At 40.7% G+C, this 576,716-nt stretch overlaps 6 protein-coding genes and 2 long non-coding RNA genes across 17 annotated transcripts; 4 read left to right on the forward strand and 4 right to left on the reverse strand.

Moving 5' to 3' along the window:
- Positions 1 to 18,007: 18,007 nt before the first annotated feature.
- On the reverse strand, positions 18,008 to 54,139 carry KCNS3 (potassium voltage-gated channel modifier subfamily S member 3). 2 transcript variants are annotated; one of them, XM_004318639.4, is made up of 3 exons: positions 54,011 to 54,139; positions 30,670 to 30,861; positions 18,008 to 21,613 (listed from the first exon to the last, which is right to left on the reverse strand). In XM_004318639.4, exon 3 carries the CDS (start codon positions 21,555 to 21,557, stop codon positions 20,082 to 20,084), a length of 1,476 nt encoding a protein of 491 aa, XP_004318687.2. In that variant the 5' UTR covers positions 21,558 to 21,613; positions 30,670 to 30,861; positions 54,011 to 54,139; the 3' UTR covers positions 18,008 to 20,081. The 2 variants fall into 2 exon arrangements, with proteins under 2 accessions (XP_004318687.2, XP_019798839.1); XM_019943280.3 differs by lacking the exon at positions 54,011 to 54,139 and adding an exon at positions 52,890 to 53,438.
- A 29,489-nt stretch (positions 54,140 to 83,628) lies between these two features.
- On the forward strand, positions 83,629 to 141,010 carry LOC109551198 (uncharacterized). Its single transcript, XR_002177928.3, has 3 exons — positions 83,629 to 83,841; positions 96,641 to 96,688; positions 140,638 to 141,010. It is a non-coding gene; the product is annotated as an uncharacterized lncRNA (long non-coding RNA).
- Positions 83,831 to 86,071, reverse strand: MSGN1 (mesogenin 1). Its single transcript, XM_019943253.3, has one exon. The coding sequence runs from the start codon at positions 85,437 to 85,439 to the stop codon at positions 84,873 to 84,875; it is 567 nt and encodes a 188-aa protein (XP_019798812.1). The 5' UTR covers positions 85,440 to 86,071; the 3' UTR covers positions 83,831 to 84,872.
- Positions 117,133 to 146,073, reverse strand: GEN1 (GEN1 Holliday junction 5' flap endonuclease). Of its 3 annotated transcripts, XM_033837984.2 has the most exons (15): positions 145,775 to 146,073; positions 137,522 to 137,652; positions 136,877 to 137,069; positions 136,007 to 136,193; positions 130,970 to 131,146; positions 129,749 to 129,859; positions 127,379 to 127,452; positions 125,955 to 126,046; positions 124,481 to 124,631; positions 124,141 to 124,177; positions 123,969 to 124,049; positions 122,869 to 122,999; positions 121,313 to 121,374; positions 119,275 to 119,415; positions 117,133 to 118,717 (listed from the first exon to the last, which is right to left on the reverse strand). In XM_033837984.2, exons 3-15 carry the CDS (start codon positions 137,035 to 137,037, stop codon positions 117,399 to 117,401), a joined length of 2,724 nt encoding a protein of 907 aa, XP_033693875.1. In that variant the 5' UTR covers positions 137,038 to 137,069; positions 137,522 to 137,652; positions 145,775 to 146,073; the 3' UTR covers positions 117,133 to 117,398. The 3 variants fall into 3 exon arrangements, with proteins under 3 accessions (XP_033693875.1, XP_019798811.1, XP_033693876.1); XM_019943252.3 differs by lacking the exon at positions 137,522 to 137,652 and having other exon boundaries at positions 145,775 to 146,070; XM_033837985.2 differs by lacking the exons at positions 137,522 to 137,652; positions 145,775 to 146,073 and having other exon boundaries at positions 136,936 to 137,053.
- A 292-nt stretch (positions 146,074 to 146,365) lies between these two features.
- On the forward strand, positions 146,366 to 226,708 carry SMC6 (structural maintenance of chromosomes 6). Of its 6 annotated transcripts, none has more exons than XR_012325805.1 (28): positions 146,366 to 146,513; positions 155,109 to 155,251; positions 158,132 to 158,249; positions 160,276 to 160,381; positions 165,628 to 165,764; positions 166,413 to 166,474; positions 169,570 to 169,650; positions 170,903 to 171,004; positions 174,397 to 174,516; positions 174,619 to 174,717; positions 177,936 to 178,082; positions 178,341 to 178,429; positions 178,825 to 178,989; positions 179,401 to 179,579; positions 180,635 to 180,839; positions 184,367 to 184,481; positions 191,497 to 191,657; positions 195,044 to 195,179; positions 196,405 to 196,485; positions 197,594 to 197,764; positions 202,501 to 202,638; positions 203,625 to 203,770; positions 207,106 to 207,231; positions 210,098 to 210,203; positions 213,553 to 213,705; positions 216,868 to 216,965; positions 219,495 to 219,588; positions 220,329 to 226,708. XR_012325805.1 is itself a non-coding variant. In XM_019943249.3 (27 exons), the coding sequence occupies exons 2-27, from the start codon at positions 155,114 to 155,116 to the stop codon at positions 219,535 to 219,537; spliced, it is 3,222 nt and encodes a 1,073-aa protein (XP_019798808.1). In that variant the 5' UTR covers positions 146,366 to 146,513; positions 155,109 to 155,113; the 3' UTR covers positions 219,538 to 219,707. The 6 variants fall into 6 exon arrangements, 3 of the variants coding, with proteins under 3 accessions (XP_019798808.1, XP_019798805.1, XP_019798809.1); XR_012325806.1 differs by having other exon boundaries at positions 221,992 to 226,708; XR_002177926.3 differs by having other exon boundaries at positions 222,430 to 226,708.
- On the reverse strand, positions 224,159 to 321,735 carry VSNL1 (visinin like 1). The gene is made up of 4 exons (XM_004324944.4): positions 321,491 to 321,735; positions 285,426 to 285,592; positions 229,657 to 229,872; positions 224,159 to 225,145 (listed from the first exon to the last, which is right to left on the reverse strand). Exons 2-4 carry the CDS (start codon positions 285,585 to 285,587, stop codon positions 224,948 to 224,950), a joined length of 576 nt encoding a protein of 191 aa, XP_004324992.1. The 5' UTR covers positions 285,588 to 285,592; positions 321,491 to 321,735; the 3' UTR covers positions 224,159 to 224,947.
- Positions 243,209 to 251,873, forward strand: LOC109551197 (uncharacterized). Its single transcript, XR_004521673.2, has 3 exons — positions 243,209 to 243,377; positions 244,975 to 246,496; positions 248,183 to 251,873. It is a non-coding gene; the product is annotated as an uncharacterized lncRNA (long non-coding RNA).
- A 22,341-nt stretch (positions 321,736 to 344,076) lies between the features above and the next one.
- Positions 344,077 to 374,245, forward strand: RAD51AP2 (RAD51 associated protein 2). 2 transcript variants are annotated; one of them, XM_004322644.4, is made up of 4 exons: positions 348,590 to 351,728; positions 352,078 to 352,161; positions 356,265 to 356,408; positions 370,939 to 374,245. In XM_004322644.4, exons 1-3 carry the CDS (start codon positions 348,590 to 348,592, stop codon positions 356,381 to 356,383), a joined length of 3,342 nt encoding a protein of 1,113 aa, XP_004322692.3. In that variant the 3' UTR covers positions 356,384 to 356,408; positions 370,939 to 374,245. The 2 variants fall into 2 exon arrangements, 1 of the variants encoding a protein (XP_004322692.3); XR_004521771.2 differs by lacking the exons at positions 348,590 to 351,728; positions 356,265 to 356,408; positions 370,939 to 374,245 and adding exons at positions 344,077 to 344,185; positions 353,936 to 354,319.
- The last annotated feature ends 202,471 nt before the right edge of the window (positions 374,246 to 576,716 follow it).

Below are 576,716 nucleotides of genomic sequence, written 5' to 3' on the forward strand. Positions count from 1 at the left end.
GAAGCATTTTCAAATGCATATGCAGATGCATCCGTCTCCAAGTCCAATCTGAACTGGCCACCTAATTCTTTTGTTATCTTTCAGTTTGGAACATGCTGGAATGGCAATTATGAAATTTTTGAAAGATTCATTGGCACCATTAGAATGAAATTCATCTTCAGAACAAAGAATTTGACTTGCTTGCTTGTGCGTACAAATAAAACCTGCCCAAAAGCCTGGAATAACTCCCATTTTCCTCCTTGGCAGAGTTTCCGTCCTCTAGAAATAAAGTAATTCTGAGAGGCAGCATGCTTTGCAACTTTATTCCTCTTCGTTGGAAATAGACCAGGCACTGGGGAGGGAATATATGGGAGAAATGCTACATTGTGAATTTGTAGTGCTTGTCAAAATAATGAACATTTACTCAGCGCCTGCAACGTAGTAGCTGCTTTCTCTCGTGTGTCCTTAAATTCGGACAGTAATTCTGTGAAAAGTATTGCTGTCCCTGCTTTATAGAAAAGAAGACAAATCTGGAGAGGTGAACTCATTTATCCAAGGAAACACAGTGGTGAGACAGTAGTCACACTCTGGTGTGACTCCAAGCCTATGCTCTTTTCGAAACACAGATGGAACCTTCCCTTGAAAAGAAAGGAAAGGGTCCTTGGCATCACCCACGCTGCCTGGTGTGCCAGGGTCCTCAGGCTCTAGTGTCAGAAGGTGGTAAGGCTGGGTGTGCTCTGAGACCTCCTATGTAGGCCAATCTTAACTGCCAAATGAGGCTTCTTTCAAAATGACTTTGATGCTGGGAAAATATTGTGAACCTTGAGTGGGAACAATGGACCGATGCTCCAACGCCTAGATGAGGTGCCTGGGCTGACAGAGGGCACCCCATTATTTTTCCCCATACACATGGTCAGAGCCAGGCCTCGGGTAGGTGGTCGAATCAGCCACGTTGGTCTCCCTCTACTGGGTAGTGTGCTTACTAAAAAGAGCTCTTGGGGTCAGACAGATTCAAACCCCAGTTCCACTATGTGTTAGCCTTGTGACCTTTGGGAAAGCACTTAACCTCTCTGAGCCTTAACAGGGTTACTGGGGTGATTAAATGCTGTATAAGCCTCAGCATGGTACCTGGTTTAGGCAGGTGCTTAAGGTAGGGTGTCCCGTGGACGTGTACCCCACCCTGAAATTAAGGACTCACGACTGGGCTGGGCTTGCCCTGCCTCGGTATTGACCCCGGGAAGCTGGCAGCAGAGTAAACACGGATTTAGGGAAGCTGCATAGTTAAAACATTCCCCATACACCTATTAATTCACCTTATCTCCACAGGATTAAGGGTTTAATATTTTGGTGAAGTATCGCTGAAGTCCAAAGCCCAACTCTGGCAAAATAACTTAGAAGAGCAAATAAAAAGCAGCTAATCTCTATTTTACTATGAAGCATAAATTAGAAATAATAAAAAAATGTTAGGAGACACCCAAGTCATCTTAAGGACACTGATTCATATGTCAACTTTACCATCTTTTAAAAATAAGAGCGCTGCATTTTTTTAAAAAAACTTTTTTTTTAATTTATTCATTTATTTTTGGCTGCGTGGGGTCTTTGTTGCTGCATGCAGGCTTTCTCTAGCTGCGGCGAGCAGGGCTACTCTTCGTTGTGGTGCGCGGGCTTCTCATTGCAGTGGCTTCTCTTGTTGCGGAGCATGTGCTCTAGGCGCACAGGGTTCAGTAGTTATGGCATGAGGGCTCAGTAGTTATGGCTTGTGGGCTTTAGAGCGCAGGCTCAGTAGCTGTGGCGCACGGGCTTAGTTGTTCCGCGGCATGTGGCCTGAACCTGTCTCCCCTGCATTGGCAGGTGGATTCTTAACCACTGCGCCACCAGGGAAGCCCGAGCACTGCATTTCTGAGCAAGTCATTCAGGAGAGAGAACTGATTCCCCATCTTAAGCAATTCATAGCTTTTCTCTTTGTAGGACTGAAAATGCCACATAAAGAGAGGGCTATGAATCATCTTAATAGTTCAAGGTATTTGAATATAGGGTACAAACAACCAGTGACTGGGAAAGGACAGTAAATCTCTCACACAGGTGAGATGAGACTTTAAAATAATGGAACTGTTTCCAAGGACATCCTTCAGAGACTTAATCTGAATAGATAACAGCGGTCCGGGCAGGTATGCTGTTCTCTATTTTTCTCCCACCAGAGTGTGCTGACCCTCAGACTCTCAGCAAGGATATGGTTGATGGCCGTCTGCACCCCTCCACTCTCTTCCTCATGACCTCCTGCCTGCAAGGTCAGCCCGACCCGCTTCTCCAGGATGTAATGGACCTGAGGATGAGGCAGTTGGGCAGCTCTGACCCTTCACCTCTGGTCCAGTCCTGACCTCATGCCCCACATAAAGTGATGAGAAATCTGCTTCCTTGTTGTAGTTTTAACCTTTTATTTTGCTGTAATTTTAGACTTGTAAAAGTACTACAGAAAAGTACCCTTCACCCAGCTTGCCCTAATGTTAACATCTTACATAACCAGAGCAAAATTATAGAATTATAAACCCAGGAAATTAACACTGGCGCAATGTTACTAACTAAACTACAGACCGATATTTAACAGTTGCAGACAAGGCTGCCATGAAGAAACTGGTGCACATGTATTTTCATATTGTTGAGATATGTCTTCAGGGCAGATTCGTAGAAACTGGAATGCTGTGTCAAAAGGTAAGCGCATTTATAGTTCTGTCAAGTCTTACCAAATTCCCCTCCAGATGATTTGTACCAGTCTGCATTCCCCCCAGCAACGTCTAATAGTAACTGTTGCCCCACAGATTTGCCAACCAGTTGATTAACCTTTTTAATCTCTGCAAACCTGATAGGTAAGAAATGGTGTCTTGAGATGTTTTATTTCTCTAATTATGAGTATGTTGGAACATTTCTCATATGTTTCAGGTCCATCTGCTTCGCTTTTGCTGCTATATCAAGGAAAGGTATGGAACTATGCACCCATTCAAGCTGGGTAAAGGTCTCAGATTCTCTGGTCAAAAGTTGGACGTTAGCAGTCATTGCACCTCTGCTGGCTCTGGTCTCAATGCCAGCAGAGGGACGGTGACATCCCCAGCCCTGGGGATGTCCTACTCTGCTAAAAGATACCAGGAGTTGCTCTTTTCTCAAGAAACTGAACCTACAGAAAGAGCATGGGCTTGGGGTCAGTTGAACCTGGTACTACTTTCAAGCTATGAGTTTTGGGGCAAATTACTTCATCTGCCTGAGTCTCAGTTTCCTTATTTTTAAAATGGGGATAGACAGAATCTCTCTATTTCACGTGGCTGTCACAAAGATTAAATGAGTCAAGGGGTACAAAGCTTTTCCCCAAAGTTTAACAAGTAAGAGAACCTTGGTAAATGTTAGTTCTCCTGACTTAACTCTCCCCTCCCAACACGGGCCATGGAAGAGTGCTTCATTAAGAGTAACACCCCTTGTGGCTGCCAAGGGGGAGGGGATATGGGAGAGGGATGGATTGGGAGGTTGGGATTAGCAGATGCAAACTATTATATGTAGAATTGATAAACAACAAGTTCCTACTGTATAGCACAGGGAACTATATTCAATATCCTGTGATAAAACACAATGGAAAAGACTATGAAAAAGAATGTGTATATATGTATAACTGAACCACTTTGCTGTACAGCAGAAATTAATACAAAATTGTAAACCAACTATATTTCAATAAAATTAATTAAAAAAATAAACAGTAACAACCCTTGCCTTCAGATACCTGAGAGAGATGGGTGCCCATTGAAGAGGTTTGAACCCAAACATTGCTTCTTTGACTGTGGAGTAGAAAACCAAGATGGCTCTTGGATACTAGAATTCAGGTGCTGTATCATCAAATCAGGAAGATAACTGAAGTAGGGAACATATTCAGCAAATAAAAACACAGGATGCCCAGTTAAGTTTAAATTCTACGTTGTAGGCATGAATGATATTCATGTAGGATGCTCTCCTAAATTTAGAAACCTCGTAATATTATTTTAAGCACGTTCTTAAAGTATGGTTACTTGGTGAGACTAGTATTGCCAGGTAAAATACAGGATACTCAAATTTGAATTTCAGATAAGCAATGAAATTTTTGGCATAAGTGTGTCCCACGCATTGTACGCAACCTACTTATACTAAAATTATTTGGTTTTGGTCTGAAATTCAAGTGCCACGTGGGACATAATTACACTAAAAGAAGGATTAGTTATCTGAAATTCACATTTAACAGGGCATCCTCTATTTTATCTGGCAACCTTAGTAGGAGACCTTCCATCTCGCTGAAAACCACCTGCCTACTGCCCTTCATGAAAAGTGGGTGTCCATCCACCGTCCACTCTGTGCAGATCACTGGACCAGCTGGTGCCCGAGGATGCCAGACAAGTAAAAGAAATAAGCAATGAAACTTAATAAATAGGATGAAATGGCTGGCAGTTGCATCACTTAGGATACTTTGATTGCAAATGACAAAAACCCAACTTAAGCTGGTGTACACACAAGATGGGCTGTAGCCCCAGGTAGGTGGAAGGGATAGAGCTGACTGAGGTGTGTCAAAAGGAAGAGGATCGAGAATGTCGTCAAGAGCATCTCTGTCTTTCCATCCCTCAGCTTTGTGTTTCTGTTCTGACTTCTCATGCAATTTCCCCTTGTGGTAGCAATGATGGGAACCAACAGTTTCAGCTCACATCATCCTTATAAATAACGATCCTACGAAGGAGAGGAGCTCGCCCCCCTCCCATTTGTACCTGAAAGGCCTGGGGCATTGCCCACTCCTGTGGCTGCCAAGTGGAAGCATTAGCCTCTTCAGAGAGCACGGGAATGGGTTTCCCCAGAAGAAAGACAATCTTTGCCACCAAAGGAATTGGAGAAAGAAATGTGCAAAAACTGTGCCGCTCAATATAAGTTTGTTAATCAGGAAAATCTCTAATACCAAGAGATTCTTGCATTTGCAGGAGGGAGGAATCAAAGCAGAGGTATGACAGGTGACTGACGAGTTGCCTACAATAGTCTAGAGAAACCAGTAGTACTAGTATGAGGCCAGGGAGAATAATGAAGTGATGAAAGTTTACCACCCTTTATCACTCTACCTGATATAGGGATGAAATCCACATGGGAAAAACCTCCATCAATTATTAGGCACTAATAGATCTCAGGGTTCCCCCAAAGATACTAACTGGAACTGAAAATGTATTACTGTCCTACGAAAGGAGGGGATGACGTCAGATTTACACCACCAGGTGAGAAAGCATTCACATCCCTGCCTAAAATCCTCCACAGCATGGCCTCACTCCTGCAAACACGTAGCTTTATAAAGTCAACTTTTCTAAAGTTGCCTTCTCCTAATCTCATATTCGTGACCTAGAGAGATTTTTCTGAATGGAAGAATTCGATCATTCTTAAATGTCGTAAGCTTGAAATTACTTGCTTTAGTGGAAACAACATTTCTGGTGATCAGTCAGCCCTGAAATTAAACAAACAACTTAAAATGATGGTTAGAAATGGGGGCCAGGAAGCTAGTAAAGGGATTGTCTTAGATCTCAGAGGAAATATTAATTGGAATTCATGGTAGGATCCAGATAAGTGAATACTAAAGTGTGACCCACAGATACCTCTTTCAAGAGGGTAAGAAAAATGACTGTGACTCTTCTGATGGGAGCATCGCACAGAGAGAGGAAGCATGGTGCAGCGGGCAGCAGGCAAGGATGCAGCAAAAGGCAAGAACTCTCAGGTTCGTCCCTGGTCTGCATCCTAAATCCTTCCAAATCTTCCAAGGCATCTCTGCCAATTAAAACAGTTTTTCTCTAATGACATTTGATGCATGTGATCTCAAATACCAGGCCAAGAGTAAGGAAATATTCCTCAAGCCAACTGCTTATAAAAATATAACATAGGAAATACTATTTCCTATGATAAAATACTAATGATAAAATGATAAATGATAAAATAAGTAAATACTGATTTAAAAATATTAGTGTGCTTATTAAGTGTAATATAGGAAAAATTGGGTGAAATCGTATTTCCAGTGACCTCAGGAAAGCATTATTCAAGGAAACTTTTTCCCTTTTAAAGCTTGAATTCCTGTATAAAGAACACAATTGTCTTCCTCTTTTTTGTGTTTTTCGAAAGAAACTGTTTTACTTTTCCTGGGTCCTAGAGCAAGATGACAATTTAGGTATGAAATCATAAACTACCTTCTGTCTAAATCTAAGAGTAAAATGGGGGTGGGGAAAAGCACAGCAAAACACAAACTAAGGAAGTATTGACCAAAGACCAACATTTAACTTGACTAAATCCTGGGGAGCCCCATGCAACCCAGTCTCCGCATGGAGTCACATGCAAAGGAAACATAAATCAGATCTTAAGAGCATTTTTTGAAAATGTAGTTCTTTAAAAGGGGGCACCAAGTCAGGGGTTTTTACACATCTCAGCACCCAATTAGCTTCCCAGAAATCCCTTCAGGCATTGATTCCTCTCCCCCGTCTCATGCATGTGGGTCCCACACCACATGCTCCCCTCTCCTGTCCCTTCTTCCTTCACATCCAAGTGACATGTCATCCTGGCAGAACCCATGCTCGTTCCTGGGCCTGCGTGTTTTACCGCAATTAAACAACTTTTAATGTAATTAAAAATAAAATGACATGGTTGGAAAGACCGGAAGAATATGATGGTATAAAGAACATGCATTGGCCGAGCAGAAAGTGGAAGTAGATTGGCAAAGACTGAGGCTTATGTGAAAGTGCAGGGGCACAGCAGCCAAGGCACAGGCCCCAGGGGGGCAGAGGAAGGGTTGCAGCCCTGTGCCGCCTCCCCGCACACCTGCCCAGCCGTGGAGAAGTCTCTGCGCTTCTAGGGGGCTGAGATGGCCGCACACTGGGTCACATGCTGGCCCTGCTGACCCCAGAACCACAGCAGAAAATCAGCACAGCCCCTACCTGTGAACCATGGCCCTGCCTAGAGAGCCACGCAGCACGTGACTGTGACACAGTCACAGACAAGGGCCCACGTGCCGCAGCTCCTCAATTCTCTTGGGATTGAACTCTAACCAGTCATGTGACCAGAGAGCAGTCCTTCCACATGGCCAATTCCCAAAGAAGAAGACTCGAATAAAAATATAAAAGAAAACCACTCTGAACAATAAGCTATGCCAGACCCCATGTCACCTCCACGGTTAACTGAGGGCCGCTTACCCGAGGGCAGGAGTATGCAGGGCCTCGCTCTAAGGCCACTGCAAGTCTGGGCTGTGAGTCAATCTAATAGATGAGACTTTGTCATAATGAGACCCCGCTGTACAGCTGAAAACTGTCAGCGTATTCTTTGTGTTCCTAATATCACTAGCCTATTGCAGAGATGTTGAGTAAGACTGTTGCATATCCCATTTCTAAGTCCTCACTTCCTGCTTTTCATGTCTTCTTACTGCCCTCACTATCACTCAGCCCATCCTCCACAGGGCTGCCAAAGAAATCTTTCTAGAATACACACTTCCCGAGATTATTCCCTCCTTAATGCCACCTCAGAGAGGCCTCACGAGACACAGGATCAACTCTAGGCTCTTCAGCCCAGGTCATTTGTGACCTGGTTCTGCCCCTTGCACCTGCCTCGGTGTCCACAATTCTCGTCTCAACCCAACACACTCCCTTTGCTCCAGGGTCACCTTTGACCCAAGTTTTCTCAGCCTAGAGCACTCTCCCATCTTTACCAAAGCCCATCCAGCCAGCCTAGTTACCACACATCCATCCGTGCATTTAGCGTAATTGCAGCCTCTACTGCCAAGCTGGGTTAGGTTCCTCCAGCTGCCCCCACACTTGCTAACACCTATCTTGCCCAAGCATTTATCCAAAGACTTGAACAGAAAGTGACAAAAATTATCTTCGTCATCAACAAAAGTTCTGATTATTTTGAACAAACAAGAATCAGTTGAGCAAGTTTGATCCTTTCAAATGATTTCAGTTGAGATGGTTAAAGAAGAGGGGAAAAAAAACATTTGTAAAGAACCACATGATTATTCTGAGTCCAAAAACCCAGCAGCTGGAGTCAGTCGGTGAGGCCTCCAGGGAGGCGTCCTTGGCGACCCTGCAACCGCCCTGGTCCTGTCCTCCCATGGCTTGATGTTCTGTTCTTCCTACGGATCAATGAGTCTCCCTCGAGTTTTCTAATGAATCCCCCCTTATGCTTAAGTTATCTAGAGACTTTTTTTGTTGTTTGCAACCAAAAGAGTCTTCATGGACACAGGGAGTTTCTAATTCAAGTCCACTTTGACTACTAAGCCTGAGTATGTGAGAGAACTGGGGAAAAGAAGCAAGGAAGAAAGAAGCTCCTATCCCAGGAACGTTCCAGCTCTTGAGAAGTTACCTAATATCATGCAATATCCTTTTGTGAGCCTCTGTGCCCCCGTCTGTACAATGCTAAACGATTTACAGTCTTTCAATTGTAAATTCTGACAGCTTTGAGTTTTTGAGCTTTGAGCTTTGAGCTTTGAAGTTTTGAGAGCCCAGGATGAGCCAATGTACATATTTGTTTAAAGTCCCTGTACTGACGGTTCCACCAATAGCCTGTGACACTGGTGAAGCTTAGTGCCAACACCAAGATCCTGCCAGAAACACAGCGGAGTGCAGTAGTCCAGACGTGCTCCTTTGTTTATTTGTAAACCAGAATGTCTGGGCTCCCTGGAGGTGTGCCTCTGCCTCTGGACCCATGAAATAAGACACAAATCTAACTGCAAAGACCTCGAAGAATAACATAGAACTTTAGTGAAGGCTTTTGAAGGAACTCAGAAGACTGTTTCTCCCATAAAACACACAGCAGAATTTCTTTAAAATCTTTCTTGAACATATTCCTCTTCCTTCAAATTTGATAATACAGGGCGGCTACTGCACCTCTTTCTGTCCACAGAGCGCCCTCATTACCAAGTGCACCCCCAGTGTCCCCCCTCCTGTGGGATGTCCCCCATCACCCATACACTCCAGTGGCCCCTCCAAATCCTGACTTGTTGTCCTGATGTCCTTGCAAAATGATGCTTCCTAAAACTTTGGCAGATAGATTGCAACTTCATTCAATAAACACCCATGTGACTGGGAGGAAGGTGTCCCTAAGGGAAAATTCAAGCTGCATTTCATACTCCGATGCCAGTTCCATCCCCTATTTCAGTTCTAAAGTTTAATGATAGGGCTTCCTTAGTGGTTAAGAATCCGCCTGCCAATGCAGGGGACGCAGGTTCGAGCCCTGGTCCGGGAAGATCCCACATGCCGCGGAGCAACTAAGCCCGTGCGCCACAACTACTGAGCCTGCGCTCTAGAGCCTGCAAGCCACAAGTACTGAAGCCCGTGCGCCTAGAGCCCATGCTCCTCAACAAGAGAAGCCACCGCAATGAGAAGTCCACGCACCACAAAGAGGAGTAGCCCCCGCTCGCCACAAGTAGAGAAAGCCCGCGCACAGCAACGAAGGCCCAATGCAGCCAAAAATAAATAAAGTAAGTAATTTTTTAAAAAAATAAAGTTTAATGATAAAAAAATTAATTCATTGAAAAACCCTAGTCCAGCTGGCAGTTAAAAGCGGCCTCATTTAACCCAGGCTGCATGTGACGCCCCACTGGGCCACCGGTATCAAAGCCTCAGCACAAGGGGGCGGCTACCTCACGCAGAGGCCACCCAAGGCCCAGGAGTGGGGAGGCCGCCGCCACTCCCCGAGGCACTGGTGCTGTCTGGGGGGCCTTCTGTGTCCGCTGTGGGGTAGGCACTGCTGATCGCTCTGGACAGAGATCTGAGGACACTGCCGACAGGGTGACCTCAGCCTCTTGGCTCGCGTCCGACTGACGGGGCTTCAGCGCCCATGGAGGAATCGCTGGAAACTGGGCTCGTGTGGCAGCAAAGCAGCTTCTTCAGGAGGATTCAAGTTATTCAGAGAGGTGAACTGAGTTATTTCCAACCAAAAGTGACAGACTTTGTGTAAAGTGACCTACAGCTCTCTGTTTGGGGGGGGATACTAACAAGCTACCGTCATCTCACGCCTCTTAACCAGCACCTCCCTCCCATGCTCTCTCCTCTCTTCTCCATCCTCCACACTTGAAGACGAAATTTAAAAAGGATCACATCACCGCTCTGCTTTAACCCTTAAGCAACTTCTCACGTACTTGTAGGACGAAGACCGGAACCCCTCAGGTGACCCCACAGGCCCTGCATGGTCAGCCCTGTCCCCGCCCAGCCTCACTCATGCTCCCCTGTTCCCTGTGGCAGCCTCTCCGGACTTGTTTCTGTTCCTTCAGGGCCCTGGCTTCCTCTCACCAGGGCCTTTGCACATTCTATTCCCTCTGCTGAGAACCTGTCCTCCGCCCTTTAACTGGTTAGTATATATTCTCCCACCAATATCAACTTAAACCTCACTTCCTTTGGGGAAGCTTCTTGCTTTATGTTTCCAAACCAATATTTATCACAAACGCAGTGTTCCTTTTGTTTTTATAGTTCTTTGATTAAAATATAAGTTTTATTTTGATTAAAGTATAAGTTCATGAAAGTGGAGGCTGGGACTTTGTTTTATGCTTACTTTTGTTTTTCCGCTAACTAGCATTAAGACTTGAAGGAAGGAAGGAAGGAAAGGAGGAAGGGAGGAAGGGGGGGAGGGAGGAACTCACGTGGGCAGGTCCAGGGGGCGACCTCCAGGCCTCGGGCTGAGGTCACTGGGTGTATGGTGACGCCATTCCCTGAAACAGACAGACAGAAGGTCATCATCTCAGGAAGATGATGAGTTCAGCTGGGGACTTGGTGGGAGAACCCAGTGGTCATTTCTCTGTCAGTCTGAAGCTCAGGGGAATGAGTAAGTGCTAAAATGTAAAGGTCTGTCTTTGCCTTGTGAGTGGATGGGGTCACACGAGGAAGAACGCACATGAAAAGGAGAGCACTGGGCCAGAGGGAGCTTGCCCAGAACACATCTTTAAGTACTAGGCAGAGTGTGAGCAAGCCGTAAATGAGACAGAGAGAGACCATTCAGAAGATTACAAAAATCCAGAGAGTAGAGGGTCAAAGACGCAAGGACCGTTTCCAGGAGGGAGGGACCGAAGCTGTCCAGTGTGGCTGAGAGGCCCAGCACAGTGTGGACTCAGAGTATGCACTGGAATAACTTTGGCGGGGGCAGTGCCGGGAGCGTGATGGCGGAAGGACCCAGATTGTAGGAATTGTGGAGAAAGGAAGAGAAGGCTGGAACTGTAGGCAGTTCTTTAGAAGCTTGGCTCGGAAGAGGGAAACTAAAGTGACAAAAAGAAAGCGGCAGAAGAGGATAAAGGTTTGGCCATTTTTATAGGCTGATGTAGAGGTCAGAATTTTGGTCAATATCCTAGTGAAAAATGGCAAGACCTTTGCTTTTCTACACCCACAATGGAGAGTAAAGAAAAATGAGTTGGATTTTCTTTGTATTGAGGAAAATTGGCGATATGGCCGCAGGTTACTCAGATTCTTTGAATAATGGTTAATCCCTGTTGTCTTTACCAGCAACACACAGGCACAAGATCTCCCTTCTCCAGGAAGTTTTCTTTAATCACCCGAATCCACCCCCTGACTTGTCTCCCTCTGATCATGTCACTATTGTTCTCAATCCCTCAGTCGTACTCATTGTCCGAGGGTGAAGTTCTGACTCCATAGTTCTGACCTTAACAAAAACAGCCATAACAAGATAAGGAACACACATTTCCAGCATTCACTCGGCCTTTTGAGATAGTCAAAATCTCATCAATCTGGGCTGCCCTGGTGGCGCAGTGGTTGACAGTCCGCCTGCCGATGCAGGGGACACGGGTTCGTGCCTCGGTCCGGGAAGATCCCACATGCCGCGGAGCGGCTGGGCCCATGAGCCATGGCCGCTGAGCCTGTGCGTCCGGAGCCTGTGCTCCGCAACGGGAGAGGCCATAGCAGTGAGAGGCCCACGTGCTGGGGGAAAAAAAAAAAACACAGAAAACCTCATCAATCGAATTTCTAAATAACATGTAGTCATGTGACTTAAATTAGTATTGAGCCAGTATATTGTAGTGGTTGAGAGCATGAATTCTGAGGTCAAACCAGCTGCCTTGTTTCAAATTCTAGCTTCCGAATTACCAGCTGGGTGACTTTGGGCAGGTTTTATAACCCCATTGTTCTTAGTGGTAAAATGAGGGTAACAGCAGTACCTTAATTCATGGAGTCCTTGTAAGGATTAAATGAGTGAATTTATATCAAGCACTTAAACAAATGCCAAGTGTACATGTCACATTATTACTGTACAGCTGCCATTTCAAATGCAGCAACACATTCTAATGGCACCAAAATCACTTTAAAAACACCAGCTTTATTAGATCTGCTGACTGCAGACGATTTCCTGACGTGGACTGAAACATTTAACCATCAGAAATGAAGGATGCCTGTCCCAGGACTGACCTATGCAGCTCCATTGCAGAAGTCTGGTACTCAGGGAAGGATGGAAACCTTTGCCAAAATTTTTGTGGACCATGGTGATGATTATCATCCCTCAAATACCACATTCATGAGGCAGTTATTATGGGCCCGTGTTGCTTTTAGAATCCCTCATTGACCAGGCAATACTGGATCCACAAATGTCAGCAAGTCCGTAACCGCTCAAGGAAGCGCCCACAGTTCAGGAGTCTCCTGACTCAGGAGGCATACGACCATCAGGGGAAGAGGAAAAGGTCGGTACCAGCAATCAGACAGCGGTGGAAGAGGCTGCTCTTGACCTCAGAGCAACAGGGCATATAATATCATTCTAATGAACCAACGCAAGTCTATCAGGCAAAGGGTGAGCTGAAGAGCAAGGACATGCGGTAAGTCTGAATCATCTGCCCACTGTCCTCACTATTCAGATTCGCTAAACACATGTCAAGGCTTCAATTCCTCTTATATAATGAAAGCTTAGCCAAGAGTGCAATATTGGTTAATGGAAAGAAGAGGAAAGTAATGTTTATTGAGCACCTACTATGTGTCTTTAATGTGCATTATCTCAACTCTGTGAAATAGGCTGAATTAGCCCCCTTTGACTAGTTGAGAAAACAGAGGCTTCAGAGAGGTTAAATAACCTGACCACGATCACAGAGAAGTAAGTGATGAAGCCCGTCCCTGAACAAGGTCTGTACTCCCAAGTCTTGTGCTCTCTTCCTGCTCTGCCTCGGACACCTCAGCCCCAGATGCCCATTCCACCACACCATGAGCTTCCTGTAAGCAGGAGCTGTGTCCTTTGCACCAGTATATCAGAATATATATATACATATATATGTATATATATATTAAATATAATATTAGATATAAATATATATATTTATTAGTAGAGCCCTTAATAAACTTTTATTGAAAAAATGAAATTGGACATCTGGCAAAATCATAATAAATAATCTGGGTTCTTGAAGGCAATCAGCCAGAATAAGGGCTCTAGGGTCCTCTTCTATCAACTTGGGAAGCTGCCGCAAATAACGACTCAACTCTGCAATGCCTCTTGGCCACCAGGAGCAGCTGGGGCAGGCTGGTTAGGAGAGGGGACAGTTATACTGGAGGTCCCAGGAATATGCAAGGGAAGGATGGCCCATTTAAAATCCTATTATACATCATGCATTATCTTAGATTTGACCCTGATGTTAGTGGATAACTCTTGCTATGAAGCCCGGAGTGAAGTCTGATCAGGCCTACGTCAGTCAGCTGAGCTCATGGATTCCAACAGCCGGAAATGTCCAGGTTTCTCCCTGTAGGGCTTTCAGCAGGTTGGGCTGATCCCTGGCTGACCGGGGCTTGGGGTTTTCCTGAGAGGCCGGCTGGGGTAGGTTCACATTGAAAATGGTCTGAAATGAGGAGACAAATAGACTGAGGGGATGAGGGCAGACTGAAGTGAGGAACAGAGAAATTGTTTGCCATGATCCAAGGGCAGATGATGAACAAAAGCTGAGAGTCAGGAGCCAGATCACACCCAGAGCCATAGGAAGCTAGAAGGGACCAGTGAAGAGGGTTTGAGTCTATTGCTGTGAACAAGAGCGCCTGGGTCGATGGCCGTGAACTGGCAGCTCACATCCATGGGCTAGGCAGTCAGGTTAGCCTGGCGGCAAAAGGTACAGCAAATGTGGACCACTCTTGCCCCCATCCTAACATAGCCAACCCCCTTGAGAACCTGGAAAGGATTCAAATGTCCTGGCCTTTGCAGGTCCCACCCCCCAGCATGGCAGTGAATTCTATCTGAGATGGCTCTGAAAAGCTTTCTCTTGCTGGGCAATGGGAAGGATGAAGATGAGGATTGTGAGTGTGCTGACCTCCCCCGATCCACCAGGGACTGTGACCTCAAGGGCTGTACACCACGACTCTTCCCTTACATCTGGAATCTGTTGGGATTGACCCAGGGAAGAATGGGCCGAGTGTCTGACCCGGGGCCTTGCACTCAATTCAGTCCACAATCAGAACTGCACGTGCTGGAGTCATCACCATCCGTGGAGAGAATCCCTTGCAGGAATAGCTTTGTTGACAGAATTTATGAATCCATCAATAGCTCTTCAGAAACAATGAGCCTATTTCTTGCCAGCACTCAGGCTTGAATGTATGTGCTGTGCGTGCTGACAAACATCTTTTACCGTTTATAAATACCAGAGCACGTGCTCCCTACTCCAACGGGAATAGATCCGGTTCGCCTGCTGCAGACAAGGCGCAATTTCATCAGATAATTGCTACTGGAAAACGAGCTCATCGTGTGTTTCATACATCTGGCCTTGCAGCACCATGGTACTTCTCAATAGAATGTATACTCATGTTGGTAGCCGGCAGGATTCATTTGGAAAGAAAGCCGTGTTCCAGCTGCACAGAGCTTCAGGAACCATGTTCATTGATTTTTTTTTTTAGTGATGCAGTAAAGTCCATCACTGATACCCATGTAGTTGCTTCTCTATCTTTCTTATAAAAGGGCCTCATGATAGCTTCTTACTGTGCAGTGTTTGTAGAACAGGCATGAAGCATTTTTACATCCTCACAACCATGATCTTGTTGTTCCCTTTTCATACGTTAAGACACTGAGGCTTAGAGAGGTGAAGTGGCTTCTCCAAGCCCATTCAGAAAGACATAGGCAGATCTGGAGGCAAACAAAAGGTATTCCGGCTCCAGGTCCGATGCCGTCTTCCATCTTCAAAGCCGTTGCATCTCGGTGACATTTTCTGTTTTCCAAAAACCCTTACGATCCGCTTAAAAGTTGACCCAACATTAAATGTGATTCTTCTATCTTAGATTTATATTTCTTAATTTTAAATTAGCTTTGGTGTCTTTTCACACCATAATACTTTATAATTTTTCTACTGACACCTGTAAATGTCTTACAGTCAAACTGTGTTTGATTTCATTAATGTACTGCAATCAGACAGAAAATACCAGGTCCTGCCTGGGTACCACTTGAGATAAATCAAAAGAAGTCTTGCACTAAAATAACATGGAAGACCATTTATGGAGTGCATATTATATGCCAGGCACTGCACCAGATCGTTTATATTGACTAGCCAGTTTAATCCTTACACTATCTCTATGAGAAGGTTGGTGTCAACCCCATGCACAGATGAGAAGACCAAGACTCAGAGAGGTTGAAGAGCTTGTCTATGATTACAGACCAAGCTAGGATTAGAACTCAAGTTTGTCTGGCACCAAAACCCATGTTCTTATCCAACGTTCCTTTCTCCCAACTAATAAGATGCATTATATTCACATACCATTAAAATTAAGGTTTCTTAGTAACAGTGTAACTTTGGTGTAGTTGGCTGAATATTGGCCCCCAAAGATATCCAGGATATCCAGCTTCTCATTCCTGGAACCTGGAACTGTTACCTTACAGGGCAAGGGTACTTCACAGCTGTGATTAAATTGAAGATCTTGACATGGGGAGATTACCCTGAGTTATCTGAGTGCATCCTAAATGGAATCACAAGTGTCCTTATAAGAGGGAGGCAGGGAGAAATGCGACACAGAAAAGAAGGCGATGTGACCGCATTGGCAGAGACTGGAGTGATGCACCCACAAGCTAAGGCAGGCAGGCAGCCATCAGAAGCTGGGAGATGCACAGAACGGAACCATGCCGGGAACCTCCAGAAGGAACCAGCCCTGCCAACAGTTTTAGCCCCTCAGACCCAGTTCAGACTTGTGGCCTCCAGAACTGGGGGAATGAACTTCCGTTATTTTAAGCCACCAAGTTTGTGGCAAGTTATCACAACGGCCACAGGAAGCTGTTACTCTTGGGAAAGTTGTTTAAGCGCTACTAAAATATCTACGTTTATTTGGATGTTGGTTAAATTGAGTAACACCTAATAAATATTTTATCTTCTTCTCTTATCTTCCTGGAAAAAAAAAACTGAGTAAAGTTTTCAAAACGGGGATTCTTTATAACAGGAGAAGAGAGCTCAGAACAGAGACTGAACAGCTCGAAGGACACAAACGTTCCTTATTCAAGGACAGTCGTAGTTGGGTCCACCCTCAGGGAGTGTGAAACAAGGACAAATGAATTTTAAACTGCTGTTGACAACATTTAGGTTAAATGTCAGCTGTAAGGTGTGTTCTCTGAGCCTCTAGAGATTTTTAAATCTGGAGAAAACAGTTATGTGTCTCAGGTAATTTGAAGGTCTAAGCAGAAATCATTTCAATTACTTCTTGAGGTTCCCTGCTTTCCTGCGACTCTTTAACTCATGATTTGTAGAAATTCTTACCTGAACCAGGTGTACAGAGATGCCAGGTAACTGGAAAGTCATGGCTCTGCCATACCTTCTAAGACTGGATCGTTGATAGAATTGAGAAATTACTGTTAACTTTTAGTTTTACTGATGGCTTTGCAATTGTGTTTAGAAAAAGTTTATTCTTTTAAAGATACTGAAATACTTATGGATTCAATGATATGACTGACAGTTGCTTCAAAATAACCTGGGGAGGAGAGGAAGTGAGTCGAGGAAGAGATAAAATAAGTTTCTTATGAAATGATAACTGTGGATCCTGAAGAGTAGGCACACGTAGGTCACAGGGTAGGAACAAGGAGTTTGAAAGAATTAAAAGACAAAACTCTGCGAAGTGGCCTGTTCCCACTGGAACGAATGCACCCCGGCGCCTGGGACTGATCAGCTCATGTAGAGGCAGTGCCCATTAGGTCAGGTTGCCTGGCTTCCTCTGCCCTCTGCGCCCACTCCACTGCCAGCATCCCTGGGCAGCAGGTGTTCAGCCACTGACTCAGCCCCCCTCACAAGAAGGACCCCGCCATCTCACCACGTGGGAATGACCAAGAGGTGACCTGCGTGCAGCGCGGGAAAGCTGAGAGGCATAGACACAGAAGGCACTGCAGCTCTATTGCTACAGAGGCCTAATGGTGTGGCATGAGTTTTGACTGAAGAGCATGACAGGGACTGAGGTGAGGCCCTGGGGGAAGGAGTTCCAGCTGGCCAAGCCCAGAGGGGAGCCACCAGCTCCACTCACTCCGCAGGCGCTCAGGCGGTCTGGCGAGCTACCTCCACGAATTAACACGCAGTACCGGTGGAAACACAAGTCCCGTACAGCTGCGACCTTGCAAGAGCTCAGAGTATACAAGCATCCAGGTTTGGAAGCTCTTCTTAAGGACCCACAAGCTGAGAGACATTCCTGGATTCTTGTAGAACCACAAGTTTCCCGCTGCTTCTACCACTCGGGGGCAGGGAAGGGCCCTCAGAGCCTGTTCCAGCTCTAGAAAACTCTGCCCTGTCAACAAATGTGTCTGCTTTGTGAGTCAGGAGAGGGACGGTACATAAGTCAGCATTTCCCCTTTCCACTCACTTCCTGGAAAAATCAACGTCGGACGGAGTTTATTGCTTTTTCTCTCTTCAGATGAACGTGGCCCTGACACATCCTTAAATCCACTCCTGAACCCAGGAGAGCAGGAGGCAGTGCCGTGTTCAAGGCAAAGGCTCTAGAGTCCGGCTCCTGGGGCTCTAAGCCCAACTCTTACTCCCTGTGTGAACTTAAGCCATTTTCCTGTGACCTTGTGTCCTCATTTTTTTCTTTTAATTTATTTATTTAATTTATTTATTTTTGGCTGCGTTGGGTCTTCGTTGCTGTGCGCGGGCTTTCTCTAGTTGCGGCGAGCAGGGGCTACTCTTCGTTGCGGTGCACAGGCTTCTCATTGCGGTGGCCTCTCTCGTTGCGGAGCACAGGCTCTAGGCGCGCGGGCTTCAGTAGTTATGGCATGCGGGCTCAGTAGTTGTGGCTCATGGGCTCTAGAGCGCAGGCTCAGTAGTTGTGGCGCACACGGCAGGCTTAGTTGCTCCACGGCATGTGGGATCTTCCCGGACCAGGGCTCGAACCCGCGTCCCCTGCATTGGCAGGCAGATTCTTAACCACTGCGCTACCAGGGAAGTCCTGTGTCCTCATTTTTAAATGGAGACAGTAATAAAGCCTTGCGGCTAGGGATGTTGTAGGGAATAAATGAGATTATATAGGTAAAGCCCTTACATAGTAGCTTATTATTATTATTGCTGTTGCTGTTATTACCACTACTATTGTTATTACTATTGCTATTACTATTACTATATAAGCAGTCTTCAATTACTTTATGACTATTTGGGAAATCTGAAATAAAACTGGGTTCCAAGTCTACTGCCATGCTTCAAAACTGTATTTATGCCAACATCAAAGGCACTTGGGGAAAAAGAAACATTTTTTTCAATGGGCAGGGGATGATACACATGCACGTAATAAGCCTCCAGATTGAAAAATAACTACAAACCCTGTTCAGTGGTATCCAACTCAGAAGTCAAGAAAACATTAGAAGGAGTGATGAGTCAGAAGGTTACCTTCATCAGATAACCTACAGAGAATGTCCTTCTTTCAACAAAACCCATCTGCAAACATAAAAAGTGGGATCGTAAATCCACGTGGCTCTTCCATTCAGAAGATCTCACGGAAAGAAGCCAGTCTGACAGCATGAGTTAGAGTCGCCATACAACTCCAAAATTAAGATTTTAGCTAAATTCTCTCCACCTGGGATAGAATTCCTGTCACTGCTCTGGATATGAGTACGTGTGTCTTTCGTTATGAGGGGTAGAAACATAAGAGGCGGACATGACTGCCTCTCAGGCTATTTTTAAATGTTGGCTCATTTCACAGCTGCTGGCATAGCTTCGTTCAGTGATTTAAGTCTCGCTCCTCTGGCCATAGTGAATCACATCTGTGTTTGTACAGCATTTCTCCTTTCTTCCATTCACTGAATGTATCTCTGCCTGTGAGCGTGTACGTTTACTCTGCTCTGCGTAATTTTCAGGTGATGAGGTTTGATCTGAGCAGTAGAAATTAGAAAATATATACTGGAAACATATCTGTAAGGGCACATGTTTCATGCACCTATGCCAACTTGAGTATGTCCTAAACATGTACACGCATAATCGGGTTACACTGGACGGTGTGGTTTAATCATGAACGTGATCCTCCCACTCGCCAACCACTACCAAGTCTACTGAACAAAAGAACTAGCCCACCGTTGATGTATATCCAAAATTCAGGAACACACAGAAAGGGCTCTTAATGTGTGCCAAAAAGAGCTTTTCCCTCCCAAGCCAATTGTGAATATACTGAAATGGACTGACTTGACATAAAAACGTACGACCAAGACATTCTCCATACTGAAGTAGGCAGTTTATTAGGCGCCTAATGTCCATGTTTAGAACGTGAACATGGGTGGACATGCATTTGTCTCATTTTGTGGATCTTACATGCTTGTAATCTTCAGTCAGCTGGGCCTTTGATTCTACTTGTCAGTAACTGACAGTTAGCTCAATGTGAGTAAATGATAAACATAGAACGATACGTAAGCCGTAGCAAGAGATCCCACCCAATACCATCTACCTTTTGTTTTTCAAAAATCCTATCACAACTCTCTCTTATAAAGAATAAATTTCAGAGCAAGGCATTGAATGCGCCTCTCTGAAAAAAATAAAGACATTTCTATCATTTCAGAGCAGTGAAATGTCCAACTATGGCTGAAAAGTACACCCTGAGAATTAAATGATTTTAACAAATCCACTGAGGTTTATAAAGCTGTGTTAACCTAACGTCGGTAAAAGGGACACGAGGCACAGGCACGAACGTCCCTGCTCATTTCGCCGTGCAATTCTCCAAGGAGGCCGTGTTATAAACATCCTCGTTCTCGTCAATGCTCGAGGCGTCTGTGGCTTCGGGGTCACTCACCACGATGCCCACAGAAGAGAGACTGGTGAGGAAGGCATGCATCCGCTGCGCATAAGTGTCCCTAATGTTAAAGTAAGGGAGCTCGTGACACTTCTCTGGTGGGTCCTCACTACACTGGTCCACTTCAATGTCCTTTTGCTTCTGGTAGTACTTGGAAAACTTGTTGAAGATAATGGTGATGGGAAGGGCCACCACCAAGATGCCACAGATGATGCACGTGCTGGCGATAAGCTTCCCAGCCAAGGTGACTGGGTGGGTGTCTCCGTAGCCCACGGTCGTCATGCTGATGGTGGCCCACCACCAGCAGACAGGGATGCTGGTGAGGCTGGACGTGTGGTCATCTTTCTCCACAGAGTAGATAAGCACGGAAAAGATGGAAATGCCCACCGATAGGAAGAGAAGCAGCAGCCCAACTTCGTGGTAGCTGTGCCTCAGTGTGGCACCGAGAGACCGGAGTCCTACCGAGTGCCGGGCCAGCTTGAGGATGCGGAAAATCCTCATGAGCCTGAGGATCTGGACCACCTTGCCCATGTTTTCAATGTCCTCACTCTCTTCCTTCTTGGTGTCTACAGCCAACGTGGCATAAAAGGGAATAATGGAGATGAAGTCGATTATGTTCAGGGGGTTTTTCCAGAATTTCTTTTGACAGGGAGCAGCAACCAGCCGGACGGCCAGCTCGACGGTGAACCACGCGATGCACGCGATCTCGACGCCTTCCAGCACGGGGTCGTCCACCTCCCCGTCCTCGTTCTGGAACTCCGACATGCTGTGGATGCACATGGCCACGATGGAGGCCAGCACCACGCTCAGGGAGGAGATGGCGATGAGCTTGGCCGACAGGCAGTAGGCTGGGTTTTCCGTGCGAATCCAGATCTTCTTCCGGAGCTGACCGAATCGCAGCTTGTCAAACTTCTCCAGCTCCTTCTCGAACAGAGACGACTCTTCGAACGAGGAGTCAGTACTCACATCGTTGCTTTTCTGGTCCCAGTCCTTCTCGTGGTTTTCCTCCTTGAGCTCGTGGTAGCGATTACTGCAGCAGGAATCGAGGAAGAGCTCGTTGATGCCCCAGTACTCGATCTCCTGGCAGAACGAGAACACGCACAGCTCCTCCATGACGTGCAGCTTCCCCGTGTAATAAAAGTTCAAAACGTATCTGAACAGGGAGGGGTTCCGATCAAAATAGTACTCTTTATCGGCCACGCTGTAGTCATCACACAGTTCCAGGATGGCCTCTTCCGAGTGGCAGCTGAGCAGCTTCCCGAGTCTGGTGTGAGGAAAGCGCAGGAGGGTGCTCTGGTCGATGGACTGTTTAAAGCCCCCCACGTTCAAGTTGACAAGTTCCTTGTCTTGTCCAGGGCGATGGAAAATCTCACCAAACACCATGGTGGATACAGGCGGCGGAGAGCTGGCTGGGAAGGGAGATGGAGTTCACGCTGGACCTGGAAGGAACATAAGACGGCATTTAGCCCTGTCCCATGCAGCCAGCCGTGCCAAGCTTATTTTTAAACTGCCCTTTCCAGGATGATGGGCTACATTAAAAGCAAAACAGGAAACAGGAAAAAAAAAAAAGAATACGCTATCCCCTTTTTGATTAGAAGAGAATCGACACAAAACAGGTTTTTGGTTTTCGTTTTTTAAAAAAATGGGTTTATATATCCATTTTTTGGAAAAAGACTGCCATATAAATTTTATGAACCCCAATTCCTATTTCTCTATTTTTTAGTCATCCAACATTACCTTCCACTCCCCCAAAAGCAATGCATTTGGGATCACTTACACAATACAAGCATCTCCAGTTTTAACCACGAGGCTTCTTCATTTGGAAATGCTCAATTCAGACGTGACAGGCTACTTGCTGCCCGGCTTGTAGCTCATCTCTCCTGGCCCCTAGGGCTTGGTCGTGCACCCTCAGGAACAGCTCTGTCCTCTGCTCTGCACCTCGTCCACAACCCACACATCCCTGGGGGCTCAGCTCAGCTCTTACAAAAGGTGTAGGTTTCCTCTTACGCTCCAGGGTTTCACTCTGTTTAGAAAAAGCCCTATTCCCCACGTTTCGATGTGGACAATCAAAAGGATATAATTATCTCCCTGTCCCTAAGTATCTTAAAAGATATAGTTACACTTCATGGGATGGGATTTCAGGTACATCCACAAGGGAAGAAACTGACTTAGGGAACCTTTTCAAGTTAACTGCACTATCAGTTTCCTGGCACGAACAGGCTCCTCTGCCACCTCCTCCCTCCCTTCACAGTTTCCCACACGCTCCCAATCTATGACACCCAAGTCTATACCGGCCCAGCACGCACAGGCTATTTTATTCTTGACGCTAACCAAGATGTACCAGAACCATTTCTCAGAGAGAAAAATAATAGATTTTGACCATCATCCAATAGAATGACGCTTCCTCAGAGCCAATGATGCAAATAAAAGAAAGGTAGGAAACTGTCATATACTAAGTTCCAACAGAGTACTAGTAGATGTTTTGTTTTTATTACGTCTTTTAATCCTTCCAGTACTATAAGGTAGGTGTATAGGAAAACAGATACTCAGAGAAGTTGAGTAGAGCCATGATTTAAACCCAAGTTGGATTAACCCCCAAGCCCATGCTATTTCCACTACACACATCCCCCCCATCCCTTCCTATTTTTTTCCTTATTATAATCTAATAACCCAATGTGGGAAGTGTTATAACAGAAATGAGTCAAGCATCTTTGGCTTTATTGAGAGAAGAACAATGACCTCTGTCTGGAGAAGCTTCATGGCAGAGGTTCTATTCAGGTCAAATGTTAAAGGTTTAAGCAGAGCTGAGCAAAGAGGGAAAAGGACATTCCCAACCGAGGGTATCAAAAGGTGGGCACAAGCCAGACTGTAAAAAGACTTGTGTATCAGCCTAAAGAGTCTGGAGTTGATCCTGTAGGTAAGACCACTAAATCATCTTAATCAATAAGTGGGCGTGGCTATATTTGTGGCTGTAACTTGGAAAGACCCCACTGACAGCAGGAGGGAAGACTGCTGGTGGGAATGGCTGGAGTCAAGGAGGTAGGGCTTCAATAGAATAGGTGAGAGGACCCAAACTCATACAGCAGTGGTGTATATAAAGTGACAAATTCAAAAGTTTATGAAGTGGAATTGACAGGACTTGGTGGTTGACTGGAAGGAAAAGATAAGGAAGTGGAAAGTCAAAAGGAGGATGTGTTTTCTACTCTGCATTAGTGGGTGACATCATTAGAGGAAACACAAAGGTCAAGTAGGAATTTCTTGCCCTTATGTTTATGGAAAGCCCAATCTGTCGGCGAGACGAGAGATTCCTCCTCTGAAAAGGACACCCCGGAGGACACACCCTGAAAACACAGCCCTCTGCCATCCACCCTAGGAGGAAGCCTAGTGTCATAAGGAATACATGGCCGTTTGCTCTGGACTCACCAGCACTGAATGTGTTCCCATGAACCCAGAGACCTCAGCCTGGCATGGCAAGAAGCTTCATAGATTCGCTGACCTCTTTAAAAGACTTGATTTTTTTCTGCCTCTGCTTTCTATTTTTAGTTAGAGATCTTCTCTGAAGGGCTTAAATCAGAGCTTACGGCTTGGTCCAAATATTTATGGAACCTCTGAAAGCAGGCTTATGCTCGTGGCAAGTAGGGTAGTAAAATGTTCCAAGGAACTAGTTTTAGCTAAGCTAGTGTTAAGGCTTGAATGGACATTATCTCCTGGTGGATTATTTTTTATCTCCTTGGCTCTCCTGGAAACCCACCACGGTAGAAAGCCACTGTCTGCCTTCATGATACTACCTGCTCAAGTCAGTCTCAATCAGAGACTGTGCCGTCCACTTCCTAACCGTTTCACAGTCACTTCTCCAAAGAACAATGTTATCAACCATAATATCCGTCTTCTTGCTCTGTCCTCCTTGCTTTGTATTGACTCCATGCCAGTAAAAGAGAGCCCGTTCTGAGGTCCACTCATTCCTCAAAGTCTACTCACAGAAGCAACACACATCATAAAACCAGGGATCTCTTGTTGTGGGTCTTTCAGAAGAAAGAAAAAGGAAAGCATCTCTGGATCAGATCAAATGCTTCAGCTCAGAGGGCAAGATGAGATTCTCTGCGTCACGGCGGCCAGAGTACAGTGTTGATTTCTTTGGCTGTGTCTGGCCCATAGCAGCCTATGGAGGGCAGGCAAAAAGAAGGCGCCCACCTTTACAGACTGTAGCAAGGTTCCCTTACATACAGCTAGTCCCTGGCCAATTACAAACAGTCCTTACATCCTTTGCTCCTCACTATTACTTTGGGATTTTGCACATGAGGAAGCAGGATCAGAAGAGATGAATGGGCATCATGCAGCTATTAAGGGTTAGAGCAGAACCCAAGCCAGGGCTCCTTAGGCAACCCCTCTGCTCTACAGCGTGCTGGCTCACACATCCAAAGTGGCATAAGAAAAGCAGATACTGAACATCACTATTCACAAGATTCCTATATTCAGGCCAGCATTTATTTAACAGCCATCATTTACTCCCATTCAGAAAATAGTTGCTGCATCAAAGGTATATCTATATATATTCAATATATATTTATATATAGTACATATTTTATATATGAAGTTATATGTAAATGTACATATAAAGAGATGTATACTATATACACATACACCCACACTTAGTGTGAACCATATATATATATATATATATTTATATTTAACTGTGCACACACTAAATAAAAACATGGGTCAATTCCTCTATAAGTGAGACAAATGTCTCTAATTGTGACTAAAAATATAGAAAAAAATAACCCCAAAATTTTTGATTACATAAAAGTAAAATTTTTGGTATGGAAAAACATGCCATAAGCAATGTTAAAAAAGAGAATACGGAAAAAAAAAAAAGAGAATACGGGAAAAAATATTTGCCACTTACATCACAGACAAGTGATTAATATACCTAGCATGTAAAAAGCTGTAGACAGAGAAGAAAAACGAGAACAACAATATAGAAAAACGGACCAGATATGAACAGACAGTTCACAGAAAAAAATGCAACTGGGTCTTAAAACAGGAAAAAAAAAATGTTCTACCTTGCTCATAGTAAGATAAATGCACATTAAACTTACGGTGCAGTATCATATCCAATACCAAAATGGAAAAAAAATCCAAAAATTGGACTACATACTCTATTATCAAGTATATGGGGAAGCAAACACTTTCACAGACTGGGAATACAAATGAAAGGGAATCTTATGAAGGGGAATTTGGACATATCTAGCAAAACTGCCCACAAAATAGGAGAAAATATTTGCAAATCATATATCTGATAGGGGTCTAGTATCCAGAATAGGATTTTAAAAAAAACCTCTTACAACTCAACAGTAAAAAGACAAATGGGCAAAGGATTTTCTAGACATTTCTCCAAAGATATATAAATGACCAAAAAGTACACGAAAAGATGGGCTTCCCTGGTGGCGCAGTGGTTGAGAGTCCGCCTGCCGATGCAGGGGACGTGGGTTCGTGCCCCGGTCCGCGAAGATCCCGCATGCCGCGGAGCGGCTGGGCCCGGGAGCCGTGGGCCGTGGCTGCTGGGTCTGCATGTCCGGAGCCTGTGCTCCGCAGCGGGTGAGGCCGCAACAGTGAGAGGCCCGCGTACCGCAAAAAAAAAAAGTACATGAAAAGGTGCTCAATATCATTAGTCATTAGGAAAATACAAGTCAAAATCACAATGAAATACCACTTCACACTACTAGGATGGTTATAATCAAAAAGTAATAATAATACAATATTGTATTGTGTTATAATACAATAACTGTTCGTGAGGATGTGGAGAAATTGGAAGCCTCAAGCATTCTGGGTAGCCGTTTTGGAAAACAGTGAAAGAATGATCGAATTAAAATCTCACCATTTTGCAACTCATAATGAAATAACGGATCTGGGCAATGATCATAAATGGCTGCTAAAACCCAGATAAAAAGATGATGGGGAGCTTCCTAACTGGTAGATCAGAGGACCAATACCTGAACCCGCTGATCAAGCCTGGTGTAACAATAAGAGACAACAAGATAGGATGTGCCTCCTGATGGAAATATATACACAATTCTGAACTATACCAGCCCCCAAAACGTCAGACCTGAATTTGATCTAACCTCTAGATCTAACAATTGAAGTAAAATAGAGACTTCAGAGCAACATGTTCAAAGACACTATAGGGATGCAATCAGCAAAAACCAGACTGTGGGAAATTATACAGGACAAATGACATGGATCAAACACATGACATATCAAATAATCCAGCATGTGGCTCTGTATGGATACTGACTTGAGCTAGCCAAATGCTTTTAAAAATACATATGAAGGGCTTCCCTGGTGGCGCAGTGTTTGGGAGTCCGCCTGCCGATGCAGAGGACACGGGTTCGTGCCCCGGTCCGGGAAGATCCCACATGCCACGGAGCGTCTGGGCCCGTGAGCCATGGCCGCGGAGCCTGCGCGTCCGGAGCCCGTGCTCCGCAACGGGAAAGGCCGCGGCAGTGAGAGGCCCGCGTACCGGAAAAAAAAAAAAAAAACATATGAAAATCAGGGACATATGAATGCTAAACTAGACACTTGATGACATAAAATAATAACTGTCAGTTTTTCAATGTGCTAATGGTATTGTAGTTATGCTCTCAAAAAGAATCTTTATCTTTTGGAAATATACACTAAGATCTATGGATAAAATTATACTACATTTAGGATTCATTTCAAAATAATCCATTGATGTGGGGTTGGGGGGGACAGGGTGGAGGCACTGTCATACAAGATGGCCATGAATTAATAATTACGACAATCGTTGCAGCTGAGTGATGGGCACAGAGGAGGTTAATGCATTATTCTATTTTTGTACATGTTAAAATTCTCCATCAACAATGTTTTGAGAAAAATTTACTAAGCACCTTTTTGAGCCATGCGCTGTGGTAAATGCTTTCATATACACTATTGTGCACCTTTTAACTACCAGAATCTCAAGCAGTACCTCAGTGTAAGTATCCCTGAATGACTGAATCATTTCATTTAATTCTCCCACAGTCCTAAGGGGTAGATCCTATACCCCATGTTGCAAACAGGGAAATCTGAGGCTCATAGTTTAGCCAACATTATACAGCTTTTACAGGGCAAACTCTTTCCAGTATGCCTCAAATATGAGTATTTAATTTTTTTTAAGTGGGAGGAAGGAGGGACTGGTTGATCTTCAATTTTACATATTTTATCAGTCATCCTCATTAATGAATGCTAGATTCTTTGGTAGGAGATTTGGTACTAGCATGCCAAGGACACATGTGGTCTCAAATCAGGCACATCTGTGGGTCCCAAAGGCATCTGGCCGCAAGGTAGGAAAATCAAATGCTATTTTCATTCTCTTCCCCAAGAAGAGCTTCGGTTCATTGTATCAATCCTCCTGCCTGCTATCAACCCAAATCACTCATGGTGAGAACACCATATACTGTATGTGGCCACCTTGTTCCTCTTGGTATTTGTAAGACTGAAAAGAAAGAACAGATGTCAAAAATCCAAGATATTCTCTGGCAGCTTAAAAGAAAACCCACATTGATCCACTTCTCTCCAAGTGGCACCCATAAAGCCTTTCCAAAGCCATTAACCTCTTACCGCTCTCTTTGCCTCATGCTTTCAAAATCATTTTAAAAATACTCTCAGAACTGTGCCTTTTCAAGGGTGAGACATATACATGCACACGTGTGCGTGAGTGGCTTTGATAATGCACTTGATTTGCTCAGAAAAGTAACAAAAGCAAAACAAATACAAGCCACTTGTACTTGCTTTATTGGGCAGAACCACTTTTTAAAATCAATTCCATAAAAGTAAACAGAAAACCTTGATTCTTTTTTCCTTCCCACTTGTCCAAAATCTACATTAGTCCTATCATGAAATCCAAAAAAAAAGGGGGGGGCATTTTTCTGCATTAATGCTGCCATCTTTTTGGAACGTTCTTCTGAAAGAGCTGTATTTCATTCTATTAAATTTAAAAGAAAAATAATTTATGTTTTTAAAAAGGGTAGGTCATACTAAATTGTATTTCTGGCCATGCCATATGAGAATATTCCAAGTAAAACTAAACAAATGTAAACAGACTTGAAAATCTAAATTCAATCCACACCCAAGTATTGAGCATCCTCTCACCAGGAACCTTCCCTGGTGATGATTTTCTCCTACAGCAAGCTCCCCGTGCAGTGGGGTGGGTAACGTGTAAGGAAAAGAAAATCAGAAGTCAATGTGGGGCCACAGAGGAGCAGAGAGTATAATGAAATGTCAGTGGCATTGCACGGTCCACCCTGACTGTGAATTTGGAAATGGAAATGCTAGTGGTCCTTGATTCAGGCCTTTGTGAATCAGAGCGTTTTTACAGCAGCTAAAATAGCACAATCCTGAGAAAGAAACAGCTGTTTATGAGACATTTAGGAGGACACGTCCAGAGCCAGAGTACAGGACACACAAAACTTCAAAGAGCTTGCTGGATTTAAGTCTTTGTTTCCAGAGATCAGCATTTCCTGGGCCTCCTGAGCCTTCTACATGGAGACAATCCCCCCAGTAGCCTTCCAAACGGTTCTTCCCAGCCCAGTGAGGAAGCCTGGATATAATGTGTGATTCCCACTGTCCAAATAAACGGCAAGGAAACGCCCTTCTGGTCTATTCCACATCTGACATGTTCCAACAGCATTAAGTGCAGCTGACAACACACCAGTGGCATAGGTCCCAGGTCGCCCTAATTCAGAACATTCATCACCTAAACCCGACTTTTAAATGTTGAATTGAAAGAAATGAACCCACCAGGTCCCCTTATCTGTGCTGAACTATAGAAGCAACGAAAGAATAGAGAAAAACGTCAAGATTTTGAAAACTTGTGCTTGAGTTGCCACTCCCCAGCTACATGACCTTGGGTGGGAGATTCTTGATCGACAAAAGATGATGTACACGCCTTGATGATACAATAACAAATGCAAACGTCTTTTGAAAACACAAAGCATAAGACACATGTAAAACCTTATTCCAAAAATAAGACATTAAGGTAACAGTATCCCTACCTCCCCTTTCCTGCCCCTACTTACTCCCTTCCCTCTCTTGCCCCCTCCACCTGGACCAGTCATATTAGAGTGGTACTTATTCCCTCTGGACTCTATTTAGTGTGGCCAATCCCCTCTGGAAACTCCAGGGAGCCCTGTAATCCACGCAGCTCATCTCCAAGCAGGAAGGCTGCTCGGAGGGCTGATTCCGTGAGACAAAAAGCCAGAAATCTCTCCTATTTGTAAAAAGCAAAGAACCCCAGGTGAAAGATTTTCAACCAGAAACAGGAAAAATGTGGACTTTGCCCCAAGAGGGGAGCCTTAACTCTGCAGTAGCTCCATCTGAGTCACAGCTCCACCTGAGTCATGTTACATGGAGGGACGCACATACAAACGGCTGTCAGAGTGACATTCTGGTGTCCAGAAGAGGGAGTACTGGAGCATTTGAACGCACCTACGCCAAATTAATAGTTCACCCCTGCCCCTACTTGCCGGCTCTGCTCACCTTTTCCCACAGCCCTGCAGGTGCATTTTTATTTGAGCCCCTACCACAAGGGATTATAGTGTTTTTACAGTTCTCTATCCTCCACAAGTCTGACCACGGCTGTCACTAGACTCCAAGCTCTTCTGCAGAGGGGACCATGTCTCGTCATCTCCACAGCCCCTTATGCTAATTGCTGTCCACCGTCTAGCGAAAGACACTTTTATCTGGAAGAATTAGCAAAAACTATCACTGTTTTTGTGAAAGGATCTAGATCAGGCATGGTGAAATGAAATGCTTCCAGTGGCCAAACAAGTAAGTTACACAAGTGAAGTGGTCAGGCTGGGGACTGTGGTGAACCACCCATGCTTGTCTAAGTGGCAAAGGCTACTCAGCACCAGAGTCCTTTGTGGGAACAGAGGGCCAGTCCAGGTGTATCTTACAGTGTTCCCGGAAAACCCAGAAATCCTGCTTTTTACGTGGTATATCTCAACTGTAATTAGAATTGATCCAAAAAGTTTTTAACATTATGTGGCTCAAACAAAAATGTACCCCCGGGCCAGGCACTGCCAATAAGCCCTCAATCTGTGACCTGAGTGATATTCTTACCAACCCCAGGTCTACGCACCGATTTCAAGCCAGACTGACTCAAATGGACACAAATGGAACCTTGTCACAATAACAGTAGTGTCACTCCCTCAAGTCTGAACTACAAACAACAAAAGGGGGTGAGCCACAAAGACGACAGAATCTTCCATAGTTGACCTGCCATGTCCCCCAGGACGACTGCAGCCCCATCCTTCCAGGCTGGCACTCTCCCTTCCTCCCTTAGTCATCTGCCCCAACTGCCCAGTGGATTTTACAGTCGGAAGAGTCTCCCTGATGTCTGACTTTCATTTCTGTCACTGCACTGTAAGGTTTGTTCTCCCCTTCCTCTGATAAGTAATGGTGTCAGAGAAAACGTCAGAGAGGCAGCGCTTACCCTTGTGGTGTTGATGTCACACACTCTGCCCTCATCCTGCCTGGTGGAATGTCCATCGTCATCCAAGAAGCTCCGCCCTTCTTCCTTCACTGGAAAGTGTGGTGCACAGAGGCATTTAGTGGCCAAAAAGAAGAGAAGAATCCTGTTCTCTGGTTGTACTGGCCAAGGCAGTCGCTGGGAAATCACTCTCACCTGCAGAAGAAAGCATGAGTCAAGTTGTAACTCCAAGGGGAAAACACATACAAGAAGTTTTATCTCAAACTCATTGTTCTGGGTGTTTTACTGATTAGACCCATATCTTAGAGCCCTATCTAACTCTCAGGGACCCGTCACTCCCACTGGACACGTGGCTACAGAGACATCAGGAAGGGATTCACAACCACTTTCAGGCCCCAGGACTCTCAGACCTTGACTGGAGGGGACACGTGGGACATCTCCACTGACCCCAAGGCCGAGAAAATATCCAAGGATAAAACGAGGCACTAGAATTAGGACTGCAGTCACCTCCCACGCAGCTTCTTCTAGGAGCATTATTTTAGCTAATTCATAATATTAGCTAATTCATCAAGGATATACTTATAAACCTCTAAATGAGTACCTTTAATCCACATTAGAGACCAAGTTCTGAGTGTGACTGTGCTGACAGAATGAATACTGCCGCTCTAATTTGAAATCAATAGGTTTCGAAGGCTGGCCAAATTCCATTTTGCTTCATTTGGCCATTGTCATATTTCACAGACCAGAAATGACTACAGGTGTTAGATCAAAGTTCTCTAGTTGTGTGTGTGTGTGTGTGTGTGTGTGTGATGTATGGGGGAGAATTAAGTTTGTATCAAAACAAATATAAGGACAAATTTCAATTTTTCGCTCTGAAGAAAGTTAAAGAAAGTAAAAAAAAACCTTCAATTCCCAACAAGGTAAGCCTTGCCTCCCGGTGGCGCATTCTCATAGATTTATACTAGTATCTAAGCATCTATCCATTGATTTTCACGTTTTCCAATCAATGCTAGGTTCAAAGGGGAGGAGGAGAAGATAAAGAAGAAAAGATTGATTCTGAGCTGCAGAAAGAACTGAAGGCAGTGCCTCCAGCTATGTCAGTTATTACAAACTTTCATTATAGTTGAAGCCCTGCCCAGCCTTATCCAGGGCACTGGGATCACAAGACGCAGTGCCTGCCCTCAACCCTACCCCGGGAGCCCACAGACCCCAAACCAAACAACAAACAAGTGGAGGGGGCCTACCGACACCCAGGGGGCTTTGAGAGGGAGCAAAGCAGGAACGGTTTCCAAGCCGGTCCCAACAGTGGCCAGAGCAACCCTCCAGTGAATTTCCAGCACTAATAGAGATGATAATGAGGAAGGATCCGGAGAAAACTGCAGCATTACCCAAACTGAACTTCTGAGATGGGACACGTGGCAAAAGAGGGAGAGAAATCTCAACAGGGATAAATAAGATCAATTCAGGAGCTAACACCCTCCTCCCCCTTCCTCTTCTTTCTCCTCCACAGACTCCCAGCAGCACCTCAGAGGGTTCGCCCCGGACGTTTGTGTTTCACTTGAAATGCAGAAATGTGCCTTTTTTAAAGGATACAGCACATATATATAGGCTTCCTTCCCTTAGCAGACGCCTTTCCAAATGTAGCACATTTTAAAGACAGGTAAGATTAATCTGGCTAGGAGATAATTAATTAACTGCAAGCAGCTTTGATATGACTATATTAATTACTGAAGACAAAAATTAACAAAGTCCTTAGGCTATTCAGCACTTCTAAGAAACCCCAGCACTGCTGGGCACTGGCTCATCACCCAGAAGGACGGGGCTGGCCCAGGGACAGACTGTGAGGTTAGCGAAATATATCTTTTTTACAAAAACTGATGCCCAGTGGGCATGAATGTCTGATGCACGAATAACATCCCAGGCTGTCTTTTTCTCTCTCCTTCCCCCAAAACTCAGAATTCTTGTGCCTTCCCTCATTTCCCATCACCGTGATTTCTGTCCAAAAAACTGGATTTTTGGAAAACATGTAAAATGAGTCAGTACCTCTCTACGTGAATTTATGTCAGTTTACTCCCTGCTTAGGGCATTCACATACTAGGTGTGACCTCGCCACGTAAAATGGTAACTAGCATTTTCCCAGTCCCTACAACACACCAGGAACCTTCCCGAGTGTTTCACACACATCCCCTCCCTCCTCAACCACCGTAAGGGGTAAGTGCTGACATTCCCATTTTATAGGTGGGACACTGAGGCTCAGAGAAGCTGTCTGCCCAAAGTTCCACACCTCATGAGTGCCAGAGACAGGAGTCAAGTTCAGGTAGGTCTGCCTGATTTCAATTACTGTAGAAAATCAAGGTCCTCTTTTAGTTGTTGGGGAAAGTTAAGAAAGGATTGGTAGAGGTGGCAGAACGTGGCCCAAACCAGCAGGTCTGGGGGGAAGAAAAATGTGTACATCCAACACGTTCTCTCCTTCCTGCTTGACAATCCCACCAAATGGTTCTGTTTCTCTGTGCTCCTATCGTCCGTATCAGTGTGCAACTGTCTGTGATTTAGCACTTAAGCAGGTTTCTGACTGTGCTCAATGATTCAGCAGGATCCTGGCCAAACACATCGTGCTCACTCGAGTACTGCTAGCCTCTGCATAATTCCTCTCGTCATAGGACAAAGGGAGACCCTCTGCGGCATCCTTGGACTCCCCTCTAGCCTGGCTGTATTTCTTGGTGGGTTGACTACAGCCTTCAAAAACGAACAAGATGACTGCCTCCAATACTGAGAGGGGAAAGGGTGAAGCTTAAGTGGCATATCGGACTCTTTCATCATCCTGAGGCCTGACATCCAATCTTGGAACAGAACGAGGAAAATCAAACCAACAAGCAGACAGTACACAGGAGTGATAATGATGCCCTCAGTCCCTCTCCCAGAACTCACAATCACAGAGATAAGGTCGCTCTCCCAAAATTAAACTCTAAAATCAGTGCCGGAGAGCTCAAAGCAGACACTCCAAGGGACACTGCAGCCTAGGTCTGTGTCCTCTGTACTTGCAGAGAATCCTGAGAGCACCTGTCGTGGCCCTGCTCACATTCTTCTGAAATGTTGTCACCCCAGTGCCACCCAGTAGACTGAGAAGCCTCCATTTAGGGACAGAGTCCTAATATCAATCTTCAAATGATGTTACCCAATGATGCTTGACACGTTTTTATTGAACCAATTCCTCTCCCCCAAGCCAACAAGACTAAAAAGTAAATTAATTAAAAGAAGCAATATGGATAATGAAAGGCAGTGGGTCAGCAATGGAAACAGAGGAGGAAAAGTGTCAAAGATCAACATGGGTTGCCAAGACCCATTCCAGCACTTCCTAAAGGAGAAGAGTCTTATCCTGAAGACACAGCATCTCCAACACTGATGTGATACATCTTGAGTGGAGGTTTAAGACCTCAGAGTTTCAGGTATCGCTAGATACCCCCAAATCTCCCCTTGTTCTGATTCCAGGCTCCCTGAGGCACCTGCTAGCAATTTCCTTTCCCAGGCTCCTTGCCAACAGACAGCATATAAGCTATGCAGCCAACACAAGCGTCCACTCTGTCCACCAGTTCTATTTATTAGTGGAATTTAATAAGGCAAAAAGAAGGTTATTTACTCACCTTCCTGGGGGTTTCTATTCAAGTCAGCCTCCTAGAGTTTAATCAGCTCTGGGACATCTGAAAGTGAGTTTCTGAAGTTGCAAGTCTGAGAGAGAGCTGACCCCAATCCGTGATAAGGTTACCAGGTAAATGACACCTTGGTGCACCCTCCTGGCAACCAGCTGGCTCCTCTGGAGACATCCTGACCTTGCAAACTTCTACAGCAGGGATCCTTGGCCTCAGCGCTATAGACATTTTGAGGCCAGATAATTATTTTTCCTGGGGGCCGTCCTACGCACTGTTGAGCAGCATCTCTGGCCTCTACTCTACCCACTAGATGACAGCAGTACACCTCCTCCCAACCCCCCATGGTGTGACAACCAAAATGTCTCTAGATATTGCCAAATGTCCCCTCGAGAACAAAATCATCCCCAGTGGTGAACCACTGCTAGGTTCACCACCACTGCTAGAACCACTGCTAGGTTCTCACTCAACGGGCAGAGTGAAAAAACCTCAGACACCTATCTGGGATCTGGAAGTTCAGAAAGGTCAGAATGACAGATAGTACTAATACTTCAGCGGCTGAGAAGGGCTGGGGAAATTTCCCCCAAACACTTATTCTTTTAGAATTCAGTCCTGGCATGTCTGGTATCAGACAAGCAAAACTTTGCAAATGAGGAAAGATAAAAGCAAGGTTAACCTTTTGTTGAAACTCAAAGCATGCTTCACACAACGTGAGTCGGGAGTAAAGGTTAGTGATTTTCTCTGAGAGTCTGTCTCATGTTTGCTAATGTTTTTGGTGCCAGAAAAACACACAGGGCCCGTGCACTAATATAGTTTCAAAGACGTGTAGGGGCACATCTACAGGGATGTGTGGGGCACATCTACAGGGATGTGTGGGGCACATCTACAGGGATGTGTGGGGCACATCGACAGGGATGTGTAGGGCACATCGACAGGGATGTGTAGGGCACATCGACAGGGATGTGTGGGGCACATCGACAGGGATGTGTGGGGCACATCGACAGGGATGTGTGGGGCACATCGACAGGGATGTGTGGGGCACATCTACACGGATGTGTAGGGCACATCTACAGAGATGTGTAGGGCACATCTACAGGGATGTGTGGGGCACATCTACAGGGATGTGTAGGGCACATCTACAGGGATGTGTAGGGGCACATCTACAGGGATGTGTAGGGCACATCTACAGGGATGTGTAGGGCACATCGACAGGGATGTGTGGGGCACATCTACAGGGATGTGTGGGGCACATCTACAGGGATGTGTAGGGCACATCTACAGGGATGTGTGGGGCACATCTACAGGGATGTGTAGGGCACATCTACAGGGATGTGTGGGGCACATCTACAGGGATGTGTAGGGCACATCTACAGAGATGTGTGGGGCACATCTACAGGGATGTGTGGGGCACATCTACAGAGATGTGTAGGGCACATCTACAGGGATGTGTAGGGCACATCTACAGAGATGTGTAGGGCACATCTACAGGGATGTGTAGGGCACATGCTCTACTTCCTGTGGGGCATGGTGCTCCGGCTGGCCACACCCACTCCTAACCAAATCTGTCAATCTTGCGGAAACTCATTGACATTCCAGGAGAAGATACAAATATCTATCAGTTTTGTAGTCTCGCCCCTATTCATCATCCACAGACCAATTTTCAACACAATCAAAGAGTAATGAGATAATACAAATAATAAGAAAAGGTGAAATTTGACCTCACCTCTACCTTGCTGCACTAGTGAGAAGTGTGGTCCAGGGTTTTACTTAAATAAAATTAAAATATCGCCATCAGGCCACCATAATGGAATTTAATGTGCCAGTAAATTATGTATATATTTAAATCCTATAATCCAAAGCAATCAGAATAATACCACACTGTCTAGTTGATTCAGAAAGTAGATTACTAAGAATATCTCCAAACGACTTAGTTTTTCCAAACTATCAAATTTCAAGAAGTCCCTTAAGTTAATATGAAAAATCCTTGAATTAACAAAGATGTTTTTTCCCTTTATTTTGCTCTGTCCCAAGAAGAAAATGATAACTTCCCAGGGTCTAACATATTCAGGAATTAAAAATAAATTGATAGGGGTTCTGGTCTTCGGAGAGCAAACCAGTAAGTGCTTTCTAAAGCAAGGCCTCTAAATGACATTTGAAAGGTTAATCTAAATTCTATTTCTCTTGGCCATCCAGAATGAGTGAATGCAACACGATCCCCAGAAATCCCAAGGGCTGGAAGCACAGGTAACTAAACACCACTGGCCTCTTCTCGGGTTCTATTCCTAGACAACCTCCCCTGGGGAACAGAGGCAGGGAGTAGCTGCTGCTGAGTCACCTCCAAAGACAATGCACAGAAAGAAAGCCCCGTGGAAGGGTGAGCACCTCAGAAGAAAAAGCAGAACCACACAGCCACCGACGTTTGCGTGGTCCTCCGGGACTGCCGCCATTCCACTGGTCCCGGGAAGGAATACCCTGGTTCCCTCCACCTTGCAGGAGTCCCCCTGCTTTGTGGCTGACCAAAAACAGAGGCTCAGCCTGCAGCCAGGAAGCAGGCAAATCAGCTCACCCGGGGGCTTTAGACTCTGTGCTTGAGCTTGTCTGTCCCCCACGTTTTCAATGGCTGATGCATCAGACATCTCCACTAACACAGTGATAAAATAAGCAACTGAAAGCAAACAGTTCTGGGAGGTGCAGGGAAAGAAAACCTATCATGCAATGACAGTAGCAGTAGCAGTCGGTTAAAGGAAACCTTCTGGAGGACACTAGTAATGTGTGTCACAAAATCCCACAGTTTCACATTTTGGAATGTATCCTGAGGAAAGAAATCAGACATGTGTCCAAAGATGTAGATATAAGGATGTTCACTGCATCATTAATTATTCATAAGAGTAAAAAGTCAAAGGCAACCTAAAAGTCCATCAGTAAGGGAATGGTTAAATAGATTAGGAGGTAGCCATGCAATGGAATACTCTGTGGCCATTAAAAACACTCACATGATAATAACAGCTCCGCATACCAAGTCAGGCCCCGCTCTAAGTGTTTGCATGCCTGAACCCACTTAATCTCACAACACTGGTACAAGTAATATTTTTATTGGATTCATTTTACAGACAGAGAAACTGGTAAATAGAGAAGTTAACTAACTCTCCAGGGTCAACAGCTCTTCAGTGATAGTTTCATGGTTTGAACTCAAACAATAATGCTCTAAAGCTCTTCTCTTATCCACTGTGCTCCACTGCCCATAGATTCATGAATAGTCACAATATGCTAAGGAAAAGAAGAAAATAATTATAATACAATAGTGTCATGATTCTGATCTTTATAAACTATGTCTGACTTTATAAAATGAAAAAAAAAGGGGCTTCCCTGGTGGCACAGTGGTTGAGAGTCCGCCTGCCAATGCAGGGGACACGGGTTCGAGCCCTGGTCTGAGAGGATCCCACATGCCGTGGAGCGACTAAGCCCGTGAGCCACAACTACTGAGCCTGCGCGTCTGGAGCCTGTGCTCCACAACAAGAGAGGCCACAACAGTGAGAGGCCCGCGCACCGCGATGAAGAGTGGCCCCCGCTCGCCACAACTAGAGAAAGCCCTTGCACAGAAACAAAGACCCAACACAGCCGTAAATAAATAAATAAATAAATTTAAAATGAAAAAAATCTATAAGAATATGCACCAAAATGTGAAATGTATTCTCTCTGGATGACAGAATTTGGGTGATTTTTTTCCTTCTACTCTGTATCTCCAACATTGTGCAAATTTCTTTACAAGTATTACAAAACACTTAGGAAAAGAGTTGTTTCTACTTGAGAACATAAAAGGTCATAAGCAGCCTTGGTCAGTATTTGGGAAGGGAGGAGAGGGAGTGGGGTAGACGTTGAGTGAACTTCCAGATCTGAGTGAAAGAGAACCGTCTGCCGACGTGCTGTGGAGTCGTTTGTAGGAATCATAAGCTTCTGCTGTTCATTCCCGTCTGCTTTAAGGCAGGCCCTGTCCTGGGAACTATGGAGAACAAAGCAGAACATGGCTCTTGCCCTCAGAGCTTACAGCAGCTTAGAAGAGCTTGGAGGACGGTAAACAGGTAAATCAACAACTGCAACCCAAGGCAGAATATGAACACTAGGGGAGGTACCAAAAAGGTGCTGCAGTTCAGAGGAAGTAAAGGGTCCTCCTCAGATAGGGAAGGAAGGACAACTACATAACCAGGTGTATCAGAGCTGAGCCCCGAGAGTCAGGTCAGATGTGAACAGGTAAAGGAGACAGGTAAGCGTAAGGCTGTTCTCCAAGCAGAGGAAAGAACACGTGCAAAGACATGGAGGCTAAAAAGCTTGTGGTAGGTACGGAGAGCGGAAAATGGGTGCGTTTGGCCAAGATACAGCCCTATGACATGGGCTATTTATTTATTTATTTAACTTTTTTTTTCTTGGCCATGCCATGTGGCTTGTGGGATCTTAGTTCTCCAACCAGGGATCAAACCCAGGCCCCCTGCCGTGGAAGCTCAGAGTCCTAACCACTGGGCTGCCAGGGAATTCCCTGGGCATATTTAAATAGATTCTTTCTTCTTACAATACGAAGAATTCTGCCTGTACCGTCCACACCTTTGTGAGCCAGGAGTTACCCAAGTGAGAGATGTCTCTGTGGAAGGGAAATGTACTGCATGTGACCATACAGAGAATCTGCTGAAACTGAGGGACCACACCCCAGGTCTCCTGAACTCTTCAGCCACAAGGAACCAGTCAGAAAAATTGGAAAAAAAAACCCTCTTGGAGTTATCACTGTTCTAGAACATCTGAAAAATTAGAGGCTGCCACCAGGTAGAGCAGTGCACCAGGAACTGCAGTGATCTGAAATGGCTAGATCATCTTTAATGAGTTAATAAAGAAGAACATATACCTGTATTGCTAAGTCATAAGTTGGTTTCAGTATTTTGATAACTGTATTTGCATACAATTGGATTCTTTTTTATCTTGTGACTTTTTTTTTTGCATTTAAAAATGCTATTCTGAAAAGTGGTCCATAGGCTTCCCAGACTACCAAAGGGGTCTGTGGCACAAAAAGAGTTGACAATGCCTTAGCTGGAGATCCTGTCAAAATGTAAGTCACTTCACTTTGCTCCTGTGTTCAACCCAGCAGTGGCTTCCATGTTACTCAGAGTAAAATCTCCCCTCCCCCGCCTGACATCTGATTTCATCTTCTACTCCTCTCACTCTCTTTCATTCCCATACTGGTCCCTGTAACAGTCCTTAATCATGCCAAGTGAGGCACATTCCTGCCTCAGGGCCTTTGCACTGGCTGATCTCTGTGCCTAGAACGCTCTGTCTCCAGGTGATTGCATGGCTCCTTCCTCACTTCTCTCAGGTCTTTAGTCAAATGATAGCTTCTCAGTGATGCCTTCCTTGGTTACCCTATCTAAAATATCCCTCGATGAAACTCCAAGCCCCCTTCCTTACTTTATTTTTTCCCCTTAGCATTTGTTAATCCCTAAAATACACGTAGAGACATATGCTTTGTTTCTTTATTTTATTTATAGTTTGTTTCCCCACTTGGATATGAGCTCCATGAAAGCAGAAACTTTTGCCTTATGCGTCACTGTATCCCCCAGTGCCTTGAACTTTACATGACACACATGAGGGTCTTAAAAATTACATGTTGAGTTGACTGATAATCAGTTAGTTGGTTTACATTTATCACATAGCTTGGCTACTGGCTGCTTCCATCCCATGTCGAATTTTAAAGTCTTTCTTGCCCACTACACTACTGGCAGAAAAGAAAAATCATAGCAGATGTGAGTTTGAAATTGTGGCCACCACAGAGGAAAAGTAGCTTATTTATCAGCCACTGCAGAAGGGAGATACATTTTTTTCCTTAATAAAAAGAGTTTTACATCAAAGACAAGATAGTTCCAACACACACACACACACACACACACACACACACACACACACACACAATAAGTTAGATCAAGCTATAGCATAACAAATACAAAAAAAGTAAATGGAAAAATTGGCATATGGCATAAAACCAATAAAAGCACACAAACCCAGACTGAAATAGAAGGGATGCTGGTTGATACGATCATCACACAGATTCCACCTGGCAAATGATAAAAAAGGAAATGGACAGCTTACAAAGGCATAAGTAAATGCAGGTTATAAATCACCACATGGCCACGGCTTGACTTAACTTGCTGTTGCTAAAATGTAGAATTACCCCTCTAAAGGCACTGCTGCTTACATATCAGAATAGCAAAACTGCATTGAATGCTGGTAAAATCAGAAGTTCACAGGGCCGTCTTCATAGGCATATAAAGCACCTCATGCCATCCTATACCCTGGGAGCAGGTAGTTTTAATAAGAACAACCTTTTTCTTGTAGGATAATCTGCTAAACAACCAAAGCCAAGACTGGATTCCTTGTAGTTATAAAATGTAAGTCAAGGGTAAAGGAAGAAAGTACTATTTTATATCACATACGTCCTTATATAGATGTGCTGAAGGCATTCACATATCAAAAAATAACACAAAATAAAATCTCCCAACCCCAAATTCCTCTTTGCAACACAGCTGCTTGAAAACATTTTTTACACTCATCCTTCCTTCTTCTGCTACAATACCTACCCTAACGCCGCACTAAGTGTTTTTGCTAAAGGCATCTTCAGGTGACCAAACCCGGCTGTGCGTGACTCACCTGTCCGAGGCATCTGCCACTGCTGACCTCGCGGCCCCTGCCGTTCACTGACGCCGCTTGTCTGGCTACTTATTCTTGGTTTCCTATGAAACTCTGCTTCCTCTTCCCAAATCTTAAATCTGAGGTCACAAAATAAAATACCTGCAGGGGCTCAGCAGGTGCCCAAAATGAGAAAGGAGGTCACCTGGCCATTGTGAGAAGCTGGAGAGCACCAGCCCCGCCAAAAAAGGACCGCTATCCCTTATCTGTGAGCATCAGGTGGCCAGGCTGCCCCACACTGTCAAGAATGCCCACAAATCTTATTTTTATGGAAACTTTCCCAACTTTTTCACTGTTATCAACTTTGTTGTTAATGTTTTAATACTGTAAAGCCAAATCAAACAGATCTGTAGCCTGGATACAATCTGCAGGTCTCAAGTCTGTGTCACCTCCCCACCCCGTGGGTACTTCCTCATCCCACAGTTCTTCTCCCTGAAAATTTCACCCAACTCCAGAGGTCAGGTGTGGATCTCCAGCCCTAAGCTTCCTCCTACATTGTGGACTCATGGAACTGCCTACTGGATGTATCCATTCAACTGTCCTAACGGGATCTTGAAATAAACACGTCCACACTTTCCTTTCATCCTCTGCTCCCAAATATCTCTCAAGTCCCTTTCCTTCCCCTCTCTCTCTCCTGCCTCTGCTTTCATTCAGACGCTTGGTATTTTTCCATGGTTTACTCCATAGACTTCTGACCGTCCTCCCTGCCTTAGGCCTGTCCCTATTCCCTACTCTCAAATTCATTCTTCAATCCAAGCTAAAGTTACCTTCTAAAATGCACAACCTTAATGTGCTTGATGGCTCCCTTGGCCTTCAGGATAAACTCTGGATCCAGACGGCTTGAGTCTCAATCCCAGCTCCACCACTCACTAACCATGTGACTTGGGCAAGTCATTTAAGTTCTCTGAGCCTCACCTTCCTCATTTGTGAAACATGGCTACAAAATATCACATAGCACATCGGGCAGTGACAAGGCCTAAAAATGAGATAATACAAATAAAGCTCTCTGTGCTTGGTATGTAGTTAATGCTCAATTAAATGTTAGCTCTCAGTATTATCATCATTCCTCATCCATTATCCTCACCTGTCACAACCCAACTCAAACTCTAGAACTGTAAAGAATTACTTGAAATTCTCCACAAGTGCCCCTAACTTCTCACTTGTTTGCTCAGAATGCCCTTCAAGACTCATATTCTCTATCATATTCTTCAAAACCAAGCCCTGACCCCTGACCTCTCCCTACCCCAAAACCAGGTCCCCCCATCCCCCATCCGCCAGTATCTGCCTCCATCTGAGTATGTAACTTGCTGAGCTGCAGTAGAACAATTTCCTCGAAGCCTCCACCATGACCCTGTGACCTCTTCAAAGGCAGGGCCTATTTTTTCTTAATTTTTGCATCCTTGATGCCCAGCAAGAAACAATGGATGAATGAATGATCTTCTTTCATCCCCAGATCCACCCAGAGAGGCAGGCATTATTATAATCCATCATTTACGGATGAGGAAAGTGAGGTTCAGAATGGTTAAGTCCACATGGGAGACGGCAAGCCCTGGGCCCAAGCCCAGCTCCCCGAGCAAGGCCCATGTGGGTGAGCTGGTCATACTCTGCTCCTGTTGGCTGTCTGTCCTCACACACCAGGCTCATGTACTTACAGCAAACTTCACTTTTATCCTATATCCCTAGATAAGTGTGGGAAGAATACACGTAACCTTTATCATCTCATGTTCTTTCTATGAAAAGCTACAAAACATCTTCAAAGGTCACTGTATAGAGCACAGGTGTTCGATACAAGGGTCACAATTCTTTTGTGCACTTTTCTCAACAAAGTATGTACAGTCAGTCTTCCTGACTGTAGATCGTATCTAAAGCTAAGGTTCACGTTCATAGGCAAGAGCACAGACTCTGTACTTAGCCTGACCTGATTTGAATTCCAATTCTGCCACTTTCTAGTTCTATGACTTAGGTAAGTTATTAAAATCTCTCATTGATGTTTCTTCATCTGTTGGTAGATACATAGATTAGATAGATAGATAGATAGATAGATAGATGAACAAGTAATATAAGATAAAATGATAATACCTACCTCGAGGTATTATGATGAGAAACAAGTGAGTTATTATGTATATCACATTTCGAGCAGTACCCAATACTTTATTTATATAAGTACTACATAAATATTGCCAGAGCCCTGAGTGTCGTCTGAGTAAGAACTGAAATTCTAAATACACAGCGATTGCCCCATCTCTTTGATGCTATTTTCACACACACACGCACACACACACACCCAGGTAGACACACCTGCAGTCAGGATCACCTGCGGCAACAGTTGGAGGCCCGCAACGTTCACTGGCAGGGCCTTCGTCTCCTGTGTCCCTTTCAGTACTTCCCTCGTTCCCTTTCAGCAAACACTGTCCTGCGTTTGCCCTGTTCCCCTTTCAAAACCAGTAGAAAAGGCCATGAGATTAGTCTTCATGCTCTGGTGTGAAGTAAGGCCTTTGGGCACTTCCCACGTCACCGGAGGCCCTTTGGATACAAACAACAACCAGGGGACTCACTAGCAAATCCAGTGTGCGTCAGTCAGAGGCTATCTGAAGCTCTCAGGACCAAAGAGAAGTCTGAAAAACCACACCTGGCAACAGACGGGAGCCAGGGCACTTCTGAAGGACATGGAAACAGAAATAACTAACTGATAGAAGAAGATGTCTGGTTAGGCAGAGCAAGGAACACGCCAGTGGACTTTTCCGTCCTCCAGTCCCTCCACTGACAGAGCGCCTGATAGGCTGGGCAACGTCACCTGCCCACCCAATGGCTGGACTGGGGCAGAAGGAACCTCGGGGAAATCCTTAACGCTTACCATCCCACCAAGACAACGTTCAAATGGGGAGGAATAATTACCCAAAGGAAATTATGGGGCTGCAGGAAGTGGAAGCAGATGTGTGGCCAAAAAGTCCATTCAACCTTCCCAGAGAGGTCTCTATTCTTGACCTTAAAATATAAAGATAAAGAATGTAGAAGTCTAAGGAACAGGTCAAACTAACTACCTGGGTGATAGAGGCCCCGCTCTAATGCACCCAAATCCCACTAGTAGACGAGTCAGTGACAGCATCTTGCCCCCCCTTCTCACTGACACCCCTTCCACCTCCGCAGGCAGCCAGAGAGACTTTTCTAAACCACAAGTCAGAACGTGTCGTTTAGGTAAAGCTTCAGTGGCTCCCCAGTGTGTTTGGGATAGAGTTCAAACTCCTCCACTGATGTCAAAGCAAGAACATCCCTGCCTGCCTCTCTGACGGCTGCGTCCCCCAATCTACTTCCAACCCCTCTGCCTCAGCCCCATCAGATTCTTTCCCATCCCCGACCTTACAGCTCACTCTCCTTCTCATTGAAGCTGTTCCCTGTTCCCTTCTTTTCCAGTTAGTTCCAGTTCTGTCTTCAAGAAGTCAGCTCCAATGTCACCTCTTCCAGGACACTCCCCTTTGATGTACTACACGTGTGCGCACGTGCACACGCGCCCACGTACACATCTCACGCTACATAGGCACCACCCTCCATGCTTGCAGAACCGAACCATATTTGTAAGCAATATCACGAATACACAGTGGTATCAGCATCTGATATACAGCAGAGAAGTGGGAGAGATGTTTGGTGGAAGCATAACTAAATTAATGCTCTGCATGAGAGTAAAGACAAGGATTTTCCTGCTCAAAAGAGTGGACGAGGCTGTTTGGAAGGGGTCTTCACATCATACAGTCCTTCCTGGAGACTCCAGGACAACAGGATGAGAAGCTATTGTTTCTGCCTAGTCTGCACACCTGACACATTATGGTCTTTCCAAAGGATTGTAGGAAAGTATTTATCGCTGCTAGGAGTCACAGATTTGCCAAATCATAAATCCTCAGCACACTTACAACAAAACTCTGAAGCAGCCAAATGTCTGTTGCTGTAGTAAGTTGCCACAGTGACGATTTATTTCACGGGGCACAAAAAGAAGTTCCCTTAACATTCTAAATATGACAGCTCATATAGCACCTAATAAATATGATGGTTTATAGAACACCTAACCCATTATTTGGAAGGGAGGAGAAATGTTTGCATGCTTCACCAACATCCAGCTCCTGAAAACCATCCTGAGAGGATTTTTTTTAATGCTTTGCCCAGAACTATCCGCTCTGACTAATTCCATACTTTATCAATATGAAAAAATTATAAAATAATGAGATCCCCAGTGATGCAAGTCAGAAAGTTTTCAATTTGACGTCTTAACATAAATTTTCACACCTCTCCTTTCTCCAATCTGCGTCCTATGTGTGCTCACCTCTCTCTGAGTTTCCAAGTTCTCCATACAATGAAGAATGAGGTGGGAAAGAACAGGAAGGAAGAAAAGGAGAGCCCCCAAGCCCTCCAGTGAGCGCAGCAGTAACATGTGACAGTAGGACAGAGCCTCAGGGACAGCTTTCAGTACAGCCTCTGGAGGGGTGCAGACTTTCCTTCTGAGATGTTGAAAGGAAGTCCTCATTCCATAGTAAATGAAAATGCATGCTTGAGAAAAACAAATGATACGATAGTTCTTTTTTTTAATGAGCCACCTAGTTCTTTCATTTGAAATCACAGATAAGCAATAGATGGAATTGCTAAAGTTCAAATTCAGATAATATTAGAGGAAAAGAGACTAAAACATATAACACAACCAAAAATTAACTTGGCTGGAGATTTATTCTATAGCAGTAGTTCTCAAAGTGTGGTCAGGAAACTCTGAGGTTCCTAAGATCCTTTAAAGTATTCATGAGGTCAAAACTATTTTCATAATAAACTAAGATGTTATCTTCCCGTTTCCCTCTCATTCTCTCACAAATGTCCTATGGAGTTTTCCAGAGGATGTATGATGTTTGAAAACATAACAGACTTAATAGAGAAGCAACTCTAAGAATTCCATTGTGTTCTATTAAACCGGACAGTAAATAAATTTGTAAAAGTGTAAAACAATGTCACTCATAATTTTGTTTAAAAAAGCTAGTTACTGGGCTTCCCTGTCGGCGCAGTGGTTGAGAGTCCGCCTGCCGATGCAGGGGACGTGGGTTCGTGCCCCGGTCCGGGAAGATCCCACATGCCGCAAAGCGGCTGCGCCCGTGAGCCATGGCCGTGAGCCTGTGCATCTGGAGCCTGTGCTCCGCAACGGGAGAGGCCACAACAGTGAGAGGCCCGCGTACCGCAAAAAAAAAAAAAAAAGCTAGTTACTTTTCATTAAAATATGCCATTTATGTTAACATGTTATGAGATGATTACTGTTATTTTTAATGAATTAATAATTAAATACTTCGAAATGCATCTATTTTCATTTCTAATATAAATATTGACAGATATAACCCACATTAACAAAAGCTCTTGGGGGGTTCTCGATAATTTTTAAGCATGTAAAGTCCTGAGAGAAAAACACTTGAAAACGTTATTTCATAGCACTGGAATCTCAATTTCTCCTTCTTCCAAATTTTTTATTTTGGTAAAATACCTAAAATTTACCATCTCAACCATTTTGAAGTGTACAGCTCAATGGTATTAAATGCATTCATGATGCTGTGCAACCATTCACCTTGCAAAACTGAAACTCTCTACCCGATAAGGTACTTTTTTGTGGATTTGTCTATTCTGCCCAATCAGCTAAGCAGCCCACACTAATGGGCGCCCTTCCTCCTCGAGGCTTGCGTCTGAGAAGATGGGTGTGTGCGGCAGGACCCTGTCCCCAGGAGAGAGGGCTCCATCCCCTCCCGTCTACACCACACAGTCTTGCACGTCCACTACTCAAAGCCATCTACCGCCCCACTCCTTAGGACTTAATTCTGCATTCGTGGGGCACTCTGAAACCTAACCCTGATGCCTACTAACGCTTAAGTGGGAATTATTTCCGAAGTGCTGACACTAACTTACAAATGAAGGATTGTAAAACAGGGCTTGCTGGCGTGCAACTGTTGATATGGGTGATAGGAGCAACTGGTAAAAAAGCAAAGCCAGGGGAGTTTAGGGCCACATTATATAACTGTACATCCTACTGGGTACTCTCTGCTTCAAAGTGCTGTATAGAAGACACAAGATGAGAAGGCAAAGCGTGCTGCACCTTCCACATTTTAAGTCTGGAGGAGCTGGGAAAAGAGAACTCAGTGCTCATCGCCAAAAAGAGGCACCATTCTGACATTTGATTTCTATTTAGATCCAGAAGCCTGTGGAAACTGCTTAAAGGTGAAGCTCTCAGGCCCCATATGAACTTTCATAAGATTCCTATTTTTGCCTATTTGGAGAGCCTACACTGTAGGATTTGTGATTTAAGGAGATGATAATGTATGGGGATATTGATATCGTTTTGCACCTCAGCATAGATGATAGATAGATAAACATTGTCACATAATGACACTTTTTATTTACACATTTAGCACAGAGGAGACAAGCTTCACCAAGAAGGCTCAAACTTGAAAAAGCCTAGGGGCTAAATCTTGGCCAGGCAACAGCTCATGACCAAGAGGTGGAGGCCGGGCAGAGGTCTTATGTCAGAGGCCTCAGGACGGTACCACGCTTAGAAAACTGGGATCTTAAAAACCTACAAGAAAACACTACCCAGAAGGTATGATTTACTGACCTCAATGACAAAAGTGCTGAAATACTTTTGCCAGGCGTATCCAAATCTGCAAACCACGATCTTTAACCACGGAGATCTCCCATCCCTTTAACCAAATAAACTCTTTACCTTAAGTAAATCACAGGAGATGATTTTAGGTTCACTTTGGCAGGCCACTCAGGGCTCAGGAAAAGCCAAACCAGTTCATAGAAGAATGTAAGTAAAAAAATGTAAACATGTTCAAGCCCAAAATGCTAGTCTGCTGATATCCTTTTATCTCAACACACTAATTATTTGTCAGGATATAAGTCACCATTACTGAAAGAAGTCTTCAAAAGGCCTCTGAACCAATGTTTGGAGTAGTTTTCAATTATATGGTCCTTTTTATGCTCTCCTTACAACTATAAATTGGTCACTGGGAACTCACCCACCGCTTCTTCAAGACTCCATCAGGCTATCTGTGATGTTCCTTATTGATCTTTAGGCCAACATATTCCACTAAACATGGGTTCCCAGATGACGGACCATATGTTGCTCTCTTGAATCTTTTTACAAGATACCAGTGAGTAAAGAGGAAGAGTCTCATGTGACGAGGAAGACCTGGTAAAGGAGGATTCCACTGAAACACAGAAAACTGGCCTCTAGCCATGCCTCAGGCTCCCCATTGGGCCTCGCCCCCATACATCTTGGAAAGGCTTGGCACCTCCTCACCACCACCACGCTGATCACTGATTTCTCTCCATTTAAGCCAATTCGAAAGCAGCTTACCGGTGATCATCAAGGACCAAGTGCTTAGAATCTCGCCACAAATGTTCCCACATACCCACTCCTAGTTCTCCTAATTCAATTTATATAAACAATCCAAATTAACACATATAAATGACATTATGGAAGAAGAATACTCATAGAAAGATTATCTAGTTTTTTAATCATAACATTTCCAGGCTGTGGGGAAAAAAACAGGGAAGGACAAGTGATACGCTTAAACTTACCCAGCGATTGGAGACAGAGTCAGACAAATGTCTAACCTTCTAGAAGTGCTAGTACGTACCACGTAACCCCACACACAGAGATGGGTATGTGTTGGTTTACTGAGGAGCTGGACTCAGCTCCCTAACATCAGCCGCGGTCGCCTTCCACATAGACGGACATAAATGAAAACCCTGCCCTGCACTCACCCTGTCTCTGTTTTGTTTCATAATCAACCTGTACCTGTACCACTTCCTCACCGCCCATTCGTTCTCACTCAGTCCAAGCTGGCTTGAGGTTCCACATCCCCAGCACGCCTCTAACTAGGCTCCCAACTGCCACGCTGGAACCTCTCTAATCTCTTCTTCTTTAATATCGTTTTCACAGCCTTCACAGGTGATCTTCGAGAAACATAAGCTGACACTCCCTTGCCACTATTCCATTATCTCTTTCTCAGAGCCCTCAGGATAAACTCTAAGATCCTGAACTTGGCTCAAAGCACACAGCGTGATCTGGCCCTTGCCCTCCTCTCTAACCTTCTCCCAGTGCCCCGGCCAGTTCTCCTGGAGCTCCTCCAACCATCAATGCTCATTCCTGCCTTAGAATCCTCACACCGTGCAGCCCAGAAATCTTTTTCTCTGCCTTTTCACATGATAAACTCTTCTCCATCCCTCAGAAGGAGAAGTCTCTTCCTCAGAAAGGTCTTCCCAGCTCCCCCATCTAAACTAGCACCCTCCCACCCTTGCTACTCTCCCGGATGAAGTTCTTTAGAACATTTGCCTCTGCTCAAATGTTTGCATTTATTTGTTTAACGTCTGTCTCCTACCCAGCCCCAGCCTTGTACATAATATGGGGTAAGTACTCAAATACTTGTTGAATAAATGCTTGTGCATAATTGTATATGTAAAGAGGATATAGACAAGACCACAGAAGTTAATCATTAAGTCAACATTGGTGAGCATCTGCTGGGCGCTCAGCTGAGCTCAGCTGATCTGCTCAGGACCCCAGCAGGATGCTTCATTCGTTGGGAACTTCGGCAAGCACACTGTAGCCAGCTGCTGTCAACATTAACATCTGTAACGTTACCGCCTAAAAGGGGGTCTTGGGCCTTTATCATCCAACGCTTGTGCAGTTAAAGACAATTTTATAAGGTATCTACTCCAAGCAAACTATGGTGCAACAGGGAACTCTGCTCAATATTATGTAGCAACCTAAATGGGAAAAGAATTTGAAAAAGAATAGATACATGTATATGTATAACTGAATCACTTTGCTGTACACCTGAAACCAACACAACATTGTTAATCAGCTATACTCCAGTATAAAATAAAAAGTTAAATATATATATATCTGTATATATATATATATATTTTAAAGCTGCTTGCTTTCTCTGCCTCTTACACAATTCTGACCAATAGAAAGTAAGCAGAAATATGCTGGAAAAGCTTCTGAAAAAAAAAAAAAAAACCCACCATGATGCAAGGCTCCTCAGCATTCCAGAAACAGCAAGACCCCGTTGCCCACAAAGAAAAACACTACAACCTAATCTAGGAACTACTTATAGCTTAGCAAGAATAGTTTACTTTTATAAGGGGTAGGTGTGTGTGTTGCAAAGTTGCAAAGGGCGATCTAAAGAAATGATAAAGGAAAACAAGGATGGGAGTTCTTCTAAATCAGCTTCTACATTTGACTGCACATTCTAAACGTCATTGATGTGCTCATCGCAATTGGGATTTCTCTCCAAGTTTCACCTACCATGTCACTGAATGCAAAATAAAATAACAACAGTAAAAAGTACTTTCTCCTCCTCCCCTGCTCCAGCTAAGCACCCTGACTAGCCAAGAGCAATAACCAAAAGCCAGCTTCAGGATGAAATTCAAACTCCACCACCTCCAAGCACCCTCCACATCCACTGCCCTCCTTTGTGAGACACAAAGATGGTGGACTTGGCCCACAGTCTTTATGATCTGTCTCCTTTCTTCCCAACTAGCTGGGCAGAATTCCATTGGAAAGAGGATAACTTTGGCAAAAGAAAAAAGAACATTTTTCTTGCATCGTTTTCAAGTTTCTTTCCAAGGGGAGACAGGGGGCCAAAAAGTCGCCTGGTAACAGCAAGCCACCTCTCCCTGTCACCATTCAACAAGCCCAGTCTGAGTCCTATTAAGTGCAGGGCACAGCATCAGGGCTATAGGGACAAACAAAAAGGACAGAATCTCACAGTGGCTCCACAGCCAGATTGCCAGGGATAGAATCCTGGCTTTACAATATCCTCATTATGTGACTTTGCACACGATACTCATTTGTCTCTTTTTTCTCATCTACAATAGGTTAATTCACGGAGGCAGAGGTCAGAGTTATGTAGCCATAAGCCAAGGAATGCCTGGAGCTACCAAAAGCTAGAACAGGCAACGAACAGATTGCCCACAGAACCTCTGGAGGGAGGGTACCCCTGTGGGTAACCTTGATTTGGGACTTCCAGCCTCCAGAACTGTGAGAGAACATTTTTCTGTTGTTTTAAGCCAATAAAATTAAATTAAAATGGGATAATAAAAGAGCCTACCTCCTAGGGTTGTCATCAGGATGAAGTGAATTAATACGTGGAGAGCTTTCAGCATAGTGCCTAGTACGGGGTAACAACAATGTCAGATGTCTACATCCTTGCAGCTAAAGAGACTGAGGCTCAGAGAAGCCAAGTGACTTATGTTGAGTCAAGGAGCCATAAGCAGGTAGAAATCAGGCTAGAGCCCAGGTCCCCAGTCCTAGTAGGTTTTTCACACAAGTGGCACCCAGGCAGATCTACCTTCCTGACACCTGATCAGCAGAGACAATAAACACGCCCACCTGCCCCTCTGCCTCACCCCATCCTGGATAGCTGTCCTCGCCTGCCAGTGAGACCTCAGGCTCAGCCCCACCCTGCGGTCTCCCATCAGGCTCCGAATGCCCTGCAGGGGCTCCATCTACTGCTGGCTCCCCCTGAAACACTGTGACCAAGAAGGGAAACCTCACTTCCCAATGGGGGTGTCCTGAGGATTAAATGAGATAATGCCTGGAAAAGTGCCAAGCAGCATAGCTGGCATATGGTATCCAGACAATAAATATCATCTATAAAAAAAGAAAAAAAAAAAAAAAGAAAGAAGGCTTCCCTGGCCATCCAGTGGTTAAGACTCCACGCTTCCACTGCAGGGGACCTGGGTCCAATCCCTGGTCTGGGGAACTGGGGAACTAAGATCCCTCATGCCTCTCATGGAGAGGCCAGAAAAAAAAAAAGAAGTGGAGGAAAACCCTTGTGATGCCTGCGGTCTCTCGGAGCTGACGCACATCCCAGCCCCAAATGCCAGACACAGGGCAGATGGAGATCTCTGGTAGCACAGAGGGAGGCAGGGTCTGTGAAGGATTACAGCGAAGGGCAAAATCCACTGAAGACAGAGGAGGTGGCTGAAGTGCCCACTTTTCCCCTACTTTAAAAAAATAATAATAATAAGGAAGAAGAAAAACCTTAACTAGTGCTTTGCTGGCAAACTCAAGTGTCAGAGCATTGGCTTTTTAATATTTTAATATTTCTGAACAGAACAAAGGTTGCTTCCAACCTCCCAATTTGCTCTCGCACACTTTAACCAGCAAAACCTTAGCTTTGCTGTATTCATTAATGGCTTTTTGGTTCAGGCTGATTTTCCAGGTAATGATGGCTCAGACACAAGCCTGAATCCACACAGGTCCTGCAAGTCTCCTTAAAATATTCACAACATGCTCTGGCTTCAGGATTCTTGAGTACTTCAGTATCATCTCCTCCCTACCCTAATATTGACAATTCCTAGTTCTGAAATGGCTAATTTAAGATTAGAACAGGAGAAGGAACGAATCTGGTGAGGAAAAACGGAATAGACTGGGAGGCAGAAACTTCACCATGCTCTGGGTATGACCAAGGACTGGCCCAGCCACTGTGGGCTGGCTGTAGATACACTCTGAGTGAATCAGTGCCTTCAAGCAGTTTACAACAGAGGTAGAATGAGGCCTGCCCAGTACCCCAAGTTCAACCACAGAATCAATGCCACCCTCTCTCAGCCTGAGACATGTGGGGAGGGAGGCACTAGGGCATCTGACTTTAGCAAGCGGGCAGGTGCTCAGGAAAATGCTTGCTGCCTGTTTACCTGGGCAGGTATTTGCAAGTAGTCTAGAAAGGGGAGCAACTAGGGGTAACTTACACAGTTCTAAGCCAGCGCTTATGCAAATCACTTAAGCAAATACATGAAAAGGGAGGGGAAGGTTTCCCATCCGGTTTTTCTCACCTGCTCCTCTCTCGGAGGGTGACATGAAAGACAAAAATCAAGAGCCTACTCTCCAGGAGGGCGAGGAGAAACACCCCACCACCGCGCCCCAGCATCAGACTAGGGCCCCAGGGCCATTTCCGCGGGTGGAGGTAGGTCTTGGCTGCCGTCCACCCCAGTCGTGGGCTGCCTCAGTTAGACTACCGGCTCAGTGTCCCCCGCCGAGACGCTGGAGACACCAAGGGCACAAACGACAAGAGGCAGAGCCGGGGAAGCGGCGCGGGTGGCGGTTCGGAGTGATCCCTGCAATGCGAAAGGCGCCCAGCCCGCCTCGCCGCGGCCCCTGCCGGCAGGTCTGCTTCGCTCGCCAGCCCATCCACCTGCAGAAGTCGGGCAGCCACCCAGAGAGGCGCGGGAAAGGAAAGTTCCCGACCCCGAGGCTCCCACTCCCATCGCTACCACTGATCCGAACGCAGTCTGCAGGAGACTCAACACGGGCCCTGCAAGCCACAAGCCGCTCGCACCCGGAACGCGCCGGCAGTCCCTGGGCGCAGCGCGGCACCAGAGCAAGGGCCCTGGCTGCGCTCTTCCCAGCAACTGTCGCGGGGCGCCTCGCACCGCTGCAGGGCAAAGGGGAGGGGAGAATGACAGGGAAGAAGGCGGAGCAGGCGGCCTGGGAAGCACTTACGTTCGTCAGGAAAGCGCCTCCTCTCGAGGAAGAGAAGGAACGGCTTCCCGGCTAAGGAAACGCCCCAGGGATGCCCCTCCGCGAAGTGCCGCCTTTCCCCGGCTCCTCGATTCTCCCGCCTCCATCCGTCCTCCACCCCGCGCTCAAGAGCGGATTCTAGACACCCTCCCTGCGGCTTTCCGAGGCACCCAGACACTGCCTCGGCTGCCGACAGCCCGCGCAACAGGCGGATCCTTAGGACTCCAGCAACGACGGGTCTGGGGACTGGAGGATGGACAGCGCCGGAGACAGGCGCCCAGCAGGATGCGAAGTCCCCCTGCGGGTGTAGATCTGCGGGGTCGTGCACCCGTGACCTAGGCCACGGCGGGGCTGGGCAAAAAAAGGCGGGGAAAGTTGCGGGGTCGCACGGAGAAGTCTCCCGAGCGCAGGGAGAGGAGGGGACACAAGCAGGTACCTCCAGGAGTCCCGGCGTCTCTGGCTGGCTCCGCTCTGCGACGCCGCCCGCCGGCGCTGCAGGGATCAGGCGTCTCCGCGCGGCCCTGCGCCCGCCGCGGCTGCGGCGAGGAGAGCCGGGCGGCCCGCGTCGGTCAGTCTGTCTGTCCCGCCCGGCAGGCGCGCGGCGCCCGGGAGCCGCCGGAGGGGCGGGGCGGGGCCGGCCGCTGGGCCGCCGCCCCATTGGTCCCAGCTCCGCACGCCGCCTCGCCTCGGGCTCCCAGTCGGCGCTCCCCCGGCCGAGGGCGCGGCGCTGTGCCGCGGGCGGTTGCTGGCTGCCGGGATCGGGCCGCGCGACAGGCGAACTGTTGGATGGACTGAGAGGCGGCCCCGCGGGACGCGCGCCCCCGCCCAGACCCAAGTGCAGAGTCACCCGTGGAGCTGCGCGCCCAGGCCGGGGGGATGCCGGAGCGCGCCCCGCGCCTCCCACCTGCGAGCCCTCCGCGGCTGGGAGTACCTTGAACCTGTGGGAGACAGATGACCTCCTCTGCGGCCCCGGCGGCTCCGGCAACCGCCTCTCCTCCCAAGCAAAGCCCTGCGAATTTGCCGGGATTTTCTTAGTAAGTATCGCGGCCCCCAACTTGTTTTAAAACAAAGTGCGAAGGAGGAAACAGACTCAGGTCCTGCCTGTTTACCACCAGCTCGGCTGCCTGAAGACTCAAGCACAGTGCAGAACAAGATTGTTTCACACGCTCCATTCCTCGACTTACCAGATCAGAAGAGGTGGCGGACGTATGCACTGAGCAAGGAGGACGAGTCCGGTCCCCTTCCCGAAGGTCAGAGGAAGATGCCTTCTGCCGAGGTTGAGGAACGAACCAGGACTTCAGCAAGGCCGGCGTGTGGTCCAAAGTCATCGCCCGCCCCTCTGCAGTGAGCGAGAAGGCTCAGTGAACCGCCCGGAGGAGAAATGGGACGCTCGCTCGGGGACCCACCCCCGCGCTCCCCCGCCCGCCCCCAAACTGCAGATTTTTAAGTTGTGCAGACTTGGCAATAATTCCTCAGAGCCAGCTGCGCCAAGCTGTAGGTGCCCACTGTTCCTTGGGTTCCCGCCCCACATCAGGCAGTCTGCCAGCTGCCCCCAACCCAGCACCCTCTGATCGCTGGCCTCAGACCAGCACCTAGCAAGACCACACATAGTTAGGTTCCAGAGCCTGAGTCAGGCCCACGGGGGGAGGGGATGGGGGCCAAGAGATGCATGGAAAAGGTAAAAGACACTTTCTCTGACCTCATCGAAGTACCCGATGGTGTCTTTGGGTTTTTCTCATCATTTTTGTTCGATCAAAGCCCACAGTGGGAGTCAGAGGTAAGGGAGCAATATCTGGTAGGCTTCTAGAAGGTCAAACCTGCACCGTACAGGGAGGTTTGGCTAGAGGAGAGGGTAGCAGCAGGCAGGAATGGCAGAGGAGGAGAGAAAACCTGCCTTCCCTCAGCCTCCAACATTTTCATTTGGCTCATGGAGGGTGAGGTGGGGGGCTCAGGTGAATGGAGAACAGGTGTTTGGGGGCCCTCTGACCCTGATCCCATGGTTCTTTAGCTCCCCCAAGCCTGCACGCTCTTCTGTGGAAGAGGAGCCAAAGCATTTGTCTACACTGCTGTAAGCAAGCAGCTGGAAAGGTAAATTTTCATGTACCATTTCATCACCTTTAGCATCAAATCTAAGATTATTCTAAAAATATGTTTACATTGTGTCAGCACCTGAGAAGAATGCTTCCAGGTCTCTTCCAGCAGTTAGCTGTTAAATCATTTTTAAGTCGCCAAGCTTATCCCAAAAGTCCGGCGTTGTTTACTTGAGAATGAACTATGTTCCGAATCTCTAAGCACTGCAGAAGGCATCTGCAGTGCAGAAGAGTCTGGAGTGAGGTCCTTCTCACAGGGTCTGGATGGCACATGTGAACTGGAGGAAAGGCACACAAGGGGGCTCGGAAAGGGCCCCCACTTGGCATCTGTGAAAGCTGAGCACAGAAAGGTCAGGCCTCCACTCTGGGCATATTTGGGGGATGGGGTAGAAGGGGCACAGATTTGAGAGTCAGACAAACTGGGTTCTCATCCTGCTGTACCCTGTGGGGAGCCCTGCAAGCAAGTCACTTAGCTTTTCAGCCCTGGTTTCTTCATCTACAAGAAAAGTTTCTCCCTCAAAGGGTGATCATGTGAAGCCAATGAAATAAGAAACAGAAAAGCATTGCGTGGACCATAAACAGCGTGTCTGTCCCCTGAAAGTTTACTAAGGTTGAGCCAGGCCAAGTGGTGAATGCACTCCTATACACACACACACACACACACACACACACACACACAGCCACACTCTCACCGCCTGTGTCTAGAGCCCCTTCCTCTGGCCTCAGTCTCCATCACCACGGTGCATGCACGGATCTGTCTGACTGACATGCTCTGATCTCCCTCCTTCCACACATCCACCTCCCACCCCATCAAAATGTCTTTTTGCCGCATGATACAACACCCCGTCTTCTTTTCACTAACCCTGCCCACAGGGAAGCGTCTGGGCAAGCCATGCACTGGGCTGTAAGGGGTTAATCACCAGCTGAGGGCAGTGCTCACCCCCACGGTTTCAGAGAAGATTCCCAGAGTCAGTGGAGGCGTCTCAAGCAGATGTGGGCTTTGTGCAGCCTGTCTTCCAGGGCTCCATATTCTCCTTGCTCTGGACACATCTCATTTTCAGGGTCTCCCTCTCTCACCCACTTACCCACAGGTCCCTGTACTCCCTTCCCTCTCCCCACCCAAAGCAGTCCTTGACCTCTCATTCTCACTCAAGTCCAAATGACAGAAAAGAGCTGGGCGTCACCCCTGGAGGCAAGGGAAGTACTAATTTGCTTTTGAAATGGGGGACAGGTCTCCACGTGGATATGAAGAGGCTCTCATCTCTGGTGGGAAGTTGGAGAGTGAAGGGGTGTCAGTAATGATGGTCAACATTTATTCAGTTGCTGCCTTTTATTCGCTAGTCTTTACCCAGCCAATATGAGTACATTAAACACTTGCAATTCCCCCAGCCCGCCAGGCTTTTCCATGTTTCCCCGCCTTCTGCTTAGAACACCCTCCGCCAAACCCTTCTTTATTCAACAGACTCCCTTTGTATTGGGATGCCATTCAACCGATAATTACTACCCTCTGGAAAGACCCCCTTCCTGCCCTGAGTTCCGTGTCTCCTCTCCCTTTGCAACTGCCATAGCAACTGCCATATTGAATTGAATTGTTTATGTGCGACCAGGCAATGAGCGCTCTGAAGTCGGAACTTCCGGGCCCTTCTGCAGGGTCTGCACGTTTATGCAGTGAATGGCTGAAGGCTCGGTTACCGGGCCGCTCAGCCCCTGCTCCTGTGGGGACCGTCCTCCTTTACTTCCCTGTTACCGTCTATCAGGTAAAAAGAAACATATAAGCTATCACGTTGATCTCTTTGCTTGGATACCAGGCAGCTCAAGACCAAATCTAGAATTCTTTCCTTCCAGATTATGGCTACAATGATCACTCTTCATTCACAAAATCATTTGTATGCTTACTTTAAATGCCCTGTTATATTATTTTTATTTTGAAAGTGCCTTAAATATTTATCAAGTTCAAAGACTTGAATTCTAATCCACCTCTGCCTCTGAACATCTCAGTGATATCTCCTCTCCAGTTCTGTTTGGGTTTGGACTAGATGATCTCCAAAGTCCTTGCCACTTCTAAAATTTTTACAATTCTACAGATAAAAGGACACCATTTACACATTATTAAAGAAAAAAAAAAAAACCCTGTGACAGAATATGGCTTAAGTCTCCAGGCACAAAGGAACACTCTCCTAGGTACTTGGAGGTATCCTCTGAGGACTCCCCAGGTGAGTTCCATGGAACACCTGTGCCGTGGTCAAAGGCTCTGGGCACACACATACTGCATTCCACTTGTCAATACATTTTTGCACAGTAAAGCCTCTGTCTGAGAAGTCAGGTCATAAAAATACTCCAAGGGATGGACTTCCAAATCGCTCATAATCTGGCCCAAACTTATCATTTTAGCCAACGTCAAGCTCTTCACAATTTTCTTTCCGTCTTACGCATTCCTACACTTCCGCCACCCCAACACACACACTCTCCGCTCACATTCCAACCTGACACATCAGCTCCTTCTCTCCCCTGTGCTGTGTGCTCTCTGAGCCTTGGCCCTACCTACACTCTATTGCTATAATGCCCCCTTCTCTCCCTGGCAAATGCCAGCTCAACCTCCAATATCATTATCACCCATTCTGTGACACTTTCCCTTAACCCGCAAATCATGTTTAGTTGCTCCTTCCACTGGGTTCATTATACTTTGTACAGTTATACTCCTGTAGTAGTGTTTCCTGCTTGGAATGAGTCTCTTCTATTAAACTGTGAGCTCCTTGAAGGCTGATATTATGTGGTATTATTCAGCTCAGTACCTTCAAAGCCTGGCCCATTACAGATGTTCTGTGACTGCTTTAAGAATAAAAAGGTGGGGCTTCTCTGGTGGCGCAGTGGTTGAGAGTCCGCCTGCCGATCCAGAGGACGCGGGTTCGTGCCCTGGTCTGGGAAGATCCCACATGCCGCAGAGTGGCTGGGCCTGTGAGCCATGGCCGCTGATCCTGCGTGTCAGGAGCCTGTGCTCTGCAACGGGAGAGGCCCGCGTACCGCAAAAAAAAAAAAAAAAAAAAGAATAAAAAGGTGGGTAATTGGATGGATGGATGGATGGATGGATGACAGGGCTTCACACTTCAGGGAAGGGGCAGGAAAGCAAATTCAGAGGCACCAAAGGTCGGATATGTCAACCTGGTGGGTTTTCCTCTGGGGGAATTCTGCACCTGTTTGAATAATCCTTCATTTGTATGATGGAACTTAGGGTCCAGTCTTTATTTACAGCTAGAAGAGTAGAGAGTTTCTCCATGACAGAGATTGCTAGGAACGACCCCATGATCTTTTCTCTTCTACTTCCTCAGTAATAGTACCTCCAATGGTTACCTAGGTAGTAGGGTGAACTACTCTTCCTGGTTTTCCTGGGATTGTCTCAGTTTTAAAACTGAAAGTCCAGTGTCCTAAGAACCTCCTCTGTCCAGGCGAACCAGGACAGTTGGTCATCCTACAAGATACTTTGCTGCCCAGGATAAAGTCTACATGTCCAAGCTTCCCATGTCACTAGGGGAGAGCATACGACTGAGGTCTTTCCAATGGGATGTCAGTGGAAGTGACCCGTTCAGTTGCTGGAACAGGAGAACTTTTCTATTAAAATTTCTTTTGAAAAAAATATCATAGCTTCTTATCACAATAATTTGGAGGCAGTTCTGCCCTATCAAGATATGGTGGAGAGAAGGAACCAAAAGATCTTTCTGGAGGAGTGAGATGGGGAAGAAGTGCCCTGCTCTGCTGGCAGTAAGTAGCAGGTCACTCTTGCATGCATCCACTCTTCCTCTTTAAATGCAGTTTCAGTGACCTATGCGTGTGGGTCAGCTGGACTGACTGAGTCATCTTTCTTTCCTTTATCTTTCCTTCCCTTGGCTGCAGAAGGCTACTTATGCTCTTCAGTAATAGCATATTATCATCATTAGCACACACTGAATGTTTCTTTTGCCTTTATTCCCCATTCCACACTTGCATTGTCACCCCTCTCCATAGGCTGCCGTTCTAATGAGCTTGTTAATCGTCTTCACTTCCATGTGCCCTTGCAAAATGTGTATGGTTGTTTTGAACACATACATGTTAAATTCATGCAAATAGTCATTTGTCCTTTATCTCAATCTTCCCATGTGTTTCATTCCACATGGCGGGATGGTTTTTACCTCCATCCCTGTTGGTCTGTGTGTATCTCTACTTTATTACTGTGTATGTCATCCACTCTCCAATGACGGGTACCCAGAATAGCCCAAATTCCCCACCACCATAAAAAACACTGGGATGAAGAGCCTCACACGTATCACCTTATGGACCTGGAAAGAATTGAGGGTGGTACTATATTACCAGGATTGCTGGTCGTAGAGTTCAGAGGGGGCTGATACAGAAATACTGAAATATTTCTATACTTGTTGGTAAGGAGCCCTGCCCCCAAGCTTCCTGAGTATCCTTCCCATTGCCCCAGCCCCTTCTCCAGGAGCCCCCAGAAATTTCCACCGTCCACCAACTAAGGGTTGATGCCTGACCCAGTGCGAACTGACAGTCTTTCTAGCAGTTGATGAGTATTTTGAATATCACCCCTGGATATGCATATGCTGAATTTGATGGTCTTAGTCATTATTTCTCCACAGAGCAACCAAAACAAACAGACAAAAACACCCTAACCTGAAGAGTTCAGTCCAGTCTCTCGTCCCGTCCTTAAGGAATTCTCAGAGCTATAGAAACACTGCTGATGTTCCCATCTGCAGCCCCAAGGTCATGTCCTACGCTATGCTATGCAGAGATATGGGAGCCAGCAGGTTGTGACCAGCCTCCTGATTCAGGGCCGACACCACAGGCAGCTGTGCCAGCAGGTGAAGCACCCTGGACTCAGCACCCTGAGTTTTAACTCTAACTGGGTGACTTGGAGCGTTTCACCTCTCTCTCTGACCCTCAGTCTCGTCCTTGGAAAGATGGTCCCCCAGAGGGTGGGAGTTGGGTTCAAATAGGATAATGATGTGACACACAGCAATACCAAGGAGGGAAAAAGCCTTCTGGTATTAAACTCAGCATTCTACTGGCTGTCTCACCTTGATCCTCCCCAGGTCTCAGTTCCTCCCATGTAGAATGGGGATAATTACACTGTACTGTACCTCCCAATTATGAGATTCCATGTGCTGCCTTAACATTGTTGAACTTCACAGGTCCGCAGAATCTTAGCCATGAGTTCCCCTGCTCCGGTCAGATATGCCCCCACCCAATGGGGAAGGCTTCCCTCCTGGCTAGTTCTCCTATATCAGCTGGACCACCTTTACTCCACTGGGTCCTCAGCCTAATGGGTTTCACCTCCCTGCCAGTTCACAAAGCTACTCAAACTAGCCAATAACATCCTCCTGTGGAAAGCAAGAGTCACTTCATCTTCTTGTCACCTCAAAGCCCGCTGGTTTACACCGCTCCTGAATGCAGCCCTGTGTCGCCCTGCTTGGCATGTGGCGCCTTCCTCCCCAGGGCTGTGAGTGTATGTGAGCAATGACCTGCAGTCAGCCTCACCAGTCCAGTGTCAGGGGTTATGTGTTCAGCCATCTCATATTTAGTGGGGGAGGGGGAATCCCTCCTTCACCCATACGGTGAATAGGAGGTAATCAGAACAGACACCTATCTCAAAGAGTTAAAAAATTAAAGTGAATCATAGATGTAAAGCACGTATCATCATGCCTGCTCCGGTAGAAGTTCACGCCAACAGAGAAGAAAACAAAGGGGAATGTAGCCATGGGCAGGAGGTATTCTCACCAGAGGCTGGGACACTGCTAGAAGTCATGTGAGAATGAACCCTATTGCAAGGACCTACCTCATGCTGACTGGTTTCATGTTTTCCTTGCCAAAGGGAAAAATCACATAGAAAAATGATCTCTCTTCTTCTTAGTATAACAAGAAATGTTGTCACTCATAATTGAAATGGCATTGTAAGGCACCCCATCTCCCTTTGGCTCAGTTTTCTCACCTGTAAAATGGGGATTTTGAGCTGAATAATATGCCAGATACCAAGCTACAGAAGGGAGCTGAAGAGAAAGGATCAGAATGATTGATAACAGGGTCCCTCCCTGCAAGAGCTCACAATTCAGAGGGATGATACCGCCTGCCTTATGCACCAGGCAGGGAGTGAAGATAACTTAGCAGGATAATATAATTGAGAAATATGAGCACTAGAGACTGTGATAGGGACTGCCACTGTGTCACTCAATTTTTATCTACAGGGCAGTCACATCCCTAACCAAACACATTATATTTCCCAGCTTCTCTTGCAACTAGAGTGGCCATACCAACTTTTAGACAGTAACATGTAAGCCCAAGTGGTCTTTGAAGATGTTTCCAGAGAGTCTCTTTTAAAAGAGTAGGTATGCCCTTTTTCCTACTTTCCTCCAACTCCTGTCTAGATTGTGGATGAGATGGCTGGAGTTCTAGCAGCCATTTTGATCCAAGAGAACAAGTTACATCCTAGGGATGGTGGAGTGTGAGCTACTGAAATATGGGGCCCTCACCAGTTCACAGAGCTGTTATATCAATGTCAAGGGCTACACTTCTTTTACCTGAGAGAAAAATAAACAATTTATTTGTAGGACTATGTGTGTATATGTGTATTAATGCAACCAATTCTAATCTCAACTGATACAACAAATACTTAATATTAAAAAATATTATATCTAGTTACTATTTTATTTAGTTCCTAAAGATCTTATGAGATTTTTTAAAACATAAGACCCTTCAAGAATTCAAGGATTTATTTTAGCTTCTGGAATGTCAAGTTTCATGGTGGTGCAGCATTGCATCGCAGGTATTTCGCAACCAGGAGACCCAAATCAATGTTTGGGCTTAGGTCATTTTAGGACTGAAAAGTCTAGAAAATTCTACCTTCTGAACTAGTAGGTAGATTTCTAGGACTGTAAGTCTGCTGTACAGAACTTGAGTCCACATGTACCCTCATCCACATGCCTGTACAGTCACGTGCGCACACCTGCATGGGGCACACACATACTCTCAGGAAGTTGCACATATGCATCACACACACTCACAGCCACACACAGGTACATTCTCATATCCACACACGGTGAGAGCTCCGGTGGTTCCCTGAGATTGTGAAAGCCCCAGATTTCTCCTTCATCAGAGCACTAAACTATGATATGAGTTATTTTCAATAACCTTGTATCCTGAACTGGAAGCAGAATGCTGAGTCATAACAAGTAAGCGCAAGAAAGCTCGGTAAGTCAATCCTTGACCATAGAGGTGCGCACATGGCCAAGCAGCAACAGGAGGATGCCCTTCCCTCCCCCAGGTGGGTTCAGGGTCAGAAGGAAAATCCTGATGTGTGTGGCGGGGGGACAATTTGGACTTCATGAGGCCTCACCTTCATGGGGGATACTTCCATGAGAGTGTGAGTTAAGCTCCTACCTGAGCCTCTGTCTTCTCTCCAGGGCTGTTCCCCTAAATGAGTGTATCAATTGACTCAATCCCTGCTTGTATATATATATATATATTTTTTTTTTCTTTTGTGGTACACGGGCCTCTCATTGTTGTGGCCTCTCCCGTTGCGGAGCAACAGGCTCCGGACGTGCAGGCTCAGCGGCCATGGCTCACGGGCCCAGCCGCTCCGCGGCATGTGGGATCTTCCCGGACTGGGGCACGAACCGGCGTCCCCTGCATCGGCAGGCGGACTCTCAACCACTGCGCCACCAGGGAAGCCCCCTGCTTGTATATTTTGATGTCTCCTAGAACTCACCCCCTGGCTCTGAGGCCAGTCCTCTGAGAGCTTGCTCAGCACTGCATATTGTGCTAAGGACTTTGGAAAACACAAAGATGAAGGAACTTATTCCCTGCTCTCAAGAAGTGAGCATTCTATCCGAAAATCAACTGAGAAACAAATATGGAGAGCCGACTGCATAAAAATGTATGGATAATTACAGAAGTTGACATGAATCTAAAATGTCACTTGCTACCTTTAAAACCTTGAGAAATTCTAAGTTTTCTCATCCACAACTTGGGAATAATATCTGGTTCCTTCCAACATGGCTGTTAGCCATACCCCCTTCTTTGGGAGACGGGTCCCTTTGCCATTCCAGATGGCCCAGGCATTTCCCTGGAAGCGATGCCAGGGGTCTGAGGGTGGGCCTGGCAGGACAGGAGAACCTCAACGTGGAATCCTTGTCTAGCCACTCATTAGAATTCAGACTGCTTCTCACAGACCTCAGTTCATCTCTCTCCTGAGCAGGTGCAGAGGCTGACATTCCCATCCATCCATCGCCTCCCTGCAGGCACCTGGGCAGTCTGTTTCCACGTGAGAAACCTGTAATCCTAGTTTACTCTTTTCAAATTGTCCAAACTATCCTCTGAACACCAGTCCCAGTGGATTTAGTTCTCTGTGTTGGTGATCCCAGCCCACTTGGTGTTGGAAGTAAACTTTACCAATCAGAGCTCACTCCCAACTAGAAAACTGCCTGCCACTCGGCGATCTCCGAGATGCTGGAGAATTCACACTTGTCAGAAAGTACCAACTTTGGCCCCTCAGGGCAGGCTGGCACTCAGAGAACCATTTCTAACAGCCCTCCAGCTCCTTCTATATAAAATGAAATATGCAAGCACCACCAAACAGTTACCATTCCTGAGAATTCTCTCAACTAGCTGCTAGAACAGGGCTGGCACTCCGGAGAAGACCAAAATGAAAAAAATCATCATCATAATCTTCTTAAAAAAAAAAAATTAAGGCTGTTCCTTTTCTTCCCCAGCCATGAATTCATCTAGTGATACGTCTAAAATCTAACGCTGAAAACCACTGACCCTCTGCTAAACGGACTAGAGTGAATCCAAACTTGTGTACATTTTTAATCCATTTATATAGTGTCCAGTACTTCACACATATTTTAGTTTTTCAGACTTTTTTGTGTTCAAATACGAGTAGCGATACATGCAAATTTAAGACGTGCATATGATGTCATTGATTTCTTTAATATGCTGCCTTAAATCATTACTCTGAGAATAATTCTTTTAGAAAATTCACCTAATATTGCATAGTGATATTTATAGTAAAAACATGTAATTGGTATATATATATACCAATTAAATGTTTTATACATATATAGATATATATACATATATATGTGTGTATATCTATTTATATATATACACACACATATATCTTCATCCGCTTAGCTGCTATAACAAAATATCATAGACTGGGTGGCTTAAAGAACAGGAATTTATTCCTCACAGTTCTGGAAGCTGGAAAGTTCATAATCTAGGTGTCAGCAGATTTGATTCCTAGCGAATACTCTCTTCCTGGTCTATATACAGCCGTCTTCTTTCTCTGTGCTCACAGCCTTTCCTTGGTATGTGCTATGGTGAGAACGCTCTCTGTCTTCTTTTGAGGATACTAATCCCATCATAAGGGTTCCACTCTAATGAACTAATTCAAACCTAATTATCATCACATTGGAAGTTGGGGCCTCAACATATGAGTTTTGGGAGAACACAAACCTTCAGCCTATAACTGCTCTGCACACACACACACACACACACACACACACACACACACACACATATATAGTGTGTAGATACTTTGCTTCTGCTAAATCTGGTAACCTATCTCCTACCAGTTCATCCCCTGCATGCCCCCGCCCCACCCTGACCCTCAACATATGCACACAAATCTGTACCCTTAGGAAACTGGTAGCATCCACACTGCTGCCCTGGGGCTGTCCAGGCTGGACCACAGATCCAGCGTCTGCTCATGTCCTCCTACTAACTCTGCTATGGTGTTGAAGAGCTCACCTCTCTCGTGAAGGAATCCAACTTTCTCTAAAAAAAAAAAAAAAAACCCATGTTGAATGACATACAGTTATAAAATTCTCTGCATAGCTCAGAAATTTATTTCTCCCAGTTCTGGAAGTTGGAAAGTCTATGATCAAGGTGGTAGCACATTTGGTGTCTGGCGAGAGCCAGCTTCCTGGTTCATGGATGGCCATCTTCCCACTGTGTCTTCACGTGATGGAAGGAAGCCGAGTAGTTTGTGTCAGAATTGAATTGACCCAGTTGATGTCTACAGAGAACTGGAGAATTGCTTGGAGTGGAAAACCCATACATTTGGTGCCGGAACTGTTGTAACAATGAAAAACAGTTCACAGAAAAAGCGGGGGTGGGGACAGTACAAGGGACCAAACTCCCCGCCTTCCTGTGGTTTGTTGTGTCAGGGATGGGCTGTTTCCCCGGAGGCTGAGGTCAGGCATCGGGCAGACACTATGGGATGCAGCTCAACCCGGGCCATCTTGCAGCTACTCCCCCCCAGGGAGGGACTCCATCAGCAAGAGGCCCTGAACTGGGCACTGGTGGCAGGAGAAAAGGAGGAGGGAAGAGTAAGGTTTCCCACGGGCAGGGACTGAGCAGTGGGGAGCCTGCGGGCCCACTAAAAACCCAGCCCCCTGAAGCTATCAGAGCCATCAGTGTCAGCCAGAGCAGCAGTGGTGGTCGGCAGGGAGAAGACTGTATCTGTGCCCACCCAGGTAGAGACCAGCCCTTTATCCTTCATCCAGGGGTGTGCTCACTCCAGCTCATATCTCTTCCCAACTCAACCTCCAGTGACTCCACATCACTAACTTGAAATCAGCCTTGGGGGTGGGGCGGGGGGGTGGGGGGTGGAGGGCACTTACTCCACGGAAATGTGCAAGCTCTTCAGATCAGGGAATCTCTTCCAGGGAGCTGGTTGTTAAACATTTACCAGCACACCACTGCCCACTTCCCACCTCCCTGCCCAACACTCTGCTGGATTAAAGACTAGACCAGGCAGGAGAAACAGAGGAAGAGAAAGAGGAGAGGGAGGCCATGCCCCACTCCCTGCTCCATGCCCTTCGAGCATGGCAGTGACCTAAAATGGGCCGGAAGAACAACTCTGAATCACATATGAGGTTGGCATCATGAACTGGACTGGACTAGTTTGAATCAAAGGAAATAACCAGAGCCTGTGAAATCTGCCCAGGATGTGGTGAAGGGGGCTGGCCATATTCCAGTTGTGGAAAGTGACTGTAAGAGACGGCACTATTCTGTGTTCATGCCCCTGAGTAGAGGGTCCTCAGAAAACCCGTTCCATCAGTCTCCCCACTGCACTTAGTAGGACTGCTGATAATCCTGGGTTAATCGCCTCCCTCTTGCGGCTCCAGTGTTCTCCCCTGTACAGACGTGACTGGAGGAGATGCTCTCTCCTCTCGCAAACATGTGATGTTCCTCCGTGAATTACACACACACGCAATACACATACACACACCCCATACACTGAACACACACACACGCCCTTCAGGACACCAGCTTAGTCATCACTGAGGCTGGCAGTCCACCATCCTCTGGGGATTTCACAACCAAGAGGGAGGACAGGGGGCCCGAAGTGGAGGCAAGATGCCTGACGGAGGGGGCTGGCAGCATCGTCCTTGTGCTGGGAGCCCGGAAGGTTTGGAATAAGGGTCTGTGGAGAGTTATAATGTCCTCTGCATTCTGCTCACCCACTTATGTGGTTTTTAAGAGAAACTGTCTGCAGAGAACATGCAGGGGTATATTTATTGATCAACGTAATCTGAAATGGGACGATCTAGGGCAGGAGCATCCCTAGAAGGGCAGACTGTGCTCCCTGTCACTGCAGCTTACCCCTGAGCTGCCCCCTGCCCCTCTACTCAGTTCTGGGCAGCGGCGGAAAGAGCACTGCCCAGCAGTGGCTAAAGAAGGGAAAACTGAGGCCAGGAGGCTTATTGGTCAGCCTCGACTCAAAAATAAACCTGAAGAGGATTTCTTTTCCAATCATCAGTTCAACCTCATCCCGTCAACTGGCTCTTTTTTGCCCTTAGTGACACCCGGGGAAATGCCACAACCTGTCAGGTAGTTGTGTTTGTTAAAAGTCCAGGATAGTTTGAAATAAAAGATGCAAACAGGCAATATGCCCAGCTTTCACTCCCCAGGTCCTGGCTGAAGGGACCCAAGTCAGAGACACCTAGGAGTGGAAGGCGTGACTGCTCTCTCCCAACAGCCCCCTTTCTTCTCTAGGAGCAAGACCTCCCTATATTAGGGCAGGGAGGAGAGAAAGGGAAAAAAACAAGCATTTTGGGGGGGGGTGCTTTATCACCGCCTCTCCCCAGGACTCTTCTCACTCAGGTGGCTCAGGGTGGATCTGCAGCATCTCTGTTCAGCCAGGTGCCCAATCTCACCTTCATTCAGTCTCCTCCCCGAATCTCTCACCTGCATTCAGTCTCCTCCCCAAATCTCCAGGAGCCTCCAGCTTCTGACCCGTGCTGTGGGACTTTGCCTTGCACTTCGGTTCCTAGAGATATGTAGGGGCCAGAGGAAAAGCCCTACGTATCCCAACAGAGCAGAGGGTGCCCGGTCTCCTGCCTCTGAGCTACACCCTTCAGATCTGAGAATGCCTTTCTCAGTCCCAGCCTCCTTTAGGCACTTCGCCCTCGCTAAATGGGGCCAGCGAATGTTATAAAGGAGGGCTTAGGGCAGGTGTTATTCAGTTTGGGGCCCTTCCAGGAACTGGGACGGTCAGGTCTCACTCTGCCTTCTGCGTTCAAGTTGTTCACTAGCATCTCCGCGGCGCCTCCTAAAAGCCATCGGAGGGGCACAGGCTCCGCCCTGTGGCCGACTCCTAACATTGCACCTGCACAGGATTACAGCCTCCGAAAATTCATCTCTCTCTTAATCCTACACGTGAAAATCCTCAATTTATGATTCTGTTGTATTTACTCCTAGTAGGCTTTCCATGGGCACAGAATGTATGAAGATCTATGTCCTTCTTTTCTCACTTAACTGCCCAATTTAATTCTGCTACTCTTGGGCATTTTTTAATGTAAAAAATTCCTTGTGCAAAGTATTGAAAAACTTGCTAAAATACTGAGAAACGATCACTTGTTTTACACTGGATAGTTTTCTCTCTCTCTCTCTCTCTCTCTCTCTCTCTCACACACACACACACACACACACACACACACACACACACACACACACATTTAGGGAATCTTTATTTTTCCAAGTAGAAGTTGGAGGTGGAAGGAGAGAAGGGAGTTTCTTATAGGCTTTCTTGAGTGTGTGTCCCTAATTTGCCAGGCACTGTTTACATGAGAACATTGTGACACAATAAATCCCTATTTTACAGATTAACAAAAAAAAAAACCCTCAGTTCAGAAGAGTTAAGTAACCTTCCCGAGGTCACACAGCTGATGAGTATCAAGACCAGGAATGAAGCACTTTCATTACCCCAAAGCCCTGAGATACTAGACCTGCCAAATTCGAGCTTCCTCCTGCCCCTGGAAATGGTATCATTGAAGGATCTCAGCTGGGACAGTGTCCAGAGGTTTTTGGATCAATTTTACACATTCATCCAGAATGGCTCTGGCTCTGCCACGGTTCCCCCCAATGAATGCTCACACTGCCCTCAGGGCAGAGTTTCCTCACCCCCTCCCTGTCCTTGGAAGGTACACTCTGCCCACTGTTCCCACAGTGGGAATCGTTTCCAATGACAGAGACTTGACAGAGCCCTGTGTTGTTGAGACCATCTGGACGACGTACATGACTGAACCCTATTAAGGCCTCTATATAAACTTTTAAGATTCCTGGGGCCAGGTGTGGTGACCTACTTGTGTTGCAGCCTCCCAAGACAAGCCTGGTATGTAAGTTCCCTTGCTTATTAAACCTGCTGCCTACCAGTCTGGAATGATCTGCTCCTTCTTTGGTCTCTCCTTGACCTCCATGTGCAGGAGCCCGTTTCAGATCTCACACAACAGCCTTGGGGCTGGGTTACCAGGGGAGATTAACTTCACCCCCATATCCCCAGTCCCTAGCACAATCCCTGGTAAATAGCAGGTCCTCATTAAAAGGGTCGTAACCCATGACAGATTCCTGCCATGGAAAGTTCTTATTCCAATAAGGAGAGAGGTGTTCTCTATGTGTACACACATAGACAGGTTCACTCGCTCCCAGTCTGATTCCATTTAGTCTTGGCCAAATATCTCACAGGTCTTTCTCAGCTACCCATTTAATATGCACATCGAACCAAAAGCTGCAGAAAACATTTTTTTAATTTGGATAAATATATACTCTTTCTCATCCTAGTTTTCCTTTCCTGCTCAGCAAAACCAAGACCTTGCAATAGGGGTGCCAATTTAGCAAATAAACATACAGGATGCCCTGTTAAATTTGTGTTTCAGATAAACATGGATACTTTTTTATCATAAGTATGTCCTAAATATTGCAACTATGATAATTGCAATATTCCCCAGATTATCTGAAATTCTAATTTAACGGGGTATCCTGTATTTTATTTGGCAGCCCTACTTGGGGGCCTCTCCTGGAGTGTTTGTGGAACATTCCAGAACATTCAGTGTTTGTGGAAAGGGAAGCCTTGGGAAGGAGTCTGCAGATGGCAGAGGCCTCCTTGCAGGGCAGCGGTTCTGGACCTGCCTTGTTTCTAGGAAGAGGGGGAAGGGCCGCTATAGTGGATTCTCCTAGTGATTGCAAGCCCCACTGAGGACAGGCCCATGCTGACAGGCCAAGCAGAAAGCAGAGCTTGTCTGCAGAGATAAAAGGCCAAAAGTCTGGGCTGGGCCTCATCTTGTACCTGGCTGCATGTCTTGCCGTGAGGTGAACAACTGTACCTGGCTCTTACTGTAGGTCTGCAGCTGAGAGAGGCCACAGGACCTCAGGGCTCTCGGCTATTTGAAAATACGAGTTGGAAGATTAGTCCCTGTCCTCAATATGGCTCTCTCCCTCTCTCTCTCTCTCTCTCTGCATCTGTCTGTATGTGCGTGTGTGTGTGCATGTGTGTGTGTGTGTCTGTGTCTGTGTCTGTCTGTCTATGCAAATCTGTCTGTCTATCTCTGTCTCTCCTCACCCGCCCAGCCCTCTTACTGACACTGGTAAATTTCTCTCAATGCTTCTCAAAGCAGGATGCAGGGGAAGGCATTCAAGTGCAGACTTAGCAGTGGAGTGTGTGCTGTCTTTGATCACAGATTAATTCTTCTTGGAGCCTCCGTTTTCAGACCTGGGGCTCCTGTTACAGGTAGTTGATGAGGTTTTTCTTGTCCACCTGGGCATGGCATGGCTAAAAGTGATATTCAGAGGCTCAACGCCCCCCTTGTCTTTGCTTCACGTAGCTTCCTGTCCCTGGACTATGTGGGGAGCCTCATGTGAACAGCCGCGGAGTCTGCACGTAGCAGAGGCAGTATCTGGACTTGCGTGTAGTTGGTGAGCCTCGTCATCTGGGGACAGTCTTGGCTACACTTCATTCTCATGGGGAAGGGGGAGTCGTTATCTCACTCGGTTTTAATCATGCCAAAGGATTGCCTATTTTGCAAGTAGAGCTCAGAAAGGCCTCCTGTTTCCCACAAATCCCTGGTACTTCCTGGCTTCCTCGGTGTCAACACAGCCCTGATTTGCCATCTGTAGAGTATTTCCCTAAATCCTAGCCCTCTAGCCATAGCATAATTGGCAGATCTCACATGTGGGTGGATTTATGTATATAAACAGTTGCCTATTACCAATAAGGAACAGCCCACGCTTCAGAAAGGAGCTATGTGTCTTATAGAAACCACAAAATATCATGGAGAGCGCTAAAAACTGCGTTTAACTTCACCTCTGTTGTTCACTAGCTGTGTGACCTTGAAGGGTACTTAACCGTGTGATCCTCAGTTTCCCCAGAAGTTGCAGACGCATGATGTCATGTGTTTTGCAGAGGGAGATGCATGGATGAAATACTTGTCAAGGGTCCAGCAGAGCCCCTGCCACATCATAGTAACTTATTCCTTAACAGCCATAATTGGGCACCTACATTATACCAGACACTTCCTGGAGGCCGAGGGAGATGGGGTCAATGAGACTACAAAAATTTCTATTTTTATTAAAAAAAAAAAAGAGAGAGAGAGACTGAGAGTCCAGGCCTTGGGTCAAGTGCCTGAGTTTGAATTCTGGCTCCATCTCTCCTTAGCTGTGTAATTTAGGCAAGATTTTTCTCATCTATAAAGTGGGGGCTGGTAGACTGACACCTAAAGCTGAATAGGGAGAAGGGGGTAAGAAGGTGTCTGGGGCTCTATTCAGACGAGTTTGGCTCAGGAAGAAAAATAGATGAGGCCCTGGCTGCCCAGTGTGGCTACAGCATCCTGTAGGACCACTGGGAGAGTGTGGGCATCTCTCCTCAACCACTACACTTGTGTACAGGTGTGACCCAAGCCCTCTAAGGCACATTTAGCCTTGGAAGTGGCTATAGGCTTGGAGTTTGGGATCTTCCCCGAGTTACTAATATATTAGCAGCCTCACCCTTGGCTTCCCCAAGCCCTTTCTTGGGGAAAGGACATCAGCTGAGTCAGACACAAGCACCACTCAGGGCTGGAGTTGGACCCCTACCCAAAGAGTCCATGACCTTTGAGGTAAATGTTGAGATTTGATAGTTCCATGTTAATTTTTTTTTATCATCCTATGATGATTCAGTCATTAATGGAAGCTGCTTTCTTCCCAATCAGATTTGCTACATTATCTACATTTGAAAGAATTTATGGGTAACAGTTTATCCAAAGGCTTTCATCGAACCACTAGAAAGAAAGTTACAGAGCTAAATACATAATACTGAGACATCACCTAGGCTCAGATCAGCTCTAGCACCTAAACTAAGTAGTAAATTTTCTTCATATACACATATAGTCAAGACTCTGAATCCTCTTGTATGAATATTTTTGTTTGGTGTCAGAACTGACTGCATAACCTACTAGCTCTCATTTGCCCACATTCCCTTGAGGCCAACTAGACAACAACCGTGAAGACTTTAGAACCTGTGTACAGGGTGGGATTGAGGACAAAATCACCACAAAACAGAAAATGATATTTTAACCCCCCTCCTTCATTACTCTGAAACCACTTTGGAAATCTCTTCCAGATATAATCTGTACTCTCCTAGGAGGTAAGTCCTTCCAGAATCGCTGCTTCACTAAAGTTACTTTTGAAAGACAGTCAAACCCTTGCTTATATGAAAGGTTTGTCTATTAGTTATCCCTTCTCTTCTGAAAAATTAATAGGTAAGATATTTTTATACTTTTATAACGTAAAGCTCCATGCTTGACACAGTAGCTATAGCACTCTATAAATGAGGAAATAAAAACTCTTAAACAAGGAATTCACAACCGAAGAAATCTATGGATGAAAGCTGATTACTGGCATACCATATTGTTCCATCTGTCTCATTTTTTGCCTAATTTCTCTCCTCACTAATTTTGCTTTGGGTGGTCAGTTTGGAGCAGTAAAGAATGCTTTAGTTTCACCTGAGATGACCACAGACTCCTAAGCAGGAATAATTACTAAAATGCAAGAATGTCTTTGACTTAACATGTTATATCCAAGTAGAGTTATGTTCAGGATTAGTAATACTTTTTGAATCTGAGGATGCCTGTCTTTTATCAGTTCTGGGATACTCTCAGCCATTGTATCTTCAAATATTACTTTACCCATTCTCCTTTTTTGGAACATCTATTAGACACGTGTTAAACCTTTATTTTTCCATGTCTCGTTTTGTTCACATTTTTCACCTGCATCTTTGTTACTTTTATTTTTTTTTGACTGCGTCGGGTCTTTGTTGCAGCAGGATCTTCGTTGAGGAGTGTGGTATCTTTCGTTGCGGTGCTCCCCGGCTTCTCTCTAGTTGTGGTGTGCGGGTTTTCTCTCTCTAGTTGAGTCAGGCAGGCTCAGTAGTTGCCCCGCAGCATGTGGGATCTTAGTTCCCCGACCAGGGATTGAACCCGCATCCCCTGCTTTGGAAGGTGGTTTCTTTACCACTGGACCACCAGAGAAATCCCCTTTGTTACATTCTGAATAAATCATTTAGATGTACATTCCACTTATCAAATTCTCTTAAGCTAGGGACTTCCCTGGTGGCACAGTGGTCAAGAATCCCTGCCAATGCAGGACACAGGTTCAGTCCCTGGTCCGGGAAGATCCCACATGCCGCAGAGCAACTAAGCCTGTACACCACAACTACTGAGCCTGTGCTCTAGAGCCCATGCGCCACAACTACTGAGTCCTCATGCCACAACTACTGAAGCCCTATGTATCATGCAGACTCGTGGCTATATTGCTTCCATTAGGCTCCAAACACACCATTAACTTCTACTATGACTAAGAATTCACAGCATAAAATTTACTGAATAATGTTGTAAAAGCTGTTTATCAGTTTTCAGTTTTTAGATTTAACCTATGAATAAAACACAGAACAACTCATTGTAATTAGAAAACAAGATTTATTGTTATAAATCTTGCCAATATAAAAAAAATGGAATAATTAGGAGACGCAGTATTTGAAAAAGAGTAAATGCCGATTTCTTGGTCTTTCATATATATCATTTAAAATCATAAGGCAAACTCCAGAATAAAAAAGTGTAGGGCTTCCCTGGTGGCACAGTGGTTGAGAATCTGCCTGCCAATGCAGGGGACATGGGTTTGAGCCCTGGTCTGGGAAGATCCCACATGCCGCGGAGCAACTGGGCCCGTGAGCCACAACTACTGAGCCTGCGCGTCTGGAGCCTGTGCTCCGCAACGAGAGGCCTCGATAGTGAGAGGCCCGCGCACCGCAATGAAGAGTGGCCGCCGCTCGGCGCAACTAGAGAAAGCCCTCGCACAGAAACGAAGACCCAACACAGCCAATAAATAAATAAATTTTTTTTTAAGTGTAGTAGTTGTCTAGACAAGGAGGAAAGCTAATTGTACTTTGCATTTTCAGTTCCTCCATACTGTCTGAACTTTTTATTTTTTTTATTTTGCTATGAAATGAATTGAAACATATTTTAAGTAATACTATGATTTCAAGACTGAATTACAGGTAACAGCTTCCTTCTGTAGTTTAGTTTGGGTCTCTGCCTCCAGGCTGGATCATTGACTGCCAGCCCAGTCTCTGCCATCATGAGGCCACCTACCCCCTGCTGCCCCATTGGGGACAAGAAATTCACCTCCTGCCAACTCTCCTCTGCTGAGCTTGCTGATTTAACTTTTTGAGAAAAATGTCAGCTAATTCACCAGAGCTCCTGAACTTAAGGGGAAGGAAATTAGCATTCGCTTCATCCATCACTGTGCATGTCACTGTCCCATTTAATCTCTCGCTCCTGGCCATGAAGTAAGCTTTGTTCCCCCATTTTGCAGATAAGACAATTACCTGGAGTTTATGAACCTTGTGACTTTGGAGGCATTGCTAAGGAACTCCAAAGCAGAGCGCTTTTTACTAAACCACCGGGCTTGTCCGTTTCCCGGACCACGAAACAAAGCTGTCCCTCTGCTTTGGCACCAAGTCTGTTCAGAGCCTGGCTGAGAGGAAGGGACGTGGCCTTCGTTCCCCCTCCCACCCCCAGGCTCACGCCTGAGCACCGCTGAGGGTCGCATCTGCGCTGCTTTTCCCTCTCCTCAGTCCAGGACCAGGTCTGCAGGATTGCCTTCTCGCCCGGAAATAACGTTTTCTGAATGGATTCCTTGTTTTCCAGCCAAGGGGCCTCCCTGACAGCGGAACAGTCGGCCGACGCCCCTCGAAGCCGGGCGAGCGCTGAGCCGGGCTGCGGGGACAGGGCTCGCTGTCCCCTCGCCGCCCAATTCAGATACCCGAGGGCAGGTGGGTCTGGAAGCAGCGACTGGGTGCCTGGTGGGTAGGGAAACTGACCTCAGCATTTCAGGAAAAAAGCCTCCGTTCACAGGATGGACGGGGAATTCCAAAAGTGGGGGAAATAGGATCTGCCTCGGGTTCCTGCTTCCGCAAAGACGCGCTGCCCTAGGGCTACAGGTCCTCGGCGTTGTTGGACGTACTCCGGGCTCCGGAATGGAAACTGTTGCTCCTTCCTGGTATTTGAAATACACAAACACCAAACAAACAGGAAACAAGGCCATGGCGTTTCTCCAGCACCTCTTGTTCCTTTTAACTAGAGCCCTTTGTGACGGAGCCCCTGGTCCCTCCGGCCCCCCAGGGGCCCACTTCGGCGCCTCCAGCCTTGTCAACAGCGTGAAAAGCCCGCTCTGGGAGCCCCTCGGAGGCTCGCCCGCTGCGGTGATTAGGGGCGGGGGCAAGGGGACACCGGAGCAGGACGGACTGAAAGGACCTCTTTTGCAAGAACCAGAGAGCCCGAAAAGTGACTGGAGCGTTTTACTTGGATGTGCATGCTTTTTTAAACCGCTGGGTCACCCCCTAAACAAGAAAACTGAAAGATCAAAATAGGGAGGGGTTTGCATTTCCTTAACTCGCTGCAAATGGAGAAATACATCTGTCCCTCCCCCATTCCTGAAGCTTATCATTTAAGAATTAATCACAGATAGTGCTACGCTCAGAAGCCTCCTGAGTAATCATCCCTCCCGTGTGATCATCACTCTTTAGTTTCTACGTTCAGGTTCTTTATCTGAATTAGGGTAGTGCTGCTGGGGGGGTGGGGGCTTGGGGAAGCTTTGGAACCAATTAGCCCTTTACTGCAAAGACTTGCTTCTCCTCTCTGAGCCTCGTTTTCGTCTGTGAAATGGGGACGGTAGCATCGACCTCACAGACCTGCTGGGAGTGTGTTCGGATGTGGAAGCACTCGGCAGGCACTCTGTTTTGATAGTTATGCACTGAAGCGAACATTCAGGAACAACAGAACGCTCACGGGCGGATCAGAATTTGGAAATGTCTTTTGCACTGGCTTGTCCAGAGCTTTCCAAAGCAGGGCCCACCTTTCCCTTCTCGCCACTTCTCCTGGTCCCTCATTCACCCTCCTCTCCAGTTCCACTGGGATGCTCTGCCTTCTGTGTCCGTCCCAGCCCTCCAGCCTCAGCTCTCTCATTCTGTAACCCCTCAACCCCTCCTTCCTGCGCTTCCAATCCCCAGAGAATGCCCCTCCAGACTCACTCTCTGAGCCACAGTCCTCTCAACCAATCATGGAATCGTATTCCTCCACCACTAGAGCGTAAGCTTGCAAAGGCTTGGGGTCCTGTCTCTCTCCCAAAAACCAAACACAGGCTAAGAAACATGCCATCAGCTCATCAACTCTTGTTCGGCGAATAAATTCATCATCTTCACGTAGTCTTACAGAACAAAGGTGTTTGCTGAGTCCAACCCCTTAGTTTAGCATCCGGGCCCTTTGTAACCTGTATCCAAACTCACTCTCTACTCTCTGTCTCCGCCCAGGTGCCCTCATACTGCGTCTCTCACTGATTCCTGCCTTTGGACCTTTGCTTTTGCTGTTCTTTTTCTCTCGAACTGCCCTTGTGCCCTATCAAGTTTCCACTTCTCCATCTAGGTTCAAGTTCAGTGCCAGCTAACCTACGAAGCCAGGTACCCCGTCTAACAGAACCCCTCTTTCCTTCCCTTATTCCCACTGATTTTAGGCACCCTTTAAAAATGTCTATCGCTTTATTTTTTGCCTGTATATGCTTATTCAGGTACAGGCCTGTCTCCCCCAACTCCATTTAAACTTCTTGAGAACGAAGACTACATTTTGTCCTCACAAGGTCATTATGAGGATTAAATGAGATCATGTAGGTTAAGAAAGAGCACAAGGTGACTTGTGTTCAATTTGTGTCATCTTGATCACCCTTCACCCACTTCTTGCTCCAAGGCCTAGTACTCAGCTAGCTTCACATATGCTTGATAACCCATACTGCATGAATGATTAAAAAATGAAAGGGGCCTTAAATGCAAGCAACGCTGCATGGAGGTCTATGCTCACAAGCAGCAAAGGATGAACACTGCCTGACTGGACCTAGCGATGAAAGAAGATTCTGGCTATATCTGCTTCATTTCTCCCCCTTCCCTCCCTAGGAGAGCTCTAGAGCTGGACGGGTGTGATCAGAACAGAGGGAGGGGCCGATGGTGGGGAGAGCGGGAGGGGGGAAGGACAAAAGTGGGGAGGAGATTTTTTCGAAAAAATAAAATATGAGTGAGATACAGGAAAAGCAGAAGTGGAAAGATGATTTTAAGAAATATCACTAAAGACTGGATTTCTTCGTGGATATGTAAAGAAGTACAACAGAAGAAGTAAAACAAGAAAAACTTGAGGATTTAGTAACTGAGCCAGTGGATCACATCGTCAATTGCTCATTACAAGTGCGTGATGTTCTATGCCAGGTGCATTGATCGGGACACGGTTATGTAACCACCTGAGTTAGGCTGTGGGTGAGAGAGGCTTCTCTCATGTTGAGAGTCAGTTTCCCCACAGCTGGAAGGAGGTTCAAGCCCTCAGCCTCCCGGTCCCGCTATCCTGTCCATCTCCCTTCCCTGCCCGCCAAACTCACCCTGTGAGCTTCAACCAAACCAGCCAGCTTCTGATCCCCAAACCCCAGCGCTTTCTCAGACCTCTGTGCTTTTGCGCACGCTGTTTCCTCTGTTCAGGATACCCTTGGCTCCCTAGAGGACAACTTCAAGAGCCTCCTCCTGTGTGACGCCTTCCCTGAGTCCCGCCAGGGGCATCGGGTCCTTTCATCTCTTTACTTGTCCTTCTCCCTCGCTGGGCTGCGTGCACCTCTGCTCTGCATCTGCGCCGCCGCCGAAGGGCTGCCGCTGAAATCTGACTCCCGTCTCCTTCCCTAGCCCTCATATCTGGTCTAGCAGCTCCCACCATTATTGCATGTCTCCCCTCTGTTTCAGTGCCGGGGTATTCAGCCCACTGCCTGACTCTCAGCTGCCCCAGAATATATTAGGCTTTTGATGTGTGTTAGAATCCTGGAACTTAAATTACTTAAATGTCACCTGCTTTCTCTGCTAGGAAGTAATTAGATGTGCAGTAAAAAGAGGGATGGGAATCTCTTGGGGATGCAAATTCTCGAGTTATGAAGGGGAATAAAATTCTGTTCAAGGGTTTAGGCTTTCGTCACCCTTCCTTACATGCAGATACAGATTGTTTTGTGTGCACACTGATGAGATTCAAAAATTCAGAAAAGGTTCCATGGAAAACCCACTTGAAAAAATGTTACCATAGAGCACATTTTGTTGTTCTGTTGTTATGAGGATCCCCTTAGGGGCAGGCTTTAAGGCACAACTAGATTTCCTTTGGAGACAGAAGAGTTTAGCCAGAAAGTACCAGACCAGGAGTTTAAACACTTGGATTCTGGTACCAGAGCTGCCAGTTATTCCTAGTTACGATATTTTGTCATTATGAGCCTTAATAGTCTCATCTGTAAACTGGACATAACAATCCTTGTTCAACTTCATATATAATTAGGTTAAGTAGGAATTAAAGAATCAAATAGGATAATGTATGTGAAATGTTTTGTAATCACTAAACCAATATAAAGACACACCTGGTGTAATAGTAAGGGCTTGGTGTGGAACGTGCTGGGGTTTGATTCCTGGGTCTGCTGCTGATATGTTGCGTGAACTTGGATTAGTTTTCAGTTCTCTGTGCCTCAGTTTTCTCATCTATAAAATGGGGAAAACTTTAGTCCTTATTTCATAGGGTAGTAAAGTAGTTATTTCTTCATTCATAAGGGGTTAAAATAGTTATTTCATGCAAAGTACTTAGAACAGTGCCTTACCCAGAGTAAACACACAATAAGTATTCGTTGTTGTGCCACTATTATTAATATTATGATTGCCATTTTCCATTTTTTCATTTTGCACCCAAAAGAAACTGAAGGAAATGATGTGTAAACTGTAGTCCCTAGGAACAAGTACTTCTGAAATCTGATCTGTGATCCCTTTGGAAGCATACAAAAGCCCCAAGTTTGTTACCAAACTCCCATACTTTTCTCACATTCCAGTCTATGAGAGAGAGAGAAAGAATGACCATGCTCTATATCATGTGGGAGGAGAGTAGAAAAGGTATCACAGTTTAAAATATGCCCTGATCTCTGTACATCCTATAAAGTTGCTTGAACATGCAAATGCAAACCTTCTTCAAATGAGAGCATAGACTAGTGGGAGAGGCTTGAATGCGGAGACTCTGCTGTGTCTTATTTTGTTCCCGGCTGCATTTCCGGCACCTGGAGCTTAGTCTTGTCAAAACAGTGAGTCAAGCAGCCCTGGGTGGAATCCTGAGCCCTGCACCAATTATGTGACCTTGCGCAAGGTGACTTGGCTTCTCTGAGCCTGTGTCTTTATTTGCAAAATGGGCTAATATTAGTGATCTCCTATTGTTGGCTGTTAAGAGTAAAAGAGAAAAAGTATATTGAGTCTTTGCCCCTGAGACTGACACCTCAGATGATGAATCTACAACTACTGGGAAGAGTTGGGAAGAGCCTGTGCGGTGCCTTCTAAACTCTCCTCCCTCCTGCACAGCCCTGACCTCCAGCCCTGCTGGGCTCCCCACTTAACTTAATGAAGAGAAGTAGAAGTCAATAGAGTTTATATGAGAAAGAACTTAATGGGAGACTCTGCTAAGGAAAGGAGAGTCAATAGCCCCAACCCCAAGAGACAAACAACTAAGTGTGCTTTCTCCCCAGGCTTCTCAGAAGATTTTTGCTTTCTTCCTCCTCAGGGCTGGGACTTTCTGGAATCAAAATAATAAGAGCAAGTCCATCCAGCGCTGCTCTAAGAGGCACTGCTTAGTCTTCAGTATTTCATTGCAAGGTAGAGGTTATCTTGGCTTCCCAGCAGGAGGACAAGAGGTGTTTGCCAAGCTCTTGCTGCCTTCAAGCCAGCTTGGACTGCGCCCACAGGGGTCAAGGCCCAGGTCCAGTCTCCTTGCTGCAGCCTGGAGCCTGTACGGGAATCAAACAACGCCTCAGGGGAGTCACATAACATACTAAGCTACTGTAATGAGAGCTCAGAGCGGCAGCTCCAAAACTCACTTGCATATGCATCTTCTTTTGCTGTTGTTTTTTTTTAAGATGTCCTAAAGTAAGGGTAATTCTGTCGACTTGTCAGTTTGCTGAGGCTCTCTCCCACCCCAGCTCTGACCTCTCTCCCAATTAGCTGATGCGGCCTAAACCACAAGAAGAACAAAGAAACCTCAGCCTGGTGTGAATTGTGGAACATTTTATTGAACACAAATGAACAGCAGAAGTCAGGTTTCTCTGTGGATTAAGAAGGACTCTAGGCGCCAGCAAGGAGGTGAAAGGAATTTTGGAGGAAATGTTTGGGGCAGAGGCAGAAGTTCAAAGGGAAATAGTTTAGAGGACAAGATGAAGAGCCCTTTCAGAAATGCTTCAGACAGTAAAAGAAATGAGGGCCCCAGAGATGGCGAGGCAGAGACAAAGCTGAGAAGTCTGGGCGTGAGCATTTGCCGAGAAACTCTCTGTCTGCTCAGCCCAGGGCACACAGAGTCGCCTGGAGGAAACGGCAGCGCGATTCTGCAGGAGGGGCCCGAGCTTTGGAGTTAGAGCTGAACTCACCCGCTGCCAACTAGCCAACCACGTGCCCGCAGCTAATCGCGTGGCTTTACACCATTTAGCTGTCCTAAACCTTCGTTTCCTCATCCTCAAAACGGGACTGATAACGTCCACCCCCAGGGGCGGTTAGGAGGATTACATGAAATTATGAGTGTGAAAACTCTGACCACAACACGGTGGATGCCCACAAACTGTGGTTCCCTAGCCAAGCACCAGAAATAACTTAATCTTGAGCTACGCTTGAGCCAACTGCTTTTGACTGCTTTCTAGAGGAATCAGGGACCCGGTCCAGCTAGCTATCCTCCCCACTCTGGAGATGACTTCACTGGGGATTACTGCGGAGTTGAATGCTGACGTGCAGCTGCCTCTCCTGGTGACGGCCTGCCGGGGCTGCAGGTGGTGACGGTAAGACCAGGGAACTGTCACCTACTCCAGGCTTTCCACATGCCTCCCCTCTGAGGAGGACCTTCGGAGTCCTGAGGGCAAGCCCACCTAGTAGTTGAGTTGGTGGCTTTCCAGAATTTTTTGAAACTAAAGATAGGACCTCCTAACCCATCCACAGTATTTTGTCCCCAGGGCAACCAAAATTATTCAAGCGATGTATAAACCATGCTTAAAGCTTGAGCTTGAAAAAATCAAAAGCTGGGCTTCCCTGGTGGCGCAGTGGTTGAGAGTCCACCTGCCAATGCAGGGGACACGGGTTCGTGCCCCGGTCCAGGAGGATCCCACGTGCCGTGGAGCGGCTGGGCCCGTGAGCCATGGCCGCTGGGCCTGTGTGTCCGGAGCCTGTGCTCCACAACGGGAGAGGCCACAACAGTGAAAGGCCTGCGTACCACAAAAAAAAAAAAAAGAAAAAATCAAAAGCCAAGCACATTTGGGTTCCACTCTCTTTAAAATGGCAAGGAAAATACCAGCTGGTCTAGACGCTGATGAAAGGCTGAACACTCCCTTTCCCATATTATTATCCTCTCTAATTCTCTTCCCCCGACACATGAAACATCACACACACACACACACACACACACACACACACACACACAAAGGAACAAATACACACACATCTGCACACACACACATGCTCACGTGAACACCTGTACATGCACAGGGTGGAATCCCTTGAAGAAAATCTTGATATTATTCAACATTTTCTAGTTTCTCCTCTAAGGCATCAACAAGAACTACATCAGAAGTAGACAAAGATCTGTATACATAGGATGACATTTTAGCAGCTCTTCCCCACTGTCACCCACCACCCCTCATGACAAGTTATACTTATTTTGCAGTTATAAGAAGATTAATCAGAAATAAAGTTAGATTCCTTCTTTGCACTATGGACAAAAATAAATTGCAGGTATATTAAAGATCCATTTATAAATATTAAAATATTTGAAAAATCAAAATATTTGGATAGCCTTGGAACTGGGAGAAGTTAAGCAAAGGGAAGAAACACAGAAGCCATTAAAAAAAAAGAGGAGAGATTTGATCATATACAAATGAAAAGCTTCAAAGAACGAAAGATATCAGAATCAAAATCATAAATATAAGATACCATACACAAAGATGATAACAAAATGAGAAACTGGAAGGAAAATTTTCAATACGTACAGTGTGCAAAGAAATCTCCCAAATTCTTAACAAGATAAATAACCCAATAGAAAACTGGCAAAGGACATACACTGGCGAGTTATAGAAGAACCAAAATGAACAGCAGTCACAAAAAGATTTTAAAAGGTGAGCCATCTCAGATTGTACACAGGGAAATTAAAATTAACACAAGAACAGCAGAACCCTTTTTTAATCCATTGAAAATTTCAGAAGATTGATAATATCCAGGGACAACGTGGACCAGCTGCTTCTGTCCCATAATGTTGGGCAAGTGTAAATAACTACGAACTTTTCTACACCTAACTGTATCTATTTAAATTTAAAGTGTGCAAGCACACAAGTCTGATCCAGGAATCCCATTTCTGGGAAATTTTCAAGCTAATGATAATATCAGTGGATAAAGCTAGCTGTCCGTGATGTTTGTTAACAGCAGTTTTTGGTAATAAAAAACTGAAAAAACCCTAAATTTCATTCAAAAGGTGATTAATTAAACAAATTGTGTTTAGCATAGCATACCTGTGCTATGGAACATTGTTTGAACCTCTACTTTCCCCTATATTTTTCACGTGTGACTTAGGGCAAGTCTGTGCTTCAATTTCCTCATCTATAAAATCAAAGAAATAATGGTACTTACAATACGGATTTATTTGTGTTAAACTGGAAGGACTTTTACTATATATTGCTAAGTAAAAAAAAAGCAATTTTCAGAATTCAAGGTATTCTTAAAAAATGTATATACACCTATATTTATTTGTATACGTTTGTATCAGCAAAGAAAGTGGAGAAGTTATATATTAAATTGTGAACACACCTACTGCCTTTGTAATTTGTTATTAAAAACAAGAAAAAAAACCAGTAGAAAAAATGACAGGAGACAATTCACCAAAAAAAAAAAAAAAAAAAAAAAAAAAAAAAAAAGCAGCTGGTTAATAACAATTGGGAGAAAAATTCAGCCCTAAAAAAGCCTACTAGGGCTTCCCTGGTGGCGCAGTGGTTGAGAGTCCGCCTGCCGATGCAGGTGCATGCCGGGAAGATCCCACATGCTGTGGAGCTGCTGGACCCGTGAGCCATGGCCGCTGAGCCTGCGCGTCCGGAGCCTGTGCTCCGCAACGGGAGAGGCCACAACAGTGCGAGGCCCGCGTACCACACACACACAAAAAAGCCTACTAGTTTCTGAGGAACTCCTTAATTCCAAGCCTCCTTTTCAATGACGTGTGCCATCAGATCAGCCAAGCTGAGGGCGCTACAGTCACCACCCTAAGATGAGGTACTGAGAAGAGGGGGTGTGTTTGTGCGGGCGTGCATGTGAGGTGATTTGGGGGGTGTAGGAGAAGGAGCTATGCCTAAAGAAATAAATCCCTTTGGAGGGTTAGACAGAGACTTGAGTTCTAATCCTGACCCTTTCACTTATCTCTAGACTCAAACTAGAGTTTTGGGCCAATCTCTTCATTCGAGAAATGAGTAAGTGAAGGGATTCAGTGAGGTCATATTCACACCCGGCCTGGCTCAGGGAGAGCCCACCCTCCCAGCTCTATTCAAGCCCCAGCTGTGATGCTGAGTCTTCCCCCTTTTCCTCCTCTGGCTCCAAAAGCCCCGTAAAGCCTCCTTTTCTTTCCCTTGAGAGAGAAGGGGCTGGTGTTTAAACTCTCCAGTCTGTCTTAATGTAGTCTGTCTGCCTGTGAGTTTCTATTTACCAAGTCACTAATTTCTTCTGCATTTAAGTGATTTTGTTCCCTGCAAAAGCAAAGGCCTGATTTTAGTCACACACACGCACACACACACACACGCACACGAACAAAATAAAACAGGAGCGCTGTAGCCCTTTACTTGACACTAATCTTTCTAAGTAAGAATCCAGGTGTCACCCTGGATCCCGTACAAAATACAGGTTTAGTTAGCAACAGAAAGAAAGCTACCCCCCCCCCAAAATGGCAGGAGAAGATTAATTGTAACAATTTTACACGATTAAAAAAATACATTTGAAATCACTGACCCTTTAAAATACCTCGAACAGACAGAAAAGGGTAAAGCCAACTGTCTCTTTGCAAAGGGCAAGTCTCTTGAGAAATGGTGGGAAAACTGGAAGCAAAAGTACCTGCTGACTGTCAGTTAAGTGTTCTGGTGGTCCTGACTAGTCCAGTGGGAATTCCCTTAGAACTTTTCAGACAACAAGGTCACCACGCTCACTGTATAACGATAACCAGGTGCTGTCGTGCCGTGAGGTGGTCCAGGTCTTTAAAGGTCCTCTGCCCCCACCCAGGGGGCTGGGTGGTAAGTCCCTGAGTCCCTGGGCCGAGCTCAGGTGCTCTGGGCCCCGCTGTTGAGAAGGTCTGTGAGTTCTCCGATGTACTTGATGGTGTACTTCAGCGTCTGGATCTTGGTGAGCGGCTGGCCCCTTTGGCTGTAGACGGGTGGCAGGTAATTCCGGAGGGTGTGCAGGGCATCGGCCAAGGTCCTCATCCGGAGCTTCTCCCTCTCGCTGGCCTTCCGTCTCCGCTGAACAGACATCCTGACTTTGGTGCCCTTCGGGGTTTTGGGGCCACCAGCACCCTGCAGATAGGCAGGCTGGAAAGCTAACATATCATAGCCCACCTCCACCAGGCCGCCAGTCCCAAGGCCGCCGCAGTCATCGCCGCCCCCATTGTTGGCACCTCCATGCCCACAGGACAGCCCAGCCACAGCCGGACAAGGAGAAGAATAGGACTCCAGCGATGGGGCCGGAGAGAGGCTCTGGGTGGGAGAGGCCTGGGTCAGCTCAAAGGGCCCTGCCCTGTCTTTCCAGTCCCAGGAGGACAGCAGGCCAGGGCTGTCGGAGGAGTCCAAGCCATCTTCGAGGCTGAGGAAGGTCTCACGCAGGCTGTCCATGCCTGCGACACAACTGCAGAGAGAACGACTCCGTGGCAAGTGAGAAGGAAAGTTCTGCCGCCCGGCCAGGGCAGAGGTCTCTTTTATGATGGTCGGGGAGAAGTGCTGAAGTGGGAACGAGGGCCGGGTAGAGGGAGTTCAAAGGAGAAACCAAGGACCAAGATGGAGAATGAACTCTTCAGGTGTCACTTTCTCCTCATTGATAATTAGCATCTTCCAGCTAAAATGTCTTTAAACAGAAAGGCCTCTGAGAGAAGAAAAAAGGAATTATCTTGTTGTAACTAAACCAATTAAAGCTGCATAACTAGACTTAGCATGTCCTGTGGAACTCATTAATGAGGGAGCGAAGAAAAACAAACCTAGGGCAATCTGCAGCAAGGAAGTGGTGGTGAGGGGCCTGGTGGAGAGGTGCAGAGTGCCCCAGAGGGGCCACGACCGCTTAGAGATTTCGGAGCAGAGGGGGTGCAATGCTGGAGAAGCGGTGTGCTCTAGGGACAAGGTAACCCCTCTGAGCTTGGATTCTTCATTTGTCAAACGCAGACAACGGCTCTTACTGCATGCGGCTCTTGGGAGGAGGGAACACAGGCACACCTTGGACGCCCGTTTCCTCCTTTCCTTCCTCTTTAGCAAATTTCCTTGGGTTTTGCAGAGTGCAGACAAGCCCCCAGCATTCCTACACCGAGAATGACAAAAGCCAACAGCTCCAGTAAACCCAGAGCCACAATGAGCAGGAAATATCCTTCGAGAAGCTTAAAGCCCTAGCTTTAACTGAGCAGTTTGGGATTTCCCCCAGCAAACAGACACGGGGAAACAGAAAGCTCCTTTAGGGCAGGGAAGTTTGGAAAGTACCTGGCATTTAGCCTTCTGAAGGTGTTTTGAATATCCAGCTGCAGAGTCACACCTTGTTTTTTGAAATGTATAGAGGAAGTGTGAAATTAACTAGGGAGCCTGTTTTCCCCACCATAGCTCCAAATGCCGCTGAATGTGTTAAGTTGGATGGTCTTGCTTGTTTGCTTCACTTCCTAATGCTCGGAGACATAGACCCTGTGCTTTGGAAAGGGGGTCTCAGATTCCCCATTTGTCCCACAAAAGCAACTTATTCTCTGTGCCGCTAATTCCAGAAATTAGTAGGAACATCAGACTCACAGTGAGTTACATTTCATATTAATGTGTCCTTTAACACGGTTATTAAAGTCCCTTTGCAGTTACCGAAAAGAAATGTCAATGGTGTAATTAGAACATTTGTGGTATTTTTTAATTAGCTTGGCTCAGGGGGAAAATAGCTCAAGCAGGTAATCTGTGGAAGAATGCTCTTAATTTTGCCATTTACTAAAAGACCCTAAGCCGTATCTTGAAGAATAATAACGTTAATGAAACATAATAAATGTAATAAATGACTTCTCCTTTCCCTTCTCCTCTTTCTCTCCCTTCAACTCTTATTGGAAAGCCTAGAATCTGTTGATTCTATTCAAGGAATTTTATATATTGTTGTAACTAACCTTTATCTAAAAAAAGAACAAAACACACTTTACAGATAAAAACACTGAGGCTCTAAGAGCTTAAAAGAATCAGTAAAGATTTCCCTGGTAGGAAGTGGTAGTGCCACCAGGAAGTGGTTGACCCAAGATCCCTCTTAAGACCCCAAAGCCCACCTTAAAAAAAAAAAAACCTTTGGTTTCGGTAGAGGCAGGTGACGTGACTGTGACTCGGAGAGGAGGGTGCTCTCAGTAGACCTCAGGTGGATGTGGTGGTCCCCATCACCGTGGGCTTTCAGGCCTTGTATTGTAAACCACGTAAGACCATTTCTGCTTCCAGACGCCATCATATTTTTCCCTCTCTAAAGCTTCTTTCTAAAATTGCTGGTTTCTTAAACTTCTATTTTCGGAAATTTCATTTTCTAAATGAGACAATATCTGTCAAATCCTTGGTATACATAGACACTTAATACTTGTAGGTTTTGTTCTCGTTGTTACTGTATGTGCACGGTCAAATTAACCAGTACCAGAACGACTTACTGGGTTCTGACTCCTCTCTCCCCTGACCCTGGTCACCCAGAAACCTGCTCTTACAACAAGGAAAACTGCCTGGTTTCCACGTTTGTCAATGTAGACTCTCACTCTGGTAAGAAACAAACCAGAACCAGACTTGCATTTACCCCGCAATGAAGCATTTCTACCCTCAGAGGAAAATGGAGGCCCAGGACAGCCTAACGCTGTTAGCACGCGAAGGCCTATAGCTGAGCACATGCCAGTTGGTGCTTTTCTATCTGCATTGAGGACCAGGCCACAGAAAGTGGACAAGACTAAACTGGACCCAGTAAAGCCTCGTTGACAGTGTGGTGTAGTGGGAATATGCGCTAGAGTTCACCCTCCTTTAGAGCAAATGACTCATCCCCTCAGGGCCTGAGGATTTTAATTTGTAAAAGGAGGATAATAGCATCTGTTCTACTTTGCAAAGAGCACCTGTAAAATGAGGAGTGTAGACCAGAGGATCGTTAAAACCCCATCCAGCTTTAAAATGCGGTGCAACACATTACTGTGTGAACATGGTACTTGATCGGAAGTAACTCATGATCACACCCATGAAGGGACTTAGAGACTACTGAGTCCATCCTTTTATTTGCATTCTGGAGACGACGATGACTCGCTCAGTGTCACACCGAAAGGCTGTGGCAAAGATGGGAATAGAAAAGCCAAAGTTGCCTGACTCCCAGATCTGTCATGTTTCTTCCCTTGAAGCTAATACAGATTAAGTGATAGATAAGCTTTCATATCAGTCAGAATGCATAGTTCCCACAGTACTGAGTTATGGGAATAAATATTTTAATATGAACTTAAATGTCATTCATTCAAAACAATTTATAAGCTATTGTGACTATGATTGTAACACATTAAAAACAATTCTCCAACCCCAAGGCATTCTCCTGAGAGGACTTTAAAACGTGCTGCATACCAAGTACTGCGCTGGGTGCGGAGGACAGAAAGTTAAATTTAAAACCTTTTTTTCTTTGTGTTGCTGAGAGTATTGAGGGTGGAGATAGAGAAGTAAAAATACTTATAAAACCATGTGTAAGCGCTATGATAAATTGAATCATAGGGCACCACCTGCACAACTGTATGTGGCAGCCCTGGGAGCCCTCTGTCCCCATTGCCATATTAGCACCCGTAGTACTTCAGTGGCTGTCCAAACATTGGTGGATGGCTAAAAGTGATATTAGTGTCAAGAGGAGAGCCATCGGAGGCAGACTAAACCTGGGTCAAATCTTAGAAATAGTTGTGCACAGATGAGGCCACGATAAAGAATCTGGAGGGTTTTCTGTAAGGTATGACGTCTGCAGTCTTGCTTTTTAAGTAACATTCCTGTGGGTTCTTAAAAAGCTGTTCCTTTAAAAGTAGAGCTCTTTTAACAAGGTGAAAGTTTGGAGGAGAGCATTCTAGCCATTGCTTGATGGTTAGACCTAGCATGAATTGTGCAAGAAACTACCAGTCATTCCATGGTCCCAGGGGGTCAATTGGAGCTGGAGAGGAGAGCCTTGTTCACCATGATAAGGCACTTGGAGTTTATCTTGTAGATGACAGGAGCTTCTAGTCATCACGATGAAATTTAAGCAGAGGCCGGATCTGGCCAGCAGAACCGTAGAGCCATCACTCCAGCTGCTTGTGGAGGATGTGTTTGAGTGGAACATGCCTGGAGGCCAAGGCTGCACCAGGTCTTATTCTAGGTGCTTAACAGAGGTTAACTCACATTAATCCTCGAAACGACCCTATGAAGTATATGCCATGATCATCACCAATCCTCTTTGACTAATATTAGAAATTGAGGCACAGTTTGCAGCAACACAGATGGACCTCGAGATTATCACACTAAAGCGAAGTAAGTCACAAAGACAGATACCATATGATATCACTTATATGTGGAATCTAAAATATGACACAAATGAACGTATCTACGAAACAGAAATATTCACAGATATAGAGAACAGACTTGTGGTTGCCAAGGAGGAGGGGAGGAGGGGAGAGAAGGGTTGGGAGTTTGGGATTAGCAGATGCAAACTATTATCTATAGGATGGATAAACAACAAGGTCCTACTGTATAGCCCAAGGAACTATATTCAACATACCGTGATAAACCATAATGGAAAAGAATATGAAAAAGCATACATATATGTATAACTGAATCACTTTGCTGTACAGCAGAAATTAACACAACATTGTAAATCAACTATACTTCAATAACATATTTTTTTCAGAAAAGAAATTGAGGCACAGAGGGGTTAAGTAATTTGCCCAGGACCCCACACCTAATGACTGGTAGCCCTAAGATTCGACCCTAAGCAGGCTGCCTTGGGTCCAGCCTTTTAACCACTGGCCAGAACACCGGAGAAGAATGAGAGACATCAGCATGATGGTCCCTGTAGTGCCCTTGAAGCCAGAACCCAAGCTTGAACTTCAACTCTGTAAATACGAGAAGCCTGATTGATTGGTACCATTCAATCATGTAGACAATACAGGGTGCCTGAGATTGGCACTGTAGGGACTAAAAACACGAAGTAGGTTTAGACTGGCTGTCCTTACTCTTAAATTAGATGTTAACATAAGATAGGCACTCCTCTCTGCCATGTTAGTGAACAGGCATAATTCTTACAGTCTAAAAGGAGTGTCATGTGTGCATGCGTGTGTGTATGTGTGAAGCACTCCCTTTCTTGGCCATACACAGTTATCCCAGGGATGAAACAATAATAATAAATGTATTTAGTGCTAAGTGCTTTGTATGGTTTATTCCATTTAAATCTTACAACAAAAAATCCTTTAAAGAAAACACTGGGGCTTAGAGAAGTTGAAAAAGTGGCCCAAAGTCACAAGATTAACCCGTGGAGGAGACACGGTCAAGATCCAGGCAGTCTGACTCCGAAGCACCGAGCTCCAGGAAGTGACTTTACATCTTAAGGGAAGAGGTAGGTGAGGGAGGGTTTTGGAAGTCCCCTTGGAGCCTGTTGGAAGGTTTGCCACTGTTTTCCAACTTTGGGTTTGCAGTTCCAAAATAAAGGCCTCTGTCACCCCATACCACTCTCTACTTAGACTTAGGCCACAAAATTATCTTTATCAAGCAGGTACGGGTGATATTTAGACATATTTTCCTATAATTGAAATTTTTAGAAAGAATTCTTTTTGTATAGATAAAACACTTTTATGTATATACGTCAATCACAGCAGCAATAACACCTTTTTTCTAAAGCTAGTTTTTTAAATTTTATTTATTTGTTTGTTTGTTTGTTTTGCGGTACGCGGGCCTCTCACTGTTGTGGCCTCTCCCGTTGCGGAGCACAGGCTCCGGACGCGCAGGCTCAGAGGCCATGGCTCACGGGCCCAGCTGCTCCGCGGCACATGGGATCTTCCTGGACCGGGGCACGAACCCATGTCCCCTGCATTGGCAGGAGGACTCTCAACCACTGCACCACCAGGGAAGCCCCTAGTTTTTTTTTTAAGAGATGCTTTTCTTTTGTAAGTCACCAATGTCTTTTTTATTTTTATCTGTTTATTTAAATTTATTTATTTTATTTATTTATTTTTGGCCGTGTTGGATCGTCATTGCTGTGCGCGGGCTTCTCTAGTTGCGGCAGGCAGGGGCTACTCTTAGTTGCGGTGCACGGGCTTCTCATTGCGGCAGCTTCTCTTGTGGAGCATGAGCTCTAGGCACGCGGGATTCAGTAGTTGTGGCTCGCGGGCTTAGTTGCTCCGCAGCATGTGGGATCTTCCCGGACCAGGGCTCGAACTCGTGTCCCCTGCATTGGCAGGCGGATTCTTAATCACTGAGCCACCAAGGAAGTCCAATAACACCTATTTTGAAGACTTACAACACTTACTCTGTGCTAGGTGTTGCCTACACTCTCACGTAATCCTCGATACAATCCAGTGAAGTAGGCATCATCCTCAGTTTACAAGAGAGGATGCAAAGCTCAGATGCTCAGGACCTCGCCCAAGGTTCACAGGACCCAGCGTCCCCTTTGGAGACCCAGCCTTACCCAACACCTGTGCAGCAGACACCCCCGGAGCCACAGCCCAGTCACGCGGCCACTTCCAGCCCTCACTGCCTCTAGGCCTGTGCTTGGCACGCCGACACTCAGTGGGCCCTGGTTTCAAAAGCTGTCTTTGGCCTTTGGGGTCTACACACTCCCCGGACCTTTGTATAATCCACAGTCCCTTATCCTAGCCACAGCCCCACAGAACCCCACTGTCCACGCTAGCTCCTGGCCTTTCCGCTGGCAAGGGACACAGACGGTGCTTGAACACAGTTGGGACTAAGTTAAAAACCTGGACCGTTTGCCCTATCTCACAACCTTAGCGCCCAGCTCACATTTGGATAATAGATACTTCTCATGGGGCAGAGGGTGTGTGTGTGTGTGTGTGTGTGTGTGTGTGTGTGTCTGGGTGTGTGTTTAAAGAAAACACTTAAGTGCCATGTGGTATCTTCCTATGCCCTTGAGCTGGTAAAGAGAAATAAAAGTAGCAGTTTCCTAGTTGGTTACTGACGCAGCCTCCTGGGCTGTGAAGCCGGTGATGGTTCTTCCCAGCATCGCTCTCACGTCACTGCCATCACTCTCTCTACAAACTAGGAAAATAATAAAAGTTTCTGGCTCTCATGATTTGAGTTTGAGGCTCATTGGAAAGCCAAAGGGTAATCTTTTTGTTTTCGTCCTCTTCAAAATAAATTGCAAGGCATTGTGCAGTGTGCCCATAGATGACTGTCACCAGCTGAGTATTTAAACGAGGACAAAGTAGCAGAAAAAAAAAATAGGAATGAAATCCTATGGCTGACTTCGTAGGAGAGATGAGAGACAGAAGATAAATAGGTTAAACTGTAGAAATCCTTTAGGACAGAAAGAGAAAAGCCGTGCAGACTTCTCAAGCAGTTCCTGAGGAGGATTTCCTGACCTGAAACCATGTTTATCTCCATCCCCTTGGCTAAGCGGTGTCACAGGGTAGAGTAGCACCCTTGCTCCCAAAAGTGTCTAAGATTTCTTTGTCCTCAAGCGCTTGCATGACCTGAGCTCAAGGTCCTCACTCACCAACCCACTCCACAGCCAAGTGCTGGGTGAACTTTCTTGGCCGAATGAATGTAGGTGGAGGCCAAGGCAGTGTGGCTTTCTCTTAAAAAAAAGCCTTAAAAAGGCTATTCCCAAATAGCCATGTCCCTGTGGGGTCCCTACAGTTTCTTTCTTCTTTTTTTTTTTTTAATAAATTTATTTATTTATTTATTTTATTTTTGGCTGCGTTGGGTCTTCGTTACTGTGCACAGGCTTTCTCTAGTTGCGGCGAGCGGGGGCTGCTCTTCGATGCGGTGCGCAGGCTTCTCGTTGCGGTGGCTCCTCTTGTTGCGGAGCACGGGCTCTAGGCACGTGGGATTCAGTAGTTGCGGCACGCGGGCTCCGTAGTTGTGGCTTGTGGGCTCTACAGCACAGAGCTCAGTAGTTGTGGTGCAGGGGCTTAGGTGCTCCGTGGCATGTGGGATCTTCCCTGACCAGGGATCGAACCCGTGCCCCCTGCATTGGCAGGCAGATTCTGAACCACTGGGTCACCAGGGAAGCCCCGTCCCTATGGTTTCTAATCAGAATATGAGCCACCTTCTCTTTTGAATATATGACTAAATGTGTTCATTTGGGATAAATACCCAGTCACCATGTCTGCACAAAATGGGCAGTTCGGTGGAGGACAGGAAGGTAGCAGAGAGGGGCATGTGATGTGTGGGGCGGAGGAACATCAGAGCAGGGGAAGAGGGTAATAAATAGAGGAAGTGAAGCTAATTCTCCCTTGAGAGGAGCAGGGCAGAATGTGTCGGGTTTTCCTATTGCAAGGGAATATGAGCCGTTCGTCTTGTTTCAAAATCTCATGTCAATATTTAGTCCACAAATAGCCTGGGGTTTTCCACACAAGGAAGGAGAGGCAGCTTTGAGAGCTTCACCACTGATTGTTCAGCACCAGTCTAGCAAGATTCCAAAAAAAAAAAAAAAAAAAAAATCTCATGTGTTACATTTACACCTACTCCCCCTTTTAAGTTGGATTCTTTATTACCACTGGTATTTGGGGTGGCATTTTAATACCCATGTCAAAAAAGTTGAAAGCAATTTGCACTGAGGCAGTTCTCTAAGGATTTCCCTCTGTTTTTATCAGCCTGAGCAGCAGAAAAGTGCAGTTTCTTCTTTAGTCGTTGCCAATACCAATGACTAAGATGCCAAAACTCCTGGTATTAAATGAATACTCAATGTTTTTAGCAAGCTATCTGTGTAATGAGCCTGCTCATTTTCAGAAACTCTGGCCCCTCCTTTGGACCATTTTCAATTCAGACTTCCATATTTGCAAGTTAATTGACACCTAAAAGGCAGATACAAGGCAAAGAACAAACGTGGGAAAATATTTCCAACAAATATGACTCAAAAGGATATTGCTATGAAGAACTCATACAGACAAGAAAAACACAAGCTTGCCTTTGGGGAGATGAACAAGGGCATAAATAAACAGCTCACAAAAGAAGTACCCAGCGGCTAACAAACGCAGAAGAAAATGTTCACCTCACTTAATCAAAGACATGCAAATGCAGCAACAAGGCGAGGCCATTTTTCACCTCCCAAATGGGCAAAGTTGGCAAGAGGGTGAGGAAACGGTCCCTCCCACACACCGCTTGTGGGAGGGTAAACTGGTTAGATTTTTTTTATATTTTAAAGTCTCCAGAATGCATTTGAGATTTAAAAGTCTCTTTGACACGCGAACTTTATTCTATAGAACTAAATCAAGCTGCAGTCAAATATTTATGGGCAAGAAAGTTCATCATAGTATTATGAGAGTAAAAAATTAGAAACAACCTCAACATCTAATAAGAAAGCAGTGATTACATAAATTATGTCCTCTCCATATGATGGCATACTATATAGTGGATAAAAACCATATTTATGAAGAACATGTAATATAGGAACTATAATTTAATATTAGAATTGTAAAGCAAGATATATGAAATTAATACTTTGATACAATTACTTTTTTTTAATAGAAAAAGACTAGGTGTTTGAGTGGTTACTTCTGGTAATAGGAATTGAGGGTAAGTTTTCTTCGTTCATCTTTCTTCTTGAGGGGTAGTCTAGTGTCATGGTTAGAAAGTGTAGACTCTGCAGCTAGGCTTCCTAGGTCCAAACTTTGACTTGTCTACTTTTGTAACTACATGATCCTAAGCAGGTAACTTAATCTCTCTGCATCTCAGTTTCTCTATTTGTAGTACGGGAATCATAACAGCACCTACTTCACAGGATTGCTGTGAAGATTAATACATGGAAAGAAATTTCAATTTTTTGTAGCTGCTATTATAAAGTAACTATATAGTTGTCAGTATTCTCTAAGTTTCAAAAAATTATTAATTTAAAAATTAGAATTTTCAAAGCAGTGACTAGGCAAGGCTGGCCTGAGTAGGTGCATGTATAGTGTACAGTACAAAGACTTGAGGACCACAGTTGCCCTCAAGTTGAATCAAAGCAACTGGGTAGTCCACTTATTTAAAAAGAAAGAAAGAAAAGACAAAGTCGGAAGGAGGGAGGGAAAGAAGGAAGGAAGGAAGGGCCAGGGCAGCCGGGGGAACAGCAGGGAGGACAGTGGGTGTGGGAAGGTGGATGGTCCAGCTGCTACTCCCGTTAAAAATACAAAAAAGGAGCATCTAAAGTGAAATAATCACAAAGTGAAAATATATCCTCCAACAGCCCCTGAGATCCCCACAGGAGAAAGGAAGGGAGGAAGGGAGGGATGGAGGGAGGGACTCTGTAAAGACACTAGGACATCAACTAGTAGGATGTGCTAAGGTTGCTGAGTCCTTTCTGGGGCTCCACGTTTAGCACGCATGGCACATAGCTCACATGCACACCTCCCACACTTCCATGACAACTAGAAGAACCTGGGGAGAGAGGAAGAATTATTTTGAAAAGGAAGATTCCTAGGCCCCTCTCCTGAAGCTCTGATTTGATGAGTCTAGGCTGGAGCCCAGTAATCTCTTTTTTTAATAAGCAGGGAAGCTGGGAATCGCTCACTTGGACAGAGAGGAGACCTCCAGGGCTCCAAGAGCTACGGAGCCTGGCTCCAGGAAGCCAAGAGCATGTCCAGTGCAGGCCCTTTGTCTAGATTGTTGGAGAGAGATAAACCCTTGGAGTCAGGGAGGAGGACTGAGTGACCTCCCGGGCTTGACATTTTCATGCTATTAAAATCTCTTCTGATAACATCTCTGCCTGTCATTTAAGGCCATCCATGTTCTGGCTCATCCTGACCATCCCAACTTTCCATCCCCCTGGTCCTCAGGCACATTCTCTGCCCCATTCCAGGATGGCCCTACTTTGTCAGTAGACCACATTTTCTTCTCTCACCCTTCGCCTGGGCTGTGTCCCTCACCCAAATCTCTCTCTCTCTCCCTTAACCTCTCAGATTCTACCAGTCCCTCTGCGGGGCCAAGTGTCTTCTCCAGAAACCTCTATGATTTCTCCACTCCTCAGAGACCATGTATACGGACAGCCCAATTCAGAAGTTTATTATACTGACAGCCCATTCAGAAGTCTATTATTATTCAGAAGTGTATTATATTGTTTAATAATTTTTCACTTGTTAAAATCAGAAACAAGGACCTTAATAATACCTAATACAAGAATATTGCCTTATAACATGTAAAAGATTTTCATATCTATTATATCTTTGGAACTTCACAGACAACATCGCGAGGTGGGTAATATTATCATCACCATCAGAAAACTGAGGAAACTAAGGTTTAGAGAGGTTTTTTGAGCTTGCCTTCAGTCAAACGACCAATAAGTGGCAGAAGTAAGAAACTGTGCCACTGGTAAAAGGAATAGGTGATCCCCCATATGAAAACTTGAGATGTGGGGTGTTCACGAATGGCTCTCTTTGTTGTCTAGAGCTGGGGAGGGCTAAGACATCAGGCATTAAAGAACAGCTGCATTTCGGGGCTGAGCCGGTGTCATCCACAGGCTCAAATGGTGGGTTCATTATTGCAGCTGTTGCTGCTTTAGGGAGCCAGACAGCTGTTACCAGGAGGTGAATTCAAAGAGAACAGAGGAAATGGAATCCTGTGAAAATAACTGTGCCTGTATGTACGTGCTGGTGTTCTCCCTTCTCGCAGCTCAAAACGTCCTAAAGATTTAATCTAATTACTCCTTGTAGGAAGACCAGCCTTGGCAGGCACAAGTGAGAAAGCCAGGCAGAGAGAAGGTAAGTGTCTTAAACTAGCCTTTCCTGGACATTCTTAGGAACGGAAAGCCGAGGCTTTGAGGACTGCACAACTTTTCAATCATCAGCATTTGTGATCAGCTCTGCAGAAGGGTGATCTTGGCAGAGCCGGGGAGCCCTGGGAGTGTCTGTGCTAAGGAACAGACAGTGGGGTTGGAGATGAATTTCCCACTCCCCCTCTCCCGCCCCTCCCATCCCTTCCCCACGTTGCAAGCTGTTGTCATCTTATGGATCTTAGCAACATTTTCCGATGTTTTGGAGACTGTGCCTGCTGATAAGCCCTTGGTCTATTTTCTCTTTTGATATTCTTACTGTCCAGCTTACTTCTCACTAAAGTTTCTTATTCCCTTCTCACCTGTCTCTTTCCTTCAGTTTGGACTTTCCCTTCTCACGCTCCTTAGAAGACAGGCTGCTCGTCCCATTGTTATACATGGGCTGGTGTAGCTTTCCTGCCTGGGGTGAGTGGTGCAATCCCATTGCCTCTCCAGAGGCAAAGTGTTTTTTCTGGTCTACTCTGACTACAAGTCAACCCCGTGGTGGTGGCCTCTACTGTGTTAATAGTGGGTGCTACATGGGCTAACACAAGGCTATCCTCCTGTGGTACAGTCCACTGGACTAGACTGTAAACTGAACACTAAGAGGACAGGCTTCCTTTCTTCTAATTACCCTCAGATGCCCATCACTTACTGCAGTAATCATATGTATTCAGTGCCCACTTGCTTGAAAATATCCATTTCTCTACTCTTTTAAACTCATTTTTCTACATTAAACTGTCCTGTTTCATGTTGGGTTGAATTTTCAAATCATTATGAAATTTTATGGGGCACTTTCCATACATTTTGACTAGAACTTTATCTCCTGGTTTAATCAGTACACAACCCTAGGGGGTAGGGACTGTTAGTACCCGTATTTCACAGTGAAAAACCTGTGGCTAAAAGAGGAAAAGTAACCTGCTGGAAGTCACATGCTCGTGGGCCAAGATCTTAACCATTTGTTACAGTGCTTTGCATAAAACACCGAAAAGCCCTTCTAGGAAGTGTACAAATGAACAGTTCTAATACGATAGATGTTCCAAATAAATGGGTGGGCTGGCATTTGGAGAACGGGGTGTTCCTCTCCAAAGGCCGGGCTCTTGCTACCATATCCCAAGCCTCACCTAGGAACGATACGGTCCAACCAAGGGTTTGTTCTTCCTTAGATGCCTGGTTGAAACTTACTACACTGCTAGTGACAAGCAGCTTGGAGGGAGTGGGCGGGTGTACCGAACTCCAGTCCCTGTACCTCTATACATGGATTATTTGAACTCAGAGGATCTAGGGAAAGGGGCTTGAACTCTGATTTCCTCAGGACATATCTGTTTCCTAGGAAGCTATGATCATGTATCTGTAGGCACTGGCTTGGAGGCAATTCCTTTTGGACAGAAGTGGTAGCCCGTTCTCTTAACTGACCCAACTATGAGTGAACTATGAGGTAAGCCAGTGAAATTTCTTGGGAAGCCTGTGGCCAAGGTATAAACGGGCTCAATGTGTTTTCAGAAGTCATCTTTGCTGAGAACACGTTCTTGCTGCAGCTCTTTTTTAGAGACTTAACTGACCACATACACCTCAATCCAATCCTCTGGCAGGTGGTGTTCTTCAGGCAGCTCAAGGGAACCTGCAGAAGGAGACTGAACATATGGTTCAGAGCCACCATCGCCCGATTCTGCTAGGTTGGATCCCGCAGTGCAGGATGGAGAAGTTACCCTGGTATCTACCCCTTGGGATCCACTGCCTTTTTCTGCTCCCTTTGATGAATGCCCTGTTCCCCCAGGTTTCTCCCAATACTCAGTCCTCTTAAATGAAACCTGCTCTGGATAGCTTTCCCCTTACCGGATGTACCCGTTAACCACTCTCATCTACAGAGATACTATGCCTTAAAACAAACAAACAAACAAACACAAAGCCAAAGGATCTGGTCCAGGAGGAATTTGTATTTGAATGGACTCAGACTCTTTCTAAGCTCCTATACTGGGTCCGGGGAAAGACTGCTTCTGAAGACCCAGAGGCAAAGTCACAGACTTGCCCTCAAAGAACCAGGACTGTGCTACCCAGTATGGCCTCCACTTGCCACATGTGGCCACATGTAGCACTTGAAATGTAAGCAAAGCTGAAATGAGATCTAAGTGTCATATACACACCAGATTTCAAATACTCAGTGTGATTTAAAAAAATCTCGTTGATGATTTTTATATTACTACTTGTTGAAATGACATTTTGGGTATATTGAGTTAAATCAAACATGCTATTAAAATTAATTTTACCTATTTATTTCCATTAAGCAAAATATGGCTACTAGAAAATTAAAGATTATGTATGTGACTGGCATTATATTTTCATTGCACAGCACTGGTGGACAAATGTCATATGAGGAGTGGGTCATGCTATAAAGTGTCATTAAAGACACTGGAAATGTGCCATGGAGGGGAGAGAGGGGGAGATAATAAACTTCAGCTGGATGTTCCAGGAAGGCCTCCTGAAAAAAGTGACATCAGAACTGGGTTTTAAAATGAGATTATAGGGGAAAGGCCTGGAGGCATCCACACCAGATCTAGGATGGGAATTTTTTTTGTGTGTGGTACACGGGCCTCTCACTGTTGTGGCCTTTCCCGTTGCGGAGCACAGGCTCCGGACGCGCAGGCTCAGCGGCCATGGCTCACGGGCCCAGCGGCTCCACGGCATGTGGGATCTTCCCGGCATGCACCTGCATCGGCTGGCGGACTCTCATCCACTGCGCCACCAGGGAAGCCCTAGGATGGGAATTTTTGATCTCAGCTGGCTGGAGGACTGAAGCAGATTTTGTGGTGCTAGAGTCCTCCTAAAGTTGCCAAATCTGGTTGCCCATCCAAAATACCTGGTGGTTTTAAAAGAGCGCAGGTTCCTGGGATCACCGCAAACCTTCTGAGCCAGAGTTCAAGGGTGTGAGGCCCAGACATCCATATTTCACAAAGCTCCATGGGTCCTCCCCCCGCAGCTTGAGGATTCCAGTCTGGGAAGCTGCATTTGGAAATGCCAGGTGCAAATGATCAACTTTGGGCCTCTGGGAGGCCAGCTGTGGTGGGCCTCCCATAATCCATGGCTAGAGGCAGCCTTGGCATCTTCTGTTCTCGTTATATGTCATTCGGGGAGAAGCCCCTGAAAAACAGAGCTCGAAAAAACAGCTCATGTCCCGGGTGGGTCTGCTGGTTTCCCCTCGTGGGAGCCAAGGTGGAGGTCTCTGTAGGCTTGTTCTCCTCCCTGTTACCACGTGAGGAACTTGTTGAGTGGCTCCTGCCTGCGCAGTGACCAGCCTCTGCCAGAGCTGTGATTTCAGAAAAAAAAAAAAAACAAAAACTCTGCAGGCTAATATTTGATCACTCTGGGAAATGTGTCATAAACTTTCAAAAGCTCTTTATAGCTGCAGCAGATTAAAAGAAGGAGATAGAATGAGAGTAAAGGAGAGACAGACAGACAGAAAGAGAGGGAGAGAGAGAGAGAAATTCATTATCCTTATCGTGCTACGGTGAATGGATCTGTGCCCCAAACAACATTATTTTCCTTCTTTTCTTTCTTCAGCCTCTATACCTTTCTCTGACCTACAGCAGTGTTTCTCTAAGTGTGATCCAAAGACCACCTGATTCGGAATCTATGGTGGTGGGGTCCAACAGCTTGTTTGTATAACAGACTCTTCAGACAAGTCCTAAGAAGGCTGAATTTGAGAACTATAGGTCTGGAGGTTTGCAATCCCCAGGGTACTCACCTGGCACCTCTTCCAGTCCATGCCATCCCAAGGTGTTTCCCTTGTCAATGCTGTCAGCCTTGTTTGTCCTGCCCTCTCTCATTTCCACCCAAGTGCAGCCTTGGGGACTACCCTTGAGCTATGCACAGTGTCACTTAGTGTCACTCTTATTGGGCCAACAGAGCAATGGTCTCCTTCATGGGGTTATCACCAAGCCAGCATTGCTCTCACAAACTCACTCCCAGATCAGTTAATTCATTCAACTTGCAACCCACATTTCCCAAGTACTGTATCTATTATGCACCAGAAACCCCACTACACTCTGGAGACACACAAGGAACCAGACGAGGTCCCCGGACCAGGATGCTCTCTCTCTAGGACAGAGGTTAGCAGTGTGATAGACGTCAGAGATGGGCTTCAGGGTGTCAAATATAGCACGCAATAATAATCATGTATGTTCCCATGTAAAGTTTACTGGTAGGTAAAAGTTTTCAAAAAGTTTTATAGGTTTGGCATAACTGAAAAAGGGCTAAGAGCTACTGGATGGATTGATAACAATGTTGAGTGCTTTCTGAAAAGAGAAAATATCATCACTGGCAAGCTAGCAAAATGATGCCAAATCAGGGCCATCAGTAACACGGTCATTGGCAGGTCATCTCTTTCCTCCAGAATGGGTGATACCAAGATGCAGAAAAGTTTCCTTACGTACTGAGGTCAAAAGTGTCCCCGGTCGCACAACTAAATGCCACCGATGACAGTCTATCTTCCTGATAGTTACGTGTGGGTGTATCTCATTTCTGAGGAGAGTGGAGATTAGCCTGGATGGATGGCCAAGAAAAATGTTTTGGGAGACATGGGTTGTGAGTTGTACCTTAAGAGCAGCTGGGGCTGAGCCAGGGCTTGCTGGGTAAGATTTGAAGCCGCTGGACCAGCGTCATCTCCTACCCATGTTGTTCTGAACATTGGGACCCACAGCTGCAGAGTCAGTGCGAGTATTCAGAAAAGAGCTCTCTTAGGAGCAGCCCAATCCGCACCAGAACCCACCCCGTGCTCAGGAATGGAGAGCTCTGCTTCTGTAGCCATTCTTCCTGGAGAGGAGCTGTCCCAGGAGCCTCTGCCATGGCATCTATCTGGAGAGAGCAGAGAGGATGCCTCAGACCCCCCGTCTGACTCGCAGCTCAGCACAACACGATCCAGAGGCGTTTACAGGAACTGCAGTGGGGGAAGGGAAGACGCGTCCCCTCTCAGGATCCGAGACAGGATGGGGAGAGAAGGTGGGGGAGCTGCGGCTTGAGCTTTGAACCTGATCTCTCAACCTCGACAGGAAGACTTGGCACTAGCGACAACTTTCTTATGGCTCCCAATTTGGCACTTCTAAGGCCTCCTCTTTGAGGGTGGGGGAAGGATTTTCCAAGGAGGAAGGGAACTTGCAGAACCTTCTGATTTGTAGCAGACAGTCTCAGCAAGTCTGGGGAGAGGCTGCAAGTAGGGAAGTGGTCCTTGTTTCCAGGGGAGGCCTTACTGGTCAAAAGACCACCCAGGTGGTGGTTGGTGAACACCAGGTAACCTCAGTCTAGACTTGACTTCCCGAGAAATCCACGAAATGATGGCATTCATCTCTGTCCTGTTGCTGTTTGCTCTGAATTCAGCACAGGAGCAGCCAGGATACTGTCTGGGCTCCTCAGCACATCCCACCGCCTGCCGAGGAAAGGAAGGCTCTGTACAGTCCTACCATCGCCTGGGTTCAGATCCCACTTCCACTAGTTACTCGTTGTGGAACCTTCAGTCAGTTATTTCTCTGAGCCAGGGCTCCCCCGTAACATGAGGATCATAATTAATTGTGCCTCACTGGGTTGTAGTGGAGATTAAATAAGACAAAGCCCCCAGCACGTGGAGGCGTCCATGTCATTTGTCTCTTTTATCTTTCCCTTTTAACATAGCAAATACATAGCAGGTATTCTCATAAATCTGACGCCAGCTACCTCGCATGAGTTATTCTCGGAACCTCTGTTTCCTAGATGTTTTCCAGGATCCTTTCCAGCTGCAAAAAAGTAAGGGTCTGAGATTCTGAGCTTGTCTCCAACAGGCTTTCTTTGGGGCCGAAGGCAGCTCTGTTCAGCAAATCCTATGGGCCTGCAGAGGACGGTTCCAAAGCGAGCCGTGCAGCTGTCGGGCTGCAGAGGCCTGCGTGAAAGACGAGTAGAAGAAGGAAAGGAAAAATCTCAGAGCCCAAGAAGAGCTGCAAAGGAAGACAGCTGCAAGTTTGTCCCGAGTAAATCAAATTGTGACATTTATTGGGCTGTTTCCAGAATAACATCAGCAAGAAAACTGGAGCGCAGAATAACCTTTTCCAAGAAGGAGCTCAGCTAAGTAGCCTACCGTAACTGGGCTGTGTGACTGGAGTCGGGCCGGCTTCATGAAAATGTCATAGGTTTGGAGATGCACAGACCTGAGTTTTAACTCTGTCGCCATTACTTCTTATCCGTGATTTGGGGCAGGTTAGTTAAACTCTCTGAGCCTCGTTTTCCTTTTCCCTTAACAACAACAAAAACGGTAAATAACAAAACTTGCAGGGAGGTTGTGGGGATTAGAAATTAAGAAAAGTACTCAATATATAGCTGGTATTCAATAAATAGGAGGTTTATTTATAATCTGAGTATGAGCTTAGCACCCAGGGCACATGTCCTAGAAACCTCTGGGCCTGGAGTCGTCATTTCTCAAGTTTGTACCTGGGACAGTGTAGAGAACTGGGGGTGGGGAAGGCAGGCAAGCCTGGGGGTGGGTGGGTAGAGGGGAGAAAGGGGATCGAAAGGCCTATAAATATCTGTCAAACTTTAAAATGCAAATCCCTTGTCTGTGGCCCTGTTGGGACCAAATCTTCTGTTATCACCTTTCTGGGAAGAGCTTGAGAGAAAAAAATGTTACGTATGGTTTTTCCCTTCATGAAGTGTTTTGGTTTGGTTTGGTGTGATTTTGTAGCGGAGCCTGGATTTCATTCAACTCTGACCTGAGTAGACAGTTAAGACACTAACTGCATATGGTTTTCCTTGTGGATAGACCATGAGTTCCTCAAGGGAACTGTCTAACCCTTACTATAGCCCCTGCAATTTGCTTGGTACTTGGCATAGAGTATCTGCTTGTTGAATGAATAAGTGGATGGATGGATGGATGGATGTTAATTCTGGGCATCGTAAGTTGTCTTCACCAGCTGCTGACCCAGTCCTCAGGGATCTCCATATCTACACTTCACTGGGAGCCATGGTTGGAGGTGGAGGGGCGTCCCCTCTGAGGGGGAATCCTCATGAGGGGCAGCTGTGGCACTCTGAGAAACGCTTGGATGGCGTCTGCCAGTGGCCAGGGCTCTGTGCAGCCCCTACCTGGGCACACATCATACTGCAGAGCAGCTTTTCCCTCCATTTGCCCCCAAAATGTGGCTTCCTCATATGAGTCCCTGTTGGTGATTTATTTCTGGAGAAAGAATGGAATTCCAGGTAAATCTTACAGAGGAGAATTTCAGGGGTAAGAGAGCCAATAATTATGTGACACCGTGTGCCAGGTCCTGGTCCCCCGCCACCATCCTAAGTCAGGAACATGGTACCTCACTCCCTTTTCTCCTTTCCTCTTCCCTTGCTGGCCTTGTTTTTCTCATGAAATAGTACTTGTACGTAATGGGTGACTGGGTTTTTTTAACATAAAAGAATCTAACAAATGTGTCCAGCCTGGAATGCCCTAAAACACATCATTTACGGGCTCTTCCTGGACAAACTCACCTGACTTCACCTTATCCAAGAACCTGACAGCCTTCCTTCCCCAGCTCTAAACCGCATCTGCCGTTCAAGCCTCCTATCAAGTCACTCACCACTAGGGAGCCTCTGAGGACCACCTAGGTCCCTGCTGACCACTCACTTCTGCATTCTGGCGCCACTCCTTTCACCCCGCACTTATCTGTAGAACCTGTTGTTTCAAGAACAGAGAGTCTGGTATCACAACTAAGTTATAAACATCTTGAAGAGAAGGACCGGGTATTATTCCTGTGTGCTCTGCACCATGCCTCGCCAGGACTGAATCCACCTCGAGTTCAGATTGCAGCATTTGCATTTTCAGGTAAATATAAGCAGCACATCACTTATTTCATATGTAACCTTCCAGCTAAAAATGGCGGGGGGGGGTGGTGTCGATTGGATGAGGACAGTTAGGGGAAAAGTATAAGAAGATGACTCTTGAAATAAAATGATGATATGATAAAAAAAATTGCAGCATGTTGGTGGTCAAAGCTTGAGCTTTGGCTTCAGGAAGATTTGGGTTCAAATGTTAACTTTATCCACTCATTCATTCAACAAGGATGTATTAAATGCCCACTACGTGTTAGACGCTGCTGCAAGCTCGGGGGATATAACAAAGAACAAGACAAAGTTTCTTCTCTTGTGTTGCTGCTCTAATGACATGAGACAAACAAAATCTAATTATTTGTGAAGAAAATAGTGGGGTTGGAGTGGGGAGGTGAGGCCGCTACTCAGCTGGCGTGGTCACACAAGTTCTAGCTGAATGGCGTGGAGGTGCTTACCGTCCAGAGATCTGCCAGAAGTCCAGGCAGAGGGAGCAGCAGCTTCAGGAGCTGGAATGTGGAATGAGTTCCATGGGTTTAAGAAGCTGGGATGAAGTGAGAGAGTGGCATGGACATGTATACACTACCAAATGTGAAATAGATAGCTAGTGGGAAGCGGCCACATAACACAGGGAGATCAGCTCCGTGCTTTGTGACCACCTAGAGGGGTGGGATAGGGAGGGTGGGAGGGAGACGCAAGAGGGAGGGGATATGGGGATATATGTATACATACAGCTGATTCACTTTGTTATACAGCAGCAACTAACACACCATCGTAAAGCAATTATACTCCAATAAAGATGTTAAAATTAAAAAAAGAAAGAAAGAAAGAAAGAAAACAAAAGAAAGCCAGTGCGCTGGAGCCAGGTGAGCTAGGGGAAGGAGGCAGGAGACAAGGCTAGGGGGCCAAGCAGGGGTCAGCCACAGAGGACTTTCCAGGCTCTGTAGAGGACTGTGGAATTTAGACTGAGAGGGATGGGAAGATTTGCAGGAGGGCTGTTAGAAAGTGATTTGCATTTTATTTATCTGGCTGATGTGTGCACTACGAAGGAAGGGAGTGAGTGCTTTGAAGCAAAGATCAATCAGAAGGCGCTTTTAGGAGTTCCTGCAACAGATGATGGTACCTGCCCTTTGGAGGCAGCAATACAACTGGGAGGAGATGTTTGGACTAACGGTGTGACCACAGGCGAGTTGCTTTACTCCCTTCGATTGCTTTCAAGATTCATGAAAAATGTGCTTAACTGATTTGATTATCATGGGGCCTCTGGCCCATTTTAGGCACCGTGCAAAGATGATTCAAGTCAGAGATGAATGCTAAAAAGGAGACACTCTTAATTAATGCTCTACTGAGAACTTGCAGACAACCTCGTCTAGAGGATATCTGGCCCTAGTGGTTAGAGCTTTGAAGGAAGGGGACAAAAATTCTGGGATATTTGGTGTCCTGCCTGTCCCTCACATGCTATTCTTTCCTCACATACAAAAATCCCCAACCTCCCCAAGTGTTAACTGTGATAATTATTTTTTAATTCTGAAAATTAAAGTAACTTTTGTGATCATGTCTTGAATGTTCACAATACTGCTTTTTTGGGATTCTGAACTACTCTGACCTAGTGGCCAGTTGCCTATAAATAAGATTAGTAGAAGTCATTGCACCTCTCTGATGGACAGTTTCTTTAAAAGTGACACAGACTTAGATAAATGTGGAGTATACAGAAGCCTTAATTTTTGCCAAAGAAACTTTGGAGTTACACTAGCTCTGGATTCAAATCCTCGTCCTGCTGTTTAATAGATTCTGACCTCGGATAAACTCCTTAGCTTCTCTTAGCCTCATATATAAACAAGGGATAAAAGTGCCTGCCTTTCAGAGTTTTTGAGGGGCATATAGGAGGAATTTGAAGAATCAGTAAAGTGGGTGGGCATAATAGTAAACAAGCAATATACGTCATTTCTCTTTTTCCAAGATTCACTAATACTTTGCATCACTGTGTGAACCTCCTCACACTCTTTACTGCCCAATATGTTTTGCCTCTCTTTTCTTCATATGTAAACTAGAGACAATGGCCTTCTCAAAACAAATTATACAGGTTATAGTGGAACACATTTTAATGCCATCATTTGTGGACCATTAATGGATTTAGCATTTCAAAATCAGTAATGCTAAATTTATACATTAAGATATGTCTCTCAAAAGCCATCTGTCCTCAGTGTATAAATGAGGGCAAAGAGAGGCAGAAACATCATTCCCACTTACAAGAGGAGAAGCAAGGTGAAGCCTGGGAAGGTTTGCCCAAGGCAGCTAGTCTCCTTCAGAACTAGGACAATTACTCAGACCACTGCCTCTCGGGTTAAAGAGAGTGTCCTTTGGTCTGTTTCACAGGATGTCAACCTGGTTGTACTGAGTCCTTTGACACCTCCCGTAGAACTATCCCAGCTGTGAAGTCGTGGGGCCTTCACAGGGCCTGGATGAGAGACGTCTGTCTTTGGACACAACCCTGTAAAATAAGCCTCCTGGCATCTGGCATCCACAGAATCAGCATTCTCAGTTTAATAAAAATGTAAATGATTTAAGCCTTAATAATTACTTTGGAGCAGTTACTGTAGCCAGTATTGGTTTAAAACAAAACAAGACAAAAAGGCAAAGGATTTGTAGTCTATCTTCACATGGATGGTGAATAAATCACTCATTCTCGTTTGTGGAGTCAAAGGACAGCCCTTTTAGACGTCATTCACAGCTGAAAGGCAGGCATCTATTGAGTGGTAAATGAAGAGATTCAAGTTATGATGATGCAAACACTATAGAATTCATTCATTAGGTCTTTGATCAGAGAATTCTAAACACACAGGCACCTTTTGCCATTTGGGAGGTCAAGATCTTCCTTTTCAGGTCTTGGCACAGAATAATGCTGAGGGAGCCCAGACACTTAATCCCCACTACAGAAGTTCTGCTCTAGTGCTTACAAAAAGAATTCTTCCAAATATTAGCAAAATATTCAGTCATTCTGCCCACAGAAGGGTCAGCCTACCTTGCTGATGACCCTGCCCTCCATTGCCAAACAGACAATTTATTGAATTTATCTGGTCTGGGGCTAAATAAGCTATTTATTCTGGCAATCACCTGCCAAGGTTCCACATTTTGGAGTGTTTGGGCTGACTCTGCAGCATCTCAGGTTAAAGGCAATGTGGCAAGTCCTTGCAAGAGGCTAATGCGAGCTGTTAGCTGAGCCTGATAAAAGCTTTTCCTGGCTAAGAAGGTGATAAACGTCGCCACGTTAATCTGCAGATGAAAGGAGGCTGACTTCAGTAATATTATTTAAGCTGTTTTACCCTAAGTGCTACAAGCACAACAGGAACAGTCAGCAGGTGATTTAGCCCCCCACCTTCAGAAAGCAAGGCATCTCACCATGGCCTCTTAAAATGACTAAACGGGGCCAGTGATCAAGGAACCACCCAAATGGATTTGCTCTTTCTCCACAGTCAGTGGAAGAACTAAGACCCTGGATTCATTACCAGGCAATCAGCACGCATTCACTGAACGCTTTCTATGCCAGCCCCTCTGCTAAATGCTACAGATTCAGAAATACAAGATGCTCACAGCCCGGTGCCCGAGACAAAAATGCAAATCAATCAACACAAAACTCCTTATAGCTAATATCTTAGATATGTAGAGGAACTAGTAGAGATCCATAAGAAGCTATATAAACCCTTCTTAGGGAAGACCATGTTTACACTGAGTCTTGATCAGTAAATAAGAATTAGTGAAGTAAAGAATCAAACTCTGCAACGTTCTGGGGGCACAAAATATTGCAATACAGTCCTTACAGAGTTGTTGAGAGGATAAAAAATCTTGTAAGGAACCTTACTTTGCACATTCATAGTAGGTACTCAAGAAATGTTAGCTTTCCCCTTGCCCAGCGATGTATTTATTTATTTTTATATATTTTATTTATTTATGTTTTGGCTGCATTGGGTCTTTGTTGCTCCACGTGGGCTTTGTCTGCTCTGCATGGGCTCTCTCTAGTTGCAGCGAGCAGGGGCTACTCTTGTTGCGGAGCACGGGCTCTAGGTGCGTGGGCTTCAGTAGTTGTGGCACACGGGCTCAGTAGTTGTGGCTTGTGGGCTCTAGAGTGCAGGCTCAGTAATTGTGGCACACGGGCTTAGCTGCTCCACGGCATGTGGGATCTTCCCGGACCAGGCATCGATTCTGTGTCCCCTGCATTGGCAGGCGGATTCTTAACCACTGTGCCACCAGGGAAGTCCCTTGCCCAGTGATTTAAAATTCCTTGTCCTTGTTTTCCTTCCCTTCTATGCAGGTTGGGTGCACCTTTGGTACTTAATGTGTGTGAATTGATGAACCCACACATAAACTTTTTTTTTTCTTTTTGAATAATACTGTTAGTTTCTGCTTTATAACAAAGTGAATCAGCTATACATATAGATATATCCCCATATCTCCTCCCTTTTGTGTCTGCCTCCCACCCTCCCTATCCCACCCCTCTAGGTGGTCATAAAGCACCGAGTTGATCTCCCTGTGCTATGCGGCTGCTTCCCATTAGCTATCTATTTTACATTTGGTAGTGTATATATGTCCATGCCACTCTCTCACTTTGTCCCAGCTTACCCTTCCCCCTCCCTGTGTCCTCAAGTCCATTCTCTACGTCTGTGTCTTTGTTCCTATCCTGCCCCTAGGTTCTTCATAACCATTTATTATTTTTTTAGATTCCATAAGTATGTGTTAGCATATGGTATTTATTTTTCTCTTTCAGACTTACTTCACTCTGTATGACAGACTCTAGGTCCAACCACCTCACTACAAATAACTCAATTTCGTTTCTTTTTATGGCTGAGTAATATTCCATTGTATATATGTGCCACATCTTCTTTATCCATTCATCTGTCGATGGACACTTAGGTTGCGTCCATGTCCTGGCTGTTGTAAATAGAGCTGCAATGAACATTGTGGTACGACTCTTTTTGAATTATGGTTTTCTCACGGTATATGCCCAGTAGTGGGATTGCTGGGTCGCATGGTAGTTCTATTTTTAGTTTTTTAAGGAATCTCCATACTGTTCTCCATAATGACTGTATCAATTTACATTCCCACCAACAGTGCAAGAGGGTTCCCTTTTCTCCCCACCCTCTCCAGCGTTTATTGTTTGTAGATTTTTTGATGATGGCCATTCTGACTGGTGTGAGGTGATACCTCATTGTAGTTTTGATTTGCATTTCTCTAATGATTGGTGATGTTGAGCATCCTTTCATGTGTTTGTTGGCAATCTGTATATCTTCTTTGGAGAAATGTCTATTTAGGTCTTCTGCCCATTTTTGGATTGGGTTGTTTGTTTTTTTGATATTGAGCTGCATGAGCTGCTTGTAAATTTTGGAGATTAATCCTTTGTCAGTTGCTTCGTTTGCAAATATTTTCTCCCATTCTGAGGGTTGTCTTTTTGTCTTGTTTATGGTTTCCTTTGCTGTGCAAAAGCTTTTAAGTTTCATTAGGTCCCATTTGTTTAGTTTTGTTTTTATTTCCATTTCTCTAGGAGGTGGGTCAAAAAGGACACACATAAACTTTTATATGTGGTTTATACACTCAGAATCCTTTAGCATCCTGGTCAGTTTCTTTGCTATATTTCTTTTTTCTCTTTGCCCTAAAATAGCCTAGCTTGCTTTCCGCTCCAGATTCCTCATTACTTTCCCCAGTTCCTGGTGATTCCTTTGCCTGCATAGCAATTTGTTCTCTAGAGACTGGAGTTCCAAATAACTCCACAATTGAAAGATTTTTTTCACCATTCCCTAAACATGCCAACTCTCATTCTTTAATCTGTGTCAAGGTTACTTCAAGTTATTCCCTCATCCACTGAAATATCTTCTGCTGGTAGTGCTGCTCCAGTTCTGCCAATCATACTGCTGCCTATACTTCAAAGCCCAAATTCTTTTCGTTTGCTAAAAGAATCTTCCCTCCTCTGGAAGATTCCTGTAATACTGATTGCCTACTGCGTTCATTTAACAATTCTGTGCTAGCCAATAGAGTTTTTTCTTGGATGCAAATACACCACACTGCCCTACCTTGCTCTAGCTTGTCAATTCCTTGAAAGTAAAAATCGGGCTTTACTCCACTTTGTCTTTCCTGGCAGCCCTTGGCATTTGATGTGTGTAATACTTATTCATTAGACTCTGAATAAATGTTTCTGGGTTGAATGAATGTACACTACCCAAATGACTTCACTTGGAACTAGGAACCAGTTACAGCAAGGCTTGGAACTACATCCCGGGTTAGGGGTGTTGAACACCTCAGAGCCTCTGTCATCTCTATTACCGTACTCATCCCTGGTGATGTCAGAAATTGGTAAAATGGGCAGATCTATAGAGTAGGAGAGAAGCTTTGGCCAAAGATCTATATCTGGAGTCATAAGCACATAAGCAGTTGAAGTCATGAGTATAGAAAATATCTAGAGAGAATAGAGTCAGAGAGAGAACTGAAGGAACACAAGTATTTAACGAGCATGGATATTTAAGCCTATGAGGAGTTTAAAACGATAGCCAAGGACATGGGAGATAAACCAAGAGGCAGTGTTGACATGCAAAACAAGAGAACAGAAATTTTCAAGAAAGAGGGAAGTTCAATAGTCCCAAATTCTGCAGAAAGTTAAATTTAAGACTGTAAATTGTTTATTAGCTTTAGTAACACGAAGGTCAGTTGGTGATCTTGACAAAAAAATACAGGCAATGAACAAAAATACAGTACTTGATTTCAAGACTTACTATAAAGCTACAGTAATCAAAACAGTGTGGTACAGGGAGATCAGCTCAGTGCTTTGTGACTGCCTGGAGGGGTGGGATAGGGAGAGTGGGAGGGAGGGAGACGCAAGAGGGAAGAGATATGGGAACATATGTATATGTATAACTGATTCACTTTGTTACAAAGCAGAAACTAACACACCATTGTAAAGCAATTATACTCCAATTAAGATGTAAAAAAACAACAAAACAACAAAAAAAAAAACAGTGTGATATTGGAGTGATGAAAGGCATACAGATCCATGGAAAGAATACATCAGCAATAAACCCACTCTTACATGGTCCATTGATGTTCAACAAAGGAGCCAAGGTAATTCAATGAGGGAAATGATGTCTTTTCAACAAATCATGGTGGCACAACTGGATATCTGTATGGGAAAAAAATTTTCCTCAATCCTTACCTCACATTGTACACAAGAATTAACTTGAAATGAACCACAGACCCAAACATAAAAGGTAAACACCATTCAACTTGTAGGAGAAAACAGAAGTAATATCTGGGACACTAGGTTAGATAAAGATATCTTAAATAGGCCACTGGAAACAAAAATTAATAAAGTAGACATTAAAATTTTAAATATTTTGCTCTTTGAAAGACACAGTTAAAATGACAGACTCAGGGATACAATTTTTGCAAAACACATCTTGTATCTAGAAAAAAATAAGGAACACTTATAATTGAATAACAAGAAGACAAACTACCCAATTTAAAAATTGGCAAAAAGAATTGAAATTTCACAAAAGAAGATATATGAATGACCAATATGCACATGACAATTAATCCACCAGTTATCAGGAAAAGACAAATAAAGCCACAATGAGATGCCACTATACACTAATTAGAATGACTGAAGTGAAAATGATTGACAATATTAAGTTTTGGTGATAATGTAGCATAATTGAAACCCCTATGGTGGGAACACAATGCTTCTTTGGAAGAGTTTGGTAGTATCTTAAAAAATTAAACATATGCTGATCATATGAACCTGCAATCTCACTCTCAGATATTTATCCAAAAGAAATGAAAATGTGTGTCCACCTAAAGACCTATATCTGAATATTCATGGCTACATTATCCATAATAGCCCAAATGTGAAAACAACCCATTTTTCCATCAAGTGATGAAAGAATAAAAAAATATGGTATATTAATATTATGTCATACTATTCTACAATGAAATGGAACAAGATATTAATATAGACAACATAGATAAGTCTTAAAAACATGCTAAGTAGAAAGTCAAACACAGAGACTATATACTGTATGGTCCCATGTATATAAATTCTAGAAAAGGCAAACCATGGTGAGAAAAGAGTACCAGTTGTCTGGGATCAAGGCTTGGGAGAGAGGATTAATTGCCAAGGAGCATAAGGAAACTTAAGGGTGATGGAACTTTTCCATATCTTGATTGTGGTGGAAGTTACACAACTGTATACAATTACCAAAATTCATCAAACTTTACATTTAAAATGAGTGGATTTTATTGTATGTAAATTAAACTTCAAAAAAGAAAAAAAGTCAGTGAAAAAGGAATCGAGTCTTTAGGTTTATTTCTGAGAACATAAATTGACTGGGTGTGGGATCAGGTGAGCAGTTCAAAACAAAATTATTACTCCAAAGTAAAATTTCATACTCATCCCCTTCAATGTAGAGTATTGGGTCTTTATACAACTCTAACCTCAGAACTTAGAGCTGTACACACACCTACGAAGTAATTAATGTCCAATTTATGTCAAAAGCATGATACCTCGAAAATTAAAAACTTACATTACATGGGCACTTAAAATTGAGATTACTAAAAATATGTGGTACTAGTTCAAAACTGGTCAAATTCTAAAATGTGATTTTACCACAGAAGTAACACTCTTGGTAGCCATACTGTCAGCTTTTTCTAACGTCAGGTCTTCAAAGTAAATTTATTATTTTCATGTGTAAATTCATGTCATTTACAATTATGCTTAACTATTTAAGGGCATATGGGAAAATTTTAAAAGAGGAAGCTTACAGCAAAGTCAAATATGAGTCTTAAAAGCATTCATATGATTTAGTTCACATATCTGAATTTCAATAGTTTAGTTAGCCCTAGAGATTTAAAAATGTTTCAATTGTACATTTATCAACAGTTAAAATCAAACACGACATTCACATCTACTGTATAGCTCTAAGCATTTGCGCAGATACACACGTAGGGATATTGATGTCATTAAAGAGTGAGACATCATATTTATTGACATGGGAAATTTCTAAGATACATTAATATGTTGGTACAGAACACCTCTGGAAGGATCTACAAGACATTAGAAACTGTGTTTTCCTCTAGATGCAAGAATTGGAGTCTGAGCATTAAAGATAGATTGACTTTTTCACTCTCTGTATTTTTGTACTGTTTCACCTTTTTAATTAACCACACAGAAGTATTACCTTAAAAGTAAATACAGTTGACCCTTGAACAACACAGGTTTGAACTGCGCAGGTCCACTCTTAGGCGAAATGCTTTTCAATAAATAAATACTACAGTACTACATGATCTGTGGATGGTTGAGTCTGGGATGTGTAACTGCAATTATGGAGGACCGACTGTAAAGCTCTGTAAGGATTTTTGACTGTGCAGGGTGGGGAGTAAGGGTTGGTGCCCCTAATCCTCCACGTTGTTCAAAGGTATACACTTATATCAATACAAAAAATCACTAGGTTTTAGAAAACATATCAGTTCAGCTAGAATAGGTGGGTTTCTTGAGAGCAGTGGACTGACTGCCTTTATTTAGTACTCTCCTTGCCCAGTAAGATTTTATATACATTAAGTGCTCTGCAGACATGACACTTTTCTAAAACAATGTTACACTTGATTCAAAGTATTTTATATATTTTTAGTAGAATTTTCAAAAAAATACCCAAAATCATAACTTCAGAAAAGCACAAAACTTCAAATGTATTCCAAATTTGATCCTAATTTTACAACATGGCATAATGAAATAAATACTAGATAAACACAATTCCATCTCCAGTCTTGGGAAAAGAAATCTCTTCACTTTTCTGCACTTATTTTCAAATCTAGACAATAATGATGGCAGTGCATATATGCCAGTGAAGTTAGACTCTATACATTTTAGATATTAAAGAGTTTGGACAGGTAAAACTCTCCACAATTTCTTTTTGTTTTTAAAACAGCTTTATTGTGATATAATTCACATACCACAGAATTTATCTATTTAAATTGGAGAATTCGATGATTTTAGTATATTCAAACTTTCACAATCGATTCTAGAACATCTTCATCATCACCCACTCCCCCCAAAACCCATCTTGCAAGCAGTTATTTCCCTTCTCCTTCCTCAACCTCCCCTCCCTGCCAGCCTTTGGCAACCATGAGTCTACTTTGTGTTTCTATATATTACAGATTTGTCTATTTGGAACACTTGATACAAACTGAATCATGTAATACATGGTCTTTTGTGACTGGTCTCTTTCACATAGCATGTTTTCTAACTTCACATTGTAATATGTATCAGCACTTCCATTCTTATTATTGCCAATATTTCGTTGTACTGAAATGCCACAGTTTGTATATCCATTCATCAGTTGATGGGCATTTGTGTTGTTTCCACTTTTAGGCGATTGTGAATAACGCCACTATGGACATTTGTTTACAAGTTTTCGTGTGGGTGTGTCTTCATTTCTCTTGGGTATACACCTGGGCGTGGACTTGCTGGATCATGTGGTAACTATGTTTAACCATGTGAGGAGCCAACAGTCTTTTTCCATAGTGGCTGACCCATGTTACATTCCTACCAACAGGTTATGAGGGTTCCAATTTCTTCACATCCTCACCAAACACTTTAAGTTTTTTTGATTCTAGCCATTTTATTTGTTGTGAAGTGGCATCTCTTTGTGGTTCTGATTTGCATTTTTCTGATGACTAATTATGTTGAGAATGTTTTCATCCACTTGTTGGCCATTTGTATGTCTTCTTTGAAGAAATATCTATTCAGATATTTTACCCACTTTTGTCTTTTTATTATTGAGTTGTAAGTGTTCTTTACATGAGTCTCTCTAGATATAAGCCCCTTTATTACATTTATGATTTGCAAATAGTTTCTCCCATTTTGTGGGTTGTCTCTTCATTTTCTTGATGATGTCCCCTGAAACACAAATGTTTCTGGTTTTGATGAAGTTCAATTTATTTTTTCTTGTTGCCTGAGCTTTTGGTGTCATATCTAAGAAACCCTTGCCTAAGTCAAAGTCACAAAGATTTATGTCAATGTTTTCTTCTAAGAGTTTTATAGTTTTAGATCTGACATTTAGGTCTTTGACCCATTTTTGTGTGTTTTTTTATATTGTATGAGGTCGAGATCAAACTTCATTCTTTTGCATGTGGATATTCAGTTGTACCAGTAGAATTTGCTCAAAGACTATTGTTTCCCGATTGAATTGTCCTGGCACCCTGGTTGAAAATCAACTGAACATAAATGTGAGGACATATTTCTGGACCTTCAGTTCTATCCCACTGATCTATATGTCTACCTTTATGCCATTCAACACATTCTTCATTACTGTAGCTTTGTGGTAAGTTTTGAAATCAGAATCAGGAAGGGCAAGTCCTGTCCTGCCATTTTTTTTTTTTTTTTAAGGATCGTTTTGCCTATTCTGTATCCCTTAATTTTCCGTATATATTTTAGAATCAGCTTATTGGTTTCTGCAAAGAAATCAGCCAGAATTAATGGGGATTGCATTGAATATGCAAATTAGTTTGGGGAGTATTGTCATCTTAATATTAAGTCTTCTGATCCACGAACATGGGATGTCTTTTCATTTATTTCGGTTTTCTTTCATTTCTTTCGACGTTATGTTATAGTTTTCAGAGTAAAAATTTTGTACTTCTATTGTTAAATTTATTCCAAAGTATTTTATTCTTTTTGTTGTAAAAAGAATTCCTTAATTTCATTTAGTATTATTCATTAGAAGGGTATAGAAATACAACTGATGTTTATATATTGATCCTGTACCCTGCAATCTTGCTGAACTCATTTATCAGTTCTAATAGTTTTTAGTGAATTCCTCAGAATTTCATAAACACAAGATCTTGTCATCTGCAAGTAGCAACGGTTTTACTTTTATCTTTCCAATCGGGTTCCCTCTAGACTTTTTGAATGCTAAATAAATAAATGAATAGCTTAATATTTGGAGGTGCTGTAGTTGATATTGTATAGATGCACTGTTAAAACAGAAGGGGAAGAAAAAAGTGCTATCGAAGAAAAATTTTAACAGAAAAAGCAATGAATTGAGAGGCAAGAAATCTGGTTCCCATACCACTATTAATTACGTGTATGACCCTGAGCAAGTTCCTAATCCTCTTCTGGTTATACATTCTATTTTCCAAATCTTTTTCCACTTGGCATCCTGTGGACTTCTGGGGATATGTAAGAAGTAGATTTCCTCGGTTTATTCAGCTACCACAACCATGATTTTCACTATATATATTGATCATCAACCTCCTTTTCCATTTTTTTTGTCCATCACAAAACAGAATAAGATTACTGAAACTGGAAGAGCAGCTGAAAGTATCTTCACATTGAAAGCAAATATAACTCTCAGAAAGGCACAACAGAAGATGTTGTGAGAATGCAGGCAATTATAAAGAGTTATCCCTTGGGAACAAGCTGGACTATCAAAAAATGCTTTAGGGGCTTGTGGAAGAAATGAGTAAAAATGAGCAAATGAATGGAGCATTTCCTCTAGTAGTGTACTAACATTTTAAGGATATAACTTAAGAATAATCAATAAAGATATTTTTTTAATGAAAAAAGTATGTTATAAAAATATACATTATCTGAAGTTTTCACTGCAGAGAATCGTCTTTTAAAACCAACGTTTTAGGTAACATTTTTTATTACAGTTTTGATTAAAATGTCAAGTGTCTCACAACGTATAGAATCACGTTAAATTTTTCTACTATACATTAACTAGATACCTTCCTTCTGCTTCTGCTAATGCCAACAGTACTAGAATACTAAGTTATACTTGAATATTTTAAATTTAATTTCAGGTGTTTTGGAACCTTAGTTTTAATCTCTGACTTAAAGGAAGAGGACTATCCAAACAGGTACCAGAGACGTCTTTTTCCTTATGACACTGTAGAAAACTCAGAGACCATTTTGCTGCATCTTGGAAATGGGTTTCTTCATTTCCAGCTGTTTTATAAGGCAGGACACACTGTTCAGTTTCTTTAATATGTGCTTTAGGGTTACTCAGTTTGTTGGCATCATTTTTTTTGAACTGGGCTGGGCTATGTTTCTGAGAACTCTGCTTCATTTTTTGAGTTGTGGACTTAGCTTTCCCAGACTCTGGGATAATTTCTTCACCAGAGGAATGTTTGTCAAGGCAAACACTCTTCTTCATTACAGTTTTCCGAGTGGTTTGCCCATCAACTTTTCTACTATAATCTAAAGCAGTATTTGGTGGTCCAATTCTAACATTGGAGGTCTTTACTATTGGGTTATTGACAGAATAAGGTATAGAAGTATTTGCTTTATAGTTTTCTGGAAACAGCTGGTTTCCTTTTAGGACTTTACAGTTTCTAGATTCATTTTGCAAATGAATTCCTAGAAAATCTTTGGAAAGATGTGATAGACACTCAGAACTACTATTAGCAATACTGTGTTCTTGTACAGTAAGTAGGGACAATGTTTTCAGATCATCATCTGGTTGTACATTATTCTGAGGATATGATGATTTTATATGTATTCGTTCCTTTAAAGGTAAATCCTGAAGATGTAAATCAGTAATGCCAGAAAGTAGGTGCTCTTCAGGATCAGTCTTTTGAAGATCCCAATCGAACTGTTTATTAATGTTTGTAGTGCACCATTCTGATTCACATGACAATTGTTCTGTAATATTTTTAAAGCTATCAGGGATAGCTGTTTCAAGTTCCGATTTTACACCATGAGCAAAAGTGTTCCCTGGGATAGCTGAAGAATTACTAAAAGAAGTACCTTCCCAGTCAATGGTGCTCAAGTGCAGATCAGCAATTGCAGATATATTAAGGGATGAGGTACTGGGTTGACTAGATTCTGCAATCAGAGGCTTACTGACAGCTTTAATTTGTTGCACAGCCAAAGGTCTTGGAGAAGATATTAACTGTTCTTGTGTATTCAAACAGGGAGCATCTTCAGGTAAAAGCAAGGTATTCAATGGCACAGTAGATTCCTGCGGTAATGTAGAATCAGGGGAAATTTCCAAATTTAACTTGGAATTCTGCTTAGAAAAGATTTCACATGTGGGTTTTAAAGTCACGTGTGATTGCAAAGTCATCATATCATCAGATTCTGGCAAACTGTTTCCTTTAGACTTAGTTTTCATGCCTGAAAGAAAAAGAAATATATAATACAATTAAAATCTATTTTATTCTCCTAATATGGGTAAACAAATTAAAAAGCTCAGATCAGAAATCTTCTGTATGATCAATTTTTGCCTTTTGTCTCAGAGCATTCCTGAAAATTGTGTTATACATAATTATAACAAAATAATTATTAATAAAATATTATAAAATATTGTATTTTGGAAACAATGTTATAATTGAGTGGCATGTTATAAAATAATGTAAGTTCCTCACTGAGTTCTGGGAAATAAAGAAAATGTATTTATAATCCAAAATATGTTATATATACTAGTTGCTCAATAAGTGGTTATTATAATTACTAACAGTCAGTTAAGTTAGCAGACTCAGAGCAGAATGGTCTATTCTTGGCTTTTAGATTTTAGAGCAAACTGTGTCGAGACAAAGAAGAAAAAGTACAATCCTTACTCTTGATTTTACAGAACTTTCAGCAAAATCTGGACAAGATAGATTCAAATAAGACAGGTTGCTCTTTTGTAATATTTGTGTGCAGCCTAAATAGTTATCAAATGTGATACTTACTTTTTTGTTTCTTGCCTTTAATTTCTGACTTTTGTTTTTGATAAACAGCAACAATCTCAGGATAAGCTGCTTCAAACAATGATTCTTCTTCTATTGTTTGTAAAACCAATTCTCCAGGTTTATCTTCTATAGAGTAATGTTCTAAAGGATTAAAAATACAATAAAACAGCTTTAATTACAGATTTGAAATATTACATTTTTCCAGGTAACTTCAGTTTACCAAGTCAACTAGGTCATTCACAAATGGATAATTGATGCAAATCTTGCTTTATAACACCGCTATTCTAATAATCTGTTGATACTAATACAGAAGTGATTTTATTCCACCTGGGAAGAGCTGAAAAGAGGTTCCTTTTAAATTAGAACTTTAAATTTCTCTTGCTTCAGAGATGGTAGGAGCAGCTTAGAGACTAGGAAACTTTATTTAGATAAGGATAGTTTGTTTTAATTTCATATAATAAGTGTAAAATTTCAGATAAAGAATGGAAACAATTTCCTAAAACTTTAACATTGGCTTTCTTTAGTGGTAGCTTCTGAAAAGGACAGAATTGAAATGGTCATCAAAACTATCACTATTTTCCAGATTGTTGTTTAAAAGGTTATCAATCTCTCGAGGACACACCCGGGCTTACTGGACTCACAAGCACCTGATAAGTGAAAATGAGAATGCTTATATGTAAACTTACAATAAGATATGTAAATAGTAGACTAGATTCTTGTATTTATCTTATATGAGGGGAAAACTCCATAAGAAGCCAAACTATAATGAAACTATTCCTTGATGAGTTTAAAGTAGAAACAATGGAAACAAGTGAACTTAGAATTAGTTCTTAGTTAAAGTAGCGTGGGGTACATTTTTTCCCTTAAGGGATGACTCCTACAAGGATAAGTGAAAGTGGGCACCCAATCCTCAGTTCTTAACAAAGGAGATGCACTGCCAAACTGGGTTAATGCCATTGTCTTTCCTGAAAATCTACTACAGTTGGTGGATCTGTTCCTAAACAGTTTTCAAAATTCTTTAGCTATTTTCCTATTATTGCTTAGAACGACTTATCTAATTCTTTATCACTTAATTCTTCAAAGTTACTTACAACTTTCATTTCATTTCAAATCTGTTCTCTCACTCATTCACATGTAATTATACAATCTAATTTCAAAGCCAAATATAAATGAATTTGGTATTATTTTCCCCTTTAAATGATCTGTGCTTTCCTTGCCTTCAGTTTTGGAGCTAATTCAGAGTTCACTGTATTTCTGCCTGTAGAAGAGAAGAGTAATTTGACCATTATAAATTCCCATGAAGGGCTTCCCTGGTGGCGCAGTGGTTAAGAATCCGCCTGCCAATGCAGGGGACACGGGTTCAATCTCTGGTCTGGGAAGATCCCACATGCTGTGGAGCAACTAAGCCCGTGCACCACAACTACTGAGCCTGCACTCTAGAGCCCGCAAGCCTCAACTACTGAAGCCCGCACGCCTAGAGCCGGTGCTCCGCAACAAGAGAAGCCACCGCAATGAGAAGCCTGCGCACCACAACGAAGAGTAGCCCCCGCTCGACGCAAATAGAGAAAACCTGCACGCAGCAACAAAGACCCAACTCAGCCAAAAAAAAAAAAAAAAAAATTCCCATGAAAACTAAACAGAGTAAAGAAAGGAGAGGAAGAGCACCCCCAGGTGCTTTTCAGCAGCCCTGGTTTCTTTAGACCCAGCTATACAATGAAATCCAACGACTAGACCATTTGTAGCAGTATTTTCTTGAGAAATATAAATCAAAACTATTTCCATATTGTTTTCGTAAACATTAATTACAAAAGAAATATCAGTTTAAGACACTGGAATAAAATTACTTAAGTTTTAAATATTTACTATTAGTCAACGGCTGTTTACATAGCACAGGTAAACTATGAAATTAATCCTTGGTGTATGTGATATATTTTCATCTTTATTTTTTATATACATACATATGTTTTACCTATGTATTTGATATTTGCTAAACATACATGACCAAATGTTATAAATTCTGCTTAAAGTGTATACATACCAGGCTTTTCCCATTCTACTTCAAAGCAATGAACTCCATTTCTGATTCGGTTTTTAACAATTCTGAAAAAAAAAAAACTCACTAATGAGGTTTAATTGCATGAGTTATTTGGAAATTTTCAATTTGTAGGTTGAATAATTCAATTCCCATTAATTTTTATTGTTTTACTAATATTCTAAAAATGTTTTAAGAATTATTGTATGGCTATTCCTTTGACTTGTTATTTAAAAGAGAGAGTTTATAATTGTTAGATCTCATCAGTAGAGTTTTCCTCTTATTATTCAGTGTTCCTCTTTTCCATAATAATGATTTTTGTTTTAAAGTCTTTTTTGCTTCTGTTAATTTTGCTACATCACTTTGGTAAATATTTGCCTGGTTAAATCTTTTAAATCTCTTTATTTTCAAACTTAACATAGTCTTATTGTGCACATGACCTATAAAGCAGACTACTGTTGAATTTTGTTTACTCATCTGATATAATGTCTTTTAATAATGAGTTTAATCTACTTACATTTATTATGATTACTGATACAGTTGGATTCATTCATACATCTTATTTTGTGTTTTTGGTTATTAAGATTTTCTATGCTATTTCCACCTTTCACCTTCCTGTATTCTTCCGGTTTGATAGTTTTACTTTCTTATTTTATGTATTGGTTTTAAAGACAGAGATTGTATTTCTAATGTTTTAGTGGTTACCCTTAACTGTTTACATGCATACTTTGGGAGTTTTAGTTTGTTATCATCATCATATACTGACCATCAAGCATTATTAAGATATTTATATACAAATTTTTTCCATTCCATTTATTAAATTAGCTAAACATGTTTTATCAGTTTGTATGCTGGCCACTGTTAGTTGTTATCCACATCTTCCCCCTGAGTTCATTTTCCTTCTTGCTGAAGTCATCCTTTAACAGTGCTTTTGATGAGGGTCTGTGAATGGAAAACTCTTAGTCTTCACATGTCTGAAAATGCCTTGCCAACCAGTGAATAATTTTAATGATGTCTGGGTTGCCAATTATTTTTAGTCAAAGCTTTGAAATATTACTCCATCATCTTCTGGAATCTACTATTGTCGTGAAAGATGTATGCTAGCAGACTGTCACTCCTTTGTAGCTTATCTTTTTTCTTTAATACTTTCCCCCAAACTTTTTATTTTGAAAAGTTTCAAGAAGAGTACAATGAATAATCATATACCCTTCACTGAGAGCCACCAATTCTCAGTTTCAGTCCCTCCATTCACTTTACATTTCTGTCCCCTTTCTGGTCCACGGAAATAATTATCTAGTTAATCTATACCTTTTTATATTTATTCCTTTTAATAGTCTATTATTACTACATGTTTGAGGCAGAGAAGTGTGTCAGAGCATGAACTTACTATGTTATCTTGACTGTAAGCCCTGAATAAGCTTTTAATATTCCAGTAGACCTTTCCTCCATTTTTATAAAACAAAGAGATATATATCCCACTATTGAAAATACTAAGAAGAATATTTTAGATAAGATATTCCAGTGAAAACACAGGGACTTATTCATACAATTCTTTATATTACCGAAGTGGCTGTAGTTGATTAGAGTTCCTTGTACCGAGCTTTCTTTCTATCATGTCATAGTGGGTCAACAGTACCAACAATTTCTCACATGCATAGTGATTGGGCCACTCCATTTTTTCAAGAGCAAATCTCTGTAAATATAATAAAAATAAAACAAGATCTTGTTATCTCTTGGAGACAAACAGCACTCTCAGGGTGATATTATCTTTTCCTTAAGAGATAACATTAGTTAAAGTTGTATCAATGAGAATATTCCCAGAAAGAACAGTGAGCCTCCTAAGGAGGCAATATGGCACAATGATGTAAGCGTGAGGGTTCTGGGTTTGAAGGCCAGAATATTTCCTAGATTCGGGTAAATTACTTAACCTCTTTTAGCCTCAGGTTTTCCCTCTGTAAAATATAATCCAGCACACACATTATAAAGTTAGGGAAGATTACACGTAATGTGGTAAATATAACAGCAAATTTTAAATGTTCAATGAATGTTGGTTGCCATTATCACTACTGTTGTTGGTAGAGCCAAGCAACAAGTAGTTACAATTAATTGAGCCACTCTGTTTCTTTAGCTACTATAGTAGGGGTTAATATAAATAATCTCATTTAATCTGCATAGTGACTTCACAGGATAAGTAATATTATTTCTATTTTGAGGAAAACACATATCCAGGGTCACATGGTAAGCGACGGACTGTCCAAATTTAAATTTAGGTCACTGATTACAAATCCCAATGCACTTGTAAACTATACTGTCTTCCATAACAATATACTGTCTTCCATAATAATATACAATAACAATATATAGCTTTACATTCTCTGGTTATTAGCATCTCTCCCCCAACATATCCCTGAATACAATACATCTGTACATGGTCTTTAAGGTGTCTTGTAAAGAACAGCATAATTGTGATTTGTCTTATGGGCTGCAAAGTATAGTTACTGTGTGGCAAAGGAATGAAGATTAGATATAAATGCTGAAAAACACATGTGCACTCAAGAGCCATCTATTTCAAACTCCTCTCAGATCAGTCAAAGTGATTACCCCTTCTTATCTTCCTAGTATCCAACTTCACACTGTAAAATAAGAGTTTATTTTCAGATACCTGAAACAATAATAAATCAGGTCTTTGGTACCTGATTGCCATCACCAATTTATCCTTGTTCAAAAGGAATTCTTGAATAACCTAGCAAGAGAACAGAGAATAGCAACTGACATGTCAAACTTTTAAAAAAAAGCTTCTGAGATAAACACACGGTTGAATTATTACTCATTACCTCATGGAATGGGAATCCCTGACAACTGCAAGCTTTCCTGAAAATAAGTTATATACATGTTATTAATACAATCAGGCAATTTTAGATAGACTCTAAAATCATCCATTTAATCTCTTCTCATTTAATGGAAAGTGTCCTTGTATAGTATCCTAGTCATCAAGCTTCTCGATGAAACATTATTAAATTACTATCTTCTAAGATAGCCTAATTTTTGAATAGAATCTAGAAAAGGATTTTGTGAAACGTTATTAACCTACATGGGGGAAAGTTATGCGGAAATAATTCAACCACAGGTGTATAAATAGGCCACATCAGGAAACAATGAGCACAAAAAACTTACTTCTTAATACTGTTTTCCACTGCATTTAGTTGTCTCTCATGTTCTGTTCGGTGCCACTCACAAGGACAACAGTATTCATAATCATGTGGCTCGCAATATCGATCAGTTTTACATAATTTGCATCCATTACGTTCATGATCCTTAGGTGAACCTTCATGGAGACACAAAAAGTATGACTTTCACTGCTTTTTAGAGTTACCTTCTATGTACATTTTTTTTTTTTTTTGCCCTTATCCAAATTTTCAAAAACAAATACTGCCTAGCACAATGCCTAGCATATAGAAGGGTTTCAATACATTTAGGCCCAATAGAGTAATGAACACAATAATAATTCTTACGATAAAGTAGATCTTTAGCTATTACTATCACATGACACTATTTTTTTTCTGTAAATTACCCTTCTGTCTGAAAGTGTTAATTTGTAATATGAAATTATACATTTATAATCATCTCAAATGGAAAACTGTGGTGTATGCGGTAGCTACATACAAGAGAAAAGGACACTATTAGTAAAACATTATTTAGTTAATAGAATAATTCATGAAATGGTTTCTTTAATAAGAATATGAAAAGAATAGAGCAGTTAATTACCTCTGCTAGTGGCTAGCTCTCAGTTACTGTATAGCTATTTTTAAACTATGCTTGGAACATAAATTCTGATTGTGGCCTGGGTGTGGGGTCCTAGTGCCCAGTAAAAGGAAAGCATGACTACCTTCAACACTTTTGAGAACACAAAGAACCTACATAACTGATATGACCTAAATCGTCATTTATAAGGTACCAAAAAAACTACAGAATGGCCTTTTATCTATAAAAACATTGATTTCTTCCATGGTTTCATCTATCATTTTAAAAGGCTAATGAAAACATATTAAGACAAATAGATAAAGCAGAATTTCTTTTAAAAGATGAGCTAACATGATCTCTTAATCTCTCCTGAGAGCAAAAGGCCTTTTTAACCCAATACATGTCAGGGACATCATATTTTTATCAAGACTAATGAACAGGGTCCAAGCTACTTAACAGTGAACATGTATTAGAAATTAGTTTTAAGTCACTATCTTCACACACAATAAAAATGCACTATAGGACAGTTAAGAATTCTTTAAATATATGAATATAAATCACTGATACATAAGCAAATGATTTCATTTCCATTTTTCCCTAAGATTTATCAGTACAATTTTTTCCCTTAAAATGGATTTCTATATTGAAAACATAATTTTAGGGTCAAAGTAATCTGATAATATAGTTCGAAACTGCACATATCCTATATTTATCATTTACATCACGTTATTTCATTCAATAAATATTTATCAAGTGCCTACTGTGTGTATGTGACACAACTCCTGACACTGAGGGTTCCCAATCTGATAAGGAAGGTAGGTATGTAAAAAGTACTATAAGAACAGAGATGAAAACGTAGGTATCAGACAATAATATTCTAGAGATATCATTCCCTATGTCTGCTTACCTGGATGGGAACATACAGAGCAATGAGCCAGTTTGCTAACAACTGCTGGTTGTGAATTAGAGTAACAAAATTTTTCATTCCATTGATTAAACCTTTAAAAGAAAATGGTATTAAAAAAATAAATAAATAATAAGGTCACCAAAATGCCATGTTCTCAAATATCAGGCTATTCTGTTCCTTTCCACCTGCCTACTTATTTTTCCTTTGGCGGTAAAGTTGCTGTCCCAGTCTGGGGACATAAAAACATAAAAAATTAAAAATAACTAGGGGGAAGTTTAGTCTACATTAATAAAAATTGGAATGACAGATAATTATAACAAAATGTAATCTCATTATTTTCAAGCGTGAAGGCAAACATTTTATAAAATGTTGCCAAAAGTACATATTTGCTGAAACTGTCTCAATAAGAATGATTTGTAGTTAGCCAGGTGCCACATTTGCTTGCTTTTCCTTATTTTATTCTTCACAATTTCCAAATGATTCCTTAACTCACCCCCAAGCCAAAGTATACCTTTGCTTTTTTGCTTTGGAAAACAGTAATCACTGATGTTAATAAGGAGTTTATTGAAGTCTTAGATCTATCAGTAGCTTTACAGCTGAAAGAGAAGCACTAAAAGAAAGAGCATGACTATTTGAAATCCTTCTCATGGTCACCCCTTCTTCATTTCTACCACTTAATGTTTCCTTTCATGTACTCACTATCTCATAACTACTGGAGGCAAGGACTATTTTAAGTCTCCCAGAGTCCTAGTTCCTTTCCTTTTTATTCATTCTATACTTTATCATCATAAATATTAATTTTTATAAAACTCTGCCCTCATCAAGTAAATCTAACTGACATGCTTTCAAAACTAAATAGCACAGTTTGTAAACTTTAATATACTCTGTATCCTGTCTTGAATCCTCAGATTGTACAGTTAATTCATTAGAGTTAACGTATTACTAAATTTGTGGCTATAGAACAAAGGGCAGTCAAGAAAAATTTTTGATCAAGTGTTATTAAATATTTGCAACATGTCAGGCATTTCATTTATAGAAAAATACAGTATCAAAATATTTATATAAAAAGTAATTTAAAATATAAAATTAATTTAATGTTAGTTTATCTTTATTTGTTGATGAAATAGTCTAAAATAGCCTGTGGCAAATGCCCATGGTTATAAATAAACGCATTTGATATCTTACTACTTGTGTTTGTAATGAGCTAATAATATTGAAAAAAACAAAATATGGCTTAGGACATATACTTTTCCGCTTTCTTTGGAAAACTTCTGAATAAATAAAATAACTGATTTTAAATAAAAATACAGATCATCTCAAAAATACAAAACCTTTTTTTGGAAAGCACAATACTTTTTGTATTCACTATTAAGTTCAACAAGAATAAAAGACTAATGTCACAGGAAAAAGTAATTTTTAGTTACCTCTGAAGTAAACTTTGTCCTTTCAAAATCTTTATAAGTTTTAATGCTTGCTCTTTTCCAACTCCAGGGACTCCCTTTCAGAAAGTGGGAAAAGAAGTTCAAACGTTAATCACTAGGGAATAGATAAATGAAGGGTGAGATGTCCATTCAATGTAAGATTGTGTAGCTCAAAGAATGAGGTAACTGTGTGCAAGACACATTGTTACGTGTAAAATGAAAATTGCAGAATAGCATACAGTATGATTTAGGTTTGTAAGTTAAATAACAATTATATTGTTAACTTATGCAAACAAAAAAACCACTGACTGTTTATTTTAGGAGAGGGAGGAACAGAATTTTAGAGGGCTTTCATTTTCTATGTTAATTATTTTGATAGTATTTTAATTTGACCTAACTTTCTGTTATATTCGTAATCAGGAAAAGGCATGTTCATTTGATTATACGAACATATAATATTTAAAGATCCAAACAACCAAAGAGAACAAAGGAGAATTCCAAGTTAACTCTTGAAATTAATAACTTAAGAAAATTAAAATAAGCATAAGTTTCCTACACAAAAAATATATAAATAAATGTATATTCACATGACAACTTCTGGTTTACACTGAGTCTCCCAGTTCCTATAACAGTTTATTAATATGTCTTTGTAAGCAAGGCTGTTCTTTAGCCGATATGCATCAGGAGAGACATACCAGTGTTAAAATACTTCTAAACTTGTTAGTAAATAGCCAATGCCCATGTACCCTGAGCGCCTGCCAGCAAAGGGGTCTCTCCCTTAAAATGAATTCCCTTTCCAACCCACCTACACTCAGGATTCAGCTAAAAGGGTAACACATAGCACAACAGAGGGTATCCAGAAGCATTTTCCATCTCTACAGCCTATGTCTTTAGTAAAACAGTTGCTGGATATTTTGTATGTCACCCTTCATGTATTAGCATTTAGTTATATATTAAATTTTTTTAAGCAGATCATGATAGTAGAGTCTTAAAGATCAATAAGTACAATGATATAAATAGATAGCAGTTTTGGTTGCAAAGAAACAAAAAATCAAAATAGGTTAAGGCTAGTGTATAATACCACTGCAGCTAAAATTGGTTTCTGTGAGTTCAAGTTTGCAAAGTTTTTCTTATATTCAACACTGAGCTGTTTTTAGACTTTAATTATGATACAATTACATATGGGAAACAAATCTATTTCAGAATGAGAACTATAATAATTATTTTCTATGTTGTTTAACAGTTCTTTTCCTCCTGTTTTCTTTTTTTACTAGTTAAAAAAAATTGTTGATTTCTCTATTTGGTCACTGGTGACACAGATTAGAAATTACAGTTAATAATTTTAGTATCCTACTATTTTTTCCTCTCCCAAGCTCTAGTGGAAAAAAATTATATGTCATCCTTCTTTAGACTTCTCTTGGGGATAGAGTCTATAGTATAATGAGGGGTTTAGTAAGGATACAAAGATGATCAGCAGGGACATAATAACAGGACTATATAAAAATAGTAGGAGCTACAATACAAGTCATTTTATATATTTAAACATCATATTTATGAATGTGGTTATCATGGTAATTCTTAATTCATCCCTCACCTATTATACCTGTTACAGAGAACTATATTGTGTATCTTTTTTTTTGTTCTTGTTTTTTTTGTTTTTTTTTTGCGGTACGCGGGCCTCTCACTGCTGTGGCCTCTCCTGTTGCGGAGCGCGCAGGCTCAGTGGCCATGGCTCACGGGCCCAGCCGCTCCGCGGCATGTGGGATCTTCCCGGACCGGGGCACGAACCCGTGTCCCCTTCATCGGCAGGCGGACTCTCAACCACTGCGCCACCAGGGAAGCCCTATATTGTGTATCTTAAGATATAAAATAAAAGGTTTTCATGAGCAAAACTCAGTGCAATGCTAAGAGGCACGGAAGGATGAATGGCTTAACCCAATAATCATGTTGCGTAGCAACAGTAACAATAACACTGAGCATGTGCACAAATAGCTAAAATGGAGATGCAAAACTCAGACGACAGTGATAGAAACTAATACTGGCACAAGACAAGGAAAGAGTAATTCCTACATTTCTCTAAAAGGATAGTCAAACGTGAATGTGAATCTCTTAGAGGAATGGTTTACTGAGATTTAAGCTGTGGTACTAGTTATGATTCTATTCTCATTTATAACATTCAGTATCATGATGAGCAAGCTGTTTAATGCCACTTGAAATGCTGATTATTTTAGTTACTGAATAGTTTATTACACCTATATTCTAAATTAGGTTCTTAATTATATAAAATGATATTGTATTCATATTTATGCAGCATGTAAGGTATCAAAAAAACCCCATTATGAATAGTAAATAAACATGGCAATTTCAGCATACCTTTGGAAGATAATCACAGCCAAGTAGTATTGCTAGCCCAACCAGAGCATTTCTATCCAAACCTAGTTTACTCTTGATGTATGACATTGTATAACAGTCAACATGTGGGTCCTAGAAGAAAGAACAGATTCAGTTTCATCTTCAAAAATCTAAACAAAAACAACATTATAAAAAATAATTTGTCAAAGCGGTCTCTAAATGTTTATTCCTAAAAGTTTAAAATCATCCTGATCACCAGAATCTTCATAAAATCTAACACTTCAATATCTGGAAATAAAGTCATAGTTTCAAAAATGGCTTTAAAAAATTAACTATAGTAGTCATTTTTTCCTCTTTATTGTTTTCTGGTGTCTACAAAAGTAGATTTTCATCTTGTACAATTAAGCACTGTAAAATGTATATTATAGAAATTGTATATTATTGTAATTACATCATCAGAAGTTAACTATCATTAACAGCATCAGGCATATCCTTCTAAGAAACATGTTCTTTGACACATACATACAAATATTTATTACTCTATTTTTAAGTAAAAATAGGATTATATAAAAATACTATTTTGCAATATTTCTTGCCCACTAATATAACTGGATATCTTTAATATCAATAATACATACCTTTTTAATGATTGCTTACATTAGACGGACTCTAAGGCAGTGTTTCTCAATGGGAATACTGGGAGCATTTTCAGAAAGATAACAGAATTTTTTTGGCAAGAGGTTTAGTCTCCCTGGCTCTAATCCACCAAAGGTCCACAGTCTCCCTTGCCCAACCTTGAATAATTACAAGCAAAATGTCCCATGTATTACCTCCCTCCATGAGAACTGTGGCTGTATTTAGCCATTCTCTATCAATGGGCATTTGGGTGTTTGCCAAATTTTTGTAATTAGTGACAATGCTGCAGTTAACATCCTTGTATATCTCTCCTTGCATATTTGGAGGTGTTTTTGAGGCTTACTAAAAGTGCAAATTCTGGGTCAAGGCAATACATAGTGTATGCAATTTTATAATATATAGTTGAAACTGATTTAGAATTAAACCTTGTGAAACAAGTCAAGCCCTTAGGAGAGAAATCCATATTTCAAAGAGAATGAACTATGTGGCACTGATATTTTTAGTAACAGTAAACATTTTACTTAGCGATTGCTAAGTGCCAAGAATTAATCCCTTTAAAAAAAGTAGTGTGTAAAACAAATGCTGAAAAAGAGAAAGAAAAAATACCTTGGTATTCATGGTGAAATTTCTATAAACAGTTTGGGCCCCATAAAGGAAAGCATCGCCGTCGTTGGTGAGGCAGCCATCTACGTAACCACTGGCATTGAGGTAAGCACACATGGCTTCAGCCTCTCCAGCAGCCTGGACCCAGGGAATTCCTAAGCATTCCAGCATGTCAAGACACTGAAAAGACAAAGTAGGTGCAACAAATATAAGAACATTTTTATTGCTGCTTTTTTCAGTGTTTGACCTACTTCTATATCACAAATATTAACAGTAGCTATTTAGGTGTTTTAAAACTTATTACATTTAAGAAACAACTGGAAACTTGAGCACTGAATACTTAATGGCAAAGTATTAGTATTAAACTTTTAGATGCAATAATAAAAATTATATTGTGGTTATGTTTTTATTTTTTAAGAGCCCCTATCATTTAGAGAAAGGTACTGAAATACTAAAACAATATTATGTCTGGGATTTGCTTCAGAATAATGGAGGACCTCCTAGAGAAATGGAAATAAAAACAAAATTAAACAAATGGGACCTAATGAAACTTAAAAGCTTTTGCACAGCAAAGGAAACCAAAAACAAGACGAAAAGACAACCCTCAGAATGGGAGAAAATATTTGCAAACGAAGCAGCTGACAAAGGATTCATCTCCAAAATTTGCAAGCAGCTCATGAAAAAAACAAATAATCCAATCCAAAAATGGGCAGAAGACCTAAATAGACATTTCTCCAAAGAAGATATACAGATTGCCAACAAACACATGAAAGGATGCTTAACATCACTAATCATTAGAGAAATGCAAATCAAAACTATAATGAGGGGCTTCCCTGGTGGCGCAGTGGTTGAGAGTCCGCCTGCCGACGCAGGGGACACGGGTTCGTGCCCGGTCTGGGAAGATCCCACATGCCGCGGAGCGGCTGGGCCCGTGAGCCATGGCCGCTGAGCCTCCGCGTCCGGAGCCTGTGCTCCGCAACGGGAGAGGCCACAGCAGTGAGAGGCCCGCGTACCGCAAAAAAAAAAAAACAAAAAAAACAAAAAAAAACTATAATGAGGTATCACCTCACACCAGTCAGAATGGCCATCATCAAAAAATCTACAAGCAATAAATGTTGGAGAGGGTGTGGTGAAAAGGGAACCCTCTTGCACTGTTGGTGGGAATGTAAATTGACACAGCCAATATGGAGAACAGTATGGAGGTTCCTTAAAGAATAGAACTACCATACAATCCAGCAATCCCACTACTGGGCATATACCCTGAGAAAACCATAATTCAAAAAGAGTCATGTACCACAATGTTCATTGTAGCTCTATTTACAATAGCCAGGACATGGAAGCAACCTAAGTGTCCAATGACAGATGAATGGATAAAGAAGATGTGGCACATATATACAATGGAATATTACTCATCCATAAAAAGAAACAAAATTGAGTTATTTGTAGTAAAGTGGATGGACCTAGAGACTGTCATACAGAGTGAAGTAAGTCAGAAAGAGAAAAACAAACACTGCATGCTAACATATATATATGGAATCTAAAAAAAAGAAATGGTTCTGAAGAACCTAGGGGCAGGACAGGAATAAAGACGCAGACGTAGAGGATGGACTTGAGGACCCGGGGAGTGGGAAGGGCAAGCTGGGACCAAGTGAGACAGTGGCATGGACATATATACACTACCAAATGTAAAATAGATAGCTAGTGGGAAGCAGCCGCATAGCACAGGGAGATCAGCTCAGTGGTTTGTGACCACCTATAGGGGTGGGATAGGGAGGGTGGGAGGGAGATGCAAGAGGGAGGAGATATGGGGATATATGTATATGTAGAGCTGATTCACTTTGTTATAAAGCAGAAAATAACACACCATTGTAAAGCAATTATACTCCAATACAGATGTTAAAAAAAAAAAATGTGGGAGTAGAGGAGTGGGTGGGAGTATAGATGAAACAAAATTGGTCAAGAGTTGATAATTGTTAAAGATTGGTGATGGGCTACTTTTGTATTCGTTTAAAATTTTCTGTATGGAAAAGCTAAAAATTTTAATGTCAATTAAAAAGTAATCCATATTCGATTAAAAAATTAATTTAAAAAGTACTTTTAAAAGTAATGAATATGCAATTTTCATTGTTTTGTTCAATGCTATTATCTCAAGAGTCTGGAAATATCTTGACATAATAATAATTAATCACATTAACATTTACATCTGTAAAACTACAGCAATCCTTCTCACATGATGGTCCTCCCAATATGAGCTCTTCCAAAGAAGACGCTATTACACAATTTTGGCTTGAGGCCTTAAAGTTCACTTCTTATCACCTCCCCTATACGATGAAACTCTCACATTACGGGGAGCCACACAGGGGCCCGTTGTTGGAGTGCTCCTAGTAAGTCAAATGTCTGTACAGGATGTTTATATCAATTTGCGGTTTTCTTGGCGTTATGAATTTAACCCAGCTGAGTAGCTTATAGTTTAGCTTTACAGCCTAGTGCATTCTTTCTTGTCATATGTGATACTCTCATTCTATCACTGAGGAATACTGGATATGGTGAGGAAAAGAGGCTATTTACCTAGTTTCTAGAGACAGAAAAAAGATCATCTCTTTTGCTTTAACTGACTAATTGTTTGCATGTTATATGATGTAATAAAAACCTCTGCCAGATGTTGCCCAAGGCGGACAAGGTTCAGAAGGACAAAGTACTATGTCAAAAAAAAAAGGTGCTTTTCAGAACTCTGGCTGGGTGACTTTAGAGAGACAGTTTTGTTATAGGTGCTGCTTTACTGCAACACCATAGTTGTTTCTAATTTACCCATACATAAAAAGTATCCTTTCATAAAAAACAACAAGAGTTTAAAAGTCATTTCAGATTCTGTTCCGACTCTTTTCAAAAACCAGCACAGAATTTGTGATGAGGTTGGTTGCAATTTTCTCTACCCTAAGTCTCTATCACATGGGCTGGAGGTTGTGTTGGAGGACTAATGTGTGCTTTTCAGGCTTGTAACTAAAAATGGCAGTAGATTAGGAGAACGTAAGGCTTAGTAACTGAGTGTACAGAAATATGATAATGATTAATGGGCAGGCAACACTGAACCAATACAAAATGCCTAAGAACACCACAATTAGAGAAATAAAGAAATAGGCATAGAGCCATTTTCTCAAAAGAACATAAAACATCTTTTTGCGTTATACTGGGTATTTAATGCCTTAAGTATGTAAACCATAGATCTTTCCAGGAACTGATTACACAAGAAATAATTAGAATTCAGTACAGATATTTTCTTCAATTACTGATAGTCATTAAGGTAGAATAGTCACTAACTGAAAATTATTATTTTTAATCACATAAAAATAGAAAATAGAATTTCTGGAGAAAAATGCTTTTTAATTTATGCAATACCTTTTAAAAGAAATTAAAAATTTAAACAACAATTAAAAAGAAAAACAGGGATAGGAACTCAAAGCAAATAAGATAAAAGGTTTACTTCCTTAGTATATAAAGAATATGAACAAAAGAAAAAGTAAAACCTCAAAAGGTAAGTGGGGAAAGGATATGGTGGTCATTACCCAGAGAGAGACTAAAACTAAGTTAAATGTTTAACCTCACCATTAAAAGAACAATACATATTAAATATGTATTATATGTATTTATACATATTATATAAACAAAGAAATGTCTTCGATTTTCCATACTAAATAGTACAAAGATAAACCTCCTAATATCCAATAATCTTGTGGGTGCAATGAAATTGCCTATTTCATACCTGTACTGGTAGAAAGTAATTGGCAAGAGTTATAAAATTACTCCAAAACTTTGGTCTATCAATCCCACTTTGGGTAATTTTATCTTAAAATCACAAGAAAAAGCTATGCTTACAAAAAAATGTTCATCATAATTTCCTGTATAATAGAGAAGAACTAAAAAGCAAACAGTATACAATACAATATACAATCATGGGGAATGATTTCATACCTTCATACATGTTGTACCATCATTAAAGTAATGATTTTGAATAGAATATGGCAACAGGGAAACATGGGTATGTTAAGTGAAAACTCCAGATAAAAATTATTTGTGCGTGATTACTGCAATTTTTAAAAACATATACCCTTAAAAAAGAGACAGGGGACTTCCCTGGTGGCGCAGTGGTTAAGAATCCTCCTGCCAATGCAGGGGACACGGGTTTGAGCCCTGGTCGGGAAAGATCTCACATGGCACAGAGCAACTAAGCCCGTGCACCACAACTAATGAGCCTGTGCTCTAGAGCCCGCGAGCCACAACTACTGAAGCCCGTGTGCCTAGAACTCGTGGTCCACAACAAGAGAAGCCACTGCAATGAGAAGCCCACACACTGCAAGGAAGAGTAGTCCCAGCTCGCAGCAACTAGAGAAAGCCCCCGCGCAGCAACGAATACCCAACGCAGCTAAAAATAAAAAAATAAAGAGACAAGATAATAATAGCTTCCTATTGTTTTACTTTATCGTATTATAGATTTCTCTTCTTTTTAAATTTTTATAAAAATATATATTTTATAACGTATAAATATACTAAAATATAACTGAGTACTTTTTAAAATTACAAAGCCCTAAAGGAAGCCAAATACGTATTCTGTCTATGAACTCTCATTAATCCTGAATGAGTAAAGTATGAATTAATGAGACCTCTATCCTGGGAATTCTTTAAGTGCTGAAGATGTCATAAAATGTTACATATTAAGTCCTGACTATGTACCGGTTGTTTTAGATATATTTTCTCTAATTTTTACCATATCCCTGTAAAGTATTACTATCCTATTTTACACAGTACAAAACGAGGCAGACAGGTTAAAAATCTTGCCCACTGTCTCAGAGTTTCTAATGGCTAGTCAGAATCTGAACGCAGGTAAGTTTCACTCCAAAACTTAAACTCTCTTCTCTATTCACACTGTCCTTCTAGTCACAGTAAAGTTAATAAGTATTAAGGATACTGAACGAAAAACTTTATCAGAGTAAAGTATACTCTATAATTCAAATCAGAATTATTAGATCATATCTGAATGCTCACCTCCTTTAAGACTGAGTTAAAATGTGATCTCCCTGTTTTCTGAGACTGTGTTTTTGTCGAAGATCCATACCGAATCTGATTCCTCTTACTTATGACATCAGCTTTCAGCTTTGGGGGTTCCCCTTCCATAACGAACACCAGTTTTACATCCATTAGCGTTAAATATGAGATACGAAAAAATAGGTTCCTGAAATATAGAAGTTAATAATACATTAATCATCATATATTGATAGCAGAAGCCAACATAGCAGTATGACATAATGGCAAGAACATTAATATAAAATGTTATATGCAATAACATTTTATTTGTTAAGATTTTATTTTAAGTAGACTGGACTGAGAGACCACTGTGTGTCTTTTAGCAAAGAAGATTTATGATTATTCTAATTGCTATGTGGAAGCTGGTTTGGAGGAGGAGGCCAAGAGAGGAGGGAGGGAAACTAGCGAAGATTTCATCTCAGCAGGGCAGATAAGAGATATTGGCATCCACTGAGGCAGTGCTTCTGGACATCGAGAGAAGTCTGTGAACGCAGGGTATATTCTGGAAGTAGAACTGGCAAGACTTCTGATGGACTGGATGTGTGGAGGACAAAACAGGGGGAGAATGGCTCCCAAATTTCTGGCTTTTAGTCATCGAAGCATCCTTGCGGATATGTTAAATAGGCAGCCAAGTATTACGAGTCTGAAGCTCAAAGGGTACGATGTACAAATTGTGTTATCAATATGGAGATGGCAGATCGAGACACGTTGATACATTTTAAAATCTCAAAATGTAAAACAGCAACAACAAAAGAAATGAAGTGGAAACAAAACCAAGACACCCACTGCTTACGCAATCATCTATTTATATTCTGAGCACGTTTACTCTACCTGAGGTGGGGCTTCATGACCGTCCCAATCATTTTTTTGACTGTCTGTGCTTCACATACCCAGAGACTCAGATCAACCGCAATGGTTTTCCCACCAAGACTGTGCAAGTGGACGTGTTGTTTAACAGGCTCCAGAATCTGCCACAAGTCATTCACTCCCATCCTGGTGATTATCTGCTGTTATTCGAGGCACCCTTTTCAAAAGATTGTTAAAAGACAGAAGCTCAGAACAGAAATTCAAACAGTGTATTTTGAGCTACTGTGGGGTGATTCATAAATAAGAGTATTCTTATTTCTTCCACTGGTCAGCTCTTCGGAATGAATCAAGAACACCTGAAACATTAAAAATGGTGGTAATACACTTAGTGGCTTCAAAAACACTGACACAACTAACAGATGAAAAGTTATTAACAGATTATAGCATGCTGAATTTGTCCTTAAAATCCACTCATGTCACCAAATATGTTTCTCTATAGTACTGAAAAATAGTTATTTTTAAACCTAATGTAACCAATGTCAAGGGCTGCCTTGTCCCTCCTCATTCTTTCCTCTTTTCCACGCAGTCTTTAGCAGTGGCTGAGAATAAAATTTTTCACATGGTCACATTAGTATTGCATGAAATTTGGAAAATAAAAGGAAAAATTACCTCCATCTTAAAAGGTGGTAATTGGCTTCTCCCACCTAATAAGAGCTAACAAATGCAGAGACGGGTAGAAAATCCACAGATGTGGCAATGCATATTTGTCTTCTTGAGAATTCACTCCTTGATTTACATACCTAAAGAGAGAATAGGACTAGTCCTCCATCATAATCAGGAAAAACAAAAAGACAAAAGCAAGGAAGAATGCAAACACACAAACAAACAAAAAAACACAAAAGATTAAGGAAGGAAAACTGATGGAAAAGTAGGGGGGGGAGATAGAAAAGGAAGAGTTGAAGGAATACATTATTATTATTTTTTTTTAAAGAGCATTGGCTTTTTAAATTGCAAGGTCATGCATGTTCACTGAGGGAAAATAAAAAATCTTTTAAAAGAAAAATATTTTAAAATCACCTATAGTTCCACTATCCAAAGAAAACTGATGTTAAACTCTTTTCTATGTACATGACATTTTAAAAACAAAATTTGCTTAAACCCTGCTATTGTAACCTGCTTTGGTATTTTCTACACGCCAGTTTTTCCTTATTAAACATCTATAGCTGTTTTTCTTTTCCTTTGTTATTATTTGATAAAAAATATTATGTAGCATTTGCATTGAAGATTCAGTCTATGTAAATGTCTGACTATGTATCATCCGAATAATGACCTTAATTCACTCTACAAACACAAGGTAGGATACAAGACATATTAAGACAAAAAGCTATCACCACAATGTAAAGCCATTCTAAATAAAATGTAACTGTATTGTCTGTTCCTTTAACAGGGTCCATAGTAAAAGCAAATGTTTTCAAATTGTACATGGCTACAAAGAAAATAAATGCTGGAAATGTGGCTATCTGTCATTTTCTCGGAGCTTTTCTGAATCTTAATTTTAAACGTGGTCAGTGTAACTCTAAGTAGTACTTTGTGCACTCATATTTATGAAAAGCTGCACAAATATTTGCCGATATGTCACTTTAGAAGGAAAATTATAGATTTAAATACAGGGAAGAAAGCATTAGGTAGTAATGGTGGTTCCAGTGCTACTATAGTCTATTGCACATCAAGAAGGCCCACAGATTGAACGTGGATGGCACCGTGACATGGATTCAGAGTCAAGATTTTACCTCTTTGTTAGTGAAAAGTTGTAGTAAATTTTGGAAAAAGAGCTGGGGGCACATGTATTCTCTAAGGCATTATTATGAAGGGAAACAAACCTTTTAAAGTGTTAACCACTAGGACTTCTCTGGTGGCACAGTGGTTAAGAATCCGCCTGCCAATGCAGGGGACACGGGTTCGAGCCCTGGTCCGGGAAGATCCCACATGCCGCGGAGCAACTAAGCCCGTGCGCCGCAACTACTGAGGCTGCACTGTAGAGCCCGTGCTCCGCAACGAGAGAAGCCACCGCAGTGGGAAGCCCGCGCACGGCAATGAAGAGTAGCCCCTGCTTGCTGCAACTAGAGAAAGCCTGCGTGCAGCAGCGAAGACCAGCGCCGCCAAAAATAAGTAAATAAATAAATTTAAAAGAAAAGAAAAAAATAAAGTATTAACCACCACAACATATAAAATTCAGAAATAGAAAGTTTGAGGGGGAAGTTCTTAATGATAATTGTGTTTCCTTTTATTTGTGACTCACTCTGGATACTGGAATGTGTTGCTACTGAAGGAAATTAAGCAACTTCTCTCTGGAGGAACGTTATCATAACTGATCTTGGTTCATTTAAATTTGACCCTGACGCTAGCTGTCAAATTTTTAAATGCAGGTATCTTCCTGATTTAGCAATAGCTCTCCTAGGAATTTACTTTAAGATATGCTCTTAAGTGCTTACAGATTTATATTCGTTGTAACATTGTTTATAATAGACACTGGGAAGAACCAAATGAGCACAACAGACATATCTTTAAGCAAATTATGGTATATTCAAACAATGGAATAGATGATGCAGCAAGTAAAAATGGATGCATCTATCTGAACTGATGAAATAATCTCCAAGTTCTGAAATGAAAACAGGTACAAAATAGGTTATTTATTAGGGATGACTTAAGTTGAGAGATGTGGAAAATTACTCTTTGTGTTGTTTATTTTTTAAAATAACTATATGCTTGTATTACTTTTCAAATGAAAAAAAAAAAAAGCTAACGAATGTGGCCCTATCTATAAAGGGTTGGGCAAATAAACTAGAAATCTTTAGATGGTTTATGTCTTGCCTAAATATTAAGTAATGAAATATGGACACAGTTCATGGGTCAATTAAAAAGCAATGTTCTACATATTCATGAGTACCTGAATATCAAATATGACTTCAGTATGTTATTTTAAGGATAAGAGATTCATTTTTTCTGGTTTCCTCCAGAATGCCTAGGAATGAGTTCTGTGGTCTTAGGCAAGGCGCATCTTTTCTCTGGCCCTTCCATGTCTAAAGTTCAATCCTTCCTACCATGTCTCTAATGCTTCATTACATAAGCTGACTACACATATATAAGTGAATAGTAAGAATAAAGACTGTTGCATGGTGCAGTGTTACCATGGCACACACAAACACATATTTATGTATAGGACTGTGATGTACATTGTATTCCTTCTGAGGGTGATGGAAAAAAAAAATTGGAGAAACACTAATGAGGTAGACTCAATCTTAAAAATTGTAGTCCTCTGGGCTTCCCTGGTGGCACAGTGGTTGAGAGTCCGCCTGCCGAAGTAGGGGACACGGGTTCGTGCCCCGGGCCGGGAAGTTCCCACATGCCGCAGAGTGGCTGGGCCTGTGAATCATGGCCGCTGAGCCTGTGCGTCCGGAGCCTGTGCTCCGCAACGGGAGAGGCCACAACAGTGAGAGGCCCGCATACCGCAAAACAAACAAACAAAAAACTGTAGTCCTCTATTTCAAGCACATTTGGAACATTTTTAAGGATCTTAACGGAATATATTATTCACTGGGGCAGCCATGCCTGGAAAAATAAAAATAAACCCAAAACTGATTCTATTAATATTTTAAGATTCCCACAGATTGGATCCCTTAAGCAAGACAAAGAGGGCTTTTAACTAAGTCCATAAGTAATGTCTTTAATATAATATGATCATTATATTTAAAACTTATTCATGTTATTTTAATTTCTTTTGTCAGAAATAAACCTGGTTTAAAGAATGAGCATCCCAGGACTTCCCTGGTGGCGCAGTGGTAACGAATCCGCCTGCCAATGCAGGGGACACAGGTTCGAGGTCCGGGAAGATCCCACATGCCGCGGAGCAACTAAGCCCGTGTGCCACAACCACTGGCCCTGCGTTCTAAAGCCCGCAAGCCACAACTACTGAGCCCATGTGCCACAACTACTGAAGCCCACGCACCTAGAGCCCATGCTCCACCACAAGAGAAGCCACCGTAATGAGAAGCCCACGCACCACAACGAAGAGTAGCCCCCTGCTCACTGCAACTAGAGAAAGCCCGCGTGCAGCAACAAAGAGCCAATGCAGACATAAATAAATAAATAAATAAACAAATAAATAAAAAAGAATGAGCATCTGTGGTTATGTTACAGAACAACTAGCACTGGCAGCTGAAAAGATATGTACCTAGGACATCTATTTTGGCTATTCCTTTATTATAATATGAGCAAAGACTACAAAGCTGTAACAACGGCTGCTTAAACACAACTAGTATGAAAAATGCAGGCAAAAAGAAAAAAAGGTCTGTAACAAAATTATCATTTAGGTCCCAGAAAGTAAAAATTACTCTGAGCTAAGGTTTTCTCTTCTCCACTTTCCTTAGTTATGTGACATTTTCTAGGAAAAAAAAGTCTCTTTCATTGACAGTCTTCCTGGTCACCATATTTTTTTCTTCCAGTTTTAATGAGATACAACTGACATACAGCACTGCTTAAGGTTCAGTTGTACAACATAATGATTTAACTTAAGTACATCATGAAATGATTACAGTAAGTTTACCACATCCATCATCCCATACAGATACAAAATTTAAAAATGTTTTCCTTGTGTTGCGAACTCAGGATTTGCTCTCCTAACAACTTTCACATATAACATACAGCAATGTTAATGATATTAATCATGCTGTACACGACACCCTTAGTACTTATTTATTTTATAACTGGAAGTTTGTACCTCTGACCACCTTCATCCAATTCCTTTTTAAACTACTTTGGTACCTTGACCTAGAGTCCCAATATATCTACTGAAATGCATTTGAAAAAGGTTAAAAATCTCTCGTGTCGGGGCTTCCCTGGTGGTGCAGTGGTTGAGAGTCCGCCTGCCGATGCAGGGGAGACGGGTTCGTGCCCCGGTCCGGGAGGATCCCACATGCCGCGGAGCAGCTGGGCCCGTGAGCCATGGCCGCTGAGCCTGCGCGCCCGGAGCCTGTGCTCCACAATGGGAGAGGCCACAACAGTGAGAGGCCCGTGTACCGCAAAAAAAAAAAAAAAAAAAAAAAAAAATCTCTCGTGTCCCCCAAGCATATTCCTATAAAGTAGTAATGCTCTGCTATGTTTCTTTCATAACCATGAAAGAATTGCTGCTATTGTGAAACGTGCTTTTCTCCACTGTTTTCTCTGAATGATAGGACCCAAGGGACAATTTTTAGGAGCTATGAGTCTTTTTTTTTTTTTTCTTTCTCTTGGTAACTTACCGTTAATGAATTTCCATTAGACCTTCTTGAATAACTGCAAGACTTTATATAGTCTTAACTAAAAAATAATAGATTAGAACTATGCCAAGCAACACTATTTAAAGGATTGGTGGCAGGCATAAGAACTAGAAAGTTAACAGAAAGACTCACAGGAAGATCATTTTTAGAGTCAGAGAGGTGAGTCTCCTTTGAATACTCTATAATGAAGAAACTTCTCTTCACTTTCCCTCTTTAATATTTATCCCTCATCATCTGACAACTTCTCCAAATTCTTGATAAGAACATCTAATCTCCTACTTTACATAGATGCATAATATGCATGTAATTCTTGATTCCACCATCTCTCCTCAAAACTGTTCTATCCCTAGTCATTGCCAAATATCCAGTTGCTCAGGCCAGAAACCTAGCAGTCATTCTTGATTGTTCTCTTTACTTCACTCTCTAACAGCAACTTGATCAACAAGTCCCCTGTCTCCAAAACACATCCTAAATCCCCGTTTCTAAAGATACTCTTCTAGTGCCTGAAGTCTGCTAACTGGCCTCTCTGCTTCTACTTTTTGCCACCCACGCAATCATCCTCCCCATAGAAGCCACAATGATATTATTTAAAAATCTAAAACATATTTAAAAATCTTCACCTCTCTGGTAATGGACAGTGAATTTCCTTAAGGGTGACATAACTTCTGTTTGTTACCAGTTAATTTACTTCATTTATGGTGCTATCTTATAGTCAGTTGTAAAATGCAAAAAATATTAATGTAAAATTACAAAGCATTCTAAATGTAATGCATTCTTTTAAAATACTATTTTAGGATTATCTTCAATAGATCTACAACCTAAGGTCTTTGTGCTCCTTTTGAAAATCACTTGTAAAAGCAGAATATTAAACAAATACCTCAATAGTTCTGAAAGGGTAAAATTATGTGAAATATCTTATGAAAAATTACACCATGTGTGTGTTTGGTTTTTTTGGCTGTGCTGTGTGGCTTCTGGGATCTCAGTTTTCCACTAAAGGACTGAACCTGGGCCACGGCAGTGAAAGCCCAGAATCCTAACTACGAGGCCACCAGGGAACTCCCCATAACATGTTTTAAGGATGCACTTAATCTAAAATGTCTATTTCCACGATCTATTATTTCCCATTCCTTGTCACTTTCTTTGCACCAGCCCTTCCTTTGAAGTGATATTAAGTAGCAATGGTAAAACTGTAAAAGCATTTAAAGTTCCCAAAGGGGACAGAATGCAACAACTTTTAAGATATTCAAGTACAACTACACTCAAAGATAGAACAGATGGTTCTTGCATGAGGTCATGATCAACCTGAAAAGGCTGCTTGAAAATAGCTCAGCATTAAGTAAAATTTAAAAATACTACACATAGCAAGCTCACCCCAAACTGTGTATAATTTTATCTTCCATTTTTATTTTAATAGGTGAAATTTGAAATTTTTTATGATGTAAGATTTGGTGAGTCTCTTCTATCTTTCATAACGTAATGATTTCACTGACATCAATCTGCTCAGGCAATCAATGTATATTACATATATTTTAAAAAGTCTCCTAATATAGTTCTTAAGAACTAATGTGATGCAAGAATACTTATGTGAATCAACGAAGTCAGAACAACCCGCAGCAAATAACTTTATAGCCTACTAGTGGCTTCAATTTATATGCTTTAGTGAAAGGGCATTGGACTTGGGATAGAAAACCTAAAATTTTGATCTTGGATATACACTGACTAGCTGTACAACCTTGGGAGGACATTTAAGCCATCTACAAAATGAGAGGTATTAAACCAAATGAATTACAAGATTCTGATATCTTTCGAATCTCATCAACAATTCTGATAGCTTGGTATTAAAAACAAATCACTCTATTTCAGATATTATTTCTTGGTAGAAAGAACATGAATTTCTAGTTTAAAAAAAGAGCTTAAGAATCCCCTTCAGGTTAAAACAAAACCAAATCCTTTGATGTAACCATATGGTACCCATAAATCAATTTATGCTCCTAAAACTTCCTTAAAAGCTAATAAGCTCTATTGGTTAATTATAAAACTGAATGAGGTGAGAAAAGCACAGAACCTTGCTAATTCCACTAATGAATCAAATTTAAAGAACATAAAAGAGGTAAATGGTTTGATATGCAAAAATATACATTTTATTAAACTAACAGCTTTCCAGTTTTATTTCAGTTTTAAGCAGAAACATTAGAAACAAATTTTTTTAACAATAAAGCAGGAACTACTTTAAATTTCCCAATTCCCATGCAGATGACTCTATTTCATATAAAGTTAGGTAAACTGTATAAAGTTTATTTCAATTCAGGATTGTATTGTATAGGACTTACCACATAATTTCAGTAATTAATGCTGTGTTTATTATTTCTTCAGTTTTATTTTCATATGAATTTAGCTTAAACTTTGAAGAATAATATAACACAGGCTTAAATTACTTGTTATTAATAAATATTTATTAAATGCCTACTATTTACCAGAATTCTTCTTGGTGCTGGAGATACAATACTGAAAGATCAAGCCCTGCATTTAAGGACCGTGGTTAGGTGAGATTAGAGATAAAAAGGGAATTATAACAATGTGACAAGTACAGGCACAGAAGTAAGGCTAGAGAACTACAGGAGTAAACAGAGCTAAAGAAGGTATCCTACCTAGTGTAGGGCATCAAGGAAGACTTCTTAAAGGAAGTGACATATAAGCAGAGACCTCCCAGCTGTGCTTCCCATCTTTTACCCACAAGGACCACTTGGGCCAGATGTCGTAGTGTTTTCACCTCTTTCGACTATGTCATATGTGTATCATGGCAAAGGCCAGGAAAGGAACATATACTTGATCATCTTTAGAAGTAAAAGGGTAGGAATTTCCTTACTGGAGACCAGAAGTTTGACATCAATTTCTTCAGGGGTGTTCTGGGTTAGCAGTAAATACCCCTTTTTTCCATCTAGAAAGGAAGATTTTGGGGTATAGAAAGTATATTACGTGAAGGGCTGCCACGTGAAGAGCTGTGTAAAGACAGAGGCGGTAGCTTAATGTCGGGTTGAGAAAGCGCTGAAAGCTAAGCCAAGGACCTTAAACTTCTTTAGTTCCGATGTTTATTGAGAGCGTTTGCAAGGTAGGCACGCGCCAGCGGAAAGAAAGATTGTAAATAAACAACCACAATGCCTTAAGATAACTGCTATAATGGAAGTATTTCCAAAACACAAAGTTAACACCAAAAGAGAGGAACACCCAAGTGTGCCCAAGGGGATCAGGGAAGGCTCGTCCAGGATGGCCTTGAACCAGGCGTGGGAGTGTACCCCACGGTGCCCGGGAGAAGGACATTCGGGACCCAGCGGCCTCGGCACGGCCGCCAGAGCGCGGAGCCGCGGCGGACAGCTCCCACGCGCCGGGGCGAACCGCAGGGACTGGGAGACTCCGGGCTCGGAAAGCAGGGCTGAATCCGGCCGGGAGCTTCGGACTGCTGTCCTCCTGGACCCAAAGGGAGTCTTTTGGGAGGAGGGGGCGGGTGCGACAGGGACACGAACACAGAGCTCGCCCCCAACCCAGACTGCAAAGGAGCCAGTGGACGGACCCGGGCGGTGCCGTCTCTCCACCGTTCTGCGGGACTTACCGGGACAACCCTTCCTCCTTGGTTTTGAAAGACGCCCTTCCGTGATTTACCAGTTTGGCCTGAATCTTAACTACTGCTGTCTACAAGTTTCTAAATTTTCTCTTCTCAAAAAATAAGAAAAAGAAAAGGAAAGACTTTCTCTTTCCTTCCCCAAGCAAAGTCGACCGTTTGGCGCCTAGCACCCTGCCCCGGAAAGCTCCTGGGGAGCACTTCGAATTCGGTGCCTTCTCGTCCATGGCCCCGCCTCTTCCGGGAAGTGACTGTCCCCTTTCCGCGACCGCGGCCGTACGCTCGGCTTCTCGGGCTCCCAGCCGGTCGCTGTACGCATGGGTGGAACTGTAGTCCTGGGGCTCCGAGCTTTCTTCACTTTCACTTAGGCAAATCACCCGCCCCGCTCCCCGCGTCCCGCTATCGCCGAGCCCTAAGCTTCTACAAGCTTTCTCCGTCCGCCCAGGGGCACTTCCGGCCCCTCTTAGACTCCAGTGGCGCGAAAAACCCCGAACTGCGCACGCGCGGGCGGAGTCCCGGCGGGAGGGGGGGCGAGGCGCAGGCGCGGAGTGTCCCGCGGTGGGCGCCGGGGCGGCCGGGCTGCTGCCTTCTCCCGCTGTGGGCGCGCAGAACCCCGCGGGCCGACGGCGGCCGGCCGACGCCGAGACGCCCCTCGGGTGGCTTTAGCGTCCTGTTGCGCCACGGCCGCCCCGCCGATCAGGTTCCTTCGGGAGACTTCGACTTGTTCGAGGTAGGGTGAGGGCGCGCGCCGTCGCTCTCCCTTGCTGCGGGTCCATGCCCCTCCACCGCACTCGTAGCTGGCGCCCCCAGCCCACCTGGTGGCGGCCGGGTCAGCGAAGCTGCTACAGTGTCTAGGGGGCCCGGGCGGCCCGGCCCACGGCCGGCGGGGATCTTCTCGCCCTCTCCGCAGGCGGCACAGGTCCCCTCAGCCGCGGGAAACTTGCCCGTGTGTCCGCTGGGCTCCGCCCTCGAGCGGCTCTGGCGGCGAGGCTTGCCAATGCCGGCTCGGGCTGCGGGACCCGGCGCGCGGCCCAAAACGGCCCTTTAGGCTTTGACGAGGGGCTTGGGGGGTATAAGGGTCGGGGGGTGAGGTTGGGTTCGGGAATCGGGCTTTTATCACCCGTTTGATGGTACCTCGCAAGTAGCAACTTAAGAATGTTTAAGAGATGTATGTAAGTATTACTTAAATTGGATTTGCTGCTAAAATGTCAGTTTCATGAGAACGCAAACTCTTCTGTACCTGGAAGAATTAAATTATGATGTTTGGAGGTTTTATGATGTTATTTCTTTTCCCTGATTTTCTCGTGGAGATGAGCTGGAGAAGAATCACTATTGGGAATTGCGGAACACAGGACTCAAGGGTAGAGAAAGGGCTTGAGAGGATCCTGGGATAATTCCTAGAAAGAGCAACTATTTGCTGTTTAAACCCTGAAGACAGAACTTATGTGAGTGCTTACTGCTCTGTATATTTCACGAGGAGACGATTACAAGCGAGTGTTTTGAAGACAAGCTACTCTGGAATGTATATTCAAAAGAAAAAGAGTCCAAATTCGCTGACGGCTTTTAGACGGCTGCTATGTAGTCTTTTAAAATGTTCACTGGCACATGCACTTGCTTGCAGAGAGTTCCATGGGTGCATGAGTGGAGAGGGACCATATTGGAACTACTTAGATTTACTTTATCTCGTTCTTTTACTGTGTGAAATATGCAGAGTAATAATTTCCTATGAGAATGTGTATTTACAGTTGTGTTGGTTTTTTTTTTCCTTGAATGGCTGTAAGTACAAAGAAGTTTGGAGATTACTAGAATATTGCTTAAAAAACATGTTTTTGTGCAAGACAGAACCAGTGTTAATGTGACCCCCGACAAGTCGGTACCACCTCTGCAAATATCAGTTCCTTTTCTGTAATTGGAGAAAATAACATGGTCCCTAACTCACAGGATTCTTAAATATGTGAGGGTGGGGGGATAGAGAGAGAGAGTTAGAGTTTTATCTCTGTACCTGTCTATAATTAGTATGAAGTATTTAGAATTGAGCCTGGCAAAAGTCAGCACAAATGGCATATTAAAGTGGTTACAGTGAAAAACCAGTTTCATTCTCAAAAGTTTATTTTACAGAGTATATTTTACTGAGTGCCTGGATGTAGAATTTTGTGTAAAACCTGCCTAAATCTTGACTATCATATTTAGACCTAAGTTAGGAAAATTAATCAAAGCCGTACTTGGCTTACTTTCAGGAATTAGTAAATAACTCAAAAATTTACCACAATAGTATGCATTATATTTAAGGCATAATTAAATGTCACAGTTATATATATATATATATATATATATATATATATATATATATACACACACACACACACACACACACACACACACACACAAGTCCAGATGACTGAGGGTCAAGTGTAGATACTTACATTAATGTTAGTGTTTTGGATTCACTAGTTAATGAGATACATCTTTCTCACTAAACATAGTTTCCCTGGTGACCAAATTCAGAACACTTCCTGTGGCTTTCTTAGCTCCACTCCCAAATCTGCCTCTACTGCAGAGTATATTTTATTGCCTATGCCCTCTCTATCTCAGGAGCACTTAAAACTCAGTGTTTTCAAACAACATAAATGTATTATTTATCCTCCTTCCTTTCCAAACCTGCTCAGTCTACTGATAATGGCATTTAGTATTAAGAGTAAAGGTTGTTTCCGAAAATTAAACACAAGGTAAAATTCTATAAAGCAAGCCCAAGTTTTAATTGGCTTGAATAAGTAATATTAGAGGGACATATCACATTAGAATCCTTTATGTAGTTTTATACATTAACGAAGGATGGACAAGAAGATGAACTGCTTAATATCCAATTTCACTGCCTATAAATAGTCAAACTTGGTTAAACTCAGTTCATACCATGAGGAACCTGGACGTTAAAGAGGTTTGACTTTGGGTTTTGACAACCTGGGTTTGGATCTAGGCTCTGCTAAGTTATAGCTACATAAGTCTGAGTATCTTTTAATTGAGCCTCAATATCCCCTTTTGTAAAATAAGGACAATACTTAGAAGGATGTTGAGGATTAAAGGAAAGGTTTGTACCTCTTAATCCCCTTCGGGTATTTCATCCCCAACCCCTCCCTCTGGCAACTATACGTTTGTTCTCTGTATCTGTGAGTCTGTTTTCATTTTGTTTTGTTTCTTCTGTTTTTTAGATTCCACATATAAGTGAGATCATATGGGTATTTGTCTTCCTCTGTCTGACTTATTTCATTTAGCGTAATACCCTTTAGATTCACCCATGTTGTTGCAAATGGCAAGATTTCATTTTTAATGGTTGTGTAATATTCCATTGTGTGTGTATGTGTGTATCACACCTTTATCCATTTATCTGTTGATGGACACTTAGATTCCTTCCATATCTTGCCTATTGTAAATATTGCTGCAGTGAACATTGATGTGCATGCCACTGCTTTTGTTCAGCACCCCTTATCCTTTAGAGACTGGTCTCTTTTGCCCCTATTCTTACTCTCTCTGTTTCGTTTGTCTTCTATATTGAGGTCACAGGGATTTTTTTAAAACATAAATCTGAGTGTTCACATTTTATTATCTGAAGTGCTGTGCTTCGTACTTCCTAGTTTTGCTTATCTGGAATTGTTTGATGGATGGCCTAATGACTTTTTTCACTTATTTATATTATTTATTATCTATTGCATCTCACATTACTTCATGATATATTCCAAGTAGTGTGCTTAATTAATTCAGTACATTAAAAATGAGGTGATATAATGCAGAATGAATTTGTCTGTGGTGGTGGGAGAAGTGGAATTGGGAATGAGGTAAGTAGTCCGTGGCAGATTCAGAAACAGCAACAGTTTGCCTTTTCTTAACCATTGTTTTCTATTAATAATTCCAGTTCTGTTATGACTGTTCTCACTGCTGTTAACCCCTACTTTGATATGAATGGGAAGTGTGAATCACTACATACTCACAATAAATTTGAAAATTTAGAAATTTATAGTCCTTTGTTAAAATGCTTTTGGTCTCTATCAAATTTCCTATGTACATGCTTGCTGTAATTAACCCTTGGTGATTGATTTTTCTTCTTGAACTTTTTTTTTATTGAGAATCTGCATATTTGTTACTGTTCCTGCTCTGATGGAGTTTGCTTTCTGCGAGGGGGAAATGATATGTCCCTTAATTTTAATTTTTTTATTGTAAATAAACAAATATTAAAGACCATGAAGAGCTTTATGGATATATTGAAAATCCCAGAGGAGTTTTTTTTTCTATTTTTATATATTGCAGGATATTAAAAGTGTTTTTCTTTGCATCTGTTTATATGTCTCTTTAGCCTATTAGAAACAATTTTACTATTGTAACCTAAAATTAACTCTCAAGACATTCATGTGTGTTTTTAAAAATCCATTATCATTAAATTACAAAGTGATTCCTATTTTAAAAGGTAGGATCCTTCAGTGTCTGTTAGATGCAAGTTACCATGGCAACCTAACAGCAAACTGCAAATCCCAGGCTAAGCACAGCAAATAAAAAACATCATTGTCACGTAGCACACTGTCTTCCGTCTTGTGTAGAATCTCACATTCGTTGTGAGGAGCTAATCACATTTACCTTCATGCCCCTTGCTCCCCCCAATTTTACCTGAAAAACTACCATTTTCTAATGGTAAAATACTAAAATCAGTCAGCTGATGTGTCTGCTAACTGCAAGGTCATGTATTAAGCATTAATAAAAACAGTGTCTAAAAGAGCATTTAATGTTGGGAAAACCAAAAAGTAATGTGTCTTCTTTGCTCTTCTATAATAAATAAATTACTGTAATTGAGAAAGGAATAGAGGTGTGGGTGGGAAAGAAGGGAGTGTTGGGAAAATAATAGCCTGGTGGTATTCTAGGGAACTTAAATTAGCAACAAGCTGAAACTAATATACATTAATTCTTGCTATTAAATAATTTGAGAATTGTTTGATTTTCAAGTTCTGACTTGTGTAAGAGATTCAAAATAAACATTACTTGTAAAAAAGATGGTGAATATTATGTAATTGTGACTGTAACACTAGTACTGTCTCAAAAGGCATTTGTTAAGTGTCCTTCTTTGGATGTTAACTAATATACCTTTTAAGTGGTATTTGATTTATCATGATAAATTAGGTTCCTTATTGCCTTCAGGATAGGATAAAGTCCCAAGTTTTTTAATGTTGTTTACAACAGTTCTTCTCAGACTTCAATGTGCCTGTGGGTCACCCGAGACCTTGTTAAAATGAAGCTTCAGATTCAGTTGGTTTAAATTGAGGCCTGAGATTCTGGGTATCTAATATGTTCCTCGGAGATGCAGATGGCTGCTTGATGGTCCTTGGACCACATTTTGAATATCAAGTCTACCAGTCATTCTATGGCTGGCTTCTTCTCTGCTGCCCTAACTTTATTACTGGTAGCTATGCCTTGTCCTTTATGGCACTGTGTCATGGACATGCTTATAGTATCCCCTACAGTAGCAGTTTGCCAAGTGTGGTCCAGGGATCCATGAGACTCTTTCAAAGGGTCTACAAGATCAAAATTGTTTTCATAATTATTGTAAGATGTTATTTCCCTTTGTCATGTTCATTCACTTGTGACTGTACAATGGAGTTTTCCAGAGGTTACAGACATGTGATGATGCCATCGCTCTGGCGACTGATAGAATGTGTACTTGTGTGTTGCTTGTTTTAAAAGTTTTTCAGTTTTAATTTATAATATGGTAAATATTGGTAGATTTAAACAAAAGCTCTTTGAGGTCCTTGGTACTTTTTAAGACACCACAACCTTTGAGAACCGCTGCCCTATGGTTTTTTTAGGCCATGGACACAAAGACTCACATCTAAAACTTTACCAGAGCTCTTTCCATAGCTTACGGTGGCTGTTCAGTTAGGGTGGGAGTTTCAGCCCCCCACATGGACACTGCAGTGGGGTGGCCTCCTCACCTTTCTGGGCAGTGGTAAAAGGCCTCCTCTGACACCATCCAAGGGGGAATGGGAGTAAGTAGCATCCTGTTACCTCCTGTTGGGGGTGGACATCTAAGTTCTCCACCTGATGCCATCATCATGGCTCCCTACTTGGCCTACACAGCCTTCTCTGAAACTAGCTTCACCAGGGTGGAAGTCCAGGCTACCCACTTGGCCTTTGCTGGTGTTGGGGGGGAAGAGGAAGGGCCAACAGTTCTTTTAGTGATATTTGACTGGAGTAGAGTGATTATTGTCTAAAAGTTTCCTGTCTTGTTAGGCTCCCCTTTTCCTGCTCCTTTGTCTAGAGTGAGCAAGCTTTCATTAGGCTTTTTTTTGTTTTTGCGGTACGCGGGCCTCTCACCGCTGTGGACTCTCCCATTGCGGAGCACAGGCTCTGGATGCGCAGGCTCAGGGGCCATGGCTCACGGGCCCAGCCGCTCTGCGGCATGTGGGATCTTCCCGGACCGGGACACGAACCCGTGTCCTCTGCATCGGCAGGCGGACTCTCAACCACTGCACCACCAGGGAAGCCCTCATTAGGCATTTTTGTTTTTCCCCTGCACCCGTTGGTGTTTCCCCTGTTGCTGGCTTCTCCAAGTCTGGGATAGTTGACGCAAACAAAAACTCAGGGAACTACCACGATGTCATTCCTTGGGTCACGTGGTTCCTAGCCAATCTGCCTCCTTCAGAGTCGTCTTATGTTTGTTTTATAGTATATATTTTTCAAGGATTTTAGTTTTACTAAGCAGGGAGAATAGGGAAAATTACATCTATTCCATCTTCCTGAAAGTGGATGTCTGATTGCTTTTATTAACTTGCACTTTGAGATAAAGAATTAGAGACTAAACTCCAGCCCCACTGCATATCTCTTATATTTGGTTGTATAAAAATATATGAATAAACATTAAAATATTTTCATTAAAGAAAAACTAGGTTTGAAAAACGCAAATAACTACTTTTGGGAGAAAAAAGTTTAAATTTAATTAAATAGAATTGATGTGAAAGGAGTCATGACCACAGTTGAGGATTTTACAAAACAAGGTAATTTTGTGTAGTAAATTTGAAGCTTTAAATTATCAGTGTTCTGGAAAATAAAATTATAGCAAACTTGTTCTAGGACGATATAATGAACCTGTAATAACCAGTGTACAAAAAAGAAATTGAAATGATTTCATAAAATTAAAATAGTCTCCAATATCTAATAGCTTTAAGCTTAGTTCTTTCTCACTTTCAGAAAACATTTCAATGTCATGCCAGAGTGGTGATTTCAGAGCATTAAAAAGATGGGGGAGGGTGGGCTTCCCTGGTGGCGCAGTGGTTGAGAGTCTGCCTGCCGATGCAGGGGACACTGGTTCATGCCCCTGTCTGGGAGGATCCCGCATGCCGTGGAGCGGCTGGGCCCGTGAGCTGTGGCCGCTGAGCCTGCGCGTCCGGAGCTTGTGCTCCGCAATGGGAGAGGCCACAGCAGTGAGAGGCCCACATACCGCAAAAAGAAAAAAAAAAAAAAAAAAAAAGGGATGGGGAGGGCTTCCCTGGTGGCGCAGTGATTAAGAGTTAAGAATCCGCTTGCCAATGCAGAGGACACGGATTTGAGCCCTGGTCCGGGAAGTTTCCACATGCCGTGGAGCAACTAAGCCCATGCGCCACAACTACTAAGCCTGTGCTCTAGAGCCCACAAGCCATAACTACTGAGCCCGCATGCCACAACTACTGAAGCCTGCATGCCTAGAGCACATGCTCCGCACAAGAGAAGCCACCACAATGAGAAGCCCACGCACCGCAATGGAGAGTAGCCCCTGTTCACCCGCGCGCAGCAATGAAGACCCAAAGCAGCCAAAAATAAATAAATAAAATAAATATATTAAAAAAAAAAACGATAGGGAAACTACCCAGTTCACTTAATGAAGCATGCATTGTCACAATAAAACCTGTCAAAGATAGTTCCCCAAAGCAGTTCCAACACAGTATGTATAGACATTTGATGTTTCTGCAAAATTGGTTCTGTCAGTGTAACTTAAGAAAGCAGTGGGTAAAAATTAAACACTGTACGAATGTCTGTCTCGCCTGCCCTCCTTCTCTCACATCTCTGCTCTAGGCTCCCTGTTCTCTGTCTACTACATGCCGTCTTTGTAACACCGCTCCACTAGCCCCCCAGCCTCCCCACACACACACACTTAAGCTTGGCTGTCTTGCCCTGCAGGTACATCAGCAAGTGGAGCTTTCCTCTCTTCTACTGAGAACTGACTTGAATCTTTCAATCCAAATGCATGAGAGAGAAAATCTCATTTAACCCACCGCTGCCATGTACCTGGTACAAACAGGGCTGCTATAGTATAGCACTAGGGGCACCTAAATGGGTTGAGAGTAGAGCTATTTTTCATATTCTTACATCTTAGAAATTTTTTATTACCTATGCTGTGGATTTTTCTTTCCAGTTATTCAGCAAACAGTTATTGGGTACCTATCATTTTAGATCTCTAAGTGAATTTTTAAGAGAAAAATGAAAGCAACATTTGGAGTAGTCAACCATTTAATTTCAATCAAAGACCATCAGCTTTGACTTGAGATGCAGCATTTATATGTTTAGAAAGTCTTGATGATGTTCATTTTCTAGGTATAAATTTTATAGTATATCAGTAAAAAACAAAAACAAAAAAACAGACAATCAGCATGGGCTGATTCTTTGGAGAAGAGTTAAGGGACACTATTGATGCTAGGCAGCACTGCTCCAAATATGCTTCTTTGGGAAAATAATTAAAATTAGTTTTATGTGGTTCACCATTTATAAGTTATAAAAATTGGATGATTGCTCTGGAATCATTTCAGAGGCATTATGCCATCTCTATCAATAGATCCGCAGTTTCACAAATAAGATCTTTTACCTTTTGTGAGCTTAGGAGTTAAAACACTTAGGCCCATATGAGTAAAAACCTGGGTCATAAATCATTCTGAAGTAAAATCAACTAGTGTAGCAAATGCAGATTTTTTTTTTTTTTTTAACAAAAATTTATTATCTTATACTTCTGTAGGTTAGAAGTCTGACATGTCTGCCTGAGCGAAAATCAAGGGAGCAGTAGGACTGCATTCCTTTCTGGAGGTTCTTGACTTATCTGTGTCCTTGCCTTTCCAGCCTCTAGTGACCACCTTCATCTTTTGGCTCACGGCCCCCTCCCTCCATGCAGATGATAGTTCTAACTTTTTAAAGTAAATATGAATGGATATAGTACTAAAACTTAAGCTTTGTCTGTCTGATTTTGTTTAGTTTTTTAAGGTATATGGAACAATCTTATGGATGCTATACATGATTTTCTTCATTGTCCCTAATATTTGTTTAGACCTGATGGCCAAAAGAAAGGAAGGAAATTTCTTCTCTCCTGGAAATGCCAAAAGACCAAGACAAGAAGAGCTGGATGATTTTGATAAAGATGGTGACGAAGATCAATGTACAGTTTCTTTCACTAATGGTACCTCTGCTTTGGTGAGTGCAAAATTACAATATTATGTCTTTTGATTTGCATGTTTCTCATGTCTGGTTTATATGTCATATTCTTAATTCAGTATCAGGAGCTGGGTCTCTGCAGAGGAAAAGTAATATGAATTTTAAAAAGCTGAGATAAAATCATCTCACTAATTTTGAAGTTTATGTTAATGATTAGAAAAAATTAGTAGAGAAAACAACGAAACAAGGAGCTGGTTCTTTGGAAAGATCAATAAAATTGACAAACCTCTACTAAGATTGACAAAGGGGAGAAAAGAGAGAAGACACAAATTACTAATATCAGGAATGAAACAGAGGATATGACCACAGACTCTGCAAACATCAGAAGGATAATAAGGGAATACTGTTAACAACTCTACACACATAGATTCACAGCTTAGAAAGAGTGGACCAGTTCCTCGAAAAGCACAAACTACCACAATTCATTCAATATGAAATAGATCATAATCACTCTGTAACTATAAAGGAAATTTAATTCATTATTTAAAAACTCCCCAAAAAGATATCTTCAGTTCCAGTTGGTTTGATTGGAGAATTGTACCAAATGTTCAGGTTCAGGTTCAGGTTCGGGTTAGCATTCAGGAACAATTCTTAGACTTAACATCAAATGTACAAACCATTAAATGAAAAATTGATAAATTGGACCTCATCAAAATTAAAAACTTTTCTTCTGCAAAAGACCCTGTTATAAGGATGGAAAGTCAAGCCAGGAGAATATTTGGAAATCACATATCTAACAAAGTTCTAATATCTTGTTTGTATAAAGAACTCTCAAAATTCAGCAGTAAAAAGCAAATAATCCAATTTGAGAATGGGCAGAAGACATAAAGAGACATTTCACTGAAGAAGAGGATATACAGGTGCAAATAAGCACATGGCATGATGTTCAGCATAATTTTTCATCAGGGAGATTCAAATTAAGACTACAATGAGATATCACTGCATACCCATCAGAATGGCTAAAATTTTTTGAAAAGTGACAACACCGGGCTTCCCTGGTGGCGCAGTGGTTGGGAGTCTGCCTGCCGATGCAGGGGACGCGGGTTCGTGCCCCGGTCCGGGAAGATCCCACATGCCACAGAGCGGCTGGGCCCGTGAGCCATGGCCGCTGAGCCTGCGCGTCCGGAGCCTGTGCTCCGCAACGGGAGAGGCCACAACAGTGAGAGGCCCGCATACTGCAAAAAAAAAAAAAAAAAAAAAAGAAAAGTGACAACACCATATGCTGGTGAGGATGCAGAGACACTGGATCGTTCAGTGGTGGGAATGTAAAATGATACAGTCACTCTGGGAAATAGTTTGGCAGTTTCTCTAAGAAATTTCACATGCAACTATATCATATAAGCCAGCATCTGTCACAGAGAAAAGAAGATTTATCTTCACACAAAAATCTATACATGAATGTCCATAGCAGCTTTATTCGTAATAGTCCAAAACTGACAATCCAGATGTCACACAGTGAGTGAGTAGTTAGGCGTGCTGAGGTACATCTGTACCCTGAGATACTACTTAGCAAAAGAAAGCAGTGAAGTACTGATACAGGCAAAAATGGATAGTTATGCTGAGCAAAAAAAAAAAGCCAATCTCAAAAGCTTACATTCTGTGTGATCCCACTAATATAACATCTTGAAATGGCAGTGTTTCAGAAATGGAGAACAGATAATTGGGCCAGGTGTTAAGGAGGGGGTGGATTGGGTGGGATGTGGATGGGGCTCTAAAAGGACAACGTGAAGGATACTTGTGATGGAAATCTTCTGTATCGTCACTGTATCAATACGAATATGCTAGTTGTGGTATTGTACTGTAGTTTTCGAGGTGTCACCTTGGGCAGGAACTGGGTAAAGGATTCACAGGATCTCTCTGTATTATTTCTTACAACTGCATCTGAGTCTTCAGTTAGATCAAAATAAAACGTATTTTTAAAAAGTCTTCAACCACGATTTTCAGTATTCTACTCATACAAGGATGTAAATGTTTTCTGCTTTTTAATAAGCTGGTGTCTAGTAGAAGAGAGCCAGGGATTTTTAAAATAAATGACTAAAAAGGCTGGAGACGTTAAGTGTTCTTTAAAAACGTTTGGAAGGTTTGGTAAAATATGTTTGATTTATTTTCGTATTTTTAACTACGAAGTCTGACCACTCTGTGCCGAACTTTTGCTTGAAACATTGATAAACCTTCTCTAATTTAATTATGACATATATTCACAATATGAGAATTATAATTACATATCCTCCCCTCAGTGGGGGACATTTAGCAGTGTCTGAATATATTTTTGGTTGTCACAACTAGGGTGGGGGGAGAGTGCTACTGGCATCTGGTGGGTAGCAGCTAGGGATGCTGTTCAACATCTCACAATGCACAAGACAGCCTCTCTCCAACAAAAATGATCTGACTCAAATGTTGGTATTGTCCGTATTAAGAAACCTTGATACACTTATTAGATCCTATAAGGACTTTAGAATGAGTGGTTAATCATATAAGGTCTCCATTTAATAGCATTTACTCATTGACTAAAGTTAACATTTAAAATTATACTTTCTGGCCTTCCCTGGTGGCGTAGTGGTTGAGAGTCTGCCTGCCGTTGCAGGGGACACGGGTTCGTGCCCCAGTCCGGGAAGATCCCACATGCCGTGGAGCGGCTGGGCCCCTGAGCCATGGCCGCTGAGCCTGCACGTCCAGAGCCTGTGCTCTGCAATGGGAGAGGCCACAACAGTGAGAGGCCCGCATACCGCAAAAAAATAACCACTATACTTTCTCTAACATTTTTCATTGGTAGCACTGCTAATCTTTCTCTTCTAGCAAATGATTGGTTGATTGTAGTGAGTGAATTCGATTGTTTTCTCTCGTTTTTTTAATTAATAGACAGCAGCAGAAGTTGGAATCATTGAGAGTATTCAGCTCAGAAACTTCATGTGTCATTCGATGCTTGGACCCTTTAAATTTGGTTCTAATGTCAACTTTGTTGTTGGCAATAATGGAAGTAAGTGCTTTTGCCCTCCTTCTTATTTGACTTTGAACAGTACCTTGAGATCAGAATGCACTAACTTTTTAAAATAGGTGACTACTAGCGCTGATAAATCTAAGGTGTAGACCTCTGATTTGTGGTCATGAACTTTTTCAGTATTGCCTGCCAGTCTGCACTTTAAGAAATGAGTTAACTTTAGGCTCATTATGCAACAGGGATAAACATTTCCTGCTTATTCTTCTGAATCTATGTACCTTGGAATTCATACCACAGAACAGTAGGCAAGCTATCCTCATTGCAACTGAGGCAGGCCTGTGTCTTATATCTATTAAATGTTGTAAGAGCGTGAATAAAGTGCCTTGGGAATCCAAACTTGAAAGAAACTAATTCTTACGGTTGTGGCCAATGAAAGCTTTAAGAAGAGGTGGTATTTGTGGTGGTACTTGAATAAAAATGAAAAATTCTTTAGATCTTATTGGGGAAGAAGAAGCTGAGATGTTCCAGGCAAAGATTGCTCATCACCAAAGGTTGGGAGGGGTAGAAGCAGATGTATATGGAGAGAGGTGAACAACCTCATAGGGTTTTATCATATCATACATGGTAGGGAGGGGCAGAAGCATACACTGGAGAATCAGTTGTAGGTAATGTTGAGGATATTGACTGCCATGATAAATATTTGGGGATTTCGTTCACAAGTCAGTGGGGAAGCAGTTAAAGTTTTAGAGTATAGAGGTGACACGGTGAAGATTTGTGAAACAAACTGGCCACATTGTAGAGAGTAGATTAGAAGGGGGAAGACATAGGAGTTAGACCAGTTAGGTAGCTTTTGTAGTGGACCCCCGCCAGATGTGAGGTGTTGGCTGCTTGACTGAGCCAGTACAGAGGGAGAGGAGCTTGCCAGGGTCCACAGCTGGTGGCCGTGCTAGAACATGAAACTAGTACAGGTAGCTGCACAGTCTGTTTAGTTGTTGTTCTTTGTTTTCCCTACTCTATTCGGTCAAGAGGAAAGTATTTTCAGAAGGAGGGGATAGACAAAGGAACCAGAGCTACAGGGAGGTCAAACAGGACAAGAAGTAAAGGCAGACTGGTGGGTTGGTTCTGCGGTTAGATCTTCACTCCTGAAACAGCGAAGTTATTAATATAACTTCGCAAGTGGTGGAGGCAGTGAATTTGGAAATGAAGAAAAAGGAGAGAGGTAGGATAGGGACTTGAAAGGCATTCCAGGAACTGAATTGGGCTAACCAGTGTGTACTTTGGTTGATTTGGAGTATATTGTGGAAGATGATGAGCTGATAAGAGTTGATTAATTTGGTTGATTGTGGAGTTGAGAAAATGGTTACCATGATTGTTAAAGATTTTGGAATTTTAGCTTGTGATATTTTATGTCTGTTAGGGTAAAAAGAAGTATACTCTTCAAAGAGCTAGCAAGTGAGTAATATTCAAATTAGGAATAATAATTGTCAAAATATTATGTAAAAACATTGTCTATATGACTGATAATTTTTTCATATTTAAGCTCATTCATTCAGTAAATATGTGAGTGCCTATTATGGGCTAATATTGGAGATAAAGCAAATGAATAAAAACAACAGTCCTGTCCCTCTGGAGCTTGCATTCAAGGTTAAAAATAGTTTCTGGCTTCTGAGAATTTATGGAAAAAGTAAATTTTAATTAAATTAGGATGTAAGAAAAATTAGATGAGTTAAATGTATATGGGTAATTAGAAAGATAAATTCATTTAATAGGCTGATGGGCCAAGATGACACAATGAGAGTTTTAGGTTGGAAAGGTATCAACCATTTTTTCCATTGCCTTATTAGTGGCAAAGATTTGATTCCTGAAATGTACTGATTTTTTTCTAATAGCAACAACTAAATATTTCATGATATGTACAACTTTTTGTTTGTTTTTGGCACTGGAAGAAAATTATAATTGAAGTATAATGCTTTATTTCAGAAATTTTTTTACATCAAATTGTAGGAGTCAGACTTCTCTTTTCTCCCTCTAATGAATGTGATTTCTTCAACACCTGTTTCTTTAGGTGGGAAGAGTGCAGTACTCACAGCTCTTATAGTTGGTCTTGGTGGAAAAGCAGTTGCTACTAACCGAGGATCTTCTTTGAAAGGTTTTGTGAAAGACGGACAGAAGTAAGTGTTTGTTTTCTATGTGTGTTTTTCAGTTCTCTAATAAGAAGCAGCTTCTTTAGAATCCCAATTCAGTAGACATGGTAGGAAATGAATTGGCTTCCCGGAACTGAAGCACCGATATCATATCTTTTCATTCCTTTCTCTTGCCCCCTGTTGCCAGCATCGCCCACTGTTGCCTGTTCACCTCTCCCGACAGAATGCTTGTGTCAGTTAGTGCCATGTGCCTGCCCACTGACACTCATTTCTGTTACCTTTCTGGAAAAACGAGCAGTGATAAATCTGCATACTTCTGTTTACAGGAATATTTATAAATATTGGACTTTGCTGGCTCTTGACCCAAACCCAGCTTCAGCAAGTCCACGTCGCTATGATGTGGGCTAAGGCAGAGTTAGTGACCAGCCAAGGTGTCCCTAAACAGAATTGCTGCCTCCAGCTCTAAGAATTTCAAAAAAGTATTCCATCTGTCTCTTTATATCCTTTGCTTAGGGGGTTCACCAGTGAGCTTGACTTGAGGACCACAGTCTCGAGTCTCTTTGGGGTCCATCTTGACCCTTGGTGAATGGTCATATGGCAACCCTCAGTGGCTTTACATTTGTATTTCTTTCTGTTATAGTTTGCCATCACGTAACTATATATTAATTGCTCAGTTTGCATCATCATAGACTCGTGACCTTTTGCCCATTAGGAAACTCTCTTCAGGCTGATCTCCTTGTTCTTTTTAATTCTGCCTCAGAAACCTCTGAGGGATCCTCGTGTCTCCTAACAACTGCACGTCCCAGGCTCCGTCATACCAGCTCCCAGAGTCAGGCCGCTCCCGCTGCCCATTCATTCCTCTTTCACACGCCCACTGCCCAGAACTTCTGGAACTTTGATAATTAACAGTGATACCTTTTTTTTTTTTTTCCTTCATGTAACAGACTTTCCTCCTGCTCAGTGTTGTATCCACTTAACTTCCCCCATTTTCCATTTTATTTCTAAAAAATAGAACGCGGACGGGATGTGAGTCAGGATTGCAGGTTTTTTATGTATCTCTCAGAAACCTTGGGAATCTTAACCCTAAGCCAGCGTTCCAAGTTGACTCAGGAGGAGGGAAGAAAAGATACAGAAAAAATCATTTTCTGTGCTGTATGGCCTTGAAAAAGAACCGTTTAGTAACAATTCTCCAGCTTATTTTCTGTCTCTCCTTATCTTACTTGGGCGCCAGTCCAGCAAGGTCTTCTCTTCCACAGTCTCCAAACAAAATTATGGCTGAAGTCAAAAATTAGCTATTTTAACACTTTTAAGGCACTGGTCTCAACTCTGCTTCAGTTCATTATACTGAACTCTACATTTCTTAGTTGTCCAAATAGTTACCTAGTCTGCCTAGCTAGATAACACATTGATCTTTCAAATAGAAGCCTCAGGAAGAAATTTTTTTTTTCTGCACCATTAAGGGTTTTATGTCTCAATTAAAGATTTTAAATGTTTTTTCCATATGGGAAGTAGCTGGATGAAAGCAGAAACTTCTTTCTGAGATGTGTCCTTGGAATACCATTAAAAAAAGAAAGAAAAATAAAGGCTAGCTTACACAAATCACCAACTTTGAAGGACACAGCTGCCTGTAGATAGGAACATTAAAATATTTTAAACAGAGTTAATAACAGTTAAAAGCTTTAACCTGAGCTCAGCCTCCTTTTTACTGACCTTGTCTAAAAAAATAGCTAAAATGAGCTTTTCCAAACCCATTACTATTCCTCTTGTCCTCCCCTTCCTCATTTAAAACATTTGGTATCTGTAAAATTTCTCTTCTTTTATAGTCTCTGATTCTGTCATCACTTTTTTACAGAATCAGCTCATCGAGCTTTTCGCTTCTATTCTGCATCTAAAATCTATGAGGCTCTCCCGTTCTTCCTGAGGAACGTCTTTCCGTCTGGCAGAGGTTTGAGGTGGTCCTCAGGACTCTGTCCCTCCCGCACATCTGAAACATTACACTCTCCATCTGTGACGCCTGGGCTCCGGGCTACCTTTGTAGAGGGTTTCAACTCCTCCATTAGAGACGCTTGCCAATATGGTTAGGAGAAACCAGACGACTGTGCCTGGAGGCTCTTTACTTGGCGCTCCAGCCTCTGATCATCCACTGAGGCTTTGCAATGAGTGGTACAGGGACAGTGATGGAATTCTCCAGTGACCAATGTCTCAGACCCCTAGCTGTTCAGGTTCTTCAACAGGTTCATTTACCGTTCCCTCCTCGGCCTTCCTAATCCTATCGTGGCGGCACTGGGCTCTTTGCCGCAGGCCTGTTTCTGACATCAGCTGTGGCACTGGGAGTGGGTTATGGGGGGACAAAAGCTCCTGCTGTACGTTCCTGACTTATTAGTCAAGGTTACAGAACTTACTGCAGATGAGCTGGCCACGCAGAGAAGGAACAGATGCCTCCTATTTGTACATGACTTTTTCCCTGTTCCTTGTTCCTCGTGCCCATCAGTGCCTGATGCTACCAGTCATCTCTGTGCAGATAGGTTCTCCCGGAGCTAAGAAAGAAGCCACACCCTTACGGTGGCGCCTCTTGTGTGTGTGGTCGTTCTGCAGGAACTCTCGGTGACAGTCTCTCTTCTCGCTAAAGGGTCTCTTTATTTACAGACACTGGGCTCTATGGCTGTTGACCCCAATTCAGCAGCAGTCACATTAGTAGGTGGGGAGACAGCAGTTAGTCTCAGCTCAGTTAGCCCTGTCTCCTTGTACAGGTTTTTTGAGCAGCTGTTGGGAGGGTTTTTTTCGTAAGCTTTAATTGTTTTGAATAACTTGCCTTTCTTATATTTACTAGATTCATATGACAGTAGGATACCAGTGCCTCCAAAGCTCTCACAATACTAGAGATAGCTTCCAAATGCAAGGAGTGGCTGGGAAGGAAATAACAAAGTAGATGTTTGCTAATCAAGGGAGATGTCACTTTCATTTTAAAATGTTTTCATGAGGTGCATTCATTTAATACTAGGTAATCATACTAGTTAGTGCAATAAATATTGTTTGCTCCACGTTGTAGGCCAGCTGCCCTTCCCCTATCATATACTTTAGTTAATAGTTTTCAACCTTGGCTGTTCATTAGAATCAACCCAGAAAGCTTTCAAAAATCTCATTGATTACAACTTTTCAGGAGCATGTCTGTCTTAATTAGGTATTTCTGTTTAAAAACACCCCCCCACCCCCGCAAACCATTCAGGGTAGCTTTAGAAGAGGAGATTTATCATAAAGATGCAGGGATATATATATATCTTGGAAACTTCAGTGAGGCAGTGTAATTGGATCTCATGAGTGACCAGAACTGAGAGACTCAGAACCAAAGATCTTCGGTCTCTAGGTCTTTCTTTTCTGTGTCTCTGGCTTTCTTTGTGTCTTTGTCTCCAGGCCTCTGTCTCCCTTCCTTCCTTAGCCGGGGCTCTGCTGCAGCACCACCTCCCTGCCGCTCCTCAGTGGCTGCACTTCTGTGCTGTGCCCTCCTCCCTCCCTCTCCCGTGACAGGCATGCAGGTGTGTGAATGTGTTTCCCTCTCACTGCCTCTGGAGCGTGTGTGCTCTTTCTTATTCTTCAGGTCTTTGGTGCTCTGTGTCTTCGTGGGCAGGCGTTTATGTCTTACTGTCTTGGTGTGTGGGGCTGCGCATGGAAGGAAGTACTCTCGAGTTCTCTGTGTCTCTGATTCACAGCCAGTATCTGTGATTATGTGTCTCTGCCAGTCTGTCCAGGTGGTTTCCCAAGAGCTTATCTGCTCTGTGTTTCTGCTTCTCTCTGTCATCTCTGCAGGCTTTATACTTGTTCATCAGAATATAATGCCCCAAATTGGTTTCTCTAGTCCCAGAGGCCTCAGAACTTTGTATCTCCAAGGAATCACCACCTTTCCACTTGATGTGTCTTGATTCGAGTTTGTTTTAAAAACTTGTGGTTTTGAAATAATTTTAGATTTACATAAGTATCGCAAAGATAGTACAGTTTCCTTACAGCCTTTACCCAGTTTCCCTGAATGTTGACATCTTAAACAACTGAGGCACTTTTATCAGAGCTACGCGGTTAACACCGGTACAATATTATTCACTAAAGTACAGACCTTACTTGGATTTTACTAGTTTTTCTTAATTTGAATTTTTAAAGAAGGGAATGTGGCGCAGTTAGCGTTCACTTTCTATATTTAGCCCAATCTGTGGAGGGAGGGATGGGGGCTGATAACGGCTGCTAAGCCATCTTTCTATGAGGGCACTTGCACAGAAGTACGGGGGCGCAAGAGCTGAGCACGCTTCAGGGTGTCTACCAAGTGTAAGTTTACAGTGAAATTCATCTTGAGTATTTTTACCTACATTTCCTGCAAATAGGAACAATTCGGTGGTATGATTACTCCAAATTGATGAAAACAAGTTTATTCTGTTAAATATATCATTTAATTACCAATTAAAGCAATTTTGCATTAAAGGACTTTAGCATTTTTGGCAGATATTTATATTAACCAGAGGAAGTATTATCTGCTTTTATGTTTAAGGAAATTATAAGTATGTATTTATTAATGCCCTTCATTAATTTTTAAAAAATTTTTCTACAAAGTCTTATTTGAACAGAAGTTAAAGTAGAAAAATAAAGATGAATTCTTCCCCCCTCATAATATGTTAAAATATACATGGCTGTAAATGCTTCAGACGTCTTTAAAACTTTAAAAATCTTTATTTTGTAATACCAATAAAACTTTTAAGAAGCTTTGAGATTTAGTTTACATCTCTTGATATCAAATACTTAAGCATTTTTTTTTATTGCCAAGTAATAGAAGAATTCAAGTTGTTTCCCTTGATTCTGATTTTCTTAGAAAATATATAACTTCACTTTAATTCTTACTGCATCTTTCTTAGAGGCCTGCTGTCAGGATGATGCTTTATTATATAATTTAGCATAGTCAGGCAGTGTAATATTGATTATACATAGCGGTTGGGAAAATGTGTAACTTATCCACATGATGTGAAACAACCAAAACTTAAATGGATTTTGTGCAAATGTATTTCTGTTATGGATAAAATAGTCAATTATTTTTTATAAAGTTTCTCTTCTTCTCAACTTTGCTCCTTGGTATCTTTAACATTATTCTGTAGTAGCCTGTCAGCCATCAACTGCTGGTATAAAGCTGCTTTTCAAATGAATTAGCCAGATTTCTTGGAGGTTTTTAAAATTATGGTAACCTAGTGTTATAATTGCCCTGTACCTTCATGTGACTTAGCTTAACCTTATTGCTTTAGCTCAGCAGATATCTCAATAACATTAAGGAACAGAGGGGATGATGCCTATAGAGCCAATGTGTACGGTCACTCTATAATTGTGCAACAGCACATCAGCATGGATGGAAGTCGATCTTACAAACTGAAAAGTGAAACAGGTTTGCTATGAATTTCTCTTTATTTCATATAAAGTATTAGTAAACATCCAGTTAAAAAGAGTTAAGTGATTGTGCTGGTGTCATTAAGAGGACACGTCTCATCTCTTGAAACTGCTTTCTTGCAAGAGGACTGGTTGGTTGCATGTATGTGTACACACACGTGTATATCCGTACATAGTTGTTTTACCACAGGGCATTCTGCAGCAAAAGCATGATTAGCAGAATTTGGGTCTGTTTGAAGCAGGCTGTGATAAGTCATTTTGATCTCACTTGTAGACTTCTTTTCACCCCCATAGTTTCTGTCACATGTGGAAGGAGAAAGTTAGCCAAAAGTAGAAAAAGGCATAACGGAAGAGGAGGTGGGTGTGGAGAGTTACTAAAGAGACAGATGAGAAGGAAAAGGAAATGTTTAGCTATAGGAAGAAGAGAAGTACCTGCCACTGCATTTGTGTGCTTCTGCCTCCTGCGTACTTGTGTCATAACAAGTGTGTCACCCCAGTTCATTCAGATGTGTGTATGTGCAGTGGTACCTTTCTTGCTGACATCAGGAAAACTAGTTAACATTTATGTTTATAAATAATTGCTCATTTTTAAAAACGTATTATTGCCCTAGAAACAGTCTGGTCATTTTGTGTTTCTCATAACTAGGCGCCTTGGTTTCCACTAGGAAAGAAGAACTGATTGGAATTCTTGATCATTTTAACATACAGGTAATTGCTAAATTTGTGTTTCAGATTAATAAATACAACTGGTTACTTTTTTATGCGGTTTCATTTGTGGTGTGGAAAGAATTTAAATGGCCTCATATAAGTAAATTGACCACAGGACAAATATATTTAACTATGGTTAGTGAAGTTCCTTAAGGCTTCCTAATTCAACAGGAACTTTCAATATATAATATGACATCTTTAATTTGACAGAACACACAAGAATATCTTGTCTATACTAGTATGTGCCAAAAGTTATGTTAATCAAATTTATGTTAGAAAGTTTCTTTGCTTTCTGCTGTCCAAGTCAGAATAGCATCATAGTTTCCTAAACTCAGTTGCTAAATTTTTGTAGAAAGGAAGTTTATTCTAGCCATATAAAGAAAGCATTTCTTTATGTATTTTGGAGTTATTTCATCATACCTATAGGAGACAAGACTTGATTCCATTCTGCTAAGATACTTTGACTGAATAATTGGAAATGGGGCTCATATAGTCCTATAACATTAGCACTGGAGTTGTCTTTGGAGGTCATCTAATCTGGACCCTTTATTTTGTAGGTGAGAAACTGGGAGCCAGCAAAAGTAAACTTGCACTTACAGTTGTCTAGGTGTGGGTACTGGTTGAGCCTGCCTTGGGATCCAGACATCCCTGTTCCATTCTAATGCTCTACCCATTGTATCACCCTGCCTTATTCCAGGATTAAGAACACCAAGAGTAGTCACCAAGGAAAAAGAATAATTATGATTATGGGTCTCTTTCCCAGTTTGGTTTAGAACAGGTTGTCCAGAAAAACTTTCTGTAATGGTACAAATATTCTGTATTATGGTGTCCAATGGGGTGGCCACTAGCCACTTGAGCACCTGAAATGTGTGACTGAGAAATCAAATGTTTTATTGTATTTTACGTAAGTGTCAAATGCTGCATGTGGCTAGTAGCTTGCATGCTGGGCAGCACAGGTTCAGAAAAATAATTAGTAAAATCTGGAGAAAAGCAGATACAGCAAATAAATTTGAGACTAGAACACAGGTCAATTTGTTAAGCAAAATCAGGAAAACCAAAAGTTACAGTGTATGGATTCACAGGTGTTGGGAAAGTCTCGAAGGGCATCCAGTGTAGTATCACACTGCATGCTTACCCTGTACGCAGTCTCCACCAGATGTTCCTTCAGCGGGTACTTGAGTGGGTAGTAGTGGGGAAATGACATCTGCCTGAGGCTGCTGATTCCGTCTGTAGGTGGCTGTGTTTATTAGAAAGTTGTTGTTAATGGGAAAAGTTGAATAAAGTCAGTTTCTCTAAGCTCCCACTTCCTTGGGGAATATAAAATATGTTTCTTTTCTTTTGAAATATTTGAAGATTGTTATCATAACTCCATTAGTCCTCTTCTTGTACAATTCAGTTAACTAAAGGTTCAAGTTCATTGATCAAAATATGAAAGGTCTAGAGCTACACTTACTGAGTAACCACTAACCACGTATGATGGGTATTGAGCCCTCAGAATGTGGGTAGTCCAGATGGAGGTGTGCTCTAGTATGAAGTGCACACTGGAGGTTGAAGACTTAATGCAAAGGAGTAACTCAGTTTTCATACTAATTACATGTTAAAGTGATAATATTTTAGATATATTAGATTAAAAATATAATACTAAAATTAATTTCACCTGTCTCTTTCTATCTTTTTAATGTAGCTACTAGAAAACTTAATTATATGTGTGGTTTGCATTACATTTCCATTGGACAGTGCTGGCCTAGAATTACCAGGAGGAAGGAGAGTGTTTAATGTCTTTAAGTACCTGATTATATTTGTCCCCTGTGCCTCTTCTTACTTTTTCTCTGAAGTTTACTTGTGTGTGCTTGCCTTTTGCTTACTCCAGGGTCTTGATGGGTAAAGATGCCAGATTTTTAAATAATCTCTGGAGTAGTATAGAAACGAGGAGCCCCATTTCAGAGGCTGTAGAAAAAAGAATATGAACTTTGGTGAAGCTGTTAATCCACAGCTGGTGATAAAATGTCTGTCATTAAAGCTAGTGCATTAGGTCTTAGTTTTAAGAAGTCAGATACTGTGTGCAATTAAGATACCACACAGACCTTGTTAAAAAAAATACGTGGCAATCAGCTTCTGGTCTGAGAAACAGGTGATATGTAGAGGTGTCTTTATAACTGCATAAATGTTTTTTATCATCTTAGAAGGTAAGACCCCAAATCCTGCTTAACAGAAAGGTTTTCACCAGTGGTATACTAAATAAAGTACAATCAGTATTGTACAGATGGTAAATGAAGGAGTTAAGCACTTTTTCCTTTATAGTGGTCCTTCCTGTTCTATACCTTATAAACAAGATTATTTTCTAACATATAAATTACTTTGTTATTAACACCAAAGATATAAATGAGAAATGAACTTGAATCTTTTTGAAACAAGTTGAATTAAAAAAAATTTTTTTTTCAACTCCACTTTGAACTGTTATTATATTGTTATTTTAACTGTACTTTAATTTGTTAGCCAGAGGTAGTTTAATTCAAGTAATGGCTTATTTAAAATGACTTCTCCTTCAAAAGATAGAAATGATCCCAGTGTTTCCCTTTGTTTTACGGTATCCTCATGAAGAAATGACAGGATATAGGAACTCTGAAGAACTGCTGTACAAAAAATAAACAATACTCGTCATTATAGTTCTGATTAGAAGTGACTGAGTTGGACTTCTTGTGTTTAGTTGGAGGAAATAACTAACTTGCCTGCGGCTACATAGGAGGTTCAGACAGAGCCAACTAAGAACCCAAGTCAGCTGACTCTCATGCTAGAGCTCTTCCAGCTCTGTGGTCTGATGATTAACCAGTAGCATAGGAGTGGTACTCTACAAAACCAGTGAAAGGAATGAAAACGTGCTAAAAAAAACACTTCTTTAGAAAGTTCTTGTGCTTGTGCCCTCATGTAATGGCAGAATATTTAATTTTGGCTGTAGTACTGATATTTATTTTAATATAATGAAATTTTGAAATATTTTCTCTCAGGTCACTTGTAATGGATATTTTAGTTCATTTCTCTTAAGGAATTAAAATGAAATATTTAAAGATAATCATTTCTTTGTTTGTTTGTTTCAGGTAGATAATCCAGTTTCTGTCTTAACGCAAGAGATGAGCAAGCAGTTCTTGCAGTCTAAAAATGAGGGAGACAAATACAAAGTAAGATGCACCAAAGTAAACATAAACCTAACCAAAAACAATACATTTATAGATTAGGCATCTATACTGAACATTAATCTTGGTCACATAGTAAATATCGAGGATTTTTTTTAAGTCACTATTTAGAGTAATATTGTAGGACTAATTTAGGAACTTGTTAAGTAAGATGGAAGTATAATTTTCTTGGTAAAACCTTGCTTTAACTTCTTTGCTTTTAATTCTGAAAGAGAATGAATTCCAAAATTTATCTTTATGGAAATACAAGGGAATGATTGCCCAAACATACATAATCACTTTTAAACGTTAGATTATTTTAATCTTTTTAAAAAATTAATTTATATATTTATTTTTGGCTGCGTTGGGTCTTTGTTGCTGCACGCGGGCTTTCTCTAGTTGCAGCTAGTGAGGGGTTACTCTTTTAGTTGTGGCGAGTGAGGGGCTACTCTTTGTTGTGGTGCGTGGGCTTCTCATTGCGGTGGCTTCTCTTGTTGCAGAGCACGGGCTCTAGGTGCGTGAGCTTCAGTATTTCTGGCACGCGGGCTCAGTAGTTGTGGCTCGCGGGCTCTAGAGCACAGGCTCAGTACTTGTGGCGTGCGGGCGTAGTTGCTCCGCGGCATGTGGGATCTTCCCGGACCAGGGCTCGAACCCGTGTTCCCTGCATTGGCAGGCGTATTCTTAACCACTGCGCCACCAGGGAAGCCCCTATTTAAAACTTTTAAAAAAGCCAACAAAATATATGACTACTACTACAGCTTACAGTGTGACTTTTGAATGGGTTTTGGTATTCCCTATGCTAAAAAATTATGATGCATTAAGATCAAGGATACTGGGACATCCCTGGTGGCACAGTGGTTAAGAATCCACCTGCCAATGCAGGGGATATGGGTTCGAGCCCTGGTCCAGGAGGATCCCACGTGGCGCGGAGCAACTAAGCCCGCGCACCACAACTACTGAGCCCGCATGCCAGAACCACTGAAGTCCGTGTGCCTAGAGCCCGTGCTCTGCAACAAGAGAAGCCATCATAATGAGAAACCTGCACACTGCAATGAAGAGTAGCTCCTGCTCTCCACAATTAGAGAAAGTCCGCGTGCAGCAACGGAGACCCAATGTATTTATTTACTTGCTTAAGTATGTTTTTAATGTCTTTTTACATAATTGGTCTAAAAGTTTTTAGAGAACAAATTCTTCTTTTTTTCATAGTCCCGTGGAAGTTTACCAACTCCTAATTGTGTTTTTCTTGTTGTTGATATAGTTCTTTATGAAAGCAACCCAACTGGAACAAATGAAGGAGGATTATTCATACATCATGGAAACCAAAGAAAGAACAAAGGAGCAGATAAATCAAGGAGAAGAGGTTTGTAAACACTTAATGCAGTTATTTTAGAGATCAGTCAAATTCCTATAGTACTTATCAGGTAAATGGTATTGTAAAATTACATACCTACATATCTATATATGTATATCTATATAAAACTAGTAACATTTTTATAGTACTCTGTCAACCATAACAAGTGTGATTTTGTACATTCAGGGTATTTATTAGCCTTTACTTTTTTGTTTTATAATAATGGGTATGTCCATGTCTTAATTCTTCTATGAGGCTATAAAGTAGAGGACAGGGTAGTATCTAACATACTTATCCCTTAGTTCCACAATAAGATATCACTGATTCCCACTCGGAAGTAGTTTAAAAACTATATTTCTTTTGATGGGAAAATAAGCACAAGCCTCAAGTTGGTATTAAACATAATATGCATTTATCATTATATACAATAGATAACTCTTTCATTACACTGGTAGAATGTTAGCATTCTTTAAGCACTGATAGCTTGGTAGCAGCTGTCCCATCAGTGTTCACCAGCTTGGCAGCCATGCGAATGTGCTTGAATTTGAAATCACTCGAGCCAATGTGACTTTCTTACTTAGGTTTGTTTTTACATCTGCTGTAGTTTGTTCTTGTACTTTCTTCTTCTGATTCTTGAAGAGCAAACCTTTGTTTGATAATCAGAGATCTCAGAGTTATAAGGCTTTATGTTTCAGCTGTTCATCCAGTACATTAAGTCCCACCAATTTTTGTATGATTCTGTATCTTTTTCTTTTGTCCCTTAATCAGTTTTATACAGTCAGTTGCTTTCAGCAACTTTTTAGCATGTTCTTTTGAGATTGTATTAATGATCGACCCAAGTCAACTTTATTAGATGTTACACTGACCTTTTTACTTCAAGTTTTTGAGGCATACATATTTAAAACTGGGTTTATAGTTACATGGTTCATTAAGTGAAAACTGAAAAAGCAAAGATGAGTATATTTATTTTTATTCCCCACATTATTTCTTCAAACCTGGGGTATGTGATAGTGTGCAAGGATGTACTATAAACCACAGAATTGATAATGGAGTATCAGTGTTATTGGAATGTCAGTGTTATTATTGGGGAAAGGAAATATTGTATATTCAAGCAAATGTACATAGTATATATTAACATCTATTATTTTAAAAACAATAAATCAGGACTTTGAAGAAATTTGTTTGCTTCAGACAGCTTGGTGTTTAAATACCCACTTTCTTCATGGTATACTTTGTCCTAAGCGATTGAAGATACTTTGTTTGTGAAGTTTAAGAAGCACATCCCTATATCATGTATCAGAGTTGCTTATGCATAATATGCACTTAATATGAAATTTCTTCCTAATTAATTAAATGCACTACATTCTCAAAATAAGCTCTGGATTTGAATAGTTTAATCTTTAAGAAGTAGAATGTGACCTAACACAACATTGTAAATCAACAATACTTAAATAAAAATTTAAAAAACAAACAAAAAAACCCCAAGCCAACAAAAAAGGATACAGTGGGAGATACAAATGAAAAAGTCAAAAAACAGAAATAGAATGTGAAGATTAGAAACTGGAAGTCATTCAGCCATCAAATATTAAGTTCCTACCATGTGCCTGCTAGCATTGGGCTTTGGTCATGACCATATAATGGCAAATACATACCAGGATTCTTGGGGTCGTACACCTAACTATTCAGCAGAAAGCAGATGGTAGATAATTGACTATGGTGAGCACTACTAAAGGAGTTCAAGATTAGTTTGTGCAAAAGCACTTAATAGGATACTGGCAACAGGGGTTAGGGACAAGGCAGGGGCAGTGGGAGAGGTATAGCCGTTAAGTAAGTAATGTCTAAGGTAAGAACTGAAGGGTGAATAATACCAGGCAAAGGATGGTGAGAGTGAGGAAGTGTGTTCCACATGGATGGAGTCTTGGGCAAGAGAGCATGTGGTGGTTTTAAACAGCTGAAAGAATTCTACATTGTCTAAAGTAGAGAACACAAGCATGAGAGTTAAGAGGCCAGATTGTGGAAGACTTTGTAGAACTTAAGGACAGTACAACACATGGAAGTGGATGGCTTGATTAAATGTATATTTTTAGTAGATCACTCTGCTGCAGAAGAGAGTGAACTGCTGTAAGGAAGGAAACAGATCAGTAAGGAAGGTATTACCGTTGTTCAAACAGATGATGATGATGTAAGTTAGGGTAGTGGCAGTGGTAGTGTAGAGAAGAGCTTTGAAATGGTTTGGGCCAGTGCTCTGTGGACATGTAGGGTGGTGGTGAAAACAGAAGCCAGATTTGTGGGGCTGAAAACCAGAGAGAGAATTGAAGAGCTAGAGATAATTTTCGTGAAACTTGGGTGGAAAGGGAAGACGGCTTTTAGAGGAAGAGGTGGTATCCAGGGGTGGATATTGGTGGTTTTGTTTGTAAATTGGAAAGATAAGTAAGTAAAGTTTTAAATGTGATCATGGAAAGGAGTCAGTGAGGAGGATTAAGTGGAAAAAAGATGAAAAAGATGGGATGAAAAATCAACTAATTTAGACCTCTTGAGAAGGCAGAAGGGGGGTGAGTAGGATGTAAGTAAGAGATAGGCACTGGACTTAAGTATAATGAAGCCACCTCTTCCGTTTTAGCAGGAGGAAAAGACTGCTTTAGGTTTATATATAAGGTTGTTGAACACTGGAGACGGTTTCTTTCTGATAGCTTCTGAATTCTGTGAAATAGGCATCAGGGAGAATGAGTAAGGGATTAGGGTGGCAGTTATATGAGGTTTGAAGAGAGTGATGATGGATTGAAATAATCCTGAAGAATGGGAAAGTGACTTGGATAGGGAAACACACTAAGATCCATAGTGAAGACCCTAGTTGAACATGGAAACCATGAATGAAGAGGAGAGGCTGTCAACCCAGGTGTGCAGCTTTGGAAGCTGTTCATACGTCACTAGAGTTGGTTTTTGCTTTATTGATTAATTATTAAGAGAAAACTTGGATAAGAAAAAAATGTAACATTTGATTTTTACAAATAAATTCCTTTTGAGCCTTCCATTATCATTGGAATGGATCCTGGGTATACTTCACCCAGGAGAACAGTCCAGTCTGTCTATCAGGTAGGGAACTGATAGAAACTTGAGTTTTGTCTATACTTGTGTGGTCTTGAAACTTTTATTCCTTTGCTCTTCTTCATTTGAAGAGTATCTGGTCATTTTTATAGTGCAGAAATTAACAAAGTGATTGTACTTAATAAAAGTATACCAAAGAACCAAAAATATTTTCTATTTTTGTTTTAATTAAAGAAGTCATTTCCTAGCACATCTTTTTCAGTATTTGTTTAGGCAGTATTCAAAAGAAATACATTTGCGGAAAGTCTTGTTTCTTCAATGTTGTTAAGAAATGTATTCTTTTTTCTTTTTTTAAGCGACTTACTGAACTAAAGCGCCAGTGTTTGGAGAAAGAAGAACGTTTTCAGAGTATTGCTGGCTTAAGTACAATGAAGACCAATCTGGAATACTTGAAACATGAAATGGCTTGGGCAGTGGTAATTTTCACTTAATTACCTATTCACACATATTTGTAATATACAGAATATACTTGGTTGTGGTTAGTCTTATATGTGACTTGCTATATAATTTCTTTTTAGGTCAATGAAATTGAAAAACAACTGAATGCTATCAGAGACAACATCAAAATTGGAGAAGATCGTGCTGCTAGACTTGAGAGGAAAACGGAAGAACAGCAGGTAATTATATTTTTTTTATACAGAGGTAGAAGTTGGTTGAGGGGTAAGTAAAGGGAGCAATTTTCTGTTGAGGGTTTCCACATGGACCTTTGTAGCACAGAGCAGCCCTGCTCTTTGTATTTACCTTGCCATTCTCTTGTTAACAGCTTTATTGAGATATGATTCATATACCATACAATCCACCCATTTAAAATTTACAGTTCATTGTTTCTTTTGTATATTCACAGGGTTGTACAGCCACCACTGTGGAGTTTCTCTGCCGTCGTGCTGGAAGTAGATCTCCTAGCCTTTTCTTTCTTTATAGGAGCCCCAGTGTACTCAGTGTGACTGACTTACATCTTAGTATTTTGTTCTCCTTAGCTTACGAGCTTCTGACTCCCAGGCTTAGTTGTAGTACAGGGTGTAATCTTTCCCACCTTACTTCTTCCTGTCTACCCCTAAGATAAGCAGGCCAGTCTTTTTCCTTTTAAGGGTTATAACATTAATCCGTGAAAGGTAATAGATGAATGTGTAAAAGTAACAGAAATGGTGAAGACAGTACATTTACTTAGTGATCTCTGGGCTGAATTTCTTACATTCCCTCTTCAGGTAGTAAATGGAAATTCAACCCCACCCACCTCTCTCACCTTAGATTTTCATTTCTGAGAGAATATTCTGAAATTTTCATTCAATTCTTCTCAGCTTCATTTCTTAGCTTGTCATAGGGGAAGACCTTGTTGCTTTCCTCTTTAGATATTCCCCAGTCTAAAAGTGAAATCCAGTCTTAGTAATAAACACTCATTTTCTTTTTCAAGTGGGGAAAGGAAAATCTTGAGGTTGGATGATACTTAGTTCTGTGGCTGTTTGCTCTACTTAAGTATTTGGCCATGGTATGTAGTAAATGGTAAATTTCTGGAGGGTTTGGACTATCTTATATTTATATCCTTCCCACCATGTCTTACATAAAACCTTTCACATAGTATATGCTTGTTTATTGATTATAGAATAACTATTGAAGGGAAGGTTTCTGAAGAAACAGTGTCTAAAGCAGACTTCAAACTTGTATTAACCTAATTTAAACTGAAGATAGATGAATTATATTTAGTTTGTAAAGCACCTAGACCAACTTCAATTTTTATAAAAAACATAGAGATTATACTACTGATGTCTTAATAACAGAACTACACTACCATTCTATATAATGTTTCCTAAATAGACTACATATTGACAATTCCCTAATCTGTATCTCCTAATCAAACTTTTATCCTGAGCACTTCGTTCAAATATTTGTCTTCCCATCTTTACCTACATGTTCCAGACACTTCAAACTTAGCATTTCTACTGGAATAGCTGTGACAGGGACTTTATAGCCCACAAAGCCTGAAGTATACACTATCTGGCTCTTTCTAGAAAAAATTTGCTGATCTCTGAACTAAGTAGTTCTCATATTTTTCCCTTCTAATCTATTCCTGTTTTCAGTGTGACATTTTGGTCCCTAATTATTTTTGTCCCAGAACATTACATTAACTTCTTACTGACATCATTTCCTTTAATTTTTCCCTTTACCTTGCCTTCCATGTGCTTCCAAAGTGGTTGTACGTATAGATTTACATATAGTTCCATTATAGATTTACATATAGTTTGGTATCTTGTTTCCCTGTTGTCTAGAGGTTTAAGTTGTAAGCTGATCGTGGAATTCAAAGCCCTTCTACCCCTTCATCTCATCTCCCACCACTACCCTCTCAGTTCAAGCTCCAGAAATAATTTTAATTCCTAAAATGGTTTTAATGCCTTTCCACATGCTTTTCCAACTCCCTGTAACACTTTTCCCCAGCTTTTTTCCTGGTACATTTTGAGTAATCTTCCAAGTTTCAGCTCAAATGCTTCTTTGAAGGCATCCCTAACTTTTTCTGACAGACCTATAAATTCTTCCTCGTGCTTTCACAATTACAAATATACATACCCTACTTAAGCATTATTGCATCCAAACTGCATGATCTATTTGTATGTTTGTTTCTCTGCTAAACTGTGTCTGTCTCCCTTTAATTGTGTTACTTGAAGACGGTTGTTACTATATCTTTGTATCCCCAGAAGATAGCACATTTATTGGAAAGCTAAATGTGGAATTAAAATATATTTTAGCATTTCAAATTATTAGAGAAATGCAAATCAAAACTACAATGAGGTATCACCTCACACCAGTCAGAATGGCCATCATCAAAAAGTCTACAAATAATAGATGCTGGAGAAGGTGTGGAGAAAAGGGAACCCTCCTGCACTGTTGGTGGGAATGTAAATTGGTGCAGCCACTATGGAGAACAGTATGGAGGTTCCTTAAAAAACTAAAAATAGAGTTACCATACGACCCAGCAATCCCACTCCTAGGCATATATCAAAAAAAGATGAAAACTTTAATTAAAAAAGATACATGCACCTCAGTGTTCATAGCAGCACTATGTATAATAGCCAAGACATGGAAGCAGCCTAAGTGTCCATCATCAGATGAATGGATAAAGAAGATGTGGTACACACACACACACACACACACACACACACACACACACACACACAGTGGAATATTACTCTGCCATAAAAAATAATGAGATAACTGCCATTTGCAGCAACATCGGTGGACCTAGAGATTATTGTACTAAGTGAAGTAAGTCAGACAGAGAAAGACAAATATTACATGATATCACTTATATGTGGAATCTCAAAAATGATACAAATGAACTTATTAACAAAACAGAAACAGCCTCACAGACATAGAAGCCAAATTTATGGTTACCAAAGGGGCAAGGGGTGAAGGGTAAATTAGGAGTATGGGTTTAATATATACATACCACTATATATAAAATAAACAACAAGGGCTTACTGTATAGTACAGGGAACCTATATTCAATATCTTGTAATAACCTATAATGGAAAAGAATCTGAAAAAGAATAATAGATAGATACATAGATATGTACCTATCTATATATATCTATGTATATGTATAACTGAATCACTTTGCTATACACCTGAAACTAACATAATATTGTAAATCAATAATATTTCAATTAAAAAATACATATTTAACACTTTATATAATTATGTTTGTTTACCTAATTAATGTCTCGAGTTTAGTTAGAGCAAAATTAAGTTTATTTGAAATGTGAACCATATATAATTATTTTTTTATTTTTTCTGTTTATTGGAGAAAAATAAAATATCCTCCAACGATGTTATTTTCTTAAAGGTCAGACTTAATGAAGCAGAAAAAAAGTACAAGGATATTCAAGATAAACTAGAAAAGATTAGTCAAGAGACAAATGCACGAGCACCAGAATGTATGGCATTGAAAGCAGATCTTACTTCTAAGAAAAGGGCCTATAATGAAGCTGAGGTGAGAGAACTTTTCCAGTATTAAAAATTGCATATCAACTGTAAATACTGTTCATTTATTTTTAAAAGTAGAGGTTTTTGTAATTGTGTTGCTTTCAGACTTTAAAAAATATAATGATTTCATATGACCATATATGTATGTTGTTTTAAATATATATTTCTGCATATATTCACCCTCTGATTTGACGATTTGGCAAAAGTGGTCTTGAATGGGGTATTTGTTTTTCATTTTACTAAAGTATGTCTGATTTTTTTTTAGGTTTTATACAACCATTCCCTAAACGAGTATAGAGCATTAAAGAAAGATGATGAGCAACTTTGTAAAAGAATTGAAGAACTGAGAAAAAGGTAAGATAGTTACTTTGCAATTTTCATAGTTATCTCATTTTGTAATAAAGTAATCCAGGTGAAATGGAATATTTTATTTTCTGTATTATTGCTAAAGGAATTTTATCACATTGCTTTATGGTTTTTTTTGTTTTTTGTTGTACGCGGGCCTCTCACTGTTGTGGCCTCTCCCGTTGCGGAGCACAGGCTCCAGACGCGCAGGCTCAGCGGCCACGGCTCACGGGCCCAGCCACTCCATGGCATGTGGCATCTTCCCGGACCGGGGCACGAACCCGTGTCCCCTGCATCGGCAGGCAGACTCTCAACCACTGCGCCACCAGGGAAGCCCTGCTTTATGTTTTTTAAATGTTAGGTTTTTCATTGAACATTTTCCACTTTGTATTATTTACCATTAGTGCTGATCAGTCTTTGGAACCTGAACGGTTGGAAAGGCAAAAAAAAATATCTTCGTTAAAAGAAAGAGTAAAGGTCTTACAGGATCAAGAAAGTTCAGTCAATCAAGAGATCGAACAATTTCAGCAAGCCGTAGAAAAGGACAAAGAAGAACATACCAGAATTAAGTAAGTGTCCACATTCTTATACTTTTTTTCAGTTATTTGAAAATCATCTAGTTTTCCTCTTTATATGAAAAGAGAATACATGTTTTTTTTGTTGTTGTTCTTCTTCTTCCTCATAATAAGGGATCTTTTAAAATCACTTTCCTAATAAGACTTCTTAAACTTGTAGAATTGGACAGTTTCTGGGATTTCTAGTCCTCGTCACGACTGCATTTTTTTTTTTTCCATGCTAAGTTTTGAGGTCTTCTGACTAATTTTTCCTGGTAACACACTTGTTTTCAAATGAAGAGATCCGCTTTTAGTTTTTAGGGCAGCTGTGTCATTCACTGGTATGCAGGTGTTAGGGGAAAAGACTGAGTATTTCTGTTTAACCGTATCACATATCTGTTTTGTTTTTCCACTTGTATTTTGTAGGAGAGAAGAGTTAGATGTGAAGAATACACTGAACTATAATCAGAGGCAACTGAAAGAATTGAAAGACAGTAAAACTGATCGACTGAAAAGATTTGGCCCTCATGTTCCAGCTCTTCTGGAAGCCATAGATGATGCTTACAGACGGAGGCATTTTACCCGTAAACCTGTAGGCCCTTTAGGTATTTGTCACCAATTAGTCAGTATATAATAAAAATTAGAAGTACATCTTTATTTTCTGGAAGGAGTCTGTTGAATATAATTTTAAAACACTGTTATCGAAGAACCATGTAGTTATATGTAGACTTTGTACATATTTTAAGAAATGATAAAATCACTTTAAACTTTCCTTTTGTATATTTTAAGCATAAAAAAGCCAAAAGAAAGAGAACTTAGGAAAAGGAAAAGTAATTATAGAGTTGAATAATTTGCTTTTTATTTTTTTTGAATGAATAAATGAATGAACTAATTTGCATGTAATTGATTAGTAGGAAAATTCAGTGATATCAAGATATAGTTAAAAGGCCAATCACCTGAGTTTTGTGTAAAACTTGATAAAATGACTTGTCTCTTTAAGTTTCTATTTAGGTTTGGACAACATTACTTCTACGTCGTCTTTCAACTATAAGCCTGAGGTTATCTAGTTATCCTCATATATACATGAGAAAAAAAATCAGTTGAGTTCTGAGGAGTTATCTCTAATTCTGTACATCATTAGGTGAAAATGATGCTATAAATATACTTTTTTAGTAAAGTACTGTATAAGTACAGTATTATGTACTGTATTAAGTATTGTAGTAATGTCTCTTCATTTAAATGACATGTACCTCTATACCAGGATCCATTTCAATAGATGAGGTATTTTTTTCCCTCTCTAAATCTAAAATTTCAATATTAATCAGTTTTACAGAAAATAGTGAAGAGTCTATAACCCTTTTGGCTTGATTTTCAAAACACCATTCAGAGGCTGGAATAGTATTATATATATATATACACATACGAGAAATACTGTTGATTTACATCAGAGCGAGATAACTTTTCACAGGATTTGGTGGGTTTTCTCCCCAGTGTATCCAGTGGGATGGGGTATTTCCCATTTGGTTAAAATGAGATCTATAATATCATTTAAATTGCTTCATATGAAAATATTTTAAAGTCATTTATGAACTATTATAAAGATGGTTACATTAACATTTCAAGTATTTATGGGCTTTTAATAATTTTCCCTCACTTTTAGGAGCTTGCATTCATCTTCGGGACACTGAGCTTGCTTTGGCCATTGAATCTTGCTTGAAAGGACTTCTGCAAGCCTATTGTTGCGATAATCATGCTGATGAAAGAGTGCTTCAGGCACTGATGGAAAGGTTTTACTCACCAGGGACCTCACGGCCACAGATAATAGTTTCTGAGTTTCAGAATAAGGTGTATGATGTAAGACACAGGTAAGGCATCAGTAATTAAATACTGTTTCTGGTTTTGCTTAGTTACGTGCAAGCTCAGAAAGAGTTAAAACATTTTTAATGTTAACCATATCTACACTCCTGATTTGTAAAATTCCATCAAGCCACGTCTTTAATTTGAATCTTAGGCATTGGAGATACATAGATAAATGAGAGATACTCCCTGCCTTTAAGGTCCTCACGTGAGATCTGTTTGGGGAGACATACTGGGAAGTAGACGTTGTGTGGCTTAGAAATTGTACTGAAGAAGGAAATGGTGCAGACCTGGCCATGTTAAGAGGGAGGGCGTAGGGAAGAACTTTGGTACTCATTGCTCACAGTTCAACTCTGGGTGGTTTACAGATTCCATAAAGAGCTGTGATTGTTTTCTTTAATGACCCTAACAAACCTCAAGGGCACCATACCCAAATCGCCTTCTTTGTTAGCTGCTGGCTAGCTAATCACTTTACTTTTAAAGATACACGTGTATGTGTGTGTGTGTTCCTACATATATATATAGTCCTCTCTATATCCCTATATATATATTCCTATGTATATATATTCCTATATATATATATATTCCTATATATATATTCCTATTAACAGATTGTTTTAAAATTTCTTTTCTCTCCCACTCCACTTTTTCTTATAAATCCAATTTTTGCTTTTTTCAATTGCCTTATATTTGGAAACATTGAAAATGCCCTTCATTTTAAGCGTGTTTTTTCTATATTTAATTTGATTGTGGTGTTTTTCCTTTGACTTGGCTTTATAAATCACGTTTTTATTAAAGCTTTCTTCTAAGCTTAATTAGGATCATCAAATCATTTTGTCCTATAATTCCTCTTACCAGTGAGGCTCACCGTGCTCGCCTAGAATTTGATGTGCGGTTTTTCCTTTGTCCCTCTCGTCCTCTTTAGGCTTTCTACATTATGTTGTCTAGTGAGCCTATTCCATACTTGTCCTTTCCTTGTCTCATTACTGACACATTATTGCTACTATTCCTTCCTACTTTTAGTTTTCCTCGACCGATGTTACAGCATCTCTCAGCAGGCAAAACTAATTGTGATATAAACTAAATATGAAGTGCATCCCAGGGAAGTAGAGCAAGAGGAAGGGGTGGTTGTGACTGGGTGCTTTAGAGCAAGCTGGTGGGAGCAGCCTGCCTAGCAGTGGCATGTGCCTGCTCGAAAATACTTGCTCCTTCCTAGCACAGAAACCTGTGCTTTCAGCGGACTGGCCAGAGCCTATGCTTCACCACAATCCCCTTCCACGTCCCCTCCCTCTTAGACTCGGGCTCCCTATCCTCTCTCCCCTCACTCCCTGCGTTGTTTCATTGGCACTGCTTGATGTTTCTAGAGCGCCCACCCCCTATTCTTTCCTATCTTTGTTTTTACTTCCACTTGAACTCTGTCCTAAGGTTACTATCCTATTTCTCTGCCTCTTTTTAACAGGAAAAACTTCTCAGAAGAGTTGTCTGTGTCACTAACTTCTCTCTTCCCCTTCTTTCTTGAACCTACTCCAGTCAAGTTTTTATAGCTTCATCACACACCAGAGCAGCTCTTGTCCAGGCGCCAGTGAGCCTTGCTTGGCTTGGTCCTGTCGTCCTTCCTTCCCACTCGCTGACTTGACCTACCAGCAGTATTTGATTCAGCTGATCGTTTAATTCTTCCTGAAACACTTTTTTTACTTGGTCCCTAGGATGTCACTCTTCTTGTTTTCCCACATCTCTAGGTATTCTTTTGTAATGTCTTCTGCTTATTTCTCCTCACTTGGGAATCTCCAGTATCAGTGTTCCAGACCTCTTCTCCATGTGCACCTACTCCCAGCACTTACTTCCTGGGTGAACTCATCCAGTTTCATGGCTTAAAATATAGTCCATACACTGATGATCACCACATTATGTTTCTAGCTGGGCTCTTTCCTCTGAACTCCAGAATATAATACATTCAATTTATATTTTCCACTTTGATGTCCAAAAGACATTTGAAACTTAACATATCTAAAAGCCAAACTCCTGAGATCCACCCTAAAAACTGCTCTTCCTATAGTCACCCCCATCTCCATTTTTCAGTTGCTCAAGCCAAGACCTCAGTCATCCTTGACTTCTTTCTGCCATCCCACATCCTGCTGGCTGTACTTTATAAATGTATCCAGGATCTAAACACTTCTGCAGTGCTACCCTGGTTCACACCATTATCATATCTCAAGTGAGTTTTGCTTCTGGTTCCCTTCCATCCACACTTTCAATATCACAGCCAGAGTAAAGTCAGACCATGTCATTCCTCTGCTCAAATTGTCCTGTACTTTCTCATCCTCTTTAGGCCTAACTGCGACCTCTCGGACCCACATGACCCGTCCTCTTGCCATCTCTCCTGTCCTTGTGTCCAGTAGCACTCCCAGCACTGCTCGTCCACCACAGCACACTGGCCTCCCGGCTTCTCCAACAGCCCTCTTAGGGCCTTTGCAAATGCTGCTCCCTGGGCACGAAATGCTCTTCTTCATTATGCTAATGTAACTCCCATTTCCTCAGGTGTCTGCCTGTTGACACCTTAGCAAGGCTTTTCCTGACACTTTCTGTGTGAAAAAGCACAGTATGCCACTTTTTCTTCATTTTTCTGTCTTCCTTCAGTAGAGTGTAAGCTCCATGGGGAGAAGGATGTAGTCTGTTTTGTTTAGTGCTATCTCCTTATCCTCTGAACAGCATCTTGCACATAGTAGGTGCTCAGTAAATACATGTTGAATTACTGAATGAATAAGTGGAAAACATATATACAAAGATATTTCTTTGTTTTGGAATTCTAGAACTAAGAAAGCAGTAAGAATGCCATTGCCTTTTCCCAATGTGTTTTAATTAAATGACTTTTATGTTTGTGTGATAGAGTATAAGATTTAAGAAAATTGTAATGATTAAGTATAACAGGCAATAGAACATAATGATTGAGAATCTGCTGGGTTCTAGAGCTGAGCTGCCTGGTTTAAATCCTAGCCTGACCTCTTACCTTTATGACATTGGGGAACTTATTAAACTCGCTGCAGCTCATTTGGGAAAAAAAAAAAAAAAGAGCGAATGATATTATCTATCTCATATAGTTGTTTTGAGGATTAAATGAGCTAATACAGGTTTCCACAGGGATATCCCTCTGTGGGTGTAAAAATCTGTGGATGCTCAAGCCCCATACTTGGTCCTCTGTAGCCACAGTCCGCATCTGCTGATTCTGACAACCATGGATATTGCAGTGCATACTGTATTCGTTGAAAAAGAATCCACATATAAGTGGACCTATGCAGTTCAAACTCGTGTTGTTCACGGGTCAACTGTATTTATAATATGCTTAGAACAGTGCCTAGCACATAGTAATATATAAATGTTTGCTAATAAAATAAAATAAACCTATTACAGATGTTTTCAAACGTTATCACATATTTTCCATGTCTTGTTACTATCCATCATCTCGTCACCCATTTAAAAAATATACATGTATAATTACCATTTGGTAAGTTAATCCTTATATATTTTTGTCTCCTAGAGCTGCTTATCATCCAGAGTTCCCAACAGTTCTGACAGCTTTAGAAATAGATAATGCAGTTGTCACAAATAGCCTAATTGACATGAGAAGCATAGAGACAGTGCTGCTGATCAAAGTAAGACCAGATGCTTGCTGTATTTTATATTATTCTAAATTTCCTAAACTGAGGTTGGTTATGTAAATTCCTATTCTGCTTAAGTACTTGATATTTTATGAATTCTTTTCTTAAAAAAACTTTGAGTTCTGTAAAATAAATCATTGTTTATTCTTCATCAGTGTACATATTTCTATTGATATGTACTTGTTAGATTAGATCACCAATATTTGTGTTTCATCTATTGGCATAAATTTGCTGAGAAGGGACAAGGGAATTCAAAACAAATCTGTAATTAATACAAACAGAGTCTCTTTTTCTCATTAATGGAACCTGAGAGGCAATGACATCAATCATCCAAATGTGTATATGTGAATTGCAAGTTCATATTGTAATTATTTGTGGGCTTGGCCCTCTCATATTTTAGACAGATACTTGAAAGAAAATAATGAAGTCCTCTTGTAAAGGTCTGTTCCAAGGAAGGTTGATTAGGCCTCAGTTAAGCCTAATCCTCTTTTTACTTCCTCTAGGAAGTAAAATACTAAATATTTCCAGGCTTTTCCTACATAATTCAGTGTACTAATCTTTTATTGGAATTTGCTGTTCACTCACATCTTTTCTAGGGTGTAAAAGACATTTAGAAAAAATAAGATTTCATTTTTCTATGAAAAATAAGATTTCTAAGGTAAATATTTTCATGTGAAAAAGTACTTAAAATCTTTAACTTTAGTGGATAGCAATATTAGAATTTAAAAATAAAATCTTATCAGGGAGATTCGTTCAAGATGGCGGAGTAGAAGGACGTGTGCTCACTCCCTCTTGCGAGAGCCCCAGAATCACAACTAACTGCTGAACAGTCATCGACAGGAAGACACTGGAACTGACCAGTATCTGGTATCTTACAAAAAAGATACCCCACATCCAAAGACAAAGGAGAAGCTGCAATGAGACGGTAGGAGGGGTGCAATCACAATAAAATCAAATCCCATAACGGCTGCGTGGGTGACTCACAAACTGGAGAACACTTATACCATAGAACTCCACCCACTGGAGTGAAGGTTCTGAGCCCCACGTCAGGCTTCCCAACCTGGGGTTCTGGCAATGGGAGGAGGAATTCCTAGAGAATCAGACTTTGAAGGCTAGCAGGATTTGATTGCAGGACTTCGACAGGACTGGGAGAAACAGAGACTCCATTCTTAGAGGGCACACACAAAGTAGTGTGTACATCAGGACCCAGGGGAAGGAGCAGTGACCCCCATAGGAGACTGAACCAGACCTCCCTGCTAGTGTGGGAGGGTCTCCTGCAGAGGTGGGGGTTGGCTGTGGCTCGCCGTGGGGACAAGGACACTGGCAGCAGAAGTTCTGGGAAGTACTCCTTGGCATGAGCCCTCCCAGAGTCAGCCAATACCCCACCAAAGAGCTGGGAAGACTCCAGTGCTGGGTCGCCACAGGGCAAACAACCAACAGAGAGGGAACCCAGCCCCACCCATCAGCAGAAAACAGGATTAAAGTTTTAGTGAGCTCTGCCCACCAGAGCAACACCCAGTTCTACCCACCACCAGTCCCTCCCATCAGGAAACCTGCACAAGCCTCTTAGATAGCCTCATCCACCAAAGGTCAGACAGCAGAAGCAAGAAGAACTACAGTTCTGCAGCCTGTGGAAGGAAAACCACATTCACAGAAAGATAGACAAAATGAAAAGGCAGAGGACTTTGTACCAGATGAAGGAAAAAGATAAAACCCCAGAAAAATAACTAAATGAAGTGGGGATAGGCAACCTTCCAGAAAAAGAATTCAGAATAATGATAGTGAAGATGATCCAGGACCTTGGAAAAGAATGGAGGCAAAGATTGAGAAGATGCAAGAAATGTTTAACAAAGACCTAGAAGAATTAAAGAACAAACAAACAGTGATGAACAGTACAATAACTGAAATAAAAAATACACTACAAGGAATCAATAGCAGAATAACTGAGGCAGAAGAACGGATAAGTGACCTGGAAGACAGAATGGTGGAATTCACTGCTGTGGAACAGAATAAAGAAAAAAGAACAAAAAGAAATGAAGACAGCCTAAGAGACCCCTGGGACACCATTAAATGTAGCAACATTCGCATTACAGTGGTCCCAGGGGAGAAGAGAGAGAGAGAGAGAAAGGACCAGAGAAAATATTTGAAGTGATTATAGTGAAAAACTTCCCTAACATGGGAAAGGAAATAGTCACCCAAGTCCAGGAAACACAGAGAGTCCCAGACAGGGTAAACCCAAGGAGAAACACGCCAAGACACATAGTAATCAAACGTACAAAAATTAAATAAAAATAAAAATTATTGACAGCAACAAGGGAAAATGATAAATATCATACTAGAGAACACCCATAAGGTTAACAGCTGATTTCTCAGCAGAAGCTCTACAAGCCACAAGGGAGTAGCATGATATATTTAAAGTGATGAAAGGGAAAACGTACAATCAATATTACTCTACCCAGCAAGTATCTCATTCAGAGTTGATGGAGAAATCAAAAGCTTTACACACAAGCAAAAGCTAAGAGAATTCAGCACCATAAACCAGCTCTACAACAAATGCTAAAGGAACTTCTCTAAGTGAGAAACACAAGAGAAGAAAAGGACCTACAAAAACAAACCCATAAAAATTAAGAAAATGGTAATAGGAGCATACATATCGATAATTACCTTAAACGTGAATGGATTAAATGCTCCAACCAAAAGACACAGGCTCACTGAATGGATACAAAAACAAGACCCATATATATACTGTCTACAACAGACCCATTTCAGACCTAGGGACGCATACAAGGGACAAGGGAGGACACTACATAATGATAAAGGGATCAATCCAAAAAGAAGATGTAACAATTATAAATATATATACACCCAACATAGGAGCACCTCAATACATAAGGCAACTGCTAACAGCTATAAAAGAGGAAGTCGAAAATAACACAATAATAGTGAGGGACTTTAACACCTCACTTACAACAATGGACAGATCATCCAAACAGAAAATTAATAAGGAAACACAAGCTTTAAATGACATAATAGACCAGATAGATTTAATTGATATTTATAGGACATTCCATCCAAAAACAGCAGATTACACTTTCTTCTCAAGTGCGCATGGAACATTCTCCAGGATAGATCACATCTTGTGTCACAAATCAAGACTTAGTAAATTTAAGAAGATTGAAATCATATCAAGCATCTTTTCTGACCACAATGCTATTAGATTAGAAATCAATTACAGGGGAAAAAATGTAAAAAACACAAATACTTGGAGGTTATTTTATACGTTACTAAATAACCAAGAGAGCACTGAAGAAATCAAAGAGGAAATTAAAAAATACCTAGAGACAAAGGACAATGAACACAAGACAATCCAAAACCTATGGAATGCAGCAAAAGCAGTTCTAAGAGGGAAGTTTATAGCACTACAAGCCTACCTGAAGAAACAAGAAAAATCTCAAATAAACAATCTAACCTTACACCTAAAGGAACTAGAGAAAGAAGAACAAACAAAACCCAAAGTTAGTAGAAGGAAAGAAATCATAAAGATCAGAGCAGAAATAAATGAAATAGAAACAAAACAATAGCAAAGATCAATAAAACTAAAAGATGGTTCTTGGGGCTTCCCTGGTGGCGCAGTGGTTGAGAGTCCGCCTGCTGATGCAGGGGACACGGGTTCGTGCCCCAGTCCGGGAGGATCCCACATGCCACGGAGCGGCTGGGCCCGTGAGCCATGGCCGCTGGGCCTGCGTGTCCGGAGCCTGTGCTCCGCATTGGGAGAGGCCCGCGTACTGAAAAAAAAAAAAAAAAAAAAAAGATGGTTCTTTGAGAAGATACACAAAATTGATAAACCATTAGCCAGACTCATCAAGAAAAAGAGGGAGACGACTCCAATCAATAAAATTAGAAATGAAAAAGGAGAAGTTACAACAGACACCACAGAAATACAAAGCATCCTAAGAGACTACTACAAGCAACTCTATGCCAATAAAATGGACAACCTGGAAGAAATGGACAAATTCTTAGAAAGGTATAACCTTCCAAGACTGAACCAGGAAGAAATAGAAAATATGAACAGACTAATCACAAGTAATGAACTTGAAACTGTGATTAAAAATCTTCCAACAAACAAAAGTCCAGGACCAGATGACTTCACAGGTGAATTCTATCAAACATTTAGGGAATAGCTAACACCCATCCTTCTCAAACTCTTCCAAAAAATTGCAGAGGAAGGAACACTCCCAAACCCATTCTATAAGGCCACCATCACCCTGATACCAAAACCAGACAAAGATACTACAAAAAAAGAAAATTAAAGACCAATATCACTGATGAATATAGATGCAAAAATCCTCAACAAAATACTAGCAAACAGAATCCAGCAACACGTTAAAAGGATCATACACCATGATCAAGTGGGATTTATCCCAGGGGTGCAAGGCTTCTTCGATATACTCAAATTAGTCAATGTGATACAACATATTAATAAATTGAAGAATAAAAACCATTTGATCATCTCAATAGGTTCAGAAAAAGCTTTTTACAAAATTCAACACCCATTTATGATAAAAACTCTCCAGGAAGTGGGCATAGAGGGAACCCACCTCAACATAATAAAGGCCATATAAGACAGACCCACAGCAGACATCATTCTCAGTGGTGAAAAACTGAAAGCATTTCCTCTAAGATCAGGAACAAGACAAGGATGTCCATCTCACCACTATATTCAACATAGTTTTGGAAGTCCTAGCCACAGCAATCAGAGAAGAAAAAGAAATAAAAGTAATACACAGTGGAAAATAAAAAGTAAAACTGTCACTGTTTGCAGATGACATGATACTATACATGGAGAATCCTAAAAATGCCACCAGAAAACTACTAGAGCTAATCAATGGATTTGGTAAAGTTGCAGGATACAAAATTAATGCACAGAAATCTTGTATTCCTATACACTAACAACGAAAGATCAGAACAGAAATTAAGGGAACAATCCCATTCACCACTGCAACAAAAAGAATCAAATACCTAGGAATAAACCTACCTAGGGAGGTAAAAGACCTGTACTCAGTAAACTATAAGACACTGATGAAAGAAATCAAAGATGACACAAGCAGATGGAGAGATATACCATGTTCTTGGATTGGAAGAATCAAGATTGTGAAAATGACTGTACTATCCAAAGCAATCTACAGATTCAGTGCAATCCCTATCAATTTAACAGTGGCATTTTTTTACAGAACTAGAACAAAAAATCTTAAAATTTGTATGGAGACATAAAAGACCCCGAATAGCCAAAGCAATCTCAAGGAGAAGAAATGGAGCTGGAAGAATCAGACTCCCTTACTTCAGACTATACTACAAAGCTACAGTCATCAAGACAATATGGTACTGGTACAAAAACAGAAATATAGATCAATGGAACAGGATAGAAAGCCCAGAGATAAACTCATGCATCTATGGTCAACTAATCTATGACAAAGGAGGCAAGGATATACAATGGAGAAAAGACAGTCTCTTCAATAAGTGGTGCTGGGAAAACTGGACAGCTACATGTAAAAGAATGAAATTAGAACACTCCCTAACACCATACACAAAAATAAACTCAAAATGATTTAGAGACCTAAATGTAAGACCGGACACTCTAAAACTCTTAGAGGAAAACATAGGACGAACACTCTGCGACATAAATCACAGCAAGATTTTTTTTTATCCACCTCTTAGGGTAATGGAAATAAAAATAAACAAATGGGACCTAATGAAACTTAAAAGCTTTTGCACAGCAAAGGAAACTACAAACAAGACGAAAAGACAACCCTCAGAATGGGAGAAAATATTTGCAAATGAATCAACGGGCAAAGGATTAATCTCCAAAATACATAAACAGCTCATGCAGCTCAATATTAAGAAAAAAAACAATCAAAAAATGAGCAGAAGACCTAAATAGACATTTCTCCAAAGAAGATATACAGATGGCCAAGACGCACATGAAAAGCTGCTCAACATCACTAAATATTAGAGAAATGCAAAGCAAAACTACAATGAGGTATCACCTCACACCAGTTAGAATAGGCACCATCAGAAGATCTACAAACAACAAATGCTAGAGAGGGTGTGGAGAAAAGGGAACCCTCTTGCACGCTTGGTGGGAATGTAAATTGATACAGCCACTATGGAGAACAGTATGGAGGTTCCTTGAAAAACTAAAAATAGAATGACTGTATTACCCAGCAATCCCACTACTGGGCATATACCCAGAGAAAACCATAATTCAAAAAGACACATGCCCTCCATTGTTCATTGCAGCACTGTTTACACCAGCCAGGTCATGGAAGCAACCTAAATGTGCATTGACAGACGAATGGATAAAGAAGATTTGGTACATATACACAATGGAATATTACTCAGCCATGAAAAGGAACGAAATTGGGTCATTTGTAGAGACTTGGATTGATCTAGAGACTGTCATACAGAGTGAAGTAAGTCAGAAAGAGAAAAACAAATTTCGTATATTAACGCATATATGTGGAACCTAGAAAAATGGTACAGATGAACCGGTTTGCAGGGCAGAAATAAGAGACACAGATGTAGAGAACAATGGTAGGGACACCAAGTGGGGAGAGTGGCGGGGCGGGGGGTGGTGGTGTTGTGTGATGAATTGAGAGATTGGGATTGACATATATACACTGGTATGTATAAAATGTATGATTAGTAAGAACCTGCTGTATAAAAAATAAATAAAATTCAAAAAAAATATCAGTTTGTCATAAAACATCATTTCTTATGTTTTTAAGACTCAATAGTTTAATTCTTTGAATCTTGAAAGTTGTTTTTTAAATTATTTTATTTTTCTCATGGAATTATTTCATTTGAATGTTTAAATAAAAATACTTGAATAGGTATTTTTGGTAATACCTATTACCAAAATTTTTGGTAATTTAGGTAATATTTTGAAATTACATACAACAGAAATGCTTTGGCATATTTTTAAAATGTATTTTCCCCTCTGTTTTTTTAGAATAATTCTGTAGCTCGTGCAGTAATGCAGTCCCAAAAGCCACCCAAGAATTGTAGAGAAGCTTTTACTGCTGATGGTGATCAAGTTTTTGCAGGGCGTTATTATTCATCTGAATATACAAGACCTAAGTTTCTCAGCAGAGATGTGGATTCTGAAATAAGGTTAGTGTCCAGTTTAGCTTTACTGTATTATTCCCACTAGTTCTTTGGGGTTCATTTCTTTTCATATTACTCTATTAGTAGTTATGTCAGTGAAGAATTGTGAGTAATCTGTTTGGTCTTAAAAGATCATTTAGCTGGATGTAGAATTCTAGATTGATGGTTATTTTCCATCATGACTTTGATGACAGTATTCTGGGCTTGATGAGCTGGTCTGAACATTGATTATTACCTGTCTGCAAGGAGGTAAGGAGCTTAACTCAGAATGTAAATCAGCTACATCACTATACCATTGTTTAGTTTTGCTGATTTTTCTCAGCGAGAGTACAAGTGTGCTGGGTATACATTCTGGCTCAAGGTCCTTGCTGTGTCTCTGCCTGGTACTTTGAGTCACACTGTTCTAGAAGAAAAATCAGTCGGCACCGTTAGATCAAATGCTTAGGGAGATAGAGTTGCTAGAGGAGATGCAGTGAAAAGCCAAACAAAAAGCTAAAGGTACTTAATAAGATTCAAACGTGTGCAAAAAGAATTTTTGGTATGAAAAAAGCATGATTTTCCCAACTGAACTATCAGTTGATGAATTGATAAGGTGGAGCTGAATTAGTGACCTAGAAGACCTCAAGCAGAAGAACATAGAACTTAGGTAAAAGCACTATCTAAGAAAACTGAGTAAAGGTGAAAGTATTCTAAATGGCTTTTATAGATAGGGGGAAATGAGGTTTTTTTAAAATAGATATCTGATTTTCAAATTATATTAGTTATTTTTGTATGACTATGAGAGCAGCATAAAGCAAAATAACCATAGTGGATATTGGGAAGTTTAGTAAAATTTCTTTTTTAGCAACAGAAAACTGTTGAATGATCTGCAACTTGTTATTACAGCACTCAACACACATTTTAAATTGACACTGAATCTTTGTGATAGGATAGATGAAAATTCATCAATGTCTGAACGTACCTGTATAAAAGTGACCTGTAAAGTGATAAATTTTTGTCCGCTGTGCCATGACATTTAAATCAGGCCCCTCTAATTCTTAACTGGGTAAGACTAAATTATATAGTACTCAAGCAAACATGAATGTAAATGTATAAACAATATCATGGTAATGTTACTGTGTGTAATTCATGCTTTTTCTTTCAACAAAAAATGCCTTGTGCATTTGTGTTCCACATCTTTAAAAAAAGTATGACATTCTTGGAAAAGGTAGTAAGTGTATCAGCAGCAAATCAGGATCCCTGATTCTAGCATTTTAGTAGTAATGGTTTAAGACTTACTTATGAAGTTAATAATTGGCTTCATTTTTAGCTAAAATATTTGCATCAATGTGTAGTGGACAGAGCTTTTGTTTTAAAAGCCAGGTGAACATTGGTTTTTTAAAAATTGTTTCTCACCTTGATAAACTTTATTGATTGAAAATGTACTAAGTTATCATGATACATGATATTTGTGTCATCTGTTTTGACCTGAACCAGTATGATAGTTGTCTGATATTTGGAAATTTAAAATAATTCACTGGTGTTTTTTAAATACAGAAAATATAAATTGGAAAACAAAAGTAGCTTATAATTCCATCTCTCCACAGTCCCTGTTGACATTTTAAAAATGATTAAAAGTAATATAGGCATATGGTGAGAAAATTCAAACAGTACAGAAATGAATGCAATGAAAAGTGAAGTCCTTTGCCCCCCACTTAGGTATAATGTTTTCAAGGTTCATCCATTTGTGCTGTGTATAAGTACACATATGGTTTCTGTGTCTTGCTTTTTGTCTTAATATTATATCTTGGAGATTGTTCCATATCAGGACACTTAGAGCTGCCCCTTGGTATGGCTGTTCCATAATCTACCTGACCAGTTCCTGTTGATGGACATACGTGTTATCTGCAGTTTTCTCCTACTATAGCAGTGCTGCAGTGAGAACGCACATGTGTATCATGGCATACTTCTGAAAGTATGTGCATAGATTAAATTCTAAATGGTGAAAATGCTGAGTCAAAGAATGTGTGAATTTAAAAATTTTAAAATTCATTGTTTTATTAACATACAATTTATGACCTGATTTTAAATATTTAATAACATTAAACAATTACTAATATTTTTAACACTTAATAATACTAAATGAGCCTTAATATTTATTAAAATAAATATTTAAATTTTATTTTATTATTATATAAGTTGATCATTTAATAGCAATTGTCAAATGACTACAGAGCAATTGATTCCCTAACCCCCTCCCACACTATGAATATATGAAGTAGGCTTTTCTGTACCCTCATCAACTCAGCACTGGCAGGTTCCTGTTGATGAAAGATGGCTCTGAAACAGTTTTTGCCTCTGGCTCCATTTTTACCAGAAATACCACACTTATTCTCCTCTTTTTCTTTTTCTCATTTGTTTATCATTCATTCAGCTAACATCATTGATTTTTGTTTTTAATTTTGAGAATTCCACAAGGTAGCACGGTTCTAATAGTTCATCAAATTTAAGATGCTCTGTTATTTTATATACCAGTAAAAAAGAAAAGTATTGATAGTTGAACCATGGACTGGAAGATGATTTCAGAATTCAGAGATGTTAAAATGTGGAAAAGTGTGCATCTTAGTGAAATCTGGCGTACTCTCTTTATCAGAGAAGAGTTGTTCTTAATTGCACAGGTGGTTCTCTTCCACCAGGCACAGAGTTTTAGAAGACAGAGTCAGTGAAACAGGAAAAGATCACTTCTGAAAGACAGTTGCCTCTGCTGGCATAGAGACCCCTTATGGCTTTGGCATCTGCCGACCTTTCCCTCCACCTCTTTTCATTGTCCTCCTCTCCTTCCCTTTCACTCCCCACACATTCATAGCATTTATTCACCACAGGAAATGTTGAGCTGACCTTCAGTCTTATTTGTTTTTCACCTCTTTGTGCCTTCGTGTATTTCTTTCCATCTTCTCTAGGTGGTCCATCTGGTGAAAACTTCAGAGAACACAAGTCAGTTGTCACTTCTCCCAGACTTACTCTTAGGTTCCCGTCGTATTGTGGACATATAGTGCAGTGTCCTATTTACATTTCAATGTTATGGTTTATTTCCTGATGTTTTGCCTTTTTGTTTGATTCCTTTATGCCTTAATTTTTTTTCTACCTCTGCCTATCACTGTGCACAATGCCTACCACAGATAAATCATAAATACTTACTAATGAAGTAAGTAAAATTTAATTCCAGTTTAGATGTTTTTTGAAATCTCTGTATTTTCATGTTTTGAATTACGTGGTAGGAATAGAGAACTGGTTAACTGCATAGGTTTTGCAAAAAAGCTATTAAAAATAGGGTTTTCTTTGTAAAGATCTAAATATTTGTAATATTCAGAAGTAAATTTAAAGTATTTTTTTACCCTCTCTTCTCTATTAAGTGACTTGGAGAATGAGGTTGAAAATAAGAAAGCCCAGATATCAAATCTTCAGCAACATTTGTCTGCCCTTGAAAAGGATATTAAACACAATGAAGAACTTCTTAGAAGGTGCCAACTGCATTATAAAGAGTTAAAGGTAAAAAAACATCATTTGTTTTCTCAACTTAATCATTTCCAAGTTATTTTTAAGGTCTTAACATTCATTTAGTTAGATGAATAGTTCTCAACTATTTTGGCCTCAAGCCCCTTTACAATCTTAAAAGAGCTTTTGCTTGTTTGGGTTTTATCTATCAGTATTCATGTTATTAAAAATTAAAGCAAAATTTAAGAATGTTTATTAATTCATTTAAAAATAATAAGTACATTATGTGTTAGCATAAATAACATTTTTATGAAAAATAACTATTTTCCAAAACCAAAAAGATTTAGTAAAAAGATTGACGTTTTTTATATTTTTTAAAATCTCTAACATCTGGTTTAATAAAATTCACCTGAACTGTCATATCAGCTTCTGTAATCAGTCTGTTGCAATATTACACATCATAGTTATAAACCTCCTGTACACCTGTAAGAAATCCATAGTAAAATTGGTCTTAAAAAAAAAAGTAATGCCAGGCTTCCCTGGTGGCACAGGGGTTAAGAATCCTCCTGCCAATGCAGGGGACACGGGTTTGAGCCCTGGTCCGGGAAGATCCCATGTGCCAGAGAGCAGCTAAGCCTGTGCGCCACAACTACTGAGCCTGTGCTCTAGAGCCCGCGAACCCCAGCTACTGACCCCACGTGCCACAACTACTGAAGCCCGCGCACCTAGAGCCCGTGCTCTGCAACAGGAGAAGCCACCACAATGAGAAGCCTGAGCGCAGCAACAAAGACCCAACACAGCCAAAAATAAATAAAATAAAATAAATTTTAAAAAAAAAGGCTTTTAAATAAATAATGCCTTAGTGTTTTTATGAAAATAGTGTTGACTTCATGGACCCTCTGAAAGAGTCTCAGAGACACCCAGGAGATAGTGGGATTGGACTTTAAGAACCACTGGAGTAATCTTTCCATAACTTGAGACTGGATGTTTCAGGAAAGTACTTTCTCTGTGGACTCAACACTGTCATCATTTTAAATGCTAAGGTGGAGTACTTATATCTGCTTTGCATGAGAGTGGATTAGCAATAATGGTGATCAAGGCAGACTTTATACATACTTTTCTTTGGTTCATTTAATACTAATATGTCTCTTTCATTAACTATGGAATCCTTCTGTAACATAAAGCAGAGTAGAACTTTGTTGATTAATACATCCTTGCCCAGGGTTTTTATTTTTCATTTATTTCTATTTACTAAAATCTAAATACTGTTTTTCAAAAGATGAAAATAAGAAGAAGTACTTCTGAAATTCGGGAACTTGAGAATATAGAAGAACACCAGTCTGTAGATATTGCAACCTTGGTAAGATTCTTTTCCTCAATTTAAATGTAATGTTAAAGGAGAAATCTGTCATTTAAGTTAAGAGTATCTACTCTCAGCTTTATAAAAAAATCCTTTTTTGAGGCTACTTTTTATGATTGCTATATCCATTTACAAATAAGGTAGAAACTACCTGGTGTATGGCCTTCAAGTTCCTTAATATTTTGTATATGTAACTTGCATGCATTGTAATTGGTTTTGTCTTCTTCTGTTGATACAAGAAATAATACTTTATCAGAGTTTATTATGTAAATAGTGCCCTTTCAAACCAAACTACCTAGCAGTTTTTTCAGAATTAATCAGTATCAATATTAGTGATATCTTTTAGTCAGTTGAAGTTGGCCTCTTGGCATTATTTTCTTTTTTCCAAGTTAATGGTTTTAATTCACCGCATATTTATTACTCTATTTTAATTTCTCTTAGACATCTTTTTATGACATTCAGCTCAGCTCTCTGGGTTACCATAAGTAGTGAATTAGATAGATTGCAGAGTCTTGTTAAAATGAATCAGTTTTTACCAATTGTCTCCTCTCTACCAGGCATCATGTTAAATGCTGAGGGACACAACAGTGAACAAAACAGTTCAAGTCCCTGCACCAATGGAGCTTTACTCTAATAAGAATTTGTCTTCATTTTTTATTAGTAATCTGGTTTTCCACTCAGTGTTTTTCTGCTTTCATTACTTTTATTGATAGACTAAATTTCTTAAAGGTATGGGCTGTGTCTTGTTTATTTTTGTTTACTCAGCATCTAACACATTGTCTGGCATAAGATATATATTTATATACATTATATTTTGAAAGAAAAAGTGAGTAGATAGAATAAAAGTTACCCCTTTTGATTATGACCTCAAGCACAATGTAGTTTGTCTTCTAAATGTAATCCTTTTCTATTTTTGAACCTATTTCTTCTACCTCCTAATTTACCATTAAGAGTATAAAAATATCATAATTTGTTCTTTGTATTTGTCTTTAATCTGATTTACTTGTAGCCTATAGTTTCTCCTCTTCTAGAATTGTTTGTACTGTTTTTCTATTTGATTACTTAAAAGTGTTTTAACTAATTCTGTATGCTCTGTAAATGTTGCCAGGAAGATGAAGCTCAAGAAAATAAAATCAAAATGAAAATGGTTGAGAAAAACATGGAACAACAAAAAGAGAATATGGAACATTTTAAAAGTCTGAAAATAGAAGCGGAAAACAAGTATGATGCAATTAAACAGAAAATTAATCAGCTATCAGAGCTAGCAGATCCACTTAAGGTATGTATTATTGTTACTCTACTATATATATTTTTTATGTTTCAGTTTTATATACACTATATACCGGCTAGATATTTCCTCAACAGAATTTATGGCTAACTGTAAATGTAACTGTATAACACCGGGCTGTAAACCAGCTTTTCGTCATTAGATCAAGTAGAATTAAACACTCTGCTCATGCCTTTAAGGAGAATAAATTGCCAAATTTCTGACCCCCCAGAAGGTTACAGCTTTTGTTACCTTTTTATTTTGTGAGATTTTTTTCTTCTTTTAGAACTAGAGGCAGGACATCTTATCTGTCCATACTGTTTCTGTGCTTATCTGTTCTCTTGTCCCACTTTTCCGCAATAGTTGAAGAATTAGTTGATATAAAAGCCAGCTTGAAATAAAATGCTACCCAATTCCCATTTATTAACATATCTGCATTATATTCCAGCTAGAATTCAATCGGCCTTTTTTTTTTTTTTAAAGCACATACTTTTGGAACCAAATTAGGGAAATAAAGTTATTTACCAATTAAATTCTGTAAATTTCACCACGTTTAATAGCTTTGTTGTCAAGTAGCTTATTATCATTCTCATTTTTATGAATAACTCAATTATTCTCGAAACCTCAAATTTTATTTATAAGACATTGAGAAGAATTAATAGTATGTTTTAAGAGGAGAAAGGTTTATTGACGATATAACCCCCTTTTTTTGCAGGAAAATTACCCCTTTGAATCAAAATGTATTTAGACATTTTAAAAATTTTAAAGAATTTGCATGCATATGAACTTTACTGTAATTGTCTCCATTGTCAATTTTAGAAAACATAATTTATTAAAGGAAGTCAGAGGAGGACCCGAGCAGAAACAACTTTCCTCTGTTTGCGGTGGCCTCTCTACAGCTGCTTTCCATAGAGCTGTGATTCCTGCCTGCTATTGTAATGCAAGGTGGTTTACTTTTTTCTATTTGAGATAAGAATAAAAAGTGGGAAAATAGACTGATAAATTACTGATTAAAAAGAATATAAAATTTTAATAATAAAGTTTGAGGAAGGAAAAAAGTATTAAGGATACTATTGAAAAAGACAAATAGTAGTTACTACAGGAAATTAGAATTAAAAACACAATAAGTCCAAGATAAAAAAGAAGACAAAATTAGTTTTTAAAAGAAAATTGAATAAGAAGAAATAAAATAAGTATGAAAATTGTCAGGAATAGGAGAGAGAGAATTCAAAACTCAGAAATTAGAGCAGTGAAGTTAAAACAAAGATGAGATAAAAGAAAATTTTAAATGGGTGAAGGATTGAGCAGGGAAACTTAAAATCAAAATGATAAAGTATGCTAAAACAATATAGGAAAAGAAATAATTAGCACCTGAATTGTCCCAGATAGCTTAAAATTAAAAACAAAAAATGAAGGATAAGCTGTGTTCTGTTCTTTTAGGGACGTGTAGGCTAATGCAACTCCTGGAATTGGGAGTGTGTAGATAAGTTCAAGAGTGGAAAATATGGGCAGAAGGCAGTAAGAATTCTTGGTCTTAAGTTCTTTGCCTTGGTTGCAAATAAGTGAAAGCTAGACGAGTCCTTCAGTAAACCTGCATGCGGTCAGCCAGTAGCCAAGAGGGTTTTCCTTTGCACTATCACATCCCAATAGCCATCCCAATAGCTAACAACAGGACCAAGAATATTTGGCTAACAAAAGAATTTAATTCCTCAGAAACTGTCTTTGTGATATATTAGCAGCTTCTAAATGTAATCTGTTTGCTATCAGGATGTTTGTTCATTTTGTGTCAGAGGAGTGGTGAGGAGTGGAATACTCTGTTCAAATATGTAGTCATTGAAATCTTCGCATAAGATTTCAGTATTTTTCTCCCTTTGAACAGTTTATTTTGATTTACACTGCAAACTTAATGCTTTAGTCACAAATTAAATTTTTTGTACAGGGAGCATGACCTACATCAAAAATGATGGTCTGCATTTTGGAGTAGGAGGGCCTCTCAGTTTCTGATAGAGACATAAGTGTTTATTTGGATTGAGGCTGACCATGCTTTTGAAAATTCCAAGATCTAATGATCTATAGCTTTTTAAAACCTCATAATTGATGTAGAGTTATATGAAGCAAGTGGCTATAATACATACTGTAGCAATTTATCCAGTGTTGTCGGGTAACTAAAATTGGTTATTTAGGCATCAAAGAGAATAAAATTTTTCAGTGATTCTGTCCCTTCTAGCATCTCAGCCTATCTTTTTAAAGGCTGAACTTTTTAGGGCTACATCAGGATTAATTTTAGATCTAATCCAACCTAGTCCTCACCCCAAAACCAGGATGAGTGTCACTAACTGGTTTTTAATATCTCTAAGTCTCTGTTTCACCATCAACAACATGAAAGTAAAAGAAATACTCTCTTGGTTCCTTTTTAGTTTTAAATTTGATGGTACCTATGATACAAATTTATTAAATATATAAGGACAAGTCAAAAGCCATGATAAACGTGGAGAAAAGAACATTAAATTCTTTTCATCCTATTTTATAAGTCAAGTCTTTCCCTTTCTAAAGTTGCTAGGAGAAAAGATTAAGCAGCACAAATCTGCCCTGATATAATTGACCCCTTTGGCTCTAGAAAGCTGATTTGGTTCCCTAAAGCAAACGTGGACATATTTATTTTGAAAGTTTCTACCAAAAATGATTAGAAAAATTAGTGTTTAACCATTCTGTTTCATGAGGTATTGCAATTTCTAACTGTAGTATCTCCTACTATATACATTGCACCCATTTTCTTTTATTCTCCTCAAAGTAAAGGAACAGAGTATCTCCGTACTCCATATAACAATGTTTTTATTTTTAATAGAACTCTGCTATAAAAGCTGTATATTATTAAGTGTCTACCTTGAGTGATAGTTATTTTTAGCAGTACGAGCAAGATGCAGTAAATTGTATTCTTATGTCAGCAAATAGCCTAAATCTATTCTTTTATATGAGGTAAATACTTGCAATTTTTAGATACTTCACATGTTCTTTTTCTTTTTGGGATATCTCCAAATATTCTGTCTTCCTTGATGCTGTTGTTTTGGTTTGCGTTCGTTTCTTTTTCCTTATAACCGTGATTCTTGAGGGTGAACATGATCATCACAGCATGTATGTCCAGTACTAGGCTCAAAAAACAGACCGACTAAAATTTAATTTGGTGGTTATTAAATCAAGAGCCATTTTAAAAATTGAGATTCAGGGATTCTCAACCTACGAAAACAGAATCTCCAAAGGTGGAGTTTGGAAATCTGTATATTTTTTAAAACATCCAAATTGATGATAAAGAAGTCAATCTGTATATCAGTATTTGAGAAAGCTGCCGCAATTGGTTGCTATGTGTATATATATATATATCATCTTCTTTTCACCAGGCTATGCCTCCTTTAAAGACATTTGTTTACTGCATGTACTCAAATAGAAGGCAGATGCCCATAACAAGGGAAAAATCCAGTAACAAAGGAAAATGTATTTTAGTCGCCATTCATATATGAAATTATTAGGCAAAATAATCAAAATGTGTACTTGACATTAGGTCTACTAATTTAATTATACATGAACACAAAATCACAGGTACAAAGTGATATATTTAACATTTAGAAATACTGCTTTGTTTCCATTTACATTTCATGAATTAATTTTTTTAACCTTTCTCATGTGTCTTCAGCGTTGGCATCTTTACGGTGATTAGAGCTGTATTTTGAGTAATTAGAAGAGTTGAGTGATGGATTTTTCCAGAGCTCTTGATCTTCTCTTTCATCTGTATTATTTTAAATATAGCACTTTTAATAAATCATCTTTTGGGCTTCCCTGGTGGCGCAGTGGTTGAGAGTCCACCTGCCGATGCAGGGGACACGGCTTCGTGCCCCGGTCCGGGAAGATCCCCCATACCGTGGAGCGGCTGGGCCCGTGAGCCATGGCCGCTGAGCCTGCGCGTCTGGAGCCTGTGCTCTGCAACGGGAGAGGCCACAGCAGTGAGAGGCCCGCGTACTGCAAAAAAAAAAAGCAGTTGATATTTCGTCTTAAAAGTAATGGTTAGCTGTTATTTGTTCTTGTTTGTATTTCTTCTCTTTATTTCTTTCTTTTGGGATTAGCCAAGTAATTTTTAGTGTTCCTTTTTAAAATTTCCTCTACTAGTTTGTTTAGCTACAATTTTTGTTTTTTTTGTTTCTTTTCCCAGTGGTTGCTGTGCGTTCCAATATGCATCTTTACCTTATAGTTTACTACTCTTTCCCTTTAAAGTGAACTTGGGATAGCTTCTTTACAATTATATTTTGTTCTCAAAATTATGAGGTTACACCTCCAGAAATGATGACCAAATAAGTCAGTGTTAAATTTCTTCACATCTTTTCCTCCTCCACCCCAATTCACCTTTTTTTAAAACCAGGTTTCCTCTGTCAGGTACCTCTGTAATATACAACACTTGCATTGTTTTAAGTCTTTTCAGGCTACCATAGCTTCCCAGGAAACTGCTTGTTTACCAAAATAAAGTTGAGCGCACCATAAGGTATGGAGACTTCATACAAGAACTTTAATTTGATAATGTGACTTCTCAATTTGGGAAACTCTTCACTTCTCTTCAGAAACATATGGATATGAACTTAATAACACTTGCCTCTTAAAGCAGCATAATCCTGTCCACTTTATTGAGTTGTCAATTAGTTTATACCTATGCTGATAATTTTTTAAAGCAATCTTTATAGATTATTTTGGTTTTATTTAAACAGGATGAATTAAACCTTGCTGATTCCGAAGTGGATAACCAAAAACGAGGAAAACGGCATTATGAAGACAAGCAAAAAGAACACTTGGATACTTTAAATAAAAAGAAACGAGAATTAGATATGAAAGAAAAAGAACTAGAGGTTATCCATCATTTTTTTTAATATTTTGTTTACACCCTTAGTCATGATTATTAAAGTGTGTTTTCCTAATGTCATGTTTTCCAAACATAGACATGTTGTCCGATGACTATCTGTTTTGTATGAAGTAACAGCTGTTTCAGTGAATCAACAGAGGAAAAGACTGAGGGACTCTCAGTGTGGGGACTTCTTAGATCAACATGAAGAGGACTTTAGGCAGCACTGCCACGGCCCCATGTAGTGTCACTGAGTGATTTGGAAAATGGCATGCCCTCCACTGAAATAGTTCCTTAAATGCCCAGGTTGGCAAGTGCATACAGCTTTATGTCAGAAAAATGCTCCCCTGCCTCTGAGTAACTTGGGTGTGAGCTGGGTTGCAGTTCAGCTCCCACTTACTAGATAACGTTTGTTGACAACTGAAAGCAGCAGCCCTGTTTTTAGAGGAGAGTAAGTTGAGGGCAACCGTGGTTTAACCTAAAAGAGATGAATTCCAGCTTTGCTTTTACATGTCTTAGGAAAATGATTTAAACTCTGTAATTCATTTCCCTACTTGTTTAAAACTTACTGTACTACAAAGGTCATGAATATAAATACTATGTTTGATATGTTACAAACACGAGGGTCTTTGTGTTTTCAGTACTACTTGATGTTCAGAATCCATCCTAAAACACACAGAATGCTATGTCTGACCTCAGCACCCTGGATGCCAAACCTTTCATAACTGCTACTTGAAATTTGTTTCACTAGGAAGTTATGGAGCTCTTACAAATTATTAAAGTGTGTACACCAATGTAATTTTCTCTTGAAGATTATGACAACTCTGGACCGTATTCTCAATATAAAGCTTAGAACAATAATGATATTAAATGTAATTAAGATACATTTCTTAAACATAAATTCAGAATTCTATTTTGCATACTTTGGCACAAGTAGTACAGTGAATTGTTATATCAAAGAAGAGTTTTAAAGTTAAACATCTGTTATCTTAGGAGAAAATGTCACAAGCAAGACAAATCTGCCCAGAGCGGATAGAAGTAAAAAAATCTGCATCAATTCTAGACAAAGAAATTAATCGATTAAGACAAAAGATACAGGCAGAACATGCTAGTCATGGAGATCGAGAGGAAATAATGAGGTAAGTGATTGCTCGCTTTTCTACTTTATGATATTATCCATAGATATATAATAGTGAGACAAAAAATAACATTTATATATAAATCTTAAGTTTGGGTAAAGTGTTGCTATGGCATATAGTTATAGCTAAACTAGCCTTTCGTACATGTATTATTAATAATAAACATTTTTCCTTCGGAATTATTACAGAACTCATTACAGAATGACATTTTAACATCGTTGCCATTTTTATACCTGTAAGATTCATATAGACATGAGGATATTCAGCTTCAGAAGTAATCAAAGAAATGCAAAGCAAAACAATTAGAAGCCATTTTCATATATATCAAGATGAAAAGAACACATATTTCATGTCAGTGAGATTTCAGTGAAATGGATATTTTTATATTACTTGTGAAAATGGAAGCTCTAGTTTAGTTAGAGCATGGGTTCTGAAGCAAGAGTAACTCAGTTTGAATTGCAATTCTGTTACCTACTAAACTGACTTTGGAAAGTTATCTAATTGCTCTGAACCTCAAATTTCTCATCTATAAAATGGGTATAATTATAGTACTTACCTTATAGAGTTGTTATGAAGATTAAATGAGATGACCCATAATAAACAACGTATAGGATACATAATATGTTAGATGTTATTGTTATTAGCCTTTCTGAAAAGTTTTAAGGTAGTTTATGTTAAACGCCTTTAAAAATTTCAATTTGGCCAAGTAATTTTGTTGTTATAATCCAAAATGAAAAAAACAATTTGTACTTGGATGTTTATTGCAGCATTAGTATTTTTTTTAGTTGAGATATGGTTGATTTACAATATTATATTTCAGGTGTACAACATGGTGATTCAGCATTTTTATAGATTGTAGTCCCTTTATAGTTATTATAAAATATTGGCTATATTCCCTGTGCTGTACAATATATTCCTGTAACTTATTTATTTTATACATAGTAGTTTGTATAACACTAAAAAATTAGAAATCTTGTATAACTGGATGATAATGATTGAATTACAGTAGAAAATTATAACTATTAAACTTTATGAAGAATTTTTCATATTAAAAAAGGCAGGGAACAGGAGTGATCTCAATTCTGATTTCACAAACTTTGGGGAAAAAGGGGAAGAAACAAAAATAGTAACAGAAGTTTTTCTTTAAAATAGGTAATACCTTACATGTTTTAAAAATATAGTGTGAAAGGGCAGACAATGAATTTTTTCACTTTTATTTTATTAAATTATTAAATATGCTTTCAATGTTTCTGTATGCAAAGGCAAGATGATATGAGAATGTGTTTTCATCCTTGCAGATACAAAAAGTAGTACACTAAGCTGTTTTAGGGTGCTTTCTTTGATTTAATGCTATATTTTGTAGATCTTTCCATATCAGTACATAGGCATTTTCTCATTGTGTTTTTATGTTTCACAGTATTTAGTCATCTCCTACTGATGGATAGTTGAGTTTTAACTTGATTTTTTACTATTATAAATGGTGGTACACAACAAATAATTTTATACATGCATTATTTTGTATAAATTCGGGGTTTTTGTTTTTGTTTTTTTAATAGGATAAACCCCATTCTGGCAGAGTCCCCTTTCTAGGGATTGTACTTTTTTTTCACTCCTATCAGCAATGAGTGCTTGTTTCCCCACAGCCTAAACAATGTGTGATTATCGTAGATTCTTTTTGCTGATAGATATATTTCCTAAATATATATATACACACCTCAGTGTAATTTTAATTTGCATTTCACTTCTATTAAATGTGGTTAACATCTTTTCATGTCTTAAGGACCGTTTATTTATATTTCTTTTTCTGTGAATATTTTTGACGTGAGGAATGTATTTTATCTTTTTCCAAACGGCTGTTTAGCCATTTGAAAAGTTATTGGTCCTCTAATTTTTTCCTTAAGAATGGCCATAGGAGTAATATTTTTTGTATTTTTGCAAGTTCAAAACTTTGTCTCTAGCTTTTGAGTTTGAAAGATAAGAGTTTAGCCTAGTATAAAATCCTCGTTCTCCTGAGTATCTGTGTTTATGATGCTCATCTGTTAAGTTCTATAACTTATCCAGAATGTCAAATTCTGTGATCCTTTCCTTGGTATACACAGTGCTTTTTTTTTTAAATATATAGATTTAAGTCTTACTTCTTAAAAGTTTTCTGGTATTTTACTTTTAAGTATTTTCTGTTGTCTAGTGTTCTTTTTAGAGGTCTTCAGTTATACATATGTTGCATGTACTTTTTCTTCTCTAGTTATTTTGTCTAACCATTTTATGTGGGGTTTTTTCCTGTTTTGTTTGTTTTTCTCATTTCTTATCTGTCTGTTGATGTTTTCTGTGTTGTCTGTTTGTTCCTATGCGTCATCTCATTTTGTCTCATGTCTTTGTTTTTTTTGCTTTTTGTCTACACTCCCTTGCCCCACCTTGGGTTCTGCAAGTTCATGCTTCTCCTCCTCTTGTCTGTTTGTAACCTGTTGTTGTTTACCTGTCTGTTAGCTTTGAATTCCTTGATTTATCTTTTCCTTCAGTTCTTTCATTTCTGCTTTGAGGTGTTCCTTCCTGGTAGCACTTGTGTCTTGTTTTGTTTTCTTTTGTTTTAATTTATCGTGTTCAATTACGGTTTTAATCTGCTTTGTGACAACGTTGTAATAAGTTTTCTTTGTCTGTAGAGAGAGTTTTGCTGCTCTTTCCCAGCACTTTTTTCCCCCCGTAAATATCTTTGTATGTGTGCTTTGTTTGTGCTTTTTTTGTTATTCGTTTTTTAATTGGTTGGATTTTCTGGGACTGGACATTTGAAGGAGGATGGGACGGATCACTGAGAGCCTTGGCCAGGGTTCGCCCTTCATCCTTTGTCAGGATCTTTCTCTCCCTCTCTACGGCAATGAGCTGTTGCCTCCACAGTAGCACTCTGAGAAGCCGTGTCTTCCCGGCCTCTTTGACCTTGTCTTGTTCAGGCTGGGGCTAGGGGGATCCTAATGCCCAAGCTGTGTTCTTCTGTTCCTGCACTGGCATGTGTCACTAAGGGGAACATTTCTTGCCTTCTGGTGCGATCCCTTCCTTGCTAGAAGATCTGTATTTGCTGGTATTCTCTTACGATCTGCCACTCTGGGCCCCACTTGGGCACTTTCTTCACTGACTTCCTCTGCCTTCTCTGGGGCTTGCACTGTGTTTCTGCCCCGCCCTGCTAACAGCTCTCCCCAGTCGGGGCAGCACGCTCGCATTCTGGCAGTGTATTTGTCTGGAGGTTTATGAAACCTGCTACTGCTGGGCCCTCTCAGCGCTCCCTGCACTCCCTGTTCTTCCTATTAAATATATTTGAGATTTTACTTTATGTTTCGTTGAAATAGGCAATATCAAGAAGCAAGAGAAACCTATCTTGATCTGGATAACAAAGTAAGGACTTTAAAAAGGTTTATTAAATTACTGGAAGAAATAATGACCAATAGATATAAAACGTATCAACAATTTAGAAGGTAAGTGTATTAAAAAATATTACCATATATTTTACATGTTTGTTTTTTCTTCGTTTTCACATTCTCGCTTATAAATAATAAAATTAAATTAAAAGCACTTGCATGATTTATTCAGAAAAGAAATGGTGGTAGTGCTTGGGATCCTGGATTTGAAGGGACTTTTATAGTGAGCTTTTTAAACTTAAACTGCATTAGATATGCTTTACTGGATAACTCATAGATGGCTGTTCAGTCTATGCTCAAATGGGTCATTTGGAAGCTCATTGGTTCTGTTAACAGACTGTTTCACTGTTGGACATTGCATGTTCTCAAGGCATACGCGTTTTGATGGGACATGTTAAGGCAGTTTCTCAGTTGATTACCATGATCTACTAGAATGGTGTAGCTCCAGGGATGCAGAGTCTATGTTTTGTTTGCTGCTGTATCCCCAGTACCTACCGCTGTGCCTGAAATATAGTAGAAACTTGATATATATTGGTTGAATGAATGAATACAGGATCAGCAAAACTGGATGTCATTAATATACCCAGAAATGTGCAGATTGACAGAGATAAGTTAACCTCAGCTAAAATCACAAGCAACAGAAATAAAGGACAGTTTACAGGGTAGGGTTGCCCTTTGATATACTTGGATCCAAGGCAGCCCTAGTCTTTCCACCTAACCTCTGTTTTCCCCATGACATTCCCTCAGTAACATGCGTTTTAACTACTTATACCAAAAACTATAATCTTAAGACTATAGAGTTTTTTTTTTAATTTAGCTCTAGTACGTATGGGGAAATTCAAATAAAGCCGTAATGAGAAACGGGCTTTGCATGTTTGACCATATTCCTTAACTAAAATATAGCTTAGTTCTTGAAATGTGTATTTCAGTTTTATATGCATGTTATTAGGACTTAAAGAGTTTTTAATTTTATCCTTTTGAGGCTGCCTTGCAGTTTTGTTAGGTGGGACCAGAGCAGGCTTTGGTGAAGGACTGATTTTTTTCCTACCTGTGCAGCTGGGTTCTTCTGGGTCCTCTGTTGATATGTTGCGAGGTTATTCCACTCATGCCTTTGGGCATATGAACTATTGCTGGCTCTGGGTGACCTCGGGGGTTGTTTCTGGTTCTGTTGGGTGTTCCTCTCACCAGCCTCGGGCAGTATCCTCACACGGACACTGAGGAGGACGGTGCTCAGCCCGAGGCTCTCCCTCCCGCCTCTGTGGTCCTCTGGAGCTCTCTCTGTGCTGCTTCGTGAACCGGAGGTGCCTTGACCGCCCCAGACCCTTAAACAGGAAGACTTCTGGACTCTGCTTGGGTTTCCACTCCCCTTTTACTCTCAACATAAAAGTAACTTGGGGCGTTCACAGGGCTCAATTTGTTTGTTTCCCATCTTTCAGAGATTCTTTTGACTGGAACTGTCTGCGATGTCTGATGTCCAGAGTCCAAAAACTCTTGTTTCATAGACTTTGTCCAGTTTTCTAGTTGTTTCACGCAGAAGAGTAAATCTAATGCCTATTACTGTGTCTTTTCCAGAAGCAGTAGGGTTCGTTTTCATATTGTTATTCAGAAAATTTTAGAATATTTTCTGTAAAGGTATTGGTCTTATTTAGTTTTCTATCTTGATATGTTTCTTCACCACTGACATGTTTTATATTGTTTATCCAATCTTGGGAGGACAATAAAAATGGTCAAATTTTTTAAATTGTTTATCTCTTTACACTGGAGAACCTTGCCATTTTATGAGGACAGTCTCTTTTAGTCATCCCATGAGTGGAAGCAATTGAAGAATACGTATCAGTATTGAAAGAAAGAAAAGTTAACAGAAAATTCTGAAAACCAGCAAGCAATAGTTGTGGCAGCAAAAGAGAACTCAGACTATCAGTATTTTCGAATGTGGAGATTTAATACAGTTTAGGAAGGGAATTGGGAGGGAAAAGAATAAAACGATAGTTATTCTGAAGAAAGGAGCCTTAGACTCATTAAGGAGCAAAGATGTCAAGAAAAATAGCCAGTCACCTGTCACCTAGATCTTATTTTCTGAATACCATTCCGCAACAAAAGGAACCAAGGCTCCTTTGAGAAATGGCTGATGATACCGGAGCAGAGCAGGGAAGGTATAGATGAGCCTCTTGCTATGCCAGAAAGTAAGGAAGTGCCCCCCCAAAATGTGGAGTCATGATAAAAGGACATAGGCAGCTTGAAGGGGCTCCACTGGCAAAAGCTGGGACAAGTTGAAGACCAGAATAAATAAGAACCCAGTGAATAAAATAAGAATCTGTGACTGCGTCCTTATAAACAGAAAGGTGGTAAGTAAATAAATGAGGAAGAAGGGAAAGCTCTTCCTTACAGCAGAATGCCATATGACAAATAAGTGAAGTTCACGTTGTGCTAGACAGTGCGTAAGGTATTACAGGTACAACATGATTAAGAGATTGCCTTTGCCCTTTTTGCTACTGTAAAGTTAGGAGGAGACAGGCAAATGAATAGGCAGTTTCCCATTATCTTAACACTACTAGAGTTTAATCCTCTCAAGGACAAGATTCATGTCTTCTGTATTAGGGTGATATATAAATTAGTTGAATGATTGATACATTCATATGGACTGACTGTAATATAATGGGTTTCATTATATGTGGGATGACATCTTTATTCATTTTATAGATGTTTGTTTATTATAAAAGGAAATGAAGTAAAAATGTGGAGACATGAACGAAATATAAAGACACAGGCAAAAATCATCTAAAATTTTACCTATTAAATGGGCACCAGTGTTAACATCTTGGCATACTTTCATCTGGCCTTACATGCTGGTGTGAAGATCATGCTGAATATACGGTTCTGTATCTCTGTAATCTTTTTAATATGCCCAATTTCTTTTTTCAAGGTGTTTGACTTTACGATGCAAATTGTACTTTGACAACTTACTATCTCAGCGGGCCTATTGTGGAAAAATGAATTTTGACCACAAGAATGAAACTCTTACTATATCTGTAAGTATCTTAACTCTTTGCGTGTTAGTCATTAAGAGAATTAGCTGCTTCATTTCTTTTGATGATATTTTGATCTGTTGTCATTGGAAAACAAAATAACTTACTTTGAAGTTAAAGACAGTCTTTGCCAAAGTGTTGAAAATTAAATTGATGTTACTGACTAAAGCCATTACTTTAGCTTTTTATTTTTTCCCCCAGACAGCCACATTATTTTCTTATGGTGATAATTAGGAATTTTATTTTCAGTGATAAATATTTACCTTCTCTTTAAACTCCACTGGTTCCTTTTTAAAATTCATGTAGCATTTTAAATTACGTGGGACATTATAGAAAGTGTATTCTCTGGCCCCACTATAGGAAGCCAGAAGAGAATTACTCAAAGAATGTTCGACCCCATGTAATTGTCTTTGTGCTACTTATTTTGGAAGGTATCCCTAGATCTAGCCTCTTTTGTATAAAGGAAGCCACCACTTTCAAATTATGGAGTCTGTGTGTCTGGATTCTATCACAGTCACATGCATTAAAGGAGGAGTGTGGGATATAGCATTAAAAATAGTGTAGTCAGGGGCTTCCCTGGCGGCGCAGTGGTTGAGAGTCCACCTGCTAATGCAGGGGACACGGGTTCGTGCCCCGGTCTGGGAGGATCCCACATGCCGCGGAGCAGCTGGGCCCGTGAGCCATGGCCGCTGAGCCTGCGTATCTTGAGCCTGTGCTCCGCAACGGGAGAGGCCACAACAGTGAGGGGCCTGCGTACCGCAAGAAAAAAAAGTGAGTCAGGAGGTCAAAAGCAGCTACTCACTCTAAATAATTGGGTCAAACTTTTCAAATATTTGCATACTATTCTTAGTTGCCATAAATTTTATACTTCCATTTTAATACTTAGAATAAGTAATAATTTGCCATACAGATATGCAACTAAGAACCCATCTAAAAAATTTTAAGAAAATAATAATTGAGAAAAAGAATGACAATACATTTAAAAATGGTTAAAAGTCATTAATTCGCCAAGTGGTGAATAAGCACATGAAAAAGTGCTCAGTATCGCTAGTCATCAGAGAAATACAAGTTTATACCATAATAAGTTACTATCCCACTCCTATTATTGTGACTAAAATGAACAAGATTGATAATACCTTGTGTGGGTGAGGTTGTGGACTTAGAACGCTTATACCTTGCTAGTGGGAGTATAATTTGGTAGAACTAATTTAGAAACCTGTCTTGCAGGGTCTATTAAAGCAATTCCACTTTTCAGAACTCTTCAAAAACCAGTAAAATTTATCTACAGTAATTAAAGTCAAAATAGTGGTTACCTTTTAGGGGTTGGTAGTTGACAGGAGAGGACACAGGGAATCTGCTGAGATGCTAGAAATGTCCTGTCTTGATCTGAGTAGTGGTTACCCAGGTGTGTGTGTATATGTGTACGTATATGTCAGAATTATTTGAGCTAAACACTTAAGCTTTGTGTTCTTTACTGTATATAAGTTATACTCTAGTAAAAATTATACTCTAATAAAAGAAAATATTAGGTGTTTGGATAATTTATCCCCAGAGCCATAGCTGTTCAAGACAACTGAAACTAGATTTTCTGACATTATCATCCCTGTTATTCAACAGAATATTATTGCTTTAAGAATCTTCAAGTTTTCTAGTCTTCATTTTACAAATAAGAAAACTGAGGCAGAAGTCCCATGATAGGTTTACTAATAGGCCAGGGATAAAATTTAGATCTCTGTAATTTATCTGGGGCTTAATTCATTAGAATGATACAAGATGCAGTTTAGGAGCAAAAGACTGCATCCTGTTTCTTAGTTCTTACTGTTCTGGTGTGTGTGTGTGTGTGTGTGTGTGTGTGTGTGTGTGTGTGTTTGGTTTTGCTTGGCTTTTTACTGCTTATGTTAATGTTGCTTTTGTGTTTGGATTTTCATAGAGAATTCAGACTTCAGATGATAAATATAAAATTTCAGTGTATGTTTAAATTCCGAATTTTTTATAACCCTTAGAAGATTAAAATACAAGTGAATGCTCACTTGAGAACCAAATAATTTTTCAAATAGTGTTTTGGAAAATACGTGAAGCTGTATATCTGTTAAAACACATATGATAAAACTGGTTGGTGCTCTGTTTTTTCAACTTGAGTGCATATATGTATATCTGGAATTCTCTTAAAATGAAATCGAGTTCCTTCAAACGTTACATATAATGTCTTCTTAGGAAATTATATGAAAATGTTATCTCACTAATTACTTTTATATTGTTCCCATGAACACTTACTAAGAGAAACTTTTAAAAGAGAGTTATGTATTTCAATTGATTGCTGCTGTTACTCTTTGGCCAGTGTGAGCCTCTTTAAGTTGGTCCTGTGTCCTTTTGACATTCAGTAATTACTTTGAAAGCAGTTTAACCACTAGATGTCACTAGAATTCAAGTAACAAAGGATTAACCTGGCACTTAAAATGTTTGACAAAAAGAAATAAAACAATCCCATTTACAATAGCATCAAAAACAATAAAATACATAGGAAATTTAACCAAGGAAGTGAAAGATCTATACACTGAAAACTATTAAGACATTGATGAAAGAAATTGAAGAAAACACAAATAAATGGAAAGATAACCCTTGTACATGAATCAGAAGAATTAATATTGTTAAAATGTCCATACTATCCAAAGCTATCTATAGATTCAGTGCAATCGCTATCGAGATTCCAAAGGCATTGTTCACAAAAAGAAAAAACAATCCTAAAATTTGTATGGAACCACAAAAGACCCCTAATAGCTAAAGCAATCTTGAGAAAAAAGAACAAGCTGGAGGCATCGCATTTCCTGATTTGAAGCTATGTTGCAAAGCTATAGAAATCAAAACAGTATGCTATTGGCATAAAAATAGACACATAGACCAATGGAACAGAATAGAGAGCCCAGAAATAAACCCAGGCATATCTGGCCAACTAATATTTGACAAAGGAGCCAAGAATATACAATGGGGAAAGGACAGTCTCTGATAAATCGTGTTGGGAAAACTGGATATCTACATGCAAAAAATGAAACTGGACTAACGTTGGTACTTTTATTATTAAGCCTTTGGACTTTCAGTATGTTAGATCTGGTTATGACGAGAAACTGTTTTCAGTTTGATTCTCTCACAATAAAACAGAAACCACCGTTACACAGCTCACTGTTTTACTCTAAAATATTTTGAATAGAATAGTTGTCGTTTCTAAGTCACTAAATGATTTTTTTTAATCTTCTTTTTTACTATAAACTCATCCTTTCTAATGGTAGCCAATCTTTTTTGTAAAGAAATTAATCTGTTTTTTTCCTATACTTTGTTTTTTGTCAACTCATTCAAGGTTCAGCCTGGAGAGGGAAACAAAGCCGCTTTCAATGACATGAGGGCCTTATCTGGCGGTGAACGTTCTTTTTCCACAGTTTGCTTCATTCTTTCTCTGTGGTCCATTGCTGAATCTCCTTTCAGATGCCTGGATGAGTTTGATGTCTACATGGTAGTGTTGACTTTTAAATTCTCTAATTTTTTGGTTGTTTGAAATGTATATTTTGACAGGAAGCAATTCATTCTTTAGTTTTACCCATAACAGAAAAGATCCTGCTCTGATAGTTTTGTCTGTGATAAGTGATAAGAGAAGAACCAAAGAATTCCAGTTCTCTCCCTTGCTAACATACCACACTGGCAGGGACCCTGTCCTGGATTTGCAGCCTTTTCCCCAGTTTGCTTCCATCTTCCATTTTTACACATAATTATAAGCAGTTCCCCACATTTGCTTTCCCTGACTCTCGCCACTGTTCTCTCCCTTCCTGCACAGCCACACTTTTCAAAACAGCAGTGTGTGTAACAGGAGGGAGCGAGGACACTGGACTTCGAAGTTAAAAAACCGAAGATTGAGACCTACCTCTGTCACCAGTTCCCCAGCTGACTTTGGGCAAGATATCTATCCTCTTTGGGCCTCAGTTTCTTCATCTGTAGAATAGATTATTAACCTTTCCTACCTTGTAGGGTGAGGTCCTGTCTGTAATGTGCTCACTATCGTGCGGGCGCACAATAGGGCCTCCCAAAGCAGCTGTGAAGCATTCTCCTTACTGCTTCATGCCTCCTTCTTTACTAAATCTACCGTAATCTGGGTTTAGACGACAATATACTCCAGCAAAGCTTGTTTAGCAAAATATAAGAACTTTAATTCGGTGAAGTATGTGGCACCACAGACTGACCTTCCATCTCTTAAACTGTGTCTTCTTACCTCCTCTTCGTTCTCCGTGCGCCAGTCTGCCTCCCCTAATTCGGGTGCCCTTAAATGTTTGAGGTCTTCTTTGTTTTTCATAGTGGTGTTAATTTTCCTGGATATCATGTTCTACCTACCCCCAGCCCACACACACACAGACACACACAGTCCCACAGGCTGCTGTCTACGTTTGGATCCCTCCCAAAGCTAAGCATCTCATTCTGACATCTCTCTTGTTCTCTGGACCCGTGTGCTCGACTACCTGTGAGACCTCATCTAGTGAACAACCCACATCTCAAACTCAGCGTGTCTGAGTCTGAATTTTTCTCCTCCAAGCCTTCCTTTTCCTGAATTCTTTTCCTTGATTAGTTGCAAATTGCCATTTCCAACCCAACACCTAACTGCAAAACCAGTGATTTATTTGTGATTCTTCTTTCCTCGTTACGCATGAAGTCTGACCCCTGTCTCTTCTCTTTTCAAGTATCTCCCTGGTCCCCGCCCTCTGCTCCTTCCTGTTACCTCTCCTGTCCTCGCCTCTCGCGTGTTGTCATCACTTCCTGTCCACACTCTCAGACTTTAATCCTGCCCCTTCGCAGTTCCTCCTTCACTGTCTTGCCAGGTTTATAGTTCTAAAATAAATCTAATTGTAGTCACTCACTTGCTTGAAAATCTTTGGTTTAATTCCAAAGGGTGACTTTGAAACCCTTCATGATACGGTAGCCGCTGACTTTTTCAGCTGGACTGAGCTGTTTGTGATTTTCCAGACTCTGCGCCTCTGCCTGTTGTGCTCTTCTTCGTTGTATGTCGCACTCCGACTCATCTTTCAGGACTCGGTTCAGATGTCCCCTTTACGTAGCCTCCATGACCACCACCCTGCCAGGCAGGATTAGGGACTTCTCAGAGCTCCCTCAGCACCACCTGACATCCACTCGTGCAGTTTTATCATTTTTATATTTTATAGTGTCTAATATTATATATCATACACATTTTATTATTATATATATTATATTTATATATTTTGCATTCTATTGCAATCCCCTATTTTCATGTCTGGATCACCCACCAAATTTTCAATTTTGAAGTTGTCAACTCTGTCTTAATCATATTTCTAACTCCTAATGCCTAGCCCATAATTAGGATTTAGAAAATGCTTATTTACGAATCAGAATTCATATTTGTAAGTGCTATATAATCCTTCAGTGTTTTTTTTTTTCTATGCTGTAACTGCTGAAGATTAGTTAGAAATTCCTCTGAGATTTGGCTTCAAAGCTGATTCACAAATCGTAGAAGATGATTGCTCTTTCCATATAATATTTTTGTCCAAAATGCTATTATGTAGACTTATCACCCATCTTATAAGTCAATTTAATTCTGAACAATTTCTTTCTCTTTCAGAAACTTACAGGTTCTTAGTCAGAATGACATTTTGCCTCATTGAAATTATTCAGAAAAATGTACCCAAGTTCCGAGAACCAGTCCAGTGGAAATGAATAAATATTTCTTGGTACACTGGGCAGCTTTGCTATTAAATGATGGGCTTCCCCAAGGCATTGTTTTGAAAGGACAGTTTTCACTTTGGGCAAGCTCCGGTCACTCCTGTTAACGTTAAGTTAGATGACTTTAGGGATATGCCTGATGGAAGAATTTATAGAGTAAGAGCCACTGAACAGTGTAGCTGGGGTGCAGGGCCCCTGTCTGTCTCCAGAGCCCAGGTTCTAAACCGCCACGCCATACGGTACGGCCACACGCGGTTTCATTTGTCTGTGTTTTCAAATTTCAGGAGTTTTCAAGGGAGGAGTGAGGTACTTGGATTTTTGTTTTTTCTGTTATTTAACTCAGAAAATGGAAGCACACAGTTTAATTCCTGTAGTCAAAACCTGTTATAACCAAGCATTTTTTCCCTATACATGGATGTGCTGTTTAACTTATTTTAAAGATTCAGTTGAGAAATTAGTCTGTAAATTCAAATTGACTCACATTGTACAAATTGTAGAAGGTGATGGGACAGAGTTTTTAGAACACCTTAATCATTGAGGGAAAACTTGAGAGACTTAGTAAGTTTGAATCTGGTCACCTTTGATCCTGTTCTCCTGAGTAATTGAATATTACTGTAGAAATTAGATTCACTCTGCAACATCTAGTTGTATCTTTTGACTATTTTCTGATTATTTTAATTGTTAAGTATATTTGAGGCAAAGGGCTATACTCTGACTATAGGAATTCCTGGAAGATACATGTTATTCAGTTATTTTCCCCTAATAATTTTAGATACTATCTTTCACAGTATGTATGAATTGCTTGGCATCATAGATAAGATAATGGATGAGCCTTGGATAAAAATCCAGGGGTTCATAACAACCAGTAGAATGTTCCTTTCACAGGAACATGATTGACACAGCAGCAACTCTGACTTCTGCCTCTGTTCTCCAGGATATGGTTAACCGGAGAATTGCGATGGATATGATACTCAAGATGGCAGATTCCCAGCGCTTCAGACAGTTCATCCTGCTTACCCCTCAAAGCATGAGGTAACTTTTTAAAACTCTTCTATGAATTATATATATATATATATATCAAGTATATAAAAAGGGGTGAGAAATCTTTTATACTCTCAATTTTAAAATGCAAATGACCAGTCAAAAGAAAAATTAACCCCTAATCTAGTTCCAGAGATCGAATGTAGTTTTCCCGTGTTAGGTATTTAAAATTTTGTCTGTGTTATCTCCCATTAACAGAGGCAATTTAACTGAATATGATTATTGACTTGTTAATATTTCTATTTTGAATCTGCTCTTCTGTGGTTATCATGACCCAACTAATATAAAGTAATTTTAGTAATTCTGCTTCGACTGGAGAAGCGATTCATGATTTCCCTAGTCTTGATTCTTTTCCTGTTAACTGAAAAGTAGCAGTCTTCCTAAATGGAGAACGCTGCTCTGCTGTCAGTCAGCATTTATTAGGTACCTCCATAGCGTCAGGCTCTGTGTCACTTAAAAGTTGATATTCTTTCTCTAAAGTGGTCACTCGATCGTATGGGTACTCAAGTTTATGACTGGAAATATTCAGGTGACTCCTTCCTGACTAGACAAGAAGAATAAGAGTTAGAGATAGTTGATACATAAATCTCCTTCATTTCCTTTTTCTTCCAAACTGAAAACCCATGGCATTTAGCAGGAAGTTAATTTTTAAAAGTGAAAATTTATTTCCCTATTGCAAGTTATATTTCTCCTAGAATTCCAGATATCAGACATACCCCCCCATTAGCATCCATTTAGACTTATATTTTCATGAGGTAGTATTAGAATTTTTTTTTTTATGAAAAAATTTTCTTGGAAGTTGGAATCATTAATTTTGCCTCCTCTAGTTCACTTCCACCAAGTAAACTGATTAGAATTCTTCGAATGTCTGACCCTGAAAGAGGACAAACTACGTTGCCTTTCCGACCTGTGTCTCAAGGAGAAGAAGAAGACCGGGGTTGATTTACTGTGGCTGACTGTGCCACACCCTCATGTTGAAAGACGTGTAAGGGGAGACGCCCGGGACTATGGGAAATAAAATGAAACTGAAGACATTCTGCGGCGGAGACTCACTTATGTATCTGACACGATAAGCCTAGAAGACCGGCCACAGCCCGCAATTTAAAATTATAATTACTTTGCTTTGAGAAAATCAACTTCATAGTACTGGTTTTAAATCTTTTTAAGTTTGTTTGTTTTTCATTTTAACCATCTACTTTTATAGATTCTTTTTCAGAAGTTTAAAATTTTGTACATATGTACATGTACATATCTGTTTAGTTTGGGTTCATTTCTATAGTATTTTGTAAGAATTAAAATAAAGATCTGATCACCCGGTTATATTTAGTTTTGCTTTTCCAGAATATTACATTATTCTCATTGCAGGGGGTGGGGCAGCGCCCAGGCGGGCTGTGAACAGGGACCAGTTTACAATAGATTCATTGTCTGTTTTGTGCTTATTAATGAGGGGGGACCTACACAGGACCGTAGGAACTTTGGTCACAATCCCTGCACAGGTCATTTTTAACCCTAGAGATACAATTGCAGACTGGGACGGTAGTTTTAATTATTGTGTTTCATCACATTTAAGATGCTCTCTGTTAAGGCACGTTCTCGGAGCTTTACTAAAGCACTGCCAGTCCTGACACGGTGCCTTTCTCTGAGTCCCTTAACCATCATCCACCCTACTAAGTGTCCAGCCTGTGTCGGAACTGGGTTATGACCCACTGGTGCGTCCTGACCTGCAGCGTGATTGCTTGCTTGCTGTAAAGTCCCGCAGTTTGCAGTCCAAAGCGTCTCAAGCTCTGGCTGAGCCGAGAGAGGACACAGGCCAGAGGGACTGTGCAGACCAGGCTGAGGAGAGGGCTGGGGAAATCGGGGCAGAGGACAGCTCCCTAATAAGACACACCCTGATTTTAGAGTTGTTAAAAAGTGTGCTCCTTAGAATGATAAAATACAGCCTGTTGTAAGCAATGGTATTTATGAACTTTTTTTAAAAGAAAACATGAGTAGAACTCCTGCTTGCATTCTCTACGTTTGATACTAGGATTAGTGCTGACCTTTTTAGAAAGACGTGGATACCAACAAGAAGAATTCCCTATATTGCTAGCAATAAATATTTGTGAAATTGAAAGGAAGTATTTTAAGAAAAAGACGGTATCTTAAAAGCAGCGACACTTCTGTAGTTACTGAGAAAAACTGGATTTTGTTTTTGGTGAGGGGAGAGAGTCTAATTTAATCTTAAATTGAGATCCATTGGTAAATGAGAAGTCCAGAAACTGTGCTTTTCTAATCTGAGAATTTACAGAGAGAGAAGATGTGTGCCGCATGTTTAAACATCCTCCACGAACAATACAGAGTCTGATTTTTTTAAAGGTACATTTATAATTCATTTGTATCAAAACTATTTTAACATACATGTGCTTTTTAAAATAAAAAAAAATGAAGTAGAATATACCAAATGCATACATTTTATTCGCTAAACAATTTCAGTGTCTGAAATTTTGTGGTAGTTTTTTAATGTTGTGCTTCTTAATACAGAATGGGAAGTGGAATCCTCAGGTATCCAGGCATCTCTTGTTGAGTTGAAGATTATTCATTGCTTTGGCTTCACAAAGTTTGGGTTTCAACTATCGTAAGTGAAAATATTTTCAATTAATATTCTAATTAATGGTAATATTAATTAGAATAAAAAGAAATTGCTTTTTTGAAATATGTGTAACTTCTAAAAATAAAACTTTAAATTTACCTGTAGTTAAAGTCATCCTTTTGTGAATTGGGGAAGATATTATAATTGACAGAATCAAGCCTCTTCATGAATAGTGACTTGAATACTTCATAGAGATGACTCTTCCACCCCTGGTTTTATCAGCAGGGCAGGAATGACTGAACTGAGTCGTGAAATCCTGGGGAAGAAATGCTTCCTTGGACCTTTAAATCCTACCTTTTCATAACTTTGGGTTAGACATGATTAAAATCGTTCTTAAAAATGACAAATGTGCGGCTTCCCTGGTGGTGCAGTGGTTGCGAGTCCACCTGCCGATGCAGGGGACACGGGTCCGTGCCCCGGTGCGAGAAGATCCCACATGCCGCGGAGCGGCTGGGCCCCTGAGCCGTGGCCGCTGAGCCTGCGCGTCCGGAGCCTGTGCTCCGCAACGGGAGAGGCCACAGCAGTGAGAGGCCCGCATACCACACACACACACACAAAAAGTCACCAGGGAATGGGAGGAAGGGAGAAGGGAAAATTTGGAAAATACTTCAGAAGAATGCAATGCCTGAATCTGTAGTGTCGATGATCAGTATGAGTAACAATATTACTTAAATGTTGTTTTATTAAAACTAATCACATTTGTCTTTTTTTTTTCATTTTCAAAGAATCTCTCTGGCTGCTGTGTGAATAGGTTAGGATTAGAGTTGGGCAAACATGGAAAGCGCGAGCAATCTGGAGGCTTTTGCAGTGATCCAGGTCAGAGGTCATGGAGACTTGGACCAGAGTGGTCGAGATAGAAGTGTTCAGATTCGAAGTCCAGAGGCAGTGAGACTTGCTGATGAGAATACAGTTGACCCTTGAACAACACAGAGGTATGGGGCAGTCAGAAATTCGAGTTTAATTTATAGTTGGCCCTCCATACACGCGGTTCCTCCTGTCCCCCTTGCGCATCTGTGGATGGGGTAGCACTGTAATACTTACTATGGAAAAAAATCCGCCTATAAGTGCACCCGCACAGTTTGAATCTGTACTGTTCAAGGGTCAGCTGTACTGGGGAGCTGTGAGAGGAATCAAGGATCATTGGCCTGGGGTCTGGGGCCTGAAAAACCGCACGAGTGGTGGTGTCATTCCCAGAGCTAGGGAAGATGCGGGGCGGCTGCGGAGGAGAGCGATGGACGGCTGGTGGGGAGACGTACAGCAGCTCTGATCTGAGCAGGCAGCGTTTGAGACAACCATTTAGTTAATCGGATATTTGATGGGTAACTTTACGTTGGTAAATGTAAGAACCTGAGAAACAGTAACATAAGGTAAGAGTCTAGAGATCTATATTTCGCCTGCAAAATGCTGGGAAGAACCCAAATTGCATGCCCAAAATATTTGGGAAACTGAATCGCTTACACAAAAGGACCTAAGGGAACAGTGTGTCATTTTATTTAGAAGCTCTAGTTGACTGTCATTTTCTCACTAAACCCCTACACACCTGGTGCGGTAAGGCTCTCTGAAGACGTCTATTTAAGCGTGTGTTTTACTTCCTGACATGGTTTCCAACGGTGTGGAGGAAATCAGCCTCTGGCCTCTTTAAGAAAGTGGTTCATGTTATTCATCTAGAGACCGTGATCCTGAATGAGGGAACTACAGGGAAAAGGAAGCTTTAAAGCAATATGATTCCCCTTTAAAAACAGTTTAGGGTTATTTAAGAAATAAAAAAGGGGAAATATGGAAACTTATGTCTTCTAAACGCAGAAAGAGTTCAGGATAGAATAAAAGTAAGACATTCAGGGGCATTTTCCTTTCAGAACAGCAGCAGGAGTTAAAGAGACCAAAATAGTAGCTGAGTATAAGCTGGAACTGATAGAACCCAGGCCCACTTGAATGATGAGAGGATGCCCACAGCTGGTCCTTTCTGAAGGGCCCACAGGCTGGGAGGGACACTGTGGTTCTTGAGGATGCCCGTTGCTGAGGGTGTGTGTGGGTGTGGTTTAAACGGAACTCAGTTACAGAAGTTGTGTTAAACACACCCTTCAGTTCATGGCTCACCTTCATCTCTGGTTGCCTCAGAGCACGTGAATGCACTTCGTATGTGGAAGAGATGTGAATTGTGGCTACAGGGCAGACTGTGGCTAATTGTTTTCCAGAGAGGGTGGAAACATCTCTCCCGTTCTTCTAGAAACTTGTTGTAACCTATCAAGACATAGAGTTTAATTTCCTTCTTGACTATGAATAGGTTTGTGACTGTGTTGTAACCAACAGAATGATGGAGAAGTGTTACTTCATGACTATTGAGGCTATAGGGCAGGAAAGAATATGAAACTTCCAGTTTCTTAGCAGGAATACTTGTGCTGGAGACCTGAACCATCAGGCAAGTAGTATGACTGCTCTGAGGCCTCCATGCTGTGAGGAAGAACAAACTAGCCCATGTGGAAAAGCCCTGAGGCCCTCTCAACTCTCAGCTGCTCCAGGCACCTGTTGCAGCTCAAGCTTCCATGTGACTGCAACTGCACGAGACACCCCCAGCTAGAATCATCCAGGTGAAGCTTCTCAAATTCCTGACCCACAGAAGCCATGAGGAATGATAAAATGATTGCTTCTACTTTAAGCCATCACATTTTGGGGATAAGATGTTACGATGCACACCCTGGAAACAATTCTAGTGTGATATTTGCTTTTATTTTATGTGCCTTTTGTGTACTTCTGTGAGAATGTCTTTTTCATTTATATATATTATATGGTGCAATAGATTTTATTGTTTCTTTTTTCCCCTTTCAGCCTTGTAAAAACATGTGCTCGTTGCTGTGTGTACATCAGTTTCCAGCTGAAGCCTAGTATGCCTCAGGGTGCACGCACCACGTCTTACCTAGTCCTCTAGTCATGAGCCACTAGGTTGCCTCCAGCCCCCACTCCAGAAACAGAGCTGTCACGGACATCCTGGGACAAGTCCCCATACATCCTCCTGTGAGAGCTTCTTGGGGCAACAAACCCAGGAGTGGACATGCTGGGTCAGAGGACATATGTACACTTATTCTAACCAATACTACTGGACTGCTGTCAGGACCCTGCCCCAGTCGACACTAGCGGAGCAGAGAGAACTAAAACAAGATGTTTGCTGGCCCAATGTCTACATTTTATTTACTTATTTACCGGTGAGTCTGCTGAAGGGTTTGTTTTCCATAAGTGCCCCAAGTACCCATGTGGCTCATTTCCTTCACTTGGGTCTTCCATTAGTGTCACCTAACCAGCCTACAGGAAGTGGCCACTGCTGCATCCCATCACTCTCCCTCCTTCTTTATTTGCTATGCTTTTCTTCATAGTTCTTACAGTTAGACATGTGTGTGTGTGTGTGTGTGTTTATCATTTATTGTCTGTCTCCTCCCATACGAATAGTGTTGGGTGCACAGAGGGTGATCAGTGAAAATTTGCTATGAATTCATCGCCTGTAGCTTGACTTAACCAAATGCCTTTCCAAGGAGTCTCCCCAGCTCCTCAACCCACCCCGCCCTCAGCCAGAGGAGAGCATATTGGGAGGCACAGAACGTCTCTCCCTGCCTCTACTTTGGACTCACCAAGCACAGGGGTTAACGGCACCAGGACATCCTATTAGCACTTGGGACTGTTCTCTCTGGGGACGGAAGTTTGTTTCTGTCGGGGTTTCGGGTACTGTCGTTGCCCTGAATGTTTGTGGGGAGGTTTGCTGGCTCCCAGTTTCTTGCTGAATGGATGAATGGAATCATCAGGCCCTGGTCTGTGGTCTCATCTAATGCTCCTAAGACAGACAGAGGAGGAGTATTTAGAAAAAAAGGCGCTCCATAAAAAGGGAATAATTTAGCACTGTACTGTCTGATACAATAACTACTGGCTACACGTGGCAAATTAAATTTAAATTAATTAAGATAAAATGAAAAATGCAGTCCCTCAGTCACACTAGCTGAACTGGAAGTGCTCAAAGTTCACATGTAGCCAGTGTAGGTACAAATGTTTCCATCATCCTAGAAAGTTCTACTGGACAGCACTGTAGAAAGAAACGGTCTCATTCAGGCTTGTTCTGAAAACGCAGGCCCGCCTTTAGACTTCTTGATGGAATCTCTCTGCCTTCCTTCCTCCAGCTTAAAAGGGTCAGGATTTTGTTCCACCGTTAAAACACGAGTACACTTTTGATTTGGAAAGACAGCCTTTCGGAGGACGCTTCTCAGTCAGCTAAACGTGTCCTCCACATAGTTGTGTAAAACAGCGCGTGGTAAGCACCACAGTCACACTGAGAAAACATTTACTGTCATATAGTGAGCATTTTTTGAGAATGAGTAAGTTTTATGTTTTATTTAAACTTTACACGCCGTATTAACTGTCCCTCTTTTGAGGGCCAGGATGAAGCATTGGGAAGTTGTCACTAAGTCTTTGAATTCCCAAGTTGTGTGTTCAAAGGTAAATTTAGTAAGTTGTTGCTATTGACCCTTGACAATTATGAACATCTGTTTCAAATTTAAAATTCTGAGATAAGAACTGAGGGAAAAAGTCAAATGTTATAAATTTATTTGGGACATCTATTGCCACCTCTTTGGAAGCCTTTGAAAATTCAAGCAAAATCAATACACATACATCTTTTTTTTTACTTTCAATAAATAATATCTTTGAGTATATGTATATATAGATAGATTTAATTAATGAGTCATTTAGCAGTGTTTTTAAGTTTTATACTGCATTAATTCCAACACAGCTCTTTCCAGATTGATAGGATGCAAATGAGGTAAGAATTAAGGCAAACCTAAACGGCATGCAAATTTCGTACATTTATATTCACTGATAATACAAGCTCTTGTGTGTGGACCACACAGAGGAGTCAAGGGCCCCTCTGTGTGCCTGTCCAGTGCTATTTTACAGGAGAATGGTGACACAGCTTATAATTCAGTTACATTACCGTGAGGGTTTCAGTGCTACTAACATTATGTAATCAAGGAGACACGAGCATTAGCAAAACATGAACAAGAAATCATACAACTCTTTGCAGCACATTTCTGCCCAGGCTTTGGAGGAGAAAGGTTTTTTTTTTAATGAAATGATATCACACATATCACATTGTGGCAGGTTGTTTGTTTTATAATATATGCTTTTAAAATTCATTAGCAAATGACATTCTCATGCACACAAGTGTTTCAAACACAAGAAGCAAGTCCATTTATAGGTAGTCCAAGCAATATTTGTGTGTGTGTGTGTGTGTGTGTGTGTGTGTGTTAATAGCTGCAGACTGAATGGAACATTGAGACTTTTGTGCAGTCCATAGTGTTATCTCTGCTCATTTCTGAATGTCGCACTGCAGAAGTAATACGATGGAAGGGTCGCTCTTTGCAGCTTCTTTGAATTCATCCAGTGTAATCTGGTCGTCTTTGTTCTTATCCATCTTGCTGAAAATCTTGTCTACTCGCTGCTCAGGCGTGAGCCCATCCTCATTCATTTTCATCATGATCACGGTGCCCACCATTTTGTAGATAGCCTTGGGAAAACAGGAAACAGACCATAAAGTTCTCCTATGATAGGGTAAAGAATCTAAATCTACTTCAAAGGACTCCTTCAATGGTTTTAAGCAAGATAGTGGTGTAATCAAACCTGTGTGAGTCTCATGACCAATTGGCTAGAGAAGAATTTCATGTGATTCCCAGGTTTCTGACTGGAGGAAGTGATTATGAAGGGTAGTGGTGAGATCAAGAATAATGGATTAGGAACAGGTTCAGGAAGGAAAATGATGAGCTCAGTTTTTGTGTGTTTTTTTTGCGGTACGCGGGCCTCTCACTGTTGTGGCCTCTCCCGTTGCGGAGCACGGGCTCCAGACGCGCAGGCTCAGCGGCCATGGCTCACGGGCCCAGCCGCTCCGCGGCATGTGGGATCTTCCCGGACCGGGGCACGAACCCGTGTCCCCTGCATCAGCAGGCGGACTCTCAACCACTGCGCCACCAGGGAAGCCCCGAGCTCAGTTTTAAACATTCTGAGTTTGAGGTCAGATGAGAGGCAACAAGCTCTACTCCTTGGAGATTTAGGAAAAGGTGAAGTGTGGTCCCAATTTACAATCTTTTAAGAAAGCAAGCAAGGTGGACCAGTAAAATTTAGCCCTGAAAGAAGTTAGTTTAGGGGGATCTGTGAATCAGGGACTCTGTTCATAAGTCAAAGAACAGAGTAGGAAGATTCCATTTTCCAGTTCAATTAATTGTGCACAATTAATTCTCAAAATGGGAATTAAATGTAGAAATGAGTTTCTTTCCTAGGAAAGTGCCTTAAAAAAATAAATGCTCATCTCCACAAAGACTTGCAGGGGAATATTCACAGCAGCTTTTTAAATAATGGCCCAAAAGTGAAAACAGCACAAATGCTCATCAACTGCTAAACAGATAAACAAAATATGACATATCTGTAAAACTGAATACTATTTTAGCAACAAAAAGGAATGAAATACTGATACATGCTATAGCATAGATAAACCTCAAAAAAAGAAAAAAAAGCCAGATATAAAAGGCCAAACATATATTGTACGATTCCATTTATATGAAATGTCCGGAAAGACAAATCCATAGAGACAAAGTAGTTTCCGGAGTCTGGGGGCACCAACAGGCATGAGGGACCTTATTGAGAGAATTAAAATGTTCTAAAATTGGATTACAGTGATGGCTGCATACTTCGGTAAGTTTACTAAAAATCACTGAATTGTAAAGCTAAAATGGGTGAAGTTATGGCCTGTTAATTATGACTCAATAAAGTTTTAAAGAATGCCAGTTAGAAAGAGTAAACCATAACAAGAGCTTCATTGAACAAGTAAGATGTCTATTGAGATAAAATATATTTTGTTTGCTCATTTTTGTAATTAGAGTGTGTTGATTTATGGTAGAAAAATATCTAGGACATTTGACTTTAAAAGAAGCAGACTATTAGGACTTCCCTGGTGGTCCAATGATTAAGACTCTGTGCTCCCAATGCAGGGGGCACAGGTTTGATCCCTGGTTGGGGAACTAAGATCCCGCGTGCAGCATGGTGCCACCCAAAAAAAAAAAAAAAAAAAAAGAAAGAATCAGACTATTGAAATTTCATTTGAGGGACAATTGGTAGAGGGGGTCCTGATTAACCTAGAAGCCTGAGTGGTATGTGAGGGAAAAGCAGACATGCCTGGACTTTAAAAAAGAGACAGATGGGTCATCCGCACGCAAGCTGCTACTCTCACTCTGTCCTCTGAAGGGTGAAATGAAAAGGGCTTAAAGGAGCAATGGGTAGGAAGGCTGTTAGCACGACAAATGCACCATTGATGAAGACACGGCAAAAAGAAATGTAAACCCACAAAGTCCACCCTGGACCACATCTAACAGCTCTGAACATGGCCAGTTCTCATTTATCGTCTCCAAGATGCAGCCCTGCATTGGGATCATGAACATGACAACCAGGAAATGACATGCCAGATGCAGACTCACACTTCACACCAACCTAGGCCAAGGGCATGTCAGGGTCAGAACTAAATATGAACGTGTTCCCTGACAAATGTAAGGAATCCCTGTAGGCGCATGTGCTTCATGGGGTGCTCCGGCATGCAACGAAATATGTAGCACTGTCTTCTCTGAAAAAAGGATGTGTTATCACAGGTGCTTTCCCAGGAAGAAATAACTGTCTCAGGTACTCTCTTATTCAGCCAAAACTTGTGGACCCATTAGGCCTGTGCCCAACACTCCAGGGCAGATGCACTGTCCTTCATTGGGGTTACGTGGCCGTTGTTGGTCTCTCCTCGCACTGACCCTCCCCCATCACAGCCCCTGCCTCACTCTGCTGTCATCGTCTGTGTGGACACAGGCCCTTGGGTCAGTGAGCTCCTCCAGGGTGGGCACTTGTGTCTCTTCACGTCTGTCTCCCCTCCACCTTGCAGGAGGTTGGCACCTGCAGAAAAGCTGACTACAGGCTACAGGAGCCTAGAGGGTGGTGGGCAACTCTGGGGTGAAGTGGGCCAAGAAGACTTCTTGGACGTGGCAAGATAACCTAGACCTTGAAGTGTGAGAGGATTTGGATGGGCCCAGAGCCCTGAAGGACATTCCAGGGGAAAAGCATGGTAGAAGCAAAAGTGGCCAGCTGTGCGTGTGCAAGAGTGAGGGGCCCTGGATGGACGGTGAGGCCAGAGAAGACATGCAGGCAAACAGACGTTGGCCGGACCAGCTGTCAGAGATCTGTGTGCCTGTGCCTGACACAGAGGACCTGCTCTGTAAGCCTTTTGATCAAATGAATGAGCAGCTCCTGAAGCGCAGAGATGCTGTAAAGACTGTATCAGTTATTGATACCTTGGTTCTGGAAAGGTAGCTCAGCAAAGGAACCTAGAGGCCAGAAAGGGTGCCAGGTGCGGGTGCAAAGGGCCAGAAGTTGGTGAAAATACCGGAGGTGGAGAAGGGGAGCCACATGCAGAGGGAACATGAAGGTGACACGGCTGATTAGAAGGAAAGAAGCTGAGAGTTGAGGCGGATGATATTTCCAAGGGAGACAGAGCCTCGAGAGCTAACTGCCGGTTACTGAGCATTTCCTCCATGAGGGGAAGTGTGCCATGTGCTGAATCGTGACCACAGACTTGGGGCGTGGGTTTTATTACCTTTATTTTTTCACGAGGACACTGAGGCTCTGGTGCCCTCGAAGCCCTGTAGTCGGGAAAGCAGCAACGCCAGGCCTGACCCTTGCTGCTGCTGGGTTTTCCAGTTGACTTGGGAAGGTAAGTGGGTACCAAAGGGAGAAAAGGGACTAAAGATGCCAAGGGAGGGTGGGTAAGTGGAAGGCAGGGCTCCAGAGGCCACAGGAGGAGCGAACTGTGCTGGGGAGCCACCCCAGGGGAGGAGAGTGAGTGTAGCATGGTGGTCATCTGGGGATTTGGTCACTTGGGTTTTGGCTACTGTTTCTTCCCATCAGCCCCCAGTTTTCATGTGGGGATCCACCCTCCCCGATCTCAGCTCTGTGGTCTGGACGGGGCCTCACGCCAGCTCCAGGATGGGACACTTGGCTTTGGCCTGTGGCAAGTGGTGCATTTCCCCCCTTGGGTCACACTGGTCGGTGCAGAGGTGGACACACACGCTGAGACAGTCGGTCAGTGAAAAGGCACTGATTCATTCATCAGTAATTGAGTGCCCACCAGGCTCCAGGACTGTTCTAGGTTCTAGGGATACAGCAGCGAGTGAGGAGAGTCCTCTCTTGACAGTGCTTGCGTTCTACCATGTGAGGTTATTGGGGGCAGTGATAAATGCTGTGACAAAAAATCATGATGGTAAGAGGTTAGATAGCCCTGGGGTGGGGCACGGGCACTCTTCGGGGAGGGGAACGCAGGGAGGAAGCCCTGCCGGGAGGTGAGATGAGGGCAGAGCCCTGAGTGGAGTGAGGGGCCCGGGGAAGGGCCCTGGGCAGAGAGAGAGGACATCAAGGCCCTCACGTGAGGCTGTGTTCTGGGAAAACCAGGAAAGCCCAGGCACCTCGAGCACGGTGTGTAGGGAGGAGTGTGGAAGATTAAGGTCAGGGCAGTGGGCAGGGGGTCCTGGGACGTCTGCACAGGCAACTGAGAAAGATGCCTGTTCCCATGGAATGATGGGAACCTGGGGGCCGCGGGCAGGATCTTGTGCCGTTGGAGGAATGGGCAGTGGAGGGAGCTGGTCTGAGTCAGAGGGCGGCGTCCAGAAGGGCAGAGCTAACACAAGGGCTGGAGAAACTGAGTCCTGATACCATCCTTCGCACCCACTAGGCTTACGTTTATGGGAGATGTCACGCTGTGAGCATGGCTGAAACGGCGATTGACAGCCAGGGCCCAGCAGCTTGGACCTGTGACATTTCCCAGCGCCTCGACGGAGCAAGGGAACAGGGACGGAGAAGTCAAGGCCTGGCAGGGCTCCTGGACGGGGGTGGAAGGGAGCTGCCGTAGGGCTGTGCCCCAGGGAGCCTCTTCCCAGGGGTCTGCCTGCCGTGCCCACAGCAGCCCCGGTCCTGACCACACCCCAGGGGCCGCTGCCTCACCTCAATGATCTCCAGCATCTCCACGCGGGTGATCTTGCCGTCGCCATCCAGGTCGTACATGTTGAAGGCCCAGTTCAGCTTCTGCTCAAAGCTGCCCCTGGAGGTGATGGACAGGGCGCAGATGAACTCTCGGAAATCGATGGTGCCGTCTCCGTTCTTGTCGAAGGTTCGGAAGGCGTGCTGGGCGAACTTGGAGGCGTCTCCATACGGGAAGAACTACAGAGCAAAACACCCAAGGTCAGGTGTCGGGAGGGGACGAATCACAGGCTCCCGACTCAAAGACCACCGCTCGCTGGCTTTCTGCTCACAGCCCAGGCTCTCCCAGCCGCCCGGACAGGGTTTGGCCCAGCGCTCAAGGCCAAGGGCTGGCCCAGGGAGGCCATCTGCCCCGGATGTCCTCACTCCCAGGCCCCTCGCTCTGTCCTGTGGGTGAGGCTGGGGACACTTCTGGGTTGGCGGGGCTTGGATTGGGGCCGCTAGGATTCCACATCTGCGGCTTCGGAGCCGACTTCTCTCCCGCAGGGGGTGGTGCTACCTGGATTTCCACGTGCCTCCGGGTGTGACAATCCAGGTCCACCGTGCGCGGGGCCCGAGCGACATGACCCCGACCTCCGGCCAGCAGCTCCCCCGTCCCCAGCCCTCAACAGTCTCCCTGGGTGAGGGTCCGGGGTTTGCCTCCTTCTTACAGGCACTTTTTTTTTTTGGCAGATCATTTAAGAGCCACTAAAAATAGAACATGACTGGGCTTATTTCTGAGAGGCATAAAGAGGTGACTTCTCAGAGCCGATGGGGAACTGTAGGAGACCGAGGATGGGCACAGGAAGGGGAGTGGGGGGACAGACCCCACAGGTGGTGAGAACACAGAGCCCGAGGCCGTGGCCCCGGCCCCAGACGCGCGTCTGGGCCGGTGACACACAGCAGGGATCCCGGTCTGATACCTGACCTTCTGCCCCAGCAAAGCTAAAGGACATTTTCCAGGTGGAGCACAGGAAACCAGAGAATAACCCTCACCCTATCCCCCAAACCAAACCAAAGCACACCACGTGGTGTTTTAAAGCAGAGAAGGTGTGTATTGTTTCTGGACGAATAAATCCCGCAAATACAAAATCCAAAGCAGATTCCTGAGTATGCCACTGGTGCTCCTGTTCCTGCGTAGGTGTTACCACTTGCTAAGCGGGCCTGGCTGGCCACACACAGACGGCCAGCATCGTGCCCCCTCTGGGCTGTGTCCTCGTTCTCGCTGTACATCCTGACCTGGGGCTTGCTGAGCTCGGCTGCCCACTCCTCCTACATTGAGAAGCACACCGGACAACAGAAAATTTCCCTCCAGAAGCAAAATAAACATTTCATGTCAGGAGCCAATACAGGCGGGCCAAGGACAAGGCAAGTGTTCCGGGGAGGAGCTGACGTCGGCTTGTATTTCAGTAGCTCCCACTTCCAGATGCCAGGATCTGTTCTGCCTGCTGTTGCTGCGGGAGAAACCACTCCAGAACTTAGTGGCTTGAAACTGCACGAATCATTTTATTAATCTCAGAAAGTAAAAATCTGACAGGCTCTTCTAATCAAAGAGCTTATTCTGTGACTACGAGCTTCACGTACTCTGAACTGTCCTTTCCTCGTAACTCTTAGGACACCAAATGTGTGTGGGTTTTTTAGGTTTGTTTTATTTTTCTCCCCTCACAACAACCAATTTTCCAACTGGCCGGACACCAGCTGGGTGTCCTACAGTTCAATTCAATTCTGACCCTGCTGGAGTTACAGACCCCAGAGGGTAAGGGTTCAGTCCCACAAGACTGCGCCCACCTTCAACAGCACTCACAAGTCCCAGGTTGCCACCTGTTCCTCTGAGAGGCCTGCTACGAAGTTGGAGGATTCCCACAGCCCCTCCTCAGATTGGATAATTGGCTAGAACGACTCCTTATTTACTACTAAATTCAGGAAGGCACTTTATTTACTACTACCAGTTTGTTATAAGGTTACAACCCAACGGAGGAGATGCATAGAGCAAGGTGTGGGCATGAGGGTGTGTGGAGCTTCCGTGCCCTCTCTGGTTGTACCGCCCTCCCAGCCCTTGGATGCGTTCACCAGCCTGGAAGCTCCCCCAGCCCCGTAGTTTGAGGGTTTTTATTGCAGTTTCATTATGTAGGCATAATTGATTCAATCATTGGCCATTGGTCATTGAACTCAATCTCCTCCCCGGAGGTCGGGGCTGGAGCTCAAAGTTCCAATTCTCTGATCTGCTGTCGTCTTTCTGGGACCAAACCCCCTCCCAACCCTGCCCCAGTCCTGAAGCTAGGGGTCCTCCAGCCACCAGTTATCTCATTAACATACAAAAGACACTGTTATCACTCCAGAGATTCCAAGAGTCTTAGAAGCTTTTGTGTCAGGAACAGGGGCGGGGGTGGGGGGGCTGGGGGGGGTGGGTAAGACCAAATATGTATTTCTTATTCTCTCTCAGTATCATATGTGCCCTGCGCGTGAGTGGTCTTCACCTCTCTCTAGGGGTGTGCTGTTTGCTGCTGTGTCACCTGCTTCACGTTCAGTGGTCTTGGGCAGAGCCGGTACCTGTGAAATAGCCCAAGAACAGAGCAGAGTGAGCCCCCTGGTGGATTCCCAAGTCTCCTTAGGGATGTTTATCCATCAGCCTTTCTACACGCAATGACATGAGGCCACTGGGTATAATTTTTCTCCATCCATGTAGGTGTCTGGCGATGTAATCCTTTACCCATCTCCTACCTCACAGCAGACTTTTAAGTTAAGGGCTGACAGTTTTACCTAAAAATAACTGGGCACCTTAGGTCAGTATATTAAAAATTAATTTAGATCAGGAAGGCCTTGAGAAAAAAATCGATTGTAAATTTTGAGCTATAAAAGTTACATTGTGCCTTGCCGAAGGTCTATTTACTGACTTTTATAGCCAACATGTTTACTTTGGAAGAACTGAGTGTGTGATCAAGAGCCCTCAGATACCTGGAGGGGTTATTTCCTTTAGAAAATTCATCCTATCATGTTCCGAGTACTTTAAGTTTTTCTAATCAGGGGAATGATCCTTCTTTTGATGAAATAATTCAACTCTGGATGGATCATCACAGAAAAATGAAGCCTTACTCCCTTCAATCTCTGTAGGAAGAAATCAGGGTCTTGAACTCATATTCACTTCTCTTGGAGGAAAATAGTGCCTGAGAAGTACAAGAATTTTGGGGGTATTGTTGCTTGCGGGGTGTTTTGTTTTATTTTTAAAATTCAATGTATTTTGCTTCAGCTCCTGCATTAAATATTGGTGTGGAAATAATTTTTGGTGGTCTTAATAATCTAAACCTTTTAATATAATAGAAAAAAAGAATGGTGAGGTTGAAAATTTTTAATATATGTAATTATATATATTTCACTTACATCTTTGTAGTTCAGGCTGCTATAAAAAACTATCATAGACTGGGTAGCTAATAAACAACAGACATTTATTTCTTATAGTTCTGGAGGCTAGAAGTCCAAGATCAGGGTGCCAGCATGGTCGGGTACTGGTGAGGGCCCTCTTCTTCCTTGCAGACTGTTGGCTTCTTGCTGTGTCCTCACATGGTGGAAGGGGCAAGGGCACTCTGTGGGGTTTCTTTTATAAGGGCACTAATCTCATTCATGAGGGCTCCACCCTCATGATTCTAAGCACCTCCCAAAGGCCCTACCTCCTAATACCATCATTTTGGGTATTAAGTTTCAACATATGGATTTTGGGGACACACAAACATTCAGCTCATAGCAACTTATTTGAAAGAAAATTAATTTAGTTATGAAAATTTTCAGAAACTATATTAGATAATCTAACATAGCTAGTCTTCAAAAAATTTCCAGCCTCTCTTTTATGCCTATGTATACACACACACAGAGTTTCTCTACTTTTGGTCAAAAATGTTATATCAAGTGTATCCTATATTTCCATTAAAAGGAAAAGAAATCTTCATCTGGGAAGCAGCTGCAAATGGTCAATTAATGCCCGCTGATGTGAATCCAGGCCCCAAGCCAGGAACCCTTCTGACCCCAGAAACTGTGTGGTATGGTTCCTGGAGAAATCCTTTGGGGTTTGGCACCTGTGGGGCAGCCTGTCCTCCTGAGGGTGTCCAAGAGAAGGCTCCTCTTTGAAGGGCAGGGTTTGGGAGTGGAGCAGCGTCTGCTCCAGGTTCTGGCCAGCAGAGCCCTAGGCTTAATTCTGGGGGTGTCAGGGAGCTGGCCAGTCCCCCAGGCTCCCTGGCTGGGGGTGATGGGTGGCTGGGCCAGTGCCCTGGAGGCAGTCTTCCCAGGACTCCCTACAGCCTGCTTTCTCAGGTCCTGTCCTTGCCCCTGTGCAGCCCACAGCTCTTTTGCTCTGACACTTGGGGGGCTCAGAGCCTAATAGCAGAAGGTGGGGTCAGAAAGTAGACCCTCTGTCCCGGGTGAATTTTGGCCCTGCTCGTGAGACCCTGACCCCGAGGCCACACAGTGATGTGTCCCCGTCCTACCACAGACACAATCCTGTGCTCTGGTTACGCTCTGAGGGAACGGGTTCTAGAGGCTGCTGGCCTCGGGTGGGACCAGGACCCAGCTACAAGGTGTAGCATGATGTCCGTAGGAAAATGTCACCCTGGTGCTGAAAACCAACTCACAAGTGAATTTTAGGGGCCTGTCCTGTTTCTTTTTTTTTCTTTGCCAAATTCTGCCTAAGTATAGGCATTTTCTTTCTTTTCTTTTTTTTAAATATTTATTTATATATTTGGCTGTGTCAGGTCTTAGTTGTGGCACGCGGGATCTCCACTGCGGCATGAGGGATCTTTCATTGCAGCATGTGGGCTCTCTAGTTGTGACTTAGTTGCGCCAGCTTAGTTGCCCCGCGGCATGTGGGATCTTAGTTCCCCGACCAGGGATCGAACCGGCGTCCCCTGCCCTGGAAGGCGGATTCTTAACCACTGGACCACCAGGGGAGTCCCCCTGCCCTGTTTCTAACTGGGGCAGGATCGCCTGTTTGTGGAAGGCAGATGGAATTACCCGCGGATCATAAGTGCCCTGTGCTTTCCTGTCTCTGTCTTTGCCCACATGGTGCCCTTTGCCTGTCGGACCCTCGCCTACTGCTCAGTTCTATCTCCTCCCCATCATCTGAAGTGAAGCCCGGATGCCACCTCCTGCGGGGCCCTTCTCTGCAAACGCAGCCTGATGTCAACACCTCTCTCCTTGCATCCGAGTTATCTTTGTACATGCGGCTTTCCTCTGCTGGACCATACATTCCTTGCTTCGCTCAACTCCGTGTTCTCTGCACAATCTTTGTTAACCAAATGAAAGAGCCTTTGCTTGCAGAAAACCGGCAAAGCCTGCAGTGGAAGGTTCCTCCGAAGATGAGAACCTTGGAAACGAGGACAAAGGAGTTGAGAAAAGGCCAACCCCGTGAGGTCTCCTGGTTCTGTTGTGCTCAAGCCCACATTCGGGCCAAGACTAGTAGAGAACAAGGAACCCACAGCCCTGCTGCCCCATCTCGAGAGAGGAAGTGGAACGAGGCTTTCTAGTTGGGATCTAGGGACAGGGCTTCTCAGCAGATTTGCAGGGGAGGTCTGGCGTGGCAGAGGGCTGGTATGTATGCCGGCCTCCTCCTGCTGGCTGACAAGCAGGACAAGGGTGCCCTTGTCCCATGGCATTCCCTGGACTGACTTCTAGAAGTTTCTGAGATAATTCTTCTGGGCTGCACATGTTTCTTTCCTGTTGACTCCCCCTCCCCAGGATGCCTGGAAATGAGGGCTGCCAGGTGTACCTGCCATCAGTCGTGGGGAGCTGGGGCAAAGCAGGGCTGCACCCCTGCCTCCTCTTCCTGGAGGGGGGGGAGGGAGAGGTTTCCAGGACCCTCCACTCAGACTCTCAGCAGAACCCAGTCAGGCACAGCCTGACGGTGGGGGTCGTCTGCCTGCAGAGCTGGGTCACGGGCAAGCTCCCTGCGCCCACTCTGGCCCCGCTGAGGAAAGTGGCCTCAGAGTTCATCTCTCATTCAGTGAGTCCCCTGCAGCAAGGGCCCAGCGGCTCGAGACTTCCTCTACTTCTCTCCACATCCCCTCTTCCCGCCCACTTTCCAGTGGGAGGATCCACAGAGGTAAGCCCTGCTGTCCCTTCTGCCTCGGCCAGAGCCTGCACGCCCCCCGTTGATTCTGACCACAGTCTCCCAACTCCTCCCGCCTCCGGTCTCCTCCAGGTCCGATACCCAGGCCACACTGACCTTCCTGCAGTGTGGCTCTGACTGTGTCATTTCTCTTCACGTGAACCCTCAGTGGAATCAAGTGCAAGCTCCTCTGTTTGCGACTCAAGGGCTTCCATACCTGACCCGATGGTACGTGCCTTCAACATTGCACGTCCCGCTTCCCTCTGCTTTTGAGCTCAGCCCTTGGAGGCTCTTTCGGCAGACGCTGAATTCAAACTTCTCACCTGCTGTATGTGTGGCGCTTCGTGATTGCCCCAACCTGCAGGCATGTCTCTCTTGTTTTGTTCCTCTGCTTTACGCCCCTGAGCCTCAGCTATCTTCCCAGGTGTCACCAAACCTGCTCTTTGCTGTCATACTTCATAGCCTTCCCTCTCTCACCCATCTCACTTTGGCCCATCAAGAAATCCCACCGTTGCTTTACATCCAGCTCAAATGCTCCAATTCCATGCAACCTTCATGGCTGGACGGAATCTCTCCCTCTGCTTGGTTTGTGTATCACTTATTTCTAGATGACTGTTTCCAAACCCTCTGCCTTAGACCATAGTAAGTTCTGGTCCTGCCTGTGTCCCTCCTGGCCTGTGAGTTCTGTGTGAACAGAGGCAGTTGGCTCATCTCTGCTGCCCCACAGCTCTTTGCCTGGAGCCTCTCAGGGAGAAGCTCCAGAAATTCCCGATGAGTACGGGGTCTGTGGTCTTGTGTTTGTCATTGTGTCTTTGTATTTGTTGTTGTGTCACTTCTTTTAGCAGCTCACTTTCATCTGTGAAATGGGAATGCTGTGTTAACTAAACCCATTCATGCTCCTGTGAGGGAACAGAAGGGTTTTCACTACAGCTGAACGGTAATGAAACATAGTTTAAAAGTCCTCATTACAGTGTCAATTTTCCCATCCCCAGAATTCTCTATCCCCCTTCACTGCTTTATTTTTCTCCAAAAAGCTGACTACCATACAACATATTTTAATTACTTATTCACTGTCTTTCTTTCTCCATGAGAAATGTGAACTCCATGGGAAGAGAGCCCTGGCTGCTATGCTATTTTGTTCCCTGCCTAACCACACATAGAAGGTACTCGATAATTACTTAGTGAATGAAGGAGTGAACTAATTTCTTTATGAGGCTGTCCCATAATAGGGAAGAACAAATCTGACTCCATATTGGATCTGTTTCTTTTACTTTAACTTTTGTATTCTGTTGCTTTTGCTAAAAGTTAAGAATGTTGCATATAGCCTGAAATATACAGAACACGCCTTCTCAAGGCTCTGACCTTTAAGGGTGTAACACTTTCCCATTCATATAAAGATACAAAGTTGCAGAACAGAGAATAACATTGGTCTTCTTGGAAGTTTTCAGGAACATCACGACCTGACCTGACCTACCTGGACAGCTGCCAAAACAAAGGATTCTGACACCAAGCAGTTTGGGACAACCAACCACACCCCTCCCCTTTTAGTATAAAAGAAGGCTGAGTTCTAACTTGGGGAAGATGGTTCTTTGGGACGCCAGTCCGCCATGTTCTCCATCTGCTGGCTTTCCAAATTAAGTCACTATTCCTTGCCTTAACAACTCATCTCTAGATTTGCTGGCCTGTTGTGTGGCGAGCAGTATGAGCTTGGACTCGGCAACAGTCCTTCCTAAGGAAGTACTGCATAGTCTTGAGATCAGTTACACCTTCAGCATCTCCTAAAATCCTCAAGGCAACCCAAGGGGATGGTTTGGTTGCCTTTTCTTTTACTTAGTAACAGAGAAGCAGGTTTTTAGGACAGACGTTTAACACCATCTGTCATACCTATTTATTTAAGGGATTATTTATTTAGTATCTATTATTGAACTGTGAATCCCCGGAACACAAACCTATTTGCTCACCCTTGTATTCACAACACATAGCACAGGTCCTGCAAACAGCAGGTGCTGCCTACTACCTTGTCGGTGTCAGCTGGAAGGTAACCAGGCGACCAAACACTGCTGCTAAAAACTGTTACCGCCAAGTGGACATTTGTTATAACCTAGCCAGCTCTGTTCAATAGAACTTCTTGCGATGATGGCAATATTCTATAAGCCACACTGTCCAAAATGACAGCCACTGGCCATACGTGTCAACCACTGTGTCAGGTGCCGGGAATAAAATAGAAAAAAAGACAGAGCATTGAGGACAGTGGGGAAGTAACCCCTGAAATGTTACTAGAGTACCTGAAGAGCTGAATATTTTAATGTCATTTAACTTACGTATCACTTTCTTTTTTAAAAAACTAATTTATTTATTTATTTATTTTTGGCCGCACTGCACAGCATGCAGAATCTTAGTTCCCCAACCAGGGATCGAACCTGCAATCCCTGCAGTGGAAGCACAGAGTCTTAACCACTGGACCACAAGGAAGTCCCTACATATTATTCATACTTTCAGTAACCAATCGTGGCAAGGGGGCTTCTGTATTGACTAGTATGATCTATGCTATGTCATTAGCTTCCACAATATTCCTGCCAAGCAGTTATCCGCAGCTCCATTTCATGGTCAAGGAAACGTGGACTCAGAAAGGTCCAGCAAACTCTTAAGTTCTCCTCCCACTGTGTCAATCTGTTGCCATTTTGCAGAGGAGTAGTAAGAACTGTTCATGCTCTATGGAGTTGGCTCAGTGTATCCACATCTGTGGATTCAACCCATTGCAGATTGAAATTTGAAATTTGATCCGTGGATGTGGAACCCGTAGCTATGGAGGGCTGGCTGTACTAGGCCAGTTTATATAAGGGATTTGAGCATCTGAGATTTTGGTATTGGTGGAGGTCCTGGAACCAATACCCATGGACGCTGAAGGACCACTGAATACAAAACAGAAGGTAGAAAGTGAAAAATGTTCGTCGGCCTCGTCATTTGTTGGAATACTTTCATGATTTTCACGCAGCACTGGAATGAACTCACTTCTAATACTTCTAACGTGTGCTATTTCATTTAATCCTTATAACAAAACTTGCCATCGTAAGTTCCTTGTTGTGGACAAGGAAACAAGCTTGAAAGGTCAAGGCTTTTGCTCATGGTGACTGGCTGGCTATGGGAGAGGCAGGATTTGAACGCAGATCTGTCTGGTCATTTCTGCTACATCTTTCTGTTTCTATTAATCACGTATTAGCTGAGGAAATAAACCTAAGTTCACGTCTGATGAAACAAACAAATTTGCTGCATTATGTAATTCTCAGCTTCCATCGCCTCTAATGCTTGAAATCCTTGGCTGTGTGTATTTGTGGCCACCTCCTGGCGGGATGATGTACTACATGGAAATTACTAAAATGCCACTGAGGGATCTTTTTCATGATTCATTCATTCTTTTTTTTTTTTTTTTTTTGGTAGGAGTTTATTAATTAATTAATTTATTATTTTTTGCTGTGTTGGGTCTTCATTTCTGTGTGAGGGCTTTCTCTAGTTGTGGCAAGCGGGGGCCACTCTTCATCGCTGTGCGCGGGCCTCTCACTATCGTGGCCTCTCTTGTTGCGGAGCACAGGCTCCAGACGCGCAGGCTCAGTAGTTGTGGCTCACGGGCCTAGTTGCTCCGTGGCATGTGGGATCCTCCCAGACCAGGGCTCGAACCGGTGTCCCCTGCATTAGCAGGCAGACTCTCAACCACTGCGCCACCAGGGAAGCCCCATTCATTCTTTTAACTCAACGAACTTTTATTGAGCAGTTACTATGTGTCAAGCACTGTGTTAGGTGCTGAATAAAATAGAAAAAAATGCAAAGAATGTTAAGGATGGGGGGAAATAGACACTAACCAATCAACTACGTAAGTATAAAATTACACTACGATACAAGTGTATAGAGCCACAGACAGGAGTAATGAAGATGATCTTATGAGTTTGAAGCTTAACAAAAATTTAGTGTGTGTGGTCCCCTTCCCCCACCTAATATTCAGGCGACTGATCATTCATTGCTCTTCATCATAGTTTAGGAAAGGTCTCAGAGTCTGAAACTTTCTGGGACTACACAAGCCTACACTGTATCCCCCTGTATTCCACATCCTTACTCGGAACTGACAAATGTGCAGGAGAGGAAAACCCCAGGAAATGCTCGTGTACTTGTGTCTCTCCCCAGGGAGGCAATAGGAGAATTTCCACAAATTAACCTGCCTGTTCCAAAGCCACAGCAGAGGTTTTCCTTACAGATAGTGAACCAAAGCCCCATGTTTCCATCTTTGCAATAATCTATCCAGTTTGAATATTAAAAGGTTTGTTTCCTTAAGAGATGGTGAATGACCCCAGACACCTCACGCTGAATATGCGTCTGTACCCCCAGGCCCTCCACCCGCAGTGCAGCACAGGTGGCTGCATTAAGAAATGGCCTCAAAACACTGTGCTTCCATCCCCCACTCCATCCCTCTGCACCATCTTGCTGCGTATAGTTCATCCTTCTAGAAGTTGTACTAAGTTCCGAGAAAACATTGTAACATTTCCCATGAATCCTTCCACTCTCCCAGTGTCACTGATGCCTACCTCAATTTGATGGAGAATGCAGGTCCCCTAGAAGTTCTCTGCCCAACCTTCAGGTTGGGGGAGTTTTCACAAGCATGGCCTTGCCCCACTGTGACGGCTGACGTGGCGGTGTCAGGAGGGAGTAGCTGCAAGACCGCCAAGGAGGACGGTCTCTCTCCAGCTCCCAGCTGATGCTGGGCAGCCCTCGGACCTCAGAATAGGTTTCTGCCCATTAGTCTGCCTGAAATAGGGCTCATGATGGGATCAAAGGACAGAAGACCTCTCTGCTGCTCACTGTCGTGGAGAGGTCTGCCGTCCAATCCTTGACAAGACACAGCCCCTTTTCCAATGTCCTCACTCAGGTCAATTCTGTTTTCCTTTGTTCTCAAATGTCAGAAGGCTATATTGTCTGGCTTAGGAACCCACCAACAGACTCCCCTCCCCAAGGGTGGAGTGGTCATAGGGAAGAACAAATCTGGCTCCACACTGGGTCTGTTTCTTTTACTTTAACCTTTCTATTCTATTGTTTTTGTTTCAAGTTAATCATTAAAGGGATGTTGCCTATGGCTTAAAGTAACAGAATGGCCCACCTCCAGGACCCCTGCCTCCCTTTGCCTGAGCATTAAGCTAAAATACCTTTGTTTAAGCTCACAGGAAACATCCTGACCAGGCCCACCTGTGATTGGATGCAGGAAAGAAGACATTAATGCATCCCCTCTGGAGTCTGGTCTGGCTGCAACTAGGAAATATTTGCAACAACTTACCACCTTTTTTACTTTACTTCCTCACCTTCCCTTCTTTGTTCTAGAAAGGAAACTAAGCATCCACACGGAACAAAGTGGTTCTTTGGGACACTAGTCCAGCACCTTCTCGGTCTGCTGGCTTTCCGAATAAAGTCACTATTCCTTGTCCAACAACTCGTCTCTCGATGAGTTGGCCTGTGGCGCAGTGAGCAGTATGAGCTTGGACTCGGTGACAGAGTCTTCTCTATTGCACCCCTGAAATATCGCTACTCTGCTTCCAAGGTCACCTCCCCTCACCTCTGCTGGAATTAGCTAGAGGCCTCCTCTGGGTAGCCTGGCTCAGTCCCGCCTTTCCAGGCCCTGCTACTAGAATAGTTGTTATCGTTTCATGAGAGCCTATCAGGGAGCGAGGCCCTAGGCAGGTCCTTTTCATGCGCTGCCTCAGCGGGTCCTTCAACACGTTTAGGACTTGAGGGCCATCGTTCTGCGTTACGTAACTGGCATAAGGTCATACCACTAAGTGGGGTGGGTGGGCTAGGACCAAACCCAGCTCGGTCTGCAGACACTGCCTCTCCTGCACCTGCCAAGTCTGCCTGGCCTTCAGCACCGAGATGGAGCTGCAATCCGCCTCCTGCACCAGGATCTGGAAAGGCTCTGCCCGTCGCACCCATCCCTCTGCTTCTTTCTCCCCATGTGTTCTTGCTGCTCTGCACTGTGATCACGGGAGCCTCAGTCTTTGTCATCAAGGCTGGGCCAGCTCACGACAGGCCCACAGGGAGCAGGCACCCACTATTAGGGACAAAGGAGGCAAACACCTGCCCCTCCTAGGGAGCATCCCCTCATCTCCAGGCAGCAGGAAAGGCTGGGCCAGGGGGGTGGGGCCCCTAGCTCTGGGGCAGGTGCCGCTGTGGAGGGAGAAGTACCAACCAAGCCCGAGTCTGAGGACTGCAGTCAGCCTCCTGGACCTTGGCTGTGGCTCAGTTCGGTGCCGATACTCTGTCTCCCCCCCAGGGCTGCAGGAGTGTGGTGTCCTTGAGACAAAGCAGGACCCACCTCGGGCTCACGAGAGGCAGAAGTGAGAGGTGAACCAAGTTCTGTCTCGTTCTGTGATATTAAATAAGTCAGTTAACCCATCTGAGCCTCAGTTTCCTCATCCACAAACCATGCCAATACTACTTGATACCTATCACATAGAATTGCCGTGAGATGCAGTGGGGACGGCACACGTGGAAGCCCTCTGAGGCTGCAAGGAGCTGGGCCCCCGGGGGTCGGAGCCTGCTTCCTCCCCTCCGTTTTCCCCTCGAGGCTGCCGAGGTGCATCCCATCCCCTGATGCTGGCAGGTGGCACCTGGGTGAGCCGGCGGTTAGCGGTGGGGTCTCAGCACACACGCCCAGGGCTACCGGTCAAGCGGGTGTCCTTGACGATTAACTTGGTATCTGATTTTGGCTTTAGGTTCATCATGCCCACGAGGCCTCACAAGTCCAGAGGGAACTTTTCACACCCAAGTTGGCTCATGTCCACTTCCCATAACTGCCAATAGCATCTAATTGTTCTCAGGACAAGAAACAAAATTATCCCCAAGTCTCCGTGTCCAGTTTCGGGTCCACTCCTCTGCCCTCCGGGCTTCTTTCACCACCTGGGACCTTGCTGGACTCTCTACCGCAGCTGTGGGACCTTTGCCATGTTCTTCTCTTTGTCTGGAAAGCTCCTTTTCTGCCCCAGCCCAGCTAATGCCTGTTCCTTCTTTAGACCCTGCTTCAATCTTCACGTTCAGAACGCCTTCTCTGAGCTGAGGTCGGAACCCCCCATTACACACGTGCAGGTCACCAAGTCTCGCCCTTGGTAACGTTTATCATCATTGTGAAGAAATGTTCCTGGCATGGCTTGTGGATTATAAACTAAATAGAGGCAGGGAATGGCCTGGTGCTGCCCAGCGCTGTGATCCCTGGTGCCTAGTACAGGGCCAGGCACACAGGAGGTGTGGGATGAACACGTGCCTCAGCACAGCAGGTCTTTTTCAAGCCTGAGGAGACAGCAGCAAACCTACCCAAAGACCAGTAAAAGGCTTGACATGTGTTCTGGAGGTTGTCTTAAGTCAGCCATGCTGAAGAAGGCTCTCCATTTGGCCTTAAAGCTTGTCATTCCCATCACTGCTTCAGCCGGTGATTCATGAGGGCGTGAATCATCCCCAGAGCAGTACATGCACTCGGTCACATGGACGGGAAAAGGAGAGAGAGATTCCCCCTTAATTAGAAACGACGAACCCAAAAACTGTTTTCTGCCAAAGTATTCATTCAACAGATACTCCCAGAAGCCAGGTTAGTGCCAGGCTCTATGCTGAGCTCTGTTGGGGGGGGAGGGGAGAGGAGGGTGAGGAGGGGCAACGAGTAAAATACAAGATCCGGTCCCTGCCCTCAAGCAGATGTAAAATCAAAGGTAGATGCAGGGCTTCCCTGGTGGCGCAGTGGTTGAGAGTCCGCCTGCTGATGCAGGGGACACGGGTTCGTGCCCTGGTCCGGGAAGATCCCACATGCCGCGGAGCGGCTGGGCCCGTGAGCCATGGCCGCTGAGCCTGCGCGTCCGGAGCCTGTGCTCCGCGACGGGAGAGGCCACAACAGTGAGAGGCCCGCGTGCCAAAAAAAAAAAAAGGTAGATGCAGCCCAAAATATGAACTGCCTTCCACATGTGGGCTCTCTGGAAGGAGGTTAAAGACACAGCCACCTTACCCCACCCCCGTGGGGTCACCCAGATCCTGAGGTCACTTCTCAGAGCTGCCCTTTCTCTGGTCCTCTGGGTGACAATATCCATTTTCTACAGTCACGGGTCCCTCGGGACTGCAGTCTTTATTGTGAGACAACCACTATTAGCTCATGGTTCTTGTATAACTGCATCTACTTGAGAAGAAAATTAGTCCTGAACTACATTTCTAGAGAAGGGGTTTTGCCCCATGGGTCAGGGGAAGCAATTTCCATTTATGTCCTCGACAGGTCACTCTACATGCATATTGTCCCAAGAAGGTCATAAACTCCCAGAGAAGTTCTGTTCTCTTTCTATGGAAAACAAGACACAGGCAGTAGAAATCCAGACTCCTCACTCATTTTCAGGTCTCCCTCCCTTTAGAATTCTCACCATGAGAAAAGTCAAAACTGCCTCTTCTTTAAGGGAAATCCTATGCTTTGCTCTTCATTGTATCCTCACTGGTTTATTAGTCAGTAATCACCTACTACGTGCACCCACGGTGTGCCCAGTGCTGGGCTAGATGCTGAGAGGGATGCAGAAAAGCATAAACTGTGATCGGGGATTTCAGTCTGGTTAGGGAGGCAGACCCAGAGGCACCCCCAAAGTTAATTAGCAGTAGAGGCAGCCAAGGGAGTGCACAGCCAGCCAGGGATGGGGGCACTCGTCTGCCTTGCTGGATGTGTAGGATGAATCCTGGTGTATTTATAACTTCTTTTGATTACCTTCAAGCCCATACAGAACCCAATTTAACCAGAGGGCAAATGTGCTCAAAACCAGTAATTGACATGAGGCAAAGAATTTTTGTAACAGGAAGAATTCTGAGGAGTTCGGGCCCTCCCTCGGCCCCCAGGGCAACAGTGTATCCCGTCTCCCCAGCCAGCCCCTGAGCAGAGGAATGGAAAGAGCAGAACAGACCATCGCAGTAGATTCCTGCAGAGAACTCCCAGATGCCTATTTCCAGATGTTGCTGGGCTGCTGATTCCAGGAGGAGGTCCTATTTACTACAACCTGGAGTCTAGAACCTGCTGGGGGAAGGATGAGGGTTTATTTGAGGAGGGCCAAGAGAGGCACCAAGAGTCAGGACTCAGGGGGACACGGAGCAGGAACATAAAACCCACACAAAAGAGCGGCCAATCCCGGGCATCAGACCCCCACCATTTCTCATCCTCTCTGCAGGGCCTCGGACACGGAGGAGAGCCAGCCTTGGACACAGTTCCCCGGGGCGGAGCCTACCTCTGCAGTCTCTCTTCCCAAACTCAGACTCCTTGATTTCCTCTCCCTGAGGAGTAACCCCAGCAAATGCCATCTGATTCTTGACTCAGTTGCCTAGAAGGATCAATTTAGAGATTGGACCTCAGGACACAGGGGAAGTCTCTGGAGAATTTGCCAGAAGGCGCCACAGATAGAATCCTCCTAGCCCGATGAGGACAAAGGGCAGGAGCCTCAGAAGGGTAGGCAACTTGGGCTCCGGTGCCAGACCTGCAGCCGCTCTGCTTTCTAACCATGTCCTGCAGGCCGTGACCCCGGAGCAGACAAGGGTCAGAGTCCAAGTTCCACTGTGCCACTTATTGGCTGTCTGATGTTGGGAAAGGGTCTGAGCAACCCGGGCCTGTTTCCTCTTGTGTAGGATGAGGGAATTAGCTCTCTATCGGCCCGAGAGGGCCTATCAACTCCTGTAATTCTAAATCTGCACAAAAGATGCTGATTTAATTAACAACACTTTTACAGCACCTCCTACGTGCCAGGCATGTTTAAGCACACTGCCAACGTTTCCCCATGTAATCCTCTCACAACCCTCTGACGTAGGTACCACTGCTAGCCCATTACAGAGATGAGTAAACAGAGGCACAGAGATACGATATTACTTTGCCCAAGATCACATACTTAGTGGCAGAATTTGAACTCATTTTGCTCTAGCGGTTACACTCTTAGCCACCAAGCTACATGCCTCTGATCCAACTTAACACAGGAACACAGACACCGAAAAAGGCAAAACCCCGATTCTGTCTCTAACCCTCACCATGTACCAACAGGAGACCATCTGCATCCGTTCTAGTCAGACAGACGCAGCAGAGAAGGTGGGCAGGTGAGGTCAGCAGACCTTCTGCAGCTCCCAACGGGCCAAGTCGCTCAGAGATCGCTCAGGGACTGTGGGCTTCGGCCAGAGCCATGAGGAGCCAACACAGTGGTCCCTTCTGCGCTCAGAGTATCAGCTGCCAGCTTAGCGCTGTGCCAGGCGCTGCAGCGGGCATGGTGCTGACCTGACACGTGCCCTGCTGTCACTTCTGTGGCCAGAGCTTGGCTGCTGTGCAAGCGCATCTTCTGGCGGTCTTGTTAAAATGCATTCTCGGAATTCCCTGGCAGTCCAGTGGTTAGGGCTCCGAGCCTCCACTGCAGGGGCACAGGTTTGATCCCTGGTCGGGGAGCTAAGATCCCACAAGCCGTGGGGCACGGCCAAAAAAAAAAAAAAAAAAGCAGATCCTGACTCAGCAGGTTTGGGAGGGGACCGCGGGGTCTGCACAACTAACACGCACGCTCACGGTGCAGAAGCTGTTTGTCCACAGACCTCACTTCAAGAAGCAAGGATGTAACTCCGGGCATCTGGGATTTGAAGGAGGAGGCCCAGGCAGGCCTGGAGAGGTGAGAGGAGGCACGCTGCAGCGAGTGGGGCCTGGGAGGCTTCTCAAGGTAGCAGGAGGTAAGGAGGTGCGTGTGCATTTGCGGGGTGCTGGGGGCAGCCTGCGGGAGGTGGTGTGGGAAACAGAAAGCAAGGGCCGGTGTGGGGAGATGCGCAGTGAGGCAGCTGAGTCAGCCTGGGTGATCCTGCCGAGGGGGGAGTGAGGGCAGGAGGCTGGAGGGAGAGCAGAGAGCAGCCTTCAGACAGGTTCCCTGTGCTCCCCTCCACCAGGCTCGTGAATAAAGACACAGAGTCTCCGGAGGAGAGACCTCCAGGCCTTCCCTGGACGGGAGGGGAGAGGAGGGGAAGGGAGGAGAGCGGGGGGGCGTCCACGCAGGGCACGAGGCGCTGAAAAAGACGCACCACCTAGCAGCCCTAGGTGTGGGTATAGGAAGCGGGGCCGGGGTCGGAGCAGAGGGTCTACAGATGACCCTGGACCACCAGGATCATTTCTGCTCCCAGTGCCTCAGTTTCTCTGCCTGTAAATCGGGAGACTGAACCCAATGGCTTAAGGCTCCTCCTTCCGGGTCTGACTTTGTGTGATTCTAGCATAAAGAAGAGCAGGTGCTTCATGACTGCTAAAGCGCGCTCCAAATGTAGGGCCACTTACGAGTACCTCTGAGAGGAGCCCTGTCCGACAGAAAGATATTGTGAGCCACAAATGCAAGCCACATAGGTCATGTGAAATGACTATATTAAAAAATAATATCTTATTAAAAAAGGTTAAAAAGGTGACATTTATTCTAATAACATTTAAGCTAACCCACTATATTCAAACCACATCAAATTATATCATTTTAATATGTAATCAATATTAAAGTTATTAATGAAGTATTTGGCATTGCTTTGGACTGAGTCTTTGAAATCGGTGTGCATGTCGTATACTTGGAGCACATCTCAATTCTCACCGGCCATATTCTGAGTGCTGGTGGCTCATGGCTACCGTACAGAACGCTGTAGCTCTGGACAGTGGGTATGCTGCAAAAGAATGTGTTTTAATTACCTAAGTTCTAGAAGTATAATGAACTTTGGGAATATGTATATGTCATAGCATAAGTGTCCACTTGGTCAGGGAAGCAGGGGTTTGTGTGTTAACCAGCAAAGCCGTGAGCCTCTGGGAAAAGGCTGTGACCTCTCAGGCCCAGTCACTGGGTTTTCTTCCCGCCCTCGGACACCCCAGGCTTCTTGGCCAGCTGGCCTGGGCCTCCTGCTGATGTGTGGAGCTTTATTCCAGATCCAGCCGTCTAATGCCTTCATACCTTGGTCACATCTCTCCTTTCTCCAAAATGCTGACTCGTACTTCCCCATCCCACGTACATGCACAAGGAGCGCTATGGTGTAAAGCCACTGGCTTTGCACAGTGTTTCTGAACTGTCGCTCTAGGGAGGAGCTCTCTTCAGCACATCCTGACCCCCCGGGAGAGATTAGTAATTTTTTTTTCCTTCTCTGAGAAGCAGTAGGGGAGACAGCTTGGCTTAGAGGAATGAGTGGAGCTCTGAAACCGTAGTGACCACGTCAAACCCTGGCTCTACCTGCGAAGTGGCTGTATGGCCTTGAGGAGGGTGCTTCATTTCAGGTGTGAAAACACCAATCCCAGCGGTGGTTAACGCACTAGCTTACATAAAGCATTTTGTTCAGTGCCAGGTACATGGAAGACACTAGAGAAAAGATAAAAAGGTAGCTTACAAGTCTTCCTTCTGCCCTTAGGCTGGTGGATGTCTGTGTGTTGGAGTCGACATGACGGGTTGTGCCATCTCTGACCAGAAGTACCTTTATCATCCCAGAGAAGTGTAATCGACCACACGCTGATTCACACTCGTGAGCTAGACATTAAGTCTTCTTACCTGTTTTACCTTAATTCTCACAACGGTCCGCCCATAGGTGAGGAAGCTGAGGCACAGAGAGGTTAAGTAACTTTCTCAAGGTCACACAGGAAATGGCAGAGTGGAGGTGTGAACCTAGGAAATCTACCTGCAGAGCCCTGGGGCTGATCCCTTTTGCCCCGCTGCTATACCAGAGGCAGGACTCCTAGGGGAGAGATTTTGACCTTAAGCTCCAAAGACAAGAGCCACAAACCAGCGTGGAATCGTTTAGGGTGGCCAGAATGATGACCCGAACCCAGATCATCCTGCCAAGGCAAATCCCATAAAGGCAGATATTCATGAATTTTTACATTTCGCCTGCCACTTGTTATCAGCCATCCCCGCAGCTTCCGCGCTGCCCATGGCTTTCTGTCAGCATTCTATTTTCTGGGGCATCATTCCCGGCAGGTCCCTGAGATTCCTGGCCCAGCACCAGCGCCCTGACTGTACTGTCTCGGGGGCGTCCTTTTGGCGGCCGCACACCCCTGCCCTCAGCTCAAGTCCCTCCCCAGGACCCTTCTCCTCCCACTGGGGTACCTGTGGTTGCAGCAGCCAGAGAGGCATTTAATTCCCAGCTCTGCCCAACGGCCTGTTGCTAAGCTGCTGGTGCACGCTGAGATGTGTGGAAGGAAACCCTCATGGTGACAAAAACAAACCCTCATGTTCCCAGAGCCACGTGTGTGTGTGCGTGTGCGTGTGTGTTTAAAGGAGCTGGGGATGGGGGTGGTGAGCTTCCCACCCACTCAGGCCCAGCTGCCCACCAGCACGCTGCCTTTGGGACTCATTCCCTGCAGCAGGACCCCAGCACAACACGGGAGCAGCAGGGAAGCACGGGTTGAGGGAGGTGGGAAGGTAGGGGGTGGGAGCTAAGTGATGGGAGAGCAGGGAGGTGACAAGTTTTCTCTTCTTTGGTAGTTGTGCTCCCCCCCCCAAAAATACACAAAAATACCTGTCTTCCCTCCTCTCCCAGCTCCTACTGAGAACCTCATTCTTGCTATAGGCTGATCCCGATTTCCACACAGACGTGAAATGAGGGTGTAGGGACAGGAGAAGGGGGGCCACAGTAAGTGTGTGCCTTGGACTCAGTTCTCCCACTTCTGCACCGCATGGCATCTTCCCAGGCAAGACCACTCACTGCCATTTTATTTGTTGCTCCTGCCATGTACACTGTGTTGAGAAGACCCTTAAATACAACGGCTGCGGGAGGGAGAGACAGAAGCCTGGACTGCCTTCTCTTCTGTTCCACTGCAACACAAAGCTGGCCTCTGGTCTTGGCAGGACCTTTTACATAATTTGTGGGACCCAGAGAACAGTGAAAATGCTGGCCCCTTGCTCAACAACGATTAAGCATTAAACCGAGCGCGGGCCCTTCTGAGCGTGGAGTCCTGAGCCGCTGTGCTGGCCGCACACCCATGAAGCCGGCCCTGAGTCTTGCCTCCGCCCTGCTGTTGGAACGAGCTAATCCATAAGCAAATCTAACCCTTTCAGGTCTCCACTGAAAGCTTTTTTGATGTCCTCGCCACCACAGGCTCCCACAGCCCCAGGAACAAAGTCACCCCGCTTAGCTCAGTCACACAGACCCTTGTGGACCTGCGTTCTGCAAATCTCTCCAGCCTCATTTACCAGCCCACCCCTTGGGCACTCCATGCCTGTATGATCCACTGGAAATTCCTCCCAAAGCGTTCTTTCGAATTCGTCTCTCACTGCCAGGAGTATCCCTTTTCTCTCTCACTCCTTGCTGCTTCCCATTAGGCCTTTGTCACTCAGCTCAAGGGTCACCTCCTCTGAGCTGTCTTCCCAGACTGCTCTTTCCTTTCAAGCCCAGAGCGCACACTCTCCCCACCTAAGCTTACCCTGAGGGATGACAGAGCCCGGCCTGTATCAGTGTGTACCGGACACTCATCATTGTCACGATCTGTTATATACACCTGCTCCAACTCTGCTGTGAGGTCCTCCAGAGAAGGGCTGTGCCTGGCTCATTTATGTGTCCCTAGTGCCTGCAATACAGTGGATATTCAATCAATAGCTCTTGATCTACTTAATGGGTGAAGCCCTCCCCCACATCTGTCATATACAGTTCTGTTGTAACTTTATATGAAGTTAACCAAGAGGAACTTCTTACAAGCTCGATTCCACATTTCTTTTATAATTCTCCATAGATTGCTGTGCTCGATGTATAACTGAAGGAGATTCATTGTTGATGTTTTTAGAAAAGCACTTTTATTTTCATTCAATGAAAATAGCAATTTGTTTTCTGACTATAAAGAAAAAACACATTTATAAAGAAAAATTTAAAACTTAGTAATTAAGGAATAATTATCCAAAACTCTGCCACTCAGAGAGAGCCGTTATTCACAGTTCATTCACTGATTCAACAAGTATTTATTGAACACTGACTATGTTTCATGCTTTGGAGATAGAGCAGTGAATCAGACCCACAAAAAGCCTCTTCTTCATTCTAGCCATTGTTTATGTATATGTCTATGTACAGTTCTGCACACACACGCACATACACACATAAGCATGTATATTTGCAATTTCAAACTAGGTTTATTTACTAAGTGATATGCCATAAAAATCTTTTCATGACAGTGGCTTTAAATGTATGACCCTCTTTTTCATGGTCAATATGTTTTGTAATTTTCTTCAATCAAATCTTAACTCTTGGACAATTGTTTAAAACGTCACTGTCATCAAAACCTCAGTGAATTTTTTTTTATTCATAAAATTGATCAGGTTACCTCCTAAAATAGACGGCTGGTGTTAAGAGTACACAAATTTTAATTTTGATGCATATTGCCAAATGACACTCCGATAGTTAACCAAAGTGTTAATTTGTCCTGCATCTCTGTCAGCACCGGATATGAGCTTTCTCCTTCATCTCTCCTCTTTTAGTAGAAGAAAAATGATATCACATTATTATCTAAGCATTTGTGCATTTCTCTGATTCCTGGTAAGTTTAAATATCTTTTGTATTTCCTTTGAGAAAATCGTAAGTAAGCGTGGTTATAATTTTCTTTTTTTTTCTATACAGAAGTTTTCATTTTTAGGTAGTCAAATCCATCAGTACTTTTCTAAATGGTTTCTGGTTTGGGGGTCATACTTTTTTTTTTTTTGGCTGCGCTGCATGTGGGATGTTCCCTGACCAGGGATTGAACCCGTGCCCCCTGCAGTGGAAGCACAGAGGCTTAACCACTGGACCGCCAGGGAAGTCCCTTGGGGGTCATCCTTTGAAAGGCCTTCCCCACACTAAGGTTTAAACTATTCCTTCACATTTTTTTCTAATTCTCTCTTTCTCTCTCTCAGTTACCCTTGAACAGTCACATTTGTGAATGTAATGAGTAGACAACTGTCATATGATTTAATGAACAGTCCATTTTTCCCTGTTTGAAATGCCACATTTTCCCCATATCCTGGGGCATATGTTTGCAATTATTATTCTGTTTCTTTGGCTGTCAGGCAATCTATTCCTCTGTCAACAGCATACTGCCTGAATTATTTGCAAGCTTATAATAAATTTTAATATGTGGCAACCATTCCCTTTACTCTTCTATTTGGGATTATTTTGAAAATACATTCTTCCAGCGGAACTTCAAAATAATTAGGTCAAGTTTCAAAACAACAAAAGAAAGCGAAACCCAATGAGATTTTGATTGGGATTTGCTTTGAGCTGCTACATTCATTTAGGGAGAGCTGGCATCTCTGCAATACTGCCATCTTCCTATCCAAGAACTAAGAGCGTCCATTTGTGCTTATTTACGCCTGCCCAACGGATCAGGCTCCTGGAGTGTGAACAGACAGCTCCCTTTCTCACAGAGCTCCAGGCCTTGAAGCTTGGAGTGGAGGCACTGAGCTCTCGGAACAACCCAAGAGAGACTCTGGGTTGGAATTCCCAGGGGTAGCTGTAATCCACTACCAGGTAAGTCAATACTGCTGGACTTGGAAGGGCATACATAGGGAAGGAATTTAGAGAATTCTAAATAAATTAAAGAATAAATATGTCTTTCTCTGGAGAACTGTCCCAGCCTAGATCTCAGCAGGGGTGACCCAGGCGGCCTTTTCTGAGACAAGAGGAGAAGGGTTGCTAATTTGAGCCCACCTCCTAGGGCAGGTGCTTTATGTAAGCGTCTCATTGCATCTTCTCATTGACCCTGGAGGGGGGTGATGTCGCCCCATATAACAGGGACAGAGCCAAGGGTTTGGTGACCTGCCCAGGGCCTGGTTGCTGAAGCTCTGGGATTGGATCCTAGATCTGTCTGGCTCTGAGCCTGTCACTAAATCGCCCTGATCATCATGGGACCTAAGAACAGTCTGAAAACCCAGCCTGGGGGAGGGTGGAGACTGAGGGGAGGGGGCAGCTCCGGAGCCTCAGGCTGGATGCCTGGGAGAGGGGCCAGGCGGGCAGATACCCAAGAGAAATGCAGGGACAGGGGAAGGACCGGCACTCTGAAGCCTCGCCTGGCTCTCAGCTCCGCGTGGAAGGCAGCCATTCCCCTTGTCCAGAGGGAGCCAGGAGTTTTGAAGTTCAGACAAGATGGAGCTGAGGCTCCGTGTCTGTGGAGGAGGGCAGCATGAGGACCCAGAGAGAAGGGTCGAGTCCTCTAGGCCTGGGGCGGGCGGCAGAGAGCTGACTCCTGAGCCCTGGCACCCCCAAGTCACTGATGGGGCTACAGACCGGGCAGCAGGCCGAGCTTCGCATCCAGCTCAGGGTCCAGGGCCTTCCCTGACCTTCTAAACTCAAGGACTTTGGATATTATGGTAACCTCCCTCGCACCCCAGAGGTGGGTAGCCTGTTCCAGGGCTGTGGGATTGTGAATTTCTCTTTTAACGCTGTGAACAAAAAAGGAACAAAGAGTGCCACTCATCATCCAGTTCTACAAAGGGTTAAGTCACAACCCAGGAACAGTGTGCCCTGAGGGGAGTTCAGGATGGAAAAAATAGGACGGAGCTCTCTGTGCTTTGGAAAAAGGGCCCATAGATAGTTTGATGTATCTCTCTGAAAGAATTTCAATGACCCCAGATTCTTGCATCTTCCCATACATAGAAAAGCACTGAAATCATTAACTTGAGACATATGTTTTTGTGGTTAGCAGGCATCTTTTATCAAGATGTACACTTGACTACATGGATTTCCTAACCAAAACAATTCATATATATATATATATACTGGCTCCTTCCCTACCTCTTTGGAGCAGTTTCTCAGAGCTACTGAGAGGCTGTCTCCTGGATTACAGTCCTTGGCAAGACGCTGAAGAAGAAAACATAACTCACAACTCTTACGTTGTGTGTTTTTCTTTCAGTCGATAACACCGTTTAAAAGATGTTCCAGAAAACTGAAACCCATATCCGAACACAGATTACTGCAGCCGTCACAAATCTCTTCTCTCCCTTGAACAAAACTACTTTCCCAGACCTCCTGCCTTTAATCACCACCCAAGGGCACTGTTTTCTATAACACACATTTCACAGCCTCTCGGATCTCTTTAACATCTTTCCTGCCCCTTCTTGCCCAGAGGAAAACAGTGTTGACTCCCAAGCATGGCATTCCAAGGCCTTCAAAATGGGGTACTGATCTCTCATCACACGCTCTCTCCTCTCTATGCTGTACCCTAGACATACTGAATTATTTGTCTTATTCATATTCTTCATATGCCTCCAATGCTAGGTTAATTGAACAGAGGTTAGATATCCAATATGTGTCAGACACCGTACTAGACTCAGTCGAATATAGAGACAGAGAGAAGATGCAGGGCTGCTCTCAGCTCACACTCTTGTGCCTTTGCTGACTCAGGTTATAATCTCTATCCTGGATGTGCGCTTTCTTAACCTTTTATTTATACTTCTCTTAGGGTTCCTAGCTTAGTGTATCTTAGTTTACAGGTAGGTATCTGTTTTGGGGAAAAGGTCATTTCTTGTCTCTCTTTGTATCCCTCAAAGCACAGAGCAGGGCCCGAGATAGGCGCCTCATCGAGAGAATGAATAACTGAATGAGCCCTGGAAGCAATTACAGCCCTGTCTGCGTGTAAATATGTCTGAGTGTTTGAGGCATGTTCCCCTAATCTCCTCAAGTAACACCAGTGTGTTCACAGCAGTGGCGTAGTAGAAGGGGGCCAAGTCTGGAGTCACGTGGACCTGGGTTTGAACTCTGGTCACGAAGCTGTTTGGAGGCAGTGTTGTTAAAATGAGGGTGGAGTTGCTGGGATAGGCTAGAAACAGTAGGCCTTGGGCAAAAGAACCCTTTATTGATTTATTGCTGCTTGGAGCTTACCCCCATCCTGAGTCTCTGTGGCAGGGATGTTGGACCCAGCAGGCCCTGGCAAGGGTCAGACTCAGTTGGAAGTGGGGCTGGCTTAAGAGTGCCGTAGTTCTTCATCATGTGAATACATTGATGAATCTTCCCGGGGCTTCTCCCGAGAATCCAATGAAGCTTCTAGCCAGTGACAGATTTTTCTTGGTGTCCTGGAACTGTGGCCAATGCCCCGAACTGGGAATCAAAGGTGCTAAGCACTCCTCATTCTAACTTCAGAGAGCTGCTGGCTGTTGGGGTCAGCCATATGCTGATAGGGGTGTATGAGAGAAGGGGCTAATCCAAGAACCAGTCCTGCATCCAACCACGGTCTCCCAGGTCAGCTGAGAGTCTGAGCCCTTTCCTCCCATGCTTCCCCTCCTCTCCATCAAAGTGGCTGACTCTATAGAAAAGAACGAAATAATGCCATTTGCAGCAACATGGATGGACCTAGATATCATCATACTAAGTAAGTCAGACAGAGGAAGACAAATACCACGTGATATCACTTATATGTGGAATCTAAAATATGACACAAATGAATCTATCTATGAAACCGAAACAGAATCATGGACATAGAGAACAGACTGGTGGTTGTCAAGGGAGAGGGGATTGGGGGAGGGATGGAGTGGGAGGCTGGGGGCAGCAGATGTAAGTTTTATATCTAGGATGGATAAACAACAAGGTCCTGCTATATGGCACAGAGAACTATATTCAATATCCTGTGATAAGCCATAATGGAAAAGAATATTTTAAAACAGAATGTATATATAACTGAATCACTTTTCTGTAAAGCAGAAATTAACACAACATGGTAAATCAACTACACTTCAATAAAAAAATTGATAAAAAAAAAAAGCAGTTTCTGTTTCAAGAAAAAAAATACACAAATTAATTGAATTAAAATAAAGTGGGTGGTTCCAAGGGAATTAATACAAAAGAACAGTGGTTTCCGTGTAAAGCAAAGACTGACATCTTGTGCCCTGGGTGAGTGCCGTGTAGGCGGTTCCTTAGTGGCCCCTGTGCACTGCAGACACGTGATGTGGTAGAGACTGCCTAGGCTGCATGCTCCCCACTCCGGTCCCCCTTTTCCAGTTCTTAGTTCCTAGGGGGGTTGGACAATGGATCCGGCACGTGCCCACTAGCGTGAGAGCTGGCCTGCGGTGGCTGAGGGGGAGTACGACCTGAGTCCCCACAGGAAAGCAGCATGAAATCCACGACTCCCAAGGGGCAACCAATGCTTAGGGGCACCGCACGCATAGTCATAAGCTCCGTTCTTGTTGGGGAAGCCGACTGGAGTCATGGGCATCCTTCAAGGAGCCTGGGTCCATCAATGGGCTAGCTCAGATCAGCCCAGGAGAGGACTGTAACCTGCCAGGTGCAGTAAGGAGGGGACTACCTTTTCTCTGTGTTCTCCCGCCCTAATGTACTGACGACGCGGAGGAGCTAGTTAGTCGTAAAGGCAGGAGGAGTGCTTTGCCGAGAGCTGATCATTGAAAATTCCCGCCCCCCTCACTAGAAGCTGCAGCCACAGACAGGTCAGCCTACGCTGCGGAGAAGCGTAGGAGAAGGAAGGAGATCCAGACTTGAGATGGAGATGGAATTTTTTTTAAATGAATAGGACTGAGTCCCAAATACCTGAAATGAGTCTGTTCTAATAACGGAAAGTGACTGCAAACTTAGGGAATCTTGCCAAGACGCTGTCAGAGCAACTACGAGAGGACAGAGTAGCATGGTTGCTACGTGGGATTATAAGGGGAAAAAACGGCTTCACGTTTGTAAGTCAAGGAGTTCAAGACTCCTCAGGAAATCTGGTTACCAGTACTGAGTCTCATTACAGCTGCCACTGTTACGGTAACCAGGGTAGTTTCAGCTGAGCGTCCGGATGCCGATCACCATAGCAGCATTTCACACAGGTGCTTTCATTGAAAATATCTTAATTATACATCTGAGTGTTATTTGTTGCCCTGGTTTCCTACTGGTGCTGTAACGAATACCTCAAACGTGTAGTCCTAAAACGATGCAAATATGTTATCTTACACTTCTGGAGGTCAGGAGTGTGACATGGGTCTCCCTGGGCTAATATCCAGGTGTTGACAGAGCTGCATTCCCTTCTGGAAGCTCTAGGGGATAATCCATTCTCTTGACGTTTTTTTTTTTCTTCTAGAGGTTGCCCACCTTCCTTGGCTTGGGGCCCCTTCCTCCATCTTCAAAGCCAGCAATGGGCGGTGGAATCCCTATATCACGTCTGTGATCTCCTCTTCGGCTTCCCTCTTCTACTTCTGAGGACCCCTTGTGATACCATTGGGCCCACCTGGATGATCCAGGATTCTCCCCGTAGTTTAAGGTCAGCTGATTAGCAACCTCAGTTCCACCTACTACTTTAATTCTCCTGTGCCACATAATGTAGCGTACTCACAGGCTCTAGGGATCAGGGTGCGGACATCTTTGGGGGGCATTATTTTGCCTACCACATTTGTCATTTTCCACAGGAGGCAAAAGGCACAGGGGAGGCAGAGAGATTCATCCAAGTTTACCCAGTTAGCAAGCTACAGACCAGTTGATAACCACACACTGGAGGTATCCGTCCACAAACAGCCTTGGCTTCCCCAAAGCACTGGGTGTGCCACGTATCAGCTAAATCAACCGTGGCCTTAGCCCAGAAACAAGTCTGGGAGACTTGAGCGCTTCCTTTCTTAAGAGTTGCCTTGCAGAAATCGGTATTTTTGATCAGCTCCTTTAGTCCTTATGGTAACTCAGCACAAGGTGTTTCTACGAATTCCAGTTGGTTCTTGGCCTTTAATTTGGCCTGTGGTGTTTTGGAATCTACACTACTTTTAATCTGTATATAGTCAAACTACGACTCTAACAGATATTTTCCACTACTTTTACTTTTAGAAATCACCCCCTCATCCAGGCAATTAACAGCCACTTCTATTTCCTTAGTTTCCTTAGTACTTAAAACAGTATGGTACTGGTGCCCACCACAGAAAAATGGCACAATTAAGTCAGAAACAACCCCTCGCCTACATAAGAAAGTAGCATGTGATCAGACGCCATCAAAGACTAAAGACCGCTGGGTCATTTGTTGGTTTTGGTATTTTGTGGGGAGAGAGCAGAAAAGAAATTCAGATCCCCTCCCTCCATCAGACACTAAATAAATTCCAGATAAATTAAAGAGCTGATTGTTTAAATTAAATAAGTTGGTTCTTGGCCTTTAATTTGGCCTGTGGTGTTTTTGGAGCTACACTATCTTTAATTTGTATATAGTCAAACTGTGAATCTAACAGATATTTTCTAACAGATATTTTCCATTACTTTTACTTTTAGAAATCACCCCTTCATCCAGGCAATTAACATCCACTTCTATTTCCTTATTATTTAATTTAAACAATTTACTTAACTCCATTTACTTAACTCTTTTTTATGTCCCTCCTCATACAAGTCCCACACTTTTTTTCTAAAGGTTGCCACTAGGTATTTTATTTTATTGCTATTATAAGTGTTATCTTTTTCTATCAATAATAGGTTTTCTGATTAATTATTGATGGTATATAGGAAAGTTATAAATATAATGACTACATTTATAACGTAGATCTAGTCTAAGTTAGTTTAAAATTAATCATTATTAATATAAATTTTTCTGTTGATTCTCATGGATTTTGGGGGGGCATGGTCCCTCAATAATGATAAATATATCTCTTAATTTATGATACTAGTGCTGATTTCCTGTCTTACTGGATGGAGGAGGATTTCCATAACAAAAATAAAACAGTAGTCAAAGATCATGAGTGTCTCTTCCTCAGTCTTGACTTTAATAACTGTTTATTATTAAAGATGATGATACCAATATAGGTTTAAGACAGTGAACCTTCCTCAAATTGAAGAATTTCCTTCAGTTATTAGTTATTTTTTCTTTTAGATGATGTTTTTAAATGAATCTATCCAAATAATTATATGGTTTTTTTTTTAAAAAAATGGTATAATTATAAAGTATTTATAGTTTTTTCTAAGGCCAAACTACCCTTAAACTCCTGGGGGAAGAAAGAACTGAGTGGTGAATGATTGTTTTAATATGCATTAAATATTGCTGACTAGGATTCATGGAAGTTTTTTTATCTATGTTTAGAGGTGAGATTGGTGCTGGATTAAGAGATGAGCTGGAAGAGGTTGATGGTTTGTGATGCCTCTGGGTTTGACTTCTGTCATGGGTGGGGGAAAGGGGGAGGCAAGAAAGGGTCCCAGAAGAAGCGAGGAGACTGCGTGAAGACTTCACCTGTTCCGATTACCCTCTTGCACTGTGACTCCTCCCAGGCATCCCAGCTGTCCAGAAGAATCCAACCTAGGAATCAGCAGCCTCCCCAGAAACTGCTGACTTTTATAGGGCTACCTGGGAAGTGAGATTCCCTATTAATTGAGATGCTGGATATTGTTTTAAGAAAGCTATCCTTCATCAAGTTCATTCCTGTATATGAAAATGGCCAGACTGCTCATGACTCACCATTATGTAACGCAGTCTATTATATATTCATATTCACTTGCCTTATTCTACTCATTGGCATCTGATTACACAAATACTCTCTTACGCTTTTCTTATGCTTAGATGTGAGAGGATTATAATTCCATTTCTTAGGGACCACGTAAAATTCAAATGAGCCTTCCCCAGTGAGTTTAAATTGAGAGATTTCACTCTTCTTTTTTCCTGAATTTATCGGAAGTTACTCTCTGTGCTTTTTCATAACACAAGCAAGGAAACGTTGTATGACCTTTGCTATTTCTTACTATACACTCTCTTTGATTTCTGAGGCTTGGAATCTATTTGTAATGGCACTAGATAAAAGACAATGGTGGGCGAGAAAATCTTTGCCTCAAAAGATAATATCATGACTAGCATATTACTCACCTACCCGCCCACTTTTCCAGGAGAGCAGAGATGACTGCACTCTTTTGGTGGCCCCTTGGTTTTAATTACAGGATTGATCTGTGGGTGAGGGATCCCAGGCCACAACCAGAGACAGTCCTCCATCCTGAAAACCTTCCCTGCAGGGTGATCCCCTGGCAGCTCAGCTGACTTTCCCCCAGGGAGGAGACAGGCCCCACCCACCTCCCACCTGGGTCACCTGGCCAGTGGCTGCCGGCCTTGTAGCCTCCAGTCTGGTCCTCTCATTTTGCCAACCCATTGTCCACACTGCTGCCAGAACCAACTACTCAGAAAGGGGCCTGTTCACCTCTCCAGGGTTTATCCCATTCATACAGTGGTGCCCTCCCTGACTGATCAACACTTTCTGCTCTGGTAAACTATACTTTTGTACTTCCCAGTGTGCCTCCCAATGTCTGGCTGGTGGTTTGTCGCCTCCACGCTTCTCCCATTACATGGAAAGCTTCCATTCTGATGCCTTCCTACCCGCTGGAATTTTCCTACAGAACTTCCAGTACTCAGCTCACATAGGAAGCTTGAACTCGAGCTAGGTGGGGTGCCCTTCCGCCACGTCTTCTTAACACCCCAAACAGGACTCCAACATGGCGCCAAACCACGTGCTAGAATAGCCCAGTAACATCCCTGGGTTCTTCAAGAGTCTAAGCTACATCTGATTTTAATTTTTTGTTAAGACTGACATTAACTCGTCTTTGAATCCCTGGTGTCTAGTAGAGTTCCCCGTCATAGCAGGTGCCCAATAAATCTTTACTCAGTGAATGAATGAGTCACCCTCATTTTTCAGGTGGGAAAGTGCAGCTGATGAAATAAAAGGAGCACCAGATGGGAGTCAGGACAAGACGTTCTAATATTGTTCGTGACTGGGCTACTCTACTTCCTACCTTTTCTAAAAAGGCAGATATGAGAAAATCCACCTGACTGGGCATGTTGAGGTCTGAGGCTCAGATTCTCCTCCAGTGTACACTTAAGAGTAGAGAATACCTGTGGCCTCAGCAGACTCAGGGGCTGCTGAGTTTGAACTTTCACATTTTATTTATTTATGTGAAATATGCATTATACTTCCTAAAATGTCTCCTTCTAAAAATCGAAACATGAAACTCAGACGTCTATTGACAGATGAATGGATAAAGAAAACGTGGTATATACGAACAATGGGATATTATTCAGTCTTACAAAAAGAAAGAAATCCTATCATATGCAGCAACATGGATGGACCTGGAAGACATTATGCTAAGTGAAAGAAGTCAGTAGTAAAAGAACATGTACTGAATGATCCCACTGATACGAGGTATCTAAAATAGTCAAACTCATAGAAGCAGAAGGTAGAATGGTGGTTGCCAGGGTTGGGGGAGGGGGCAACGGGGAGCTGTTCAATAAGTATGAAGTAACAGTTATACAGGGACTTCCCTGGTGGTCCAGTGGTTAAGACTCCACGCTTCCAATGCAGGGGCCACAGGTTCAATCCCTGGTCAGGGAACTAAGATCCCACAGGCCGCACAGTGCGACCAAAAAGAAAAAAAAATTACAGGTATACAAGACGACTAAGTTCCAGACATGTGCTTACGTGTATCACTGAGTTTCTTACATCCCACTTCCCCATTTGTAAATTAGGAAAATTACACCATCCTTGTGGAGCTTTACTGAGGATTAAATGAGCTAATATGCATAAACGTTTCACGGCATGCTTATCACAGATTAGGTACTCTATATGTGGGAAAGATCACTCTTATTGAAACCCACGTTCACAGAGCCTGGATGTAGCAGGCAGAATAATACCTCCCCCAAAGATGTCTATACTCCAATTCTTGAAATCTGTGAATATGTTACACAAACATGGAAAAAGGGACTTTGCAGACATGATTAAGAATTTTGCAATGGGAAGACTATTTCTGGATTATTGGATGGACCTAATATAATCACAAGGGTCCTTAAAAGAGTCAGAGAAGGAGATGTGAGAACATAAGCAAAAGCAGACAGAGATTTGAAGATGCTTCACTTCTGGATTTGAAGAGGGAGGAAGGACCATGAGTCAAGGAATATAGACAGCCCCTAGCTGGGAGAAAAACCAAAGAAGAGGATTCTCTCCCAGAGCCTCCAGGAGAAACACAGCCTCGCAGACACTCTGATTTTAGACTAGTGAACCCATGTCAGACTTCTGACCTCCAGAACTGTAAGATTATAAATCTGCATTGTTTTAAGCCACTCAGTGTGTAGTAATTTGCTGTCACAACAGTAGGACACCGATACACCAGGTGACGACAATCTTGAACAGCGACCGCAACGATGACCACCAAACTCTGATCGCTAGGTACCGTGACAATAGCTGGTCCCCCTCACACTTCTCTCATCCCCCAGTCCCCACATCTCTTCCCCAGGTTGCTGAATGCTGTCTGGTGCTGGGAAGCTACATCCATACTTGAAATGTGCCACTGAGAACCAAGCTTTTCCTTCCCAGAGCAAAGGTAGAGGAAAGAGGTGCAGGTGTGTGTGTGCACGTGTGTGTGTGTGTGTGTGTGTAGACAAAGGCATTTTCAAAACTGAAAAAAATATTACATGATGGGGCGATAATTCAGCCCTGCTCGACTCCAGAATGCCCAACCCCGGCAAGCCGAGGATGAACGGCAGTTGCCATGGAAACATCATCCTTTGGCTTCTGCTCACTGTCCCCTTAGCACAGCTCTGGTGCTGTGCAATCCAGTCATCTCCCGGTGCTTGGCAGTTCCTCATCATGACAGGGTCCGGCTTACCACGAGGCTGGAGCACTTCTGTTATTTCCCCCGTTTCTAAATTAACTGCATGGATTCTAGAAGCCAGGAAATTGGTTTGAGAGCAGGGATAGGAGGCTGCAAGGTACAATGGGCAGAGCACAGGATTCAAGATCTCCTCATTAAGTCCTTTCCCTCTGAGCCCCCGTTTCCTCTTTGGTATGATGAACAGGGGGGTTGCCCAGGAGGGTGCCTGAGAGCTCCTCTAACTGTGAGATCAAATTCACCAGGAGGCAATAAACTTAGAGACTGGGGTGGAGCTAAAGAACAGTCAGGTTGACGGCTATTTCTTAGTGTTCCTGAAAAGTACCCTTTTCTACTCGGAGGGGGGGCCCCAGGGGACAGCTGGGTGTCAAAAGATGCTGCTCTCTGTGTTATTCCAAGTCTCCACTCTTCTCAGAGGAGTGTCCCATTCCACAGTGAATGAGGCAGAAGAATGGGCAATGAATCCACCCTCCTGCCACCAGCCATTGGAAGACCCCCTGCTGTTGAGTTCCGAGGACCTCACTCCCTGTGCAATTTATGGAGCTATTTATTCCTTGGGGACTGTGTCATAGCTCTGAAGCCCTGCTCCTGGCCAGAATGGACTCTGGGGCCCTGATAATACAAAGCAGGAGAGACTCCTCCAACCAACCTGACGGACCAGTTAACTTTTCTAAGGATGCTCAACTAGCTCCTGACTTCTGGGAGCTGTAGTCAGGCAAGGAAGTTGAGACATACACACAAGTAACGGTCATCCAATCCAGGGTCTACATGGAGCTCACCTTGGCCAAGGGTGCATTTAGAAAGCAAATTCACTTCGCTCCGTCAGCTCATGCCACCTAGCACTGCACTACTCATCAGCATGGGGTGTTTGGAGATGTTCCCTCTGTGCTTCCCCATCTTTGTGGGACAATGCTGCAGAGAGGGTCCGGGGAGCTAGCAGTGTTGATGGGGCAAGGCTACACTACGTCATTTCATAACACTTCATAATAAATAAATTGGAGTTTATCAATTAACCATGAGAGCCCGACAGGAGCCACAGGGCTGGCTGCAGGGCCACCCGGAGTCAAGAATCAGTGTGTAGCTGCTGGATTTCATTCTGTGATGATGTTCACAGTATGTGAGCGCCTTGTTCCCTTCACCAGGACCTCCCAAGGGAGCGTGTCATAGGCCAAGAGAACACCTTGAGAGCAGGGCTGGAGGTGCAACATTGAAGCTTGTTTGATGACTCTAAGCTGCCTGTGTTGGCTGGTGCACGGACCAATGCTGTGAGAAAGGAAGGTTATTGGGCCCTTCAGCAGATAGTCTAAGTCACCTCCTACTCTCCCTTCCCAGGGTTTTTGTTAACTTGGCTTTTGTTCAAAGCATCAGTGTTCCCAGCCTGAGGCACTGGATGACGCCTGGACTAACACTAATCATGACAACCCTGTTCCTTGCTTTATCATCATGATCGGCAGCGTCATCCCGTCATCGTGACCATCATCGCCATGTGACAGCGTTTAGGCCAAAGAGACAGAAGGTAAGTCTGTTAAAGATGGGTGGGTAGGAGGCATTTCTTGGAAACCTGTCGATTTCCTGATAAAAAAGGACTGAAGCAGCTGGTACCCTTTCCCTGTCTCTGGCAGATCTGAATAATGATGTGATGCCTGGAACGGCAGCACTCAGCTTGCATCCATGAGGGCAAGGCCAAGAAAATCCCAGAGAGATATATATATATTTTTTTATGTGAGAAAAATAAACTCTTGTCTATTTAAGCCTCTGTTTCTTTTTGGTTACTCATAGCCAAGTAACTGAGACATGGGTCCAGTGCAAGGAAATGGACTCGGTACTTTTTCCAGTGCGCAAAGGGACCCCTTAGAAGGGCTTATGTTGCTGTTTTGAAGATTAGTTTAAAATGAAAAGAAATACACGTGTGTTGTGAAAACTTTCAGGCCATAAAAAAGCATATGAAGTAAGGAGTGAAGGGCCCACTCTCACCAGCCCCACTTCTTTTTTTTTTTTTTTTGGCGGTACGCGGACCTCTCACTGTTGTGGCCTCTCCCATTGCGGAGCACAGGCTCCGGACGCGCAGGCTCAGCGGCCATGGCTCACGGGCCCAGCCGCTCCGCGGCATGTGGGATCTTCCTGGACCAGGGTACGAACCCGTGTCCCTCGCATCGGCAGGCGGACTCTCAACCACTGCGCCACCAGGGAAGCCCTCAGCCCCACTTCTTGAAGGTAAACACCATGAAGAAGGAAGGGTGTGAGGAGAGATATGTGTACATTTTGCAAAAATAGGATCCTGCTACACATCTCTCTCTGTATAGTGTTTTGCAACTGGCTCTTTTCACTTAATGATACAGCATGGATAGAGGAGGCTTTTGAGGAAAGGTAGGATATCATGGGATATCTTTAAGGAAGATGAAGTTGGTATGTATTCAGTAATCTATAAAGAGGGCATAAACAAAATTACACAAAATCTCTCCTCCCTCTGAAAAGAAAATGGAGAAACTGAGCTGTATTGGTAACTTCCTAAACGCAAGTGCTATGCTAGGCATTTTTACTTAATCCCAACTCCTCTGTGAGGTTATTCTTGTTTTACAGATGAAGAAACAGGCTCACTCAGAATTGGAACCCAGTCCTATCTGACCCTAAAGTGCCTGGCTCCTCTATTTCACCGATAAGCATTTTTGCATTTTTCCATGAGATGGTCCTTCATAACTGCCCACATGTTTCATGCTTCCAGATGCAAATATATGAATGACCTTGATGGGGAGGCGTCATGCAAAGTGAGCACCCGGAGAGCCTCTTCCTGGTGGGTTCTGCTAGGAAGCAAAATGCTCTGGACCTGATCCTGAGGGTCAATGCCCCCTTGGGTGCTGGCCAGAGCTGAGCAAGTGAGGCAGGGCCAAAGTGGCATGGGTTTGGAGGAAAAGAAGGACAGGATGAGAAAGCCAAAGGAAATGCCATGTGGAGCCCATCAGCCTGGCTTCCCTGATGACCGTTAAGCAAAGCTTTTGGGAAAATGACAACTGGCAAACTCATAGTGAGGGGTAATTATGCTGTCAGAGGAACTCTCTGGTGCCCAGCGCTGGCAAAATCTGCCAACAGGATTCATGGTGAATATGTAACTTGCTGAACATTGTTAAGCCAGTGCTTCCCCCAACTAGGAAGACTGACAGCAGGAAGTGCCGCTTCAGCGCCCCCTTCTCTGCTGCCACAAAAGCAAAGGTAGTGAGAGAGGCCACCAAGTCTTCTCGTGGCCTCAGCTATACCCCGGGGGGCTTTGCCCACATGAAAGGAATGCCTGGTGCAACACCCTCCCCAGCACAACCCTGGGGAAATTCTACCCTGGTTCAGCTCTAATGCAACCTCTTCCATGAAATCTCTTCTGACAGCCTCTCCTCATCATGTTTCCTAGCTCCCACTGTACTTTCCAAACCTTTGTGACTTCCCTGTTGAAGGGAACTGAGTGTGTTTTGCCTTATAGAGTTAACAGTTTCTCCCTTACCCCGGGGACTGGGAGCTCTTTTGGGGCAGGATCTTGTTGGATTGACTTTTGTCTTGATCACCCCACAAAGAGCCATTTAAATGACATGTGCTACTTAAGTTTGGGTGGAATGAATGAATGAATAACTGGTGGGGGAAAGATGTATCCTTTGCTTCTGGGCAACAGGATGGAAAGTGAAGTGAGCCAATGAGCTGTGGACCAGAAGCTCTGTCCTGCTCAGGGGAAAACCGAGCATCCTCCTGCATAGGGCCCCGCCTTCTGCATGTGGGGGGCAGAGCGGGGGGCACCTAGGCATTGCCATGAGCGAGAAGGGAGTTCAACCCAAAGGAAACACTGGGTGACTGTCCCAAGAAGGAGAGTCCTTAGAGGTTATTTAGTCCTGACACCTTTCACGATGAGGGAACAAACCCAGAGACGAGGTCTGTCTGGTCTCCAGTCTCAGGGGGGTCAGTGGCCGGGCTGGAACAAGAACCCTGGTCTGCTAAAGTTCAGCCCAGTTTTCACTCGGCTGCCCGGGCTGCTTCTGTTTACCATCCCGTGGCCATCATCTGAATCTGGCCATAATGATCTGAGGAATGTAGACAAACGTCCAATTCATCAAACGCTTTCCAGGAATTTCACTCTATGCTTCAACCAATTTGGTTTTTACAATTCCTGTTTTCTGCCTCAGTTAATATCTTCTGTGCACTCACTGAATAACCTCCTGTTGAAGACTGGAGAGGTCGCTCCTGCAGCAGGTACTGTCACATGGTCATGTTCTTTCTTGTTCCACTTAGGCTGCCCTTCCTGGCCATTAGTAGACTGTGATGGATCACAGGGCAAGGATGCTGCCGTGCACAGGCTGAGCTCCCGAAAGCGAGAGAAGGGAGGGGAAGATGGAAACAGTGAAGGTAGTGGATTTGGGGGCGAGGACAAAGAAGGGGATTGGCCTGGGGAGGAAAGGGAAGGAAGGGGAGGTGGGGCGCTGAGGGGCGGCGGGGAAGAGACCGTAGGCCCCCGATGCAGCACTGAGTGTCTCAGTCCCCTCTGTGTCCTCAGCACTGAGGACTGAGCCTGGGCCTGGCTTCGAGAAGGGCTTTGGGAACTCTTTGCTGAGTGGATGAATGAACTGTAGCATGGGAAAACCCACCTTCTGGGAAATGAAACAACTGCTGTCACCCAGAGTCATCTGTCCCCAATCGGTGTTGTATTAAAACCCAGTGGGGGGCTTCCCTGGGGGCGCAGCAGTTGAGAGTCCGCCTGCCGATGCAGGGGACACGGGTTCGTGCCCCGGTCTGGGAAGATCCCACGTGCCGCGGAGCGGCTCGGCCCGTGAGCCACAGCCGCTGAGCCTGTGCGTCCGGAGCCTGTGCTCCCCAACGGGAGAGGCCACAGCAGTGAGAGGCCCGCGTACCGCAAAAAAAAAAAAACAAAAACAAACAAAAAACCCAGTGGGATGCATTTCAGAGTCATCTTGGAGCTTTTTCACAGTAGAGATGTTGATCTCACCTCCCTTATACTGAATCAGAAGAGGGAGGGGTTGGCTCCCGCAGGCACACAGTAATCAAGAATGCACACCCCTGAGGCTAGGAGCTGCGCATTTCGTTTCTTTGGCTTCCCTGGCCTCTTGCAGATGCCCTTGCAATGGCTGTAGGGTCGTCACTCTGGCATATTTGGGGTGATCCATTTGGTAAGGTTTGGTGGGACTGAATGTCTACTTGGATTTTCCCAACCACAGGAACTACTACTCTGTGTCCCACCTTCACACTCACCTGTCCCTCGGGGTCCTCTGATGAAGGACTGATGGGATATCTGTGGAGGGAGAAGGGGGCCTTTATACTGGGGACACTTTGAGAAGGGAGATCCTTGCTGATCAGTCCCCCACACAAGCCACAGGGATCACACGGGTGTCAGGCATCCTCTGTGGCCTCCCACCCTCTGCTTCCCTCCTCAGAGTTGAGAGTTTCAGCCCCAGCAAAGAACCGCGCTGCAACAAGATTTTTTTTTGCTGAAGGGAGCCAAGGTCAATGAAGGCAAAGACTTTCAAAACACCCGTCCCTTTTCTCGCCCCTAACAAACACACGCACACACACACACACACCCACACACACACACACACGCACACACACCCCTCTGTTGTGAAGCACAAGGCTTGGCAATTCCCATCCCTGATGATCAACAACATCTTGCCTTGTGACGCTCACCTGTGTGATGTGCTGTGCATTCCAGCACGTAAAAAAGGTTCCTTCTACAGGGCCTGAAATCTCACCATTATTACTTTGAGTTTCCTGCTAAACTATTGATATAAATCTCTTAGCATGATGTATACACTAATCTGATATGTTGGTATAAATAAATTGATTAGAAGCATTTGGGGATGAGGTTAGGATGAGGGGATGGCAAGAATGGATAGATAAGTGTGGGGAGAGAGAAAAAGACACAGAGAAATGGAAGGGGAGATGCTGGGCTCAAAACTGGCTCATTTCACAGTTGGAGCCACCCCTGTCCTCGTCAGAATAATCCTCCAAACGTCATCCTAACCTGAAAAAGTCTACTTTTTGGTCCAGTTCACGTCCCACTTCCTGGATAAAGCCAACCCCAGAGCAGCCGTACATGAACGTTCCACTGCATATTTGTTACAGGCACGGTCACCCTTCATTCTATCTCCACACAAGCTTGGTCCCTCGGCATAATGATTGAACACGACCGAGCATCGCTACCTCCAACACTGAGATTGAAGAAACTGAGGCTGAGAGAGTTTATGTAATTTGTCCAATGTCACACAGTGAAAGCCAGAGCTGGGGGTTCCAAAGTTAAAGGCTGTATACAGCTTAGCCAGTTCATTGTTTGTGTGACCGTAGACACGTTACTACTCTCTGTTTGTGCCCAGTTGCCTCATCTGTAAAATGGAGCCAGTAAAGGTACCTAGTACAAAAGGCTGTTGTAGGAATTAAGTGGATTAATATACAGAACATACATAAAATGATGCCTGGCATATAGTAAGTGCTATGTAAGTGTTTGCTATTATTATTGTACTCGTCCTTGCTATTGTTACTATTCATTATTGCTTCCAAGGCGGTTCTATCGCCTCGGTTTCTCTCATAGCATCTACTGGACGCATAGTAGGAACTCGGTAAATATTAGCTCCCTCCCCCCTTCCCTTTTCTCTTCTGAAAACTGCCATCAGGACCAGAAAAGAGACACAACTGCTTGTTTTATGAAACAAAGACTTTCATGTTCCTCGGGAGAAAAAGCCAACGCGGGCACTACTGGATCAAAGCAAGCATAGCTCAGGCTTTGGGCTGTGGCCCTTGCCTGGCTAGAGTTCAGAGGAAGATTCCTTGGACACCCACAGTGGAGACGGAGAGCCAAGGCCCTGTCACCCGGATGCTTCCACTGCCCTATCAATGACACGTTGCAACCCAACGTCATGTTCTTGGGTCCTTGACAGGGCTGTTCTGATAACAGGCTGACTAATGGGCAGGAAGGGGAACATTTTGCCAGCGTGCTTGTTTCCGTTAGATTATGTATGTATTTTTAGTGTGGCTGAGAAGTATCTAGGATCCTGCCTTGCATGTTGGCTTTGTGGCCTGGGACTAGGGAGAAATAAATCTCAGACAAAAAAAAAAAAAGAGAGACTGCAGACGCTCGCCGCTGTTGGGAGCTCCTTCCTTTCATTGCCAACCGGCTCAGTATGTTAAGATGTGGCTCCAGTAGTTTTCTTCTGGGAAGCCACCCCCGAACCCCAAGATCCTCTTCCAAGCACTACCCATTTTTCACTGCTTCTAGCCTATTTACCTCATTGTCTAATCAATACCAGTTTACTTGACAGTCTCTCCCATTGACTGAGCTCACTGAGGATAGGAGCCATGGCTATTGGTTCATTTCAGTATCCCCAGCTCTTAATTTGGTACTTTTTTTTTTTTTTTTTTTTGGCTGTGCTGTGCAGCATGCGGGATATTAGTTCCCCGACCAGTGATAGAACCCGCGCCCCCTGCATTGGAAGGGAGGAGTCTTAACTGCTGGACTGCCAGGGAAGTTCCTAATTTGGTACTTTTGTAGGGCATTTTAATGAATAAATGGATGGATGGATGGATGAATAGATGGATGGATGGATGATGGATAACTAGATGGATGGGTGGATGGACCGATGGATGAATGGATAGATGGGAGGAATACAAAGACCAGTCATTCTGCATCAGTAAATCTTACAATGAATGTGATTACAGGTCCTATGTCTCAATATCTCTCACCCACTGTTAGGTGTTTGTCCTTCACACGATGCTGCATTTGCCTAATGCCACCAGAGGCCTGCTGTTCACGTGATATTCAAGTCAAGCCGGCAAATAAACTGACACAAGGAGAGAAACACAAGCACTAATCATGGCCCACTAGTCCAGCGCAACGTCCTGCAGAGGCGCCCCAGTGGGGATAAAGATTTGCGGAGCAGGCACAGGAAAAGGGTAGAGGTGACAGGGGCTTCTTGCGTTAGCAAATTATGGACAACAGTTTCTCATGTTTAAAAAATGAACCCCACTGCCTGCAGCATACAGAGTGACTAATCGTTGGTACCTTTATGGCCACATTTAACACTCTATTTGGATGACATTTCCATCAAGTCCCGGTGCATCAGACAGAGCAAAGCCCTGGGGAGGTAGTGAGGTCCAGCCCAGGCAGCAGAATAGGGTAATGGCATCACACACTTTTGGTAAAACCAAAGCACACACAGAGTGAGTCCACTTCTGCTTGTCATGGCCTCAAATCTCAACCACAGAGAAGCTCAAATAGCTTCACATCTTGCACCTGACCTTAGAAGAGAGGCTGATGACAGAAAGGAGCCTCCAAACTGTACCCTCTGGACAGAGACTGCCAGCTTTTCCCAATATCTGGTCTTCTCTCCTTCCAGGATGATTGACTTTTTAGCTGGGCATACGGCCATCCAAAATTAAGGCTACTTTCCCAGTGTCCCTTGCGGCTAAGCGTTGCCGTGAGACTAAGCTCTGGATATGGCTGAGGTGATATATGCGACTTCTGGGTCTTGCCCTTGACGGGAAGGGTATACTCCCCCATCTCTTCTCTTCTCCTTCCACTAGCTGCAATGCGACGCTGTGGGGAGCCACCTGGGGTCCTGTGAATCAGAGCAACACCCTAGGAAGGTGCACCAGGAGAGGAGAGGACTGAGTCCCTGATGGCTTGCAGAGCAGAGCTGCCAGGCCAGCTTGGACTTCCCACGAGAGAAAAATAATCCTCAGTCGTGTTGAAACCAGGTGAGTCTCTGTCATACTCAGTTGAACTTTTATCTTAACAAAGGCACCCATATAAACAAATATATTTACACCAAATACCAGGGCATCTTCTTCAATATCTTTCAAATCTTAAAAGGAAATGGTAAAAAAAAAAAAGATCTTCTTTGCTTTTATATATTATATGAATTCTCTATCAACTGGAATCCTCAGTTACCCAGAGCATTCTTCATCAGTCAGGACTCTAAGATTTTTTCCATTTAGGTGGCTGATCCAGGTGTCTAACGCTATCCCCTGCCAAACGTCCCCACCAGGTCCTATGTCCTCATCCTGAACTCTTTTCATCCCTTGACTCCAGGACATCCCTTAACTCTTCCCTGTTGGTCTTGTCTTATGTAACCTCTCCCAAAGCCAGGCAGAGCCTCATCCAGCCAGTTACCCTGGCAACCCAGCTGTGTCATCTTGAAAGATGTCTCCAAGCACCAGCTTCTGAGTCTGCAAGAGATTTTACTGGGGCCAAGCTGTGAAGCCACAGTGTATTAGCTTTAACACAGTGTCATCATCTAACGTGCCCTTGGTAGACATGTCACAGTAAAAGAACATGGATAAAAATAAGTCCTACCTTGACTATGCAGTGAGGTTTACTTAGAAAGCAGACACAGCCATCTATTTTCAGAGACCATCTACGTCTTTTATGGTATCCCTCGCACCTCTTCTAAAAGAAAATCCTTCCAGTTCTCACAGTTTTGTTTTGTTGTTTTGTTTTTGACAATCTCACTACAAACTCAAACGTAAGCAGCCTACTTTTCAAGTCATCACGTAGCTTTTTTCATATTAGACATCTTGAGTTTTACATTTTAGCCTTTCATTTCATCTTTGGAAAAAATAGTATTTAAGGAAGTTCATGACGACTCTCTTGCTGGAAAGTGCCTCACATATTCATAAGATTAGCCACTTGACTCTGAGAATGGGGATGGTATGTTATCCTGTTACACGATGTTGCATCCTGTTTAGTTAAACATACTATATCAAAATGGTTCATTATGAATCTCAGTGGGTTTATTATTCTGGATAACACGCTAGGAAATGTTTCATTCCTTTCATTTATTCTTTAAAATGAATTTCAGTGAATCTATAAGACAGAGTCTTTTATTCATTTATTAACTTGTTCTATTAGCCAATTAGTTTTTGTTACTGGCTGCTGGGGATACAGAGATGAGTAAGGCACAGTCCCTGACCCTGAGGGTAGTTGGGCAGGAAAACTGCTATGATGCCATGTGACATGTGGTACAGGGACATTCACATCTAGCAGAGATCTAGTGACAGCTCCATTTGGCTTCTAGAATCTTGGCATTGGAAGAGAACTTAAGAGGTCATATGGTTCTCTCCATCATTTTTCAAAGGTAGAAACTGAGGATGTGCTTAGCTCGTCTACCTCTTACCTTCTATCTCTGGTCCCTTCAGCTTCTCTGCTCAGCCATATTGAACTCCTTTCTTCTGTCCACGGAACATGGAGTTTGTTCCCATATCTGTCTTTTAAAATTCATTTTATCCATTTATTTTATTTCATTTTATTTATTCATTCATTTTTATCCACACCATATTTTATTCATTTCTATATCTTCAGAACAAAGTAGGCAGTGGGGCTAAAAATGTTTCATGTGGTCTCACAAATGTTCTGAGAAGGAGGTAAGGCAGGGATTACTTGCCTTGTCAATAAATTGGGACTTCCCCCAAGTGGTCCAGAGGTTAAGACTAAGCACTCCCACTGCTGGGGGCGTGGCTTTGATCCCTGGTCCGGGAACTAAGATCCCACGTACCTCATGCATGTCCAAAACAAATTAAAAAATGAAATAAAATAAAACAGTATAATATAAAAATAAATAAATTGAGACCCTATGACTCAGAGAGGTTTGTAACTGGCCCAGAATCACACAACTTATTAGCAGCAGAGTCCTGACCAGGACCAGGGGCTCCTGGCTCTCGGCTCCATTCTCCTTTGTATTAAGTACGATGCTTTCTTCTGCAAGGAACAGAAGACCAACCAAAGATGGCCCAAACCACAGAGGGTTAATTATCCCATACAACGCATGGTCCAGATACTGTTTTAGGATTTAGTCAGCAGCTCAGGGATACCACCGAGGGCTCAGGTTCTTTCTATCTTTCCATTCTGCCACCTTCAGCTTGGAATCAGTATCTTCCTTCGCCTCCGACAGTTAGCTATAGCAATTCCAGGGATCCCATGCAGACACTATACAAACACCAGCATGCTGGTCTTTCTACAAGTGAAGAAATCCTTTTCCAGAACCCTCCCCAGCTTTCAGCAGAGCTTTTCTCAGATCCCTTTGACCAGGATTGGGTGACATGTCCACATCCCAGGTACAAGATGGACCTGGACTTTTGGCCTCTGCAGTGGGAAGTAGGCCACGGCCAGAGAGGAAAGGGTAAGAAGAGGACCATGGCCACTGGGTATATAACCAACAACATCTGGCACCTCATTTCATCCAGCCACCCTTCTGTGTCTTCTCTGGTCAGTGCCAGGCAGTAGGCGGCACAGTCCCATAATCTGTAGTCATTAAGTCAGCTTGAGAAGGAAGCTGTAATTCCTCGTGGCGGGTGGGCTTCTCCACCCTCGTATACATAGTCAGCCCTCCCTGGTTTTCCACCGACCCAACTCCGACACTGCTGAAAAGGAGCTCTCGCACCGGAAATGCAGGCACCATCAGACCCTCTGCCATGCTGGGCTTCACAAGTACCCCGGCCTTTTCCCTTGTCTGACGAGGAAACTCAGACTCGGAGACTGAAGACCTTGCCTCCGTCCGACAGACCCCTGGACTCCTTGCTCCTTCCACCTGTCTTCACTCTGCCTAGAAGTCATCTGGAACCACACCAGTTGTTTATTTGAATGTTTTCAATTAAAGACCATAGGAAGGTAAACTATACAAACTACCCTTCTTAGTAGGGATCAGGTCTCCTCCTGAGATTTCCATCAGGGATCCATCTACCTAGTAAAGAGTACTGGCAATGGAGCCCAACCGCTTGGGTGTGAACGTCATGTGACCCTGGGAGAGTTATTACCCATTTTGTGCCTCATTTGTAAGATGGGGGGAATGATAATGTCTACTTCATACACCCTTGTGAGGATCAAACGAGTTAATAGACACAAAATGCTGTGTTTGGAATAGTACCTGACACTCGATAAGCATTCAGTTAATGTTGGCTATTGTCATCTATCCATTGTTCATCTATGCATCTAGTCACACTTTGATTTTTTTTTCTAGAAAGGACATAAGTGCCTGGTTTCTACTGTATTTTTTGTTGTAATGACGACGTGCCCCTTCTCTACTCACCTCCAGGGTGCGACAGTCCCCCGGAGCAGGCAGTAAATGTGTGGGTTGCACAGGGACAACAGAAACCGTCCCTGACACCTACGTCAATATCTAGTGTTAATTCGCTTTGTCTCAAATGGGATCCTCCTCCAGTTCAGCCCTCAGAGGGGGCTGTACACGCACCCCAAACACCCCACCAGGGTGCCCGGTCCAGGGGACCACGTGTTCTTCTCCCAGAGCTCTGCTCTGGAGTCAGTGTAGCACCTTCGAGGCTGTTACTGCCCGCAGCAGAGAAGCACAGGGAGGGAGAGAATTTCCCGTCTGCTGGCTTCCCTCCCCAACCGCTGGGAGAATTCCCGCTGGCACCCGCGCCCGGGGACAATCTCTTCTCTTCCTCCTTCGCCCCTCTTTCTCCACAGGGGCAGGATGCCTTGCCAGCCAGCAGGGCGTGCTGGGGAAGACTGGTTCACACGATGGAAGCCGAGACAGCTCTCCCCCCAGGGGAGGGACAGTGTCCTGGGGCGAATGGTGACTTGAGGCTGCAGAGAGGCGAAGAGACCCAGAAGGATCCCTCTGGCACGCAGAGGCCAGCTTCCTCACCCCTGCACTCTTCTCATCAGTCCCCGGGGCCCCAGTAATAATGAAAGTGACCTTGAGTATTAATTGAGCACCTTCAGTGGAAGCACTTGTAAGGTAGATATGAAGGATTATCTAACAGCGGCAGCAGCTGAAGATAAGGGAAGTGGAGGACCTTGTCCAAGAGCTCGCAGCTCTTAGGGGCAGACCCTGGGTTCAAACTGCAGAGTCAGCTCCAGGGCCGTTCCTTCCACAAAAGCAGCTGCCTTTTCAGCTCTTACTTAATACGTGTTCTAAGCTGCTCTCTGTGTCTCTGATAGAGGGATCCAAGCCCCAAATGATAATGTACTAACTTCAGCTCACATCTCTATGCCCTTTAGTAAAAAATACATACACGGGCCTTCCCTGGTGGCACAGTGGTTAAGAATCCGCTGCCAATGCAGGGGAAACGGGTTCAGTCCCTGGCCCGGGAAGATCCCACATGCCACAGAGCAACCAAGCCCGTGCGCCACAAGTACTGAGGCTGCGCTCTAGAGCCCGCGAGCCACAACTACTGAAGCCTGCGCGCCTGGAACCCGTGCTCCGCAACAAGAGAAGCCACGATGGTGAGAAGCCCACGCACCGCAAGGAAGAGTAGCTCCCGCTCGCCGCAACTAGAGAAAGCCCGCGCGCAGCAACCAAGACCCAATGCAGCCAAAAAGACAAAACAAACAAATAAATAAATAAACTCATTTTAAAAAATACACAAAAACACAGGACCACATCCATCTTGCACTTTTCCCTGAACACGCTCTGAACTGCCCTGATAAAACAACCCATTTGTTTTTCATTTCAAGTCAGAACACACTGAGTTTGCTTCTTTACTTCAGAGAGAAGGAATTTCATCTACAGAAGATGTGGCCGTGGGGTGTGATGGCACAGATGCTGCCTGTAACAGCCAGACCCATCTGGTCTTCCTGGATCACCCAGTGTCTCTGTTTTCACCCCAAAAGTTTTGACTAATCCACTTCTTTCTCAGCGAGTGGAGGGCTCAGAGCAGGCAGCTCTGGCTGGAAACTGGGCCAGGACAACAGGACAGGACTAGTCTTGTGGGCTGGGGTCAGCCTCTGCTGTTAAAGTGGGGAGGCAGAGAGGCTGCCCCGGCAGAAGGACTATGGGAAGGAAAATTCCAAGTCCCCCTGAGCATTCCAGGAGGTGCCAACCATTCCAAGATCAGGGCCTTGCGCACCTACTGCTCACCACCAGCTCTGTGGAGGCAAAACGTTTTTACCCTCTTTGTCTAAGTCTCTCCTGGGGCCTGAGCCCCCAGTTCCTGTGCTGCCCCTGTTCTCCCTGCCCAGGAAGCCTCGCCAGCCCCTCCGCGGCCTTTTCTCTTCCTTCCCCTCCCCTGAACTCTCAAAGCTCTGATTGACCCATAACCTCACTTAGCTCTTGGGTTGTCACTGCAATTATCTGCTTGGAAGGCTGCATCTTCCCACAAGGCCTTGCACTTCCATTAGTGTCCTACCTGCTGCTCCCCTCAGGCGTTAGTGCAGCACAGACAAGGTACAGTTGCTAAATACTTGATGAATAACTCAGTCAACTTTGATGTAAGTCATTCGTCCAAGGGCACATTGCGAGCTCCTGCAGCTTCACCCACTGAGTCACGGGGACCATTTATAAGGGAAATGAAAAATAATTCTTCCCTCCTAGTACTGTCATTATGCTGTTTTAAGAGGAAGACAATACCAGGTCACCAGAATTTCCATGGTCATCGACCAAATCCCAGCAGGAAGCCATCTCTCTGCCTTGTCTACAACATTCTGGACTTCAGAGCTTTTCTGGCAGTCTGGGCCCTCTGTGACCGGGGCCCACTCACCTCTCCAACCTCACTTTTCCCCTGATACCTCTTTGGTGATCCGACATTTTAGCCAACACAGTGGCTTGCTATTTCCCACACCTTCCCCTGCCTCCCTGCCCTGTACCCTTGCTTAGGTTGTCCCTCCTCTTAGGACTGTCATCCTTGCAGGGGCAAATCCGACCTATATTTCAAGGCATCGTGAAATCTTCAGTGAAGATATTTATAGAGAAGCTCCTTACGTTAGAATATTTACACGAGTCTTGGGACAGATAGCACTTTCTCTACGATCTTTTAGCTATCTACAGGGATTGTTCTACTAGGCTGCAAGCTCTTTAAAGGAGTGAGGGAGTCTGACTCCAACTCTGCATCCTCCATCACTCTTGGCTACAGACTTGTTATAGATACTGCTCGGTAGGGTTTGTTGAAGGTGGGTGGCTGCTAGGAGCTACTATGGACGATTATCTACAAAAGGATTCCCCTAAAATAGCTAAGGAGGTCCTTGGGCATTTCGTAGATGGATTTAGGCCTATTTTGTGGCTGACCACATCTCCCCCCCAATCTCTCCACCGTGACGAGAGGAGTACATTGCATCTGCGAGGGGAGAAGCTGTCTTAAAGCCCAGCGCAGGACACAATTCACAGCAACATCATCACTGTCACAAGGAGGGGATGCTAAGCTCCATAAGAGCCTCGGAGAGAAACAGATGAGGGTCCAAGAACCATTCCAAGTGGAGACACTGGAGTGCATAATCAATAAGACAGAGAGCTATCTTCCGGCAGGTGCTAAATAGGCCACAGGAAGGGAGGAAATGATTTCCACCAAGGTGGGTCAATGATACCGGATCCAAGCCCTATCACCCTTTCAAAGGGTCAGAAAAATCCAATAATGTAAAACAGCTTTACATGAAGAGATCCAGATATGATTTTTTTTATCTTCAAGTCCAGCCCTGTATTTCCAATTAGAAATGTATTGTCCTTTAATCATTAGCTGAAGAGAATAGCTAACTGGAGAGCAGGTCCTTCTGGCTTTAAAACCTCATAATCAGGCTGGAGTTGAGACACATCCTTTTGGATGTTAATTGGAGCCATTAGGAAACAGGTTCTCAGACAGCCTTCCCCGCTCCAGGGCATCTGTTTCCTCTTTTGTAAAATGGGGGCAGGGTGGACTGAGAGACTTCTAAAGTGCTCTTTCTAACCTTATCCTGAGGACACAGAAGCTGAGGTATCCTCTAAGAGCATTCCTTTGGATGGCATGGCTGCAATGGCCACTGATATCTCTCTAACTGACACCTGCCCTATCATGGGAAAGCAAAATCCCAAGGTGTGGAAGCCATTCAAAATAATTTCACACCCGTTGAGACAGGAGAAGGTTATCACTTCCACCCCTCTGGGATAAATGCCCTAACGCAAGACATGCGGTAGTAGCTAGCTATTCCCTGAGACAATCTCGCTGTAATAAAATGTCTTTGGAGCCTCACGTGGGACACTGTTTCCCCAGAACTGTAACTTTATTGTCATCTCTTCCTTGAGATTTCAGACCCCAGCTCTTGTTTTCCACATTAATTCAATTTGAAGTGCAGCCTAGATCATGTTGGCAAACATTCCAAATGGAAATGAATTCCCAGGTTCTCACTAAAAATTGCAATGTCTTCACCAGCCCAATCTGGATAACATTTTGTGTCTTATGTAATGTCTATTTCCCAAAGGAATTAAAATGCTTCTGTATATAGCTCTGCCCAACAAATTTTTAATAAGGTGTACTCCTAATTACCTCCTATGAACAAGCAGAATCTGAATCCCTGAAAACCGATCACCCAAAAATCTTTTCTTGAGCCAAGAGTATTATTTTCAAAATTGATTTGAATCAGATGTTGAGAAGCGATAATACTCACCTCTGTCACATTTTCTTTGGATAAAATATTTGATAGGGGAGCCAGCGCTTGATGCCACAGACAAGAGACTGGGCTGTTTGGCATCTGGAAGACTTTCCATGCCCAAGTGCCTAAGATCAAGCATGATGAAGTAGGGCTCAGAATATTCTCTCCATCTGACAGATGAGGAATCTGAGGGTCAGAGTGGTTTGTTGATTTATTTAACAACCTTCAAGCATAAGACTTTCCCAAGTTCACACGACCAGTGTATGGTAGAGCCAGGTACACATCCAGCCTTCTGATTAAAACACATCCCATTTAAGTGTATTCTGGCAAAACACTCATAGCAGTGTGGGCTCTGGGGAATGAAGAAGGGCTCTACCTAGAGAGGAGGTGAGAAAAGCTTACAGAATTGTGTTGCAAAACTATGATGTCCTTGTTAACAGAGGTGAGGGGGAGTGGGGAACCAAAGTCTTAGGAACTCAGAGGAGAAAGAGATTCTTCTGGCTTTGAGAGTCGGAAGATCAAAGGCGGCTCTTCCAGGGAGAAGCTTTTGAGCTGGTCCTAGAAGGATGGCTGAAATGGAGCAACAAGAGAGCTTTTGATGCATCTGCTCCACAGCAAAGTAGATCAGAGAAGCTCCCAGATGCCTGTTCCTGCATGTGACCCAGAGGCCACAGGAAGCACAGCAGGAGGGAAGAATGCTGCTCGCAAGGTGGGCCAGGTGTTCAACTGCTGGCCCCTCTGCAGCCCTGGTCAAGTCTGCTGACTTCCCAACCCATACAGCTTGGAGTAAGGAAATGCTACCTCCAAAGTCTGGTTCCTTGGCCATGGTGAGAATCAAGTGAGCTGTCAGATTAAAGCACTTTCAGAATGATCACAAAGGAAGGGAGGAAAGGGAGGGAGAGAGAAGAGAAGGAGAAATGAGACAGGAGACCTGTGGCAGGAGCCCTGGGGGTATGAGCTTTATCTTCAACAGGTGGTTTTCCAGATTATCTCAGCAGGTCTGCCAAGAGGTTTTGGTTTGTTTGTTTTGTTTTGTTTTGTTTCATTGTACTTTTGTTTCAACCTAACATGCTCAATCTGGTGGGCCTCCTGCCAACACTATGCAGAGGAGCTCTCAAACACAATAGCTGGGGCTTCCCTGGTGGCGCAGTGGTTGAGAGTCCTCCTGCCAATGCAGGGGATGCGGGTTCGTGCCCCGGTCCGGGAGGATCCCACGTGCCGGATCCCACGTGCCGCGGAGCGGCTGGGCCCGTGAGCCATGGCCGCTGAGCCTGCGCATCCGGAGCCTGCGCGTCCGGAGCCTGCGCGTCCGGGGAGCCTGCTGGGCCCGTGAGCCATGGCCGCTGAGCCTGCGCGTCCGGAGCCTGCGCGTCCGGAGCCTGCGCGTCCGGGGAGCCTGCTGGGCCCGTGAGCCATGGCCGCTGAGCCTGCGCATCCGGAGCCTGCGCGTCCAGAGCCTGCGCTCCGCAACGGGAGAGGCCTCAGGACTCCGCCCGGTTTGTCACTTGGTTTCTTTGGCTTTGATGTCACAGAGACTAAACGAAGCAGGAATGGTATCAGCCTTCCAAGGAAGAGGACCTGGGATAGGGACACCTCCTCCCTCGTGCAGCTGCTTGCTCTTCCGCAGGGCTGGTTTTCTTTTAAGATTAAATTTAAAAATTCCCTGAAAATACAGCTCAAATTGCAAACTCTCAATCTTAATTTGTGATCTCAACTTGGCAATCCTTATAATTATTGGAAACAGGAAATTCTCATGGGGGAAAAAATCAGGTACTTGGTTCTTGGTGACAAAATGCAAAATCTCTCTCCCCAACCTCTCAGCAGCGGTACTGTGGTTGGGATGATGAAACGTCTGCAGTAACGTGGACATTCTCTGTGTGCCAGGAGTGTTAGAACATTCCTGACAGAAGGCATGCTTATACCAGATACAGAGGGCTCTGGGTTTGCCCATGAGAAGTTTGTAACAGAGAAGGAACGAGTACTGTTTTTAGTTTGTCAAGGCTGCCATAACAAAGTACCACAGACTGTGTGGTTTAAACAATAAAAGGTCTGAAGGGTAGAAGTCCAAGATCAAGGTGTTGGTAAGACTGGTTTCTTCCGAGGCTTCTCTTTGATTTGTAGCGACCATCATTTCCCTGTGTCTTCACATGGCCTTTCTTCTGTACATGTCTGTGTCCAAATTGCCTCTTCTTATAGGACACCTGTCATACTGGATTGGGGCCCACACTAATGACCTCATTTTAACTTAATTACCTCTTTAAAGGCCCTCTCTCCAAATACAGTCAGATTCTGACATACTGGAGATGAAAATTTCAACACATGAATTTGGGGGTGGGTGGGCACCTTTCACAGGTACCAAGTTTGTCAAAGGTAAAAGCTATCTACTCAGGGACGTTTTTGGTTGTTTTTTGCGCTACGCGGGCCTCTCACTGCTGTGGCCTCTCCCGTTGCGGAGCACAGGCTCCGGACGCGCAGGCTCAGTGGCCACGGCTCACGGGCCCAGCCGCTCCGCGGCACGTGGCATCCTCCCGGACCAGGGCACGAACCCGCGTCCCCTGCATCGGCAGGCGGACTCTCAACCACTGCACCACCAGGGAAGCCCCTCAGAGACGTTTTATCTTCTAAAAGACCAGGAGAAAAGTCTTCCTTTCATCACTGCATTAATTAACTTCTTACTTTAATATCCCATTTTGAAATAACCTCTATTTTCCACTCGTGCCCCACCAACAAGCATTTATGTCATTCTGCCTTGTGTTGTGGTTAACTGTGTCTCTCCAATTAGCCTGTGAGATCCTGGAGAGCAGGCAGGATCACTGTCTATATAGTCACTTCTATATGCCTCCACCACAGGGCTTCCTGAGAAGGATACACACAGCCAGCATTCAATACAATTCACTCACCAACACTGATGCTTGCTCTGTGGCAGGCCCTGTCTTAGCCACTGGGTCGTATGTTGATTTAAGTGAGGTGACAGTTCTCTACATGACTAAAGAATGAAACCTGTGAAACCGTGCCCCATAGGGTTAACAGAAATCCTTGACTTACGGAACAGCAGATAAGAGAACAGCTTGTTAAAAACCCCTCTGCTTGTAACCTGCCTTTACTGATTAAGCTTGCTTATTTCTTTTTCCTTCTTTAATTGCATACCCTCCAAGCTTCACGTAGCTAGGTAATATATCACAAGATGTCTTAACCACCCTTATAGATAATGCCTCTGACATATGGGTCACTAGAGTAACAGGCACTTAAGCTGTTTTCCAGAAACCTGGAGTCAACTCCTGTCTAGTCAAGCTGACAAAAGCTGGATGGGACCACTGAGCCTAAAACTGGGCCTGCACGGTTGTCTGATGAATGACCTTTTGATGTCAGAGGGCCAAAAACTCTACCCTCAGACCATGCTAAGAGCCTCCATTCCGGAACACGCATCCCATGAAGAAGCACGTAACCCAATATTCCTGCTCAGAACGCCGATTACCTCACACTTTCCCCACCTCCAATCACCCTTCCCCACGCCTAAGACCACCCTGCTTCTTTATCCCATAAATATCTCAAGCCTTTTGCCATCAGGGAGGTGGATCTGAGACTTCTTCTCCTGTCTCCTTGCTTGGCTGCCTTGTGAACAAACTCTCTGCTACAAACCTCAGCATCTCAGCGTACGGCTTGCTGCGTGTTGGGCAAAGGAGCCTGGTTCGGTAACACCTGTAACAAACTAGGAAGGTCCATGCCCAGACCTGTGTTCTTCAAATCCCACTCCAGCAGCTGTATGGTGGAGGGGCTTGGAGGGAGGTTGATATGGGGCTGCCAGGGGAATCCAGTCGAGAGGCAGGGCCATGTGCTGCAGCGCACGTCAGCATACCCGTCTTTAATGTCTGTCCTGAACTTCACTCATTTTGCGGCACTGAGCAAATTACCTCATTTTTCTGAACCTTAGTTTTAGACAGTTTTACATGTAGACTTAATGGAATTCCTTTATATTTTGGATACAAAGGCTTCTGAAGTTGAGGGTTTGTGGCCCCTGGCCTTGCAGGGGGGGCCTCTCCCGTTATCCTGTCGCCCCATACCCTCATCAGAACTGACTCCACGCGGTGAGGTGACTCTCCCAGAGCCTAAAATGGATCAGGTCAGTGACAGTAGATGTGTCAGGCTGACCACACAGGCGGGAGGGCAGAGGCCACCGGTGGCTTTGCTCACTCAGCTGGATTCCAGGATGTCTCAATGTCCACACTGAGATAGAAGGAACTACTGAAAAGTGCCTATTCACCAAGACAAAGACTGTGTCTTGCTGAACATTAGTACTTTTAAGCTGCATTAAAGGAAGATTTTTCTTCCTTCTCCTGGGCCTTATTACATAATACACATCTTTCTCTGTTATTCTCCCTTCTAACCTAACAGACCTGTCTTTCTTTCTTTCTTTTTCTTTTTTTCCTGTGGATGTGGCATATTTCCTCTGCGATTCTCTTTTGTATTTTGTCCTTGGACAACTCTGGAAAGAGAGGAGGACTTTGCCTACTTTCTAACTATTTGATACAAGAGCACAGGCTGAGTTTAAATATGGCTGTTAAGAGGCTGCTAAGAATCTAACCTTCATCCACAAAGTTATATATCCCCTTCCTGGAAAAAAAAAATCCACTCTGGGGGGAGGGGGGAGTAGGGGTTGATACTGGTACATATACCTCAGTTGTACCATAAAACACTGAGGGATGTTTGATGCTTACACACACCCCTCCCTTAGCTTGAGGTGGATTTTATTTTCAGTGCTGAGTACTTCCAGCATGTAAATAAAATACTTCCTTTCCTGCATTTGAACTATGTCTTCAAAGGCAAAACCACTCTCACTTTGAACAAATAGTGAGAAGCATGGCACATAGAGCTCTCTTAAACACAGAGTGACAGCTTGCATGGCTTTTACTGATAGGAAAGTGGCTTTGACAAATCTCATTTGTCTGTACGTCCCTTGGGGCTGAGGGAAGACAGTTCTGAGGCAGAGGCTAACTTCTGGGTGTTAAAATGGTAGAAGATGTGACTTTGAAAACTATGGTGAGTTGTATAAAAATCTAGGAAAATGCATACCATCCCACTTCTCAGCAAAAGCAATTTCTGTCAATTGAATGGTAAATGCATTTCTCACTGCTTCCATGTAAAATATCTAAAAACGAATTACTCAGATATTCTTAGAAGTGTCACAGTAATCGTATAACATGCACACGTACCACTTTTTGTGTACGTTTCTACACACATTTAAAAAGATAGTTGTAGATACCTTGAGCCCTCAGGTGGTCAGCACTGGATTAATGACAATCACGGATTCTTGACATTCATTAGCGGTTCATGCAGGATTAGCAAGCTTTTGTTAATGCAATAACCACCTGCAAACCGAGCACCCAAAGCCATAGCTAAGACTTTGACACAATCCGTCCATCTACCTAACCATGTGGCTAAACTTCCGTCTCATCCCTTGCCTCTTATGCACTGGATGTAACCATCGTAACTGCAGGCTGGGTAATGCAGTTTGAATCCTGTGTTCATCACTCTCTTGCTTTCTTTTTCGTGTGATGTTATGGCTTTTATTTGTAGTTCTATAAAACATATTTTTATCTTATCTGTGTTTAATTTAAAGTATTTTGAGACTTACTTTTTGCACTTAATGTTTCAGTTTTGCTGCAGTTCAACGGTTTTGACTGCCACGTGAGTACACCACAGTTTATTTTCCACTCTCCCTTTGATGGGTGTTTGGGTTGTTTCCCAGTTTTGGTATCGTGAGCAGTGCGGCTATGAGCATTCTTATACATGTTCCTTCTTGAACATATGCAAGGATGGAATTGCTGGAGCAAAGGCTATATGAGATGTTCAACTTCAAGAGAGAACGACACTGTTTAATATTTTATATAATCATCCCATGCACACATTACGCCTGTGGATGGTTCATATTGCTCAAATTGATACTTGCTGCACTTGAATGATAAGAGCACTATTATCTATTTGGTATTTTAGTCAGCAAAAGTTAAAAGAGAAACAATTACAAACAGAGTAATTAAAAGAGAAACACTTTTTCCACAAGCCTCACATTATCGAAGTATAAACAAACTGGAATGTCTTAGATCACGCCAAATCTAGAACAACTACAAATGATAAACTCAGACAAACCGAAGCAATACCACTGCAGTACAAATTATACCTTACACGGAACAGTTTTATCTAATGTCCAGGGGAATGTTAACTTCTAAACAGTACAAAATCCTGGGGAAAGTCCATATTTTAGACCTTGATAGAATGATAGAAGACCATCCTGGTAGACCTTGACGTATACCAGAACTCCCTACTTCCTTCTCAATGCAAAGCTGTGGAGATCTGTATATTTTTCTTACCTGCAAATAAGGGGACTTTCTGGGTGCAAAAGCCCTCCCACATACTTTCTCGCTAACTGAGAGAGGTACCTTTAACAAGCCAAACAATGGTGCAATTAGCCGCCTGTCAATAATCATCAGCAAATGCTATTATCTGAGATTTTTACTGTGCTTTACCAGATGCTATCATCCTCTGAACTGTTTGGTGTTTTGACTGAACAATTACTCTTGTTCAGAAATTGCTTGACTTATGTCTGGAACAAAACACATCCCTTTGCATTTTTAAAAATGACCACTTTTCTTTTTGGGTGGAAAACCACCAGAGTTGGGTGGAAAACCACCAGAGTTGGCCACTTCGAGTTATAATTCCATGTGAAGCTACGTGTGATGAAGACAATGTTTTCTGGCCTGAAGATTAAAAATACGTTGAAAAACAACTTACCTTCACGTAGAGCTGCTGAAATTCCTCGAGATTCAGCCTCCCGCTTGGACAGTCCTTGAGAAATCCTTTGTACCACTGCTTGAGTTCATGCTCATTAAACTCTGTGCTCTTCACCAGGTCCTCCATCACTTCGGGGGCCAGTTTGCTATTCTGTTTCCCCATTCTGCCTGATGAAAAGCAAATTAATGCAATTAGCACTGTGGCTGTGATCATTTCAAGCTTGATTAAGAACCAAGCTAGAGTTCTGAGCAGTCCCTTGTGGTTAGAAGTCCCTCCAGTGTGTCTGATCAAAGTCTCCCCAAGTCTGTTTCCTTCTATTTGATATTCTAGAAAAGAGATGACTAGGAAAGACTTCTCAAAAGGCTGTAGAGTTCATCCTCCTCCATCATGTGTCATCTTTTAACAGCACTGACTCCCACATGGAAAGCCAACATCCCTTTTTACGCTATTCATGTAAAGTACATGGAAATGTTTGTATTCTCATTTTACAAATCATGATTCATTAGCACTTACTGCACAGGTGCCTAATTCTACATGTAGTTTGCAGGGATATTAAGTGGGATTATTGACAAGAACGGTAAGAAGGACTTATAGCCAAATGATCGAAAGGTGGCTTTGGAAATCTGATCAGCAATGGTAGGGAATGCGTTGTTCTAGTTCCAAAGTTTCTGCTGTTTTTTTCTTTTTCAAATGCCAACAGATCATTTTTACTAGTCTCATTAATTCTCTATCTCTCTTCTCATCTTCAGAAACTTCCTACAACATTGCCTTCAGTGTTGACAACTTCTGGATGGTTTTTTTTAAAAGATTGGTTAGTGAATTTCAGTTGACATAATTCCATTCTATTCTTATTACTGCCAGTAAGTCAAAATAATAGTGCATGAAATAAAATATAAAATACATTGATTATATGCCAGGTTGTGTGGCCAACATCACAGTCCCACAGTAGGTGGACAGAGCATAGGTTTAGAGTTATCCCTGATTTGGCCATTGACCTTATGTGTTGCTTACAGCAATATTAATTAACTGCTTTAGCATCAATTTCTTTCTCGATAAAGCACACATAAAAAAAAAAAACTCTTTCAGATTTACTGTGATGGCTAATTAAGAAATACGTAGGTAAACAAAGACCAAAAAAAGTCCAAAATTAAAAGTTTTATTACTGCAGGAAAATTAAAAATGATTTTTAAAAATTTCCCTTTAATGTTGTTTTTGTGACAAAAAAGAATTAAAACAGAACAAATTAACCACAGAGTAATTAAAAAAGTCAAGTTAGTGATTTTACTAACAGAACAAGGAAAGTATCGCAAGATCTGTAAAGTCCTGTTAGAGGAGACAGAGTTAGGTTCTGGAGAATTTACCCAAGTGGACCTAGTCCTTCAGTGTGCTTGAGACAAATTCTCTCCTAGGCTCTCAGCAGGTCTATACTTGCAATAGCCCAGAAGGGGTAATCTAACCACATACCCTGTTATTATTTTTTTACCTTCTTCTAAAACAGATTCCACACCCATTCTCAGTAACCTGCCCTAACACTGAACAATTCTTTCCAAATAAGGAAACCAAACCACTATTGCTGCTTTCAGGGGGAGCTGCTTCGTCGGAAGCACACAGCGTGGTGAAAAGATGCTGTTTAGATGGTCATTTGCTTCCAAACTCTTCTGCTTGATAAAAGGGCCTGAGGATCTGCAACTATGCCCTTTCTCATGGAGTTTCTCTACATATTTTTGCTCTTAATTTCAAGTCTCTGATTAAAAACCATCTCTTAATTATAAGTTACTGTGGGATTCCACAGCTGGATATGGAAATCAAGTGGGTACTCAGGTGTCAGGTTTAATTAATCTGGGTAAGAAAATGGTAATTCTTGTTTATCTTGATAATCAAAAGATGTATTACCAACCTTTCAGTACTTCTCTTTGTTCTTTTCAGTGGAGAATTACAAATTTTCATTATTGAACTAGACTCTCACCTAATAATAATAGCTACTGAATCCTGAGTGGCTGCGGGGGAGGCACTAGGATGGACACTTCACAACCTTGACCTCTAACCCTGTGACAACTCAGCAAAATAATTAGGGCACCTCTCTTGTACAAAATCATACAACTAACGAGTGGCAGAGCTAGAATTTGAACGTGGATTTGCAAGACTCTAGTGCACAGTCACCGACAAGACAGGTGGTTGGAAGGCATTGCAGGAGAAGGAACAGGAACCACGAAAGCAGGAAGGTTTGAGAGGCTGAATTAGCGTTTCCTGGCACTGCAAGAGGGATGAGAGAGGGATCACTTTGCCAAGCTCTTGTTTGGAAAAGCCTGTTAGATTTACCAAAACCACAAGCTCAGAAGTGAGTTTGTATGAATGATGGGAAAAGGGGTTAAGGGTTATTAAAAACCACCTCCCCCAAGGGCCTTTAGAAGGTCAACGTGTCAGCTTCTCTCTTAAGCAAGGGAGCTTGGATTCTCTACACATCATTGCGATGCCTTAAACTGTTCAGTTGACCCGGGAGAGGATGGTCTCTTACACAAGGGGAACATTGTCAGCACCATGAATCACAGTTTGGGGGACTCAAATGCATAACTTCATGCATCTTGGTTACAGGTCATGGTCAGCACCATCACTCAGGTATGCCTGGAAATGAATCATGTACAAAATCAAGTTCTGACCTGGCTCAGAGTGGCACTGCCACCGCCCTCATCAGGTTTTGCCTGGATTAATAATCCTCCCTGGGCTCTCTACTCCAACCTGCCACCTGCATGGCTGCTTGAATGAATTTCTGAAATGCAAACCTCAGCATGTGATCTTCTCCCAAAAACGCTCAACAGCTCACCGTTGTCTACAGGATGTAGCCCCGGCTTGCTAGCATGCCACAGTCTTGCCGACTCATAGCCTCATTTTCTGCCAACCTGTCTTTTCACTTCATATGCCAGTAATAATCAACTGTTACAGGTCCCAGGGCTTGCATGCTTCCACACATTCATGCTTTGCATGTGCTGTTTCTTTTCCTGGAATGTCACCCCCCTTTATCTGCTCAGCACACTTCTTCTCCTTCTTTAAGTAGTCTCAGCTCACGTGCCAGCTCCTCTGTGAAATCTCTGCAGACTTTCCAAGGCTGACTTAGGCATCCTTTGTCCTCGGCCTCTCCCTTCCCTTATAAAAGCTTCCATGATCTTTACTGATTTCTCTACTGGATTGTTAGTTGCTTGAGAGGACTGCTTTTATTTATCTTTGCACCCTGGTACCTCATACTAGATGCTCAACAAATATTTTTTGAGGAAATGAATGAATGGGACGTGAGCCACTACGAAGGACCTTGTCACTGGTCTTCATTAGACCCATTATGGGATTTGGTATGTTTCTTTCTGGGAAAATCAGCCTCATAATAATCTATACATGAGGAGAGTCAATGCAATCGTAAGTATAAAGTGCAGACAGCAGATGGGAGGAATGTTTCATGTAACTGTATAGAAAATAGCCTGACCTTCTAGAGATTGTTTCCTTGTCTGTCTTCATCATTAAATTCTAAATAGCTTGAAGTCAGGCCCTGTGCCTTTGTTTCAGCATCCTCAGTACTTGGCATAAAGGTGATTCTTAGTTATGTCTGATAAATGAATTGATGTCCTCCCCGTACTGGGGCTGCAGTGACATGGGCCAAGTAGTTTCTTTCATTATGAGACTGGGATGAAAGAAAGGGTAAAATGACAGTAAAGCTTAACATGTTCCCCAAAAGATTTCATGACATAATGGGAAGGATTTATGCCCACTCTATTTCTAGTTAAATCTGTGATCTTGGGCAAGATCCTTTCCTTTCCTGTTGCTCAGTTTCCCCAACTGAAAAATGAGTTGGACAAGATGATCTTTAAGGTCCTTGTGCCCCCGCCACTCATTGATTGGCAGCATAAGTTTTCTAAGTATGAAAACATGAGTCACAGATGTCAACCTGGCTTGTCTCAAAAGAGTCGGTGCATGCTGGCTCTGCATTCTTTAACTGAAAACCGGTGGTACTTGAGCATGTGTTACCTAAGGGAGGGGAAAGATACCAGAATGTATTATTGTTATGCTAGGGTTCCAGGCTGTGAGATAAAGGCCAGCCCAGCCCCAAATCAAATAATTTCTCATGCTTTGAGTTGTCATAGAGACTCAGCGCTAGGCACAAAATGGGACTGGTAGAAGGGTTCTGATGGGCAAGAGAAGACCATATTTTTATACACTGCAGTTCACAGAAGGCTTTTGTGTAACAATATTTACCCGTATAACAATGCTGTAAGAAAGAGATCATTATCATCTCTTTTATTGACGAGGAGTTTGAAGCTCAGAAAGAATACATAATTTACCCTAGCTCAGCTAGCTAGTAAAAAGCTTAGTACAGAGAGAACAAGATGTCTCAAACCTCCTTGGTTTCCTGATAAAGGCTCTTATCTCTTGCCTGGATTCTTCAACCACCACTTAACTTGTCTTCCTGCCTTGGGTTTGGCCACTTCTCATCCATTTCCTACCCTGTCTTGATAACAGGATTCTAGAGCAGAAGAGGCAAAACATGTAAGAATGCTCTGAGAACTGGGAAACTTCCTGGAAGGGAGAAAAGACCCACCAGGAGGTCCGAGAAGCTCTTTCCTCCACAGACCCTTTTGGCCTTAAAGAGGATTCAAATAAAATATGTGTGTGTGTGTGTGTGTGTGTGTGTGTGTGTGTGTTGCCCTGAGCCTGTCCTTTGCCTACTCTGATACCTAAGCCCAGCTTCTCAGGACACACCAAGGCTTGCTGCCTGCGATGAGGCACACAGAACAGCACACCTGGCTTCTCCTAGGTAATTGGACCATCAGCCTGGCTGAATCTGGGTGAGATTCATGGAAAGACTTGGGGGCTGGGTTGGGGTGGCACCACCACACATGCAGACACACAGCAGGATGAGCACAGTGATGGGGAAACAGTCCCGGAAATAGGGCTCAGAGCAGAGGTTGAAAGAGCTTTAGGGGCTCAGGTGGGAGGCCTATGGAACACACAACAGTGCCAGGTATGGAAGGAGTCTTGAATGGAGTTGATCTGGTTCTAGTGTCAAGTTACCTGGGCCAGCCTTGAATATATCAGGTCTTCTCTCTGGGCTCTGGGATTCTCACCTGAACATGAGAATAACTGGAAGAGCCTGGCTTTGCTTGTGCTTAGACTTCTGCCTGGATCCCCCTTTCTTTTCCTTACCACTGGCCCAAATCTTACTCCCTCTGCAAGGCTCAGTTCCAATGCTGTCTTCTCTGTGACACGTTTCTACAAATTCTCACTAATCTCCTCTCCTCCTGTCCTTAAAGGCATGGATTTGTACCAATGATGGCTGACGGTCTGGTTAACTGAGGCAGATAGAAACTCTCTGGGCAACTCAGTTCAGTGGACATTTATAGGCATCGTCTATGAGAAAGGCCCTGTGCTGGGCACGGTGGGGTGTAAAGAGAAGACATGGTTCCAGCCTTGAAGGGCTCAGAACTGGATGCAGGAGACATTCACCTCTTGGGATATGGGGCCTGGAGAGATGAATGTTCACAGCCAAGAGCTGGGGAGCACAAGGGACAGAGAGACAAATTCCCACCCGCATCAGGCAACTTCAACTGTGGCTGGTCCCCAGGTGAAAACCCTTAAGCAGTTGTGTCCCAAACTTGCCTAAGTGCAAGAATCATCCTTGGTTATCGTGTTAAAAATACAGCTTCATTGGGGCTTCCCTGGTGGCGCAGTGGTTGAGAGTCCGCTTGCCGATGCAGGGGACACGGGTTCGCGCCCCGGTCCGGGAAGATCCCACATGCCGTGGAGCGGCTGGGCCCGTGAGCCATGGCCGCTGAGCCTGCGCGTCCGGAGCCTGTGCTCCGCAACAGGAGAGGCCACAACAGTGAGAGGCCCGCGTACGCAAAAAAAAAAAAAAAAAAGAACAGCTTCATGAGACCCTCCCTTAGGGGGAAGTCGGTACTTTTAACAAGCAGCTCAGGTGAATATGATTCTCAGTCAACTTGGGAGTCACCGATGAAAAACATGAATAAAGATCAAGGTAGATGGTCTAACGAGAAAACACCCAAAGCAGCACAAACATAACCCAAGTTGTCTCCGATTCCTCACTCCTTCCATCTGGCATCCTCGACACGGTTTCAAGATCCTGTACTGGGGTCTAGCATTAAGATTTTAAAAATCACACAACTAGGGAAGACCAAAGCTTGTAAAGATCTGACTCTGGGTTCTTCTGTTTTAAGCCCCTTGGTTTCAGTTGGGGAGTCTGAGGTCTTCCAATATCACACAGGCAACTGATGGTACAGCCAGGAAGAGAACCCCAGTCTCCTGACCTAACTGGGCGGTCCCACCCTCCCACCCTCACAGTGTGCTGTCCCCACGCCAAACACACATAGCCCGTAAGCCAGGAGGCATGTTTACCTCTGTGCCGGGATGCTAAAACGATCCCCATCACCAACCCTCTTGGATCCCTTAAACACACGACATTAGGTTGCTAGTTTCCAGAGACTGTTAAAACAACCCTGAAAATTAAGCCTCAAAGTCTCCCAGCACATTGCGTGGGGTTTTCTTTTCTAATAAAGGCAAATATCTGGCCCTCTGGTTCCTTCTGCTCTTCTCTTCTTCATCCCCCTAAAGCCGAGGGCTCACAAGTCCCCAGCAGCTCTTCCCAGGGGGCAGGGAGAGTGTCGATCACAGGCTGGCCTTTCATGCCACCTCTGGGGACTAGAACAGCTTCAGAAAAGGGGAGACGGGCTTTCTCGTGGCATTCTCTGATGACTTTCCCTCCAACTGGGAACCTCCTGGGATGACAGTGGAGATCCTACCCTACAAGCATAAAACAGGCAGGGGGCACCGACTACATCCTTGGGGATTCAAGATAAGTCCCAGGGCTAGGAGCAGCCTGGAGCATCAGTGGTGCAGGCTCTCTCCTTGCCCCCAGAGTAAGGACTTGGATATCCCAAGGGGCAAGTGACATGTTCAAGTGTCTACCAGTAGTGGCAGAGTCACTCAAGTCTTCTGACTCTTAGGCTGGTGGTCTTTCCCCTCTGAGAACCATCTGCTCTTACCATGTTCCTAAATGCTTACTTATCTGTACAGTAATTCTAAAAAAGACTTTAACTCACGTTGGTGGGCCTTAAGGACAAAGAACTTTGACATTCTCAGATAAAGGTGACTTGATAGAAATAAAATGCTCTATCTGAAGGAAGTATGATACTAAAAATTAATTTGTTCACTTATTTAACAAACTTTTACTCAATATTATCATCTATTACAAAGATAAATGTGGTTCCCAAATCTCTATGGTAGGCCTTTCCTGAATAGTAGAGAATATATCCGTCTACCTGCTAGACATTTCTACCTTTATATCCTACAGCCGTATCAAACTCAGCATATCCTCCTGTGCTCCTCTCTGGGTAAATGGCCCCACCACCTGCCCAGGGTCCCTTATAAGCCTGGGGGTTATATCGAATCAATTATCCAGTTAAGTAGTTTGTAGATTCTACTTCCTAACTCTCTCTCAAATTTCATCTACCTCTCTCTGTGGCCACCACTTTAGTGCAGGACATGATCATCTCTCACTTCGATGACTGCAATAGCCTCCTAACTCGCTTGCTTTCCCCTCTATGGTGTTGCCCTCCATCTTCCACACTACAGCCAAAATGACCTTTTTAAAACACAAAATCCAATCACATCACTGCTCTGCCTAACCCCTCAGTGGCCTCCCATTATCCTTACTCTGAATCCAATCCTCACCGGGACCTACTCTGTCCCCACCCCACCTTTTGTCCACCCTCCCCATGCTCCCACCCTATGCTTCAACTTCCTGTATCATCGCAAACCTCTCTGGTTGTTTACTAGCTGTTCCTTTTGCTGTGAGGGCAGTTCCCATCAGGTCCACTTTGATCTTCCAGTAAACTCCAATCCACACTCCAGATACGGACGGGGATCATCTCCTGTGACTTTCTTGTCTGGCTTCCTCTTTCTCACCTTGACTCTTGTACACACTGCTGTCACCATGCCACCTGCCATGGCATGGTCACCATAAGGCATGTCTGCTGTCTCACCAGACCTGGGTTTCCTCAAGGGGAACGTGATTGTCACGTTCACCTTGGCATCCAGTTCAGAGCCTACCATTGAACAGGTGCACAGGAAACGCTGTTGAATCAATTATGATGTGATCTCAGTCAACAACGAGCTAGAGCTTATCAGCTGAGTGATAAGCAAGAACCTATGAAACAGAGATCAAAGCTGACTGTGCTAAATGCCATTAGGGAGAGACCAGCAAAGTGTTGAAAGAGAGACAGAGACAGAGAGAGAAAGAGGATGTGGGGAGGGGGGAGCTCCAGGAATCAGTAACAAAACTACCTTAGGAACTGAAAAATGAAAAATTGGATGAAGGATTTTTCACAAAGTGGTCCTTCAAAATTATCACAAGGAAATAATCACAAACCTGCAGAGACATATATATATAAGAATGTTTACTTCAGCATTGTTTAAAACAATTAAAAGCAAAACCTTTTCAAAAAATAACCTAACTGTCCATCAAAGGAAACTGGTTAGATAGATTTTGGTAGAACTATACGACAGAGAAGATGAAGCCATTAGAAGTGGTAATGTAGATCTACATCGACTGGTATGAACTAGTATTGGGTCAATGTCATTTATTTAAATTAAAACACACAAACATAAAATAACTGTATATTCTCAAGGATAAACACCTGAGAACATATACTAAATACAGTAGAATGGAGGAGAATGGAAGTGAGTGCAGAAGATAAAAAACATAATAAAACATAAGAGGGGCTTTATATAAACAATGATGATTGTGTGCCACGAACGGAAGAATATGATTAACGTAAGTGTACCCTTGAGGTCCAAAAAAAGAAAGAAGAAAGGAGAGAAGAAATTGCAATAAACTGTTAAGTAAAAAAGCAAGTCACAAAACAGTACACGTAGTATCGCCCTGCTTTTCCTTTATATGCACACAAGCTCAAGTTAGTGTGCACAGAAATTTGGGAAAGTACATAATGTACATCAAAGTATTAATAGTGGTTGTAACTGCTGGCAGTATAATGGTAATATTTCACTCCCCCCCGTATCATTTTGGAATTTTTATAATGTGCACATACAACATTGTAATCAGAAAAAAATGTACATAAATAATTTCAACAAACAAACAAACAAAATGTCTTTGGTCCACAAACAGTCTCAGGAATCCTGGAAAGAGAACTTTTGTGGTGCTTTCAATTAAAGCCACTTTTTTTCAAATAGTTAATTCACAGCAGTATTTCAGGGTTCACCTGTAGGCCAAAGACCTTTAGTTCTCAAGCCCACCCTGGTTAGCTCTGGATGAAAGGATGAATACGGGGGAGAAGCTCAGGAGACACTCGGGTCTGCTGCCTCCTCCCCCATCTTGGCACATGGAGAAGCAGTGATGGGGAGACACAGTGTTGGGAGGGGAGCCCTGTGTGTCAGAGCCTCTGACCCTCAGCATCTACCCTGTTGGGAAACCCCTCTGAGGCTCAATTCTACCATCTGTGAGATTGATGATAACAATCCCAATCTCAGATGCGTTACCACAAGGTGTAAGACAGGAAAGAGCTTTGTCAATGTCAACACACTATCCAGTGTTCATTATAATGACTGAAACTGAAACTCAAAAGATGGAAAATTCAAAGATAGAGAAAGATGATAATGCCATAGATCATAACTTCTGGGTGCCTAAGGTCAGATCTCGGCTTGTCCAATGAGGTCCAGAGAGGGATCTATTTGAAGGTCAAAGGAAAGACCTCAGAAGGTGAAGGGGCGCAGAATTAGCCACTTCAGAACATGTCTCTTTCGCATAAGGATTATTTTAGGCTGATTATTTTTAATAAACAGCAAACATAGGAGAATCTCTGAAAACTGAGAAGTTACCCTTCTGAAGGAGACATCTGCATTTATGAGGGAACTCTCCATTTGTAAGGTGTCTCCCTCTCTGTACAGAATTTAGGAGGATGACTACATCTCCAGGAACTCTTATCAGTGGAGAAGGTAACTGACTTAAATCTGCATAACCACCATACCCTTGCTTACTGTGCTTTGCCTGATAGGGTCTCACTGGCTTTCCTTCCCATCAACATCTTCTTTTATCTTCAGCTGAAGTTAGTATTTAAGGGGATAGCTTGGACCATTTCAGAGAGTTACTCATTTTTTTTGGATATTTCACTTATATAAGAAGTTATACATGTTATTAAACTTATGTTTTTCTCCAGTTAATCTGTCGTAACCAAGAACCTAGAGGGTAGAAGGAAAATTACTTTTCCTCCCTTACAAAGGCTTTGGAAACAATGGTATCTCTGGATGTGTCTGGGATCAAGCTTCCCTGCCATTTTCCCAGGAAATAGGAAACGGTGATTTGCCTGAAGGTAAAGACCACCGTCCTGGGTTCTCAGCCTGGAACTTTGGGCCATGAAACCCACTGACATCCTCGGGAAAAGTTTCCCAGGGCCCTGCCAAACGACCTGTGTGGATTTTCTGTGCTTTGACAGGTTAATGTGACCATGCCTTTTCCTAAAACACAAGAGCCGGTGTACAGTCCCAACTCTGCCCATGTTTTCCTGTGTGACCTTGGCAACAGTTGGCTTCTTCTTCGAGCTTCCATTTTTCTCATCTCCAAAAGTTCTATGAAAGTTTCTGCCTCACCTAATTCACCGGGTCACTGTAAGGAACAAACCATAGAAGCAGCTTGTAACTTGTGGAAGTGTTTCTAGTTCTTCATCTAGAGCGCTCTCCAGGACACCTCAGGAAAGAAAACAAGACCCAGACGTGTGGAAAGAAGTGGGCTTTGTTAAGCAGGAATGAAGAGAGAGAGTGACGTGCAAATCCCAGGCTCGACGGAGCAAAGACACCTGCTGATGAGCAGCGCTGAAGTTTCACAAAGAAGCTAGAGAAGCAGAGGCGACCGCACACTCCTTCTTGGGGCTTTGGGAGGTAGCTGGAAAGAGCATATTTACCAAAACTTGCCAGAGGAGAGCTGGCCCTCAACATTGAGGTTCCTGGCTTTGATGTATTTCCGGCTCTGAATCATGCTCAACCCGTCCTTGCTGGGCCTTTGTGAAGTACCCAGTAAGGCTGGAACAAAGCACTTTACTGTGGTGCATGAAAAATATCTTGGCTAAAAGGAACAATGCCAAGGCTGAGAGGGCTAAAATTAGACCTTCCGGTTCTGTTTGACTTTGCCGTTGTGTGCACAGGCTGCTAACGTGGCATCCTCCACACGCCTCCCTCCCGGCCGTGGGCCTTCTGAGAGCACAGGTAACATGTGCTGAAGGAAAGGAAGTGCTGCTTCCTGTGGCACCCCGTGGGGATGACAAATGCTTCTGGGCCTATGTCACTGCCACTTGGAGCAGTAGGTTGAGTAATACTTAGTTTGAAGGAATCTGTTTCCACGTCAGCTAATTTGTAGATTAAGATAAAACCATATCTATCCTTCCCATTAATCTAATGCCCTTCCATGTTGAAACCAAAAGGAAATCTCAAGATGATCATATAGTTGAACCTTACATTTACCTTTACCTAAGAATTTACAGCTTCACTTACATAACTGTTGCAGAACTCAGAGAACTAGTTCTAAGTACTTTACATCATGATGAGCAGTAGTGTCATCTACAGAAAAGAGCACGGACCTTGGAGTCAGATGAGGTGAGATCCCCAGCTCTGGCACTTCTATTAGCTGGTGCCTTTAGGAAAGTTACTGAACCTTCCTTATCCCATTCATTCAACTTTAAATTGTGTATGTTAATAACTATCTCAAAATGTTAAATGAAATAATAAATTTACATAATCAATATTTTAGCAGTAATGATCATGGCTTATATTAGTAAGTACTTACCATGTGTTCATGGATTATGCTCTTCATGTTTACAATAATTTAATGAAGTAGCCACCATGTATGTCTTCATTTTACAGTCAAGGAAAATAAGGCTCAGAGAATTTAACAAACTTGCCCAAGGTCACACAGTAAGAAAACAGTGGGATTTGAATCCTGGAAGGCGCTTATCCACTGTTAGCTATTCTGCCTTATTAAAGGAGATGAGAAACAAGAAAGTGCTTTCCAGGGCAGAAACTGTTATTTCAATGTAAGGGTTCATTACTCTCCTTTCTGGCCTGGGTGCTGCCCTGATCTATGCATTTCTTTACCCAAGTGAGGCAACTTAAGGGTAGTGAGAGTCCTGGTCGGTTATCTCCTGGCCCCCAGGGTGTTGGGGCAGGGGTTGGTTGCTAAATACAAGGGCAGCAATTGAAGAAGCTGGGAATGTCTAGGCTACAGCAGCAAAGACTCAAGAGAGGAAATTTGAGCTCTCTTCAAATAAGTGAAGGATTACTGGCACAAAAACAGACTTATAGATCAGCATAACAGAACGGAGAGTCTAGAAATAGATCTGGCTACACATAATTACTTAATGTATGATCAAGGAAGATTTTTAGAACAAGGAGGAAAGGAAATGCAATTTTGTAAGGGATGCCATCATCACCACTTGATAGCAGTTAAGTGAAAAATGTAAGTCAGAACCACACCATGTACATCTTTTAAAACATCACTAACATTTGGAATAAACAGTTTAATATAAAATTAAGTCAAAGCAAACTATTAGAAACTGAAAATATGCTAGACAAAATGTTAATAGCTATTATATACATATAGCTTTACATATAAAGCAAATACCAGTGATTAAGGAAACCATTTGAATCAGAAAAGAGGAATGATCAGAATGTGAAAAGATTATTCATGCCAGAGTAAACACAAATAGTTAACAAAACCAGAGAAACATATTTAACCTATTTATGATGGTTAAATTAAACTTTCTAAACATAAAAGCAGTGGCAGAAACTATCAAGTATATGATTGATATATATAACTATATAAATTCAAAGTTTAGAGAGTCTAAAAACACCAGAAAAAAGGCAAATATCAAAATGTGAAAAATATGTCACATAAATGTCATTTATGGATTAAAGGTGCTTAAAAATAAATGGGAAGAGAATATGACAGAAGGCTGGGCAATGAACATGAACAGAACAAAAGACACAGTATCAATGGCCAATTTCAATCGTTCAAATAACCTAACATGGTAAAACTGTATGTTGGTACAACCCACTAGAAAGTACTAGAAATCAAGAAGCATTAAATATCAACACTTTTGATTCCAGAGGAAGCTATCTTAAAGAAATAATCCAAGAGAAAAAAGTTGCATATAGGGATATAATTATTGCAGCTTTATTTAATAATGGTAAAAACTCTAGAACTATAACCATGTCCCACTTGGGAAATGTATAGTAAATTATGGCATGTTTACTCAATGGAATATAAAGTTGTGAATACAATGTTGAAACATGGCAAATTACTTATGATATGTTAAGTGGAAAAAGCAGACATACAATATTAAATACACATTATAATTACAACTATTTACTGAAAAAATGAAGTCAGTTGTTTTCCCGTCTTCCTCCTTACACATCAATAAAAAGTGCAGACAAAAGGACAGGCAATGGTGAGGAAAAAATAGAAAAATAGAGACTATTCCACAAAATCAAACATATTACTAGTCTGAGTTTCAGAAAGAGTGAGAAGAGAAAATATTGAGGGGAATTATCTAAGAAATTATCAAAAACAATTTGTTTATTATTACTATTTTTTGACTTACAAAATGTTAGATTGATTTACAAAACAGACTATGTGCAGAAACCTTGTTATTTATCAGGATATGGAGATGAATAAGAAGCTTCTTAACTCCTGTAGAAACCAATGACCCAGTGGAAGATATAAATAATATATAAAAAATTTAATTACAATTTATAATATGGAGTGATAACACATTTCTATAATGTACAAGATTCTATGGTAGCACATTAATGTTAATGGTGAGAGATCTATAAGTTACCATTTTAACTTACATTAAAATATGAGAACTTGAAAAGATCTTTGTAAAATCTAATTAATCCTCCCACTTATAAAGTTGAGAAGGCTGAGATCCAGAGAGTGTAAATAAATATATCCTAGTTTAGATGAATGCTTTTCTTTTCCAGATGAGAAACTGAGGCCTAGAGAAGACACAAGCTTTTTCTAAGCGTGTAGAGAATATCTATGGAAGATGTAGTTCCAGAGCCTCATCTCCTGATTGCAAATCTAATGTTCTCTTCGAATGAAACTTACACCTAGATTCCATCAACAAAAGCATGAAGTAGCTGACAGAAGAAATGAGCTACTTATCTTCTAGAGAAGCATAAGGCAATGGAGAATAGAGGGGGCAGGACCTCATCTCTGTCTCAATAATTCAGGGAAGAGCCGTGAGTTTGCAAGTCCAAGTCAGAAACTTAGATGTCTGTATATGCTTCATCATTCCTTCCACCCTACCTAGTTCCAGTTAATCTGAAATTCTGGCAAAAGTATATTCAACAAAATTGTGTTAGGAAAATATTGTCTAAAGGGCAAAAATAAAACTAGATCCCAACCTCACACCAATCACAAAATTATATTTCAGATGGATTAAAACCAAAACTAAACAAAATGCACAAATCATGGTAAAAGGTTGATAAATATGACTATATCAAAATTAATAACTGTTTTTAAGACAAAAGTAACCGTGGATAAAGTTAAATAAGTGACAGGCAAGGAGAAGATATCTGCAATGTATATAACAAAGGATTTGTATTCAGATTATATAAAGAATTCCAAATAATGGATGAGGAAAAGATAATCCTACTGAAACATAGGTAAAGCATATGAATAGATAATTTACAGAGAAGAAAACATAAATGGCCAATAAAAAAATAAGAAAATAGAAAATTACAAAGGACCATTTTTTTTATAATCAGTTTGGTAAAAATATTTTTTGAAAATATGCTGATATCAAGTGTCTTCAAAGATGTAGAAAAAATATGAATTCTTTCTAATATATTGCTCATGGGACTATTTATTGGTACATATTCTTTGGAGAATAGTTTGGCAATATTTAATATAGCAGAAGATGCGTATAGAACATAATCCAGCAATTCCATTTCGACATATATATCCTAGAGAAACTCACACAAACACACAAGGGGACATGTGAAAAAGATGTACACTACAAGTTTACAATAGCAAATTAAAAAAAAAAGTCACAAAAACCTAAATGTTCATCGAATAGGGAATGAGTAATTTAATTTGAAGTATAGTCACATGATGAAACACTATATGGTAGTCAAAACGAATGAATGATATATGAATAAAAACAGTGCTTTAAAAATATTTTTGAGAGAAGTGAGTTGGAGAATGACACATACAATATGACGTCATCTACTTAAATATCACAAAGCCAAAATGATACTATAGAGATATACATATTTAGTGAAAAGAATAAATGTATTCATGAAGAAAATGCATACCAAGTTCAACAGAATGATTTTTCTGAGGAAGAAGGGAGGTGAGTGGGACTGAGAAGAAAAATGATGATAATATCAAAATGAGATGGCATTAATATTTTTGAATGCTAGGTAGTAGGTCAATGGATAATTATACTATTCTCTAAATTTTTTCTGTACGTTTGAAATTTTTCACAATAAAAAATTAATATATTTTCCTTTAAAGCAGCTGGTAATTTAGATTTCTCTCTAATCCCAACTGACTTTTTCCTAGGTATACTTCGTTGCTGAAGATTAACTAATCAAATGGCTTGGGCGCCATTATGATTTTGGATAATGATGTTTTCTTCCAGCTCTTATACAGAGTAATCATGTTCATTTCAAAGAAAACATGTGGCAGAAAACTGAGGAGAAAATCGTGCCAGACTCTAAGAAGTTTACTGAATAATTTAAAGCATGTCCATTTTAAGTTTAGGAAAAAAATACATTTCTCTTATTCTCCGTTGGTAATTCTCAAGTGGTTTCATTTTTGTGATACACAAATTGGTATCATAAAGCAAAATGGAAATCAAGTTAATTTCCGTAGTCTTATAACTGCTTTGTTGGTGCTACAATTGCATCTGCAGTTAGCACTTTCAAGGTAGTTTTGTGCATTGCAATTACTTGTCTACTTGCCTGTCTCTGCTAGACCCTTGGAACACTTTGAAGATGGGAACCCTGTCTTGCTCATCAACACCTTTACCACATGGACATGCAGTAAGTGTTTTTAAAATGATTTTATAAAATTTCAATTTTCATCTGTGAATGGGGATATTAGATACAACAGTTTAACAAAACATTTGCAAGGAATCTTGATAGATTCTGATCTTTTGAGGCTCTGAATCAATGAAGTTGGAATGATAGTAACTCTTTGAGTCATCTGGTTTCCTGCCATTGTACTAAGCACATAAAATGAGTATGGAGTTGCTTGTAGTTACTGTGGTTGTTTTTCCAGAACTGTAAGCACGAGTATTGGGATAATTTTGTAAAGGTCACTCTGAACAGCCTCATGGAACGGTGTAATAAAGTCCACTTAATGATAAATATGCATTTCACTGCCAAAATAGAACACAATCCTTGGCCAACTATCTAGGCATAGTTTCTTTCAGCTTACAGGCTCTAGAAACATATTTTGGGCCAGAAGAACTCAAGGAAGGTACAGAGGAGAGGTTGCCAAGCCACATAGAAAAACTTCCTTGTATTCCTTTTTTGAAATCTCTTTTCTAATTCACTTTTTTTTCTGTTTTATTTTACTGTACTTGATATATTTCCTAAACCTAACTGAAATTCCTTCTGAAGCATGGCAGAAGCCTAGATAAAAGAAAACAGAGAGGAGTATGACTTTAGAAAAACACATGATATAGTTAAAAGAATTGGTTTTAAAAAGGAATACTTAGAAGTAAAAGGGTAAATTGTATCTACACCACAACTATGTAAGAAAGTAGGCATACAGGAAAAAGATCAGAACGAAATATGTCAAATTATCACAATAATTACCTTTGAACATTAGGATGATGATTTAAATTTCTTTCTACTTTAATGTTTTCAGATTGTCAAAGACTATCTTTATAATGAAACTATACCTTATTTTTTATTTTTTTGCAGTACACGGGCCTCTCACTGCTGTGACCCCTCCAGTTGCGGAGCACAGGCTCCAGACGCGCAGGCCCAGCGGCCACGGCTCACGGGCCCAGCCGCCCCGCGGCACGCGGGATCCTCCCGAACCAGGGCACGAAGCCGTGTCCCCTGCATCGGCAGGCGGACTCCCAACCACTGCGCCACCAGGGAAGCCCATATACCTTACTTTTAAAGGACTTACACATTTAGACAGTACACAGGCAATTCTCAAATGTTTAGCAATTACATATTTGCTTAGCATCTTAAAAACTGTCTTGACTGACCTAAACTTAACCAAGTTGACTGATTAATCAGTGTTCTCCCTAGAATTAAGTACTGACTGATGCCAGGGACAGCTAAACACTCCTGGTTAGAATGAGTTTGCAAACAGCTCAAGAGCTGGAGTCATAAAGGCCCGGATCTGCTGGATGACAAAGCACAGTGTTCACTCCCTCAACGCCCCACTGTCTTTTATTAAATGGAGAAATTTTATGAACTCACTGGTTTTGCTCTGAAGATAATGTGTGGTGTTACAGACGTATGTGAAGTGCCTGAATTACTTTTGTCACAACATAGTTCCCTTCCCTCTTCATCTCACCTTCCTGGTTATTCCTTGCCAGATATACTGGACACATCGGTATTAATATGTCCCATCTCTTCTTTTAGCTGAGATGGTCTTATCTGTATTTCATATTCAGGGAAGTATTGTTAAGGTTTTCTTAGGCAGAGATGACCTAAAAATCCAATCAGGGCTTCCCTGGTGGCGCAATGGTTAAGAATCCACCTGCCAATGCAGGGGACACAGGTTCGAGCCCTGGTCCAGGAAGATCGCACATGCCACAGAGCAACTAAGCCTGTGAGCCACAACTACTGAGCCTGTGCGCCTAGAGCCCATGCTCCACAACAAGAGAAGCCACCGCAATGAGAAGCCCGCGCACCACTAACCGCTCACTACAACTAGAGAAAGCCCGCGCGCAGCAACGAAGATCCAACGCAGCCAAAAATAAATAAATTTATAGAAAAAAAAAACCCAATCAAAGTTGGCATAGCACAGGCCAGCCGATGAGGGTGGATGGTGGGAAGAGCTCTGCAAATAGAGATAAAAGTAATCAGACTTGCTCTTTCAGGGATTTGAAAAGGAAGACAGATGGTATAGCATCCTTCATCAATAGTGACTGCAAAGCTAAACTGCAGAGAGAGAAGCTGAGATGCTATGTATAGAGAGAGGAACATCTTGGATTCCACAAGACCAAGAAAAGGAGGCAGCAGCAAATCCTCAGAGGTCTGCTGGTTCCCGATGGCTCCTTAGGTCTAGTTCTGATGTGTATTCTTAAAATAAGAATTCTTTGTATAATAATGTTCAGAGGCAGATAAACTGCTTTAATGCAATGTATGCCCTGACTGGGGAGAAACTCCAGGTTCTAAACTCTAGGTTCTTTTATGCCAGAGCAGAAACAATACCTGCTTATGTAATCTCATGGCCCTGTCTAAATGCCATCATGAGGGAGCAAACATTTATTCTTTGATTTCTAAAGAATGTGCAGTTCTTGAAGAGATCATGTTAATGGTACCTTTGCTTCTTATTTGAAACAAAAACATTTATGATCATCTGAAAGATAAAATTTGGTCTGTGGATTTCTGGGTAAAGTGTGGAAGTAGGAAAATCTACTGAATTATTGCAAAGGGTCTGTGAATACATATGAAAACTAAGGCTTGGAAATGGAAGAGTGTGTCTTTCACATACCATTGCATTATTTTTCAAATATATGTCAACACTACTGCTATTACTAATATACAAATTTTAAGCATTACTGAATTTATAGTAGCTATTTGTCACTCTGTGTTCTTTCAATCAACTAATAATGAAATCACAATTACTAACCTTGGAAGCTTGAAAAAGTGTTGGCACTATAAAGACGTCCTAGAGGTATAAAATAGCGCTGGAAAAATTGGGAACACCTAACACAACCTGTAGGCCTGAGGAAACCTCGATAGGTTTGAGTTTATCCTCAACAGAATAGAATATTAATTCTGAAGGCTGGGAGTATTGAAGACCCTGCTGGCTGGGTTAGAGCATTTGGTGTGAGTCACATTTTTTATTCTGATGAGTATACCTATTTAGAACAACATAAAAGGAGTGTCAGTTTCTCTAGTAACTGCTGGGCTGTCTTGTTAAGAGTCACAAAAAAATAGATACTTGACATTGGTTATCAAAAAAATAGATATATCTGAAGAATTATACCACCATCAATCCGCCCACGAACACAGTATCTTCTTCCCTCTTTTCACAAATACAGTCACGCTCCTGTATTATCTACCTCCTAAATATCACCCAGATTTGTACAAGTCTCTGAATCTGTGCTGTACCACTTCAGCCCAAGCCAATATCACTTCTCATGTGGACAATTATAACTGTCTCCAAACTGGTTTGTTTCCATCTACTTCCTGCCTAATTCATTCTCCAGAAGGATCTTTTGAAAATGCAAGTCTGATCAAGTCACTTCCTTTTTAAAACCTTCCATAGCTTCTTAATCCTCTTAGAACACAGTTTAAAAAACCCTTAACACTCCTTATAAGATTCATCGCAATATGAAACCCGGCTGCTTGCTACCTAACTCTTCAGCCTCATCGAATGCCACTCTGCCAAGTTCCTTTTTAAGCTCCAGTTTCTCACCAGGTTCAATGTCAAATCCAGCTCTTTGCACCTGCTATTACCTGTGTTGGGGGCACTCTTTCTGTACCTCCTTCACCTGGCTGACTCCCGTTCTTACTTTGGATCTCAGCATAAGTCTCACTTTGTCTCTGTCCTGAATCCCTTAGATGAGGTTAGCCTCTTTGTTATACATGCCCAACAGAGCATAATCTTCCTCCTTTTTTCTCGCTGATCTTTTTTTTTTTTTTTTTTGCGGTACGCGGGCCTCTCACTGTTGTGGCCTCTCCCGTTGCGGAGCACAGGCTCCGAAAGAGCAGGCTGAGCGGCCATGCTCACGGGCCCAGCCGTTCCGCGGCATGTGCGATCTTCCCGGACCGGGGCACGAACCCGTGTCCCCTGCATTGGCAGGCGTACTCTCAACCACTGCGCCACCAGGGAAGCCCTGATCAATTCTTAATCATCTGTTTATTGTGTTTTCCCTACCATAAGCTCCATGAAAGTGTCTTTTTTTTCTGCTTCTAAATTTTTCCATTACAGGGCTTCACACATAAGCCCTCAATTAAAACCTGTTAAACTGGATTTATCAATTAATGTCTACTGAACTGGATTAACTGTCGTACTCTCACAGAAGAAACTTTCAAGTCCCAAAGAGGCAACTTAAGAAATCTATTGAAAACGGATTTGTTTCAGATAGTTATCATCCATAAGGCACTTTGCCTTATAATTTTTAATCCTAAATATTTTATCATCTTTCTTGCTATTGTGCATAGAATATTTTTCCAATTTTCATTTCTGAAAGCTTTTTTGATAGACTAAAAGAAAAGGCTATTTGTTTTTGTAACTTATCTTGCATCCAGCCTCCTTTTAAAATCTTGATTAATATTTGTTTATACTTGAAACTTTGGATTTTCTCTAAATATGCTCAGCAAAAAGAAAAAGATAGCTTAATCTCTTTCTCAGTGTTTGTTCTGCTTATTTCATTTTGTAATTATATTTCTTTTGCACAAGTGAAGAACAATAGAAGTCTTTAATTTTTCTCAGAGAAGGCAAGGTATAAATGTACAGATACATCTGTATCTATTCCTGAGAAAAGTGGCTCATTGTGAGATTTTTGCCCTATAACACTTACACTACTTTAAAATTCTAGTAAGAAAACATGAGATTTACCTGTTACATTTGGTAAAAGTAGGTAGAGATGGAACGAACTTAGAGATATCCTAGTTTAACCCTACTCATTCTACATATGAAACTAAAGCCCAGCAAGGGAAAGTGATCTGACCAAGACAAACAGCTAGAAGCAAAGCCCAGGCATGAATACCAAGATTTTATGACCTCTGGGACAATGTTTTCTATAAAAGATGTTGTTAATTAGAATTTTAGATGTGAATTTAAAACACTGTTTTTTGTGTGCTGATTTTTTCATATTACATTTAAAGAAATAAGTTGATAATCTAAATTAAAATATTTACTATAACTTAAAAGTTTTATTATTACTAGCACAGCAGAAGCTTCAGGTTTCCTTCAAAATCCATTTCCTTCTTCCTTAATAATAAAAACCCTAACTTATAGCAGGTGTTTTGCTAAATGTGGCTAAATTGTGGCCAGTGGCATGTATGTCAATTTTCAGGAGGTCTGACTTAGGGGAGGATCCTTAAAAGGGAAGGATGCACCCTTCATCTCCCCTTCCTCCTTCTTCCTGGTAGAAAGCACATGTGATGGCTGCAGCCAAGTTGGACCATGAGATGGAAGTGACATGTTAAGGATCATGGAGGTAAAGGGAAGAAGGAGACTGAGTCCCTGAGAACTTCGTGAAGCTCCCCTATCAACCCTGGACTGCCTACCTCTGGATTTCTTTTATATGAGTAAGAAATAAACTCTCCTATTAAGTCATTGTTATTTGGGGTTTTCTATCATTTTAAGCTGAATCTAATTCTAACTGGTTTGTTAGTAAATTACAAGGTTGTAAGCTCTTGCTCAAAAAAAAAAAAAAAAAAGAAAGCATAATAGATGTTTAATAGAATTCTGGTTACATTCTCGAGAGCTTTAAATTTAAAATAATGATAATGATAACAATAGCTGTGAATTGACTACTGCGGGCAGACTATGGAGAGCAGTTATGAAATGGGCTCTAGGGCTTCCCTGGTGGCGCAGTGGTTGAGAGTCCGCCTGCCGATGTCAGGGGACACGGGTTCGTGCCCCGGTCCGGGAAGATCCCACATGCCGCGGAGCGGCTGGGCCCGTGAGCCATGGCCGCTGAGCCTGCGCGTCCGGAGCCTGTGCTCCGCAACGGAAGAGGCCACAACAGTGAGAGGCCCGCGTACCACCAAAAAAAAAAAAAAAAAGTTAAAATGTGTAACAGTAAGAGAATAGTGAAGTAAACCTTGTCTATGCATATGGTGGAGTGTAATGTCTTAAAATTACATTTGTGAAGAGTTTTAATTGCAAGCGTGGTGTTAAGGAAAAAACATAGAATACAAATTTTAAAGAAATGAGTAGTCTCAATTAGAAAACAATATAAAGGAGGACAATATAACCTATAAATAATAGATTGTAGGTGATTTTTATTCTTTTCTCTGATTTTTCTTTTGTTTTCTGATTTTATTTTTTCTATGTTTTGCTTTCTAATTTTTCTACAGTGAGTAAATATTATTCTTTTTATTCAGAAAAAGTATTTAAAAAGAGCAAATTCCCGGCTTTCAAGGAAGCTCACTTAAGAGCTGTCCTATAAGAGTAGGGGCTTGAAGTACCACGTTTGTTCAATGAATTACCTGGAATGCCAACAGCAGCCCTCTTTAGTTCTAGTTTTTGGAGTTTTGTCAACTGAGTTTTTAAAATTAGATTTAAAAAGTTTTTTGAAAGAAAAAAGCAATCTCTCCTTCACTTAATTAAAAAAGAAAAATTCTACACTCATATCTAATCCTGGACAACCACAAAACTGGAATATTCTCACTGTTATAATGAGGCAGACTCAATCACCATGTTAACAATCAGTGGTGTCCAAGTTAGATTCAAATTCAGAGAAATAACGTGATTCTTGATTATCTACTATAGGAACCAATAACAAATAAAAATTTGGAGAAGCTAGCTGGAATGCTGTATGAATTTTTAGCCTTCCTTCTATTGTATTACCTCCCAGTGAGTTTCATTTCACAGGTGTATAGCCTTACAGACCTATTACAAAAATCTGAGTACTCTTTACCAGCAATCTCTGGTTGGCATTTTAGGAAATGGTTCCCACATAACATAGAAGAAACTGCTCACTTTACATATTCTAAATAAGCAGGCATAAGCACTATAAGAACATAACGTTACTGTCATTGGGCTATGAGTCTTCATAAATACAATGTTCTGAGTTCAAACATCCATGTTCTAGAATAAAGTACCCATTAACTTCACAAATGGTTTAGATGTACCCAATTCAGGAGGTGGCCTGTCAGTTGTACTTAGTTCTATACTTCTTGATTATGAATTCATTTAATTTCTCAATTTAAATTAAAAGCTCTTTGAGAATAGCAAATACTACTTTATTATTAAAAATTGATGGTCAATTAAATGATAGGTTTCTGCTAGGCATTTTTTTTTTTTTTTTTTTTTGCGGTACACAGGCCTCTCACTGCTGTGGCCTCTCCTGTTGCGGAGCACAGGCTCTGGACACGCAGGCTCAGCGGCCATGGCTCACGGGCCCAGCCGCTCCGCGGCATGCGGGATCTTCCCGGACCGGGGCACGAACCCGCGTCCCCTGCATCGGCAGGCGGACTCCCAACCACTGCACCACCAGGGAAGCCCCTGCTAGGCATTTAATATGTATTACCTCTGGTTTTCACAACAATTTGGTGAGACAGGTTATAATTTACATTCAATATAGATCTTACAATCATTTTCCTGAACTTGAGATCGTTTTAAAGTCACAAATTTCCTTCCTTTTGATGTGGGAAACCATATAGAACATGTCAGTGGGAGGATTCAGAGCTATTAATCACTAGCCACTCTGGCACAACTGTGGTCAAATTTCAATCCGGAAACAAAATGGGAGTCATCTCAAAGGATCAGTAGCCAAAGTACTCCAAGAAGTTTCCTCAAGCTTTTTGGCCTAGTATACCATTCATTTTCCTTTAAATTCTTTTAAGAAAGGAAACTAAAATTCACTAAAATCCTTGTATATGCCAGAGACTGTTCTAAGTGCTTTCATAGACGTTATGTTATTAATCCTTGAAATTAATCTCAGGAATATAATTCTTGTTTTCCAAAAGTAAGATAACTTGTTCAGAGCAACTAGCCTCATCTTTGAAGTCATGTCTCTTTTATCCATACCATACTTCCCTCTAGTGAGAAACATGTCTTATATAAATGTCTTATACAAAACAGGATGTTGTCTACTAGCCAACTGGTATGTGTAGACCTTATCTGGATCCTGATTCAGAAAAACTATAACAATACTTATGAGCTTGAACATTGACTAGATATTTGATGATATTAAATAATTTGGGGGGTACATAACAGTATTGTGGACATGTTTTAAAGAGTCCTTATAGATACATATATAAAAATTTATAGATGCAATGATATAGTGTCTTAATTTGTTCAAACTAAACCACTGGAGGGGGAAGGATGGGTACAGAAGTGAAGCAAAGTGACTTTAATAATGGTTAAAGCTGGGTAATGGGTACATGGGCATTATTACATCATTCTCTTCAAATGTGTATGCTTTCCATAATCAAAAAGTTTTTAAAAAGAGGGGAAAAAAGGCCTGTGTAGAAAGGTAGAGAGAGTCCTGGGTTTAAATAACACCTTTATCGCATGGTAGCTGTGTCACCTTGAACAAATTACTTTCTGAGACACAGTTTCTCAGTCATAAAATGAAGCTTACCTTGCAGACACTTACCTTGCAGAGCTGTAAAGTGGATTCAATGAAGTGATGTGTGTAAATATCCAACACAGTGCCCTATACACGCTAAATTCTTTACACCAATGGCCCCCAATCTTTTTGGCACCAGGGACCGGTTTTGTGGAAGACAATTTTTCTACAGACCAGGGGTGGGGATGGTTTTGGGATGATTCAAGTGCATTACATTTATCTTGCACTTTATTTCTATTATTATTACATTGTAATATATAATGAAATAATTATACAACTCATCATAATGCTGACAGGAGGCGGAGCTCAGGCAGTAATGCGAGTCATGGGGAGCGGCTATAAATACAGATGGAGCTTCGCCTGCTCACCCGCTGCTCACCTCCTGCCGTGCGGCCCAGTTTCTAACAGGTCACAGACCGGCACCTGTCTGTGGCCGGGGGTTGGAGACCCCTGCTTTACACCATTACTATTTAATGTTATTACAAAGTATAAATTATCTCTGTTTTCATTTCCTTGCTCTCCTGACTTAGCCTAGAGATAACTTCTAATATTCAGATGAATCTGATCTTGGTTAAGAGCCAGAGATGAATGATATAAGCCCTCTGTGTACATGGTCATCTACAGAGCACCTCTTTGGAAGGATATCTCTTTTCCAGTTTCTCCTGTACCGCTGGTGACCTGGATCCAGACCACCTTCCTCTGCCGCTCCACTTCACACCAGTTGCTTCTTTCTAATACCTACACCAGCAATTCTGGCCTACACCTCTTGTTTTATGAATGAATCATATGCTATTTTGTATTCTTCCTTTTATAACCAGTTTACTGAATGGGTTAGCTATATAGCTTTATTTTCTCATCACTGCCTCAAATATGCTCTACTGTGTCTCCCTTTTCCCTTCCAGGATGATATTTTGGGCTGATCTATATCTTTTCAGGTAACAGAAAAGTGGTTGTTTCTAAGGTATTAAAAATTTCAGTCTAATTTAAATGTAAATTTCCACTATATATCTAACCCGATCTCTCCTTTCTCAGTTCAATTTTGAACTAAGCAGTGGAGAAGAGATTGTAATCTGTTCTTTATCCTGCTTGCTTCCCTCCTCCATCGTTTGCTCTGCTTCTCTAGGGAGGCGGGCAAGAAAAGGAGGTTAGATAGGAAATGGGCAAAGTTTTACTTGACTGGTACTGGTGTAACCTGGTCATTGACACCCTTTGTGAGTCAGATGCCCAGATGCTGCTTCTCATAATCCTGGGTGTTTGTGAATTCTTTAGTAGCTCCTGATTAGAAACTTCCAAACTTTACAACTGATTGATGGGGCAATGTACGCTTGACTTGCTACCACTCCTATTCAACTGCCCTCCAGTGGCACACCTCTCTAAAAGGGACCTAAAAATTTATCAGACATATCTCCTTTCAAGGAACTTCCAGTTTCATAGGACAGCTGGCACATATACAGGTAACTATGAGTCCAGATGCGATAAGAAGCCTGAGAGATAACTCTTGGCTAGGATGACTAGAGAAGGATCCCTAGGAAAGAATCAGATTTTGATCATCAGGGCTGTGGAAGCTCATGAGAAATGATTTCCATTGTCCCTGAGGAGAAGCCACTGTCCCTGCTGGAACGCACTAAGAGGCACAGAGCTTGTCTAAAATGGATTCCCTTTGGACACATGCACGTGTGGGTCTCTTTTGTTTCTTCCATCAGTTTTCCCTGCCCTTACATTGTTCAGATCTACATATACCTGCTGAATCCAGGAATGGAAGGCCCAGTTATTCTGATAGACCTCTTTATCCCATTAGGATAAAAATCTTACTTCCAAAGCTTCCCTGCTGGAACAAACACATGGGCATGCCATGGTTGCCATGGTTCCACTAGACTCTCTCTGAAAACTGAGACATGCTTACTCCACTGAAAAATGCTATGGGCTCAACTACAACGTGAGAAATCCTGAGAAAAATATAAAAGATATAGATGTAGCTCAAATCTTAAATAATTTAGGTTTTCCCTCCAGAATTATTTTATTTCGAAATCACGTTTTCAGTTTAACTGTGTAAAAACCTGGTTACAGTTATCATGTATTTGTTATTCTATCCTAGGAGCTGAGGTGGGGGAGGATAGGGGACAGGGGACTTATTTTGGCAGACATACCTCAATGCAATAATTTGCACAAGATCAGTACTTTGATTCTTAAATTATCTTTTAAAATAAAAGATAAACTAAAATTCTAAAGTTGAATAATAATTATAAATTTCTTACCATTACATGGTACTATACAATCTACATAGTAAGTTCAAAGTCATATCAATCTCACAATAATTCCTAACTAGAGAGGGTAGGCAATCTCATATCTATTTTCACATGACAAAACTAAAACTCAGAAAAGTAAAGTAACTTTTCCAGGACTTCACACTTAACGATACCTAAAACATGGCTGTGATGCCTGAAGCACACAATTAATGACTCCTAGTCTTAATGTACTTTCCATTACATAGTTCAGTTTTTGTCCTTTTCTGACTGGGTTCTTTAGAACTACAATAAGATGGTAACAAGCATATTTCAACATAAGTTCTCTGTGCAAACAGGTTTGGAAACATAAGGTTAAGCGAAGTAAGCAGATACTGGGTCTTTACAACAGGACCACTCAGATTTATTATTAATATGAAAATATGCACTGAAAATATTTAAGAGTGGGGTGTAGGAAGCACTATTTACCTCGAAAAACGTTTCCACAAAACTCTTTGAGGGGAAATAACTACCAGTGTCTTGGAAATATTTCTTTAAAGAAACAAAGTCTAGGGCTTCCCTGGTAGCGCAGTGGTGGAGAGTCCGCCTGACGATGCAGGGGACACGGGTTCGTGCCCTGGTCCGGGAAGATCCCACATGCCGCGGAGCGGCTGGGCCCGTGAGCCATGGCCGCTGAGCCTGCGCGTCCGGAGCCTGTGCTCCACAACGGGAGAGGCCACAGCAGTGAGAGGCCCGCGTACCACAAAATAAATAAATAAATAAATAAATAAATAAATAAAAAGAAACAAAGTCTAAAATGTCCTTACCACCAAATTTAAACCACCTTCCCTTTCAACTCTGCCACTTCACCTAGAATGAGAAAACTTTCAAAAGGGCTTCCTTTTAATGCCATTTCAAAAGTGTTGCTTTGTTATAAGGCTATTTGCTCTTAAATATTTTGCTTAAAATGTAAAACAATCTATGACAGTATATTGAGCTTATTGTGTGCCTATCATGTATATGTGTATGTATGTAGGTAGGTAGGTATGTAACTGTATGTAGCTGCACCTCTCCCTCACCCTCGCTTTGAGAGCCGTTCTCTGCTCTTGGCCAACGTGCATTAGTGCACACTTCTACAAATGCTCAACAAACAAAGGCTCTGAGAGGCCAACCCTGCCTCGAACATGCTCTGCAACAGTATTGTGTGCTCCACTAAGGATTCCCTTTCTGCCGTTTATTTGATGTTATCTGATGGACATTTGATGGACCAAAAATATGTAAGTTGGATAATGCCAGACCTGACACCAAGAAGTGAAGTAAGGATGTCATTAGAATGTTTCAAACGCACTCAGGGCACCTCAGAAAAAGGTAAAGGAAGGAGAAGATAAAGGTTGGAAGATAATTAAAGGTTAGCAGGTATCCTCCAACATAATTTATGAAGAGCATTATAAATCACTGGATGGGGATGGATTGTTTATTAACTGAACATTAGTCAACAGAAGCTTTGGGAACTTCAGTAGGAGGCATGTCTTAAATGAATGGAGAACTTTTCCAAACAGATGCAGGAACATGGGTCTATGCTAAGGCATTGATTCATTCAGTATACCTTCTCTAGGACCACACTCACCATGCTACCTGGGATATGTGTGTATTAGCTATTATTTAACCACCAGAAAATTAGGACAAATATACCTAGAAAGAGCAGAACACCTAAGTGTCCTGCTAGGAGAAATGGTGAAATGCAGGAGGGAAGGTAGAGGTCCGAAGGGGGAGGAAGAATTATTTACTATGCACTAAGCTCTTTTAGGTGGTATGGATATCTATATCTATATCTATATATCTATATCTATATATCTATATCTTGAGGACACCATATATATATGTGTGTATATATATATATATATATATATATATGAAGATTCCTATAAGGTAAATATATGATCCCATTTCACAAGTAAGAAAAAAAGCCTCCCAAATTAATTAGAATCAAAAGTCCTACCCAATTCTGTGAATCATCCAATACTCCTACTACACAAAATAGCCTCAGAATTTAGGTGCAACTTTTGCAGACTTCAAAAGGAGAAAAGGATGCTCCTTTTTAACTCCAGATAAGAAATATACTTGAAATTCCTTAGTAAGTAGGGCAGGAAATAGGGGGAGAAGGGAGGAAAAAGCTGAGGAGAAGTGAAAAGCCTCTTAGAAGACCTAAAGACAGTAAGGCCATTTTGGATTTGTGTGTGTGTGTGTGTATGTGTATAGGGGTTGGAAACACGTTTTCAGTTCAGTGGGGAAAAGGGATTAGGAGGTATATTTCCCTTATCATAAAAGCCCTAGGAGAAAAAAATGAAGGAGTAGATTGTATGATCATATGAGTCCTCCCACAGATACATTTGAAAGATAAGTCATGAAATTAGTTGGAGTAATAAGGGAGGTGAGCAGAGAGTATCAGACAGAAATCTCTTTTTTGGAAGATATTAAAGGATAGAAGTATCATCGTATAATATTTAAACCAAAGGCAAAACTCTTGAAATATTTTCACTGAGTTTCAGTGACCCACTGGAGGCTTGGGTGGGAGGCAAGGGCCACATTATTTAGCTACATGGGAAAATAATTAATAGATGACCTTAAAATGTATTCAATAAGGAAACAAGCTTAAAAATGTCCTCTTATTTCCATATTCTGTTGTGTCTAATTATATGCTGGTATTATATGGTAGGGAGATGGTGGTAAAGAACAGGTATAATGGAAATGGGATGCATTTAAAGAAAGAATGAGAGAAATGGGAAGTTTGAGGTCTCAGTGTAGGTACTTCTAGAAATTTTTTCCTCTATGCATCTATACCACATTTTTATTTCACTTGACGTACTGAACTGTACTTATCTTCCTCATTAGGAATAACTTCCTTGAAGGCTGACATTGTATTTTATTTAATCCTGATTCCACAGTGACTACACAGTGCTTGGCACACTTACTTAATAGATATTTGTTTTACAAGGTAGGTTAAGCACTGTTAACTGTTCACTGGTCATAGCTCAATACCTTATTCAGAGGTTCCATTATGAGTGGAATTACTACAGCTCAGAGACTAAAGTGGTTTAGGAACCATTGATTTCTGATGAAAGGAATGATAGTGATGACAATGACTATCATTAATTGCACACTTTCAATAATGAGGCATTGTGTTATATCCTTTAATACATAGTCTTCTGTTCTCTGTTCAAGAATCCTGTGAATTACTATTTTAAATGGAAACTGAGGCTAAGAGGCTAAACAACGTATTCAAGGTCATAGAACTAATAAACTGTGGAACTAGGGATTTTTATCTAAATGTGTCTAGCTTGAAAACTCTTGTTTTACATTTCCTCCTATAGTTTCTTTTGAGTCAACTGAAACCTTCGCGAGGGTTGAGGAATTTTTCCATTTACTAACTAAAAATGGGGGAAGACTGGATGGTTTTCACCTCACTCTGAGGAATAAATACCTTTATAAACATTTAAAAGAAAAACTAACAATTTTGTTTAGAATTTAAACTTATTTCACAATTTCTTTTTTATTTTTCATAAAATTTCCCATATGAGTAAGCAAACACCAAGCACCTTATGTATATATTTAAGAAACACTTGAACTCCTGGAATAAACAAAATTGATAGTCTTTCATCAACTCATAACGTCAAAAGCCAAAGAATTCCAGAAGTTGCTAATTGAAAATCAGACTTGTACAGCACTATTTCATACATTAAAGATAAAATATTATATTAGTAAACATGTCAACTTTATTGATAATGCTTAATGGGCCCCCAATGGGAAATTTCACTCAATTTAAGACTGGGTTTCAAGAAATCAGAAATAAACATGCTAATCACAAATTAATAAAGCCAAGGCAAAATGTAAAACACCAGATTCCTGCAGCACCAGAATCTACTATTCTAAGAAGCCTTCAAATGCAATAAACATGCTAAAGTATGATACAACAGAAATATTAGTATCTAGTTGTTCACATTGGAAAAAATTTACCGAGGCTACAAAGCACATTTAACATGTTAATAATTTGCAAAAAATCTATTTACATTCAGCTCTTCAAAAGTTTCAGAGCCCAAGAGATAATAAACAAGATCCAAAGAAAGGAGAAAAAAATACACTTAAAGTGACAGATTTCTTTTTCAGAAAAATCCCTATTCGAGCAAGAATAAAGAAAAACAGTATTCATTCTATAGATCTATAATAATTGCAAGTAAATTTAACTGATTTGTTAACACTTTGCCTTTTATGAGCAATACTTCAAAAAAATGAAATCTTTTCAATCAAGAGAGTCCTTCTTTCTATAAAAACTTCAGCAATTATTGCATTAGATATATTGAGCTTGAAGGCTACTTGGTGAATGAGAGTACTCCAAGTCTTAATTGTAATATAGAACAAAAGGAAATAGGTTGTTCACCTGAAAATAATACAAGAAATGGTTAGAAATGCAGTGCATTGTCTTAAAAAAAAAACCCAGAAAAACAATTGATGGCTACACAGCAGGTCATCTGTGTTAGAACTGCAGTAAAGGAAGGCAGTGGAGAAATCCAGAGAAAACAAAAGAATCATGGACAAATTATCTGACTTGCATGCTTTAAGTTAGCTGATAAGGGTATAGAACATCTCTTTAATGTATTCACAGACACCTTATTATTAAAGTGTCAAACCTCTTTGAGGATTCTTCAGTAATTTGCTATTCCATTTCTGTTTCATTCATTAAGCAGTTTCTAAAGCACCCCCAAGATCCCATTTGTGGAGTTCTCAATGAATGAAGCTGGAAGCAACTCAAACTATTTTGATTCACTTAAAAGAGCATAAGCCGTCTTTAGAAACAAACTGTAAATGAGAAATCTCAAACTGTAAATGAGAAATGTTATGGTCCCTTCACAATGTGAACACGTTAAAATAATTCCATAGCTTGAGACCCATGATCTAAATAATTGGTACACATATCTACCATAGTCTAGATTTACATATTGATATCAATTCTTATAAATAGGTAAAAATAATATACATTTTTACTTATTAAGAAATAAAAGGGAGTATACTCTGTAAGTGGATTAAAAAGCATGCTTAAAGGTATTAATATAGTGCTTTTATGTCTTCACTGAAAGTAAAGTATAGAATAACTTTTAGTCTAGATTTTCCTTTTAGTAACATAAAGATATTTAAAGCAATTCTAATTCTGTGCATGATTTTAGTATAAATGATTTAATTTCTTGACATAATTAACAAGTTACATGTAACTGATTCTTCTGAGAACAAATATTTAATTGAGAAATATTACAGAGTATCTATAAAAGACATTGTATAGACATTGTGGAAATATGAAAAAGATCATTAAAATCTCTGCCCTTGTGAAATGTGCTTTCACTTTGCAGATATGTCTTTAAGATAAAAATGTTCCTTATTCTACTATATTTTTTACGTGCTGAAGGGATGGATTAGGTAACTTACATGGATCCCATCCAGTTCATATACTCTATAAATTATGTGAATTAACCAATGGATAGTAGAAATATCACTCATTTATTAATTAATCTCTGCACCATTTGATACTTTAGGAAATTAATATATTTATATCTACTAAATGCAACTGAGGTGGACATTGTCACTTTCAACCTTAGATTAACTGAATGGGATCCCCTCGATAAGAAGAACCTTCCTAACTTCCTAAAGAATCACTAATCGTAGGAGCATAAAAATTACTCCATACAAAGAAAAAGACGTTTAGAACAACATTAAATATATTTCGCTCTTGCGAATTAGGAAACCACACATGTCATATCGCTATTATACTGTCATTCTATGAAATTCCACAGGGAGCTCCTCAGCAATGTTTGGAATCCATACCTATACACAACCCAAATAGAAAACCTATAGCTTGCCCAGGACAACATTTCTAACCATGCTATCCTATTACAGAATGACCAGCAAATCAAAGCCGGACGCTTAGCAGCTACAAGTCTCTGATATCTGCAGAAGCTATGTGGTGTTCACAATAGCTTGGACATGCCTGTTTTCCGAACAGGATAGCAAGACGAGGTGACATCTGACCCAAGAGCATTTGTTAGGGACAGACTCTACGGGACAGAGCTTCAGTAAAGGTTTACCGTGAGGGAAGTGGTTAAATTGAACTGCTGATTGGGGAGTGTGTTGAGAAACTCACCACCTTGCTTCCTTAGCTTCCTCAACAATTTCCAAGTGTATTTAGCTCTCAAACGAGGAAGAGACGCAGACTTTGTCTTTCTCAAGCCTCCACTAATGTTTCAGCTTTTTCAGGTAAAAATTCCTGGCATTTCCCCAAAGGGGACATTTGTGCTGGTTTCAGTCTCTTTCTGAGTGCCTGCGAGAAGCGACAGGAATGCCTGGAGTATCTTTAAAACGCCTAGAGCTTTATTGCACAGGCACTCAGGAAATGTTTATGAAAGGGAGAAAATGAGGGAGAAATAGAGAAAGAAAATGAACAGAAAGGAGAAAAAAAGAAGGAAAGAGAAGAGCCAATTAGGCAGGTATTATTGCCTGCTTTGCAGTCCCTGTCCAGCAAGACGGCACTTTAAAAGCTCTAAAGGTTTTAAAAAGCTGCACTGCTCTCCTCTACAGCGCCTGCTTCAGGTAGCATGATTCAGGCGTCTTCCTTCAGTCTTCCCGCCCAGCCCCCAGCCCCTTTCTCTGCAGGTGGCTTCATCTGGAGCATTTCCATGAAGGCTGGAGACAGGCGGCTCTGATTTGGGTTCTGCCTTCTAGGAGCCAAAGGAGAGCTGGCAGAGCCTGCGGTGTGTTTACACTGCAGCTTCCTCACTCCACTAGGTCCCAGTGCCTGTAGCTGCAGCAGTGCTGGAGGAGGTGAGACAGGTAGAAAAGAGGGAAGGCACCTACAGTTTCTCAGAAGGCTGGATTCCTTAAAGGATCCTGGGGAATAGAGCAGAGAGGGGATACAAATGGGTCTGGACAGTTTTCAAACAGGAGCTGAAGATTCCAACTGGTTTGCCAGTTCTCTCCAAAAACTTGAAGGATTCTAAAGAAATGGACTGAGAAGCTAGGAAGGCCAGACTAAACATCTAATGAGGTGGGTATATCAGAAGTGAGGGACAATAGAAAAAAGAGACAGAGACCTTACCAAAAAAAAAAAAAAAAAAAAGCAAGGCAGAGAAGAGAGATGCAATGGTATGAAAAGGGACCCTGGGACTCTCTCAACCGATGTGCTGGGAAGCAGGCAATTATTTATGTCCTTGAGGATGCTGTAAGTACAGAGAGAAGGGAACACTTCCACTCAACAATACGTTTTAATTCTTTATTCCATAGACTAGAAGTTAATTGACTTTCCCCTAGCTCCATGGCCCTGAGCCTCAATTTTCTCATCTGTAAAACAACAGGTTTGGACTAGATGCTTTCGAAGGTCTCTGCCCAATGTTCTCCTCTATAACTGTCAGCCTATGAAGCAAGGTATCTGAGAGCAAACATCTATGAGCTTTCACACCAGGTTTCCCCTACTTTCTCCACCACCCATTTATCAATGCAGCGCTACACCTGCACTATTCAGGGAGCTGATTCCAATTTTCAGGGTTGACGAGGAGTATGGCTCAATTATGACAAATGATTGGTCCTTCTGCCCTGGAGTAAAGAAGGGAGGGACAGAGAAGGCAGTATGATTTACACTTTGGGTTTCCAAGGAGAGGATATTCTCGAATTTTCTATTTCAAATTTCATCCACTTCAATAAATTATAAATTCCTTCAAAGGGTTCCAGATAGCCAGACTGACTGAAGAGCCAAAAGTCCTATAATGATCTATCCTATTTGGGGCAAAATTTATTTCATTTCATCCCAGATATTGGATCTACTTTTTCCATGGAAATCCAGCACACACTGGTCATGCTCTTCTCTTGTCTGCCTGCCTCATGCCCTTCTGCCAGCCTGCTTCAGTGCAGCATTTTCTGGGGTTATTAACACCCAAGTTTAATGAGAGTATACTCATGAGTGAGGTGTTCAATGAAGCAGGACGCCCCTCCCCCTCCGCCAGCAACAACACACATATGTAGGCAGTTTAAATGGCAGTGAGGATAAAATGTGTCTTCCCAAGAGTTTCATTTTTAATTTGTCTCAACGTGAAACCCCTTTAAATTGAAAAAATTAATATGTAGAAACACAACTCCCTTGCTCCTCCCGTCTTCAAGTGGGCTATGACACACAGATAGTATACACTTGTTTTTACTACACCCACTAGCATTTCCATTTCATTTCAGTCTCCAAAACATGGCCAGGAGGGCAACTCTAGAAAAATGGATTCCCACTCTGACATCTCACAGGGCACTGATCCGTGCAGTGCTGAGCGCCTCCAGGGAGCATCACCATTTCCTGCCCCCTCCCCCAATTCACCAGAGCCCCTGATTTCCACGGGGGTTTGACCTTGCAAAGACCCTTCTTCCGTTTCTGGTCAAGGAAGAACCCATTTTAACTCAAAACACAGAACGACCTTTTCTCCTTTAAAGAAACACTACCAAAGGTAAAACATCTGGGTTTACATTTTTCAACCCTGCATTCCGGAATGTGAATACAGGATGCAAAGGCAGGTAACTAGTTTGGATCTGACGATCCCCATTCAGAGGCTCTGAGTCTCAGACTCTGTTCAGAATAGACCGGGCTGACAGGGCGGTTGAACATCTTTCCTTTTTTTGCCCATTCACCATCGTGATGAAAAATCAAAACCGAAAAATTATTTACTCATTTCTAAATACTAACAGAGAAATGTGCTTCTAGCGCCTAGCTCTGTGGTTCTAAACACTAACATCCCACTTGGAAACCAACCCTGGTTTCCACACCAGCTCGTCCACTCAGTTTTACTTAGCAAACACGTTCGCTGCTCTTCCACGGTGAGAAAAATGGTGCACCAGCCCCACGGATGACAGTTTGGTACTTAACTGCAACCGCTCAAGAGTTTTATCAGCACCCGGAAAACTTCACAGTCGGTCAATTAGCTACTTAAATCTGTGTAAGGAAATCTGCCTACTTAGCGACAAACTTAAAAAGCACCTCTGTTTCACCTATCTTAAATCTAGCCTAAGACAATCCCCCAAACACGCTGCATATAAACATTCCCCCTTCCCCCGCCCCCGTTATTCCAAAAGGTCCCTCATGGACTAACAGTACGTTCATATCACCAGCATTAACCAAAGCAACTGTCACCGTGCATTTAGATGTGTCTATGCAAAGCAAAGTAAGTGACAATAGCCAAAGCATCTCCCAGACAACTGGCTGCACTACACATGCAGAAATGCCACAAAGATCGTATTTTCTACTTACTGTTATAGCGCTGCCCACGGTCACTTAGCGAAAATGATAAAACTCAACAGTTCTTTGTAAATAAATATATGTACATATATTTAATTCGGATAAACGGTTAAGCCGTCTCCGTGTATGGTTCTCTCACGCTCTTTTTTTCTGTGGAGCTCTAGACTGCTTAAATTCCTCTTGAATCGCGCCTTGCAAGCCCAGCAGTCGCTGCAGCACGCTCCGGTAAGGCTCTGCTGCAGATTGGGAATCCCATAGAAAACCTACGGTCCCTGGAGCCGGATGCGCAGGCGCTGGAGCCGCCGCCTCTCCAGGCACCCCCTCCCCTTTCCCCTCCTTTCTCCTCCCCCCTCCCTCCTCCCCCCTCCTCCGGGCTCCGCAGCCCGGCTTGGAGAGATCTGGCGCCGCGACCAAAAGCAGTCAGGCATTGGCGCATGCTCAGTTGGAGGGGCTCGGAGCTTCCGAGAGTGGATTCCATGTCTCCAGATTTTAGCAGAAACGCAAAAGGAAAGTAGCTAAGAAAAGGGAGCCTGGCCACTCGAGCAACCTTCACCTGGGCTGGCAGAGCGGGCTAGGCTCACCACGCCCCGCGGTTACCCCGTCTGGTGGTGAAGGCTGAGGCCAGAGCTGGGACACGTGGAGCCTGCTTTTCCCTCCACCCTCATGCCTAGAGGGCCCCCGGCCCACTCTTTGAGGGGCTGCAAGGGGAAGGAGAAAACTGCAGAAATTCCTTTCTCTGAAGGAAGAGTTCCCAGCAAGCTGTGAGCGCGTCTTCCCGGCTCACTGTCGAGGAAACTGGTGGGCACTTTGTGCGGGCCATTTCTTCCGAGGGTCTTATACTGGGAGTACAGGGAGCCAGGCCTTCTAGTACCCCACTACTCAGGAGGGTCCTGGTCCAGAACGGCGTTGGAGAAATGTGTGTTGAAGGGAGGTGGCTCTGAAGCTTCTTGTCCTGGGTGACCTTGGGCAAATCATGCTAATCATCAACCAACGGTTAATAATAAGCACCTTGTTTATGCACTAAATATATTTTATTGAATGTGCTTTGGGTGGGGCTGGGGAGGGGATAGTGAAGGGGAGGGAATGAAACTTCCGCGGAATCCTGGGTTGAGGGATTGGACTAAGCCATTTTATAAAGCCCCTTTCTGTGTCCTTGAAGGACACACATTTGCCAGCCCTCCCGGGATCCTGACTGTCCTAGCCAAAGCCTGGAAGACTTGTCAAGGAGTAGTGCCCAGTAAATGTTTGGTGGCTTGCCTACCAGGAAAGCAAGAATTCTTACATGTTCCCAACCTGATCAGTTTCCTTAAGTGTGTTGTTTGTACATTCGCTTATTTCAACAATTATTCAGTGACCTCCTGCCTACTGACCTTAGGCACTTTTCAATGCCTTGGGGATAAAGGCGGCGAACAAAATCCCTGTTGAGGTTTACATTCAGGTGGGAATTTTCAAGAGAGGGAAATTCTGGAAGGTCGACTTTCTCTTTAAGCAGAGAGTTTTACGATTTGCAGAGTGCCTTCAAATTCCTTATCACGTCCAGGAAAACTGCCGTTTTGGGTTCTGAGGACACCATGAGTATTTCCCTCGGCCAAAGGGCTCGAGGCAGACAAACCTCCATTGCTAGGAGGGAGTCTACCCCTGACTGCTAGTAGGGGGCGTCCAGCTTGGAAGAACCTGAGGCTACTTAAGCAAAGATCAAGAGGAACTCCGCCGGACAACTCTCAGGCTTTGGAAGGCTAGTGTTCGGTGAGGGCCTCTGCGGTGACGCCTAAGCCGCTGCCTCGAGCTCAAGGCCAACCTGGACCGCCCACAGGTCAGGAACGCGCGCCCCTGGGCCAGACGCCTCGGGCAGGTGGCGCAGAGCGGGAGAGCGCTCCCGGGACTCCCCGGACAAGGCTCTCCGAGGTGCCCTCCCGGCAGGGCTCTTCCGCGCGGTGCCGGTGAACGCGGAAACCCGGAGCGTGGATTAGCGCGGAGCAGGGCGCGCGGCCCCGGCGTGCTGCGGCAGCCGAGCAGGTTGTGAATCTGGCGGGCGCCAGCGCTGCGCTCCCCGGCCGCGATAAGCACTGCGTAGCGGGGCTCGCCCGTCCCGATTCTTTCTGTTTCTCGGATGGGGTGGGGGCAAAAGTCAGTTCTCGATAAGTCGCTTTGTTCGCTCACGGACACAACCTCCAGAGCTTTCAAAGTGATTTCCAGTCTTTTGTCGATTTGCCCTACTCTAGCATTTTACGCTGTGCTCTCTGGTTTCTCTCCAGAGAACAGTCTCCGCGCTGCAAACCGCATCAACCGTAGGGGGTCATGATGCCATTTCTTTGCTTCGAGGAGATGTACTTATTTATCGCGCCCTGGAGGTCTCTTTCGTGGCAATGTTAGGTCGTTGATGACTTACTGACAACTTGTGTGTCGGGAAAAATGAACACTGATACTTTAGACCGTGTTGTGCTGTAGGGGAGATGTGATTGAGAAGCGTGCGCGTTTGTGAAGCAGCTTTGTCTAATTGGGCAAGAAGATTTTGCTTGTTAGTTGTATTTGCACTGAAGCGCTGTTTGGCGATACTTAATTTTTAAGCTCCAGTTATTGTGCACCTTTATCTTTTTAAGCTCATTTGTTGTTTAAAAATTGTAGGTGTGTGTGATGCCTCTTATATATGCAACACGAAGTCACAGTAGGGAAGCCCATCCTAAAAACATCGAAGGGATAATTATTTAAATTACAGAAAGCAGGTCCCCTCTATAGGATGGTAGAATGATCTTTAAAAGAGGACTGTGGTAGGGACACTAAAAAATGAGGGAGCCCTGTGTTTCTTCCCTTTTTCAGTCATTTTCAGTTGTGATTACAGAAGAGCAGAGATGCGCTGCCCTGGGGTAGAGGGACTGGGACACCGCACCGTGTTTAGTAAAGAAGCTGTCAGCTGCAGCAGTTGTCGCATAACTTGAAGCTATGTCCCCAGCACTGCGGACCGCCCGCGGTGTCAGCTTTCACATCCTGGAGATTTGGGGGAGAGAGAGAGGGGGTACGTCGGGGACAGGAGGAGGGAAGGGGAAGGTGCTTTAGGGAGAGGGTTGTTTGTTTTTTCTGGAGTACTTGGTAGAAGCCTCACTCGCCCGGAAACAACTGAGAAGCCATTTTCCTTTCCTCAATTACAAATTATATTCTTTCCTGAAGTAGCCTTACTTCCACCTCACTCCTTCCTAGATTCAAACAAACAAAATAAAACCAAGGACGATTTTTCAGGTGTACACAACTATATTTAATATTTCCATCCACTTAATTTGTGGCATAGACAAATTGAAAACTGAGAATGGCAGTAAAAGTGCAAATTGCCAGTGATATAACAGGTCTAAGGCTGTGGCCCTGTGACCTCATGGTAATATTATTTATCAGACATGCTCTGTATAAAATATACGAGCCAAGAAGGGTGGAACTTAAGGCATGAGGGCATTTAGGAAATTGGAAGAAAAAGTAAGTGTTTGGAAGACAACATTAGAAAATGAAAAGACGCAGGAATTGGAAAAATGGATTTATACTCATTTAAATTCATAAAGAATAATGATAGTAATTTTCTTGTATGGGTAAAGTGCCTTTATTTCAAAAAGCTAAGGGTATTAATCATTACAGAGGAGAGGCATTATGTAAGATAATTATGTTTATCCTGATTTTTAATCCTATTTTTAAAAATATATGGATAGACCAATAAAATAAAATAATTTTATTTTAAAGATAAACAGGAAGTTCAAGCAGGAAGTTATCACCTAGAATAAAACTGTACAGCAGTTTTTCTGACACATAAAGTGTTTCATTGTATATGTCTGTACTCTTTCTAAATTTTTTTTTTTTCTAAAATACGTGGAAAAATGCAAGACCATGAGGAGTGATTCCCATGCAATTAGAGGGAGCGTTCCATGCCTCTCTACACAGAAGAGGGATTAAAAGCCCTAGTTTTAATAGACTCAGTTGATCATTTCACCCAGCCCACTCCTGATTTATCTCTGTAATCCATGATTGAATCTAAATTCAGTTGAAAGATCATTCTTTGCTGTGTCACCAATTTCTCTTAAAATTTGAACAATCCACAATAAAAATTAAAGTCCCTGCTGAATGAATTATAGTCAAAGTTTTGAGTTTCCAGAAGTTTCTTGGAATCTCAAAAATAGTCATAGCAAGCACAGGTGATCTACAGCACTTGCTATAACTATTTAAAAATAGAAAATGCTTTATTCCATTCATTCCATGTCTTCTACATTTGGGCCTAACCTATAGATTTATAGCAGTGGTCTTAAGTTGGGAATATTCACCACTATTGTTAGTGATGACACAAAACAAATTATGATAGCAGAATTGGACTATATATGGCCCCTGTTCCTTTTCTTTGATGACTTTTCAGGTAGTCCTTTTTGCTAGGCTGTACTCTTTTTTAGTTGTGTGACTAGCCACTGCCAATATAATCATGGATTCATATTCTGGAACTTCTGTACTTTGGAGACCATCTGATCCTGAAGGGTCTTCAAAAGCCCTTCCTGCCTAAAGCAGATCTTCATGACTTGTTTCTCCCTTCAATCTCTATTTTCCTTATTATACTTCTTTTGAATTTTTACTCAAACTCAACAGAGAATCTTAGCATATAATTTAAGGGAAAAATAAATATAATGAATTCTGAGACAACCAACAAAAACCCACAGCCTTTACCAAAGTATTTTCACAGTGGAGTTTACATTTTTACCTACTGCCTGCAGGAGGAAAGAAACAGTTGGCTCTCTCAGTTTTTAGTGTTCTTATCATATTCCTCCTTTAAAGTTCATGTTACCATCCTAAGGAGGTTCAAGAAGAGAAAGAGTGACCATTGATGACCTTTGATTTTTTTCAGAACATAGGTTTAGCACCTGTACCATAGTCTCTAGGAGAGTGGATTGTACTGATTTTTTAAAAAGAAAGAAAATGCTCGGTAACCAGTAGTGGTGTTCAGTAGTGCCTGCAGGCTGAATTTCTTTTGATCTCATTCATTATTCATTTATCAGACACCTATTGAGCACCTACTTTGTGTCAGGCAGTGTACTGAGCATTTTATATGCAATATTGTATTTAATAACAACTCTATGAAGTGTGAGATAGGTACTATTATAATCTATTTTACAGATGAGGAGGAAACTGACACAACATATGTATTAGTAACATCTCCAGATGCCTTCTTCAGTTGGCCTTAATTCCTTTTTCTTTAGCCCATTCCAAATAATACTGTGATTCTCCCTCTGTAAATTACTACTTTTTTATCCACCTAATATAACTATGCAAGATAAGTGTTGTGTATACCATGATCATCTTATTTCTCTTCAATAATCTCCCATTTCCTCCTGAGAAAACTTCAAACCCTAAGTCACGTATTCAGAATCTTCCACTATGTGGCAGACTGCTACTTGGCTGCCTTAACCACAGAGCATCTATTTATTTTTTGGGTGGGGGGAAGCAGGAAGGAAACAGGCTCAGATCAAAGTCTACCTTTCCCAGCATTCCTGCCTTTTCATCTACTGCCTGAAGGAGAACAGAAACAGAAGCCTCCCTCATTTTTTTTCTGTCCTTACTATATATCTCCTTTAAGTCCATTTTAGCATCCTAAAGAGGGAGTGTTCAAGAAGAGGAAAAATGACCACTGATGATCTTAAATCCAGACATTACTGTCCAGTTCCTTATTTACAACTGCCTACAGAACATCTTCATGTGAATTTCTTACAGATACTTCAGGTTCAAAGTGTACAAAATACTTATCTCCCCTTCCCCCACCCCCCACCCCCCGACCTCCACTGATCTCCCTGTGCACCCTAGCGCTTTGAAGGTGCCCCCTATCAACCCAGTCCTCTAAATCAAACCTTGGGTATCACCTTCAGTTCCTCCATCGCTCTCATTCCCCATCAAATCATTACTTAAGTCCTATAAATCCCACTTTTTGAATGTCTCTCAAACTCATCCCTCACTGCCACTCTATTCAGCCTTTCGTCATCGCACTCCTGAGACTTGTTCTTTTTCATTCTCATAACTATTAAAAAAAAATAAAATCACATCACTCCCTTGAATAAAACCATTAAGTGGTTTCTCGCTTTATACAGTAAAAATAAAAATGCACAGCATACAAGACCCTGTATTTTCTAGCTCTTGCAGCCTCATCTCCTGCTACCCTTCCAGCCTCATCTCCTGCTACCCTTCCAGCCTCATCTCCTGCTACCCTTCCAGCCTCATCTCCTGCTATATCTTTTCACTCTTCTTTGCTCCGTCATGCTGTGGAGTTGTACTTCTCAGTACTTTTGCATTTGCTTCTTCTCTCTTCTTGGGAAACTCTCTTTCCTTTGCCTGGAAGATTTCTATTAATCCATCAAGTTCAGCTAAAATATTATCTCCTGACAGAAGAATCTTTTGTTTCCTAGCGCATAGCAGACAGTTTACAGGGTTGTTGTGAAGATGAACTGAGATAGCATATATGAGGATACAAACTATGAAGCTCTATTTAAACATAAGATACTGTGTAATAGCAATTTGTCTATTAATTATTAATACAGGTAGTGGTTGAGGCCATGAGACTAGATATGATTGACAAGGGGCAAGTATAGAGAGAAGGCATGAGAATGGTAAAACTAGGAATCACCTAAGTTTGGGAAAAGGAATTTGGGAGAGGTTATTGTGCACTTGTTATTCTCATTATATATTTGTTTGCAAACTCCTGGAAAGTAATAGCTGTTTTGCTCATTTTAGTATTTTTTTAAGCAGCACTTAGGATATTGCCTTTAAAAAAGTGTTTGTGGAACTAACATAATGATTGTTAAGGGTTCTTATGTGTATCTAACCCAGCTAAAAGGGAATATGATTCATAGTTAATAAAATATGTTTCAAATATATGCATGTTGGTTAAATTGCTTTAGAAAATATTAATAATTAAATTAATGATTATGAATTTATATGTAAATACATATTTGTGTCTGTCTGTCTATTTATCCATCCACCCATCCATCTAATTATTTGTTTTCACATTTGGGATCTGTAGTAGATACTTTTGGAGGAATATGCCTAGGCCACAAATAAACAGCTCCCTGGTCTCTCCTCTAGTCTGAAGAAATAGGTCCTTGGCTACTATCTGTTGCTTGTTTGGACATTAGAACCTAGGAACGCCAACTGGGTTTTTAATTTGAACCTGACATGGAGAGAGTTGTGTCCGTTTCCCCATGAGCCAGAAAATTTAATGTGTAAACTTTTCTCATCATGTTTAGCTTTGACCGTTTTCTCTGTGTACTGTGGAGGGTTGAATCTTTGATTTCCATAGCATTGATTTGGTTTTCTGTAGTGTTAATTCTGCTCTTTTATGTCCAGTACAGATTTTAATTCTGTTAATACATTTCATATGTTTTCTTTTTCAAGAAAGAAAACATTAGCATTAGCATTTAGCATTAGCATTAGCATTTCCGCCTTCATCTCAGTTTGCTATCTCCCTGCTTTAGTTCCAGAGGCCATTTCTTTTATCTTTTCTGAAGATGCAAAATAACTGTCTTCTGAAATTTTCTTCCCTTTCTTATTTTTTAGAAATAAAATTTTCCCATGAGTTTTTAGGGCAACGTCCTCTTTCCTGGCTTTGCATTTTCAATGCATAGGTACAATATTGTTTTGTTGTTTATCTCTCCTTGGTGAGCACCGTTTGATCTAAAATTTTCCAACAGAGTTGAGTTTATATTTACATTAGTTTCTCTCACTATTCAGTGGGTACTGGTAACTTCTCTCAGACCCATCTTTAAAGGACAAGTAGATATGCCTAGCCATTAGTTCAGTCTACTTTCTTGTAGAAAGGCAAAATATAATTCCAATTTATTTTTCGTTAAAATTTTATGACTAGTACATCATATCTAATGTGATGAATTCTGAATCCACAGGAAACATACATGTCATAATTTTGAAATTATTTAGATTTGGTTAATTATTGAGAGGCTAGTAATTATTACACATTGAAAATCCTTTTTAATGTTCCATAAAATGTTGAAATATTTTTTTTTAAATCTGTAAGCCAAAGAAAGGTAAGTTAACTCAGGATAGAAAAACAATCTTTCATAACTGTCTCCTATCATCATTTAGGTAAGATGTACTGGGTTGAATAGTATCCCCTCAAAATTCATGTCCATCCCAAACCTCAGATTGTGATGTTATTTAGAAATAGGTTCTTTACAGGTTAAGATGAGGTCATAATGGATTAGAGTGGGCCCTAAATCCAAAATAACTGGTGTCCTTATAAGAAGAGGAAAGACACAGAGACAGAGAGAGACACACAGAGAGAAAATGTCAGGTGACTGTGGGGGCAGAGATTGGAGTTACACACAAGCCAAAGAATGGCAGGGGTTTCCAGCAACCACCAGAAGCTAGAAGAGAGGCATGAAGCAGATTCTTCCTCAGAGCCCACAGAAGGAACCAACCCTAGTGACAACTTGATTTTAGACTTCTGGCCTCCAGAATGGTGAAAGAATAACATTTTGTTGTTTAAGTCACCCGTTCTGTGGTATCTTGTTATAGCAGCCCTAGGAAATTAATAGAGAGGATAACTGCATTTGAATATAGTATTCAGCAGATAGGTCTACAGTAAAGAATATTCTGGCACTGAGATAATAGAAAGATAAAATTTTCTTTTCTACAAATAGACATCTCCCATCCCCCTCTTTTTTTTTTTTTTTTTCTGTGAAAAATCACTGGATTTTGAATTAAGAGAGAGTGATTCAAGAACCAATTTTGCTACTTAGGAAAATCACTGAAGTTCCCTTCATAACTTGATTTCCTCATTTATAAAAATAGAGCTCTGTAGTTCAAAACTTCAAGATACTGGGCATCCACAAAATTCCAGACAGTAAGTTAATAGTGCTGATTTACATCTAAGATAGTGTTGAGCCAGTTTCTTCCAACTGAAAACCAAATTAAATTCATGGTTTTGAGTTCACTTAAAATAATTTCCTTAGAGACCTTTCATACATTGTTGATGAAAATCAGATTAGGGACAGAGATCACAGTACCACTGCTAGACCTAGAACAAGTTGGTTTAAGATTTCTCAGGCTAGTTTATAGATGTTCTAAGAAAACTGAGTATTAATAACACTGTAATGTTAAACAATATTTTGAAATTAGACTTATATAAATAACACTTTGCCAATATAATGTTTTTGAATAGACTTTACTTTTTAGAGCAATGTTAAGTTCACAATACATATAATGTTTTTAGAAACATTCATTGACGATAGACCTTATTGGTTCTGATTGTGTAGATTGTAATATAGTATTAGAAGTGCAAGCATGCTGATTTTGGATTGGATAAAAAATAAGACTAAATAACAGACTAATTGTATTGCTTCTTCATATAATGTAGACCCTTAACATTCCTGAGGGATGTGTCCTAAGACCTTCCTGACTCCCTGTTATATGAATATCACTCTAGGATAAAATTGCTTTGTTGGTAAAGTAAGCCATATTGCCTATTTATAGAATATTAAGTGACACAGGAAATTAAATAAGCACAACAAAGCTAGGTTGAGGTGCAGGCCCTGGGTGGTCATTTGACCAGATTTATTAATTTAGTTATCAATTACAACCACCAGCTTCATAGTCATATAAGGTTTATATTTGAACTTTAGCAAATGACATATTACTGTCATTATAACCTTCAGAGTCATTCACAAACAGATACAGCCCGAAGATTAAATCTATAAAGGCCACATTTTATTAAAATCCTGCTACCTGGAAACATTAAAATGTTCATACATCATTGTATTCCTTGAAAAATAAGTGATTGACATTTGAGATCATGGCCATTTTGAAAGCAATTTGAATCCAATGGATGAAGATTGGTTTTGAAACAGCTAAAATTTACTCTTTGGCTTTTATGAATTCAACAGGCATTTTTAAAGATAAGGTTTTCTAAATACTTCTAAATAGATTGAAGCTCTTTCTCTTTAGGAGCTAATAAATCTATTAATCTATGAGAATGGACCTTTAATGATATTACTTATGCTTGGACTCTTTCTATCCTAAAAGCTGTGTGAACGATTTTCCACTTAGGCCAGGAGGAAAGAATACAGTAACCCAACTCTATTTATGTCTTTAGAAACTACCAGTGTTCATCTGAGTAGTCTGCATCTCTCCAGCAGCTGTTAAAATAACTTGTAGGATCACCTTAAACCTAATTAAGGAAGCCTTATTCAGGAAGATTAAGGCAGTTAGGACACAATGTCCCTGCTGCTGTCAGGTGAGTATGCTTTCTACTCATTTCTCTGAATATTTCTTTCCTGCTTCTCCCATAGGAAGGATCACACTGTTTCTTGGTGATGCATTTTATTCAAAAATAGTATAAATGAATAGAAAGATGAATCTCTTCAGATTGATGACAAAATATTTTTCCATCAGAAAATTGTCCTCTTTGGTAGTTACGGTGATACTCTTCTGTGGGGTGAACTGGAGCTGGGGCAAGTAACAGGCTGTGGTAGTAGTTTCTGACCAGATCCTAGATCTGGAATTAGAGTAGAATACAGTCATCCCTTGGTATCTATGGAGGACTGGTTCCAGGACCCCCTTGGATATTAAAATTCATGGATGCTCAAGTCCCTGATATGAAATGGCTTAGTATTTGCATATACCCTATGCATATTCTCCCATATAATTTAAATCAGCTCTAGACTACTTTAAATTCTGAATACAATGTAAATACTATGTAAATAGTTGTAAATACAGTGTAAGTGCTATGTACATAGTTGCCTGTTCGGCTTTTTGGAACTTTCTGGAATTCCCCCCCCCTCAATATTTTTGATCCTCAGTTGGTTGAAGCTGTAGATGTGGAACCCATAGATACTAAGGGCCCACTGTAGAATCTTTTAAATGAGCCTGAGCAGGGCAAGATCTTCTCAAACAAAGATCTCCTGACTCACCAATTTGTACCACCGAATGAGGAATTTTAGAATGGTTTGGCAGATTTCCACCAAAGAGTCAGATTACAGGGCATTGCTGAATTTGGATAGCTGTAACATTTCCTACTTATTCTTCAAGTTCTTGTTCAAATACCGTGAAGACGTCCCTGATTATCTATTCCAGAGTGATAGTTCTTCTTTTCAGTTTTCATTAGGCTTAAGATGCATGGAATAATCAATGAAATACCACAAGACACATAGTTTTCCATTTAGATTTTAATATCCAACTATATTTTAAGGCTACTTAGTGCAGAAGCTGTGTCTTGTATTTCTACTTTGATTCATTCAAAATGCCAAATTCCTGATTCATAATAAAGCTTGGCAGTTATTTGGTGGATTAATTTCCTCTGTCTCTTTAGTGTTCCTTCTCAGTGGGTTATTTTTCTGTGCTTTTACTATCTAGAAGAATTAAAATTCAGTTGAGCATTCTGATAATTGGAAAGATTATTTTTATAACTTAATAATGATTCCGTTTCATAATTGGTATAGTAAGTGTGATACATAATTTTCTGTTTACAGAACCCCAAATAATGAAAAACAGTTGTTTTTATACTGATTTTAAGAGAAAACTTAACATCTTCCAGCAGGTGATTATATTTCTTATTATTCAATATAGGTTTGTACCATATGTAGTGGAATATATTATAAAGGAATTTAAACAAGAAGTGACTTAGGGCTTGAATTAGTTTCCGTGAATGCCATGTGATTAGATATATGAAAGAAAGAGGACATTATATTTGACAAAAGGGAGTTTCTAGATTTATTTGACTGGGCAATAGTGTTTACAATTGACATTGGACACTGGAACCAAACCTTCTTTTAGCAACCAGTATAATCATTTGCAAGCCAAGAAAATGTTTATATTCTTCCTTACGTATTGATAGATGTCTCTTCCTCCTCCTCACCCCTCCCCCTCCTCCCCCTCCTCCTCCTCCCTACATCCTCCCCCTCCTCCTCCTCCCTACATCCTCCCCGTCCTCCCCCTCCCCTCGTCCTCCCCCTCCCCTCCCCCTCCCCTCCCCCTCCCCTCCCCATCCCCTCCTCCCCTCTTCCCCCTTCCCCTCCTCCCCCTCCTCCCCTCCCCTCCCCTCCCCCTTCCCCTCCTCCCCCTTCTCCCCTCCCCTCCCCCTTCTCCCCTCCCCTCCCCCTTCCCCTCCTCCCCCTCCTCCCCTCCCCTCCCCTCCCCCTTCCCCTCCTCCCCCTTCTCCCCTCCCCTCCCCTCCCCCTCCTCCCCTCCCCTCCCCCTCCTCCCCCTCCCCCCCTCCTCCTCCTTTTCCTCCTTCTTCTTCTTCCTCCTGCCAAATGAAAGTTGTACTAGACTATTTTTTTCTCTGACTGTTCCTTGGACCTGATCATAGCTTTTCAAGGCCTTTGTAAAAGTTTAAATGGTTTTCCCTTTTATACTTTCTGAAGGAAATATCATATATTTTAATATTTTGCAAGTGATTGTCTGTATGTAGGTTACAGTTGTTGATCTAAACCAAATAGACAGCCAGTTATTTTTCCAGCAAAGATGGGTTTATTCAGGATCTACAGAGAATTACAATTGAGAATTGCAGTTGAGCCATGGTGAGCCATGGTGCAAGTGCTTGCACAAGCCAGGGGGAGGAGAACTCTTTTATAGAAGGGAAAAGTTGGGAGGGCTACAGTAAACAGAGTCCATGGCTTTTCATTGGCTGAGTTGTTGCCAGGAAAGAAGAGGAGGAGTTTTTCTTCTTCCTGTTGGGCTCTGCTGTTGTCATATGGTGTGAGAATTCCCCCTTCAGGTCTCCTGAGTCTATTTAATTTAGGTTTCTGTTTATTAATTTTTCATATTTTTCCCTTTTAATCAAGATTTTTCTCTAAAAGCATTACTGATCAAGAGTCAGGTTTTCCAGTTTCAGTGGCTTTTTGTCCCTCAACGCCTGGAAGGGCCTTTCCTGAGTGTTCTGTGTCTTGTCAGAGGGAAAGTACACAGCTGGGAAACATATTGAAGTCACATCTGAGTAACAAGGAGGGGTAGGAGGGACAACCGCTCAGGCACTTTTTATCGAAAGTCCATATGTTATCAAGAACATAGGCATTGGAGAGCATCTGAAGTGTTATATTATCATCAAAGGTTTGGTGACAAAATTCTAAAAGGCATGGTTCAGATATCTTGGGAAATCTGTCTCATCAGATGTTATCTAGTTTATTTCTGGAAAATCTTTACTTTCAGATGATGTGCAGATCCAGGTAGATTTCAGCACTTTCTTTAGGTGTGTCATATAAATCCAAGAATCTATTCCTTGGAGTTTGGTAGCACAAGGGATGATTAGCAGTACCTGATGGGAGCCTTTTCAGCAAGGTTGAAGAAAGTTCTTCTGGAGGTGTCTTTTCTAGTAGATGAAATTTCCAGTGGGTCAAAAGAAGCAGCAGCCACGTGCATTGGGCATACTGTGACTATCTTAAAGGGTGAGTGTTTATGAGTTCCAACAGTGGTGGATCTGAGATTTAGAAGGATGAGTGGAAATGCTTCTGGCCGGGGTATTAGGAGGGCCTCTACAAATTTTGCCAATGGTGTCTTAATAATGCTGTCAATTTATTCAACTAAGAGGATTTAGGGTGTTAAGTGCAATAAAATACTGTAAAACTGGCCAAACAGTGAAGACTTATCAAAGCACCTGACCAGGAAACTGGATTCCTCGATTATTATGAAGTTCAAGAGGAATTCCCCAAGCAGGGATAATTTTTTCCAGAACTTTATCCACAGAAGAGGCAGTAGCCTGTCTTCAAGGGAAGGCTTCAGTCCAGCATGAAAACATACGCACTGTGATTAAAATACGTTTATATCCATGGAATGGAGGAAGTTGTATGAAATCCATTTGCTAGCCCTCTAATGGTCTATTAGGCAGTTTAAAATTTTCAGAAAGTTCTCTAGAATTAGAACCAGAACAGCAGCCCACTAACTTATTGTACAATCAGGCTTGGGCAATTGCTAGTGATGACAAATTAAAATTATAATGGAGTAATCATAGTTCAGGCATACAAAAATGGATTTGGACAGCCATTGAGCGCCTGGTCTCAGGCACCATTAAGAACTTGAACTTTCTGTGAACTATACCTAACCCAAGGTTTTTTTGTTTTGTTTTGTTTTGCTTTTTAACATCTTTATTGGGGTATAATTGCTTTACAGTGTTGTGTTAGTTTCTGCTTTATAACAAAGTGAATCAGTTATACATATACATATGTTCCCATATCTCTTCCCTCTTGCGTCTCCCTCCCTCCCACCCTCCCTATCCACCCCTCCAGGCGGTCACAAAGCACCGAGCTGATCTCCCTGTGCTAGGCGGCTGCTTCCCACTAGCTATCTACCTTACGTTTGGTAGTGTATATATGTCCATGCCTCTCTCTCGCTTTGTCATAGCTCACCCTTCCCCCTCCCCATATCCTCAAGTCTGTTCTCTAGTAGGTCTGTGGCTTTATTCCTGTCTTACCCCTAGGTTCTTCATGACATTTTTTTTTCTTAAATTCCATATATATGTGTTAGCATACGGTATTTGTCTTTCTCTTTCTGACTTACTTCACTCTGTATGACAGACTCTAGGTCTATCTACCTCATTACAAATAACTCAATTTCGTTTCTTTTTATGGCTGAGTAATATTCCATTGTTTTTAAAACATCTGCTAGCTGCAACATTGTGTTTCAAGGTTGTTCTCCCTTCTAACTATGCAACCATTTCAGAGCCCAACCAATCCTTACTTAACAAGTACCCTTCTTGCCAGCTCCAATTACAATTCTTGATAAACAATTCATATAACTAACTGTAACCTTGTGGTTCTTGCCTTTATAATCCTCCCCCATTTTGACAGTTCAAGTGCTTCTTCAGTCTGTGTCTCCCGGGCTGCTGTCCTAACAAACCCCAAATAAGCCCCTTTTTATTTTAATCAGGTCTCTGTTTCTCAAATTTTGGTTAATACTAGATGACTTTGTTGGGCAATTCCTAGGGCTTTTCCAATGCCTGTTGATTGGAACAAAACATTGGCTCCCACACAAAATATCTGATGAACCTGTTTATGACTATTACAATCAAATTCAGATTTTTTAAAAGAAAGTTCTGGTTTTCCGTCAGATGTTGATTCCACTCAGTAGCTTTTAACTCTGTTTATTAGTGGACTGAACCAGGCCCTTCCCCTTCCAGTAAAAAGGACCAGGGTGGGATGGGAAACCTGTCCACTCCAGATTTAATCTGTCAAACCTGCTCTAACACTCTAGATGAGTCACCTAAAAGGAAGATTGCCAGAATTTTTAATCTTCAACTCCAGCAAATGAAGGCCCCTAAATGAAACCAAAACCCTCCTAGTTTCTGCTCTTTGCTGCTGTTGAGCTCCATTTCTTTTTCCAACCAGAAGTCTAGTGCAATAACATTTAGCAATTTCTTCAATGCAATATACTTAAACCAAACTCCTAGCCTTCACTCTTGTGATATATCGTCAAACAAGTTACAGCCTCTCCCCTTTCTCTCTTCTTCTAATGGTGTCTCTTTTCCTAATCATCTAAACGTGAAACTTTGGACTCATTGCTGACTCTTTACCTCCACAAGAGCACAACAGTAATTAAATTCTAATCATATTTTTAAAAAAATATTATTCCCACTTTTTTCCTTCTCATTCCTATGGTTGATGCTCAAATACAGATCCTTAATATTTCTAGGTTTCTAATTTTTCTAATTTCTGCTAGGGACAGCATTCTCTCCCACTCGTCTCTAATTCATCCTAAATGCAGCCATTAGGTGAATTTTTCTGAAAGCCTATTTTAAATACCTCTTTCTCCTGAAGCAAACTCACAAATATAGTCTTTCCTATAGCATGAAGTTCACACTTTCTTTTAAGCCTGGCATTCAAGGCTCTGAACACCCTGACCTCAAGTCTCTTTCCTATCTTCTTTTTCCCCCTTACAAAACCACTCTCTCTCAAAAACACCTGTTTGCTCACTATTGCTCAATTATATCTTACACTTTTATTTATGCCTTTGTTCATGCTCTCGTTCTCATCTGGAATATATTTTACTATCCTGTTTATATCCAAATCATAAATATTCTCTATGATGCCTTATACCCATTCTAATCCTTAATAATTCAATTCTTTTAAACCACAGTATATATTATTTATATAATCTATTTATAATTCCATATAAAAAATTTTAAACCTTTACATTGTTATTAAATTTTTTTATTATTAATGCCTTGTCTCTGTGTCATAACTTCTTTGTATGACACCTGGCACAATATTGGATATATAATAGATACTCAGTATTTAATGTCTGTTCCATTGAGTAAAAACTGGTTCCCAGAGTAAATACCTTTGAGTCCTTAGGAATGAGGTCTTATTTGGCTGTATTTAGGAAAACCATTAAAAAAACTCTAAATGATAACAATTGATGAAGAGAAAATCAGGTATAGTCACAAAAGTGCTAAGCTAATTATTCTTAACTAAGGATTAATAAATAAACATATGTTATAGACACTTTAAAAAGCAGACTTAATAGTGTATTTGAAAAACAGAGTGATAGCTATATATCAGTGAAGATATATGGAAATATCCAGTGGTATATATTTTAGTCTCTTTTCCTTTTATATTAAATCTAGAGAGAAAATGAAAAAGAATTATTTCCCACGGAGCTCTCTGTGAAACAAAGGGGAAAAAATGAGCAATTTGACAAATCAATGAAAATCTAGAAGTTGGGAAATCCTCTTAAATGATTTTTTAAAGGATTATCTAAGGATTCTTATTCTAGAATGGTTAAAGAAGTGAATGGGTTACTGTTAATATCTATAATGCTTATATAGAATTTGTCATGTGTGAGGCACTGTTCTATGTGTTTTACATATAGAATATAAAATCCTACACATATAGAATCATAAAATCCTACAACCACCACAAGGGGCAAGTACTATTACTAATATTCTCATCTTACAGTTGAAGAAATTGAGGCACAGAGGGTTAAGGAGTTTACCCCAAGGTCAAACATACCCCAAGGTCAAACAGATAGTAAGTTATGGTACCAGGATTCAAGTCTAGGCAGTTTACTTCCAGAACCAACACTTTTTTCTTTCTTTCTTTCTTTTTTTATCTAGGCAGTTTACTTCCAGAATCAACACTTTTTTCTTTCTTTCTTGTTTTTTCTTTTTGCGTTACGCGGGCCTCTCGCTGTTGTGGCCTCTCCCGTTGCGGAGCACAGGCTCCGGATGCGCAGGCTCAGCGGCCATGGCTCACGGGTCCAGCCGCTCAACGGCATGTGGGATCTTCCCGGACCGGGGCACGAACCCGTGTCCCCTGCATCGGCAGGCAGACTCTCAACCACTGCGCCACCAGGGAAGCCCCTGTCTTTTTTTAAAAAAATAGAAATAAGACATACATACAGAAAAATATCATTCATAAATGTACAACACAATGAATTATCACAAAATGAACAAACTTCCCAGGTAAAGAAGCAGAGGACTGAAGCATGAGGAGGACTTCTGGGGTAGAGAGTCTATAATCCTATGTTCTTAACTACTCTCTATATCGCCTCTCAATAGATTTCTGGACATTACTCTCCACCGTAAAGTTCTTACTATGATTTCAGTTGAAGTTGATTTAAATTTATAGTGACCTTCTTAAAAAGCAATAGAAAATAACAAAAACAACAAAAACACAAAAAAGCCTGAAATTTGATGTTATTTTCTTGCCAGAGTTTGAATACTTTTTAAAAAATTAATAAAGCCAAAAATCATTTTGTAATTCTACTGAATCTCTGGCAAAGTAAAGGCACAGTTCTGAGCAGCACAGGTAATGCAGTTTTGACTATGTGCAAACCCTAATGCTCTTTTTGTAGGTCTGTACTAAAGGACGGGGCTGCAGGAAGGGTTAATGGTGAATGACGTCACAGTTCTGTTTCTAGTCTTCTATTTGTCAGCCCCCAGTACCAAACTATCCTGCAGACCCTTGAGCTATTCCTTTTGGAGTTTAAACTGACAAGAGTCTCTTTCTATTTTGAATTTCCTGACAAAGTTTGACCTTGTATCAATACTTCATGGCTACGTAATTATGGTTTGAGACAATTAGTTTATAGATCAAATCCAATGGAAGAGGTCTTTTCTTCAATGGCATGCAGAAGTTAAAATATTATCTTTTTTGAAAAAATTATTATTACCAGAGAGGAGTTTGGAGAGTAAAATGTGGAGAAGATGGTACAGCTATTACATTGCTATGCAAGTAGAAGGCGATTCAACAGGGAGACACATATATTTAAGTATTCATGACTACAAGAAGAGGATGGCATTCAGTACAGTGTTGAGCACATATTCTGTACTAAATATTGTTTGAATTGAAATAAGGTTTTTTTGTGTTTGTTTTCACCCAGCAGAGATTTTATAAGCTAAAACCAAAGAAAACCTCTGTGCCTTTTTGTACATTATTATTGAACATTAAATTGTTACAAAACATGGATGGTCATAGATCATATTAAACTAAATTTCTATTTACAATCCTTTGATTCATTATATTATTTTTGTATTGGAGAACACACATACTTATTTTTTCCTAATTAGAGCTTGGAAATATATGGTCACACTGCTTCTGCTTCAGCTTCTCCTTCTCACCTTTTAGTTTTTCACATATAAAAAAAGGATCATCCCAATCATGATTACTGTGGTTCTGTCTTTGCTTAGCTAACTATTATGTACCAAGCCCAGCCCCTGCCCTGTTTCTCTATTTTCTGAAAAGATGGCATTGTTACTGTAACCAGTAGCCCATATCCTGTATCTATGTTTTTCCAGGTTATTGTCCAAGATCTGAACTACGTAACTTTTAAGAGAGTCACCTCTAGAGTCCCTCTGAGTGGTCTCCAGAAATCATGGGCTTAGCTTTTGGAAGCTGATATATAACTGTAGTAAGTGGGTGATTAGCACGACTGGCCTCAGGCAAAGTTGTAAAACAAGTGACATTTTGCAACTTTCCTTTCCATTCATAATTAAGTACCATGTAAAACAAATACAGTCAGTCCCCTACATGTGAACCTTCAAGTTGCGAGCTTTCAAAGATGCGAATGTGCGTTCGCATGCCTAATCACGGAAGTTAGCTCACGTGTCTGGCGTACATCGTCACGTGCGTGCATCCTCTACAAGTTGTTGTGCTTTTGTGTACTTTCCTGTATAGTACTGCACAGAGTACAGTAAGACAGTATCTTTATATCAAGCCCAGGATGTCCGGAAGTAAGCATAAAAGCAGCAGTGATATAGCTGGTACTGCTAAGAAGCACCAGCTGTCGTACAGTAGTGTACTACTGTACTTTTCAAGGTACTGTACTGTAAAGATTAAAAATGTTTTCTTTATTTTTTGTGTTTGTTTTTTATGTAGGATTTGTGTGAAAAGTATTATAAACCTATTACAGTACGGTACTCTGTAGCTGACTGTGTTAGTTGGGTACCTAGGCTAACTTTGTTGAACTTACGAACAAATTGGACTTACGAAAGCACTGTCGAAACAGAACTTGTTTGTAGGTAGGGGACTTACTGTATTATGTGTATAATGCATATGCATCAGATAACATTACAAAACTAAACATGTATTCTTGCCCTACTTTGTTTCTCATAGGGTATAGTTATCTATGAGAAACTTGTAAAAATGAGGAAGGTTGCTCTTTAATAGAATTGTGTGACAACATACTGCCATGGGCGACTAACTGCCTCTCCCCATGTCCTCAGCTTACATTTCCTCCCCACTTTCTGTGATTCTTGGCTCTCTTTTTCAAGACTCCTTCAAAAAACTGCTCAAGGGAGTCATGGCCTTGGTCACATTTTTATATAATTAATTCTCTTATAAGATCCACTAATGTATAGAACATGCTGAACCCAGTTATGAAGAGCGTGCTCAACTGATTCATTACAAATGGAGAAATTCTGGGGCATGTATTACATTCATAATAGGTACGTTACTGTATTATAGACTGTATTTAGATTTGGTTTTTAAAAATATCACTCAGTTTCTTCTAGATCCTAGTTGTTTTATATCCTGACTGGGTAGCTCTTCCTGTAGCCAGACCCCTTGGGTTAATGACTTTCCTAATTAGTTCATCTTTACTTCTATATCTCAGTCCAATGCTAGAGCTATTTCTATACTTCCTGAATGTCTGAGAAAGCAGAGCTCTGTTTTTTTGGACCTTAGGTCATTTCTTGTTTTCTAGTTGAAACAGAATCTAGGCCCTCTAAATTCTGTTTTTCTAGGCCCAGTTCAATTCTTCCCTTTGTAAAGCCTCTTGCCTTTCTATCTAGAACTCATTTCCTCCTTCACTGAATTCCTTATAGTACCTATTTCTTAATACTGCTTATTTGATATATCACTCACTTGGTATCTATTCAACACAATAATTAGAAAAATATTATTATCCATTGTATGGTAGGTCCCATGCCATACACTGGAAACACAAAGTTCAACAAGGTAACTGTTCTAAGTGTCAAGGAGCTAATAATTTAGTGGAGTAGATTGTATATACACAACCAACCATTATGTAATTTTATAAGTATTACAATAGAAGTCTGAAATGGTGGGGATATGGATAAAAATTGAGTAGTATGGAGAAGAAAGGGAATTTTATAAAAAATTACAGCTCATAGGAATGGAATGAATGAATGTATCCTTCAAGAATAAGCTTTTGGGCACCATTTCTTCCTGAGTACCTTCCCTAAGCTTCCAGACTAGGTTTGGTCCTCTTTCTTCAGTGCTTGGATATTCCTCTACTGTAGTACTTATCCTATTATATTGTAATAAACTCTATATGTCTGTTTCTCCTACTATACTGTAAATTTCTTGAAAAAAGACTGTCAATTTTGAATATCTAATAGCCAACACAGTGCCTGGTACATAACAGATAATAAATGTCTTAAAAACTGAACAACGGAAAGAAAACCTGAGTATCTGGGGAACTGTAAGCAATTTGGTGAGGTAGAGTGTGAGAGGCCTGGGAGAAGGGAAAGAAGTTGCTGGAGATCAGGCTAGAAAATAGACTAGCACAAAGCTGTGAATGACCTGATTAACTAGGCTACATAATGGGCCATGTAGTGTTAGTTTTATATGCATATTTATCTTTTAATATGCATATTTCTGGCCAGAATGCATTTTTTATTTTTTTTTATTTTTTTTTTCAGAATGCATTTTTTAGAGACAAAGATTACATTTTCTATGTCATAGCATTTACTTCAGTACGAGGCATACTTTCTTGCAGATAATAGATATTCATTCAGCAAGTCAAAGGATAATTAAATCATCAGATAAGAGCATTTACTTAAGGTACTTTGAAAAATGTTATTATTTAGCTGTCAATGATTATTGATTGACAGTAAGCAGTGACTACACTCTGCCGTAAATAATGATAGAAGAAGGATTCTTTTGATCCATTATTTTCCTCTGAACTGAACCTGTTGCCATTCTGAAATCATAGAGCCATAAGCAAACTTAAAATATTGAAAAGTACAGTTACTTTTTTGTATTTGGCAAATTTGGGGGCTCTTCACTCATGAAAAAGGATCAAATGAGGTGAAAACAAATTAACATAGTTTTTTTGTTTGTTTGTTTTGTTTTGTTGTAATAAAGTTTTCACACTGTGTCTTGGCACCAATATAGAGTCTGTCAAATTTCCTCTCTTTGACCTTAGCCAGACAAGAAAGAAAAAACTGCCTGGCTTGCTAAGGCTACAATTCTGTAGTGAGAATTGATTTATACAGTAATGTTTCTAAAGTACTGTGAAATAGAGTTTGATTCAATACTATGCTTGTAACTGTTTAACAACTGGCTTTCTAGAAAGAAAAAAAAAACTCCCTAATTTGTAGTGTTTGCTGATTTTAGCAATTTAAATAGAAATACTTCCATCATGGCCTACTCCAAGCTACCCACAGAAAATGACTGACATTTGGGGTTGGGAAGAGATACTAGTGTTCAATTCATTAAACTGTAGGAGCCAGTCTAACCTTGCCAGTGTGATGTTAATAATAACTATCATAACTTAAGAAATGTTTAATGAATATTTACACAGCCAACTCTCTTCTAAATGCCTTACGTGGTGTATTTCATTTAGATCACACAACAGCCTATGAGGTAGGTTCTACTTTATAATTCCCATTTATAGGAATCTGTGTCTCAGAAGGGTTAAGTAATTTGCTCACATTACACAGCTAGGAAGAGGTGGACCATAGCTTCAGACATAGACAATTTGACTCCAGAACCTACTCACCTAAATATTATTCTATTTTGCTTTCAGGATAAAAAATTATGTTTAGCATAGTTTTTATGTTAAATGTATTTTGTATTTAATGTAAATGTATGGAATTCCTTCAAAATTTGAAGTAAATTGTAGTTCTATGAATTTGCCATGTCCAGCTAAATATTTATTATGCAACCAACCAAAAGAAAGTGACTAATCTCAGCAGAAAAACTATACAAAAGGAGAAAGCAATCTAAGTAATTACAAGTTTGTATGATAAAAATGATAGACATTTTGCTATCTCAAAATTTTGAAAAGATTCTTGTGAAAGTTTAATTGAAAAGAATTCACAATTAATTTTTAAAAGGGGTGTTATTTACAGTTGCATGAATTCCAAAATAATACAGGCTCTTGCTTTTATTTCAGCAGCAAAGAATCTTTTAATTGATGCTGAAATTTATTAGACCATCGGATGAGTGTTGGAAATAGTTGAACATTTCCAGCCGCCCCCGCCGCCCTGGTTTTCCAACAGTGAGGACTCAGGTAAATGATTATTTTTGAATAGCTAAATGTGCAAAAAATATAATAGTACATTAATGAAATAATATTTAGAACTAAAGAAAGGGGAGCAGATGAAACTGTGGATGTCTAAACATACAACATGGCTGTAAACTGGAAGGACTTAAGATTTAAGTAAGGCCTGACATTACACTTTAGGCAAATGAACCAGCATAGGCCCAAGACCTGGAATTGTGAAAGGGCTTTATATATTTGACGAATGGTGAGAAGCTTAGAGCTGCAGGAAAGCTAGTTGTGTTGTGGAAGTATACAGAAGCTGAAAAAACAGTTTGGAGATGAAGAACTTTGCATGTCGAATTAAAGAGCCTGTATTTTATTCTGTATGTATCAAAGAGTCAAAAGAAGTTCTTAAGTCAGGAAACATGTAACAAAGTGATTAATATTTTAAGAAGAAAAGTCTCATGGTAGTGGTGGGTAGAAGTGGAGGGGAGACTAGTAAAAAGATCATTCTTTTTACTCTTCTCAGCAGGAGATGATGAGGGCCTGAACTAAAGCTGAAACATTATGGATAAAGAATAGAAGATTAATTCCTGGGTTATATTTGATATAGAATTAACAATATTTGATGAATGTCTACATAGAGGTTGGGTGATGGGGAAAGACTATAAAAGAGAGAAAAAATTAAGGATAACACTAAGAGTCTCTAGTTTAGGAGAGTGGGTAGATAATGATGTCATTAATGAAAATTGACAATAAGGAGGTGATTTAAAGCTTAAAGTATTTGCTTATACATTGTCTCATTTAAGACCATTTTATTAAGTTACAGTTGTTGCTCTGCTGAAAGGTTAATTGCATATGTGGATATACAGAGCACCATGGTTTTCTGAAATATTTTTCCAACTAGAACTTCTTAGTGACTTGATAAAAAATGCTTTTGGTGTTATTTATAGCCATATTTATTTTAAATATTTTTAGTAAGTGATATTTTCCTCTTTAACCCCTGTATTTTGTTTAAATATTTTTTAATAAACTTTTTATTTTTATTTTTATTTATTTTTGGCTGTGCTGGGTCTTTGTTGCCACGCGTGGGCTTTCTCTACTTCCTGCAAGCCAGGGCTACTCTTCGTTGCCGTGTGCGGGCTTCTCTTTGCAGTGGCTTCTCTTGTTGCGGGGCATGGGCTCTAGAGCGCAGGCTCAAGAGTTGTGGTGCACGGGCTTAGTTGCTTCGTAGCATGTGAGATCTTCCCGGACAGGGCTCGAACCCGTGTCCCCTGCATTGGCAGGCAGATTCTTAACCACTGTGCCACCAGGGAAGCGCTGGTTTAAATATTTGTGTTAGTTGTTCTTATTAAGTGTTTAAAATATATTTGATTATCTTGTCAGTCTGAAATAAAGTTTTAGGTTGAGTGTATTTATTCATCATTTACATGCTTTATTAAAAGACATAAAAGAGAAAATCTGTCCTGTTGAATATCTGCTCTTACCATGAAATTTAAATGACATTAATACTGGTAATATTTAAAGTCAATCTTTGGCTCTATGTTGGTATGATCTCAAGCAAGTCTCCATTTTAACATATAAAATCAAAACAAGAAGCTTAGAACACACTTAAGACACCACAAAATCCATTTGGATTGGTAAAGGTATAGTAACAGTACTATAATTACATTTTTTCTCATTAACTGAAGTTAACTGACGCACTGGGGATGTAAAAATGAATAGATCTTTGCCCTATTAACACAGAGTCTGGTAGAGGGGATGTAAACAGCTCAATACAATGTTGTAAGTGTTATAGTATGGTTGAAAATTCAGTTCTACAGGAACACAGATGAGGATACAAATAATCTTGCCTGCGGTTTGGATAGGGCAGGGATGAGGTAGAGCTTTCACAGTGGAGGTAGCTTTTGGGTAGAACCCTTTTAGGCTGAATAGGAATTTGTCAGGTGGAGAAAGAGGAGGGTATTGAGAACATGCATGAAAAGACAAGAAAATAACAAACAGTCTCATGTAGGCAGCACAGGGCAAATTGTAAAAAAAGATGAAGCCAAAAAAGTTAAGGTAGGATCTAGTTGTGAGGATCTGCCATGCTGTGCTAAGGATACTGGACTTCAGGCATCCTGTGGTACTGAGTGAATTTCTGACTTAACTCTAACAGGAGCTTTTGTCATATTTTAAGTATGAGGTTTATCTCATGCTTTCATTCCTTCAGAGCTGAACTGTAATAGGACACCAAGCTGAAAGAAATGACAGGTGCTGGCCTTAAAGCTCAGTTTACTGTTTTTTAAGGAGGTAGGAGTTTTCTAAGGAAGGGCAGGTAAAGTGCTACAGAAAAATGTGACATTTGAAATGGGCCTTGAAGAGTAGGGAAGATTTGAACGTCTCATTTATATTTTGATTAAGATGAGTTGAAGATACAATGTTTTGCATTTCTCATAACTATTTGCAAGGTAGCATTTTAAAAATAAAGGAAAAACACACGTAGTAGTTTCAATAGGCATTGATTAAAGTGACAGTGGTCATTAATGTAACGTTGAAATAAGTAAGTGCAAGAAAAGCCTTCTTTTCCTGTCTTCATTGCTGTGTTTCTTCAGAAAAAAACAAAACAAAAACAAAACCATACATTTCTGTACACTTAAGAACATCTTAGACATAGTTCTCAGACAATTGTTGAATTAAACTGAAAACTTCTGGGTTTATTTGAATTCTAGTCCTTAAACAACGCATAATTTTAAAATAATGGTGTGATAGAGATTTAAAAAATAGTGTGTTCTGGGGAAAACTAGCAAGATGAGAAATAAACACCAAGTTAAAGATCAAAAATCACAAAGATCAAAAATCACAAAGCTATAGCATTTCCTATACAGATAGAAAGCTTATTTCTAATGTTATGTTAATGTACCAGTTATATCCACCTTGGCTATGCAAGTCAGTCTGGAGGCTGATTAAAGCGTAGAACAGAGTGCATTTGAATGGAATGTAGAACTGAGGAAAATCTGGGATAAAAAACAGTGGAACTAAAGATATATAGAAGCAGCACTTTGAGAACTCCCTGAGGTGTAATCTGAGCCACTGCCACATTCTTATTTACAGCATTGATGAAGTGCTTATACTTTAAGGCTTTCAACAAATTTAAGTAAACATTTCTCTGGAAGAATTCACAGCCAAAGTAATGCCTAGAATTGGATTCACAGCATATCTAAGTATCTACAAGACAGGAGGCTGATGAACAGTTTATTACCTAAAGTATTATGCCAGTCATATTTTGCCATTTATATGCCTATGGGTTACGAAATTAGGATTCCTGTTGCACATTATTGCAGTCCTTATAATTTTTTTTTTTTTAACCAGGGAACATACAACTTATCAACTTTGAAACAATCATCAAGGGGACTGATGTTTTTGATTACTGAGCAGTAATTGCAAGTTTCTTAATAAACATTTTGAAAACCATTTTCTTCTTTAGAAGTACAACATTCACAAAAATCAGAATTGACTGAAGATAATAAATTGTTCTCAAAGCAGAGGAAAAAGAAAAACAACATTTACAAAATTTATTATGTGTGACTCAGAACACACATATGTATGATTATTCATGCTTCTAATGAACAGAATAGCTGAAACATATAATTTTTATCTTTAAGTAGTGGCATTCACAATATTGGGAAAGAAAACTCCACAGCGCATATGAAAACTTTTTTTTTCTACAGTCTTAAAATGAAGATTAATAATTTATCTGGATAATAGTTTCTACACACGTTTTTTCCTCAAATATTCAGATCGTTAAGTACCAGTGCCGTCCTTTCCTAAAACACACTTCATGAGCGAAGTGGAAACCTGATTTTCAATGCCACTGGGGTTATTAAGAGCATTTTGGAAAGTTTATCCGCACACAGAGAGATTTGGTTTGGTGTTTACAGAACTGCATGGTTTTACTGGACAAGACGCTCGGGAGAAACTGTGGAGAAGTCGCTTCTGAGGAAAACAGAGTTTTAGAATTAAAAAAATAAAGCTGTTTCCGTTCACAGATTTAAAAAAAAGAGATTCTGACTTTTCTCATTAATTCTACCAGAGGGAAGAAAAAGTTTCAATCGGCTACAACCCTGGCAATAGCAAAGGGCGCTAAAAATAGACAAAGTAGCAGTCCCAGGCGCTAGGTGCTTTGAGGGAGAGACTACCTGGGACTCGGGGGAGTGCGGTGGATGGGGGCGTGGCCTACGCCTGGGCCACGGGGGCGGGGTGGGGCGTGGTCGAGGTGGGCTAGCCGTGAGACTAGGGCCGAGGCCAGGCCTAAAGGGGTGTGTCAGGGGCGTGACCGAGGCGGGCTCGGGGGGTGGGGCTCGGGGGGCGCGGTGGGGCGGAGCCACTTTGCGCCTGCTGAGAGACTCGAGTCTGGCCGGAGCCTCTGACAGATTCCCTCAGTTCGCTGTCATGTCGTTCACGCAGCGCGCGCCGCAGGTTGTGGAGCTCGGGGAGTCTGCTTCCCCTTTACCGCCTCCTGACGACCCTGATTCCCCACCACCCCGTAGTAAGCGGCCCCGTCTTGAGGAGCCCGGTGGTGTTTCTGAGGCGGGCTGGAGGCTGCCTTTGGTGCCTCGCTTGTCTGAGGTGGAAAAAGCCTGGGAGTCGTCGGCCAGACCCTTCAAGGCGCTCCTGGTTTCAGCTAAGGAGATTTTTGATAACTCCACAGACTCGCGTGTGGAGAAATCTGTCGGTGAGAAGCAGATGTGTAATCTGGTATGCCAAAATAGCGGATTTGAGATGAAGAGTTGTTTGCGGTCTCTCCCCTCACAAAGTTTTGATTCTGGTTTGAAGGCTTCTAGAACGTCTTGTGAACCAGGGCTGTATGACAGAGAGTCCTTCGGTGTGCATTGCAGTGATAGATCTGGAACAGAGGCTGGTCAGCTGCCCAACGCCTCTATACATGATGGACAGGCAATTAAAAACGATGATGGAAAACGATATTTACTCCAGGGGAGAGACAATAGCCAGAAAGACAATAATTGCACAAAACAGACAGAAAATTCATTTTTAGATGTTACCTTTTACAAGGAAACCAAATCAACGTTTCATGATATTAAGAACAGATGTAAAGCTGACAGCGTTACGCCATCAAATAAAAAAGAAAATAGCATTTCAGCATCTACACTAAAAATATCAAAATCTCAAATCCAGCCCAGCATGGAAATTGCCGAACCCAGCTATTTCAGAGATAGCAGCACGATAAGTATCCCTGAGTTTCCAACTGATTTAAATAGCAAAATGTCTTCTGTCTATTTAAAGGAAATAATGAAGAAAAATGACAAAAATGAGGCATATGTGAGGGATTTCACAAACATTCACTGGTCCCAAAATAGACCTGATGTTAAGAAGCAAAAGTTACAGGATGATAAAAAAGTTGTGGATGCAGAAAATATTTTTTCTGAATGTTATGGAAGTAACCACCAGTCACTCAGCAACCAAAGTGTTTGTGCGAGAAAAAAAGACTTGATCAGTTTACACTACTATAATCACTGTAGTATCAAGTCTGATGCAATAGACTCTGCAAAGAATTTCACTATAAAACTAGAAAATGCAAATTGGGAAGAGGCAGAAACATGCCTGGACAGCTACATATCTACCAGATCAGAAAAATCGAAAAACTGGGACTGTAACATTAGACATATTTTGAGAAAAAATAGGAAAAATTGTTGGATTATGGATAGTTACAAAACTAAATGTGAAAATATGAAAACTGGAGAAATATTGAATTTGCAACAATTATTAGAAACAGATCTTTTAAGCAAAGAAAATTATCACAATACAGAAGTCATGAAAACACATGAAGAAAAATCAAAGCCTCTCATGATAGAAACACTGGGTAGTCAGAAAGCTTCAATAAAAATGTTTTGGTTCAAAGGTAAAGGAGAAAACGATAATATGCTACAGTTGAGATGTTATACTACACAAAAAGACTTTCATTTAAGCAGTATTTTTGAAAATTTCATTACAGGAATTTTTTATTTCCTTAAAAGTATTTCAGGAAATCAAAAAGATAACAATATCTTAACCTGGTATGGAATTTTGAAGTGTAAAAATCAAATTGATGTTCAAAATCTAATAACTAGGAATATGAATGTCAATAGAAATAATGATATTTTAAGCATATATTTACAAACCGGTGTTTTAGACCTTCTAAATATTATATTGAAAACCAACATAACATCTTTGCTCAATAACTCTGACTCTTTAACAATAATTGAAAATTATTCTAAATTAGAAGAGAGATGCATTTTCAAATGGGTAATATATTTGAATTATCCAAAAAACATTACAGTGAAAAAACTTATCAGTTCCTCCAGTATGACAATTAAAAACATACACTTTCCAATTTTTGAAACATATGAAAAAATTCCCCTTTTAATGGACTTTGATGACATCGATGAAATTTTTTTGACAAAAATTAGTTACAAGAATAAGAGTTGTCCTGAACGACTCATGAGTGTGGGAAACTGGGTGCACTGTAGTCCTAAAACTGTTAAAACACATGTTAAGTCTTGTCCTCAATTTATACAGATCCAGAAATATATTAATAAAAAAACTTATGAAATAAATATGCAGAACCAAGATTTATATTCTGAAGGAAAACAAAAGCATAATAAGATCAACAGATTTAATTTTAAATGCATATTTGAAGATTTCTTCAATATTAGGCAACAGGCTATACAGGCAAGCCACGACAAAAAACACAATGAACAAACCAATCTGACAACTATAACTCCGGTGCTAAATTTTGGGGACTTGATAAGTGAAATTGAAGAAAAAAAATGTGACTTAATTTTGAAGGAGGAAGTAAAAGTCACAGCACAAAGTTTAACAAACAGTTGCCAAGTTCATGAAGATATTAAGATAGAAAAGGAAGAGAAAAAGAGTTTTTATTCAACAGAAGGCATATTTTTTGTGCAACCAGTTTCATTAATGAATAAGAAAGTAGGTGTGGAAGAAACTAAATATGTTAATCGAAATAATGTAGCTGACAGAAATGAATCTGAGAATATTTTTCAAGAAAGTGAGTTAGCTAATTCAAAGCATTTTCATCCAAAGAATGACTCTTCAGAATGTTTTAATCTTCAGTTTGACACTCATTTGAGTGTTGGGAACAATGAATGTTTTCAGGACTTATCTAAGTGTTTATCAAGAGACGCTCTGACAACAGTAAACGATTTTGAGATGAAGAGTAAATTTGATTTAGTACTTGAAGAACTTCATATGTTTCATGAAATTAGTATGGAAAATGAAATTCTAAGCACTGTGGAAACCAACAATGGGCAAGAAAATTACTTTGTAGAAAATAATGATGTTGTGGAGGTAAAAACGGAGATTAAAAAAGGTTTGAAAATGGGTACAGAAAACAAAATATGTTCATCTTCTTTGCTCTGTGATACGATAGCAGGGCCTAATACGCATGAAAAACACCAAAGTTTATTTAAATGGAAAAAAGTACCCAAAAATGGAGAACAGGAAGTTCCTAATGAATATTGCTGTCTAAGAACATCAGAGGAAGAATTACTCTACTCTACTTCTAAGGAAGGTATGAAATTAGTTTTAAAATATACTTTCTGAGTAAAAAGAAAATGCTGCTTTTTTTTTTTTTCTGTGTAGGCCAAATATATAATTTTGGCAAAAAAGAAGATAAGGTATAAGACAATGTTTATTGATGCATTATTATTTTTTTATAAAGGTTGTTCAAACATTAAATAACATACTGAAGTTGATGGGAACAAGTGATGAAATTTTTAAAAGGAGCTTTGTCCTGTTTTACTTATCTAAATATTAGGAGCCAATGGGAGGAAATATTCCTGAAAAAGTAATTTTTTTATAGTATTAACATTTTATATAAAAGTTACTTTTTGCTATAACACATTGATCTTTATTTTTAGATTGTGAAAAACCTTCACCTGAAAGACCAGCTTTTTTCTCTGATGAATTTAAGGAAGAAAAATTTAATTATTTACTGAAGGGAGGTAAGATTTTTAGTTATTTTCTATAATACTTTCTAAGATGATTATTGAATTTTTGTACTTTTAGCATGAGGAAAATATACTTAGGGTTTTAACAAATAAATACAATGATTTAATACTTTTGTAAACATTAATAATTTACTGATGCAAATTCCTATAGTTAAAAATTAGCTAAAATTAAAATATCATTTAGAATGTAATTAGAAAATGCACTCTAAAACTGTTTAAATATTTGCAGTGATGCATTGCAATAACTATATGATAAAATAGGTGTTTTATATATATATATATACATATACATATATATATATACCTAATATACACATCGAATGTATGTAACATTAATTAGCAAAAATGAAAAAGGCATTTATCTAAGTTGGATTTACGTTGATGTTACTCCCAATTATACATTTATTATCATTGTTTTCTATTCTTGAAAGATTATGAGGCTCTTTATATGTACATTTTATGTAGTGATTTTGAAAGAAATTAGCATCATTTACATATATTAACATGATTTAGGACTATGGCGTTTAAACTTGTGCTTACTATAGAAAATCAAACTGAAGAAAAGTTAAACAGCTAACCTTATCCTTTGCCTAAGAGGTGTTTAATATCAGAATGAGACACACTAAGTCTAACACCTGTTCTAACTTGTAGTACCAATGGGGGTGAGGTAAGAGTTGGATTAAAATTAGGGAATTATTTTCTGAATAACTATGTTTCCATTTGTCAGAAATTGCTGGTATTACACAATAAGACTAGATCTAGAAATAATAATCAGGTAGGTGAAGTATATTTACCAAAATATCTTCAGTCATGCATCATTTCTCAAAGCATTTCTCCTGGCTTCTCATCAGTAGAATTGCTGTCCCTGGTACTTTTATTCAGACACTTCAGAATTGCATAATTTCCTCTTTTCTTAGCTTACAATAAAATACTCTTAAAAATTAATCCAAGTCCTTGGAAGATCAAAAGCCCATGGGAAATTTCTTCTCCCACGAATAAAGGAAATAATTAAAGGAACAATACTCTCTAAGACTAAAAGCGGGATGGTGGAATTGGCCTGAAAAGGATAGGGGTTGTTTCTTCTAGGACAGGAAGAAAGGAAGAAATTGGGTTTAGGAACATATTCTCTGTCATCATGATGTTAATTGTGATAATAAAAAGGATATTTGAGGCAGATTAAACTATGTGCCTAAATTGGGAAAGAAATGTTACACTTGTTGGAAATATCTGAACCCATGATACTCTATTGTGGCTTCACAAGGAAAAGTTCCTCCTTGTTATAAAATATGAAAAATAATGTGTGAGGTCAGCCACAGTTATTTAATACTATGTTAGGATCGTTGTTTTGAATCCACTTTCAAAGTGTATAAAAATGGAATGATCTTCCTGAGGCTTGTTAAAATCCATAGTGTAAGGGAAAAGTTGGGAGATACTGTGAAGTGGGGATAATACTGGACTAACTGCCTAGGGAGAGCGGGTGCCTGCTTATGTAGGGTGATTTTAAAGGTATTGGAAAACTTCTGATTGTACAGAAATGTTATTGATACCTACCCACTTGTCATCATGATGCCTCCAATTAAAGTTTTTACTACTAATATCTCCAGGGTATCCTGTCTCCCCTTGTCTCTCTCTTCTCTCTTTGTGGTATGGAGAAGGCAAGTACTTTGAGCATGTTAAATGCCAGCTAGCCAGTGTGCCAGGTGCTTTATATATCATTTAGCACCAATACTTCTCTAATTTTATTTTATTTTATTTTTTATTTTTTTAGCGTTACGTGGGCCTCTCACTGTTGCGGCCTCTCCCGTTGCGGAGCACAGGCTCCAGACGCGCAGGCTCAGCGGCCACGGCTCACGGGCCCAGCCGCTCCGCGGCATGTGGGATCCTCCCGGACCGGGGCACGAACCCGTGTCCCCTGCATCGGCAGGCGGACTCTCAACCACTGCGCCACCAGGGAAGCCCTACTTCTCTAATTTTAATGTGGATATATGTCAGCCAAAGAATGTCACTAGTCACCCGACTCTACAAGGATTGAGTCATTAGCCATTGCACTTGCTGACCTGTAGCACACCCTGAAAGGAGTTCAGGGCAGAAATCAGGGATGAGGCATTCTGTGCTCTGGAAAAACTGGCAGAACAGGCCTTCAGATAGATATTTTCAGGGGAAAATTGTATGAATCCAATTTCTTGCATCTTCCCATACTTAGAAAAGCACTGAAATAATTAACTAAGATATCTGTTCCTCCTGACTAGCAGTAACCTTCTACCAAGATGTGTGTCTGATTGCAGGTACCCCTTCTCCAAAATCACATATATGCTGACCTCCTCCCTTACCTCTTCAGAGCTATCTGAGAGGCTGTATCTTGGGTTATGGTCCACAGTAAGTCGCCAAATAAAACTGAAACTCACAGCTCTCAAGTGAGTTTTTATTTCATCTGATATATGAATCACCTGGGTGTTTTATTAAATGATTCTGATTTTGTTGTGTGGTAGGCTCTAAGATTCTGCATTTCTATCAAGGTCCTAGCAAATGGAGATGCTGCTAGACTTTGAGTTGAGCTGGAACTTTGAGTTACAAGGATTTAGAAAACAACTGACTTGGCATTATTTCTAAAAGACCACTAACAACCTTCATGACTTTTTTCTTTAACATTGATTTCTAAAATGAGCAATTTCTGGTATTATGCTTGGATGTTTAGAATTGTTACACAATACAAAGCACTAAGTTAATCTAGTATATAGCAATAATAAAAGGGATCATTATTTAGTTTTTAAAAAAGGTAGGAAATCCAAGGTGACAAAGAAGCATATTCTTATAGCCACAATTTAATGACTGTTTAAGGTCATGTGCTTTGCAAAAGACCTGCTGTTGATACAAATTGGTTCAGTGATTTCCCATTTCCCATCCGTTGCAAAATTACCAGAAGTATCTATTGTATTAGAATGTGAAAGAGGAAAGCTATACTTTGAAAAAGTAATCAAGTAGACTAATCATAGCTTTTTTCTGAAACAATAATTTCATAATAAAGATGTACACTTAGCATAAATTGCTGAAATTACCTAATTTATAACCAAATCTAGTGTATCACTCATGATCCAACAATTTTATTTTAGACCATCCTTTCTCATTTAAAAAAATGAAAAAATCTAGCAATACATTTTTCCTCTTATTTTTATAATTAATTTTATAATTTTAATGTTGAATAAAATATCATAAACTGATTTATAGCTATTTTTGTGTTTTCTCTCTATTTACATATAGCTAAATTTTGTATTGTATTTCATTATTGTTTACATAGATACACACAGATTCTATTTGATTCAGCTTAGTAGAAATCATGCTGTTTACCTTTTATCATATTTAACGTTAGGTTGATTACACTGTTTTTAGCATAATGTGCTGTTATGTTAAGGTCACACTAATTCATTAAAGCTTGATACATTTTTAGCTTTACATATGTACCCTACTGTTTATTTTTTAAAAAGTACTCAAAGTAAGAGGTATTTTGTTAATGAGAGGTACTCATTATCAAGAGTAATTGATTCTGCTTGTTTGGTTAACTGATTTAGTAACATATATACCTCCATGTAATGTTTTGAACTTTTTAGAAAATGTTAGTGTGATGTTAAATAAAAACTTCAAAATTAGAGCCCTCCATTGATACATGACAGATGAAATACATTTGTGCTCTATTATTGATAATAATCTCTATTAGAAGCCAAATGTAATTATTAACAGTATAGTCTAGTAACTTCTAATAGAAAAACAACATGGTCTTTACAACCACTACATCAAGTTAACTTTAAAACCTATATAGTTTTTGTTGTTGTTGTTAGGTCAGATTTCCTGACTGGAACGCTGATTTTATTTAGCTGCTATTTTATTGTATGTTTGGCAAGTTACTTAAATTTTTTGTGCTGAGTTTTCCACTTTTAAAAAATGGAGATTGGAGTAAGTTAAGTAATGCATTCAAAGCACTTAGCTCAGTGACTCAGTAAATGTTGCTAGTATCATGATTAGAAGTTAGTAAAAATTTTTAAGCATAGAAACTATGACTGATTTTTACTCCCTTATGTACTTTTATTGTCTTATACTTTTAGGTGGTAACTTTTCATATGGAATTTCAAGACTACTACCTCTTAAGACATGCAGTCGACCAATCAGAATTGGTTTGTCAAGAAAAGCTAAGCTTAAACAACTTCATCCCTATCTGCAATAAATATGTGACAAGAACTTAGAAGAAGGTATTGGACTTTAATACTTCAAAACATTTCACATCTATAAATCTTCTGTTTCTTTCTTTGGATAAATGCTTCCTTCCAGCTTAGGAGTTTTGGGCTTTCTTTATTATAAAATATGGAGAGGGTTTTGTGTGTATGTATCCAATGTGTGTATCTACCTTTAAATGTTATAAAATATTTCTTTAGTGTTTCATATTGCATTAACAATATTCACATTAAAAAAACAATGTTCGGGGCTTCCCTGGTGGCGCAGTGGTTGAGAGTCCGCCTGCCGATGCAGGGGACATGGGTTCGGGCCCCGGTCCGGGAAGATCCCACATGCCGCAGAGCGGCTGGGCCCGTGAGCTGTGGCCGCTGAGCCTGCACATCCGGAGCCTGTGCTCCGCAACGGGAAAGGCCACAACAGTGAGAGGCCCGCGTACGGCAAAAAATAAAAAATAATAAAAAAACAATGTTCACATTAAAGGCTTTTCATAATCTTATAAAATATGTCAACTTATGTTGACATAAGTTTATGTATATAAAGCTTTTGTGGAGAACATTGCTAGTGTTTATTGATTTCTCAAGAGGATCTATGACTCACAAAAAGGTAACGAACCACTGTTCAAATCCACTCTCCCTATTTTTAAAGTGAAAAAAAACCAGAAGTGCAAAGAGGATGGGTACGTTTTTCAAGATCACTTAGTCAGGATTGGGATAGAGGCACTCTGTTCTGTAGCAATTTTTTCACCTTTCTTTGTATTCACTTTCTAGTTTTAGTTTCTCCCTCCAGAGTCTATCTTTGGCCCCAGAGCAGAATTATGATCATGTAGTTAATACCTACTATTAACTTGTTTATTCATAAAACAAAAATATTTTGATACTCCTGCTACTGTATTAGGCTCAGTAATAGAATACGTAAGAAGACATGTATAAGACTGGCCTTGTGGAGCTTAGTTTCTGTACATAGAGGAAATAAATGATATACATAATTTAAAGGTAACCATTAGTAGAGTAATACTTTTCAAAACGCTTGGCAGAGAAATAACAATAAAGTGGACTACTTAGCAAAAAGTAAGGAAAGAGGGAAGCATCAAGAAAACATAAAAATCAAAAAGCATACGATGACAGAAGGAAGACTGACGTATCACTTCACAAAATAAATATGACTGGATTAAATTATTGTATTACAAGCCAAGGTTCTCAGACACATTAAAAACCATTTCAAACTCAGCTTTATACATTAATTTTGATCCCTCCCCAGGTACTTTCTAACTTCAATATCCTGCTCTAATTTCTGGTTTTCCCCCCAAGAACTCATCACCTTCTCACACACTATATAATTTATATCTTGCTGGAATACAAGCTTCTTGAAGACAGGTTTCTTTCCCCTCCCCCCACTAATATATCCCAAGTGCCTAGAATAGTACCTGCCCCTTGTAAGTACCCATAAAATATTATTTGAGTATACGAATGAATAAAGTTCTATACCTGCTCATAATAGCTATGTCTTTTTGAATTCTTTTTTTTTTAATATTAATGTACTTTTTTAATGAATTTCTAATTCTTATTTATTTATTTATTTATTTTTGGCTGTGTTGGGTCTTTGTTTCTGTGCGAGGACTTTCTCCAGTTGTGGCAAGCGGGGGCCACTCTTCATTGCGGTGCGCGGGCCTCTCACTATCGTGGCCTCTCTTGTTGCGGAGCACAGGCTCCAGACGCGCAGGCTCAGTAGTTGTGGCTCACGGGCCTAGTTGCTCCGTGGCATGTGCGATCTTCCCAGACCAGGGCTCGAACCCGTGTCCCCTGCATTAGCAGGCAGATTCTCAACCACTGCGCCACCAGGGAAGCCCTTTTTGAATTCTTAATAGCTTTATGATCTTGGGAAAGTCTTTATATCTAAAAAGGGGATAATAATATCTCATGGGATCATTGTGATGATTAAATGAGCTAATACATGTGATATATTTATAACAGCTCTGATAGAACTCCTCAGTAATGAATAACAATATACTGATACATAGGAAATACTCAATAATTAATAACTATTTAGAATGTTTGACTTTTTCTTTAAGTTTTTTCCTATATCCTGAATTAGGTTATCTTTAGGAGTATGCCTATTCCTTTGAGTCTGATGAAGATATTCCTTTAACTTTTTTTCTACATGGGTCCTCATCTTCCTTTTCCTTCTTTTTATTATTATTATAAGTCCCATGTTGGATTTTTCTTTTATCTTTATACAAGGCAGATCTCATCACAATCAAGGTTTGTCTTCACAAACCAAGGTTTGTCCTTTTCCCTATTCCTTGTTGCTGTGTGTGAATACTGAATTTTGTTCTCATATAAGTTTCTCTAGGGCAAGTTTTTGTGCCTCCAGTCTTATTCCTAATTTTAGGGTTTTATATATGCTTTCATTCTTTCTCTAATAAATAGTATACAAATTTACAATCACTATTGGTTCTTTCACACTCTGAACTACGTGGTAAGTTTAAATTCCTAGCACATACTGCTGCAGTGGTTTTCCATGCCACTACCCCACTACTACTTTGATTTGTAGAGCTTTTCTCATTAAAATTTTGATGAGGATTACACCTCCTCAAATGGAAAATTTGCTCGTGCTAGTGTCATTACTCAAGTACACCTTCCCCCAGTACCACCTACCCAAACACACATATGCACACAGAAACAGGCCCCACCTTCCCTCTTATCCCTAGTTCTGTGAATTTTTGTCTCTGGAATTAGAAAGTTGGAGGATAGGAGGGAAGTAGCATTTTGGCTCTTTTGCTTTTGTCTTCATAGCCAGGTTTGAAGAGTCTGCATTGAGGGCTATGGTAGAAGACATTTAAAATTGAAATCCACCCTCTCTCCACATTGTTCTTTTTATGTTTGTTCTTAAAATGTAAAAGTTGAATGCTTTCAGATCAGAAGAAAAATATTCAAAGGATGAAAGCCACTTCAAAAAATACTTGCTTTTATTCAACCTTAGAATAAATCTCTGTGTTACTTCAGTTTAAAGTAACAAGCTTTTGGATGTATTAACAGTGAGCATGAGAAGAGAAGCAGAGCCTTCCATTAAATCAACTTGAAAAAGTTATGTTGATAGTCAGTGCCTTAAGTATGCAAACTTCCAAGTTAATGTCATCCATTTAACATTATTTAGTTAATCAAAATAGAAAACAAAATATGTAGTAAAGTTGATCTTTAGTTCCATCTAAATGGCCACATGAAAGGATATTTGTAGAGTCAGCCATCAGTTTGGGAAAATTTTCTAATAACAGAGACATTATACGTATTTACATAGACATACAGTAGTTTGTGACAGAATTTATACTACTAAAAATTATCCTTTGCGCTACAGGGACTAGGATATAAAGATACCAGAAGGGTTCTAAATTATATTTTTTCCATATAGTTGTAAAATATATCACTGAAGCTATCCTTCACATATTCCCATTTCATGTTTTTGTTGCTGTTGTTTTTGTTTTTAAGCACGGGCACATGCTATAACAGCAAACTGAGAAGAAATAGTCATTAAACTATTTTACCTATCTGGGGTACGGGCAAAAGAATAAACTCATAATCTAAAAGTCTCTACAATTATGTTTCTGTAATTTAATAAATTTTATAATTTTGAGCACACGTAATTCAAAAAAGAAAAAAAAAGAAGAAGCCTTGGGCTTCCCTGGTGGCGCAGTTGTTAAGGATCCGCCTGCCAATGCAGGGGACACGGGTTCAAACCCTGGTCTGGGAAGATCCCACATGCTGCAGAGCAACTGAGCCCATGCGCCACAACTACTGAGCCTGCGCTCTAGAGCCCACGAGCCACAACTACTGAAGCCTGTGCGCCTAGAGCCTGTGCTCCACAACAGGAGAAGCCACCGCAATGAGGAGCCTGCACACCTCAACGAAAAGTAGCCCCCGCTCTCTGCAAGTACAGAAAGCAATGAAGACCCAATGCAGCCAAAAATAATAAATAAGTAAATAAAATCAAAAAAAAAAAAAAAAAAGAAGAAGCCTTGAGGACCTCTTCCCTTAACTTCACTCATAACTATTTACTCAACATCTCTACTGTGAGGTCTAATAGGCATCTCAAACCTAACGTGTCCTGAACTGAGCTCCTGATATTTCCCCGCAAACCCCTCCTCCCACAGGCTTTCTCATTTCAGTGAGTGGTAACTTCATTCTTTCAGTTACTCAGGTTAGAGATCTTGGAGTCATTTTTGACAGTTTTTTCTCACTACGCACAGCTGGCCCACCGCCAAATCCTGTTGGCTTTATCTTTTCTTGCCAGGATGATTGCAGTAGAGTCCCAGTTGGTCTCCTTGCTTTTAGTACTTGCTCCCCTTCAATCTATTCTGAACACATTAGCCAGAATGATTCTTTAAGATATGTCATAGCACATCACAACTCTGCTCAAAACTTTCCAAAGGTTTTCTGACTGACTGAGAAAACGCCGAAATTCTTACTTTCATGTACAAGGGTATGTGATGATTTGACGCTCTCAATTCCCTAAACTCCTCTCTACTATTTTCCCCTTCTTCATTCTACTGAAACCACACTGACCTTGTTTGTTGGATACAAAAGGAATGTCCCTCCCTGCCTCAGGGCTTCTTCACTTGCTTTTTTTTCCTGGAATGCTTGTTCCTAAAATACCTGTATAGCTTGCCTGCACTCCCTTCCTTAGAACTTTATTCAAATGTCACTTTCTCAGTGTGGCTTTTTCTTTCTGTTAACATTCATATGCCCCTTCCATGCTTTTATTTTTTCCTCCTTAATACTTTGCCATTAACAGACTATGTATTTTACTTATTTATCTTGTTTGTTGTCAGCCTTTTTCACTAAATTTTAAACTCTGGGAGGGCAAAAGTTTTTCTTATTTGTCACTGTGTTTCCAGTGCCTAGGAACTGGCTTGACACAATAAGTATTCAATAAGTGTTAGCTGAATGCAAGAATCAACAAAGTGAACAAGAATAGTTTTGTCTTAAATGTATCACTTTGATTAAACTTTTCTTCTTGAGGCACATGGTTCTGCGAGTTCTGGCATTTAAAGTTCTCTTCCCTCTTCTTTGCTATACTTTGTTGCATTTTCTTCTTGAGCCAAAGATGTCAAAACAAAGCTTGAATCTAGATCGCTTACTGTGTATCTTTCTTCAGAAATTCGGCTGCTTAGCTTGTCAGAATGTTAAATGTCTTCCTCTTTTTTTTATGAAGAGAAAAATAAGGTAGAACAAAGTAAAAGCATATATAATTTCTAAATAATTTTGAAAACAATTATAAAAATACTTCTCAAAATTCAATGTCCTATCTCTTATCCCATTTAAATTTTTTATAAAATCAGTTTAATACATTTAAATTGTCTAAGTACGTATTCCCTTCGCATTAGTAAAAAAAAAAGCTATTAGAACAAGTTTTTATTTATTTTTGCCTTTTTACTTTTATGTTTTCCTTCAAATAGTCTTTTAAATTTTATTTGTTTTTGAAATGTTAATATCTAGACATGGTACAAAATGTAAAGGGTAAAGAAAAAAAAGAAACAGTGAATATAACTCCTTCTCTTACTTTTTGACACTCAGCGATCTGATTTTTCTTGATGGAGGAAACAACTGTTAACAGTTCCTTGCCCCTACATATTTCTATGAAACAATAACTTTTTATTATTAATAAGCACATAAAGTATTTTTAGTTGTTATCTGTTCTGTAACTATACTTTTTTTTTTACAGAATACTTAATAAATTCAATAATGTATGTATTTCAACATGTTAAAAATTTGAGATTAAGAGGAGAAAAAACTTAATGCTAAAGAAACTGAAATATGAAAAGTCAAATGGGTTTACTGTATCTGACATTTTGACTAAAATAACCATTTTTAAAGCAACTATAGTAATTCTGATTTAACTTTTAAAAATAGTCTTAATACCAATTTAACATAATATTTATATTTCAATAAACATAATTTTATTGACATACTTAATTACATAATCCGTATGTCTCCTTCTTCTTAAGAAATCTTTGTGATTGATTCTGCTGCCTGGCTAATTGCCGTTGCCTTTTCTTTCCCTTATGTCATTGCTCTACATTCAGTAGCTCCAATTCCTACTCAGTTATTTTGTAATCTTCCATGTATATATATATACATATCCCTTCTCTTCTCAGAGTCTTTATTTCTCTTTGTCCTTCCCTGCCTCCTTCACTAGAAAAAACACTCTTAAGAGTCACTGAGGACTTTGGCCATTTTTCAGAGTGCCTTTTCTCTTATTTCTTTGCATTGCTAGCTGCCTAGCACCTATGATACCTTTGCTTTGTGATAATACACTACCTCTTATTTTCCTGACCATACTATTTTTTTTTAACTCTCTGATTTTTAGATATAAGCAAACTCCAAAGTTTAGCCCATAGACTTTTGCTTTTTACTTCTGTATTGTGTTCCTTAGAAGTTTCCTCAATTTGATGGGATCATTTACCATACCAAATTTATGGTTTAGGTGCCAAATTATATCTTTCTCAAATTCTAATTTCAATTGTATAACAATAATAAAGAAACCTAATATCCATTAGATGTATGCGATGAGTCAGGAGCTATTCTAAATCTTTACATATATTAAATCATTTAATCCTTAAATAACCTCACAGATTTCTATCTCTGTTTTACATTGTGAGTTTAAATAACTGGTCTAAGTTCAAAAAGTATTAACTGAAAAATTAGAATTTAAACCCAGGCAGCCTGCTTCAGGGCCAAGGTGCCTAACTGCTGTCAGATACTGCTCTAATTTCCACATTGCTACAGGTCAATAACTTCAACTCATATCCGAAATCCTATCAGTCATCATTCACTCTTCTACCTGACATTTATTTCGTGCTATCAAATCCTGCTGCTTTCTTTTCCTAAGGAGTTCTCTGACCTATTCATCCTTTTCCATTCTTTTTATAATGTGACTTGACCTAATGTAACTTTCTGGGTGATCACCCCACAGCTTCCCTATAACTAAACTAGTCTGTTAATGCTTCACTTTCTCCAGCTAATATTTTCCCATTTTACTAATGCTCTTTCCACTCTTAAAGTGCTTTCCTCTCTTACCTATTTAAATCTTATCCAGCCTCACATTACAATCTCTATAATGCTTTCTCCAACTATTTGAATGTGTTATAATTACTATGAACCATAAATAACATTAGCGCTTTCTTTAAAAATTCACTCATAAAACATTTATTACACCTGTCATACTATTTATCTCTTCACCTATCTAAGCTTGTGCATAGGCATCATATTAGGAACTTCTTTTTAGTCTCTAGAGCACTTTATCAGTGTCTTGTATTCAAAAACGTTTATTGATTACATGCTGAATATTAATATAGCATTTATTTCATGATTTTTTATGCTTGGCTTTGTATTTTTATTGATAAATCTACTAAGTTTGTAGCCTTTTTAGTTTGCAGAAGAGAATATAGCTAAATCCAGTGGGGCTTTTTGACATTTTTGTCTTTGGCTGTTTCTTGCTTACTCTGTCTCCCTCAGAATTTAGGCCAGCTTCAAAGCAGAACCCAACTTTTTCCTCACAAGGCTTGTATAAATGCCTTTTAAAACAAACAACACCTACTTAAATTAATTTACACACTTTTTAAAAAAATTAATTAATTTATTTATTTTTGGCTGCGTTGGGTCTTCGTTGCTGCGTCCGGGCTTTCTCTAGTAGCGGCGAGTGGGGGCTACTCTGTTGCGGTGTGCAGGCTTCTCGTTGCGGTGGCTTCTCTTGTTGTGGAGCACGGGCTCTAGGCACGTGGGCTTCAGTAGTTGTGGCACGCGGCTCAGTAGTGGTGGCGCACGGCTTAGTTGCTCCGCAGAATGTGGGATCTTCCCGGACCAGGACTCGAACCCATATCCCCTGCATTGGCAGGCGGATTCTTAACCACTGCGTCACTAGGGAAGCCCCTTATTGTTTATTCTTGATAACGCTGATTTTCAGCAAAACTTTATGAAATTTTTATGTACTTTCACCTATAGGCAAAAATCAATGTTTTATAAAATTATATTTTGTGTCTTTTAAAGTTTGTTTCACAAAACAATACCACACAAATCTACCACTATTCTAAATGCTACACTTGGAATGATTACCCTCAGCATTACTGTTATTGTCATTATCAGCCATCAAGTACCTTTATGAGTAGGACAACTTGCTATAGGACATATGGACTTCGTGTGAATAACCAAAATTTAGAGGCAGCTTATTGTAATGGGGCAGAACAAAGGGTTCTTTCATAGCCTGCTGGGTGGATCAGAGTCTTCCAGCTGCTACTTCATTTTCTAATCAATTTAGTAGCATTTTGCTCAAACATTTTGTATACTTTCACAAAATTTCTCTACACATCTAAATCTCCTCCTATTTTGGGAGTGACAAACTTATGGATAGAAAATTTTAATTTGCATGTTGCAGAGTGGTATAGAAATTAGCTCAATGTATAATTCTGTGTACATACTGATTTATTTCTCTAAAACAGACTTAAATCACATATATTTTTTTAACTTTTATTTAATAATTAAAACTTTTTTGACAGGAAAGAAATTTCTTTAAGTGAACATATTTTGATTAGAATGCCACAAAGTTGGACTTGCATCTAGGAATATTTTCGAAGGTGCTGTATACATAGAAAGTGTAATAGCACCTACGATTCACAAATATACAATGTTATAAAGTTGTATGCAGCTGAACATGTGTTTATCTGAAGAGATATAACCCTCTCATGCTAGATTAAAACTCTTGTTAAGAAATGAGAGTATAGTTTTATAACCATTAACATTTTTATAATACTAACTTAAAAAAATTAATAGACTTATTTCTTAAAATAGTTTTAGATTTACAGAAAAATTAAATAGAAAGTACAGAGTTTTTGTATACTACTACCCACTCCCCCTCCCCAGTTTCCCTGTAACATTTTGTGTTGCTGTGGTATATATGCTATAATTGTTGAACCAAAATTGATACATTAGTATTAACTAAAATTTACAATTTACATTAGAGTTCATACTTTGTGTTGTACAGTTCTGTGAGTTTTGTCAAATGCATAAAATCATGTATTCACTGTTATAATACCATACAGAATAGTTTCACTGCCCTAAAAATCCTCTCTGCTCCACTTATTCACCCCTCTTCACTCCCCCATGCCCACAACTTCTGACAGCCACTCATATTTTTACTGTATTTATAGGTTTGCCTTTTCGATAATATCATGTAGTTGGAGTCATGTTTTACATATTTGCACCCTGGATTCTTTCACTTAGCAGTATTTATTTAAGGTTCCTATAATCTTAACTTTTCTAGCCAGGGATCTTATATGAGAAGACTTAGGTTTCAAATATCTTAGGCCTTCACCTTCTATCAATACAGTTTCTTTTAGGGAAAAAGGGACTAATTATAGTTCATTTTAAATTGTGGCTGTGTCTACCTATCAACTTCTGAAAGTGTTTCTCTCATAGATTTTCTTTTTGGGGATTCTTTAAAGGAATTACACTGTCAACATTAACAAAAGCTTTTCTTTTTGAACAGAGACATTTCAAAGCACTTTAAGCCATGGCAAAATTGCTCCAAAGGAAGTTTTATCTTCTATTTTGTTAGCAAGAGCTGCACTTAGGAGCCAAAATGCACCAGAGACTAAATGGTCAACATTAAGATGGAGCTGTAAAAGTCTATGCTAGGCCTGGAAAGTTTCTACTAAGTGGAAATCAAAACCACTAACCAATATAAGGGAATATTTTAATGTGTTACTTTTGTGATGTATAATGAATGCCCTATGATGTGCTGCATGGACAACCAAATACTATTAGTAATTCCAATTCTGTGACTATATGAATGTTAATAACCATCAAGTATTAACAGAAGTATGTATTAACAAGTATGTATTTAGACCCAATAAATGTCCATCAGTTTGCCAACTACTGTGTGGAATATTCACGTATATATCATGGTTCCAGATTAAGAGAGTATACAAATTTAGCTAATAAAATCTAAGAGGCAGGTATAGCCATTATTTTGTAATAACTTTAAATGGAGTATAACCTATAAAAATATTGAATCCCTATGTTGTACACCTAAAACTAATATAATATTGTAAATCAATTATACTTCAATAAAAAAAATACACCCACCACCACCCCCAAAAAATCTTAGAGGCAAAATCCATTGAACAACTAATATAATAGGAGATTTGAGATTTCATTCTGACTCTCTCTGCCTGACCTTGAATATGTCATGTAGCCTCATTTGGCTTTCAAATGTTTCTTCATTTGGTATATTGTAATCACTAAAATAACTTCTGATATTCTGTTGTTCTGCAGATGAAACACCCTGTGGGTTACTAATTGGAAATAAAAGGAGAAATACCAAGAGGGAAAGATATTGAATGTAGATAACAAAGAATGTGAAATATTTTTAGGTACTTTAGCAACTTTTAATTGCTATTAAAGGATGATGGAAAAGAAAAAGAATAAAGATTTAGGGTAGTGATCATCATTATCTCTCATGTATCTCAAGTAGGAAGTATATGATCTGTTTCCTAACTCATTCATTTATTCATGCTCTCAGCAAACATTTACTGAGGGCATATGATGAGTTTGGAACTGAATAAATGACCTCATTTCTATAAATCCTCTCATTTGTAAAACTCAGATCGTATTACTCATCATTCTTTCTATACATGAGCCATCCTTTTAAGGGAACCTACCCATGGAATGGTTTAGGCCTACCTGACTTGTAAGGAACTCCCTCTTAAATTAATTCCTATTCTATATCATAAGAATGATTGCTTGGATTTTCTGAGGTCTTTTATAAAGACAATACTATGGAAGTGATCTGTTTTCCACACCTGAAAAAAGAAGTTTCAGTAGCTCTAAAGTCTGTAATTATGGGGACTAGTGGAGTGAAGTAAGGGTTATGTGATCGATTTTCATGGGACTAACATTAGAGATAATATACATGAAATGTCTAGCACAGCTCCTGGTACATAGCAAGCATGTAATTACTAATAGTTATTATTATTAATATTTTAGAAAGGAGTTTTTATCATCACTTATAGGTTATAAATAAAAAAGTTACTAATAGGGTATCCTGCCTTAAAGGATTCCACATATGAAGCATAGGCTGAGGAATATTTACCCTTATGCTTTGAAGTCTGCATTTGTTTTGAATATTTACTTTCCAGGACACTTTCTTTATTAAGGCACAATTCAACCATTATACATATTTGGCCAATTCAGTTTAACATGTGTAATGTTCTGTGCCAGGTTCCATGGAAGTCCTTTTACTATAAAACAAATTTAAAAAGGATATAGCAGTTTTTTTATTGCAGTAAAATATGCATAATACAAATTTACCATTTTAATCATTTTTAGGTATACATTTCAGTGACATTAAGTACATTCATGGTGTTATATATAGCACTTTTGAACTTCTCTTTATTTAAAAATATTTTGCTTAGTTTTCCTTTCTTATCGCATGAGTGACATCATAATTTCATAACAACAGAAGGGAAAAAACTCTCATATTTGCAACTCTTTCCAGTTTTTGACTCAAACTGATTTTATGGTAGAATTTTTAGCTATGGCTAACACATTCCTATGTGTCTTTGAAAACTGCTTGGGAATTTGTTAGAAATTGGATGTAAAGTTCCTTTACTTAACAGCTTTTTCTTACAAAGACAGTATATCAAGGTGATAAGTTTTAAATTGAGATAGAATTTTGAAAGTAATTGAGATTATACTTGAAATTAAATTTGCAAAATAGTAACTAGTTTATCATTATCATCCTTATGTGTATTTGTATAGTTTTTGAAAAGTTTATAGTGCATTCTATATTTTGTGTCATTAAATCTTCTTACCAATCCATTTTCATCCCCATTCCAGATAATGAAACTAATGTTTAGTTTAAGAGACTTTTTCAAGTAAGCAGATTATAAGACTTTAGATCCTAACACAGTACCTGTCACATAGTAAATGCTGTTGAACTGAAATGAAGGCTAATGCTCCTTCCATTAACTTTATAACTGCTGTCTGCTTTAATGTTGCTTTTCTTCTTTTCTTCCTTTTATTCTCCTTTCTTTTGAGTGCTACAGTATGCAAGACATCAGGATAACTCCTGGATATACAATGAATATCAAATTTGGTTGCTCTCATGAGGTTGACAACCTGGTTGGGGAGATACAGGAGTTATACATTTAAAAGTTAAATAAAAATAAAGTCAATTCTCTTTTTTTTCTTAAATCTCACAGACTAAGTAGAAAGGAAGAAATCCAAAAAAGTAGAGTTAAGTATCTAATCATAGTGCATAGCATCTTTTTGTTTTTTTTTAAAGCTGTGGTTTTATTTTTTTTTTTTTTTTTGAAGATGTTGGGGGTAGGAGTTTATTAATTAATTAATTATTTTTTGCTGTGTTGGGTCTTAGTTTCTGTGCGAGGGCTTTCTCTAGTTGTGGCAAGCGGGGGCGACTCTTCATGGCGGTGCGCGGGCCTCTCACTATCGTGGCCTCTCTTGTTGCGGAGCGCAGGCTCCAGACACGCAGGCTCAGTAGTTGTGGCTCACGGGCCTAGTTGCTCCGCGGCATGTGGGATCCTCCCAGACCAGGGCTCGAACCCATGTCCCCTGAATTAGCAGGCAGATTCTCAACCACTGCGCCACCAGGGAAGCCCAGTGCATAGTATCTTAATCTTTAAACGTTAAAACATTTCTGCATATTTACAATTCTATTTATGAATCTATATTTTGAGTATTCATAATTTAGGGCATTAGCTAAAATTAAAAAAATTTAATGAAAATGTTAAATTTAATTTCCTCAATTAAAAAATATTTTTATATTAAACATTAAAGGCATGGCATGACATTAAGTGATGGTAAGGTTTATGGGCTCTTGATGAACTCTGAATATCTTGTCTCCATTACTCATTAGTTAAATGTTAGCACCTTGCCAGTGCTGGGTTTTAAAAAGAAGATTGCAAATAAATGAGACATTAATAAATCTATCAATACATGAATATTTAACTCAGACATATAAGATTATGTAATAGTTTAAATGTTGCACAAAACAATCCATTTATGTTCATGTCCACATTTCTTGTCACTTTAAACATATATGTATATATTTTAACCATAGTTTTATTTATGCTGAAGCCTAGCTTGACAAACAGGTGGAAAAGTTTCTAAATTTATTACATTGAACATATAATTTAAAAAATTAAAACATGACCTTATTAAAATTTTTTTCAAGTCATCACTGGACAAAATAGAAGTAATGTCGTATTTGACAATGTTCTTATATGTGAGAAAGGATTTTATTTAACATTAGTTAGTCCCTAAAAATGAGTTTATGATGAATTGATTATTACCTCATCCCATTCCTAATTGCAGATTTATAAGAGGTAAAATTTATTTAGTGATAGGAGTTCAAAAAACATTTTAAAAGGATTGTTGAATAGATAGATTCAATATTCTTTAAGTTTTAAAATTTTTCACATTCCTTGACCTTCAGCCATGAAAGTCTTTTCAGTTTTGGAAATTCTGACAGAATATGCCTGCCTTAACTTTCTATTCTGAAGCAAAATGGAGAAATAAAAGTATTTCTCCTGATAACTATGTGCTAATTCTCAGTTTCACTGATGTATAACAGTCTATGTTGAAAGTTCTTCTTTCTGATCTAATACTTAGTTCTTTAAATATTTCCCTCTGACTTGAGTACTATGGGAAACGTGGACCTCTTTCTCTGACATATGGAGACATAATCAGCAGATTGGGTTTTGGTTTTTCGGTAGAAAAGGAGTCGGGCAAGAGATGAAAATAAATGCAACGTTATGACTTTTGGTTACATCATACCCTGCATTTCCAAAAAGGGTGTGAAACAAATAAACTGAAAGCAGAAGCAGCATATTGTAGCAGAAAGAAGCATGGGGTTTTGAAGACAGATAGATCTGGCTGCAACTCATTATAATTTCTTAGATTCTCTGTTTCTTCATCTCCAAATTGTTGATAGTAAGGCCTAACTTTCACGGTTTTTATCAGAATTATAAAGTTTGTAAGCTGTCCAACAGAGTGCCTGGTACATGGTAGGCATTTAATAAATGATGACAATTAATATTTAACTAAGCACTGTCATGAACAGTTGCTCAAATACTTATTATTATTCATTAATATAAGAATAGAATTAACTTACTAATTCATCCAAAATATTTATTGGGTACTTGCTATGTATAAGGCACTGTTATAGGCACTCAGAATATGTCAGTGAACAAAATAGACAGAATTTTCTGCTCTCATAGATCCTAAATGCTAATCAAGGCAGACATAAACAATAGACGTTACAATTAAGTGAATTATATAATATGTAAAAAGATGTTAAATAAAAGCAGAATGGGGTGAGGGAGAGGGGCAATGTATGTGGAGGAGGAGGTTTTAATATTAAGTAGGGTGGTCTGGGTAGGGGTCATTGAAAAATTAAGACTGAAACAAAGACTTGAATGAAATGAGAGAGTAAGATCTGACTTGTGATTAAAAGGATCACTCTGATTGTTGGAAATAGATGGTGGAGAGGAAAGAACAAGATAAAGATCTGCACACACTGAGGAAAAAGGCCATGTGAGGACACGCAGAAAAGGTGGCCATCTGCGACCCACGGAGAGACCTCTCACCAGACACTGACCCTGCTGGCACCCTTATCTGGAACTTCCATTCTCCAGAACTGTGAGAAATAAATTCCTGCTGTTTGAGCCCACTCTGTGGTTTTTTATTATGGCAGCCTGAGCTGAATAACGTAGTTGGTATCAGGAGTTGGTTTTAGACATACTGAATCTGAGATGTTTATTAGATATCTAAGTGGAAATGTTAAGGGTAGGATAGGCTAGTCCGGAGTTTTGAAGCAACACCTGTTTTAGAGATTTAAATCTGGTAGTCAACCGTTTATTGAAGGTATTTAAAACTGTGGAAATGGATGTGATAACCAAGAGAATGAGTGTAGATAGAGGAGAGGACTAAAGATTTAACATTGGGACACTCTGATATTAAAAGATCAATAAAAAGAAGAGAAAATATCAAAGGAGAGGAGAGAAATGCGTGAGCTAATAGAAAAAACAAGGGAGTGTGATATATGGAAAGCCAAGTGAAGAAAGTGTATCACTCATTTCTTAATGAAGAAAATGGACATGTGGACACAGTGGGGGAAGGGGGGATGGGACGAACTGGGAGATTAGGATCGACCTATATACACTACCATGTGTACAATTGATAGCTAGTGGGAACCTGCTGTATAGCACAGGGAGCTCAGCTCAGTGCTCTGTGATGACCTAGATGGGTGGGAGGGAGGTCAAAGACAGAGGGGATATATGTGTACATATAGCTGATTCACTTTGTTGTACAGCAGAAACTAACACACCATTGTAAAGCAACTACAGTCCAATAAAAAAAATGTACTGCAAAAAAAAAAAAAAAGATTGACAGTTGAGCTTAGCAATGGCTTAGCAATGTGGAGATCACTGATGATGTTGAGTGGAATGGTTTCAGTGCAGCAATGCGGCAAAGCTTGATTGGCATGAGTTTAAGAAAGAGTGGGAGAGAAATAGGCCACAGTGAATACCAGCGGCTTTTAAAGGAGTTTTGCTGGAAAGGGGAGCAGAGAAATGGGGGTAGTAGCTATAGGGGAAGAGTGAAAAGAGGATTATTTTAAACATGGGAGAAATGATAGTTTCTTTGTATGCTGATGGAGAATAAAGAGCATAAAATTGATGTAGGAGAGAAAGGGAAGAATTGCTAGAAACTTGTCTACGAGTAGGCAAAAAGAGATGGTTATCTAGTGAACTTGTGGGAGATTGGCTTTAGATAGGAGCTTACAAGTTTATTATTTCTGCTAACAGGTGAGAAGGCAGGTATGTGTAGATGTGATGGTGAAAGTCTCTGGATGTTCTCTTTTGATTATTTCAAATCCTTCATAATATAGGAAACTGATTATATGCTGAGATTGATGTTTATAAAGGAGGTGTTCGTAGGATTTCCAAAGAGAGAAGAACATCTGAAATAGTTGTCTAGGAGAGTAGGAGAATCAGTAGACCAAGATCTATGGGTTTTTTGTCTGGCAATATTAGGGTCCCATTTGAGGTTCATGGTTGAATTTTAAAGTAAGAGCAGTCATGTGTGGAATTGCATTTTCCTCCAGTCATGCTCAGCTTCATGTGTTCAGACTTAGAGTTGGTAGAGGATTGGATATAACCAGTGGCATAAATTTCACCAAGCAAATTCCCATCAGTGAGAGAAGGGCAAGGAATATAACAAGGATTAATTATCAGGATTAACTATGTAATCTAAACCGGGTGAGGAGAAGAGTAAGGACATCAAAAGGAATGAGGGACCGTGAAGGAGTGGTAGGATTAATGACTTGGAAGTCCCAGTGGAATCAAAGGATTATTGGGTTTGGAAGACTATAGGAAATGAGCTTGCAAGATAGGAGATTGTGGCAGAGAATAAGATGTATGAAACTGAGATTGTGGAGAGATTGCTGTGTCTAGGATCTGGCAATGGGAACAAGTGACTGAGGTAGTACGAGAAGATTATTATTGTAGGAAAAAAATCAAGTAACTAACAGGTTGGAGTGCCAGGAGAATTTATTTAAATGTACACTGAAATTACCACAAATATGAAAGGAGTAGTATTAGAGAGTGATGGTGAGCCAGGCTAAAATTGTTCAGAAGTGAGGGGTATGACCTAGGGACTTCAGATGACAGCAATAATGTTGGTTTAGAGGGTGAATTTGATAACCTGGTTTCAAAGCTATGGATTTTTAGGAAGGAGGTAGGGCAAATTCTTGAAAGCTGCAATGAAAACATGAAGGACATTTACCCTACTTCAGAATCAGTGGTAGAAGTGCCATGGGAGAAACACCAGCCTCCTTTTGAGAAGGCTGCAGGGGAAGCAACGTTTTTAGGGGAGAGCCAAGTTTCCCTCAGTCCAGTAAGGTAGAGAAGGTTCAGCAAGAGGCTGACACGTTTGAGAAGAGATTCATGGAGCAGAAATAAAAAGACTGATGCTGGCTGGAAATTGATTGGAGTTATTGGAGACTGTGAGATAACTGAGCATGCAGAGGAGGAAGAGTGGATGGGGGAGAAACTGAGGCCAGTTTACCTGTGCTTAGCACTCTCAACAGCTTCATGGAATGTATCCCAGACTGTGCCTTCCACCTCATGTCTGCTCCTATTCTGTCTTGTATTTTAAGCCACACAGTGAATTTATAAATAAATTAACTATCACTTTCTCACTAAAAATGACACGCTTAGAATAATGGGCATTCTCAGAAAGACCTGCAATTCTTCCCAGTTTTCCTTGAGTGAAATTTGTGTCAGTACCCTACCTATTCTTTCCGTTAGCTTTAGGTGAAGAGCATCCATACCTTCCCCTTCCCCAGCAGGAGAGAGACCCTCCATGCTCAAGAGTTTCTTGTTCTGTCTAATATTTATCCCATATTCACATCCCCTTCTTTCAGATCACCCCATTATGATCAAGAATAAGGGGTCAGGGCCCTGGACTCTTTATGAAAGGCTAGAAGGGAGAATCCCCACAGCAGTGTTGCAGGTTGTTACTGAGTCTCCAAGCTTGGCAAGAGGTTAATGACATTCCTGTTTTGTTGCTTTCTATATTTATTGCTTTATGGGTAGACCATGTGGCCTATACTATATCTACATTTTGTAGTGTATTGAGATTTTCTTCGTGGCCTAGTACATGATTAATTTTTATAAATATGCCATAGACATTTAAAAATAATGTATATATTTTAGATGTTAGGAACACAGTTCAATGTCGAAAAAGTCTAGCCTTGTCATTATAGAATTACAATTCTTTTTTTGTGTGTGTACTTCTTTCAGCTTCTGAGAGGTGTATGTTAAAAGTTTTCATGATTTAATTTTTGTTGAATCTCCTTGGATCTAACTTTTTTCCATTATATAATTTGTTATTGTGTTGTTTGGTGAATAAAATTTAAATTCTTTTGAGGTATTTTATATTTTCTCAATATAAAATTTCCCTTTTTGTCACATTGATTTTTGCCCTACCTCTGCTTAGATATTAACAATGCCATTCTTGATTTAAATTTGGTATCATTTGACAGGAATATCTTGATATTTCCATTCTTTTCAATCTCTTTGTGTCATTCCTTTAAAATATTTAAAAATATTTTAAATATTAAAAATAATATATTTTTTGATTAAAAATAAAATAAAACTGAATTTTCCATTTTGCTTTTTTTTAAAACCTCATGTGACAGTCTTCTTAGAATGTGGGAATGTGATGCATTTCTACTTACTGTAATTACTTATATGTTTTCTCTTTCCTGCCATCTTCTTTTGTCTCTTTCTTTTATTATGCTTTCTTATTTGCCCATATTTAACTCACTTTGTGGCTTGTCCTGGTTTGATAATTTTTCCCATGTTTTTCTCCTTCTAGTGCTTTAAAAATCTGAGAGCCACTATTTTCGTGCTACTTTTAAAATTTCAACATATATGTATTTAAACATATGTTTTCCTATTAACATAGATAACTGAACAATACATATAAAACTTTCTCCCTTTTATCCATTTAAATAAGATGAGATTTTTAGGATACCTTTTCTTTGCTCTTGAGCACTTCCTTCCCCCTACACAATGATCTTGAATCATCTGCAGTTTTTCAGTTTTTTAAATGCCTATTATGTTTTTATAACTCCTTTCTTAACAATTATATATGTAATATATATAAAATACATGATTACATAATAATATACATGTATATCTTAACTGTATTTTACTTCATAAGCATATTATCAACAATTATTTGGATAGAAATATACATTTTGCTTGTTTCTCTGCTTGCTCATGCATTTTTCTTTCTGTGAATTTTTATTCTTCTTTTCCTTTTGTTTGTTTGTTTTGCAGAATTATGATTTCCAGAATTTTTTTTCAGAAAGGATAATAGGTGGCATAGTGCATTACTGCTGTTTTAGCTGCCTACTATGTCTCCTACCTTCTTATGGCAATAACATGCTTTTCTTTAGAAATTTGCTCCTCTAGCAGTAGCCATTTGATGTGACCCTTGTGGCGCTGTAAGTCACTATACTCTATGTCTGTGACCACCGACATGGGTATCTGATCGATGTGTAGCCCATCATAGTACAAGATCACCTGGAGCACAGGGAGTTTTTAAAAGCGGTGGCTCAAGTCTGATCAGTCTTTCCAGGGGATTTATATATACTGATGCAGTTTTGATTTGTTTTTACTAGTGGGATGATATAAAATCAGACTAGTTCCAACCATGTTTTCTTCTTTTCCCACAATTTGGAGGAGGAATATATTCAGTAGGAGAGAGAATGATGCCACAGACTGAAAAACAAACAAACAGATCGAGGAGAAAAAGAGAGAGAGAGGAAGAGTTGATGATAATAGTTGAGACTCTGGGCACAGTCAGACCTGCATGACCCCCTTTCTTCCCAGTTGTTTGAGCCAATAGAGTCCCTCTTCTTTTTTTAAGACTTATTTATTATTTATTTTTGGCTGCATTGGGTCTTAGTTGTGGCATGCGAGATCATTCGTTGCGGCACGTGGGTTTTCTCTTCAGTTGTGGTGCGCAGGCTCCAGGACGCATGGGCTCTGTAGTTTGTGGTACTCAGGGTCTCTAGCTGAGGTGCCTGAGCTCAGTAGTTGTGGCGTGCAGGCTTAGTTGGCCCCCGGCATGTGGGATCTTAGTTCCCTGACCAGGGATCGAACCCACGTCCCCTGCATTGTAAGGCTGATTCTTTACCACTGGACTACCAGGGAAGTCCCTTTAAAAAAAAAATATATATATATATATATATATTTATTTATTTACACTGCAGTGGGTCTTAGTTGCAAATAGAGTCCCTCTTCTGTTTAAACTTATTTGAATTAGATTTATTTCATTTACACCTGAAATAATCTTAACCAATGCAGGTAGAAAACTTTCTGAGTTCTTGCATGTTGAAAAGCGTCTTTATTTTGTCCTCATACTTGAATGATAGTTCATCTGGGCAAAGAATTTTACCCCCTGTAGACATTTCTCCATTCCTCTCCAGTTTTATTCTTGTCCAAAGACTTATTGCTATCTTAAAGATTATTGTGTTTAGTTACTTATTATGTTTGTTGTTTCTAATGTTTAGAGAGGACAAACCAAATAAACATCACCCTTTACAGATTTTTGCTTTAACAAAACATTTCTACCTGGCTATACATGAAATAGGTTTACTTATTTATTTTTCACCAGCTAAGGTGATTTAAAGTAGATATTTTCAAGCCTATATTCAGGTTTTAGTTCTGAATGCTTTATAAATATGTCACATATTTCTTGGATTTGGGGACTTCAGAATTAGATCCAGTGTTTGGGAATCTGACTGATCCTGGATATCATGGGAAGATTATTTTATAATTCTTAAATCCTATATTTAACTTATGAATATCAGTTGTGCTTGCTTTAAGAAACAATTGATATTTTGTTGATTCAGCTTTTATTATTATTCAATAAAAGCTTATTCAGCTTTTTATCTTCTGTGATTTCTTGGTCTTGTTCTATTATTCTCACACAGAGTCTGTCCTCTTCTATGTGTTTATCCACAACAAAAAGTGACACTTGATGGTTTCTGCTCTTCCAATATCAGCTAAGCACTTTATAAGCCTGAGAAGCTATAAAACACTGATATAGAAAGTTTTGATCTATCTCCTAATACTTTGGTGAAAATTTAAGAAAAGAAAGTAAAGTGAGTCTTCTTTTGGTTTTATGTTGGTTTAGGGAATATTATAATGTAATAAGGAAAAATGATATTTTAAATGAAGGTAGGTCTTATTCCATTCAGCTTTTGGTAGCTTATAATTGAATTCATTTGTAAAAGATTACTGATCCAAAATATTTCATGCAATTGATGAACTACAGTATTAGACTTTGGGCTTTGGGAAGGCTATAGTGAAGGCAGGGACCAGGGCTTCTGGACCTTAACTGCTTTTTTCTAATTACTGAGAAAAAGAACTTCTTTTACTAGTCAGAGTAGGTCAATGTTACTCGAATAGTCACTAGCTCTTAATACTCATGGGCTTTCTTTTAGCAGCAGGCTTCATGGTAGTCATAGCCTAGACCCCTGATATTGGCACTTGAGTACACAAAAGAATTATCTAAACTTGTTGAAAATGTATAATTCTGAATCTTAACTTCAGAGATACTTACTCATTAGGTTTGGAGAAGATACCAGGAATTTGTGTGTGTGTGTGTGTATTTATGTGTGTTTTTGACAAATATCTTTTTTTCTTTTTCTTAAATTGAAGTATAGTTGATTTACAATGTTGTGCCCATCTCTGCTGTGCAGCACAGTGACTCAGTTATACACATAGAGACATTCTTTTTTAATATTTTTTTCCATTATGGTTTAACACAGGATATTGAATATATAGTTCCCTGTGCTATACATTAGGACCTTGTTGTTTATTCATTCTAAATGTAACAGTTTACATCTACCAACTCCAAACTCCCAGTACATCCCTCTCCCTCTCCCCCTCCCCCTGGCAACCACAAGTCTGTTCTCTATGTCTATGAGTCAGTTTATGCTTTGTAGATAGGTTAATTTGTGCCATATTTTAGATTCCACATATAAATGATATCATATGGTATTTGTCTTTCTGACTTGCTTCACTTAGTATGATAATCTCTAGTTGCATCCATGTTGCTGCAAATGGTGTTATTTAGTTCTTTTTTATGGCTGAGTAGTATTCCACTGTATGTGTGTGTGTGTGTGTGTGTGTGTGTGTGTGTGTATATATATATATATATATATACACCACATCATCTTTATCCATTCATTTGTTGATGGACATTTAGGTTGTTTCCATGTTTTGGCTATTGTGAACAGTGCTGCTATGAACATAAGGCTGCATGTATCTTTTTGAATTATAGTTTTGTCTGAATATATTTCCAGGAGTGGGATTGCTGGATCATATGGTAATTCTATGTTTAGTCTTCTGAGGAACCTCCATACTGTTTTCCATAGTGACTTTACCAACTTACATTCCCACCAACAGTGTAGGAGCGTTCCCTTTTCTCCACACCCTCTCCGGCATTTGTTATTTGTTGACTTTTTCATGATGGCCATTCTGACTGGTGTGAGGTGGTACCTCACTGTAGTTTTGATTTGCATTTCTCTAATGATTAGTGATGTTGAGCATCTTTTCATGTGCCTACTGGCCACCTGTATGTCTGCTTTGGAGAAATGTCTATAAGTTCTTCTGACCATTTTTTGATTGGGTTTTTTGTTGTTGTTGTTGTTGTTGAGTTTGTGTATTTTGGAGATTATCTAGCCCTTGTGGGTCACAACATTTTCAAATATTTTCTCCCATTCTGTAGATTGTCTTTTCATTTTATTTTTTTTATGGTTTTCTTTGCAGTGCAAATCTTGTAAGTTTGATTAGGTCCCATTTGTTTATTTTTGTTTTTATTTCTACTGCCTTGGGAGACTGACCTAAGAAAACATTGGTACAATTTACGTCAGAGAGTGTTTTGCCTATGCTCTCTTCTAGGAGTTTTATGGTGTCACTTGACAAATATCTTAAGTATCAATAGTTCTGATACTGGTTTTAAAAAGGCCAGTTTGAAACCTGGCTAGATGTTAGCACTAGGTGGATTTTCCCATGCACCAAAAACCTGCCTGCCTGTAATAATAAGCTTCAAATACCAGCTGGTGTTCAAGGACAGTTCTGACTCCAATGGCTTCCATATTGTACTGCTAACTTCAATCTTATCTCTGACACCTCTAGACTTGGTGTCCATATGTGCTTTTTCCAGAATTTGGATTTTGGCCTCTTCTCTACTGGCTGTGGCTTGACTTATCCAGTAATATAAGTGTCTTCTGTTCCCTCAAGTACTTTGTACTTCACAGAACCAGTGACCTACCCTGGCCACTGGGCTGGGCTTAGTTTCCCTTAGAGAATGGTGAGTCAGACAGCAATAATGTCATTATAAATTCTGGTGAGATTATGGACGATTATTATCTACATTTTCACACTTGTACTTTCCTAATGAACATGAATTACTTCTATGAAAATTCTAACACAACAAAAAAATGAGAAAAATGTTCACATCCTGAAATATCACAGGTAGTTCTAGCCAGAGGAGGACCATATGAGAAGAACTGTAACAGTTTTGGTACAACTGGTTAGGTCATTTTTCCAGTGTACCTTCTCTCTTCTGAGCATTTCCTATCTTTCAGTTCCATATAAGATTTCTTAGGGCACATAATGGACTCATTATAGCAGTTTGTTTCTCCTTGCTTAATTTCTTTTGACTTTTAAAGTGCGTCTTTCTCTCCCTTATCAGCTCTCCTCTTGAATCCTAGGACCATGACATTGACCTTTATAGCTTATGCTACAGTTTTGTGGTGTCAGTTTGATCATGTCACTTCCCACCTCCACCCTCTCATCTAATCCTCAGTTTAAACTGCTTCAGTGGTGTCCTATTTTTTGTAGAGACTGAAGTCTGTAACATGGTCTTCAACGTGTATTCTCATCTTTATTTGCTTCTCCGGCCTTCGTTTTGCACTCCCACCATTTTCTTCCCTCTCAGCAGAGATTGCACAGGCTCGCTCTTTTGCTTGGAACTTGGCGCCCCTCTCCTCCCTTCTTCGCTTATTTAATTCCTACCCATCTCTTCAGTTCTCACTCACATCTTGGACAAATGTTCCCTGACTTCTGAACAAGGAAAACCTTCCTATTTTAATTCTCATGTTAGCCTGTATGCCTCCTTCCTGAAACTATAATTTTATATTTATTTGTGTGATTATTTTAGTGGTGTCCACCAGTCCACCTAGAAGTTTAAGATCCGTAAGAACCGTGATTATCTGCTTTTCTCAATATAGAATCCCAGCTTCTAGCACCATGCCTGGTACACAGCAGGTACTCTTTTGTATTTGTTGAGGGAATGATTACACTTTCTGAATTAAATTGAATTAAAGAATATACATACCAATTATGATAAACACATTAGCATGGCTAGAGTAGCATTCAGAAAAGAGGTCGCCTTCCTGCCTCTGCCCCATAGGTCCAAGGCTTGCTTGTTATGATTAGATAGACTGTACAGACCACTAGACCAGGTATTTAACTATAACTAAAGAAGCTTTTAAACTCAGACCTTATAAAGGTGACCAGTTGATTAGTTTAGAATGTCAACCTGGAATTAACACTATTTACAGTTTACATGTATATAGTTAAGTATGAATATTTGTCCACCAATTCTAGAATATGAAAATTATCACATTAATTAGTTTTTTTTGAATCAGACTAAACCGTCCTCACTGCTGCCCACTTTGGCTGGCAGGAAGTCTGATTTCAGTCAAGCTTACACTGCTAACTCTTCCAGAGACCCACGCCCTTGTTCTCAAGGCTGCCGTGTGTCTTGTTGCGATCTCCGCATTCCTAGTGTCTCTTCTAAGCAGGCAAGGCTGTCTTGCATTTGGGAAAATCAGATATTCCCATTTTTCTCCTTGGTCTGGCTTCCTCTTTTCAGTGCCACCAGAAGCCTCTCTCTCCCTTTACTCTAGACCCACTTAACACACTCCCTAAAAGGGACTATTGAAACACAAAACTGTTTGCTTTCTGCTGGAAGTGAGGAGGTAAGGATCCCTTAGGATCTTAGAAACATAATATCGACTTCTCTTTCCTTGCCTAGGAAGGAGAAAGAAGATATTAGTACCACTTACTTACTTTAGTAATAACTCATTTTGTACATATGTGCATATATAAAGACTAATAAAGGTTCTGATATCAACTCCTTTTTTTTTTTTGATTACCAAGGTGATAAGAACCAATTACTATGGGTTCCTAGGAAGTAATTCTTGTCTAGTCTGAACACCCCACTCATTTCCTGTATTGTCAGGAGTGTGCTGGGATGTCTGTGTCTTACATCAGTATTCTTACTACTAACTCTGTGTCCCTACCATTGCATTTACTCAAACATAATCTTAAGAACAGATTTGTTTTTAACCATCTGATTTCTATAATGCTTTGATTCCCTTAAAACAGATGGCTGGGTTAATCTGTGACAGTTAAAGGGACACTTCTGTGCTTCAAATGAAGTGTGGAGTCAGTCCTTTCTTCATTCAAATTGCAATTATGTTGCTCATTGCAATTTTGACTTTCTGCTAGTGGTTCTTAAATGGGGGTGATTTTTGCCTGTCAGGGGACATCCAGCAGAGGGTTTGATTCTTATGACGCTAGGGGTGCTACTGGCATCTAGTGGGTGAAACATCCTACAGTGCTCAGGACAGCCTCCCCGCATTCCCATTAAAAAAAATCTGACCCAGTAGGTCTGTGTCTTTATTCCCGCCTTGCCCCTAGGTTCTTCATGACAGTTTTTTAATTTTATTTTTTTATTATTTTTTAGATTCCATATACATGTGTTAGCATACAGTATTTGTTTTTTTCTTTCTGACTTACTTCACTCTGTATGACGAGAATAAAGACACAGACCTACTAGAGAATGGACTTGAGGATACGGGGAGGGGGAAGGGTAAGCTGTGACAAAGCGAGAGAGTGGCATGGATATATATACACTACCAAACGTAAGGTAGATAGCTAGTGGGAAGCAGCCGCACAGCACAGGGAGATCAGCTCTGTGCTTTGTGACCACCTAGAGGGGTGGGATAGGGAGGATGGGAGGGAGACGCAAGAGGAAGGAGATATGGGGACATATGTATATGTATAACTGATTCGCTCTGTTATGAAGCAGAAACTAACACACCATTGTAAAGCAATTATACTCCAGTAAAGATGTTTACAAAAAAAAAAGAAAATCTGACCCAGAGTGTCAAAAGTATTGAATGTTGAGGAAACTTGTCTTATGAAAATTACTTAATCTTTCTAGACTTAGTTTCCTCATCTATGAAATAGAGATAACAATATCTACTTACAGGTCTGTTGTGCAGCAAAAATTAGATAATACTGTAAACAGTGAAACTACACAGATGGTAGTTATTAATATTAAATAATATAAGAGCTGAAGGTTTCTGGGAGCACGCTGACCACTGTTTCAAATGCACTTGGCTTTCCTTACGCTGGTTACTGCTCAGGTGACCACTTCTGTGCAGGATTTGAGCTGCTACCCTTCAGTGTAACCTGAGAGCACTTTGTTTCAGGCTTCTCTTCATACCTCTCACTTCCTGAGCAGGGCTTCTTTGACAGCTCTGAGTGGACAGGTGGGACCCTGTTCCACACTCATGCAAGTGCAAACCTGAAATTGTGGGGTCTTTAGCACCCTTAGGGCCACCCTTGACTGATGAGGTACTGAGTTGATGAATAAATGCTTCCTTCCCCTTTTTGTCCCCTTGGTGGACTGCTCTGAGACTGCTCATTTCATGAAGCTCCCAGATGGTTCTGAGCACCGGTCACCCAAGACAGTGGCCAACTTGACACCATACAGATCCTTCTATTGGCTTTTCCTCCTTCTCTGTTTCACTCCTCTTGCTCTCTGAGATCTCAGGAAACCCTATTGGTGACACTGCTCATCCAAGAGATAGGGAAATGGAGGCCCAGAAGGGTGAGGTAACTTGTCAAAGGTCGTACAGTTAGTGCTAAAGTCAACATTAGAAACAATACCCCCTTGTACTTTTATAGCGTTCTTGCCACCGCACCATAATTTCTCTCCACATTATAGTTTGGCTCAGCTTATCAATGCTATTTATGTGCTGACTGTTTTGGTTATTATTAGGGACTGTTAAAATATGACAGGGAGGCATATGCTAATAAAACGAGTGGGTTTCTAGAATGCCAGCAAAAACTGTTTGTGCCATGGTTTAAAAATTATTTAAAGATTTTTAGGTGTTCAACCATCTGGAATGTCTACAAAAATATAAAAATATATCACAAGTTTACATGATACTTAAATATACATATAATTGTACTTCTATAAGGTTTGAATAACAAGAGGTATTGTTAAAAACATTCACCAAATATCTATGTTATTTGATATTTCACAAAAGCTGTGGGTCATTTTAAGACATGAAAAAGACAGCGACTCTGGCAAAAATGAAATCACACTGAAGAGTGCTCAAAATTGTTGATCAAATGTGTTGTAAAAAAAGGATTTAGAGGTAGTTCTTAAAGCATCTATACTAAATCTGACAAGTTAAGAGAAGGCAAAAATATATTGTTACTTTATGTGGTATTTACCTTGGCCTGTCTGCAGCATTACATTTTCCAGGAGTTGGAAAGAGCATGGTGTTCTTCTGCATAGACGGATCTTCTGTCACAATCTAATTCACAGTTGCTCTTCACGAACTGTAAACTCATGCCAAGTGAGAGTTGATGCATTAATCCATGTTAATATTTGGGAAAATGCATGTGAACACAGTGAGTGAGTCATCCTAGAGTCTGGATTACTGTGCCGAAGAATGAAAATATCAGCAGAGTTTCTCCATTTGTGAGCTCAGAAAAGCATCAAGCCTCAGCTTAACTACCTCAGCAAGCACTGGATTTATACCAGTCATGCTGCATCACGGCTTATTTTCTGTCAGAGTGGTGGTTCTGTTCTAAAGGGAGAAGAGAAATAGAGATGGTTTTGGAGACAGACGACAGGATAACCAATTCTGAGGCATAGGTACTGGACTGCCATATGTTAGAAAGCATTCATGTTTTCCACCCAAATAGCCCAAGCAGGAGCAATTAATTGTATGTTTTTGTTGGTTTTGTTTTGTTTTTCACAGACTTGGAAAGTTAAGAGATGCTAGCTTGAAAACTTGCCTCAGAATGGAGATTTTCTTGCTGGTGCTGGCCCATCCATGATCTCCAGGCTATTTACCTTGTTCTAAAGGCCCACTTAATATGTGACAAGAGCTTGTGTGTCATCCTAAGTAACCTGGACTCTGTCTTAAGGAAGCTGGCTAGACAATGGCAGTTTTTAAGCAGGGGAATGACTTCAGATATTTATATTACCAGTGATCAAGAGTTGGGGGAAACTGGTGCTGGAAAGACAATTTTGATGCTCTTGTTGTAATATAACTAAGAGATGATGAAAGATTTCACTTAGAAAGTGTAGGTGGGGCAGTGAGCACACTCATTCAATTTGGGAGTAGGAAGAAATTACTTATTTCACTTGTTGATTGTATACTTTTACAATACATATTTTGTGTATTCTTTCCATCACTGTTGGCTTTTCCTCAGATAGCTATTGTACTTTTAACATTTATTGGCATTCATTCATTCATTCACTTAGCTATTTATGGACATCAAACATAGGCTAGATTCTATACACAGCAAGAGGAAAGAGAAAATAAAAGTTACATGAAAACTGACCTGAGTATAGTGACAGATCCAGAGCTTGAGTCCTGCTTAAAGGCAGTTGTAATCTACTGGAGGGGGCCTAAACTGTCTTTTAAAAATGGTTATATTTATTGCTTCATAGAGAAAAATAAGCACTAAAGACCCAAGAGACGTGAATTCTATCTTTGCCACTAAATTTCTGAATCACCTTAGATAAATCACTTCTCTAGTTGTCAGTCTACTGATTTGTAAAATAAAGAGCTTGCAACTTTAAAATGCTAGGAGCTGCTCAACATCATTAATTATTAGAGAAATAAATGTAAATCCAAACCACAAAGATACCACTTCACACCCAGCAGAATGGCTATAATAAATAAGATAAGCAATAACAAATGTTAGTGAAGATGTGGAAAATGTGAATCCTCATACATTACTGATGCAGTCACTTGGAAAATAGTTTGGCAGCTTTTAGAGAAGTTAAACATAAAACTACCACGTGATCCAGCAATCCTACTCTAGGTTTTACCCGAGAGAAACAAAAACGTATGTCCATACAAAGACTTGTGAGTGAATGTTTACAGCAGCATTATGCTTATAGCCCAAAACTGGAAACAGTCTTAATGTCCATCAGGTGAGTGGGTAGACAAAATGTGGTAGATCATATGATGGAATACTATTCAGCGATAAAAAGGAATGAACTACTGACATGTGCTACTTCATGAATGAACCTCAAATACATTATTCAAAGTATCCATACAATATCCAGACATATTGTATGATTCCATTTATATAACATGTCCGGAGAGGCAAATTTACAGAGACAGAAGGTAGATTGGTGGTTACATGGGCCTGTGGTTAGGATGTGTCTAAGTGGGCATGAGGGAGCTTATTGGTGAATGAAATGTTCTAAAACTGACTTATGATCATGGTTGCACCATTCAGCAAAGTTATTAAGAATCATTGAATTGTAAACTCAAAATGGATGAATTCTATAATTTGTGAAATAATCTCAGTAAAGCTGTGTGAAATATGCTAAAAACCATGGAAATGGCCTCTGATTCCAGTATCCTTTGAGAGACATGCAGACAAGAGACGTACTATGGTCAGAGTCAGCACATTTTCTGAATGTGATTTCTATATTCTTGCAAAGAACCATTACTGGAATTTTTACCATACTCTTCCTTCAGTGCTTCTCATAATGTGATTTGATTTGTTTTGCCTCAGACTTTAATATTTCACATCCATCAAGCATTTGCCCAGGGGGAACCATATCTTCTTTTGTTTTCTCAGAAGGATAAAGGTGGTCTGGGGTATAAGAGTTGGCCTAGAGTACATTATGGGGATGACTCTACCTTGAGCAAGAGCTTCACACTATTTAACAAAAGCTGACTGATTAATAGCTAAGGAAATGCAAACATAAAGAGCTAGCACCTTCAGAGCCACCCAGGAATTTGTGCAAATTGTCTTTAGATGTTATTCTCTATAAACTGATTAAGAAGTTTCATAGATATGTTTTCATTTTTGTTCTGCTTCCCAGCCACGTTTTCTTTTAAATTTTTTAAAAAAATTAATTTCTTTTCATTCACTAACTGAATTACGTGTTAACCCTTCTTTTTAAGTATCCTTATTCTTTTCCATTTTATCTATTCTCTTTTGATATTTTTTTCCTTTTTGGAACTTTCGATTCCTTCTTTTTGAGAGTAGTATTTGTGAAAATCCTTGCAAAATATAAACTCTACTAGGGAAAAATATTATGAAGAGAAATAGAATCTCAGGAAATCAATCTGCTTTTTTTTCTCAAGTGTTTCTTGATGTAAGACTCAAGTAAAATCAAAACACTGCAAAGATTTTAGCAAATCACTTCTTGAATGCATTTCCTATGAAGGTATATGCTCACTTAGGTGAAACAATTAAACCTTTTTACAGTGTGAAAGCCCATTTAGCAATTCCTCATATCCTAGAACTCTAGGACTGTTAAAGAGGTAATTATCTTGGACTCACCAAAAATATTTTGCATTAGTTTGTCTAGGCAAGTCTAGTGTCATAATTAAAAGAATAACAAACTGGACTTTAAGGGAAACAAACCTACGCTAGAAACAGAAGAGGCTTATTAAGGCGTACCTGAGCAAAGTCTGACTTTTACTTTATAGCACAAGAAAAGTAGAGCCTTGATGATAATAGCAAACACTTACTAAGTGTGTACTATGTGCCAGAACATCAGGGAACAACTCATTTAATTTTCTGAATATTATAGATGAGGAAACTGAGACAAAGATATGTAAAGCAATTTGCCCAAGCTCACAGGCTAGAAAGGGGCAAAGCTGGGTTTTGAACCCAGGTAGCCTGGCTCCAGTCTACGTGCTTAACTGTAACACTATACTACCCTGCTAAGTAGATGAGATTCTGCACATGGTGCACAAGTGTTCAATAGATACTTAAAGAATAAAAAAACACCATACCAAATAATATGGAAGTATACTATTGCTACTGGAGGTATACTACTGGAAGTATACTATTACAAACTGGGAATAGAGAGACAGAGAGCAATGCCTTCAAGAATCTGATGGAAAATAATTTATCACTTAGAATCCTATAACAAGCCAAACTTTTAATCAAATAAAAACAATTTTGATATCAAATACTCAGAAAATTTACCTCCCATGCATTTTTATTAGAAAGCTACTGGAGTGTAGATGCTAAATTTTAAAAAGCAGTATTATGGGATAGAGGAAATCATGAATCTATCATGGAATTTTCCAGAAGTGATCAGGATGAAGGGAAAAGGAAAACCCAACAGAACAGCTCTGTCACAGGCCTGGAGAGCAACCAGTCCAGAGCAGAGTAGGAGTGCTCTAGAGAGAGATTATCCGGAAAAAAGGAATTGATATGTTTTGAAATCCTTGAACATTTGAAAATTATACAGTAAGTATATGGCATATCTAGTGGGACATTTGGGTATAATAAAGGAAAATAATCAGAAAATTAAGCAAGAGAATAACTGGCAATTATTATAATAAATCCATGTGGAAATGGAGCCATATACAAATGGCTTATATGATTTTTTGTATCTGTGCGAATCATTATACCATAAAAAGACAGATAAAAGTGATTGGAAAAACAAATACAATGCTATAGCAGTTGGAAGGAAGAAGAGAGCACTTCCAGCTATGGTGGTTGAGAAGGTCTCCTGAAGGGGTGGCCTTTGAGCTGTGATGAGCTTTGTAAAATGAATAGGATTCCTATAAGGTGAGATGTGAGACAGGCTTTTGGGTAGGGAGAAAGGAGTAAATAAAACCTCAGATTGGGAAAACCTGTAGTGTGTTTAGAAAGTGGTGGTAGTCCAAATATGGTTACTTGCAATTGCCTTTGATGGAGGGTGGAAGCAAAAGCTGGAAAAATAGATTAGGAGCATGAGGAACATAGTGACAACTTGTGATAAGTACTATATGTTCCTGACTCACAATAGCCATCTTGTAAATACTTTGTGAATAAATACATTCCCTATTAGGTGTTATACAGTTGACTTAGTGCCTAGATTGATCTGAATTTTCTCCTTGAGCAAGGAATGTTGTCATATATTTCAGCCCACCACTGATGCATAAGCAAGCACCTGCAGAAAAGAGAAAGGACGAAATTTAAAATCCATCAGCAGCTCTTTATGCAAAGGACAATTAAAACCGGGAAGGCTTCAAAATGGTACATGTTAACTCCTTTCATAAATTTTTTCATAAAATTTGAAATGTTTATATGTAACATCACAAGTCAGGAAGTGAGATAACGTGGACATGGAGAAGAAAATCAGTGAATATTGAAATTAGAAACATCTGTTTAAATAGAAGAGAGAAAGGTTTTGGTTAAAAGTTGGATGGAATAAATTGGCAGTGAAGAATTAAGAGTGAAATGGGAATTAGTGAGTGACTGGTTGGACAAGAAAGTGCATATCAACTGTATGGAAAAAGAAAATAGTTTTGAGTTGGATTTTGGATTTTGGATCTTGGTCATCCAAGATTTGGGCAAGACACTTAACCTTACTGAACTTCAGTTATACTCAGGTCATAAGGCAGTTGGTTATAATGAGACACTGGATATAAAATATCTATCACTGTGTGCCTGTTATGTTGTAGTTCTCAATAAGTGATAGTAACCTTTCACCATTCCTCCACTTTCCCTGTCCCCCAAACAGAATAATTGCTTAGCTTCCACACTAAAGTTCAGTTAGTAAAATGCAGAAAATTTCTATTCACAAAGTCAGACAGAATTTACTTGCTAGATATCTACCCTGGTGCTGGATGTCTTTTCATATTTGATCTGACTAGACACCAAATTCCATCTGGAGTTTATAAAACATCTCTCACTTATAATTTTCAAACAGATTTTTCTGCATGTGTCTGCTGGATGGTTTGAAAGCTCTAAAGAGGAATAAAATGGTGTGAAAGAATTCCAGGGTAGTATGTAGATTTCCCCATTATAACAAATAGTTTTTTTTTTAAACATCTTTATTGCAGTATAATTGCTTTACAATGTTGTGTTAGTTTTTGCTGTATAACAAAGTAAATCAGCTATATGTGTACATGTATCCCCATATCCCCTCCCTCTTACGCCTCCCTCCCACCCTACCTATCCCACCCCTCTAGGTGGTCACAAATCACGGAGCTGATCTCCCTGTGCTATGCAGCTGTTTCCCACTAGCTATCTATTTTACATTTGGTAGTGTATACATGTCCATGCCACTCTCTCACTTCGTCCCAGCTTACCCTTCCCCCTCCCTGTGTCCTCAAGTCCATTCTCTACGCCTGCATCTTTATTCCTGTCCTGCCCCTAGGTTCTTCAGAACCAATTTTTTTTTTTAGATTCCATATATATGTGTTAGCACATGATATTTGTTTTTCTCTTTCTGACTTTCTTCACTCTGTATGACAGACTCTAACTCCATCCACTTCACTACAAATAACTCAATTCCATTTCTTTTTATGGCTGAGTAATATTCCATTGTATATATGGGCCACGTCCCCTTTATCCATTCCTCTGTCAATGGACACTTAGGTTGCTTCCATGACCTGGCTATTGTAAATAGAGCTGCAGTGAACATTGTGGTACATGACTTATTATGGTTTTTTGAATTACGGTTTTCCCAGGACATATGCCCAGCAGTGGATTGCTGGGCCATATGATAGTTCTATTTTTAGTTTCTTAAGGAACCTCCATACTGTTCTCTATAGTGGCTGTATCAATTTACATTCCCACCAACACTGCATAGAGTTCCCTCTATGCCTACGTTCCCTTTTCTCCACACCCTCTCCAGCATTTACTGTTTGTAGATTTTTTGATGATGGCCATTCTGACTAGTGTGAGGTGATACCTCATTGTAGTTTTGATTTGCATTTCTCTAATGATTAGTGATGTTGAGAATTCTTTCATGTGTTTCTTGGCAATCTGTATATCTTCTTTGGAGAAATGTCTGTTTAGGTCTTCTGCCCATTTTTAGATTGAGTTGTTTGTTTATTTGATATTGAGCTGCATGAGCTGCTTGTAAATTTTGGAGATTAATCCTTTGTCAGTTGCTTCACTTGCAAATATTTTCTCCCATTCTGAGGGTTGTCTTTTCATCTTGTTTATGTGTTCCTTTTCTGTGCAAAAGCTTTTAAGTTTCATTAGGTACCATTTGTTTATTTTTGTTTTTATATCCATTTCTCTAGGAGGTGTGTCAAAAAGGATCTTGCTGTGATTTATGTCATAGAGTGTTCTGCCCATGTTTTCCTCTAAGAGTTTTATAGTGTCTGGTCTTACACTTAGGTCTTTAAGCCATTTTGAGTTTATTTTTGTGTATGGTGTTAAGGAGTGTTCTAATTTCTTTCTTTTACATGTAGCTGTCCAGTTTTCCCAGCACCACTTATTGAAGAGGCTGTCTTTTCTCCATTGTATATTCTTGCCTCTTTATCAAAAATAAGGTGACCATATGTGCGTGGGTTTATCTCTGGGCTTTCTATCCTGTTCCATTGATGTATATTTCTGTTTTTGTGCCAGTACCATACTGTCTTGATTACTGTAGCTTTGTAGTATAGTCTGAAGTCCAGGAGCCTGATTCCTCCATCTCCGTTTTTCTTTCTCAAGATTGCTTTGGCTATTTGGGGTCTTTTATGTTTCCATACAAATTGTGAAATTTTTTTGTTCTAGTTCTGTTAAAAATGCCATTGGTAACTTGATAGGGATTGCACTGAATCTGTAGATTGCTTTGTGTAGTATAGTCATTTTCACAGTGTTGATTCTTCCAATCCAAGAACATGGTATGTCTCTCCATCTGCTTCTATCATCTTTAATTTCTTTCATCAGTGTCTTTTTTTTTTCTTTTTGCGGTACGTGGGCCTCTCACTGCCGTGGCCTCCCCTGCCATGGAGCACAGGCTCTGGACACGCAGGACCAGCAGCCATGGCTCACGGGCCCAGCCGCTCCGCAACATGCTGGACCCTCCCGGACTGGGGCATGAACCCGCGTCCCCTGCATCGGCAGGCAGAGTCTCAGCCACTGCGCCACCAGGGAAGCCCCATCAGTGTCTTATAGTTTTCTGCATACAGGTCTTTTGTCTCCTTAGGTAGGTTCATTCCTAGGTATTTTACTCCTTTTGTTGCAATGGTAAATGGGAGTGTTTCTTTAATTTCACTTTCAGATTTTTCACCATTAGTGTATAGGAATGCAAGAGATTTCTGTGCAAGAGTTTTGTATCCTGCTACTTTACCAAATTCATTAATTAGTTCTAGTAGTTTTCTGGTAGCATCTTTAGGATTCTTTATGTATAGTATCATGTCATCTGCAGACAGTGACAGCTTTACTTCTATTCCAATTTGGATTCCTTTTATGTCTTTTTCTTCTTTGATTGCTGTGGCTAAAACTTCCAAAACTATGTTGAATAATAGTGGTGAGAGTGGACAACCTTGTCTTGTTCCTGATCTTAGAGGAAATGGTTTCAGTTTTTCACCATTGAGAATGATGTTGGCTGTGGGTTTGTCATATATGGCCTTTAGTATGTTGAGGTAAATTCCCTCTTTGCCTACTTTCTGGAGGGTTTTATCATAAATAGGTGTTGAATTTTGTTGAAAGGTTTTTCTGCATCTATCGAGATGGTCATATGGTTTTTCTCCTCAGTTTGTTAATATGGTTTATCACATTGATTGATTTGTGTTTGAAGAATACTTGCATTCCTGGGATAAACCCCACTTGATCATGGTGTATGAGCCTTTTAATGTGTTGTTGGATTCTGTTTGCTAGTATTTTGCTGAGGATTTTTGCATCTATGTTCATCAGTGATATTGGCCTGTAGTTTTCTTCTTTTGTGACATCTTTGTCCGGTTTTGGTATCAGGGTCATGGTAGCCTCATAGAATGAGTTTGGGAGTGTTCCTCCCTCTGCTATATTTTGGAAGAGTTTGAGAAGGAAAGGTGTTAGCTCTTCTCTAAATGTTTGATAGAATTCTCCTGTGCAGCTATCTGGTCCTGAGCTTTGGTTTGCTGGAAGATTTTTAATCACAGCCTCAATTTCAGTGCTTGTGATTGGTCTGTTTATATTTTCTATTTCTTCGTGGCTCAGTCTCAGAAGCTTGTGCTTTTCTAAGAATTTGTCCATTTCTTCCAGGTTGTCCAATTTATTGGCACATAGTTGTTTGTAGTAATCTCTCATGATCCTTTGTATTTCTGCAGTGTCAGTTGTTACTTCTCCTTTTTGATTTCCAATTCTATTGATTTGAGTCCTCTCCCTTTTATTTTTTCTTGATGAGTCTGACTAATTTTTTATCAATTTTGTTTATCTTCTCAAAGAACCAGCTTTTAGTTTTATTGATCTTTGCTGTTGTTTCCTTCATTTCTTTTTCATTTATTTCTGATCTGATCTTTATAATTTCTTTCCTTCTAACTTTGGGGGTTTTTGTTCTTCTTTCTCTAACTCTCATTGCTTTAGGTGTAAGGTTAGGATGTTTATTTCAGATGTTTCTTGTTTCTTGAGGTAGGATTGTATTGCTCTAAACTTCCTTCTTATAACTGCTTTTGCTGCATCCCATAGGTTTTGGGTCATCGTGTTTTTATTGTCATTTGTTTCTAGTTATTTTTTGATTTCCTCTTTGATTTCTTCAGTGATCTCTTGGTTATTTAGTAGTGTATTGTTTAGCCTCCATGTGTTTGTACCTTTACAGTTTTTTTCCCCTATAATTGATATCTAGTCTCATAGCGTTGTGGTTGTAAAAGGTACTTGATACAATTTCAATTTTCTTAAATTTACCGAGGCTTGATTTGTGACCCAAGATATGATGTATCCTGGGGAATATTCCATGAGCACTTGAGAAGAAAGTGTATTCTGTTGTTTTTGGATGGAATTTCCTATAAATATCAATTAAGTCCATCTGGTCTAATGTGTCATTTAAAGCTTGAGTTTCCTTATTTATTTTCATTTTGGATGATCTGTCCATTGGTGAAAGTGTGGTGTTAAAATCCCCTACTATTATTGTGTTATTGTCCATTTCCCCTTTTACTGCTGTTATTGCCTTATGTATTGAGGTGGTCCTATGTTGGGTGCATAAATATTTACAATTGTTACACCTTCTTTTTGGATTGATCCCTTGATCTTTATGTAGTGTCCTTCTTTGTCTCTTGTAATAGTCTTTGTTTTAAAGTCTATTCTGTCTGATATGAGAACTGCTACTCCAACTTTCTTTTGATTTCCGTTTGCATGGAATATCTTTTTCCATCCCGTCACTTTCAATTTGTATGTGCCCCTAGGTCTGAAGTGGGTCTCTTGTAGACAGCATATATATGGGTCTTGTTTTTGTATCCATTCAGCCAATCTATGTCTTTTGGTTGGAGCATTTAACCCATTTACATTTAAGGTAGTTATTGATATGTATGTTCCTAATACCATTTTCTTAATTGTTTTGGGTTTGTTATTGTAGGTCTTTTCCTTTTTTTGTGTTTCCTACCTAGAGAAGTTCCTTTAGCATTTGTTGTAAAGCTGGTTTGGTGATGCTGAATTCTCTTAACTTTTGCTTGTCTGTAAAGTTTTTAATTTCTCCGTCAAATCTGAATGAGATCCTTGCTGGTCAGAGTAATCCTGGTTGTAGGTTTTCCCCTTTCAGCACTTTAAATATGTCCTGCCACTCCCTTCTGGCTTGCAGAGTTTCTGCTGAAAGTTCAGCTGTTGATCTTATGGGGATTCCCTTGTATGTTATTTGTTACTTTTCCCTTGCTGCTTTTAATATGTTTTCTTTGTATTTAATTTTTGGTAGTTTGATTCATATGTGTCTTGGTGTGATTCTCCTTGGATTTATCCTGTATGGGACTCTCTGTGATTCCTGGACTTGATTGACTATTTCCTTTCCCATGTTAGGGAAGTTTTCAAGTATGATCTCTTCAAATATTTTCTCAGACCCTTACTTTTCTCTTCTTCTTCTGGGACCCCTATAATTAGAATGTTGGTGTGTTAAATGTTGTCCCAGAGGTCTCTGAGACTGTCCTCAATTCTTTTCATTCTTTTTTCTTTATTCTGCTCTGTGGCAGTTATTTCTACTATGTTATCTTCCAGGTCACTTATCCGTTTTTGCCTCAGTTATTCTGCTATTGATTCCTTCTAGAGAATTTTAAATTTCATTTATTGTGTTTTTCATCATTGTTTGCTCTTTAGTTCTTCTAGGTCCTTGTTAAATGTTTCTTGTATTTTCTCCATTCTATTTACAAGATTTTGGATCATCTTTCCTAGGCATGCAGGCTTCAGTAGTTGTGGCTTGTGGGCTCTAGAACACAGGCTCAGTAGTTTTGGTGCACGGGCTTAGTTGCTCTGTGGCATGTGGGATCTTCCTGGACCAGGGCTCGAACCCAGGTCCCCTGCATTAGCAGGCAGATTCTTAACCACTGCACCACCAGGGAAGTCTGGGAAGACAGACTCTTGAATAGTGATGTTAACAATGTATCTTAACATTTGCTTTACATTATATTTAACTGGGAGATTTTAAAAACCACTGAGAACCATACCTCTTCCCTGCCCGCTACCTATTAAACCAGAATCTTTGGGGACAGGGTCTGGGCTTGCATGTTTTAGGACTTCCCAGGTGATTTAAATGAGCATTGAAGATTGAGAACCCTTGCATTAAAACAACAGGAAGACATAGCAATGACTTTAATTATTATTAACTACCATGTGAGAACTATAATAGTTTCCCATCATTACCATGACAAATTACAACAGGGTGGCTTGAAACAGAAAAAATTCACTTACAGTTCTGGAGACCAGACTTCTGAAATGAAGGCGTAAGGAGGGCTACACTCCCTCTGGAGGCTCTAGGGTAAAATCCTTCTTGGCTTCTTCTAGCTTCTGGTGGCCTAAGGAATTCCTTGGTGTCCTTGACTTGTGGCCACATCACTCCAATCTCTGCCTCCATCTTCACACCGTTTATCAGTGTCCTATTTCTCTTATAAGGACACTTGCCATTGTATTTAGGGGCCACCTAGATAATCCAGAATGATCTCTTCATCTCAAGATTCTTGGCAAAAATCTGTAAAGACCTTTTTTCCAAATAAAGTAACATTCACAGATTACAGGAATTAGGGCATGGACATGTCTCTTGGGGGGCCACCATTCAACCCCCTGCAAGAACCTACTGTGTATTAAGCACCAAAGTAGCTTTCGTGTGTTTATTCTTATTTAATTCTAATAATAGATCCATGAGGTAACAATATCCAAATTTTACAGATGTCAAAATACAGATTACTTTGTCCTTTTGATAGAAGGCAACTACTTTGATATTGCTCTTGGGTCCAATTTTTGGCTTTAAAAATTATATCTGTGATTAAAAATTCAATAGTGTTATTCATGGAAGTATAGTATAACATGCTGAGCAAAGACCAGCCTAAAAAATGATTTTTTCTGTCATAGTCATACAACCATTCAAAGTGGGAAGTCTTGATGCATTTGTAGGGGTCATTGGCAAGGTTGGAGACGGTTATGCAACCATTACTTGTTGACATATTCTAGGTATTCCTCTTTTGATTAAGCATATGAAGTATGTTTCTTTTCGACTCATTACTATTTTTACTTCTGAAAAAGCAAGTTAAAAGATCACCACTTAGTGTTTCCCTTATAGCTTGAGAGAATGATTGTGTCTGTAGTTTCTCAGTGCCTAATCCCTTCAATATTTAAGACAGGTTGAAGAACAACTGTTTTCATGGCTTAATTAGTCTCATTATGATTTCTTACCAGCACCAAAAATGATTTCACATTATATGCCCCCAAATGTGTGGAAACTTGTTGATGTGGTATATTCTCATTTTACTTTCTAAATTTTAATTTCTAATGATGCTAGTTGATATTTCAGAAGGAACATGAATTTTCGAATCAGATACATCTTATGTATGGTTTAATTCCAGTCCAGGCACTTTCTCAAGAGGGGAAAATAATACCTACATTGTAGGAATGCCATGAGAAGCAAGTGGGACAATATGCTTTCAAGAAACTCCACTGGTTATTATTTTTAAAAAAGTAATTCCTAAGCTTTCAGAATAATGGTGAAGATCTATGAAACTTTAACCCAAGCAACTATCCATAGGTAAAACACCTAGAAAAAATGATATTTTATTATGCTCACAAATTCAATTCCTTAGAAAGTCTTTCTCTCTTAGAAAATTGTGTGTATTTATCTGTACACAATAGATGATGAGGGTTTATTATTTCGGAGAAAAATCAGAGTGGGTGGAAACTAATTAAGAAAGAGTCAGGTCTTTAACATCATAAACACCCGCACATACCCAATAGCATACAAAAGAATGAAAATTAAAGCTCAGTACCTAGTTAAAACTCATACTATCTAATTATGCTCTAACAGAGCATAATTAAAACATGCATACACTTAGTAGGCTACTTACTTAAAGTGAAATGTATTTCAAATAGGAAGTAAATAAAGACTTGTTGGGCTGTTTTACAAAAGAGACTGCACCAAGTCTAAAACTTTTTAGTAATTAAAGTGCATTCAATTGGACTTTAAGAGTACATATCAAAAGATATATAAGATACGTCCTTTTTTAATTTAAAAAGACCATGTGAAGCTAGAACTTCCCTCTGGATCTGTTTATGAGATGTTTTGAATGGATGGACACTTTGGCTCTGTGTTCTACGGTGAATCCTCCACTGATTTAATGACAATGCCACCCAGTGACGAGAGGCCTCTTTCTCTCTGAAGTTGGGTCTTGTATATGCCTTCAGTGACAATTTACCTAGGTGCCCCATAATATCCTAGGAGAGGACTGGTCTTAATAAGAATGTGAAATACATATTAAGTTCTTATTTTGTCATCTTCCTTTTTTATGCCCTTTCTTCGAGTACACTTTTCTTTTCCTCAGGTACTTCCTGCTCTACTGCCATCCTAACCCTTCTATTCACTATGAGAAATGGTTTACTAAGCCAGAGCATTTTAATTGATTTCCTCTGAATGCTTCAGGGATCCCTTCAAGGGACAAGGGGGTTGCTGATAAGGATGGACTTTAGTTCATCAGCCTCTGCTCCAGTCAGAACAGCTCAGCTGTTGTCTGCTTTACTTCCTGTGCCTCCTTGTAAGATTTGTTTGAAAAAGGTTATAGCTGTTAAAGAGAAAGTTTGTAAGGTATATTAATAAGACTCTGACTTCCACTGTAAAAATTTTTTGACACAGAAAAGCTGAAAGAATAATACAGTCAACCTCCACATGCCCTCCTTTGAGATTCGAAAGTTAACCTTTTAGCCTCTTTGCAGAATCATTTCAGAGAAAGTCACCCACCCAAACAGTTAAGCCTATGTCTTATAAAGATAAGGACATTCTCTCACACAGGCAAAATACTATTATTGCACCTAGAAAATTCACAACAGTTCTCATGTATTATCCAAAGCTAGATATTTAAAACCTTTCCAGCTCTTCACAAATGGCTATTATAACTGACTATTTTGAACGTGGAATCTATCAAATTTCATGTTAAATTTTGGGTTATGCCCCTTTAGTGTAATACCACCCCCCTCTCAATTTTATTTTTTGTGACATTGAATTATTGAAGAGACCAGATCAATTGCCTAGTAGAATGTCTACATTTTGGGTTTGTCTCTCTGCTTCCTATGATGTCATTTGTTTCTCTACCCCCTGTGTTTCCTATAACAGTAGATTGTGTCTAAAGGCTTAATTAGATTCCATTGATCATTTTTGGCAAAGAGTTCTTCCCAAGTATACTGTAGCACATCAAGAGCTATAAAATGTCACTATTTGCGATGCTAGGTCTGATTATGTGGTTGAGGTGGTAACCACAAGATCTTTCTATTATGAAAGTAAATTTTCCATTTTGCTGTCCTGTTCCCCATCAACCTTCCATCTAAATGGTTTTAGTATCCATTGATGATCCTTGACTGAACTATTTCTTTTAATTACCTTTTAAGACTATCATTCCTTGTACATTTATTATGCATCATTCTTCTGTAAAAAAGAGGTTTCATTCATCAACTGGCAGTGAACTGTAGTTCATTTTTAAAAAGCAGGGTAAATGCTTATTTTTTTCCCTCCAATCACCAATTTTCAGAGTAAGGAGTTAGGATAATAGTTACCTCCAATGCAAGCAAGTGAGTTTCTTTCTATCCCCCCTCCCTCCCTGCCTGCCTTCTTTCCTGTTCTCTCTTATTTTCTTTTTGAGTATCATTTGTTCTTATGGATTTTTATTTATTCAACGTATTACAATCAATTACAGTTACAAATTTTGATGCTCAAGTTATCCTATATGTGGGCAATGGGAGCACATTTACACTGGCTCTTATGTCCATTTGCTACATTCCTTTTAGTCTTCGGCTACTTCTTTGCTTTCTGACACTAGGTTGTCCATGTTCTACTTGCACTTTCCCTGGCCCAGACTTGGAATCAGTCATTTCTCCACGGAGAAGTGATCCCCTCCCAGTTTTTAGCAACTATATGTTGATGGTGTTATACAGTTGTATTCTTATGTGTCTGGAGCAGGATGGTCTTCATGGGCGTGGGCAGTGAAGTACATCAGGCCCCCTGTCTTAAAATTCTTAATAATTCTCTTTGAATTTATGTTTTGTAAGAAGTCTGATGGGACAACTGAATATACCCTGAGGTTTGGAGCCTTGGTTCCTGCTGAGTCTCACTTTCTGCTGCCTCTCTTAAATGAGATCTTAACTGCCCACTCCAGGGACCCTGTTGTCCTGGCCACAGAGCCTCTCTCTCAGTGCCCTTTTCTGAGACCCGTGGTGTCCTCTGCTCACAGCAGGAGCCTTGGTGTGGACACGTGGGGGGTCAGGGCCTGGTGTGCTTGCCTGCAGCCTCTTGGGACAGGGCATGGTGAGTGTTCCTCCTGCCCTGGCTGGGAGCAGACCATAATGCATTTGTTAGGCTGCCAGCTGGAAGCGTCATGTTTGTGGGGATAAGCCTCTCATTCACCCCTAATCCAGCCACCAAGCATGTTCTGGTGGAAAGGGTGAAATATCCTTAGGGATTTCTTGTCTGTCTGGGTTAGGGTAGCAGTCTCTTGAGAAGGGGAACAGCCTGACTTCCTCATACCCTGTCCCAACATGGTGCATAATGTGTCAGTTCAGGGGCTTTAAGCCATCGAACCTGGCAGTCAGTGGTCAGGCTCAAGAAAGAACATGCCTGCTTCATGTTGCAGGGGGACCCCCTAGGGCCCTCTGCTCTCACCCCGTGACTATACCTTTGACCAGGAGCTCTCTTTCAACAGGCTCTGTGCTTAGGATATACAATCTTTCTCCTTCCAGCCTTTCAGAGTCTGGCTTGTGTTTTTCCTTTTTGGCCAGTTTGACACCCTCTGGGAATGAGCCATGAGATATAAATTGTGTGACTCTGGTGATTCCACATCTGAGTTAAATGTTCTGATATTTGTACTTCAAACTGGCATTGAACAATAAAAAGATGAACAGTAAACTTTGTGTCAATAATTAAAACTTTAAGAGTTCTTATGGTATCTTTTGAGGAACAGAATGTTTTTCAGTAACTAGACTGGGCAACAGCAGTGGATGAAAATTTCATTATTATTTGCTGGTCATTTAAGAAATTTGTACAGATGAATACAGATTGCTTTTTATTATTTAATCTACAGAGACAATTCTAATGTCATTTTAATGGACGATGGTTATCTAATCTGTTAATATGAATTTTCCTAACTTAGATTATATAATAAATTGCACAGGCAGGTAAGGCTGAATTTATTTTAATTAAAATAAAGGTTTATGCAAGATAAATAATTTCTTTATCTAGTATCAATCCCATTCTTGATAAATAAATCTGGTCCACTCACACAGTTATCTATAGGAGCAGTGAAAGCCTTGTGTGGGTATTAATTTTCCCCCAAATTGATACAGACCATGGCTGGTCTTACCCTTTCTGAACCATGGTTTCCTATTCTCAACTTACTTGTTTTTTTGAAGCCTATTTAATTCTGTATTTTGTATTCCAAACTTTAAGATCTCTTGGCTTTGATGATTCATCTGACAAACTTTTTGGCTCAGCCTTGGCACTTTCTCTCAGGCCCTATTCAGTTATACATTTATTTTTTTATCTGCAAGCATTCATTCTAAGGTGAGGCATAGGTCCATTCCCCACTCCAACCTTGCCTGATTGAATGAACTCTCCTCTCCTGACTCACTCACATCTGCACATAGCATGGAAGCCAAAACATTATATGCAGTATTTTTGTAGCAACTTAAATGGAAAAAAATAAATTTGTTAATTATGAAAAATTAAAAAAATACTTGGACAAGTCTTGGAAGATAGTCAGAAACAATATTTTTTTCCTTCCTGTCCCTGACAGTTCTGATATGGTTTATATCAATAAAATTTTGTTTTTTAAAAAAATGTTAGGCCCAAACTCTATTCACTGAATCAGAGTGACCATTTTCCTGTTAGGATTAATTGTACCACATAATGTAAATAATGTTTTTACCTCAGTCCACTCCTTGACAGATTAGCAATAATATAAATATGCATCTTTCAGTAGAACTGTCCAAATATGATAGACTATAAGAAAAGACCATATTTTTTAAATGGGGAGAAAAGTAGCTTCAGCAATTCAATGGTGGTGAAAATGAACAAGTCATATTTCCATCTTGAAAGTGTTAATAATGGCATCATTTCTTTTGGCCCCTTAATATTGGAAGTGTGGTATGTAGACAAGCAGGATAGGCACCACCTAGGAGATTGTTAGAAATGCAAGTTTCACCCCCCAGTCCTACTGAGTCAGAATCTGCATTTTTACAGGTTGCCCAGGTATTCCTGTGCACACCAAAGTCAGCAAAGCACTCATCTGGGCAGTCTGGTGGATTAATTTCTTTTCCAGAGTTATAGACTGACTAGCGACTGGGAGCGATTATGTGGTAATACAAACTCCAAATGATGTGGAAGGCTTGCAGGGGCAGATTTTCTTAGATAGAATCACATGCTTTTTAAATAAACCATTTGTATCCATAGAATGTTAGTAATAGAGTTTGAGAACCATAAGTACTTGAGCTTAAATTCCTGTAAAATCCAGACCTTACTCAGAGACTAGAGAGAGAGAGAGTTCATTGCATGAAATATTTGCGGCCAGTAGAAGAGGTGGGATGTGCCTGAAAAATTTCCATTGCTGAATGGTGTTTTTAATTTTTTTTTCTTTTTTTTTTTTTTTTGCTGTGTTGGGTCTTTGTTGCTGCATGTGGGCTTTTTCTATTTGCGGCGAGCGGGGACTACTCTTCGTTGAGGTGTGTGGGCTTCTCATTGCAGTGGCTTCTCTTGTTGTGGAGCATGGGCTCTAGGCGCACGGGCTCAGTAGTTGTGGCGCACGGGCTTAGTTGCTCTGCGTCATGTGGGATCTTCCCAGACCAGGGCTCGAACCCATCCCCTGAATTGGCAGGCGGATTCTTAACCACTGCATCACCAGGGAAGCTCATGAATGGTGTTTTGATGATGAGAGTGAAGATGTTTTTGCCAGTAAATCAACTAACATATATTACAGCTTATTACACATTACATATATGGATGGTTCTAGAAGGAAGGACACTTCTGAAGGATTTTTATGGTGAAATTGTGGATGAGGGGAGAAGAACATTAAATATAAAAATAATGATGTTTTAATTTCAAAAGATATTCAGATAACATCTAGTTTAAACCTCTCATTTTAAAGGTACATCATATAACCACCCAGACAGGTTGTATGATGTACCAAGTAGAAGAGCTAGAACTAGACTCCTAGACTGCTCTCCCAAGCCTCTGTTTCTAGTTTACTTCTTATGTCAATATAAGACAGTATTTAAGAAAAGTCAGTTGAATGATGCTGATTGTCAAGTAGTGTTACAGTGGTTCATAGGATGCAACAATCATTATAGGTTGGAGAAGTTATGAAGGGCCTTACTGGAAGCCAGGGGCTTGAGCTGGATCAATTGCACCCCTCCCTCTTCCCATGTACTCCTGCTAGCACTTATTCTGGGCAACTTCCGTAATCTTTGGCTTCTGACATATAGTTTACATATTTATTAAATTTATGCTTTAATGTCTGTCTCCCCCTAACCTCACAAGAATATAAACTCCACAAGAGCAGGAATTTTTGTCTGTCATTTTACTGATGTATCCCCAGTGCCTAAAACTGTGCCCAATACATAGCGAAGGTTTAATGAACATTTATTGAATGAATAAACCAATGAATGAGCAAGTGAGGAAAATAGTTTCCTAGATTTAAAAATTTATTTATGTTGGAAAGTAATGAGAGACAAGAGAGGATGAAGAGATAGAAGCTGGAATTAGGAGAGCCTTAAATGCTAATGGAAAGAATTTGAAGCTTGTCCTATAAGCAGTGGGTGTCATGAAGACAAAATTTTGTCATTGGCTCCATGAACACACATGGGTTCACATTTATCAAATTATTATCTGCTTATTTTATTATAATAAATACTTTCCTCTGAGGTTCCAGGTGATACGGATATTTGTTTTAATCATAAGATGTATTGGAAATACTATTTTGCTATACTGGATTGTTGGAATAGTAGAAAAATCTCTGGGAAAGAAGTTTTGTTTTGATTTTGTAGATGTATATGCACCCATTTATAAATGGGCATTATGCATTTTGATTTAACAAATACTTAAAGCCAAAGCACTGAGTCCTGTTGTTATCTAGAATATATTCTGCTATCAGCAAATGTTGTTTTCATGTCCCAGTAGGCCTCAGTCAATTCTAATTTGGCAATTAGAAATTGCCAAAATGTTTCAATAAGACTTTACCGCATACCAATTCATATTTTTAATTTTTTTTCTCAGTAAAGATCGTTTTCTATTGTATTTGGATGCAGAAGACCATTAGTTTTACTGAGTGATAAAAGCAGTCAACAAGCAAATGCAAATACACGGGAACATTTGGAGAATTATAATTATTTGTCTTTAAACCTACAATCTCTTTTTTCCCCCATCTGGGAAACTGTTAATATCCCTCTTTTATTTTTTTAATATTCCTCTTTTAATTTAACCATATCTAGAAATAGTAAGTTACAAAAGATTTTTGCTGATCTTACATAGAACCCAGATGCCAGAGTTGTACACATTTTGAAATAACCAATTCTGAGATTTCCTGAGACTTCTAAAGCAATTATAACTAGCATGAAGAAGGAAGAAAGACCCATTTAAAAGATCAGTGGACGATTCATACTTCAAGTTCAAGATGGCAGACTGAGCATACATGCTTTCTTCCTCTAAGGTCCTGTTTTGTACAGTCTCACGAAAAGCAAAACCAACACAATATGAATGGTGTCTCCTTGACTTAGCCAAGATGTTGGTCTTATTCAGGTCCCTCTGAAGATCCCAGGTCCCTCCTAAAATCCTCTGGTCCTATTGAAATTGTGTGTATGTGCACGTGGGTGTGTGTGTTCTATAACAGTGTTGAAAAGCAAGAAAGTAGTCCATATCCATTTGGAAATCTGTATTTCATATTTCAGATATTTTGCATAATTTTTGATTTATGGAAGGCAGGTAAGGTCAGATTGACAAAGGAAATTATAACCTGAAAAGACATAGACATGGATAGAAGTAACCAGCTGCAAAGGTGAAAACTGTTTTTACCAGAGGAATCCTGAAGAAACACTCAACTCAGGATCAAGTATAAATCAAAAAGGTGCTTGGGATAATACCAGGGTAATTGATTGAATGATTAATTACAGAGGAGAGCCATCTTTATACAAAGCAGCCAGTGGCTAGGGTTTCCTCCAGGTAAAAATCCTGAGAACTTCTCTTGGAATAATGGGCAGGACAGAGGACTCCTAATATGTTAGGGCTGAAGAATAAAACAGTGAAGTCTAATAATAGATCCAGTCCTACATAATTGTGTTTGCTTATTTTTTTAATTTTTTTACCCGGGCCTCTCACTGTTGTGGCCTCTCCCGTTGCGGAGCACAGGCTCCGGACGTGCAGGCTCAGCGCCCATGGCTCAAGGGCCCAGCCGCTCCGCGGCGTGTGGGATCTTCCCGGACCGGGGCACGAACCCGTGTCCCCCGCATCGGCAGGCGGACTCTCAACCACTGCGCCACCAGGGAAGCCCTGTGTTTGTTTATTTTATACAGTATGACATCAGAATCATCTTTAAATTTTAGTTTTCAACCCCATAACTTTAGGAATAAAGTTTAGTCTACTAGTTTCGTTTCTCAACATTGATTATATGTAGGAAATTGTCCAAGATTATCCTTGCTATGTATTTTCCAAAGATCCAGTTGTGCTTGAAATAAGTAACTTGAAAAATACATTTGGGCAACTTCTTTTGGATACCCTGGAGTAGTAAACATATTAATACAGGTAGCCAAATAATAATGTTAAGAAGACAGTCTTAGTTTTAATCCCATTAAGCTGTATGTCTTGAGGTGGTTTTCTTTTTTACACTGCATTACATGAGGCAAATAAGCATATTTTATATCAACAGACTTCATGATCTACCAGTAAGATATAACAGACACAAATTTTTATTCATCAGGCAACATATAATTGAAATATAAAACATTGTTAAATGTACTATGCAAAGGAGACCCAGACAGGTCTAATATACATATGGTTATAAAGCATCTGAATAAGAAGTATTAAACTTGTTTAAATAAGTATATATAGATGATATACATTCTTTTAAACACCTATGGAACAGGTACAGAAGTTGAACGTATGTTAAGTCTCAGAAAAACCTCAATATATTTCAAAAATTAGAAATTGTTTAGGTCAAATTGTTTGACCACAATGTAGTAAAACTAAAAAGGGCAACCAAAGAAGAATTAGAAAGTTAAATTGATAAAAGAAAACAACAACGACAATTCTTCCTACTCCCAGTTAAAAGAAGAAACCCAATTGAATTGACCAACGTTTTAGGAATAAGTTGCAGTAGAGAACAAACTACAGGAAATGCAGCCAAAGGTGGTACTAAAAGGAAAACTTTACTATATTAAAATGATAAAGGATGAAATTAACAATATTGATTAATATAAGCCCAAACCTAATAAAGAGTCCTCATACACAAAAACAAAACTATTACTGTGAAAAGACCCATCCACCTTTCTCCACATAATAAAAAAAAATTTATAAACTTCTGGCAATTCTAGAAATGAAGAGAGGGAGCCTCCCCACTCCCTTTTTCCCCTCTCCATTCAAATATACACACCAGGGAAGAAACCACTTGACCTGATTTCTATCAGCATAGGTTAGTTTTGCTTATTCTAGAATTTTATATAAATGGAATAATATAGCACATACTTTCTTGTGTCTAGGTTTTCACTCAGCATAATGCTTTGGGATTCATCTGTTGTGTATATCAATCATTTGTTCTTTTCTATTGCTGGGTGGTGTTTCCCTGTATAAATATACCAAAGTTTTTTTACTCATGAATTAGATGATGGCTCTGATTAATAAAGCTACTATGAACATTTTTGTACATGGCCTTTGGTTGGTATATATTTCATTTTTCTTGAATGAATACCTGGAAGGGGGATTGCAGAATCATAGAGTAGATTTATGTGTAACTTTTTAAGAAACTGCAAAACAGTTTCGCAAAGAAGTTGTACTATTTTACGTTCCTACCAGCAACGTTTGTGATTTCCAGTTGCTTCACATCCTCTCCAATATTTGTTTTCGCTTTAGCCATTCTTAGGGTGTAATGGCAGCTCACTGTAGTTTTAATTTGCATTTTCTGATGACTAATGATTTTTAAGCCCTTTTTCATGTGCTTGTTTGTCCTTTGTAAACCTTTTTGTGAAGTGCCTAAAAAGGTTTTGCATTTGTAACGATGGCAGATTTGGAAGAGAGAGCAGAATGTAAATTAATTTTTAAAAGCTCACTTTAATTAAAGAGCTCTCATTAATACTAACCTTACTGTCTGTCAGGCGGTTAGGTACTTTGTCCACATTCCTTCTTTTAAATTCCCTAAGAAGTAAATATTATCATCTTCATGACTAAGTAACCTGATTATAGTTACATATCTAGAGACTTTAAAACAAAAACATATTAAGACAAGCTTAACTTAATAAAACTGTGTCCTACTTAAGCAAATCAAATACAAGAAATATTTACTAGTACTATGTTTATGTTAATCTAAAAAATTTAAACTAAAATATTTTTATATTCTGATTTTATTCATCTAGATTGGTCTTAGTTGTAATATTTTCTGTAATTAATACAAATCACAGGATTGTGTTGTATATAATAAATTTTTGTTTTATTTTGCTGATACAGAAATGATATTCCTGATTGAAGAGCCTATTTAAAACTTTATTACCAATGAAGTTTTAAATATTTTCATATTACCAATAATGTGAATAAATAACAATTCTCTTATAAAATTATATACAACTTGTAAAAAACATAAAAATGATGCATAGAAAATAAAATGTTATAATTTAGGAAACATGTACTTTAAATTAAATGTATCAAAAGTCAGGGGCAACATTAAATACCAAGTGAAAAAGAATAAACAAAAAAGAAAAAAATCGCTCTGAGTTCTTTAGAAACCTTTTAAAACCACATTCCCCACCCTCTCCACAAAAAAAATTCTTCCATGACTAAGTCTATCGTCACACTTTGTAAAACTCACCAAACCCTCAATGTTAGATAGCCTCTTCTAGTTGAATGCTTTCACCCTGTGAAGGTGATGGGATGGAGGATTTGTTTGGGAAACAATTAATGAACCAATATTGATGTGATTATCGCCCCAAGTCCATAGTTTACATTAAGATTTACTCTTAGGATTGTATATTCTGTGTTCAACAGGTGTATAATGCTATGTATCCACCATTGTTGAAACATACAGAAGAGTTTCACTGCCCTAAAAATCCCCTGTGCTCCACCTGTTTATCCTTCCCTCCTCCCAAAGTCCTGGCAACCACTGATCTTCTTACTCTTTCCATAGTTTTTCGATATATACTTTTTGCATAGTAGTTCGATGATCAATTGCTGTATTACAAACCATTCCAAAATTTAGTGACTTTTAACAACGGTTTGTTATTCTCTCTAACTTTCCTATAGGCTGACTCAGTTCAGCTGAGCCATTCTTGCTTGGATTCTCCCAGGGCCGCAGTCAGGTAGTAACTGGCAATGCAGCCATCTAGAGATTCAGCTAGGCTAGTAGTCCAAGACATCTCCTTCACTCATACGTCTAGAGCATCAGCTGGGATGTTGGGAACCGCTTGGGCCTGGCCGAGCATCTCACTCTAAATGTGGCCGCTCCGCATGGGTAACTCAGGCTTCCTCACAATATGGCAGGGCCGTTGGAGTTCTTACATGGCAGCTGGCTTTTCTCTGAGGGAGCATACTGTGACGGAGGATGAAGAAACTGCCATTTCTCTTAAAGGCTAGATCCAAAACTGACACAATATTATATCAGTTGTATTCTACTAGCTAAAATAGTCACAGTCTCAGCCCAGATTTAAGGGAGTAGATAAATAGATCCCACCTCTTGGTAGGGGAATGACAAAGAATTTGAGTCTTTAACCCACTACAGATGAATAGAAAGATGGATGACATAGCATTTGAGTTAAGTCTGGAATGAGAGATTGATAATTATGACAGACAAAAGTAAAATTAGAAAAGGACATTTTAGACAGAGAAAATGGTAAAATTGTATACAGGGGGAGAAAATTCAAGAATATTCTGGTTTTCTGGAGTGTAGTAAGTAGAAAGTGACTTGCTGAAACATAAAATTAGAAATATAGGTTAAAGCCAGACAACAGAGGTTTTGATGGAGGAGTTTCTGCTTGAATCAGCAGGCTGTAACTGTAAAAGAACGTACAGTTTAACCATCCAACTTTGTTAAATCTTGATGAGAGGAGAGCTTACTACTTGTGCCACAATGCATAGTTTTATAAGTAATTTTTCTATTAACCTATTCATCACAGCAAGGGATAACTTGGACAAGGTGGTAGAAAACATTATCACCTTGAAGTCTCTTCTCACCCTTGCCTCATTACCCCCAAACAAAAATTAATGTTTTCCTTCTCTATGTTCCTGTAGTATTTTCTTCAATGATAGCACTATTTCCAGTCACAGAACATTTTATCATGATTATTTCTGTCTGTGTCTGTTGTTTCAGCTCCTAGACACACTCCACAAGGGCCTTTCCTAATTTGTGTCATACTATTGAAAGAATGCTTTGGCTCAATAAGGTCAAATTAACATCTGAAAACACAGTTGCTTTTCTTATCAGTTGGTTGGACAATTGATTTTCTCATTCCTCTCCTTGATTACTTGAAATATGGGTTTGGTTTAACTAATCATATATTTTCCTTCCTCATTGTAGTTAACAGAAAGAATAAATAAAATAACAGTTAATCACTTTATTTTTTTTTAAGTTTTCTTCTAGTTGAGGACTGAAGTGCTTTTCCTATTCCACCTCATTATATACCTGTATTTTCTTCTTCTAAATGTCATTTTATGAAAGCATCAACAATGCTACATGGATAACAAAATCCACTTTATGGCAATATGCTCATAGAAATGTTAATCTTAGTAAAATTGAGATATTCTGTAAGGGGAAGAGAACTAATAATAATTCTGAGTAAAATTGGAGAAAAGCAAAGTAAAATGATAGCTATTATGAGTGATCCAGAAAAAGACTCATTATGAGTAATATAGCAAAGGATTTCTCTTCCATTTAACTATGTCTATTTCTGTAACATTTCAGAAACAGTTCAGAATTTCTTCCCCTAGCACTAGAATTGAGGCATTAATAACTAGATAAAATCTCATATGGAATTAATTGTATTCCTTCAGAAGCAGCTGCTGGGTCACACACCCAGAAATTAGTACTTAGCAGCTTAATGTCTTACTCTTTTCCTGCTTTATGTGTGATTCTGACATTCTTACTTAACCTCATTGCTCTCTAATTTGCTCATCTGTAAATCAGGAGATTCCCATGAGGGACTGGCATGCTATATTTGAACATGGTTTTGCAAATACGTGCTGGAAATTCAAGTTAAAAGGCAAAGAGAAGTTCAAGGTTTTTTGGTCAAATTCCAGGCTACAAGAAAGATGCTAAGTATGTCCTCCCTAAATATATTTTTAGCTAAAAAGGATTATCTTCCCTCTGCATTTTAAAAATTATATGGTCTCAGGATTTTTATGTTTGTTACTGTGATTCAGAATGCCCCTGGATATACTAGATTTAATTGATGAGACAAAGAGTCTTGAACCCTTTGAATGAAGAATTCGGCATTTTCATGGTGTTATTGGGACATTTATGTATAAATGGAGAAGAAAGGGAATTCCAAAAGTGCTCTCCTGGAGCACTGTTAAAATAGAAACCTCACAACTATTTATAAGGCCAATTTGAATATTATGACCAGGGCAAATAATCATTGAAATACTCACAGTCAGAATCACAAACTTGGAAGGCTAACAGGTTATATTTCTCAGGGCAGAACAATAAGCTTTAAAGTCCAGGTGTCCCAAAAGACTCCTTTGTACAAATAACACTTCTAAGGACAGTTTCAATAACCTAACCTAGAATAGATTGCACTTTTTCACACATATTTGATAGATGTATAAGATCGATACATCTATCAAAGTATGAGATGTATCAATCTTATACTTGTAGATGTTCTCCATTGACCATTTTATCAGAACTAGGTGTATGAGGCAGAATAATACTTTTTCTGCACCAGTAGGGAGTAGGGAGAGAGAAACATTTTCTCTTTCTTGTATTTTTGAGATTTCTTTCACCAGCATTTAGGAGCACATGCAATTTCAAATCTTAGCACTGTAATATCATTACTTAGCGTCAAAGGGGAAAGAAAGAGGTGGCCTAAGAAAATTACAACTTAAAATGTGGAAAAAGAAAAGGCACAGAGAATCTTTACAAAGGGAACCCTGAGACATCTAATGTTTTACATTTACAATTTTTCTTTGTTGACTGTAATCAACATTCCATCTTAAATGTGGATCTGTGTAGTCTCCCTTAAACATCTTAATGCAGTACAATACATAGTGTCCCAGTGGGAAAGTTGTAATACATTCTTTTAAGGCTATACATTGCTTAACATTTGATAAGCATTATTAATGCTTATCATGTAAATCAACACTATCCTGTTTATTTTATTTTGTATTTCTTAAATCCCTGCAAAGCTATCAGCTGATATAAATAGGTTCTTATCCCCAAAGTTGTGTGACTTGCCAAATTCCTTTTGTATGGGGCTTGGTAAATCATGGATACATTTTAAATGGATGGGAATACAGTTTGAGGGTTTATTTCAAGGAGTGAACATATACCCCTTTGATGCCTAAGGTGAAACTCCAAGTCACTCTCACAGTGGAGACCACGTTTAGAGAAGCAGTCCTGACATTAATCCTTTGTTTTAAAAGGTTGGTTGGGTTCTTCATCTCTCCTATTGAGCAGATAACTCCATAGAATGGATATGCTATACTCTGAAATCATTTTGGCTCAGGCATTTCACATGGAGGGTGGAACTTTCCCTTGTGGATCCTTGCTAGCTAAAGCATTCCAAAGTCTTTAAAAATTCAAGTATTATAGAGAAACAAAGTTGTGATCTTCTCTGCAAGGGTCACATTTTTCGTGCAATTTTGGATATAGTTACTAATATTGCTTTTCTAAAACCAGTTTATCATTCCTATGATCAAAAAATTCAGAGACAGTAGTCACTAAATATAGGTCAGGTACTCCCCTCTTTCTCTGGGGCTAAGTGGGAAACTACTAACCGATTAGAATCTAATTAGGAACAAATAAAAATAAATAAAATTATATAAAACAACCACAACAACACACAAAGTAAATTAGAGTGTGTTTGAAGATAATAAGTATTATGAGAAAAAAATAAAACATAGAGATTGGAAGTTGGAGGGGGTGCCAGTAGGCCTCGCTGACTTTTAAACAAAGACTTGAAAGAGGGAGCACATTAACCGGGGGATAACTGGGGGAATAAGATTCCTGGCTAAGGAAATAGTTCAAAGCCCCTACGGTGTGTTCAAGGAAAAGCGAGGAGGCCAACATGGCTGGAGCAGAGTAAATGAGGGAAAGAGAAGTAGAATAAACCAGAAAGGTAAGAGGGAGCAGAATGGGTAAGATCTTTTAGGCCATTGTAAAAACATTGGCTTTTATTTTGTTTGATATTGGGCTTAATAGATTACAGTGGACAAGGGTTGCTGTAATCCTGGTAGGAGATGATAGTGGCTTGGTTCACTGTAGCAGTGTAAGTGGTGAGTCATCAGTCGATTCTGGTTTTCTTTTTGTGACTAACTTATTAAAAAAAAAAGAATTTGCATAAGAAATGAGAAGGGAAAAGTCAAGGTAACTCCAAGGTTTTTGGCTTGAGTCATTTGAAGGTTTTATGCAATAATTTTTGTAGGGATGACTGTGGATGAGACAGATTTTGGGGAAAGATTCAAGAGTTCGTTTTGGACATGCTAAGTTTGAGATATATGTGAGATTTTTCAAGTGGATATACCGAGTAGATAGTTTTATATATGAGTCTGAAGTTTAAGAGAGCACTTTGAGCTGGTGATATAAATTTGGGAGTTATTGGCCAGCTGTATGCCTCTTCAGTTGGGGCCTCTTCAGTTGTTCCCTGAGTCTTTTTGACAAGAGGCTATATTAGCCTTTAAAGCTTCATTGCTTTCTGATAGGACAAGGTGTTCCAAGATCAACATTTATACTTTATTTTCCAGATCTGGCTCAGCCAATTCTCCAAGAAACCACTGTACCTTTTAGTGAGAAATAACATTTATAGACCGTAATCTTTTTGCTAATTGTAAACATTTATTTTACATTCTATATCTCTTAGCATATACGTTTAAAGTCTTTCTGAACTGCGTTCTGTTTTTTGTAAATGATGACTCTCATCATAATTCTTTGTCTCCTTGTGCGTTTTATAGCTTTTCATTGGTAGTTCATATTTGGAAATTTATTTATGGGACTTCTTTGTTGCTGGAACTGACTCCATGTTTATCTGAAAGAGATTTCTTTGGGGATGCTGCACATTTGGGTCTACTATAAAATAAAATAGTTTGCCTTTATATTTTTCTCCAAGCAAATAGTGTGAATTTAAGACATCAACTCACATAAGGAGCCAGGTAGTGGTTATGAATACTCAGGGAAAATGATTTTATTTCTTTCTTCTCAGAACCAAGACAGAAAAGGAATTTTGCTATCTATTTCTGAGTTTGCTATATATTTTTTTTCAATTCCCCTTTTTCCTGAGACTTGGGTCTGACTTTATGGAAACTTTGCGATCAAATTTCCTACTCTGTTTCATATCTTTGGATCCATGTTATTCCTTTTCTTTTCTAGACTGGATGGATTTCCTTTAATATTTTACATATTACCTCATTCCTTTATCTAGTACTTTTAGGAATTTTTCAGTCATGATTTTTAGGAGTTCTCATTCATAATATTACCAGATACTGAAATTTTCCAAAACTTCTAAAATATTTTATGCTTTCTCTTCTCTCCAGGAGACTTATTTTTTCTGAGTTAAAATGTAGATTACTGAACTCAGACCCAAGGATTCTGATTTAGTAGTCTTGGGCTGGGGCCAGGGATCTGCATTTTTTTTTTTTTTTCAGTAAGGACTTTAGAAGATTCTGATACAGTTGTTCTGAGAATCACACTTTGTGAGACACTGCACTAAGAATTTTGTATTTTTTTAATCATATAGGCAATATGGAACTAGGAAATGTTATCAGTCAGGGATACAAACTCATCAGTTTTAAGACTACTCTGGTAATACTACAGAGAGAATGGACTAAAGTGGTTGAAACAGATGGTTAGAAGACTAGTAAGGAAGCTGTTGAAATAGTCCTAATGAAAGATGAGAGAGAGAGAGAGAGAGAGTGTGTGCCCCCTGGATATTTCTGAGGTGAAACCAACCTGATCCAGTGATGGAGTGGATATTGGATATGATGGAGAAGAAAGGAGTCAGTGATGACTCGGACAGTTAGTCTTTTTGTATTTTAAAAGGTATTTGATTTCAGGGAGATTAATTCTGTTCAGGGCTCAACTTTTCTATATTTAGAATTTTACATTTTCTTGGGAAATAGTACTTAAATGTGCATTTTAAATCACCCCATGACATTTTATAAAAGAATATAAAACACACACACATATAATAGGAAGATACTTTATGCCCTATCACCCTGTGTATATGCTAAGCTTGGTATTTAGAAGGTAAATGTTATGCAACATCATCATAAGTGTTTTTCCTCCTTTTGGCATTTGAGAGAACCACAACAGACCTTTTTTCTTAAAGGTAGAATTAGAAAAAATAACACAAAAACAAATGTCATAGGGGATCAAAAGCTTCTCAGAAGTTCTGTGACTGTGGTTCATAAGGTAAAATCAGGATGATTCTCTGACAGTTTCCAAAATAGCTTAATGAAAGTTCCAAATACACTTGAGCAATAAGCAGCAAAACACAGGACAGTGGTTGCTACACTTTTTGATCTAGACTTTATTTGGAGGGATGTTCAAGAGCCATCGTACTTACCTAGACTATCATCTGGTCACCTTGGTGTAGGTAAGTCTTCCTATGCAATAATAAATTATGAGGGGTATAAACAATACAAGCTAGCCATCGCATTACACCCACAGTCTTCCTGGCTCTGAAAGCATACTGCAAGCCTAACTTTAGAAGTCGTAATTAGAATCTCTTCTGGAATCTACACTGCACACAAACTTGATGCATTGTTTTCCTCTTCACCTTCTATTCCTTGGAATGTATGCTTTCCATGAAGCTTTCTATAGCCACTCTACACTTCATTAGCTCACGAGCCCTAGGAGAGATAAGTCCTTTATGAGGGAGTTTTAAATGCCACCATGTTATGGAATGTGTAACTCTGATTTTCACAGGAATTCATATTAAGTGAGGTTCAGGAACTTTCATAGAGAAGTAGGAAACACAAATTTTTCAGCAGACCCTTTAAAGGAAAAAGAGAATTTTAGCTGCTCAACAAGTAAATGTCAGCCTTAAATTTTCAACATAGGTTCCTTTTTGAAAAGTCAGCAATAAAAATACTTTTAAAGTTTTCCTTAAGTGGTTAGTAAGTCTATTTATAGACTTTTCATTCTGTGAAAGACCTGTAATTCTCTCTTATATGCTTTCTTTCACTTTGCTAACTCAGAAGACTCCCTTAATATTGAAGATCTAATGAGATTCTTCAATGATGACAATGTCATAAAAGACTAAGTTGCTATAAGAAGAGAACCTCACTTGGCAAAGATTTGATACTGGCTGTAGATTTCTAACAAAGGGAAGTCCAAGGCTGCATGGTGTTGGGTGGTGGTTTGGAGAGAGGCTTGGGTGTTACTAGTTGTGGGGTCATATAACCTCGCTATGTCTCAGTTTGCTCATCCTTAAAATGGAGAGTAAAATACCTCATGAGTTCTCTTGAAAATGAAAGGAGATGGTATAGGTAAAGTTCTTAGTGAATAGTGATTTTCAATAATATATAACTGCTATACATCAAGTACTTTTCATAGTGCAATTGTAAAGCTTGTCAGAAAAAAAGTTTATTCTATCTTTACGGGGTAATCCTGTTCAAAGTCAATTTTGCATGGTTTTTAAAATCAAGATATCAGTCACTCCATTGTCATTTGCTGTTAATTGTCTTCCTCTACAGGACCAGCGGTTTTAGAATCAGTAGTCCCTTTCCAGAGTGTCTCATAGTTATTGGTTTCCAATAGATGCTTTGAATCATGGAATCTCAGAGCAGTGAGGGAGTTAGGGATCATAGTTCCATTTACTCCTTTTTTTTTGGAGTGTGTGTGATTTTTCACATGAGAATCCTGAAACACACATTAAGAGAAGAAAGCAACATAGATTCAGGAGTCATACTTGAATTTGATTCCCAAGGATGTCATTAAGTAGCTATGTATCACTGGGTAAGCCACTTTATTTCTCTGAAAAATAGGCAAATAGTTGTAAAGGTTAAATCAGATACCATATATAAGAAACCCAGCAGAGTGTCTGATGTTTTAGGATTTAATGTTAGTCTTAAGAAACACCCGAAGTCACATACTATTAATGTTAGAAGACTTTTGTCATAACCCAGATATCCCAATTCCAAGTCTAGCCTTGTTTCCAAAGCCTTAAAGGAGAAACGCTGTGGGCAAGGAGGTTAGCTCTGTAACAAAGACATGTATAAAGTTATTAGATCACAAAACAGTGAATGCCTGCTTCTGCCATAAATAAATGTAAAAGGCAAATAACAGACAAGGAGAGGATATTTTCAATCCATATAATCAATAAAATATTAGTATCCCTTCAAATAAAAGTCTCTGATAATCCAATAAGAAAAGGACAACTTGTTAGATAAATAGATCAAGACTATGATTAGAACATTTCCAAAGAAGGAAGCTTGGTAAAGTGAGATTTTCCAAAAGGGCTTTTGGGGGTCAAAGTACAGCTCCTTTTTATTCATTCTATTTGTTTTAGCCTCAAACACCTCTGTTGTCTCATTGCCGGTCAACAGAAGGATCTTGCACAGTGCCTGGCAAGCAGTAGCTCTTCAATAAATATTTGTTGAATAAGTGAATGAACGTTTTCCTAACCTTTACTGCCTGGTACCACTCTAGTGGGAATTCTGCTTCTGATACATCCTTGCTGCCCAGAGAGAGGTGGTTCTGCCACTGCCACCAGGTGCAGTTCCCTGGCAATGCGCTGGTGCTGGCCCCTGAACACTCCCCTGCCCATCCTACCCCTTCTGTGCTCATTCCCAACTCCCTTCCCCCCTTTCCCATGCTTTTTACAAAATGAGAGACTACCCCTTCCTTCTGTATTATTTATCGACGGCTTGGCTGGGGTGGGTGGAGTGGGTAGAATTCCCAGAGCAGGATTGCCTTGTTCCCAAATTCCTCAGCAAATACTGTGACAGTTCTTTCACTGAACATCTATAACTCCACTGCTCTCCAGGGAGCACGCTTCCAGTGTGTCTCCAAAAGGACTAGGCTGGGTAACAGCTATCATGCTCTTTCTTGCATACCTCTTCCTTCTGGTCCTTATGCATGGTTTATGAGTCGAGTTTACTGCGACACATTCATTCTTTCCTTCTGGTGAATTTTCTTTCCGTGGCTTTATAGTCTCCTCTGCACATTTGTTCTGGCAACACTGGCCTCTGTCTGTTGGACACACCTTGTATGTGTCCATACTACTCAGGGTTCAAGATTTTCCCCTGAAGTTTCCTCGTCTCCTTTGCAAAGGAGCATAGCCAAATGGGAACGTAGGTAAAACTACAGCCTCGCTCCATTCACTGAATATTTCTGAGTCTCAGCTGTAGATGAGGTAAAATAACTACTGGCAGAGATGTGAGGATTAGTGCGATAACATAACACCAGACATATGGTAGGTAGGCTTCTCAGTAAATGGAAACCATATCATCAGGGATTGTGAGCAGATTTTCTAGAGCTAAATAGGGGACTCAGTGTTAGGAAAAAATAGGATTATGGCAGACTATCAAGGCAAGAACCCAGGCAAAGAGAAAGAAAATACTGAGTTACAGAGAAAGAGTGGAATAGTATTGACAAAGCAAAAGTAAAGCTGCTAGCGTTTGATTGCAAGACCAGTATAGGAGCTCTTAGACTAATTCAATGCTGAGTCTACTAAATACTGAGCTAGGGATTTTTACCACCTTGTGCCAGTGACAGTCTGTGTCCCACCTGCCAACCAGGATGCTGTCATGTTTACCCAATTGATGGTAGCGGAAACAGCCCCAAATTCTCATCATACCGCTTGTTTTCTTAGACCACCTCTGGTACCACTTTTGTTAGTCTGGGATATTTGAGAAGCAAATTCCAAAAGATTAGATATGCAAGTGATTCATTAGGGGAAATGTCCATGAGGAAAAATGGGAAGTGGGGTCAGGCTGGGAGAGCCTAATGAGACCATAATGAGACCATAATGATGTTCTGACCCTTGTAAAGGAAGAGCTAAATGAAAATAATCTTAGGTTGTATGCAGTTTTTAAGAAGTTTGAAAAGGTTAGTGCTGACTTCTTGAGCCAGATAGCAAAATCTTTCTTCAGAAGAGTCCTACATCATCCAGAAATATACCTACCTCCCTTGGTATCCTTACCACACTTGGTCACCACGGCCTGCACACATGCAGTAATGGATTTTTGAGTATGGAAGCTGGGCCTTCAGGCCGTTGTGCTCCTCAGTCAGTGGTCTGAGAGGTGCCCTTCTATAGCCTCCACAGCAGGTATCAAACTTGCTCACATCCTTGTCTTGTTTGGAGCAGGGTAAATTTATTTACTAACATTTGTCTTCATTAAATGTACATGTTAAAATGTGTTAGAAAGACTGTTAACACAAAAAAGGGGAAATAAAGCTGGTAGAAATAACACAAAATACAATAGTATTTTATTTTTAAATACATATGTATCCAAATACATCAGTAATTCAAATCAATGAAAATGATCTAATTTCTCTATATGAAAGGCAAAACTTGTCAGATTGGAAAACTAACACAAAATGAGGCTATATGTTTTTACAAGTATCATACCTAAAACATAAAGATACAGAAAAATAAACAATAAAGGAATGGAAAAGATATAAAAGATGAAAACAAACCCAAAATTTACTGGGTTAGCTATATTAACACCAGAAGACTTTGAGGCAAAAAACATCACTAGCAGTAAATGGTTTAACTCCTCAGGAAGGTATAATTCTAAACTTGTTTCCTTTAAGAAGGCATAAACAAAACTTGATAGAATTCAAGGGAGAAATTGATTTATCTATTGTGATACAGGGAGGTTATAATATGTCTCTCAGTGTATGAACTCAGACAAAAATGTATCAGTAAGGAGACACAAAATTTGAACATTACAAATAATAATCTTGTTCTAATGAACATATATGGAAGATTGCACCTAATAATTGGAAACTTCTTCAAGTACATCTGAGGTATTTAGGAAAACTGACCATGTACTAGGCCATAAAGCATGATTCAGTAAATTTCAAACAAATCATACTATATTAGAAACCAGTAACTAAAAACATATTAGGAAAAATGCATCCAGAAAAGAAAAGAATAGACTTTGAAGTGACTCATACATTAAAGAATTAAACATTATGAGCTAAGCATTCAAATTCAAAAGTTGGGAAAACAGAATAAATGCAAAGAAAGTAGATTAAAGACACTGGTGATACTGAGGTAAAATCAATAGAAATTGAAAGTGAAGATACAGTAGAGAGAATCAATAAAGACAAAGGTCATTTTTTGGACAAAAATAAAATTGACAAATAAAATTGGCAAGATTGATCAATAAAAAGAGAGAGAAGGAATTGCTACAAATAAATACCACTAGGAGTAAAAAGTGGACATAACTGTATATGCTATAGAAATTAAACAGATAATATAAGGATATTATGAGCAATTTTATGCCAATATATTTAAGCTTAGGTGGAATTAAAACAATCCTAGAAAAATTTAAATTACCTAGGAAGAAATTGAAAACCTGAATATTCCTATAATAGTATGAAAACACCAGGCCAAAATGGTTATGTCAAAGTGTTCTACCAATCACTGAAAGAAGACATAGTTCCAAATTTCACAACTCCCCAAAATATAAAACACAAAATAAAAGCAAAAAAGAAATAGTTTGAACTCATTTTGTGAAGCAACAAGGATCTGATGATAGACATGAGATCAAGAAGCAATGAAAACAACTAGTAACACTCGCATGAGAGACACATGTAGGACATGGGTACGACCAAACAACGAGCAAGGAGGGTGTATTCCTACTTTTCTTATTGTTGTTGTTAAGGAGAATATCATTGCATTTGTTTTTATTTTTAATATAAACATGGGCTTATAAAGAATAAATGATTCCCCAGTGTCTAATTCTAAGTCCTCCAAAATTGATTGTAAGAGCAATGCAATTCTCCTCAAGGTCAGCAATTTGTCTTTCACTCAACATTCTGATTCTTAGGTCTCTTTGTGAATGTCTGTTTTTTTTAATAAATTTATTTATTTATTTTTGGCTGCGTTGGGTCTTCGTTGCTGCGCGTGGGCTTTCTCTAGTTGCGGTGAGCGGGGGCTATTCTTCGTTGCAGTGCGCGGGCTTCTCATCGCGGTGGCTTCTCTTGTTGCGGAGCATGGGCTGTACGCATGCGGGCTTCGGTAGCTGTGGCTCACGGGCTCTAGAGCGCAGGCTCAGTAGTTGTGGTGCGCGGGCTTAGTGGGTCCACGGCATGTGGGATCTTCCCGGACCAGGGCTTAAACCCATGTCCCCTGCATTGGCAGGCAGATTCTTAACCACTGTGCCACCAGGAAAGTCCTCTGTTTTTGTTTTTGATGTCCTATGAATAAATTAATAAAATAATTAATTTATAATATTTCCAATAGTTAATGAATTAAATTTGAACCTAATTCCTCTGATGAAAATGTAGCTTCATCGTCTTTGTAAATAATTAGCTTTTCCCAAAGTTCTCCTCCATTCACTTAGATTCTTCTCCTCTTTCAAAGCTCAACTTATGAACTAAATCTTCCAGAGTGGTCTCTCCAAGTACTCTGGCCCATGTGGATCTTGTCTTCCTTAAACTCACCGTTGCTCTTATTGTTTCTACCAAAGAGATAAGAATAATAATTTGCAATCCAATTTACCAGATGATCAAATTACTCATTTTTGCTAGAGTCTTTTCCCCACAGAGTTCCACTTGGCTGAATATCTCTATTTCACAGGATTCATATTGGAAAATGCAAAGATGTCTCAGAAGTCAAAGGTGCTTTTCTTTAAATACAATTCTTAGTTTTGCACGCTTAAACTCTGAACGTGTCTGCCTCCCAAAGTGAAATGGCTGTGAGAAGCCAGTTTAAGGTGCCTGGCAGCTTTTGATGAATTGAATTGGTCATTTAGCAAACTATCCTTGGAAAATTGATGTTTTGGCAAATTCACTTAGAGCCCCCATTTTTTTTATGTTCCACAGGCAGCCATCAGGAGACATAAAAATGAATAAAAATTGGTCTCTGTCTTGTGAGAAAAGACTTTTTCAAATCTGTCTCCCCAGCACTTAGCATACTATTTAGAATATTGTTTGTAGGGGCTTCCCTGGTGGCACAGTGGTTGAGAGTCCGCCTGCCGATGCAGGGGACATGGGTTCATGCCCTGGTCCGGGAAGATCCCACATGCCGCGGAGCGGCTGGGCCCGTGAGCCATGGCCGCTGAGCCTGCGCGTCTGGAGCCTGTGCTCTGCAACGGAAGAGGCCACAACAGTGAGAGGCCCGCGTACCGCCAAAAACAAAAAAAGGCAAAGGTAGAATATTGTTTGCAGGAAATAAATGTTTGTTGAATAAATGAATGAATGAATGAAAAACAGTGTCTGGTGCAGTATGCGGGCCATGAGTAAGGGGATATTTACAACAATAGATGTATGTTTAAGGCAACTGCAGATACACAAAGGCTGATGGTGGGAGCATGATTAGAAGCAAGAGTTGGAGAAACTTACCAGAGAAGATGGTTTAAAGAAGATCTTAAAGGATGCTTATATGTATTTGCAACAACATATAAGAAGTAAATAAAGGAGAGAGGTCATTCCAAACAGAAAAACCCATTTGAACATGGGATGGGGTCCAGGAGGTGTGCTCACAAGTATATTATCTTCTATTGCTGCCTAGCAGACAACCACAAATGTGGCAGCTTAATGCAACAGGCCTTTATCGCCTCACAGTTTCCATGGATCAGCAGTGTGGGCATGGCTAACCCTGAGTCCTCTGCTCAGTATCTCACAAAGCTGTAATCAAGGTATCAGTTGGGCTACATTTCTTTCTGGAGCTCAGGATCCTCTTCCAAGTTCACATAGTTGTTAGCAAAATTTATCTCCTTATGATCATAGGATCAAGGCCCTCAAAACTTAGAGGCCCTGCCATGTGGCCTTCTCCAATCACATCATAGCAACTTGCTTCTTCTAGGCCAACAAGAAAGCCTTTCTGGTGCATGCTAACAAGACAGAGTCATATATATTTCATAACCTAATCATGGGAGTGATGAATCTCACCACTTTGTAATACAGTGTAACCTAGTCAATCACCTCTGCTACATTATATTGAGTAGAAGCAAGTCACAGGTCAAGTGAAGGGGATCACACAATAGCTTGAACATCAGGGGGCAGAAATCCTTTAAGGCCCCTTTTGGGTTTGTCCACCACAGTGAAGGGGTGCGTGGTAGGGGAAAAACGGAAAATGAAATATCCAAGGATGGCAGAAATCAAATCTTGAAAATACTTGGATGCCATGTATGAAATCTAAAAGAAATAGAAAATATACCAAGGTATAAACTTAAGTTTATGCTTATATCTTTGGGAGAAATCTTTCTTAAGAAAATTAACAGCATAAATAAGTTTGTACAGAGAATATGTTAATGTGTCTTGGATTACTAAGAGTATGTGAAAATATAGAACTGTTTATTTTAGAGAGAAAAAAGTAATATATCATTTTAACTTTCTGCTCAGGTAGTTTAAATTGGTTCACTTCTAAAGTTTTGTTAAAAACATGTACAACTTTGCACAACCTTTCCTGTCTTTGAGTTATACAACATCAGTTTATTTGGGGAAACTTTTTTTAGCTGATCTGCTGGAGCATTAGAGAATCACAAAGATCTGACCTGCATGTTGACTTTTTTCTTTCATTTCTCTCTTGAAAAAAAAAATAGCTGCAAGGCAAGTGTGTCTGCCACCCACTTGTTCTGGAGATACCTGTGCTTTGGGCTTCAAACAGTCAGGTTGAAAGGAATTGCAGTTATATTGGGCTCCTATGTGTACCATAGAAAAATGCAAGACAAGAGTGAGTGTATCTTTTTTTTTTGTAATTTGATGAATCTCTTCTTCCCTGATGAGAGACTTTCAATGACCCTCCAATGATTAGTCTAAATATACTTCCCCCATTTTTTTAAATGATGGGAAAAGTCATACATATATACAAAAGGATAGAGAATAGTTTAATGAACGTCTATGTACCCAGCACCCATCTTCCACAATTACGACGTATTGTCAACCTCGTTCATCTACGCTCATATCTCTTCTTTCTCATAGCCACTCTTTAGATTTTGTTAAAGCAAATCCCAGACTAATTAAATTTCATCTGTAATACACTCTAGCATGTATCTCTAAAAAATGAGTACTTAAAAATAACCACAATGCCATTAAAGTACCAAAAAATTAGCAGTAATTCTTTATCATCAAATACTCAGTTTTAAAATTTTCTTAGTCTCATTTTCTTTTCATGGTGGGATTATTTGAATCAGAATCCTAATAAGAGCCACACTTCCTGCTTCATCAATAAATCTCAGTTCCTTTTAGTCTATAAGTACTCTCCCCCCTCTTTTAAAATTTCCTTATAAATTTGTTGTTGTTTTGTTGTTGAGGAAACGGAGTGATCTGAACTGTCTAGATTTTGCCAATTGCTTCACTATTAAATTTAACTTAACATGCTTCTCTGCCCTCTCTATTCGATTGAACCAAATGTAATTGTATTTTTGTAGCTCAAAATGGTCAAGTATTGGCCATTTTATGTTTCAACTTAATAATTAAAGTTGGAGGTGTAATCAGATTTAGCTTCAAATTTTTGGCACAAATACCTCATAGTTGTGAGAACTTCATGTTTCATTACCTCAGGTGGAATATAATAGTTGATTTCTTTCTTCTTCTGATGTTAAGATCAGTGGGCTCAGGGCTCAAGTTGACCCAGTCATAAAGTTCCCGATCATCTTTTCACCTAATGGCTTCAGAGCCATTGATGATCATTGCTTCCATCATTTCATTACAGGTTGCAAAGTGGTGTTGTTCTTTAATAGTTAACTGTAATACTTTAAAGAGAAACTTTCCATCATCAACTATTTAGTTACCCTGAGGTAGAGTTCATACATGAAAGGCAGGACAAATGCTGGGTTCTCTGAATTTAGCTAACATTTTTCAGAATTATGTGTCGAATCTTCTAATATCCTCCAGTGGTAACTAATAAGCTGGTTTTTAATTTTTAGAATTATTTAAAACATATATGAAGATTTAAAATCTCATGAAGACATTAATTGATTATACTGCTCAAATTATCCTATCTTTAGATAGTTGAGAGTTCCTTGAAGGTAGCTTTTGAGTTCTCTTGATACAACTCCAGCAGACTTTGATAACTTCCTTGATTTTTCAAAACATTTATTGCTCCAGATTTAGCATCAGCAAGATTGCTTAATTCTGTTACCTAGTGATTGTACCATTTGGCATTCACATCAGCAGTGTATGAAACTATATCTCCAAATCCTTACCAAGAAGAATATACTGTTAAACTTTTGAACTTTTGACAGTCTGAAAGGGGAAAATGGTATCTTTGTAGTTTTGCTCTGCAGCTCTCTTATTTTGAATGATCTTGAGCATATTTCCATGTTAAAGGGTCATTTGCATTTCTTTTTCTGTTAAATCTATATTCATGTCTCTTGCTCATTTTTCAATAGGGTTATTGGAGTTTTTCTTCTGTATATTAGATGATTACCTATTTATTGTCTTTCTATTTTAGGAATACGAATCCTTACCTGTCATGTATGTTGCAAATATTTATGTTTGTCATTTCCACTTTGCTTATGAGTTATTTTTGCCATAATTTTTAAAAAGTTTATCAAATTTATTAATCTCTTTTTGTTGCTTCTTATTTAAATTTGTCTTCTTCCAGACTATAGAGAATTTACCAATGCCTTTTTCCTAATATTTGTTTGCTTTCAATTTTTACATTTAGATGCGTTATCCACGGGTAATTGTCCTGGTCTGTAGCGTGAGGAACAATCCAGTTTAATCTATTTTTTAGTAATATGAATAGCCAGTTACCACAACATGGCATATTAAACATTTTTCTTTCCTCCACTGATTTGCTTATTAAATATACTAAAATACTAAATATCCACTGGTCCTATTTCTAGATATTTAATTCTGTTTTATTGTCTTTCAATCCATGTAGCAATAGCACATTGTTTTACTCTTAATAGACTTTATGTTTTACCGTATGTTAGGGCTAGCCACCTCTTAGCCTGCCCCATTGCTCTTCCTTTTCAGAGATATTCTAGCTATTATTGCATATTATTATTTTTATTAATAAACTTTGTAATCAACTTGTCCAGCTTTAGAAAAAATGGTATTTTTTTTACTGGGATCACATTGCATTTATAACTTAGTAAGAATTAGAATCTCTTTTGCATTGTCTTCCTAATCAAGAACATGATATGTCTTTTCATTTGTACAAGTCTACTTTTATGTCCTTCAAGAGTTCTATAGTTCTGTTCAGTAGATTTTGAACATTTATTAATAAGTGTTTGCTTAGGTTATTTATTTATTTATATCATAAATGGGAGGTTTTCCTTCCCTTATTTCTTCTCACTGAGGTTTTTTTGTGTATGTGCAATGAGCCTGAATCATAACCTGACATTTCTATTTTCTATTTTATTTATTATACTTGTAATCTTCATCCCCAACAAAATGGTGTACACTTGACCCCAGGGAACCTTATATTTTCCCAATACCTCAGCTTTGCTTAAGTAACCCTCTTACCTTGGTTTTCTGTTTTCCTGCTCTTTCATCTTTAATTCCATAAACCACTTCTATGCCCCTTCTATGTTCTCTCTTTCTCATATATTTCCTATGGCATTTGAATCTCTTTTTAGTCACATGCTATACAGCATAGGCTGGTTTTCAGTTACTTTTTAAGGGTGTGCTTGTCTATTATTTAAGCAAGCTTATGAAATATAGAATGACAGGAACTGTGTTTCACACTTTTATTTTCTTCTCAGTACCCACTGCTTTGTACATAATATATGCTTAATAAAATTTGTCCATTGATCTTTATTACATATTTTAAATTGTATCTGGTGGCCATCAATTTCCTTGAAAGAGCTTGGTACATTCTTATCCTGGTGATCTAATATGCATAATAGCTCCTAGGAAATAAGCTCGAGTAGAACGAATTTTTCCTTTCTCTTTCCTCCTTTCTTTCTTTCTTTCTTTCCTTCTTTCTTTCTTTCTTTCTTTCTTTCTTTCTTTCTTTCTTTCTTTCTTTCTTTCTTTCATTCCCTCCCTCCCTCCCTTCCTCCCTCCCTCCCTTCCTTCCTTCTTCCTTTTTTCCTTTCTTCATTCTTCTTTCTGTCTTTCTCTCTTTTTTTAAATGTATAATTTTTATTTACTATTTTTTTCATTTTCCAGTTTCACTTTATTGTATTCAATTTTGATGCTCAACTGATAATCCTTCTCTACCAAAAAATATATAGCACCAAAATTATCATATCTCTCTATGTACATATCTAGATATAGCTATATATCTATATAGATGTTTAGATATTCTAAATTTTAGGAATTCTTTCTGATTTAATTAATTTTGGTGTAACTAGTTCTTTCTTTTTTTTTTTTTTTTTTTGTGGTATGCGGGCCTCTCACTGTTGTGGCCTCTTCCGTTGCGGAGCACAGGCTCAGCGGCCATGGCTCACGGGCCCAGCCACTCTGCGGCATGTGGGATCTTCCCGGACCGGGGCACGAACCCGTGTCCCCTGCATCGGCAGGTGGACTCTCAACCACTGCGCCACCAGGGAAGCCCTGTAACTAGTTCTTTTTTATTTTTTAATATATTTTAAAAGTTTAATTAAATATTTTTATTGAGTTATAGTTGGTTTATAATACTATATAAATTTCAGGTGTACAATGTAGTAATTCACAATTTTTAAAGGTTATACTCCATTTACAGTTATTATAAAATATTGGTTCTATCCCCCATATTGTATGATGTATACTTGTAGCTTATTTTATACCTAATAGTTTATACCTCTTAATCCCCTACTCCTTATCCCGACCCTCCCTTCCCCTTCCTTCTTCCCCCTGGTAACCACTAGTTTGTTCTCTATAATTGTTCTCTATCTTTTTTGTTATATTCACTAGTTTTATTTTTTACATTCCACATATAAGTGATGTCATACAGTATTTGTTGTTCTCTGTGTGACTTATTTCACTAAGCATAATACCCTCCAGGTCTACCCATGTTTCAAATGGCAAAATTTCCTTTTTTTATGACTGAGTATTCCATTGTATACATATGCCACATCTTCTTTATCCATTCATCTATCGATAAACACTTAGGTTGCTTCCATATCTTGGCTATTGTAAGTAATACTGCTATAAACATTGGAGTGCATGAGTCTTTTCGAATTAGTGCTTTCATTTTCTTCAGATATATACCCAGGAGTGGAATTGCTGGGTCATATGGTAGTTCTATTTTTAGTTTTTTGAGGAACCTCTATAGTGTTTTCCACAGTGGCTGCACTAATTTACAGTCCCACCAACAGTGTACAAGGGTTCCCTTTTCTCTACATGCTGGCCAACATTTGTTATTTGTGTTCTTTTTGATGATAGCCATTATGGTAGGTGAGGTGATATCACTTTGTGTTTTTGATTTGCATTTCTCTGATGTTTAGTGATGTTGAGCATCTTTACGTGTGCCTGTTGTCCATCTGTATGTCTTCTTTGGGAAATATCTATTTAGGTCTTCTTCTGCCCATTTCTTAATCAGGTTGTTTGTTTTTTTAATATTGAATTTTATGAGCTGTTTACATATTTTGAATATTAACCCCTTATTGGTCATATCATTTGCAAATATTTTTTCCCATTTAGTAGGTTGTCTTTTTGTTTTGTTTGTGGTTTCCTTTTGCTGTGCAAAAGCTTTTAACTTTAATAAAGTCTCATTGGTTTATTTTTGCTTTTGCTTCCTTTGTGTTAGGAGACAGATCTAAAAAAATATTGCTGCAATTTATGTCAAAGAGTGTTCTGCCTATGTGGTGCCCACCCACAGTGAGTGAAGAGAGGTCCTGTGGCTAGTGCTGGCCCACTGGTGGGTAGAGCTGGGTCCTAGGGTCTGGATGCAGGGTTCAGGGGTCCCAGAGCTGGTGTCAGACCACTGTTTCCTGATACACATGACTGAGGGTGTCCTGAAGCTTGTATTGACCTGCTGGTGGATGGGCTAGGGCCCAGCAAGTCCTAGAGTGGGTACTGGCCTGAAGGTGGGTGGGATGTGTCTGCAGGCTGGGGGCATGAGGTTATCCTGGGATTGTTGTCCACCTGCTGGTGGGTGAGGCTGGTCCCAAGGCTTTAGCAGGCTTGCTGGTGATTCTGGGGCTGGTGCCTGCCCACTGGTGGGTGGAACTGGGTCCCCAGTTCTCTGAATGCAGGGCCCTGGGGGGGTCCCAGGTCTAGTGCTTGCACACTGTAATGTGGGGCTGGGTCTTGGGCCCTCTGGTGGGCAGGGCTGTGTCCAGGGCGGCTGTGGGCTCAGGGGTTCTTAAGGCAGTCCGTCTGCTGGTGGGTAGGGCTATGTCATCACCCAGTTAGTTGCTTGGCCTGAGGTGTTCTAGTGCTGGTGCCTACAGGTTGTTTGGTGGGTATGGGGTTGTGTCCTGAGGCTAATAAGCTAGAGAGAGGATTCCAGAATGGTCCTTGCCAGCATCAGTGTCTACGTAGAGGAACAAGCTCCCCAAAATGGCTGCCTCCGATGTCTGTGTCTCCAGGGTGAGCTCTAGTTGCCTCCTGCTTCTCTGGGAGAGTCTCCAAGATCAACAAGTAGGTCTGGCTCAGGCTCCTTTCAAATTACTGCTTCTGACCTGGGTCATGGAACATGTGAGATTTTGTGTGTACCCTTTAGGTGTGGAGTCTCTATTTCCCACAGTCCCCTGGGTCTCCTGAAAGTAAGTCCTGCTGACCTTCAAAGCCAAATGTTTTGGGGCCTCATCTCAATGCTGGACTCCTGGGATGCGAAGCCCAATGTGGGGCTCAGACCCCTTACTCCTTAGGGAAAACCTCTGTAATTGTAATTTTTCTTCCATTTGTGGGTTGCCACCTGGGGGTATGGGACTTTACCATGACTCTGCCCTTCCTACCTGTCTCATTGTGGTTCCTTCTTTATATCTTTAATTGTAGAAGATCTGTTTTGACAGGTTCTGGTGTTTTTCATCAATGGTTTTCTGTAAATAGTTGTAATTTTGGTGCGCCTGTGAGAGGAGGTGAGCTCAACGTCTTCCTCCTCCGTTTTGGTCAATGTCCTGACCCAACTTGATTCTTTAAAAAAAATATATATATTCCTTAATTTTCTTGGAACAGAATTTTCATTCTACTTCCAGGAGATAGCCCATTGGAAGATTAACAAAACTGTCCCATAGAAAGCCAGGTCTGAGGCAGGGCTTGAAGTCAGGTCTTCTAAGAGTTCAGAGGTTTTTCTACTGTATTCTTTGGCCTCCTTCTGCTAACAGGGCTGAGTCAGAATTTGTCCTAAATAGCCCTCAAGAGCCTCTTCTCCATCTTGGAGAACACGTTGATGGGGTTTGAGAAAGAAGGAGAGATTGGGGAGTCATTGTGGTTTCGGTGGGCCTATAACACAGGTCTTGAACTCAGTTTAAACACACAAAGTGAGTCTCTCTCCCTGTTTATTGTTGATCTTGAAACAAGAGTGACAAAACTTCCTGCTTATAAATAAACCACAAAACCCCAAACTAGTAACAATTCTCCAAGCCTTTTTCAGGATCCTTGAATAATAGTAGTCCTACCTGACTAATTGATCTGTTTCAAAGCCACAAACAGATATTGAGAGCCCAAAGAAAAGAGAAGTATTTGTTGGAGGAGGTAATTGAGAGGATGTGACCTCTCCTTGACCCAGGAGCTGGCCCTGGGCAATTGCATGTTTCTTATCCCCTCCCCTGTCCTTGGAATGTATGTTTCTCATTCACAGTTCCCAGAGCCATTTCAAGGATGCTGCCTTAAGAGAGCACTGTGTTGGTTAGATCATCTGCACTGTATATGTGACTGAACCTGGGTAAGGCCTCTATATAAACTTAAGATTCTGGTGCATGGACACAGGGATCTACTATCTTGTGGTGCCTGAGACAAGCTTCACATGTAAGTTTCCTTGCTTGTTAAACCTGCCACCTACCAGTCTGGAGAGGTCTGCCTCTTTCTTCAGTCTCTCTTTGTCTTCTGGGCATGGGGGTCAGTTTGTGAACCCGCGCTACTGCAGTTCTTCCCATCTGTGCTATGAGCTTCTACACACATTGCTTTCATGTCTCTTCCTTTATGGGGAGGCCTCCTGGCTCCTCACATAGATGCAGTGGCTTAAACCCAGAGGAACTTGATTTCTATTTTTCCTTTTGTTACTGTTTACTGGGCATGCAACTGAAGCTTTCTGGCTTCTTAAATCTTTCCATCCTGCTGGGAGGGACTGGGAGGGAACTCTTACAGAGCCTTTTGTAATCTGGAGATGAAATGTGCTATGTAAAACCACTAGCAAGTAGTCATTAATTATAACCAGGATGTAAGTCAGCTGTCAGTATTGCAAGAAGGAGCAAGTCCACAGGGTGAAATGACGATCCTTTCACGAGCTTTAAAATGTACAGAACTTGCTGACACCAATACTGCAGCTAGCCAAAGAGTGGAAAATCAAGGTAATGATGGCAGTGCGACAGGAGGATGTCTGCAGGGCTTGGTATCAGAGAACAAACTCTTCATTCAGGAAAGACTAATCTGAAAGGCTGAATAATTTGAGGCTGTTGTGATGGTGGAACTGCAGAATCCTTCGTTTCTGGCCTCCTGAAAACCTGAACGATATTCACGTGTACTGACATGTGACAGGAGAAAACAGTTACTGCAGAGTCTCTGGGGGAGCTTCTTATATCTTGACTGTGCTGATTCACATACACATTCTATCCTTTTTCTTTAAAGAGTTTTGTGCCTGGAGCATCATAAATGCTCAGTAAATATTACCATTTATTATTTTATATGGAAGTGGAAAGATGCTGTTCACAGTGGTCACCACAGGCTTAAGGATGAAGCACATAGCATTACTTCCACAAATAGGGGCTAAATGCAAAACAGTGTGCATATCTGTCTCCACCTGAGCTGATGAAAAATACTTCTAACTCTGTTTTTCTCCCCGGAAAAGCACTTGGAGGCTTTTGGAGCTCACCCAATTTTATCCCTGGAAATAGACTTGATTCTAGTGTAGACTTTGTTTTCTGACCATTGCTTCCAGACGAAAAGTCATTACACAGCCTCAGCAGAACATTCATTCCCTGAATCTTTTTATAGAATCCACTGGGGCAAAGGTTTTCGCTGTCAAACCAGGTGATTAGAATGAGCACAGTAGAGGTTGGAAACTTCTCCAGACTGTGGCTGTACACGCGCATCAGATTTTCACAGTATGTATTATTCTTTGACTTCCCCTGACTTCCTCTCCCACCAGCTGTCTTGCTTGTTATTTAGGCAGCAGAGCTTCAGCAGCTCAGATTTCCTCCTTCCTGGAAGGCTTAAAGCCTCCTTAGCATAGCTCCATCTTTTTGTTACGTAGGATTGACCACCAGCTACAAAAGAACGCTTTATTTTTTTAAATTTTTTTTTTTTTTTTGTGGTACGTGGGCCTCTCACTGTTGTGGCCTCTCCCGTTGCGGAGCGCAGGCTCCGGACGCGCGGGCCCAGCCGCCATGGCTCACGGGCCCAGCCGCTGCGCGGCATGTGGGATCTTCCCGGACCACGGACCGGGGCACGACTCTCAACCACTGCGCCACCAGGGAAGCCCCAAAAGAACGCTTTAGATCTCCCTCGAGAAATAAGTACGGGAGAGTGCATGCTGTCTTCGTTCTTCCCATCACGCTGAGCCTCTTCCTTATTCCCAGTTTAAGCTGAACTATTTTAGGGCATCTCTGGGGGCATCTTTGCCAGCAGAGTGACCACAGAGGACACTAACAACAGTTGTTGTTTGGTTGGTGTCTGGTACTGGGGCAGGCATTCAATGTACACTCTCTCATTTAAAACATAAACTAACCCTGAAGCTCAGAGAGATTAAGTAATTTTCTTGGTATTACACAGTCAGGATGTTACCAGGATTCACACCTAGGATTGTACGTTCTGTACTTTTCTTAATTATGCTGTATGCTATTGTTACTGACCAGGGTTCTTGGCCTCCTTAATCAGTAGAAATTGATCAGAGGTCAGACAAGAAATTCAGGCAAGGCTTTTTTGGGGCCCCTGCTGCAGCAGCGGGGGAGGTAGAACAAACAGCAGGTTCCCTTGTTTGTTTGCTCCCCGAGGCCGGCGGGGTGGGGGGCAAGCTGGTTCCTTATATGGGGTGAGGGTAGGGGTGTGTCCAGTGGTCAGGGAGGAGGGGTAGCTTAGGTGGTTTGCCCACCCCTTAGGTGGTGGTGTGTGCAGGGAGCATGCGCAGTATGCTGCTTTTGCTCCAGGCTCTTCAAAAGCAGCAGTTGGGTTTTTTGGTCTTTTGTCCAGAATTTAACCAACTGCAATACTTGCAGTTATTTTTAGTCCCATATAATTTCTTTGTATTTTGTGGCTCCAGGAAAGGTGTGTCCAGGTGCAAGCGTTGCAGCACTGCAGCAAAGGGTCTCAGGTCCCAGCCTGTCTCACTGTTAGTAATGTCAATAATAACACCACTAGGAATCCTCAGACTGTGAAGTTGGTCACATTTTCCCCTTTATGTTAGGCAGTGTACATAATTAAAGTATCCCAAGATTTTAAAACAAACCAACGAGCAAGTGGTTAGAACGCAGATTATTAAGATGCCGTGGATACCGCTTTTGCCATGTAACAATTTTATTTTAACCATATTACTTAGCTACAGATGCTAGCAGGTTCAAATATTTCTGCTTGCTGGGGGTATAATTTCTGGAGGGAGTTCTTTGCAATGGAATTGAACTTGATGCCATTAAAGAGCAATTATCATTAGCTCCTGCTTCTGCAGCATCATATTTAATAGGGTGTCACAGGAATTGTCATAATGATACGAAATGGGGTTTTGGTTTTAGTTTAATTTCAGAAAGAAAGTGTGTGATTTTAAAAATACACCAAAGAGTGTTTAATAACAATGTTCTCATATCCAGTGAGCAGACAATGCTGATTTTACAGAGTCAATGCAGCTGCAAAGAAAACACAGTTGCAGGACAGGAAGCTCACGTTGGAGAGGAGAGCTATAGCGTTATGTAGTTGAGAGTACCCTGTACTTTCCACAGAATGCTGAACAGTAAGTTTAATGCTTTCTTATCTAAGCAACAGATTGGCACTTAAAACACAAACCTAGAAAATGAACAGGAATCTAGTTTTTCTGTGTAATTCAGGTGAGAACAGGGTAGTTCCCCCCTGATTTTGGAGTCAATATCACACTCTGTGATGATCCAATGTTCTGCTGAAATGTCCAAAGATTCATGGGTGAGGAGGGCTCATGTTCGCACTGTTGTGAGTTCAGTAGTAAGTTGAGAACTATTTCTCAGAAGAAGATTGCTTACTTGTTGTAGAGCATATAGCTAGTCTCCAAAACTGAAGGGACTCTGGTCTGAAAGATGCACTGAGTTACAAGGGCATGTATCAGAGCTATCTGCTCTGAAGTCAGGACCAGTCTGGGTATCTTCTGTTGCCCTAGGCCCCAACTAGAGTGGTCAGCTTTTCAAATTACTTGGTAAAATGATCCAAGTAGAACACCTACGTGTGATGTAACTTGCCTTTTTACCCAACAGTGTCCACCAAACACTACACTTTTTTCTTGAACAACTTGCTATGTTGTTCCATCAATATGTCTTCCTTCCTTCCTTTAATCAAAAAAATTGTTATTGAAGTATAGTCAGTGTACAATATTATACAAGTTACAGGTGTACAACATAGTGATTCACAACTTTTAAAGGTTATACTCCATTTATAGTTATTATAAAATGTTGACTGTATCCCCCCATTGTATGATGTATCTTTGTAGCTTATTTTATACCTAATAGTTTGTAATTCTTAATCCCCTACTCCCTATCTTGCCCCTCCATTCCCCTTCCGTCTCCCCACTGATAACCACTAGTTTGTTCTCTGTATCTGTGAGTCTGCTTCTTTTTTGTTATATTCACTATTTTGTTGTATTTTTTAGATTCCACGTATAAGTGATATCATACAGCATTTGTCTTTCTTGTCTGACTTATTTCACTAAGCATAATACCCTCCAGGTCTATCCATGTTGCTGCAAATGGCAAAATTTCATTCTTTTTTATGGCTGAGTAGTATTCCATTGTATATATGTGCCACATCTTCTTTATCCATTCATCTATCGATGGACACTTAGTTTGCTTCCATATCTTGAGTATTGTAAGTAATGCTGCTATGAACATTGGGGTGCATGGGTCTTTTAGAATTAGTGCTTTTGTTTTCTTTGGATATATACCCAGGAGTAGAATTGCTGGGTCATATGGTAGTTCTATTTTTAGTTTTTTGAGGAACCTCCATAGTGTTTTCCACAGTGGCTGCACTAATTTACATTCCCACCAACAGTGTACAAGTGTTCCCTTTTCTTCACATCCTTGCCAGCATTTATTTGTGTTCTTTTTGATGGTAGCCATTCTGACAGGTGAGAGGTGATATCTTGTGGCTTTGATTTGCATTTCTCTGTTGATTAGTGATGTTGAGCATCTTTTCATGTGCCTATTGGCCACCTGCACTTCCTCTTTGGAAAAATGGGCAGAAGAACTGAATAGACATTTTTTCCAAAGAGCAATATAATGTCTTTAATGGGCTGAATTGGTATGATATCCTACAGGACTGTGAAAGGTTCTGGGAAGCTAAGTTGTGGCACAGAACTGGGGAGTTGACAACTCGGAGTTGTTACTCCGAGGACATTAAAGCCATTACAGATATAAAGACAGAGTAAGAGGGAGTACATTTTGTTGGAAAAACACTTACGAAGGTCCTGAGAATCTGAGGAGGTTGTTCTGAAATGTCATTTTCCCTGGGCAGCCTTTTATTTCTTTCCTTATCGATTCACCTGCATTGCATTTTGTGATAACAGCTCTGGAGTGAGACTGCCTGAGTTGGAATTGAGATTCTGCCACTCGTCTCGGGCAAATTTCTTAGCCTCCCTGTGACTCTCATCTAAGAAAACTCTTCCCAGTTCTCTCATCTAAGAATTAGATGAGGATTAAATATATTAATGTTATTCAAACACTCAAAAGAGATCCAGGCTTTATTATCATTCCATCTACAGTTATTGAAGAAGCAGTGACTGGCAAGGTCAAAATCTTACAACCCGAATGCAAATGTAGATTTTAAATAGTCCACCTTAAAAATGTACGTTCTACAGAGTCCTGGCCCATCTTTGCCCTCTTCAGTGAGTGGCTCAAGTGAGAGACTACTTATTGGTTTAAAGTTGGGGTGGGTTTGTGTGACAAGCTTCTGTGTTAGCATGCAGAGAGCCCTTTGCATTATAAGCACTGGCCTGACAAATTGCTGTACTCTTCTTAAGTGATTCAGCCAACCCGTTCCCCGAGTGCTGACAAATCATCAGTGCCCAGTCACCTCCCAACAGTGCTGCCATTATCTCCCATTTCAGGAAGGCGGAGAGCTTATAGGGAGCAGGGTACAATTATTTTCAGGAATGAGATGGCTGTATTTGAATCTGAGAGCCCAAATTCATGGATAATATATGTCTCTCTCCTATCTCTGTCGCTCTCTTGCATATAGAGCAAAGTGTTATGGTTGCGAATTGAAACATTACTTATCAATGTGAAATTTGTGAGAATTTCAGTAAATACATGAATAGTTCAAGTGTCATTTATTGATGAAAACACAGAGCTGAATTGACAAACTATTTTGCACAGTTTTTGGTTTGATGGTGGGAAATTAACAGCAAAATTATGCAGTGTTCTTAGTGTAAATATATTTTTAGTCTTAGGGGTATTTTTTGGTTTACATCATGCTGGTAAAGTTATAAATCTTATAACTTGTCATCACAAGATGCAGAATATGTCTAAAATGTTGCATTTGGAGGGTGATAGACTTTTCTTTGTATCAATGCAAATGATTTCATTATGGTAGAGGTAGGATTTGTCCTATTTTTATGAACCTATTACATATTTGTTTAAGTTTAAGGATTTGGATTTTTTTGTTTAGAGTCATATTTTTTATTAAATTCTCTTGATGTTATTTTGTAGAGTATTTCTTCCTTTAATATTATGGTGAAATCCTTTTGCTTTCAGATCGATAACTGCTATTTATACTCCTAATGGAATATTAGACCCTGGAGGCTTCTAGAGTTTCTCTTACTGCAGCTATCTACTATTAAAAGACTGAATTGTTGGTCTCACAGGATAGAACATTCAGCCTTGTTGTGTGCTATAGTTTAATATCCATCTCATAAAAACTGCTGAAAATCAATCTTCAGTTTGCAAATACCTTGAATTTGAGGCATTGGTTTGTGAGAAATCTGTATCATTTTGGCAGTTCTCTTTTATACAATAATGGTAAATCAATATCAGTTGTTGTGTTATTTTCTATTTCTTTAAAAATATTGGCTTATAAAATTGGTTGTCAGGTGTAGTGGGGTTTACTCCTGAATTTGCCTTTAGCTCACTTTAGTAACTTAACCTCTGTGTGCCTTGGTGTCTTCATCTACAAAATGAAGAAAAGGAAAGGTCAGACTGGAACATCTTAAAAGTTCCTTTTCTCTTTCACACTCTGATCTTATATTTTGGACTACATTTGGTAGACCCAGGCTGTTATGATGATGATGGGTTGATTGAGGTTAGGAAAGAGGATGAATTAGAGGAAATGCCTCAGGTCAGATGGAAGCTGGGGAATTCAACTGTTTATACAAAAAGGTCCTAGTGGAGACTACTCAGTGGTTCTACACACGGGCCGAATGGCTTGGCAAAATTAGGTGAAGTACAGTAATATGTCAGTAACAGAACTGGGGCGGTGGGGAAGTGGTAGCAAATTCCCAGAAGGGGCAAGGCAGAGAAAAATCACAGTCGTTAGGTCATACTCAGGGTGGGGTGATACAGAAGTATGGCTCTGGGTAAGTGGACACAGAAGAAGGAAGAGTCAGTCCCAGGGAGATGAGTTGGAACAGCATGAGACAGGAGATAGGAAACACTGCAACTGGGAATCTCTAGGGTTGTCTCAAGCTCATCCAGGTCATACTGACATGGGGTCTGCTGGCAGAAAAATAATAATTCTAAGCTCTACCAACTTTAGGTGTCATTGTGTCTGAAAGCAGGCATGTCTTCTTAGGGATTATGAATGAAAAGAGAGGGAGAGAGTAATCAGAGCTACCATGCCTTAGCTGGCTGTCCTTCTGCAAGACCTTATTAGTGCTTTAAAATTTTTTTCTTGTTTCTACATGCAGAGAGAGTCAGAGAAATGATGGAGGAGGAGGATAAGTACTTATGGAAGGAGATTTTTTAAAACTGAAAGGACCCGTTTTAGCTGCAATGGGAAAGATGTTTCCTTGGTTACGGATCTTTATATGTGGTCGAATTATGGTGAAAACACTTTAAGAAAAATTACTTGATTGCTGGGAGGTATCACAGTTTTTCAACAAATATTTCACTGAATAGAAATGGATTGAGCACCTGCTACGTGCAAAGCTTGGAACTGAGTGCTCTGGGGGGATGTGAAAAATTACACTCCATTGTTGTTGCCTCTGAGGAGTTCACACTAGCAGTGAAGAGACAAAGCATATAAAGCAGTGATTACACGATAAAGTGAGACTTAAATATCCGCATAGAATGCTGTGGTATCCAGAGGAATTCCCTCCCTTCCTCTCTGAGTTGTGGACCAGTTGAGAAACATACCAAAGATAATGCATGTAGGGCAATAGAGTACATTTATTTCTAGTAGATAAAGGCTAGACTGAGGTGCACATAGCTCCGAGTAGGTGACCTGACACTGAAGTCCAGAATTAGAGAGATTTACACTCTTAGCCATGCAGTGCCTCTTTCCCCAGGGAACAGAGAGGAGCCAGTCTTTGTAGAAGAGCTTATTTCCAAGAAGAAAAGAGAGGAACTGTGTCTATAATTATGAGTTTATTCTTTGCTACTTTCCCCTGATGAGAAGTGAATAAGTGGTAGAGAGATATCAATAATTAAGCTCCTTTTCTGGAGGGAAAGATTTACCCTGAGTGGGGAGAAGCATTTCCCTTAACAAAGGATAACAGTATAAGAAATAAAGAAAGTTCATGCAAAGTGTCAAAGAAGGGTCCAGACTTTAGGTGTTAGAGATAGAAAGGATTCTTGGGCCAGTGTACTGTGACGGTTTATGGAAGGGAAAGGCTTTGCACTGGCTTTTCAGTGATGATAACTTTTTATTTTGAATGGAGAAGAGCCTGCTGGTGGAAGTGGTGGGGATGACGTGGGCAAAGTATTGAGAACACAAGAAAGAACGTGAACACCAAAGTGGTATAATGGCAGTGGGAACTGAAAGAAAGTGTAGGGGTAGGAAATGTTAATAAGGAGATGCTATTGAAAGGAGAAAATGCAGGGGAGGAGAAAAGAAGGAGCATGTGTTTAAGGGCAGGGATCTGTGTTCTCATTCTCCTTTGGTGACCTTAGTGTGTCAGTTAACCTCTCTAGGTCTGTCTGAGTTTCCTCATCTGCAAAATGGGGAAGTTTCGATACCTAGACTTCTCCGGACTTTGGTTAATTATCTTGGCCTTCCCTGCTGGGAGGAGCTATTAAGATTGTCAAGTAGAATCAGAAAAGTAAAGACCAGAACAGATATGTGGCATTACCTCTACATCCCTGAGAGATACAGAGTTAGAGAAGGTTTTCAGTAGTCAGCAGAGGTCTCTGAGAATGAGACTGTATTGTTTCACTGGGAGCTGGTGACATCTATAGTGGGGAATTGCCTCCAAAGCATATTATGTAGGTGGATTGCAGAGGGCAAGGAAAGAGTTCAATGCCCAGGTCCAGGTAAGGAGCACCCAGTGTAGAGCCTGGCCACTACCGGAAAAGTTGTGGCTGAGAGCCAGGAGGGAGACCAGTGGAAATCAGCCTTGCTTTATTTCCTCCCCTCTCCCCAGGCCAGCCCACTCTAATACAGATTTGCCTTGGAGAGAATTTTCTCTTGCATCCTTATGTTATGCACCAAGAACATCTTTTGGATCTCTTGGTCTTTCCAAATCATAAATGCACTAAAGTTTCACATATTTAACGTAGGGACTGAGTGTCAATATCCTCACTGTATTCTTCTGAACAATTACCCCGTTTTTTTTTACAGCTGCAAAACTTAACTAATTTATTTTTTTCAATATATGTGCAAGAATAGATTCTAAGACCAAATAAAGAAGGCCCTTGATTTTTTATCAGGCTAAAATGTTATTTATGCATGTAGTTACAAAAACTATGGTGTGATTTTTTTTGTCTGCTATGTTTTTCTCCTAATTCTTTGTCCTGTTTTTTCCAAAATATAGGCTCAAGAGTGGCCCATATTAATGGAATTACAATGTCAATTACTTATTGGATTCTCTTTTTAATTTAAAAATATTTATGTTTTATTGAAGTGTAGTTGATGTATAATGTTATATAAGTTACAGGTGCACAATATAGTGATTCACAATTTTTAAAGATTATGCTTCATTTATAGTTATTAGAGAATATTGGCTATATTCCCTTTGTGGTACAATATATCCTTGTAGCTTATTTTATACCTAATAGTTTGTACCTCTTAATCCTGCCCCCCCCTTTCCTTCTCCCCACTGGTGACCACTAGCTTATTCTCTATATTTGTGAGCCTGCTCCTTTTTCTGTCATATTCACTACTTGCTGTAGTTTTTAGATTTCACATATAAGTGATATCATACGGTATTTGTCTTTCTCGTCTGACTAGTTTCACTTAGCATAATGCCCTCCAAGTCCATCCATGTTGTTGCAAATGGCAATATTTCATTGCTTTTTATGGCCGAGTAGTATTCCATTGTATGTATATACCACATCTTCTTTATCTGTTCTTCTGTTGGTGAACACTTAGGTTGCTTCCATATCTTGGCTATTGTAAATAATGCTGCTGTGAACATTGGAGTGCAGGTATTTGAATTAGGGTTTTTGTTTTTTTCTGATATATACCCAGGAGTGGGATTGCTCGGTCATATGGTAGTTCTATTTTTAGTGTTTTGAGGAACTTCCATACTGTTTTCCACAGTGGCTGCACAAATTTACATTCCCACCAGCAGCGTATGAGGTGAATCATTAGCCTTTTACTGCTTTTGGTGCACATTGGTGAGATTTAGAACACATTTTAAGGAAGTTGCCTTTTATCTAAGATTGAAAAATGCATATATATTCCAAATGGGTCTCATCCTACAGAAGGGAAGAATGGGGCTAGGTGAGGGGAAACCAATCCACAAAATAGTTACCTTTAAACATCATAAAATTAATACTGTGTGCATAGTCCATGGTACTTTTAATATGAATTGATGTCTAATTTAGTTCAATTGCAAACAAATACCAATGCCTTATTAATATACAGCATTGAGTGCTCTGATAGAGCAGCTCTCAGAGAGTTTGTAGTCCACTCTTTTATTTGTTCATTGTCGAATATTTAGTTAATCCCATTAAGTACTAAAGTCTGTGTTAGGTGTTGAGGATACAATGGTGAGCAAAACAGTTGGAATTTTTGCCTTTCTGGAGTAGGTTTTGGATAGAGTAGAGGTTGGGGGAGACAAATATAAGCAAATCTTACAAAAACATAGTTACAAACCATGAGACTTGCTATAAGGAAAAGTACAGGTGCTTCAGTCATTTCTAATCAAGCCAACAATGGATTCCCAAGGCCTGGGAATGTAGATACCTGTGCATTCTGGGTTCCAGCCTCCACTGTGTCAGAGCACAACTCAATCCTTGATCCCTCTTCTAGAACATCCTGCCTTACCTCTCCCTCTACTGCCTGGTGAACTCCTGTCATTCTTGCAGTTGCAGCTAAAATGTCAGTGTCCTGTTAGACAGTATGTCAAGGCCATATTGAGTCCCCTGCTTCATTTCCAACTATTCCTTTAATAACTGTGTTACCTTAGTTTAGGCTGTGGCCTGGCTCTGCGCTGACCTATTACTCTGCTCCCCTTCACACAGGCATCTTTGTAGGCCATACCCAGTTCATCTAAAAGCTGTATCAGGTTATTTAAGTATAAATTATAAATGAGGGATGCGATCGCCTCTAGCCACTTATGTCTGGAATTCGATGTCTCAGAGTTGTGCTCCTTAGCACTCAGGTTCTGAGTGCGTTTTCTGTTGCTGTGAGTTTGCACCAAAGACTGGGGGCGTGGGGTCCTGGCCTCTTATGCCCGTGAGCTTCTTGCACACCCCACATTGTCATTTTAAGTCTGGCTTACAACGAACTCTTCTTCTGCTCCCTGTACTGAAACTGGGTTTATAATTACAGTATGTGCCCAATAAATAGCTGCTGAACTAGAAGGGCAAAAAAAAAAAGAAAAGAAAAAAAAATTAAATGACCAAGAAATGACTTCAGGAGAAAAAGAAATCACATTGCAAGAAAATCTGATAAATGGCCAGGAGCTGTGTTATCCTTAGGAGCAGGGCCTCCAGTGCCCCATCACGGGGAAATGGGACAACAATCCCAGCACCCAAAGCATCGGGAGGGAGTTCTCAGACAGAGACGGACTGTAGCTTGCAGACCAGGCCTGGAGTCTTTTTCTCATGGGCTAGAGACTAATGTCCCATGCTAAGCGATCAGTCTTGACATGTCAACCTTCTTAGGGTGGGGTGGGTTAGGAAAGTATGGGTCACTCAGAGCCTTACCTGACAAATGTGGACAGTCTTCTGTGAAAACCAGTTTCATACTGGGGGAGGAGGAGGGCACTAAGGTATCCTAAAACAGAAAATGACTGGGGATGTGGAGTGGAGAAAGGGGAGGGATGGGTTTTTAGAGGTAGTTTATAAACTGGCCTCCTGCAGCTAAGCTCCAGCTCTGCTTTCCTGGGATTTCTTTTTCTTGGAATTTTAGATATAGCTTAGCTCCATGGATAGGTGGTTTCAGTTCTCCCTGTGAGGGAGTAGCAAAAAGAACAAGGTTCTACCAGACAACTGGCTTGGAAACTTGTAGAACTCACTTGGAAACTTCTCAGCAAGCATTACCCCTTTGTCTTTTGCTAAGCCTCTCTCTCTCTCTCTCTCTCTCTCCCTCTCTTACTCTGCTTCCCTCATTCTCTCCACTCCCCTTTTGCCTCTGTGTCTGTGTCTCTGTCTCTGTCTCTGATTACCATTGTCAGTGCTGCATCATTAAGAGCCTAAGCTGTGAGCATCACGACTCTGACACAGTATTCTCAGCTCTAGCTCTTTCCTTGGGCTCTCAGCACTTCCTTCCACACCACTGAGAGCTGAGCCACCCTTTCCTAGAGAGCGAGTAGGCTGAGTGCTGCATTGCAGTGGAACCATTTAAAGAACATGAGAGTACTGTGAGTTTATGTCATTCTCTAGCCACTCATACGGATGTGCCATACAGGGGCTATTTGGATTTCAGGGAACTCTGTGCACGGATACAGTGGAACTAGGGGCTCTCTCTTTGCTGCATGCAGAACCAACTATAGCTGTCTGGAGTTTGAAGACTATACAAGGTAGCAACAGACAGGGTGCTCTATTGTTCAAAGCCCACAGATAGGAAGAAGCAGCAGCTCAGAGGTGGAGCCATGACCCTTTGTGTTTGGTTGTGTATTTAGCCAAGTAGAGGGCATACCCTGGGCTGTCCAAGGAGGTGGGAGATGCTGGGGTAAGGCTAGAAGTAGGATCACTTCAACATCTGGCCAAGATTGAACTCAGAACCTAATGAACCCAGAGTCTATTAGCTATTAGTCAGTGTTTATTGGGAACCTACCAAAAATGAGATGCTACTCTGGTCAATGCTGGGAAGAGGCAGAGAAATTAAAATTGGTCCCTGTGGATGTCTGTTTGACGAGGAAGGTAGAGTACGTTTTAATTAAAGCTGTGAGTGTAAAGTATCCAGCATGGGGCACATGAATCTGAAAAGATTTAGGAAGGGTGAGGTGGAGAAGGCTTCCTGGAGGAGGTGGGCCTTGAATCAAACGTTAGAGGATGAGAAGACTCAGGTGTCAAGGAAGCTGGAGCCCTGCCAGGCTTCCCCCGGAGCCAGAGCACAGGAGGCTTCTTCCTTGCAGAGTTGGCCCTGCAGGAAGAGCTTCATTACTCAGCGCCTTTAATGCAGGAATTTTATGAAAATAAGGCAGTATTAACCCAAAGGATGGCCATAGGGATTTTGGTACAACTTAATCCAATTTTTCAATGCAATTACATTTAGTGTAAAGAACGTTTATTGAGCACAACCTCTGTGTAGAGTTGTGGAGAGTACAGGGGTGACTATGACTCAGCCCCTGTCCTCCAGAAGCACAGTCTTAGCAGGGAAACTTATGCCAGGGGCTGGAACCAAAGCATGGGGCCGTTTACTGAAAAGACAAGGGTGTGGAGGCAGCAGATCTCAGCTCCTGGTCCTGCCCTCTCTCTTGGTTGTCTGGTTTTAGTAGATCATTTAACCTTATGGACCTTGAGTTTCTTTGTGTGTAAAGTGGGATTAATGATGTCCTTTCCTCTCTTGATATGGGAGTTGGAGAATCCAAGGGGATAATAGGCCTGAAAGCATTTTGTCAACTGCAAACTGATGCACGGATGTGCATCATTACTATGCATGTGATTAGTGATATTGTTAGCAGTGCAGACCTAGCATTGCAGTACGCATGGCTCATAATTAAAATGTGGCCATCTCTAATACCTAACTTCAAAGAATGTATCTCTTAGGGAGCATTTTAATAGCTTAATTTGAATTACCTATGGGTCTAAGCAGAACAAAACTGAATTTCTTTAAAGAGATTCTGCTATCTCTTCTCAGTCATTAAAATGGTTTTTGTACATAATTAGTCTGAATTTATGTTGTGTTGTATTTTGTACATGCAAGGTAAAATAAACAATTTTTTGTGTAAAACCATCTGACAGGTACTAGAGATGAGAGAAAGGGAGGAAAGGAGGGGATGGTTTAAAAAAAGACCAAGAAAACCCCATGGATCCATGAAGAAAATTATAAATCTATAAGCAATAGCAGAGAGACCTACTCTGTTTCAAGCACTTGTTATTTCATTCCTCACGTTTCCTGGAACTCTTTGTTTTGGTCTGAGATAACAAATGATAGGGATTAAGGTTTTTGTCAACTCAAAAATTCATGATTCTAAACTTAAAGGGAAAGAGAACTTCAAACCCTAATAGAGAAAATTGTAATTTCTAGTGTGGAGCCCAGGCTGTTAGCGTCAGAGACTTTCATTTCAGTCCAAGTTCATCCGGTTTCTTGGGTAAGTTTCCATTAGTCATCGGCATTCTGAGCAGTCCTCCATTCAGGGTGGATATAATTATGACTTACTGAGCATGTCCCAGGAGAGCAATGAGTTAATGTCTTTGAGACAGCCTGAGCTGCTCAGATGAAAGGTGGCCCACATAAACACATGGTTAGATGAGCCTCTTAGGAAGCTGCTGGGTTTCAAATGTTATTTGAAAAAAGCAGGATAGCAGACAGGGTGCCAGCACTAAATAGGCTGTGAACGAGAAAAAGTAAATCTGGAGAAGGAAGAGAAAAGGGTAAGGAGGCAACAGTATTGAAAACAACATCATGAATTATCTTGGTGTTTCATAAACAAAATAATGTGAATATGTTGCAGTCAAATCAACATGCGATACTGTTGGCATTCTTTGCTAAGAATGTTTAAATGGGCAGAAGACCTAAATAGGCATTTCTCCAAAGAAGATATACAGATTGCCAAGAAACACATGAAAGGATGCTCAACATCACTAATCATTAGAGAAATGCAAATCAAAACTACAATGAGGTACCACCTCACACCGGTCAGAATGGCCATCATCAAAAAAATCTAGAAACAATAAATGCTGGAGAGGGTGTGGAGAAAAGGGAACCCTCTTGCACTGTTGGTGGGAATGTAAATTGATACAGCCACTATGGAGAACAGTATGGAGGTTCCTTAAAAAACTAAAAATAGAACTACCATACGACACAGCAATCCCACTAGTGGGCATATACCCTGAGAAAACCGTAATTCAAAAAGAGTCATGTACCACAATGCTCATTGCAGCTCTATTTACAGTAGCCAGGACATGGAAGCAACCTAAGTGTCCATCGACAGATGAATGGATAAAGAAGATGTGGCATATATATATATATATATATATATATATATATATATAAAATGGAATATTACTCAGCCATAAAAAGAAACAAAATTGAGTTATTTGTAGTGAGGTGGATGGACCTAGAGGCTGTCATACAGAGTGAAGTCAGAAAGAGGAAAACAAATACTGTATGCTAACACATATATATGGAATCTAAAAAAAAAAGTGGTTATAAAGAACCTAGGGGCAGGACAGGAATAAAGATGCAGATGTAGAGAATGGACTTGACACGGGGAGGGGGAAGGGTAAGCTGGGACAAAGTGAGAGAGTGGCATGGACTTATATATACACTACCAGATGTAAAATAGATAGCTAGTGGGAAGCAGCCGCATAGCACAGGGAGATCAGCTCAGTGCTTTGTGACCACCTAGAGGGGTGGGAGGGAGAAACAAGAGGGAGGAGATATGGGGATATATGTATATATGTATAGCTGATTCACTTTGTTATAAAGCAGAAACTAACACAACATTGTAAAGTAATTATACTCCAATAAAGATGTTAAAAAAAGGATCTTTAAAATTTTAAATGATAGAAATTTATAGAGCACTAGTATTTCCATTGCTGAATAAATTTTGCTTCCAGACATCACTTTTGTATGAGTCTAGCCATTATATTCTGTAGAAACTATGTTTCTACTTTAACAGATTCATAGTCTACAGACCAAAGCAAAGTGGCTCAAGCAAAGGTAGGTGGGGTTAAGAGATGTTTGTGGTTTCTTCTTGTCATGGTGGGTTATGAGTTTGTTTTTCTCTCACTAATTCAGAACCAGGTTTCAAAGATCCAGAAGAGAGAATATGGCTCCCCTCAACACCACCCTTGTATAAGAAATAATTTTAACAATCAAAAGCTGATAAGTGGTAAAATGCCTAACTTATGTAAGCCCAACCCTCTGGCCATGAAATAAAACTAAACATAATAACATAAGTTCACCAAAACTTCCAGTCCCCCAATAATGATAAACTATACTGAAACAAAGCCAACTCTCCCAAATAACACTTGGCCAGAGAACAAATCGAAACTGAAATCACATACTGCTCAGAAATTAGCAATAAGGAAGATGCGACATATACAAACATAGAATAATGCCAGGGTTATACACAGAGAAAATAAGTTGTGTTTATTACATTTTTTAGTAAAGAAAAAAAACAACTAGAAAGTAGTCATCAACTTCCTACTGACCAAAGATTGCAAAAGACTCCTCATAAGAAAATTACAAGTGATAAACACTTAAATGCCAGAATTGAGAAGCTGTTAAGTGGTAAAGCCACATTTTAGATCTTTATCCCTAGATACCATGTTTCTGCCAACACATCCTTCCCTTTCTCTTTAGGAATGGTTGGATGTTCATCTAAACACTTTGATCCAACTGGACTAAGTACAGAAAAACATCTGTTTTCCATCGTTGTATAGAGTGGCATTGTCCAGGCTGGCCTTCTGATGTTGCTGAAAGGAGGCACTTATGGAATCCTAGAAGCTGTGATTGTCTTAGTGGTGGAATGATCATTTATTATCATATGTCTGCCTTATAAACACTTCTAGGACTCCTGAGAGAGAGTGGCCACCTTGGACTCGAGTCAGAGGAGTCTTTTCTCTTTTATTAATTTTCTTCATGAACCTTGTTCATCTAGGAAATCGCTATTCAGAACATTGCTCCAGGCTAGTATGGTGTGTGCCTGTCGGGAAGAGAGTCCCTACTATTAGGCAGGCCCTATTCTCTAGGGAGCAGCAGGGCAAAGAGATGAAATGAAAGTGTTCTCTGCCCTAAGGGACTCACAGTCCAGAAGGGAGGAATATATGAACTCCGAAGACTGTACTGCAGGGGGTAAAGACATGAGCGCTGAATAGATGTTCATCAGGGTTTTGAGAGGAGAAAGTAATCAAGCCTGACTGGGGAATAAGGAGAGACTTATTGGCCTCTTAAGTGGATCTTTACAGATGAGAAAGACTGGGTTAAGCAGATAAGTAAGTCAATAACCTGTGCAAAGGCTCTAGGTGTGAACGTAGAGACCATGCTATGGGAAAGGCAAGCACATTTGTGTTTCTATCTGTTAAGGGTCAGGGTCATAAACAGAGAGGGGTTCAGATTCAGAGTTCACTTTCCAGCACTAACTTTCAGCCTCTTCTAAGTGAGGCCCCTGGGAAGTGGATTCTCTATTTGCTATAATCAGCTTACACATCTATGTCAACAGCACCCTGGATAGTCATTTGGGACCTTTCTTGGTCCCTGTTTTCCATTAGGGAGGCTTTTGGTTATACTGCTGAAAAATTATATACCACTTCTTTTTTTGTGTGTGTGTGTTTTTTTTTTTTTTTTTTTTTTTTTTTTTTTTGCGGTACGTGGGCCTCTCACTGTTGTGGCCTCTCCCACTGCGGAGCAGAGACTCCAGACGCGCAGGCCCAGCAGCCATGGCTCACGGGACCAGCCGCTCCGCGGCATGTGGGATCTTCCCGGACCGGGGCACGAACCCGTGTCCCCTGCATCAGCAGGCGGACTCTCAACCACTGCGCCACCAGGGAAGCCCTACATACCACTTCTGATCGCCCCTTGTAACTGTTCCCTGGGGCCAGGTAGATGAACTTTCTATAGGTTATCAAAATAAAATGTAATCCCCTGGCATAGAACCTGGAGTTTCAAGATAACACAATGATAAGATATGTGTGGAGAAGGCTGGGGTAGTGGTGGGTGAGAAGGTTCTCTTCCCATCAGGGATCTGTAGACATTCTTCTGCTGAAACTCACACAGGGCACTTAGTCCAGCTTGGACCATCTGGATGCCTACCAGGCTCTGCATAAGCCAGTGGTTACTGACAAATGATTCAAGTGCATTGCTGTGAAATAGGCATTATGATTTCCTGAAGTATTAAGACCTTGTTTCATCAGCATGTTTGAAGGCCGCACCTTGTGTGTTGGACAGCTTATTTGAGCCTTTGTTGGTGGACAGCCATTATGTCACTCTGGCTCATCTGTAGTAGAATTGCCTTAAAGGGAGTTCCCCACTGGTTGGGCTGAATATTCAGACAATTTATGTGAAGTACAGGAGTTCGGTTATGATGGAAACATCAGCTTATCCAGGCTACCTGGTTTAGGAAAGATATCCTGGACTCCTACCATGGAGAACCTTGAATAGTACAGTAGGCAAAGGAATTTGGATGTTTCTTATATCATCGGCCCTGGAGAACTTGCAAGCAGATTGACTGGGGTCAATCTGGGGTCAGACCCTGTGTAAGGTGCTTGAGGAGTTCTTGAGAGAAATGAGGTGCTGCTTTGCTCTCAAATAAAAATTTAATTCCTTATTAAAGCAATTCCAGGCATAAGGCGGAGGTAGGATTGGGGAAGGGGGTGTGTTTTGTAGAGTGTGGGAGGCCCTACATAGCTCTATGAGTCCACATCAATGGGGCAGTGAAAACAACACAGAATCCAAAGAATGATGCCATAGACATTCAGAATGGAAGAGATCACACTGGTTGTTTTGTAGAAAAAATAGCCAGTAAGGAGGCTACATCCAGCAAATGCCACTTGAGCCCCTTTAGCCGTTTCTACAAGTGGGCGGGGATTTTGACTAGTGGAAATGGGTAGGGAAGCCACAGCAGGTAGAGGAAGAGAAATGAGGCAGAAAGATGGAGAGACTGTTGAGGAATGTTGAACAGCCAAGTCTGGCCAAAGCACAGGGTCAAAGTAAGCATACGGCTGGAGATAAGGCTAAAATTGTGGTTTTAGCCACGTTGCACTGTGCTTTGGCTCTGAGGAGCTGGAAATTAATTTGGTAGTTAATGAGAGTCATTAAAGGCTTTTGTGCAGAGAAATGATAGGATTAAAATTCCACACTGAGGATAATCCTGAAAGACCGTGTAAGATATATTGATCGAGTAGAGAAAGAAGGAAGAAAGAGATGAGCTAACAGCTTATCGCACCTGCTCATTTCACGTCAGAGGTAATGGATGAGGCAATAGGAGTGCAGTTGCAAAGGAGGTGGTGGGTATAGGGGCCATTACCAAAAAAGGAACGTTTGGGAGTTTCCAATTGACTGTATGAGATAAGGTGGGGAATAAAAAATAATTCCAAGTAATTCAAACCTGGGTAATTAGGGGTTGAAAGGCAGAGTGTCATTTATGTGCTGTTGCTTTCTGCCTGGAGACTTCCTTTTCCATCCTCCTCTGCTCATTAATTGAAAAGGTTTTTCTTTCTTCAGCATTTTCATATATTTTGTTCATTATTCTATTTCAGCATTCATAACACTTTTTATCCTTTGCATTATATTTTATTTAGTGGCAGTTTTAATTTTAAATCTCCATCATGGCATCCCCAGATTTCTAAGAAAGTACCTTACACGTAGTAGGTCTGCTATCAGCATTTGCTTTTGCCAGAAGAAGATTATTTTAAGATGGTGGAAAAGTTGAGAGAGTTTAGTCCAATACTATGTTTATTTGAGTATCAGTTATTGTGTTATATGTAGATTCAGAGATGAATATAACATAGTAGCCACTTCCTCAAGGAGCAGTGGAAGCCGCAGACATATGAGTTAAGTAATTGCAGTACGTTGGGAAGGTATTGTAAAAGAGACCAGTAAGAGGTACCATAGGAACACAGAGAGGCAAAGCATAATTCCTCCTGGAGAGAAGGGAGCCAATTCAGGGGAGGCTTCTTGGAGGAGTCAGTAACATTGGATGTGGACTAGCATTAAGAGAAGCTTTACAGTGGGGAAGGGATAAAGAATGTAAGTGATATTTTTGTTGTTCTTTGGGAGAAGGATCCAGAGTAAAGGAAGAATCTGAAAGTGAGAGAGGGAGGGAGGTAAGGTCACAAGGTATCATGATATTCTGGAATTGACTGCCACAAATGTTCTTTCCCTGAATACATTTCTAAGTACCTTTCTACATTCAATCAGATGTTTGAATTACCTTCATTCTTACTCTTCTACCCAAAATGATGGATTTAATAGTGGATTTGTGGGAACTCACATATGAGTGAAAGATGTATTGGTCCCTGAATTTTTAGAGACCAACAACTTTTGGGTCAACTTATGATTTTCTTGAGTCAGGAGAAGGTACAGACTGGAGAAGCTTAGAAGGAGAACTATGTGGTTCATCATCTCAGTCTTTAGAATAATGAGGTAATTATTAACTTTAGAAATAATCAAGACATCATTATATAGATACACGAGTCAAAAGGAACACTAATTTCTACTTCAAGATGGTGCCCCTAAGAAGCAAATAGGAATGATTCAGCAAAATGAAACTGAGAAATATTGGACTGGCCAAAAAGTTCGTTCAGTTTTATGTAACAATAAAAGATGTTTTTCATTTTCACCAAGAAATTTATTGAACAATGTACTCATTAACAAAACAAACTTTTTGGCCAAACCAATATAACAGATGTGCTTTAATTCATCTAAAATCTTTGGCTAAAGAGGTAGATATTTTGAAAAACCTTTTACCTCTCATGGATTAAAGTGACGATTATGTGTTGAGAAGGAAAGAATTCTTGTCTATTTCTGGGAAAGAAGAGAGAGGGATGTGCTGGATCACAAAATGTTGGTTGATTTGTAATCATTTGCTGAAAAGATTCAATCCCAGAAATGATTTTTCCATTTGTAATTTGGCACCTAGAACCTACCCAACACAGAAAATGGCCTGATTCTTGGCTTTAAAGCATATTTAATTATAATCAATTAAACTTTTCTTTATCTTAAAAGCAGTAATAAAATAGATTATTTTAAAAAATTTATTCCCATTGAGTTGGCAGAGAGATGAAATTGTTATTAATTTAAGAAACCTTTCATTGAATTTTATAAAATTGGTAATTTAAAATTTTAACTTATCAACAGAATAATACATTTAAAAAATTCTTTAACAACTCTATTTTCATGTATCCAAATATAGTAGTTCTTTTAATTGAAAAGATTTAAACTTCCTTTATTGGATCTTATATCTCAGCATCTCTATGAAGCCTTTCCTGCCTCACTCATTTTATTAATACTGTCTCCCTTTTGGATATATTTTCCCCTTCTTTTATTGTTAAATATAACATTTGTAAAGAAAGTTCATTAAACACGTACGTACAATTTAACAAATAATTACAAAGCCAATACTGGGATAACTGCCACCCAAGTCAAGAAACAGTGCGTTGCCAGCACCCGGAAGACCTCCATGTGACCCTCCCCAATCATAACTCCACATTCCACCCTTGAGGTAACCAGTATTCTGACTCATGAGATAAGCATTTACTTGCTTTGCATTATACTTTTATTGTCTATGTTTGCATCTGTAAATGATATAGTAGTTTCATTTTTTTTTCTATTTTGGGACATTATACTAATGAAATCATACTGAATACGTTCTTTGTGTTGCATTTTTTTGCCACATATTATTTTTCTGAGTGTCATTCACATTATTGTGGGAAGCTACAACTTATTTTATTGCTGTGTGGTAATCCATTGTACCATTTTACCACAACTTAAGCATTCTTTTACTGATAGTGATTGGGTTGTTTCCAGTTTGGTGTATTATGAAAAATGCTGCTATGAATATTCTCGTTCATGTGCGTGATTATCTCTAAAGCAGTGGTTCTCAAAGTGTGACCTTTGCATCAGCAGCAGCATCACCTGGGAATTCATAAATGCATATTCTCTGGTCACATACCAGACCTTACTTAGTTGGAAACTCTGGGGGTGGGGCCTGGCAATCTGGGATTTAACTAGTCCTCTGACATACATTAAAGATTGAGAACCATCTTGAGTATCTACCCAGAACTGGAAATGGGTGATGCATATCTTCGACTTTACTCAATAAAATCCAACTGTTCTATCAAGTGGTTTACCAATTTACACCATGAACAGCATCATAGTTTGCTAAGGTTATGATTTGATTGCGTGAAAACATGGGACCTTGTTATAAAATGCAAGTTTTTGAATTTCAAACATGCTTATAAAAATTCAGATGCATTATCATTTAATCACGGGTACTAATGCATTCTTATTTTTTTTTTTGACTGTGAATAAACAGATATTAGATAGTTATTGTTCTTTACCCTGGACAAGGATTAATTTCTTTAATCATTTTTACCCACCATTTTATTTTAAATTAATTAATTAACTTGTGAATTGGTGATGCATGCAAAGTGTGCACATTTCAAAGGTTGAAAAATAAATGTATACAATGAAAGTAAGTCTCTCTAGTTCTATCTTTCAGTAGGTATTTCCCCTCCTCAGTCAACTACTGTGATCAGCTTCCCAGTGAGGATTCAAAAATAGTTTCTCTTTGTGCTTATCCTATGTATCATTTAAGATTAGGGAGTCACTCTCTTTCCTCTCGTGGCTCCGTGACTTGTCTTCATCATGGTGTTTATAACACTGAATGGTTAATTGTTTACATCTCTGTCTCCCACTCTAAACTGGGATTTCTTTGTGTACGGAGACTGAGTTTTATTACAGCCAGATCCTTAGTATGCACCGTGCCTGTCGGAAAAGGCACGTAATAAAATGTGACACCTGAATGAATTAAATCACTATTTTTTTCCTTTTAACTCTGTTGTTTTCTCAAGTTTGAATGTCTGGCTTTTCTGGCTAATTTTTCTTTCTCAGCATGTCTCCATGTGGGTGAGGTTTGTAGAATGGCATCTTGTGTTGAATGTGGCTCTACACGGGTAGATAAATAGCTAATGAACGTTGTTGGCCTTTAGACCTTGGAGGCAGGAAGATGGGCATCTTCTCCATTTCTGCCCTCCTCTGAGAGGCTGCAAAGAGCCTCTCATTGAAAAGGCTTTCCTGCATTGAAAAGGCTTATAAATACTCTAGTTTACAGAATCCATTCATTATCATTGATTACAGAGCAACAGGGCACCCATTTGATTCAGCGAAATGATTACTTTGGGTTTCGTACTCTTAGAAAAACCTATGTTTGCTGAATAGGAGTTTTAACCTTTTTACCTAAATGAGGTTTGTTTTCTAGCAAACCTACTGAGTTGCATGTTTCTGAGCATTCTGGGATTCTGTCTGCTTCTCTTGTTCTCATTGTAACTGGAACTCCACCCTCTGAATTGAACAAGGCAGCGTTTTAAGGCCCTGACTGAGTTTGGGAAAAGAATGTTCTGTTACCTCTGGCTACACTTGAATGTTGAGAAATCGTCTTTTAAAGTCTATGTCTGTCAAACTAACAGCTCAGAATTATAACTAGCAGATTTGTTTGGTCTTTGTATCTCCAGCGTGAAGAAACCTTATTTTTTTTCTCTTGTTCTTTTAATTTTTATTATTGTGAACTTGAGGATAGTTATCTTGAGCTGCAAGGTCTGAGGAAAAGTTACTTGAAGCTTGTGTTGCATTGACACAGACAGTAAACAGGTTGTGTCTTTCAGTTTTTGCCGTGTGTGTGAAAGAGAGGATTTTGCCTGGCATTATCCTATTTTGTGTGTGCTACCTCATAAACAACGTGAATGAAAACCTTCTCCTTGAAAAGGAGTGGTCCCTGGCATGGATAGATACTGATAAGTACTGTTCTTAAAGTCAAGTCTTGTTGAACTTGATATTATGACCTTTTCTCAATTCAATTCTTAAATTTATTAAGAGAGTTACTTGCATGGTACAAAGGACCGTGGTTACCAAGAGACAGGAAAAACGAATCCCGTTTTGGACTCTTATGGAAATGAGCTGTCATTAAATAGAATGAGATAGAGCTACATGCGCTGTTCTGGAAAGCTCTCCAAAGTATTTTGCTACTGATACAAGTATGATGCAAAATATTGTTATTAGCTAATCCAATTTACGTATTAAAAAAGGGTATTATATACATTGATGTTAGTTGCCTGCTCTTCCACAAGGAATAGGCTAGGATGCCTACCTCTGGATAGTAGGGCAAAGTTTGCGAGAGATGGATGAAGACTTACTTTTTTCATTTTATACTTTTTCTTAGTGTTTGATTATTTTTTTCACGAGCTAGTATCGCTTTTATAAAAAAATAAAAGAAACATTAAATAAATGTACAAAAACCTCAGCTGTGGCACTTGATGGTTTGAACTTCCGTTTCTTTACCTGAAACAATCAGTGATACTTGCTTCAGTAATTACTGCCTGGGATTTCCCTATTTCTTGTGTGCTGCATCATAAACAACACGAATGAAAACCTTTCCTTTGAAAAGGAATGGCCTGCGGCATGGTCGGATACTGATAAAATATTGTTTTCCAAGTTAAGGCCTGTTATCATTGATATTATGACCTTTTTTCACTTCAGTTTTATGAAGCTACTAAAGAGGAGAGTTACTTCTTGCTCATGAAGCTGTTCGAGGATCAAATGGAGAAGTTATTTTAGTAAATATTTTTAGAAAAGATTCTTTGCTTTAATTTTGTGAAGAATCCAAAGAGGACTGCTCCCTTAGAGAATACAGTCTGTTAAGAAAGCAAAAACATTCAAACACACGGACTTTAAAAAGAACTCTTCTCATTTCATCTCTTCCCCTAGTGCTGAGCATATACGAATACTATTTCGTGTCCTTAAATTCTAAGTACCTATTTCCTTTATGTATTCCGTTGAGTTAATAAAGGCCGCCTGCTTACCTGTGCTGCTTTATCCAAGAAGGAAATGACCAGAGAAACATGAAAGCTCTTAACATTAAGACAGTCCTACAAAGGGAGGGAAATAGTCATTTTTAAGGAAGAAGTGAGACATTATCAATAGGCAGTTGTTAGATTCTGAACCCCTTGAAGGCTGTCTGATTAATTAATCTTTATAACCCCAGTACCTAGTACAATATCTGGAAGAAAGTAGATGCTTATTAAATGTCTGATGAATAAATCAGGGAATGTTTTTCCGAATGTTCTTATCATCTTAAGTTTTAGGGAAACAAAATAAAAATGATAGCTAAGCATTTCTTGTCCTGCAAATAGTTTGAGATAAAAGGGGGTGGAAGAGAGTTATGAACTTGATGTTTTTGTCTCCCCCCAGTTCATATGTTGAGGCTCTAATCTCCAATATTACGGTATTTGGAGATGGGGCCTTTGGAGGTAAGCAGAGATAGATAAAATCATGAGGATGAGATCCTCATGATGGAATTAGTGTCCTTATAGGAAGAGACACCAGAGAGCTCATTTTCTCTCCTTACTAAGTGAAGACAGCAAGAAGGCGGCTATCTGCAAGTCAGGAAGAAAGCTCGCACCAAGAACTGAATTGACCAGCACATTGATCTTGTACTTTCCAGTCTCCAGAATCTTAAGAAATAAATTTTTGTTGTTTAAACCACCCAGTCTATGGTATATTGTTATGGCAGCCCAAGCTGACTAATACAGATGAATAGGGAGTATATTAGTTTAATATCTAAGTGACAGCAAAGTACTTTGCATGGATTATTTAATTTAATTCTAATATCTAATGTGGACTATATTATTAATTTTACTTATTCTACTTTACCTAAAAGGAAACTGAGGCAAGGAGAGAGATTGAGTGATTGGCCAGTAAGTGGTAGAGCCAGGATTTCAATCATAGTCTGTCTGATTTAAAAATCCAGTCCTTTCAGTATCCCACACTGCTGGAGATAGTTGATTGTTTCTCCCTAAGGTCTGGATGCTTCTACTTTGATTGTATTTTTGATCTTCATGTTTAGGTTAGATCCCCATGACATTAAAAACCACAGTGTTCATAGGACTGTTATCACTGGATTTGCATTTTTTAACCAGAGACATTGCCTGTGGAATCCTGGACTGGTTTTAAATCCACATCAAATTTGTTTTGCGGGTAAAGTGAGATGAGGGGATCTAACTTTATTTTTCTAACTGGTTAGCTGAGTCCCACAGTACTTATTGACTAAATCTTCCTTTTTCCTCTAATTTGAAATATCGTCTTTACCATAGGATTTATTCACATATATATTTGAGAAATGATATTTTGCTCCTCTGATCTGTCATATATTTGAATGTTAATGCCTCTTTTAAAATTTATGACTATATGATAAATTTTAATACTTAATTCATATAAATCGATTGCTTTGATTTTAGAAAAGTCTTCTTTATTCTTATGCAGATAATCGACTCCTTTAAAATATTCTCATCTTATCTAGGAAAATAGCATTTATTCTATATTTCTTTTATTAACCTCCAGGAAGTCTGTGGTTTCCTTTATACAGGTTGTTATACATCTCTTATTGAGTTAATCTATTTTTTAGTTTCTGTTTTTGTTATATTTTCTCTTTAATTATTGTTAATAGATAGGAAAATACTGATTTCTGAACATTTATTTCATAACTAACCTTGTTATTAACCTCATTAAAATTTTATAGTCTTTTAGTTGATTCTCTTTGGTTTTTCAAATAGACAATCAAGACATCATCAATAATAGTGATCATATCTCATTATTTTTAATACTTGGGCCTTGTTCATTAAAAATAGAATTGTCACTTTATCTTGTTATTGGGAAAGTGAATTTTCATAATTATATATAATATTGTTTATTGATATGAGATAGGGATTACTTAAGAACTTTTTTTTAATTGCAAAAGTAATTCATAATGATAACACTTAGCAATAAAATGTTTATGGTGAAAGTCCCTCATAATCTCCATACCTAGAGATACCTCCTGGTGATAATTTGGTGTCTAATCTTGCAGACTTTGTGTACAGTTTGATAATCTTTCAGTGCATTTTTCCAGTTGCACAACCATCACTATAATTCAGTGTTAGGACATTTCCATTACCCTTAAAAGTTCCCTTCTGCCTGCTTACAGTCAATGCCCATGGCCACCCCAACCCCAGGCAACACTAGTCTGCTTTCTGTCTCTACACTTTTGCCTTTTTCTTGTCTTTTAAAATGATTGCATAGAGTTCTATTAAGTGGCTACACCAACATTTATTTAGTTAATCTTCTATTGTAAATAATGTTACAATGACCATCATGGCGCAAATACCTTTGCACCCTTTTTGAGTATTTTATAGGTTAGGCATGCACATTTCATATTGTAATTCATATGGAGACTGTCTTACAAAAACCATGCAATTTGAATTCACACTATCAGTTCATGAGAGTTTTCAAATATCCTCAACACCACTGAGAATTAATCCTTGTTTTGAACTTTGTCATTCTAGAAGGTGAAATAGGATAAAGTCATAGTTCAGTGTGCAGTCTCAGGGCGCAGATGGCCTACACCTCAGTCTTTTACTACTACTTACTAAGTGTGTGACTTTGGTGATAAAACATTGTATAGTTTTATTTTATAAAATACATCACATTATTATTGTTGCTTCAGAGATCATCTGTTCTATCTGTTGAGATTTTAAATGAAAACTTCCATAATCTTTTCCCGTATTGTTTTGTTATATTGATATTGATGTAGATGTAGAAATACATTTAGATGTAAGATATATAGATACACTATGTATTATTGTATCCTAATTTTATATCACCTTATTAAACTCTAATAGGTGGTAAAGCTCTCTAATGCTTCGTTCACTCATTTGAGTTTCTATTACCCCCTTTATATGATTAAGCTCCCAAGGGCAGAGATATGCTTTATCTTAAATGTCCTGAGCGCACTACATTTCCTGAATACAACAAGCATACAATATATGCTTGATGACTTATTGACTGACTGAATACACAAATAAAATAAAAAGTCTTTTGCGCCTCTTCAGATGAGACAGTGCAGATGACTGCTTATTCTGTTTGACATTCACAGCGAAAGTTCATAGGAATACAAAGAAGCAATATCTCTGGCATTCTTTTTGCCTACTATTGAAGGAGAAAAACTTAAAATGTCTTCAACTTCATTTTGGCAGATTTTTTGAAAGACTGTTTCTATTTACTTTCAGGAAGAGTGGATTATTGGCAGTAGTTTGCAATTTCCCTTCTCCCTGTGTGTGTCAAATGGCATAACTTCCTCACCATTATCTGGTTTGAAAGTTGAGGACACTGCTGTTGCTGGAGAATTGACTTTGCTGCTGAGCCTCTGATCAACATTTTTAGCTAAGACTTGGATGAGGCTGTGTAAGAGAGAGAGGCGCTCATCAGCCTTGCAGATGGCACAGCCTTCATATTGGAATCAAAGAGGAAAACAAGAGGTCAGGATGCTGGGTTGAAACCAGCAAGTTTGCCCTTTAAAAGGTAAAGGGTAAAGTACTGCTTTTAGGTTTAAGTAATCAACTGAACAAGCCAGAGAGACACAGCTTGGTAGCACTTCTGTCAGAAAGACTTTATTTTTAATTGACCACAAGATCAGTTGAGCCCTAAGTAGCCCAAGACTGTTAATACATGAACCTAAACTTAGTTTTACTAATTGGTGCATGGTGGGAGTGATACTCTTTTCTGCTGGCGTGAGATCAAACCTGAAATATTAGGTTTAATTCCTGATAAAAAATATTAGGAAGAGCGTTAAGCAATTGTATCTGCAGAGAAAAATCCCATGATTTTGAAGGAACTTGGTACTATGTTTTCTTATTTTACAAGCTGTAGTTAAATAACTGAGTATATCCCAGAAAGGGAATTCTGAGAAGTTCAATGTAACTGTGATCAAACTGACAGAATACTATATGATACCGGGACGGTTTTCACTCAGTTCTGTTTGTCTCCAGAAGACAAGATAAGGATAACAGAAATAAAGTTACAGGAAGCAACCCTTGGCTACTAGTAGAATACCAGTAGAGACAATAAACTATAAAATTTTATATAGTTTTATGTAGGTAGTGTCATCATGGCCATTTTACACAGAAAGACTCCAAGGCTCAGAGGAGAAAAGCTTATGGCCAGTAGGGTTTTAGAGTCCAGGTCTTCTAACTCCAATTTCCATGCTCTTGTCACGTCATTTTTCAGACATGGAACTAGATGTCCCCTGCGGTAAAGTCTTTCTAGTCATGGGACATGGCTAAGCAGAGTGTGAACTGAAAGTCTTTTTGTCAGGGATGTTAAAGAAGCTGTTTTTTAATTGCGTGGGTTACAGGACCAGATATTTTGGTAACAAAACACTTGAAGGCAGTGTTTTTTAAACCAATGTTATGTGGATCCTGTTCTGCATGACCTTAGAGAAGTGCTTCATGAAAATAGGATACTTTCATCAAATAAGCTTAGGAAATGCTGAGTTAAACCAAGCTTCATAGTTTTTGGTTTTTCTTTTTTTTTTTTTTTACTGTAGGAATTCTAAAGCCTTTAATATCCTTATGGACATTGTGATCTCATAAACTTTTCTGACAAAGAGAATCCTCTTTTCTTGTAGTACCATCACATTTCTTGGAACTACTCTGTTGTGGAACACAGCTTGTAAAACACCGCTCCAATGTTTCTTTCATCTCTAAGAGACTATGATAACAGAGAAAAGAATCCAGATTGGTTTAATAATAGCCACTGTTCTGAAAAATTGCTAAAAGTGTGAACCAAACCAACTTTGCAAACACAGACTATGTTAGGTCATGATCAACTTACTCCCCTTGCATTGTTCTCATGGTCAAGGCAATGGACGGTTAGCGCGTCTCATTGCACTTTATAAGGTGCCTGGCTCTGGTTCTCCATTTTCTTTTTTGAAGCTGAATGATCAGAAAATATCTTAGCAGGGTTCAGACAGGTAAAATTATAGAAGCAACTTGCCCAAAGTGGGAAAGAGGCTACAGATTTAATAAAGGAATCAAATCTATCAATGTTTACCGTTTATGTTTACATAAACATTAAAAAGGTTTACTTTTCTCCTTCTACTGTGCTCGCTCTGTCATACTCCAAGCCTCAGCTCCTTCCTACTCTTCATCCTTTGGCAAATGTTCCCAATCTGTAGCCCCTCTTCTTCTGAGGGGCTTGTGAGGAGGGACCATAGACTCCTCTGCCTCGTGTCTTAGCTCACTCACCTACCCTCCTCCTTACACCCACAGGAGGCTGGAGCTGGGCAGGCCAGGGGGGCCTCTATTAGAACTTGAGGGATTGAGTGGCGACCATCAAGTTCCACCAGCCCCCTTTCCCAACTTTCCTTGTGTAACAGATTCAGAGCAGGAGGCCAAATTTTCATGACATTCTTTCTCTAGGGATCTCCTCCCAAATTTGTTAGCATTCTTTAGCTCAGTTGGCTGGGAGTCTTGCTGAAAATAGGTATTCCTATTGCAGTTAGATTGGATTTAAATTAAATTGTTCCATATCAATAACACTTATTCTTCTAGTAGGAAGGAGTGGTAGTGACAGCAATAGGACATTCTCTGTTAAGTGGGTAAGACAGTGCATGTTGGCCTCTTCCCCAGGAGGGGGCCTCTCACCATGCCTGCCAGCAGAGCACTGGGCTGTGGGCTTCTCAGCAACCCTCCTCCCTTGTTTCCACTTGTTAAAGAGAAAACTTGAGTAACAAATAACTCTTTGCTAATGATAGAGATGTTGCTTTAGAGCCTGTCTTCTATTTGTAGAGACTGTTCTAATAATTACCATGTATTAGTGTCTGCTGTGTGCCTGAAACAGTTCTTATCTTATTTAATCATCACAATAAAAATAATATCTAACATTTGTTGACTATGTGCAAGACATTGTTCTAAGTTTCATATAAAAATTTTTTCACATCTACTTTTTAACATTGGGACCAGGTAGTTGACATTTCTCCTCTTTTACAAGTTAGGAAATCAAATTCAAAAGAATTAAACAAGTTGACTTACCTAGTAAGTGACAGAACTAGAACTCTCATTCAGTTTGTCACAATTCCAAGTCTAGAATTCATTCCATTGCGTGAGATCTATAGTTGTAGGGAATAGAGGTTTTCTCAGGCCATACAGAGAAAAGGTGGGTGTGGAGTGGAATGCTGGTGGAGTGGTTCTGGGACTGGGAATCTGTTCAGGGCTCAAGGCAGCTCTGGGACCCATAAGTTCTCTTTTCTGTGGGGTCTAAGCTTCTTTGCATGGGAGTGCGTCATGCTCAATTTGTTCCTGTCTGGCCAATCCTCTCTGGAGTTGCTAATTCACAGGCAGTAAGTTGCTGCTCTGATAGGTCAGTATCTATCATCTCTACTGGCTGTGCCTTCATGATAGGCTCTCTCATGGTTTGCTGGCCAGCCATGGGAGCCCAGCCTCTGGGTCAGGAGCCAGTGCTGCTTCAGTGAGTCACCAGCTCTGTACAAGACCTGGGCTACCACTACTTCTCTGAGCCAAGGACTGTGGCTTGGGCAGTTCTAGCCAGAGAGGACATTGGCCATAATAGATCCTGCTTGGCTCAGGGCAGTTGAACTGTCTTATGTGAGTCACCAAGGAGGAGGGGCATCAGTATAGTTTAAGCCATGCTCAGAGCAAAAATAAGTTACAGTGGATACACTGGCATCCTCAACAGAAAACAGGCTTATGTCAAGTATCGGAGAGAAACATGAATAATGTAGTCTTTCTCAGATCAATCTTGAATTTATTACATTTATGTCTGGGCTAAATTCCTATGAAGTCGGCTGTGAATCATAGAAGACAGATTCTTTAGGAGCTGTCTGGCATCATTAGTTCTAAGACTAAACCACAAGTCAGTTATTCATCAAAATCAAATAAATCCCAATCAACTCTTGTACAAATGAATGCAGGTAAACCTATACAGAAGGCCAAGTGGTGAAATTGAAATACAAATGGTAGTTGGTCCCACGTGGGACTTCTGAACAGATGGCAGAGCTTGCTGGTATGGGGCCTCCCTGGGGCCCAGTGGGTAGCAGCAGCCCAGGTCAGAAGGTTTGGAGGGAGCCTGAGACTTGGAGCCTGAATTTCTAGCCCACTTTGACTCATGGGTTTCCTTGATCTCTTGCTTCTGGAAGCTTCTAGGCAGTAGTTGTGAACTTTTTTTTTTTTTTAAGTGTTGGGGGTAGGAGTTTAGTAATTTATTTATTTATTTTTGCTGTGCTGGGTCTTCGTTTCTGTGCGAGGGCTTTCTCTAGTTGTGGCAAGCGGGGACCACTCTTCATCGCAGTGCATGGGCCTCTCACTGTCGTGGCCTCTCTTGTTGCGGAGCGCAGGCTCAGTAGTTGTGGCTCACGGGCCTAGTTGCTCCACGGCATATGGGATCCTTCCAGACCAGGGCTTGAACCCGTGTCCCCTGCATTAGCAGGCAGATTCTCAACCACTGCGCCACCAGGGAAGCCCAGTAGTTGTGAACTTTTACCAGGGCAGTTAATGGCCTTGCAGACTTGCAGTTGGTCTAGGAGAAAGGCACCATTTGTGAAGTGTGTGCTGAGGGGCCCAAAACAAAATTTCAGCCTTGACACCATGGCTCTTTTCTCTTGGATTTAGTAAAAGAAAAAAATGAATTCTTAATGTTGCTTCCTTCCCCACCCCCATGGCCCAGTAAGTCCCCTATGCTCCTCATTCCCCGGCTTCTCTAATACCTACTCAGGCTTTCTCCACCAAAAGAAATATCCTCTTGAAATCATAGAATTAACTACTTATTAATTCCAAATGGTTATACTAAATAACATAAAGGAAATACAAAAATCAGAGAAAGGATTAAGAATTAAAATAATCTGGGTAAAATTTAATGTTTTTGTTTTGTTTTGACTTTTACTAAATTACAACCTTTGATTCTTTCACGGGCACACACACATTTTTGGGCTGCTTCGGTCCTTGAGAGCAACTTTCTCATCAACAGCTCCTAACTGAAAGAAAGAGACTTTAAACTGCCTTCTATGCCCTTCTAAATAACACTAAAGTAGTCTTTTGTTGTTGTTGCTTTCAACTGCCCCATCATCATTTCTTTTTAACATGTGCAACTTGCATTCAGCTTGGATAGGGAGATATTTCAGATGCCCATGTATGCCATCTGCATCCCCTATGATGGTCTTTCTCCAATCGGGTGATTTGAATTCCCCGATTCTTCTTTTGCCTCATTTGGCCAGAAGCAAGTGGTTCTCAATCCTGGTTGCGCATTAGAATCTCCTGGGGGCGTCTAAAGAATACCGATATCCAGTCCCTTCCTGAAAGGTTTGGATTTAGTAGTATGAGGTGGGGTTAAAGTATCAGTATTCTTAAAATGCATCCCAGGGAGTTTGCACGTGGGCTGAATGGACTTTGGGGTCTCTTTCAGCGCTATGCGTCTGTAGGTCTCAAGATCCTGAGCTCATAGCCCACCCATGATAGATGGAAGATGCAGCAACTTTTTCTTTTTTTTTCTTTTTTTTTTGTTTGCATTCAGAGAGCTCCTGATAGTTTATCAGCCTTGCTTCCTGCTGAAGATTTGTTTTTAACTTTTAGGATGGACAGATCCTTTCTCATAAGAACCTTATAAATGCATTTAACTGTGGAGATGCAGAATGGTTTCTGAAAAGTGTCACAACTCTGAAGAAGTAGACAATGTTTTTCTGGATATCTTCCATATTACCAGGGGATTTCCATTCCTAGGCTTGCTCATTTATATCCTATTTTAACAAGTGGACAACTCTCGCAAAGCATGTGAGATGGATTTATATGAGTTAAAGAAACAACAATGTGATCCATCATGCTGTTCCTTGCTGCCAACTTTCTCTCCTCAACAACACAGTGATAGATCTGCTGGAGGGGATAACATTAGAAGTTTGGCCCCCAATTTTCCTCTGCTTAAACAGAAGCTTTACACATCTGATGGGAGAATTAACTCTACAGGATGAGGGAGAGGGACATGTATTTGAGACTCGGTGAAATATCGGAAGATGCTTTCCTCCTATGCATTTAAGCTCTACTTAGAAAATATCGAATAACAACTTTATTTTGATATTGTGTTATTAAAACAGTGACAGTTAAGGAGAGAACATTATTCTAATTAAGTAATTGAATAAAATGGCGAACAGATGCACTCTGGCTGCTATGGACAGCCATCCTCATTTACAATGGGGAGCACAACAGAAGCCATCTGGACCTCTTTTTGTATTTCTTCATCCAAATTGGTTTTTGTTTTTGAGATGTCACTCCAAGAATTTCCATACCATTAAGGTTACTATTCCAACAGGACAAGGATAGAATATAGAATAGTGTTCACAGTATGATCAATGAAGTCCTCTTCCTAGACATTTCTTTCTGTTACTAGGTCATTACCTGACCAACACGCTACCTTGATATCAAGATATCTTTTTATATGTATCATTCAATAAGATTCATTGTCAAAATCTAAACTTCCCATATGCCTGATTGCCCAAAAGAAGAAATGGAACAGATATGTATGTGATGAACTAGCCAGCATGAATTCTCTCACTGTTGAAAACTACTCTGATGCTGAGCATGGTACCATCTGCTACAGTAACAGGATAGACCTCCTTTTTGAAGGAGCAAGTGTAGTATGTACTCATTCGACTTTAAACTCTTAGGGACTGTGGGAGCGAGAAGGCATCTAGTGCCTTATCACTGGTCTGATGGATTGTGGCTTTGTTTGTTTGTTTTTCCAAGTATGAAATAAATCAGATGGAATTTAAAAATCTTTTGCCCCAAGGCACACCACATCCATCAGATACTTCCTTCTCTGGCCAGGTTTTTTCTTTGTGTGTGTGTGTGTGTGTGTGTGAAAACATATTTCTCTTTCCCCTAGAATTTCTTTTGTACAATATATTGTGCAATGAGAAGCCGTTTGAATACTATAGTTATTCAAAGAAGAGCTACAGCCTGTTCTAATTTTGTGGTGTGACAGGAAACCTGACATCAAGAACAAAACATCTCATATTAGACCAACCAGAGCTACACTGAATTGTGTTAGGTCTCAGAATTTGGACTCAAGGTTATACACATCAATGTTTACTCCGGATATATATCTGAGTGACGAAACCCAAGTGGACTGTGTGCACGTGTGTAGGCGTGTGCACGTGCGCGCGCGTGTGTGTGTGTATGGGGGATGGTGGCTGGAAGGATATTCCACATATTGTTTCTCTAAACCTCCAAGAAAGTAGAATAATCTAAAATACTCAGACTAAGATACCTTAGAAAACAAATTTTACTCCAGAAACTAGAAGACAATTTCAGAAGCCCCTTGTTAGATGCATTTAATAAAATGTAAGATGGCCTGTTCTCAATCTAAGGAATAGGCAATCATAAGGTGAGACCAAATTGAAGGGAAGGTAGAGATAAAAAAGGACTGGTTGAAATAAAAGAATTTGAGAAAGTAAAAATACAGTATTGAAATAAAAATCTGCAATGGAAGGAAAAAAGAGAAGTGAAAGGTATAAAAAAAGAAATCAAAGATAAATTTGAAATACTTTCTTCAAATGCAGAGAAAAGGACAAAATAAAAACATGAACAAAAAGACAATAGATATGTGGATCACAAAACAAATATCCAATCCTTGAAAAATAGTCATTCTGAAGAAAAAAATAAACCGAGCAATAGATTGTAGACAATAATGAACAATATATTAATTCCTTCCATGGCCACTGAGTAATGTATCCCAGGGCCCATTATCTGCTGCCAGTCCTACTTAAAGTCCCCCCTTGATTAGATTCTTCATGATGCCTCCCCGAGTTTCCATTACACTTCATAGTAGTCACGTTGCCTGTGCCCTGTCACAGCCCAGCTCACTCCAGCAGCCTGGTCTGGATCCTGGTTTGATCCCACTATCCCATGGGACCCCAGCTTAGCAGATGAGGACCCTGCATGTAACTTCCTTTAGACCCGTTATCCATGAGAAGGGTGTTAGGACCAAGTAGGAAAGCCCTTAAGCAGGCTTGCTAAGGGGAGTCACATAATGAGCTTCCCATGTAATGACTGCTCTGGTGCAGCACTGTGCCTAGGGTCTAATTGGGATGTGCTGCCCAGCTCTAGGAGTACTCTGGGGGCAAGGCAGAACTGCCAGTGAATATTTACATGGTTCATACATTTGTTTAACCCCAACTAATTTCTTCATGCATAAGGTGATCAATATAAGTGAGAGGCCAAAACAAAGGACCAAATGTTATATAAAGTTTGACTTATGCAATATTACATTGCTTTCAGCTCTTTAATTAAATGGCTTTAAAATCCAAAAGAAAATCGTTAGCAACTTGGGGATTGTAAGACATACTATTTATGGTTTAGCTATGCCTAACCTTAAAGCAGGTGATTCTGCTGCATTTTCTTCCCAGAAAGCTAGACAGGAGTTCAGGGATATCATTGAGTTAAATAACAAAGTTTGGAGGGGGCTTCCCTGGTGGCACAGTGGTTGAGAGTCTGCCTGCCGATGCAGGGGATACGGGTTCGTACCCCAGTCCGGGAAGATCCCACATGCCGCGGAGCGGCTGGGCCCGTGAGCCATGGCCGCTGAGCCTGCGTGTCCGGAGCCTGTGCTCCATGACGGAAAAGGCCACAATGGTGAGAAGCCCGCGTACCGCCAAAAAAAAAAAAAAAAAAAAAAAAAAGTTTGGAGGAATCATGTGAAATGCTGCCAGATAAATCATTGTTTACCCTTTGCAGAGTTCATCAGTGATGTAACTGTGGAAAGCGTTAGCCCAGAGTAAGTTGATGGAAATGTTTTTTAAACTTAGAGAGTTAGGGGTATATTAATACAATATATATTTTGGACAGTAGTTATGTACAGTTATAAGCTCAATGACATTTGGATCTCAATAAAATAAAGCACAGAATAATGTTACGCCAGTGCAGTTCCTGATGTTGTAGAAGGAATATGTGCTTTGAAATCAGAAAGCTGTGTTTAAAGCTCAGGTATGCCCCTTACCTGCTGTATGACCTTGGGCAAGTTGCTTAACTGGGCTTTGCCAGAGGTTCTTCAATTATAAAATGAGCATATCTCACAGGTTTTGGGGAGGATTCACTGTAAACATGTACTTATATGCTAAATGTGTTCCTGGACTTGGTGGATACTCAAGAAATGCCAGCCTCTTTCTTCTTTGTAGAGGGTAGAGGTTAAGATAGTGGCTCCTTATGGAAATCCCATCCCCTGAGGCCAGCAGTACTAAAGGATCATTCCACGGTGAGCCATGGCATTTAAACAAGAAGGTAGTGGAAATCAAGGCTGCGTCCTTTGACATCAGAATATACAAGCAGCAAAAATGGCCTTGAAAAATTCTGAGACCAGCTCCCATCTCTGAAGGATTCTGCCCTCCTCCAGGATGATTTCCCTAACCCGCCAGCCCTGGACTCTTTTCTTCCCTCAGAAACTGTAGCTCTTGGGTCACTTTATGCAGCTCTTGGAAATCTCTTACACTGCTTTTAAAGTATATGTGTGTGACTCAGCCATTCAGCTCACCTGGAAGCTCCTCAGGGTCTGGGACACGCTGTATTCTCTTTCTAGCACCTCGTGGGAGAGGAGCTGAGGAAGAAAGGAGAGAGCAAGAGCCAGCTTCCAGGCTGCCTGAGACACTCAGGAGAGTCTGCTCCCCTTTGGACTATTGCCCGGGACTAGCACCTGTTGTCCTAGTGTGCGTTATGCATCTTAGATGAATGGCTACATACAGAACCTCCGTATTCCCCTCCCCCCAACGAAGTTTTTAGTTTGTTTTTGTTTTTTAACATCAAATGATTTTCCCATTCTATGGGAACAGTTCCCATTCCACGAAAAGCTGACTTTTTATTTGTACATATTTTCGCATACCAACTGCTCTACCAAAACCTACAAGTCAGTATTACTGCACTGCCTTGCTTTATGCTTCATCTGCTCCTTATTGGGTGAGGGGCTTGAACAATTCTTTTCTTTTTTAACAAATGAGTGAAATAATGTAAGAGACATTGTAATAGAAAGTGGAAAAACAGGATGATGCTTGGTACATCGTTAGCACAAAACACCTTCTTGGAGAAAGTGTTCACCAGCTGGCTTGGGACTGAGAGGTGTGTGTGGAGGGTTGATATGCAAGGACATTCAGGAAAAGAGCGTCGTGAAATGTGAATGCCAAGGTGTATGTAAGGCACTGCATGCACGTCCTTATGGCTAGAGTGGAGTGTGCATGAGGACAGAGAGATGCAGCGTGAAAGGTGAGGCTGCAGAAGCAGAGAGTGGCCAAGTCACAGATGGTACTGAACGTCATGCCAGAGAGTTTGGTCCATATCGTGAAAGTGCTAGGAAGCCACAGAACAATTTATGGCACTGATATGGCCACTCTTGGCCCTGCAGTGGTCTCTAAAGCATGTGAAAGGATTAGGCTTTAGACTTAATTATCTCGAATGTTCCCACATTTTCATATCTCATGAATTTGAGTTCATCTCTACAGATTTACAGAAAGCTTTCCTATAAGTTATAATGTTAAATTTGCTTGCATTTTAAAAGTGAAACCATGAGCTACTAAGGACATTTTATGAGAGGGGGCAGTTGGGCTCTACCCCAGCATCACGAACAGTATGCGTACATTCTATTTAGCGGTCTGTGCTTCATTGGAAGAGTTAGAGAAACTCTGCTATAGGCCACAGGGAGCCATTCAGGACTCTTGAGCAGGGTATTGCAGTATAGGAGACATTTTTAGCTATGGAGAAGAACCTATCTTCTCAGGAATAAAAGTATTATGGGAGAACAATTCTAGACAATGGTTAATTTCACGCTATGATAGATGGTACAGAAATAAATGCTATCAGAACTCCAGAGAGGGAGAAGTCTCTGTGGCCTGGAAGGATTGAAGAGACTTGCCTGCAGGAGCTAGCATATGAACTTGAAAGGACAGAAGGATTTGGAAAGGCAAAGAGGAGGGAGAAGAGAACGAACGGAGAATATGCAAAGAACATGGTGCCATATGCATGCAAATGTGTGTTTTGTGTATGTGTGTGTGTGTCTGTGTGTGTGTGTGTGTGTGAGTTCAGTAAGGAGATTGGAATCAACTTGATTTCAAAAGCTGACTTTTTCGTTACATTAAAATGTATTTAAAGGGTGGATGAAAATAAAGAGAAAAGGGAGTTGGAGATATGGTTTCAGAGAAGAGAAAAAGAAGGAAAGGAAGACAGAGACAGAGGGCTAGACAGAGGGAGAAGTACTGACAGAGATAGAGGGAAGAAGGAGAAAAAAGAGAAGGGGAGAACCAAAGTTGGAGGAAATAGCATTTTTCCTCTTCAGTTCTTCATGTCTGGGTTTAGCCAGTGAGAGCTCTTCTCTGAAAAGGGACAAGAAATGAAGTTTTATATTGAGAGGTAGGAGCATTTGGCATAAACGACAATGTCCAGCAAAGGCGCACAAAATGGAAGATTTTCAGCCAGATCTAGGAACTAGTTCAGCAGAGCGTGAAGTGTGCTTTGAGAGAAAGATAAAAATGAAGTATTAAACCTCCCATCAATATTCAAGGTATTTTCCTTTGGGCTTTATTTTCAAAGCACACAGAGAATTCAGCTTTCTCAATTTATCATCCTAGTCAGGCTTTGTGTGTGCATTATATTTTGACAAAGTACTAGAAACTCCAGTGACAGGTTTAATAGAAAGAAAGAGGCAGTCATACCTTTCTGCAGGTTGATCACAGAGGATCCAGAAATGATAGACAGAGAGGCCCAAGGTGGAGTGTCTCCCTACAAGGAGGACATCTTCAGTCCCTTCAGGCTGGCTGACTTCTCCCAGTCCTCCAGTCCTGCAAAGATGAGTGTAGTCAGTAGCTCTTCTAGAACACGCTTCCAGACCCCTCAGGTGGGGCAAAGGGCAGCTTCTCCTGAGACATTTTGCGCAGCCCTCCTAACACTAGTGAATTTGCGTGAATGCTTTCTCTACCGGATTACGAGTTCTTTGAGTCAGGGGTAGTTCTTCCTCAACTTTGGAGCCCTAGCACAGGAGGTACTCAATAAATATATGTGGAAAGGAATTTCCTCAGCAGGAGTTCAGGGAGTTAAAACTGGATTTTTACATGGGGCTTGGATTTTCTATGCCTTTCTTAAGTGGTTCCCTGGAAGTGATCCTGTCTCTACCCACAGGCTGCTAGCTCTGTTACTACCTTTACTTTCAGAATCAACCTTGAGGGAGCGCTCAGAATAATACCTGGCTGCTAGCTCTTGAGGTCTACTTCTCAACCCTGTGAGAAGCAGCATACTCATCCCAGCTCTGTGACCTGGCAGCCCAGTCTTCTCTCTGCAGCTCAGTTTCCTGATTTATAAAGTGAGCAGCATGATACCACTCTAAAACGAGTTTATTATGGGGCCTGCGTGAGGGAATTCACGCAACCATACCTGAAAATACCAAGTGCTTCATACACGTTTCCTCCTATCGTGCTCCTTCAAATGACTCCCACTGCTTGAGAGTCTAGATCTCATTTCCTCTTATTGGAGTTGACAGTTTCTCAGTTAGGAAAAATATGGATACCATTGCCCTTGTCAGGCAGTGAAACTTTCATCTGTTTCTTCTTATGTCAACAATCAAAACCTGTTCTGTGTGTTCCTTTCATTTGAAGTTAACTCCTGCATTGGATTCTCATCCAATGAGTTCTCATTGTTTATTGCTGCAAGTGTTCTCATCATTTATTGCTGCATAATAAACTCCCTGAAACTTAGCGGCTTCACGAAAACATCTTCTTTGGCTCATGACTCTACGGGTTGGAAATTCAGGAAAGCTTTCATCTGGCAGTCTGTCTCTGATATATGGGACCGTAGCTGGGGTGCCTGGGGCTGGAGGGTCCACTTCCAGGATGACTTCTTCATTCCTCTGTCACTTCAGTGTTCTGTAGCATCTACTCTTTCCAGCTGGCATCTTCAGCTTGCCTCCAGGTGGCTTGAGTTTTTGGAAGCCTGGTAGTCCAGGGTAGTCAAAATGCTTACATGAAGGCTGACTTCATCTAGCGTGAGCATTTCAAGAGTGATTGTTCCCAGAGACCAGGGCAGAAACTTCAAGTGATTGTTCCCAGAGACCAGGGCAGAAGCTTCAAGGCTTTGTATGAACTAGCTTCAGAAGTCACAGAGTATCACTGTTGGTACATTCTATTGGTTAGACAAGGCCACCTAAAATTCACTGGGAGAGGGGCTACAAAGGAAGTGAACACATGGAGGTGTGACTCATGGGGGGTCATCTTGAAGACCTGTTATGTATCGTAGCAATTGATTGAGCATGATCTTCTTTTTTTTAATCGTCCGGCCTATTGAAATTTACCAGGTTCAGTTCTCAGCACTCACATACCCTGGTAAATACTATGCAAAGGGAGCGTGTGGGGTTCTTTGGCACAACAGTTGTGGAGAAGGTGGTGTTCCCAGTATGTGTTGGAAGACTCATCTCAGCTGTAAGTGGGGTGAATGTTCGTGAGCACACGCCCTGTGAGCATATTATGCACAGTGAGCTCACATGAAACCAGGAAATCCACAATGGAAAAGAACGATGGAATAAACGAGGTGTGTGGTATTTTTTCCAGGACCTCTTAAGAGACTGGCCACAAATTGGGGCTTGAAATGGTCATTAACTTTACATGAATCGAGGGAAACCCAGAGGACAGGGAGTGGGGTTGATAGCATAGAGTGGGAGGAGAACAGGAAGAATTATATACTAAAGTGGTCGTGAGAAATGGCCATACATTGCAACTGACTAGAGGCAGAGACAAGTAATTCTACACTTGATGGCAGCACTTCCAATTAGTCTGTTCTGACTATTGGTGCTAAGAAATATTTGTCAGCTCTTAACTTATAAATGGAGACAAATCTTACGTGTCCGTGGTGTCAGGTTATCATCTGATCTATACTAACTGAATTTCTAACAGACCAGTATGAGCCTCGACTCTCCACAGAGATTTTCCTGCCGGTGCCATCTCTCCTTGATACACATCCTTACGTTGTCTTGACCACAAAGCTTGGTACCCTGCATCGTTTTCTATAATTAACTTAGGTTAACTCACCAGATTACGTCTTGAGGCCTTTGATCAAGTATTTCTCTTTACCACGCTTCCTGCACTCCCTACCTCTGCTCAGTGTATGCATGCGTGTGCGCACGTGCGCGTGCACACACACACACACACACACACACACACACACACACTCACTTAAAAATACTCTTTTTCCCAGCACAGGCCTAAATCCATAGGAAGCATTTAATAAATACTGATTGAAAGAATTGAGTTCCTATATATTCAAATCTTTACTGCAGAAGGAATCATAGCCATTATTATTTCATTTACAGTGACAATCCAACTTTCCCTAGGTGCTGTCTCCAGGGATATCTTGCCCTGTTTGCTAACAGCTCTGTTGATGGTTGTAGCTTCTCTTAGATTAACATTTCCCAGAGTGGTTTCTTCAGAATATAACTTTGAGATGTCATACACGCTGTGTGCACCATTGGGAGATCTACAATTCATATTAGCATTTTAATTGCTGTGAGAAGACCCAGAGTAAAGGAAGCCATTTGTTAACTGAATATTTTCCAAATTTATTTGACCATAGAGCACCCTTTAAAGGTAGCAGCACCTATTGTTTTCCAAGGCCATGTTGTTTCCTGGAATATATTTTGGCAAACAACGTCCTACATATCCTAGCTTTTATTCGTTGCCTTCCTTTCTTCCCTTGTACTAGCTGCTTCCCCTTGCCTCAGACCCAGGGCTTAAATTCTTGCTTCTCTGCTCAGAGAAACTTTGAGAGCCCATGGAAGGATGACTAGCATTGTTTAGCATTGTTTGGGACTGGAAGTGACACTGAAAATGTCATTCCCAATCTTTCATTTTAGAATTGAGGAAATAGGTGCACGTGAATAAAAGTCCCCTGAACCGTTAATGTCAGAACTGAGACTAACATCCAGGTCTCCGAATTCCAAGGCAAGACTATTTCTTCCTTCTACTTTCCCTCTATTCATATGGAAGAACTTTCATAGAGAGTCAGCATTTGGGGCCAACTGACTTCATTGAAAATGGGCAAGCCCAAAAGCCAGTAGGAAGGATTATGATTTCCACAGGATATAATTAGTGGTTTTAAGGAGTTCAATGAATGCCCTGGAAACGGAGCAGATTGGCAATTGGAGCCCCTATTTTTGGCAGAGAATGAATGCTGCCTCTAAAATTCAGAAGAATATAGTCTATTGGCTGCCCTGCTTCTCACCTTGAAATAAAATCTTCTGGCTCCCGTGGGCTGGGCAAAGCAGGGAGGGAACAACTTGATTTTCAAATAAAGACCTTCTTTGAAAACCTTCCCAGGAGACTTGATTTGTGGGAGCATAACCCAGTGGTAAATGACAGTGTGCGGAGTAGCTAAACATGGCCGTGTTTGATCATGGCCCCAAAGGCCTGGATCAAATTCCCAATGCATATAGAAACCTCAGAGGGGTGAGCTGTGGAAAACAGCCTCTACTTCATAAGGTCAAACTACCTACTTTGTTGGGATGGCCCAGTGTAGGTGGGTTTATTCTAATAGATCTGTTTGCTGGAAGCTCTGTGGTAAAGATGAGGCTAGAGGTGAAAAGTGAGCAATTGGAGGTAATTAACAGCCATCTGGTAATTATTGGGTACAACTCAGGTCTTTCCAAAGCATGGAAATCTAGTCAGAACATCAAGCCCAGGAAGAATCCTATAGAAAAAAAAATATGGAGAATATTTAAAGTTGGCAAGAAAGACAGTGGAAGGAAGGACTTTGGTTTGCTCTTCCAGCCTCCTGTTAAGTAGTTATTTGCATGAGGCCTTGGAAGCTCGAGGTCATCTAGTGACTGCTGATAGACAGTTCTGTTCTAATTGTCTATATATCACAAGTTATTTCTGTCTTGTGAAGATGAGGACAACAAACAAATTGTGTTCAAGGGTCCAGTGTCCCACTGCCCACTTTAGCGTGGGAGCAGAGGATGGGTCTGAATCCACAAACTTTCCGTGTTTGCACATGTCCTCTAGGCCATTTGAGGCCAGTCACTGGCCTCTGGGATGGGCTCGTCCAGAGTTTCACCCTTTGGGAAAGGAGCTTTCTGCCTTCTAACACATGGAAGTCTCTGGAGGATTATCTTTTGTCTGCAGTACAGGTTCCCTGACTCTGGGCATGTCCTTGGGGTTCAAATGGTCTGGCCCTCACCCTCCTGTGCTCTGGTCCATAGACCTCCCCCTGCAAACGCACACGCATCTTCAATGGGGGGAGGAGCCGCCCAGGTCTCTCAGCCTTCGATCTCACCCCTCCCTCCCCCTTAGGCTCTCAAGGCTGCGGGTCATCGACTCAGAGAGGAAGAATCTAACCCCTGTGGAAGGAGGCAGAGATGCTGCAGCAGAGTATTAATCAGCCAGACCTTCTCTGTGTGGGAAACGGAGAGTTGAGAGAAGGAAGCAGTTGTGTTCTCTGTGCCTGCCCTCAAGGAGCCTTCACTCTCATGGGGACAGGCAGGGCTGTGGGACACAAGACACTCTGGCATATCTGTCATCAGGAGCTAGATTGTGTGGAGTTGGGGGACTCCATGTGGGCAGAGAATGGAGAATAGGTCTCCTGAAGTTACAAGGCCTTGACTGAGGCCTCCCAGGATTGTTCTATGCCAGGGAACATTTAATAGATAGACATGCAGGCCCCTCTCAGCTCACTCCAAACTGCAGCGAACCCAAAGAGCCCAGCAGAAGAGTTTTAAATATGTGCTAAGAAGTGTTACAAGCGCCCCTGGAAAATAGAAAGGCAGAGCACAGGCATGGGTATGGTACGGAGAACTGTGTGCTGATGGGGTTCAGTGGTGAGAACCCAGGCATTGCTGATTTTCAGGGATTGTGGGTTTACCTCCTGGTCCAAGCAGAGAAGTCCCTGGTAGCTGAAAACATGGACCTACGTTTTCCATTGACGTGCCCTGTGCCTCATTTGGTTCCACTCTCTCACTGCTGCCTTTCCAAGGCTGATACACAAACCTAGACTCCTCTAGGGCTAGATTCAAGCCACACAGCTGTTCACTGCAAGTCAAGGTCCTAGACTGGATGTTTTTCTCCATCCATGCATTCATCCATTCATGCAGTAAAGGCAGAATGACCCTACACTGCACTATGAAAAGACACAATGGGGGGCCCATCTTCCAGGATGTCATTCCCAAGAAGCACTTCTTCTGCCTTACACTCTTGAGACAAGACCAGTAACTAACATGGCCTGGTGGACTTGTTTGGAACCTTAGAGCTGGAAGACACTTCAGAGGTCAGCTGGTTTCTCTGCCTAACGCAGGAAACACTTGGTTGAAAAGAAGAGAGGAGGTTGGAAGAAGGCAAGTAAAATGTGTGAGTGATGACTCAGCAAGTGCTACTACTAGTATCATCATTGCTATTATTATTACTATGTGCCCCGCACTGTTCTAGGCAACTTGCTTACCAGACGATAACAGCCCTGTGTGGAGAGTTGAGAGACTGCAAGAGATAAAGTAGCTTTCCTAAGGCCACACAGCAGTCGGTGACAGAGCCAGGATTCAAACCCAGGTCTGTCTGGCTCTCAAGTCTGTGTTCTTTGGACCACACTGCATAATCTCTGAAGGCAATGATAATTTCCCTCTTGGGTTTTCTTTTGCCCTGTTAAGCTGATATCATGATGTTATGTCTTCTCAATTTACTGGACTCTTTGACCTAACAGTGACAATAGTGTCCTGGAGGCTGGAAATTTCTCTCCCCTTCATCATGAGCCACAGCAGCTTTGAAAATGTCCTCTTGATCACCTACAAGAGGCAGCCAAGCAGGCAATGGGTAAATAATCACTTATTCCTTGAACAGAGAGGGAAATATTTACAATTCTCTCTATAAAATATTTACCAGGTTCTTATGTAATTTGTTGATAACAAACAGATTTCAGTTAACTTTGAGGTGATGAGCAATTCTGTTAAACAGATGGGACCAAAACCAAACTCCTGATTAGACAAATGTTTTCTATAGAACAGTGCTTGTACCGTGTTAGGTTTGCCGCTGGGAGAACAATTTCAATTGGAGAACTGGACCCAAGGTGAAAACAGCTGTGGGTTCTTTCATGTTTTGGGGTTTTTTTGTCCTTTCTTTTTCCTGCGGGAGAGTTTCTCTTAAATTCCCCATCAAGGACTTCCAATAACTGTAAACCCCACTGTCCAATGATTGAAGACAATGTTAGAGCTAAAAACTCTGCCCTGTTCCATTTGCTTTTCCCCATACATCCGGCCCAAATGCACACAGCATTTTATTACCGAATCCTCTGCAGCAAACTGAGTTTGGCTTGGCAGATCTCCAATTCAGAGTTTCTGAAAACTTGATATTGCCTTTTTTTCTCTGCAGTGAGCAGCGTGGTGATTTTTTTAAAAGATAACGATTCCCAGGCCGCAGCAACATCCTCCTGTCGGTCCGCGCCTGCAGCCTACCGGGCACTCCTTCTGCAGGTCAGTGGTATATAACCTCTGCAGTGGGCACCAGCGGTGCTGGGCTCTCATCTTCTGAGAACCTGTCAGGGTTGCTGTCACCTCCTGCAGAATTCACTTTCTTCATGGTTCCACACTTTCTCTTCCATCCCCTTACTTGAAAAGAGCAGGGTCCATAGCAAAGGCAGACTTTAATTTGAATCGAGGTTCTGTCTGGTACCAGCTGTGTGACCTTGAGGACATAACTGACACTTGCTAGTGGCACCTTTCTTGTGTGTAAAAGCAGGGCTGCTGTGAATGGGTGAGGAGGGTGGTCAGGTAAGATGTCTAGCACAATGCCTGGCACCTGTCAGCCACTCAAAAAATGGAGCTATCATTTTTATTATTATCTAGCAGGATGGGCTGGGCTATGTACAACTTTGGACTAAGACAGTTTCCTTCTAGCTTTGCTGCTAAGGCAGTCTGTCCGTACGACTTGGTCCCCAGTGAAGAAGGAAGTGACAGAAAGGGCCCCAAGCAAGATGACCTTGGGTTCATGTCCTCTTGCTATTGTTGGGGAGAGGAAAATTTCCCTCCTTTCCTCTTAGTTCTTTTGGCTGGTTGAATAATGAAAATGACATAAGACAGATTAACAGGAGAAAAAATCCCCTAAACTTAATCATGTACATACAGGGAATCTGCATAAACATGGGCGACTCCAAAGACAGGCAAAATGAAGTATGTATGTCTATACGTCATTCCAGACAAAAGAGAGAGTGGTAGGGGTCTGGACTTCAAAGGGAAGGAAGGCAATTCACAAGAAGAATGAAAAGAGTAAATGCTTGGTAAACAAATGTTTACAGGGTCATCCAGAAACAATGGGACATAAAGAGGCCTTTGATCAAACAGGCTCTGCTAGGTTCTTACCTATCCACTGCACCTAATTCATATTATACAGTTGTCTCTCCGTATCCATGGAGATTGGTTCCAGGATCCCCACAGATACCAAAATCCATGGATGCTCAAGTCCTTTATATAAAATGGTGTAGAAATTCAGTCTGGGCTGGTTGATTCTGAGGATGCTGACTGTACAATACGGGATACGGAAGGCTGCTATGGTGATAGGTCCCTTCCTGGAATAGGTTCTCTATCTAAATTCTTTTAGGCATTAGGAGGAAGGTCAGAGGCTCTTCCTAAGTCTTTTGGGCCTTGATTGTTTTCAGCACATATGAATTTGCAGGCCAGAGTGCCACATCTTGGGGAGACTTGTTCTGAACCCCTACGTTATCCCAAAGCTATCAACGTGGTGCTAGGCAAGACTCAGATATTCATCTGCTACATGAAAGCATCATTTGAAATGATTCTCTTGATCCTTTGCAGCTCCTATATCCTTTAGTGAAGATGCTTAAAGAAAAACTATAGCGTGAATTTCAAACTATGTAATGATAGTTTAGGAGATCACCCACGCTCATCTTACCTTTTTTACTCCCTTTGGTTCTCCCAACCACTCTTCAAGACAGGGTCCTTCCTTCATTCACCAGATGAAACCTCTGTGTCAAAATATCTTTCCTATGTTCTCCAGGGAGCTAATGGCAGAGTTGGCATTCAAGTAGGTCAACTTTGAAGACTACTCTCTTTCTATTACTCTTTGCTGCCTTTCCTGGAGGGTTGTCCTTGAATTCAATTCCCTTGTCAACATTTGGGATTCAAGCCTTTCAAGGATTGCTCAGTCACTCAGGAGTATTCTAATAATATTTAAAATATATTCTCTGCCATGCCCCTCACATGGGGCGATTTTGGAGAAAGCTGTCATGGAAAGGCATAGTGCCTAATTGAAACACTAGCTTCTCTTGGTGCTCCTGGGGATTTCATAGTTGAAATTTCCAGGAGTAGTGGGTGTGTGAGTATAACATGGGCTCTAGAATTGTCCTGCACTGAAGAGAGGAGAAATATACTACACAGGGATTCAGTACCCACTGATTTGAAATCTGCAGTCACTCTTGTTCAATTTATAAGGAACAGATTTGCTTACCAAATTAATAGCCTGCCAGATTGCCAGGGTCTTTTTATCTACTCAAGGAAACTGGCTTTTCACACTTGGAAATTCTTTGTTGTGGTTCATTGAAGCAGAGTCCCTAAGCAGCTTTATACAATTCTCTTAAGTTCTTTGAAATTTAGCATAATTGAGACTTTCTACATTTAGCTTCTCTTTCTCCCTAATTAGCTTATATTATTGTGACTTAGAAATAAATTTTAATGTATTTTAAAATCTATTTGACTGCAGGAGAGGCTGTTTCACCTTGTCTTTTTATTTCCCCCTGCAGTCTCTCCAGTTCTCTCTTCCAGTCCCTCCAGGAATCATTGATAACCTAACTGCTCAATTCCCAGGTCAATGTTTGGGACACATTTCCTCTTTGTTACCAGCAAGGATCAAAAGGCAGGAGTACCAAGTAGCACTTTGTCTCCCTTCTGACCACGTGGCAGGGTGGCAGGCAAAGTCAAGGCCCCTTTTTGAGCTCTATCATCTCTCTCTTTGCAAACACCACTAAGCACATCGTCATTGTGTTGGTGTTGGTCAGAGGATGGTAGGATCCTGAGAGCTAAACTTACAATTAAGGGATGTACGAGACCTCATGCAGTCTCTAAGCTAAGGCTTATGCTCTGACCTAGTTTTTTTTTGTTTTTTTTTAACATCTATATTGGAGTATAATTGCTTTACAATGGTGTGTTAGTTTCTGCTGTGTAACAAAGTGAATCAGTTATACATATACATATGTTCCCATATCTCTTGCCTCTTGTGTCTCCCTCCCTCCCACCCTCCCCATCCCACCCCTCTAGGTGGTCTGACCTAGTTTTTTAGCATGTGCGAAGGACAGAAAGCAAGCGAGGGTGGCTGGAGCCCAGTGAAGGAGGAGAAGAGCCGAGGGAGGTGAGGTGAGAGGAGGCTGGGGCCGGATCCTGGGCACTACTGACTGCATAATTTGTGGGGCCCTGGTGCAAACTGAAAACGCAGGACCCCTTTATAAGAAATTATTAAGAATTTCAAGATGAAGACAACAAGGCATTAGCTAAGTGCAGGCCCTTCTTACCGTGGGCCCGGTGTGACTGTGTGAGCCACGCGCCCATGAAGCAGGCCCTGCGATGGTGAGGAGGCTGGATTTTGTGCTTATTGCTATTGGAAGCAATTGGAATAAAAGCAGGAGGAAGACCGAGAAATCATGTAATCCAGCTAGTTAATTGGGGACAAAGTGTGTATTATGGCACAGAGAAGATGGTGACTAAATATCTTTGGTAATAGGAGACTTGAGTTCTTCTAGTTCTGTCTCTTGCTTGCCATGTGATTTTGAACATGAGAAAGCCTCATATGCCCCTCTGACCCCCATTTCCCCCAGCTCCGGTGCCCTGAGAAAACTTGATTCTGGAGCCGGGCCTTGGAATCTGCATTTTTAAAGTTCTCTGGGTGATTCTAATGTGGGGTCAGATTTAGAAATGATAGCCCCGAAGCACCTGTGACAAAACTTACTTATCTATGTGACAACCTTCTGTTTATCTGTTGGCCCAAGTTAGTCTTTGACATATACCCTGGAATTGTCAAAAGTATGCTTTACCAGTTTCAGAAAGAAAACACTTCATTTCTGAGGTTGAGTTGGCAACGTTGGTGATGGCCTGGTAGGAATGGTGTTCACTGAGCATATCTGCTGTGTAGACAGTATCAAGGAGAAAAAAGTCAGGGGCAGAATCATCGCAGGGTCCTCCTCTGGACACTGTGCTCCTGTATCTTGAAAAGTAGACTCTTTTACTATGTTCATTTGTTTGACTGTTTGTGTGGTGAAATATTTATAATTTTGCTTTGCCAAAATTCTTTTCACTGAGTTCAGCCCTTATTTTAAGAGTAGGCAAAATGATCATTTCTTCTGCTATCTCTCAGGTTGGAATATTGACATCTTCCCTTAGCTATGTCCCTGCTCATGGTTGATGATGCTGAGAACAAGATAGCAACATGCACAGCATTTTCTAATCTTCTAAGGTTTCAATTACTAGGGAATGCTGACAATCAAAAATTAGTGAATTTGTGTGCAAAATCTCTAAATATTTGCAAAATGTTAAAGGACCATTTTCAGATGTTAATATGACCTTTGAAATATCTTATCTCAGTATTTAAAAAGCTTCATACTGCATATGGTTTATCTGAATTAGTGTGTGGGAGGAGAATCAAGGAAAGTCATTTTGTATTTGGAAAAGAAAGAAAAGCGAACTAATTCTCCAGTGCGGAAATGTTTCCTTTGAAAGGTGTCCTTCACTTGCTTTTGTTTGAGATTAATTATATACTTTCAAAAGTACTTCCCACAGGAATGATTTTTTGACTCATGAGTTATTTTTGTATGTATATGTTACCCCACCAAATATTTTCCATGTGGCTAAGAAAATAGTAGTCAAAAGCAAAATTTCTTTGCTGGTATCTGAAGGTCGTCTTGTTTTTTATTACAAGAACAATATAACAATAAGACAGCTCTGCAAAAGAGAGAAATAATGCCCTCGGTCCTACATAAATTTTCATCTTGTACTTTCCCTTTTACTTAAGGTCATTTAAAATGATATTCTCACATGATTGTATAGGGGATGTGACAAAAAAAGAATGATCAGAATGTAGAATTAAATCTTGTAGCATAACTTTTTCTTTTCCTTCCTGTAAGCACATTTGTCTTCCTTTTCATGGTAGCAAAGAAGATGATAGCAATACTAGTTTTATTCTAGAACTCGGGGGTAATTTTCTTATAAAAACTAAATGCTCATATCCTTATACTTTGCAATATGTCTCTTTCCCTCTTCCATCTTCTCCCTTGCCCAGGCTCGCTGCCTCTTTTTCTTTCTACCCTGCCATCTCTGGCCTGTGCATGTCACACAGAATTCTAGATGATAGTTAGGTACAAAAAAAGAATTGATGCTTCTCAATATTTACTGAAATATCACAGTGATTGACTTATTTCAGTGAGGACCTAGGGCTATGATTTTATCTGCGTAGATACGAGTCAAGTTTGCTCTGCAGAAAAGGTGGCAGGATTTAGCTGCGAGCACACATCACAAATAGTATTAGTGATGTCATAGTATTGTCTGAGTTGGTATTACCTGCTGCAACAAAACGATTCCCAAAGACCAGGAAAAAAAAGGTGTTTGCTGCAGCCGCCTGGCAATAAGGGAAAGTGTAAATCACACATGAAGGAACTGCTAAGCAGATTAAGAACTTGAACAACGGTCCATGAGGATCATTTCTGATGATTACTTTCTATGCAGAACCATTAAGCCAGTGTGGAGGTAACGACGTATACAGGATCACATTTTCTAATCACTAAGCAAAGTCTCAGTTTTGACGGTCAAAATGCTTCATGGCTTATATTTTATAATAAATCTTTAACCTTTGCTTTGTTTTCAGATTTTTGTTTGTACATTTATTTATGTTCAGGATAAAAACGTAATAGTCAACATAGGATTTTGAGAGCATAGTCAAGACAATAAAATTAAAGATTGAATTCATTTAAACTTTCTTTTTTAAAAGATGCTCTGATTATGGAAACTATTTAATATGAAAGTATATGATTGATACAGTGGTATCTACCTAGAGATTAGTAAATCAAACAAGATTGGTTCTTGACAGTTCTGCACTTGAATATTCCAATTGTTATTTATGTCTTCCCCATCTTTTACTTTTCTTCTCATATATTCCTTCCTTCAGACAGTCCTCAAACATAACTAAACATTGTTCTGATTTTACTCTTATTTTAAATAGTTTTACATGCTATCTCTTTAACAGAACATGTATAGACAGGAAGCCTAAATCACCTTGTCTGTGATCATTGAGAATCTCAGGCAGAGCTGAGACTCTAACGGGGCTATTCTCAGTGCTGCTTCAGTTTTCCTTCAGCTTGCCTTATGCCAACCTTTCCAACAATTACTGTTTCATAGAACTTAAAGAGTAAAGCAAATGAACAAAAGGCCAAAAGATAAGTTAATTTTAATGAAATCTGATAGAAAAAACAACATAAAGGGTATTTTCAGTGATGGAAAGAAGGTACATGTTACCTAGAATCACAGACCCTGGACCAGAAGGAACCCGATTATAGGATGCTTTCCCCAAGTACCCAGCCTCAGGAGCCTGAACAGTCACAGTCTCAGCTTGAACACCTTTAGTGATGCTTTTCGTGGCACTGATATTGAACCGTACCTATCTTAGTCAGTTCGGGCTGCCATAGACTGGGTGACTTAAACAACAAACATTCGTTTCATGTAGTTCTGGAGTCTGGGAAGTCCAAGGTTAAGGTGTCGGCAGATTTGGTGTCGGATGAGGACCTCCTTCCTGGTTCATAGATGACTGTCTTCCTGCTATGCACTCACATGGCAGAAGGGACAGAGGAGCTCTCTGGGGTCTCTTATAAGAGCACTAATGCCATTCATGAGGGCTCTACCCTCGAAACGTAATCATCTTCTAAAAGTCCTAATAGCATCACATTGGGATTAGGTTTCAACATTTGAACGTTGAAGGGACACATTCAGTCCATAACAATGCCAGTCTTTAGGAAGACTGCCCTTAACTGAGTCCAAATCAGCCTCCTTGAAGTTTTGGTTCACTTCAATTTATCATAGCAATTATGGAGTACTTACTATATCTTTTTTTTTTTTTTTTTTTTTTTTTTTTTAGTACTTACTATATCTTAAGGTCTCTGCTTCACACTGGGTTATAAAGATGAGTAAGGAAGACACAGTTTGTAAAGTACTTAGTGTTTAGTGAAAATAATGGTCAGGATTTTTTTAGGGTAAATCATAGAAACCCCCTCAAAGTACCTTAAACAAAAAGATAACTTATTGAAAAGATACAGTGATTGGTCTAACATCATGTAAGGTGGATACAGGTACTTAAACCATATCACAGCAATTCCCCTCTTTAAATCTCTGAGCTCTACTTTTCTCTGTTAGTTCTTTTTTTTTTTCCGCTCTCTGTTGGGCTCTAAGTGATGGAAAAGATGATCCTTGGTAGCTCCTGGCTTATGTGAGCCTTAGTGGGACTCTCAGAGAAACGAAAGTGCCTTTTTCCTGACAACACTAGCAAAACTTTAGTGGAAGAAGGTTAGGGTCATGTGACACCCCAAATCGGAGCTGGGTGTTGCTTGGAGTGGGGGAAGCCTAGCACTTAGCCCTACCTGGACGATGTGGAATAAATTTCCCACAGGAAAAAGGCTTCCATTACTAGAAGACACAGTGAAAGGAAAGTGTACTTGTAGTGAAAACTGTATCCATCTACCACAGTCCACTATGGTGAAGGATATGACATATCTTCAGTGTTTGAAAAAAGCTACCCTGCTTTTTAATCCCTATCACAAATATGCCCACATGTGTGCACACACATACACAACACATGTTGCCTTTTCCTTAGTTTTCTTGTCTCTAACCCAACAAACATGGTCTTTTTTGAGTGTTCCTGAGGCAAGATATCTAGATCCCTCTTGGTCACCAAACTGTGGCCACTCTCTAGTTTGTCAGCATAGGTTTCTGTCCATTTTACAATTACCCATATATGGTCCAACTAGGACAGATGTTCAGGGAGCTTTCACGTTTATATGAATTCTTCTGTGACTTTCACCTACAATTAAATAGTGATTTTAGTCACTGAGTAAATATTGCTGATTTAGACTGTGTATTGCAAACTAGTTGTTTGTGGTTTATATCTTTCAACAGGTAGTTTTGTTGAGGCCAAATATTAAAAACTAACTTGCTTTCCAATATTTTAATTCAGGTGATTCCAAATACAGTTTTGAATTTCCACAAGGCATTTACTCTATGAGGGTAGAGTCCTTGTTTGTCAATCTGTCTTTAGTGCTTGGAAGATAGAGGCAACTCAGTAACTATTTATTAAATCGAGTTTGGTGAGATTTTTGGAAGGTGGAGTCTGTGTATCACATGAGCTGTTCAGCCTAATATTGTATCATTGGAAAATACGATATATCTTTTATCTTCATTCATGTCAATTATGAAAATGTCGAGTGGGATAGGATTGTTGATGGAGCCTTGGAGCAACCTTCAAGATTCATTAACATAAATTCTACAGTTTCATTACTCATCCATGCCGTGGAGCCTCCTGTCTGATATTTATTTCACTAATAGTTACATCTTTTCCACAAGGTTATTAGAAAACATTTGGCAAGTGTTTTATGGCAATTCTGTTTAATATATTTTCTAATAATCAGACTAATAACGCCATTACACAGAAGAATGATGTTAATTTAGCAGGAGATATTTTCTTAGTGAGTCCCTTTTGACTCTTGGTGGTCATCTTCTTCTTTGCTACATGACTATAAATGACCTGTTTATCAACAGCTAATTCTAGAAATCTGTCAGCGATAAGGATCTCTCCTATAGTCTGACGCTGCTAGGACCTGAAAGGTCAATTGCAGTGACTGTCTGTGGTCAGCAGAGGGCAGCGTGGAGAGGAGTGGACCACCAAGGTCTTCAGGCTGGGGAACTGTGTCCACAGTTCCTATCCGACAATCATCTCCTGAGCTATGATGGTGGCAGGGCTGCTATAGCTGCTACAAAAAAATACATCTGTGTGACTTCCTAGTCAAACAGGGAGAAACTACACCAGACAGAAGTTGGTAAGGGAAGTATGCTTGGACTTGAGGGCAAAGGGATAACAGTATAATAACGAATAATATTTATCGATTTGCCAAACACTGAACTGAATACTCAATTTATTTTCTCAGTGAATCTTTACAACAAAATTGAGGGCAGAACTTTTATTCTCATTTCATAGATGAAGAAACAGTTTCAGGAAAGTTGAAAAATGTAGCCGAGATCATATAGACAACAAGTGAAGGATGAGGGATTGGTCAGACTGCTAAGCCTGTGCTATTTCCACTGTGTCTTGTCACTTCATAAGAAGGAGCAAAAATTCTTTTTCCAGGAGTCTATGTGAAAGAGGAAGGAACAACAGAGAATCAGAATGCAGCCAAGATGTAGCCTCTGGCCCTGTTAGGCTGGCTGGCCCTGACAGCTGACCAGTCTAAATATATCAACCTGTGGGTCTTCTGTTGATGAGGCGTATATTTTTTTCTTTCTGTCATTACATTTGCTCATTTCCAGTCTTTGGGCATCTCCGTCATCCCCTTCTGTGCCTCAGAGACACAAGCAGTGGGTCTGTGCTGTATATCACACTTTAGGGTTGGGGGATTCAACTGGGACTGACAGTGCCCATGTGCTCTCATATGACTTCATTTTTGTCTGTGGCCTTGTCTTCACTTGGCTTCCTTCCTTGGACTGTGAGCCCTTTGAAGTGTAGAGACTGTGTGTGTTTCTGTGAATATCTAATTCAGTAGTTTGTACAAATACATGATTAATTAATGTTTCTTGAATGAACAAACTGAGATTATTCTTCATAGAGAAGAGGAGGCCAACTTTAGTTTGAGTATTATGCCTTAATCCTATCCCATCAGAATTATTCAACCTGAGTATTGGATCTAGCCATTCCTTGACCGTTGAACCCCTTCAGTATTCCCCTTGATTGTCTCTAGAAACGTTAGTGGTTTCTGGATTCCAGCCTTCCTTAGTAAAGATGTGACGCACTATATTTTGCCATTAGATGCATTGTCTATTTGGTACCTTCCATAATATGCTCTTTAAAAATATGAGAGAGAATGAGAGCTGTTTCTTGGCCCCTTTCTTAATTATAGGCTGACATTTGAGGATCTCCTTTATTTGTTTGATGTAGAACCTAGAAACTCAGCTTGCATTTCTCTCCTTTAATGGCTGTCCCCGCCTCTTTGATCTCTTTGGGTTCCCTCTCCTCAGACTACTGTAGAGCGGAGCATGTCTGCTGAGAGTTATCTGCTTCTTTACTGTACCCCTAAATACATTTACAGGCCTTTTTTATTATAAGGGCTTTATGGATGATTTCGGTGAGAAAGAAGCAAAGGAAAGCCGAAATTTCAGAGTGAAGTACCCAAGTTCCCGGTTTCAGGTTCCCCTTGGCTTTTAGTTCCTTACGCCGTTGAGGTGATCATAGGAACATTTTTCTTCTCTCAGCTTTTACTACTGAAGGTACAGCTCACCATTCTGCCTCCTGGTCCTGTTACAGCAAAACTGGGATGACCCCTCCCAGGAAGCAGAGATGCAGCTACCCCCTCATCTCATGTGGAGAATTTGCATCTCTTTAACTTTCCAGATCTACTGGTACCCAGTTAATTAGGCCTTTGATCTACTCAGGAATAATCCTCTCTTAACATTTTCTTATATAATACCCCTCCGTTTTCTTTATTTGTGGGTTATTTTCAAAAACATACACTGAATTTAAATTCTAAGTGGTCTCATTCTCTTCAGTTCTATTTCATTTTAAAGTCTCTGGTTGAGAGAATCAGAAATTTTTTTCTCGGATTGGTTGACAATTTCTTTTCCTAAGGCCCATGGAGCCAACCAAGATCATGAACCAAGATGCTTATGGGCAACCTTGAAGCCAAGATGACATGGCTACATTTTCTCAAGCTTTCTACCACTCCCCAAACTTGATGGTATTTTAATCTCTAGCATCCGGTTTTCACTGGAGGAACAGGTACACATTTTTAACTTCATCCTTGGTAGTTCCATCTAGATAATCTCCAGCATCTGGGATTTCACATGTATAAATGAAACTTATTATCTGCATCTGCAACTTGCCTTCCAAATCAGGTCCTTCTCCTATAATCTTGATCTTGGCTACAAGTCCCTCCATCCAGTTAGCTAATTGTACAAACTAGAAGCCTTAAATTCAGCATTCGTTCTTTTATCCAGAGTTCCTAGATCCAGTTAATTGCTAATTCCATCTTTGATTTCAACTGCCGCCCCCCAAGTTCAGGCCTTTTCATTTTTCACTGGGCTATTATAATTACCTCTATACTGGATTCGTTGCCTTTATTTTTTTTCTTCCCATATTTCTTACTCTCACCAGCTTCCTTTTTATAAGGAGAATCTAATCCTGGAATTTCCTTGCTTAGCAGTCTTGGATTGGTTTTCCACATGTGGGATGATTGTCAAGATCCTACCATCATTAGAATTTTGACTGGTATCGGATATGTACAAGGTCCTTACTATGACATTAAAATTTTACAAATTGCCTTTCTGTCCTCATCTGGGGCTATTCAGCACCACATAGCAAACTTTTTGTTGTTTCTCAAGAATACCTTCCCTTTTTAACTTTGTTCAAACAATTGTCTCTGAAGCCCTTCCCTAATCTCTAATACCTGGTAAACTCTTTCCACTTGAAGATCTACCTCTGTTAAAGCTTTCTGATCGTCTTCTCTATCAAGGCCATTACATAATAAAGTAAGTAGAGTAAACTGGAAAGTAAATTCCTTTAGGGGAGTGTTTGCTTTTTGAAATGATGATATGATAAGCCCTCTGTGAGTTGAAACATGCCTGAATGAACTTCATGTCAAATTGGAGCATAGATTTCCCAAGGAAAGAAAAGCTATGCTGCTCAGAAGAGAGAACGAACGAGCTGAGGGAACCTGGGATTGGGTGAGAAGATATAGTGTGGGGTCTTGAATGCCAGGCTGACAGTTTGGATCTTACTTTTCATAAGAAGCCATCCTTTTAAGCTATGGAGGGAAATGATTGGAGTTTTCTTTTGGAAATACTATTCTATTAGCAGTGTGAGGTATACAGTTTGGATGTAGGGGAGAGGGTGGAGTAGGATAACCTTTCAGAAGAATATTTCAGTGACATAGACCATGCGTTAGCAAGGTTTTTCTGTAAAGGGCCAGATAGTAAATAGTTTTGCCTTTATGGACTATGTATGTTATGTGTTGCAACTACTCAGCTCTGTTATTGTAGCTTGAAAGCAGTCCTAGATGATATGTAAATAAAACTATTTACAAAAACAGGTTGAGGGCCAGGATTTGTTCCAAGAGCTCTGGTTTGGTAACCCATGATTTAGACAAGCAATGATAAAGGCCTAACTTGAACTAGGCCTAGTTCAAGGCAGAGAAACTAGTAAAGCCTGGTAAGCAATTGGACGTGGATGGGAGGAAGGATGGAGGAAAAATCAAGGTAAAGCTTAGGCTTCTAACATAGGCTTCTGGGTAGCGCTACCATCCAAGACCGAGAATAGAGGAGAGGAGTTGGGCTCAGTTTTTCACTGGCCAAATTTTAGGTGCTTGAGGGACATGTAGGGACACCTGAAACCCAAAGAATATATGGTCTGAGGGGCTTTTGACCCAATGCTCTTGTTATACCTCTTTAGCTTCCCCCATTTTGTATATGTTCTGAGTGAAAATGTTTCTTTTAATCATCTCACCTTCAAAATGGACCATTTTGAATGCACTTTATGCTTTCTTCTTATAACCAATAGTCCCCTTGTAACCAAGTCAATTGTTTGTTGACTAACACTAAAGGGTGATTCATCTCACGCAACAAGAAAACAGGTCTGTTACTCTTTCTGGAAGAGTCAGCCTACCCTGGGAAGTCTAATTTAGTCCATGTTGCCGGTGGGGATGCCTTCTACTTCTTCTGATCATAATTTGGTCAACAATAAATCTGTGTTTCCTCATAAAGTCCCCCTATCTGCCTCCATCTCTATCCCAGTTGTGAACTTGTTCCAATTGTTCAAGGGAGTACTTGACATAAAAAATGACCTTTCCTCTGCTTTTAGCAAGAAACAGTTTTACATGGCTTCAGTACCCCATCACTCAGAAGCAATGAAGACAAATGCCTAGTGATATGTTGGTGTCATTTTTCTGGGTGGTAAGGACTGCCAACTTCTTACCAGGGAAGTCTTTTCTTGGTTGATTTCAAATATCATAGGTATTTATTCTAACAGCCACAGTGTGGCTCTGTGCAGAGGAAGAAGTATCTAAGACCCAAGGTACCCAGACTTGGAAATGTCATTGGGCATTTGCCCATCCTGTACCATATCTTTTATTACTATATTCTTTCTGTTAAAACCTAATAAATTCCCATTTTTCTGAGGCAGCATGCAGGCTGTATTGTTACTTTTAATTTTTTTTTTTTGGCACTTAGAGTAGGTTCAGAGAGAGGAATTGATAAATCAAACATTTTATCAGTGGTTCTCAATTCTGGTTACACTTTAAAATCACCTTGGGAGCTTTCAACAGATACTGATGCCCAGATCAATTGCATCCAAATCTCTGGAGGTAGGGCTGGGGAATTTGTGTTTTTCCATATCACCAGAGATGATTCTAAACTGAAGGTAGGTTGAAAAGCACTGCAGTAAAGTCAGAATTTAATTTTCTGTTGTCTGGAAGATGACAGGGAGGTAAATCACTGAAAATTAAACATCAGTCTCATCTCCTAGCCTGTGGAGCATTAATATTTAACCAGGTTACTACATGTTCTTGAAGTTCCTGCCCTTAACATTAGAAGAACCTTAAAAATGGAATCTGACAGCATTCCCAGGAAGTACCACATCCTGTCCGCCCTTGTCTGTGCTTGTCCTGGCTTCTTCTGGGTCCAGTGATATAAATGCATAAGAGGACATTTCATCATAAATAGTTTTCCCCAGTAAAACTGGCAGCCCTTTAAAAACCATATTACTGGCAATAACTGTAGGTATTCTTCTGCCCTGTGTTCTAAAGGAAACTGGATAGGTTTAAACTCTGCATTCTATATATACAAGTGAAATGTAATAAACACAATATGTGAAGTATATGTCAACAGTGCATACTAACTGAGTGACTACAATGTCTTGGGCTATGGTTTAAAGAAATGAAATCTCTTATTCCGAAGTAGGACCGAGTTTAAAGGGAAGATGTGAGATGTAAATAAGTAGCATTAGCAAATTAAAGTGCAGACTACTGGACAAGGTAAATGGCAGGAAAGAAGGGAGATAGGGAGTTGGTCAGAGAAGTCTTCATGGAAGAAGGGTATGGAGCTGAGCCTTGAAGGAAGATGAGATTTGAGTATGCGGCTATTAGGGTAGGGGCTTTCCAGATGGATAAGTCATGAGAAATTAGTACTATTATTACTCTTTTGATGAAGGTTAGGAATCAAGAGAAGGTCTGAAAAGTCCTCGCTCTCAGTAAGAGAAGTAGTTTATTTTTCATTTTCAACATTTACAATTTAAAAACGTATGTTCTGCTCTCTTTCCTCTGTGAGGTAACCATCCTACTGAGAGTTAAGCTTTGTTTCCTTTTTTATAATTAAAACTATCTTTCCTTGATGAGTCATAACTCAGCACAGTATTAAGTATTCAAGGTTAGGTATAGAAAGCTTAACAGTGTGGAAAATGTAAATACAATTTCCCATCTTTTCTTGCTTTATTGCTAGATAACAAATCTCAGGCATTACTCAGAACCATAGCGGACGTGGGAAATCCTAGAATAGATTTTTTCTTTTGTCAGATCATAGATTGCAATGGAGAAGGGCACAGCCTGGCAGCCTCTGGCTGATCACAGATTTGCCATGAGTTGAGTCCAGTAATCTCAGGTAAAAATGACGCCAAAGCACCCACCAGTTCTGGGTCATTCACTGCCTAAGTAAGCAAGGAGGAGAATCAATTCAATAAACAGTTATGAAGAGAGAGACAAATACCGCATGCTAACACATATATATGGAATTGAAGAAAAAAAAAATGTCACGAAGAACCTAGGGGTAAGACAGGAATAAAGACGCAGACCTACTAGAGACCGGACTTGAGGATATGGGGAGGGGGAAGGGTAAGCTGTGACAAAGCGAGAGAGAGGCATGGACATATATACACTACCAAACGTAAGGTAGATAGCTAGTGGGAAGCAGCCGCATAGCACAGGGAGATCAGCTTGGTGCTTTGTAACCGCCCAGAGGGGTGGGATAGGGAGGGTGGGAGGGAGGGAGATGCAAGAGGGAGGAGATATGGGGATGTATGTATACGTAGAGCTGATTCACTTTGTTATACAGCAGAAACTAACACACCACTGTAAAGCAATTATACTCCAATAAAGATGTAAAAATAAATAAATAAACACTTATGAAGCACCTATTTTAGCTTTGGCTATGCCAATGAGGAGGCACCGACATTTAAGGCACATTCTGCTTTCTCAGGGGAGTAACCTGTATGTGAGGAGAAGGAGCATAAGTATAAGGAAGGAGAAACGTTGAGGAGGAACATATGAGCAGTGGTCACGGGTCAGACAGACCTATGTTCAAATCTGCATTTTCTGCAAGTTGGAAAGCATAGGAAAATTACTGACATACTCAGCCTCAGCTTCATCTGCTCATCTGAAATATGGGGTTAAAATCAAGGTTGTTACAAAGATTAAAAAGGACAATCTATGAAAATCACTTAGCACAGGAGACATTAAGAAAGTTAGTTTTTCTTCCTTCAGTCTCAGTCTTTTTCTCTTATTTTTTTTTTGTTGTTGTTGTTGTGGTAAAGTATACATAACAAAATTTATCATCTTAACAATTTTTTTTTTTTTTTATTGCGGTACGCGGGCCTCTCACTGCTGTGGCCTCTCCCGTTGCGGAGCACAGGCTCCGGACGCGCAGGCTCAGCGGCCATGGCTCACGGGCCCAGCCGCTCCGCGGCATGTGGGATCTTCCCGGACCAGGGCACGAACCTGTGTCCCCTGCATTGGCAGGTGGACTCTCAACCACTGTGCCACCAGGGAAGCCCCCATCTTAACAATTTTTAAGTGTAGACTTCAGTGGCATTAATTACTTTCGCTTACATTATATAACAATTTTATTACCATATGGTAATAGGGGTCATGTGGTACTTTTATTTTGAATGTTTTGAGGAATTGACACACTGTTTTCCACAGTGGCAGTGCCATTTTACATTCCGACCACCAGTGCACAAGGGTTCCAACTTCTCCACATCCCCACCAACACTTCTTATTTTCTGTTTTTCCCATAATAGCCCTCCTAATGGATGTGAAGTGGTCGCCGGTGTCTTTGAAAGTGAGTGAGATCATTCTTAAGTTAGGAGATTCAGGAGTTAAATGAGACAGTAATCTGAGACAGTGACTAAGAAAAGGGCCAATTTTATTTCTAATTTACTGGCACTGTCTGTATACGCTATGGGTGAAGAGGGGGAGAAGTTTGGGGGTTGAATCTATTTAGGAAGCCTTCTTGAGGGAGGAGGAATTTTAGTTTGGAATTCACTAATGGGAAGAGTTGGGAAGGGCAAAGATGGGAAGCCTTGTATATAGGTTGGAGGAATCCAGGTCCAGACATTAGAATAGGTTCAGTCATGTTTGAAGAACGATGAGGTGCTCAGAACAGAGGAAACCTAAGGGGTGAAAGGGGTGAGTAGAGAACAAGGACACAGAGTTCAGTTGTTGAGTCTCATGCCTGGCTAGGGAGTTGGCCCTCGAGGAGTTTGTCCTCTCCTGGGGAAAAGACTGATAAGTGCCTAAGATGGCTCAGTTTTTAATTAATTCTCTCTCTCTATACATATATATTTTTCTTTTTGACAAGCCAACATTCCAATGGTGACTACAAATTGTAACAACGTGCTTTCTAAGGATAAAACTTTGCTTGTTTGCTGCTTTCATTTCTGTCCTTCCACAGACTTACTTTCCCACCTGGGTCTTCAGCTGGATATTTTGGAATAGGGGCTTCTGATTAGATTTTGATTCCATCAGACATAGTCTATATCTAATAAGACTTCTGTGTGGTGGATGCATAAATTATTACTGGAGTATTGTTTAAAATGCTATAATTTTTTTCAGTCAGGCCATCATTACCTCTGAAAATGAAAACAAAACTTTCTGGCCAGAATTTCATGAGGTGTAACTAATCTCTGCATAGTGAATGAAATGACTTCACATTTGGCCAGACTGAGGTTTCATTAAGTGGGTATCGGTCCTTTTGGCCTGTGTGCTAGAGGGCCAGCTGCAGCACCGGCAGAAGCGCCTTTGAGGCTGACCAGGAAGGAGGTTAGTGATTCTGGATGTACAGTGGGTCCTTTGCCTCTGCGTTAGGCCTTTGGAAATCAACTTGTCTGCCTGGAAAACAGAGAAGGGCATGAGCACGGAGTGATGGCTAGAAACTCGGTGAGAAGCTCCTGCTGACCAAAGAAGCTTTGCAGGGCCACTGCTTTTGACTTCCACACAAGGTCTATTTTTGTTGTCACTGCTAAAGTGGATCTTACGTGTCTAGCTGTAACTTCAAAACTTGACCCATTGCATAGGGTGTGCACTGGTGCCTGCCTAGTTCAAACTGTGCAGGTAGCTGGGCAAGCAAGCTAACACAGTGGGGAGGGTGAACACATCCCTTGTCAGAGAAATATGTCAAGAGCAGTACCGAAAAGCAAACCTGGGTTTCATTCCAAGGCATGTCTAGTGTGGGGCAGATTCTGGAAGCTGGGAGTCAAGGAGATAAAGGTGGTTCCAGAGGTGAGAGAGAAGGAGAAGGGTGAAGGGAGAGTTCAGAGACATTTGTCATCAGTGGGGCTGGAATGTCCAAGGCTTATTTTTATTGGCCACTAGGGAGTAGTCCATAGGGTTCGGGGTAGTTGGTCTGGTTTAAAGGCATGGAGTTGAGCAGATACTCTTATAGCTGAGAAGGGAAGGGACTCTCTTTTCCCCAAGGCAGTGTTCACCAGTGGGTGTTCAATGGCAGAGTTCAGAGTATCTACCCCAGGAAATTCTAATAAAGCTGGTCAGAATTGAGATTACTGTAAGTACTCAATACATGCTGTTTGACTCTGAGAGGACAGTGTTAGAGAGGGGGAGGGAAAAGGACTTGTGGAAAGTTACTGCTTCCTTGTGGAAAGTAGAAATATGGGCATGGAAAGGACTGAGATTTCCCTAGTAGACAGCACTCAGACTGAGGACAAGGAGGGACAAGGAAGCCTGAAAACACAAGTCAGGACTTGAGGTCCTGTGTGAGGGGTGTCAGTGAGGAACCTCAGGAAGAATGGGATGTGATGTTCCCGTGTTGTCCCATGGATGTTCCATGGTCATTCCATTCAAGAAGCCAAAGTCCTGGTGAGGGATTAGAGCACTGTCTGTATATTCCCGACAGGAATGGTGTGTAGTCCTGTGGGGAGGTGCTGGAGGAGAGGGCTTGGGCCAGGGGCCTTGAGGGGGGCCAGTACTCAAGGAACTTCCTGGGCCAGAGGGGTGGGGCTAGACTTTGTGCAGCCTAAAGGGCAGGACCAAGACCAATGAGGAGACACTCTGACAGCTGCAGCTGTCCAAAGCTGGTTGACAGGGAACAGCCCGAGCAGGACAGCAAGGGCTGGCTGTCCTCTTACTGAGATGGTAGAGAGGGGAGGATGTCTTCAGGCTGAGCGCTGGAATTGTGACTATTAAGACCCTTTCTTTGAGCTGACTGTGCCCCATGGCAGTAGGCATTCTGGCTACTACGGAAAGGGCAAGGGTTACCTAAAAGTTTCTGAGAGCCGAAATGAAAACAGGGGTTAGGGGAACAGATATTGCAGGTCAAAGCAGAAAGGAAATTGGGACATAAACAGAAACTGTAATGAGAAGCCAGCAAAAAAGAAAGTCAGGAATGGAGCCCGTTCTGAGGTGGGCCAGGAAGATGGTTCAGGCTCTATATCTGAGAGCCCTGCTTATCCCCCAAAGTGCCCTTTTGTGCTGGTCCTGGTGCCTCTCACTAAGAGGGGGGAAGATTTCTAAAGAAACCAGACTGGGCTTGGGACCCATCGTCCTCAGCAGACTGAGTAACAGTGGTGGGACCCATACCCCAGCATTTGTGCAGGAAGGATCTCTGGGAGATGGAGGTGGACTTTGGGAAACCCGAGTCAGGAAGGTATATGGTGATGACTCTGCATGCTTCACACAGACAGTTCCCCTGTAAAGATTCCAGTTCCCGGTATCTCTGAGTCATGTCCCACTCTTAAAGAAGCTTTCCTGTAAGTAAGAGAAGATCATTGTTTCCCTGGCAACCATAGAACCTCAGAAATTCAGCAGTGTACTCTGTGGTGTCTCCATGAACACCTTTATTATATCTAGTTTCTAAGTACGTGTGAGCAATAGGAATGGCATGGGGACTAAAGCTGGTTGAATTGGATGGAATTCTTTTCTTGCCTTGCCCACCCCCCCCCCCAAACGATGCTTCTTGTGCTTTCTGGATGTCACTACTTCTGACCCACAGAACTAGTGAACCATGAAATTGAGGAGCTGGAAAAACAAGCTGTGTTTGTGAACTTAGGTGCTATTTGTCTGCCAGAGTGCTCTAGTACAATGATCACAGCTTTGGAGTTAGATAGACTGGATTCCAATCCTGGGTCTTCCATATACTTCCATATAACAGTGTGACGTTGGGTAAATAATTTAGTTTTCCTGAATTTCTCCTTTCCCATCTGAAATTGGAGATGCTGTACCAATTTCACAGGCTGTTGTGAGTAACCTGGCGTATTGTCATCAAGGCCCTCAGAAGTCAAGGATAACTGTCCCTCAGGACTCAGACTAAGGTGAGTTCTCTCTCAGTACCCATCAGGTGCTAGGCCATGTTAAACCCTGAAGTAAAATCATATCCATCAATCCTATAAACGGAGTCTCTCAAGCTAGTAGACTTCAAGAGTAGTCTAACACTCTTGGGAGGGCTTCCCTGGTGGCGCAGTGGTTGAGAATCTGCCTGCCAATGCAGGGGACACGGGTTCGTGCCCTGGTCTGGGAAGATCCCACATGCCGCGGAGCAGCTAGGCCCGTGAGCCACAACTACTGAGCCTGCGCGTCTGGAGCCTGTGCTCTGTAACAAGAGAGGTGATACTGATAGTGAGAGGCCCGCGCACCGTGATGAAGTGAGAGGCCCGCGCACCGCGTTGAAGAGTGGCCCCCGCTTGCCACAACTAGAGAAAGCCCTCGCACAGAAACGAAAGACGCAACACAGCAAAAATAAATAAAAAATGAATTAATAAACTCCTACCCCCAACATCTTCTTAGGAAAAAAAAAAAGAGTAGACTAACACTCTTAAAGATGGAAGACTGAGGAGTGTGACATGGTAATTCAGAGGGTGGGTGGACACTGGGTTCCATTTCTTTTGCTTCCTGACCCTGGGCTCTTTCTACTATGCCATAATAATGGCACCTTGATCAACGGAAGTGTTCTTAGGAATAAACAGCCATCAGATATTATTGAGTACTTGCTTTCTGTTTTGTGGTGGTTAAGAGCAATGGCTTGTGAGCTAGACTATTTGAGTTCAAACCTTTAACTCCAATATTTGTTAGATGTATGACTTTAGGCAAGTTACTTATCCTCTCTGTGCCTCAGTTTTCTCATCTGTACGATGGAATAATAATAGTACTTATTTATGGAGATTACACAAGTTGTTTTATATGTACATGTATATCTATAACTATATCATAGATAGTATTTATAATCTCAGAACAGCACTTGGCACATTGTATGCACTATATATAAGCATGTGCAGCCCTTATTGCCATTGGTAAAGGCTGTGAGAAATAACTAGGTGATGATATATTGTAGTTTATGCCTATTGTCCTAGAAAAATTTTAAATATTACTCACTTTGACTCTTAAAAATGTCAAAGTTTGGGCAATAAATTGAAAGGTCACCCTAGATATAATGTGGGAAAAAAATCCACTGGTCAGTGAATCAAGAGAACTAGGCCTGTCAGAAAATTTCTGTGAGAATTTTGGCTTTTAACCTCTTTGCATCCTACTTTCTTTGTCTTTCAAATGGATATTTATTCTAAATCCAATTTATATTCGTGTCAACATCCAGTTTTTAGATGTCTACTTTGTACACAGCACTATTCAAAACATCTAAAGGTATGCAGAGATCAATAGGACATCCAAGTAGATGTTTGTCCTTACCAAAAAATTTTATTTTAATGGGATAAAAAGCTTGGTGGAAGAGAGGTAAGATATACCAGAAATATAAGCGCATATTCTGTCCCCAAGAATTTTGTGGCTGAGTGGAAGACAGCATTAGAGACCAGGAGTCACCACCAGGCAAAGTGTGCTAAGTAGTCAGTGAGTGGAGAAGAAAGAAGTGTGAGGTCATTCAGAGTTGCATGCTCAGAGGAGACTTTCTGGAAGGAGGTGGGCTTTGAGCTAGTCCTGAGAGAAGAAGCATAAAGGGAAGAGTATGCATTTGACTTTAACAGAATTTAAATCCTGCTTCTATCACTAGTTGTGCATTTTGCATACACTGCTTAACTTTCTCGAGCCTCTGGTTCATCATCTGTAAAATGGAGACAACAATTCCTTTAGTGACTTAAGTTTGGGAATAGATGCACCCTATTAGGCAATAATAAATGGCAACCGTTACTTTTATGGTTGCAGAGGAGTTGAAAAGGCATTGCGGGTCTGAGTGAGTTTAATCACAGGCAGAGAGAGGATGCTAGAAGTAGGCGAATTGTGCTGTTTGCTTGAGTTGAGGATTTACATTGAAGGCAGTGATGAATTTGAGTGGATTCAGACTCACCATTTGACCCATATACATTTGTCCTTAGCAAGGAATTCCTGACATTTTCATAGGCCTGTTGACTTCGTGTGTTCTTACAAATGAGATTTGACTACCCTCGAAATCCTAGGAAGTTAATAAAAATTTCTTCAGAACTGAAAAAACCATCTGATGCTTGCCCATAACGTCATAAGGTAGTATATTCTTTTTTTTTTTTTTTTTGCGGTATGCAGGCCTCTCACTGCTGTGGCCTCTCCCGTTGCGGAGCACAGGCTCCGGATGCGCATGCTCAGCGGCCATGGCTCACAGGCCTAGACGCTCCGCGGCATGTGGGATCCTCCCGGACCCGGGCACGACCCCGTGTATCCTGCATCGGCAGGCGGACTCCCAACCACTGTGCCACCAGGGAAGCCCAGGTAGTATATTCTTAATCCATAGGTCATGCTGGTCACTAGCTGGCAAACAGGTGTGACTTTTTGTCTGGCAGTTAGAAAGCTCACTGAAGAACCATCTAAAGCAGCTCCCCTTTTGGGATATATGAGATATTTTACATAAATATGAATAATTACCAAAAGGCATTCGTTTTTTGGTTTTTTTTTTTGCGTTACTTGGGCCTCTCACTGTTGTGGCCTCTCCCGTTGCGGAGCACAGGCTCCGGATGCGCAGGCTCAGCGCCCATGGCTCACGGGCCCAGCCGCTCCGCGGCATGTGGGATCTTCCCGGACCGGGGCATTGGCAGGCGGACTCTCAACCACTGTGCCACCAGGGAAGCACCAAAAAGCATTCTTTTTTTTTTTTTTTTTTTTTTTTTTTGCGGTACGCGGGCCTCTCACTGTCGTGGCCTCTCCCGCTGCGGAGCACAGGCTCCGGACGCGCAGGCTCAGCGGCCATGGCTCACGGGCCCAGCCGCTCCGCGGCACGTGGGATCCTCCTGGGCCGGGGCACGAACGCGTGTCCCCTGCATCGGCAAGCGGACCCACAACCAATGCTCCACCAGGGAAGCCCCAAAAAGCATTCTTAATGTATTAGTGAAGAGCTAGGTTAAAGAATCAGCAGTGCAGCTCAAATCCTGGATTGCAGTGCAGGGAGAGCCAACCAGGCTGGATACTGGAGGCTTCCTAAATTATTGATGAGGGCTGCTTTGGGATAACAGGCAGCTCTACCCCACTAGACTCCTAGGCTCAGAAGAAAACAAGGAGCAGAATTTAGGAAAGATATTACTTGTAAAATCTCTCTGCTTTTTGGGGGAAGATTTCTCATTTCTTCCTCAGAATTTTAATACTTTTACATTGGATTCAGTCAGTATTTTATCTTCTTTGCACTTTTATTTTTAATAAAAAGAATAATTACAACTCAATAAATATTAATATTCTAGTAATACAATTTAATTCTATTATTAAATTAACATTTTATTAGTGCAGATTAATATTAATAGATATTTTAGTAAATGTGACTTGATTGGGGAAGTCAGGTTAATAATAATTATTGCAATTTTACAAAAGAGGACACTGAAGTTCAAAAATTTAAAAAACCTGACTGCAGGCCCACAGCTGTAAATGGTTGGATTCCGAAGTGAATGCTCAGTTGTTCACCTTGGTCAAAGGGTGATCCGGTGGGAAAAGTTCTATACAGGATGACAGGAAATCTGAGTATTATTTCTAACATCACCACTATCCAGTTTTGTATCTTTGGGCAAGACACAGAATCTTTTCTATAAAATGCAGATTGTATTTGCTTTTTGTACCTCATAGGGATCATGGAAAGATTATGTTAGAAAATAGATGTGGAAACATTTCATAAGCTAAGAAGCATTATGCAAATAAATGCAAATATAGACAATGTTAATTACTAAATTATTCACAGACTCTTTTTGCGGTACGCGCGCCTCTCACTGTTGCAGCCTCGCGCGGGCTCAGCAGCCATGGCTCACGGGCCCAGCCGCTCCACGGCAGGTGGGATCTTCCCGGACTGGGGCACGAACCCGTGTCCCCTGCATCGGCAGGCGGACTCTCAACCACTGCGCCACAGGGAAGCCCCCACAGACTCTTATTTCATTAATACCCCTATTGCTTTCTATAGCTCTTCTGGGAATTTTACTGCTGGTTAGTGAAGGCCAATTGGGTGAGTTGCGTCTGTCACTTATTCACTATGAAACTTTCACTGTGTGCCAGCCCTCGAGCTAGATGCCAAGAATGCAAAGGTGAATAAAATGTGACTCCTGCCTTACGGGATCTTACTGTCTGGTTGAGGGAGATAATACTTAGACTAAGATATGTGTGATGCAACTTCTAATCCGGAAGTTGAAGTGACATTTTGTGAATAGTGATTAAGAGATAAGCCCTATGCTATTTCCTAGAGATCTAAAAATTAATAAGGCATAGTCTTTGTACTTGATGGCCTCACAGTCTAATGGGGGACACAGATAAGTCAGCAAACAGGGATAAAAGCAAGCAGAGGCAAAGTGGAGATGAACAAAGGAAAGACTTCAAATTCAGATAGAATGTAGGTTCTACTGATTCAATAGATTCTATGAATCAGTTTTTCTACATGAAAAATGGGGCTAAAAATATTTTCTTAGCATGGTTGGGAATCTCTGCAACTTTGGAATTGAAAAAACCGGTTGCTGTAAGGAATTAAATAAGATATATACCAAGGTTTTCAGCACAGAATAAGAACTGAAATACAGTAATATATTTCAAACAGTGATACATTTGAAAGTGGCAGTGTGTCTGAGGTACCATGTGCCGAGCAGCGTTTCTGATGTATTGGTGACTGATGGCATTTCCTGACACCCCTTCCAGAGCACTGCTGAGTTAGCCCAGTGCAGTGTCATATTCCCAGGAGACTGAGCTCCCAGGAACTGCATTCAGAGCAGAGAATAGGATGTGTTTCACAAAGGGGCATGGATTTTGTATATGGTCTTTCTGTAGTTTAGACAAAACTCTGGAGTCTCCTTTGATCTTGGAAGGAAGAACATTTGCAGATCTCCCCATATTTATCCTTGGAGAATCTTTACTTGGGCAGCGAAATGGAGACAGACTGTTGTTCCAGAAGCTGGCTTTAGAAAGAACAATTTATTAGCTGCAAAGGTCCCCAGAGAACATGGATTGGCTCACCTATTGGGAACAAGGCTACTAGAAGCTGCATTTTTTAACAGTTGCTGGATGCCTATAGACAGGAAAAGCTGCAGTGTGTTCATGCTACTTTAATTTCTCAGCAGTATTCTGGAGGTTTTATAGGGTTTATCCCTAAGTAATATTGTCTGGTTTCTTTTTTGCTATTGCAAATATTTTGTATATCAGTTGTCAATTGCTGGGTTACAAACTACTTCAACATTTAATGGCTTAAAACAACAATTTTTTTGTCAGCATTTTTCTTCTTTTTTTTAAACATCTTTATTGGAGTATAATTGCTTTACACTGTTGTCTTAGTTTCTGCTGTATAATAAAGTGAATCAGCTATACGTATATTTATATCCCCATATCCCATAATTTGTCTTGCATTTCTGTGGATAGACTTGGTTCAGCTGGGTGATTATTCCTTGGAGTTGCTCATGAGGTTGCAGCCAAATAGTGGCTGAGACTGGAAATATTCGAAGGTTCAACTGGGCTAGATGTACAAGATGAATCACTCATGTGACTGACCGTTGACACTAACAGCTAGGACTGTCTACTAATGTGTCTACATTTGACCTTTTCATCCTCCAATACAGTCTAGAATAAATATGGTGAGAATAGACATCCTTGCCTTCTTCCTGACATTGGGAGGAAAAGTATTCACTATTTTATCATTAGCAGTGTTGACAGGTTTAAGATTTGTATAGATGTCTTTCATCAGATTGAGGAAGTCTCCCTCTCTTCTTAGTTTGCTGAGAGTTTTTCTTGTGAATGGATGTTGAATTTTGTCAAAGCATTTTATTTTCATCCATCACAATTGCTATATGTTTTTTCTCCTTTAGTCTGTAATTATAAATTACATTGATTTTTTTGAATCCTAAGCCAGCTTTACATTCCTGGGATAAAATCTCTTTGGTCATTACGTATATCTTTTTTACATATTGAATTCAATTTGCTAACATTTTGCTAAGAATTTTTGTGTCTATGTTCATGAGAAATATTGAGATGGAGTTAGTTTTTTTTTTTTTTTCCTCCCATCAGGGTAATACTCATAGAGTTGAGAAGTACTTCCTTCTCTTGTACTTTAAAAAATATATATTTTGTATAGAATTGATGTTGTATTTTCTTTAAGTGTTTAGCAAAATTCACCAGGTGAAATCTGGGACCGGTATTTTCTTTATAGAAGGGTTTATAACTATAAATTAATTTAAAAATAGATCTAGAACTATTCTTTTTGTCTATTTCTTCTTTAATGAGCTTTCATAATTTGTGTTTTTCACAGATTTATCCATTTGATTTAAATTATGAAATTTCCTGACATGAACTTATTCAAAATGTTCCCTTACTTTTATTCTAGTTTTCATAGGATCTGTTGTAATATCACCCTTCTCATTACTAGTATTGATAATTTTTCAATTTGTTAATCTTTTAAATATACACCTTTTGATTACGTTAAATTTTCTCTTTCAATTTTGTTTCCTCTTTGATTGATTTTCCTACTCTTATCTTTGTTATATCCTGTGTTCTGCATCTTTGGTTTTAATTTTCATTTCTTTTTAAAGATTAATATGAAAGCTTAAGTCAATAATTTGAGAATTTTTTCCAGTCTTCACATTTAATGTTATAAATTTCTTTTTGAGCATGGTTTTTAGCTGTATCCCACATTTTTTGTAACTTTTTTTTATTGTGGTAAGATATACATAGCATAAGTTACCATTTTAACCATTTTAAATGTATAGTTCTGTGGCATTAAATACATTCACATTATTCTGAAACCATCACCCCCATTCAGAACTTTTCCATCTTCCTCAACTGAAATTCTGTACCTGTGAAACACTAACTCCTATTCCCCCTCTTCCAAGTCATTGGCAACAATCATTTTACTCTCTGTCTCTGTGAGTTTGACTACTCTAGGGACCTTATATAACATGAATCATACAATACATGTCCTTTTGTGACTGGCTTATTTTACGTAGCATGTGTTCAAGGTTCATCCTGGTTGTACCATGTGTCAAACTTTCTTTTTAAAGCTGAACAATATTGCATCGTATGTACATTTTTGTTTATCTATTCATCTGTTGATGGACATGAGTTGCTTCCACATTTTAGCTACTCTAAATAATGCTGCTATGAACGTAGGTATGTCAATAACTATTCAAGTTTTGGGTATATACCCAGAAGTGGAATTGTTGGATCACATGGTAATTCCATGTAATTTTTTTGAAGAATCACTATAACATTTTCCATGGTAGCTATTCCAGTTTACATTCACACCAGCAATGTACAAGTCCTTGCCAACAGTTGTTATTTTCTGTTTTTTGTTAGTTTTTGTTAGTTACTTTGTTTTATAATGGTCACTTAAGAGGTGTGGAGTGGTATATCATTGTGGTTTTGATTTGCATTTTCCTAATGACTAGTGACGTTGAGCATCTCTTCATATGCTTATTGGCCATTTATATACATTTTTCGAGAAATATCTATTCAAGTCCTTTGCTCAGTTTTAAATCAGGTTGTATGTTTTTGTTGTTATTGAGTTGTAGGAATTCCTTATATACTCTGGATATCGATCCCTTATCAGATATGTGATTTGCAAATATTTTCTCCCAGTCTCTGGGTTGTCATTTCAATCTGTTGTGAGTGTCCTTTGATGCACAAAGTTCTTAATTTTGATGAAGTTGGACAAAGTCTATTTTTTCTTTTGTTGCCTGTGCTTTTGGTGTCATAGCCGAGAAATCATCGTCAAATCTAATATCATGAAGATTTGCCACTGTTTTATTCAAAGAATTTTATAGTTTTAGCTCTTATGTTTAGGTTGTTCATCCGTTTCTGGTTATTTTTCGTATATAGTGTACGGTAAGGGTCCAGCTTCATTCTTTTACGTGTGGACACCCAGTTTTCCCATCACTATTTATTAAAAGGCTCTTTTCCCCATTGAATTGTCTTGGCATCTTTGTTGAAAATCATTTGACCATATATGCAAGGGTTTATTTTTGGGATCTCTGTTTAGTCTACTGTTTATGTATCTGTTGTTATGCCAGTACAACATTGTTTTGATGACTGTGGATTTGCAGTAAGTTTTAAAATCAGGAAATGTGAGACTGCCAACTTTGTTCATTTTTTTCAAGATTGTTTTGGCTGTTTGAGCGCCCCCTTGACATTTCATAGGAATTTTAGGTGAACTTTTTCTATTTCTTCAAAAACATGTCATTGAAATTTTGGTAGGGATTGCATTGGACCTGTAGAACACTTTGGGTAATAGTGACATCTTAACAATATTAAGTTTTGCAATCCATGAACAGAATCCATTCCATTTTTTAAAATCTTTAATTTCTTTCAGCAACATTTTATAGTTTTCAGTGTACAAGTCTTTTGTCTCCTTGGTTAAGTTTATTCCTATTTACTTTATTGTTTTTGATGTTATTGTAAATGCAATTAAAAAATTCCTTTTCAGTTTGCTCATTTTTAGTACATAGAAGTGCACTTGATTTTTGTGTGTTGATTTTATATCCTGCAACTTTTGCTAAATTCATTTGTTCTGAGGTGTGTGAGTATGTATGTGTGTGTGTATAATTTAAGATTTTCTACCCTAAAGATCATGATGTCTGCAAGCGTAATTTCACTTCTTCTTTTCCAATTTATATGCTTTTTATTTATTTTTCTTGCCTAATTGTACTGGCTAGGACTTTCAGTACTATGTTGAATAGAAGTGGTGGAAGCAGGCATCTTTTTCTACTTCCTGCTCTCAGAAGAAAAGCTTACATTATTGCATATGATATTGGTTGTGGGTTTTTTATATATGGCTTTTATTATGCTGAGATAATTTACTTCTATTCCTAATTTATTGACTATTGTTTTATCATGAACAGGTATTGAATTCTTTTCAAATACTCTTTTATTGCATCAATTGAGATGATCATGTGTTTTTACCCCTTCATTTTGTTAATGTGGTGTATTACATTGATGGATTTTTGTACATTAAACTATTCTTGCATTCCAGGAATAAATCTCACTTGGTTTTGGCATATAATCCTTTTAATATGCTGTTGAATTCAGGTTTCTAGTATTTTGTTGTAGATTTTGGCATCGATATTCATAAGGGATATTGGTCTGTAGTTTTCTTTTCTTGTAGTGTCTTTGTCTGACTTTGATTTGAGCATGTTGGTCTCATAAAATGAGCTAAGAAATGTTCCCTTCTCTTCAATTTCTTGGAAAAGTTTGAGCAGTTTTGGTGATAATTCTTCTTTAAATGTTTGCTGGTATTCACCAATGAAAACATCTGGCCCTGAGAACTTCCTTATTGAGAGGTTTTTGATTAGTGATTCAATCTCCTTCTGAGTTATAGGTCTATTCAGATTTTTTACTTCTTTATAATTCAGTTTTGGTAGGTTGTTTGTTTCTCAGATTTTGTCTTATTCATCCAGGTTATCCAGTTTGTTGCCATATAATTGTTCATAGCACACTTTTTTTTTTTTTAACTTCTGTGACATTTGTAGTCCCCTCTTTCATTTATGATTTTGGTTATTTGTCTTCTTTCTTTTTTTCTTAGTGAGTCTAGCTAAAGTTTTGTGGGATTTTTTTTTCAATTTTTTATCTTTTCAAAGAGCCAATTCTTGGTTTTATTGATTTCTTCTATTGTTTTTTCTATTTTCTACTTTCTTTATCTCTTCTATAATCTTTATATTATTTTTAATCTTTATTATTTCCTTCCTCCCACTATCTTTGTGCTTAGTTTGTTTTTCTTGTTCTAGTTCTTTTAGTTGTAAAGTTGGTTTTCAATTTGAGACCTTTCTCTTCTTTAATGTAACATTTACAAGTATAAACTTCCATCTGAGCACTTCTTTGACTACATGCCACAAATGTTGACATGTTGTGTTTTCATTTTCACTTGTCTAAAGATATTTACAAATTTCCCTTCTGATCTCTTAATTGGCCCACTTGTTGTTTAAGAGTGTGTTCTTTAATGTTTATTGTTCCCTCTATACCCAGTTTCTGGAGCATTTTTCTTATAAATGGATGTTGAATTTTGCTAAAAGCTTTTTTTGCATCTATTGAGATGATCATGTGGTTTTTATTCGTCAGTTTGTTAATGTGTGTATCACAATGATTGATTTGTATATATTGAACCATCCTTGTATCCTTGGGATAAAACCCACTTGGTCATGGTGTATGATTCTTTTAATGTATTGTTGGATTTGGTTTGCTAATATTTTCTTGAGGATTTTTGCATCTATGTTAATCAGGTATATTGGCCCATAATTTTATTTTTTTTTATGGTATCTTTCTCTGGTTTTGGTATCAGGGTGAAGCTGGCTTCATAGAATGAGTTTGGAAGTGTTCCTTCTGCTGCAATTTTTTGGAATAGTTTGAGAAGGATAGGTGTTAACACTCGCTGGTGGGTGGGGCTGGGGCCCTGGGGCATTCTGGGGCTGGTGCCTGTCCAATGGTGGGTAGAGCTGGGTCCCAGGGGTCTCTGGTGGGAAAGGCTGTGTCCAGGAATGGCTGTGGGCTCTGGGGGTCTTAAGGCATCCTCTCTGCTGGTGGGTGGGGCTCTGTCCCTGCCCACTTAGTTGCTTGGCCTGAGGCTTTCCAGTTCTGGTGCCTGCAGGCTGGTGGATGGGGGCAGGGCTGGATCCTGAGGCCAATAAGCTGGAGAGAATTCCAACATGGCGCTTATCAGCACCAGTGTCCACATGGTAGAACGAGCTCCCTAAAATGGCTGCTGCCAGTGTCTATGTCCCCAGGGTGACCTCCAGTTGCCTCCTGCCTCTCTAGGAGACACTCTGAGATCAGCAGGTGCGTCTGACCTAGGTTACTCTCAAATTATTGCTTCTGCCCTGAGTCCTGGAGCGCGTGAGATTTTGTGTGTGCTCTTTAAGAGTGGGTTTTAATTTCCCACAGTCCTCTGGGTCTCCTGAAAGTGAGCCTTGCTGGCCTTTAAAGCCAAATGTTCTCAGTGCTCATCTTCCCAGCGCAGGACCTGTGGCCTGGGGAGCTTGATGTGGGCCTCGGACCCCTCACTCCTGCGGGACAACCTCTACAATTGTAATTATTTTTCCTTTAATGGGAAAACCCCATTTCCTTTAATGGGAAAACCCCACCTGGGGTTTTGGGTCTTGACTATACTGTGACTCTGTACCTCCTACCCATCTTGTTGTGATTCATTTTTTATAACTTTAGTTGTAGAAGAGCTTTTCTGGTAGATTCTCTTCTTTTTCATTGATAGTTGTTGCATAAATAGTTGTAATTTTGCTGTGTTCCTGAGAGAATGTGAGCTCAGAGTCTTTCTACTCTGCCATCCTGGGAACTCCTCCTCCAATCCATTCTTTATACTGTAGCCCATGTGACATTTGCATAAGGCAAATCAGATTAGTTCACTTTACTTTTCCTCCCTAGGTTAGCTCATCTGCTAACCTAGGATCAGTTACGAACTGCACACAGATTATATATATATATATATATATATATATATATATATATACTTTATATATATATTTTATAAAGTCAGAGCTCACTGCATAATTGACATTTCTATTTATCTCTCTCAGTATCAGCTAAATTTAACATATTTCAGGCTGAACTCATGATTTCCCCAAGTCTGATGCAGAGTTCACATCTCAGTAAATGACAGCATCATTCACCTGGTTATGTGATATATTATCCATCAAAGTCCTGTTATTTTGATACTTACTGCTTCTTTTTGCTTATCTTCACTGCCATCATCAAAGTGCAAGGCACAGTCATCTCTTTTCAGTTTCAAAACTGCTGTTTCCAAAGGCTCCCACGCCTGCCTTGCTCTGTTCTTCATACTATAACAAGACAGATCTTTTCAGGAGTCACATTACATCATGTATCTGTTGTATCTCGTTTAGCACGCAGATTAAAAACTCCCTATCTTCCTGTTACTCACACAATGAAAACTTCAGTTCTCATCACTTGCATACAAGCCCTGGATGGGGATATTCCTTCCTCTTTCTCCAGCCTTATCTCTTTCCATACTTTCTTGAGCTTCTGGGGCTCAAGACATCTGATCTTCTTTTGGTCTCTTAGTCAAGCCATGCAGCATCCCTACTCAAGGTCCTTATTCAAGCTTTTCCCATTGCTCTGCACTCTTACAACTAACCTGCTTTCCTTAGTCATGGCTACTCTTCTTTTATATCTCAGCGCATTACCAATTCTTCACAGAAGCCTCACAGTACTATACATGTCTCTTTCATGGCACTAATTTGGTTGCAGTGCTACATTTGTGTGTTAGTTTTTATTGATGTTTGACTCTCCCATTAGATAAGAGGCCTCTCCAAGAAAAAAGATTCAGTTCCAGATTTTATTCACTATTTTTTTAAATCCCATCGTAGGAAGGTGTCTGGCACATAGTCCTTTAAATGTTCAATAAGCACTTGTTGAATGAATGATTGAATAACTTGTAATATTAATAAGTGCTTTCTATGTGTTAGGCATTGTACTAATCACTCAGTGACTCCCTATTGCCGTCAGGATGAAATACAAATTCCTTAACATAAGAGCAATGCCCTTCGGGATCTGGCCCCCACCTAGCACTCCAGCCACATCTCTCAATGTTTCTCAGTTTCCGCTCTTTTAATTCTCAGCCTCTTTACTCCAGGCATACCAAACACCTGCCAGTTCCCAAACATGTTATACTTCCTCCTCTTAGCCTTTGCATATACTTCTTCCTGTAAACCTTTCTCACTATTCTGGTCAAATTTAAAACATTTTAGAATTTTGTTCTGAATTTCCCTTTTGGAAGCAGGTTCCTCTGAACTCTCAGAAAGGATTTCATGGCCTCCTGAGAGACTCTACAGTACCCTATTCTCACATATTGAGTAGTATTCTTTATTCTTTTTTTTTTTTTGTGGTACGCGGGCCTCTCACTATTGTGGCCTCTCCCGTTGTGGAGCTCCGGACGCACAGGCTCAGCGGCCATGGCTCACGGGCCCAGCCGCTCCGCGGCATGTGGGATCTTTCCGGACCGGGGCACGAACCCGCGTCCCCTGCATCAGCAGGCGGACTCTCAACCATTGCGCCACCAGGGAAGCCCGTATTCTTTATTCTTGATTGACATTGTGCATTTACTTCTCCGTCTTTGTGAAATTTCATTATCACAGAGATTCTATCTCATCTATCATGTTGCCCCAGAGGGGGCCAGAGAACCATAGACGCCTGTTCAGCTTGAACAGCTCACATCCTTCCACTAAGTCCTGTGCTCCTGGAATGGACTCTATATATTGAAAGCCCTTCCGCTCCAGCAGGATTCTTTGGCAGGGCTAACTTGCTTGGGTCACTGAGTAGCAGACTGGGGAATCTTAGCATTCCTGATATGGGTCAGAATCATGCTCAATATGAATCCCCTATCTACCTTACCTCTTTTTAGCCTTCTCTTTTTCCTTTTGCATTCCTGAACGCAAACAAACTGGTCAGCCATTGCCTAGTTCCTGTGGCGGAAGACAATTGACTCTGTGTTCCTTTAGTAAGCACTCATATCCAGGGCTGTCAAACCCCACACCCATGGCATCAGTTATCAGCCAGTACTGCCACAACTGTCATGAATTTTTTCTGCTTACATGTGCTGAGGGATTTAGTCTAGGAGTGTATATGTATTTTAAGAAATATACTGAGAATCTCAGAAATTCCAAAGATCTTTAATATCCTAAAAGAGATGACATTTGAATGGCAGAATTCAGGTGTTATGTCAGTTTTAGGGGATGTTTCAGAGTGGAATGCCTCTGAAGTCATTTCAAGGACTAACCCTGCCTAGGAGTCCCTTTCTGGCTGTGACAGCCATGTAGGTGTTCCTCACAAGGTCCTCCTTAAAAAAAGGACTCTTTACTTACTTGTGGGATGTGATCAGCTGATAGCTTTCAACTATTAGCATTGTCAGGGTATGCCTCATTTCTAGCTCTGGTCATGCTGTTCTCAGGCTGGGTTGTGGCCAAAGGCTGCAGCACAGTGGTACAAAGGCCTAACCATTTCTGCCCGTTTGGGGATTTCTCTGATGGGCCGTTTTTGCTCTGGAGTGCCCTGTTGGGATGGCAAAGCATCATTAGATTGGCATCTCCCTGGTAGCTCTCTCCTCTGTCCAGTATTGCTTCCTCCCTTTTCCTTTCACAGATATTATTTGTCAATAACCCTTTGTACTCTTAACTCCATATCAATGTCTACTTCCTTGAGAACTCTCAGTCAGTGACACTGGCTGTATAGAGTGTGAGTAATAACAGTGCATGCAGCTGGTATCTTGGTGGTACGATGGGCTAGAAGGCAAGGGTGGGGAAGTATTGATACTATCATTGCCTCCCTCACCTTGGATATTGACAATCAAAAATGAAGTGTAGGGTCTCTGTTGGGGAGAGGAATAGCATAGGCAGACTTGGGGCTGTCACTGGTTTGACTGTACTCCAGGACCTGTTGTATTTCACACAACTCTGGAGCTGCTGTGGAAAGAGTTGAGTTGAGAAATGTAGCTTGAGGTCAGCCTTGGGTATCATGCCAGATAGTGTGGGTTTTATTTTATAAGGAGTTATTGCATGGAAACAAGGTCATGCTTAATGTACTTTGTGGGTTTATCTGGTTTGGGCTTACGTTGGGACTTGTGCATTCAATCTATCTAAGCAGAAGCTAATTAATAATCAGGTACTTTGGATTTGAGTTTACCTTGGAAATTTGATCTTTAAATATAGGATTAAGTGGGAAGAGGAAGCATATTTCAGGCTTTGAGGTCAGCTGGGTTAATGCCCTCTGATCCTCCTACAGCCTGTCAGCTTCCTCCCTGGCACAGAAGTCCCAGGTTCTTTAGGGATGACACATGGGCAACGCTGTGACCAAATGCATACTACATTCCAGGTGGGGCTCTTTCCTGAGTCCCTTCTACTTCCTGATCCGAGGAATGTAGCTGAAGAAACATCTAAAAGAAGATCAGAAATTAGGATTGCCAGATTTAATAACAGCAACAACAAACCATCATGTATATTTATGTACACATATATAGCATACGTATAGTAAACTATATTCATTGTTTACATGGAACTCAAATTTAACTAGATATTTGGTATTTTATCTGGCGACCCTACCTGAGCCCTCTCCTCTCTGCTTTCACTTTGGGAGCCTAGGTGTAGCTTTAAAGAAAACCAGGCCCTTTAAGGCCCTTTCCATACTTTTGGACTTCCTTCTGCTCCTAATTGATTTCCAAAGTTAGCACTGCTTCCCCATATACCACTCAGCCCCCAATCCCAAAGGGCCCCACCGCAAGGTCTTCAGAACTCTCCCCCACAAGACCACTCCGCACCACCTGTGCACCTGCACTTCCTCAGAACAGAATGATAGGAACAAAAAGACAGGAACAAAAAGAAACTACAAATTCGAGAATACACGTGGCATAACTTTGTATCTTGGTGGTGGCGTGGCACGTACTACCTCCATTCGGTTGTGTATCTTTGTCTAATGTTCACTGTTTACATTCTGTCAGTCACTTTCAAAAGTGGAATTGGGCTTCCCTGGTGGCGCAGCGGTTGAGAGTCCGCCTGCCGATGCAGGGGATACTGGTTCGTGCCCCGGTCCGGGAAGACCCCACATGCCGCGGAGCGGCTGGGCCCGTGAGGCATGGCCGCTGAGCCTGCACATCCGGGGCCTGTTGCTCTGCAACGGGAGAGGCCACAACAGTAAGAGGCCCGCGTACCACAGGAAAAAAAAAAAAAAGAAAGTGGAATTAATTGGGCATTTCTGCAAATGGCTGACTTTTATTAGATTTATTCCTTTTTTTTTTGGCATGGAGACTTTTCATTCTATGGAATGAAAACCCATATTGCCAAGTGGTACAAATGAAATGATCATATATCCTGTTCATTAAAATAAATGTATTTTTTGAAAACTTGTTTTAGGTACTGTGACTGATGCTGAAGATGTAGAGATGATTAAGAAATGGTACTCCTTTCCAGAAATTCCTGGTGTGGTTCGCCACTCAAATTCTGGTATTATTATGCCTTCAGTATCCAGCTTTATTCTAGTCTTCCCAAAGATCTTTGACAATGACCTCAATGTGTTTCAATTGACAAAATTTTTTATCCTTTATTTTAAAATCTGTTTTTTTTGCATTAAAATAGAAAACGAAACTCGCTCCTTTTAAATGCCAATCACTAATCTTTTAAAATTTCAGAACAAATTTTGAGGATTAACCTGTTCTCACCATCACTACCATTTGTTTATTTAATCTAGGCTACCACTGCATAATTGCTTTTGACAGTTTAACTTTCTATTATTTATTTACAACTTGGTTTTAAATTACTGACTTTCGCCTGAGTTTTAGCCCATTGTCTTAGTTGCTGCTCCTTATAGACACTGCAAGTGTTCTAATGTGTGAAACTTGTTTTCCATTTCTATGGCACACCTTTCGTGGATTTTTGATGTATCTACTGCTAAGGCTAATGTGCAGGTGAATGAGGAGAGGCAATTAGTGTTTTGGTTAAACCAAACTTTGGAAATTTAGAAGGCAGACAGAATGAAGCTTGGTGCAGAAGGGTATATGTTTAAAAGGAATCAAGTTTAAAGAAAGATCTGAGGGGGTTTCCCTGGTGACGCAGTGGTTGGGAGTCCGCCTGCCGATGCAGGGGACACGGGTTCGTGCCCTGGTCTGGGAAGATCCCGCGTACCGCGGAGCGGCTGGGCCCGTGAGCCATGGCCACTGGGCCTGCGTGTCCAGAGCCTGTGCTCCGCAACGGGAGAGGCCACAACAGTGAGAGGCCCGCGTACCGCAAAAAAAAAAAAAAAAAAAAAAAGATAGATATGAAAGAAAGAAGAATTATTCAGTTACTGGTTAACACTTATCCACTTAAGCCAGCTGTGCTCACTTGATTTGTTTGAACCTCAGTCTTTATTTATTTTTTTGTCTTCCTGACAGTCTTTAGTGTCCCAAGTAAAGGTGTAGAGGAGGACTTAAATAATCCTCATCAGGGAGTTGGGAATGACTGTTTTCACACTTCTTGCACCTGATCAAGGCATTAAGTCGTAATATACAAACAATTACCATTCACATTAGGACTACAAAAGAACCTCATTACTATATGTGCTAATTATTTCCTTTGATGTGATTATAGTCCTTAACTAGGCTATAGTTATCATATGTCAATACTACCGGTCCTCCTGCGGCCTCTCTCCATAGCACCCTTGGCAGAAGTGAAGAGAAAGCTGCAGTATTCTGCGCACTTCTTGTCAGACTTCTTTTTGCTTCTCACTCCCCTCCCAGCACTCACAATCTTACCACCATCAAGATCACTCTCAATATTAGTCTGTCTAGGCTGGCTGCTCTCTAACATAAACCCCCAAATCCCCGAGTTTTAACAGAATAGTGTTTATTTCTCTCCTACATAACAGTTAAATACAGGTGGTTTCCTAAGTGGTGATTCCAGGGCTCAGGCTGCTGCACCTTGTGGTGTCATCCTCCAGCAGAGACTTGGGGGCCTCTGGATCCTCTGTGCCTATACTGTGGGTAGGGGAAGAAAGAGTATGGAAGACTGTGGGAAGTTCATCTGGTTTCCTGGAAGGAGTGTGTATTAGTTTCCCACTGTTGCTGTAACAAATAACCATAAACTTAGTGACTTAAAGCAAGATAAGCTTATTAATTTACAATTCTGCAAGTCAGAATTCCTAAAATGGAAGTGTTAAAAGGAGAAAATTCCAAGCCATGCTGTCTGAACTCACTTTAAATGTAGGAGTCCAGATCTCAAATGGATTCTTAGTGCTGTGCCCAGTAATTCTACTGCATTTTCCTATTCCAGTGACTCTCAACCTTTAGTAAGCATCAGAGTCACTTGGAGGGCTTTACAAAACACATATTGTAAGTTTCTGATTCAGTTAGTCTGGGTGGAGCTGGAGAATTTTCATTTCTAACAAGTTTCTAGATGATGCTGATGCTGCTGGTCTGATGACCACACATCAAGATCTGCTACCATAGTCCATTCATTCTTGCATTTTTCTAATTACTTCACGTCTCCTCTAGCCTCATTACCAACACCTCTTCTATTATCCGCACTTTCAGTTGGTGGTGACCTTGAATCCTGCATCAGTGCTTCTCAGACTGTGAGTGGGGAAGGATTTTTCTTTTTTATTTCTAGTCTGTTGCTCTTTTTTATGATTTCTAAATTTAAAAAGTTTTCAATCTGCTACTTTTTAAAAATACTATAAGTGTTTATTCTGATGTGCAGAAAAAGGAAAAGAAGAAAACAAGAACAGACCAAAAAAATGAACCTTAGATTTTTAATATTAGATTCAGCAGACATAAGAATACTCTGACAATTTGTCATAATGCTTTCTAAACACATACTCTCAATTATGTCCTCATTTTATTGGGAGCCAGAAAACAATGGGTGGTGGACCAGTGCCTGTCCGTCGGCCACAGTCTACTGACACTGCTCCATATCCCTGAAAACAGGGAAGTCAGAAGAGGCCTCTCTCATACCCATCACACATATCTACCCATGCATCCTTCCCAAATATTCTCCCTTACTGGATATAAACTATCAATGCTCTTATAAAGGATTAAATGCTTTTATCTACTCCATGAAATTGTTCAAGGAATTATTTTTTCTTTTTCTCAAATTCCTTTTGTTTTCTTCATTACATTCCCATCAGAAAAACAACAACAACAAAGAACCAGTGGTACTTTTTTTTTTTTTGTGAATAAAGGTTATTCAGGGTCTTGTTGAGGACTATAAACTGGGAGATAGCCTCTCAGATAGCTCTGAGGGACTGCTCCAAAGATGTAGGGGGGAAGCTAGTTTATATGTGATTTTTGTTAGGGAGGACATGCAGTTGAGTATACATCTTGGTGAAAAATTACTGAGAGTCACCAAGAACAGATATCTCAAGTTAATGATTATAGTGCTTTTCTATGTATAGCAAGGTACTTTTTCCCCTGTTTAAAAAAATAGACTTTCTAGACCTCATATTTCTCTCTAGATAGTTCTTTTACAGCAAAACTCTTCAGAAACACTCATAGTCATAAAAAACCCCAGCGCTGTCATGGGAACTACAGATCCTTCAACCTATCTGAAATGCTGGTCCAGAATTAAATGACCTTGTGTTGCTATAGTGCTCACCTGTTGTGGGTAGATGGCTGCTAAGGCATTTGTCTGTCTTCATGAATATGTCTTTCACCAACTCCCCACTCAATTCCCTCACCCTCCCGCCACCAGTTAAGTAAGGCTGAGGCTTGTAGTTCAGTCATTGTGGTTGCCTTCAATACATCATTACTGGAAACACAAACTGAGCTGGACCCAGCACCAAACCTAATGTCATCTAACCACTTACCTCCCAAGAGACTCAGTTAATTATCGTTTCCCACAAAGCTTTCTTTGCAATTTCTGCCTTAATCTGAGACAATTTCAATGAATGTTTCAAAGGTGATTTCATTAGACAATGTCAAGCAATGAATACAAATCAAGATCTATTGCAGTTATTGTTTTCCTTTCCTCTGCTCTGTAATACCTGTATTAAGAGTAATCATTTGTCTGGCATGGTTTATCTTTGCATAGTCTTGACACTCACTGCCTTCCAAACTTTTATCTTCACACATGCAGATTTTTCTTATTTTAAATATAATTTGGCTAAGGTGGTTGTTGCTTTTGTCTTGTGAAAATTTACAGAATTGTCATCTCGTACCTTGACTTTTTTCCTCATTCTTATCCAGTTTCCCCCATTTTCTCAAGATGCTGTATTATCTTTGAAGTGCATTAATGTGATTTATTCTACCTTCTTCACATTATCTATTTGTTTGATAAAGGAATCACCTCTCTGTTTTGCTGCCTTCTCTCCCTCACCAAGACATATTTTCTTTCGCCTTCTCAGGATCCACTTCCATTTCTGAGTCTATCTTGACCTGACTGTGAGCAAAGGGATGTGTGATTTCCACATAGCATTCCTACCAACTTTGACTTTTGTAGCTATGGGAGTGGGAGGAGGTCGTAAAAAGTACTTTAGAGGCTGTAAGTCTCTGTTAATCTTGTTCTTTTCTTTCCTGAAGATTTGTCAGCAGATACACAAGACGGGCCTAGTGTACTGCTCTCCTTGACCTAGAGTAAGGAGCGCAAAGGATCCCAGTCATGCTGGGCAAGGAGGAATTTGGCTTTTTTCGTATTTGCCTTTCACCTAAAGCCTCAAGGATAAGTCTGATATAGCAAGGATGAGAGCTGTTCATCAACTTGCCTAAGTTAGGGTACCTAACTTATCCTGATTTGCCTGGGCCTTATCCAGTTTTAACTCTGAAAGTCCTGTCTCTTGGGAAACCCCTCAGTCCCAGGTAAACCTGGACAGTTGGTTACCATATATGGTTCAGAAGCCTCCTGTTCTCTTCCGGATATGGACGACCAAAGACCTCTCCTGGCAATGTGCTTTCAGGAGTGTGCTTCCTTCTTTGTCAAACTGAAGCTTCAGAGCTGTCCTCAATTTGTGTCTGTGTATATGTAGAGGGTAGGTGGGTGTGAGACAGTGAGAGAGGGTCAGAGGTTGGCAAGCAAGGAGAGACAAAAAGATCTTCATAATATGAATAACATAAAGATATGGGGACTTCTCTGTTTCCACCAAATTTTGCATCAGGTCATTACAAATCTTCCATCAGGGATTTACTATGCAACATCTCTGCTGCAAACCTCACTATCAATGCTTATATATGAAATGGCAAAACTCCTTTGGCCTGGGCCAAACAGGAATGGATGGGAAGCCCTTCTTCTCTCCTCATGTTCTTCCAGCTCAGGGAAGTACTAGGGAAGAAACTTCTACCTCTCTCTCTACCATTTAGTAGCTCTTCCTCAAGGGAGAGGTAGTGGCTACTTTGGTTGTCCAGAAGCTAACATTTATAAGGCTATATTTTACATTGCAGTGTTACTTTTGACCTCTAAAGTTGTCGACTGTCTCCATCCCATTTCTGTCTTTCACTGTCTTCCTCCTGAATCTTTAAGAGGGCCAAGGGCTATCTTCAATGTCTCTCTGCAGGTGGTAAGCTTCTCTGCTTGCAAGTGGGTAAGAAAACAGGCAAGAAATCTACTCTTCAGAGAAATTCTCCTCTTGGTTGGATTCTAAACTCTATATAAGATGGTGTAGTGATTGTAGCATTAAGTTCAAGTTATATTTTTTAGTCCAGTTTTTACCAGAGAGTACACACATTGAGGCTCTTGGATGTTGGAGGCCACTAATAGAGTTGATCCCAGTTAAGCAGCAGCAGCAAAGGGACAGGTACCCTTAGCTAGGAGAAAAGGACAAGTCCTTGGGAAAGGTTTTTTATTATTCATTCAACTTAGAGGCAAGCTGATTTACCACTAATCTATTTACTATCTCTATAGTTTTGTCTTTCCAGAATGCCATATGATTGGAATCATATAGTACATAGCCTTGTCAAATTGGCTTCTTCCTCTTAGAAACAAACACTTGAGATTCATCTATGTCTTTTCATGGCTTCAAACCTCCTTTATTTTTATCATTGAATAATATTCTATTGTATGAATGTACCACATTTTGTTTATCCATTTACCTATTGAAGGACATCTTAGTTGCTTTTGGTTTTTGGTTATCATGAACAAAACTACTATAAATATTTGTATTCAGATTTTTGTGTGGACATAGGTTTTAAAATCAGTTGGGTAAATACATAGGAGCGTGATTACTAGATAGTATGGTAAGACTGGGTTTAGCTTTATAAGAAGCTGCAAAATTGTCTTTCAAAATAGTTGTTTCATTTTGCAATAAATGAGAGTTTCTGTTGCTTTGCATCCTGGCCAGAAGTTGATATTATCAGGCATTTGGATTCTGGCCATTTAAATAGGTGTGTGGTATGGTTTTTATGAAAGAAAAATACACGTACATTTGTCAGTTCCCCAGTGAGCCTTTGTTCTACATGTTTTTTAGAATAAAGACTTAGAAAGCTCTATGTCAGTATGTCTAGCTGTGGGTACATGCCAGTCTTGAGAAAGGCATTTCTAGGATTGGGCCAGGAACTTGACATAGACTGGAAAAATCCAGCTCAATTGATCCAGACTAGAGGTTAAGAACTCAAATGCATATTGAAACCAGCAAGGTATATTCTTCAATGAAGTGGGCCCCCTAGAAGACAATAATGGTGGATGGTGTTGCAAACTGGGAGAGGCATGTCTTGTCCAAGTTTGGAATAACTACTCTGTTCCAACTTCTTGTTGCCACAGGAAATCAGTCATAGGGTGACCAAATCTTCTAATTTTCCAAGAGACTTAGGAATCTGAATTTTATATGAAATCTCCTGCTTTATAGATGCGGGAATCTAATTAAAATCCTCTTGAAATACTCTTCAGGGAAAACAAACAGAGGCTCAAGCCTCTAGGTTGCCATCGCTGATTGATGTATTTGTAAATAAAGCATAACTGACCCTGGAAGACATTTTTAAAGGGTTTTCAATCTGGGAAGTTTCATGGTCTGAATTATATTAAAAAAAATACTCCTGAAAATGTCTTGGAGAAATTCAATGGATCTCAAATAGAGAAAACATTTAATGCTATTGGCAAGAGATTGTGCCACTTGGACTAGAGTTTTGGCAGTACAATTTGGAATTGGACAATTTATGGGAAATTTGAGAAGTAGATGCATTTGGTGGTAGATTGGATAGAGATAGGTTAAAGCAGGAATATGGATCAAAATTCATTCTACATGGGGAGCAAGAAAATTTTATTAAAGTGGAGGAGAGAACAAGGTATGTGGTATTATAATCTCCATTTTACAGGTAAGAAAACTGAGATCTTGAGAGATTAAGTAACTTGCCAAAAATCACACAGAATAAAAAAATCAGACCCAGGACTTCTGATTCTTAATTCAGGATCACTGTCTCTACCTCATGATCCCTAACGTGTTTTCATTGTTTTGACTTGAAGTGAATGATAGACGGAGTTGCTGAATGATTTTGTTTAGGTGCAGCACTGGGTAGAAACAGTAGTGCCCCATTGATTCTGATATCCTCTAAACTGGAAAAGGAATGAAGAATCATGAGTACTTATCCACAGCCAAGGCTACAGAAGAAAATTATATTGATGGAGTGAAGAATTACAGGTTCACAAACCTACTCTTATGCTGTGAAGGAAAGGAAAGATAGTGAAGAAAGTGAGAAGAAGACAATTGCATGGGGTATTAAACTGCTAGTGCAAGAAAATTGCAAGTTATATTTTTATTTATCTGTTCTAATTAATGTCTAAGAACTTTGAGAGATTAACATTGGGCTGCTTCTGTGCTGTCTGGCTTCTATATTTCTAAATTAGAATCAGACAGTTGCTCCCATGAAGGATACGTGGACTGATAGAAACAAAGATGTGCTATGTAAGAGAGAGATTTACAAAGCAGCTGAATGGAAGAGGAGGAAATAAGTAGGAACAGAGCTCTCATCTGAGAGATGGCTTCTCTTCTGGAAGCTTGTAACCAGCTTGGTTCTCTAAAGTGAGTGCTTCAGACCACGGAGAGAGTCTCTCTGCCCCTAACATGGGTCATAAGCCTAGACACTCAGATAAGCATGTGGCATATGGGCTGCACTGAGTCTATTGGAAATACCTACTCAGTAATAAAGAAGGAGAGTGCTTCAGGGAGAAGAGATGAAGGGAGATGATACTCTTTGTTCAGGTAAATGCCTTCATTAGCTATTTGAAGTTGGAGAATGAGACCTTAAAACCATGGATTGGTTGGAGTCCAGAAATCAGGAGGGACAGCTATATCTCTTTGCTTTGCAAATGAAAAGAAATGTATGCCTGCGTCTTAGCAAAGGAGAGGCGGAGGGAGGAGCAAGGGGAAAAGGGAAGTGTTGCCTAAAATGACAGAGATAGTTGAGTGATATTAAAAGAGGAGGAATGTTTAATACTTCATTTTAAGTGTCATTATCATGACCATGTAAACCAACTTCCCCCTGTGCCAGTGTGTCAATGTTTAGTAAAATCTGCTACTCAGCTCTATTAGTTTCCTGGGGCTTCTGTAACAAAGTACCACAGAAATGGGTGACTTAACAGAAATTTGTTGTCTCACGGTTCTGGAGGCTAGAAGTATAAAATCAAGGTTTTGGCAGGGTTCATTCCTTCAGGGGGCTATGAGGTAGAGCCTATTCCATTCGTCTCCCTTAGCTCCTGATAACCTTAGGTATTCCTTGCCTTGTATATGTTGATTTCCCTGCATCTTCACGTCATCATGCCTCTATATGTCTCTGTTTCTGTGTCCAAATTTCTGTCTCTGTGTATAAATTTTTCTTATTAGGGTATAGTCAGATTGGATTAGGATCCACCCTAATGACCTCATCTTAACTAGATCATCTGCAAAGACCCTACACTTAAATAAAGTCATATACACGGGTACTATGGGTTGACATTTCAACATATTATGTGGTGTGGGGGGCTGAAATTAGTGCATAAGAACAAGAAAAGTCTGTTTTGTATCTTCTATTTTTGTATTCATTCATTATTCATTTATTTGTTTGTTACTGGAGTAAGATGAAGAGATTGTGATATCAAGGAAAGGGGGTGCATTCTACACCAGAGTCAACATATTGAATAACAAGGATACCACTGAGGGGATGATGGTATGATAAAAAAAAGAGAAAAAAAGAGACAAAAAAACTCAACTAATATTATGGAAACCATGACTAAGATCAAGAATTGAGTCATAAACCAACTGCTCTCCTCCATACCCCCGAGTTTATTACTGGAAAAAAAAATGGGTTTGAGCCTTTCTCATAAGGTAGAACACATCAAATAACACTCAGTTTATAATTTTTGTCAGCGAGCTTTCACTTTACAGCACTCAACTCTATTTTACACAAAATTCTTACTCTAAGATGCAGCCTAGCATGTTCGTACGATGGCTGCCAAAGAGTTTCATGATACAGGAGAAGACACACTAACCAACCTGGGGCTGTACTTATCCTTGGAATACCAGCCCAAAGTCAGAGGGAATTTATGAAACAATCCGGAGATTATCCTCATAGTTTAATCTCTCTCTCCATATTTCACACGGATCATGTTATATGCAGTATTTTGCAAACATTTTAGCTAAAAAAATCCTCTAGCCAATTAGGCATGAAAGAATCTTGGAAACCAAAATCTCTTGTGTCCTTACTTTCTTTGCATTTCTTGTTGTCCAGGAGGGCTTAGGAGTTCTACAGCAAATGTGCTTGCTATTGATCAAACAACTGAGCAAGAATTTTCAGGTGAATGGGCTCACACTGGGAGCCACAACATTAACAAACCTAATATGCAATGTGTAAGAGTGGGTATTCTCAGGCACTGGAGAGAAGGATTGTGAACTGTGAATAGATACTATACTATGGAGATGCTGCAGTGCTACAGGATCTATGAGGCAGGGAGGGAAAGCCAACTGACAGGAAACCCATGAAACTGAATACACATCCATCTGCAACCTCAAAATGTCAACTATCTCTCTCAATGACTTTGGGATATTTACTTATACTTGCATGTTACTTGAAGTCAGTAATATGGGTAGAATCTACTTAGATTCTATGGAAGCAAGTTTTCTCAGAAGTATGGCTAGAACTGTCTGCATGTCAGCTTTTTTTCTGAACCGTGTACTAGCTCACTGAAGACCTCTGAATGTGTTTTACTTATTTATTTATTTTGGCAGTACTCAGGCCTCTCACTGCTGTGGCCTCTCCCGTTGCGGAGCACAGGCTCCGGACGCGCAGGCTCAGCGGCCATGGCTCACGGGCCCAGCTGCTCCGTGGCATGTGGGGTCTTCCCGGACCGGGGCGCGAACCCGTGTCCCCTGCATCGGCAGGTGGACTCTCAACCACTGCGCCACCAGGGAAGCCCCTGAATGTGTTTTAAAATAGATACACTGGTCCAAAGGACGATTGGAGTGAGTGGTTATCATTATTTATGGTATAATTCTGCTGCAAGAATATGAACTGCTATGTAGAACTGGGGGATTTCTCCAATTCCCTGATTAGTAAGGTTAATTTTAGGCAAAGGGGAGAAGGAGTTGGTGTTGCTTACTCTCAGGGAATATCCTGGGACAGAACACCAGCACTGGAAGCTCTAGCTCTGATTGGGGAAGAAGATGTTGGTGTGGGTTGGATTTAGCCACCTGAGGTTGAGTTCCTGACGGTTAAAGGACCTGGAGAGCAGAGGTGAATATGCTTTCCACCTACACTTTTGGGAGGAGGTAGTCCTCAGAACATGATTGGTGACCACACTCACAAATTGCTCTCTGTACTTGAGTCTTTGGGGCGTATGCTGGTAACGGCTCAGGACATTGTGATGGGGGTGATGGGGATGAACCCAGCCATGGAAGACAGTATTGCTCAGGTCCCCATGGGGAGTACCTGTGGAGCAGAATCCTGGACTTCTGATGAGAAGAATTACCCTTTGTTCTGACTATGGGAAATGATGATGGATGTTTCTAAGGAAACGTTGCTTATGCCAAGAGAATCTGGCTTGAATCATGTGGAAGCTGAGGCTTGGGAAGGATGAGAATATGCAAGTAGGCTGGAAAGCTAAGCCATCTATTTCTGTAGCAGTGATCCAGCTCATTGCTAGAGCTTCCCATTTCTTTTTTGGAGGTAAAGAGTCTGAGAGAGTAGACAGTGACCCAATATAATAATACTTCTTAGTGTTTGGAGGTCAGAGTTCCAGGAGAGAGTTCTGACTCCAAGAGTGAAGAGGAATGTTGGGAGACAAAGCTGGGTTTGTCCTACTGTCCTGGACAAATGAGAAGATAAACTTTCTCCGGGTTTGAAGAGACCCCATATGGATGTTATCACCGTAGAGCGGAGGGTGGGAAGAAATGTCTCCAGCATCCAGTAAGAAAATGAGGGTGGAAGTTTCCTAATTGGCCAAAGGAGGGAGGTGGGCAAGCCATGATCTGGGTGGAAAAGCTCCCTATACTTCCTGACATTATTTCATGTGGGAATGTTTGAAGAGAAGTCTGTACATGCTCAGAAGACACCCAAACTTCTTGGAGATATTGGAAAGATATGGGGTGAAAAATCACATGGAGAAGGATGTTTGAGCCACTTTCATTAGAAATGGAAAAAGACAGGATACCTCAGTGGATATCTGGGTTATGCAAGTGTGGACTGTCCACTTGATTGTCATGTTTTAGCTTGTAAGTAGCCTGAAAGGAGGCCGGCAGGAAAACCTGGGAGTAGGGAGGATGACCCAGGACCCTACAATGTGCCACCGTCAGGATCTCAAGAATCCAGTTTGGGAAGCAGGATACCTTCATCTCTCTCCTGGAGAGCCATGTGCTACCATGGAGGAGCTCGGGTGTTGCGGGCTCAGACAGACTTGGGTTTGAATCCTGTCCCTGCCAGGCCAGTTATGTGACCTAGTCTAGTATTTGAGTCTCACTTTCCTCATCTGTAAAATACAAGATACTTTTCAAGATTGGTACGAATACATGTAAAGTTCACAGCAGGTACTCAGTTGTTGCTGCTTGTTACCATCTCACTGTGCCTTGTAGGGTGCCCTGTGCATAATAAGAGTTCCGTGTGATTTTGCAAAACTACAGCCTTCAGCAAGACACGTTTACCCTTGAGTGTGTACTTGCTTTGGTTTGTCTCTGAAGTCTAGTTCAAGCTTCGTTATCCTCAGGGGTCCTGCTGTTTCCTCCCCTCTCCTCTTAGAGCAGTAAGCTGTAGTGGTTGGGAGTGCAGGCTCGGGTGTTAGCCTGCCTAGATTTGATTCCTAGGTCTCCCACTTATAATCTATATGGCTTGGGCAAGTATCTTAGCCTCTCTCTGTCTCATTTTCTGTATCTGTAAAATGGAGGTTATAAAAATCCTGGATCCTCTGAAAGGACCAAATGGATATATGTGAAATGCTTAGAAGAGTAGTAAATGCTCAATACATTGTAGTTATTATTGCTATAGGTTTTCTTCATACACTATTCATCTAAGAGACACAGTTCCTCCAACATCAAAACAGAGGAGTGACAGGGAGGGGATGAACATGTGCATTCCTCTGACACTGTGCTTAAAAAGCTACTGGACTGATCTGAACCCCCCTTCCACTTACAGAGCTTTAGAGTACACTGATTATGAGAACTGTTCAAGGTCTGATGGGGGCCAGACCAAGCTGGCTCATGGTAAGCCACCATGCTCCCGTTATTGTTCATGTACTGAGCTTCCCATAGGCCAGGGCCAAGCTTAAGTGTCCTGTCATTCCCCAGCATGCAGTACAGGGTGGTGTTCATAGAATGATCATTCATTTACTCATTCATTCATTCATTCTTTTTTTTTTTTTTTTTTTTGCGGTACGCGGGCCTCTCACTGTTGTGGCCTCTCCCGTTGCGGAGCACAGGCTCCGGACGCGCAGCCTCAGCGGCCATGGCTCACGGGCCCAGCCGCTCTGCGGCATGTGGGATCTTCCCGGACCGGGGCACGAACCCGTGTCTCCTGCATCGGCAGGCGGACTCTCAACCACTGCACCACCAGGGAAGCCCATTCATTCATTCTTTATTCATCAAATAGTTATTGAGCACTGACCTTGCCAGGCAGCAAGTATGTAGTGAATGAGCTTGAGAAGCCATACTAGAGGAGGGTTGGAGTCGAGTGGGAAAGGTAGAGTCTCACTGTTGTCCTTGTTCATACAATGACCGTGAATAGAGTGGAGGTAGTTATAGGAAATGCAGTGTTCTGGACAAACCCCATGCCGATTCATAAGAGAATTCTGGGCAGCTGAGCTTCTGCGGGCTGAAGGTTAGGGGTGGGTCATTAATAATGTTTCCTGAGGCTTACCTCCTTCTTGCACAGAGCACTTTGTCTCCTGTTTTATTTAAGATAGGATATATGCCAAGAGGGGAAGCGAGGTGAGGTTTAAGTACAGCTCAGATTAGAAAGTGAGATGATCTATACTTGGCCGAAGGCCACTCTTGCTTCTCTTCCTTTGGACGCGGCTCTCTTTGGCTGGGCTGCCTGCCTGCCAGGGTGGTTTCAAGGCTATAGCTCTCAGTTCCAAAGCTTGTTGTTTACTCTCTGACTGTGCAGTAGAGGAATTGACTGCATGCTCTCCTTTCCCCCCAGCCTCCCACACTTTGGTGTGCTCTAAGTTAATGCTTTCTCTGTTCTCCTCTTTTTAAAAAAAACTGTTTTGAAATGTAGATTCTCTAAGGAAAAAAACAAAGAAACCAGTCATCCTATACCTGTATATAGATTTTGCCAACTCTGTGATGAAGCACTCTTACACTCATTATTTCACTTATCCATACAACACCACTATAAGGCAGGTAGGGAATTTGCATCCATTCCCTTGGATCACTGTTGTGTTCAAGCACTGTGCTATATGGAAACATTTCTGTACCTCTCAGATTGCGTTCTATTCAGAGGTGAAAGCCCAACAAATGGTAGCATCGTGACTGGAAAGCATATTTCATGCTTTCTACCCCAGTTTTCTTACCACTACTCCAAGTGCTTATTAGAATTTTGTTAGAAGGAAGAGAGATGAATGCACATCCTTACTGGACCCATTGATTTAATAGGTCCGGTAAGGAAACAGCAGCCTGAAGAGCTGTAGTCAGTCTTAGAAAATGTTCCTGCTACCTCCCAACTTAAGTACATTCCTTTCAAATTCCTTGTTTATGTTACAGTACAAATGGTGGAACTTCTCTTGCTTCTCCTGCCTAAGGATAATCCATCCAATTGTGTTTCTCGACTTAGTTTTCTCTGAGCCCCTCATTGTCTCCTGATGTAGATTCTTCTATATATAGAGGGAGACACTGATTATCTCCTCTCTCCCTCCTCTATATACAATAACGTCCTCTCTACGGGACTGTTATCATCTGCATTTTTAATTGAAGTATAATTGGTTTACAGTGTTGTGTTAGTTTCTGCTGTACAACAAAGTGAGTCAGTTTTATATGTATGTATATATATTCTTTTTCAGATTCTTTTCCATTATAAATTATTATAAGATACTGAATATAGTTCCCTGTGCTATACAGCAGGACCTTGTTGTTTATTTTACCTATAGTAGTGTGATCTGCTATTCCCAAGCTCCTAATTTACCCCTCCCCCACTTCCCCTTTGGCAAGCATAGGTTTGTTTTCTATGTGTGTGAGTCTGTTTCTGTTTTGTAAGTAAGTTTACTTATATCATTTTTTAGATTCCATGTATAAGTGATAACAGATATTTGTCTTTCTCTATCTGACTTACTTCACTTATTATGATACTCTCAGGGTTCATCCATGTTGCTGTAAATGGCATTATTTCATACTTTTTTATGGCTGAGTAATATTCCATATACTACATCTTTACCCATTCATCTGTCGATTGACACTTAGGTTGCTTCCATGTCTTGGTTATTGTAAATAGTGCTACTATGAACATTGGGGTGCATGTATCTTTTTGAGTTAGAGTTTTCTCCAGATATATGTCCAGGAGTGGGATTGCTGTATCATATGGTAGTTCTATTTTTAGTTTTTAAGGAACCTCCATACTGTTCTCCATAGTGGCTGTATCAATTTACATTCCCACCAACAGTGTTTCCTTTTGGTGGGTTCCCTTTTCTCCGCACCTCTCCAGTATATATTATTTGTAGACTTTTTTTTTATCATCTGCATTTTAACTTATATGAATCTCTCCCAGTTTAAACATTTTTTTCACCTAAATACTATCTACCCCTCCAGCTACCACTATATCTCTTCTTCCCTATTACAGCCAAACTTTTGATGGAAATTTTACCTACTTCCTCAGTGACTCGTCCCTTAGCTCTCTGTAATCTGGATTTGATGTCCAGTTTTTCAGTTCACGTAGTTTTTCTGAGGTCATTACTGACCCCTATGTTGGGGATCTAGGGAGTACTTTCTAGTCTTCATACTGTCTGATCTCTCTGAAGCGTCTGACTGTGGACTAGGCCTCTCTTTGTCACATCCCTACAGATCATTTGTCTTCAAATCTTCATACAGTGCTTCGTAAATGTTTATTAAATGAGTAGATAGTTACTAAATGGCAACTACATGCCAGGTGCTATTCTTAGAACCACACATTTTGCTGTATTTCAGTACTTTGATCTTTAATAACAAGGTGAGTATGTATTGGGGTACTCATGCAAGTTCAAAAAGCAATATCAGCTGGATAATATAATAAAGCCAGAACTCACTGGGCGATTGGGGTTGACATGTATACACTGATGTGTATAAGATTGATGACTAATAAGAACCTGCTATATAAAAAAATAAATAAAATAAAATTCAAAAAAAAAAGCCAAAACTTTTATGGTTGATTTTGCTCACAGAAGCTGAAAATTTATTTATGGGCAAATGAGAAGCTTTCATGGCCCTTGTTACGAGAACAACACAGAGTCTACTTTATCACCAAATGGAAGCTTCCTAATTTCACACCCTTTACACTTCTTTCCAGATTTTTAGTTTGAATATTCGTAAGTCCACTAAGATGAATTATGTTGGAATAAGAACTGTCACTATGTGATCCAGGATTACCAGAAGGAGAGCATTTAGACCAGAAAACAACTTCAGAGTTTTGGACATCATGCTTTCCCACTATTTGGGAGAAAATAGGAGATTTGAGGAAATTACCTATTTATAAAGAACCTCACATTTGTAAACTCCTTGTGTTGTAAATTTGAAGAGCAGTTCATAAAACTTGCACCACACTGAGGATTGAAAAATGTTAGATAATGGATCTTAGATTGTCTCTAGTTCATTTTTATCAACTTGGAAATAAGAAAATTGAAGCATGGATTTATGAAGTTATTTGTCCACAGCCAGATAGAACGCAGGTGATAGAGCTGGTCCTCAATGTTCAGCATTACTCTGTGAAAGGAGACTGAACCCCCAGACTCAATGTCTACCCTCAGTGCTTCCAAGGCACGTATCACACTGAATTATAATCACTCATTTGCTTTCTAGTCTCCTCTGTTAATCGGTGGCCTCTGAAAGTAGACCTGTGTCTGATTTATATCTGTAACCCAGCCATCTAGCACAATAAAGAAATCATTATTGAGCATATGTGCATGGCATAATAGATACTATGTTGGACGCTTAGTGTACAGGGATGTAAAAAATGATTTAAGTGTTAAAATAGACCCTCCCACCCACAATATCTCATTTAATTAATTGATTCCACATATATTTTTGAACACTTATCATAGGGCAGGCATTAGGTTAGGAGCTGGGTGTTCAATGGTGAAAAAGCCAGAAATAGCTTATACCCACAGGGAACTTAATATGTGGTGAGGGAGAGATATTAAATAAGCACTCTAATAAAAAGAGAATTCCAACGAATAATACCTTCCAAGAAAAAGAACATAAATTTATGAGAGAGTGGGTATCAGAGTGAGGGCATACGAGGTACACTGGGGATTCAGGACAGGCCTCTCTCTGAGGAGAGGACACTTTAGCTGAGACCTGAGGGATCAGTTGTCATGAGAGGAACATTCCAGGAGGCTGCAACAATATGTGCGGTGGCCCTGAAACAGAAAGGAACATGGTGTGATGGAGCCGTCTGGCTAAAGGTCATTGAGCAAAAAGGAGAGAGGTGCAAGGCCAAGTGGGAAAGGTGGGCAGGGGCCAGATCATGATGGTAATAATAAGGGATTTGGATTTTATTCAGACTGTAATCCACTTTTTAAAAATAGCCCTCTTAGTTTAGAATAGCTTTAGATTTTGAGAATTTCTGGGGCGATAGTACAGTTTCCATATATATCACATCCAGTTTCCCTATTATTAACATCTTACATTTGTATAGCACATTCATCACAGTTAACCAATATGGATACTTTATTATTAACTAAAGTCTGTATTTTATTCAGATTTACTCAGTTTTCCTCTAATGCTCTTTTTCAGTTTCGTTATCCCATTCAGGATACCACATTAGGATTAGTCATCATCTGCTTAGGCTCCTCTTGGTTGTGACAATTTCTCAGACCTGTGTCTGATTTACATTTCTATCCCAAGTATCTAGCACAGGATGCTAGGACTCAAAAGGTTTGTTGAGTATAGGAACACAGGCACTAATCTCTCTCTCTCTCTCACCCTATCTCTATCTTTAGCTCTACCTATGTCTCCACCCTACATGTATATACAACATTAAAATTTTCCTGCCTATCTGTTCTTCATTAAAATGGGGCACTGTTGATGGTGGTCCTGGACACAGATCTGTAACCACTGCTCTGTTGAGCTTATTTCTCTGGCTGCCAAGGGCTGCCTTTAGGATGCCCTCTTTGGAAACTTCCACTTTCATAGATACATAAATGAAGGTTTTTGAATTTTAGAAGAGCTCTATTAATTTCTGCCTTAGTACCAGGAGTACTTTGGGTTCCATGACAAACATATCATTTTCATCCCCTTGCTTCTTGCTTTGGCTGGTATCCTTGTTCCTTCATGACTCCCATTTCCTGTTCACACCCTGTCTTCCCCCTGTTAGCAGGAACTGAGGAATGGTGGGACCAGGGCTTCCTTTGACTTTGAACTATGATCAGTGGCTGCTTTTCAAGATGTCTGGTTCTAGAAAACGAAGAGCTTTCTGCTTTCTTCCTGTTACGAAGGAGGTAGTGGCCCTAGAACAACCTTGTACCTTCCTCCTGCCTGACTCGCCCTAGCTTCTGGGCATGCTGGCCTGAGAGGACAGTGCAAGACAGATCACTTCTTTCTTTTGGTTCTCAAGTCCTGCTTTACTTCCCACACCAACAGATTTAGGCTACCTGAGTGGCAAACAAATTTCCCTCTAAGGTAGTCAATGCTGTTTGCCAAAACATATTTTTTACCCACTTAAAATTTGATTACAAATGTAGTGCCCCTTTGTCTCTGTCACCTCCAACTTTCTTGAAAGGCTTTTCTTCATACTACAAAGAATAAGTGATTGTAAGCTTTGTGAGGGCAGGACAGGGCAGGGACTTTTCTTATCCATGTATCTGTTGAATTGCTAGTAGGAATTGTAGCCTGGGATTTGGTTTCTTAAAGCAAAATGGAAACAGAAAGTAGAAGGAAATATGCATTTTATACCAGCAGGCACATTGACAGCAACACAAAGTGACAACTGATAATTCTAATTTTAACTATGTCTTCTGACACAAATTAACAGAGTAAACACAAGTACTCGTAGGGACATTTAGTCGAGGGGTGATCCTATCACATACTTTAAAGACTTCAGGGCAGATAACAGCATATCAATATTCCTAATAAAAATCCTCAGTTGGTAGGAAAAAGCTAAATCATGCTAATTCTTTGGAAGATTTATATCTCAGATATCTTCATGAGAAGATATTACACACATATGTGCTGAATTTTCACAGGACTCAAAAATTTGGGGGGCCAACGAGGTCACAGGAATAGAAACTGAAATTTCACAGGCTTATACATACACCTTATATAGTACCATTGCCCTCCTAAGTGTTTGTAGAAGTCCCTGGGGAGTACATTACTTGTTTCCGGAAAGAATTCTGTGCCTACTGGGTGCAGTGTTTGCTCTGCCTATCACTGCAGTTTTTCTGGCCACTGTGTTGCCATGCTGGGCCCCCTGGTCTCTACAGGTCCCCAGTGCCTCCTGGACACTATAAACTCCACTGGGCAAAGTGTGATATCAGTTTCTATCAAGGATTCTACCAATATACTTGAGCCTTCCAGATGTGAAGGCTGCTCTATGATGTGTGGTGAAAGAGGCACATCTTCCCCAGTGTTACGGCAATGCACCCGGGTCCCAAGGTTGTATAGAATTTTAGTATAAAGGTTCTTTCAGAATTTGCATACAGCACCCCTGAATCCAGTGAGGACTGGGCCAGAATATAAGTCCTAGAGATAGTTTCCACGTTATGGTCAGATCAAATCTTCCCCCTAATGACTCAGGATTTGCTTATTGCCTCAATGTCAGGAAGCCTTTTTCCTTCGCTTAGGATTAATCTCAGAAAGTTCCTCGTTCTTCATGGAGGTACTTGTCTGAAAGGTTGCCCCATGATCTTACTGATATGCTCAGATACATATGAATTCATTCCTTTCTCCCTTCTTTCTTTCCTTTTTTCTTTGTCCTTCCTTCCCTCCTTCATTTCCCTCAACAAATATTTTATGGAAACGTACCAGTTGCCGGGTACTATCTAAATGGTAGAACCATAGCAATGAACAGAATATACAATGTCTGGTCTTTCAGGGAGTCTTGTGGGAGAAACATAACAAAAAGTAACCAAATATATGGGGGTACTATTTAGATGGGATGATCATAAAGGCTTGGGTCAGGCGCCATTGCAGCAGAAACATGAATAAGGAAAGGAGATGGAACAATGGATATATGAGGGAAGATGATTCTATGTCAGAGGGAACAGTCAGTTCAAGGGCCCTTGGGGACAGCAAGAAGGCTAGATTGATTGGAACAGAGTGGGTGAAATGGAGAAAGAGATTAGAGAAGGGGACTGAGGGTTACCCAGGATGACAGCTCAAGCAGGGCCTTGCACACCTTGGTAGGACTTTAAATAAATAAATACAGATAAAAAACCTTTGTGAAGTCTTGAGCAGAGGATTCAGATGATCTCACCTAAAAGTGTCACTCTTGGGGCTGCATGGAGATTGGATTGTAAGAGGGCAGATTGGAAGGAAAGAGACAGGTGCACTCCTACAAATCCAGGTGAGTGGCGATGGTAGTTTGATTTGGTTAACAGAGTGAACTCGTGTGAGAAGTGGTCCATTTTTGGATATGATTTAAAAGTTCGGTAATCAAATACTGAATTATTTAAGGAATATGAAGGAAAGCTGTGATTTCAAGGGTGATTTCACTGGTTTTGGTCATAGAGACCTATGGGTTATAATTGCCGTTTATAGAAATAGGGGATATTGGAGACTACAGGTTGGAGCGGGTGGTATACAAGCTATGGGCTTGGACATTTTAAGTTTGCAGCATTAGTATTAGCTATTCAAGTAGAGATGCGGTATTAATTTGCTAGGGCTGCTGTAACACAATATCCCAAACTGGGTGGGTTAAAGAACAGAAATTTATTTTCTCACAGTTGAAGAGGCTAGATGTCCATAACATCAAGGTCAGTTAGTCCCTTCTAATGAATGTGAGGGAAGGATCTGTTCCAGACCTTTCTCCTTGGCTGGTAGGTGGCTGTCTTCTCCCCATGTCTCTTTACATCATTTTCCCTCAACGCACATCTGCCTTCAAACTTCCTCTTCTTATAAGGACACCAATCACACTGGATTAGGACCCTCTGTACTAACGTCATTTTAACTTGATTACTTCTATAAACACCCTATCTCCAAATAAGGTCACATTCTGAGGTAATGGGGGTTAAGGACTTTAAAACATGGATTTGGGGGTGGACACATGCAGCCTATAATAGATGCCAAGCCCAGGGAAGAGGTGGGAGATGAGGTGTGTATTTGCTGTTATCTGCACGTAAATGATATTTAAAGCCACGAGACTGCCGAGATCACTATCATGAGTGGAGATAGAGATGTTTTCAGATGCGCTAACTGTCAGAGGTGGGTGATTCTTACTCAGACTCATTCCGGGTCTCCAGTTACATGTATCTTCATAAATTATAATTCTGTCTAAATTATGAGTTTGTGACATGCAGGGTTCAGTCCAATGGGCCCTGCTTTCAGAGAAGAAGGGCACATTGTGGGCTGGTTAAGATCAAAGCAGAAACTTTGTAGAGAGGGTGAAGGTTCTGATGGACTCTGATGCCAGTGGCTGTTGTTTCCTTTAAAAGGTTCACTTCTGGGAAGTTTTAACATTGTCCTGGAAGAACTTAAAGCAAATATTTAAGTGTATTAGGGAACTTCGCCTTGACTGAATGATAGCTTTGATAAAAATGGACATAGGAGACCTGTTTCAGGTGTGTAACTCCCACAATGTCCTGAACATGAACTAAAAAACATAGCCATTTTCTTTTAGTCTTTTGTTACTTAGTGGCATGTAACAGATCACTTTGCTTATTTTGAGCTTTCAGAGTGACTACAAATCACGGTTTGGCAGTGTTTCTGTAAAGGTGGTCTCTGTTCATCTGGTTGTCGGACGTTTGCTGGGCACCCTCAGCACATCATGACTCTGGGTAGGGTGACCACCAGTCTGGCCTAAGGGGGAGAATGTAATGATGTTGCTTCCTGGGATCATTCTCCACACAGACAGCAAATTATCGTAGGAAAAGCAGGGAATAGAGGCATGAATTCTTTCCTCAGCTCGGACTCCAATCTAGTGCATGTCCATAGACTAGTCATTTATTCCTAGACTTTACCCGATAGATGAGGGGGTGAGGACTTGATGACTTTTGAGATTTTTCCTAGATCTAATGTCTTATGACTTGAAAATAAATAATCTTTAATTTTTAAAAGTTATCACTGTTTCCAAGGGGTGTAGACAGACATACTCGGCCTAGATTTGTGACTTGTTGTTGGCTCTGGCCTGACATTCTGGGTTGGAAGACTAAGAGTGTTTGTGTTAACAAAATAACAAGAATGTTTCCAAAACGAACCCCCAACACCCAACCTTGCTCCAGTGTAACTTTTTGCTTTTGCTCTCGCACGCCCACCTTTTATCTGTGACTCACATTCCATTAAAATGTGTTTAGTGATTGTTGTGAGTGTTAGACTTCAAAGTGTTCAACTTTCCTGAGAAATATATTTTAAAATATTATATTTTGATCTCATCTACAGACTGTTACTTAGGGCTGCTTTTCTCTTATTTGGGTCCCACTGGGGGGACTCCTTGTCACTTTCTTCTCTCAGATCAACACTTTGAAGTGTGATTGTGTGTATAAGAGGCTGCCCTTGGAGAACACTTGTCCACCTTGTAACTCTGAGGCCCAGAAATCTCACCTTCAGCTAAGGGTGCACCTTCAGTAGCTGCTTAGAATCTAAAATTCTCCTTGGGCTTTGGCTACCCACCCACAATACTGGGGACATTTTCTGTCAGGTGTTGTTCTGAATTATCAACAAAGGAGACATAGGATTGTGTCCGTTCAGTGGCACAGAAACTACCCAACTGATGTCAGACACATAAGTTTCCTCTTACTCCAAGTACTGAATTCCCTTTGCTTCACCTGGAGTCTTCATTTGCAGACTCTCTTCTCATGAAGCTCTAACTTGTCATTTGCTCTTGAGTTAATTAAATTTAAAATCTTAAAAGGCTAGAGCTGGAAGTGAACTTGAAGATAATTAGACTCATGAGAAAACATGGCTAGTGGTAAAGCCAGCTGTTCGAGGCCACACTGAGACGGGCAGTGCCGGAACTAGAACAGATTTGGGGCACTGATGGAGCCTTTTAGGCGTGAGGATGAGGTGCAGCTTTGGCTGTATCCACACATCCTACAGTGCCTCCCAGGGAGTCCAAAAATTTTTTTTTCTCCCCTAAACGAGATTCTTTATTTTTAATGAAACACAAAGTTCCATTTAAAAATCCAGGTTTTTGATACATATTTATAAAGCTTGAGGACTAGCTACTCCTTTAATGGCTCTGGCACATTATGACTTTGGGGACGAAAGGTGTTTTGGTAGAAGTAGAGGGGTTTTGTGCTCCTTATTGCTTTGGAGGATTAAGGACTAAGCAGCTTCTGTAGATTATGCAAGTTAGGTTATTTTCTAAAGGTAAGTAAAATCTACTCAGAAACAGTAGGGGTATAGATCTGCCTCATCCTCAAGACTCTGTGCCCATAGATCTTTCTCTATAGGTGCCCAACGAACAAGGTAGAATTAAGATCTATTTCAAGGGGACAAATCATAATGGAGACCAACTTAAGCAGAGTTCCTTCTTTTAGAATTCTGCTCAGAAGTCCCTAAGAACCCTCCTCCTTTCTCTTCTACAGTTCTAGATCATCAGCCTCCACATTTTTCTGTGGTTCCCTCTATTAAAACACTTACTATGTACTGTAAATGTCTATTTATTTGCCTCCCCACCCTGGCTTTTCGAAGTCAGGGGCTAAGTCTCCTTTTTCTGCCCATACAGTATTTAGCACAATTTAGTACATGGTTAATAATTATTTCAATAAGTGAATAGATGAGCAAATGTATAGCTTTACATAGAAAATATTATCCTGGGTCTTTTGAGAAGCAAGTGTCAAGATAGGATTAAAGGTGGAAGTGCTTTATTACAGAAAACACCTGTGAGAGGAAGTAAAGAGGGAGCTGGGAAAGGTTGGAGGCCCATCGGACTGTTGGAAATCTGACCTGGAGTGAAGGAGAGTGAAGAAATGGGGGGGGAGGTTAAAGCATCCTAGTCTGCTGAGCAGCCTAAGGAAAGTGGGGAAAGGACGTGGGAGAATCCTCAAGCCAATTTTGGTCCAAGAAGTACTGAGTCTCCCTGAGATGGACCTGTCTCAGTATCCCTGCAGAGCCTTCGTGCAAAGTCAGGCAAAGACTTCAGAGCGTAGTAGTTGGGGACCTCAGTCATTTCTAGTCCCTTTAACTGGAGGTCTGTGAGGGACATGCTAATAGCTGAGGCACCTACGGAGGATTTTTGCCTTGTTTCTGAAAGCTGCTTGGGTGGACAGAAGTTTTACGGGGTGCTGGAGAGCTACACAGAGGCAAGGAAATTATTGAGATCCCTGGGCACTGATCCTGCTTTCTCTTCGCTAGCTGAGGATGTGGCCTTACTGGTGCTATTTGTAAGTATAAATGTAAATGTGGAAGAGCCTTGAATGCTAGTGTGAGCTACTCAGGAGCGGTGATGTTTACCTGTGTATAAAAGGGCAGGAAGTGGCATGCTTGTCTTGGGGCAGGGATGCAGCAAACATTTGGCTTCTTTCTCAGTCCTAGGTGCACCTCGCCTGCCACTAGAGGCAGTTGGCCCGTTGTAGACACTGGGTCAGGGAAAGGCTGCAGACAAACAGGCATCTGCTCTGTATAGCACTGCGGTGACCTTGCTTTGATTAGTCCGGAATTCCTGGCTAAGTAAATTGAGTAAAGCACAGGTGTGTTAGGAGGGCTCTTTCATCCATCCGTCCTTCCCACCTGCACGGCTGCCCTTCCTTTGGCATAGTCTCTACTTTTTTATGTTCATAGCATTCTGCTCACTCTTTCTAGTTCTTGTTTTCTTATCTTGGCTGACTTCCACGTATTTGATGTTCAGGTCTAGTTTTATAGTTTACTCACATGAGCTTCGCGCCGGGCACATAAAAGATGCCCCCAAATGATAAAAACCACCTGACCATTTGTGAACTCATTCTATTTTCATAACTCACACCTCTACATTCTATGTTTCACTTCAAATCTCCACACATTCTAGGCATAACTGTAACATTTTCCTTTCCAAGTGGTTCAGTGGATACTGTGAGCTCCCTTTATGATGTCAGGTTTTTGCTTCAGCCGAGTGCATTGAGCATCCTAGCCTGTGAGCGACAGGGGAGGAGCAGTCAAGACATGCTTGCTGGAGAAGCAGCATTTGAACTGGCCTCCTGTGGAAGCGTGAGGCCTGACGTCTGGTGGTGAGGAACATAAAGGCTCCCAGGAGAGCTCTCAGTTCAGTGATGCTGGGAGGGCAGAGTGAGAAGAACTCTCATGCCAAGCCGCAGAGTTTCATCACCATTTGGGATGCCCTTGAACCCAGGTCTGCTGACCCATAACATTAAAGCCTTTTCTCTTATGATAGCTGCTTGCACAGGGAACTTCTGTATTGTTTACTTGCCATTATGTTTGAGGTCCTGCACAAAATGGCTGATTTTTGATGCTTGCCTTCTGGGGAAGTGCCTCGGTTATTGTTAGATTCACTCAGACAAAACAGACATCTATTCATGGGCAAGTGTAGAGTCAAAGTACCCCAACTAGTTCTTTTCCTAAATAATGCAATCTTCGTGCAGTAGGAAGGATAAGCAATATATTAATTTTGAATACAACACAGGAAATAACATTTGAAAAAGGAACAAAGATGAAATAAATGTTCATCACAAGTTAAGCTCACCTATCTTCTATTTAACCCATTTTCCACGGATTACCTGGCTCTCAGTCTTACCAGGACTTCCTTTCTCATATGCATTAAGTTTCCTGAATCAGAAGCTGGGCTGGTCACTGAGGCTTTAAGAACCTGGTGTTATAAGAATTCATGTGATTCATTCTTGGTGAGGCTTTGCATTCCGGTTTAAGGTGAATTACCTCTGGTTTAAGGTGAAATCAGAGAGATTCAGAATTCAGCTTTCTGGGGAACTATCTCTTCTAGAGACGGTACAGTGCCATGGTTAAGGTCAAGGACTGACCTACTCATTGAGTTCAAGTCTGGGCCCTGCAACTTACTAAACTAAGTGTTTGGGGCCAAATCTCTGGGCTTGATTTTCTTATCCTTAGGCCAGGAACATTTATAATATGTTTATCATGAAGTTGGCATGAGAATTAAATAGATAAATATGCACAAAGTACTCATCACAGTCTTTGGCACATTGCAAACACTTAATAAATACCAGCCGCATCATCTTTACTTAGACCTGACTTCCTCTGCAGGGCAAGGAGAAACCTTTTTCAAGTTTCTGCCGTTCCCAGGGGGGTGCTTGCCAAGTGGGTGGAGGGGCTGCCACTCCCCTCCGCATGGTGAGGACTGACCACCGCAGCCAAGTTCCTAGGGAGAAGTAAGGTTGTCATTATTCTTCTCATTTTAGACATGAGGAAACTAAAGGTCAAAGGGATTTTGTGGCCAATCATTTGTGCCTAATGTATCATACTCCACTGCACCAAGTCTTAGTAGTGGTTAGTACAGTATAATTGGATCTACCTGATTTAGTGAATTCTTGTCCCCGGTAATCTGCCCTGCAGCTAGGCCACTGTAACATGAATTTCTTAAGCGGTGGTCATTCACATTGCAGCTTGGGTGATTCCTTCTCCTGGTAAGTATGGAGGGAGAGCTCTTCTCATTCCCGTCACTGTTTTTGTTTCATCAGGGTTCTCTGTCCTTTATCACCAAAAGCTTCAACTCTATCCTGTAATCTGTTTGATCTCTCTCCTAACGTATCATTAACATTTAATCTATATTTCTTTGAGATCTAATTCATGATCTAACCATTTTTACACCTTTTAAAGCTTTAAAACGTACTTTTTAAAAAGCTAATAAATGTATATAGCTTATTTAATCAAATAAAAAAATGCTTAGAAACATATCATTCATGAAAACATGCATGAGTTGTCATATTAAGGTCAAAATAAGTGATAGATATTTAAGGTTAAACGTAGAAATTTTAATTTTTATTTTGTAAGTTTTAAGTATACATTCAGAAAAGTATGTGGTGTGTATAAACAGTCACTACCTATGTGCGTTATTGGCTGGAGAGATGCGTTAAATTCTTGCCTTAGGAAACCTATTTAATTGTGTGTGTGTGTGTGTGTGTGTGTGTGTTTGTCTGTGACTCGGTATATATGAGGATGGATGGGTATTATGTTTGTCACATGGCTGAGAAGTGGTAGAACTTGGATTTTAATGCAGGTCTGGCTAACTGAATTCTACGTTCTTTCAAGCATCGAAGTTCCTTCTCTTCTTCAGTCCCTTCATAGATTTGCTTGTGACGTTAAAAGCTGGCTTTTAACAGAAAATTTCTTTTCAGGGCCAGCTTCTTGGAACAAGCTATATTTAACTGTTTTATTGCCTCAGTGTGGTATTTAGCAGTTCACTTAAAGTATATGAAGGCAAGTAATAATAACCAAAAGCAACTCCCTGTGAACGTTCGCAATTTCCTGGGAATCCTGAATTCTGGCTTTTCCTCTACTCAATGAGAAAAATTGATTGCCCCTATAAACCTTGCCATCTACTGAGTGTTTGTGCTGTCAGAGAATCTCTGCAGACCAAAAAAGCTCTCTAGAATGGTTTTGTTTCATTCAACCTAAATGTATTATGCTGGAAGTCATAGGAGGTTCAAAATTAATTACTTAAGTCATTTCCCTTCTCTCAAGGAGCTTACTTGTTTAGTTAGGGAAACCAGGTGCATACATGTTATATATTCAACATGTTATGTGACAGGCACTCTTCTAACCAGTACAGGTAAGAGTGCCTCTAATTTCAGAAGGATCTAATAGCTGATATTCTTACCATCTCAGTTTTATAGACTAGGAATCTGAGGTACAGAGATATTAAGTAACTTGCCCAAGGTCACATGGCTAGTAGAATAATAGAAGTAGAATTTAAACCTGAGAAGATTGGTATCAGAGCCCACACTCTTATTAACCCTATGCATTTCTCTGCTGCCTCTCCTTAAGCAAGGCCACCCTGCATTCCAAAGTGAGTGCATAATAGTTACTATCTAATCAATGATGTTGAATATCTTATTTAGATGAGTTCAGAAGGTGGAGAGCTAAAATAGTAATCCTTTCTACCTGCAGAGATTGATATGCTGTGAAGGATTTCTACTTGTTATCTCTTAATTAATCTTTCTCAAGGGAGAGCTATTCAAGTGAGAACTCCACAAGTACACTTGAAACATCCCACCTGGCTTTCTTAGAAAATATGAAGTGATTCAGTGGTCTGTCATTTGAAGAACGAGGAGTCCAGGCAACTTTAGCTGAGCTTGGAGCACATTCAATTGCCCACGTATGTGGCTTCACTGCGCCTTGAATTCCTTCTTGGTAAAATGGACACATTACCAGGATATAGAGAAAGTAATTGAATCGATAAATGAAGAAACATTTATATTTTCTAATGGAAAATCTTAGAGATATATAAAGTATCTTACCAATACCCAAACTTTCAGTAGTTGGCCCTCTTTGAATCTGGTGTATTAATAGCTGTAAAAGCCTATTCAATTTCTGTGCTCAGTTTGTGAATTTTACAAATTCTATTTCCATATTATATCTACTATCCTGACCCATCCTTCCCTCCCCATTGATATTTTGTTATGTTAAAGAACTGAAGTACAGCTGTGCTATTTTCTCTTTATTCTTAACAGAAGTTTCTTCCAAGCCAACTTAAACGTGTAGATCAAAATTTATTTTCTGAGTCCCCACGTGTATCAAATATATCATTCTTCATATAAAAGTTTTCAGTGAATTTAGATACAAACTCTATGGCACATAGACCTTGTGTTTTATGGTCTTCTACACGGAGACTCTCCTTCAGCACTCCATCTAGACCCATTTAAAAAATGTAACTTTCTCCAGAAAATTTTTATCTTCCCCCCAAATAAGCATGATCTTTCCCTCCTTTAAGCACGCATGCCACATTTATGCCGAACTACTCTAACCCAAGGGGGATTAAAAAGTTGTCTCAATTTTCTTTTCTGAACTCTTTATGTTGACTTCTGTTTCTGGGACTGTTTTAAGGTTTAAGATATTTGCCAGTATTTTTGCATCAAACAAGAATTTATGTATGAAACACAAATTCCTCATTTACTGTTTTAACCCAACAGAAAAAAGGCACACCTATAAAACTAATAAGGCTCCCTGGGACTTGAAGGACAGGAAAGAAATTGCAAGGAGGCTTGGAGCGATAAAAAATAGTGAGGACTTTAAGCCTAGAACTTGAAGGATAAAGTCCCAGTATTACTACTGGGTGACTGTGAGTGTCTCCCCTGACCAAAGGATACCTGCTTTACCTGCAGATGGTGTGAACGTTGCACAGCAACATGTTTGTGAATGAGTAACAGCAACAGAACTGTGCATTATTAATATAATAATGGACTCCTAAAGTCTATTAAGTAAACTCAGTGCTTTCTTTATGGAGCAAAACTTTGTCATATTTAAAAAAATCAATCATTTGAAGCCTGTATTATTTTACTGAGTTCGCTCAAGAAAAGAACTTTAAAATAGCCTTCTTAGCTTCATTGCATGGCAGCAGTCCAGTTCCTTGGTCCATTTCTGGATTAAGCCGTAGATCACGTGGAAGTATTTTCTAAAAACTAGCTTGGGGGCTGCAATAAACTGCATCTCATGGTGCAGGCGTATAAATGTGATTTTTTTTTCTGTGCTGATCTAAATTCCTTTTGTCTTCCCAGTTCTGTGGCAGAGTTAAGAATTAGAGCACAAAGGAATGCTTGAAATGCAATTATTACTTGGGAAATAGAGTTGAACCAGACAAAGATTCTAGAAGCAGGTAAATAAAAATATAATCAATATATCATCTTGTAAAAGTTTTGTTATGTTATGGAATCTGAGTTTTTACATTTTTTAGTTGGGGATAATAATAAAAATACCCACTTCATAGCATGGTTGTGAGGGATAAACGAGATATGATATAAAAATTAGAATGGAGCGTGGATCATAGAACATTTTTATATGTTTTAACTGCAATATTAAATAAATATGGTAACTTTATATGGTAGTATACCATGCAGCATTTAAATAATGCTGTAGAATAATGACATAAAAAGCTGTCAGTGAGAAAACAGGTTATGACATTAACCCAAAATTCATCATTTGTGCTGTGTGACTGGGTCTGTATTAACTCTTTATTGGAAATATTCCTGAATCCTGCCCACAGCTTCAAGTGTATGGATATATAGATATACAGATAGCTATCTATATATCTATATAGATATGTTTAATTTTTCAAGGAGCGGAAACTTTGCACCCACAAACAAGAGAAAGGGGAACTTGAAGGAATATTCCAAACTTATTTGACTCCAGATCAGCTACCCACAGCAAGAGATCCACTGACAAGTGTTTATACTTGGTACTATTTCCTGCAATGGACAGGATTGTGGTTGAGATGGAAGGTTGTCTACCAAATACTTGTTCCCCTTCCTTGGCATTGTAGAGTTACTATGGGAGGTGTCTACCAATTTTGGGAATACAGCTCTGCAAATCTACTCCAACCTCCATGTGCAGACAAGTGACCAATTAATGTGAGCAAAATAATATGTCACTTCCAGACCTGACCCACAAACGCTTGTATTCCTTCATGATTTTTTTTTCTCTTCTGGCTGCCTACAAGGGATGCGGTGACCTTGGAAACCACATGCTCATGATAGCACAGCTTCTGACAGCCTAGGTCTTCGAATGATTGTGTGGAGAGGAGCCATTCCACTGACCTTTACACTAGTCTAGGACCAGACAAGGGTCTCTTGTGCTTGAGCCGATATTTACTTTAGGGTTTAGTTGTTATAGCAGTCTGCCTACCGTAACTAATACACTGGAATTTGATAGCTTACCTTTTTGATATTTTCCAAGCTCTGAACACAATGTGGTATTTTATTTCCTGCTATGATAGAAAGAAAAACAATAATAATCCAACCTCACACTGAGTATGACTGAGACAATTTTCTAGCTATATTTGGTTACCTATGACTTCTACTGGCTGCCCCTCAGAGGTTACTCAAGCAATTCTCTGGACTTGTTTTCATTTTATAAAAATTTCTGATCAAAGTTCTTAAATATATATTTAAAGTGGTTTCATGATGGATACAAATATAAATCTTTTCTAAGTAATTTTCCATCTCTCTCATTAAAAGAATTATGTCAGGTTGTAGAAAAGAATAGAACATAATCAAAATGATAAAGTAAAAAAATGACCTTGAATACAAAGTGTATGTCTTTCATCAACCTTCTCCATTAGCTTTAGTGAGATATTTAATTTTACAAGGAACGGTTCTGTGCACTAAAGTAGAATGCGTCATCTAAGTTTCCTAAGAAATTCTTTTAGCGTATTTCTTTTGTTTGTTTTAGTTCTTGGCAGGCAGCCAAGACTTGAATAAAAATAGATTTTGAACAATATTAAGGGGGAAATTTAGGAATGTGCTATGTTCCTACATTTTAAATTTCAGGTTTTTTTTTAATAAAATAAGGAAATGAGAATATCTCACCTTTTTCACTGAAAAGAAATTGGCACTGTGATCCTTTGACAAGGAGACATGAATCATTTATGGGGTCATTGGAGATACTGGGTTATTTGCCAAGCTAGTTCCTGGGCTTAATAATATCCTATTCTAACTTTAACTATTATAACATTTCAGTTATTTGACATCTTCCAAATTTATTTATCTTCCCAAAGAATGTTTATTTCCCCTCTTTCCCTGCTGAAATAAATTTGTTGTCATGTTTGGTTGATTTTGCCACATGACTCCTCCTCTTAAAACCTGATGACTTCTCTTCAGTCCTTTCTCTTCTTGACCGTCGGAAGCATTCAACACTTTTTTTTGTTCTTTTCTTTCCTTGAATTTTCTGATTTTTTTTAGATCTTGTTCTTTCATCTAGATCCCAGGCATTCAAGAGCCCTTTTATATTCTAGAACTTAAAATAAACCAAGTGAGTGAGTGTGAGCCCTGGGGACAAGTCAAGAAAGGAAATTTCTTTCAGTCCCTCTATTGCTGACTAAAAATCAGAAACTAAGCAGTATTGAATTATTAGTTTCTCATGAAAGAATCCATTTATACGGGGACATCTTAGTACATTTTAATATTGATTTTGTGTATTTTGGAATTTATTTAAAATTCCATTTATACTACACATGTCTGCTATAGGAGTGAGAACCTCTCCTGTTTTCCTGCCAAGGGATGCAAAGGCTCATCTCTCAGGCAAAAATTCCTTTCTCAAAGACGTACTGCTTATGGAATCCCTACTCTGCTGCAGATACTGGGCTCAGTGTCGCAGTCAGTGATGGGTAAATGAATGTGAGGAGACAGAGGTAGTGATATTAATGAAGTTTGTTCTGAGTTTTCAGAAAGCATACCACCTATTAAGAATAGAACGATTGTTCCGATAACCCAAACACAAAGCAGGGTTTTGATAAGTGACATAACAGTGCATCTAAGTGTTATTTCTAAAGGGAGAGAAAGTTCATGCACAATTGTGATAGGAGAAGTTTTCGGAAAGAAGTAGCATCTGATAGTGGCCTAGTAGGATGCATGCAGTATAAGCAAAGCAGGATGATGACATTTGATTCTTAATTGGATGTCTGAGGAAAAAATCCTGGGACATCTGTGATTATTCTGATTGACCAAAACTGGAAGTAAACTGAAGGAGAGGGAGCAAATCAATTAGTAGGTCCTGGGGATTTCCACATAGCAACGTTTTCAAAATCCAGCTTAGGCATCATTACTTCTGGGGAGCCCTCCTTGATATTCTTTCCCCACCTTCAGTATCACATGTTCCTCTGTGTCACTTCTGTTGATACATTTGCCACTCTATTTGAGCATTTATTTGCTGATATGTCTCTCAAGTAGATAGAGAGTTCATTGAGACAGAAGCAACATCTCACCTCTGTATTTTTGGAAGCAGGGTGAGTGCCTACTCTATAGGAAGGAGGAAGGCAGTAAATATTTGTGGAATTCAATTAAATTTAATCAACAGACCTTTTGTCTAAATTTAATCTTTTCCCAGGGTACTATCTAGTCAAATGTGGTTAAATGCCTGATGAAGTTATTGAAAAGCCCTGACAAAACTTTAAAATACATCTTTGGTTTTAGTGTGAACTTTTAACTGTAGGCTTGATGCATAAATAAATCAACTGTATTGAGTAAAAAAACTGTTTAATAATGGGCTGTAACTTTACCAAGGACATAAGTGGGTAGCTGGAAACCATTTCATAGCAGATAACCAGAAATATGGAATCTTCCCAAAGACTAAAAGTTGCAGAATGACTCACCTAGAAACTATATAAGTATTTCAGCTATTAAAATTTTTTATCTAAAGCAATTTCTATTTAGAGAGCAATGTATAGCAGAGAGACATTTGTGTGCCTGAGTGAAATGGATGCATAGATCCTCTAATTTAGATCATATCATTTAAGTCAATGCAGCTCAGAACAGAAAGCGTTGTATAAAAAAAAACTAAAGGTTATAAGAATCACTTTTAAAACCCCAGTTGCGTGTTTGATGACTCATAAAGCCTCTTAAAGTAAATTTTAGGATAAATTATTAACAAATTGAACTTTGCGGTTAGACCATGGTTTTCCTCTCCGTCTTGGCCCTTGCTAGCTGTCTGGCGCTGTACAAATTACTGAACCGCTCTGAATGTCAGTTAACACATCTGTAAAATAGTTGCAATATATATCCTGCAGGATTGTTTTTGGAATTAAATGAGATTCCATGTGTGAAATGCCTAGTTCCCTGGTCATCTGTTATCTATGCTCAGAAAATATGTCAGTTACTACAAAACATGCTTAGAAAGGGGGGATGATCCTGAACAGTTCTCAGGAGAGCCAACACTGACAAGAAGCAGGGGTATATTTTTATCCAACATTAAAGAAGAAAAACTGAGGATAATGACAGAGATATGTGGGATTACTTTAGTACTTGGTGGTGACAATCCAATGTATGTCACTGTACTGTTTTAATTTATTCCTTGAAGACATCTCAGTTCTTCTCCATGACTTGTGAAGGGGTTATTCTAACTTTGAATACCACATCCAAAGGCAGATGCTGTGGCCAGTAAGCACAGCTTCTGAAGGCAACAGTTTTATTGGTGACAGCTCTGTACACTAACAGAGTGAGCAAATGGTTTTAGTTTTAGGTTGCAGGTTGACAAACTGTTCTGGTTTGGCCGATACTGAGGGGATTCCTGGGATACAGGATTTTCAAATATTAGAACCAGAGAAGTCCCTGGGCAGGGAGGGTACAGGGGCAAACCTGATCATCCACTGGGGAATTTATAAAGCCCCCAGGTCTTGGAGGTAGTGGGGGTAGGGGATCGGCCTGTGTGGAGGGGGAAATCTGGTTCTCTGAATAGCATTCTGTAAAGTGGGCTGCAAGGGCTGTTTACTGAGTTTCCCACTCTTTGGTAATCAGCATCTTTAAATGTGTGTGTGTTTCCTTTGCTTGTAGATTTATTGCCATCTGCTCTATTATATATTTTACTTCTTTAAGTATTTTTAATGTTTGTTTCCCCAACTACCTTCATGAGGCAAGGTAGAGATTTTTACCTGTTTTGGGTGCCACACAGAGACTACAGAGATATATACACTGAAAAGAAAATTAGAATCATTTATCCAAAAAGCGCTACTTGCAACTTACGAACAAACGAGAACAATTACCATTGCTATCATTTTATATTTCTTTCTGGTCATTTTTCTATATGTATTTGTTTATTTTTATAAGTGTGTGTGTGTGAGGGTGTATGTTTTTTGTTGCGTGTTTTAATGTTATATACATTTTAAATCCCATAATTATTATCATTATTTTGGATACTCAATATTCATTTATATCTACCTAACTATTTATCTGTTTTATTTCTCTTTATTTCAGTCTGAAGTTACATGTTAGGTTCTGAGATCATTTTCCTTCTGTTTGAACATTTCTCTTTAGTCGATTTATTTTAGTGCAGGTTTGTTGGAAGATTCTCTCTTGATCTAAAAACATGATAACTTCATCTTCATTTTTTAATGACATTTTTACTGAATATAGAATTTCATTTGGCATTTCTTTTTCTTCAGAATTTTAAATATATCTTTTCTTTCTTTTTTCCATCAAGAAGTCAGCAGTTTCATATTCTCCTTTGTAGGTAATGCATCCTTATTTCTCTAGCTAGTTTTAAATGTTTCTCTTTTCCTGTGTTTTTCACCAGTTTGTCTATTATGTGCTCTGGGTCAGTTTTCTTTGTATATATTCTTTTCTAAAATCTTCAGAGATACTTGAATCTGTGGGATAGTATATTTTAGAAAAAAATTTTCAGTCATTCTCTCTTCTTCTCCATTCTTTTTCTCCTATCCTTCTGGACTTCTAGTTTACAGTATTCATCTAACCTAATTTCAGATTTAGAAACTGTCAGTGGAAGCACTTCTGTTTTTTTCCTAATAGATTACAGTTCTCTAGTAAATCCTCCACAATCATATCTATTTTCTCCTATTTTAAAATCCTTATGAAGTATATCTTCATCACTTGTGTATCTGTTTTCTACTGTTTCCCCCCCCCCTCCATGGATTCCAGTTATATAGTTTTTTTCTTTTGGCATATCTGTTAATTTTTGATTGAATGACAAAGGTTGTATACTGAAAGTATTTAGAGGTTATTTTCCCTCTAGAATGGGCTCATTCTTTTTTTAGCTAGTAGACAGTGATAGATTATTACTTTCATTCAATCAGGGACTATCCCAATGTGAGCCCTAGAAAGGCTGGGCTTACTATTAATTCATTCCTGGCTTTTCAGAGTTTTAAACTGAGAGCCTGGAGTAGTCTATGTAAGGAGTTTGAGGGATTGGGGCTAATCACATTAAAAGATATGACCATGAGAGGTAGTAACACACAACAACCTTTATTCAATGGCATTTGGGCAGGGTGGCATGAAATGGGAAGCTCCTCACTTTATGAGACCCTCCAGAGACTTACAACATGGAGGCCACCAGCCAGAAAGGGAGGAGGTTAAGGGAACTCCTAAGTGACAGAAGAATCAGAGAGGAGGCTTAGCAGCAGGGTGGGGAGTATCAGGGTCAGGGAGCTCCAAAGGAGAGCAGTGATTTGGGGCCTTATGACTAGTAACTGTCCAGGGAGGTTTTGTGGGGTATGCAAAGCAGGCAGACTCTAAATGGCTAAAAATCTGCATGTTTCAGCTATTTTTAAAATAATTGGATCTGTAAAAATGTGAATTTGGAGCAGTCAGGCTTTTGAGCTAAGGGTCTCAGCCTGTAGTGAAGAAATAAACAACCTAGGGGCCAACACACAGAGGCCATCTTTGGCTCATTAATATAATAGTCTGCAAGTTCCTTTTCTGGTATATCTTGTACTTTCATTTTTGTCTTTCAAGAGCACTGCATAAAGGTCACTATTCAGAGTTTCTTCTCTCTTGGGAGTCATAGCTTCTCTAGCTACTCCTGCCTCAGCTGTCTTCAAGCAGATGATTTTTGTTTTTTATCTGGCTTTTAACATTGTTCTAGGAGGGAGAAGTTGTCTACTATCGACTGGTTCATCCCACCTAAAGCTGAGGGTCTTTTATTTAACTGGTGAGTTTGGTATGTGTATATTTATTGCGATTACTGGTATATTTACACATATTTGTAAAGCTTTTTTTTCTTCTTCCATTTTCTTCTACATTAATGGTGGCTGATGATAAGTCTGCTGTCTTCTTTATTGTTTTTCTTTCGTGGGTAAACATTTCTTTTTGTTAGCTTTAAAATTTTTCTATTTATTCTTGAAACTCAACATTTCACTAAATATAAACAGAAGTATATCTGTTTGATTTATAGTGTTTTGTACTGTGCCTTTTAAATCTGAAGACTTATCTCTGCCTTCAATTAGAACCATTATTTCTTCAAATTTCTTCATATTACTTCTCTCCCATGTTCTCCACTCTTTTTCTGGAACTCATTTTTAAGTTTTGTTAGAAATTACACCTGCTCTTCATGTCCTTAACTTCTTTCTCACATTTTTTCCCTGTTTAACTTCCAGTATTTTGTTTTTGTTAACTTTTTCAGTTATGCCTTCCAAATTTATTATTACCTCCCTGAATTGTTCCATTCTCCTTATTTTTTAAATACATTTTCACTTGGCTTCTTTTAGTTTTATAATCTCTTTTGTTTTCTGTTTGAATATTTACATTTTTTATTACCTTGAACATTTCACATATACTTACTCTAAAGGTTTGCCATCTCTCTTTCCGCAATGTAATCCTTCCGTTTGTTTATTCCATAGGCTGGCTTTCCTGGTGCTATGCTTTTTTAAACCAACACTGTAGATATTTCACGAAATGTCCACATATGCTTTGGTCATTAGAAGCCTCCCTATTGAAAGACCTCACAGATGACTCTGCGAGTTCCATGGGATTATCCACTGTTAACCAACTTTTAGGCGAGGTTCTTGTCTCCAGAGTTTTGGAAATAATACTCAGTTAATATAAACTTGGGATAAAACTAGGTTTCTAATCTCTGGTGGTTGATTCTCTTTCCAATCACAGCCTGGACTAAATGACTTGCTTTTTTTTCTGTGATCCTGGGAAATGGACAAGTGTGTTCCAGTTCAGTTGATGTCCACTGCTGGATTCCTATGACATGTGGGATCTCTAGCCCCAATTCTAGCTTCCATGTAGAAGTTAAAGCTCTGATCCCTAATGTGTGTTTCAGATTCCAGTCCCCCATGAGCTCCATAACTTCAAGTAGGGGTCACTACTACATCTAAGTGTTCCTTCTTCATTCCTGGGACTTAGAAAATCCCTCCTCTTTAATTTGAGCAATAAAAATAAATTCTAGTTTTGGTGGTTTGCAATTGGAGGAGAAGCTCTTATGTCTATTTATGTTGCCATTTTGTCTATAAATTTCTTTTAAAGACCATTTTAACATTGCCATATATATGTGTGTGTGTGTATGTGTGTGTGAGAGAGAGAGTATTAACTTATTTAATCCTCAGAACAACACTATGATGCCTGTAGTATTATTTTTCCTCCATTTTACAGATGAGGAGACTGCTGTGGAAAGTTAAATAATTTGCCCAAGGTAACATACAGTTAATACGACATGTTTGTGTAAAATATAGAAACATACACCCGTATTTATAAAATATCTCTCTTGACTGAAGAACACACAGGGAAATACATGCTTGGTCACTTCTGTGGAGGTAACTGGTAGCTGGGGAATAGTAGTGGGAGGGAGACTGTGAAACCTTGATACATGTGAGTAGAATACTTATTTTAAAATTAAATAAATGGAAAAGTTACCTGGGCCTGGGCCTGGTATTTATGTGAATGCAAAGAGGAATACTGAGGATTGTAGAGAGAGGAAGTATGTGGAGGCAAGTGATCTGGGGCCTATGTGAAGAACAGTGAGTACGTGTGGCTGGCCAGAATGTAGAGTACATGACGTGGAATAATGAGGACATAATACGGATCGATTTATGCTTATTTTAGAACACTACTGCTCATTGTGTATACATAACAGATTTGTCATATGGACCCAATACTACTGTGATAACAGGTTTTCACAAACTCTGATTTATTCCGTTTCCCAATTTTATGTCCTCCTTCTACTCCCTTTCACTGAACTTTATTTACATATTTCTTAAGAAACCATGTGCTACAATCAAATAAAATCATTCTGGTGAAAAATATTTCTGTTCTATTACTTGTGCCTTTAAAGACTAACAAGGTATTGTTCTTTTTCTTCCGAAATCTTGGTGGATTATTTAAGTTTTCTTTTGAAAATTCTCACTTTTTTTTTAAACATGTTTACTGGAGTATAATTGCTTTACAATGATGTGTTAGTTTCTGCATTATAACAAATTGAATCAGCTATACATATACATATATCCCCATATCTCCTCCCTCTTGCATCTCCCTCCCACCCTCCCTATCCCACCCCTCTAGGTGGTCACAAAGCCCCCAGCTGATCTCCCTGTGCTATGCGGCTGCTTCCCACTAGCTATCTATTTTACATTTGGTAGTGTATATGTGTCCATGCCACTCTCTCACTTTGTCCCAGCTTACCCTTCCCCCTCTCCATGTCCTCAAGTCCATTCTCTACGTCTGCATCTTTATTCCTGTCCTGCCCCTAGGTTCTTCAGAACAATTTTTTTGTTTTTTGTTTTTAGATTCCATATATATGTGTTAGCATACAGTATTTGTTTTTCTCTTTCTGACTTGCTTCACTCTGTATGACAGACTCTAGCTCCATCCACCTCACTACAAATAGATCAATTATGTTTCTTTTTCTGGCTGAGTAATATTCCATTGTATAGATGTGCCACATCTTCTTTATCCATTCATCTGTTGATGGACACTTAGTTTGCTTCCATGTCCTGGCTATTGTAAATAGAGCTGCAATGAACATTGTGGTACATGACTCTTTTTGAATTATGGTTTTCTCAGGGTATATGCCCAGTAGAGGGATTGCTGGGTCATATGGTAGTTCTATTTTTAGTTTTTTGAGGAACCTCCATACTATTCTCCATAGTGGCTGTATCAATTTACATTCCTACCAACAGTGCAAGAGGGTTCCCTTTTCTCCCCACCCTCTCCCGCATTTATTGTTTGTAGATTTTTTGATGATGGCCATTCTGACTGCTGTGAGGTGATACCTCATTGTAGTTTTGACTGGCATTTCTCTAATGATTAGTGATGTTGAGCATCCTTTCATGTGTTTGTTGGCAATCTGTATATCTCTGGAGAAATGTCCATTTAGGTCTTCTGCCCATTTTTGGATTGGGTTGTTTGTTTTTTTGATATTGAGCTGCATGAGCTGCTTGTAAATTTTGGAGATTAATCCTTTGTCAATTGCTTCATTTGCAAATATTTTCTCCCATTCTGAGGACTGTCTTTTCGTCTTGTTTATGTTTTCCTTTTCTGTGCAAAAGCTTATAAGTTTCATTAGGTCCCATTTGTTTATTTTTGTTTTTATTTCCATTTCTCTAGGAGGTGGGATAAAAAAGATCTTGCTGTGATTTATGTCATAGAGTGTTCTGCCCATGTTTTCCTCTAAGAGCTTTAGAGTGTCAGGCCTTACATTTAGGTCTTTAATCCATTTTGAGTTTATTTTTGTGTATGGTGTTAGGGAGTGTTCTAATTTCATTCTTTTACATGTAGCTGTCCAGTTTTCCCAACAGCACTTATTGAAAAGGCTGTCTTTTCTCCATTGTATATTCTTGCCTCCTTTATCAAAAATAAGGTGACCATATGTGTGTGGGTTTATCTCTGGGCTTTCTATCCTGTTCCATTGGTCTCTGTTTCTGTTTTTGTGCCAGTACCATACTGTCTTGATTACTGTAGTTTTGTAGTATAGTTCGAAGTCCAGGAGTCTGATTCCTCCAGCTCTGTTTTTCTTTCTCAAGATTGCTTTGGCTATTCGGGGTCTTTTGTGTTTCCATACAAATTGTGAAATTTTTGTTCTAGTTCTGTGAAAAATGCCATTGGTAGTTTGACAGGGATTGCATTGAATCTGTAGATTGCTTTGGGTAGTATAGTCATTTTGACAATGTTGATTTCTCCAATCCAAGAACATGGTATATCTCTCCATCTGTTTGTATCATTTTTAATTTCTTTCATCAGTGTCTTATAGTTTTTTGCATACAGGTCTTTGGTCTCCTTAGGTAGGATTATTCCTAGGTATTTTATTCTTTTTGTTGCAGTGGTAAATGGGACTGTTTCCTTAATTTCTCTTTCAGATTTTTCATCATTAGTGTATAGGAATGCCAGAGATTTCTGTGCATTAATTTTGTATCCTGCTACTTTACCAAATTCATTGATTAGCTCTAGTAGTTTTTTGGTGGCATCTTTAGGGTTCTGTATTTTTAGTATCATGTCATCTGCAAACAGTGACAGCTTTCCTTCTTCTTTTCTGATTTGGATTCCTTTTATGAAAATTCTCACTCTTAATTGGTTCCTAAGATACTTCCAGAAGTTCATTTTGTCTCATTAAACCTCCTGTCCTGCATGAGGAACTTGGAAATAGTTTTTTTCAAAGTGAAGTATCTTTGCTCTGCAAGTTTACATGGGGAGCAGAGCCAGTAATGACCATAGGGAATACTTGAGAACTTGGGATAAACTTGAGGACACCAAGAGATTATTTCCCCAGGAGAAAAAGTAAGCATTCTGGCAATTTTAGTGTATTGTGGAGAGGCAGCAAGAAAAGAGAGAGAAAAGAAAAATAAAAACAAACAAACAAAACCTTACCTAATTAAGAATCTAATATCCATTAGAGTAAGATTTCACACATTGTTCTTCAAGCTGTCTTGGCTACTCTTGACTCTTTGAATTTTTGCATACATCTCAAAATCAGCCTGTCCGTTTCTACAAAGAAACTTTTCTTTGATTTCAATCTTGATTCTTGTAATTTAATTTTCATTATGGAGGTGCAAGTACTACTTCCTCTTAATATAGGAACATGGATAACATCTCTTAAAGGAGATAGGGAAATTTCATTCTCCCCTAAAGACTGTTTGAGTACTGCAAGGAATAATATTAGGTAAATATAAGCCTTTGCACTTTTGAAATCACATTTAATTCATTATTTTCATGGGCATTAGTATAATCTTTTATCTTACCTTTTTTAACCGTTGGCTTTAATGTGGAAGTCCAGTTTTTAAATGGTTATTTATCAGCTCACTCATATCAGCCCAACTCTTCGAAGCCTATCAGGTATGCCAGTTAATGTATCTAAATTAGTAAGAAGCCTTATCAGGGGCCTTTAAAACTGAACCTCAAAAGTTAACCGAAACAGTGCTTGAAGGTCCGTGTTCTTTAACAAGACATCTAATCTCTGTTTTAAAAATGATTGAATTAAGGTAAAGGAAGAGCAAATAACTTGTCCAAGATCACATAGCTGTTGACTAAGCTGGAGCTGGAACTCTAGACTCCTTAACTCTACAATCTGATCTTTTGTAATATCACATTTTGCTTCTTCCAAGCCTTTCAGACTGTCTCCTTGGCCTTGCCATTCCTTCCAACATGAATAGACTCTCCCCCATTTTCACCTGGTGAGATTCTGTCTATTCATGAACTTGCAGCACCTGGACTGTCTCACCTCAAAAACTGCTACTGGTAACCTAGGACAAAAGTGGTCTTTCCTCTTTGCATTCTCAGAACTCTTTGTACCTCTCTTATGCACTTACCTCATTCTGCTTTGTGTTTATTCATGTGACTTCTTCTTAGCAAGACTGTGAACATCTTGATGGCAGGAACTGGTTATTATAAATTCAGTATTCACAATTCCCAGCCCCATGTCCTGCGTAGGATACATACTTACTGCTTATTTAATAAATGAATGGATTAATGAATTCAGTGAGTAGAGAAAATGTCTTAACATAGCCATACGTTTGGGATTACAGTGGAGATGGACGGAGAATGTTAACTAGGAAAAAAAATGCCAGATAGCTGCTCCTCTTAAATGAGAAGAAAGTTAGTATCATTGACAAGGAAATTCTGTGACCCTTGCTGCTGATACGTTTGCTGTCTCCATCTAGTCACAATTGTCCCTCCCAGTGTGCTCTGCTGGGGCCAGGATTGTCCATGCTCTGGGGACAGTGTGTTCTTTATGGCTTTACAAAGAGAAACATGGGCTGTGTTATAAGTCCTATCAGATTTTTAATCAATGCTTTTACCTTCTTCTTAAGATAAGCCAGAAGTTTCATTCTTTGAAGAAAAATGAAAATGTGGCTTGTTTATTGTGAGAACATAGGTTATCTGAAAAGGCAAATAGTTTTCAAATTAAAGATGGTATCTTATGTATTGGAGAAAACAGGCATGTGTGAAGGCCGCCCAGAGTTGCAGGAAGAGCATGCCTCTCTCTGGTTGGGAGCTAGTGCTGCCTCATCTTCGGAACTACAGCAAGTCACTTAATCTTTTAGGGGCTCAGTCTTTCAGCATGCAAGTGGGAGAGAGAATTTTCTTGTGTCATGGTAAGGATTATACATGCGATAACGTATACGGATGTGCTCTATGAACTCTACAGCATCGGACAATTGCGAGAGAGTGTTCTTATTGGAAGCAACCACAGATGCGGTCAACAAAAAATTGAATCGGAGATTTGAAGGCCTGAAGCTGAGATCTGAAAAGCTAAAAGCTGACTTTCCCTGGTCCAAGCAGTGGAGGATGGGGAAGGGGCTGTGGCTTCTCTTCCTTGGCCTCTCCCCACCTCTGAGTCTCCATAGAATAGAGTTTGTAAGTCACTGTCTTATCTCATTTGATCCTCGCTGCTCACTTCTGTTTATTAGTAATCCTGCTTTAGAGATGACAAACCTGAAACTTGTGCGCCTTGCCCCAGGTCACACAGTCAATAAGTAGTTAAGCTAAAACCTCTCTACAGGTCATCTGATTCCAGATTATATGTTTCTAGGAAAGAATTATGACTCTATTCACTCTGTGACAACAACAGCCAGGGAATAATAAGCCTGTGCATTTACAAAAACTGACTCTAGGCTTTCAAAATGGAGAGTTTAGTGTGATTAGGAAAGTGTAAATCCTCTTGTGTTTGTCAACCTGTAAACACTGAGGAGGATGAATTATTTAACAGGCAAAAACAGCCTGTCATCTATCGTTGCAGAGCGAGGAAGACAGCGTTTGCTTGCAGAATTTATGACTTTAACATCTCATTCTAGATCGTCCCTCTGGCACATCCAGGTGAGCTGAATTTATAAGATCTGCATCCACACAGTTTCATGAATGTAAACGAAATATGTTCTAGAGGGAAAATCCCGTTTTACAGCTACCTATAGCAAATCTCAGATTATTCTTAGATGTCTCATTAAAATTTCAGTTTGTAAGTAACCTTGAGAACCTTTTAGTTCAATTCTTGTCTGACACTTTAACCCTCTCTTTGAAATCAGAGGACTGTGTTCGCTCTACCTCTGTCCACACCCCTCCATAGTAAAAGTGTTGTGAGTCTGGGGCAGAGGCAGAGTGCAGTAAGGCCATGGGGACTGGAATCAGAGACATTAGCTGAAACCCCACTTCTGCCCCTTACGTTGTCATTGAGCTGGAAAAAATTTTACTTATGCATAATGCTATTAACACAGGTTTACAAAGGATATTAACTGAGTAAATATTATGGCAGCAGGGTTTACCTAGCTTCCTTAGAAGCAAAAGCACCTTTAGGTACTTGGCTTGTCACTTAATAACGATGTTCGTGTTTTCTTCTATTCATTCATTATTTACCCACAGATATTGATTGAGTGCCCACTATATGTCAGGCATTGTGCAAAGAGCTGCAGACTCCATGTTATTATATGAGTCAAGGCACTTGCGTTCACAGAGATGGAGAGAAAAATAGAGATGATATGACAAGATAATGGATTTAAAAGTGCTGTTGCAGTGGAGAAGTCTGATAGGATTTTAGGTATTATCTGTCAAGGTAGAACGTTATTTGTAATAGCATTAAAATATGGTTTCATAGCAAGTGGAATTTTGGTTTAAATAAATAATGAGAATACATCTGGGGAAAACATGCTGCTCTGTGGGGCAAGACAGAGATGCAAGAGGAGTGTGTTGCTGACCTACCGTCCCAGGGCAGCACTGTGGGAGGTGGAGAGAGTCCTGAGTTGCAGCAAGGTTTTGGAAGGCTGTGGCATATGAGGAGCTGCGACAGCGTGAACAGAAGACTGTATACTGCAAGGCACCATCCAATCTCTCAACCATATAAATGTTCCTGAATGTTGCCAACTTCTTAAACTCCTGAGAATGATTAGATTTCTTACAGAGAACTATAAAGGGGCTGTGCGTTGAGTGTAGGTTTTATATGGGACAGAATTCAGGTAGCACTCGTTGAAGTGAACCAGAGAAGAGTATGTAAGAGGAAGTAAGACATGAAAAGTTGGGGAGGACTTTGAATTGCCACAGCCCTGGAGCTAGTATTGGGACCTTATTTAACCAGATCTCTGCATCAGTCCACTTTTGCTGAGTAGTTTGCAAAGGCAATCTAGCCTATGTTTCATGTTGGGTGTGGGTTCACTTTAGCTCTGTACCGCAGAGTTCCATTCTGTCATCTAAGCTGAGGGAGCAGCCCTTAACTGGGACATGCTGTTCTCATGGCAAAAGAAAAAGAATAGTGTCAGAATTCTGTCATGGCTCTGGAAGCTTCTGCAAAGAAATGTTACTTCTGTTCACACTTCGTTGGTCAAACAAGTCACATGGCTAGGCCTGATCCAAGTGTGGTGGAAAGATTTGATCTTTTTACAGAAAGGAGAAGTAAATAATTTAGAACTATAATGAAACTTCCAAAATATCTAAGGGTAGGGAGATACCAGCCAACATCAAGATTGCATAAATGCATAGCAGAGTAGTCCACAGAAAGCTGTGATTTATCCAGCCCTCAAACTGGAAAGGATGATGGAGTGGTGGGATGATGGAGGATGGAGTAGCAATAAAGGATGCAGATGAAAAAAAAAAAAAAAAGTTGGGACCAGTTTTTTATGTTTTGAGTACCATGGGGAGAAAAATGCATTTTGTTTTTAGAAGGTGAATAGTTATTTATTTTTATGTAGATCACTAATAATTTTAACGCTGTTTTCTGGTGGCAGTGTGAAGGATGAATGGCAGAGATGAGAAATGTAGATAGAAAAATCAGTTGGATATGGGTAGAAAAGTCCAGGAGAGTAATGGCAGCGACAAGTCAATGCAAATGAAAAAATAAGGAATATTCAAAAGTGTCAGAGTCGTATTTGGCGGGACTTGGCTGCAGGTTTGTTGTCACTGAACTTGGAAAAATTTTACTCTTGCACAATCCTATTAACATAAGGTTTTCAAAGGATATTAGCAAAGTAAATAATATGATAGCAGGGTTTACGTAGCTTGCTTTGAATCAGAAGCCCCCTTAGAAGCATATTAACAATCTCATTCAGTAATGGTGACCTTGAAGAGGAAATCAAACTCACAGGCAGGGTAGAAACTCTTCCCCAAACACTGGGTGGTGTGGTCAAATATTTTTTCTCACGTCTCCTGCTCTGTCACAAACGTCTCTCATTTTCCTTGGCACCAGCTCTCTTCCACGTTTATTGGGCTAGGATCTGACTTTCCATTTGCCAAGAATCCACCGATTTTACACAATATCATAAATATGGCTTATTTAAACTTTGTTTATATCCAAGCACCTGAGTTAAAAAAAATATTTCTCTGAAATCAACAGTGAGAGAAACTTCTTTCCCACTGAGATTCGGGAGATTCATCTTGTCCTTATTGGGTTCTTCTCTGCACACACAGTCCTCTAACCTCATTCTTTTCTATATTAGACACTGAATTACAGTCTTGCATTAATTATATACAAATAATATTTTAATCACATAGCACTTTTATGCACCAGTTAGATCAGATCCCCTAAGTATTCTTAACACCCCAAAGTTTATTATTTTAATTTCAGTTGGGTCCTGTTATCTCCTTCTGGAACATCTTTGCAGGCATCTTGTGCCCTGCCCATTTCTTCTATGTTGGTATTTCTCAGGTCTAGTTTGGTCTAGTTAATCAGCATTTGGTCTAGTTAATCAGCTGCATAGATTTGCTGAGAAAAACTGGAATTTTCTTTCCAGTTCTCATCAGAACACATGTAGACTTGCTCTTTCATTTTGTTGATGGGTAAAGAAACTAGTTTTAGTCTCTAGTACCTAGAGATACTGGAAGACTTTTGTGTAAGGTAAAGAAGCAACTGCTTCTTGTCATGTACTCTCAAAGTCCCGTTTTCTGCTTGATGTATAATTTCTTCTCCCTGTCTTTTCCAAGCTTAGTTGGAACGTTCCGTGCTCATTTATGACATCGTCACTGAGGGCTGGAATCTGTGTGTATTGTTTTCCTTATATTCTCTGATTTTTGCTGCTGCTTGTGGATCACCCAGCAGAAACAGCACTAGCTACACTCCACTGACTAGCATTCGGACGAGTGAACCCAGTTCCAGAGAGTGACAGTCCCCCAATGCAGCAGATACAAATAACTGAATCTTGCGGAATATTTCTTTGACTTTCCCAAGCTGGAAAACACAGAATTATATGCTGCCTGGCCTACAGAGAGCCAACGTTGATTCTTTTCAGGAACTTAATTCCAGAAGTGTTGTCAGAGATAACTAAAAAGGAATCTAAAGCGTCATTTACAGCTGATCTAAAAATTAGGGACAATTTGGGGATGTCTTTTCTAAAGCAATACTTGAGTACTTTTATGTGTGCTGAATATTGTGTGTATATGTATTGTTATCTGTTTAACAATTCAAGTGTTGTTAAATGTAACACATCTTTCTTTAAAGACAAGGTTAGAATTTGATGAAGTTAACAAAGCACTGTTAACGCATATACTCTGAAAGGAAAGCAAGATATTGATACCTTAGAGTTGATCTTAATTCCCAATAACTGTGAGTTCTTCATCTCCAGCATTTATATGTCTATTGGACTCCATATATATTACCAGACCACTGCTGGACTTTTTTGTTGAATGTCCCATAGAACAATCAGACTCAACACATCTAAACTAACCCATCATATTTTTTCCCAATTCTCATTCTGTGTTACACATCGTAGTGAATGTCACCACCATTCACCAAGTCCGTTAAGTCAGGAACAAGCGTGTAATCGTTAATACCTTCTTTCTCACTTCTTCTCAATTTCCAAGCTCAGTCTATATTTTCTCCAAACTTTTGAATTCATATCCTTTTCACCTACAGGTGAACTACAAGGAAGTTCATCTGAATTTGCCCAAATTGCTCTAATAGTTGACAGTCTGTTTTTAAGTTTCAATCATGTTCAATTTTGTAATGTTCTATTTTGCATATGCTGGTCCTTTCTCTCCAAATAGATAAAACATTTTTCAAAGGTGAATATATTCCATATCCTCTGGTAACCTCTCCATGTTAATTCTCGTGCTAGGGCTATATATAAGTAGATTCAAAATTGAAATTCCTTTTAAGGGGTTTGTGGCATTTTTCTTCTTCATACATCACCTCATGCCCCAACTGTCGAGGCTGAAATTGGGCCCTGTGGTTAATTGAACTTGTGACTCTGAAGCAGTCTGTTGTAGTACCTATTGTAGTACTGCTATGTTTTAAGGGAAAATTTCAAGTGAGATCAGAAGCCGCCAAGCTTAACTTTCGCTGAGTCTGCTGCCATTCCTGTGGGTATAATGTCTCTCTGTTTATCAAAATACATTTTTTTCCTACTTAATGTACTTACCATGTGGTTTTATTAGAATGAATAGCTGTCTCCTTGTAAATGGATTTGGTTGGAAATCCAATTTCTTTCAGGGCCAGTGGGAGAGGTCAAAGGGCTATAAATACTCCTCCTCTAAACTGTTTATAAGTAAAACGGCAATGCTGAAAGAGCCTGACAAATGTCGTACTATGTCCTAAATTATGTACAAATCCCTGGCAATCTTCTCTTTCTTTCTTTGATGAAAACAGATTGCATCGTTGTCTCTCAGTCATGAGTTGTGCTAATGGGTGCCTTAATGGATAGCAATGTCTGTAAGAATGAGAGTGGATCATCAGGGAATCAACCCCAACTCCTAGCCTTTCTTCTAAAGTTGGAAAGTAGAACTCCTCATCATGCTTCCCTCATTGTTCTGTCTAGTGTTGGAATGAGGAGAAATCTGCCTCTGATTTGTGCGGCTTTCAGTGAGGCCCCAAACCACCACTTTAGTCTTATTTTTCTTGTGTCAGATGAAAATATTATCTTCCATGCATTCGTCACATGACTGATGTAGACGCAGATTTTACCCTATTTTCAAAATTAGCACGTAATCCATTCCGTCAGGTAACTAGTTTCATGGAATATTTCTGGATGGCAAACATGCACAACACACAAAGAGGTTATGTGTTCTTGTATATGTATTATATCATGTGATCTTTCTCTTCAGAATGGGGAGAAATAGGCAAATTCTTGGTATTGTTTTCTTCATTTGAAAAGTGAGGTTCGGTAGGGATGACATGACAAATGCAACATATTTAGTATTCACTATATGCCAGCCATTATGCTAGGTGTGAAACACATAGATTGCATAGCCACAAGCTGATTCCATTCACGTACACTCTTGGTTGGGTTTACTTCTGCTCTAGGGTGGCTTTCTCCTTATGTTTCTGTCACGCCAGAGGTGTGTAAGATACCTATTATGGAGGCTTAATTTTGTCTCGTGTCATTGGGAGGTAGATTAACCTTGCATAAGAGCTGATTAGAATGTGGATGACAGCAACTCTGAAAAGCACATTTTCATCCCCCAAACTCGTAAGTAGTAGTCTGACTCTGGGAGAGATTTGTGGCGTTCTCCAGCTGGTGGCAAGAGGGATAACCAGGTGCTACATCAATATAAAATAGGATGGCAATATGGGACTCTTTCTATTTCATTTTGGGCTAAGAGTCCCAAAGACTGAGAGTAATCAAAGCAAAGATGATAGATCCCTTGGCTAATGAAATGCCTCACATTTGAGTCTTCAATTTTAAGATCTTAATATCTACCTAAAGGTAAATTCAAATATGAAAAGCTACCTCTTAAGACTGGAGAGGTTGAAAAGGGAGTCCTTTTTGGGTAAGAAAGCTTTTTTTTTTGAGAAAGTTGTTGATATACAGTGTATGCCTGTCACCCCCTCTCTTCCCCGTACAGGAGGGAAGACCACGTAAGGGACTTTAGAGAAACACTCAGAATAGTTGACCTCTGCCTCTTAGAGTTTTGAGGTGAAGGTACCAGGCAACGTTTATGCTCCAAAATTTGTCACTAGAGGAGAGTCTGGTAGAAGCAACCTGTGTCAGAAGTTGAAATTCTGAGAGCTAAACAAGGAATGAACTGTGTGTTTCCCCAGGAGGGAGCTGGTCGGGGCCATCTTGGATTCTTCTGAGAGAAGTGCCCAATGAAGCAAATAATCCCCAAAGAGGGGGAGAACTAACAGCTGTCCAGGGGCTGAGGAGGGAATTAGAAGTAACCAGCCAGACTGGAGATAGTGCCTGCATGAAGGGAGTTGCAGTTGGAAGTCTCCTGCAGGTGCAACTATGAGAAACTCCTAAGAGCTCTCCACACATCTTTGAGAGGAAGAACTAGTTTTAAACACCCTGCTGCCCAAGGAGGCTATGCCCTTCCCCCTAATATCATTTTCCCTGTTCCTTACCTTGGAGGGTCTGAAACTACGGCCAGCCAGGATGGAGAGGTGCAGGGGAGCTGGAAAGCAAGCACATACAGGCCCTTTTCCCTCTACTGTAGGGGTGAGAAAAAGCTTTAAATTGGATGGGAGGAGGAAGTCATACAATTCTGACACAGGGATGGGTGTTTTAGTTTCCAAATCAAGACTCTTGTGTAGAAAATGTTTGGAGGAATGTTAATTATATGAGAGTGATCAGACAAAAAAAGCGAGGCTTCTTCAAAATGTCAGGTGTCAGAGAAAGTACTAGCATAGATGCACAGGCTCGGTTTGAGCAAGCAGATGATGAGGAGAAGTAATTATTTTCTGCAGCGCTCCTTTTCCCCAAAGGATCTAGTTGAGCCCTACATCCTCTTCGGTTCCTGTGGTTCTTTTCTTTTTACTCCTTCCTCCGCAGACTAGAATAATTTACCAAACTCTGAAAATAAATATTTGCATTGCAAGTACTGTGTATGAAAAAATATAAGGTGATCCTTGACCCATTAATTTCTGAGATGACTAAAACCATTTATATGGTTTTCTCATTTTTATTTCCAAAAAAGGTACTAGGGTTCAGGAACTTCTCCTAGTGATGAAAGCAATGACTGCCTTAGACCTGTGTGGACCTTTTACAGTCCAAGATCAGTTGCAGTTTATCCAACTGTCAGGACAAGTTCATTGCTTTTCAGAAGTAAATTCAAAGATTCTCTGTGTTAGAGAGGAATTTGAAGGTCTCTGATGCTTTCACTTGTAAAAAATCAACTGTACTAAAAATATTTTTTTCAGTTTTATTGAGATATCATTGACATATCATATTGTATTAGTTTTTGCTTCACAACATGAAGATTTGATTATGTATATATTGTGAAATGACTACCACAGTAAGTTTAGTCAATATCCATCACCTCACATAGTTACAAATTTCTTTTCCTTGTGTTGAAAAATTTTAAGATCTACTCTCTTAGCAGCTTTCTAATAGACAATACAGCATTGTTAACTTTAGTCTCCAGGCTGTACATTACATCCCCAGAGCTTATTTATCTTATAATGGAAGTTTGTACCTTTTGACCACTGTTACCTATTTTGCCCACTCCCTACTCCCCATCTCTGGAAACCACCAGTCTGTTCCTGTATCTGTGAGTACAGTTTATTTCATTTCATTTTTTTTTAGATTTCACATATAAGTGAAAGCATTTTTGAGTGCAGTCATCTAGGCTATGCCTGATCATTTACACTGGAGGTCTCACTGCCCCCCTTGAGACTTCTCCCCATAAAGATACATACACTTTTTACTTGAAAACAGAAGCACCAGATATGATTTCTCCAACCCATGTGTAGATTATTCAGCTCCAGCCTGAACTCAATGGGACAATTCATTTTTATAATAATTATTATAACTTAGAGATTCCAATCCCTCCCAGGGTAGTAAGAGAACACACCATTGTATATTTTGCTGTTATTGCTGTTCTTGTCTTGTTTTTTATTTTCTTAATTGCTGTTAATTCAAGAAAGAAAGGTTGCATAAAATCCAACCTATTCTAGAAATATAAGTGGCCTTTCCAGCATATAACATTTCAAATATCAAAGTATATGATAAACATACAAATAAGGAGAAGGTTAACAAACTTCCTATATACAGTACAATAGACTGGGTGGCTTAAAACAATAGAAATTTATTTCTTACTGTTATGGAAGCTGGGAAGCCTATATTTAAGTCTCTGGAAGATTCAGTGTCTGGGGAATCAGCCCGTAAACTGTATCAGAGATAGCTGTCCTCTCATTGTGTCCTCACATGATAAAAGGGAGGAAGGAGCTTTGGGGTCTCTTTCATAAGGGCACTAATCCCATTCTTGAGGGCTCCACTCTTACAGCCTAATTATCTCTCAAAGACCCCACTTTGTAAGACCCTTACACTGGGGATTAGGATTTCAACATAGGAATTTTGGAGGGACACAATCATTTAGTCTATAGCAAGAAAGAAATCTTAGACATAGAGTGAATGCTTGCTGTGCTCAGGGCATCTGCAGTAAAATATTTCTTTTAATGTATCCTTTATAAGTTTCTTTGTGTCATCATTGGCCTCTTTGCTTTTACTTTTATTTTTTTAAACATCTTTATTGGAGTATAATTGCTTTACAGTGGTGTGTTAGTTTCTGCTTTATAACAAAGTGAATCAGTTATACATATACATATGTTCCCGTATCTCTTCCCTCTTGCGTCTCCCTCCCTCCTACCCTCCCTATCCCACCCCTCAAGGCGGTCACAAACCACCGAGCTGATCTCCCTGTGCTATGTGGCTGCTTCCCACTAGCTATCTATTTTTCGTTTGGTAGTGTATATATGTCCATGCCACTCTCTCACTTTGTCACAGCTTACCCTTCCCCCTCCCCGTATCCTCAAGTCCATTCTCTAGTAGGTCTGTGTCTTTATTCCCGTCTTAACCCTATGTTCTTCATGACATTTTTTTTCCTTAGATTCCATATATATGTGTTAGCATACGGTATTTCTTTTCCTCTTTCTGACTTACTTCACTCTGTATGACAGACTCTAGGTCCATCCACCTCACTACAAATAACTCAATTTCATTTCTTTTTATGGCTGAGTAATATTCCATTGTATATATGTGCCACATCTTCTTCATCCATTCATCCGATGATGGACACTTAGGTTGCTTCCATGTCCTGGCTATTGTAAATAGAACTGCAATGAACATTGTGGTACATGACTCTTTTTGAATTATGGTTTTCTCAGGGTATATGCCCAGTAGTGGGATTGCTGGGTCATATGGTAGTTCTATTTTTAGTTTTTTGAGGAACCTCCATACTGTTCTCCATAGTGGCTGTACCAATTCACATTCCCACCAGCAGTGCAAGAGTGTTCCCTTTTCTCCACACCCTCTCCAGCATTTATTGTTTCTAGATTTTTTGATGATGGCCATTCTGACTGGTGTGAGATGATATCTCATTGTAGTTTTGATTTGCATTTCTCTAATGATTAATGATGTTGAGCATTCTTTCATGTGTTTGTTGGTAATCTGTATATCTTCTTTGGAGAAATGTCTATTTAGATCTTCTGCCCATTCTTGGATTGGGTTGTTTGTTTTTTTGTTATTGAGCTGCATGAGCTGCTTGTAAATTTTGGAGATTAATCCTTTGTCAGTTGCTTCATTTGCAAATATTTTCTCCCATTCTGAGGGTTGTCTTTTCATCTTGTTTATGGTTTCCTTTGCTGTGCAAAAGCTTTGAAGTTTCATTAGGTCCCATTTGTTTATTTTTGTTTTTATTTCCATTTCTCTAGGAGGTGGGTCAAAAAGGATCTTGCTGTGATTTATGTCATAGAGTGTTCTGCCTATGTTTTCCTCTAAGAGTTTTATAGTGTCTGGCCTTACATTTAGGTCTTTAATCCATTTTGAGTTTATTTTTGTGTATGGTGTTAGGGAGTGTTCTAATTTCATACTTTTACATGTAGCTGTCCAGTTTTCCTAGCACCACTTATTGAAGAGGCTGTCTTTTCTTAGTGTCAAAATAGGTAAAATCTTTGGCTAATTATGGGAAAGAATCACAAGAGCCATATAACACACTGTCACTTTAACTAGAGGGACTAAAATAACTGTGACTCTGATTTTTACAGCAGGCAGTGTATATAGATAGTTTAAAGACTCTTTACTTATGTGAATATCCCAGTTGAACAGTAAAAATTCAATTTTATTGTCTCCAAGTATAAAAATAATTATATTGACATTTCATATACTGTAGCAAACTTTTATGAGACTTTAAATTTAGAGCTGTAGTGAGCCTGAATGAAATGTAGACTAAAAGCCACAAACGGACATTTGAAACTTAAATTTGCTGTTTTCTTATATGTGTTACCCAGATCATAAAATATATACAATCAATAAAAGAAAATATCAAGGCACATTATTGTCAGAAGATAAAGAACAAAGTATTTAGGGACTTCCCTGGTGGCACAGTGGTTAAGAATCCGCCTGCCAATGCAGGGGACACAGGTTCGATCCCTGGTCCTGGAAGATCCCGCATGCCGCAGAGCAGCTAAGCCCGTGCGCCAAAACGGCTGAGCCTGTGTGCCACAACTACTCAAGCCCGCGCGCCTAGAGCCCGTGCTCCGTAACAAGAGAAGCCACCGCCATGGAGGCCAGCGCACTGCAATGAAGAGTAGCCCCAGCTTGCAGCAACTAGAGAAAGCCTGCATGAAGCAGCAAAGACCCAACACAGCCAAAAATAAATAAATAAAATAAATTTATATATTTAAAAAAATCATTTAAAAATCCAGACATTACCTAATAAAATCTAAGGAAAAGATTGAATGATACAGTCTTAGGGATTAATATTGAATAGAATTTACTTACACACATAGCTCTGTGTTATGATTTCAAATTGGTTGTTAGATTAAAATATTTCCCTATGGGTTATGAGTAGACAACAATTCTAAGATGGACTCAAGAAAAATAATCTCACCTGAGCACAATAATATGTTACCAATATATGTTAAAAAGAACATTATTTTTATTATGAACTTGAATTTTAAAAGCTATCTGATTTGACTGTATTAAGAATAGTATGGGGGAATACAGTAGCATGGTAAGACAGTGGACCAGGTGTCAGAAGATAAGAGAACCTAGGTCTGCTTTTTCACCATTGCTGTTTGGTTTGTGCATGCCACTATCCATTTTTTCCCAGTTAAACTTCTTTATTAAAACATAGCATATATGTAGTCATATGTGTAAATCATAATTGTACATATTGACGAATTATCACAAAGTAAACAGACCAATATAATCACCACTCATACTGTGAAATAAATAGTACTAACACTATAAAACTCTCCTTATGCCTCTGATAGATCACTACACAACCCCTCCTCCTCAAATGCAAGCACTATCTTGACTTCTAATAGCATAGCATAGTTTTGCTAAACTTTAAATACTGTCATACAGTATGTAAATAAATAGGTATGACTTTGGTCATTCAACTCTATAATTTTGTATTTCATTAATGTTGTATGCATAAATAATACATTAATTTTCATTGCTGTAAATTATTCCATTGTATGCACATAAAAAATATATTACCCATATATCTCTACTGTTATTAGTTTGGTACTATTAATTGTGTTTCTGTGAACATTTTTATACATGTCTTTGAGTGAACATACAGATGCATTTCTATTTCTATCATTCTTTCTCCATTGAATTATCTTGGTATCTTTGCCCAAAATCAATTGACCATAAACGTAAGGGTTTGTTTCTAGGCTTTAAATAATCTTCAGTTGATTTATAGTTTTATCAAATGCCAATACATACTGTCTTGATTACTGTAGCTCTTAGTTTTAAATTGAGAAGTGTAAATTCTCTAACTTTGTTCTTCCTTTTTAAGTTTTTTTTTTTGCCAATTTTGGGCCCTTTGCATTTCCACATGAAATATGGAATCAGCTTCTCAACTTCTGCAAAGCCAGCTGGGATTTTAATAGGGATGGCATTAAATCAATGGATTAATTTTGGGAGTATTATCATTTTGACAATTTTTTTTTTTTGCAGTACGTGGGCCTCTCACTGTTGCAGCCTCTCCCGCTGCGGAGCACAGGCTCTGGACGCGCAGGCTCAGCGGCCATGGCTCAGGGGCCCAGCCGCTCTGCGGCATGTGTGATCTTCCCGGACCAGGGCACGAACCCGTGTCCCCTGCATCGGCAGGTGGACTCTCAACCACTGCGCCACCAGGGAAGCCCATTTTGACAATTTTAAGACTTCCTAATCATGAACGTGGGATTTCTTCTCATTTATGTAGGTCTTTTAAAATTTCTGTCAAAATGAGTTTTAGTTTTAGGAATATAAGTTTTGCACTGCTTTTGTCAAATTTATTCCTAAGTATTTTATTTTTTGATGCAATTATAAAAGGACCTGTTTTCTTAATTTTATTTTTGAATTAGACATTATAAGTTTATAGAAATACAATTCATTTCATATATTGATCTTGTATTCTGCAACTTTGCCAATCTTGTTTATTAGCTCTAGTAGACTTTTAGTGGATTTCTTAGGATTTTCCATATACAAAATCATGTCTTCTGTGTGTAGAGGTAGTATCTTCACTTCTTTGTTTCCAGTCTGGGTGCCTTTTCTTTCCTTCTTCCTTTGTTCCTTCATTCTTCTCTTTTTTCTCTCCCTTCCTTCCATCATTGACTTGACTAGAACCTCCAGTACAATGTAGAATAGAAGAGAGGATATCTGTCTTGTCCGTGATCTTCGTGGGGAAAACATCTAGTCTTTCAACATATGTATGATGTTAGCTGTAGGATTTTCATAGCTCCCCTTCATCAGGTTGAGGAATTTTCCTTTTATCCCTAGTTTGTTGAATTTGTTGAGTATTATGATGAAAGGGTGTTGGATTTTGTCAAATACTTCTCTGTATTCATTGAGATGACCATATGTCTGTCTTTCTTTATTCTACTGATATTCTCTCTCTCAATCCCCCCCACCTTGGTTGTGAAATATAATTCTTTTTATAGTTTGCTAGATTCTTTTTGCTAGTACTTTGGTGAGAATTTTTTGCAGCTATATTCATAAGAGAGATTGATTTGTACTTTTCTTTTTTTGTGATGTTTTTGTCTGGTTTTGGTATTTTAGTAACATTGGCCTCATGAAATGAGTTGCAAAGTGTCCCTCCTGCAGTGGGTTGAAATGTGGCCCCCCAAAAGATATGTACATGTTCTAATATCTTGAAACTGTTAATGTTACTTTATTTAGAAAAGGGGTCTTTTTAGATGTAATTATGTTAAGAATCTTGAAATGAGATTATCCTGGTTAATCTGGGTAGACCCTACTCCAATGACAAGTTTTCTTATACTAGATACACAGAGGAGAACAGATAGAAGAGAAGACATAGAGGAGAAGGCAATGTGAAGATGGAGTCAGAGACTGGAGTGATATGGTCATAAGCCAAATGTGCTGTTCTATTTGTTCTACAGAAGTATGACTGAAGCTTAGCTTCGATTGACTTGAGTGACATCTTCTGGGTCACGTCTATCTCCACATTGATTTACTTGGTTCTATGTCATAGTCATCTTTTCCCGCCTCTGCCTTTCACTCTGGCCCACCGAGATGGTCATTTCTTGGTGTTAGTGCCAATATGTTAAAAAAAAAAAAAAAAGGGCTAGTAGTGCTCCATCTTTGTCTACAATTGCTTAAAGTTCAGTCTAAAGATGTAAGGTTTCTAATCCATTTCCCCCAAGTTCTGAGACTGCATCTCTGTACTCTTGAGATTGTCATTTCTGTCCTTTAATCACTACTGTAGTAAACTTTACAACATAGAATTCCAACATAGATGTCTCTTCTTTCAAGCCCCTCCCAAATGTCTTCTGATTTACAGATATTCTGTGACAGGTTAGAGAGTAAAGCATATCCCCCAGGTTGAGGTTTTTTTTTTTTCTAATTGTTTTCCTATTTCTCACTACATATGTTTCATTATTCATTCATTCATTTACTCATTTAAAACATTTATTAAACTCTACCATATTGTGCATGGTATTGTATTAGCAGCTGGAAATAGAGAGGTGGATAATATAGCCCCTGTCTTCAAGTCAGGGAGGAGGGGGCACAAATACATAATCACTGAACATTGTGAAAAATACTACCAAGCTCATAAGTGCAGACAGCTATGGTAACATTGAAAGGAGGCACACTGCTCTCACACTTGACCTTAGTCTTGCCAACTAAGTTATGACTTTGCTATTTATGTTTTATACCAACTAGTTGAATACTCTGTAATTGTTTTAGTCAAGTACAGTGACATAGGTATGTATGTCACGTAAGTTTGAACAGAATAATAATAATGATAATAAAAATGATGGCTACTCAACAAGTATGTGTAATGAATGAATGAATTTTACGATGAAAAATCTGAGGCTTAGAGTGTTAAATAGCTTGCACAAAGTCATGGCTAAGAAAGTGACAGAGCTGAAACACAGAACTGAAGTTGTCTATTTTCAGGGTATGAGCTCCCAACTACCATATGTTCTGCATACTTAGTGGAACCAGAATACAGACAAAAACACATTCTGGCCGTATTTACAACCCCAAATTGCTTTATAACCTAGAACAGGTTTAATGATAATCAGGGGGAAATAGTCAGTTTTAAAATATTGTATGTGCCTTATTACCATAGACAAAATTTGTATCTTTCATTGTGATACCTAACTAATTACTGAAAAACTATAGAGGGAAATATGAAATATTTTAATAAAAATTCTTTTTATTTTTGGAGAAAGTTTGAGATATGGTGATGTAAGAAATAGAATATGGTTTCTTAAAAAAGTATGCGTGGTAGGGAGTAACAACGGATCTTAGTTTTTGCTCTTCAGTAAAAGCTATCTTTTCTGAAGTGTTTTTCTAGGGAGAGAGGTATACATAAAGTGATACGTGATGAAAAACAAGTCTGTTTTTAGCACAGAATTAGACCAAGTATTTTTATTTATGTTCTAGTTGACTGAATGGGTGCCTAGATGCTCTAAGACTTCTAGGGTTATGCTGGACAGAAGTGGCAAGAGTGGACACCCTTGTATTGTTCCTGATCTTATAAGTCAACAAGTACAAACTTTCAGTTATAAGATGAATAAATTCTGAGGGTCTACTGTACAGCACGGTAACTATGGTTATTGATACTGTATTGTATACTTGAAGTTTGCTAAGAGAGGAGATCTTAAATGTCTTCACCAAAACAACAAAAATAACAATAACAACCACAAAAAATGGTAAGGATGTGAGGTGACGGATGGGTTAATTAACTTGATTGTGATAGTTATTTCACAGTATATACGTATATCAAATCATCATGTGTGCTTAAATATATTACAGTTTTATTTGTCAGTCATTCCTTAACAAAGCTGGAAATAATAAAAATTCAAAAACAAACAAAAAACCAGCCCAAAACAAGAACACACCAGACAAACAAAACCTCTGGAAATCACAGAGACACGGGGAATTACTATTAAAGGAAAAAATGGTAATAGCAAAAACGAAGTGTGATGGTTGTTTTATGTATCAACTTAACTGGACCACAGAATGCTCAGATATCTGGTTAAATATTATCAGTGAGTATGTCTGTGAGGATGTTTCTGGAAGAGATTAGCATTTGAATTGGTAGAATGAGTAAAGTAGGTGGCCCACTCCGATGTGGGTGGATATCATCCAATCTGCTGAGGGCTTAAGTAGAACAAAAAGACAGAGGAAGGTTGAATTTACCCTCTACCTATTTATTTGAGCTGGAACATTGATCTTCTGTCCGCAGCACTCCTGATTCTCAGGCCTTCAGGCTTAAACTGGAATCTATACCATCTGCTGTCTAGATCTCAGGCCTTCAAACTACACTGTAGGTTTTCTGGGTCTCCAGCTTGCACATAGGATATTATGGGACTTCTCAGTCTCCCGAATTGCATGAGCCAATACTTTATGATAAGTGTTATATCTATATCTATCGATCCTATTGGTTCTGTTTCTCTGGGACACTCTGACTAATACACAAAGGGTATTTATTGTTCACAATGACTTCTTAAATTTACCATTTAATTCTCACATTGACCATGCATTAGTTGTATAGTGCTTCATAACTAATTAAACAAATTATTACAAACTTAGTAGCTTGAAACAACACTCACTATTTCCCTCATAGTTCTGTAGGTCAGAGGTCCAACGCAGTGTGGTTGGATTTTCTGTTCAGGGTCTTCCCATGATAAAATCAAGGTACTACCTGAGGCTGCAGATTTCACCCATGGCTCAGGATCCTCTTCCACACTCACTGGTTGTGGGAAGCATTTATTTCATCGTCATGCTTTCCACCTGCCCCCTGTACGAGCCAGCAAAGGCTGGTGAATCCTTCTCATGAGTCAGATCTCTAGGCCTTCCTCTTCTGCTTTTGAGGACTCATATGATTACACTGGGCCCACCTGAATGACCCAGGATAACCTTCCTATTTTTAAGGTCAACTAATTAGTAATCTTAATTACAGCTAGGAGATCCCATTTGTCAGGTAATGCAACATAACCATGGAAGCAACATCAGTGCACAGAGATCATGGGGAACAAAATTCTGAATGCAACAGGCCTTGTGTGATAAGGATTTTTACAATATGCATTTTAAACGTAAGAATTCCAAGGCAGAGGAAGGTTAAATAGCTTACTCTAGGTCACAGGCCTAAGTGAGAGAACCAGCTGAGTACCCAGCCCTTCGCTCTTCCTTCCAGTTTGCAGTCTCTTTGCATGTGGGAGTGGATGAAATAACCTTTTTGCTAAAAACCTAGGTACTATGGTGACGTATCTAACCAGGCATTTAGCACTCTTAAGTGACTGAAAAAATAGATCCTTAGTTTAAGTTGATCTTTATAACAGAGACATGATGGAGTTTTTAAAGGAAACTTTGGTGCTTGAAAAAGAAGTAGACTGTTGTGGGTAGCATGCACTGAGGCAGAAAACAGGCTTGGGTGTGTGTGGGCGCATGGGCTGGAAGTGAGCCACAAACCAGAGGACTCACAATGGTGGTTGCTGGGATAATGACACCAAGCCCTCTACCCTGGTGGGTAAATCATAAACTGCTCTATGTTGGGAGCTAGAAATGCTCATTTTCTAGTGAGTAATTCTTTCAGAAGAGCTAACACAATAAGAAGAAAGCTTCTTGGGATTGTACCTGGACATAGGATTTTCTTCCCAGTTTGGTCTTACCCTTTCTCAGAAGTGACTTGCTGGCCTTATGCATGGTAGAAACTCAATTAAATTGCATTGAGTCATGAAGGATTCCAAAGTAAATTAAATTATAATACGATAAATGTAGTAAGGCCTCGTTCTACCTGACTTCAAATGTGCAAAGTGAGCATAAGACAGTACGTGATACCAGTACAACTTTCTGAAATAGGAATCAGAATTTTGATGCAGCTAATTGTGGAACCAAATGTGTAAAATAATTTATGGAAGAAAAAGAAGCTACGAAGTGCTGGAGTATTCTAGTAGGACCAGTTATCTAGTCAAAATTTTTTATACTGAGTTAATTATATTACATTTTTCTCTGTTAAATTTAGAGATGTAGTTTCTAACTCCTAACTCTCCCTCCCTCTCCCTCTCCCTCTCCCTCTCTCTCTCTCTCTCTCTCTCTCTCTCTCTCTCCCTCTCCCTCTCCCTATATATATATATATATAGGGAGAGGGAGAGGGAGAGAGAGAGAGAGAGAGAGACAGACAGACAGAGACAGAGAAAGATAGAAACAGAGAAAATCACTGAGTACATGGTGGCATATCCTTGTACATATCCTTGTCTGTTCAATTACTTTAGAAACCAGCATGGTTATTTTAAAGGTGAAATGTCTTTGTTTTGCATTTGAATAAAGGATGTTTAGGCTCACATTGAAATATTACTACTTGGTGATCACTTCCCATTGTATATCCAGATTTGTTTTATAAATGAAAAGGCACAAAATTATAGGAAATAAAAAGGCTTCCAAATCGTGACTTCAGGAGGATTCTGTACCGTTAAGAAAAGCTAAGTTGGCATCTAGGTTTCATAGTGTAAGCCAATAGTTTATTGTTTCATCACCTGAAAGAGGGATCACGTTTCAGCTAAATTACATTAGAATAAGTTTATAAAGATAACCATAAATCACTATTATGTAACGATTACCTCATGAGCTTGCTTGAAATGTCCAGACTCCTTGATTTGGCATTCAAATCAATGGCTGGATTGACCTTTTCCCACTTTTCTAAGTCCTTTTCCCGTTATTCTTTTCTCTTTCAGTCCAGAACAACATGTGGCTGCCTGCCTCCCCATCTGTCCTCACCTCAAAGTGTACTTTACACCATGCAAGCTTTGGGTTCCATGAAATCTGGAAACATCCTGCAGAGACTGCAGAATGGTAGGAACATTCATTTCCGTACAGGTTCCTAGTCTATGCAGAACAGAACTGCTTGTTAAAATGGGGAAAACAATTGGGAAATGGAGAATTCATTTTCATGGTAAAAATGTATCAAACTGGCACATCACAAAGTAAATCTTGAATGGCTCAGCTTTAGGATATCCCTCTTGATCAGTGTAGTCCTGGCTTGGAAATATCCAGACCTCCCTGGAGACAAATGTGTGGCGTATCTCAGAGTTTAGCCATAGACTCAAAGGCACCATGATACCTACAGTTCTTGCCTATCTTTTTCTGTGCCTTTTTGATATCTTTTCGTAAGGTTAGACCTATCTTTGTTCTGAAGAAATTAGTAATGTTCTAGTGATGTCACTGTTTTATTTATTCCTTTGTTTGTTGGTTGCTGGTTTCTTTATTTTCACTCAGTAGCCGGGTTACCGAGGTTAGTAATTTGAGGTCTCCTTGGTATGGTGGTGGGAATGCGTTACTGAGGAAAGCACAGTGTTTCTCCCCAGATCCTTTGATCATCATAATGATGGATTGGCTAAGAGATATAGTTGTGTCCAGTGTTATTTGGACTGAAAATGGCAATCTAGAAAATGGGCTTTCCAAAGAACCAAGCTGGCATCTGCCTTCTACTCAGCCTTCTAACTGCAACAGAAGAATATTAGTAGATAGCCAAAGTGTCTGCACTGACAAGTTTTCTCTTCCTATTACGTACTGGAATCAGTGAAATCACTGTGTGCTCATTCATTTATATGTAAAAACATTTACTGAGTGTCCACAGGGTTATAGGTCTTCTAAACACCAGAATACAGTCACCATGGCTGAATTTTGAAACAGTAAGAGGGCCCTGTGAATTTATCACATGCATTTTTTTGTGCCCTAAATTAACAGGTAGCACCTCCAAAGAATTTTTTTTACTTTTTATTGATGTATAGTTAATTTACAATATTAGTTTCAGGTGTACAACATAATGATGCAAAATTTTTTATAGATTAAACTCCATTTAAAGTTATAAATTATTGGCTATATTCCCCATGCTGTACAATAAATCCTTGTAGCTAACTTATTTTACACCTAGTAGTTTGTACCTCTCTATCCCCTACCCCTATCTTCCCCCTCCCCACATCCCTCTCCTGACTGATAACCACTGGTTTGTTCTTTATATCTGTGAGTCTGTTTCTGTTTTGTTATATTTATTTGTTTTATTTTTAGATTCCACATATAAGTGATAACATATAGTATTTTCTTTCTCTGACTGATTTCACTAAGCATAATACCCTCTAGGTTCATCCATGTTGTTGCAAATGGCAAAATTTCATGCCTTTTTTATGACTGGGTAGTATTGCTTATGTGTATGTGTGTTTGTGCATGTGTGTGTGTGTGTGTGTGTGTGTGTGTGTGTATCTCACATTGTCTTTCTCCATTTATCTGTTGATGGATACTTAAGTTGCTTTCATATCTTGGATATTGCAAACAATGCTGCTATGAACATTAGTGTGCATGTATTTTTTCGAATTAGTGCTTTTGTTTTCTTCAGATATAAGTGGAATTGTTGGATTATATGGTAGTTCTATTTTTAATTTTTTGAGGAACCTCCATACTGTTTTCTATAGTGGCTGCACCAATTTATATTTCCACCAATAGTGCACAAGAGTTCCCTTTTCTCCGCATCCTCACCAGTTTGTGTTATTTGTGGTCTTTTTGATGATAGCTATTCTAACAGGTGTTGAATGTTTGGTTTTTTTTTCCCGGTACGCGGGCCTCTCACCGTTGTGGCCTCTCCCATTGCGGAGCACAGGCTCCAGACACGCAGGCTCAGCGGCCATGGGTCATGGGCCCAGCCGCTCCACGGCATGCGGGATCTTCCCGGACCGGGGCATGAACCCGTGTCCCCTGCATCGGCAGGTGGACTCTCAACCACTGCGCTACCAGGGAAGCCCTGTTGATTTGCATTTCTCTGATGATTAATGACGTTGAGCATCTTTTCATGTGCCTGTTGGCCATCTGTATATATTCTTTGGAAAAATGTCTATTCAGGTCTTCTGTCCATTTTTATAATCAGGTTGTTGTTTTGATATTGAATTGTACGAGCTGTTTATATATTTTGGATATTAATCCCTTATTGGACATATCATTGCAAATATTAATATTTCCTCCCATTCAGTAGGTTGTCTTTTTGTTTTGTCGATGTTTTCCTTTCGTAGTGCAAAAGTTTTTAAGTTTAAATATGTCCCATTTGTTTATTTATGCTTTTGTTTCCTTTGCCTTAGGAAACACATCCAAAAAAAATATTGCTACAGTTTATGTCAAAGAGTGCCTATGTTTTCTTCTAGGATTTTTTTATGGTTTCCATTCTTACATTTAGGTCTTTAATCCATTTTGAGTTAATTTTTGTACATAGTGTGAGAAAATATTTTAATTTCCTTCTTTTACATGTAGCTTTCCAGTTTTCCCAGCACCATTATAGAAGAGACCATCTTTTCCCCATTGTATATTCTTGCCTCCTTTGTTGTACATTAATTGACAATGAGTGTGTGGCTTTATTTCTGAGATCTCTATTCTGTTTCATTGATATATGTGTCTTTTTTTGTGCCGGTATCATACTGATTTGATTACTATAGCTTTGTAGTATAGTCTGAAGTCAAAGCGCTTTATTCCTCCAGCTCTATTGTTTTTCAAGTTTGCTTTGGCTATTCAGGGTCTTTTGTGTTTCCATACAAATTTTATAATTATTTGTTATAGTTCTGTAAAAAAATGCCGTAGTGTATTGATAGGGATTGCATTGTATCTGTAGGTTGTCTTGGGTAGTATGATCATTTTAACAATATTAATTCTTCCAATCCATAAACATGATATCTCTTTCCATATGTTTGAGTGACCTTCAATTTCTTTCATTAGGGTCTTATAATTTTCCAAGTACAGGTCTTTAGCCTCCTTAGTTAGATTTATTTCTAGGTATTTTACTCTTTTTGATGCCATGCTAAATGGGATTGTTTTCTTAATTTCTTTCTGATAGTTTGTTGTTAGTGTATAGAAATGAAACAGATTTCTGTGTATTAATTTTGTATTCTGCAACTTTACTGAATTTGTTGATGAGCTGTAGTAGTGTTTTGGTGATATCTTCAGGATTTTCTACATATAGTATTAGGTCTTCTACAAACAGTGATGTCACATACTTTTAAATGACTCCTCCTTTCCTCTTTATGATTAGAAGAAAATCATACCTATCTCTCCAATTTCCTTGCCAGTCAATCTTTTTCCTTTATACTCTTTAGAATCAGAAAAGTGTTTATATTTTCCTAGAAGCACTATGTTGTCTTTTTCTTCCATACCTTTTCTTGTTCAGCAAAAGCTGCTTGGATTGCCCTTGTCTGTCTTCTTGCCTGACCAACTTCTAGTTAATATCGCTGTAAACTGAGATCTAGTTTTCCCTAAACTGTGTCCTGATTACATAGATTGTGGTAAGTATACTTTTCCTAATCCTGTACTTAACACTATCATAACACCTATTTGTTCTATTGAAATTATTTCTTGTGCTTCCCCCATTAGACTGAAGTTCCTAGACTGTAAGAGACATGACTTATTTTGAATTTAGAATGATAAACACAATATGGAAACAGATCAGAAACTTTAAAAAGTTTTAACCTGAACTAAACTGCACACAGACTGTTTCCTTTCTTGCTCAGAGCAAAAAAAGTCTTCCACATTTTTTCAAATACGTGGAGCTACTCCCAGACTTCACTAGTCTCCTTGCAGGTGTCAGCTGAACCTCACCCAGGGAAAAATGCATTATAGCGTTTGAACACCAGGGTGGAAAGAAACCTCAGGAATCAAGTTCAATACTTTTCATTATTTGGATTTTAAAGCCATCTTGACACAGTGTATAGGATCCTGGATTTGTGAGAGAGTTACTGGGTTCAAAATCTACAATCACCAGGATTTATCAAGTACAGTGCCTGGCCCACAGAAAGTACTTTTTAAAATACTTGCTTTATTAAAGGAATAGAAGTATGATATTTGGCAAATCATTTACTTACTCTGAGCTTTTTTCTCTTTGTCATGAAACCCAAATTATATCATAAGGTCAAAATAAATTTGTCAAACATTAAACTCCTTAAACTGTCTCCCAGTGATTTCTGAGACTTCCTCATGGTGTGCTCCATATACTTGGGGATCCTTTCCTCTTTCAGTTCCCGCTTTAAGCTGCTACGCAGTTACCTCTGCTCACTGCTGCTGTTAACGGCAGCCCTGAGGGAGGAAACCTTGCTCTCACATGTTGTATTCTATCACTTTATCTCCCTGTTGGTCTGCAAAGACCAGGCTGTATCTTCTAATGAGGTTTTTTTTTTTTTTTTTTAATTCTCAGATAATGAAAGAGAAACAACACAGAGAGTCCTTTGCAGCCCTGCAGCTTTCTCTAGCCTGTCACAGAGTCAATATGCAAACACAGAGTATTACTGATGTGGTCAGTAATACAGACACTCTGAAGCAGAAAAGCAGGTGTGCTGGAGTCCAGACCAGATTTCCTCTTGGCGCATCGGAGACTGAGTTCAGACCACATTTTTGTCCTTTAGCATCCATTGTTAGTAACCACGTAAGACACTCTTCACAGTTCTCATTCCAGCAGCTTTGGAATGTAGCTTCTGTCATTCTCAATCCTTTGATCATCTTTTCAAAATCAAGTTAATGACTTTCTTCCAGGTATGGTTAGAAATAAATATTTTGACCTTATGAAACATACCTCACTACCGGTACCATAGTTCTGGTGCTCAGACAAACATCTTTTGTAGGATGCCTCATTGGCCTGATTTATTTCTGTCTCTGTGTGTAGTACAGAACACAAGGCATAATGCTAGATAAAATGCGAGTGACCTTCTGGAAACTGATAAGTAAGTGGGACACACATAAGAAAA

Source organism: Tursiops truncatus, chromosome 14 (genome assembly GCF_011762595.2).
Source record: "Tursiops truncatus isolate mTurTru1 chromosome 14, mTurTru1.mat.Y, whole genome shotgun sequence".
In the NCBI taxonomy this organism is placed as follows: Eukaryota; Metazoa; Chordata; class Mammalia; order Artiodactyla; family Delphinidae; genus Tursiops; species Tursiops truncatus.

Bases quoted from the DNA above. Each gene is read 5' to 3' on its own strand.
- KCNS3 (XM_004318639.4), bottom strand. From the start codon at position 21,557: ATGGTGTTTGGTGAGATTTTCCATCGCCCTGGACAAGACAAGGAACTT.
- MSGN1 (XM_019943253.3), bottom strand. From the start codon at position 85,439: ATGGACAGCCTGCGTGAGACCTTCCTCAGCCTCGAAGATGGCTTGGAC.
- GEN1 (XM_033837984.2), bottom strand. From the start codon at position 137,037: ATGGGAGTGAATGACTTGTGGCAGATTCTGGAGCCTGTTAAACAACAC. The intron at 124,632-125,954 runs GTAAGCAGACAT...GTCTCCATGAAG, and splicing joins CTCTGTATGTTCCCATCCAG to GTTCACCTAAGGATCATGAA. The intron at 119,416-121,312 runs GTATGTATACAC...TTAATCCTTTAG, and splicing joins AGTAGAATGGGAAAAGCCTG to AACATTACTCTATAGAAGAT.
- SMC6 (XM_019943246.3), top strand. From the start codon at position 155,114: ATGGCCAAAAGAAAGGAAGGAAATTTCTTCTCTCCTGGAAATGCCAAA. The intron at 155,252-158,131 runs GTGAGTGCAAAA...TTTAATTAATAG, and splicing joins CTAATGGTACCTCTGCTTTG to ACAGCAGCAGAAGTTGGAAT. The intron at 158,250-160,275 runs GTAAGTGCTTTT...CTGTTTCTTTAG, and splicing joins TGTTGTTGGCAATAATGGAA to GTGGGAAGAGTGCAGTACTC.
- VSNL1 (XM_004324944.4), bottom strand. From the start codon at position 285,587: ATGGGGAAACAGAATAGCAAACTGGCCCCCGAAGTGATGGAGGACCTG. The intron at 229,873-285,425 runs GTAAGTTGTTTT...TTTGCTCTGTAG, and splicing joins TTCAGCAGCTCTACGTGAAG to TTCTTCCCGTATGGAGACGC. The intron at 225,146-229,656 runs GTGAGGCAGCGG...TGTTTTCCCAAG, and splicing joins AGATGCTGGAGATCATTGAG to GCTATCTACAAAATGGTGGG.
- RAD51AP2 (XM_004322644.4), top strand. From the start codon at position 348,590: ATGTCGTTCACGCAGCGCGCGCCGCAGGTTGTGGAGCTCGGGGAGTCT. The intron at 351,729-352,077 runs GTATGAAATTAG...CTTTATTTTTAG, and splicing joins CTACTCTACTTCTAAGGAAG to ATTGTGAAAAACCTTCACCT. The intron at 352,162-356,264 runs GTAAGATTTTTA...TTATACTTTTAG, and splicing joins TAATTATTTACTGAAGGGAG to GTGGTAACTTTTCATATGGA.